The following is a 487,587-nucleotide window of genomic DNA, read 5'->3' as shown; positions in this document are numbered from 1 at the left end:
AATTTTTTGCCTGTTCGCATGTTATGGTGCGAACCGAACGGAGGGTGGGGTGTGTTTGGCTCATCCCTAATCAGCAGTATATGTCGGCATGAGAAAAGAACAAAAAAAGTGCAGAGCTTACTTACTAAATAATATCAAAATAATGGTGGAACCCTCTAATGTATAAAAATCTCAATAAACTTCAATATTACCACAATACCGGTCTCTGTGATATGTGACATCACATATAATACACATCCCACTGAAAATTAGACATAAAAATGACTGCAAACTTAGCAGGTATGGTGGAAAACCCCTTCTACAGATATTTGGCAGTGGACAGTGTCCTCACTTATCTACCACTCCCCCCACACTGTTCTCATTTAACCCCACCCTGTCCTCACCCCAGCCTTACCTAGCTCCCTAACTGCCCCCCAATTGCCCCTCTACCTACCCCTCCTAGTCAATGGGTATCAGTAATTTGAATCGACGAGAGGGTATCGGTTCTCGTATTCAGTTAAATAAATGGTATCAGTGCATCCCTAAACAGAGACTTCGGTTCTATCTGCTGACTAAATAAAGTACTGCATTATATTAAAAAGGAATTATCATCTTTCCTTCTAAAAAATCGTCTGCCCTTGTTATTTTAACTTTGGATAGTAAAACATTATTTTTTTCTGACAGTAAATACCTTATACAGCCCATTTCCTGTTTCTTGTCTGGAAAAAAACCCTAGGCTTTTGACATCATGCACAACTCTCTAACTGGGGAGAGTTTGCCAGGAATGGAGGGGTGTGAGTCAAAAGAGGGCCAATGAGAGCTGCAGAGCTGGAGGTGTGCCTCTGTGTAAATCCAGGAAGTGAACAGGCAGCAGCTTCAGCTGGCCACAATTAAAATGCTTGCAGCCAGACTCAGTGGAGAGAGATTTCTGCAGCATATTTGACAAATACAGACTCACAGTATATATAAAATATTATGCAAAGTGGTTGGAGGGAAGCTTCAGAATGGCAAAGATCTTTTTATTGCAAATTATGTGAGCAGACTGCAGTTCCTCTTTAAATTCTCTAAGCTGTGCCCAGGTAGGGTAAAGGATAAGTAATACTTTTTGTCTCCCTGCAGCTGATCCTTTACCCATTACCCCTCTCCTCCCCATTACTGATTTGCTATGCCTCTGGTTCTGCATTAATATATGTAATCTACAGTATATTGTCGTACATTGTGGTAAACATAACACATAGATGTGAATGGGCTCTAAAGGCTTTTAATGAGCAATCAGTAAGTCCACTTGATACGCGGATTTCGATACACCTCCTGTAGATATCTTATGACCTGATTGGCAGAAAGCCTTCACTGAACTGTTGTTCATTTCTCATCTATTCTCCTAGGTATACCTACATCATCGGGAGCAGATCCTGGGTTGAATGGTGGCCAAACCACAGGGAGTGTCAGGATGAGGAGTATGAGGAGCTCTGTAATGATTTGAGCATCCTTTCTGAAGACATAACCATGTTTGGCTGTGAAAACTGAAGGCTGCCTATATACTTCACTGATGAATACCAGCACAAGTCATACAATATATTTACCGTTTATTTTTCACATTTTGCAGTTTCACTTTTTCGACTTAAAAATAAAGGATATTTTAATGCGTTTAAAGGTCTCCACCAGTTTGGTTCTTTTGGTCCTGTAGTTGTGTGTGTCTGAAGGTGGGGGGATTATTTGAGTGGCATATTAGAATCTGGAGGAAGGCTGTTATCTGGGGGGGGGTCCCTTTGTTTTTAAAAGGGGCTTCCATATTCTGATAAGTGCCACTGCAGACCCCCACAACCGCTGTGCCAGGGTTGTGGGAAAGAGGCCTTTGTCCTCCCGTCAACATCAACAAGGGATAAGGTACTTTGACAGGGAATTTAAGAGCATGTGGGCTCATTTATTTTAAGGGGGGCATAAACATGCTTCCCCCTCTTTCCTGGCCGGTCAAGCTACATGCTTACATAATAATCTTGTAAAGATTTTGGAGGGGGGGGCAGGCATTTTTTGTGTGGGGTTCCTCCTTAAAGGCTAAGTTCAACTCTGTAACAGGTTATATGTTCCACCCCCATTTAGGGTGCAATATGTAACATATTCCAGATCCTGCCTCCTTTCCCTCTGATCCCCCCCTCCCTGTGATCTTCTCCCTGCTGTCACAAGTTACAAACAGCGTGGCCATTACAGTGTCATTCATTCAGTTTCCTGTGAATGCTTTCAAGTACTGTCAACAGGGCCAGTGTTTAACTATTTTGCTCCCTAGACAAGACTAACACCCCCTCCCGCCATGGTGAGGCGGGGGTGTCGTTAGTCTTGCCTATGGCCAGGATCAGAGAGAAGACTCACCAGACTCAGCAGCTACACTCAGGCCGCATACACACGGGCGGACTGTTCGCCCAACTTAGTCCACTGAACAGTGTTTCAGCGGACAGTCCGCTCGTGTGTGGGCTTCAGCGGACTGTTTCAGCGGACAGTTTGACGAACAAAGTCTTACGGAATTTCCGTAAGACAGTCCGTTCAAACTTGGTTTTGTCCGTCCAAACTTGGTTTCAGCGCACAGTCCGCTCGTGTGTAGGCAAGTTGGACGGACTAAGTATCGCGCATGCTCAGAAAGGGTTTACACGGCCGAAGGTTGCATTGCAGTGTATAGGACGTCGTTTTTCTAGTCCCGTCGTACGTGCTGTACACGTCATCACGCACGTTTTCAGCGGACTGTTCGTTCATTGTGTGTGGTCAAGTCCGTTCATGCTAATTTTGGACAGACTGTCTGTCGGATTGTTTGACGAACTAAGTTGGGCGAACAGTCCGCCCATGTGTACGCGGCCTTAGAGACACAGTTCCCATCACCTCCTCTGCCTCCTTAGCTGTGCCTGCCTCCTCTGCTGTGCCCTCCTCACAGGCTGAGCTGCTGCTGATCTCCTATGCAGTAACCGTGATGGATGTCCTCTATGGCTGCTGCTTTCTCTTGTGTTCCAGTGGCCAGGCTAATGGGGAAGTCAGCAGCCATGGCTGCTCCCCGTAGGCAGCAGTGCGCCAGAGGCGCCTGCCTAGTTCGCCTACTGGGAGCACCGGCCCTGACTGTCAGGCATTGCAGATGACAAAGTATGGAAAATCAACCAGCGCAAAAATAAAAACCTAATACAGCAGCTAAAATATCAAGTCCCAAAAAAAGTCAATATCAAGAAGCAGTACAGTGCAAACGGACAAAACATATTCCTAAAAATAAAAACAAAATAAAAATAAAAATTGAAAGGTAATGTATGAATCTAAAAATGGATATCAAACATAGAAGCAGTCCATGTGCTTCACAATAGAAATTATCTTTAGTTGATCATAGGAGACCCAGACAAGAATCCAGTAGCAATGGTCCAATATCAATCAAGCAAGGTGACTTGTGTGACAACCTCCACCACCAAGAGCAATGGTTGCTCACCTCAAGCGATGGACCCCTGAGTATATCAGTCAGGTCAAAACAGCGGTTCCCTTTAAGGGTATAAATCAGCAGAAACACACACTGGTATCTGATGGGGTGCTGGCAACTTGCTCATACCTGCTCAGCGAGGAGGACTACATAGGTCTTCCAACAAAATCCTTAAAGTGTGGATCTGAATTCTCACAGGAAGCAGGCGTATCTTCCCATGAGATATCTCATGGGAAGATATGAGGTGAGCAGCCATTACTCTTGGTGGTGGATGTTGCCACACAAGTCACCTTGCTTGATTGATATTGCATCATTGCCACTGCATTCTTGTCTGGGTCTCCTGTAATCAACTAAAGATAATAATTTCTATTGTGAAGAACATAGACTGCTTCTATGTTTGATATTCATCTTTAAATTTATACATTATTACCTTTCTCACATACTATGAGTATCGCCTCTGGTCTATATCATTATAATATCGTATAAAGTACCATCATCCAGAAATTGTAGTTTTAAAGGAAAAGGCTTAAATGGAAATACCGGGTAGTCGCTCACACCAACCCCATATGTAGTTCCATTCAGCCATATAATGAATTGGACTATACTGGTACTTGGTAATGGAAAAACACTAATGAAAAAAGGTATAAAACAAAACAGTAATCAAATATCACTTGAAGAAGTACAATAATATGCACATCACAGTTATTACCTTTCTATTTTTATTACTATACCCCTGAAGAAGAAACTTTAAAGCAGAACTCCTGGATTGGTAAAAAAATCCCACATTAGTACACCCCCAACACAAAACACTAAACAGTTATTACATTTGTGAAATTCCTTACCATTAAAGAGAAAAGTCGAATTGCATTTTCTGGAAGTCTGCTCTCTAATTCAAAAAATGCATCATGCATTCTGCCAAGGAGACAGTTATTACATCATATCCTCTCCTCTCCCTACACTGTAATCAAACTACATTTCCCATGAATCTTTGGGATTAGAGTGAATGTAGGAGGGTACATGAGGCCTGTACATGTAAATGAGAACAAGCCCACTTCAGCATAAATCACACCACCTCATTCTGCAGCCAGCCAGCCATACTACTCAGTAACACACAGCAGGATAGGTAGGTTACAACCTTATAAATGCAAAGCGTGTTTGTGCTCCTCCTCCAGCCACAACAGCAGATAAACATATTGCCCTTGCTTGATTTCATCATTACTGAACTGTAAACACATTCCATAATTCTATATTATACACACTGTACTCTGCTGTAATTCGGTATTAGAAATAATCCTCCTCATGCTGTAGCTTTGAGATCTTTCTAACAGCAATCAGTGCTTGTATGGTGTATATGAGCACATGCCTAGCTGCACCACAGAAAGAGAGTTGGGACATGCTGCTTTACATCAGCAGCAGGGATGAGCTTTATGTTCGAGTCAAACTCATGTTCGACTCGAATATTGGCTGTTCGCCAATACGCCAGCCGTGTGACGCTTTGATTCTTCTGATACTTCTTAAATAAGGGAGGATGGGGCCACCTGGTGACGTAAATGGGTGACCCCGCCCCCTGTGACAACACGGGGGAAGCCATACGGAAGTCACCGGGTGGCACCACCCTCCAGTATTTAAGACGTGTCAGAAAAATCGAAGCGTCACACGGCTGAAGACTCCCACAGAGGCGGATCGTGTGGACGGACCGGAGAAGAAGCCAGAGCAAGATGCGGGAGAAGAAGGGCGGAGAGAGAAAAAGAAGGAGAAGAAGAAGATGGAGGAACAAGAACAACACCGAAGGAAGACCAGAAGAAAGAAGATGAAAGAAGTAGAAATTAATAAAGGACTTGTCAAAAGCCATCTCTTGTGTTTTTTAACCTTTTTGTCACTTTTTTTTTGTGAAATGGTAGGAGTACATTTGTACCCCATTACCAATTCACACAGGGGAGATCCGGGGGTCTTGTTGGCTTTTTTTACCTTTATGTAATTTTGCTGTCAGACTGTTCTAAACACAGGAAACATGCGCCCCTTTACAGACATACTATAGACACCTCCCAGGTATGAAATTTAAAGGAATATTACACTTTTATTGTATCACTTTAAGCATTATTAAAATCACTGCTCCTGAAAAAACGTCAGTTTTTAAAACTTTTTTTGCATTGATACATGTCCCCTGGGGCAGGATCCAGGTCCCCAACACTTTTTATGACAATACCATGCATATAAGCCTTTAAAATTAGCACTTTTGATTATTCATGTTTGTATCCTGTAAACTTTAATGGTGTTTGCGGGTTCGAACAAATTTTTTGCCTGTTCGCATGTTATGGTGCGAACCGAACGGAGGGTGGGGTGTGTTTGGCTCATCCCTAATCAGCAGTATATGTCGGCATGAGAAAAGAACAAAAAAAGTGCAGAGCTTACTTACTAAATAATATCAAAATAATGGTGGAACCCTCTAATGTATAAAAATCTCAATAAACTTCAATATTACCACAATACCGGTCTCTGTGATATGTGACATCACATATAATACACATCCCACTGAAAATTAGACATAAAAATGACTGCAAACTTAGCAGGTATGGTGGAAAACCCCTTCTACAGATATTTGGCAGTGGACAGTGTCAGTAAATCAGTGCATGGTTTCCACTTGTTATCAGTGCAGCCTATCAGTGCCCATATATGTAGCCTCATCAATGCCCATCAGTGCAGTTTTTCAGTGCCCATAAGTGCATCATTAGTGCAGTTTATCAGTGCCCATCAGTGTGGTCTCACCTATGCCCATCAGTGTGGTCTCAGTTGTGCCCACCAGTGCGGTCTCATCAGTGTCCACCAGTACAACTTATCACCCATCAGTATGGTCTAATCTATGCCCACCAGTGTGGTCTCATTGTTGCCCAACAGTGCGGTCTCATTGTTGCCCATCTGTGTGGTCTCATCTATGCCCATCAATGCAGTCTCATCAGTAAGTGCCCATCAGTGTGGTCTCATCAGTGCCCACCAGTGCGGTCTCATCAGTGTCCACCAGTGCAGTCTCATCTGTGCCCATCAGTGCGGTCTCATCAGTGCCCACCAGTGCAGCTTATCAGTGCCCATTAGTGTGGCCTCAGTGCCCACCAGTGCAGCTTATCACTGCCCATCAGTGCGGTCTCATCTATGCCCATCAGTGCGGTTTTTATATATGCCCATTAGTGCGGTCCCATTAGTGCCCACCAGTGCAGCTTATTAGTGCCCACCAGTGCAACTTATCAGTGACCATCAGCGCTGCTTCAAATTGAATCAGTGTGACGTGTATTATAGGAGCCAGTCTAGGAGGAACCTTGTTACAGAGGCCACTGGAGGAAGAGGACCGAGGGAGGAGATGACGTGCACGCTGGGATATTCAAATCCAAGATCCAGACACTGATGAGGCTGCAATGCTGGGCACTGGTGAGGCTGCATTGATGGGCACTGATAAGGCTGCATTGATGAGCTTTGGTAAGGCTGCATTGATGGGCATTGGTCAGGCTGCATTGTTGCGCAAAAAGAAAGAAAATCTGTAAAATGTTTAATAATAACTAACTACTAATAACTAACTATTAAATTATAGGTATTGGAATTTCCTTTCAAATTTGGCTGTTTGTGAATGTAATGAATACAAATTTATCTGATGTTACGAATTATCCGAAATAATGAATGCCGCATGATCGCATCTAAACAAATGTAATGGAGCAAATTAATAATAAATAATAATAATAAAAAGGTTTTATTAAAATTATTGTTAGTTATTATTATTATTAGATCATTACGTTTCATTTGTTTCGTCAATGGCATTCCCTATCTCAGATCATTCGTAACTTTGGATAAATTTTTACTTGTTACATTCAATAACAGCCAAATTTGAAAGGAAAGTCCAATATCTATAATTTAATATTTATTATTAGTTAGATATTATTTCATATTTTCGGGTTTTTGAATTTTCATTCTTTTGAATCTTCAGATTTTAATTCTTATTTTCATATTTCGAATTTCGAATGTTTGAATTTCGGAATTTCGGTAATTTTGAATTTCTGAAATTTCTAATTTACGAATTTCAAATGTACGAAATTTCAAATGCACGAAATTTCAAATTTTTGAAAATTTGAAAATGTGAAATTTGAACATTTTGAAATGAGAAATTTCAGAAATTGAAAAATTCAGAAATTTGGAAATTCCAGAATTAAGGAATTTAAAAGGAGAAGCGTCTGTCAGCTAAAAATCGATAGAAAGGAGATCAGTGAACACAGGCTGTTCCCAGTTGCACCGATCATTCCCGGGAGATTGGGAGGCTCTTGCGCTTGTACAGAGTTGCACCCCCCGCGTCCCACCTCGCGGGAGACTTGAGAAGTTTGCCCAACACTTGCTGGTTGAAGAGTTAGGACAAAAGACTACCCCTTTACAGCTACTACACAAAGACCTTCACCTATTGCTTATGCTAAGAGGTACTTCTCAGGAGACATTGCGCCATATCCCAGCCATTCTCCTAGGTGCACTCTAAATTAGTTATAGTATTATTATTCATATTGTAGTTAATGCTTATACACAATGTTTATTGATAACTTTGCTGATTCATGAGTTAATCCCGGTTCAGTGGTACAGAACTCAATTCTAAATTACCTTGGCATAGTGATTATACTGTCTTGCAGATTATGTCAGAATCTACTATCTGTGTGTTCATGTATGCTCAAACCACCATTAATTCTAACCCGTACCAATACATTGAGTTAATTTACCACTAAATTGTGTAAACATGGGAGATGTTTTTTTCTTTCTTTCTTTATTTTTTTAATTGAGAACATTTTGATTCTTGGGTTTGTAGAGTTGGTTTAACAGTTGTTGGTGGGGAGCATGTCTCCGGTTAAAAACTGTAATAAGCTTCAGTTTTATTGGAACATTTGGTCATGGTAAAATTATATTTGAGACAAACAGCAGCTACAACTTTTTCTTCCATTATTTTTATTTATTATAATGATAGGTATTAAGGTACCTATGTGACATAATTGCATTTTATTTGAATGTACTGTAGTAGTTGAGCTAACACTAAACACCACGTTTATGGAAATTGTAGATCATTCAGAGCATACATCCCTTAAAGTCCAGATCTTCTTCCAGTTGCTGGGCTTTTTCACAGAGATACGAATATTTAGTATTCTGACAATCATTTGGGTTTGGGAACCATTCAAACCACGTGTCTTTGCCTATAACATAGGAATATCTGCAGGAAGAGAACAAGTACAAAAAGTGATGGAGGGTAAGAAACTGAACACACCAGAGGAATGGTTTGGGCCAGGACATATTGTGCATAATTTTATACAGGTTTTTTTTTTCAGAGAATAGCTGCAGGAACCCACCCTTCGCAGTAAACTCCCGCCCCCAATCTGGTCCCCAGTCCCATCATTCCTCAGTAAAGATAGCCATATAATGCATGTGGTTTAGGCCCTGATCTGCAGCTCATAGCCTCCCCCCACCCATCCAAAGCTCCCCCTCCATCTATAGCTCACCCTCTCCACTCTCATTAACAGTTCACCTCCCCTCCCATCCCCAGCTCACCCTTTCCCCCACCATTCACAGCTCACCCGCTCCCACACCATTCACAGCTCACCCTCTCCCCCACCATGCACAGCTCACCCTCTCCTCCACCATCCACAGCTCACCCTCTCCCCCACCATTCACAGCTCACCCTCTCCCCCACCATGCACAGCTCACCCTCTCCCCCACCATCCACAGCTCACCCTCTCCCCCACCATCCACAGCTCACACTCTCCCCCACCATCCACAGCTCACACTCTCCCCCACCATGCACAGCTCACCCTCTCCCCCACCATCCACAGCTTACCCTCTCCCCCACCATCAACAGCTCACCCTCTCCCCCACCATTCACAGCTCACCCTCTCCCCCCACCATCTACAGCTCACCTTGTCCCCCACCATCCAAGGCTCACCCTCTCCCCCACCATTCACAGCTCACCCTCTCCCCCACCATTCACAGCTCTCCCTCTCCCCCACCATTCACAGCTCACCCTCTCTCCTACCATCCACAGCTCATCCTGTCCCCTACTATCCACAGCTCACCCTCTCCCCCACCATTCCCAGCTCACCCTCTCCCCTACCATTCACAGCTCACCCTCTCCCCTACCATTCACAGCTCACCCTCTCCCCCACCATCCACAGCTTACCCTCTCCCCCACCATTCACAGCTCACCCTCTCCCCCACCATTCACAGCTCACCCTGTCCCCCACCATCCACAGCTTACCCTCTCCCCCACCATTCACAACTCACCCTCTCCCCCACCATGCACAGCTAAGCTGGAATAGTGAAAAAAAATGTATTGACTGAAAAATACAATAAGAAATGCAAAACATAAAGCCCAACATGACAATGCCCAACACCAAAAAATAAAAGTGCTTCTAGACAGATGTGTCTTAGTGCCTTATAGTGGCTTCACCACGGGTGTTCATAGAGTAGATGGCAATGCACCAAAGGTGTTTGACCCCTTTTTACAGAAGGTCAAATATGCACTTTCGGAAAACCAGATTGGTTCCTGAGCTTGCACCCTTCCACTCCACTGATCCCTCAGATTAAAGCTAGAATGTAGGAATATACTCCACCAGAGACTCAGAGAAGGAATTTATAGTGTAGTAAGTTTTATTTAATGTTTAAAAGCAAGTATATAAAAAAAGTTGCACTGACAAAATACAATATTTAACAGTTTGGATTTTTATTATAAATGAACGCGATGGTGAATATAGCTGGGTTTATCCATAAAGGGCAGATGGACAAGGGCCATAAAGGTAAGATAAAGGCACCTCTAAATGCAGTGGTTAAAAGATTTATTACAGGCACAATGGGATTAAAACACTTCAAGAGAGTAAGAGGTCATAGGCATATAATGATTAGTCCCCCTATGAATTGCTGTAATCCTCGTCTGTCTGGGGGAGAGAGAGAGTCGCCCTGTAGCTGTCAGAGTCCCTGGTGATGAGGATTAGTGAGGAGGTGAAGATGCAATGAGGCAGTCTGGGTTCTGGGACCAAGCTGGAATGCACACGGCCGGTGTAGCATCAGATAAAGGTGATGGGTGGTAACGCATTTCAGAGCATGCATGGCTCCTTATTCACACCTATGCCCATTCTTGCCCAGGGGGCTTATGAGAGGTAAGGGGAGGGTGGGGGAGAGAGGAGAAGGGTTGGTGTCTGCTGATATGCTGGGGAAAGATTTTAAACCTGTTGATTTCATAATAGGCCATAGTCATGTGACTGGACATGTGACAAAAATAAGCACATTCGATTTAGTGTGCATCTGGTCTTAATTGTCCCAGAAGGTGAGATACCCAGCCTCACCAAAGCACCCTCATTTCTCCCATGTTTTGGCTGAGGTAGATTTTCGGTCCAAATGTTGTCCCGTCCTCCATTTTAGAGGAGCCCAACCAATAGAATCTGTTTTTCCATTATAAATGCGGAAATGGCGGTTTGTCACTTCCTAAAGACGACAAGTATGGTGAAACGTACATCAGAGCGGGGATTCGTCACTTCCAGGTTCCTATGTGACTACCCACTAAGGCTCATCATTGAGAGCGAGGCGTAGATCGCATGTCAGTACCTGACTGACAGACCCCATCCGCACATGCTGTAGACACCTAGTGCCAGATTTAGGCATGGACACATGTGAGACCAACTTTTTTTATACACTTGCTTTTAATCACTTCAGCCATGGAAGGTTTCACCAGGCCATTTGTTGCGATATGGCATTCCCTCACCTTAACTAACAATTGAGTGGTCGTGCAATGCTGTACCCAAACAAAATGTATGTCCTTTTTCCCCACAAATAGAGCTTTCTTTTGGTGGTATTTGATCACCTCTGCAGTTTTTATTTTTTGCGCTATAAACAAAAAAAGGCCAACAATTTTGAAAAAAAAAACTATATTTTTTACTTAATATACTAAATATACCCCCCAAAAAAATGTAAAAAAAAAAAATGTCACCTCTGCACCCCCAGCTCCCCCAACAGCTCTTTTTAACTCTGTACAAACACCCAGCCCATCCCCCTTCACTTTAAACAATTTACCAACCCCCCAGCTCTGACGTGTATAGGACATCCACAGTTTTTCCACAGGTAGCTCACTGCACAACTGTCCTCTTTTTCCCTATGCGCTTCACATTTGCATTAGAGCGGTGCAGCCAGCTCCATTCTATTAGGTAGAACTGTTTTTTTTCCCCTTCAGCCTACTGCACTCTCATATCTGCAGCTTTGCCTGTTAGATCTCTGCACAGAGCCAAGGAGAACTTTAAGAGCACTTCACTCGGCTCTGTGCTACAGAGATCTGACAAGCAGCAGGCGGGGATAGGAGATGCCTTCAGAATCCCCCATGAATTTCCAAGTTGCTAGCAGTTGCAGCGTCTGGACCCGGGGGGGGGAGGGGGGGGAATCAGATGTTCAGCAGGTGCCTTGGGTGTTGGTGCTGGCACAGAGAAGCTGGTAGAGAAGAACTACAGAAAACATCCACTACAGGCTTGTGTGTTCCGCCACGTTCCAGCTGAAAAAAAAAAAGATCTGATTTTATACATGTGTAGCACGAACCCCCAAAGGAGCTGCTGGTTAGATTTGGGCTTACCGTTACCTTCTTCCCTCCACACTTCAGTTCTAGGGGTGCCTCATGGTAGATGGTACAGTAACTCGAGAGACTGACAACAGATCCACTTGAATGGATTTTATTTGCAAAACGTAGACAATGAAGGAAATTCAGGTACTCTTAATGTCAAAGTCTAATGTTGAAGAACTTGTTTACTTTGACTGCATCCAGAGAATAGCCATTCGCAACTGGATGTTCACTCAAGTTGGACAGTCCCTCTCTCACAAGGCCCAGCAGTCAACAAGGTGCTTACTCAGGAACAAGTCTTTGTCACAGATGTTGTTGTAGAACACGTAGGAAACTAAACTTGAAGAACACTAATAGGATACCTGGATCTTTCAGCCAGCTTGGCGATATCCATGAGACCGGATTCTATTGGGTACTTCAGCTCCTCCAGGCTCTTACTATGAACCAACCCATACGTGGCCTTCTTCTGAAGAGTCCTCCCCTGGATAGCGTGAAATCACTGGGTCTCTCCCAAACCAGAGACGGCACCCAACCAACTCAGAATCCTCCTTTAGTTTCCTTGCCTCGGGCTAGCCAGCCCTGAGACATGAAGATAGGGTGGATCCGCACCCCAGGCCATAGCCTTCCTGGGGGCTGGTCAGGAGGACCAGGACCATGAAGTCAGTACATCATTCTGGACTGGATCCCCGAATCACGTGATGTCCCAGAAGCACAGAAAGAGTGCTACTCCCACTGGGCGGACTCCGAGAGAGAGTAACTTAAGCACCCAACCAGTCCATAGTTCCATACCTGCCAGAAGAGGCAGTGCCTCCTGTGGTCAGGCTGAACATCTCATAGTCCAGTCAGACTGATGCTGAAGTCCAAATTTAGACAATTGTGCCTAAACCAAACTGCAGTTTAGGCATAACCTTAACTTTGAAAAACGCATAGCGCATGCTCTTCAGGAGCCGTTGCTACACATGTATTTGTATAGTTTTTCAATTATGTTTTCCCACAATTGTAAGCAAGCTTTGGAAAAAAGGTTAATGGACAAAAATTGCTACCTACCTCTGGTGGACAAGAAGTTGGAACAAAGGTGCTGTCCAATGCAACAGGCAGTACTTTGTTTCTATGGGGTTGATTTACTAAAGGCAATTAGTATGTGCACGTTGCAAAGCGCAGTTGCACTCTACCAGTGCAATTGCTCCAGAACTTAGTAAATTAGGTAAAATTTCACTTTGGAAAGAATACCCAATCACGTGCAAGGAAAACGCCCCCCCCCCCCAAAAAAAAAAAAAAAAAAACACACAGCATTTTTGCTTGCACATGATTTGATGATAGAAGTCAGCAGAGCTTCTGTTCATTTATTAAGCTCTGTGGCAACTTTACTTGCAGAGTACAACTGCACTTTGCAAAGTGCACAGTCTATTTGCCTTTAGTAAACCAACCCCTTACTGTATTTAGCTTAAAGCTAATAGTAGATTGAAAAACCTCACAATTGTTTGAGACTTACACAGATGGCAGACTCCAAAGATCCTCACTTTTGCCCCAGAGGAAGTAATCTCTGCCCTTCTCCAACTTCAGAAAATGTTGACAAGTTTTGTGAATCAGAAAATTACGCTTCCAACCTTGAGTTACTTCATCTGCACCTAGAAAGTAAAAAAATAAAACTTTTAGAAGTTGATTCAATAAAGGCAAATAAGATTGTACACTTTGCAAAGTGCAGTTGCTAAAGAGCTTAGTAAATGAGGTAAAGGTCCACTTTGAAAAAAAAGCGTACCCAATCATTGCAAGGAAATGAAAAAAAATAATATTTTTTTGCTTGCACATGATTGGATGATGGAAGTTCAATACAGCTTCCCCTCATTTACTAAGTTCTGGGGCAACTGCTAATGCAGAGTGCAATGCAATTTGCAAAGTGCACAGTCTATTTGCCTTTAGTAAATCAACCCCCTTAGTGTCTTGAATATTCTTGGTGCTCTTTTCATTAAACATGAAGCATTTTTGGAAATATTACTGTTGAACTTTTTTGTGGAGCCACCACTGTGGGAAAACAGCTGCAGGTGGTCATCTTTGAAGCATGGGTATAGTACTGATACAAGTGTATGTGCCATACATACAAGTGTATATAAAACCTAAAAATTGCAAAGACCTCCTAGGGTACCTCTGATTTTAAAGGGTCCTCCTAGCCCTGTTATTGATGATCTGGCCTACAGCTGCTCCAGAGTACTCAATGATACACCAGTAGCAACCAAATTACAAACATTCATGCTGTCAGTCTTTGCTTGTAGGTCTTATTGGCTCAATGCCCAGGGGACAGAGGGATAAGCCATACAGCAGCCTCTCTCAACCAGGGTTCCTCCAGAAGTTGTTAGGGGTTCCTTGAGAATTTTTTGACTCCCAGATAAGTAACCCCTGACAATGATCTTTTTAGCTATCTGTAAGAAGGCATTCTTCCCACTAAACTCCAATGTAATGAGTATTATTTCCACTGGCCTTCAATTTTAGGAACATTCCTCCCACTGACTACCATTGTAATTATTATTCTTTCCACTGACCAGTGTAATGGGTCTCTTCTTCTCACTGAATACCAATGAAAGGAACATCTTTGCACTCCCCCAATGTAGGGAGCATTTTTCCCTCTGGCCACCATTGTATAAGGGCCCTTCTTCCAATGATCACCAGTGTAAAGGGCTTCTTCTCCCGGTGACCCACAACATAATAGAACTTTTCCCCAATGGACACCAATGTAAGGGGGCACTTCACAGACCATCAGTTTAAGAGGGACCTTCTCCACTGACCACAAATGTGATATAACACAACATTTTTCATGATCTTTTCCAGCCATTACTATTATTCTTTCATTTTTATTACTGAAAAGTGTTGTATAGAACAGTCCATATCCAGGGGCTAGACTTTGAAGCTGATAATGTGTCCCCAAGCAACAGGCCTGAAAGTTAAAAAGCATTCCTCTCAGTGGACCTCCTTTCCAAGCAAAGTCTGGGAGGCAAAGGCTGGTTACCTGGATTCACATGTTCTCCGGGTAATGCCTGGAGGGAAAGACTTTTTTAAAAGGGTTCTCTGAATTATTATCTTCTTCCTTAGCTCACATCACAGGCAATAAACCTAATAGTGATTCGTCAAAGTGAAAGAAAATATTCATAACCTATACCTATAACATACGGGGAAGATACTGTTTGAATGAAAAGCAGCCAGAAAACTTAGTCAGGGACTCATCAACGCAGACAGCGTGATCGGGAGTAAATAAGGCTGCAAACTGCTAGTTGAAGTGGTTTACAAGGGGTCAAATTCGTATCAGGGTCACCCTGAGGACAAGAGAGTTCATTGTCATTGAAATGCATGAACTGCAAGATCTTCTCGTATCGTGTCCTGGAGGCAGAGAACAAGGGCATATGGTGAATTGGGCCAGTGGACCAATATGACCGCAACTCACTTTTTTTTAGTTATGCCCATGAGGAGGGATAGGCCCAGGAAGGTCTTACATTTGGAGACAGTAATTGGTCTCCAATCTCTGGCAAGGGTCAACTGGGGATTAGCGGTGATGAATTGACCAGCATACAAATTGCTTTGGTCCACAATAGATTTATAGAGATCTTCCGTGAAAAAAAGTAAATAAAAATCAAGTGATGCAAAATCAACTGTTTCCACCTGAATTCCAGGTTGGCCAGTAAATAGGGGAAGTACGGGTGCTGCAGAAGTGGTGGGCTCCCAATTTGGATTGGAAAATGAAGCAGGCAGGGCACTATGGGCTCGATGGGCTTGTCTTTGTCTTCTTGGTGGCTGTGGGACATTAGTTATGCTAGCCACCTCACCAGCTTGAACTGCACTTCTGGGACTCGCCACGTCACCAAGTGTTAAATCAGTTCTGGATGTATGACCAGGATGTACTAGGCTGCTGGTGCTTACCAGTTCACCAGAAGGATGAGCGGCACTAGTACTGGCTCTCTGCTCCATACGAGGGCCCTGCGGTTCTTGCACCTCAACAACAGCAGAAGAACGGGGTAGAGTACACCTGACCTTGGCCCGGGACCACTACTCCGTTGTCAGAGCTATCTGTCAGAGCCTGAATCTGACAGATGGGTGACTTCCTCTTCACTCTCATCTGTCATGCTCAGAAACGTGTAGGCCTCTTCACTAGTGTACCTTCAATTGGACATTTTGGCCTCTAAATTTACTGGTACAACTAGTGAGACTCACAGGAAAAAAGAGCACCTGACTGTCAGTGACTGCTTCAAACACTACTAAAAAAACTGCTAGCGTTTGCAGGGATCAGGCGTGACTCTGTGAATGCTGCAGTTATGAAAAAATTGATATAGTGTTTTTTCAAGAAACACATTTCCGTTCGGATACTATCCCAACATGTAAATATAAATATTATACTACTTGGTTTTATAGTAAAAATCCATATGCTAAATCCACAGGAGTATCAATTGCTATGCATATGCATAAGAATGTGACGTGTCAAGTTTTAGATTCTATATCTGACTCTTGAGGTAGATATTAATTTCTAAAAATTAAAAATTGAATAAAAGTATATACTATAGCTAATGTATATTTACCGAATACCTCTCAAGTCTCTGAGGGTCTTAAATACATACGTATTCTTGAGACTTTTGCAGAGGGTGATATTATTCTCTGGAGTGATTTTAATCTGTTTTTCGATCCCTGAATGGATTAATCTTCAAGAAAAACCCATATTTCATATTCGGCTCTACGTAAATTAAAGCAGAAATTATCTTCAATTAAATTATTTGATTTATGGCATATACTACAACTTTCTGAGAGGGACTATACTTTCTTTTCTTCAGTTAATAAAACTCATAGTAGGCTTGATTATATTTTTGTTTCACAATCTTTATTAGACGCTACATTGACAATTAGCATTAAACCTAAAATTTGGTCTCAGAGTCTCAGTCTTTTCCCCCAGGAAGCCTTGAAGGCTTATATTTCTGTTATTTTGAAATCAGGTAAAGATGAAACAAACCCAAACAGTTATCATCCTCTCTCATGGCTGAATCAAGATATAAAACTTTAGGCTAAACTTACTGCAAATAGGCTTCAACCAATATTGCCTCAAATAATTCATACAGAGATCAGACTGGTTTTGTGAGGTCTAGAGACCCGAGATAAGTCCAGTAAGACTCTCTCATTAATCTCTCTATCACAGAAACAACAGATCCTGGAGTGCCTGCTTTCAGTCGATGCTGAAAAGGCATTTGATTGCCTAAACTGGAGGTTCTTGCTCCAATGACTTTGTCAGATTAATCTGGGCAATAATTTGATTAATTAAATCATGTCCTTATATACAATTACAACTGCACAGGTTTGAATAAATGGTACTCTTTCCACTTTATTCAAGATTTATAACGGAACCCGTCAAGGTTGTCCATTATCTCCATTACTATATGTGATCACAATGAAGCACTTATCAATAGCTATACGTAATGACCCTTCTATACATGGGATCACTATTTATGAGCTAGACTATAAAACTTCACTTTATGCAGATGACGTCTTACTTTATATAACATCATCAAGGATTAGTATTCCATCTTAAAAGAATTAAATTCCTTTGGATACCTAAGCAACTTTAAGGTAAATCTAACTAAATCTGATTTTCTAAATTTTTCACTACCCAGAGACGAGGTTTCTTCGTTAGAAGAATTATTTCCTTTCCATTGGCAAGAAGTAGCAGTGGAATATTTACGGTAGGAGTGAAAATTCCAACAGACCTTACTCTCGTTTATGAGCTACATTTTCATCCACTTTTATTACAAACTCAGGCTGAGCTGTTATCATGGTCGAAGCTTTCTTTATCATGGTTTGGCCGTATTAATTCCATCAAGATGGTTATTCTTCCAAAATATCTATATTTAATATAGAGGGTTTTTGTGGAGATGTATTATTATGCAATTTAGTTGTTTTGTATAGTATTTCGAATTATAATGGAGATGATAATCTCTGTTATTGGTATGCATTCAGCAGGTATTTGTTTTTGTGTGTGTGTGTGTGTTTTTTTTTTTTTTTGTTATCTTGTGTTTTTCTTTTTTTCTGAAATCTGAATTCTGAAAAGCAATACAAATATACTGAGATATAAACAGTTGGATAACTATTTCTTTTGAGGCGACCACCTTGTAGATTTTTCTGTAGCTTCATTTTTAACTTACATTTTTTGTAATGTTTCTTTTTGTTGACATAGCAGGCGTCTATTTTATTTCACACAGTTGATCACTTACTTGCAGCATAGTAAGGAAGTTCTGTCTAATCATTATATATATGCGCGGTTATTGACTCTACAGGGAAGTTTTAGCATTTCTGTGTCATTTAAAAAGTATAGCACTACCATTAGCAGATGTGTCAATATATTTTCTTTCTACTTTATGTACCATTCATTTCTGTCAACCAATACATATAACTATTTTGTATGAATACATGTCTGGTGAATAAATCTCCTATTTTTAGTCTGTGTTCATATTGATTGATCCTGTATCTTACAAATAGTATCATGTCAAAAATGATTCATAATTATCGTGCAGGAAAAATTATTCTCGATGATAAAACTGAAAAAAAAAAATTGTTGAAATAAAAAAAAATGATAAAACTGGAAAAATTATTCTCAAAAGCACAACATGGCACAGAATTAGATATGCGGTCACCTAAACGGTGACCTCCATTTTTACAGTCTTTCCTCCACTTGACTACTACAGTAGTTTTGCACTGCAGAGTCTGCACGCTGTCCAGTGGTCAGTAATATAGCAGACCTGCCACGTCTCTTCCTCAGCAATACAAGTCTGTGTAATGCCACGTACAAACGACCGAATTTGTACACACGACCGAACCGCATTACGCCGGACAATTCGATCGTGTGTGGGCTCCAGCGGACTTTTTTCATCCTAAAGTCCGGCGGACTTAGAAAGTAGTTTTGCATCAAAATTTGTCAGTCGGACTTGGCTTTAAGCGGACAATACGTCCGTCAGTGTGCTAGTCCGGCGGACTAAGAATGACGCATGCTCAGAAGCAAGTATGAGAAGGAAGCTATTGGCTACTGGCTATTGAACTTCCTTTTTCTAGTCCCGTCGTACATGCTGTACGTCATCGCGTTAGAAATCGCCGGATTTTCGGAGGGTCCGTGTGTGGCCAAGTCCGTTCGTTAGAAAGTCCGGTGGATTGTTTGCCGGACTGTGTGCCGGACTAAGTCTGCAGGACAATTCGATCGTGTGTACGTGGCATAAGGTTGCCAATGATAGGGGGTGTGGCCATTAGTCACCTATGCCAGCACACAGCACAAAGCACTGGAGTGGAAGGACAGAAAGAACATTTCCACAAAGACAAAAAACATTTTAGGGTATATACAAGAGAAAACTGATTTAAAAAGATAAGGTACAGCAGTATTATACTAGTATGAAACTTCAATTGGGCTTAATTTTAATCACATGCATATAAAAGGCGTTACCTTCCTTAAAAACTCTTTGAATGGTCATCACATAAGTGGTATAGCTGTGACTGTCCTCTATGTCACTGAGTGTTGCCTTGTATGCTGTGGGAAAAAAAATATATATTTGTGCTTTAAAAGGAAATCAACTGAAATGTGTTGGAGAGCCATCTATAGATACCGAGCTGGAGACCTAAGCCACATCCCAAAATACAGAGAAAAAACAGAGGCGGTGCCCCTGGGATTTTATGGGCAAAGAATGAAGACCAGATAAAGGAGTAAAGAATGTATGTAAATACACAAAATTGAATGATTATAAAAGCAAGACGGATAGTCATAATAGTACAATACAGCTAGGTTCTGGAACACATGACTGATCTCATCGTGGGAGGCCCAACAAAGTGCATATGTACAGAAATCCCAACATGTTTCAGAATATATGCTGAAATGTTTAATTACTTCTTCAGGGACTGTTTTAAAGCAAGCTGTATTATCTGGTGACACAACAGCAAAAAAACAAGTCAGAAAAAATATGTGTATACAGAATTCAGTATATATATATAATTATACAAATATATGAACAAAAGCAGGAAACATCATGATATATAAAATATAAATAGAGGACATGGCTTGGCACGCAGCTTGGATGGCAGCAAACTAGAGGAGCTCCGGCGAACACACAGCCTTACAGCCTGATACTCAACCTCCAAGGCGCCAATGCTGTGTAAAAAGCTTTACAGCATCCCACACTTGGAAGACCGACAACAGAGGCAGGAGGAACAATTTTAGGGTGGGGGCATTCCAGAATCTGTTGAAAACTACCAAATTATCCCTGCTCTCCAAAGAGTATTCAACAGCCTGCTAGACAGAAAGGAAGATATAGAGATAGATTTTGTCCGGGCTCACAGGGCTCTCAGACCGAGGGGTATAATATGCTGTCTTCAGAGCTTTTGAATAAAAGAAAACATAATGCGAAAGGCCAGGAGAAATTACCAAGTCATTTTTAATGGAGAAACTATAATGCCTTGTACACGCGGTCGGACATTCCGACCACAAAATCCATCAGATTTTTTCCAACGAATTTTGGTCGAAACTTGTCTTGCATACACACTGTCGCAAAAAGTTGTCGGAAAATCTGATCGTTCAGAATGCAGTGACGTAAAAGACGTACGACGGGACTGCGAAGAGGCCAGTAGCCAATTGCTTGCGTCCCAAAATGTATTGTGAGCATGCGTGGCACTTTGTGCGTCGGAATTCTATACATACGATCGGATTTTGTTGTTGGAAAATTTTAGGTCCTGCTCTCAAACTTTTTCTGTTGGAAATTCCAATGGAAAAGTCCGCTAGAGCCCACACATGATCAGATTTTCCGACAACATAATACGATCTGACTTTTTCCGTCTGAATTTCCAACCGTGTGTAAGGGCATAATGCTGTTTCAGGACTTATCCCAAATCACCTTAAAAAAAAAAAATCACAGGGCCCTGCGTCTTCTGGATAAGCTGAAAGACAAGGACTTAAAATACACTTGGCATTTCCTTGTAGCGCTCATTGTGGTCACCAATGGCCATCAACATGTTCTACACACCCCGGTGGAGTTTACTGACTTTTGTGAGGGTCTAGGCCTGGACTCGAAAGAACTACCAGACTGATGCATTGATTTTGCAATACCACCTCCCGATAGAAGCCCAATCTGTTCACCATTCTCCTCACTTTGGAGGTTCCAAAGCTGGCCCTCCTAACTCAAGACCTATGGCTGAACGAGATCAAGAAGAGGGTTAATGGGCGTGTCAGACAAACAAGTTCACCCTTAATTCACGCTTTGTTTTCAAGTTGCAGATCTTTTCATTTTAATTTTTCCTGTATCTTCTCTCAGCCCCCAAAATGCAGCTTTGGCACATGGACTGAACCTCACATTTTCCCTGAAGGTTTGATAGTAAAAGGTACCAATGGGGCTCTTCAGGAAAAGTATCTGAGAGCATTTGCTATACTTTAAGATATATTTTTGCCATTCCAGGGACTACGGATGTTATCTCTGGTAGTAACATAATTGCTGACATAGTAAGGGTCAGTACCTTTTTACTGCAATTGTTATACTGCTGAGGAGTTCTAAACTGTTAGGCCTGAACCACCCATCTCTGCTGCAGCACAGATAGGTTGAGTACTGGTCCTGCCACCTACATGTGGCGGACAAATATGGGAACTGTAATGGTGCAAACAATTAGGTCACATTATACATTTCAGCAAGGGGTTGGTAGCGATGTGCTCTAATGTTTACATGGGAGCATATACCCACGATCATTTGGGTTTTAATAATCAGCCCTCTATATTGTTGGTCTTAAGGCTGTGTGTTCTGTGGAGGTGTGGTTTCACCTGTTAATACATATACTAACCTACATAGTACATTAGTAATATCTGTTCACTCACCGAGTAGCTGTCTCCCTCTCTCCCCCCAACAAAGTGACCTGGAACACACAAGCAGTGTCCAGGATACTCTAACATTAACCTTTACAGATAGTGTTCTATCTAAAGGTAGTTCTGTACTTCTCTAACTTTCTCACTCAGACTCACATCTTTTCTATCTCTAATGCTATTACCTTTTGTACAACCACCCCCTCCCTGTGTTGTGTTGTCCCCCCTATACATTGTAAAGCACTGCGTAAACTGTTGGCGCTATATAGATCGTGTATAATAATAATAATAATGCCGCGTACATGCGACCGGGCTTTCTGGCAGACTAGGTCTGACAGGATTAGTCCGGACAATCCGATCGTGTGTGGGCTGGTCCATTTGTTTTCGGGAAAAAGAGTCCGGCAGAACTAGAAATAGAACATGTTTCAAATCTATCCGACGGACTCGTGTCTGACGGACTTATATCGGGAAAACTGTTCGTCTGTGTGCTGGTCCGATGGACCAAATTTGACGCATTGGCAGCTATTAGCTACTGGCTATTGAACTTCCTTGTTTAGTCTTTAGTTTAGTTTACATCATCACGTTCAAAACTAACAGACTTTCAAACGGACTTAGTCCATTTGTGTGTGTGCGCGCAAGTCCGTTCGGTCCTAAAGTCCGTCGGACTTCTGCCAAAAGTCAGAAGACCATAGGACCTAGTCTGCCGGAAAGTGTGTATGCAGCATTAGTGTCTTAGATTGACCACTTTGCTTATACAACAGTGAAATAATACCCAGTATATACAAGTCTGTATTTCAGGTGTTCATCTCGATACACTTCCTCCTGAATCTTCATCATGGCATACTCCTCCTTAGGTCATGGCCCTATGGCGATCTCACATAACATGAGGGGGCTGAATATTCCCAAAAAGTTAAAAAAGGTAGGTCACATTTTGTGTTTTTACAAGAAACTAATTTTTAAAACCCACCACGTGCCAAAACTCACTACTTCAGTCTTCACTAGGGCATTTCATGCCACCAATAACCACACCAGATCCAAAGGGGTATTGATTCTAGTAAGTAAAGATGCCTCTTTTGAGTAGTGGAACAACTGACAGACCCTGATGGCAGATTCATATTTTTGAAAGGGACATATGGGGGCACACCCCTCACTTTAGCGAACGTGTACTTCCCCAACAAGGCATACCTTACATTTTGCAAGCATATTACAGCAGCTACAGGGTTTCATGTCAGGATGCCTAATATTTGGAGGTGATTTTAACATCCCATTGAACCCTCTGGCAGACACTTCCACCAGTAACACCAGCATTAAATACAAGGTTCTCAAGAAAATTAAATCCATCCTGCATTCTCTCCAGTTAATAGACTCATGGCACTTTCTCAATCCCGATGGACAAAACTTCTAAATCAACTTGATCCCACATGAGAAATAAGCCCACCTAGACTACCTTTTCATAGCACAAAAAGATCTCAGTTGTAACAGACACCAATAGCTTTGACACTTGATCTGATGAAGGCTCCTCCTAAACCTCAGACCTGGAGACTTAACTCCTCTTTAATTTCTGACCCCTCTCTTTTGACCAAACTCACAGTATCACTTAAGAACTTTTTTGAATGCAACAATACACAAGACGTAGACCCCCTGGTAATATGGGAAGCACACAAATGCACACTTAGTGGTGAACTGATAAGAATGGGTGCTCAGCGCAAAAGAGAGAGGGAGAAAGAAATCAAACTTCTCAACAAACGCATTCACAGATTGGAAACATTACATAAATAGTCACTATCAGTCCAATCTGCCAAAGAGCTGCTAGACACTAGGAAGACACTGAAGCAGAACCTAGACACTAGAACTAAACTCTTTCTGTTCTTTAGGAAGAAAATATATTATGAAACAGGCAACAAAACTGGCAAAGTGTTAGCGAGGGCCCTGAGGCCGCGTACACACGCGGGGACTGTTCGCTCAACTTTGTTCGTCAAACAGTTTCAGCGGACAGTCCGCTCAAAATTAGCATGGACGGACTTGGCCACACACGACGAACGAACAGTCCGCTGAAACTTGCGCGATGACGTGAACGGCACGTACGACGGGACGAAAAATACGACGTCCTATACACTGCAATACAACCTTCGGCGTGTAAATCCTTTCTGAGCATGCGCGGAACTTAGTTTGATGAACAAGCCTACACACGAGGGGACTGTCTGCTCAAACAAAGTTTCAGCGGACAGTTTTTCGGAAATTCCAAAAAACTTTGTTCAGCAGACTGTTCGCTGAAACTGTCCGCTGAAAGCCCACACACGAGCGGACTGTCCGCCGAAACACTGTTCAGCGGACAAAGTTGAGCGAACAGTCCCCGCGTGTGTACGCGGCCTGAGGGAACACACTGCTAGCAATACCATCATGGGCATTAAGCAAGCCAATAGCTCCTTAGATGTCACAATGGAGGCGATTGCACAACTTTTCCACACTTTTTACTCTAATACAATCTACCACAGCAACATAGACAACCAGGCATGGTCAGTTACAGGTCACAGATTATTTGGAACTATCTAGACAAAAGTGGCCTACCTGCCCTGGAGGATTTGGACTCTACCCTGTTAGAAAACCAGATAGAACCATCAGAAATAAAAAATGCCATTAAAGATTTGAAGTCCGGGCCCAGATGGTTTCACATCTATATATTACAAAACCTTCATAGACATCTTAACAAATCCATTGGCGGCTGCTTTGAACTCCATGTCTCAACCCAAAGAGGTAACTCCGGATCTGCTTTCAGCATTTATAACGGTCCTTCCAAAACCCGGTAAGGACCCCTCAGAGTGTGCAAGCTATCAACCTATATCTGTGCTAAATCTAGATGTAAAAATATTTGCAAAGATACTTGCCAACAGACCCCTGCTACAGAAGATTATTGGCCCTGAACAAGGCTTCATGCCGGGCAGAGAGGCTAAGGATAATGTGACTAAGTCCCTGTTTTTAATTAATTCGGCCAGAGCACAGGACATCAGGTTCCTTCTCCTATCCACCGATGCGGAGAAGGCCTTTAACCGCGTGGCTTGGGACTTCATGCTGGCCACCTGTAGACATGTGGGAATGGGTTCTCGGATGATGATGGCATGGATCTAAGCTCTTTGTCAAAAAACCAACAGCGAGATACAAAGTGTGGCATTTATTTTTAGAGAGGATCCTTATCTCTAATGGCACACAACAGGGCTGCCCATTGGCCTTATGTTAACTTAAAAAAGCAGAATTCTGTTACGAAAAACAGGTGGAGAATACACTCCAAAACCATTACCTGTCCCGAAGAATAGTAATAAATAGTGATGACAATATTGAGCCATTTATATGACCAATGATCACAAGTGATACAGACATATTAAATGCGGATAGGAATGGGTCAGAGGTAATGACAAATACTGAGACCTTACATAATGTAAAACTATGATGTGAACAATTCATTTTTAACCACTTCCTGCCCGACCTAAAGCAAAATGATGGCCAGCGGTGGCTTTCCCGTTCTGACTGAACATCATACTGTATGACGTCCTTCAGAACAAGTCACTTGTGCGTACCCCTGGGGGTGTGCAACGCGACGATGGGTGGTGGGGTGCGTTGCTTGAACACCAATCACATTAAAGAGCCTATGAAGTGCAGCCCCATCAGGGATGCCTACCAGTGCCCACCATTGATGCCAATCAGTGCCCATCAGTAATGTCAACCAGTGCCAATCAGTGGTGCCTGTCAGTGCCTCCTCATCAATGCCACCTATCAGTACCATTTATCATTGCCACCTATCAGAACTGCCCATCAGTGCAGCCTATCAGTGTCCTTCATTGCCGCTTATCAGTGCCCATAAAGGCTGCCATTAGTGCTGCATATCAATGCCACCTATCAGTGACTAACAGTGCTGCATATCGATGCCACCTATCAGTGCCCATCAGTGCCCATCGGTGCTGCATATCAGTGCCACCTATCAGTGCTGCCTATCAGTGCCCACCGGTGCTGCATATGAATGCCGCCTATCAGTGCCCATTAGTGCTGCATATTAGTGCCTCCTCATTAGTGCCCATCAGTGCTGCCTCATCAGTGAAGGTGAAAAATGACTTATCTGCAAAATTGTTCTGCAGAAACAAAGAAAAACTTTTTTTTTTCAAACATGTTGGTCTTTTTTTATTTATTTAGCAAAATTTTTTAAAGTGGTGATTAAATACCACCAAAAGAAAGCTGTATTGATGTGGTTAAACATATTTTATCATGATACCTAGATCAAATTCTAAAGATTTTGACATACCTATTTTGTAATCTGCTACATTAAAATCCTACCCGTTTTCACTGTTCTAACCTAAAATATTACTATATGGATGCGGTACTTTCAATGGACCATTATTTTTGCATGGTTCTGCATTCAGTCAGGCCAGATATTGTACTTCATTGGTCTGATTTTAGATTGTGACATGTTTGATCACCTTTAAGCAAAGAAATTTGAAAAACAAAGTAAAAAAGTAGCATTCATGCAATTGGTTTGTCACATGAATATCATTATCCAGTATCTCACCCACCATAGGCCACACTTTCTTCACATATCTTGTTGTACAGGAAGTTAGGATTGTTGTCATCTATTTGATGATCAACGTAACAGTTTCCTAAAAGAAAGTAATAGAATACAGTTTACTAAATGTGTATAAAACATCAAGAGTCACCTTTACAGCAACAATTGCTGGGTTCACCATCTTAGATTACAGTCTGTTTCTGCAGAGGTTACAGGACACTTGCCCCTTGACATGGGTTAAAGAGAGAACACCAGGTAGAGTAATTAATAAATACATCACCCAATAAGGCCCCATTCATGCTTGAAAATGGGACTGTCGATTACATGTGTTATGCCCCGTACACATGATCAGAAATTCCATCAGAAAAAACTTGGATGTTTTTTTCCGACAGAATCCTGCTCAAGCTTGGCTTGCATACACACGGTCACACAAAAGTTCTCTGAACTTTCAACCGCCAAGGACGAGTCGAGAAAATTAAGTTCAATGCTTCTGAGCATGCGTCGAATTGTATCCGAGCATGCTTTGGAATTTTGCGCTTCGGAATTTGTACAGACGATCGGAATTTCCGTTCGGATCTTTTTCCGACCGAAAAATAGAGAACCCGCTCTCAATATTTTGCTGGCGGGAAATTGGCCAGCAAAAGTCAGATGAAGCATACACACGGTCACATTTTCCGACCAAAAGCTCTCATCTGTCTTTTGCTGGCCGAATTTCCAATCGTGTGTACGGGACATAAGACTTAGCAGGGGTTCCCGGTGATTAGCTGAAAGAGGAAGGTCCAATGAAAGCAATAGGAGGCTGACAACTTCCGCAGATAATCAAGTATTCAGGGCTGAATCAGTTCAGGTAGATGCTGCTTGAGTGATTACATGTGAGCAGCTGCAATTAGCTGTGCTCCCATTGCTTTCAATCAGTGGCAGCTGCTCTAGTAGGGGAGCAGGGGCACCGCCCTCCTGTTCCATGCGCCTGGCCCCTAATCTACATGCAGGTTGCCGGACACATGGATTTCAATGTTTTTTTTATTTTTGAAGCACATGATTATAGCCTGAGGCTCTAATTGGCTTTAAAAAAGGGTGGGACACCCAGCTGTGTGACAATAGCGAATTAATATTCACTATTTTCCTCCTGATTCTCCTCCAGGCCAGTAAGCAAGTGGATCTTAAGACTTGATTGGCCGATAGGAGAAGCGACTGTATTGGCTGCCAAGGAGGAAGCCACCAAAGAGGAGGAGACGCAGGAGGAACCTGCCGAGGAGGAGGAGTTGCAGGGGAAGCCGTCGAAGCTGCTTGCGACCTAGATGGGGTAAGTGTGGGGCTGGTGGGTGGATGGCGAATGGAGTACCAGCCACCACTGCTTTCAATGGATCTTACGCTTGCAGCTTTTCGTTGGGAATCCCTGCTTGGTCTCCCGCATATAACTGCTGATAGCGCCATTACAATACTCAATTTCCATCTGAAAACTTCCCCCTGCAGTAATTGCATTCCACCACTAGATGTCCTTCATTGTTTGGGTTAAATGACAACCTGCATCATTCAACTCTCTTCCTCTGAGCCCAGGCAGTCATAGTAGAGCAGAGTTTGGCACACAGATATCAGTCTTGCAATGTGAATGTGTTCATTAGCTGATGAATTATGTGGACTGCACCCAAATGTGTATAAGTGTAAACCCAAATGTGTATAAGTGAAATATAATGATTTATTAAGGGAAGTGAAAAATATAAATACAACCACACAGTGCAATAAACCAACCAACAGACAGAGACCCACAAATAACAACAGACAGATATGTACAATGAATGGGAAATACCAGGATTATAAACAATAGCCAAGCAAGGGTCATGCACAGGGGATCAGTAGATAAACAAAGGGCAGTCCCAGAATCAGCAGATGGGGTAAGGAACACAGGACAGGGAGAGGATGGACGGATCAAACTGCAGGGCAGGGATGCAAGACAACAGGTGGGACAGGATAGGGATCAGGATAGGGATCAGGATAGGGATCAGACAGGATCAGGTACTCAGCTACCAGGTTTAAGGAACAGGTACAGAGCTTCTCAGGTTCAGGATCAGGGCACAAGGAAATATACTAAGGCAAGGCATAAGTGTGTCTGCCGGGTATTTATACAAATCTCAATCAGACTCAGGTGATGCCTGATTGCCAGAGAAGATGTTGGCCCCACACTGCCAGGAACCACCCGCTGGTGGCCAGTACTGGGGACCAAAGAGCACATAATACTACCAACAGGGGGAAAGATCCCCTGGCAGTTCCAGACTGCCAGGAGACACCTGCTGGTGGACCAAAGTACTGCACGCTAAATATCAGGCAGTGTCATCAGTGGATGGAACTTTCCCTGACAGCTGGTTTTTGCTAGGCAGCTCTGAGGTCTCTTTTTCCCTTACTGCACAGCTGGATCCTAATGCGCTTCTCACCTCCACATACCTATGCCTGATACAAGCTACTGAAAAGTGAGCAGCCTAGGACCAGAACAGGGTTCAACCACGGATCTACTTCTTTGAAGAAAAAATCACCAAAGACCAAAGATCAAAGACCAGAATATTACTACAATGAAAGGCACACACAGTACAGGAGGAAGCAGAGCACATTGTTACCACAAGAGAAGTGGAAAGACCCATGACATGACCACCAGACTGGTAGGAAGATCCTTGATTAAAAGATATGTTTGAGTATGTATAGTTATGAAACCAGCAGATGATTTGTTTTTCTCTATGCTAATATTGGTTTAGGATTCCAAGTAGGAAAAAAAATGGCAAACAGTTAAGACTTGCCTTCAGTACAGCGACAAATATCTCCTTTACAGACTGTTTGCAGAGCTTTGTTATCCTCCTTCATGTGATAGAACTTAGTGCATCTGTTGTCTACAAAGAGAAAATATCATCCTAAACACACAATTTACATAAAGGTCCTGGAACTGATTAGTATACTGAACTCCTAGCTGTAGGTTAAAGTACACAACTCTCTAGAGGAAAATTAGAAATATTAGAGATCCTGTTCCAATGAATATTATGTTCTCCTTTCCCCTACAAGATAAGCTCTCTTCCACCCTACATCTGACATGCTCAAGCCCACATTTTAGAAGGGATTAAAAGAAATAGATAAAGCTTGCCAACTTCCAGTGGTTCACACACAGTCTCTTACCCAATTTATGTTGCTCCCACAGACTCTTAAGCCCCATACACACTATCAGATTTTTTGCTGAGTTTTTCTTCAGATTTACCAAAAGTGCAAGGGCCTGCCTGATTGCATACACATTGATACTCCTAAGGTTTGACCTCATATTATATGGTTTTGGTAAATCTGAAGGAAAAACTCAGCAGGAAATAGTGTGTATGGGGCTTTAGTGGTGTATACCAAGTCACAAGTTTAGGGCAGCTAAATATAAGTGCCTGTTGAAGCCAAGAAAGATAAACGATTCTTACCTGGACTGTAATAGTCAAATATGGTGACAGATGCAGGCTGTAGGTGTTCGACCCAGAAGTACTGGTGAACATTAAACTGTAGGCATTGTTTCTCAGTCCAAGAGACCTGGCTCAAATAAGTAAAAAAAAAAAAAATAAGCAATGGTAGTAGATAAAGAAAGGGGCAGAACAATAAATATACAGGACTGACAACCATCAATCTAAATTGGACTATATAGCAACTTTCAGCATTTGACATCATTCTACAACTTACCTACCTTTAGCTATGTAAACTGAGGAACTAACAACTACAGTACATAGGCTTTCTGACAAGAACTATGGGATTAAAAAAATAAAAACAGGCAGTCGAAACCTTGGGACCCCCTCGTAGAAGATTGGAAAAACATTGCCTGGTCTGATGAGTCTCGATTTCAGCTGCGACATTCAGATGGTCGGGTCAGAATTTGGTGTGAACAACATGAAAGCATGGATCCATTCTGCCTTGTATCAATGGTTCAGGCTGGTGGTGGTGGTGTAATGGTGTGGAGGACATTTTCTTGGCATACTTTGGGCCCCTTGGTACCAACTGAGCATTGTTTAAACACCATGGCCTACCTGAATATTGTTGATGACCATGTCCATCCCTTTATGACTACAGTGTACCCATCTTCTGATGGCTCCTTCAGGATAATGCACCATGTCACAAAGCTCCAATCATCTCACCACTGGACAATGAGGTCACTGAACTCCAATGGTCTCCACGCACACCAGATCTCAATCCAATAGAACACCTTTGGGATGTGGTGGTGGATGTGGAGCACCCTTGTTAAATCAATGCCACAAAGAATTAAGGCAAAAGGGGGTCCAACCCGGTACTAGCAAGGTGTACCTAATAAAGTGGCCAATGTGTGTGTTCCTGTATTTATACCTATATCCCTTTGGGACACAGACATCAATGAAAACCTGAGAGGGGATGTAACTTTTACCATTTAACCATATGTTATGTATACAGATATGGATGCATTTCAATGTAAATCAGTGTTACAGAAGAATATTAAAAAAATGGAAATAAAAAAATAATAATAATATACATGCATATACACACAGACATATATATATATATATATATATATATATATATATATATATATATATATATATATATATATATATATATATATATATATATATATATATATATATATATACTGTTTATATATAGATAGTATCTCACAAAAGTGAGTAGACTCCTCACATTTTTGTAAATATTTTATTATATATTTTCATGTGACAACACTGAAGAGATTGCACTTTGCTACAATGTAAAGTAGTGTGTACAGCTTGTATAACAGTGTAAATTTGCTGTCCCCTCAAAATACCTCAACACACAGCCATTAATGTCTAAACCACTGGCAACAAAAGTGAGTACAGCCCTAAGTGAAACTGTCCAAATTGGGCCCAAAGTGTCAATATTTAATGTGGCCACCATTATGTTCCAGCTCTACCTTAACCCCCTTGGGCATGGAGTTCACCAGAGCTTCACAGGTTGCCACTGGAGTCCTCTTCCACTCCTCCATGATGACATCACGGAGCTGGTGGATGTTAGAGACCTTGCGCTCCTCCACCTTCAGTTTGAGGATGCCCCACAGATGCTCAATAGGGTTTAGGTCCAGAGACATGCTTGGCCAGTCCATCATCTTTACCCTCTGCTGTGTTTCTGGGGTTGTTATGTTGGAATGCTCTGCTGCGGCCCAGTCTCTGAAGGGAGGGGATCATGCTCTGTTGAATATCTCACAGTATATGTTGGCATTCATGGTTCCCTCAATGAACTGTATGTAGCTCCCCACCACCATGCTTCACTGTAGGTAAGACACAGTCTTTGTACTCCTCACCTGGTTGCCACCACACACACTTGACACCATCTGAACTAAATAAGTTTCTCTTGGTCTCATCAGACCACAGGACATGGTTCCAGTAATCCATGTCCTTAGTCTACTTGTCTTCAGCAAACTTTTTTTCAGATCCTCAGAGAGTTCTTTGCCATGTTAAACTTCCAGTGACCAGTATGAGAGATTGAGAGCGAAAACACTAAATTTAACACACCTGCTCCCCATTCACACCTAAGACCTTTTAACACTAACAAGTCACATGACACCAGGAAGGGAAAATGGCAAATTGGGCCCAATTTGGACATTTTCATTTAGGGGTGTACTCACTTTTGTTGCCAGTGGTTTACATGTCTGTGTCCCAAACGGATATAGGTATAAATACAGGAACACACACATTAGGTATTTTTTGCTAGTACCGGGTTGGACCCCCTTTTGCCTTAATTCTTCAAGGCATAGATTTAACAAGGGTGTTGGAAACATTCCTCAGAGATTTTGGTCCATATTGACATGCTAGAATAAAGCAGTTGCTGCAGATTTGCCGACTGCACATCCATGATGAGAATCTCCCATCCAACCACATCCCAAAGGTGCTCTATTGGATTGAGATATGGTGAGTGTGGAGACCATTGGAGTACAGTGATCTCATTGTCCAGTGGTGAGATGATTGGAGCTTTGTGACATGGTGAATTATCCAGCTGGAAGGAGACATCAGAAGATGGGGACACTGTTGTCATAAAGGGATGGTCATCAACAATACTCAGGTAGGCCGTGGTGTTTAAACGATGCTCAATTGGTACTAAGGGGTCCAAAGTGTGCCAAGAAAATATCCCCCCCCACACTATTACATCACCACCACCAGCCTGAACTATTGATACAAGGCATAATGGATCCATGCTTTCATGTTGTTTACAACAAATTCTGACCCGACTATCTGAATGTCACAGCTGAAATCGAGACTCATCAGACCAGGTAACGTTTTTTCAATCTTCTACTGTCCACTTTTTGAGTACACCGCTAAGTGAAAGTTTCCAAATTGGGCCCAATTCACCATTTTCCTTCCTCTGTGTCATGTGACTCGTTAGTGTTACAGGGTCTCAGGTGTGAATGGGGAGCAGGTGTGCTAAATTTGGTGTTATCGCTCTCACTCTCTCATACTGGTCACTGGAAGTTCAACATGACACCTCATGGCAAAGAACTGAGGATCTGAAAAAAAGTTTGCTGATGACAAGCAGACAAAGGACATGGATTACTGGAACCATGTCCTGTGGTCTGGTGAGACCAAGAAAAACGTATTGGGTTCAGATGGTGGCAAGCGTGCGTGGTGGCAACCAGGTGAGGAGTCCAAAGAAGTGTGTCTTGCCTACAGTCAGGCCGCGTACACACGGGCGGACTGTCCGCCCAACCTTGTCCGCTGAACAGTGTTTGGGCGGACAGTCCGCCCGTGTGTGGGCTTTCAGCGGACAGTTTCAGCGGACAGTTGGACGGACAAAGTCTTTCGGAAATTCCGAAAAACTGTCCGCTGAAACTGTGTTTGAGCGAACAGTCCGCCCGTGTGTAGGCTACTTTCGAAATGAGCAAACTGTTCCCGCTCGGAAAGTCCGCCCATTTCGAGCGCGTGTACAGGTAGGCGGGGCCCGCGAAGGAGACGTCGCGGGCTCCGCCGCCTGGAATGGGCTTAAAGGGGAACCCCAACGCCGAAAAAAATCGGCGTGGGGGTTCCCCCAAAGTCCACAACAGACCCTTGTCCGAGCACGCTACCCGGCCGGCCAGGAAAGGGGGGAGAGCGAGCGCGCCCCCCCTCCTGAGCCGTACCAGGCCGCGTGCCCTCAACATGGGGGGTGCCTTGGGGAAGGGGGGGCCGCGCGGCCCCCCCACCCCAAAGCACCTTGTCCCCATGTTGATGAGGACAAGGGCCTCTTCCCGACAACCCTGGCCGTTGGTTGTCGGGGTCTGCGGGCGGGGGGCTTATCGGAATCCGGGAGCCCCCTTTAAGATACCGGCCCCCCACCCTATGTGAATGAGTATGGGGTACAATGTACCCCTACCCATTCACCTGTGAAATAAAGTACAAAAAAAAACACAACACAGGGAAAAAATATTTTATTGCACAGCTCCGGGGGTCTTCCGTCTTCGGGGGTCTTCTCGCCGGACTCCTCCGCTATCTGTGTGTAGCTCTTTTGCTAGCGGAGGAGTCCGGCTTTCTTCCTCCCCGCCGCCGGCCTCTTCTCCCGACTTCGGGGGTCTTGTCCCCCTCTTCGGTTCTTCTGCCGGGCCACCGCGCCTTCTTGTAGCTCTTTTGCAGGCGGTGGCCCGGTCTTCTGTCGCCGCTGCCTTCCGTTCTTCTGTCGCCGCCTTCGGTTCTTCTGCCGGGCCACCGCGCCTTCTTGTAGCTCTTTTACAGGCGGTGGCCCGGTCTTCTGTCGCCGCTGTCGCTGTCGCCGCCTTCCGTTCTTGTTCTTCTTCTTGTTCTTCTTGTTCTTCTCCAGGAGATGTTGACACGTCGCTCTCTCCGGCCGGAATGCCAGAGCCGCGCTGTGCGGTCACTTATATAGTGACAATGGGGCGGGGTCACATGGTATATGTCACATGGGTTGGTCACATGGGTTGATGTCACATGGGGACTATGACATCGTAAGGGGGCGGGGTCACCATGTGACCAACCCATGTGACATATACCATGTGACACCGCCCCATTGTCACTATATAAGTGGCAGCGGAGCGTGTCCCTGGCATTCCGGCCGGAGAGCTCGTCGAGTCAACATCTCCAGGAGAAGAAGAAGAAGAACAAGAAGAAGAACAAGAACGGAAGGCGGCGGCGGCGGCGGCGACGACAGCGGCGACAGAAGACCGGGCCACCGCCTGCAAAAGAGCTACAAGAAGGCGCGGTGGCCCGGCAGAAGAACCGAAGAGGGGGACAAGACCCCCGAAGTCGGGAGAAGAGGCCGGCGGCGGGGAGGAAGAAAGCCGGACTCCTCCGCTAGCAAAAGAGCTACACACAGATAGCGGAGGAGTCCGGCGAGAAGACCCCCGAAGACGGAAGACCCCCGGAGCTGTGCAATAAAATATTTTTTCCCTGTGTTGTGTTTTTTTTTGTACTTTATTTCACAGGTGAATGGGTAGGGGTACATTGTACCCCATACTCATTCACATAGGGTGGGGGGCCGGTATCCGGGGGCCCCCTTCTTAAAGGGGGCTCCCGGATTCCGATAAGCCCCCCGCCCGCAGACCCCGACAACCAACGGCCAGGGTTGTCGGGAAGAGGCCCTTGTCCTCATCCACATGGGGACAAGGTGCTTTGGGGTGGGGGGGCCGCGCGGCCCCCCCTTCCCCAAGGCACCCCCCCATGTTGAGGGCACGCGGCCTGGTACGGCTCAGGAGGGGGGGCGCGCTCGCTCGCCCCCCTTTCCTGGCCGGCCGGGTAGCGTGCTCGGACAAGGGTCTGGTGTGGACTTTGGGGGAACCCCAACGCCGATTTTTTTCGGCGTTGGGGTTCCCCTTTAAGCCCATTCCAGGCGGCGGAGCCCGCAACGTCTCCTTCGCGGGCCCCGCCTACCTGTACACGCGCTCGAAATGGGCGGATTTGCCTCCGCCTTACGTGGGCGAGTCCGTTCATTTCAAAAGTTGAGCGAACTGTTTGGCAAACAGTTCGTTGAAACAGTCCGCTCGTGTGTGGGCAAGTCCGCTCATGCAAATTTTGAGCGGACTGTTTGCCGAAACTGTTTGCCGAACAAGGTTGGGCGAACAGTCCGCGCGTGTGTACGCGGCCTCAAGCATGGTGGTGGGGAGCTACATACAGTTCATTGAGGGAACCATGAATACAAACATGTACTGTGAGATTCTGAAGCAGAGTATGAACCCCTCCCTTTAGAGACTGGGCCCGCAGGGGAGTATTCTAACATGATAACAACCCCAGACACACCAAGACCACTCCAAGATGACCCCTGCCTTTCTAAAGAAGCAGAGGGTAAAGGTGATGAAATGGCCGAGCATGTCTCCCGACCTAAACCCTATTGAGCATCTGTGGGGCATCCTCAAACGGAAGGTGGAGGAGCGCAAGGTCTCTAACATCCACCAGCTCTGTGATGTCATCATGGAGGAGTGGAAGAGGACTCCAGTGGCAACCTGTGAAGCTCTGGTGAACTCCATGCCCAAGATGGTTAAGACAGTGCTGGAAAATAATGGGGGCCACACAAAATTTTGACATTTTGGGCCCAATTCGGACATTTTCACTTAGGGGTGTACTCACTTTTGTTGCCAGCGGTTTAGACATTAATGGCTGTGGGTTGAGGTATTTTGAGGGGACAGCAAATTTACAATGTTATACAAGCTGTACACTCACTACTTTACATTGTAGCAAAGTTTCTTCAGTGTTGTCACATGAAAATATAGAATAAAATATTTACAAAAATGTGAGGGGTGTACTCAATTTTGTGAGATACTGTGTATATCACAGTTGTTTATTATATCCTGGCAGAATTTATGATTCTTTATTCTTTACAGGAACTGGAGGCTTTTTGCCAAGAGGAATGGGCAGCTTTACCATCTGAGAAGATAAAGAGCCTCATCCACAAATACCACAAAAGACTTTAAGCTGTCATTGATGTTAAAGGGGGCAATGCAAGGTATTAAAAACTGGGGTATGTAAACTTTTGATCAGGGTCATTTGGGTTTCTGTTGCCATTATGATTTAAAAAGAGTAAACACAGTTGATTGATAATAAATGGCCTCAGTCAAACACTAACCATGAGTGAAAGAAAAGTTTTTGTGTTACCATTCAAATTCCCTGAAAAACGGCCAAGAACTCATAGTTACATTCTGCCAGGGTATGTAAACTTATGAGCACAACTCTCTCTCTCTCTCTCTATATATATATAAATAATTTACTTACATTTCTTTTACGCTTACCTTGCTTAGGTAGAAAATGAGAGGACCTTTAGAAAGGTTGAAGTCAATGCTCATGTCCTTTCTTTCCTTTAGCTGTCATTGATGGAAAAATATGGTATGAGTAATGTATATATAAAATTTTTAACCACCTCGCAGTTCACACTGCAGACTTGTGCTGAAAATAAAGACAATAACAAAGTACATGGATATAAAATATACTATACCTCCCTGATTAACAAACGAAAAAAAAAACACTATAACCCAAAAAAAAACAATATATATATTAGAAGTCTCCTAGATTCCTTCTGTTCTGCCCTCTGCACCGCCCACATTCCAACACTTAGACAGGAAATGGAAACCCTCTGCACACCGATGGCGTCACATAAGTTCCAGATTATTGTGGCCAACAATCACTATAACATCCCTTGCCCTTGGAACCTCCTGGATAAAGTGTTTTATGCAAAAAGACTTTGTGACTGAACCACTTGGCACCACGATTAGGTGCTTCCTTCCACCAAACAGTGCCTCTTGCCCTCCAAACTGTTCCGAGCAGACCGAGAGCTGATACCAGCCCTTTTTCCCCCAATCATTGAACACATATAAGATGTGAGGTAAACTCCAAAGGAATGACTGTTTATTGAAAACTCACACATAATGTTTATACCACACAATCAGGTGAAGCTGATCACATTATGGTATGCAAAGGAAACTGTATACAAGAATATAATTGACATAACTAAGAAACAGCCAACATAAACAGTATGCTACTACATCTCTAGTAACTAATAGCTGACAGTGATTTAATCAACCGCTTTCCGACTGCCTCACCGATATACGTTGGCAGAAGGGCACGTACAGGCAAAATCACGTTCATGTACATTGCCCTTTAAGAGAAGGTGTGGGCGCGCGCTCGCAGGCCCACGGAAAGCTCCGTGAGTCCGGTCAAGGTTCCCGTGGACTCAATTGCCGTGGGGATACCCGCGATCGCCTCACAGAGAGGAAGAACGGGGAGATGCTAATGTAAAAAAAGCATTTCCCCATTCTGTCTAGCAAGAGTGTCACTGATCTCTGCTCCCTGTGATTGGAGCAGAGATCAGTGATGTGTAAAACACAGCCACCCCCCCCACAGTTAGCAACACGCCCCTAGGACACACTTAACCCCTACACTGCCACCTAGTGGTTAACACCTTCACTACACAGGAATCAGTGCATTTGCATAGCACTGATTGCTGTATAAATGACAATGGTCCCGTAAATGTGTCAAAAATGTCCGATGTGTCCGCCATATTGTTGCAGTCATGATAAAACTCGCTGATCGCCGCCATTTAAAAAAAAAATATGAATAAAAATGCCATAAAACTATCCTCTATTTTGTAAATGCTATAACTTTTGCGCAAACCAATCAGTAATTTCTTATTGCGCTTTTTTTACCAAAAATATGTAGAAGAATGTGTATCAGCCTAAACCGAGGAAAAAAATGTTTTTTTAATATATTTTTGGGGGATATTTATTATAGCAAAAAGTAAAAAATAATGTGTTTTTTTCTAAATTGTCGCTCTTTTTTGTTTATAGCGCAAAAAATAAAAACCGCAGAGGTGATCAAATACCACCAAAAGAAATCCCTATTTGTGAGAAAAAAAGGACGTCAATTTTGTTTGGGTGCAATGTCGAATGACAGGGCAATTGTCAGTTAAAGCGACACAGTGCCGAATCGCAAAAAGTGCTCTGGTAAGGAAGGGGGTAAATTCTTCTAAGGGTGAAGTGGTTAACATGAACAAATTAACAAATACCCACTTAAACCAGCCTAGGTCACCAGACCGTTCAGCCCCTACGACCCTGAATACAAAGTATTGTACAATACACATTATTAAAAGTATAAACACATTGATGAGCAGAGAGACAGAAACAATAGGCATTAACAATGGGAGAAAGACACTTAGGAGGCACACTATGGGAGAGACCTACTTAAAATAAACACATTATAGCAGAAGGCCCCAGTGATTTGAGCTGATTACATTAACATCTGCAGTCATTGTTGGTTTGAGGCATAGAAGCCCCAAATATGGATCCCGTTCCTAGATTCCCAGTGTCTGTGTGTTTTGGGAAACAATCCCGAATCCAAAGCAAGACCACTCCAAGGGTCACCCAGGCACACACCTTCCAAAGAGTAATGTTCCCTTAAAAGCCAGGGCCCATAGTCAAATTTTTTGTCAGTGCATGTTTATTGCCTATAAACATGTGCACTGACAAAAAGTTTTATACCGTATGTTTTCATTTCATTATTTTTTCGCTTTTTTCGGAAATTCGAAAATTCTGAAATCCAAAAATTCGTATTTTCAGATTTCCAAATTTCGAATTTTCATATTTCCAAATTTTCAAATTTCCGAATTGCAAATTCCCGAAGTTCGGAATTTTCAAATTCCAAAAATTCGGAAATTCAAAAATGTGAAAGTCTGAACATTTGAAAATCAGAAAAAAAGAAAGTAAATCAGTAAAATTCAAAATAATAACTAAATAAAAACGAACTATTCAATTATAGGTATTGGAATTTCCTTTCCAATTTGGCTGTTTGTGAACGTAACAAATACAAATTTATCTGAATTATCCAAAATAGCGAATGCCGTTATTCTAATCTAAACAAATGGAACGAAACAAATTAATAATAAATAATAATAATAAAAACGTTTTATTATTGTTATTTATTATTATTAGATCAGTACGTTCCGTTCTTTTAGATACGGCATTCGTTATTTCAGATAATTCATAACTTTGGATAAATTCGTACTCCTTATGCTCACTAACAGCCAAATTTGAAATGACATTCCAATACCTATAATTTAATAGTTATTATTATTTAGTTATTTCAGATTTTTGAGTTTTCAAAATTTTCGGATTTTCATTTTTTTGAATTTTAAGATTTTCATTTTTATTTTCGGATTTTCAAATTTCTGAAATTTTGAATTTCTGAAATTTCTAAATTTCCAAACTTCAGAATTTCCGAACTTCAGAGTTTCCGAACTTCTGAATTTCGAATTTCCGAATTTGAATTTTCGAATTTCCGAATTCCGAATTTCTGAGATTTCAAAAAAATTTGGAAATTCGGAAATTCGGAAATTTCGTAATGAACTAATTTGTTAAAAAAATGTATTCGGAACTAAACGAATTGCACGTGTCTAGTAGGCAAGAGGCCACCATGCAGTCCCCTCCAAAAGCCCCTGTTCTTGTTGGGTCTGTCACAGGCTTACTCAAAAAGCTTAAACCTAATACCCTTTTTCATTAGATTTTTTTCCTACCAGAAACTGAAAAGAAGAAAGACATGAAATAAGATAAAATTCAATAACACAACTTCCCCCCCAAAAAAGGAAAAAAGAAAAGAAAAGGGGGGCAGCCAAAACAGCAACTAAAAAGCAACAGAGGATGTTGCTGACAAACACAAAAAGGTAGCCCTTAAAATGACTGTTGCATCTATTCATGGCTGTCCACAATAATAATTCCAGATTCTTGCACCTTACAGTATAAGAGACAGAAACTTGGAATTAATCTTGCCATTCACAAATAGAATTTTGTTTCAAATGTTTCATTTTAAGAGTGTTCAATTAAACAGAGGGTCAAACCGCCATTCGTTTCCAACCACAGTGATGAGAAAATTTGAAGGAGTTTAATGGAAAGTTTTTGTTGCACAAACAAATTTCAAAAAGTGAATGTGTTTTTTTTTGTGGAAGGTTCATTCATTTAATAACTGAATGTTAAAAATAATGCCGCGTACACACGGTTGGACTTTCCGGCAGAAAAGGTCCGATGGAATCATTCCATCGGATATTCCGATCGTGTGTGGGCTTCATCTGACTTTTTCTTTCGAAAACATAGAACATGTTTTAAATCTTTCCGATGGAAGATGGAATCAATTCCTATCGGGAAAACTGCTCATCTGTATGCTATTCCGATGGACCAAAAACGAAGCAAGGGCAGCTATTGGCTACTGGCTATGTCGTACGTGTTGTACGTCACCACGTTGTAAATGATCAGACTTTGGTGTGATCGCGTGTACGCAAGTCCGTTTCAGTGGAACACCATCAGAAAAATCGTCAGAGTTTATTCTGATGGAAAAACCGGTCGTGTGTACACGGCATAAGAGTTTTTTTATGTACTTTGAACAACATTCATGAAGTCATCGAATGTACTGATGAGACTTTTTGTACAAATATATACAACCATTAACAGCGGAAGAAGGAAGATGTCATATTTAGTAGTGTAGCACACCCCACATAGGAGCTGCAAAGTACAGGGATCCCCGACTCCCGCACAGCCAGGCACACCAAATCTTCACAGGCACTCAGAGTCATAAAACAGTCCGTAGCTTTGTTTTTTATTGAGGGGTTTAACAACTTGGATGGGGATAGGGAGTTTATGGGATACCCACTTGATTCTAACAAGAACTTCAGGGACAACTTTCTATATACAGACTCCTCTTCAGCTTTCCTCCTGCACACACTTCTGCTGATTCAGTCCTGATGGAACCAACAGTCTCCTTGTCAGTTCAGTAACAGCCCCAATAATGGGCAGGAGCTCACAGTCCCTTAAAACAGCACACGTGGATTGAAACAGAGTATAACCTTTCTTTCTGTTCCTCTGTCTCCACTGATCCAGCACCACTTCTTCAGGCAATGCTGAACCTGGCTGCAGCTGCCTCTTCCACTAGCCTTCCTGGCTGTCTCTCTAAACCAGTGGTGGCTGGTGCTCAAATTTTTTGGGGGGGGGGCGCAAACAAACTGAATTAAAAAAAAAAAAAACATCAAATGCTGCTACTGTGCCATTAAACACTGCCACTGTGCCCATCAAATACTGCCAGTGTGCCCATCTGCCCATCATATGCTGCCAGTGTGCCCAAATGCTGCCCGTATGCCCATTAAATGCTGCCAGCGTACCCCCTGCCGGGCCCGGCACTTACCCTGTGTCTCTGGCCAGGTCTCGGTCCCGGGGACTGGCCAGAGACCTCTAAATATGCTGAGCATCTCCTCCTAGCCTCCACCCAGCCAACACTTTGGAAACAGGGGGAGGCACCAGAGATCTGCTGAGATGAGTCATCCAGCCCTGAACTCCAATAGCCCTGACCCAATTATAGACTCATAGAATATGGTTTGCCTATTCTACTTCTAGCACATACTAGAGGGTGCTCCAGTAGCAGGAGATGTTTGGTTCCTGTTGAACAGGCTAAAAGTTTGACATTGGGGCAAAATTGAGTTTGAACTTCTGCTGGGAATGAACTGGAAGCTTATCTCTGCTCATACTGTAAGAGTTTTTAACCACCTCCCTCCTGGCCACTGTAAACGGCCAGGCAGATGCTTCCTTGTTCCAGGAGGATGTAGCGGTACATCCTCCTGTTCACTCACCTCGTTGGCACCCCAAGGGAAGCACAACAGTGCAATCTGTGACCGTTGTGTCCAACAGACACAGCAGATCACCGATCTGGTTACTGGGCCACTGTGATTAGCCTTGTGACCTGTGGCCAATCACAGCAATCACAAAAGTATACAATGGTATCATGAATGGATGCCAAACACAGTTAAAATGATTACTTATTGTATACGGTGATCATCACTGTAATAAGCAATCATAGTATAAAAAAATAAATAAATCCCAATCCTCCCCTAGAGCATTGGTGTCACTATGGTGACACTACACAGCTCCTGTGACAATATGTTAAAAAATGTTAAAAAAAGTTAAAAAAAATCGTAAAAAATATTGTAAAAAAATATATAACATTTATTTTTTTCTTTTACATACTGTCAACAGACAGTTTAAATAACCATCACACCAATTATAGTATCCCTGATCACTGCCACTCCAGATATAGTGTCCCTGATCACTACCACACTACTCCCAGTGTCCCTGATCATTACCACACTACTCCCAGTGTCCCTGATCCTTACCACACTACTCCCAGTGCCCCTGATCACTACCACACAGTCATATTGTCCTTAATTACAGCCACGCCAGTGTGGTTGTAAAGTCAGAAGGTTTTTTTTATCTTATGCATATGCATTAAGATAAAAAACCTTCTGTGTGCAGCAGCCCCCCTCAGCCCCCCAATACTTACCTGAGCCCACCTCGATCTAGTGATGTTGTAGGAGTGCCTTGGCTGCCCAGGACTCTCCCTCATCATTGGCTGAGACAGCAAGGGGTGCCATTGGCTCTCGCTACTGTCTATCAAAGTCAGTGAGCCAATGAGGAGAAATAGTGGGTGGGGCCCAGCCGCAGCTCCATGTCTGAATGGACACAGGGAGCTGTAGCTCAGCTCGGGTGCTCCCATAGCTAGCTGCTTGCTGCAGGGCACTAAGCAGGGGGAGTGGTTAGGAGGGCCAGTGAGGGACCAGAGAAGAGGAGGATCTGGGCTGCTCTGTGCAAATCCACTACATAGAACAGGTATAAGTATAACATGTTTGTTATGTTTAAAGAAAAACAACTGAGACTTTAGTATCATTTTAAACTTACCTTATTCAGGCTTGACTTATCTGGGCTGAAGCCAGACAACATAACTACTTCCACCACAGCTACTGATGCATAATGTTCTTTCAAGGACCTTGAAAATGTTAACAAATATTTCAGTAAATATAATTAACAATGATGCCAAAAAACAAAAATGCACCAAAATAGCTAAATAAAAGCGAGCTGAATGGATTGGAATACAAATCCTTTGGCAGGTCATAAGCTCCTATTTATGTAGTAGACATATGCAATTCATTTAGTTCCAAATTAGTTTAATGAATTGACAAATTTGTTAATTTCCAAATTGTTAAATTTTTAAATTTCCGAAATTCCGAATTTTCAATTTTTTCAATTTCCATAATTCCAAACTTCCGGATTTTGAAATTACAATTCAAAATTCAGAATTTCTGAATTTTGAATTCCTGAATTCTCTGAATTGTGGAATTTCGGAAATTGGAAAATTCTACATTTCAGAAATTTGAAAAAAGTTGGAAATTCAAAATTTTGGAAATTCAAAATTTTGGAAATTCAAAATTTCAGAAATTCAAAATTCGAAAATTCAGAAATTGTAAATTTTGGAAATTTGAAAATTCTGAAATTGGAAAATTCGGACGTTCAAAAATTTCGGAGATTCTTGAACCTTCTTGAGAGCAGGTTCTCCATTTTTCCGATGGAAAAAGTTCTGATTGAAAAATTGTAGCAATTCCGCAGTAGTTGCTATGTTTTTTTGTAGGTGGGTGGTTGGGGGGGGCGGCAAAAATGCAGATCTCCTGTATTTACTAGCCCTTTGCCACCAGTTTGAATTACAGTAAATCAAGGGGGAGAGGAGACCTCATCCTGCTTGCAGCAGATTGCCTTGTGCCTGACAGGAGCTCAAGGATGACTTTTTAATGGTAAAAGGTGAAGCTTTAAAAAAAAGAAAAGTAACTGTTGCTTTACAGTGTGAGATGTCAGAAATGTATTTATGCAAACTTTCAAAATTACTGAAAAAAATCCATCCCATAGATGGATCGAATCTTGGCTTTTTCCTGCTGAAGCGGCTAACATTCAATCCATCCATGGCTAAAGAGTGGACACCCAGTGGTGAAACACCTCCTGGGGAACTGACATTAACCGCTTCAGCCCTAAACGATTTTACCCCCTTCCTGACCAGAGCATTTTTTGTGATTCGGCCACTTTCACAGACAATTGAGCGGTCATGCGACATTGTACCCAAATAAAATCAACGTCCTTTTTTCCCCACAAATAGAGATTTCTTTTGGTTGTATTCGATCACCTCTGCGGTTTTTATTTTTCGGGCTATAAACAAAAAAAAGAGCGACAATTTTGAAAAAAAAAATATTTTTACTTTTTTCTATACTAAATATCCCCCAAAAACATATAAAAAAAACAATGTTTTTCTTCAGTTTAGGCCGATATGTATTCTTCTATATATTTTTTGGTAAAAAAATTGCAATAAGCATATATTGATTAGTTTGCGCAAAAGTTATGGCGTCTACAAAATAGGGGATAGATTTATAGCATTTTTATTATTATTTGTTTTTTTACTAGGAATGGTGGCGATCTGCATCGGACACTTTTGACACTATTTTGGGACCATTGTCATTTATACAGCGATCAGTGCTATAAAGATTGACCACTAGGGGGCAATCAAGGGGTTAAGTGTGTCATAGGGAGTGATTCTAACAGTGGGGGGATGGGCTTCCACTCACATGACAGGGATCACTGCTTCCGATGACAGGTGATCTCTGTCATGACATAAGGCAGAACGGGGAAATGATTTTTTACATAGGTACTTCCACGCTCTGTGGCTCTGTGACAAGATCGCCGGCAGACGGGCGGACAATGAGTCTGCCGGTTCCGCAGGCATGGTCACCCTGTATGCGGCAGGCATGCGCATGTGTCAGCCCCGCCACTTAAAGGGGATGTGCAGGTATGCCCATTTGCCCACCGCTGCCATTGTGCCGACGTATATTGGTGTGCGTCGGTCAGCAAGTGGTTAAAGAGGACCTTGTTGTAAAAACCCGGTCTGCTTAAAAGGGACATGAAAGAATCATGAAGGCTGCTACTTTGAAACTCTCCTTTAAGACTGCTTGTTCCATGGTGATACTTTGGCTTCAGTGCTAGCAGGGCAGCTGACCTGGAACAAGTATAAAAATGGGGTGGGGGATCTGACACTTTTTTTGACACAGCTTTTAAAAGAATTCATATTCTAGGTTTGTATTTCAAAAGTACTGAACCCGACACAGCCAAACAACTAGCTTTTAAAGAAGCAGACCAGCAAAAGTAATTTTATTATGTACTCACCGGCCACTTTATTAGGTTCACCTGTTCAATTGCTTGGTAATACAAATTGATAATCAGCCAATCACATGGCAGCAACTCAATGCATTTAGGCATCTAGACGTGGTGAAGACAAATTGCTAAAGTTCAAACCGAGCATCAGAATGGGTAAGAAAGGGGATTTAAGTGACTTTGAACGTGGCATGGTTGTTGGTGCCAGACGAGCTGGTCTGAGTATTTCAAAAACTGCTGATCTACTAGGATTTTCACACACAACCGTCTCTCGGGTTTACAAAGAATGGTCTAAAAAAATAGAAAATATCCAGTGAGTGGCAGTTGTGTGGACAAAAACGCCATGTTGATGTCAGAGGTCCGAGAAGAATGGGCAGACTGGTTTGAGATGATAGAAAAGCAAGAGTAACTCAAATAACCACTCGTTACAACTAAGGCATGCAGTATAGCACCTCTAAGTCCACAACAAATCAAACCTTGAAGCAGATGAGCTACAGCAGCAGGAGACTACACCAGGTGCCACTCCTGTCAGCGAAGAACAGGAAACTGAGGCTACAATTCACACAGGCTCACCAATCATTGGACAATAGGAGATTGGAAAACAATTGCCTGGTCTGATGAGTCTGGATTTCAGCTGCGACGTTCAGATGGTGGGGTCAGAATTTGGAGTAAACAACATGAAATCATGGATCCATCCTTCCTTGAATCAACATTTAAGGCTGGTGGTGGTGGTGTAATGGTGTGGGGAATATTTTCTTGGCACACTTTGGGCCCCTTGGTACCAATTGAGTATTGTTTAAATGCCACAGCCCACTTAAGTATTATTGCTGACCATGTCCATCCCTTTATGACTACATTTTACCCATCTTCTGATGGCTCCCTACAGCAGGATAACACACCATGTCACAAAGCTCAAATCATCTCACCACTGGTTTCTTGAACATGACAATGAGGTCACTGTACACCAATGGCCTCCACAGTCTCCAGGTCTCAATGCAATAGAGCACCTTTGGGATGTGGTGAAACAGGAGATTTGCATCATGGATTTGCAGCCGACAAATCTGCAGCAACTGCGTGATGCTATCATGTCACTATGGACCAAAATCTCTGAGGAATGTTTCCAACACCTTGTTGAATCTTTGCCACCAAGAATGAAGGCAGTTCTGAAGGCAAAAGGGGGTCCAAACCGGTACTAGCAAGGTGTACCTAATAAAGTGGGCAGTGAGTGTATGTGGGACCCATTCCATTAAAAAAGTGCAGCTTTTAAATAAAACAAAAACAAAAAAACTGTAGGGAAAAAAATATTAATTATAATTATATCACCTCCGGTTTACATCTTTGGCATCTAGGTGAGAGTGGCATTACAAACCTTCCAGAAGGATCCCAGAGTGTCTTCTCTTGAGATTTGGGATATGCAGTATTCCTTAGGATCTGTCAGGGCTGGACTCAGCCCTTCCTTCTCTGAGCTGGCTGCCTAGCTGTCGGTTAATTGCCAGCTCCTATCTCTCCACAGTTATCAGCTGTTGATGATATCCTGCTCGTCAGTCCTGCCTACATAAGTCGTCCAGTCCAGAGGATCTCTGGCTTCACCTTGGTCAACATCACAAAAACTTTTTCCTGTGTTCCTGTTTAAAACTTGCTTGGCTGACATTCCTTCTGGCTCCAGATCCCGCTTGCTGTTCCACTACATTGATCCCTGACTTCTGGCTTGGTTGTTACTGAACTTTGGCTATGTTTTGACTATGTTTGTTCTTTTTACTTTTATTGTTAAACAAGTGTGATTTAACTGTACTTTCTCCGTCTGATTTCATGGGTTCTGACATTATCTCATTGGAAGGGCCATGACCATTTTACAAGTATCTACTGACAAATTTGGTGACATTATAGGTCCTTCCTCTTTTTCCATAGTGGTGGTGGAAAGTCCTTACCCCTGCCCTGAATGGTGATCACACAAAATACTGTTCAGTGCGGTAGTACTATGAGCCCAAGCCAACATAACAGGGGATGCGTCAATGACAGCCTGGGCTCATAGGAAGTGGGTTAAATGGTACTGACCATCATTTACCTTCTGAGACTGGCGGTATCTAGTGGCAGAAAGGTATTACTGCAGACAGCTCTAGAAAGTCAACAACTACAGATACTGTAGCTGCTAATATTCAATAAAGGGAAGTTTACCTGTCCAGGGATCCAGAGCTGTGCTCACCTGGCTGGTGTCTTGGCCAGCCAGGTCTTCTGGTCCCCAGCGAACATCTTTAATATGGGATGTCCTCTGTGAGCCTTAGCAGCTTCAAAGTCGGCTTCCTACTGTGAGCTGCACTGCGCTTTGTGAATGGTCCCGCAGCTTTCTGGGACCTGTGACTAGTGATGGCCGAACGGTTCGCCCGGCGGTCGTTTCGCGGCGAATTTCCGACTTTCGCCGTCCGCGGGTTCGAACGCCTTTTTCCGTCGTTCGCCCCGGCGGACTTACGTGTTTAATGTATACAAGAACTTTAACCTTTCGTGACACGTTTATCATGTGTTACAGGACAACCAATTGAGACATGACAGCTCATGGACACTTGGACATTCCCCCTAACCTATAAATACACCCGATCCGGTGGCCATTTTACATTCTTTCTTCTGTCACTGTAGGGAAAGGATCCTGTGTGGAGTAGGGACAGAGAAAACGCTAGCTATTTGGTACACAAAAGTTCTTTTCAGGACTGGTATAGGTGTTAGGTCAGCAGCCTGAGTTTCTTTTGTCAGTTTAGATAAAGGGACAGAGCGCTGTATGCTGCTATTTTAGGGACAGCTCAGCCAGATTAGTCTTTCTTCATCATCATCATCATCATCATCATTAGCTGTTACTATCAGGTCCACAAAAGAGCTGTTCCAGCTAATCGTTCCAGCCTACTCTTTTTTGCCAATTTGTATAGGGACAGGCAGGAAGCAGTGTGTCAGGCAGTGAGGATAATTTTAAAGACTTGCTGTTACTATTAGTTCCACAAAGGTTCTTTTCAGGACTGGTATCAGTGGTACGGTAATAGGCTTGTACACGTATAATATTCTTTCTTCCAAATATAGAAAGAATATTATACTTGACTGCTGCCCTTCTGCTGCAGTCTGCTAATCATTCACAACTCACTTGTTCCACAAAGCTCTTTATCAGGACTGGTAACTTGGTCTGTCTAGGGTGCTACGGTACATAGGCTTGGGTGCGGTACAGTCTGCTGTTCTGTAAGGACCGCTATCGGTCCACAATACATAGGGTTGCCGTGCACTACTGCTGACCGCTGCCCTATACTGCAGCAGTCCTTCATTGGTATAGGGACTGACGTACAGTCTGCTAATCACTAACACACAACCTGCTTGGTCCACAAAAGTTCTTATAAGGACTGGTAACTTGGTATAGGGTGCTACGGTACATAGGCTTGAGTGCGGTACAGTCTGCTGTTCTGTAAGGACCGCTATCGGTCCACAATACATAGGGTTGCCGTGCACTACTGCTGACCGCTGCCCTATACTGCAGCAGTCCTTCATTGGTATAGGGACTGACGTACAGTCTGCTAATCACTAACACACAACCTGCTTGTTCCACAAAAGTTCTTATAAGGACTGGTAACTTGGTATAGGGTGCTACGGTACATAGGCTTGAGTGCGGTACAGTCTGCTGTTCTGTAAGGACCGCTATCGGTCCACAATAGATAGGGTTGACGTGCACCACTGCTGACCGCTGCCCTATACTGCAGCAGTCCTTCAGCGGTATAGGGACTGACGTACAGTCTGCTAAACACTAATACACAACCTGCTTGGTCCACAAAAGTTCTTATAAGGACTGGTAACTTGGTATAGGGTGCTACGGTACATAGGCTTGAGTGCGGTACAGTCTGCTGTTCTGTAAGGACCGCTATCGGTCCACAATAGATAGGGTTGACGTGCACCACTGCTGACCGCTGCCCTATACTGCAGCAGTCCTTCAGCGGTATAGGGACTGACGTACAGTCTGCTAAACACTAATACACAACCTGCTTGGTCCACAAAAGTTCTTATAAGGACTGGTAACTTGGTATAGGGTGCTACGGTACATAGGCTTGAGTGCGGTACAGTCTGCTGTTCTGTAAGGACCGCTATCGGTCCACAATAGATAGGGTTGACGTGCACCACTGCTGACCGCTGCCCTATACTGCAGCAGTCCTTCAGCGGTATAGGGACTGACGCACAGTCTGCTAAACACTAACACACAACCTGCTTGGTCCACAAAAGTTTTTATAAGGACTGGTAACTTGGTATAGGGTGCTACGGTACATAGGCCTGAGTGCGTTACAGTCTGCTGTTCTGTAAGGACCGCTATCGGTCCACAATACATAGGGTTGCCGTGCACTACTGCTGACCGCTGCCCTATACTGCAGCAGTCCTTCATTGGTATAGGGACTGACGTACAGTCTGCTAATCACTAACACACAACCTGCTTGGTCCACAAAAGTTCTTATAAGGACTGGTAACTTGGTATAGGGTGCTACGGTACATAGGCCTGAGTGCGTTACAGTCTGCTGTTCTGTAAGGACCGCTATCGGTCCACAATACATAGGGTTGACGTGCACCACTGCTGACCGCTGCCCTATACTGCAGCAGTCCTTCAGCGGTATAGGGACTGACGTACAGTCTGCTAAACACTAATACACAACCTGCTTGGTCCACAAAAGTTCTTATAAGGACTGGTAACTTGGTATAGGGTGCTACGGTACATAGGCTTGAGTGCGGTACAGTCTGCTGTTCTGTAAGGACCGCTATCGGTCCACAATACATAGGGTTGCCGTGCACTACTGCTGACCGCTGCCCTATACTGCAGCAGTCCTTCATTGGTATAGGGACTGACGTACAGTCTGCTAATCACTAACACACAACCTGCTTGTTCCACAAAAGTTCTTATAAGGACTGGTAACTTGGTATAGGGTGCTACGGTACATAGGCTTGAGTGCGGTACAGTCTGCTGTTCTGTAAGGACCGCTATCGGTCCACAATAGATAGGGTTGACGTGCACCACTGCTGACCGCTGCCCTATACTGCAGCAGTCCTTCAGCGGTATAGGGACTGACGTACAGTCTGCTAAACACTAATACACAACCTGCTTGGTCCACAAAAGTTCTTATAAGGACTGGTAACTTGGTATAGGGTGCTACGGTACATAGGCTTGAGTGCGGTACAGTCTGCTGTTCTGTAAGGACCGCTATCGGTCCACAATAGATAGGGTTGACGTGCACCACTGCTGACCGCTGCCCTATACTGCAGCAGTCCTTCAGCGGTATAGGGACTGACGTACAGTCTGCTAAACACTAATACACAACCTGCTTGGTCCACAAAAGTTCTTATAAGGACTGGTAACTTGGTATAGGGTGCTACGGTACATAGGCTTGAGTGCGGTACAGTCTGCTGTTCTGTAAGGACCGCTATAGGTCCACAATAGATAGGGTTGACGTGCACCACTGCTGACCGCTCACCTATACTGCAGCAGTCCTTCAGCGGTATAGGGACTAAGAGTTTTGTCACAGGGTCATTTAAAAAATGACATGCAGAGGAAGAGGCAGGCCCTTCCGCAGGGGTGGTAGGGGTAGGGCAGGAGCAACAGGCTTGAGCCAAAGTGGGAAGTTGCAGAAGGTGCGTTCAATTACTTTAAAGGATGCACCAGACTTGGTTGAGTGGCTCGCTCAGCCTTACTCTTCTGCACCCTCCTCATCCTCTCGATCTGCACCCTCTTCTTCACTCTCTGCTATGTGCACCCCCAAAGACACTACCACCAACAACACGACCACCACCACCACCACCACATACCTTCCGCTTGAGTCACTGGAATTATTTTCCGATCCATATCAAGAGGACATTTCTGATGCGCAGCCACTCTTGGTATTGGATCAGGAAGAGGAGGTAGCAACAAGCGCTACTCAGCAGTCTGACGCCAGTACCCAGATCAGCCCAAGGAGGAGGTTGGTCCCCGGTGTTGCTGCCTACTCTACTTATAGCGGTGGGGAAGGTGACGTTGATGATGACGTGTCTAGTGATGTCACGTGGGTGCCCACAAGAGAGGAAGAGGAGGGGAGTTCAGAGGGAGATATGGACCAGCAGATAGGGAGGAGAAGCAGCAATGACTTACATTGCACAGCAGGGACAAAGCAGACTGCAAATGTATCAGGAGCGAGTCATCGACCATGTACGGTCACATCTGGCGCTCCCAGGACACCGGCACATGGCTCCGCAGTGTGGGCTTTTTTTAACGTGTCCGCTGCTGACAATAGCGTTGCCATCTGCAATCTTTGCAGTCAACGCGTTAGTCGCGGTAAGCCCAATACTCACCTAGGGACGACCGCCTTAAGAAGGCACATGAGCAGCCATCACCGAGCCCAGTGGGAGCAACGGAACACACAAAGCCACACTGCAGGCTCTCACCGTCCAGCCTCGTCTTCTACTTCTCCTTCTCCTCTCTCCTCACAATTGTCCTCCACTCCACCTTCCATCACGCCAAGCTCACATTTTTCTGCAAAAAGGCAGGCTTCCGTGGGCCTAATGTTTGAGCGTAAAAAAATGATGACGCCGGATAACCCTCTTGCCCAACGGTTGGCGGCTGGCTTGTCAGAACTCATAGCCCGCCAACTACTGCCATATAAACTGGTGGACTCGGAGGCCTTTCGCAAATTTGTGGCCATTGGAACACCACAATGGAAGGTCCCAGGAAGGAAGTATTTCTCAGAGAAGGGCATCCCAGAGCTATATGGCCATGTTCAGCGGCAAGTGAATGTATCTCTGGCACACAGTGTCGGTGCCAAGATACATCTGACCACAGACACGTGGTCTAGCAAACACGGGCAGGGAAGGTATATCAGTTTTACTGCCCACTGGGTGAACCTTCTGACGGCCGTCAAGCATGTAACCCGTGGCACCCGTGTAGATTTGGTTTTACCGCCACGGATTGCATGCAGGCCTGACTCTTCTTCTCCTCCTCCTACTCCATCCTCCTCCCTCTCCTCCTCAGCTGCCTCCTCCTTTTCCGCTGCTAGCGTCTCTTCCACTGCACCGCCCAAGCTCCCCAGAACCTATTCCACATGCCAGGTGAGACGTTGCCATGCCGTGCTGCGTCTGTTGTGCCTGGAAGCAAAGAGCCACACTGGCCCGGCACTCCTTTCAGCTTTGCGTTCACAGGCAGATGAGTGGCTAACACCGCTCAATTTGACAGTTGGTAAAGTGGTGTGTGACAACGGTGCCAATCTGCTTAGCGCATTGAAACAGGGCAAAATCACGCACGTGCCGTGCATGGCACACGTCTTAAACTTGGTCGTGCAGCGATTCCTTGTCAAATACCCTGGGGTCCAGGACATCTTGCGGCAGGCAAGGAAAATCTCGGCCCATTTCAGAAGATCTTACACGGCCATGGCTCGCCTTGCTGACATTCAGCGGCGACACCATCTGCCGGTCAGACGTCTTATTTGCGATTGCCCGACGCGATGGAACTCAACCTTCTATATGCTTGATAGGCTGCTCCAGCAGAAACGTGCAGTTAACGTCTACCTGTATGAACTCTGCGAAAGAAACGGTTCTGGGGAGCTGGGTTTTTTTTCACCGCGCCAGTGGCTGCTCATGCGCGACACATGCAGACTTCTGCGGCCATTTGAGGAGATCACCAAACTGGTCAGTCGCAGCCATGGCGCCATCAGTGACATGGTACCTTATGCCTTCTTTCTGGAGCGTGCATTGCGTCGTGTCATTGATCAGGCTGTGGAGGAGCAGGAGCGGGAAGATGAGGAAGTCGCAATGCTGGATGAATTCCCAGGGGGGGCTACTCTATCTGAGACAAGTCAACAACAGGAGTCTGATGAGGAGTCAGAGGAGGATGGTGCCGGGGCGGATGAGCAGGAGCAAGAAGAGCATGCTTTAAACCTTTCTGGGATCCCTGTTGTGCGAGGATGGGGAGAGGAGAATGAAGAGGACGACATTATCCTGGATGATGAGCAGGAGCCAGGCCACCACACCGCTTCCACTTTAGTGCAAATGGGGGCCTTCATGCTCCAGTGTTTTAATAGGGACCCCCGTATAAAAAGCATGAGGGTCAAGGACCAGTACTGGGTGGCAACGTACTTAGACCCCCGGTACAAACACAAAATGGCGGAAATGTTACCGCCGTCGCAGAGGGCTGTCAGAATGCAGCACTTCCAGGCCTTGCTTCGAGAAATGCTGCATTCTGCTTTTGCGTGCGCTGGCAGAGGAGCAATTCCCACTCCCAGAGAAGGATTTGCGGGTACCAATCCAACAGCGCCTGCAAGAAGAGGCCGGTTTGAAGATGTGTTGGTGACTTCGGATATGAGGTCATTCTTTCAGCCGACCCATCGACAGGTGTCATCCGGATCCAGCATCAGGGAACGCCTAGACCGTCAGGTGTCCGACTACATTGGGTTAACGGCCGATGTGGACGCTCTGAGGAGTGATGAACCCCTAGACTACTGGGTGGGCAGGCTTGACCTCTGGCCAGAGCTTGCCCAATTTGCAATCGAACTGTTGGCTTGCCCCTCATCCAGTGTCCTGTCCGAAAGGACGTTCAGCGCAGCAGGGGGGATTGTGACCGATAAGCGTACTCGCCTAGCTCACCACAGTGTTAACTACCTCACATTTCTAAAAATGAATGAGGCATGGATCTCGGAGGAATTCAACACATGTGATCAGTAGACCATGTATATGTCTATAAACAATTTTTGGAATCAAGCACACAGACCTTCTTAATTCATTTGGCTCACTTCCCTGACCCAAAAAAGCACACCGTACTATATGCCCCTACCCTCCTCTTTGAAGAGGTTGAGCGGTGTCATATTTCTACTGGGGCTGCTTATTATGAGGGGTTCCCACCATCCCTGTGCTGTGCTGACTTCCTCCTGGGTGTTCTTATTATGAGGGGCTCCCACCATCCCTGTGCTGTGCTGACTTCCTCCTGGGGGTTCTTATTATGAGGGGATCACACCATCCCTGTGCTGTGCTGACTTCCTCCTGGGGCTGCTTACGGTGCTGCTGTCAGCGCTGTATGTCACGGAGCTGCTGTCAGCGCTGTATGTCACGGAGCTGCTGTCAGCGCTGTATGTCACGGAGCTGCTGTCAGCGCTGTATGTCACGGAGCTGCTGTCAGCGCTGTATGTCACGGAGCTGCTGTCAGCGCTGTATGTCACGGAGCTGCTGTCAGCGCTGTATGTCACGGAGCTGCTGTCAGCGCTGTATGTCACGGAGCTGCTGTCAGCGCTGTATGTCACGGAGCTGCTGTCAGCGCTGTATGTCACGGAGCTGCTGTCAGCGCTGTATGTCACGGAGCTGCTGTCAGCGCTGTATGTCACGGAGCTGCTGTCAGCGCTGTATGTCACGGAGCTGCTGTCAGCGCTGTATGTCACGGAGCTGCTGTCAGCGCTGTATGTCACGGTGCTGCTGTCAGCGCTGTATGTCACGGAGCTGCTGTCAGCGCTGTATGTCACGGAGCTGCTGTCAGCGCTGTATGTCACGGTGCTGCTGTCAGCGCTGTATGTCACGGAGCTGCTGTCAGCGCTGTATGTCACGGAGCTGCTGTCAGCGCTGTATGTCACGGAGCTGCTGTCAGCGCTGTATGTCACGGAGCTGCTGTCAGCGCTGTATGTCACGGAGCTGCTGTCAGCGCTGTATGTCACGGAGCTGCTGTCAGCGCTGTATGTCACGGAGCTGCTGTCAGCGCTGTATGTCACGGTGCTGCTGTCAGCGCTGTATGTCACGGAGCTGCTGTCAGCGCTGTATGTCACGGAGCTGCTGTCAGTGCTGTATGTCACGGAGCTGCTGTCAGCGCTGTATGTCACGGAGCTGCTGTCAGCGCTGTATGTCACGGTGCTGCTGTCAGCGCTGTATGTCACGGAGCTGCTGTCAGCGCTGTATGTCACGGAGCTGCTGTCAGTGCTGTATGTCACGGAGCTGCTGTCAGCGCTGTATGTCACGGAGCTGCTGTCAGCGCTGTATGTCACGGAGCTGCTGTCAGCGCTGTATGTCACGGTGCTGCTGTCAGCGCTGTATGTCACGGAGCTGCTGTCAGCGCTGTATGTCACGGAGCTGCTGTCAGCGCTGTATGTCACGGAGATGCTGTCAGCGCTGTATGTCACGGAGCTGCTGTCAGCGCTGTATGTCACGGAGCTGCTGTCAGCGCTGTATGTCACGGTGCTGATGTCAGTGCTCTGTATTACGGTGCTGCTGTCAGTGCTCTGTATCTCCTGCACCCTCTTGTTTGCCTACCCTGGTCCCTGACCTTCCCTCTCCTCCATTGCCTTCATTAGCTCCATAGTCCTGAATTGTCAGAACAATTTCCCAAATAAAAAAAAAATGCTTGTAGTTATCGATCCCAAATTCACCTCATACATGTATTATGCTATTGTCCAGGTGGTGGGACTACGTGCTACCCCCTAATAATTACCCCGTGGCCGCAAATTCGACCTAAAGGTTTGCGAAATTCGCCTCCCATTGAAGTCAATGGAGCCCGCGGCGAACGGTCGTTTTCGCGAACGTTTGTGTCCGTTCGCGTTTCGCGTTCGCGAAACGTCCCGTCGGAAGTTCGTCCATCACTACCTGTGACATGTTGCAGAAAACTCTGGGCGAAAGTGGGAGCGAGTACTTTCAAAATCAGTTAGTGGCTCCTCAAGAACAAAAATGTGTGTTCTAAGGTGTTGGGGAGTAGGAAAGCAGAACTCCTTCTGAGTGAAGCAGCAAATCTGATAATTTTATTTTCACTTTTACTGGTCTGTTTTTTTTTCCACTGGAATTGTGCTTTAAACATTTAATTGGAAAATAAAGCATTTATAAACATAATAAAAACATAGATATTAAACAATAGAATTGGCCCAAAACCCAGTGTATGTCTCTATATGAATAAGAACCCTTGTCGCTCTTCATTTCCCACAGATACAGCTAAAATGTTTTAATATTTTGGTTTATGCTTTACCTGACACAGATGGTAATGGCCACAGTAGACTTCACATCTTTGGGGTTCTCAACTGCTCGAGAGGGAACCAAGAAACTCATTAAAATAAAGCAACATAAATCATGTGTATATATATATATATATATATATATATTTATGGCTGGAGCCCTATGGCCGATACGTATCTGAACAAAACAAGCTTATCATGAGACACCTTTTATGAAATGGACCTGAAAGTGTGCCCTGGTCTAATGGACGGTATACCAAAATAAGGGGGCATACCCAGTAACCAGAATGAATATGATTGAAGAGAAATGTTTTTTGATAAATGCCCTAAAAAGGGGATGGGAGGGAGGGTATTGCGCACCGGAAACCGACAACCACCACAGGCGAACGGGCTGGTTAAATACCCCCCGGGCTCCTCCCATAAATTCAGGCCACCATACTGGCCTTCCTACTTATGGCTGGAGCCCTATGGCCGATACGTATCTGAACAAAACAAGCTTATCATGAGACACCTTTTATGAAATGGACCTGAAAGTGTGCCCTGGTCTAATGGACGGTATACCAAAATAAGGGGGCAAAACAGTCAGGTAGGGATAAGAGAGTTTTATTGTTTCCTGGTTAATTTTATTGAGCTAGTTGAGTGAATGCTCGAGACATCTCCACCTGTGGGTTAGGGATGTACCGAGTGAAGCAGGCCGACTTCCACCTGCCCAACCTTTTGATGACGTGGTCCGGGACCCCATGCCGGGATGCGGATGAAGCTGCTCCAATGCGAAAGGAGTGGCCGGAATACTCACTAGGATTGAGGAGCAGGTTGCGGAGGAGAATCCTGATATGTTTAATAAATTGTTGGTTAGTTAGTGGTTTCACCGGGAAGGGCAAAAGTGGGCTAGAGTCCGGGAGCTCGGGCAGCCGAGCGAGAAACTGTGTAAGCATCGTGACCGGGCACCAGGCATTGTTGGTTTTGTAGAGGTGGATGTCTACGCCGGTGCCTGTCTGCTGGGTCTTGGTTACCGGGAGGTGGAGGATGAAATGGTCCTGGTGACGGAGCAGATGACATCTGCGGAGGACTGGGCCGTGTAGGCCGTTGTGAGTGAACTCACCGGGCCGAAGGAAGCCATAGAAGGCTAGGTAAATGGCTGCCTGTATGACCAGACTGGGGAGAACACCAAAGGGGTAGCTGTTGAGTATGGTGGACATGTCCCTGAAGATGGCACTGGTGATGGGGAGCCGCTTGACTTTTACTGGCGGCTGTTGCTTTTGGATGCCGCGTAATATGGCTCGGACAGCGTGGGACGAGAAAACAGAGGGTTTGGTAGGATCCTGGATTGAAAGGAAGTGCTGAACACCAGCTAAGTATAAGCGAATGGTGTTAAAAGACAAGGCCAGTTGGTTGTGGCAGTACGAGATGAAGGCTAGAATGTGTCTAGTATCTGTGGGGGTGCCTACTGAGGAGGTGACCAGAAATGCGTTGAAGGTTCTCCAGGCTACCTGGTAGGCTTTGAGAGTATTGTCCGATAACGAACGGTTGATGAGCTGCGTGGCTCCTAGTAAATGCGGCTCTAGTCCAGGGTCAACTGCGACCAATGCGGGATAGGTGCTGATGCGGCATCTGCACTGGGAACCTGTAGAAAGAAGGACCGGAAATTAAAGCGGGAGAGGGCGTCAGCTGCCCGGTTATATTTCCCTGGGATAAACATGCAGATGACGTTAAATTGGTGCTGTAGTGACAGCTGCACCAGCCTGCGTAGGAAGGACATCACGGAGGGGGATTTAGACCTGCCTTTATTGACAATTTCGGCTGTGGCCTGATTGTCGGTGGTGAAGCCTACCGTTTGTCCGGACCAGGTAGGGCCCCAGAGCTGGGCGGCTGCAACCATGGGGTAGAGCTCGAAGAGTGAAGAGGATTGACTAAAGCCCGGGATGCTAAGTATCTGAGAAGGCCAGGGTCCGGCGAACCAATGGTGGCCAAAAATTGCAGCGAACCCTGTAGAGGCCGCGGCATCTGTGACTACCTGTGGTGAGAGAGGTGAAATGCACGGGATGAAAAGGGAGATGCCATTCCAGTTGGACAGGAACTCGTCCCACATTGCCAGGTCTGCTAAAGCTGCGGTGTCTAGGCAAAGGATATGATCCGGGTCTTGAGCCTGAGACAGGTAGACCAACAGTCGTGAGATAAAGGAACGGCCTTGTGGGATAATGCGCATGGCATAATTGAGCATGCCCAACAGTGACTGCAGCTGTCTCCTAGTACATCCCCTGGTCCGAGTGAACTCGTGAAGTGCCGTCCTGATGCGGGTTAGTTTGTCAAGGGGCAGGCTGGCTTTCATGGAGCCGGCGTCTAAAATAACACCCAGGAAGGTGATTGAATGTGCGGGTCCGTCCACCTTATGTTCAGCGATGGGAACATTGAGGTTCCCGAAAACGGTCCTTAACTTGTCAAGATCTCTGGGAGGTGCGCCTGGCCGTTCTATCAATAAAAAATCATCTAAGTAGTGGATAACTTGCTGACAGCCGACCTTGTGTAAGAGAATCCACTCGAGAGATTGGGCAAATATGTCGAACAGCCACGGACTGCTTTTGGAGCCGAACGTCAACTTCGTGGCGAAGTAGTATTGATCCTTCCACTTAATCCCGTGCCAGCACCAGAGGGACGGGTGGATAGGTAACAGTTTAAAGGCGTCGGATATGTCCGCTTTCGCCAGCCATGCGCCTGTGCCTACTTTAAGGATGGCCTGGATTGCCATGTCCACTGAGGAATATTTTAAGGAGAATTCTTCAGAAGGGATCAATGAGTTTAAGCTAGGGATGTGAGAAAAATGAGGCGCAGACAGGTCATACACTAAACGATTTTTATTGGAAAACTTGCCCTTGACAAGCCCAATAGGGCTAACTCTCCACATATTGAAGGGGGGCTGAGTGAAGGGGCCTATAACGAAGCCTCGATCCACCTCGTTCTGCAGCAGCAGGTCGATGGCCTGTTCGTCAGAGGCTGCTGAGCGGAGGTTTCTGCACTCGTGGGTTTGGTGAGGTAGGGAGATGAGGCCGGTGTGAAAACCTGCGGTGAAGCCGCCTATGAGGAAGGTGGTTAGTGAAGGAGTGGGGTGCGTGTTGAGGTAGAAGCCCAGGCAAAGTATGTCTATACGGCTCAGTCATGAACCTTTGTGCGCTTTGACCTCGCACAAATTCCTGGGGTGCGCCCTGTGGCATATAACGCAGATATGTAGTAGACGGCACTGGCTGTAATTACAAGAACCGTAGTTGAAGTTATTGCAGATGGCCGCGCCCCCAATGGTTTGGACCGTGCGTCCAAACTTGTCCACCTGGTTTTTTGGTGCCGAGCCTGATGGGCCTGGGGCTGCGGCAGAGGTGGAGGGAAATTCTACCGGGCGAGTAGCCGGTATGTTGGCGCACCAGGGAGCGGTATGGGTGGAGGACTGGCAGACGGCACACAGGGGTGAACGAAGGCCGGCAAAATGCCGGCAGAATAGTTCTGTGTCCATCAGGCTCCAGTCTGTGAGAGACTGGAACTGTGCCAGTTTGGCGGCTGCTTTCGCTGAGAAGGAACGATGGTAGTCGTAGAATGCAAAGCCACCATATTTGTACCCCAGGTCCACCACCGTGTGGAGATACAAATCTAATTCAACCCTCCTGGCAGGAGAGGCTGAGCAAACGACATCTCTGAGCATGCCGAAGGCTAGGGTAAACTCGGGGATGGATAGCTTCCGGTTTAGCCTGGGGTCCTTAGCTTTGAGAACTACGGATACATCCCCCCAGGTGTAAGCCTTGTTCTCTGCCAGGTCATGCACCGAAATGAGCAAGGAGGCAAGGTTAACATCCTTGCCGTCCAAGATGTCCTTCCTAATGCTGGCCGGCACAAGATGTGCTGGACAGACCACGGGACATGTGCCTTCGGTACCTGTTGGTAGAGGAGACGGGACTGCATCCGGAACAGTGGTGGCTGTAGCTGGAGGTGTTTCTAAGAGGGTCACCCTGGTTTGAACATCCGTGACCGAGCTAGCCAGAGACGACACCATGGTATGCAGTTGACCTATGGCCGAAGAGATGGACTGCAGCGTAGCCTGAGGCGGGGTACTAGGCCCGGCGGTAGCTGGGGGGGCAGAGAGGAGCCTGAACAGCTCTGCCTTCCTAGCTGTGGCTGGGAAGGGAATGCCCCTGCGTCTGAGCTCCGCTGACAGCCTAGGGATAGTCCAGCCCCTGAAAGACTGAATGCTGTCGCCCACTGAAGGCGGGCGAGGTGACAGGGGGGCAGTAAGGTCTTCACTGCTGGTCTAGGACATGGTTCCTGATGGATCGAGCCCCGGGAGTGATGTCCTATCTCTTTTGGGGAAGGTAGATGGACGACCGGAACCTATAGAGGATGACAAAGTCAAGACTGTTTCTCTATTTTCCAAGTGAGCCCACCTGTTGCTTGGGTACTAAGGCGGAAGCGAACGCGAATACACATATATACTGACGTTCCTTCGCCTACATACATATGTGTACCGGTCCGTCTTGCTGTCGCCTTTTCCACTCCTAGCCCTTCTTTTTTTTTTTTTTTTTTACCTGGGAGACGACGTCCAAGCTGGTGCAGGGTGGACCTACTAAGCTTTGACTGACCTGGAGAGAGAAACAACAGATGACATTTGTTTGAAGGAGCCTAACAAGGAAAACTGGCATGTGACGTAAGTAGTTGGCTAACACAACTGAAGTGCACCGGTGAGTAGATATTTCTGCGCCATGATTCCTAAACCATCACGCCGTTATTCCCTTATTGTTTCTGTTATCCTTTTGAGATTTCCGTGTGTTTTTTTTTTTTTTTTTTTTTTTTTTTTGGCCCAGCGCCAGACAACCTGTGGAAAAAATAAATGAAATGTGGCTGTTCCCTCTGGGGCACGCCGAACCGTATCGATGCATCATAGATGCTACTGGATTCGGATCGGAGCGCTATAAATGACCATGAAATGAAGCACGATTTGCCGTGACAGAGGCACAAACTGGTCGTGTCGTTAATACAACTGACAGCAGAACGGACTCTGGAGCACGTACTGAAATGAGGGCAACAACCTGGGGGGCGAACCGGAACGAATCGGTGCATCCGATCGTGCGACTGGATTCGAACCGGAGCGCGGAATGTGATAGTGAAATGAATGAAGGACTACTGTCATGACAGAGGCCTGGGATGGCCGGCCCCAAACTGAGGCTGGAACCAACCCGGATTTCTGGAGCATGCACTGAAATGAGGCCGAAAAAGCTATAAAATGTGGGACCGTCCGGGCGAATCGATGCAAACGAAATGCGACCGGATTCGACCCGGGCGAACTAGATGAGATGAAATGTTTTCCCATGGTAGAGCTGCGACTCGGAGAGGACGCGACTCGCAACCATCAACGAACGGGCTCTAGCACATGTACTGAAATGAGGCCAACGACAACTGGGACACGTCGACCAAACATGTGCGTTTTTTTTTTTTTTTTTTTTTTATTAAAAACGACTGGTATTGATTCGAACGTAGTGGTGACGTGAAATGAATCCCATGACAGGGCCCGGGTTGAAATGGTAACGCACGGGCTCTGGAGCATGTATCGAAATGAGGCCAAGCTATTTGGGACACGTTTAATCGAACCTGTGCGTTTTTTTTTTTTTGCAAACGACTGGTATCGATTCGAACGTAGTAGGTGACGTGAAATGAACCCATGACAGAGACCCGGACGGTTGGAACGAGCGGACTCTGGAGCATGTACCGAAATGAGGCCGAATACCTAGGGGCACCCCGGGACGAATCGGCGCATTTAGGTGATGCAACTGGATTCGAATCGGAGCGTAGTAAGTGACAGGTGAAATGAAGAAATGGCCTACGTGAGCCAGTTTGTGGCAGAGGCATGGGTCGTTGTGCCGCAAGACACGACTGACAACGATATGATTGCGGAACATGACGATCAAGATTATGCAACCGGTAGCTAACAAGGTATCACAGACAACCTACCGAACGACGCCCGTGAAATGAAGGGCGTGTGCGGGCAAGTGCGACATGAGTGATAACAACCCGGTATCATCCCGAACGATGTGACATTTTTAGGGTTACGACACTCAAATGAAAATAGAAATGAAAATAGAAATGAAGGTCAATCGAGACCCCTACCTGCGGCAGTCGAGCCGGCGAGATTTGTACAAAACCGGACGGAACACGAAAACTACGAGACTTCCAAGAAGGGAGACGTTTGTCTGAATGGTAATCAAATGGTGATCAACACGCGCTGTCGGCCTAGTGACGTGGTATTGCGCACCGGAAACCGACAACCACCACAGGCGAACGGGCTGGTTAAATACCCCCCGGGCTCCTCCCATAAATTCAGGCCACCATACTGGCCTTCCTACATATATATATATATATATATATATATATATATATATATATATATATATATATATAGTACTTTTAACTACGGCTTATATGCGTTTTTCTTGGTATCAGCTTCCTCGATTTAAGCAACTTCGGGGGCCTTCTTACGACTTCGGGGGTCTTCTTCCGCTATCTTCTGCTCTTTTGCTGCTCTTTTTCTAGCGGTGGCCCGGCTTTCTCCTTCGTCTTCGCCGTCTTCATCTTCTTCTTCCTTCTTCTGTTCTTCTGATGTTGACACAATGCTCTCTCTTACTGTAATGCAGTGGACATGGTGTGCAACGACTTCTATAGGCATAAGGGATGGGGTCACCGGGTGATGACCTTGCCCCTTATGATGTCACAGTCCCAGCATGCCCTGGGACTGTGACGTCATACGGGGTGGGGTCGACGGGTGACATCACCTTGTGGCCCCACCCCTTATGCCTATATATGTCGTCACGCACCGTGTCCATGGCATTACAGCGGGAGAGAGCATTGTGTCAGCATCGGAAAAACAGAAGAAGGAAAAAGAAGACAAAGATGATGGAGAAAGCTGGGCGACCGCTAGCAAAAGAGCAGCAAAAGAGCAGAAGATAGCGGAAGAAGACCCCTGAAGTCAGAATAAGACCCCCGGAGCTGCCTAATAAACTACTTTAAAAACCTGTGTAGTGTGTTTTTCTTATTGGCACTTTTCCCCCAGGTGAATGGGTAGGGGTATGATGTACCCCATATTTTTCTCACATAGGGTGGGGGGCCAGGATCTAGGGGCCCCCTTATTAAAGGGGGCTCCCGGATTCCCATAAGCCCCCCACCCACAGACCCCGACAACCAACGGCCAAGGTTGTCGAGAAGAGGCCCTTGTCCTTATCAACATGAGGACAAGGTGCTTTGGGGTGCGGCCTGGTACGGCTCAGGGGGGGAGGCACTTGCTCATCCCCACCCCTTTCCTGACTGGCCGGGCTGTGTGCTCAGATAAGGGTCCGGTATGGACTTTGGGGGGACCCCCACGCCACCTAAGGGCCTGGTATGCACCTGGAGGGGCGTTCCCCCTCGCGCTCGCTGTGATAGGAAAATGTGTTTTTCCTATTGCAGCAGGAGCAAGATGTACAGTACCCTGTCACCGAGAACCAGCGTGATAGGATCGCACTGGAAACATTCTCGCAGGCAGGTGCTGTAGCTGCCCTTGCATCATATTTGGTCCCACAGACCAGCATACAGATGAACGGGTTTCCCGCTAGGAACTGGGTCCAGCGAGTTCCAGCGGGCAAAATTTAAAACATGTTCTATTTATAAAGTCCGTTGGATTTTTGGCAAGCAAAGTTCCGATGGAGCCCACACACAATCGAATTGTCCGACGGATTCATTCTGTCAGACCTTTGCTGTCAAAAAGTCTGGTCGTGGTATTTATTTTTGCAATACACCATGGACCAAGTTCTCTTCATGCACTGCGACATCAGGAGTGTGGTTAGAGTCTGGAAAATATGCTGCTGGAGGTGTCTTAGCTCTAATGCCCTGTACACATGGTCAGACTTTCCGACGGAAAATGTGCTAATCTTGTTGTCAGAAAATCCGATTGTGTGTGGATTCCATCTGACTTTTTCAGTCGGAGTTTCCGATACACAAAGTTTGAGAGCAGGACTTAGAATTATCCTACAACAAAATCCGATTGTTTAAATTCCGATCGGGTGTAGACAATTCCGATGGACAAAGTGCCACACATGCGCAGAATAAATTACGAGACAAAAACTATTAGCTACTACCCTCTTTATAGTCCCGCCGTATAAGTTGTACATCACCACGTTCTGAACGATTGGATTTTCCAACAACTTTGTGCGACCGTGTGTATGCAAGACAAGTTTGGGCCAAAATCCGTTGGAAAAAATCAGACAGATTTTGTCATCGGAATGTCCGACCGTGTGTACGGGGCATAACTCTCTCTCCCTGTGGGCTTAAAGCAGATCTACATCTGGAAAAGACAAGTAATTACTGGTGCCCAACATTATATCAATCCTTGACTACATTAATGGATCCACCCTGGGGCAATGTCAGCCTGCTCCAGCACTAGGGGTTCTCTTTCCTGGAGTGGGGGGTCACAGCATAAAAATTTGAAACAAATTTGAATACAAACTATACTCAGTAAGCTGGCCCTACACACCTTAAATCCTCTAAATCACCTGAAATTGAAGACATGGGTGACCCTGCTGATACCATATAACTCAACTACTTTGGATTAAGAGATTGATGGAGCCGGGAGGGAAAAGGTTGGCGGAACAGTTTTTGGGTATTATGGCAGATGCAGGTGCTGTCAGAATACAATAGCTGGCAGTGGGAGATTCAGCTATCCATGCTGTTCAGCATATATGGGGGAAAATATGGATTTTTTTCACTCATATGGCCAACTGTACATTCACAAGAATGCACAAAACATACTTATGCCGCATACACACTGTTGGATTTTCCAATAGAAAATGTCCGATGGGAGCTTTTTGTTGAAATTCTGACCGTGTGTAGGCTCCATCGGACATTTTCCATCAGAATGTCCGACACAAAAAATTTGAGATTTAGATCTCAAATTTTCCGACAACAAAATCCATTGTTGGAAATTCCGATTGTGTGCACACAATTCCAAAGCACAAAGTTCTACACATGCTTGGAATCAAGCAGACGAGCCGCACTGGATATTAAACTTCAATTTTCTCGGCACGTCGTATGTCACCGCATTCTTGACGTTCGGAATTTCTGGCAACATTGTGTGAACGTGTGCAGGGCCGCTGATAGGCCAGTACAACTGACCCTGTTGTACCGGGCCCGACCAGCAGGGGGGCCCGGGCAACCTGAACAGAGAACTAATCAATGTAAAATAAAAAAATCCTCCAGCCACCATGACCAAACATCGTCCCCACCAACAACAAATCGCCCCCACCCCACCAAATTTTTTAATTTTTTTTATTGCAATAACGCAATGTGTATATGTAGGTGGTGGCAGGGGGAGGGACTATTTCTCCTATATCTGGTGCGGAAGAATGTCAGAATGTCTCTTCCGTGCCCGCGTCCTCTATAGTGCCTTCCCTGGCGCCACGGAGTGATTCCTCCCCCTCTGCTCTGTTCTGCACTTGGCCTAAGAAAAGAAGCAGTGAGGCGAGTGGCGGCGCCGGCGGGAGAAGAAAAAAAAAGGCACCTGACTGGAATAATTTTTTGGGCACTCGCACTTCAGTCCAGGCAGCAGCAGGATCAGGGAGGAAGTGACTCCTGGGGCTCGGCTAACATGGGTATGTGCTTGCTTGGGCGGGGAGGAGGATTCAAGATCCATTACTACTGTAGCAGCATCTATATATTATGGCATTGGCGGCATGGGTGGCACTGTCTGCAGGTAGTACATGCGTTATGGGCCATAAAGCATGTGCTGCTTGCAGACAGTGCCACCCATGCCGCCAATGCCATAATGTGCTGCAGACAGTGCCACCCTTGATGCTAATGCCATAACACATGTGCTGCCTGCAGAGACAGTGCCCCCCATGCCGCCAATAGCATTATTGGCAGCATGGGTGGCACTGTCTGCAGCACAATATGGCATTGGCGGCATGGGTGACACTTTTGTCAGGCAGCACATGTGTTATGGCATTATTGTCATGGGTGGCACTGTCTGCAGCACATTACAGCATGGGTGGCACTGTCTGCAGCACTATATGGCGTTGGCGGCATGGGTGCCGCTGTCTGCAGGTAGCACATGCGCATGTGCTGCCTGCAGAGACAGTGCCACCCATGCTGCCAATGACGTAATGTGCTGCAGTGACCGTTTCAAGGCGGGGTCTGGGGAGGGGCCAGGGGTTGGAGTCTGGGGTGGGGCTGAAGGAGGGACCAGGGGTGGAGCTGAAGGGGGCCCCATCAGGTAGGCTGTATGGGGCCCCATGATTTCTATCAGCGGCCCTGAACGTGTGTATGCAAGACAAGTTTGAGCCAACATCCGTTAGAAAATAATCCCATGGATTTTGTTGTCGGAATGTCTGATCGTGTGTACGCAGCATAAGACAACAGACAATGCAATGAAAATGTAAGTTAGCACTCACCCAAGTACTCTTCCCGTGCTGTCACAGAAAGATCATAATTGTCACAGTCCTTTTTAGAATTGGAATAATATGATTGTATTATCTAGAGAGAGAATTACAAAATGACTCATAATATCATGAAAAGATAAAAAGGTGTGAACTTTCCAGCTCAAACTGGAACAAAAAGTAGGAGCACCAACACTGACCAAACATTCATTTCTGAACCAAATCTAACAAAAACACAAAGTTTTCCATTCTTAAAGTTCATCTCTAGAGTAAAACTGGCAGTGCCCTCTCTACAAGCTGCCCATCTCTCTTGCCAATTCACAGTTTAACAACAAAGCCCCTTCCTAAAACCTTTTATCTCTTACCTGAACCTGTTGCAGCTCCTGAATTTCTTGTGCCTCCTAGTTGATCCAACGCTGCAGTCCAGGTCCGCCGCTAAGCAGTTTTGTAGTCACCACTCAACATGATGTCATCCTGTTGCTGCTAGAGACTTCAAGATCTTGTAAGCACCCTACCACTGGACCCAAAGGGAGAAGTCCACCCCCCTCCACCCCAGCAGATCCCCCCCAATCCAACTGACCCATATTTTTCCTACAAATTCACAATTTAATTATAAAAAGCCTTTCTAAACTTTGTTTCACTTACCTAATCTGCTGTGTCTCCTCAAGAAAGATGAAGATCTGCTGCTTCAGTTGGGGTCTAACTCTGATCAGTTGAAGCCATCACTCATTGTGATGTCACACCCCCACTGGACACTGCAAGATTTAGTAAGGAGCCCACTGATGGATCCAAAGAAATGTGTCTGCACCCCCTTCTCCTGGCAGCCTTCCTCATTTCCAATCCACTAATTTCTTTCCTACTAATTCACAATTTAAAAACCATTCTCATTACCTTTTTTCTTCTGAACCTGTTGGGGTTCCCGAATCCGACAGCCGAACGCCAATATACGTCCTTATTTTGAGGACAGATATCGTGGTTATAGCAGCGGCTAGCTGCCATAACCACGGTATCCTTGTGTTCAGTCTGCGGTCCCCTACAAGATAAAAGTGGTCTCTGCGGTGGACTCGCCGCAAGATCACTTTTATCGGTGGCGAGATAAAAGACCTCTACTTACCGGAGCTGTTGGCAGCGGCGGAGGCGATCTGGTACTCTCTGTGGCTGGGCATGGAGACGAGTGAAGGGAAGATGACCCCCACCCCTCTCCATGACATTGCAGAGCAGAAGCCAGGTCAAAACATCACTTCTGCCCATAGCTCTTAACCACTTACAGACCGGACCATTTTGCTGGTCAAAGACCAGACCACTTTTTGCGATTCGGCAATGCGTCGTTATAACTGACAATTGCGCAGTCGTGCAACATGGCTCCCAAACAAAATTGACGTCTTTTTTTTCCCCATAAATAGAGCTTTCTTTTGATGGTATTTGATCACCCCTGCGGTTTTTATTTTTTGCGCTATAAACAAAAATAGAGCGACAATTTTGAAAAAAACGCATTATTTTTAACTTTTTGTTATAATAAATATTCCCCAAAAATATATAAAAAAACATTTTTTTCCCTCAGTTTAGGCCGATACGTATTCTTCTACATATTTTTGGTAAAAAAAATTGCAATAAGCGATTATTGATTGGTTTGCACAAAAGTTATAGCGTTTACAAAATAGGGATAGTTTTATGGCATTTTTATTAATAATTTAAAAAAAAAAACATTTCTTACTAGTAATGGCGGCGATCAGCGATTTTTATTGTGACTGCGACATTATGGCGGACACATCGGACATTTTTGACACATTTTTGGGACTATTGTCAGTTATACAGCAATCACTGCTATATAAATGCAGTGATTCCTGTGTAAATGACACTGGCAGTGAAGGGGTTAACCAGTGGGTGGCAGTGTAGGGGTTAAGTGTTCCTAGGGGTGTGTTACTAACTGTGGGGGGTTGGGCTTTCATTTAGTGAATACTGCTCCAATCATCATGAGATCAAGCAGAGATCAGCATCACTAGTTGCTAAGCAGAATGGACAAATGCTGTTTACAACGGCATTTCTCCGTTCAGCCGTCCCGTGAGACGATTGCGGGTATGCCCACGGCGATAGAGTCCGCAGGACCCGTGACCGGACTCATGGGGTCCCGACTGGCACGCGAGCAGGGCGGCATTGAAGATTGGACGTACCTGTACGCCAATATGCCTGCCCGTGCCATTCTACCAACGTACATCGGCGTCCGCTGGTCGGGAATCGGTTAAAGGGCCCTTTTTTTTAAATCATTTTTAAATGACAAATTTTCTTTTTTTATTGCATTTTAGTGTAAATATGAGATCTGAGGTCTTGTTGACCCAAGATCTCATATTTAGAATTAGAATTAATTCCATTGGAAAGATTTAAAACATGTTCTATTTCTAGGTCCGTCAGACTTAAAAAGTCCTCTGAATCTCACACACGATCGGAATATCCGATGAAATGATTCCCGTCGGACCTTTTCTGCTGGAAAGTCTGGTCATGAGTAAAAGCATGAGATCCACTGCTGCAGACTGGTTCTAACACATATGAACACAAAAGGAGGTGTCAGCCTACTCCTTTCTTTCTGGCAGCCTTCTCTCCCTTTCAACTCACCCATCTCTTTCCTAAATATTTACAATTTAATAGCAAAAACCCTTTCTAGGTAATCACACAAAATCTGTTAATGCCAGAAAACTAAAGCAGGCCATACATGATCGAATTTCAAACATATTTTCTTTTCAAAATCAGAAAATTTGTTTTTTTTTGTGATCCGATGGTGCCACCATTGATTTTCGAAAATTTGGCAGACCAAGCCTTCAATTTCCCCTCATAATGCTACAGAAAGAATTTTCGTGGCTGGGAATCTTCTTTTCTCTCCGTAAATTTTCTTTTCTTATTAAATTTCTCGCACGATTCTCCCATCATTGATTAGAAAATTGTTAGTTTTTCAAAAAATTTCCAACATGTCCGATTCCTCAAATTTCATTTCCACACGAAAAACGACTGTTGCTGCAGCCCACTAATGGTGCGAAATTCATACGAAAATTCTTAGATACGATTTTCGAAAGAAAATTATTTCGAAATTCCAACCGCGTATGGCCGGCATAAGGCATAGCTCCGGGTTGAGGGTAAGTATTGTGGCCAGAGCTGCATTTATATAAAAAAATAAAAATACGTCAGAGTTGGGCTTTAATTCTCCTTATAAAATTAGCAGGTATTTTTTCTTATGGCTAACCAATAGGACAATGCTGACAGCATACCTATACATTCACACCTAGAATAATGGACAATAGATTTTTTTGAACTCACTGTTAAATTCACCAGTCCTTTCCCTTTTGCAGTTATGGTACAATCTTCTTTAACAGACATCTGGAAAGATATCTGTAAGGAAATCAATACAACTTTAAATTTAAATTATAACAAGAATTTTTTTTTTACAGTACTTATGTGATATAGTCTGCCAGGAGCATCAACGAGGTAATATTTGAGCTCAAACATAAATTGTATATGAAAACCATCATGTGGGGCCACACTTCACCTCCTTCATCGGGGCTTAATAGAAACAGGTTATATGGACTCAAATAATTTTTTTAGGGTAAAAATATTGGCACAGCATCAGTCAGCAGCTGGTTCATGCCACTGCAATTTTTTTATACTGTTGGGAATGGGGGAGAGGGGTGCATAAGGAAGTCTTATAGGTAAAATATATTGTACTTCTGCCGGGCCACCGTGCCTTCTTATAGCTCTTTTACAGGCGGTGGCCCGGTCTTCTGTCGCCGCCGCCGCCTTCCATTCTTCTTCTTCTTCTTCTTCTTCTCCAGGAGATGTTGACGATCTCTCCGGCCGCAATGCCAGGGACGCGCTGCGCTGCCACTTATATAAGGACAAGGGGCGGTGTCACATGGCTTTATGTCACATGGGTTGGTGTCACATGGTGACCCCGCCCCCTTACGATGTCACAGTCCCCATGTGACATCAACCCATGTGACCAACCCATGTGACATAAAGCCATGTGACACCGCCCCTTGTCCCTATATAAGTCGCCGCAGAGCACGTCCCTGGCATTGCGGCCAGAGAGATCGTCGAGTCAACATCTCCTGGAGAAGAAGAAGAAAAAGAAAAAGAAGAAGAACGGAAGGCGGCGGCGACAGAAGACCGGGCCAACGCCTGTAAAAGAGCTATAAGAAGGCGCGGTGGCCCGGCAGAAGAACCGAAGAGGGGGACAAGACCCCCAAAGTCGGAAGAAGAGGCCGGCGGCGAGGAAGAAAGCCGGACTCCTCCGCTAGCAAAAGAGCTACAAGAAGATAGCGGAGGAGTCCGGCGAGAAGACCCCCGAAGACGGAAGACCCCCGGAGCTGTGCAATAAAGTATTTTATCTCGTGTGTTGTGGTTTTTTTGTACTTTTATTTTACAGGTGAATGGGTAGGGGTACATTGTACCCCATACTCATTCCAATAGGGTGGGGGGCCGGTATCCGGGGGCTCCCTTATTAAAGGGGGCTCCCGGATTCCGATAAGCCCCCCGCCCGCAGACCCCGACAACCAACGGCCAGGGTTGTCGGGAAGAGGCCCTTGTCCTCATCAACATGGGGACAAGGTGCTTTGGGGTGGGGGAGCCGCGCGGCCCCCCTTCCCCAAGGCACCCCCCATGTTGAGGGCACACGGCCTGGTACGGCTCAGGAGGGGGGGCGCTCGCTCGCCCCCCCTTTCTTGGCCGGCCGGGTAGCGTGCTCGGACAAGGGTCTGTTGTGGACTTGGGGGGACCCCCACACCGATTTTTTTCGGCGTTGGGGTTCCCCTTTAAGTCCATACCAGGCGGCGGGGCCAGCGACGTCTCCTTGTCGCCTACTTTTCTCCGTGTGGGAAAAGTCCGCTCATTTCAAAAGTACGGCGGACTGGCATACACACGGCCGGATTGTCCGCCGAAATGCGAGTCTGGCGGGAAGATTGGAGTGCAACACGGCATTCTAAGTCCGCCGTACTTTCGGGTCAAAAAAGTATGCCGGAGGCTACACACGGGGGGATTGTTTGGCGGACTTGAGTTTGCCGGACTTTTCCACCGGATTGTTTCATCGTGGCATTACCTGACACAGGAGCCAGCAAAGTCACCGCTGTTCCCTGTAGTCCGGAGCGTCCATCTTCTCGGTGGGTCTCGCTGCTCCACCGCTGTCATTCAGCGAAGCTGCGATGACGTCACTCCCACGCTCCCGTCACTCAGTGCACCTGTGCGCTGCTGTCTACGCGCATGGTCCGTAAACAGCGATGCCTGTCTTTCGGCAAATATCTCCTAAACCTACACGGTTTAGGAGATATTTCTTGGACCTACAGGTAAGCCTTAATCTAGGCTTACCTGTAGGTCAAAGTTGGTTGTAAGGGTTTACAACCACTTTAAATGTGCACAAACAAAATGTTATATTGTACACAGCTTGATAATTTGATCAAGGCTTCTGTTAAATTCAGAGTGAATTTATTTTACATAGGTCTTGATAAAACCATTTTACAAATGTTGGCTTTTAGCTTTTTAAAGACAAATAAAACTGTGTATGTCTTTAAATATTTGGAATTAATTATTTCATGCTGCAGTTGAAAATAATACAACTCCAATTTTCTTTGTCATATATTTAAATGGTCTTAGTAATGTATATGTACAGACTTCCAGATCTGTGATCTGTAGCTACTTTTTATCTCACTCTAAACGTGGGTGTGTATTTCTCATTACTTTCAAATGATGTTGATGTTTATATGTTTCTATGGCAACCATTTTGAATAACTACTATTTTCCGCTCTAGAGGGCAGTATTGTATCAGAAATTATGTTAAATGTGATTGACATGACCTTCTGACCTTGGCTTAGCAAATCGCTGTTAATTGTGTAATGGTTGACAATCAAGTGTCACTATCCCCATCCATCCTGGCCCTTCTTAAAAATATATGACTTTGGAAAGTTACCCCACATCTAGTTAATGGTTTGTTACATTCCTAGAACCTGAAGTCACCAGAATATAACTCATAGCCCTAAAAGTTATTCATGAACAAATTATTCATAGGATCTCACACTCGCAACCTTATAATAATAGTATATATGTGGAAAGGTTTATAAATGAATAACTAATACATATATACTATAAACATATTATAAAAGAAAACATCATTTAAAATACAATACGATAGGAATTGTGAATAATCCCTCTGGTTTCTGTAGCTTATTCTGAAAATACTATTTAGGTTTGTGATCTGTGTAAGTCTGTACCAACTCCCCTTATTTCTAAGGGTCCGTTCACACAGGGGCAACTTGGGATCCGACTTCAAGTCGCCCCAAGTCGCCTCAGGTCGGACAACATTTAAAAACCAATGTAAGTGAATGAGAGCTGTCTTAATGCACACTACTGAAGTCGTTCCAACTTCAAAAGAAGTTCCTGTACTACTTGAATCCGACTTGTAGGCGACCGGTACCCATTGATTTCAATGGAGGTCGCCTCCAAGTCGGACTTCTGTCTATACGGAGGCGACTTTGACAGAATTATTAGCTCTGAAGGGGGAAGTCCGCGCCAAATTTCTGAAAAAAATTTGGCGTGGGTTCCCCCTCCGAGAGCATTCCAAGGGGAACCCCCTACGCCGAAAAAACGGCGTGGGGTTCCCCCCAGATCCACACCAGACCCTTATCCAAGCACGCTACCCGGCCGGCCAGGAAAGGGGGTGGGGACGAGCGGGCGCCCCCCCCCCTCCTGAGCCGTACCAGGCCGTGTGCCCTCAACATGGGGGGGTGACTTGGGGGAGGGGGGGCGTGCGGCCCCCCCACCCCAAAGCACCTTGTCCCCATGTCGATGAGGACAAGGGTCTCTTCCCGACAACCCTGGCCGTTGGTTGTCGGGGTCTGCGGGCGGGGGGCTTATCGGAATCCGGGAGCCCCCTTTAATAAGGGGGCCCCCGGATACCGGCCCCCCACCCTATGTGAATGAGTATGGGGTACTATGTACCCCTACCCATTCACCTGTGAAAAAAAGTACAAAAAAAACACAACACAGGGAAAAAATATTTTATTGCACAGCTCCGGGGGTCTTCCGTCTTCGGGGGTCTTCTCGCCGGACTCCTCCGCTATCTTCTTGTAGCACTTTTGCTAGCGGAGGAGTCCGGCTTTCTTCCTCCCTGCCGCCGGCCTCTTCTCCCGACTTCGGGGGTCTTGTCCCCCTCTTTCGGTTCTTCTGCCGGGCCACCGCGCCTTCTTATAGCTCTTTTACAGGCGGTGGCCCGGTCTTCTGTCGCCACCGTCACCGTCGCCGCCGCCTTCCGTTCTTCTCCTTCTTCTTCTCCTGGAGATGTTGACTCGGCGAGCTCTCCGGCCGCAATGCCAGGGACGCGCTGCGCTGCCACTTATATAGGGACAATGGGGCGGTGTCACATGGGTTGATGTCACATGGGTTGGTCACATGGGTTGATGTCCCATGGTAAGGGGGCGGGGTCACCAAGAGGCCCTTGTCCTCATCGACATGGGGACAAGGTGCCTTGGGGTGGGGGGGCGCACGCCCCCCCTCCCCCAAGGCACCCCCCCATGTTGAGGGCACGCGGCCTGGTACGGCTCAGGAGGGGGGGGGCGCCCGCTCGTCCCAACCCCCTTTCCTGGCCGGCCAGGTAGCGTGCTCGGATAAGGGTCTGGTGTGGATCTGGGGGAACCCCCACGCCGTTTTTTCGGTGAAGGGGGTTCCCCTTGGAATCCATACCAGACCTAAGGGCCTGGTATGCTCTCGGAGGGGGAACCCACGCCAAATTTTTTTCAGAAATTTGGCGTGGAGTTCCCCCTTGAGCTCATTCTCTGCTTGGCCACGGCAAAAGTCGCCTGGCCTGGGGCGACTTGTAAGTCGTCCCAAGTCAGGTTGAAGTCATCACAAGTCGTGTTGAAGTCGCCCCAAGTCGCGCTGTGATCTTAACTCAAGTCGTGTCCAAGTTGCCTCACTCAAGTCGCCTACAAGTCGTGTTGCCCCTGTGTGAACGGACCCTAAGTGTCAACGACAAGAGATATAACCTGAGAGAGGCCACAACTAGACTCCTAGTGAAGCAGATAAAACAATTCCTTGTGAGACAGAAAATAACTCTTGCATTGTCTATTCATAAGTTGTGAACTTAATTTCAACTCTAAAAAGAAACTCTATTCACAAGATGGCTTTGGTTCTGTTCAAAGAATCCATGAAAGATATACATGATAGAAAGGTAGAAAGGCCTATATATATATATATATATATATATATATATATATATATATATATATATATATATATCAATATAACTTCTTTTAACCCCAAATGATCTGACAAGACCGAAATAAATTTATATGGTTCAGATGGTGTCCAGCATGTGTGGCAGCAACCAGGTGAGGAGTACAAAGACAAGTGTGTCTTGCCTACATTCAAGCATGGTGGTGGGTGTGTCATGGTGTGGGGCTGCATGAGTGCTGCCGGCACTGGAGAGCTACAGTTCATTGAAGGAACCATGAATGCCAACATGTTCTGTGACATGCTAAAGCAGAGCATGATCCCCTCCCCACAGAGACTGGGCCGCAGGGCAGTATTCCAACATGATAATGATCCCACACAGTGGTGGACTGTCCCTTGCAATTCCCTTGCAGTCTGCTGAATCAGCAGAGACATGTGCCTGGCAGGAGAGGGGGGTGGGGGACTGCTGATCGGAGCAAATGCTTCTCCCATTCACCACTAAATCCCTCTCTCATCTGTCTGTCTATCCTATCTATCTATCTGTATATCTATCTATCTATCTATCTATCTATCTATCTATCTATCTATCTATCTATCTATCTATCTATCTATCTATCTATCTATCTATCTATCTATCTATCTATCTATCCTTTTCCCCCTCCCACCCATGTGTCTGTCTGTCTATCTATCTGTCTATTTATCTGTATGTATATATATATATATCTGTCTATCTCTCATTTGCCCCCTCCCACCCAATATCTATCTATCTATCTATCTATCTATCTATCTATCTATCTATCTATCTATCTATCTATCTATCTATCTATCTATCTATCTATCTATCTATCTATCTATCTGTGTGTCCATTTATCTGTCTGTGTGTCCATTTATCTGTCTGTTTATCTGTCTGTCTGTCTATTTATCTGTCTATCTATTTGCTCTATTGCCTGGCGAGTGATGGCAATGGAGCACCAGGCGCCATTAACCCCAAAGATGACATGACCTCCAAGATAACATCAACCAGTTCCGTGATGTCATCATGGAGGGGTGGAAGAGGACTTCAGTGGCAGCCTGTGAAGCTCTGGTGAACTCCATGCCCAAGAGGGTTAAGGCAGTGCTGGAAAATAATGGTGGCCACACAAAATATTCAAACATTTTGGGCCCAATTTTGACATTTTCACTTAGAGGTGTACTCACTTTTGTTGCCAGCGGTTTAGACATCAATGACTGTGTGTTGAGTTATTTTGAGGAGACAGCAAATTTACACTGTTATACAAGCTGTACACTCACTAGATTATATTGTAGCAAAGTGAAATGTATTCAGTGTTGTCGCACAAAAAGATATAATAAAATATTTACAAAAAATGTGAGGGGTGTACTCACTTTTGTGAGATACTGTGTGTTGCATTAGGAGTGACATGCTGAGCTTGTGCCCACTCCACCAGTCCTGCATACCTCATGCGTGCTTATTCCTCCCCATACGTTGTGACCATGCCACAGATCTTCATAATACAGCTTTGGATCCGGTTGCTATTGGATACTCCTCACTGGAGAGAGAGACAGATAATGACCCCTTCACTACCAGAGGACCTGTCACCTTACCAGGTACCACACCTTGGTTGCTTGGTGTCTTGAACTTGTGCTTGGTTTCTCTTAGCAACTATTCTCTTCTTCTTGCCTTGCAGAGTTACCCCTTTGTAGTGATGTTACTTCATACCCTGTAGTGCTTTACAAACCCTGGTTCTTTTGATACGCCAGAGCCAAAATGCACCCCTTTCAATTACTTCAGACCAGGCTCATAGCAGTTAACATAACTTTACCGATCAAACGTCTTTCCTCTAACATTAATTATAGTAGAGTAGTGGCCCATGCATACCTCATGAGGTGAGGGTCCATTGCGACATTTTCCATGGCTGGATGTCTTCCAAAAACACTGGTGTCTTTAGCAGCACCAACGATTCCACACACAGGTAATCCAGAATCCAGCATCCTAAGACTTCAGCGTTCCTCCTTTTATAGCATAAGGGGGCAGGCTAGGACCAAAAGCCCAGGAACTGAACTTGTAACTTTTAATCCTTTTCATCTGCCTGGGCCAGCCACTAACTCACTATAACTAAACACTTTCAACCTTCCTACAAGGAACTAACTTTGGAGGAGAAGGTTTGGCTCACAATCTGTGTTCCAGTTCATCCCAAAGAAGTTAAGTAGGGTTGAGGTCAGGCCCCTTGAGTTCCTCAACACAAAACTTATGAAATCATGTCATTATGGAGCTGGCGTGGCACCCAGGGGTCATGGTGGAACAGAAAACAGTCTTTACCATAAGCAACTGTTACCACAAGGTTGAAAACACTCAGTTGTCTAAAGTGTCTTTATAGAGAAATCTTTATCAGCCTTTTTGCCCCAGAGGATTCCTAAAATAATTTTCTCATCTTAAGGATGATCAGCTAAATTACTTAATCGGGGTCAGAGAGAAGAATGTACCCTTTACAGCAGTAGTCAGAATGCCAATCTTACAGACAGATAAAAGATTATTGGTGGTCATATTTCTGGCTCTGCCAAGTAACTGTGGACCCAGAATTATAAAGGCACCATCAAATGGGAGGTCAATCCGCCACATCTCAAGAAGCCCTTAGCACCTACAATGTAAGCATGTTATGTTAAGCATGTTAAGCATTCTGTCAACTGTTAATGAGTAATCTCACCACTCGACTGTGTGTCAAGGTGTTTCTGTTCAAGATGAACCTTTCAAAGGCCCTCTTAGGAAACTTCAATGATACTTCCATGTCCAATTGATAGATAGTTGGTGCAACTGTGTAATACCAAGCAAGGGCTTGGAACATCATAACAGTAGCCTAGAATATTGGAAAAAACTGTCAATACATATACAGTGGTGTGAAAAAGTGTTTGCCCCCTTCCTCATTTCCTGTTCCTTTGCATGTTTGTCACACTTAAGTGTTTCGGAACATCAAACCAATTTAAACAATAGTCAAGGACAACACAAGTAAACACAAAATGCAATTTGTAAATGAAGGTGTTTATTATTAAAGGTGAAAAAAAATCCAAACCATCATGGCCCTGTGTGAAAAAGTGATTGCCCCCCTTGTTAAAACATACTATAACTGTGGTTGTCCACACCTGAGTTCAATTTCTCTAGCCACACCCAGGCCTGATTATTGCCACACCTGTTCACAATCAAGGCATCACTTAAATAGGAGCTGCTTGACACAGTAAGGTCCACCAGAAGATCCTTAAAAGCTACACATCTTGCCGAGACCCAAAGAAATTCAGGAACAATTGAGAAAGAAAGTAATTGAGATCTATCAGTCTGGAAAGGGTTATAAAGCCATTTCCAAAGCTTTGGGAATCCAGCGAACCACAGTGAGAGCCATTATCCACAAATGGCGAAGACATGGAACAGTGGTGAACCTTCCCAGGAGTGGCCGGCCGCCCAAAATTACCCCAAGAGCGCAGCGACGACTCATCCAAGAGGTCACAAAAGACCCCACAACAACGTCCAAGGAACTGCAGGCCTCACTTGCCTCAGTTAAGGTCAGCGTTCATGCCTCCACCATCAGGAAAAGACTGGGCAAAAATGGCCTGCATGGCAGAGTTCCAAGGAGAAAACCACTGCTGAGCAAAAAGAACATCAAAGCTCGTCTCAATTTCTCCACAACACATCTTGATGATCCCCAAGACTTTTGGGACAACATTCTGTGGACCGATGAGACAAAAGTGGAACTCTTTGGAAGGTGTGTGTCCAAGTATATCTGGCATAGAAGGAACACTGCATTTCATAAAAAGAACATTATACCAACAGTAAAATATGGTGGTGGTAGTGTGATGGTCTGGGGCTGTTTTGCTGCTTCAGGACCTGGAAGACTTGCCGTGATAAAAGGAACTATGAATTCTGCTGTCTACCAAGAGATCCTGAAGGAGAATGTCCGACCATCTGTTCGTGTACTCAAGCTGAAACGAACTTGGGTTCTGCAGCAGGACAATGATCCTAAACACACCAGCAAGTCCACCACCGAATGGCTGAAGAAAAACAAAATGAAGACTTTGGAGTGGCCTAGCCAAAGTCCTGACCTGAATCCTATTGAGATGTTGTGGTATGACCTTAAAAAGGCCGTTCATGCTCGAAAACCCTCTAATGTAACTGAATTAGGACAATTCTGCAAAGATGAGTGGGCCAAAATTCCTCCAGGACGCTGTAAAAGCCTCATTGCACGTTATCGCAAACGCTTGGTTGCAGTTGTTGCTGCTAAGGGTGGCCCAACCAGTTATTAGGTTTAGGGGGCAATCACTTTTTCACACAGGGCCATGATGGTTTGGATTTTTTTTCACCTTTAATAATAAACACCTTCATTTACAAATTGCATTTTGTGTTTACTTGTGTTGTCCTTGACTATTGTTTAAATTGGTTTGATGTTCCGAAACACTTAAGTGTGACAAACATGCAAAGGAACAGGAAATGAGGAAGGGGGCAAACACTTTTTCACACCACTGTAGGTGTACAGACTCTTATATTATTGTATTGAATGAGGGGTGGGGGATGTTTACCTAAAGCAATTGTAAAGCTTTACATTTTCATTTTGTAAATGAAATCCTTGGTACCGCCTGTATACATACAATATATGTGATCTCACTGAATTGGGTCTTCTTCTGTGATGCTACATACATGCAAACCTTTGTGCTGGGAGCACAGCGCGCTCCCAGCACAGATACTGGGCTTATACTAACGATCGTGAACCAGGGCCCCCGATTCTGATTTTCACCTGATCCCTGTCTAGGGTGTGGTGATAGATTGCAAACTGAAGGTTCCTGTGAAGCTGACCGGTGGTCTCCGGGATAGCTCAGAGTGTCCAACGATAAAGAAAAGAGAGGGAGATGGGAGAATCCTTAAAGTTTAGTAGATACATTCAGAACAAAGGAAAAATGCTTCCACAATAAAATGACAAAATGTCTAAATAGATTTACAACTGTTGAGGCTGCAGTCACCCAGCAAGGGGGCACCATGTGGACTTTCTAGTGCTTGGAGGGGGGGGGGGGGGGACCTGTCTCCGTGCAGGGTCAGTGTGGATACTCTCTATGCCTTAGGCCTTCCTATCCTGGGTGCTCTGTGGGGTTCTCATGTGGGTGAACAAATTGGTAAGAAGAGTCAACGCACAAAAGACCCATCAGTAGTTTGATTGGCAGAGACGCCCGATGTGGTTATTCAAAGGACAGGCATGAGTCGTCTCTGATCAATCACTGTGCAGCTCAACCATGTGTTTTCTTTCTCCTGTGAATGGGGAGAAACATACATTTTATTGCTCTTATTGCAGGGGAGAAAGATGTAAACAATCAAAAGTGCATATAAAAAAGAAATAAATAAATAAAATTGAAGAAAAAAACTATTTCAAGGTTTGATCTAGGTCAATCTCATGGTAAGTTTTAGGGTCAAGGTAAAGGTCAAAGGAAAGTCAATGTCAGGGTCAAAGGTCAGGATCAGTATATTTTGATGTAGGATTTAAAAAAAAAACATTTTTAAAATATATATTGGCGTCAGTATGCTTTAGGTAGGATAAAAAAGCAAAATGCATACTATTGTTTTTGGGCCCTACTACAAGTACAAACAACAACAAACACTCATGTGTGGCATCGCTGCTATCATCAGGAAAATTGATTTTGAGTTGTTCTTTGGAGGTAAGTTATGATAATAGCAAGACATATACAGGTATAAATTAAAAACTCTATATATATTTTTTTTTTATTATTATTTTGGGCCAGTTTTCCTTTGATAATAATAATCAGGAGATATCGATTATCATTTTACCACCAAATGAAAACCCAAGTTTAATTCATTTGGATATGCTAAATAGTTGTGATCATATGTACAGTTTTATTAATACATGTAAAATTTGCAAAATTGTGTTCAGGCATTAAGATTTGTTTTATTTAAAATGACACCACGATTATGACTATGGCTCAAAACAAAGCCTGTGGCCAATTAGGGCTCAGGGGGTTTAGTACATGCCCCACACTATATAAGGCCACCTGCGCGGCGGCCTTGTGTAGTGTGTTGCGTCGCTAACAGAGAGAGAGAGAGAGAGATAGACGAAGAGACAGTGTCTGAATTTCCTTTTAAGCTATTGCAATTACAGTCGGTGTATTATGCCACCTGCACAGTGTACACCTAAAGTTACCCCAATTGCTGGTGTTCTGCTGATTCTATCTGCAGGCAGCTGTACCAATTACAGTCGGTGTACTGTGTCATCTGCACAGTTTGCACCTAAAGCTACCTCAATTGCTGGTGTTCTGCTGGTCCTATACCGCAGGCAGCTGTAGCAATCACAGTTGGTGTATTGTGCCACCTGCACAGTGTACGCCTAAAGCTACCCCAATTGCTGGTGTTTGGCTGATTCTATCTGCAGGCAGCTGTAGCAATTGCAGTCAGTGTACTGTGTCATCTGCACAGTTTTCACCTAAAGCTACCCCAATTGCTGGTGTTCTGCTGATCCTATACCGCAGGAAGGCAGCTGCAGCAATTACAGTTGGTGTATTCTGCCACCTGCACAGTGTACAGCTAAAGATACCCCAATTGCTGGTGTTCATCTGATCCTATACCACAGGCAGCTCCAGTAATTACAGTTGGTGTATTGGGTCATCTGCACAGTGTACGCCTAAAGCTACCCCAATTGCTGGTGTTCTCATAGTAATAAAATTGCAGGCAGGCAGTTGATTCTGCTAGCTGCAGTATAATCAGTATATACGTCCCAGTTTTGTGCAGCTACATCTCCCTGCAGGCCACAAGTATGTCTGGAAGGCCAACAGGGAGAGGCAGACAGTCACAAGCCAATAAAAGAGGGCAAGCCGGCTATGTGTCCAGAGGCAACAGTGCTGGTCGTGGATGCGGTGCATCCTCATCGGCACGTGGCCATGGGACACACTTGTCCTTATTTTCGGCAGCTGGACGCGTTGAGTCGCATCATGCTGAAGATTTGGTAGAGTGGATGACCAAGCCCTCCTCATCCTCCTCATCCTCTCTCACACAGGCTCAGGGTACTGGCAAAGAAGCTGCCAACACGGCCTCTTCCGTCGTCTCAATGACATCAGTAACTCCATCCCTAACCCCACCATGTCCTCCTCCTGAGGAGTCCCCCGAACTGTTTGAGCACAGTGTTGGGTACATACTGCAGGAGGATGCTCAGAGTTTTGAAGGCCCTGATGATGATGATACCCAGCTAGAGGAAGGCAGTAACGTTAGCCCAGAGAGAGGGGATGCCCAAGAAGGACAGCAATCTGGCAGTCATGTTCCACCAGCTGCAGCATACTGCCAGGTTTGCTCTAGTGATAAGGGGGGGGGGGGGGGTGATGAGGTCACTGACTCCATGTGGGTGCCTGATAGAAGAGAGGAGGAGTAGGAGGTGGAGGAGGAGGAGGCACATCTCCGACAAGGCAGGATGCCCTCCAGGGGCCAGCTTAAGGTTAGCACACTGACTGATTCACACCACAGAGCTCCGCCTGTGCAGGGTGCTGCCTCTGCGCGTTATTCTAAAAGGTCTTTGGTGGGTGCCTTTTTTGAGACAAGTGCATCAGATCGCACAGCTGCTATTTGCAACACATGTCTCAAGTGAATCTCACGTGGCCAAAACATCAGCCACTTGGGCACCACATGCTTGACCAGACATATGTTGACCTGCCATGCAGTTTGTTGGCAAGCATACCTAAAAGACCCACAGCAGAACAAAGAACAAAGCGGTCCTCTCCTTGCTCCTCATCAGCTGGGATCTCCAACCCCACTATACCTTCAGTCCTCTCTGAAACCTTCACTGAGAGGAATGAAGGTGTAGAATTAGGTGTGTCACAGCCAAGTATTGTACTTGCGGGACTCTGCTAGTGGTACACTGACGTCCGATTTTACCAGGTAAATTTCCCTGCCCTAGCTGCTGGACCATTGGAAAGACGGTCACTCCCAGCCATCCACATGCCCAGCAATTGAATGCTAGCTTGGCTAAATTGCTAGCACTTCAACTGCTGCCTTTTCAGTTGGTAGACTCGGCCCCCTTCCGTGAGTTTGTACAGTGTGCGGTTCCGGCTCTCTACTGGCATGTGGAAGGCAATGTCCATGCCTCGCTGGACCGGGCGGTCAGCAGTAAGGTGCATATTACTGCTGACTCATGGTACAGCAGGCATGGATAGTGATGTTACCTATCTTTCACGGCGCATTGGGTGACTCTTCTGGCAGCTGGGAAGGATGTAGGACAAGGTGCAGGAGGTTGTTCCGCCACTACGCCTCCAAAATGCTACTACTGGTGATTGTGACACACCCTTCTCCTCCACCCCCTCCTCTTCTTCTTCCTCCATGGCCTCTTCCTGTGCTTTGTCCTCGGAACCAGTGGTGCTCCGTAGTCATTCAAGGGGCTACGCAAGTATGCAGGCAAAAAGATGCCATGCGGTGCTTGCCCTTGGGCAGATATTCTGTCAGCTCTGCAGGGGCAGGCTGAGAGGCAGTTGACGCCATGCCATCTTAAGCCAGGAATGGTGGTTTGCGACAATGGCATCAACCTCCTCTTCGCCCTCCAACAGGGACAACTGTCCCATGTGCCCTGTGTGGCTCATGTCCTTAACTTGGTGGTGCAGCAGTTCTTGGGCAGGTACCCAGGCTTACAGGATGTCCTGAGGCAGGCCAGGAAAGTCTGTGTGCATTTCCGCCAGTCATATAGTGCCAGTGCTCAGATGGCTGACCTCCAAAAGGAATTGAACCTGCCCAAGAATTGCCTAATCTATGACATGCCCACCAGGTGGAACTCAAAGTTGGCTATGCTTCAGCATCTGCAAATGCAGCAAAGGGCCATCAATGAGTACCTGTGCGACTACGGCACCAGGACAGGGTCAGGGGAGCTCGTTTTTTTTCTCCACACCAGTGGGCCATGATCAGGGATGCATGCACTGTCCTGTCACCATTTGAGGAGGCTACGAGGATGGTGAGCAGTGACAGTGCATGCATCAGTGACACTGTACCTCTTGTCCACCTGTTGGAGCACACGCTGCGTGGAATAATGGACAGGGCACATGAGGCAGAACGGAGGTAGGAAGATATATATATATAATGTTTGGGGGTTCCAAGTAATTTTCTAGCAAAAAATATGGATTTTAACTTGTAAACACCAAATGCCAAAAATAGGCTTAGTCATAAAAGGGTTAAATTACTTTTTTTCTGTTAGAAATGTATTTTGTGCAAGGACTGTTTTCAACACAGGAAACATGTGCCACTTCACAGGCATACTATAGATACCCCCCAGGCACGATATTTAAAGGAATATTTCACTTTTTTTTCACTTTGAGCGTCATTAAAATCAGTGCTCTAGAAAAAAACTGACATTTTTAAAACTTTTTTTGCATTGATACATGTCCCCTGGGGCAGGAGCCAGGTCCTCAAACCCTTTTTAAGACAATAACATGCATATTAGCCTTTAAAATGAGCACTTTTGATTTCGAACTTTCGAGTCCCATAGACTTTAATGGGGTTCTAAAATTCATGCAAATTTTCGGTACGTTCGCAGGTTCTGTCGCGAACCGAACCGGTGGGGTTTTCCGCTTATCCCTAGTGCTGGAAGGCATCTGTATGATTTCTGCAAGGCCAACCATTCTTATGTCTACATGCAATTTTACATAGCAGCTTTGTGTTCATAACCGATAATCTTTTTTATATTGGCCAGCTGGGACTACTGGTCATAGAGAGTTTAAAGAGTTTGGGGCTCAGCTATAGTCTATGTGCAGTATAACCAGTCAAAGACATGGTCTCATACTCCGGAGAGCTGCCTAAAACATTCAATTAATGGCCCTTGAATTTGTTTTGGTTTTATTTCTTTTTTTGTTTCACTACGCATGCTTTCTAACACTGAGCAGAGGGCATGTGCTGTACAGATAACATAACTTTGTGGAAGCTTTCTTTGAAGTCATTGAATCAGCTAAAAGCACAACGAGAATCTAACTTGCAGAAACCAGAAGCATAAGTACTCAACACTGGAACACAGCTGCTACTTTTAGGGAGTAGCAGCTGTGATAAAGGGAGAATAACTCCATGAAATTGTTATATCCTACAGCTGCATTCTTTATGCTGTTCTTCTCTCCCCCCCTAATTTTCTTGGTGGTCCAGTACAGAGGTGAATAGAAATATACTCACTTGAGTGGTGTCTCCAGTGGTGCCTCCATAAAAATTTTGCTCTATAAGCCACTGAACAATGCGATCAATTGAATTCCATTGCTCCATTTTTATTAGTGTGAGAAGGGCATACGAAGTTGCCTCAATGGATACAAAGTGGGAGTTTGGGTCTTTCCAATAGTTACCTGTAACAAGTCACGAAAGAAAATAAAAACATAATGGTTGATGCAATATTGATCACTGCTCCTATTAAATATAGCAAGAATGTCAAGTGCACATGCTTTCGAAAAAGCCACGTACACACGATCGGATTTTCCGATGGGAAATGTGTGATGACAGGCTGTTGGTGAAAAATCCAACTGTTTGTATGCTCCATCAGACAATTTTTGTTGGATTTTCTGTGGACAAATGTTGGATGGCAGGTTTTAAAATTTTCCGCAGACAAATGTCTGTTGTCAGATTTTCTGATCGTGTGTACACAAGTCTGTCAGACAAAAGTCCAAAGTACAAGCAAAGTCCTTGCTCGAAAGCAAGGACGAGCCAGAAGCGGTCACTCTTGTAAACTAGCGTTCGTAATGGATAATTAACATTCGTGACATGGCAAATTATGAAATCTCCAAATGCAGCGCACAATTCTCTTATTCTTTAACCACTTTCAGACCGGACCATTTTGCTGGTAAATGACCAGAGGTCTTTTTACACTTTGGCACTGTGCTGCTTTAACTGGTAATTGCGCGGTCATGCAATGTTGTACCCAAACAAAATTTGCGTCCTTTTCTTCCCACAAATAGAGCTTTCTTTTGATGGTATTTGATTGCCTCTGCGATTTTTATTTTTTGCGATATAAACGTAAAAAGAGCGCAAATTTTGAAAAAAAATGATATTTTCTACTTTTTGTTATTAGAAAAATCCAATAAACTCAATTTTAGTCATACATTTAGGCCAAAATGTATTCAGCCACATGTCTTTGGTAAAAAAAAAGTCAATAATTGTATATTTATTGGTTTGCGCAAAAGTTGTCACATCTACAAACTAAGGTACGTTTTCTGGAATTTACACAGCTTTTAGTTTACGACTGCCTATCTCATTTCTTGAGGTGCTAAAATGGCAGGGCAGTACAAAACCCCCCCAAATGACCCCATTTTGGAAAGTAGACCCCCTAAGGAAATTGATAAGAGGCATGTTGAGCCCATTGAATATTTTATTTTTTTGCCTCAAGCGATTGAATAATGACAAAAAAATTTTTTTTTTTTTTTTTTTTTACACAAAGTTGTCACTAAATGATATATTGCTCACACATGCTATGGGCATATGTGAAATGACACCCCAAAATAAATTCTGCTGCTTCTCCTGAGTACGGGGATACCACATATGTGGGACTTTTTGGGAGCCTACCCGCGTACGGGGCCCCGAAAACCAAGCACCGCCTTCAGGCTTTCTAAGGGCGTAAATTTTTGAGTTCACTTCTCACTACCTATTACAGTTTTGAAGGCCATAAAATGCCAAGATGGCACAAAACCCCCACAAATGACCCCATTTTAGAAAGTAGACACCCCAAGCTATTTGCTGAGAGGCATGTTGAGTTCATGGAATATTTTATATTTTGCCACAAGTTGCGGGAAAATTACAAACTTTTTTTTTTTTTTTCACAAAGTTGTCACTAAATGATATATTGCTCATGCATGCCATGGGCATATGTGAAATGACACCCCAAAATAAATTCTGCTGCTTCTCCTGAGTACGGGGATACCACATATGTGGGACTTTTTGGGAGTCTAGCCGCGTACGGGGCCCCGAAAACCAAGCACCGCCTTCAGGCTTTCTAAGGGCGTAAATTTTTGAGTTCACTTCTCACTACCTATTACAGTTTTGAAGGCCATAAAATGCCAAGATGGCACAAAACCCCCACAAATTACCCCATTTTAGAAAGTAGACACCCCAAGCTATTTGCTGAGAGGCATGTTGAGTTCATGGAATATTTTATATTTTGCCACAAGTTGCGGGAAAATTACAAACTTTTTTTTTTTTTTTCACAAAGTTGTCACTAAATGATATAGTGCTCATGCATGCCATGGGCATATGTGAAATGACACCCCAAAATAAATTCTGCTGCTTCTCCTGAGTACGGGGATACCACATATGTGGGACTTTTTGGGAGCCTAGCCACGTACGGGGCCCCGAAATGCAAGCACCGCCTTCAGGCTTTCTAAGGGCGTTACAGTTTTGAAGGCCATAAAATGCCAAGATGGCACAAACCCCCCCCAAATGACCCCATTTTGGAAAGTAGACACCCCTAAATTTAGGGGTACACTAGTGAGACTAGGTAATAAATGGCGGGTGCCCTGAAACTATAAAAAAATAACTAACCAACCAGCGTCACCTGTAACAGTTATATGGTGATCACTGGTGAAAGGGTTAACTAGGGGGCAATCAGGGGGCTTTATGCGGTAGTATATGGGGGTCCCTGGCGCTATAAAAAGCTGCGGTGAACCTAAATACCTACCTGCCTTACTAGCGTCACCTGTGACACTAATACAGCGATCAGAAAAACGATCGCTTATTAGGCTGGGTTCACACTGGAGCGATGCGGGAACGCCACGAATGCGCGGCGGGTTCCCGCATCGCATGCCTCCCGGCGGCAGTTCACACTGCCCTATGCGAACTGCTGGGAGTGTCAGTGAAATGTTAATGACACCCCCAGATCAGTTCGCATATCGCAGTGCGATCTGCAAACTTGGATCGCATGGTGTGAACACCCATGCGATCCGATTCTGCTGCGGACCAAAAAAAGGGTCCCGTGCGAGTTTGCGGCGGGTGCGGCGGGAGCGACACGAATTCAGCCATACTATCTGTATAGCTGAACTCGAATCGCACAGAGATCGGATGTGATTTGCACTGCAGTGCGGTGCAAATCACATCCGCTCTCATAAACCGCTGCAATGTGAACCCAGCCTTAGTGACACTGGCGACGGGGGGTGATCACGGGGTTAAAACTTTATTGGGGGGGTTAGGGGGGTACCTTAGAACTAAAGGGGGCTAACCCTAACTGCCCTAACAGTTATTACAGTCACAAATGACACCCGCCGGGTGATCAGGGGGTTAAACCTTTATTAGGTAATAAATGGCGGGTGCCCTGAAACTATAAAAAAATAACTAACCAACCAGCGTCACCTGTAACAGTTATATGGTGATCACTGGTGAAAGGGTTAACTAGGGGGCAATCAGGGGGCTTTATGCGGTAGTATATGGGGGTCCCTGGCGCTATAAAAAGCTGCGGCGAACCTAAATACCTACCTGCCTAACTAGCGTCACCTGTGACACTAATACGGCGATCAGAAAAATGATCGCTTATTAGGCTGGGTTCACACTGGAGCGATGCGGGAACGCCACGAATGCGCGGCGGGTTCCCGCATCGCATGCCTCCCGGCGGCAGTTCACACTGCCCTATGCGAACTGCTGGGAGTGTCAGTGAAATGTTAATGACACCCCCAGATCAGTTCGCATATCGCAGTGCGATCTGCAAACTCGGATCGCATGGTGTGAACACCCATGCGATCCGATTCTGCTGCGGGCCAAAAAAAGGGTCCCGTGCGAATTTGCGGCGGGTGCGGCGAATGGCTGAACTCGAATCGCACAGAGATCGGATGTGATTTGCACTGCAGTGCGGTGCGAATCACATTCGTTCTCATAAACCGCTGCAATGTGAACCCAGCCTTAGTGACACTGGCGACGGGGGGTGATCACGGGGTTAAACCTTTATTGGGGGGGTTAGGGGGGTACATTAGAACTAAAGGGGGCTAACCTTAACTGCCCTAACAGTTATTACAGTCACAAATGACACCAATGCAAAAAAAAAAAAAAAAAAATGACATTGGTGTCACTGTGACTGGGGGGCAGGGGTAATTGGGGGGGTGATCGGGGGGGTGTGAGTGTGCCTGGAATGTTCTACTGTATGTGTAGAGTGTTGGTGCAACTCACCGATCCACTCTCCTCCGTGTCGGAACGAAAAATACCGACACGGAGGAGAGAATACATCACTTCCTCTCCTGTGTTTACATTACAGGAGAGGAAGTGATGTCACGGGGGATTTCTATTCGTCGGGAGCGATCGCGAGGGGGTGGCCATGAACGAATGGCCGTCCCCTCGTCCGGGATCGCTCCCGCACGAATACCGACCGCCGCAGGCACCGGGCGGGGGCCCGATCGGGCCCCCGACCCGCGGGAAGGCAGGGACGTACATGTACGCCCATATGCCTGCCCGTGCCATGCTGTCGACGTACATCGTCGTGCGGCGGTCGGGAAGTGGTTAATGGGATAATAATGAAGCTGCTTTGCTGGTGATACTGATGGAGTTATTGCAAACAAATTTTCAAAGGCTTTTTTTTCTAGTTATATCAAGAATAATATTATTATGATTTTTAAATTTTTTATTTGGGCAAGTTACCACGACACCATTATCCCATGTTGGTGTCCCTTGTTAATTTTACATTGTATTTTTTTAAATGTAACTGCCTACTCCATAACTGTCATTTGAAGAAAAACACAGAGCCAAGTATTATTCTCCACATTTTTTTTATTGTGCATTAAAAAAGAAAACAAATAAAATGAGACACGCTATCTGCCAATAGAACTTAACCAAAAAGTGCCTTCTATGCATCGAAAAATATAGAAAATATAACAAATCAAATCATTATTATTCAACCAAAAAATAAAATAAAAGCCTCATGCATATGTCCTGCTTCTTAATATAGGGGGTCAACAATCCCAAGAGTTGGTGAAAGCAGGGGTCCGCCATCCGGAGATAATTCCGAAAATCATCCGGATTATTCTTCTGGAGCTCCTGCAGCAAAGGCATATGACAACATTGGTCACAATTAATAAAGCAACCAATTTTTGGTCCTAGAACTCTTCCTCATCCTCCTGTTCCTGGAGTGGACTAGGTTCAAACCAATAACTCCAAGGCCAATAATAAACAACACGTTATCTCCTCCGATTCCGCAACATGTATGTCTGGTTGATGAACGGAATGAAACTTTCAAAAACGAACTGAAAAGCGCGTAACGAAAAGTGTGAAAAGAAAAGCGCAAAATGAAAAGCCCAAATCAACACTCACCAAATTTCTACTAACACGAAATTAGCAGAAGGCGCCCAAAGGGTGGCGCTAAAGAGCTGAAAAATCACGTAGTACGTCACTACGTTCGTGTTTGTTGGCAGTTTGTATGCAAGACAAAATCCAGGCACACGCCTTCAGACAAATCATGTGTACGAGGCTTAACACTGAATAGTAGGCATGTGCTGTACATAAATCATGTGTTTGTGGTAGCTGCCACAGAAGTGCTTGAATCAGTTTTTTTCGATTAGGTAAGCAGCAATGTTCAGAACGCAGCAAACTGTGATAACCAATAAGGGGTTAATTTTTCACTGAGTTGACTTTTGCAAAATGAACCATTATCAGCAGTTGTTTTACGACATCATGATTGTACTATTTCAATAATGAGCCTAAAATCAATGGAATCTGATAAAAAAAAAAAAAAAAAAATTACAATTACAGTATAATATAATGTTTTTTGCAAGTTGTATCAAAAAGCATAGGTAAAATGGAATTGAATTTAAAGCTGAACTGAAGATGGGGAAAAAAAATATAAAAATGATTGCTATTCTGCCTACTTTTATCTAACTTTTCTGTTTCATTAACTGCCTAAGGACCACCCCATAGCTGACATACTACTACAGGGAGTCCCCCCTGCCTATATATTTGGGATTCTGCACTTCCGCTGGGGAGGCACGCGTGCCTGCGGCAGCACGCTTCTGCTGTGATTCTTTACAGCAGAATCCAATCTGGGGGTGGCAGGCATTGGATGTCAGCTGGCACCCGCCGATCGTCAGGCAAAAACACAGAAAAGAGATCTGGGATGGATTTTTGGATTTGAATAAGATCCATCACTTCCCTGAGTAAAAGCAGCCTACATAGTAAAAGAAAAACACTGGCTAGGCCCACAGTTAACCCTTTGATCACCCTAAATGTTTAACCCCTTCCCAGCTAATGCCACTTGTACAGTGAAAGTGCATCTTTTTAGCATTGATCACTGTATTAGTGTCACTGGTTTCCACAAAGTGTCAAAAGTGTGTCTGACTGTACACCGCAATATCATAAGACAAAAAAAAAAGGAGTGGTATTATCCACAAAACGTGCGTCGGGCTATTAGGATGCATTCTTATGCCTATTGATAGGAATCAACTTAGACTCATTATCTACAACCAAATGATCATATGTTTTTTACTATTGTTTATATTGCATAGTGCCATTTATAGGACGTGTATACATATGAATCTGTAATAATTAATTTCACCAAATTAAATCCTTTGACAATTTTATATGCCGTCCCTTTGACATGGATATGTAATGAATTCATGAGGTCAATACCATGTATGCGTGTTTATACATATTAAACCTTTCCTACTATGTGCATTATTGTTATATATTGATCCATATGCCAACTAAATATACTTTCTAATTACCTCACCCCCACAAATCAATGGCCTCATTTAAAGTCCCACCTTCCTTTTTTTTTGTACCTGAGGCAGGGATGGAGGCACAGACCGTGTGCTTCATTTAAAGTCCCAAACCTCCCCCTATTATTCAATATCATAAGACACCGATCGCTGCCATTACTAAGAAATAAATAAATAAAAATTGCAGTATATACAGTATATCATAGTTTGTAGATGCTATAACTTTTGCGCAAACTAATCAATATAGGCTTATTGGGATTTATTTACCAAAAATATGTAGCAGAATATATATTGGCTTAAATTAATGAAACAAGGTGGGGCGTGGAGTATGGCCGCGTTGTAAGAGAGCTCCGTCCACCGCACAACTACCGGAGCTTACTACCGCATACCTGGGCGGCGATCCACAGCGATTTTTACCTCAACGAGGTCGGGCAGACGTGGGGAACATGTCCCGAAGAAAAGAGGCAAAACGGCTGAGCAGGGTGACGGATTTCTACCGCCATCCCTGCAACACACAGGCCCAAGATGGCGCTGGTAAGAGGAATGACAGGGAACGTGGCAGGCAGGATGATGAACATTCCCCTAGCACTTATCACACACATCCTCGGTCAGGATCTTCCCCAGGGGACAAGCTTATTTCCCCCCTAGCATCCTCCACGTCCAGCCCAGTGAAGGCAAAGCAACCACATATGCAGGGGAGAGAGGAGCAGGATCTCAGCAATGCTTCCCTAAATGATACCAGAGAGCTCCAGGACTCCATACTGGAATTCCCCACTAAAAACCAGCCGGTAATAGACACTACTTTAAAAGATATGCTGGTGTCTCTCTCCGCAGTACACTGCATGCTGACATACTGTCTCTTGCAAACAACTTTAAAGAAGAGGTTAAGGCGGTAGGAGACAGAGTCTCTCACATAGAGCATAAAATGAGTGAATTTGCCGGAACCATTAATGAGGTATTGATGCCCATAATGAGAGAGATGATGAGTTAACCTTAATGAAGGGAAAATTGGCCGACCTTGAAGATCGCTCAAGAAGAAATAATATAAAGATCCGTGGGATACTGGAATCGGTCAAACCACCAGATTTACAAGCTCACTTTCAAAAAATCCTGCAGAACGCCTTATCTGAAGCTTCTGTAAACAATCTTGCTATCGATCGGATCCATAGGCTTCCTAAGCTCAGACATATCCCAGACCACTTGCCAAGAGACACTGTTGTAAGAATTCACTTTTTTCAAACCAAAGAAAGATTCCTTCTACATGTGAGAAATCCTGAAAACTTGCCAGAGTCAGCACACGGCCTGTCTTTTTTCCCTGATTTATCTTCATTCACAATGCAAAGGAGACGGAGCATGGCAACTATCACGAAACCCTTGAGGAACCACCATATTCCTTACAAATGGGAATACCCGGCCAAGCTTCTGGTTTCCAAAGATGGGAAAACATTTGCAATCAAATCGGTGGAGGAAGGCATTCAACTCTTGCGCGATTGGCGAATCCTAGCAGGGGAAGAAGATGCACAGTCTTCGGAATCGTCTCCACGTCCAGGATCCCCCGCCTGGCCGAGGCCCATTTCAGAGTGACTGCCCAGGTACTCATTACATTACTTGAACATAGAGCTCCGGGACATGGTGGAAATTGTCCAGCTCTCTTTAAGCCCTCCATTATCTAAGGGTTCACTTCCCTACAGATTCTTTTGAATCGCCTGTTTTTACTTCTTTTTTCTTTTGCTTTTTGTTTGCACACTTTCAAGTGTACAGAGTGTTGGTCATTGTTACGTGGCGCCTCAGTAGTAGGCCTACGGACTACCAATATATTTACAAGCAGCACAACAATTGGAGACCAGACTAGCTTTTCAGTGATATACTTATTTTCCTGTTTTGTTTTTTTTGCTCCGTTTGAATTTTTCTGCTCATATCCACAGCAGTTTAGTGTGGACCAGTTCCTATAATCTCTGATATAACCCCGAACTACTGGGCAAAGCCCAACCTCGGTGCTCTGTACGATGGGTTTTAAAGTTACTTTATTTAATGTCAGAGGGCTGAACAGTCTGCATAAACGAGGACTACTTTGGAAGGAAGCGAAGAAATTGCAGAGTGATATTTTGTGTCTGCAGGAAAACGCATTTTCGTGATTCCAAACATCCACAACTGCAAAATAGCCACTTCCCTACAGTTTATTGTTAAAACGCACAGAAGAAACATAGAGTGGCTATCTTAATCAGAAAGTTGATCTCATTCAAATGTACTCATGTTGAAACTGACCAGTCAGGAAGATATATTATTGTGATAGAAGAAATCAATAACACAGTATACACTTTTGTAAATGTATATTTGCCTAATGCCAAGCAACTATCCTTTTTGCATAAGGTGTGGAAGAAGGTGAATGCAGTGCGCAAGGGGTATCTGATATTGTGCGGTGATTTTAACGCTATACCCAACCAATCTTTAGATGTATCTCTGAGTCCTTCTAGAGCCAGAGACAGGATTACCCTTGCGCGCTTCATGGCCTCTGAAAGCCTGTTCGATGTGTGGAGGTGTCAACATTCCACAGAACGCGATTATTCCTACTACTCTAGTGTCCACAAAACATACTCGAGAATCGATGTCTTTCTAACTGATAAATTCTTACTTCAAAAAGTCAGCCTGTCATCTATCCACAACATCACATGGTCGGACCATGCTCCGATATCCATTGTGGTGGAGGGGTGGCGCACAGAAACTAGGGCCAATAGATGGAAAAATTACACTTTTCTTTTTTCAAATCCGAAATGTAATAAGGAAATTGCAGCTGAACTGAAAAGCTTATTTGAAATCAATGCCCAGTCTGTGTCGGACCCCTTCATCCTCTGGAACTCTCACAAGGCTTTCATGAGGGAAATTCTCATAAAAATGAGTTGTACGGCCAGAAAACAGACCAATTTGAAGGTGCAAACCCTTATCTCCCAAATAGAGCATTTAGACTCCATGAATAAAAAAGCACCTGATCCCTCTACAAGTTCTAAACTAGACAACTTAAGACATGAGCTAAGATTATTACTGATTGCACAACAAGATCGGTCATTTAAAAAATGGAAAGCTTGATTTTACCAACAAGGCAACCGTGCAGGGAAACTTCTAGCTAGACAAATAAAAGAAAAATCAGTCCAACAGAAAATCCCCTTTATTTACCACCCAACTACTGGTTCTAAACTATCCAATCCAAAGGATATTGCCAATGCCTTCAGGGATTACTACAATGCCCTTTACAATTTAAAAGATGAACCGTCCATCCCACAACCATCCCCAGATATGATACGTGAGTTTCTAGAGAGAATATCACTCCCTAAAATTACTCAATTACAACTTGACACTCTAAATGACCCTATTTCTTTAAGCGAATTATCTAAAACAATATTGGCCATGCCGTTAAACAAATCACCTGGTCCTGACAGATTCTCGGCAGAATACTACCGGGCATTCTACCCAATTCTAGGCCGGCATCTTCTTAAAACCTTTGAGAAAGCCACAGCAGACTCCTCCTTCCCATCGGAAATGTTAACCGCCACAATTGTAACACTACCAAAACCTGGCAAGCCACCTGACAAACCACAGAATCTCTTTATTGAACGTAGACCTGAAGGTCTTTGCAAAAATTCTGGCTAATAGATTGTCAAGCATTCTGACTTCATTGATCAGAAATGGTCAGGTGGGCTTTATTCCGGGGCGTCAGGCGTCGGATGCAACCAGGAGGATCATAAATCTGATTCATGCGGCAGAGGCTTCTGGTGACCCTTCTCTGCTTCTAACATTAGATGCAGAGAAGGCTTTTGATAGGGTCCACTGGGGATACCTGGGTCAGGTGCTCGACAAATTTGGTATTCTAGGGACTATTAATTCAGCTATCTCAGCCTTATATTCTAACCCCTCGACCATGGTTTACACTGAAGGCATGTTCTCTGACTCCTTTCACATCACTAATGGCACACGTCAGGGGTGCCCGCTGTCACCCTTGATTTTTGCCCTTTTGATGGAACCTCTGTATGTCTGGTTGATGAACGGAATGAAACTTTCAAAAACATGTATGTCTGGTTGATGAACGGAATGAAACTTTCAAAAACGAACTGAAAAGCGCGTAACGAAAAGTGTGAAAAGAAAAGCGCAAAATGAAAAGCCCAAATCAACACTCACCAAATTTCTACTAACACGAAATTAGCAGAAGGCGCCCAAAGGGTGGCGCTAAAGAGCTGAAAAATCACGTAGTACGTCACTACGTTCGTGTTTGTTGGCAGTTTGTATGCAAGACAAAATCCAGGCACACGCCTTCAGACAAATCATGTGTACGAGGCTTAACACTGAATAGTAGGCATGTGCTGTACATAAATCATGTGTTTGTGGTAGCTGCCACAGAAGTGCTTGAATCAGTTTTTTTCGATTAGGTAAGCAGCAATGTTCAGAACGCAGCAAACTGTGATAACCAATAAGGGGTTAATTTTTCACTGAGTTGACTTTTGCAAAATGAACCATTATCAGCAGTTGTTTTACGACATCATGATTGTACTATTTCAATAATGAGCCTAAAATCAATGGAATCTGATAAAAAAAAAAAAAAAAAATTACAATTACAGTATAATATAATGTTTTTTGCAAGTTGTATCAAAAAGCATAGGTAAAATGGAATTGAATTTAAAGCTGAACTGAAGATGGGGAAAAAAAATATAAAAATGATTGCTATTCTGCCTACTTTTATCTAACTTTTCTGTTTCATTAACTGCCTAAGGACCACCCCATAGCTGACATACTACTACAGGGAGTCCCCCCTGCCTATATATTTGGGATTCTGCACTTCCACTGGGGAGGCACGCGTGCCTGCGGCAGCACGCTTCTGCTGTGATTCTTTACAGCAGAATCCAATCTGGGGGTGGCAGGCATTGGATGTCAGCTGGCACCCGCCGATCGTCAGGCAAAAACACAGAAAAGAGATCTGGGATGGATTTTTGGATTTGAATAAGATCCATCACTTCCCTGAGTAAAAGCAGCCTACATAGTAAAAGAAAAACACTGGCTAGGCCCACAGTTAACCCTTTGATCACCCTAAATGTTTAACCCCTTCCCAGCTAATGCCACTTGTACAGTGAAAGTGCATCTTTTTAGCATTGATCACTGTATTAGTGTCACTGGTTTCCACAAAGTGTCAAAAGTGTGTCTGACTGTACACCGCAATATCATAAGACAAAAAAAAAAGGAGTGGTATTATCCACAGAACGTGCGTCGGGCTATTAGGATGCATTCTTATGCCTATTGATAGGAATCAACTTAGACTCATTATCTACAACCAAATGATCATATGTTTTTTACTATTGTTTATATTGCATAGTGCCATTTATAGGACGTGTATACATATGAATCTGTAATAATTAATTTCACCAAATTAAATCCTTTGACAATTTTATATGCCGTCCCTTTGACATGGATATGTAATGAATTCATGAGGTCAATACCATGTATGCGTGTTTATACATATTAAACCTTTCCTACTATGTGCATTATTGTTATATATTGATCCATATGCCAACTAAATATACTTTCTAATTACCTCACCCCCACAAATCAATGGCCTCATTTAAAGTCCCACCTTCCTTTTTTTTTGTACCTGAGGCAGGGATGGAGGCACAGACCGTGTGCTTCATTTAAAGTCCCAAACCTCCCCCTATTATTCAATATCATAAGACACCGATCGCTGCCATTACTAAGAAATAAATAAATAAAAATTGCAGTATATACAGTATATCATAGTTTGTAGATGCTATAACTTTTGCGCAAACTAATCAATATAGGCTTATTGGGATTTATTTACCAAAAATATGTAGCAGAATATATATTGGCTTAAATTAATGAAACAAGGTGGGGCGTGGAGTATGGCCGCGTTGTAAGAGAGCTCCGTCCACCGCACAACTACCGGAGCTTACTACCGCATACCTGGGCGGCGATCCACAGCGATTTTTACCTCAACGAGGTCGGGCAGACGTGGGGAACATGTCCCGAAGAAAAGAGGCAAAACGGCTGAGCAGGGTGACGGATTTCTACCGCCATCCCTGCAACACACAGGCCCAAGATGGCGCTGGTAAGAGGAATGACAGGGAACGTGGCAGGCAGGATGATGAACATTCCCCTAGCACTTATCACACACATCCTCGGTCAGGATCTTCCCCAGGGGACAAGCTTATTTCCCCCCTAGCATCCTCCACGTCCAGCCCAGTGAAGGCAAAGCAACCACATATGCAGGGGAGAGAGGAGCAGGATCTCAGCAATGCTTCCCTAAATGATACCAGAGAGCTCCAGGACTCCATACTGGAATTCCCCACTAAAAACCAGCCGGTAATAGACACTACTTTAAAAGATATGCTGGTGTCTCTCTCCGCAGTACACTGCATGCTGACATACTGTCTCTTGCAAACAACTTTAAAGAAGAGGTTAAGGCGGTAGGAGACAGAGTCTCTCACATAGAGCATAAAATGAGTGAATTTGCCGGAACCATTAATGAGGTATTGATGCCCATAATGAGAGAGATGATGAGTTAACCTTAATGAAGGGAAAATTGGCCGACCTTGAAGATCGCTCAAGAAGAAATAATATAAAGATCCGTGGGATACCGGAATCGGTCAAACCACCAGATTTACAAGCTCACTTTCAAAAAATCCTGCAGAACGCCTTATCTGAAGCTTCTGTAAACAATCTTGCTATCGATCGGATCCATAGGCTTCCTAAGCTCAGACATATCCCAGACCACTTGCCAAGAGACACTATTGTAAGAATTCACTTTTTTCAAACCAAAGAAAGATTCCTTCTACATGTCAGAAATCCTGAAAACTTGCCAGAGTCAGCACACGGCCTGTCTTTTTTCCCTGATTTATCTTCATTCACAATGCAAAGGAGACGGAGCATGGCAACTATCACGAAACCCTTGAGGAACCACCATATTCCTTACAAATGGGAATACCCGGCCAAGCTTCTGGTTTCCAAAGATGGGAAAACATTTGCAATCAAATCGGTGGAGGAAGGCATTCAACTCTTGCGCGATTGGCGAATCCTAGCAGGGGAAGAAGATGCACAGTCTTCGGAATCGTCTCCACGTCCAGGATCCCCCGCCTGGCCGAGGCCCATTTCAGAGTGACTGCCCAGGTACTCATTACATTACTTGAACATAGAGCTCCGGGACATGGTGGAAATTGTCCAGCTCTCTTTAAGCCCTCCATTATCTAAGGGTTCACTTCCCTACAGATTCTTTTGAATCGCCTGTTTTTACTTCTTTTTTCTTTTGCTTTTTGTTTGCACACTTTCAAGTGTACAGAGTGTTGGTCATTGTTATGTGGCGCCTCAGTAGTAGGCCTACGGACTACCAATATATTTACAAGCAGCACAACAATTGGAGACCAGACTAGCTTTTCAGTGATATACTTATTTTCCTGTTTTGTTTTTTTTGCTCCGTTTGAATTTTTCTGCTCATATCCACAGCAGTTTAGTGTGGACCAGTTCCTATAATCTCTGATATAACCCCGAACTACTGGGCAAAGCCCAACCTCGGTGCTCTGTACGATGGGTTTTAAAGTTACTTTATTTAATGTCAGAGGGCTGAACAGTCTGCATAAACGAGGACTACTTTGGAAGGAAGCGAAGAAATTGCAGAGTGATATTTTGTGTCTGCAGGAAAACGCATTTTCGTGATTCCAAACATCCACAACTGCAAAATAGCCACTTCCCTACAGTTTATTGTTAAAACGCACAGAAGAAACATAGAGTGGCTATCTTAATCAGAAAGTTGATCTCATTCAAATGTACTCATGTTGAAACTGACCAGTCAGGAAGATATATTATTGTGATAGAAGAAATCAATAACACAGTATACACTTTTGTAAATGTATATTTGCCTAATGCCAAGCAACTATCCTTTTTGCATAAGGTGTGGAAGAAGGTGAATGCAGTGCGCAAGGGGTATCTGATATTGTGCGGTGATTTTAACGCTATACCCAACCAATCTTTAGATGTATCTCTGAGTCCTTCTAGAGCCAGAGACAGGATTACCCTTGCGCGCTTCATGGCCTCTGAAAGCCTGTTCGATGTGTGGAGGTGTCAACATTCCACAGAACGCGATTATTCCTACTACTCTAGTGTCCACAAAACATACTCGAGAATCGATGTCTTTCTAACTGATAAATTCTTACTTCAAAAAGTCAGCCTGTCATCTATCCACAACATCACATGGTCGGACCATGCTCCGATATCCATTGTGGTGGAGGGGTGGCGCACAGAAACTAGGGCCAATAGATGGAAAAATTACACTTTTCTTTTTTCAAATCCGAAATGTAATAAGGAAATTGCAGCTGAACTGAAAAGCTTATTTGAAATCAATGCCCAGTCTGTGTCGGACCCCTTCATCCTCTGGAACTCTCACAAGGCTTTCATGAGGGAAATTCTCATAAAAATGAGTTGTACGGCCAGAAAACAGACCAATTTGAAGGTGCAAACCCTTATCTCCCAAATAGAGCATTTAGACTCCATGAATAAAAAAGCACCTGATCCCTCTACAAGTTCTAAACTAGACAACTTAAGACATGAGCTAAGATTATTACTGATTGCACAACAAGATCGGTCATTTAAAAAATGGAAAGCTTGATTTTACCAACAAGGCAACCGTGCAGGGAAACTTCTAGCTAGACAAATAAAAGAAAAATCAGTCCAACAGAAAATCCCCTTTATTTACCACCCAACTACTGGTTCTAAACTATCCAATCCAAAGGATATTGCCAATGCCTTCAGGGATTACTACAATGCCCTTTACAATTTAAAAGATGAACCGTCCATCCCACAACCATCCCCAGATATGATACGTGAGTTTCTAGAGAGAATATCACTCCCTAAAATTACTCAATTACAACTTGACACTCTAAATGACCCTATTTCTTTAAGCGAATTATCTAAAACAATATTGGCCATGCCGTTAAACAAATCACCTGGTCCTGACAGATTCTCGGCAGAATACTACCGGGCATTCTACCCAATTCTAGGCCGGCATCTTCTTAAAACCTTTGAGAAAGCCACAGCGGACTCCTCCTTCCCATCGGAAATGTTAACCGCCACAATTGTAACACTACCAAAACCTGGCAAGCCACCTGACAAACCACAGAATCTCTTTATTGAACGTAGACCTGAAGGTCTTTGCAAAAATTCTGGCTAATAGATTGTCAAGCATTCTGACTTCATTGATCAGAAATGGTCAGGTGGGCTTTATTCCGGGGCGTCAGGCGTCGGATGCAACCAGGAGGATCATAAATCTGATTCATGCGGCAGAGGCTTCTGGTGACCCTTCTCTGCTTCTAACATTAGATGCAGAGAAGGCGTTTGATAGGGTCCACTGGGGATACCTGGGTCAGGTGCTCGACAAATTTGGTATTCTAGGGACTATTAATTCAGCTATCTCAGCCTTATATTCTAACCCCTCGACCATGGTTTACACTGAAGGCATGTTCTCTGACTCCTTTCACATCACTAATGGCACACGTCAGGGGTGCCCGCTGTCACCCTTGATTTTTGCCCTTTTGATGGAACCTATGGCAGAAACGATCCGCACTCATCCTCATATATTAGGCATCTCCACACCCAAACATACCCATTCTATCACACTATTTGCAGATTACGTAATCTTAACCCTAAAACACCCTTCCTCCTCTTTACAAGCAGCACACGATACCCTTGAAGAATTCAATAAGATATCATACTATAAGGTTAATCCTTCCAAATCTAATATATTAGCGATTAATGTTAAAGAAAAAACAAGATCGTTCTTAGCCTCACGATTCCCATATCCATGGACGGATAAACCCATCCAATACTTGGGTATATACCTATTGTCACCAAGCTCTAGTATTTTCAAAATCAACTTTTTGCCCCTTCTCTCCTCTATACAACAGAAACTTAATAGGCTAAAAAAGTTTTACTTGTCTTGGATGGGAAGCCTACAAAATGTTAATCCTTCCAAAGCTTTTATACCACTTCAGGGCCTTACCAATTGCTATCCCTATGTCATTCTTTAAATCGGCCCAAGCGCAGCTAAATAAATTTGTATGGGGAGATAAAGAGCCCAGATGCTCCCATTCCTATTTATTCATAAAGAAAGACATTGGCGATATGGGTCTGCCTATTCTAAAAGACTATTATATTTGCGAGCTTATTAGACCAAATGAAGTACTGGATATGTCCTCCAGTGGAGAAACAGTGGGCTTTGATTGAGGGTTCTTGGCTTCTGCCCGGCACGCCATATTCCACTCTATTAGCGTCTTCTTTTACCAATAAGACCTTCAAATCGGATTTCCCCATCGTACAACTCGTAGTGGATACATGGAGAAATTTTCTCAATAATGTAGTGCTATCTCACCCCTTATTGACATCTCTACTCCACTTATATCCATAGGTACTTATGTCGAGAATCTGGATTTGAGGGCTTGGGTAAAAAAAGGTATTGCATTGGTCTCAGATTTAATGGAGAATGACAGGCTTATTACATTTGAGTCATTGGCGTACAAATTCTGCATCACCAGGTCAGAGTATTTTACTTATCTAAGAATTGTATCATTTTTAACTCAACATCAGGGCACCTCCATATCAGTTCCTCACCAAGCATGGGCTTTCTGATCTGATGTATCTAAAGTTAAAGAGGAATCTCTTTATTTTTAAAATTTACTACAAAGCAAGAACCAATTTACAAAAACGTCCCCTTTTCATAGATGGGAGAACGAGCTTTCTGTGAAGTTCACGGACGATCAGTGGAGAAAGGTTATTAAAAGTAACGGCAGATACATCAGATCGATAACGCACTGGGAAGTCTCCCAAAAAATATTACTTAGGTGGTATTACACCCCTTTCATTACGGCAAAGTTTATACAGGGCAGTTCCAATAACTGCTGGAGAGGTTGCGGAAGAGTTGGCACTCTACTCCATATGCTTTGGGAATGCCCCCACCTCAGGAGTTTCTGGAGGGGGGTATTCTCCTTGATTTCTAAAGTTACTGGCATTCTTATGTCAGGTTACCCTGAACTGGCAATACTAAGTTTAGACATTGATCAATACCCGCCACCCCTCAGAATGATAGTTGTCCAGATACTGTCTACGGCTAGATTCTTGATAGCTAAGCAATGGAAAACCCCCTGTCCCCCCAATATGGGAGAATTAGTCAGAAGAGTAGATGAGACGTTTAATACGAGCAGATACTGGCTAGTATGGAAGGAAAATATTCAAATTTCTATGCACAATGGTCACCATGGACTGATATCAGGAAAATTGTTTGAATTGTACTATTCATCTGTTTTTTCCAGTTAAGGTGTGTTAATAACATCGTTATTTACCTGTTTCTTTATATAATTTAAAATTGCAAATATAAATATAAAAGGTGGGGCTTGATACCCCTCTGGTGTCTAGAGGGTTGCTTTGCATAATTCTACTGATTTGCTGTAGATTATAAGTCGATTCATGACTATCTGTGATTGCTTACCGATTGTCTGTTGTTTTTTTGTATCACTCAAGCCTTTCAGTAAAAAATATATAAAAAAAAAAAAAAAATTAATGAAACAATTAGATTTTTAAAATTTTTTTATTGGATGTGTTTTATAGCAGAAAATAAAAAATATATATTTTTTTCAAAATTGTAATTTTTTTTTTCTTTTCTTTATATCGCAAAAATCAACTACCACCAAAAGAAAGCTCTATTTGTAGGAAAATTATATTCATTTTTTTAGGTACAGCGTCGTGCGACTGTGCAATTGACAGTTAAAGTAACGCAGTGCTGTATCACAAAAAATGCCCTGGTCATGAAGGGGGGGGGGGAATCTTCCAGTGGTCAAGTGGCTAAACTGCATGAGGTTGTTATTATTCTGTAGTATGTTGTCAACTAGTGGCAGTTTTGGCCCATTACCATACCTCCCAACTTTTTGAGATGGGAATGAGGGACACCTATCAGCAAAAGTATGCAGGCATAGGACACATAGGACACGCATAGGACACACCCCTTGCCACGCCCCTTAAAGGAGAATTGTACAAAAAAACAAGATTTGTTAAACCCACATTTTTTTTTTTTTTTACCACTACTATTCCTTTATATTGGCTTTTGGAATTTACAAATGCAGCAATTTAGAAATCAGAATACACTTTTATAGATAAAAATAGGATTTTTGTACTCCTTGTAAAATCCCTTTCTCTGAAGTTCATTGATGGACACAGCTCCAGTAATCTTGACCGTAGGGTTATTACGCCACCTTCAGGAGAGGACTAGGCAGAACATGTGTACATGTGAAAAACAACAGTTGGAGCTGGCGTATATTACAAACCTGTCAGAATCCATGAAGGAGGCATGGATCTCGGCTCAGGATTCCCTGGACCGAGTGAGATCCTCCGCCGCGGAATGTAAAAGGTTCTTTACCAGGCACGCATTCTACGAGGAGGGGTAAAAAACGGGTAGGCTGCTCGCTAGGATAGCTAGGGCACAACAAGCCTCCCGACCGTTGGAGCTATATGCAACTCCCAGGGACGCTTGGTGAATGACCCTGAGCTTATCATAGAGGAACTGGCATCCTTCTATGTGACATGTACCAATCCTGTGACAATTATACTGACAGAGAACTCCAGGAATGTATGGAGGTTTTGGATCTCCCAGTGTTGACATGTGAGGAGCGGATGGAACTTGAGGCTCCTCTCACTTTGGAAGAGGTGGAGAGGGCCGCTGCTTCCTTCTCCACTTGCAAGGCCCCAGGGGATGATGGGATTCCTGTAGAAGTCTATACCCAATATGGGGAGATACTCCTACCCAAACTGTTAGAGGTTTTTAGCGCCTCCTTTGAGTCAGGGAAGCTACCAGACACTATGTCCAAAGCCAATATAGTGCTATTACTTAAGGCAGGCAAGGACCGTTGGACCCTAGCTCTTACAGGCCAATATTGCTGCTACAGAGCGATTTTAAAATACTGGCCAAGGTAATGGCTCTTAGAGTCAATACGATAATCAGGTACATTATTCATATGGATCAGGCAGGATTTATGTGACCCACATCAACTGCGACCAATCTTAGAAGGCTATACTTGAATATGCAGACCCCTTCCGATTCCTTTGGCCATAGAGCACTGTTGTCTCTTGACACCAATAAGGCATTCGACAGTGTGAGCTGGAGATATATATGGCCCATATTGGCCAAGTTTGGGTTTGGCCTATGGTTTATACGATGGGTGAAACTTCTGTATGACACTCCACAGGCTGCCATACGCTCATCGGACAGACTGTCGCGTGCCTTCGCACTGGGCAGGGGGATGAGGCAGGGAAGTCCCCTGTCCCCCTTGCTCTTTGCTCTGGCCATCGAGCCCCTTGCAGCTCAGGTGAGGAATTGCCCGCAGGTTCGAGGATTTAGGTACGGTGACCTACAGGAGAAGATCATGCTCTATGCCGATGACATGCTTCTCTTGCTGGAGGACACAGGCGGTTCACTGATGGGGGCGATGTCCCTGACATCGGTACGTCAGTACGTCAACAAGCAGTATAACATAAACCAATAGGAGGGGAGTGTGCTGTGTCCATCAATGAAATTCAGAGAAAAGGATTTTACAGTGAGTACAAAAATCCTATTTTCTCTTTCATTCATTGATGGACACAGCTCCAGTAATCTTGACCGTAGGGACATCCCCAAGCAGTGTCATAACGAGGGGTGGAAACAGCAACATAACTTCACCCACAACTATAGGTGCTCCCCAATGGGGGAGTCACCATCTGAATCAAGCGCAGTAGAACTTGCAGTCAGCCTATGCATCAAATTGCATTAAATTCAAAAGAGGTAACTTTCTCTTAACAGAAGAAAGAGAGTAAAATTGCAACATTACCAACCGCCTGCAAAACTTTGCGGCCAAAGCAGGCATCAGAAAATGCACTTACATCCACTTTGTAGAACTTTGTAAAGGTGTGAATGGACGACCAAGTAACGCCTTACACACCTGAGCTACTGACGCTTGATTTCGGAAGGCCCAAGAGGTCCCAATTGCCCTGGTGGAATGGGCCGTGACAGGAAAAGGTGGGCACCTGCCCCTTTAAGGCATAAGCCTGGACCATGATCAGTCTGATCCACTTGGAAATGGTGGACGACGAAACCGCCAATACTTTTTTCTGACCAGCTACCGAAACGAACAGAGAGTCTGACTTCTGGAAGGGAGCCGTGGCAGACAGATAAACCCTTAAAGCCCGGACCACATCCAGTGAATGGAGGGCCACCTCCTCAGGATGTGTCGGTTTAGGACACAGAGATGGTAACACAATGTCTTCATTGAGGTGAAAAGCCTTTGGTAGAAAAGAAGGTTGCGGAGGCAACACCACCTTATCCTTGTGGCTCACCAGATAGGGCGATTTGCAAAACAAGGCCGCCAGTCCCTAAACCCTCCTGGCCAATGTAATGGCCACTAGGAAGACCACTTTCTGAGAAAGAGTCAAGAAAGGAATTTCCCTGATGTTCTCAAACGGCGGTTTCTGAAGCTCTGATAGCACCAGGTTCAGATCCCACGGAGGCAAGGGTGGACGCACCAGAGGGACTAAATGGCGGACCCCTTGTATAAAGGTGCTCACCAGAGAGTGAGATGCCAGGGGTCATTGAAAAAAAATAGCCAAGGCTGATATCTGTCCTTTGATGGTGCTTAAAGCCAGTTTCTGGTCTACTCCTTGCTGTAGGAACAGCAGGATGCTGGAAACGGAATCGGTGCGCGGATCTCCTCACACATGGAGATATAAGCCTTCCACGTACGATGGTATATCTTCCGAGAAGAAGATTTTTGTGCCCTAAGCATAGTGGAAATTATTGAGTCCGACAGACCTTGGTTCCTTAGCGCCAGGCTTTCAACTGCCATGTCGTTAAAGCCAGTGACGGGAAAGCAGGATGGAGAATTGAACCCCTTGAGACAGAAGGTCTTCTCGCATCGGTAACCGCCAGGGAGCGTCCGCCACCAGGCGTACTAGGTCGGTGTACCAAGGAAGTCAAGGCCAGTCTGGGGCAATCAATATCACTGGGATCCCCTTGGCCTCCACTTTGAGGAGCAGACGTGGTAACAGTTTTAATGGAGGAAAGGCGTAAATCAGTTGGTATTGGTCCCATGGAGCCACCAGCGCGTCTGACGCATCCGCCCAAGGATCCCTTGTCCTGGATACGAACCTCCGCACCTTTCAATTGAGCTGAGAGGCCAGGAGATCTTCATTTGGTGTGCCCCACCGCAGGCACAGAAGCCAGAACACCTTCGGGTGCAACGACCACTCTCCTTGGTCCAGTATCTGGCGACTTATATAGTCCGCCTGCCAATTTTCTACTTCCGGAATGTATATGGCCGACAGGGCCGGTACATGCCGCTCTGCCCACCGAAGGATATGAGCTACCTCCTGTGCTGCAGCCGAGCTTTTTGTTCCTCCTTGGTGGTTGACATATGCCACCACCATGGCATTGTCTGACCGGATCCTGATCGAAAAGCCCTCTTAGTCTCATTGACCATGTGGAGAGGCATAGCATGATCGCTCAGAGCTCGAGCACATTGATCGACAACTTGGATTCCTCTCTCGACCAGAGGCGCTGGGTCTACTGTACCCCCAGTACTCCACCCCAGCCGGTCAGGCTGGCGTCCGTTGTGATCACTGTCCAATGCAGAGGTAGGAACGACTTCCTGGACCGAAGTGCCGAAGATCTCAGCCAACAGAGAAGGGAATCCTTGACTAACTGGCTCACTCGAATCTGTCGATCCAGGGATAATGGATATTTGTCCCATTTTGTCCATATCTCCTTCTGCAAGACTCTGGTGTGAAATTAGGCGTACGGTACCACCTCGAAGTAAGCCACCATGAGCCCCAGGGCTCGCATTCAGAAGTGCAGCGATGACCACTTGCAGGTCATCAACAGCTTCACCGTGGCTCTGAAAGTCTGCAGTTTGTCTGAAGGGAGAAAAACTCTTGCTTCCACTGAGTCTAGCAGTAAGCCTAGGTACTCCAGGCATTGAGTCAGCACAAGCACCAACTTTTTGAGGTTCAACACCCACCCAAATTCCTGCAGGGTTTGCATGGTGATTGCCACATCCTCCTTTAATTCTGAGGTGGAAACTGCTCTCAGGAGGAGATCGTCTAGGTAACCCACAATTGCGATCCCACGTTGTCACAACAATGCCAAAATTGGAGCCAATACCTTGGTAAAGACTCTGGGTGCTGAATTCAAGCCAAAGGGGAGAGCCACAAACTGGTAGTGGTCTTCCCCTGCTGCAAATCACAGAAACCTATGATGCCTGAGGCATATGGGTATGTGCAAGTACGCGTCCTGGATGTCCGAAGATGCCAGGGAGTCCCCCTGATGGAGTGCAGTGACTACAGAGCGAACTGATTCCATTCTGAACCTCTGTACATTCACAAAGCAATTGAGGGCTTTCAGGTCCAAGATTGGACGTACCCCTTCCTTTTTGGGGACTACAAACAGATTGGAGTAGAACCCCTGTAACCTTTCCATTTACGGAACAGGCACTATCACCCTGCAGTTTAACAGGTCCCTTACTGCCCTCAACAGGGCCTCCCGGCAAGCTGGGCTTAAGAGTATGCTGGAGGGGAAGAATCTGTTTGGTGGCAAAGAGAGGAACTCTATCTTGTAGCCCGATGCAATCAGTTCGCAGACCCATTGGTCGGGCAGCCGAGAGGCCCACCGGGCTGCAAACTCCTAAAGGCGACCCCCCACTCGAGTGACGGATGGGGGCAAACCTTCATGCGGAAGCACTTTTGCTCGCTGGCTTGTTAGGCTTGCGAGTCCAGGGCCGCATCTGTCCCTCGGTAGTCGCCCCGGCCGAACTGGGTGCATTTTGCTGAAATCCCGGGAGGACGAAAAAAGCCTCTTTTTAGTGGAAAATGGGGGCCCTTGCCAGCGGCGTGGCTCCTTACTCTTCCTGGACTGTGGGAGCAAGGTGCTCTTCCCACCTGTGACATTCTTAATAATGTCATCCAACGAGGCTCCAAATAGCCGCTCACCAAGGAAGGGTAGATCCGTCAAGGCTTTCTTAGATGCCTAGTCCACAGACCAGCATTTCAGCCAAATCAGGCACCGCAGCACCACTGCTGAAACTGACGCTCTGGAGAGCAAGGGAAGCGTATCCAGGGCTGTGTCACAGATGTACTTAAGGCCATGCACTAACAGTTCCATGAAGACAGGAGAGGCCTGCTGCTTCTCCAACTCACGGTGCAATAGTTTTGCCCACTCAGTAAGTGTCTGCGACACTAAAGCTGTGACCAGCACTGGTCGTATCACTGACCCCACTACCGTAAACAAGGAATGGGCCACTGCCTCCGCCTTCCTATTGGTAGAGTTTATAAATGCAGGAGTCCCCTCTACTGGGATCGTGGTTAATTTGTTTAACCTGGATACTGGGGGGTCCACGACTGGAGGACCCGACCATTTTTAACAAGGCTCTCCTCAAAGGGGTAATGCTTATCGTACTTATCGAACTTAACTTATCGAAATAAGTCAGATACGGAAACACCTTAGGTGTACAGGCTGGCTTATGGAACCCAAAAGGGACCGCTACTTCAGCAGAGGATCCTGCTGTATCCTGAATTTTCAGGTTATCACGCACAGCTCTGATAAGTGCTCCAACTAGCGCTTTGTCTTGCGTGGACTAGGATGGGGAATCATCCTCACTGTCCAATCAGTCCTAGTCAGCGTCCTCTGACACATCAGAGCAGGGGCTGCCAGTCACTGTGGGGCCCGAGTCAGAGCTCTCCCCGGAGGACGGGGGGTGGCAGGGGCCGTTTTTTACCACCTTTGCACCCGCACACCGCCTTCACCCTGGCAACGAATGTTTCAAGGATCACCGAGAGAGCGTTCAAAGGTACTGCATTGTTTGCAGGCGAGCTGGTTGCAATTGCAGGGAGTTCTGGGGAAGAAACACCAGTTTCTGAAGCCATGCTGACCCACCTTGTCTGCCACCCTTGAGGACATAGGACAGGTGCTCAATCCCACCCTCCTAGCTGCTGCAGACTGTGGGGTCCCCACCGCAGGACTCACCACCCCGACCGAGTGCTGCTACAGGTGCTGTTCTGAGGTACAGGGACCAGCGATGAAGAGAAAAAACACACTAAGTCTAAAACAAAATGGCCACTGAGCGCCCTGTATAGCAGACAATCATAATTAACTGTACACAGTGAATGAACAGAGATAATGGCGGCAGACAGCGCTATGGCGGCAGCACATACAGAGCCCACAGACACCAGCAGAGAGACCACAGACAACCCAGGGACACAGACAACCAGCGCAGCCCCCAATCCAGGATCAAAGTCCCCGGAGGACCCCTGGCTCAGGTACACATACCGCTCAGTAGCCCAAGTAATTCAGCAGTCTCCCACATGGGTCATGCAGCATCCCCCACAGGGGGGAGGAAAATAGGGACAGGGAGAGAAGATAGGGAGGAAAGGGACCCCCTAATCGACCTCCCAGGGAATGCCCAATGCTCAATCCTGCTGAGGCAGGAAAAGCTGTACTTACCACCCGGATGATCTGGGGTCATCCCATCACAGACCCACACCCGAGCAGTATGGGGTGACTTCTGGCCACGGCACACTGTGACAAAGACATCGGTAGTCTGGTCATACGTGTGCCCTGGAGCGTTGCACTCACCGGCCGCCCCTGGAGCCTGATGGGCATGTCGTGGCTGACCCAGCACATAGCTATGGTCTGCACACGCTCGATGGCCAGGCTGGGGAGACTACAAGAATCTATATTATCCAGCCTGTCACGTAGCCAGCTGTTTATAGCAGATCACAGGATCTTAAAATCTTGCGCAAAAGGCAAAATCCAGAAAAAAATCCCAGGACCAATGGTCCTGCAGGGAGCCTAGGTCCTTCTCCTTCACTAGGCAGAAAAAAACTGAGCTGCAGGAAGCAGGCTGAGGGGTTATTACCAGAGGGACCGCTCCCCTGGGAGGAACTGTAAAGTTATGTTGTTTTTCACATGTATACATGTTCTGCCTAGTCCTCTCCTGAAGGTGGCATAATCACCCTACGGTCAAGATTACTGGAGCTGTGTCCATCAATGAAGGAAAGAGAAAAGTGCATTTTATATACAACTATATAGATCAGGCCGAAATGAAGGACAAACGAGGAGGAATGAGGGACAGAAGGACATTGCTCCAAATCAGGGACAGTCCCTCCAAATCAGGGACAGTTGGGAGCTATGCCATTGCAGCCACTCTCCCCTCCTGTCTAGTGCTAGTATAGCTAGCTAGATTCTCCCCACTTCTTCCATGTTCCATCAGTTAGTGTTACTTATTCGCAAGGATGGGTGTTAGGAAAGTCACCGTCTTCTTATGTACACACGACCGGACTTTGACAGACTAGGTCTGACGGAACAAATCCACCGGACAATTCTATCATGTGTGGGCTTCATCTGACCTTCGCTGTCTAAAAATCAGATGGACTTTGGATTTAGAACATGTTTCAAATCTTTCAGACGGACTCGAATCTGGTCGAAAAATCCGTATGCTAGTCCGACGGACGAAAACTGACGCTATGGCAGCTTTGGCTACTGGCTATGAACTTCCTTATTCTAGTCCGGTCGTACATCATCACGTTTGAATCCATCCGGCTTTGGTGTGCTTTTGTGTGGCCAAGTCCGTTTGTTTGGAAAGTCTGTTGGAACTCCGCCCAAAGTGCATTGGGAAGACCGTCGGACCTAGTCCGTCGAAAAGTCTGGTAATGTTACATGTCAAAAAACTGTAAAAACCTCTTTACAGCAAACAGCTGAAGTAAAACGGTATTGGTTACCACTCCTGTGTCTTATTAAAGAATTAAGCTTCTTGTGGATGGGGGTCAAGTCAGCAAGAGACCATACTGACCAGTAGAGATGGCCTTGCGATTCGCCCGGCAGTCAGTTTGCAGCAGACTTTGCTCATTCGCGATTTGCCAAACCGGCGGACTGCTGGCGCTGTTCGCGGCAGGCATATTCGTTTACATTGTGAAGAACTTTGACCCATGACACATCCATCATGGGGTACAGGACAGCCAATTGAGACATTTCAGCACATTGACATACCCCCTACCTTTTAAATAGACCTGATCTGGCGGCCATTTTACATTCTGTCTTTGGTGAGTATAGGGAAAGGACGCTGTGTGGAGCAGGGACAGTCAGTCTGTAATCACTAGCTATTACAATTAGGTCCACAAAAGTTAAGGACTGGTATAGGTGTACAGTATATAGGGTTGTAATACATTTATAATATACTTTGTTTCAAATATAGAAAGCATATTATAGTGCAATGCAGTGCTGACCGATTCTGCAGTTTTCTTTTCTTAGTGTAGGAAGGGACAGTTTGGTGTTTGGAGCAGGGACAATCTGCAATTCACTAGCTACTAGCTAGCTACTATTAGGTCCACAAAGGTCCTTTTAAGGACTGGTATAGGTGTACTATTTGGTGTACATTATATAGGGGTGTAATACAGGAGCAACAGGCTTGAGCCAAAGTGGCAAATTGCAGAAGGTGCGTTCGATTACGTCAAAGGACGCACCAGACTTGGTTGAGTGGCTCACTCAGCCTTACTCTTCTGCACCCTCCTCATCCTCTCGATCTGCACCCTCTTTACTCTCTGCTGTGTGCACCCCCAAAGACACTACCACCAACACCATCACCACCATATACCTTCCTCTTAAGTCAAAGGAATTATTTTCCGATCCATCACAAGACATTGCCGATGCGCAGCCATTCTTGGCACTGGATTAGGAAGAGGAGGTAGCAACAACCGCCACTCAGAAGTCTGATGACAGTACCCAGATCAGCCCAAGGAGGTTGGTCCCCGGTGTTGCTGCCTTCTCAGAGATTTCTAATTAGAGCGGTGGGGAAGGTGATGTCGATGATGACTTGTCTAGTGATGTCACGTGTGTGCCCACAAGAGAGGAAGAGGAGGGGAGTTCAGAGAGAGCTATGGACCAGCAGATAGGAAGGAGAAGCAGGCGGAACTTATATTGCACAGGAGGGACGAACCAGACTGCTAATGTATCAGGAGCGAAGCATCAACCATGTACGGTCAAATCTGGCGCTCCCAGGAAGCCGGCACATGGCTCCGCAGTGTGGGGTTTTATTAACGTGTCCGCTGCTGACAATAGTTTTGCCATCTGCAGCCTTTGCAGTCAATGCATAAGTCACGGTAAGCCCAACACTCACCTAGGGACGACCGCCTTAAGAAGGCACATGAGCTGCCATCACCGAGCCCAGTGGGAGCAAAGGAACCCACAAAGCCACACTCCAGGCTCTCAACGTCCAGCCTCTTCTACTTCTCCTTCTCATTTCTCCTCAGAATTCTCCTCCACTCCCCCTTCCATCATGCCTTCCTCACGTTTTTCTGGAAAAGGGCAGGCTTCCGTGGGCCAAATGTTCGAGCGTAAAAAAGTGATGACGCCGGATAACCCTCTTGCCCAATGGTTGACCGCTGGCTTTTCAGAACTGTTAGCCCGCCAACTACTGCCATATAAACTGGTGGACTCGGAGGCCTTTCGAAAATTTGTGGCCATTGGAACACCACAATGGAAGGTCCCAGGAAGGAAGTATTTCTCAGAGAAGGGCATCCCAGAGCTATATGGCCATGTTCAGTGGCAAGTGAATGTATCTCTGGCACACAGTGTCGGTGCCAAGATACATCTGACCGCAGACACGTGGTCTAGCAAACATGGGCAGGGAAGGTATATAACTTTTACTGTCCACTGGGTGAACCTTCTGACGGCCGTCAAGCATGTAACCCGTGGCATCCGTGTAGATTTGGTTTTACCGCCACGGATTGCATGCAGGCCTGCCTCTTCTTCTCCTCCTCCTACTCCATCCTCCCTCTCCTCCTCGGCTGACTCCTCCTCCTCCTAGCGTCTCTTCCGCTTCGCCGCCCAAGTACTCCAGAACCTATTCGACATTCCAGGTGAGACGTTGCCATGGTGTGCTGCATCTGTTGTGCCTGGAAGCCAAGAGCCACACTGGCCCTGCACTCCTTTCAGCTTTGCGTTCAGAGGCAGATCAGTGGCTAACACCGCTCAATCTGACAGTTGGTAAAGTGGTGTGTGACAACGGTGCCAACCTGCTTCGCGCATTGAAACAGGGCAAAATTACACACATGCCATGCATGGCACACGTCTTAAACTTGGTCGTGCACCGATTCGTTGTCAAATACCCTGGGGTCCATGACATCTTGCGGCAGGCAAGGAAAATCTTGGCCCATTTCAGAAGATCTTACACGCCCATGGCTCGCCTTGCTGACATTCAGCGGTGACACAATCTGCTAGTCAGATTGCCCGACGCGATGGAACTCAACCTTCTATATGCTTGATAGGCTGCTCCAGCAGAAACGTGCAGTTAACGACTACCTGTACGAACTCTGAGGAAGAACAGGTTCTGGGAGCTTGGTTTTTTTTTCATCGCGCCAGTGGCTGCTCATGCGCGACGCATGCAGACTTCTGCGGCCATTTTTTTTATGCCACACCATTCCCGCAGCCATCACTTCTCAGGTTGGACTGAATTCCCATTTGCTGGATGCAGCAGCTTTAATCAACGTGTTATTGTCTACTAACACCAGGAAGGCGTATGCCTCGGCCTGGAATACTTTCCAGGTTTTTTCGGTCTCGATACCCGTCTTTCCATGGGTATGATGTTCGTTACCTGTTGGTGTTTGTGGCTTTCTGCCACTCCCAATTGAAGTTGTCACATGGCCCCATCAAGACTTATCTAGCGGGGGTTAAGCACCATCTGTCCCTGCAGGATCCAAATAGATCTTCCATCTTCTCTGCTCATGCTGTTAAGGCCATTCTAAGGGGCTTCCTGAGGAGTAGCCCCCCTTCTTCGGTCAGGAGATTACTGGCTGTCTTTTGGGAGGTTCCTCAGTTTGGTTCTTAAAGCTGCCATCTATTTGGCGTTTTTTGGGTTCCTTAGGCTGGGTGAGTTAACCCGTACCGGCCCGGGTTCACGAGTACTCACCGTAGGTCTTTTGGTTAGGCATCCAGACCATTACAGGTTGCATTTGACTGCGTGTAAGACTCAGCAGTTTGGGGCTGGTACGGATGTGAGGTATTTCAGAACCGGCAGTGCTTGGTGCCCTGTGACAGTCTTGGATCAACTCGGGGAGTTGGTTTCAGGCAAGCCGAGGGACAGCCCGTTGTTACCCTTCCCTCACGCTCCCCTCACTATGGCACAGTTCACTGGGCATTGCCGGATGTTATGGTCTAATCTGGGTTTGAACCCGGCAGATCTTTCAGGTCATTCATTCAGGATGGGGCAGCTTCGACAGCCTCTCGTCAGGGGATTCCTGCCCGATGTAATTAAGAAATTGGGGAGGTGGAACTCTGCATGTTTCGCCAGATACATCCCGGATCCGCATGTTGGGATGGCTCAGGCTTTCAGACATTTGACTGACTGATGTTATGTTACGGTTAATAAACTTGTTTGTTAAGCTACCCTTCTTTTTGCCCCCTTTAGGTATACTGACCATGGGACCTTTTGGCACACCCCAGGTCTTTTTCCATATGTTCTTTCATATCGTTCTCTCGTGATCTCTCGTTGAGACTCCTAGTACAAACACAAAATGGCAGAAATGTTACCACCATCACAGAGGGCTGTCAGAATGGAGCACTTCCAGGCCTTGCTTAGAGAAATGCTGCATTCTGCTTTTGCGTGCACTGGCAGAGGAATTCCCACTCCCAGAGAAAGAGTTGCGGGTACCAATCCAAGAAGAGGGTGGTTTGAAGATGTGTTGGTCACTTCTGATATGAGATCATTCTTTCAGCCGACCCATCGACAGCTGTCATCCGGATCCAGCATCAGGGATTGCCTAGATCAACAGATGTCCGACTACATCGGGTTAAAGGCCGATGTGGATGCTCTGAGAAGTGATGAACCCCTGGACTACTGGATGGGCAGGCTTGACCCCTGGCCAGAGCTTGCCCAATTTTCAATGGAACTGTTGGCTTGCCCCTCGTCCAGTGTCCTGTCCGAAAGGACGTTCAGCGCAGCAGGGGGATCATGATTGATAAGCGTACTCGCCTCGCTCACGACAGTGTTGACTACCTCACATTTATAAAAATGAATGAGGCATGGATCTCGGAGGAATTAAGCACATGTGACCAGTATATGCATAACTCTATAAACGATTTATATAATCTAGCACACAGACCTTTTTTCTACCTTTTGCTCACTTGTTCAAAAAAAGCACACCATACTATATGCCCCTACCCTCCTGTTTTAAGAGGTTGAGCGGTGTCATATTTTTGGGTCCCGCACCGGGTTGCTGGTATAAGTGCTGGTGTCAGTGCTCTCTATCACGGTGCTGGTGTGGTGTCAGTGCTCTCTATCTCAGTGCTGGTGTCAGTGCTCTCTATCATGGTTCTGGTGTCAGTGCTCTCTATCACGGTGCTGGTGTCAGTGCTCTCTATCTCGGTGCTGGTGTCAGTGCTCTCTATCACGGTGCTGGTGTCAGTGCTCTCTATCATGGTGCTGGTGTGGTGTCAGTGCTCTCTATCTCGGTGCTGGTGTCAATGCTCTCTATATCGGTGTTGGTGTCAGTGCTCTCTATCTCGGTGCTGGTGTCAGTGCTCTCTATCTCGGTGCTGGTGTCAGTGCTCTCTTTGGCAGTGCTGGTGTGGTGTCAGTGCTCACTATCTTGGTGCTGGTGTCAATGCTCTCTATCTCGGTGCTGGTGTCAGTGCTCTCTATCTCGGTGCTGGTGTCAGTGCTCAGTCTCTATGGCTGAAAATATGACCTGGAGGTTTTTAAGGTTCGCCTACCATTAAAGTGAATGGGGTCCGCTGCGAACCTTGCGGTTTGCGAACATTTGGGCACGTTCGCGGATCGCGTTCACGAAATGTCCCGTCGGAAGTTCGTCCATCACTACTTGTAACTACAACCCAAAACACATTCTGCTACTCCTCCTGAGTATGGTGATACCACATGTGTTCGTCCATCATTACTGACCAGACAGACAGGTTCTAAGGAGGCATTTCAATGGAAAAAGTGACATTTTAAACAGAACAATTGTAATATTGATGATTCAGAACACCTGGACTGTTAATGTTTCCAGTTACTTGTGGAATAGCAGAAGCACATACCTGTAGATGCAGCCATCAATGTGTTGGTGTCCTGAAGTCCTCCAGCTAAGGCAAGAGCATAGGATGTAATAGCAACAGAATATGGATTTTGCAGAGAGGGATAGGCTAGTCTCAGAAATGCCATAGACTTTTCAATTGAACCAAACTGGGGAAAGCAAGAATACAGACAGCATGAGAAACATTCAGATGCTTCATAGATAGGTCAGTTCATGTAATATTTTAAAGTGACAAAAATATGACATTTTCACCCAACCACCAATTTTTGAGCTAAAACCCCCCACATGTGCATATGTATTCACCCCCTTTGTTATGAAGCCCATGAAAAGCTCTGGTTCAACCAATTACCTTCAGAAGTCACATAAATAGTGAAATGATGTCCACCTGTGCGCAATCTAATGCCGCATTAGATTTGGGATGGGGGGCCCTGCGGCTTCCCCACCCCAAAGCACCTTGTCCCCATGTTGATGAGGACAAGGGCCTCTTCTCGACAACCCTGGCCGTTGGTTGTCGGGGTCTGCGGCCGGGGGGCTTATCGGAATCTGGGGGCCCCCTTATTAAAGGGGTGGGGTCACCGGGTGATGTCACATGCTGACCCTGACCTTTATGATGTCACATTCCCAGCATCCTCCGGGTGACCCCGCCCCTTGTCCCTATATAAGTTGCTGTACAATGTGTACCTGCCATTGCGGCCAGAGAGAGTGTCATGTCAACATCGCAAGGATGAAGAAGAGAAGAAAAGAAGAAGAGAAGAGAAGAAGGCGGCAGCGGCGGCAGCGGCGGCAGCGGCGCCAGTGACAGAAGACACGGCCAACGCTAGTAAAAGAGCTATAAGAATATAGCGAAGAATATAGCAGAGGCCCGGCAAGAAGAACCGAAGATCGGGATAAGACCCCCCGAAGTCTGAAGAAGACCCCCGAACGGTGGCGACAACGAAGAAGAAAGCCCCCCAAGACGGGAGAAGACCCCTGGAGCTGTCTAATAAATTATTTTAAAAACTTGTGTTGTATTTTTTTATTTACACTTTTTTCACCAGGTGAATGGATAGGGGTACATTGTACCCCATACTCATTCACATAGGGAGGGGGCGGAATCTGGGGGCCCCCTTATTAAAGGGGGCTCCCCCCCACCCGCAGACCCTGACAACCAATGGCTAGGGTTGTAGGGAAGAGGCCCTTGTCCTCATCAACATGGGGACAAGGTGCCTTGAGGTGGGGGGGTGCCCTTCCCCAAAGCACCCCCCATGTTGAGGGCACGCAGCCTGGTACGGCTCAAGAGGGGGGGGGGGGCGCTCGTTCGTCCCCACCCCCTTTCCTGACTGGCCCGGCTGCGTGCTCAGATAAGGGTCTGCTATGGACTTTGGGGGGACCCCCACGCCGTTATTTCAGTGTAGAGGTTTCCCTTTAAATCCATACCAGGCGATGGTGGCCAGCGAGGTGGAGGCGGCGTCATTCACTTCCTTCGCTAGTCCCATCTACCTGGAGCCACGTTCAAAATGAACTGACTTTCCTTCGTGTGTGGGCAAGTCTGTTCATTTCAAAAGTCTGGCAGACTAGCACACAGACGGGCAGATTGTCCAATTTTGGGTCAAAACTTCTTTCTAAGTCCGCTGGACTTTTGGGAACAAAAAGTCCGCCGGAGCCCACACACGGGCGGATTGTCCGGCGGACTCCGGATAGTCCGATCGTGTGTAAATATGTAATATAAATAATGTATTAATCGAACACAAAATTTTTAATCAATAACAGCCCTAGTGAATAGTTATGCACATTGACTTTTTATGTTATTTTGTCTTATTTGTTGCATCTGCAGTCTGCTCACATAATTTGTAATAAAAGACACCTTTGCCATTCTGAAGCTTCCCTCCAACCACTTTGTATATTATTTTATATATACTGTAATTACTTGCCAAATATGCTGCAGAAATCTCCCTCCACTGAGTCTGACTGCAACCATTTTAATTGTGGGCAGCTGAAGCTGCTGCCTGTTCACTACCTGGATTTACACAGACACACAGAGGCAGTTCTCATTGGCCCTCTAATGACATGACTCCCCCCCCCCCCTTCCTGGCAAACTCTCAATAGTTAAAAAAAAAGGAAATAAACTTTCATAAAAAAAAAGGATAAAAAAAACTCGGGCGAATCGTGAACAGCCGAAATTCGCCGCGAAACGACCGCCGGGCGAACTGTTCGGCCATCACTAATGACCAACAGTAAAGTGCTGAAACTATAACTTTGGCGTGGACACTCCTTTCTTGTGAATATAAAAGCTAACGGCCCGAGATGTTGTGGAAATACCTCTGCAAAGGAGACACAATATGGCAAAGGCTATAAACTACCTGCAGGTGGGGCCCTGTCCTATCCAAGAAGAAGCGGGGTGGGAGCTTGGAAATTTGGTGTTAACAGCCTGCCAATCACAGGCATCCTTACAGACATACATGCCAACACAAGAAACAATGGCATGCAGTGAGGAGAGCAGATACTTGACCCAACTGATGAGTAGAATACCTGCAATGGCTGGAGAGCAGTGAAGTGGTGACATTTCAAGACATGGGGCCCCGGAAAGATAATTATAGTGCCTATTCTTTTACATGATAAGGAAATACAAGAATATGAAGAGAGAGTTGTATGAGGTAAATGTGTGGTGAAAAGAAATCTTGTCTGGTCACCTACAGAAACATGATTATGACATATCTCCTGGCTTTCCAGAATGGCCACAAGAACAAAAGCTGTCAGTGTAGTCTCCAGTTCATTGCTAGTTCTTTTGTTTCCACCCTAGACAAAAGAGAAAATATAAGCATGACACACGGAAGCCAAAAATACATCAGTTCATCATATGTTAGAGTTCAAAACATCTTAGAAAATCAAGAAAATTTGTACATTTAATGATTTAACTTTTTCCTTACTCCTGCTGTCCCCTGAGAACTGTAGTAGAATCCTATGCTTAGTAAGTCAGTCAACAGTAAGGCCTCATGCACACGAGACGCAGATGAAACCTCTGTTAAAAAAAAGCTGAAACGCGCGTTTAGAAACGCGCGTTTTGCCGCGTTTGCATGCCGCGTTTAGACGCGTTTAGACGCGTTTAGACGCGTTTGCGTTTAAACGCGTTTATAAAGATAACATCATGTAGACCCTCCCCAAGCTCTCAAAGCATTTTTTTTAACTATTTCTGCTATTTTGATCAGAGTGAGCAGCAGCAGCATAGAGAGCAGTTGTACACTTGCATTTGCCGTGTCACTTGCCACGGCACCTGCCACAAGTTGTGGATTGTCCACTTGCCACGTCACTTGCCACAAGTTGGGGATTGTCCACTTGCCACATCACCTGCCACGTCACCTGCCACAAATTGTGGATTGTCCACTTGCCACGTCACTTGCCACATCACCTGCCACGTCACTTGCCACGAGATGTGGATTGTCCACTTTCCACGTCATCTGCCATGCCACCTGCCACAAGCTGTGGATTGTCCACTTGCCACGTCACCAGCCACATCACCTGCCACAAGTTGTGGATTGTCTACTTGCCGCGTCACTTGCCACATCACCTGCCACGTCACTTGCCACGTCACCTGCCACAAGTTGTGGATTGTTCACTTGCCACGTCACCTGCCATGTCACCTGCCACAAGTTGTGGATTGTCCACTTGCCACGTCACTTGCCACAAGCTGTGGATTGTCCACTTGCCACATCACTTGCCACGTCACCTGCCACGTCACTTGCCACGTCACCTGCCACAAGTTTTGGATTGTCCACTTGCCACGTCACTTGCCACGTCAGCTGCCACGTCACTTGCCACGAGATGTGGATTGTCCACTTTCCACGTCATCTGCCATGCCACCTGCCACAAGCTGTGGATTGTCCACTTGCCACGTCACCAGCCACATCACCTGCCACAAGTTGTGGATTGTCCACTTGCCATGTGACTTGCCACATCACCTGCCACGTCACTTGCCACATCACCTGCCACAAGTTGTGGATTGTCTACTTGCCGCGTCACTTGCCACTTCACCTGCCACGTCACTTGCCACGTCACCTGCCACAAGTTGTGGATTGTTCACTTGCCACGTCACCTGCCACGTCACCTGTCACAAGTTGTGGATTGTCCACTTGCCACGTCACTTGCCACAAGCTGTGGATTGTCCACTTGCCACATCACTTGCCACGTCACCTGCCACGTCACTTGCCACGTCACCTGCCACAAGTTTTGGATTGTCCACTTGCCACGTCAGCTGCCACGTCACTTGCCACATCACCTGCCACGTCACCTGCCACAAGTTGTGGATTGTCCACTTGCCACGTCACTTGCCACATCACCTGCCACGTCACTTGCCACGAGATGTGGATTGTCCACTTGCCATGTCACTTGCCACGTCACCTGCCATGTCACTTGCCACGTCAGCTGCCACGTCACTTGCCACAAGATGTGGATTGTCCACTTGTCACATCACCTGCCACATCACTTGCCACATCACCTGCCACAAGTTGTGGATTGTCCACTTGCCACATCACTTGCCACATCACCTGCCACGTCACTTGCCACAAGATGTGGATTGTCCACTTTCCACGTCACCTGCCATGCCATCTGCCACAAGTTGTGGATTGTCCACTTACCACGTCACCAGCCACATCACCTGCCACAAGTTGTGGATTGTCCACTTGCCACACCACTTTCCACGTCACCTGCCACGTCACCTGCCACAAGATGTGGATTGTCCACTTGCCACGTCACCAGCCACATCAACTGCCACAAGTTGTGGATTGTCCACTTGCCACGTCCCTTGCCACGTCCCCTGCCACGTCACCTGCCACAAGTGGATTGTCCACTTGCCACATCACTTGCCACATCACCTGCCACAAGTTGTGCATTGTCCACTTGCCACGTCACCTGACACAAGTTGTGGATTGTCCACTCGCCACGTCACTTGCCACATCCCCTGCCACAAGTGGATTGTCCACTTGCCACATCACTTGCCCCATCACCTGCCACAAGTTGTTGACTTTCCACTTGCCACGTCACCTGCCAAGTCACTTGCCGCGTCACCTGCCAGGTCACTTGCCACGTCACCTGCCACAAGTTGTCTATTGTCCACTTTCCACGTCACTTGCCACTTCACCTGCCACGTCACTTGCCACAAGTTGTGGATTGTCCACTTGCCACATCACTTGCCACCTGCCATGTCACTTGCCACAAGTTGTGGATTGTCCACTTGCCACGTCACTTGCCACAAGTTGTGGATTGTCCACTTGCAATTGCAATTGTTTAAAATATTTTTCTAATGGTTTTTCATCATTTGCAATCATTTTTGAGATTTTTAATGTAAAAAAAAAGGTCACCTTTAAAAACGCATATAAACGCAAACGCGGCTAAACGCGGTAGCGGCGTTTTGCCGCGTTTTACCGCGTTTTGCCGCGTTTTGCGTCTGAAACGCAGAAATTTTTGTTTCTGAACGCATTTTTTTGCTTCTGGAAAAACGAGATTAAACGCAACTGCATATAAACGGAAAAAAACGAGACTGTGTGCATGGACACATAGGATAACATTGAATGAGTTCAGGTGCAGTTGAAAAAACTGTCCAACTGCATCTGAACGCGCGTTTAACTGCGTCTCGTGTGCATGAGGCCTAAGTGGTTTCAAACATGCTTGAGGCAAACAGATCAAAAAACACGATGGACCACTTGGTCTTTTTTCTGCTGTCACTTTTGTATGTTTATATGTTTTTCTTTAACCACTTGCTTACTGGGCACTTAAACCCCCCTCAGTCCCAGACCAATTTTCAGCTTTCAGCGCTGATGCACTTTGAGTGACAATTACGCGGTCATACAACACTGTACCCAAATGAATTTTTTATCATTTTTTTCCCACAAATAGAGCTTTCTTTTGGTGGTATTTAGTTACAGCTCGGAGTTTTATTTTTTGCTAAACAAACAAAAAAAGATGCAAAAAAAAAAAAAAAAAAAATCATGTTTTAATAGTTTGTTATAAAATTTTGCAAACGGGTCATTTTTCTCCTTCATTGAAGTGCGCTGATTAGGCGGCACTGATAGGCTGCATTGGTGGGCACTGATGGGCTGCATTGGTGGGCACTGATGGGCTGCATTGGTGGGCACTGATAGGCTGCACTGGTGGGCACTGATAGGCATAGTTAAGGCGGCACTAATAGGCACAGATAAGGCGGCACCGATGGGCACAGATAAGGCGGCACTGATGGGCAAAGATGGGCACAGATAAGATGGCACGGATGGGTGGCACGGATAAGTGGCACGGATGGGTGGCACGGATGGGCACTGATAGGTACCACAGATAGATGGGACTGATGGGCACTGATAGGTGGCACTGATAGGTGGCTCTGATAGGTGGCACTGCTGGGCACTGATGGGCGGCACTGCTGGGCACTGATGGGCGGCACTGCTGGGCACTGATGGGCGGCACTGGGGTGCAGCACCTGAGGCAGATTTTGGGTGGCACTGTGGGTGGCACTGCTGGGTGGCACTGTGGGTGGCACTGTGGGCACTGCTGGGTGGCACTGTGGGCACTGCTGGGTGGCACTGTGGGCACTATGGGCACTGCTGGGTGGCACTGACAGGGGGGCACTTACTTTATTTCAGGATGGCACTGCGGGTGGCAGGTGGGCACTGGCAGGGGGCAGGTGTCCTTTTAAATTGCTGGCCGTGATCGGGACTGATGTCCCGAACACGGCCGCCGGCGATCGGCTTTTTTTTTTTCTCCTCGCGCTGTCAGCGCGAGGAGGAATACTAGCCGATTACCGGCTCCGTTTTATCACATGATCAGCTGTCATTGGCTGACAGCTGATCACGTGATAAGGGGTCGGGATCGACCCCTTACACGGATCGGTGATCAGGCGAGTCTCACGGACTCGCCGATCACAGAGCGCGCCGCGCGCGCCCCTCAGGGGGCGCGCAGGCCGCTCGTAACCGGGACTACGTCAATAGACGTAGTCCCGAAAATGTGGGTCCGCGCTATTGCCGTCATTTTGCAATAGCGCGGATCCCAAGTGGTTAAATGAACTTGATCGCAATGGGCTTGATTTACTAAAGACAAATAGACTGTCCCCTTGACAATGGAAGTTGCCCTTTGCAAGGCCATTATCTTCAGAGCTTGGTGAAAGAGGTGAAACTTTGATGACGCACATGATTCAATCACGTGCAAGCAAAAATTCACGTTTTTTTTTTTTTTTTGTAAATAGTTTTTATTAGAAGAATTTCACAGTATAATCAAGATACAAATCACATAGAGATCAGAAAATGATCACAAAATAATCACAAAATACTCACAAGATAGTCGCAAAGTAATCACAAAGTAATTTCAAAGTAATCACAGAGTAATTTCCACATCTCCCCAACTGTTATATCATATCAAAAAATCAAGAAATAAAGAAATAAGAGGAAGAGCCGGGAGCAGAGGGGGGACCTACGGCCCACGCCTAAGACCAAGCCCATGTAGTACATGTATCGCTGTTGTCAATTTGGCTATATGTCTTCATACAGATAAACATATATTCCCAGTCCTTCCTCCCAGCCTCCAGATCCCGCCCACCCACCACACCGAAAAAGGATCAGTGCGAAATGGGGGGGCAGGTAGGGGGACGACCGAGCCTCCCTCCGCCATATAATCACTCCAATATTCCAAATTAAAGTAGTGAGCAGGCAGGGGGGAGGACGGAGAATAATGGAGAGGTGGATGAGATATTGGGTGATCAAACTAAGAATTAAACTGAACATAACATGTGACAGAAAGAAAGGGAAAGAAAGAAACAAGGGAAAAGGAAAGAAAGAAAGAAACTGTCAGAAACTGGTCTGTCATATGCCCAAAGTTGAGAATTAGTAGGCACAAGAGTGGTCCCGTGTGGTCTCCGCATCCTAATAAGAGTAATTGGTCAACGGGTCATGGATTCACGTAACTGGTGTTTTCCTATGCGATGTGTCCCACATTTGCCAATTGTTATCAAACTTTAATTTTTTTCCAAGCCTGAGGGCTAGGGTTGATTCATACATGTAGTGTAGATTGGTAGTTGCCCATACCTCTGAGGCGTTGGGTGCTTGATTATTTTTCCAGTATCTAGCTATCAGTGTTCTGGCTACCAGAAGAATATGGGATACTACAACTCTGAAATTAGGTGGATATTTTCAATGCCAAGGTTGAGAATAGCCAAACCTGGTTCGGGGGCGGAAAGGAAACCGGTGAGGCTGGATATACCACAAAATATGGTGTTCCAGAAACTGGTAAGGTGCTTGCAGGACCAAAACATGTGGAGGAGGTTACCCACCTCCCCACAACTTCGCCAGCACAGGGGGGAGGAGTTAGCCAGGCCAAACTTCGAAATCCTATACGGTGTAAGATACCACCGCAAGGCTATTTTTTGGGCTATCTCCCAGTGCCCAACACATTTGGAGGCTGTGTAGTTCGCTCTAAACGCATGGCACCATTGTACCTCTGTGAAGGCCCTCCCCAAGTCCTCCTCCCAGCGCTGGTAGGGACGGGATTTAACAAAGGTAAGCTTATGTTGGAAGAAATTATAGAATAAAGATATTCCTTTGGGTAATGTAGGAGTGGCAGCATAGAAGTTCCAAAGAGAGTCTGCTAGTACTACATGAGTAGTCTTACTATCCTTCATTAAATGAGAAATTTGGCAATATTTGTAGGCATCAGAAGGTTTCAGATGGAAGCGCGATCATAGGGATTGGAATGGGATCAGTAGGGGTCCCTGAAAAAGATCCTGCAGCCTCCGTATCCCCTTCTCAGCCCATTCCTTTACCGTGAGATTAGGAATGATAAAATCTAGGGCTTGCAACGGGATAGGGAGGTCGGCTAATTTAATGTTCTGTGGGGTGGACTTAAGGAGTTCTCTCCAAGCTTGCAAAGAAGCTCGAAGAGTATCGGGAAGCCGACGCAGGGGCCACTGTTTAATGGAGTCTGTAAGAAGGAAGAGCCCTAGGTCCCGAGTAGGGCAGAGGGCTCTTTCAATACTGCACCACCTTGGCTCCTGGGTAGAGTTGAACCAGTGTTTCAATTGGACAAGCCTGGATGCCAGATAGTAATCTCTAAGATCCACCACACCCATACCTCCCGCCAGCCTGTGCTTTATCAGCAGCATCTTGGAGCATCTCGGTCTCCTGGAGCACCAAATGAATTTGTGCATTAGAGAATTAAGTCCGGAAAAATGTTTCCCGGAGGGAGGGACAGGCAGCGCTCTAAATATGTACAAAATTTGAGGGAGCATCAGCATCTTGAAGGATGCAAGGCGTCCTGACCATGAAAGCTCAGTTCTAGCTAGTCTGCTTGCCTCTTTGGATAGTTTATCGATAAGTGGAGGAAAGTTGGCATCCGCTAAATCCTGAGCTGACCTGGAAAGTTGAAGTCCTAGATAGGGGATAGTGGATTTGCTCCAAGTATATGGAAGCGTGGTCTTCAAATCAGTATAGAGGGATGGGTTAGTGCTTAGGTCTAGGATAATTGATTTTGAAAAATGTATCTTGTAGTAGGAGATCAAGCTAAACTCCTGAAGTACTTGGTGGGCCTGTGGTAAAGATGAGGGTGGGAGGGTTAGAAAAAGGATAATATCATCTGCAAATAAGTTAATTTTATGGGGGCCTTCTTGCATGGGAATGCCTGCAATCTGAGGGTGAGATCTAATTCTTTCAGCTAGTGGTTCAATCAAAAGATTAAAAATTGTAGGGGAGAGGGGGCACCCTTGCCTGGTACCATTCGATATAGGAAAAGGAGACAACAGCATATTAGAGGTGAAGACCCGTGCTGAAGGGGCGGAATAAAGAGCGAGAATAGCTGAGAGGATCGGCCCACCGAAGCCAAACTTCTGTAGGACCCGTTCCATGTAGCCCCAATGGATCCTGTCGAACGCCTTCTCCGCATCCAATGAGAGGAGCAGAGAAGGCGTCCGAGAGGTCCGTGCGTATTGGATAACACCAACAACCCTCCTGGTGGCGTCCGATGCCTGCCGACCCGGTGTGAAGCTCGTCTGATCCGGATGGATCAGCGAGGGGATGAGGGGAAGAAGTCTCTGGGCAAGAACTTCGGCATATATCTTAACGTCTGTATTTAGTAGGGATATTGGTCTAAAATTGGAAGGGGTAGTCGGGTCTTTACCTGGCTTGGGAATTGTGACCACATAAGCCCCAAGCATCTCAGGGGGGAAAGAGGCCGAGGCAAATGCCTCCGCATATACCCCCGAGAGCCTTGGGGCAAGTAGGTCAGAAAATGTGCGGTAGAAATCATTAGTTAGGCCATCCGGTCCTGGAGATTTACCCAGGGGGAGAGATTTAATGCATTTCCCTTTTTCTTCCGGCGAGATAGGCTGGTTAAGAAGTTCTAATTGATCTTTAGTAAGGGAGGGGAGATTAACACTAGCTAAAAAGGATTGTATGCTATCATCCGTAGGCTGAGGGGTGTCTGCATCTAATTTTAAGTTGTATAAGGAAGAATAATAGTCGGCAAAGGCATCCGCTATTTCCTGTGGGTTTAGTTTCTTATCTTTAGTCACGGGGTGGTAGATAAAAGGGATCTTGGTCTTGATCCTAGCTGCCCTCACTCTGTTGGCTAAATATTTGCCAGCACGATTGCTGGAGGAATAGTGTGACAGCTTGAGGAAATATACAAGTTTATCGTACTTAGCAAGCAATAAGCGTCGGAGGTCAACCAGGAGCTGAGTGAGCTTATGGGCCATGTTGGGATCCGGTTTAAGCTTATTAGAGGATTCTAAGGCCCGAATGTCCGCCAGGATCGAGTCCAATTGCTGATTCCTAATTCTCTTTTCTCTTGAACAAATTTGAAGCATGATACCCCTTATGAAGGCCTTATGGGCACACCAAAGTGTAGTAGGACTGCGTACTGAACGGGCATTGAACTGAAAGAATTCAGACAGGTGCCTGGAGATAGCAGCAACATGCGAGGAGTTCTGGAACAGCTGTGAATTTGCTCTCCAAACATAGGCCGAACGTGGAGCGTGCCCTTCCACCACTTCAATAGATACGGGTGCGTGGATGGTGGAGGAGGACACTGCCTGCAATACCAGCCTATCTACCAGAATCAAATCGATCCTGGAGTAGGTGTTGTGTCTAGCGGAGTGGAACGTATAGTCCTTCTTGCTCGCATGTTGGCATCTCCAGGCGTCATAGAGATCTTCAGCAGCTAAGAGGTGTTGGAGTCTCGGCAAGGGTCGGTTGGATCTGGATGTAGTATCCAGTGTGTAGTCGACCGTCATATTATAATCGCCACAGACAACCAACGACCCCCTGCGACACTGATTAATCTTGCGAAAAAGCCTATTCAGAAACCGTAACTGATGCACATTAGGAGCATAAAGATTCACAATAGTATATGCCTTATTGTTCAATTCAGCAAGCAGAATTAGATACCTCCCCTCAGGGTCCATCAGTACCTCAGATAAGGAAAAGGCCACTGTGTCTTTTATGGCAATAGCTACCCCCTCTTCTTTTCTGAGGCGGAGGCCTGAAAAATGTGAGGGAAGCTCTTATGCTGGAACCTAGGAGCAGCCGAATTTAAGAAGTGAGTCTCCTGAATACATAGCACATCCGCCCCTAGATTTAAGGCCTCCCTCCACACAGAATTCCGTTTGACCGGATGGTTTAGGCCGTGAACGTTAAAGGAGACAAAATTGAGCGACATTAGATATGGCAGTCAGATGCAGAACAGACAGGATGGGATTCCTATTAAGGTAAGTACCAGCATCACCTGAGGGTCTGAGTCCTCCGAGGTGCAGGAGAAGGAAAGACCAAAATGAAGTTGAGCAGTTCGGGCACAGACAAACCAGAACAGTGCTGTAACACAGCTATAGCAAAAACAAAAAAATCCAGAAACGAAAGTTCAAAACAGGAAATAATAAAAAAAATGACCTCCGAGGAGGTCTGAAGGCACTACGAATGCCCATTGATGTGGGGTGTATCAAGGGTGAGCACCGAAGTGCATCCAGCGACTAGGAACATCAGTCGGTAGGAGTGTAGCAGCAGTCCGCTTCAGGGAACTCTTTTTTTACTTTTCTTCTTTCTCCTCCGCTGCACTGTCTGCCAGTCCTCCTGGGCATCCAATTTTGTAGGTGGGGATGAAGCCAGATGTGTGGTATGTTCCTCGGGGAGAATATCTAAGATATGTAGCAGATCCAGCCCTTCTTGGAGGGTAGTAACCACAGAGGACTTACCCTCGTGGGTGATCAACAGTTTCAGGGGATATCCCCACCGATATGGGATTCCGTGGTTCCGAAGAGCTTTAGTGACAGGCAGGAGTGTTTTTTACGTCTCTGCATGGTGAATTGAGAGAGGTCTGTATACATCTGTATGTGAGAGAATCTGTCTGGAAGCTGGATCTCCCTCCGGAACGCTGACAGCAGTTGCTCTTTTACATGGAAGAAGTGAACCCGCATTAGAACATCCCGCGGGATGTTGTCCAGTAAGTGCGCAGGCTTAGGGAGACGATGAATGCGATCGATGATCAGTTCTTGATCAGATAAAGAGGGCAGCAGGGTTTTCATAAGGTCTTGGACATGTTGGGCAAGCTGGGTAGGTAAGACAGTCTCAGATATACCCCGCATTTTAACGTTGTTGCGTCTGGATCTGTCCTCCAGGTCCGCCATTTTGGACTTGAGCCACGCAATGTCCTCGGATTGATCATTATGAGTATCCACTAATGTATTGTGGGCTGCGGCAAAGTCACCCATTTTTTGTTCAACATGATCCACTCTCCCAGCAAGCTCACCCACTTCAGCTTTAAAGTTGCTGATACACTGCATAAAATCCGTGTGTAAAGAAGCACGCAGGGAGACAAGCATGTCCTTAAGGGTTGATTCAGAGACAGGCTGGTTAGTGGCAGGAAAAGCAGAAATGCACTCAGCGAGTTCCCTGGTGTCAGCAGAGGAGCTGTGTTCAGCACTAACCTGAAGAGCTGCATCCGATAGTCTCGGCCTAGACTTCACAGGACTGCTGCTCAGAGGCGTTGATGTCCCCGGCGACCTTCTCCCCTGACCGATGCTGGGTGCTGGGCTCCTGGTGGAGGCTGAAGAGGATCCAGGGGAGGAATGCAGGCCGCCGCCGGTGCCATCTTGGCTCGATTCGCGGGCCGCCGGCGGAAAGAAGTCCAGCTGTTTCTTAGGCTGTGTGGGTCCCTTCCGTTTCGGCGGCATCTCCGGAGGGTAGGGAGACTCACCTGAGTGATTATCCGTCGTTTTTGCCGGCTCAGGGGGCCTCTAAAGCGGAAGGATTCCCGTCGCTGGAGCGGAGCTCTCCTTCTATGCGGCCATCCACCAGCGCGCGGTAGCCACGCCCCCACGTTTTTTTTTTTTCATTGCATGTCATTGAGTATGCTTTGCAAAGACCTTTAGTAAATCAACCCAGTGAGTCGCTAAAATTGTATATTAGATCAAAATGACTTTGTTTGGTCTTCCTACTCTGCTCACTTTTGGATTTGAGCAAAGGATTTGGGTTCAGTTTTGTTTTCTGCTGGGTTTTCCCTTTTTTTGCATAGGCTTGCAATGTTCCTAGAAAATTGCTCCTAAGGACATTCTTTCTTGCCATCATAAAGTCAAATGATTTCATTTGAAAGCCCTTAAAATTTCATCCAGACCTGCTATTTCAATGGATGTATTGAACAGGTTGCAATATGTATGCGCTTTCCCAAACAAAAAAGAAATTCACAGTTATGCCCTGTACACACGATCGTACATTCCGACAACAAAATCCATGGATTTTTTACGACGGATGTTGGCTCAAACTTGTCTTGCATACACACGGTCACACAAATCTAGTCGGAAATTTCAAACGTCAAGAACGCGGTAATGTACAGCACGTACGACGAGCCGAGAAAAATGAAGTTCAATATGAAGTTCAATAGACAATCTTCTGCTTGATTCCGAGCATGCATGGAATTTTGTGCGTCAGAATTGTGTACACACAATTTTGTTGTCAGAAAATTTGAGATCCAGATCTCAAATTTTGTTTGTCGGAAATTCCAACAGAAAATGTCCGATGGAGCCTATACACGGTTGGAATTTCCGGCAACAAGCTCCCATCAAACAGAACATCTTGAGAGCTTGAGAAAGGAATACGGCTATTTCTTCCACCTATAGCCAACTATATCTGAAACGCGTTGCATGTGAATGACATCACGGCTGGGCGCCGCCCTGTGTTTTCTCCCCAAGCCTAGTTTTCAATCTGGATACATGGCTGTGTCTCTCTCCACACCATAGAGGCGGAACGAACGCTATGCGGCTCAGCCATCCGTACTGACGTCCTCCCTCCCCACACTGGAACCCCTATCTTTATCTGATGGACTCTTATCACTCCACCGACTGTGATAGGCATTTTAGCTGGGGACACTGAAGGAGACTGCACTGCGCTGTGCTCAGCCATTTCCACCCTTTCCTGCCTGGAATTGATGTAGTGCCAGCTATACAGGATCTGCTGTGACCTGCAGTCCCACACCATCTCCTCAGTTATGGACCTGAATGCAACTCCTCTTACTTTCATGTGAGTGCATATTGTTGTTTAAATAAATTGTTTTATGATACATACTCAGAGGCACCCTTTACCTTGTTTATATTCTAGCTTATTGGAACCCGTTTTTGGTTTTCTTGGTGGCTGCGCTGACTGACCGATTGACATATACATATACAAGTATTCATATGTGTACATATATACTGTACATCTTTCTATCCTTGCCCTTGGACTATTGGGTACTACGTTTTGAGGTATCTGCACATTGCGCCTTTTTACCTGTTCAATATATTCAAAGTCAGCAGCTACTATATTTGAATAAAGAGGAAAAAAGGTATTTGTAATGTTTTTCATATATATATATATATATATATATATATATATATATATATACAGTATCTCACGAAAGTGAGTACACCCCTCAGGCCGCGTACACACGGGCGGACTGTTCGCCCAACCTTGTCCGCTGAACAGTGTTTGGGCGGACAGTCCGCTCGTGTGTGGGCTTTCAGCGGACATTTTCAGCGGACAGTTTGACGGACAAAGTCTTTCGGAAATTCCGAAAAACTGTCCGCTGAAACTGTGTTTGAGCGAACAGTCCGCCCGTGTGTAGGCTACTTTCGAAATGAGCAAACTGTTCCCGCTCGGAGGAAAGTCTGCTCATTTCGAGCGCGTGTGAAGGTAGGCGGGGCCCGCGACGTCTCCGTCGCGGGCCCCGCCTACCTTCACACGCGCTCGAAATGAGCAGACTTTCCTCCGAGCGGGAACAGTTTGCTCATTTCGAAAGTAGCCTACACACGGGCGGACTGTTCGCTCCGCCGCCTGGAATGGGCTTAAAGGGGAACCCCAACGCCGAAAAAAATCGGCGTGGGGGTTCCCCCAAAGTCCACAACAGACCCTTGTCCGAGCACGCTACCCGGCCGGCCAGGAAAGGGGGGCGAGCGAGCGCGCCCCCCCTCCTGAGCCGTACCAGGCCGCGTGCCCTCAACATGGGGGGTGCCTTGGGGAAGGGGGGGCCGCGCGGCCCCCCCACCCCAAAGCACCTTGTCCCCATGTTGATGAGGACAAGGGCCTCTTCCCGACAACCCTGGCCGTTGGTTGTCGGGGTCTGCGGGCGGGGGGCTTATCGGAATCCGGGAGCCCCCTTTAAGAAGGGGGCCCCCGGATACCGGCCCCCACCCTATGTGAATGAGTATGGGGTACAATGTACCCCTACCCATTCACCTGTGAAATAAAGTACAAAAAAAAACACAACACAGGGAAAAAATATTTTATTGCACAGCTCCGGGGGTCTTCCGTCTTCGGGGGTCTTCTCGCCGGACTCCTCCGCTATCTTCGTGTAGCTCTTTTGCTAGCGGAGGAGTCCGGCTTTCTTCCTCCCCGCCGCCGGCCTCTTCTCCCGACTTCGGGGGTCTTGTCCCCCTCTTCGGTTCTTCTGCCGGGCCACCGCGCCTTCTTGTAGCTCTTTTGCAGGCGGTGGCCCGGTCTTCTGTCGCCGCTGCCTTCCGTTCTTCTGTCGCCGCCTTCGGTTCTTCTGCCAGGCCACCGCGCCTTCTTGTAGCTCTTTTACAGGCGGTGGCCCGGTCTTCTGTCGCTGACGCCGTCGCCGCCTTCCATTCTTCTTCTTCTTGTTCTTCTTCTTCTTCTCCAGGAGATGTTGACACGTCGCTCTCTCCGGCCGGAATGCCAGAGCCGCGCTGTGCGGTCACTTATATAGTGACAATGGGGCGGTGTCACATGGTATATGTCACATGGGTTGGTCACATGGTGACCCCGCCCCCTTACGATGTCATAGTCCCCATGTGACATCAACCCATGTGACCAACCCATGTGACATATACCATGTCGGGAAGAGGCCCTTGTCCTCATCAACATGGGGACAAGGTGCTTTGGGGTGGCACCCCCCCATGTTGAGGGCACGCGGCCTGGTACGGCTCAGGAGGGGGGCGTGCTCGCTCGCCCCCCTTTCCTGGCCGGCCGGGTAGCGTGCTCGGACAAGGGTCTGTTGTGGACTTTGGGGGGACCCCACGCCGATTTTTTTCGGCGTTGGGGTTCCCCTTTAAGTCCATTCCAGGCGGCGGAGCCCGCGACGTCTCCTTCGCGGGCCCCGCCTACCTGTACACGAAATGGGCGGATTTGCCTCCGCCTTACGTGGGCGAGTCCGTTCATTTCAAAAGTTGAGCGAACTGTTTGGCAAACAGTTCGCTGAAACAGTCCGCTCAAAAAGTGCCGTGTGTGGCCATGTCCGTCCATGCTAATTTTGAGCGGACTGTTTGCCGAAACTGTTTGACGAACAAAGTTGGGCGAACAGCCTCACATGTTTGTAAATATTTTATTATAACTTTTCATGTGACAATATTGAAGAAATGACACTTTGCTACAATGTAAAGTAGTGAGTGTACAGCTTGTATAACAGTGTAAATTTGCTGTCCCCTCAAAATAACTCAACACGCAGCCCTTATTTGTCTAAACCGCTGGCAACAAAAGTGAGTACACCCCTAAGTAAAAATGTCCAAATTGGGCCCAATTAGCCATTTTGCCTCCCGGTGTCATGTGACTTGTTAGTGTTACAAGGTCTCAGGTGTGAATGGGGAGTAATTTGGTGTTCTCACTCTCTCATACTGGTCACTGGATGTTCAACATGGCACCTCATGTCAAAGAACTCTCTAAAGATCTGAAAAAATAATTGTTGCTCTATATAAAGATGGCCTAGGCTATAAGAAGATTGCCAAGACCCTGAAACTGAGCTTCAGCATGGTGACCAAGATCATACAGCGGTTTAACAGGACAGGTTCCACTCAGAATAGGCCTTACCATGGTCAACCAAAGAAGTTGAGCGCACGTGCTCAGTGCCATATCCAGAGGTTGACTTTGGGAAATAGACATATGAGTGCTGCCAGTATTGCTGCAGAGGTTGAAGGGGTGAGGGGTCAGCCTGTTAGTGCTCAGACCATACGCCGCACACTGAATCAAATTGGTCTGCATGGCTGTTATCCCAGAAGGAAGCCTCTTCTAAAGATGATGCACAAGAAAGCTCGCAAACAGTTTGCTGAAGACAAGCAGACTAAGGACATGGATTACTGGAACCATGTCCTGTGGACCAAGATACACTTATTTGGTTAAGATGGTGTTAAGCATGTGTGGCGGCAACCAGGTAAGGAGTACAAAGACAAGTGTGTCTTGCCTACAGTCAAGCATGGTGGTGGGAGTGTCATGGTCTTGGGCTGCATGAGTGCTGCCGGCACTGGGGAGCTACAGTTCATTGAGGGAACCATGAATGCCAACATGTCCTGTGACATAATAAAGCAGAGCATGATCCCCTCCCTTCAGAGACTGGGCCGCAGGGCAGTATTCCAACAAGATAATGACCCCAAACACACCTCCAAGACAGCCACTGCCTTGCTAAAGAAGCTGAGGGTAAAGGTGATGGCCAAGCAGGTCTCCAGACCTAAACCCTATTGAACACCTGTGGGGCATCCACAAACGGGAGGTGGAGGACCGCAAGGTCTCTAAAATCCACCAGCTTTGTGATGTCATCATGGAGGAATGGAAGAGGACTCCAGTGGCAACCTGTGAAGCTCTGGTGAACTCCATGCCCAAGAGGGTTAAGGCAGTGCTGGAAAATAATGGTGGCCACACAAAATATTGACAATTTGGGACTAATTTGGACATTTTCACTTAGGTGTGTACTCACTTTTGTTGCCAGCGGTTTAGACATTATTGGCTGTGTGTTGAGTTATTTTGAGAGGACAGCAAATTTACACTGTTATACAAGCTGTACATTCATTATTTTACATTGTAGAAAAGTGTAATGTCTTCAGTGTTGTCACATGAAAAGATATAGTAAAATATTTACAAAAATGTGGGGGTGTACTCACTTTTGTGTGATACTGTATACCATATATATATATATATATATATATATATATATATATATATATATACACATATATACACACATAAATGTTTTGCCTTTCATTTCTATTTTAAACTGAAAGGGTGGTTCTACAAGGTGAGGGTTTACATACACTTTAAGGCTGGGTTCACACCACAGCGATGCGGGAACGCCGCGAAACCGCGGCGTTTTCCCGCATCGCATGACTCCCGCCGGCAGTTCACACTGCCCTATGCGAACGGCTGGGAGTGTCAATGAAATGTTAATGACACCCCCAGATCCGTCCGCATATCGCAGTGCGATCTGCAGACTCGCACAGGAATCGGATCGCATGGTGTGAACACCCATGCGATCCGATTCTGCTGCGGACCAAAAAAAGGGTCCCGTGCGAGTTTGCTGCGGGAGCGATGCGAATTCAGCCATACTATCAGTATGGCTGAACTCGCATCGCTGCGGAGATCGGATGTGATTTGCACTGCAGTGCGGTGCGAATCACATCCGGATCTCCCCCCGCAGCAGTGTGAACCCGGCCTTAATCTCATAAAAGCTTTAACATGTTAATACAACTCCCAAAAATGTTTTCAATATTTTTAAGCCTACAGCTTTCATTTAAATAATACCTGGCAATCCTGCTATGAAGGTAATTTTTCGTAACTTCCTGCTATAGGGTGACTACTGGCTTCAAATTGTGCTTCTACTTTGTCAGTTTTGTTAACCCCTGTTGGGAACTAGTATCAACCTTGTTGACATGCATTGTACAGGCATGGCCCACAATTGTCATTACCAGAGCAATGTGGTATGGTTGACACTGGGGCAAAGGTAGACAGGAAGTGCATGAAAGATGATGGAGATAAGTATCACAGAGAGCAACAAATGAGGAAAAACAAAGAGATACAGTATGTATAGTGACTATTCCGGAATTCCATCCTTCCTTTCATCCATCCGCCCATTATCCAGCCATCCTTCCATCCATTAATTCGCTCATTACCCACTGATCTTTCTATCCTTCCTTCCATCCATTGACCCCCCTATCTAATGATCTGTCCACCCATCCATTCATATCTCCGTCCATTAATCAATCCATCCATCTGTCTGTTCGTCCATCCATTCAATGTTCTATCCAATGTTACTCTATATGTCATGTTGAATGAGGTGATTTCAGTTCCTACCATCATTTCCTGATTGGAGACTGGAGTGGATTCTTGAAACAATCCATTAGGTTTCTGTCCATGTAGCAGCAGCCATTTAACAGAATTACAGGTTACATGTTTGTCAACTTCTACAAGGTTATAGGCCAATGAAAATATCTTGATAAAATAAGCAGTAAGCCTGTGAGAAATATGTAACAATCAGTTCTGATAACCAGAAAAGGTGTGAATAAGATGGATAAATAGATGATAAATGGAGAGATAGATAGATAGATAGATAGATAGATAGATAGATAGATAGATAGATAGATAGATAGATAGATAGATAGATAGATAGATATGTAGCACTGTCCTAGATACACGCTAAGTTAGGTAAATTTAGTAAATTTAGTTCTGGCTCACAGTAATTGGTGTAGATGTGTTCGATTGTTCTGGCTTGTTCTGTGTTTCAGTGGATGCAGGATTAACTGCTTCCCCCTAATTGCCCAAGAAGATAGAGAGCAGGGAGAGTCTAATCACCCGTGGAATATTTATGCAGCTCTGGCCAATACCTGGGAAAGGGTGCCCAGGTGGTGGCTGGGAGGGTATACAAATATTCTGAGACGGAAATCAGAGGGTGTCTTTTTTCCTGTCCTGTTTCCCATTTTCCAATTCTGCTGGAGGCTTACTTTACTGGGAGTTTGCTGAAGTTGACTAAGTGGGTGTCATCTGAGGATCTAGTCTGGTATCAGGGGGTGAAAGTGTCTTGAAGATATTGAAAGGAGGCAACCAATTATCCAAGGGCATTAGTGAGTACAGACTGGTGTGAGAGATCCTGAAGACTGTGTGCTGCTACCATCCCTCCTATGCTAGATATAGATGGGCCCCCCTGTTTGATTCACACCAGAACTACCGAAAAGGGAAAAAGTCTGGCCCAGTGCCACAAATTCTATTAAAATCTTTTGGATCGGAACATGAAAAAATCAAAGGTCCACATTTTGAAGGTTTATATGCAAGTCATTGGCTATAGAAAGGGTATGGGGACCCGGGTACTGCCCTAGGGGACATGTATCAATGCAAAAAGTTTTTAACGACTTATAGACCAGCCGCCGCAGTTGTACTGTGGCAGGTTGGCTCTCCTGGGTGAATCACCGCCATTGCACGTCGGCTGGTTTAAGACTAGGGGGCCACCCGCGATCGCTCCTTAGAGAGACAGAACGGGGATCTGTCAATGTAAAGAGACAGATCCCTGTTCTGTCAGGGGCTGATAGACAGGAAGAAAAAAAATGACATTTAAATTGACACGCTGTTGCAAGCCATTTCTGGCAATAAAAAAAATAATGAAAATAAAAAAAAACAGGCGTGGGGTCCGCCTACCAAGCCCTTCAAATCTGGTAAGGATTTTAATCGGAGCTCCACGCCAAAATATTTTTACAAAACGGCGTGGGGAAAGGGGGGTGACGAGCGAGCCTCCCCTCCTGAATCATACCAGACCACATGCCCTCAACATGGTGGTGGTTTTGGGGATCTATAGGCCTGCAGGTAGGGGGCTTATCAGAATCTGGAATGTTTGATCTGTAAAATCACAAAGGCCAGTGCCACCAGGTGACGTCACCAGGTGGTCCTGCCCCTTACCTATATAAGAACTGTCACCCAGCGGAGCAGGCATTCAGCGGTTAGCCTTCCTGATGCAGAGCATTTGGTTTTATTTTTGAGGTCCGGCGGTGCGGCGAGCATTGTGATTGATGATGGATCTACATCCGGGGACATTTCTTTTCTATATTAAATTTTATTCAATAAGGGAATTGTCAAAAATTGTGCTTTTTTTCTTATTGACACATTTTTGGTGAATGAGTATGGGGTACAGATTTCCAGATTCCAAAAAGCCTGCTGCCAACAAGGTGCTTTAGGGTGAGGGGTAGAGCCCCCCATCAGAAAGCATACCCCATGTTGAGGGCATTTGGCCTGGTATAGTTCAGGGGGGCACTCACTCGCCCTGACTTTTCTGGTCTGCCAGGTTGCATGCTTGGATAAGGGTCTGGTATGGGTCTTGGGGGGACCCAAAGGGCCTGGTATGGATGGATTTTTTTCACTTTTTTCTATTGCCGGAAATGTTTTTTTTTTATTCAGCTATCAGCGGGGAAGCCCATTTACAGCTGGTGATTCATCTGTTTTTAAGGACATGGAGGACAGTATCCTGGCCTCGCTCCTTAACAACCACCTATTCACTGTGCCCTGATTGGGCAAAGCTTTGCCCAATCAGGGCTTAGAATGCACTGTGCAGCACGCAATGCATTGTAGGGCGCTCGGTGGGTGAACATCCCGCTGAGCACCCCACAAATTTGGGTGTTCACCAAACGGGCAAACCGGTCATGTTCAGCCGAACTTTTACTTGGGGGGGAACCGTTCTCCCAGCACCAATGCTAGAGTCAGCATGTTTAAAGAGGACATTGTGTCTGGCGTCTTGAAGAGCTCAGCTCAATAATCTCCCCAGGTCCATCATTTACACGTGCAAGGACTTGGCATACAGTTCTAAAGGAGAAAGTTTAGTGTCCTTAAATTGCTACTAAAAGTTACCGGAGTGTCCTACAATTACCCACTACCTATCTGAGTTCAAGTTTTCATTAAAGCATCCAAAAAAGCATACCCATAGACTTATTAATGGGCCTGAAGTGTGATCAGAATTGTTTGGCTGGCTGAGGTCAATTATCAAAATAGATAGATAGATAGATAGATAGATAGATAGATAGATAGATAGATAGATAGATAGATAGATAGATAGATAGTCAATTATTAACCCAAGGCCTTACAGCCTGACATTTCTGCTTTGAAAGGCAGGGTCAGATTTATCTCACTGCAAATTCTGCTGCTAATGCCCTAACAAGACTAACAGCCTTGGTCATGGCCTACAGTATGTTGGCTATGCAAAAATCCAAACGTGCCAACAGGGAGAGAATACGAGTAAACAACTACCCATAAACCCATCCCTGAAAAGTCAGCCTAAACTACCATAAGAGTCCAGATTTTTGGAAATCCTGTTCCTGACTGGTTCTCACAGTTCTTTACTCACTGGTTCTTTACGTCACAAAATATAAGCATTAGCTTGGAGATACATTTACTTCTGTATGGTTGCATGGTGTGTTATGTTACCCAACACCTGGAATTTTTCCCCTTATATTTAATAGTAAGATTAGACTTAGCTTTAGCCAAAATCATGTAATTGATCGTCATGGGATTCTGGAGCAGCAGTTCCAAAAGGTCTTGATTTCAGAACTTCTGCCACCTTTAAAGTATTTAAGAAGTCAATGTGGAAAGGAAACTAGGGCAGAATTTTTTTTATTTCAAAGGAATAAAACACTTATCTTTTTTTTTTTTCATATTTTAACAAAGGAAACGCATCTTAAACAAGCTGACACCAGTTAGATGTCCCTTTTATTTTAACTGGTCAAAAAAAAAATTAGCAAAAAATTTAGTGTGCTAAAAGTTATAGGAATATTTTGCGGATTTAACATCCAAGGAAAATCAAACTTTTGGGTGATTTGTTTTAATAATCTTGGTGACTGTAACATAAATGATAATACAAACACCATGGTAATTTAGAAGGATATAGGTCAATAGGAATTGCTTCTGAAGTACAGTATGTGGTCATAACGCTCCTTGATTCTACCTATCCTCAAACTAATATAGATCATGGTGCGTTATCCCATGCTGTACTTATGAGAAAAAATACAATGTAAAAGTACCAACGTGCCTACACAATAATAGTTCAAGAGGTGAGTAAATAACATACCATATGCTTCCAGGAGAGGTAATCGTTTGTCCATAGGAGAAGTCTGATTTCTGGAATGTTAGCTGATTAGTTATACCTTTAAAGAGGAAAGCAAAACCCATATATTTTGGTACAGCGACATATGCAGTTTTCAGTTCATTAACAATCCATCACTACTCCTAAAGCAACCCTCACTGCTATAGGAATAGTGATGGATTGTGAAGCTGATGCATGGTAGCATATTAACACAATTCTAGGATCAGCCCATTTAAAAGAGCCATTTTAATTTTAAGCACTGTCAATTGAGTTGGGTCACCATCAGGTTGAAGTTATGACAGAATATAAGTACAGTACTATTCGAGGACACTAGTTTGCTTTTAATTTTATACTAAGATTCATTCAGCTCATACAGAAATTCAGAAACATTGCTTTTTTTTTTAATTCCATTTCACATCTTCAGACTATAGTCGTGGTCCTTAAGTCTCTTATTAACTTGAGCCATGTGGCTTACATATCCTCTAACCAAGGATACAGATCAGTTCTTTACATCTTCAGATTACAGTAATGCCACACCTTCAGTGATTTGTTTTGGACTTTGTGTTGGTTCATCTTATATATAATTTATTTCACATATATTTTTTTTTTTCCTTCCATTTAGTATGTTTGCAAGCACATTATTGATTTTACTTTTTTATACCATCAGTGTGAGTTTGTATATTTAGTTTATATATTTTTTTCAAGTTTATCTCTCTTGTTTTGAGTGCACTCAGCAGCGATGGATATTTGTAATTTTGTCACTAATAGAGTTAATAATGCGGATGAATTTTTTTCATTCCCCAATGTCAGCTCTGATCTTAGTCATGACTTCAAGGTTCTTAAAAATGCTTTAGAGAAGCAAATTAGGACCTGGTGGGATGTCTTTACCCTGACTCAATATGTCAAGGATGGCATCACCCCCAGAAGACTCAGATGGGACTTAGCTCCCAATGATGATATGATTGGAAAGGAATTGGAAGACGAATGGTTTTCTTTTTTCAATCTTGCTGAAAAGAAACTACTAGAACTGTTGATTTCACGTAAAGACAGGAAGTTAAAAAACCTAGAGGCCAATATTAATGCTGTTAAGGCCAAACTTATACCATTTGAAGAGTCAGCAGAATTTAAAGAAAAGATGAAAAATCTACAGGACTTTGTAGTTAAAGTTGACAAAGAAACCCAGAAGAAAAAGATTAAAAAATATGTTACAGACACTAATGACTATAAAGCTAATAAGGATTACAAAAGGCAGGAGGCCGATTTTACGGAAGAAGACACATCTTTGGCTTCAATGGTTGACATGGTTACTGTCCCTGTAACACCTTATACTCTTTACAATGGGCCAACTCAACAGGACCAACAGGGTATTATTGATACTAGACCCCTGGTTGATTATAATATGTATAGTGTACCCACATTTAACCGTTATGGTTCCCTACAACAGGAAAAGTATCATGTTTCTGATACTTATGACCAACAATATTATGGTGGCAATCGAGGTTGGAACAGTCCTAATTGGACTCCGCCTCAATCTAGAGGTGGTCCACCTCCTAGACCCCAAAGATGACACTGCAGTGCCAATCTTATGGGGGATTTTAAGAAACGGGGGTATGGTAGACCACCAGGCAGGGAGAGAGGATCCACACAGCCCATAGGGAGGGGGAGGGGCCAATATACCCAGGCGAATGGAGGAGGGGAGTGGAAACCTTGGTATCCAGTGGCACCCCCAGACCCCAAGGAGGGGAACCAAGTGTAAGACATGGAGAGGTTGTAGAGGAGGCAAAACCAAAAAGAAAGAGAAAGACCTAAGGCAGGGCATTTTTAATTTAAGTGGTGCCAATTTTACTTTGGATGAGTTGAAAGTTTTAGAGTTGGGTCTTAAATTTGCCTCTGATAAGGATCTTAACAAATTTGATATTTTTATTGATTTTCAGAAATTCATGAGGAAACTAAATATCAAGAAACATTTTAGTAAAGTTACACCACATATAGGAAAGGAAGCATCAGATTATAGCAACACAAATTTGAGGAATAACTCAGTTTTCAATCCCAGAAATCCCAATAGCCATTTTTTGGAGATATTTAAATCATTGGTACAACATGATTTAGAGGATTTATCTATTAAACCTGGTAGGCGAAAAACTGACATTGAAAGGGGTATTAAACTACTGGAGAAAAATAAACAGATTGTCATTAGGAGTGCAGATAAGGAATGGGGCCTTGTTATTCTCAACAAATCTGACTACCTAACAGAACTAGTTCATGATGCTGAGACTTATGACAAATTGGTAGACTTGTGCACAACGGAAAATTTCATTTGGTTTCGATTCGTTGTCATTCGTAAAATACATCATTTCGTTCTGTTATATTCGTTATGTTACATTAATACGTTTTCGGATAATTTGTTATTATTCGTAGAGTGTCTAATTCATTTGTTCGTATTCGTTGAAATTCGCTATTTATGTATGTATAGACATTCGTGATAATGATTCGTAGTTTGGAAAGTCGTTTGTTTATTGAATCTTTTAACACACACAATGACAACGTCTCTTCTCCTCATCTCAAATACAATACAACACCCTTCTAACTCAGTTCTCAGGAATGCACTTTGCCAGTAATCCATCCTCCGGCACAAAATTAATTAGCTGATTGGACTATAAGATTTACTTTGAGCTGACCTTTTGTTTCATTAGATCTTTAAAGAATTACCGAATCAAGTCGAATTTATTCGAATTCATTGGTTATATTTCTTTCGTATTCGTTGTTATTCGTTATTTTTTATTAAGATGCAAAATTCGGCCGAATTTCGATTCGTTATGAAACGAATTGCACAAGCCTACAAATTGGGGGCAACCCAAACAACAAGTTTAAAGCTAAGCTGAAACGTCTGGTTAAAAGTGCTCAGGATGAAGGTTTTGTTACCAAGAAGGAGGCCAGATATCTGGTGCCGGATGCTCCACAGGTACCAGTTATCTACCAATTACCTAAAAATCAATAAGAATCCTGTCAAATCACCAGGTAGACCCATTGTTAGTGGGGTAGACTCTTTGCCAGAGTTGTTAAATATCTGGATTTTTTTCTCCAGCCGCTGGCACAGAGTTGTCCAGCTTACCTTAAAGATAGTAGAAATCTTATGGAGCTATTACAGCATGTAGAGGTTGACGAGGGCCATCTTTTGGTCAGTATTGATGTTAATTCTTTGTATACCAATATTCAGCAAAAACATGCTATAAAAGCTGTGGTTTTGGCTCTGAACAAGACAAAAATGAAAAACAAACAAAAAGATTTTCTTGTCCATGTCCTCGATTTGGCCATGAGTCACAACTTTTTTTGGCATGATAAGCAGTTTTTCAGGCAAAAGAGGGGAGTGGCCATGGGGGCTAAGTATGCCCCGTCAGTGGCCAACCTCTTCATGAGTTATTGGGAAAAGGATGCCATCTTTAGCTGTAATATACCCTAGCTTAAGCGCTATAAGCGCTACATTGATGACATTATTGTCATTTGGGCCGGATCAAAAGAGTCATTTTCACAATTTTTGTCGAAAATTGGTGAGAACACATATGGAATATCCTTCTCAGCAGTCTCCGACTATCAGAGCATCAATTTTCTAGATCTAGTAGTTTTCAAAGATAACCATCAACTGTTCACAAAAACTTTTTTAAGGAGTTGGATAGAAATGGTTACATTTCTCTGGGGAGTTGCCATCATCCTCGATGGCTTAGTACTATCCCTAAGAGTCAATTCATAAGAGTTAGGCACAATTGTGCTAGAATTGAAGATTTTGACCTACAGGCTAAGGTTCTTTTTGATAGATTTGTCGAAAAGGGCTATACCCCACATGCATTGAATAAAACTTTATCAACAGTTAGAAGTTTGAACCAAGATTATCTTTTTAAAACAAAGGAGGTTAATAAGAGAGATTTTGGGATTGCTTTCATGACTGGTTATACCCGCCAACATAGACAAGTAGAACGTATCATTCGATAATATTGGCATCTCCTGCTCAAAGATAATGATTTATCTAAGATGCTACCTAGCAAACTCCAGTTTATTTATACCAAACCTCCTACCTTAAGGCTCAACCTGGCACATAATGTTGTGGACCCTCCAAAGAAGTTGTGTACTTTCTTGGATCAGGTTGGTTTCTTCAGCCGTGGGAGATGTGTCCTTTGTAGAACATCTAAACACAGGTTCAGGAAAACCACCAAATTCACAGCCCGTTCCATGGGGAGTCTTTTAAAAACAACAAATTCATCACGTGTGACACCACCCATGTCACCTACCTCCTGTCCTGTCTATGTGGGCTGCAATACGTGGGTAGGACCACTAGGGAACTGGGAGTGAGATTAAGAGAACATGTGAATAGGATTAGAAAGAGTTATAAGCACCATAGTTTGTCCAACCACTTTAGACTTTTCCATGGAAGGGACCCTAGTGGTCTCACCTTCTGTGGTATTGATAGAGTGGAGGGACATTGGAGAGGTGGTAATCTCAAGCGAGCCATCTCTCGTAATGAGACCCAGTGGATCCATCATCTCAAAACTATGAGCCCCTGGGGATGAACATCGAATTATATCTGAATTGTTTCCTGTCCAATTTTTTATATTTTAAATATTTTATAATATACATTATTTATATCGCTTTCATTGTATTTGTATTATTATTATTGCTTTTTTTTGTCCTCATATCTATTTTTATTTTCATTTATTTTTATTCTATTTTATTTTATTTTTTATGTATTTATTATTAGTTTCAATAGTAAACCGGAATTTACGTTCATGGTTTCCTTGGAAATTGTTTGATGTGATCAAAGCAGAAACATGGTGTTTTGTCTCTCCTATGGACATTTTTTAATCCTTAGGAGCGACATTTTTTATCCAACCAACAATATGGCCGTTGTGCTCATGTTGATTGGGTATATGGAGGGGCTTTTACTCCTCCGCCCTTTATTTAAGCTGGCTCAGCCTACCGGAAACTAGGTCCTTGATGATGCCCTGTGGGAGGGCGAAACGTTGATGCTGTTTCCGGGAATACTGACGTCAGTTCCGGTCGTTTGGAACGCACATTTGGAATACACGCTACTAACGATGGTTTCTTACGATCTGTTCCATGCTTAATGCTTGTTTAATCCCTTTGTTTTGTAAGTACCCATCCTTTGTTTAAATAAAACAATTTTTTGATGGTACTTCACTATAAGTTCCCCCTTTTTTACTTCTGGGTACGTGTCTATTTGGCTCAAACTCTTCATTGAGAAACCCTGGATCTGCTGACCTGGCTTTCCACACCATCCTAAAGACATCCATACCAAGCCTTAACTGAAAAGCTGGGGGTCAGGTGGATCTGGTGAGTGGGGACTCTTAAAGCGGGAGTCCGCCAGGAGTTCCGCCATTTTTTTTTTTAAAAGCCAGCAGCTACAAATACAGCAGCTTAAAATAAGGACACTTACCCGCCCAGCGCGCCCGCGATGTCGGCACCCGAAGCCGATCTCTCGATCATCTCTCGGGTGCTGCCGCCGCCATCTTGGGTATGGGAATCAGGAAGTGGAGCCTTTCAGCTTCATTTCCCGTATCCCTACTGCGCATGCGCGAGTCGCGCTGCGCAATAAGGATGGACCCGCTGCCTCTGGGATCTGTGTGTTTCCCAGCAGGCAGCGGGGGACTTTCGGAAAGGGGCGTAGATGTACGCCCCTTTCCGCAGAGAGCTATCCCGGAAGTGGGTGCAGATACCTGTACTGTACAGGTACCTGCACCCCCCTCCCCCTGAAAGGTGCCAATTGTGGTGCCGGAGGGGGGGGATTCCAATGAGCGGAAGGTCCACTTTAGGGTGGACCTCCGCTTTAAGGAGGTGTTGTGCACCTGAAGTTTCTATTCATTCACTTTTGATTGGAGCACCTTCAGTGATTTGTTTTGGACTTTGTGTTGGTTCATCTTATATATAATTTTTTTTCACATATATATTTTTTTACTTCCATTTAGTATGTTTGCGAGCGCTGTATTTATATGTCTTATGGTTTTCAAGTGATTAGCACTTTGTGTATAGCAGTTGCAATTGTTCTCACATTATTGATTTAACTTTTTTATACCATCAGCGTGAGTTTGTATATTTAGTTTATATTTATATTTTTCAAGTAATGCCGCTTATGTCTCTCCCTTACTTGCTTGCAGCCTCCAATAAGAGACCATACCCATTAACCCCCCTAGCGGTAATCCCGAGTCTGGCTCGGGATAGAAATATACTGATAGGAGCGGTAACCCTGAGCCAGACTCGGGATGGCTTCGCTCGATGCAGGGGAGGACACAGGGATCGTTACTCACCTTGTCCCCTGGATCCAGCGATGTCCGCCGCGCTGTGCGATCGAGCCGTCCTGCGCTCGATTCACAGTGCCAAATGCCGCTGAGCTCTGTTCCCTGTGACGTTATGGCGCACGGGAGCGGAGAACGGCGGCAAATTCAAAAAAGTTAAAACACACTAAACACACACAGCACTGTAATCTTACAGATTACAGTGCTGTATTAAAAAATACACACCCCCTTTGTCCCTAGTGGTTTGTGCAATGCCCTGCATGTACTTTTATATTATAAATACTGTTTTTTACTGCCTGGAATTTGGAGATTGTCCATAGCAACCAAAAAGTGTAAATTTTTCAGTATTTTAGGATTTTATTACATTATTGAATAAATGTTATTATTCTTTATTATATTATAAACTTTATCATACCCGGGATGTCTGCTAGACTCTGGTTTGAACAGATTTAAGAGCGTTATTCCTAAGAATTACAGGACTACAAAATAAAAGCCAGATTTCCATGCAAAATAATTGTACCACTTTCAGCACCTAATTCCAGACTGAATCATACCGCCAGGGAGGTTAAGATACTAAAAATCCATCAAAAAAGTGTAATTTTGGAATAATGTTCACAGCAGAAGGGCAGACCTTAGAACTCAAACACAGAACTCATTACCGGAGTCCTTAAGATTCCAGCAACTACAAAAACATAGATGCAAATTCTGAGTGAAGTGACTATTTACCTGAGGTTATGTAATGCTGTTCAGCAGTTTCTGTAGGCTCTTGGATTTTATGCTATTCAAAAATTTTTACATTGAAACATTTTATTTTGAAATTGGCACTCATGCAGAAAAGCATGGGTAAAGACCCACCTTCCACTAATTTTTTGTACCTTTGTATGGTTAATGTCAGGACCCAGATCTAAACCCAGGAGCTCTGTTGATCCCTTGGACAATCTTACTTGTTATCTTGTTTCTAGTGAACCTTGAACTCCTTGCTCCTACCATGAACTTCTTACTTAAACAATGCCTTTGCATTTCCTGTCTCTCTGATTACTGTGCTCTTATCCGGCCAGTATATGCTCCCTGCGCTCCTACTGCCATCCATATCGCCAGGAATATTTTACATTTTAATAGCAATTTTTAAGTTTAAAAGGAATGCATTAAAATTATCAATTTCTGACTGGCAATGCAGTTTGGCTAATTTTCAGCATAGCTCAGGCAGATTTCTGAATACCACAATAACCAAATGGTTATCATTATTTAAAAAGACACGGTCAACTTGCCCATGCAACGCACCCACCATCCGATACTCACCCACATTCCTTTACTACTTTACTACTAGCAGACCCTCTGTCCCTCCTTCCCTCCATTTGAACCTCATCCGCATGTTTATTGTGAACCTACTGCTGACCAGTAACATTTAAAGCCTGGTTAACTTAAGTGGTATAAGCCGATTTAAGGCCGCGTACACACGAGAGGATTGTCCGCCCAACTTAGTCCGCTGAACCGTGTTTCAGCGGACAATCCGCTTGTGTGTGGGCTTCAGCGGACTTTTTCAGCGGACTGTCTGACGAACAAAGTCTTACGGAATTTCTGTAATTTTGTCCGTCCAAACTTGGTTTCAGCGGACAGTCCGCTCGTGAGTAGGCAAGTATGGCGCATGCTCAGAAAGGATTTCGACGGCGAAGGTTGCATTGCAGTGTATTGGACGTCGAATTTCTAGTCCCGTCGTACATGCTGTACACGTCATCGCGCAAGTTTTCAGCGGACTGTTCGTTCATGTGTGTGGTCAAGTCCGTTCATTCAAAAGTTGGACGGACTGTCTGTCGGATTGTCTGCCGAACTTAGTTGGGCGGATAATCCGCCCGTGTGTACGCGGCCTTAGTCTACTGCTTCTGGTAAGCCTTCATTCAATTGGTGGCGGTTCTTCTCACAAGACTCTCTCTCTTTTAATTTTTTTTATTTTATTTCTATTTGATGTCATCTGTTCCATTGATGCGTCTGAGGTTTCAACATACTGACAACGTTTACTGATGCCAGGACTTTTTTCGATTCAATTTTCTTTTTTCCCTGTCACATAATATTTTTATTATTTTCATTTGCTGGACATTATTCACATGTTTGTACTTATTTTGCGGAGTATTGGTCACATTTAATACCACCACTTCCTAATTTGTTTATATAAGCAATGCATTTTTCTTTTTGGGTTTATTTTGCTGTTTGTCTTCGGCTGTGCTAGCTGCTTTATATACTTTATTTTATAACACAGCGCTGTATATTTTTTGATATTTTTATACTACTAGCAAGTGACCTGGTCCCTTGTGGCAATGCTTGTTTCTAGCAGCCAAGTCCATATATGCATAATACATATCTCAGATATACAGTAGCAGCCAGTTTACGCTACTAGTGATAGAGATGATCAAAGAGCCAGGCACATGATTGTGAACAAGGATGCCTTTGAAAAATGTAGAGATCCGGCCGCTACCCTAAAACGGTGATGGAATTTGGCTACTAGTGATAGGCTTTCTTTTTATTAATTTGGTTAATAAACTTTCAAAAACAAGTTTTCAAACAAAGAAAGTAAAGTTTTAAATGTCTGGTGGGAGGTTGGATTCTGTTCATTCAAGCATTATACTGTGCAAGTAATATAAAATGATAAACACTTCCATGGCACGAGTAGACCTTTAGGGTTTTCATAGGCCAAAGCCTGCTGTGGATGAATAGGTTTTAAATTCAGTGAATAGAGGAAAACCTATCTGTAGACAAAATGAAGGAACTATTCCAATATTTGGGTTCACACTACAACACCCAGACTCTCACCAGATAGTATATGCTGGATGGCTTCATTCCTGCGGTTCAATTGTAATTTGCCCCACTGGTGTGTAGTGTCCAAATAAAAAATTGCCATCACAGGGGCAGTCAGAGCCACGATGTTGCTTTCTCCATTTCCTTTCACCTCTTTGATCAGGTGATCCAAGTGGGCTCCATCTATACCTGTCTTCACCATGTCAATTAAGGGTTGAGCTGGATCATCAATAAAACATAAATACATGTAAAATACATATATACTGAATATACCACATACACACAATAATTTTAACATGTCTGACAATTTATGTTTTTTAGTATTTCACACAGCATATTATGAATGATTTAACATACTATCAGGGCTTGGCCTTCAAGTCTTCTCAATCTTGGGAATTCAAAGAGAAGCCGCTGCACGTGTTTCGTAAGCACACTTCATAATATTGTAAAGAGTATTTTAACTTGACTATAAAAGAGCAAATTGACAGGTTCTCTTGATATTCCCCCCCCCCCTTCCATTTCCCACAGATACTTACTTCCCCTATATTCCCTCAAATCTCTTTAAACTCTGCATATGCTTTGTCTCTTTCAGAGATAGAGCTCACACAAGGCTAATAACCTTCTTCCTACCCCCAAGTAACAGTGATCAGCCATGATGATTGGTCAATTAGTCCTGAGCACTGCATCTGAAAGGAAGAAGGTTACATGCTACCCCATACCTGGAAGTACAGGATATATCACAGTATGAGTGTGGACAAATGGAACATCTGGAGAGTGTAACAAAGGTAACGTCCAGAGGCAGACGTGCTGACATCATCAAGATACAGCGTAGGGGTGGGCTGACGATTGCATGCTGGCCGGCAATTTTTATGGTCTTTTTTACTGCTTTGTATGTAAGTGTAATTCTTTATTTGTATTAAACATTTGCTATATGGAATTATGCTATGGTGAGTCTTCTTTCCATTTCTCTGGGACCTTGAGTATTGCCTACTTGCTTCACCTGCTGAGGTTGATGGTCCCGGCCTGTCCTATTAATTAAGAGAACCAATGGTGACCATGGTTTGAGGAGGTGATGCGGAGGTTTATTATTGGCATGAAATGGCTTGCCTTTTGGTAAGCATATATTTAGTGTGGTGGCAGTCACGATCATTGGTGTTTTCTGTCTGCACGGAAGATTTATTTATTTAGTTATTTATCTATTTAACATTTATAATTATTTATTCATTTTTATGAATTTGTATTATATAATTATATATACATTTTTCACCGGACTATTTTCACTTCACTGGACTTCTTTCATCACTGGAATATTTTGTTATTTATTTATTTTTATTAATATTTGGTATCAATTTATACTTTGCCCATATAAATTATGTAATGTCTGATTAATTTTATTGAGGGTTTTGACACTATCATGGTAATTAATTATTTCTAGGTGTTTTACCCTATTGATACACATCACTCCATTTATGTGCAAAGCTTTTTCTTTTGTTTATTTATTGCTTACCTTGCATTATGAAAGTTGTGTAAGTGTTTGCTTTATGGTCAAAGTCATCCACGGAATCCAGTACTGTCATTTTTTCAACCTGTACACCATCTGTAGAAGAACTCCACAATTCAGTCTTACAAAACAAAATAGATATGTGTTGTGTCATCACAATGGAGCACATAATGCAATACCAAGCCAAAGTTGCATGCATGTTAATGATGCATTATCTTAGAATGTTCAAAATATCTTTACACCCAATATACCCTCACACGGCATGGACGGTAGTCATGGGTAAAATCATACAAAGAACTATCCAGAACTGACCCATATACTTTGGTTAATCAATACCTGGTCTCTGGGCTTCCAAGAGTTTCTTCCCAATTGACTTACTAGAGAAGTGACATTACAATTCCCAATCAAACTGTGTGTAAGAGTAGAGGTTATTGCTGAAGAAGTAGACAAAGGCATCAGGGGCTGTACAGTGCTCCCCTTATCTCCATGTGGCCAGTGGCCACACACTTCTCAGATGAAGAGAGAGTAACAAAGTCTACCAAATGTACTGGGAGTAGGGGAAAGATGTGTGATGAAGTCAGCATGGGCTCTATACAAGGCAAAGTAACATGTTGACTTGGATTCTGCCCTCTTCAGTTGCACAAACTTTCCTTTGCTGCCATGTAATTTAGCAACTGGAAAAAAAGAATAGCAACTCTGGATTGGCTTCAGCTCACACCAAATGTTGGTTATGTGATGAGGACTTTCCCCAGGCCCATGTGAAAACACAGGGTTAAGCATCAAGCATCAGCATTGTAAAATGGATTAATTCACAGGCTCCTCCATTCCATTGCATCCAATATCTTAACAATGTGATGAGGAAAGCAAGAGAAGGTGAGTATATACTGCTCAGGGGTGGGAATAAAGCAGACCTGTTGTATTGCCCATTGTGAGCAAAGCACAAGAATGGTTTAACGTCATGCTATTTTGGTTTTGGGTAGATACCAGTGGGTGAAGTTAATTTTTGGCTTTTTATTTATCCCATGAAGACTCTGATAAAAAGATTTTTTGTCAATGCCCCTCCCTTGCAGACTGCAGCAATAATGCCAAAATGAAATCAACGTTTTTTAAAGAGCTGTATTTAATATATGACATACAAACCTTTTCCTTTCACAGATGGCTCAAGTACAATTGATTGTGTAGTGTTCATCAAGTGTCCTTTTGGCTGAAATAAATAAAAGTAACTGTGAGAAGCAATTGTGGGAAGAGCCCTCCTAAAGTTGTGCAGTGATTTTCATTTTGCACCTGCTCCTGTTTGAGCGTCTGCCCTGAATGCTGCCAATCCATGTTTAAAGCTATTACAGAGCCTTCCTTCTTGGCAAAAAATCATTCCCATGTCTTCCCAAGTAGTACCATTTATCCTTTGGATCATTCAGCCAAGTGGGGACCCAGACTAATCTTCAAAGCTTTTCCACTACCTGACTCTGCTCCAAAGACCCTGCATCCAATTTCTGTTTCTGAGATATTGCACTTAAAACTGCTCTATATGTTCAGCTCTTTGAAGAGCTCCAGAAATCCTGCAACTCTAACCCAGAAGTCTTGTACCCTGCCCCAACTGTTCATGCACCTTGAATTTGCTCCAGAAGTCCAGTTATTCCAGAAGTCGTGCACCGTGTCTTTGTTTCAGTAGGTTTGCACACCCACTCTCCTCCAAAAACTTTCAAATTGCATTAGGAACCCTGGGTCAGGTAACCTGGAACCTGGAAATACCTAGGTGGGTGTCAACATACAAATCAGGACCTAGACCATACAATCTGCCTAATTGAGGAGTGTGGTTGTATGTTGTCAAGAGGCCCAGGCCTTCTAGTGACTTATGTTACCACACATGAAACCCAATTCCTCAAGTCAGTCAAGGCCAGGGTTGCCAACTGTCAGTAAATTTATGAACAGTTTGTAAAACTATAATTTTTGCATCTGTCCGTGAATGTCCGTTACGGACATGCAGTCTGCATGTCCGTAACAGACACCCATTGACAGATGCAAAAATTACGGATTTTACAAACTGTTTGTCAATTTACTGACAGTTGACAACCCTGGCCTTGACTGACTTGAGGAATTGGGTTTCAGTATTGAGTTGATTATGGGGCACAGTCTTCCAGCAACCCTTTGAGACTGGGTTCACACATATGGGATTTGGATGCGTATTACCGAGCATCAAATTTGCATGACAGGCAAGTGTGACTGACTTTCAATGGAGTCGCTTCAAATATGTCCGGGGCGGCCACGGTCCCTATTGAAAAAGGATCTGGTGTGTGTTTGGGTCTGGTTCAGGTGAGAATTCACGCAAAAATTCAGACCTGAATCGCACCTGAACCGATGAACAGAAGAAATGTCACCAGCACACAGAGGATGTCCAAAAGTTGGGTCCAAAGCTTTATTGAAGATCACATAGTTACAGCAGTGTAGCAACGTTTCAGATCCTCAAAGGACCCCTTCATCAGACATGTGATGATAAAGGGGTCCTTTGAGGCTTCGGAATGTTGCTACACTGCTGTAACTATGTGATCTTCAATAAAGTTTGGACCCATTTTTTGGAGATCCTCGGTGTGCTCGTGACATGACTTCAGTTTGACTTTTGACGGTTCCAGCCGTTGGTCTCTACAGCACCCATCTATTTACACAGCCACTGCTGCAGGAATATATGCATTTGGATTAAGTACACTTGAACCTGCGAACAGACACGCACCGGACCCCAGGCATGAACCCGCAGCTGCACATGTGTGAACCCGGCCTGAAGCACTCTGCACTGGTGGGGGGAAATCATGTGAAGAAGGACACTTTTTATGTAAAGAAGATGGAAAATGTGATGTGAAATACTCATAAGAATTCTCCCGTTGGATTACTTTAAGTGGCAGACTAGAACAAAGGGACAGTGAGGGATGTGTTAAAGCAATAAAAATGGCATGTTTCAGGCAGACAATTATTTTCAACATTTGGTTAAATAAAGACAATTGCAGTAGCTCTTTAACCTCACAAAAGATTAAACTCTTTACTGGTAGAAATAATGAGGCCCCATTCACACTTGGCCAAATCAAGTGGGGATCAGTGCAAAACACACAACTAGGGATGAGCCGGACACCCCCCGGTTCGGTTCGCACCAGAACTTTCGAACGGACCCCAAGTTCGTACGAACTTTAGAACCCCATTGAAGTCTATGGGACTCGAACGTTCGAAATTAAAAGTGCTAATTTTAATGGCTAATATGCAAGATACTGTCCTAAAAAGGGTTTGGGGACCTGGCTCCTGCCCCAGGGGACATGGGTCAATGCCTAAAATGCTTTTAAAAATGGCCGTTTTGGCGGGAGCACTGATTTTAATGACGATTAAAGTGAAAAAAAAGTGAAATATTCCTTTAAATATGGTGCCTGGGGGTGTCTGTAGTATGCCTGTGAAGTGCCACGTGTTTCCCGTGTTTAGAACAGTCCCTGAACAAAATGACATTAAACGGAAATAACACCATTTAAAACTGCTTGCGGTTTTAATGTTATATCTGGTTCCTGCAATATGGTTGAAAATCATTGAGAAAAATGGCATGGGTAGCCCTCCCTGCCCATTACCAGCCTATTTGGGTCTTGTACGCATATTAAGGGGAACCCAGTACCCATATTAAAAAAAGGAAATGCGTGTGGCCCCCAGGCCCTATATACTCAGAACAGCAGTATACAGGCGGTGCAAACAAGACAGGGACTGTGTAGGTTTGTTGTGTTAAGTTGAATCTGTTTGTAATTTTCAACTGGTACATTTTTAAAGTGTAGCTCCAGTCAAAAAAACAATTTTTAAGCTTTTTGGAAAACATAGGGAAGGGTTATCACCACTGTATAATTTGTTTTGTCATACATCTTTTTTCATCTCACTTGCTGTTGTCTCCTTCCGTTTGCAAGTAGGAGATGTTTGTAAGTTGGATGTTTGAAAGTAGGGGCCTGCCCTATATGCTCTGCAGAAATGGCGGAACAAGGTGTTGGTTTTGCCACAACATTGTAAGCCCTCAAAGTGACTCTTGGTGGGCGCTGGAGCGCCCTGCTGGGAACGATTATATCAAGAATTGTAATTACATGCCATTGTTGAACAGTGGTAGAAAAATTGACCTTTGGTGGTTGTGGTGCTGGTGCCACAACACTATAAGTCCTCACAGTTACTCTGGGTGGGCACAGGAATGGGCCCTCCTGTGAAATATTATATCAAGAATTGTAATTACATGTCCCTGTTAAACAGGGGCAGAAAAATTGGGCCTTAGGCACTGGTGCCACGACACTGCAACCTCTCCCATATACTCTTGTTTTATTGCAGGAATTAGCCCTGCTGTAAAGCATTGCATCAAAAATTGTAATTAAACGCCCCTGTTAAACAGGGGCAGAAAAATTGGGCCTTAGGCACTGGTGCTGGTGCCACCAAACTGCAACCTCTCCCATATACTCTAGTTTTTTTGCAGGAATTAGCCCTGCTGCAAAGCATTGCATCAAAAATTGTAATTAAACGCCACTGTTAAACAGGGGCAGAAAAATTGGGCTGATGGCATCACCCAGAGCCTGAAATATTCTTCCAACATATCAGCGGAGGAGGAAGAGGATAGACAATCAACATAACAGGACAGTCACTCAGCATCAGCATAGGCAGTCTTGAAGGGATGTGATATTTCAAAAAAAATTATTCGGTTACATCAGCTTCAGGTGCTTGGTAGCTGTGGGTGATCCAAGACTGATTCATCTTGATGAAGGTCAGTCGATCAACTGATTCGGTGGACAGGCGCACCCTGTGATTGGTAACAAAGCCACCAGCAGCACTGAAGGTGCGTTCCGAAAGAACGCTGGATGCAGGACAGGCCAGTAGCTCAATTGCATACTGTGCAAGCTCTGGCTATTGATCCATCCTCAAGACCCAGTAAGCCAGAGGATTTTTGGTGGGAAAGGTGTCCAAGTCTGACCTTGCCCCTAGGTATTTCTGCACCATGTAAATCAGACGCTGGCGATGGTTGCTGGAACCGATCATACCTTGGGGCTGCGGACTAAAAAATTGTCTGAAAGCATCAGTCAGACGGCCACCTTCTCCACCGCTCCTTCTGACCGATGCCTCAGCAACACGTTGTCCAGGACCAGGAGTTTGTAACCTCCCAGTCTCTGGGAACGTGTTGCACAGACCTTTCTGCAAGGCCTCCCGGAGATGTCTTATCCTCTGCTCCCTCTGCGATGGCAAGATAAGGTCGGCAACCTTACCCTTGTACCGTGGATCAAGGAGAGTGGCCAGCCAGTAATGATCCCTCTCCTTGATCCGAAGAATATGAGGATCCTTCCGCAGGCTTTGCAGGATCAGGGAGGCCATGCAGCGTAGGTTAGCTGAGGCATTCGGTCCGGAGTCCTCTGGGTCACTAAGGACAACATGATCCGCAGCTACCTCCTCCCAGCCACGTGCTGATGCTGATGCTGAGTGCCAGCCTCCACCTCCATGCTGACACAATCCTCCTCCTCCTCCTCCTCATCCTCTTCTTGTGTGATGGGTGGCACAGCAGGAACCCTGTCTGGATAAAGGGGGCCTTGAGAGGCAAGGAAGTCCTCCTCTTCCTGCCTCTGTTCTGCCTCAAGTGCCCTGTCCATTATTCCACGCAGCGTATGCTCCAAGAGGTGGACAAGAGGTACAGTGTCACTGATGCATGCACTGTCACTGCTCACCATCCTTGTGGCCTCCTCAAACGGTGACAGGACAGTGCATGCATCCCTGATCATGCCCCACTGGCGTGGTGAGAAAAAACCGAGCTCCCCTGACCCTGTCCTGGTGCTGTAGTCGCACAGGTACTCATTGATGGCCCTCTGCTGCGTGTGCAGCCGCTGCAGCATGGTTAACGTTGAGTTCCACCTGGTGGGCATGTCACATATAAGGCGGTTCTTGGGCAGGTTCAACTCCTTTTGGAGCTCAGCCAGCCGAGCACAGGCATTAAATGATCGGCGGAAATGCACACAGACTTTCCTGGCCTGCTTCAGGACATCCTGTAAGCCGGGGTACCTGCCCAAGAACCACTGCAATACCGGGTTAAGGACGTGAGCTGCACAGGGCACATGGGTCAGTTGTCCCTGTCGGAGGGCGGAGAGGAGGTTGGTGCCATTGTCGCAAACCACCATTCCTGGCTTAAGCTGGCGTGGCGTCAACCACCTCTCGGCCTGCCCCTGCAGAGCTGACAAAACATCCACCCCAGTGTGGCTCCTGTCCCCCAAACAAACCAGCGCAAGCACGGCATGGCATCGTTTTGCCTGCGTACTTGCGTAGCCCCTGGAACGCCTACGGAGCACCGCTGGTTCTGAGGACAGAGCACTGGAAGAGGACATGGAGGAAGAAGAAGAGGAGGGGGTGGAGGAGAGAGGTGTGTCACAACCAATAGTAGCATTTTGGAGGCGTGGTGGCGGAACAACCTCCAACACTACTGCACCTTGTCCTGCATCCTTCCCAGCTGCCAGAAGAGTGACCCAATGGGCCGTGAAAGACAGGTAACGTCCCTGTCCATGCCTGCTGGACCATGAGTCAGCGGTAACATGCACCTTACCGCCGACCGCCCTGTCCAGCGAGGCAAGGACATTGCCTTCCACATGCCGGTAGAGAGCCGGAATTGCCTTCCGTGAGAAAACGTGAGGGTATTGATGTGTCTCTCCTCTTCCAGCATGCGTCCCAAGCCTCGCTATCGTTTTGTGTGTCCCAGCAGCCTCTATGCATTTCGCAAGTAAAATTGCATTATCGGGAAGGATTGTATAGATGTAATGATATAGTAACACTAGTGTGCATGTATATGTATATAATTTTTTACAGTGATATATTTTTTACAGTGACATTTTTTACAGTGTTTGATGTTAAGTTTTATATAATAGAAGTATGAATGGGACCTGAATAAGAAATACAATTTAAATATTGATAGATTTTTTCACATCAGGGAGGAGCATGCATGCAAATACATTTAGCAATTTGTGGATGAATTTACAGAGCTTGAACTAAACACTAGCAAAAGGTAAAAGGCCCACAATAGTTTATAGTAACAAGCCATGATTTTTGATGATGAGCCTATTTATTTGAATATTAAGAATGATCATTCAAAAGAAGGATGTTATTTGTTAGCTATATGTTACGTGCGCTCAACCAGACTCTTCCACATTCTCTCCTACTTACCACCACCTTTATCTTTTTCTGGATACCATCTGAGACATACAGCCCAGCAGTTGCCCTTATTTCAACATTATGGCTACCGAAGGATGTTGGGACAAAGACAAATGGGAGTCTTACAGATGAGAAAGATTGAATTGTTACTTCTTGATTGTATGGCAGCTGCTTGTTAAAAGCACTGCACAATTCTGGACTGTGGACCCACTCCACATGGACCTGGTTAAAAAAAATAGCCAAATTATTAGAATTTTTAGCTTCATACTTTATGGTGTGCCAAAATCCTAATTATAGTAAATTACATTATGAAATGGAAGAAGAATCTATTGGCCAGGATTCATTTTTACTAGTTGCATACAGTTTTTGTAGGTTGCACAAGTGCTGAAGCTACTGTATAACCCTTAACTAAAACTACATACAGCAAACATCTTTTTGTGCCAAAATATTATCAAAATTAATCATTTTGTTTTTCCCCCGAGCCATGAGTTAACACAAAATCAAAGTACATCAATGTGACAGGTTGATAAATAAGTAGCCTGTGAAGCACATTTTTCAGAATGGCCATTTCTCACTGCAGTGATTATTAAAGCTTTTTCAAATTATCTTAAACTACATGCATAGTATATCTCGATTTACACCTTTGCCCAAGGTCATTTAATGAGTCATTTGATACAGCAGGCCTAATATTAAAACTCCTCTTATGCCGTGTACACACGATCGGACTATCTGGTGGACTTGGTCCTTCCCGACAACCCTGGCTGTTGGTTGTCGGGGTCTGCGGGCGGGGGGCTTATCAGAGTCTAGGAGTCCCCTTTAATAAGGGAGCCCCCAGATTCCGGCCTCCCACCCTATGTGAATGAGTATGGGGTACATGGTACACCTACCCATTCAGCCAGGCTCCTCCACTAGTAAAAGAGCTAGCAGAAGATAGCAGAGGAGTCCGGTGAGAAGACCCCGAAAACAGAAGAAGAGAAGACCCCTGGAGCTGTCTAATAAAGTATTTTAAAAACCTGTGTTATGTTTTTTTTATGTACACTTTTTGCCCAGATGTACCATTTACCCCATACTCATTCACATGGATTTGGGGGGGCGGAATCTGGGGGCCCCCTTATTAAAGGGGGCTCCCGGATTCTGATAAGCCCCCCGCCCACAGGCCCTGACAACCAACGGCCAGGGTTGTTGGGAAGAGGCCCTTGTCCTCAACAACATGGGGACAAGGTGCTTTGGGGTGGGGGGGCTGCAGGGCCCCCCTTCCCCAAAGCACCCCACCATGTTGAGGGCATACAGCCTGATACAGCTCAGGAGGGGGGGCATTCTCTCGTCCCCACCCCCTTTCCTGACCGGCTGGGCTGCGTGCTCAGATAAGGGTCTGATATGGACTTTGGGGGGACCTCCAAGCCGTTTTTTCTGCGACATTAACTTCCCTCACTAGTTCCGTCTACCTGGAGCCACGTTCAAAATGAACAGATTTTACCCCGTGTGTGGGCAAGTCCGTTCATTTCAAAAGTCCAGCGGACTCCCGCCATAGTCCGGCAGATTATCCGCCAGACCTAGTCCGCCGGAAAAGTCCGGTCGTGTGTGGGCAGGTCCGCTCATTCGAAAAGCCCGGCAGACCTCCGCTGCAAAGTCTGACGGGTCCACCGGATAGTCCAATCGTGTGTACGTGGCTATGGCCACATTGGGGTTGATTTACTAAGGCCAAATAGACTGTGAAATTTGCAAAGTGCAGTTGCACTCTGCAAGTGAAGTTGCTCCAGAGCTTAGGAAATGAGCAGAAGCTTCGCTGACTTCCATCATCCAATCATGTGCAAGCAAAAAGCTGTTTTCCTTGCACATGATTGGGTATCCTTCGCAAAGTGAAGCTTTACCTCATTTACTAAGCTTTGGAGCAACTGCTCTTGCAGAATGCAACAGCACTTTGAAAAGTGCACATTCTATTTGCCTTTAGCAAATCAACCCAATTGTATTTTGAAGATTGGCAACTGTGTAAAAATGGCAACACTTCAGTGAGAAACTCATATGGTTTACTTGCCTTAATTTGATGTTCATTATTATTAAAAATAATGGCATAGATTTCCACCTGTTCATTTAGCTCCACCGAGAATGGTAATTTTAGATCAATGAAAAAACTTTTCACAACTTTGAGTTCAAATGGTGGAGCCACACAGATACCTTCAGACGCAACGTTGAAGAACATAGAAATAGTTAAAAAAAAAAAAAAAAAACATAAATACTCTATAGAAAAGTTATAAATTGGTAAAAAATATCCTTCATAATGAAACACCACATCTGTCTCATAACACAGCCATCCTACATAACGAAACTCCCATCAACCTTCTATAGCACATGCATCCTACATTATCCCCATCCTAAATTACACATATCTGAAGATACCGAAGAAAGACCATCCCTATTCTAAACAACATTCATATTACATGAGGAAAGAACATCCATCCCTAAATTACTCCCATCTATCATGAGGAAATACCATCCCATCCTAAATCACATAGTTTCCTGATAAAAAGACCATACTTGTTCACACATCCTATATAAAGAAACACCATCCCCACCCTAAATTGCACACATTCTACATCAGGAAGCGCCATCTGTACCCTAAATTTCACATATACAACTTGGGAAAAATATATACCTGGCATATACTGTATAACATGCATCCTTCATGAAGTAACATCATCCTTCTCCTAAATTACACATATGGTACATAAGGAAACACCATCCACAGCAACCACCAACAGCATCCACATTAAAAATCAATTAAACCCTACAAGATTAAACCCCATCCTTGTCCTAAATATCACCCATCCTACATGAGGAACCATAATCCCTGTCTTAAATCACATCCATTCTACATGAGGAAACACCATCCCCATCCTAATTCACACCCATCCTACATGAGGAAACTCTCCATCTTTATCCTAAATCACACTTACAAATGGAAGCATGACCCACATTCTAAATCATACCAATGCTACATGAGGGAACCATCCCCCCACCCATCCTATATAACACCCATCCTACATGAGGAAACATCACCACCATCCTAAATTACATTCTGCACATCCTAAATAAAGGAAAAAAAAAAAAACATTCCTATCCGCAATCACACCCATCCTACATGAGAATATACCATCCCATCCTAAATAACACACATCCTGCAGGAAGAAACCCAATTCCATGTTAATTACCTTACATACTATATGAAGTATTTCCATCCCTGCCATAAATCACGCATTTCCTTCATGAGGAAATCCAATACATTGCCTATGTCACATACATCCTACATGAGGAAACACCATCCCCATCCTAAATTACAGATATTTTATATGAGGAAACACCATTCCAAATCATGAAACATTATAAATCACACCCATCTTACATGAGGAAACCCCATCCCTGTTCTGATTCACACCTATCCTATATGAGGAGACGCCATCCCATATCAGAAACATTCTATATTAGGAAACACCATCCTATACTAATTCATACCTGTTATACAGGAAGATACATCAACGCCATCTTAACTACATGCAGAAACATAGACCCCCACACTCATCTGTTATAACCACTACAATACAGGGCACTTTTGCCCCCTTCCTTCCCAGCCCAATTTTCAGCTTTCATCGCTCTAGCGCTTTCAGTGACAATTGCGCAGTCATGCTACGCTGTACCCAAATTAAATTTTTATCATTTTGTTCGCACAAATAGAGCTTTATTTTGGTGTTATTTATTCACGACTCCGTTTTTTATTTTTTGCAATATAAGCGCATAAAGCAGAAATTTGGAAAAAAAACAATATTTTCTTTTTTCTATTTTAAAAGAAATCCAATAAAATCTAATTTTGTCATAAATTTAAGCCAAAATGTATTCTGCTACATGTTTTTGGTAAAAAAAATTCCGTTAAGTGTATAATAATTGGTTTGTGTGATCACGGACATATGTACGCAAATGATCATGTACAGATGTGTGCAGATAATCATTGGGACATGTGATTTTAGTGGGACATATGTGGTGGACATGTTTTTATTATTAGGGACATGTGTTTTTATTATTTGGGGACATGTATGTTTTGGGGACATGTGTGTTTTGGGGACATGTGTGTTTTGGGGACATATGTTTGGACACTGTGTTTATACTGTGTGGTGTGTTGTGTGTTTACACTAGACTGATGATCAGTGAGTAAAAAACAGCTCATACTCACTGATCATCAGCCGGCTGCAGCGATCTGCTCTCCTCTCCTCCGCGATGACTTCTGTGTGAGGAGAGGAGGAGCCGATTGCCTAGCAACCGGCTGTTTGTTTACATCACATGACGGCCGTGATTGGATACGGCCGTCATGTGATCAGGAGGGCCAATCACAGAGCCCGCCTGCCGATCTAAAATGCGCTGTGTCCGGGTGACACGAGCACATCGGGATTGCGCCACTGCGTTCCTAAACGTCCTATCAGAAGTAGACGGCTCCCACCCGGCCGTATATGTGCATTGGCCGGGTGGGAAGTGGTTAAAGATCGTTCCCACATGCATAGCTACAGCCCAGCACTAGTACCCGTGTCTTATATCACAGGCATTTTATCAGGAAAACCTCATCCTCATCATAAATTGCACCCATCCTAGATGAGAGAACAGCATCCCATCCTAAATCACACCCATCCTACATGAGGGAATACATTTCCATCCTAAATCACACCTATCCTTCATGAGGGAACACCTTCCCATCCTAAATCAGACCCATACTACATGAGGGAACACCTTCCCATCCTAAATCACACCCATCCTACATGAGGCAACACATTCCCATCCTAAATCACACCCATCCTACATGAGGAAACACCATTCCCATCCTAAATCACACCTATCCTACATGAGGAAACACCATCCCATCCTAAATCACACCTATCCTTCATGAGGGAACACCTTGCCATTCTAAATCAGACCCATACTACATGAGGGAACACTTTACCATCCTAAATCACACCCATCCTACATGAGGGAACACCATCCCATCCTAAATCACACCTATCCTTCATGAAGGAACACCTTGCCATCCTAAATCAGACCCATACTACATGAGGGAACACTTTACCATCCTAAATCACACCCATCCTACATGAGGGAACACCATTCCATCCTAAATCAGACCCATACTACATGAGGGAACACCTTCCCATCCTAAATCAGACCCATACTACATGAGGGAACACTTTACCATCCTAAATCGCACCCATCCTACATGAGTACACCATCCCATCCTAAATCGCACCCATCCTACATGAGAGTACACCATCCCATCCTAAATCGCACCCATCCTACATGAGAGTACACCATCCCATCCTAAATCGCACCCATCCTACATGAGAGTACACCATCCCATCCTAAATCACACCCATCCTACATGAGGCAACACATTCCCATCTTAAATCACACCAGGGCCGTCTTTAATATTGACTGGACCCTGAGCAAACATTTTCTTGGGCCCCCTCCTCCATGCAATTTCGCACTATACATGCTTTGAGACCAACAATAAATAGCAGCTAGACTCAAAATCAGTTTACTGAATCAGATCAGGCAGCGATTGTGATTGGTTGCCAGAAGTTACAATGTATCATTACCGTTCACTGACTGGCTGGCATCATGGCTCACTGTTATTTTCTAGAGGTTACAGCACATGACTTCTGCTTGTTGATTGGTTGCTAGAGATTACTGTACATCAATAATGCTCACTGATTGAATGCTAGAGGTTACTGAACATGTAGACCACTCACTAATGGGTTTTTAGAGGTTACTGCACATTGATAATGCTCACTGATTGGTTGCAAGAGGTTAGTGCACAGCATTACTGCTCACTAATCGATTGCCAAAATTCAGGGTGCTATGGCACCATGTTATTTTGAAAAAGGGTTCCACCTCCAATTTGCTTACTTTTGCAGAACATGATGTTAGGCTTAATGACCACAGTTGTAGGCAGGACTTTTAAGCATGCTCCTTTACCTCCCCAGTGGGCTGCATTCAGCAGAAGTGATGGTGGATGTGACCTCAGGGGGACATGATATACATATGCATGCCGCTACTATTTAAATATCAATGTCGCGGTCCACAACTATTTACATATCAATGCAAGTTATTTACATGTAAACACAGGTGAGCCATCTGCACATGGTAATAGGGCAGCAGCAGCAGAAGTTTACACTGAGATATTGGGACACAGCACGGGACTAAAACTTCAAAGGATAAGGGAATTTAAACTGGGATTGTTGGCAAATATGAGGCAGCTGCTTTGGGCCCCTCTACAATGATGGGACCCAGGGCAGCTGCCCCTTTTGCCCTGCATTAAAAATAGTCCTGAATCACACCCATCCTACATGAGGGAACACCTTCCCATCCTAAATCACACCCATACTACATGATGGAACACCTTCCCATCTTAAATCACACTCATCCTACATGAGGAAACATTGTCTCATCATATAATACAACCATCTTACATGAGAGTACACCATTCCATCTTAAATCACACACATCTTACATGATGAAACACTAATCCCAACCTAAATCATGCACATCCTATGTGAAGAAACACCATCCCTATTCAAAATCATATAGATCCTATAGAAAGAAACACCAGGGTTGATTTACTAAAACTGGAGAGTGCAAATCTGGAGCAGCTCTATATAGAAACCAGCAAATCATCTTCCAGGTTTTATTAGTAAATCTTAAAGTGGTTGTAACACACTAACAAAAAAAAAACAAAAAAAAAACTGCAAGACAAAGGCATAGCATACTAGCTCATTATGAATTACTTACCTTAGATCGAAGCCCCCGCAGTGGTCCTCGTACACCGCTCCGGGGTTACTTCCGGGTATCGCGGTCTCCGGCACTGTGATTGGCCGGAGCCGCGATTACATCATTCCCGCGCATGCCGTTGTTTCAGTGCGCATGTGCCGATGGCTTTTTGCACATGCAGATACAGGGGATATCTCCTATACTGTGCAAGTTTAGGAGATATCTGGGGTAGCTACAGGTAAGCCTTATTATAGGCCTAACCTCTTTAATTGAACAAGCTGAAGTTAGAAGCTGATTGGCTGTCATGCACAGTTGCACCAGATTTTGCACTGTCCAGTTTTAGTAAACCAACCCCACCATCTCATTCTATATCACATCCATCCCACCTGAGGAAACACCATCTAATCCCAAACCACACATCTCTTACATGAGTTACCATTATCTTCATACTATGTCATTTGTATTCTTTCACACTTGAATGTTAAAAATCTCCAAAACACAGCTGGTATATATACCTTTGCCTTCAACAAAGCTTACAGCCACAACTTCCCATGTAGCAATGTTGTCCTTAAGAACCACATAGAGGGCTTTGGTGGAAACACTTCATGGAAAAGAAAACAGATATTTAAAACATTGTTTGCTTTAAAGATCCCTTTCATATACATGTGTACAATATATCCCATACTCAGGCCATAGGGTTGCTAGGATGCAATATGACAATTGTGCCTCAAACAAAAACTTTTGACACAGGCTGTTTTTCTCCCTGCTTCTCATTGGCGTAGGGTTCAGTAACAATCACATCCACACTTTCTGACTATAACATTTAATGAATTGCATGTATGAATCTCTGCATAGTAACCACACACTAGTAAAGTATTAAGACCCCTTTCACACTGAAGGCATTTTTCAGAGGTTTTAGCGCTAAAAAAGCACCTGAAAAGCATCTCACAAGCCTCCTCAGTGTGAAAGGCTGAGTGCTTTTACACTGGGGCCGTTCACTTGCAGGACAGAAAAAAAAATCCTGTAAGCAGCATCTTTGGGGCGCTGCCCCTCCATTAAAATCAATGCCGAATTGCCTGCAAAGCACTTCAGCAGCGGCGCTTTTAGGGTGCTTTTAACCCCTTGTTAAGCCCTTCTTTAGTGTTAAAAGTGCCCCGCTTCTGCCCGCATCGAGCTGGTAAAGCACTGCTAAAACTAGCGATCCTTTACCGATAACGATTGGGCGGTCTAAGCCCTTGTACACACGGTCGGACATTCCGACAACCAAATCCGTCAGATTTTGCCCGAATCTGTTGTATACACACAGTCGGACGAAGTTGTCGGAAAATCCGATCGTTCAGAACGTGATGACGTTATTTCGTTACGACGGGACTACGTTCAGACTAGTAGCCAATAGCTTTGATGTAGGAATTTGATCTGAGCATGCGTGGCACTTTGTCCGATCAGAATTCTCTACACATGATCGGAGTATGTCCGATCGGAGCATTTTGTCGAAAAATGTTACCAACAAGTTGGAAAACTTGGTCCGTCGGAGTATCCGACGGAAACAGTCCGATGGAGACCACACACAGTTGGAATATCCGACAAAACGGTCCGATCGGACACATTCCGTCGGAATCTCCGACCGTGTGTACAAGGGCTAAGTGTGAAAGTAGCCTAAGACGGAGTGCCTAAAAAATGAAAAGGGAGTTCAAATCGAAAAATCATAACATTGCAGAATTCTAAGTATAGATATTTTTAGATAATTACATTCGTCCAGCTTATGCATGTACCACACCTGGCCAATCACCTTGGAAGGTACAAATCACTGGAGTAGGCACTGCTTCTACAGTGTTCTCCACTTGCTTCTGGGTCCCGTGTTGAGTGGCTACTCTGCTGCATGTGAAAACCTACTATAAAGTGCAGTGCCAACAGCAACTATGCTACAATAACATAAATAAAGCAATCAATAATAATATTTTCTACATAAAAAATGTATATTGTGTAGTATACATAAATTATTATGTACTGTATATACCTGTACAAACTGCATTACAGGGGGACGCTTTCTACACACGGGTGTCATTCAGAGAATGCTTTGAAATTTCTCATTTAATGAGTTCTCTGATGGGATAAGGTGCAGATGTGGGAAAATGACATCACAATCTCAACCTCGTCCAATCAGAAAATGCTTTGCATACATTGAGAAAATGCCAAGCGTTCTCAAAATGGCACCCGTGCAAAACAAGCGACCTTCTGTCGCAGAGCAGACGGAACCCAGAAGCTAGTGGAGATCACATGAGTAGCGGTGTCTACTACAGTGATTTCCAGCTTCAAGGGAGGAGGTTTGACCACGTATAGTTTATTAGTGCAGCGCTATTAATCTATTGTGAAATATCCAGTGATATCAAATTATATTCAAATAAATAAATACTGTAAATCTATATAATAATGTGTTAAATTAAAGTTCATATGCTGAAACTTTTCTGCACTGAACTATTGTGACTTCTCAATTCATATATCATCCACCACTGTGTAAGTCGTGTCTTCAGCAGATTATGTGCACACCTTCACCAGCCGTTATACCTGCTCACCTCATACATGAGTCAGAAAGACTCAAAACAATTCCTTTCTTTCTTTCAGCTATGGTCTCATCTCTTCCACATCTGACCAGCTGCTCTGTATCCAATCAGTAGCCTCCCAGGAGGGGTCGCAAGAAAGATCTCTCATATATACAGTTGCAAAAAAAAGTATGTGAACCCTTTTGGAATGATATGGATTTCTGCACAAATTGGTCATAAAATGTGATCTGATACCCAGAAGGATCTCAACAGACCAAACTGGTTTCATACCCAAAAGAGAAGCTAAAGATAATTCCCTTTGAGCAATATCCCTAATCCAATATGTAGGGATCCACCCTACTCCTCTCCACCGATGCTGAAAAAGCGCTCGACAGGGTGGATTGGGACTATGTCAAACTGACCTTACGCCACTTTGGACTGGGTCCTAAAATGTATCATCCTATTTCCTGCCTTTATTCTAACCCTACTGCACAAATTTACATAAATGGTACACTAAGTGACTCATTTACAATACATTACGGTACCAGACAGGGATGCCCCTTATCCCCTCTCCTATTTTCCATTACTCTAGAACCCTTTCTGGACACAATTAGGCATAACGTTAATATACACGGCATCAAGGTAGGCAACAAAACCCACAAATATGCAGCGTATGCGGATGACATCCTATTTTTTATCCAGAGACCATGTATCTCATTACCTAACTTAATGTCAGCCTTCTCTACTTTCCAAATGTTCTCTAACTTTAAAATCAATCTTTCCAAGTCTGACATATTAAACATCAATCTCCCTAAGCCAGAGGTAGAATCATTGAAACCCCTTTTTCCCTTTAGATGGGTACAACAAAGTATGAAATATCTAGGTATATATCTTACCCCTAACACCCACTCCCTTTTCAAACATAAATATATCCCTTTATTGAATAGCATCAAAGAAGATTTAAGAAAATGGAACAGTCTTTCACATTCCTGGTTAGGCAAGGTCAATATTTTCAAAATGAACATATTACCCGTATTCTCTTCATTTTCCAAATTATTCCATTGGGTGTTCCTATAGGGTTCTTCACTCACCATCCTGCAAGCCATGATCTCTCGATTTATTTGGAAGAACAGCCACCCCAGAGTTTAAAGAGGTATTATTTCGCTCCAAGGACTTCGGGGGACTGGCCCTCCCAAACTTCAAAACATATTATCATGCTGTTATATTGTCTAGACTAGCTGAGTGGAAATATGCTGTTGACTCCAAATTATGGGTGAACCTAGAATACTCCTTAACCAGTTCCCGACCAGCGCACGCCGATGTACGTCGGCAGAATGGCACGGGCAGGCAAATAGGCGTACCTGTACGTCCCTTTAAATTTGACGCCCTGCCATCACGAGCGTACCGGCGGCGGCGCGCTCGTGTGCTGGTCGGGACCCCCGTGAGTCCGGTCGCGGGTCTCGCAAACTCTCGTCTCATGGGGCGGCTGAACGAGGAAATGTTGTTGTAAACATTTCCCCGTTCTGCCTAGCAACTAGTGACGCTGATCTCTGCTCCATGTGATTGGAGCAGAGATCAGTGTTCACTAAATTAAAGCCCAGCCCCCAACAGTTAGTAACACACCCCTAGGAAAACTTAACCCCTAAACTGCCACCCACTGGTTAACCCCTTCACTGTCAGTGTCATTTACACAGGAATCACTGCATTTATATAGCAGTGATTGCTGTATAAATGACAATGGTCCCAAAAATGTGTCAAAAATGTCCGATGTGTCCGCCATAATGTTGCAGTCACAATAAAAATCGCTGATCGCCGCCATTACTAGTAAAAAATTAATTGTTAATAAAAATGGCATAAAACTATCCCCTATTTTATAAACGCTATAACTTTTGCGCAAACCAATCAATAATAGCGCAAAAAATAAAAACCGCAAGGGTGATCAAATACCACCAAAAGAAAGCTCTATTTGTGGGAAAAAAAGGACATCAATTTTGTTTGGGAGCTACGTCGCATGACTGCGCAATTGTCAGTTAAAGCAAAGCAGTGCCGAATTGCAAAAAGCGCTCTGCTCTTTGGCCAGCCAAATCGTCTGGGGCTGAATTGGTTAAAGTGAAACAATAAAAATGAAATATTCCTTTAAATATCATGCTTGGGGGGTCTCCATAATATGCCTGTAAAGTAGCACATCTTTCCTGTGTTTAGATCAATGCCACAGCAAAATGACGTTTTTAAAGGAAAAAAAAGTAATTTAAAACTGTTTGCGGCTGTAAGGAATTGTCGGGTCTCTGCAATATAGATACAAATCATTGAAAAAAACGGCATGGGTTCCCCCCCAGTCCATTACCAGGCCCTTTGGGTCTGGTATTGATATTAAGGGGAACCCTGCGAGAGATTGATGTCAGTAGTTTATTTTTATTATTATTTTTATTATTTTTTACATCAAAAGCGTTTATTGAGAAAAGTAGAAAACAGTTACATGAGATACAACATCACAGCTGGAACCAGTGGTACATAGAAGCAATGAAGGGTTTAAAGAATTTTTACCACACAGTTGTACCTTTCCATTATGTAATACAATCTATACAATGCGGGGTATTAAATTAACTCGTGTTCTTGGTATACAAGAATAGTGATGGATGAACTTCCGACGGGACGTTTCGCGAACGCGGACCGCGAACGAGGCCGACCGTTCGCGAAACCGAGCGTTCGCGGCGGGCCCCATTGACTTTAATGGGAGGCGAACGTTTCAAACCTTTAGGTCGAATTTGCAGCCACAGGATAATTATTAGTTGGGCAAACATAGTCCCAACACATGGCCAATGACATAACACATGTATGAGGTGAATTTGGGATCGATAACTACAAGCATTCTTTTTTTATATGGGAAATTGTTCTGACAATTCAGGACTGTGGAGCGCATGAAGGCAATGGAGGAGACGGAAGGTCAGGGACCAGGGTAGGCAAAGAAGAGGGTGCAGGAGATGATCACCAGCAGCGTGACATACAGCAATGACACATGCACCGTGATAGAGGCATCTGACAACAGCACCGTGATAGAGGGCACTGACATCAGCAGCGTGACATAAAGCATTAACACCAGCACCGTGACATACAGCATTGACAGCAACACCGTGATAGAGAGCACTGACATCAGCAGCGTGACATAAATCACTCACATCAGCACCATGATATACAGCACTGACAGCAGCACCGTGATAGAGAGCACTGACATCAGAAGCGTGACATACAGCAATGACACCTGCACCGTGATAGAGTCACCTGACAACAGCACCGCGATAGAGGGCACTGACATCAGAAGCGTGACATAAAGCATTAACACCAGCACTGTGACATACAGCATTGACAGCAACACCGTGATAGAGAGCACTGACATCAGAAGCGTGACATACAGCACTGACATCAGCACCGTGATATACAGCACTGACAGCAGCACCGTGACAGAGAGCACTGACATCAGCAGCGTGACATTAAGCACTCACACCAGCACCGTGATATACAGCACTGACAGCAGCACCGTAAGCAGCCCCAGGAGGAAGTCAGCAAAGCACAGGGATGGTGTGATCCCCTCATAATAAGAACCCCCAGGAGTAAGTCAGCACAGCACAGGGATGGTGTGATCCCCTCATAATAAGAACCCCCAGGAGGAAGTCAGCACAGCACAGGGATGGTGTGATCCCCTCATAAGCAGCCCCAGTAGAAATATGACACCACTCAACCTCTTCAAAGAGGAGGGTAGGGGCATATAGTACGGTGTGCTTTTTTGGGACAAGGAAGTGAGCCAAATGAAGAAAGAAGGTCTGTGTGCTTGATTAAAAAAATTGTTTATAGACATATACATGGTCTACTGGTCACATGTGTTGAATTCCTCCGAGATCCATGCCTCATTCATTTTTATAAATGTGAGGTAGTTAACACTGTCGTGAGCTAGGCGAGTACGCTTATCGGTCACGATCCCCCCTGCTGCGCTGAACGTCCTTTCGGACAGGACACTGGATGAGGGGTAAGCCAACAGTTCGATTGCAAATTGGGCAAGCTCTGGCCAGAGGTCAAGCCTGCCCACCCAGTAGTCCAGGGGTTCATCACTCCTCAGAGCGTCCACATCGGCCGTTAACCCAATGTAGTCGGACACCTGACGGTCTAGGCGTTCCCTGATGCTGGATCCGGATGACACCTGTCGATGGGTCGGCTGAAAGAATGACCTCATATTCAAAGTCACCAACACATCTTCAAACCGGCCTCTTCTTGCAGGCGCTGTTGGATTGGTACCCGCAACTCCTTCTCTGGGAGTGGGAATTGCTCCTCTGCCAGCGCACGCAAAAGCAGAATGCAGCATTTCTCGAAGCAAGGCCTGGAAGTGCTGCATTCTGACAGCCCTCTGCGACGGCGGTAAGATTTCCGCCATTTTGTGTTTGTACCGGGGGTCTAAGTACGTTGCCACCCAGTACTGGTCCTTGACCCTTATGCTTTTTATACGGGGGTCCCTATTAAAACACTGGAACATGAAGGCCCCCATTTGCACTAAAGTGGAAGCGGTGTGGTGGCCTGGCTCCTGCTCATCATCCAGGATAATGTCGTCCTCTTCATTCTCCTCTCCCCATCCACGCACAACAGGGATCCCAGAAAGGTTTAAAGCACGCTCTTCTTGCTCCTCCTCATCCGCCCTGGCACCATCCTCCTCTGACTCCTCTTCAGACTCCTGTTGTTGACTTGTCTCAGATAGAGTAGCCCCCCCTGGGAATTCATCCAGCATTGCGACTTCCTCATCTTCTCGCTCCTGCTCCTCCACAGCCTGATCAACGACACGACGCAATGCACGCTCCATAAAGAAGGCATAAGGTACCATGTGGCGCCATGGCTGCGACTGACCAGTTTGGTGATCTCCTCAAATGGCCGCAGAAGTCTGCGTGCGTCGAGCATGAGCAGCCACTGGTGCGGTGAAAAAAACCCCAGCTCCCCAGAACCGTTTCTTTCGCAGAGTTCATACAGGTAGACGTTAACTGCACGTTTCTGCTGGAGCAGCCTATCAAGCATATAGAAGGTTGAGTTCCATCGCGTCGGGCAATCGCAAATAAGACGTCTGACCGGCAGATGGTGTCGCCGCTGAATGTCAGCAAGGCGAGCCATGGCCGTGTAAGATCTTCTGAAATGGGCCGAGATTTTCCTTGCCTGCCGCAAGATGTCCTGGACCCCAGGGTATTTGACAAGGAATCGCTGCACGACCAAGTTTAAGACGTGTGCCATGCATGGCACGTGCGTGATTTTGCCCTGTTTTAATGCGCTAAGCAGATTGGCACCGTTGTCACACACCACTTTACCAACTGTCAAATTGAGCGGTGTTAGCCACTGATCTGCCTGTGAACGCAAAGCTGAAAGGAGTGCCGGGCCAGTGTGGCTCTTGGCTTCCAGGCACAACAGACACAGCACGGCATGGCAACGTCTCACCTGGCATGTGGAATAGGTTCTGGGGAGCTTGGGCGGTGCAGCGGAAGAGACGCTAGCAGCAGAAAAGGAGGAGGCAGCTGAGGAGGAGAGGGAGGAGGATGGAGTAGGAGGAGGAGAAGAAGAGTCAGGTCTGCATGCAATCCGTGGCGGTAAAACCAAATCTACACGGGTGCCATGGGTTACATGCTTGACGGCCATCAGAAGGTTCACCCAGTGGGCAGTAAAAGTGATATACCTTCCCTGCCCGTGTTTGCTAGACCACGTGTCTGTGGTCAGATGTATCTTGGCACCGACACTGTGTGCCAGAGATACATTCACTTGCCGCTGAACATGGCCATATAGCTCTGGGATGCCCTTCTCTGAGAAATACTTCCTTCCTGGGACCTTCCATTGTGGTGTTCCAATGGCCACAAATTTGCGAAAGGCCTCTGAGTCCACCAGTTTATATGGCAGTAGTTGGGGGGCTATGAGTTCTGACAAGCCAGCCATCAACCGTTGGGCAAGAGGGTTATCCGGCGTCATCATTTTTTTACGCTCGAACATTAGGCCCACGGAAGCCTGCCTTTTTGCAGAAAAACGTGAGCTTGGCGTGATGCAAGGTGGAGTGGAGGACAATTGTTAGGAGAGAGGAGAAGTAGAAGACGAGGCTGGACGGTGAGAGCCTGCAGTGTGGCTTTGTGTGTTCCGTTGCTCCCACTCGGCTCGGTGATGGCTGCCCATGTGCCTTCTTAAGGCGGTCGTCCCTAGGTGAGTGTTGGGCTTACCGCGACTAATGCGTTGACTGCAAAGATTGCAGATGGCAACTCTATTGTCAGCAGCGGACACGTTAAAAAAAGCCCACACTGCGGAGCCATGTGCCGGTGTCCTAGGGGGCGCCAGTTGTGACCGTACATGGTCGATGACTCGCTCCTGATACATTTGCAGTCTGCTTTGTCCCTCCTGTGCAATGTAAGTTATTCCTGCTTCTCCTCCCTATCTGCTGGTCCATATCTCCCTCTGAACTCCCCTCCTCTTCCTCTCTTGTGGGCACCCACGTGACATCACTAGACACGTCATCATCAACGTCACCTTCCCCACCGCTATAAGTAGAGATCTCGGAGTAGGCAGCAACACCGGGGACCAACCTCCTCCTTGGGCTGATCTGGGTACTGTCATCAGACTGCTGAGTAGCGGTTGTTGCTACCTCCTCTTCCTGATCCAATACCAAGAGTGGCTGCGCATCAGAAATGTCCTCTTGATATGGATCGGAAAATAATTCCTGTGACTCAAGCGGAAGGTATGTGGTGGTGGTGGTGGTGGTGTTGTTGGTGGTAGTGTCTTTGGGGGTGCACATAGCAGAGAGTGAAGAAGAGGGTGCAGATCGAGACGATGAGGAGGGTGCAGAAGAGTAAGGCTGAGTGAGCCACTCAACCAAGTCTGATGCGTCCTTTAAAGTAATTGAACGCACCTTCTGCAACTTCCCACTTTGGCTCAAGGCTGGTGCTCCTGCCCTACCCCTACCACCCCTGCGGAAGGGCCTCCCTCTTCCTCTGCCTGTCATTTTTTAAATCACCCTGTGACAAAACTCTTAGTCCCTATACCGATGAAGGACTGCTGTAGTATAGGGCAGCGGTCAGCAGTGGTGCACCTCAACCCTATCTATTGTGGACCGATAGCGGTCCTTACAGAACAGCAGACTGTACCGCACTCAACCCTATGTACTGTAGCACCCTTCACCAAGTTACCAGTCCTTATAAGGACCTTTGTGGACCAAGTAGGTTGTGTGTGACTGATTAGCAGACTGTACGTCAGTCCCTATACTGCTGAAGGACTGCTGCAGTATAGGGCAGCGGTCAGCAGTGGTGCACCTCAACCCTATCTATTGTGGACCGATAGCGGTCCTTACAGAACAGCAGACTGTACCACACTCAACCCTATGTACTGTAGCACCCTTCACCAAGTTACCAGTCCTTATAAGGACCTTTGTGGACCAAGTAGGTTGTGTGTGACTGATTAGCAGACTGTACGTCAGTCCCTATACCGCTGAAGGACTGCTGCAGTATAGGGCAGCGGTCAGCAGTGGTGCACCTCAACCCTATCTATTGTGGACCGATAGCGGTCCTTACAGAACAGCAGACTGTACCGCACTCAACCCTATGTACTGTAGCACCCTACACAGACCAAGTTACCAGTCCTGATAAAGAGCTTTGTGGAACAAGTGAGTTGTGACTGATTAGCAGACTGCAGCAGATGGGCAGCAGTCAAGTATAATATTCTTTCTAAATTTGGAAGAAAGAATATTATACGTGTACAAGCCTATTACCGTACCACTGATACCAGTCCTAAAAAGAACCTTTGTGGAACTAATAGTAACAGCAACTCTTTAAACTGACCCTCACTGCCTAACACACTGCTTCCTTCCTTTCCCTATACAAACTGGCAAAACAGAGGAGACTGGAACAATTACTGGTTACTGGAATAGCTCTTTTGTGGACCTGATAGTAACAGCTAATGATGATGATGATGATGATGACTAATCTGGCTGTCCCTAAAATAGCAGCAGACACAGCGCTCTGTCCCTTTCTCTAAACTGACAAAAGACACTCAGGCTGCTGCAAGAATCAGTAGCACAGCAAACCTATATACACCTAACACCTATACCAGTCCTGAAAATAGCTTTTGTGTACCAAATAGCTAGCGTTTTATCTGTCCCTGCTCCAAACAGCAACCTTTCCCTATAGTGACAGAAGAAAGAATGTAAAATGGCTGCCGGATCGGGTGTATTTATAGGTTAGGGGGAATGTCCAAGTGTCCATGTGCTGTCATGTCTCAATTGGCTGTCCTGTACCCCATGATGGATGTGTCAGCATAGGTCAAAGTTCTTTTACACATTAAACACGTAAGTCCGCCGGGGCGAACGACGCCAATAGTCCGCGAAACGAGCGGACCGCGAACGACCGAAATTCGCCGCGAAACGACCGCCGGGTGAACCGTTCGGCCATCACTATACAAGAACAAATCTCCTGTACATGTGCATTCACAGGACTAAACAAAAACTTCCTAAACCCACTGAAGGGATACTGTTGCGCCCTCTTGGGTCCCATATCGCTAATTGTTTACCCTTCGTCTAGTTATAGAGCCATTTTATAATTTTTTTTATTATACTTTTCTAACAATTTTATTATTTTTTACAATTATGTTTTTTTTTTTTTGTTTTTTTTACAATAATTCATTTTTATTTATTTTGTTACCATTTATTAGGATCCCTATTGGATGGCTTTGGTGAAATATTAGGGGTCTAAACAGACCCCTGATGTCTCACTTTTGAGACAGAGAAAGGAACTGAGGACAGAGATTCCCCAATTCGTTTGTCTGCAGTCAAGCAGCAGGAGGAATCTGTGCAGCACAGCGTGAATAGGGTGTGCCCAGGCACACCTGGCACAGCCTTTGCACACGTCTAGGCTTCTAGCCTTCTTCTACTCTATCCAAAACTAAAAAAAAAAAAAAAAAAAGGGTAAATCTACAGTGCTATCACATATCATTCCATCACTTTAAGAATTTTATTTTATTATGTAAGAAACGGTAAAAAAAAAAAAATGGAGAATTATAGTTAAAATATTATATTGCTCACCCATTTCTGTCTGGTCTTACATTCATAGTCTCGGTTTTCCACCACATGGTCTCTGGAAAATCATATCTAATCAGGACTTCCTCTTTTGCATCCGTTTTATCCAGTCCATCTTCCATTATAAGGTAAGATAAATACAAATATATATTTTCCATTAGCTAAAGTGATATTAAACCCAATAGCAAACATTTGTTATATTTTAGCTACCAATTCTTAGATGTGACGGCTACATTCGTTTTCTTTGTCAGGCTTTCTTTCCCCTAGTTTCACCTGGTAATCTGGCCAATACATCTGTTGTTTTTCAAAAGAACAAGTTCTTCAGCAAATGTATCAGTTGCGAGGATGAGACAAACCATTTAACACTGGCAAGTGTGCTTACAATGATGATTATGTAAAACCTTTATCCCAAAAGGCAAACAAAATATTTGCTGCAACTGCTTATAAAGTTTTAGTTGGAGTTCAGTTTCAAATCATTAGCATATTTAAATCTGCTAGTACATCTAACACTCCCCTCCCCCCAAACTGCCAGTGTGGGCACTCCAATACTGACGGTGTGTTACCAGCCAGATCACCAGGTGAAAATAGATTTTAAAAAAAGAGCCCTTGCCAGCGCGGGGGTGTCGGCGGTAAAGCGCCGTTAGTTTTAGCAGGGTTTTACCATCTTTTTTTTAGCTTTTTGAGCACTAGTGGGTTAAAAGCGCCCACAAAGCGTCGCTGTTGATGCGCTTTGCAGACGCTTTGGCGGCGCTGCCCATTGATTTCAATGGGCAGGGGCGCTTTAGGAGCGGTGTATTTACTACTCCTAAAGCGCCTCAAAGAAGCTGCTTGCAGGACTTTGACGTCCTGCCAGCGCAGCGCCCAAGTATAAAAGCATTCTGGCTTTTTTCAGGCGCTTTACAGCCACTATTTTTAGCACTAAAGTGCCTGAAAAATGCTTCCAGTGTGAAAGGAGTCTAAAAAAGAAAATGAACGCAGCCACTACATCTAAGGATTGGTAAGCAGCAATATATGCCATTTTTTGTTTGGGTTTAATACTGGTTTAACCACTTAAGGACCGCCGTATTGCCATTGTACGTCATTACAATAGCACAGGCAGGCACAAGCACGTACATGTACGTGCCTGCCTTCCAGCGGGTGGGGGGTCCGATCGGACCCCCTCCCGCTGGATACGGCGGTCCGGTTCACTGCAGGAGCGATCCGTGATGAGGGGATGGCCGTTGGTTTCTCTCGAGCCATCCCCTCTCGATCGCTCCTGGCTCCTCGCTCCTGGCTAATGACAAGCTTCCTCCCACTGTGTATTGTATACACAGGAAGGAGGAAGTGATGTCATTCTCCTCGGGGCGGTATTTTGACCGGACTACGAGGAGAAGACAAAAAGTAAGTGTGCACCAAACACTACACTGACATGTAGGTACACACAGGCACACAAACCCCCCCCTGATCCCCCCCCCCCCCCAGTCACAGTGTCACTGATTGCATTGATCATTTATTTACTGATCACTGCATTCAGTGTCAGTTGTAAAAGTAAAAACTGTCAGGGCAGTTAGTGTTAGGTCCAGGGTAGCCCCCTATCACCCCCAATAAAGGTTTAACCCCCTGATTGCCCCTAGAGTTAACCCTTTCACCCCCTTTTGCCAGTGTCACTAAGCGATCATTTTTCTGATCGCTGCATTAGTGTCGCTAGTGTCGCTAAGTAGCTAGTTATTTTTTTAGGTTCACCGCCAGGTTTTTATAGTGCTAGGTACCCCGATATACTACCCAATAATGGTTTTAACCCCCTGATTGCCCCTGGTTAACCCTTTCACCAGCGATCACAGTATAAGTGTCACTGGTGACGCTGGTTAGCCAGTTAGTTATTTAGGTTCCCCATCAGGTTTTTATATAGCGCCAGGGACCCCCATATACTACCTAATAAATATTTGAACCCCCTGATTGCCCCTAGTTAACCCTTTCACCAGTGATCACCGTATAAGTGTTACGGGTGACTCTGGTTAGTTTGCTTTTTATAGCATCAGGGCACCCACCATTTATTACCCAAGAAAGGTTTAACCCCCTGATCACCCGGGGGGTGATATCAATTAGGTTTTAGGGTTAGGGTCAGGGTCGCCCCAGGCAGCGCTAGGTTAGTGCCAGTACCGCTAACACCCACACGCAAAGCATAAACCTCCCATAGTGGTATAGAATCTGAACAGATCAATATCTGATCTGATCAGATCTATACTAGCGTCCCCAGCAGTTTAGGGTTCCAAAAAAACGCATTGTTAGCGGGATCAGCCCAGATACCTGCTGGCACCTGCATTTTGCCCCTCCGCCCAGCCCACCCAAGTGCAGTATCGATTGATCACTGTCACTTACAAAACACTAAACATAAAACTGCAGCGATCGCAGAGTCAGGCCTGATCCCTGCGATCTCTAAGTTTTTTTTGGTAGCATTTTATATTTAAATCCGGAAGGCAGTGCTTGGGTTTTCGGGGTCCCGTACATGGCTAGGCTCCCAAAAAGTCCCCCATATGTGGTACCCCCGTACTCGGGAGAAGCAGCAGAATTTATTTTGGGGTGTAATTTGACTTATGCTCATAGCATGTGTGAGCAATATATCATTTAGTGACAACTTTGTGCAAAAAAAAAAAAAATTTTTTAATTCCTGCAACTTGTGGCAAAATATAAAATATTTCATGGACTCAACATGCCTTTCAGTAAATAGCTTGGGGTGTCTACTTTCCAAAATGGGGTCATTTGGGGGGGTTTTGTGCTATTTTGGCATTTTATGGCCTTCGAAACTGTGATAGGTAGTGAGGAGTGAAATCAAAAATTTGCACCCTTAGAAACCCTGAAGGCAGTGATTGGTTTTCGGGGTGCCGTATGCAGCTAGACTCCCAAAAAGTCCCACATATGTGGTATCCTCGTACTCAGGAGAAGCAGCAGAATATATTTTTGGGTGCAATTCCACATATAACTATGGCATGTGTGAGCAATATATCATTTAGTGACAACTTTTTGTAAACTTTTTTTTTTGTGTCATTATTCAATCACTTGGGACAAAAAAAATATATTCAATGGGCTCAACATACCTCTCCACAACTTCCTTGGGGTATCTTCTTTCCAAAATGGGATCATTTGGGGGGTTTTGTGTTATTTTGGCATTTTATGGCCTTTGAAACTGTGATAGGTAGTGAGGAGTGAAATCAAAAATTTGCACCCTTAGAAACCCTGAAGGCAGTGATTGGTTTCGGGGTGCCGTACACAGATAGACTCCCAAAAAGTCCCACATATGTGGTATCCTCGTACTCAGGAGAAGCAGCAGAATATATTTTGGGGTGCAATTCCACATATAACTATGGCATGTGTGAGCAATATATCATTTAGTGACAACTTTTTGTAAACTTTTTTTTTTTGTGTCATTATTCAATCACTTGGGACAAAAAAAAAAATATTCAATGGGCTCAACATGCCTCTCCACAACTTCCTTGGGGTGTCTTCTTTCCAAAATGGGGTCATTTGGGGGGGTTTTGTGTTATTTTGGCATTTTATGGCCTTCGAGGACACCCTGCCTTTGGCCAATCATGGCTCTCACAGCAGATCACGCTGTGATTGCCCAAAGCATGCAGGTCAGGTGCTTGATTTGGCCAATCAGCAGCCGTGAATGCACTGTGATCTCGCAGTGCATTGTGGGGTGCTCCGTGGCACTTGAATTAGCCACGAACACCCCATATGTTTGGTTCATTTGTGAACCAACGAACACCCGATATTCGTGTTTAACTTAGGCTTGATTCGAACTTCAGGACCATCCCTATTATTCAAGATTACAGTCCCTTGTATGCTTGTGTGGCTAAGATGCTTGTTTGCTTGAAGTAACCATGCACACAGTTCCAGTGCTTGTTCCTGGGAGAAGTGGAACTTGCTGGACAGTTGCTGACCATATTGTTGCAAATCACTGAGAAAATGCCTATTGGACTTTCAAGAACAATGGGATGTTTAGGTAGTTAGTAAGGAAGACTGTGCTGTGGCAAAAGGGCAAGTCTTTTACATCAAATCTAAATCTCATGGACTTAAATGTTACCTATGGACTGTTGTTTTGTTACTGACCACTAGTTCTAAGTTCTTGCTTTCAAATATTCTAGTGTAGGTTGCTAAGTGATATTTAATTTTTTTTAGATATATTAAAATGCTTCGGAAAAACGGTGGTCACTCTCACGGGAGTGGGACCCTGTTTCCATTTGTAAATATTTCCAGGAATGGTTATTTACTAGGATTGTGTACATATATTAGGATATATTGCTGTGTTTACTTTATGCCCTTTTTGTTTCTCTCGGTTATACAGAACTTCCACCAATGTATATAAGGTTTATTTTCACTAACATTGCTGGAATGGTAGACTATATTATAGAATACTGCTAGAATGTCATATTTTCCATGTTGCATAACCTAATGTCTTTCAGGTGTCCTGCACCCCTTGCTTCTTCCTCGGCTGAAGGGAGACACCGTGTACAGTGATGTTATTTTTAATTGCTTTATTGTGTAAATATTAGATGGTTAGGACTTAGGATCATTACTCATTGCATTATTTTCACGGCTATTGCGTGGTACGCCACACATAATTGTAAAAACAGTCTCATATTTGTTTGCTCTCATGTGAAGTATTACTTGTAATTGTACATCTGTTATGTTCACTCACATTTGTTACTAAATTTTCATCCTTCCCCTTATCCCTCCTTATCCACTTTTTGCCAGGACATCCACTCACGGGATTGAGAGTATAGGGTATGTTTTTTATTTTTTTTATTTTTTTTGCAAACTCTGAGACGTAGTTCTCTTGGCAGGGGGAGATTGTAGCACCCTGGTCCTAAACAGGGCTGCTAATAAATCTAGTTGTGCTAGGTGGTAACTAGCCTGGCTAATTGATAGTCTTTAATTCACTGATTTCTGTACTAAGTCTGGGTTTAATGTGTAGTCTCTCTCTCTCTCTTCTGTTAATAGGTGCCACTGTTGCCTTTGGCATTAGAATGATGGATTATAGTGAAATCAGGTGATGGGTAAATAAGTTGTCTCACCAATCATGCTGGGATAGGCTATTTATTCGGGAGGACTCAGGTGATCAGTGTTCTTCCCACCCGGGGCTGCAGCCCGGATGGATGTGTGTCAAACAGCTCCTGGCTGCTAGGCCTGAAGCCTGAGGCCAATCCAGGAGACCTACTGGCTGCTATTTCTACATGAGGCCTATCCAGTAATTCAGATTTTCACCAAGGATGAACAGCAAAGGTTAGGCCTTGGGGTGGAACTGCATGTGTTAGAGGCTCAGCCCTAGGGGAGCCTGATTGTTACGAGGGGTAAAGGAGAAGCAGTTGCCGGAGGGATGACCACCCCTGTTACCAGGGGCAAGTTTGAAAGGGATAAAGTTCTAAAGGCATACCAGAGCAGGCGCTTCACTAACCGGGGACGGTGAAGTAAGTGGAAAGCTTCAGTGGAGACTCATCCAGGAGTGAGTAAAGCTTGAAGATGAGTACAGCGATTAGCTGTTGGTGAAGCTGGAAGTATCCAGCAGGTAGCATGAGAGTCCAAAAAGTCTAGTGAGAGATGGATTGAGGATCTACAGGGGGATACTGAGGATCTACAGTGGGATACTGTGAGTTAATCTGGAAGCTCTACAGGGGGATACTGCTAAATAACCGAAACAGGAAGTGAGGGGAAATCTTACACCTGTTTTAATGACAAGAGAAGATTAGGACAGGAGGTAAGAAGTTCTCCCCATAGGGACAGCAAAAAGAAAAAAAAAGACAAGGGTTTTACATTTTCTCAGCACTACCCCTCCAAAAAAAGATTTGGCTTTAGAGATACTTTAACTTGGGTGTACTTATTTGTATGTGTGTGTAGGTTTTTGAGTATTTTTTTGGGCATTTTTGGGCATTAGACTACATGTTTTAGCTAGTCATCACAAACACATGGAAAAATGTCATCTTGGTAGGTACTTGACAATGTCCTCACTCTATATATGTCCTCACTTTATGTCTGTTAATGGCGTCACATCAGGCACAGTAAGAAAATGCATTTGTTCTTACCAACTATTGCACGACGAACTCGTCTTTCTGTTCCCTTGCACAAGTATTCTAAAGAAAGATAGAAAAATAAATGTTTATGGAGAGTTCCTAATAATTAAAAACACCAAACTGAGCTCAGAATGGTGGCAGGACCTCTGAGCTTGACTTACAGTATATGCCAGAGATCCTGCCACCATTCTGAGCTCAGTTTGGTGGCATACTATGTAAGTAAGTATGAGCCCAACACCCCACGGTTCGGTTCACACCAGAACCTGCGAACAGACCTAAACTTTATGTGAACTTTAGAACCCTATTAAAGTCTATGGGACGCGAACGTTCAAAATCAAAAGTGCTAATTTTAAAGGTTAATATGCAAGTTATTGTCCTAAAAAGTGTTTGGGGACCTGGGTCCTGCCCCAGGGGACATGGATCAATACAAAAAAAAGTTTTAAAACCTGCTGTTTTTTTGCGAGCAGTGATTTTAATAATGCTTAAAGTGAAACAATAAAAGTGTAATATTCCTTTAAATTTTGTGCCTGGGGGGTGTGTGTAGTATGACTGTAATGGGGCGCATGCTTCCCGTGCTTAGAACTGTCCCTGCACAAAGTATCATTTCTGAAGGAAAAAAAGTCATTTAAAAGCACTCACGGCTATAATGAATTGTCGGCTCGCCGTAATACAGATAACAGTCATTGAAAGTCATTGATAAAAATAAAAAAAGCGTGGGGTTCCCCTTAATATCCATACCAGACCTGAAGGGCCTGGTAATTGAATTTGGGGGAACCCCACGCTTTTTTTTCCGTCAAATGTAAAAAAAAATTATGTGGGGTTCCCCCCAAATATCCATATCAGACCCTTCAGGTCTGGTGTGGATTTTAAAGGGAACTCCACGCCAAATGAAAAAAAAATGGAGTGGAGTTCCCCCCATCGCTGGATCAGATCACCCATTGCTGGACCCTGGAGAGATGATCATCCATTGCTGGATAGCAAGAGTGGATTACCCCCGCTGGAATCTTTTTTTATTTTTTTTATTTTCCCAACGGTGTGTGTGTGTGTGTGTGTGTGTTTTAAAAAAAAAAAATTACACTTTCTTTGTGAAATGATAGGGGTACTTTTGTACCCCCTTATCATTTCAAACAGGGGGGGCAGGATCTGGGGGTCCCCTTGTTAAAGGGGCTTCCAGATGCTGATAAGCCCCCCATGAGGGGATGAGGCCCTTGTCCTCATCAACATGGGGACAAGGTGCTTTGGGGGGACCCAATGTTGAGGGCATGTGGCCTGATACGGTTCGGGGGGGCGCTCTCTCATCCCCCTCTCTTTTCCTGTGGCCTGCTAGGTTGTGTGCTCGGATAAAGGGTCTGGTATGGATTTTTTGGGGGGAACTCCATGGCATTTCTTTTAAATTTGGCGTGGAGTTCCCCTTAAAATCCATACCAGACCTGAAGGGTCTGGTATGGATATTTGGGGGGAACCCTAAGTCATTTAAAAAAAAAATTGACGCGGGGTTCCCCTTAATATCCATACCAGACCTGAAGGGCCTGGTAATTGAATTTGGGGGAACCCCACGCTTCTTTTTATCAATGACTTTCAATGACTGTTATCGGTATTACGGGGAGCCGACAATTCATTATAGCCACGAGTGCTTTTAAATGACTTTTTTTCCTGCAGAAATGACACTTTGTGCAGGGACAGTTATAAGCAGGGGAAACATGCGCCCCTTTACAGGCATACTATACACACCCCCCAGGTACGAAATTTAAAGGAATATTACACTTTTATTGTTTCACTTTAAGCATTATTAAAATCACTTCTCCCGAAAAAACTGACGTTTTTAAAAAAAAAATTTGCATTGATACATGTCCCCTGGGGCAGGACCCAGGTCCCCAAACACTTTTTATGACAATAACTTGCATATAAGCCTTTAAAATTTAGAGCACTTTAGATTTCTCCCATAGACTTGTACAGGGTGTTACGCGGCTTTTCGAATTTGCCGCGAACACACCAAATTGTTCGCTGTTCGGTGAACAGGCGAACAGGCAATGTTCGAGTTGAAATATGAATTTGACTCGAACTTGAAGCTCATCCCTATATGTAAGTTTATGTGCCTCATGTTTTCTTTTGCACTTCATATGGACTTCTTGTACCGTTGTAGAGTCCAAAACACAATTCCCCACTGTTTGTAGTTTGGTGGTGTTTTTAATAAGTTTTTTACATATTTTAATAAATACTACACTATGAGCATTTTTTTCTGGTGGTCCTTCTGTCTGGCTTGATGAAACTGAACAGTTTCCCTCATGATTTCACCTGTGGGGTTGGAAGAGCTACCATATCCATAGAATATCAAATGTATCTTCATAAGGAAGACCATTGAATACTGAATGTGCATTTGCTGTCCTATAACTTAGACAGCAACTGGTGCTGGTGAGTGTGCACTTTTTATATTTGGTGGGGCAACACACAGATGGGGAATCACTGAAATTGTGGAGTAATAACTGCTGGCATCTATCGTCTTAGGCCGCGTACACACGCGGGGACTGTTCGCTCAACTTTGTCCGTCAAACAGTTTCAGCGTACAGTCCGCTCAAAATTAGCATGGACGGACTTGCCCACACACGACGAACGAACAGTCCGCTGAAACCGTGCGCGATGACGTGAACGGCACGTACGACGGGACTAGAAAACGACGTCCTATACACTGCAATGCAAACTTCGGCGTGTAAATCCTTTCTGAGCATGCGCGGAACTTAGTTTGACGAACAAGCCTACACACGAGGGAACTGTTCGCTGAAACAAAGTTTCAGCGGACAGTTTTTCAGAATTTCCGAAAAACTTTGTTCAGCAGACTGTCCGCTGAAACTATCCGCTGAAAGCCCACACACGAGCGGACTGTCCGCCGAAACACTGTTCAGCGGACAAAGTTGAGCGAACAGTCCCCGCGTGTGTACGCGGCCTTAGGTTGTTGGGACAGAGGAATCTCAAGCCTTGTTGTAAAAATAGGCAACTACCTGAACCTAAATGGCCAGTGGAGTCCTAGCTTGTTATTACACGGTTGGCTTCTGGCATCTATTGGCTTAGGTTTCTGGGATGTGGGAGGCTCAAGCCTTGTTGTAAAAATAGGCAAATAAATAAAACAAAATGGCTACTTTTGCCTGGCATAAAAATGTTATTAGAAAATCACCTGATCTTTGCATAGTCTCCTTTCCAAAGTTTGACCGTAGAGCCAACCCGGCATCATAAAACACTTGTAAGCCATCAGCACCTGCCCCTGCGGTGCAGCCTGAATCTGACCACCCCACAATGTCCCAAACCTGAAAAAGAAGTAAAAGCAAAAAACGCACAGAAGCAACATAGTTGTTGTGTATTTATTGCTGTCCCTAATAAGGAAAGTTCTCTTTTCCTTCTCAGTGATCCCCTAGCAAGCAGATAAGTATAAATCCCTTAATGGACACACAAACAAGAATAAGCAAGCAGCAGGGGCTGTAATTCTTCACCACTCTTTCCAAAACCTAAGAAAACATTTTCCTTAGCGTCCCACCTAACATGAGAGTGCAAATATACGGTATGTGCTTATAAAAGAAATACTACGTCTGTAACAGGGGCTTAGTGGTTGGCTAGAATTGGCACCCAGAGCAGTCCTTACCCCTGCTCCTGCCCTGCTAGAATACTGCCCCTCCCGCTGAGGCCAAACCTTCTGCCATATTGTGCCCCAATCCATGCTGCGGCAGCACCTAAAAACCTAATATGGCTGCTTTTGACAAAATGGTTCTAGTTTTGGAAGTTCCCTGAAAGTTTGACATTTCAGCTTGTCAGAAGATAAAAGTAAGTTAGCTGTATACAGTAATTGTGAAACTTAATTTAGGAACTTATATGTGTAGATATAGACCTGACAAATGTCTTGGGTGACAGGAAACCGCCTGAGCTTTTTATAAACTCAGTAACGTATAATTTACCTAGCTACTACTACGTAAACAATTCTAAATATGTGTATCTCTGTATCTCTATGATTGGTTAAATGAACCAGGAGGTCTTCTCCTTAGTATGGAGGAAATATGTATTGTGATGCAACTGCTGGTATATAAGCTGAGTGCTCTAAAGAGAGGGCTCATTCTCTTGAACGTGAGTTCAGTGAGCCCTCGCTAGCGAATAAAATATTTATTTTCCTGAAATCTGTGTCTGGAGTCCATTAATGGTTTCCCAGAACTGGTTTCTGCAACAATGCTAGATGCCTTGGCATGATATTTCAGGCCATTCACCTATATATTCCAAGGAAGAAATATCCACACATATGAATAGATTCTCTGAAATGTACTAATGGAATGCAGAGATTGGCATAACAGTCGCATCACATTGACATACATATCCTACATGCCCCCACTTAAAGCTGAGCTTCAGGCATTAGGCTGACTGGGGAAGCTACCCTTCCCTGTTGCCACTTTCTGATCTGACCTGGTTTCCTCTCCTTAACTCAGCCATGGATTTGCCTAGCAATTTAATAACCCTGCCTAGCATCTGCTGACCTGGTGTCTACCCAGCCTGCCCTCTGACCTTTGCCTCTACCTGCCCACACATCCAGACTAAGCACTGTTCCATCCTCACCCTTTTTTCTCAAGACACCTTAAATTAAATAATAAAGATATTTTATATTTTTTGAAGATTCTGTACAAATAATTGTCTCTGTTTTCTTTAATCTTTCTTTTCTTTAATCTGTTATCTTTCAGGAAATACATTGGAAAGATCTATGTGTTTGAGTTCCCAGGGTATACACACCTACTGCAACCAGTACAATGGTGTCCCACTCTGCCTGCTGTTTGTTTATGTACTTTATTAGGAAGAATGATGTGACCTCACATCTTAAATGTATGCAGTGAGATGGCATAATCCCAAGGTGTGCAGGAATACTTCCCATCTCTGTGGTGGGATGGAATGCCCTCTATCTCCAAGGTGGAAAGAAATATTTCCCAAGGTAGGAGGAAACACCCACCAACTGAAAGATAGACAGGAACTCCTTGAAACTCCATAGTGGGTTAAGGCAACACCTAAATACGAGCTGGTTGGGAACACTTCACAAGTGGGAGAGACCTTCAAGATGGGTGGGAAGACCTCTCAACTCCAAGGTAGACAGGAAAACACTCAGAACTTTATATTAGAGAGAATATACTGTAAGAGCAGAGCAGGAATACCTTCTAACTTCAAAGTGGGCAGGAATACCTCCAAACATCAAGGAGGAATGGGACACCTCCTGCCTCAAAGGTGGCCAGGAATACCTCTTTGGTTCCAATGTAGGCATGAATAACTCCCAACTTCAAGGTAGGCAGGAACGCCTTCTAATTGCAAAGATGACAGGCATATCTTTCATCTCCAAGGTTGGCAGGATTACATTCAAACTCCAAGGTAAACAAGAACACTTTCCGACTCCAAGGTGGACAGAAACATTTTTCAAACTCCAAAGTGGGCAGCAAGGAAGGTAGAAGTAACACCAAATTCCAAGGTGGGCAGAAATAACTTCCAAGTGCAAGTATGGCAGGAATACCTTCCAACTGCAAGGTGGGTGGGAATACCTCCTAACTACAAGCCAGGTAGGAATACATACAACTCTGAGGTAGGCACGGATACGTGCCAACTCTAAGGCAGGCAGAAACATTTTCCAATTTCAAAGGTGGCTGGAATAACTCCCAACTATAAGGTGGGCAGAAATACTGCTAACTCCAAGGTTGACAGGGATACCTTCCAACTCCAAGGTGGATAGGAACACCTACCAGCTCCAAGGAGGCAAAAATGCATTTCATGGTGGGAAGGAGTAGATCCTGAAGCCACAGGTAGGGTTGCCACTTTTTCATCAAGCCAAACCCAAACACTTCAGCGGCACATGGTAATTTATTTTATTTTTTGCAGTATACCCTATGGGATTGTAAAAAACCTGGGATACCTTTTGAATAGTACTGCAGTGCATGTAGTTTCCTGTGACGAACAATGGGTGTGGCCAAATTGTGTTAATAATGGGAGAAGCTTAAGGGGCATAGTTAAATAAAACAAGCTCAGTCTGTCCCCCAGTTCAAACCCCCAAGGTCAGTCTGTATTTTAGTACATCCCCCCAGATCAGTCTGTACCCAGTATAATCTCCCTACATCAGTCTGTACCCCAGTTAAAATGCCCCCCCCCATTGTAATTAAAAGCACTAAAATCCAATGGGAGGGGAGAGGGGATAGGAGAACCGGTGCTGTGGGGCTGCCAGTGATGTATCCGGGTTTCAGGTGGACTGAAACCCGGACACAGAATTTAAAACCCAGACTGTCCAGGTGAATACCGGACAGGTGGCAACCCTAGCTACAGGATTCTATAACACATGTAATAAACCAATCTTTTATAAAATATTGTTTTTGAGTGGGCTGACAATTCAAATATACTCAGGTCTATTAGTCTTCTGAAATATTTTCATATTTATACAGATATGTGATTAAAAGTTCTTATACATGAAGCAGTTTATTTGGGCTTACTACCAGCCATGCTTGAGCCTAATTTTCTTAGCATGTTTTTCTGACTGCACTCCCAGTCAGCAGATAACTATCATTTTCTTAGCCATTGTTGCTTTCTCACCTTCTTTTGTGACATCCAAAACTTTGCATTCTGTTTATAGACAGACTTCTCCACAACAAGTAGGTTCACTAGAGCCTTGTAGTCAGCTGTTATTTTCACCCTTGACACAGCTCCAGGATTCAGTTCCTTACCTCTTCTTGTAGTATCCTCTGTGATCTCCAGCTGTAGTAGTAACAAATCAGAGGATGTTCAAATATTTACAGCCCTCCAAGACATCAACTTCAAACATCTAGACACATTTATGGGAAATGTCTTATTTTATAAAAGATAAAGTATATGTGTTTGCCTTTGAGTCAATTTTTTTTTTTTTTTTTTAAAGTGGTTGTAAGCCCATGGAAAAAAAACAAACAAAAAAAAACCCTGCAAGACAAAGGCACAATGCGCTAGTATGCATAGCATACTAGCGCATTATGAAATACTTACCTTAGATCGAAGCCCTGAAGCTGCGGCCAGTGACATGTCTCCCTGAGTTATTTCTGGGTATTTGTGGACACCGACGCTGTGATTGGCCAGAGCCGCGATGATGTCCCTCCCATGCATGCACACAGAAGCCACCGGTAATGGCACAGCAGCTGAAGAAATGGCACGAGCGATACGTTTCTTCGATGCACATGTTGATACAGTGAATATCTCCTGAACGGTGCAAGTTTAGGAGATATTCACAGTACCTACAGGTAAGCCTTATTATAGGCTTACCTGTAGGTAAAAGTGTTGTGTTAGCCCTTGTACACACGGTCGGAAATCCCGACAACCAAATCCATCGGATTTTGTCCGACGGATTTTGTCCGAAACTGTTGCATACACACGGTCGGACAAAGTTGTCAGAAAATCCGATCATTCAGAACGTGGTAACGTTATTTCATTACGACGGGACTACGTTCAGGCTAGTAGCCAATAGCTTTGGTCTAGGAATTTGATCTGAGCATGCATGGCACTTTGTCTAATCCGAATTCTCTACACATGATCGGACAAGGTCCGATCGGATCATGTTGTCGGAAAGTTTTATAACCAAGCTGGAAAACTTGGTCCGTCGGCTATTCCGACGGAAACAGTCCGATGGAGCCCACACACGGTTGAATTATCCGACAACACGGTCCGATCGGACATTTACCGTCAGAATGTCTGACCGTATGTACAAGGGCTAAGGGTTTACAACCTCTTTAAGACTATGGAGTCTTTATCAGTGTTTACACTCAAGATTCCTATAACTTTCACCAACGATTTTCCCATTTTTGTAATGAAACTGTATGGAGAAAATGGACAAATCTTGGGTGAAAGCTGTGTAAATCTTCCTCTATGGAGTTGATTTACTAAAACTATAGAGTGCAAAACCCGGTGCAGCTGTGCATGGTAGCCAGTCAGCTTCTAACTTCAGCTTGTTCAATTAAGCGTCAACAAAAAACTGATTGGTTTCTATGCAGAGCTACACCTAATTTTGGATTCTCCAGTTTTAGCAAACCGACCCTTTTGTTTAGTTTTTTTAACAGGATGTAAGGTAAAACTTGAAGATATGGGAAAATACACCTAAAGGTCCACTTGCTGGTTGAACATGAAAATACATGGCACATTTATAGTTCTTTATATCACAGACACCCTATATAAAAAGTACATTTCATTCATGCTCGCAACATGAGAATTTCCACCATGATATCCATAATTAGGGATCGGCCGAACACCCCCGGTTCAGTTTGCACCAGAATGTGCAAAAAGTTCTAGTGCACTTGCAAACCCTATTAAAGTCTATGGGACACGAACACGAAAAAATCAAAAGTGCTCATTCTAAAGGCTTATATGCAAGTTATTGCCATAAAAAGCGTATGGGGACCCGGGTGCCCTAGGAGATGTATAAATCCAAAAAAATGTTTTTAAAATGACCGGTTTTTCAGGAGCAGTGATTTTAATAATGCTTAAAGTGAAACAATATGTCACGGTACTACTTACAGGGAGCCCACAGGAGAGCAGGTGACACAGGATCCCCCAGGGCGTGGAGTCTAAGGGCCAGCTGGTATCCAGGCAGGGACCCCCTCACGAGGGTTTGGGCTTAGCTGCATGCTGACCCCAGGTCACGACCCCCGGGTTCACCCTGCTCGCTAGGGAAGTACCAGAATACACTGTTAGACAAGGATGGATGGATGGATGGATGAAGCAAAGGAGAACTGGATAGTGAGCCAAGGCCAGGATGGGCCGCAGACAATTTAATCAGAACAAGCAGGGTCGGTACACAAGAGATCAGTTCATGAGAGGTCAGGTAAAACAGATTACACAAAGGGAGCTCAGAAACAAATGTTGCTCAAGCAACCAGTAGCTGGTTTGAAAGGGATTTAAATAAAGAAGCACATGAGGGGCTGGACAGGAATTAGCTAGCAATTTCTGTCACTACAGTCTCTCCCTGCTCCACACAGCGTCCTGTCCCTACACTGACATAAGACAGAATGTAAAATGGCAACCAGATCAGGTCTATTTATAAGGTAGGGGGAATGTCCAATTGTCCATGTGCTGAAATGTCTCAATTGGCTGTCCTGTACCCCATGATGGATGTGTCATCATGAGTCAAAGTTCTTTCACACTGTAAACACATATGTCCGCCGGGCGAACAGCGGCAATAGTCCGCCAATCGGGCAAATCGCGAACACGCAAAATTTGCCGCAAAACCGACTGCCGGGCGAACAGTTCGGCCATCCCTACATGAGGCGCTAGACAGGAAGTAGCAGGAAGGAATCATATATTAGGCAAAAGGTGAGGAGCGGCGACACCCATAGTTGCAGAGAGCACAGAGCTGAACACCAGCTAGTGGAACAACAGGTGCCAGCCGACTTACAGCAGTAAAGGTAAGACACAGATCAGCTCCGCAGCTGATCTGTGACACAAAAAAAATGAAAGATTCCTTAAAATATTGTGCATGGGGGTCCCCTTAGTCTGCCTGTAAAGTGGCGCATCTGTGCGATGTGTAGAACAGTGCCACAGCAAAATAAAAGGAAAAAATGTAATTTAAACATGCTCATGACTCATGACTCATGACGGCTCCCGGCAATATAGATAAAAATCAAGGAAAAAAAACGGCGTGTGGTTCACTCCCCCCCCCAGTCCATACCAGACCCTGGTATGGATTTTAAGGGGAACTCCACGCCAAACACTGGAAAAAAATTGGCGTTGGGGGTCCCACCCAAAATCCATACCAGACACTTATCCGAGCAAGCAGCCTGGAGGTCAGGATGGGGGGGAAGGGAACAAGTGACCGCCCCCCCCGCTGAACTATACCAGACCACATGCCCATAACATTGTGGTCCCCCCAAAGCACCTTATCCCCATGTTGATGGGGACAAGAGCCTCTTCCCGACAACCCTGGCCATTGGTAGTCAGGGTCTGTGGCAAGGGGACCCCCAGATCCCACCCCCCATGTTAATGGGTATCTGGTACGTTGTGCTCCTACCTTCCTACCTATTCACTAAGAAAAGTGTCAAAAAGTAAAAACCACAATAGACAGTTTTTAACAATTCTTTTATCAAAAAAGAAAAAAAAAGTGTCCGCGATGTACATCCATAGTCGATCACACCGCCCTACGGACCCGAAAAAAAAATCTGCTTTCATGGTAGGCCTCCTGGTGACTGCTGTATTTTCCCTTAGACAACTTTTATATAAGCAGGAGCGGGGGCACTGGCTGACTTAACCGGGTAACCCCTCCCCGTCTGAGTCACATGAAGGGGGCGGGGTCACTCGGTTACATCACCGGGTGGCCCCGTCCTTGCTTATATAACAGCTGTCACAGCCAAGAGACAGCAGTCACCGGAAAGCCCTTTGACACTTTTTTGGTGAATGAGTAGGGGTACAATGTACCTGATACCCATTCACAAAATGAGGGGAGGGATCTGGGGGTCCCCTTGTTGCATCCAGATTCTGATAAGCCCCCCGCCCGCAGACCCTGACAATCAATGGCCAGGGTTGTCAGGAAGAGGCTCTTGTCCCCATCAAATCCCCATGTTGAGGGCAAGTGGACTGGTATAGTTCAGGGGGGGGAGGCACTCGCTCATCCCCCTCTTTCCTGGTATGGATTTTGGGGGGGGCAACGCCAATTTTTTTTTTTACATTTTGGAGTTCCCCTTAAAATCTATACCAGACCCAAAGAACATGGTATGGATTTTTGGGGTGAACCCATGCCATTTTTTTCTTAATTCTGTCAAAGGGTTCCCCTTAATCACTTCAATTCAGTGTACTATATACTCTGCACTGCACTAAATACCTTGCACTGTTTTATTTATACTACACTAACTGTAATATATACTCTGAACTGCATTATATACACTATACAGACTGCACTATATACTCTGAAATGCATTATATATACTACAGGGACTGCACTATATACTTTGAGCGGCAGTATACAGTGGCTTGAAAAAGTATTCATACCCCCTTTTCATTTTCCAAATTTTGTTATGTTACAACCAAAAACGTAATTGTATTTTACTGGGATTTTATGTGATAGACCATTTTTTACAAATAAACATGCAAAAAGTGTGGCGTGCATTTGTATTCAGCCCCCTTTACTCTGCTATCTCTAACTAAAATCTAACGGAACCAATTGCATTCAGAAGTCACTTAATTAGTAAATAGAGTCCACCTGTGTGTAATTTAATCTCAATATAAATATAGCTGTTCTGTAAAGCCCTCAGGTGTTTGTTAGAGAACCTTAGTTAACAAAAAGCATAATAAAGGCCAAGAAACACACCAGACAGGTCAGGGATATAGTTGTGGAGAAGTTTAAAGCAGGGTTAGGGTATAAAAAAATATCCCAAGCCTTGAACATCTCATGGAGCACTGTTCAATACATCATCTGAAATTGGAAAGAGTATGGCACAACTGCAAACCTACCAAGACATGGCCGTCCACCCAAACTGACAGGCCGGGCAAGGAGAGCATTAATTATAGATGTAGCCAATAGAACCATGGTAACTCTGGAGGAGCTGCAAAGATCCAAAGCTCAGGTGGAAGAATCTGTCCACAGAAAAACTATTAGTGGTGCACGCCACAAACCTGGCTTTTATGGATGAGTGGCAAGAGAAAAGCCATTGTAGAAAGAAAGGCATAAGAATTCCCTTTTGCAGTTTGCGAGAAGCCTTGTGAGGGACACAGCAAACATGTGGAAGAAGGTGCTCTGGTCAGATGAGACCAAAATTGAACTTTTTGGCCTAAAAGCAAAATGCTGTGTGTGGCGGAAAACTAACACTACACATCACCCTGAACACTGTGAAACATGATGGTGGCAGCATCATATTGTGGGGATGCTTTTCTTCAGCAGGGATAGGGAAGCTGGTCAGCGTTAATGAGAAGATGGATGGAGCCAATAAAGGGCAATCTTAGAAGAAAACCTGTTAGAGTCTGCAAAAGACTTGAGACTGGGGCGGGGGTTCAGCTTCCAGCAGGACAACAACCCTAAACATATAGCCAGAGCTACAATGGAATGGTTTAGATCAAAACATATTCATGTGTTAGAATGGCCCAGTCAATATGAAGACCTAAATCCAATTGAGAATCTGTGGCAAGACTTGAAAATTGCTGTTCACAGAATCTCTCTATCCAATCTGACAGAGCTTGAGCTATTTTGCAAAGTAGAATGGGCAAAAATGTCACTCTCTAGATGTGCAAAGCTGGTAGAGACATCCCCAAAAAGACTTGCAGCTGTAATTGCATAGAAAGGTGGTTCTACAAAGTATTGACTCCGGGGGGCTGAATACAAATGCACCCCACACTTTTCACATATTTATTTGTAAACATTTTTGAAAAACATTTATCATTTTCCTTCCACTTCTCAATTATGCGCCACTTTATCTTGTTCTATCACATAAAATCCCAATAAAATACATTTACGTGGATTGTTGGAGGGGGATTATGGTGTGGGATTGTTTTTCAGGGGTTGGGCTTGGTCCCTTAGTTCCAGTGAAGGGAGCTCTTAAAGAGGAAGTAAACCCTGATGAGTTTACTTCCTCTTTGATTCCCTGCAAAGGTAAAGCATAATGGACTACTATGCATGGCATAGTAGCCCATTATGTGTCACTTACCTGACACAGGAGCCAGCGAAGTCACCGCTGTCCCCTGTAGTTTCGAGCGTCCATCTTCTTGGTGGGTCTCCGTGGGTCTCGCTGCTCCGGCGCTGTGATTCGCCGGAGCAGCGATGACATCACTCCCCCGCATGCGCACAGGAGCCGACACTCGCGGCATATCGCCACAATCTGTGGCTTACCCAGTGCGCCTGCATGCGCTGTAGACAGCGGTGGCTGTCTTCAGCTAAATATATCTCCTAAACCGTATAGGTTTAGGAGATATTTCTTGGACCTACAGGTAAACCTTAATCTAGGCTTACCTGTAGGTCAAAGTGGTTTGTAAGGGTTTACAACCACTTTAAGGCATCAGCATACCAAGACATTTTGGACAATTTCATGCTCCCAACTTTGTGGGAACAGTTTGAGGATGGTGCCGTCCTGTTCCAACATGACTGTGCACCAGTGCACAAAGCATGGTCTATAAAGACATGGATGAGCGAGTTTGGGGTGGAGGAACTTGACTGGCCTGCACAGAGTCCTGACCTCAACCTGATAGAACACCTTTGGGGTGGATTAGAGCGGAGACTGCGAGCCAGGCCTTCTCATCCAACATCAGTGCCTGACCTCACAAATGTGCTTCTGGAAGAATGGTCAAACATTCCCATAGGCACACTCCTAAACCTTGTGGACAGCCTTCCCAGAAGAGTCAAAGCTGTTATAGCTGCAAAGGGTGGACCGACTGCCATTAAAGTTCATGTAAATGCAGGTGTCCCAATACTTTTGGTAATATGGTGTATATTGATATTTACTATTGATAGATAGATATATCTGCCATTCATCTTCATGTAAAGGAACATATAGACATAAGAGGAAAATATCATCTTTGCGAACCAACACTACAGGAAAAAATATATATTATTGAGGATGGACTGTTCACCATTCCTATCAAGTGTTTGGGTTGTCTACACATGGTATTAACATGCGCACTCATGGGATAGCTCATGTTTATGTTACTCAGGTTCTATGAATAATTGTACAGCAGTTGGATCTTCCATCCACTGCCTTATGGTTATAGTTCCTTTAGGCCCAGTTAGTACTTATGTTAATATATTCCTTTATCACAAATTCTAAATGTATTTGTCCCCCATCTTACCTTGCAGGAATCCTCTACATCTATCCAAATGGAGTCAGATACGATTTCGTTTTTTACTACATAGTAAGCCACAAAGCGAAAGGATGGAAGCATCTCCCATGTTATTGGCAGGACCAAAGTCACCAGGGTCTGATTTTTCTTCCTCTCCTGTCTGCCAACTTTAATTATTTGTCCTCTACTTAGAACCTGAGGAAAGCAAAGGTGAAGGATACAGAGTCAGGATGGAACCTATTAAATTTAGTATGTATCTACCACAGGATGGTCCTGGGGATACATTGCATAAAACACAGGATGGAACCTATGTTGTATATGTACGTATAGTAAAAAAAAGGTTTTGTCTATACATCCACTTTAATTTTGAAAAAAAGTCCAATGGTGGCTAAAAAAACTAAAATTTTAAGCTAAATAATAAAATGTTTTTGAGGACTAGGTTAAAAAAATATTGTTAAATTACTTTAAGCAAACATCAGCTTTTCTCAACCAGGGTTCCTCCAGAGGTTACTAGGAGGTTCCTTGAGCTGTGGTGGATAGACTTCTTGCACATTGGTGCCTTCAGAGTCCCAGGGCCAGTGTTTGCAGTCTCTAAAGCCGGCCATAGACAGAGCAAATTTCTTTTCTGCAACCACAGTGTTGACAGCGGAATCCCTCCCGTAGAGCCATTGTGTTCTCCCTTCGGTGGAAGTCATCCCCGCTGGGAGAACACTGTGATATTTGCAATAATCACATGTAAAATCCGTCAGGCTGGTTGTACCCAAGTTGATCGATCCATCAACTTGGGAACATTCAGCCTGCCCATACATGGTTTGAATGTTGGCCAGTTCCTGCTGAACCGTCCGAGATTCAAACTGCCTATGGCCAGCTTTAGAGTGGCATTCCTTCCATTGACCATCAACTTAAATTGGTAGTAAACTCTAGAGGACAAGTCAGTACAATTTCAGTCAGTATAATCTAACTTGTTTCTAATGCCCCGTACACACGATCAGACTATCTGGTGGACAATCCGCCCATGTGTGGGCTCCGGCTGACTTTTTTTCCCCAAAAGTCTGGCGGATTTAGAAAGAAGTTTTGACTCAAAATTGTCCGCCGGACTCGGCAGTCTGGCGGACGATCCGTCCGTCTGTGTGCTAGTCCGCGGACTTTTGAAATGAACGGACTTGCCCACACATGGAGAAAAGTCCGTTCATTTTGAACGTGGCTCCAGGTAGACAGGACTAGCGAAGGAAGTCAATGTCGCCGCCTCCATCTGCGAGATTGACACTTCGCTAGCCCCATCACCTGGTATGGACTTAAAGGGGAAGCCCTACGCTGAAAAAACGGCGTGGGGATCCCCCCAAAGTTCATATCAGACCCTTATCCGAGCACGCAGCCCGGCCGGTCAGGAAAGGGGGTGGGGACGAGCGAGCGCCCCCCCCCCCCCTCCTGAGCTGTACCAGGCCATGTGCCCTCACATGGGGGGGTATTTTGGGAAAAGGGGGGCCCTGCGGCCCCCCCACCCCAAAGCACCTTGTCCCCATGTTGATGAGGACAAGGGCCTCTTCCCAACAACCCTGGCCATTGGTTGCCGGGGTCTGCGGGCAGGGGACTTATCAGAATCCAGGAGCCCCCTTTAATAAGGGGGCCCCAGATACCGCCCCCATCCTATGTGAATGAGTATTGGGGTACCATGTACCTCTACCCATTCACCTGGTGAAAAAAGTGTAAATAAAAAACACAACACAAGTTTTTAAAATAATTTATTAGACAGCTCCGGTGGTCTTCCGTCTTGGGGGGGTCTTCTCGCTGGACTCCTCCGCTATCTTCTGCTAGCTCTTTTACTAGCGGAGAAGCCCGGCTTTCTTCTTCGTTGTCGCCGCCGTCCGGAGGTCTTCTTCTGACTTTGGGGTCTTGTCACGCTCTTCGGGGGTCTTGTCCTCCTCTTCGGTTCTTCTTGCCGGGCCTCCGCTATCTTCTTATAGCTCTTTAACTAGCTTTGGTCCGGTCTTCTGCCGCTGTCGCCTTCTTCTCTTCTCTTCTTCTCTTCTTCCTTGCGATGTTGATATGACGCTCTCTCTGGCCGCAATGGCCGTTGTGCGGTGACTTATATAGGGACAAGGGGCGGGGGTCACCAGGTGATGTCACAGTCCCAGCATCCTCCGGGAAAAGTCCAGTCGTGTGTGGGCAAGTCCGCTCGGAAAAGTTTGGCAGAACTCCGCTGCAAAGTCTGGCGGGTTGTCCGCCAGGCTAAGTCCACCGTACTAAGTCCGCCGGATAGTCCGATCATGTGTACCCGTTTAGGAGATATCACCGCTCCTTCTGTCCATTACGTCACTCGCGCATGCACAGTGTAAATCCTTTTAATGGCACGCTGATCAATGTAGATTAGTGTGCTGTGTTTACATTGTTGTATTTCTTTGTAGATTTTTATGTTGTTTTTACATTACGTTGGTATTAGATCAAATATGTGTAATGATTTTTGAGCAATATTAGAGAAAGTGGTGTAATATTTGCATGCTGGTAGTTTGATTTTCTGTTATTTTTTTTCAGTCGGTGTTATTAATTCTTTTTTGTTAATGACAATTTTATTGAAGATTACATACCGGAACAGGTAAGCAGAACAATACAGAGTCAGTAGCAGTTGGTTTGGTTACATTTGGCATAAAACAATTGCGGACGCAGCCGCTATCAAACAGTTGGTAACCTTACAAAAAAAAACTATGCGACTTATCGTGAAACATAACAAAGCAAAACACGATATAATAATAAAATATAACAAAGCAGGTTTCCTCGCCTCCCAGACACTAGGAGATAGCCTTCAGTGTTTCAGTTTTTGCTTTGGTTTAGGTAGTTGTGTCTGCAGGTCCATATGTCGTGGGGGTACACCTGGGGGATTAAAGACTAACGGATGTGAGAGTATCTCGGTGTAAGGAGATATCAGGATCGTATATATCCATGAGATAGGCGGGTATGTGTGTCTTATTATTTGTTGATAGAGGTCCAGAGAAAGCTAAGATTGTGTGTGAAGGAATTTCTCACAGTTGAGAAGTATGACCTTGTGAAAGAGGTCTGTTCTCATTTTCAAGAAGATCATATCTGTATAAGGCGTTTGTAGGAATCTGTGGTCTTGAAATGAATCCAACAAGCCCAAGTGGTCGTGAATTTCGTAGGGGTATCTTTTGCTTGGTGTATAAGGTCTTCCATTGTCATAATCGCGTCAATGAGATTAAACCAGTCTCGGATTAGTGGAGGGTCGGGTGAACGCCATTTGTGTGGGATGCATATTCTGGCAGCATTTGCCATATGCATGGCTAAAGACTTGAAGTAAGGGCGAGCGGGCTTGTCTGAGTGATGTAATAAAAATTGGGCTGGGGATTTATCCAAGGTGTTATTAATTCTATGTAGTATTTTAATAGGATGGTATGGTTGAGTACAGTATTAATTTATTTTTGTATAGTATTAATTGCTATTATTTGTGATTGTATTGTTGTGTTTTGTTATTGTGATTTTTTTGTTGTCTTGTTGAATGTAATTGTATTTTAGTAATTTCCCTGTGGGATTAATGAAATAATCTGAATCTAGTTTTGGTACAGCACATTAGTACACTACAGAGGTTTTCATGCTTTATTGCTTTTACTGCAAAGTGGCCTTTAAACACTTGCCGAATGTATATTTTACGTATATGGCATCAAGGCAGCTCTCCTGTGCAAAATTAGGGCCAAAAAAAATAAATTTTGACAACGTTTTCTGCATATCTGTACGTGTGAGATACACAATTTAGATACTGTTCTTCTATTCTGCTATTCAAAAAATAATAATTTAGGGCAAAAAAAAATGTTTTTTATTTCTAGTCTAAAAACACCCATTTAGGGCAAAAAAAAATATTTTGCAGTGTTTCCTGCATATCCGTATGTGTGAGGTACACACTTTAGATACTGTTGTTTTATTCTGCTATTCAAAAAATAATACTTTAGGGCAAAAAAAAAAAAATTGGTGCCTTTTCTGCATATGTGTACCTGTGAGATACACCCTTTAGATACTGTTGCTCTATTCTGGTATTCAAAAAGAAAAACATTTAGGGGAAAAATCTTTAATTGCAGTGTTTGCTGCATGTCTGTACATGTGAGATACACCCTTTAGATACTGTTGTTCTATTCTGCTATTCTGCTATTCAAAAAACACCCATTTAGGGCAAGATCCTAAATCTGAGAAATATGAGGAGAACTTCAAATAAGGGACGTGGCCGCAGTCGTGATGCTGCTGGTGGAGCTCCAGTTGCAGGGAGAGGACTTGGTCGATCTGTGCCAGCTACACGTACAAGTGAAACACCTTCCTCAGGTGCGAGTAGGCGACAGAGCCTGCAGTGGTATTTGGTCGGTGTGGCTCTACAAATATTTAGGCCAGGACAAGTACAGGCGATAGTAGATTGGGTTGCTGACAGTGCCTCCAATTCCTTCACATTGTCTCCCACCCAGTCTACTGCTGAAAGATCAGTGTCGGCACCTGCAGCCGATGTCCATCAGTCTTTCACCTCACCCCCTTGCAAATCAGCTAAGCAGTCTGAGCCCCAAATCATACAGCAGTCTCTTATGCTTTTTGATGACCCTGTTAGCATGGTTTCCCAGGGCCATCCACCTAGCCCTGCCCCAGAAGTGGAAGAGATTGAGTGCACCGATGCCCATCCATTTATGATTCAAGATGAGTACATGGGAGGACCATCACAGCACATCTCGGATGATGACGAAGGTTCCAACTGCTGCTGCTTTCACAATTGTGCAGATCGACAAGGAGGGCAGGGGTGAAGACTGGGTGGAAGATGATGTGGAGGACAATGAGGTCCTAGACCCAACATGGAATCAATGTCATGCAGGTGAACTGTGTAGTACGGAGGAAGAGGAGGTGGTCGGCGGTCGCACAGAGCCACCAGCACAGCAGAAGAGGGAGCAGGGTGCAAAAGCGGAGCGTCCGTCCCCTAGACAGTACGCCTGCTACTGACCAACACAGCAAGGAACCAAGCACACCAAAGTCAGGTCCAAGGAGTTCCCTAGCGTGGCAGTTCTTCAGACAATGTGGTGATGACAAGACACGAGTGGTTTGCACTATGTGCAATCAGAGCCTGAAGCAAGGCATAAACGTTCTCAACCTGAGCACAACCTGCATGACCAGGCATCTAAGTGCAAGGCACCAGCTGCATTGGAGTAGACCCCTCAATAACCAAGAAAGGTCTCTGGCTTCTCCTGCTTCATCTTCTGCTGCAGTCTCGGCCTCTTCATCCACCTCTGTAGCAGTGTTGGTCATCTTACTTTAAAAAAGTAATTAGTTAAGTTACAAATTACTTCTCCCAAAAACGAATTGCGTTAGTAACTCAATTACTACATTGGAAAAGTAATTGGTTACTCAGCAAAGTAACTTTGATTTTTTTAAAATATTCTATAATGCAATTACGTTCTATAACATCTTTAATATCAAAGATGTTTATATTAACTGAAGAATAAAACACTATATACAGTATTTTAGATCATTTGGAGTGGTACTTGAGGGGGTGGCAGCGGTGGTACTTGAGGGGGTGGCAGTGGTGGTGGTGTACTTGGGGGGTGGCAGCGGTGGCACTTGGGGGGGTGGCAGTGGTGGTGGTGTACTTGGGGGGGTGGCAGGCAGCGCGGTACTTGGGGGGGTGGCAGCAGTGGTGGTGCCATCCTCTCCCACCACCACCACCTCTGCCTCTTACTGATCCCATCCCCCGCCACCACTGATCTCATCCGTACCCTATCTCCCCCATCACTTCTGTTGTAGAAGTGATGGTGGGTGGGTAGGGATGGGATCAGTAAGAAGCAGAGGTGGTGGAGGACTTGGGATGGATCGATTGCACTGCAATTCGAATCATCAGTCACTTACTTAAATGCCTCCAGGGATGCCTTTCCTCATGGAGAGAGAGAGAGAGACCCTCCCCTTCACTCTATTGGTGTCAGCTGGTCAGCTGACTTCATTTTTCTGTGTCCGCCTCGCCTCCCTACATTCTCTCTGTCTGGATAGGAGGGGCAGGATGGGGCGGGATGGGGCAGTCCAGACAGTATCAGCCTCTTCTCAGCTCAGCGGGCGAAAGCCCCCCTCCCCGCGGCAAAACGAACGGCCAGGCAGCACGGCCACGGCGGGCCTCCTGGGTGGTAGATGTAATTTAAGTAATTCTGCCCAAGTAATGGGAACTGAGTTACCATGAGGGGAAGAGTAATCAGTTAGATTACTCGTTACCCTCTAAAGTAACTGTGTTACATAATTCCGTTTATTTTAAGTTAAGTTACTTACATCACTGCTCTGTAGTGACAGTGGCACCTGCCACCCCGCAAACAGAGGATCTGCCAGCAACACTACCACTTGGGTCACCAACCATGTCCACAATGTCCCATGGAAGCGTTCAGCTCTCTATTTCCCAAACACTGGAGCGGAAGAGGAAGTACCCCCCTAGCCACCCGCGATCCCTGGCCCTGAATGCCAGCATTTCAAAATTCCTCGCCTTTGAAATGCTGTCATTCCGTCTGGTGGAGACGCAGAGATTTAAAAGCCTGATGGCATTGGCTGTCCCACAGTATGTCATGCCCAGCTGCCACTACTTTTCCAGGCGAGCCATCCCTTCCCTGCACAACCAAGTGGGGACAAAATCAGGTGTGCACTGCGCAACGCCATCTGTGGCAAGGTCCTCCTATCTACGGATACGTGGACCAGTAAGCACGGTCAGGGACGTTATATCTCCCTAACAGCACACTGGGTAAATGCAGTGGCGGCTGGGCCTGAGGCGGATAGCAGTTTGGTGCATGTCCTTCCACCACCGAGGATTGCAGGGTGTTTCAGTTTGCCTCCTGTTGCTAAATCTTCCTACTCCGCTTCCTCATCCTCTACCGCCTCCTTATCCGGTCAGCGCAACACCTTCACCACCAAGTTCAGCACAGCCAGGGGTAAATGACAGCAGGCAGTTTTAAAACGTTCCTGTTTGGGGGAAAAACCCATCACCGTGTAGGAGTTGTGGAGGTACATGGAACAACAGACCGATGAGTGGTTGGTGGTAGTGAGCCTCAAGTCTGGCCTGGTGGTGTGCGATAATGGGTGAAATCTCGTAGCAGCTCTGGGCCTAGCCAGTTTGACGCACATCCCTTGCCTGGCACATGTGATGAATTTGGTTGTGCAAAGTTTCCTAAAAATAACACCGATATGCCAGAGCTGCTGCAGAAAGTGCGGGCCATCTTTTTTGCACTTTCGGCTTTCTCACCCTGCTGCTGCTCGCCTGTCAGCGCTGCAGTGTAACTTCGGCCTTCCCGCTCACCGCCTCATATGTGACGTGCCCACAAGGTGGAACTCCACCTTGCACATGCTGGCCAGACTGTGCGAGCAGCAGCAGGAGATAGTGGAGTTTCAGCTGCAGCACGCACGCGTGAGTCGCTCTGCGGAACAGCACCACTTCACCACCAATAACTGGGCCTCCATGCGAAACCTGTGTGCCTTGTTGTGCTGTTTCGAGTACTCCACCAACATGGCCAGTGCCAATGGCGCTGTTCTCATCGTTACTATCCCAGTTCTATGCCTCCTTGAAAAACGCTTTGAGCGATGATGTCTTCCATCATGATGGAAGAGGATGTGGCACAGAAGGAGGAGGAGGAAGAAGGAGGAAGAGGGGTCATTTCCAAGGCTTTCAGGGCAGTCATTCACAAGTGGCTCTGAGGGTGGGTTCCTGCACCAACAAACGCCAGGTACACAATTGTCCAGAAAGGGCACAGTTCTGGAGGTTGACGAGGTGGAGGATGAGGAGGAGGAGGAGGAACCATGTTCACAGCAGGGTGGCACCCAGACCAGCTCATGGCCATCACTGGTGCATGACTGGGGGGATACAGAGGACACCAACGATACACCTACCACAGAGGACAGCTTTTCATTGCCTCGGGGCAGCCTGGCACACATTAGTGATTACATGATGCAGTGTCTCCGCAACGACCGCTGAGTTTCCCACATTCTAACTGGTGCTGATTACTGGGTGGTGACCCTGCTGGATCTCGTACACAACGTACTGTCCTTAATTCCTTCACTGGAGCGTGATCATAAGATGCGCGAGTACAAGCGCACGCTGGTAGACGCGTTGCTGGTGGCATTCCCACCTGACAGCGGGGGCACAGTGGAAGCACAAGCTGAAAGGCAGAGGAGGAGGAAGAGGTCGCCAACGCAGCCGGGGAACCGCCAGCACCTCAGAAGGCAGGGTTAGCATTGCCGAAATATGGAAAAGCTTTGTCAGCACGCCACAACAACCAGCACCACCAGCTGATATGGAACGTCTTAGCAGGTGGCAACATTTCACCAACATGGTGGAGCAGTATGTTTGCCCCCTTCAACTTCTGGGTCTCCAAATTGGGCACATGGCCTGAGTTTGCCCTTTATGCCTTGGAGGTGCTGGCCAGCCCTGCAGCCAGTGTATTATCTGAACGTGTATTTAGCACGGCAGGGGGCATTATCACAGACAAGCGCAGCCGCCTGTCCAGAGCCAATGTGGACAAACTCACTCAGGCATGGATCCCACAGGACTTGTCCGTACCTTGGGCAGAATAGACATGTATAATGGCCTTACCCAGCCATTGTTGTATTTTTGATCTTTCTCACCCTTTTGGGGATGTACCCTAATTTAACCACTTCAATACTGGGCACTTAAACACATTCCTGCCCAGACCAATTTTGAGCTTTCAGTGCTGTAGCACTTTGAATGACAATTGCGCGGTCATGCTACACTGTACCCAAATGAAATTTTTATCATTTTTTTCCCACAAATAGAGCTTTCTTTTGGTGGTATTTGATCACCTCTACGGTTTTTATTTTTTGCGCTACAAATAAAAAAAAAACGAAAATTTTGAAAAAAAAAATGTTTTTTTTGTTTCAGTTTCAAACCTTTGTAAATAAGTAAGTTTTCTCCTTCACTGATGGGCACTGATGGGGCTACACTGATGGGCACTGATAAGGCGGCACTGATGGGCACCAATGATGTGGCACCAATGAAGTGGCACTGATGAGGTGGCATTGATGGACACTGATATGTGGCACTGATAGGCGGCACTGATAGGCGGCACTGATGGGCGACACGGATGGGCGACACGGATGGACACTGATAGGTGGCACAAATTGGCACTGATAGCTGGCACGGATTGGCATGGATGGGCGGCACAGATGGGCATGGATAGGCGGCACAGATGGGCACGGGTGGGCACTGATAGGCGGCATAGGTGGGCACTGATAGGCGCCACAGGTGGGCACTCATAGGCGGTGCAGGTGGGCACTCATAGGCGGCATTGGTGTTATACTGTACTAATGGATGCCAATCAGTGCCAAACAATAATGCATGCCAATCAGTGATGCCCATTATGGGCACTGATTGGCATCCATTATGGGCACTGATTGGCATCCATTGTGCTGACTGGCATCCCTGGTGGTCTAGGGAGGATTACCTTTTGCTGGGCATCCCTGGTGGTCTGGTGGCATCCCTGGTGGTCCAGTGTGGGCATCCTCGGGGGGGCTGTGGGCTGTGCTGATAATCGATCAGCACAGACCCCCCCTGTCAGAGCAACAGCCGATCAGCTCTATTCTACTCGCGTCTGACAGACGCGAGCGAGGAAAAGCCGATCACCGGCTCTTCCTATTTACACTGTGATCAGCCGTGATTGGACACGGCTGATCACGTAGTAAAGAGTCTCTGTCGGAGACTCTTTACCGAGATCGTAGTTGCCGGGTGTCAGACTGACACCCCGCAACAACGATCGCCGCGATGCGCGCCCCCGGGGGCGCGCAGCGGCTCATAATCCTGATCACGTCATATGACGTCTGATCAGGATTATGAAACCACTTTGCCACCGTCAATTGCCTATAGGGCGGGCGGCAAGTAGTTAAAAAAATAAATTAATTAAAAGCAAAAACCAGTGTTGGCTACCTTGTCCTCCTCCATCGCTGCTTCCACCTACACTGCCACATCCACCGCCACCTCAACCTCCTACACCATATGGACCTCATCCTCCTAGGTCATTATTATTTTTTATTTTTATGTATTTTATGTTATTTTAAGTTATTTCCCTATTCCCCTGCTCTTAACAACATTTTGCTGCCATTTGCAGCCCTCTAGCCCTTTCCATTACTTTTTTAGATCCATTTTAGTCCTCAAAAGTTCGGGTCCTCATTGAATTCAATGGGGTTCGGGTTCGGGGTTAAGTTCGGGTACCGAAATCGAGCGTTTTTGCAAAGTTCAGCCGAACCCGTCGAACCCGAACATCCAGGTGTGTGCTCAACTCTATTCATAATCACTCAGAGCTTCCTCCTACACCCCATGTGACCATGTCACATCACATGCAGTGTAAACCTGGCCATTACTGCAGTCTTATCAGCTGAAGCTGATAAGACTGACAAAGGCAAACATTAGACAAGAGGCACAAGTAAATACTATGAAATAAAACAAGTCAGCTATGAACAGGGAAGCAGGGTTGCCATAGAAACGTTGGATTGAGAAGGAGGCTTGGTTAACAGTACAGGAAGTGCTCAATGTAAGGACCGAAATACACTCCACTGTGGACTCAGAAAACAATACTTAAGGTGGGGCTGCCTAACCCCTGAAAACAATTTTTTTAAAGTTTGTTTAAACAGTAAGTAATATGCGATTTGGGCTGGATTACAGTGGCTATAGTTTGATAATTACTTATTATAATGGACTAAATGAAAAGAAGAATCAGAGTGGGAGAGTTTACTTCCTCTTTAAAAAACAAAGCAAAACACAGGCTACATTGGTTTTTGGGGCTTCTGAAGACCTCTAAAAAGCAACGGACTACATTTGCAAGTACCAGGGGGTGCATGCTATTCTTCAAGTGCCTGCTTGTAATAAACTTTTGTACAATGCGATCACAGTGGAATTGATAATTATTGTTACCAGGTAGGTGAAGTGGTTGATCTGACTCAGAATTGTTGGGTCGCTGTTCCGAATAATAAAGTTAATGAAGACATTCTTTCCAACTCTCAGCAGCTCCGTCCCTGTGACACTGAGGTGAAGGTAATTGCCAGAAACTGGTTTGTATGCTGTGGCTGTCATGCTGGCGGTGGCTTGATGTTCATTCTTGAATGTCGAAACATCTGTTTTAGCCTAAAAACCAACAGATGTTGCACAATGAAGTAACTGTCAGGGGAAGAGTGAATAGCAATTCTATAGAGTTTCACTAGAATGACAGCTCTAAGTCTGCCGGGGATGCTGTTATTACGCCAAAGATGGCGACGCCGACCAGCAGCTTTAGGGCTTTTGGATGTCTAAACAAGGGAGGATTTTACAGATGAATGACATGCAAAAAATGCATCAATAGTTTTTTGTTTAAATGATTGGTCTGGCGAAAGGGTCTCTTTAAAGTGTTACTAAACCCACAATATTAGAATCAGACTGTATATCAGACTGTATATGCAGTAAAGCATGCTTGTTAAACTCACTGTGGAACCTAAGGGATTAATCCTCTGCATTGTGTAAAAAGGCTGTTTGATCCTGTCTTCTCTGATCTTACCCTTCTTCTACTGTCCCCAATCCATCTCCTGATAGAACAGAGCCTTTGGGGTCACTCTGCACATGTTCAGTTTGGTGCGTATTGCTAACAATTTTTTTTTTTTTGTGGGAGGGTGCATGTGATCAGCACACGGCTAATCGGCAATGTCAAGATAGAGGGTCAGGGGTCATGCAGCCTCATGAAAATGCTTCCTACAAGCTTTAACCAGACACTGATAGAAGTCACAAGTCTGGTATATACTGCTGTTGAGAAAAGGTATTTAGCAGTTAATATTTACTAAAGTAATTGCATTTCCATGTTCTGTGTACTGTGGGAGACCAGATATAGTGAATGCAGGCACCTGGGTTTAGTAACACTTTAACTAAAGTAGACAATATGGACCACCTATTACCACTATTGACATGAGTAAGTAAAGATGATTATTTTTAATTTTTTTTTACTTACCATTATTTGCAAAGAGTTTATATTGGCTTCTGTATTCAGGGTCAGTTTGACAGTCCCTTCGTCTTGTGTTATTCCTCTTAATGGTCCAGGTTGGACCACCACAGGGACACCACGAGCTGGTGAGCCATCGGGGTTTGTGACTAGAACCTACAACAAAAAAGGAAGAATTATTCATTTTTAGTCCAATCTGACAGCATTAAATAAAGGCATAATGCTGCTGACCATTGACCAATTTAGTTCTGTAGGTATTTTTTCTTTATATAAAGAATAGGTTTAAAGTGTATCTAAAAAGGTCTTCCTTTTTTATTTTGTTTTTTATTTGCTGTCTGTCCCATTGGTTCCTTTAACCACCTCAATACAGTGCACTTACACCCCCTTCCTGACCAGACCAATTTTCAGCTTTCAGCGCTTTCACAGTTTGAATGACAATTACTCAGCCATGCAACACTGTACCCATATGAAACTTACATCCTTTTTTCCACACAAATAGAACTTTCTTTTAGTGGTATTTAATCAATAGTGGGTTTTTTATTTTTTGTGCTATAAATAAAAAAATACGTAAATTATGTGAAAAAATGCCCTTTTCTTTGTTTCTGTCATAAAACTTTGCTAATTAGTAATTTTTCTTCATACATTTTGGCCAAAATTTATACTGCTACATATCTTTGGTAAAAATAACCCAAATTAGTGTATATTATTTGGTCTTTGTGAAATTTATAGAGTCTACAAACTATGGTGCCAATCAAATACCCCCAAATGACCCCTTTTTAGAAAGTAGACATTCCAAGGTATTAAGTAAGTAGCATGAGGAGTTTTTTTAAGTTGTCATTTTTTCCCACAATTCTTTGCAATATGAAGTTTTTTTTTATTTTTTATTTTTTTTACAAAATTGTCATATTATCAGGTTATTTCTCAGACACAGCATATGCATACAACTAATTACACCCCAAAATACATTCTGCTACTCTTCCCGAGTATGGCGATACCATATGTGCAAGACTTTTACACAGCATGGCCACATACAGAGGACCAACATTGAAATAGCACCTTCAGGCGTTCTACGAGCAAAAATTACACATCTCATTTCACAGCCACCTATTACATTTTGAAGGCCCTAGAGTACCAGAACAATGGAATTGCCCACAAACTGACCCCATTTTGGAAAGCAAACACTCCAACATATAATCTATGAGGCATAATAAGTCTTTTGAATGGTTCATTTTTTTCCAGAAGTTTTTGGAAAATATGGGAAAAAATTAAAACGCATTTTTTTTTTACACAAAGTTGTCAATTTATAAGATATTTCTAACACATAGCATGTATATAGCAACAATTACACCCCAAAACACATTCTGCTACTCCTCCCGAGTATGGTGATACCACATATGTAGGACTTTTATACAACCTGTTCACAGAGGGAGGCCAAACATTGAAGTAGTACCTTCATGCGTTCTAGGAGCATAAATGACACATCTCATTTCATTCCTACCCATCACACTTTTGATGGTCCAGGAGCACCAGGACAGTGGAATTACCCACAAAATGACCCCATTTTGGAAATCAAACACCCCAACATATATTCTATGAGGCATGGGCTCCAAATAGGTACTCGGGTACTCTGATGGGCTGCAGATAGGTACTCGGGTACTCTGATGGGCTGAAGACAGGTACTTGAGTACTCTGATGGCCTGGTGACAGATACTCGGGTTCTCTGATGGCCTGGTGGCTGGTATTCGGGTACTCTGAAGGGCGGTAATAGGTACTCAGGTACTCATATGGACTGTGACAGGTACTCAGGTACTCGGGTACTCCGATGAACTGTGACAGGTACTCAGATACTCATATGGATTGTGACAGGTACTCAGGTACTCAGATGGACTGACAGGTACTCAGGTACTCAGATGAACTGTGACAGGTATTCAGATACTCATATGGACTTTGACAGGTACTCATATGGATTGTGACAGGTACTGAGGTACTCAGATGGACTTTCAGGTACTCAGCTACTCAGATGAACTGTGACAGGTATTCAGGTACTCAGATGGACTGTGACAGGTACTCGGGTACTCAGATGGGCTGTGATAGGTACTCGGGTACTCTGATGGGCTGTGACAGGTACTCGGGTACTCTGGTGGGCTGTGACAGGTACTCAGGTACTCTGATGGGCTGTGACAGGTATGTTACCGCAATCTCTTCCTCACACATGATCGGTGTGTGAGGAGGAGAACCCTTTAACATCTCGTTACCGAGGTTTGTTTACATTTAGTGATCAGCTGTGAAATGATCACAGCCGATCACGTGGATAAACAGCCAGCCAATGGCTGTTTACCAGCGTCGGTGACGAGAAGTGTTCCCAGGAACACGCCTCCACCGACGTGCATGTGCAGCGTGCTTGCTACCGTGCGCACGCGCCGTGCACAGTGGGGGTGTAACCATCTGTGATCGGCTGTGACTTCATCATGGCTGATCACGTGGTAAACAGCCATACCCAGTGGCTGTTCATCCCCCTCAGTGGCAAGCTGTGTCTCCGTGACACGCCACTACCGAAAGGACAGGGATGCGCGCACGATCGCATGTATTCCCTGCTTAAATGGACCATCATTTGACAGCCGGCGGTCGGCAAGCAGTTAAAGAAATATACAGCTGTGATGAGAGTGTAGAGGAGTGCATGATACAGTATATGGTGTTGCACTTAGATCATTTGTGGATGGAAAAAAATCATTTTTTTAAATTAATTAATATAGTTAAACAAATGAATATGTTTTACTTGGAGCTTTTTCTGTAATCAGCACAAAGTGATTTTTCCGTAATCAGCACGACTAGGTCTGGCCAATCCGCCAGACTTTTGGTGGAGGTCCATCGGACTTTCCAAACTAATGGACTAGCCCACACACGGACTAAAGTCCGTTCCTTTTGAACGTGGCTTCAGGTACTAGGACTAGCGAAGGAACTAGGTACTAGGACTAGAAACTAGGACTAGGACTAGCGAAGGAAGTCAATATCGGCGCTTCTTTCGGCAAGATTGACACCTCACGAGCCCTGTCACCTGGTATGGGATTTAAGGGTAACCCCTATGCCGAAAAACGGCGCGGGGGTCCCCTCAAAGTCCATACCAGACCCTTATCTGAGCATGCAGCCCGGCTGGTCAGGAAAGGGAGTGGGGATGAGCTAGCACCCCCCCAAACTGTACCAGGCCGCATGCCCTCAACATGGGGGGTGCTTTAGGGAAAAGGGCACCCTGAGGGCTCCCCACCCCAAAGCACCTTGTCCCCGTGTTGATGAGGACAAGGGTCTCTTCACGATAATCCTGGCTGTTGGTTGTTGGGGTCTGCGGGCGGGGGCTTTTCGGAATCCAGGAGCCCCCTTTAATAAAGGGTCCCCCAGATCCTGGCCCCCCACCCTATGCAATTGAGTATGGGGTACATCGTACCCCTACCCATTTATCTGGGGGAAAAGAGGCAATAAAACACTACACAGGTTTTTAAAGTAGTTAATTAAGCAGCGCCGGGGGTCTTCTTCTGACTTCTCCACGCTTTCCAGCTTCTTCTCCCGCTCTTCGGTTCTTCTGAGCATCCATCCCCCCATGTTGAGGACATACGGCCTGGTATGGCTAACTCGCCCCCACCCCCTTTCCTGACCGGCTGGGGCTACGTGCTCGGATAAGGGTCTGGTATGGACTTTGGGGGGAATTGAAGTGGCGACATTAACTTCCTTCGCTGGTCCTGTCGTACCTGTAGTCATGTTCAAAATGAATGGACTTTAGTCCGTGTGTGGGCTCGTCCGTTCATTTGGAAAGTCCGGCGGACTAGCACACAGACGAGCGGATTGTCCTCCGGAAAGCCGAGTCTGAGTCAAGTCTTCTTTCAACGTCCGTCTGACTTTTGGGAAGAAAAAGTCCGCCGGAGCCCACACACGTCTGGCGGTCCGCTGGATAGTCCGATCGTGTGTACGCGACAAAAGAGAAAGAACTTTGGAAAAACAAAGCAAAGAAATTCTAAATAAATGTGAGCCAATAATTGAGTCTGCACGTTTCTCATCAGAATCTCCTTTACATCAGGGTCCCCATCAACATTCTTCTTACATCAGCTTTCCCAGCATATTCCCCCCTTTAATTTGTGTCCGCACAGATTCTCTTCATACATCAGTGTCCTCATCAGATCTCCACTTACTTCAGTAGTGTCCCCCTCAGAGATTCCTTAACATCACTGCTTCCATCAGTGTCCCCTCCTACATCAGTGTCCTCATCAAAGTCACCCCTTAACTCAATAGTCTTCCTATCAGAGTTCTCTAACATCGGTGCCCCCATCAGTGTCCCCTCTTACATCAGTGTGCTCATCAGAGTCACCCCTTAACTCAGTAGTGTCCCTGTCAGTGTTCCTCTTACATCAGTGTTCCCACCAGAGTCTCATTACATTATTGTCCCTATTAGAGTCACCCCCTACATCAGTGTCCACATGAGATTCCCCCTTACTACTGTAATTCGACTTACACAGCATGGCTTTGGCTGTGTAGCAGCAGAGTGGTAGCTGGGGGGTGGAGCATGTCTGGAAAGAGGGCAAGCTAGGTCTAAATTACAGGTCTAGTACGTTATTGGTTGCTAGTACGTTGGCAGTCCTAACAACCAATGATACAGAGTAGTCAGGTGGGTGGTACCTGCGATGGAGGCTGCAGATGTGGGGGAGGGGGGCTTTAGAAGCAGACACCATCTTATATAAATGCTGTACACTGAGTCTGAGAATCATTGTGGACCTGATATTATCTCCTAGAAGGCCAGCTATTGTCTGCAGGCCATAGTTTGAAGACAGCTGACCTAGAGATTACTCACTCTTTTTTACTAGCTGTCCCTGTTGGAAGCTGACTAGCAATAGCAGTAAACATCATTTAGGTAATGGCTTTTGAAGCTGGCATCCTACTCCGAGTTGTGTGGAAACTGTGCCCTGCCAGTCAATAGATTCTATAGGACTACGGCATATAAGGTGTTAGTCAGAGAGCCAGGAAAATTATTTTCTTTTGTGGAGCCATCCAGAATCAGGATGTAATTAGGAACAATTCTACTTAGACTGGCGGACTGCCTGGCACCTCAAGATACATCTTCCTCCACTCTGGAACCAGGAACCAGGTATTGTAGCTGATATTTGCACCCAAGAACTAGACGACACTAGCTTAGGTGCAAACTGGAAATCTCTTTGTTGAAAATTCACACAGAATTTATACCACACAAAATCAGATAAAATTACAATTTAAAATTACAATCAGATAAAATTAAAATTACTTGATCACATTATCCTAAACAATGCAAACTTTAAACAGCAATATTATCATTACATCTAAGCCCTTGTACACATGGTCGGAGATTCCGACAACCAAATCCGTCCGATTTTGTCCGTTGGATTTTGTCCGACGGATCTTGTCCAAAACTGTTGCATACACGCGGTCGGACAAAGTTGTCGGAAAATCCGATCTTTCAGAACGTGATGACATAATTTCGTTACGATGGGACTACGTTCAGGCTAGTAGCCAATAGCTTTGATGTAGGAATTTGATCTGAGCATGCATGGCACTTTGTCCGATCGGAATAGTCTACACATGACCGGAGTATTTCCGTTCGGAGCAGTTTGTCGGAAAATATTTCCAGCAAGTTGGAAAATTTGGTCCGACGGACACAGTCCAATGCATACCACACACAGTCGGAATATCCGACAAAACGGTCCGATAGGACACATTCCGAAGGAATCTCTGATCGTGTGTACAAGGGCTAAGAGTACATCTAATGATCCACTAGAAGCTAACAGTGATCTAATCAAATAGCAATCCAGTCAACAGCTACCTAATTAATCAGTAAGTTAATTAACAGCTAGACCCCTAGATAAGCCTTGATTAGTCAGGGAGTGCCCACCCCAGACAATTTGGCACCAGTTCCCCAGAATTCAAGAAGACCAAGAGCTTTCAAAATCTCATTAACCAGCTTTCTTTTCACATCCAACTACTCACTGAGTTTCAAGCGAGCAAAGATCATCATGGCCTCCCTATCTGCCAAAATTCTGCAATAACATGTCATCTTGCATTATATATTAGGACATCTTCCTGAATGCTTGGAGCTCCCTCAAATGCCAAAGCTCAAAATCAGTAGGCAAGAGGCTACCCTGCAGTCTCCTCCAAAAGCCCCTGTTCCAGTTGGGTCTGTCACACATGGGCTACCCCTTAGTGGGGAGCATGAGGACTTCTTCTATGGGGGATAAGGCTGATTGCATTCTTCCTTTGCAGCAATGCATATTCCAGAACCCACTGCTAGAACGCAGGTCTCACTTCTCTCTATACCTCTCTTTATGTGTTATTGAAAACTAGTTAATGAGAAGACAAACAGCATTTAAAGCTTGCCTACACCAGTAGAAATTCATCTGAACATTCGTACAGAAATTCTGAAAAATAGTTCATTAGAGCTTTTGATCTTGACATCACCGAGTCAACAAATATTATTTGAAGCCCTTAAAATTTAGTCCAGACCTTCAATTTTAATGGAATCTCAGATGTATTTCTCTTGTGCCTAGAATAGGCACAGTACAATATGTATGATTTTTTACTAAATTAAAACCACAATCAGAACTTCGTCTGAGAAAAAATGTTCTTCCTGCTCCTTGAATTTTCTTAGACCCATCTAGCCACTTGAAATTCCAACAAATAGTTTGAAAATGAAAAATGTTGTATAGAATTCTTCTATTGTATGCCTAGCTTAGCATAAACTTTTAACCCTACTCTGATCTATCCTAAACAATTGAAAAAATATATATAATTCTGGTCCTTCTTGGGCAGCTGCTGAAAGTAGACTCCTATCGAGTAATATCTTCTTATAGAGAGATACATACCGTAAAGTCATGGGGCAGCCCAGGCTTGAAGTATGCAGGGGTTTTGGTGAAGATGATTTTATATAGCTTATTAACTATGGGAATATTTTCCAATTCTGCTTTTACTATACCAGATCCTAAGGTGAGAGACAACATGCAAGGAACAGAATAAAATATCAGCAAGTAGAAAGATTCTTATATACAGCATGTGTGCAACTTATTCTAAGCCTGAATTCTATAGGTTCTGTCTAATAAAACCTTATCTTCTCACTTTTCATATTAGAATATTAACCACTTCAGCCCCGGAAGATTTGGCTGCTGAATGACCATGCCATTTTTTGCGATTTGGCACTGCGGTGCTTTAACTGACAATTGAGCGGTCGAGCGGGACTGCACACAAACAAAAATTAACGTCCTTTTTTTCCTACAAATAGCTTTCTTTTGGTGGTATTTGATCATCTCTGCGGTTTTAATTTTTTGCGCTATAAACAAAAAAAGAGCGACAATTTTGAAAAAAAACACAATATTTTGTACTTTTTGCTATAAAAAATATCTCCTTTTTAAAAAAAAAAAAAGGCCAATTTTTTCTCAGTTTAGGCTGATATGTATTCTTCTACATATTTTTAGTAATAAATATTGCAATAAGTGTATATTGATTGGTTTGCGCAAATGTTATAGCGTCTACAAAATATGGGATAGATTTATAGCATTTTTATTCTTTTTTTATTTATTTTTACTAGTAATGGCTGAGATCTTTGATTTTTATCAGGACTGCAACATTATGGCAGACACTTTTGACACATTTTTGGCACCATTGGCATTTATACAGCGATCAGAGCTATAAAAATGCACTGATTACAGTAAAAATGTCACTGGCAGAGAAGGGGTTAACACTAGGGGGTGATCAAGAGGTTAATTGTGTTCCCTAGTGTGTGTTCTAACTGTGGGGGGAGGGGAGTGACCTAGAAGAGATGACAGATTGTGATTCCTAGCTTTTAGGAACTCATGATCTGTCTCTCTTCACAGAACAGAACAGGGATTTGTGTGTTTACAAGCGGTTAAAGTAGGTAATACTACTTAATCAGAAAGTATAGTTCATATAAAAAATTTTGAGCTATTATTGCAGTGGCTACCTTACCTTTAAACTAGAACTCAATTTTTGAAAGCTCAAGTGGTTGGGCATTATTTAAGCGGAGTTCCACCCAAAAGTGTAACATCTGCTTAATTGCTTCCTCCCCCCCTCCAGTGTCACATTTGCCATCTTTCAGGAGGGAGGGGGGAACAGGTACCTGTTTTTGACAGGTCCCCTTCCCCACCTCTGTTCTGCTCCCTCCTCCTTCCTCCACTGTTGGGCCAATCAGAAAGTTCAACGCTCTTCGTGCATGTGCAGTAGGGGGTTCCCTTACCTGGAATGGTGGCGGCTGCACCCGACAGTCGATCCAAAGTTCGGGTCAGGTGGGGTGCCGACATTGTGGGCTCCCTGGACAGGTAAGTAAATATAGTAAAAGTCAGCAGCTACAGTATTTGTAGCTGCTGACTTAAAAAAATTTTCCCCAAGGCAGAAATCTGCTTTTAAAATAGAAAAACAACTGCAATTTCTATTTCGATCCAGAGCCAGTGTTCTGAGTCAAATGACGGCAAGCATCATTCAACCCACTTGGAGCCCAAGCTGTTATGGGTCCACCACCTGAGGCTGTGCTGAAAAAGTCAACAGTCTCATAGTGTTCTTTTTCCAAATAGACATGTCCAGAATGGAAACATTTTTGTTTCAGATAGATTCGTTGTTACTAATTTTGCTTGGTTTATTAGTTTGGGAATTAATTTAATTTAGTTTAGTTTAATTTTCAAACTAATTCCAAATTTTGGAAAAAAAAATTAATTGGGTATGAGTAGAGAAATGATCGACCGATTCAAATTCTGTGTGAAGAATAGTTGGTTGTTAAGGAGTGGGGAGCATGAAGCCGGCTGCTGCGTCCTTAAAATGGTTGTAAACCTAGGGAAAAATAAAAAACCTGCAAGACAAAAGCATAATGTGCATACTAGCACATTATGAAATACTCAGCTTAGAACAAAGCACTCTCAGCGGCACCCAGTTACCACTGGGATGGCTAACATCTTCTCCCATCCTTTCTTCTGGGAAAGTGGCCTCTGTCGCTGCGAGTGGCCGGATGACATCACTCCCGTGCATGCACGCGGGAGCCCTCGGTTTCGGCAAGAACCTCGGAAGTTCCAGCACAGTAAGTCGGACCTTCACAGTGCATGTGCCACTGACATCAGCAGCTGCATGCAGGGTGAATATCTCCTAAACCATGCAAGTTTAGGAGATATTCAGTTTACCTACAGGTAAGCCTAAGGCCGCGTACACACGGGCGGATTGTCTGCCCAACTAAGTTCGTCAGACAATCCGACAGACAGTCCGTTCAAAATTTGAATGAACGGACTTGACCACACACGATGAGCAGACAGTCCGCTGAAAGCGTGCGTGATGACGTGTACAGCACGTACGATGGGACTAGAAAAACGACGTCCAATACACTGCAATGTAACCTTCGGCCGTGTAAATCCTTTCTGAGCATGCGCCATACTTAGTCTGTCCAACTTGCCTACACACGAGCGGACTGTCCGCTGAAACCAAGTTTGGACGGACAAAACCAAGTTTGAACGGACAAAATTACGGAAATTCCGTAAGACTTTGTTCGTCAGACAGTCCGCTGAAAAAGTCAGCTGAAGCCCACACACGAGCGGATTGTCCGCTGAAACACGGTTCAGCGGACTAAGTTGGACAGACAATCCGCCCGTGTGTACACGGCCTAAGCCTTATTATAGGCTTACCTGTAGGTAAAAATACCCCCCCCCCCCCCCCCCGTCCATCCAATTTATATTCAGACCAAAACGAATTGCACATGTCTGTTTCCAAAACATTTGTTGCACGAATGTCAGAAGAATTTGGTGCAAGCCGAACAAAATGTCTTGTATTTTTTCTAAGAGATTAATGCCTGTATCATCAGCATCATCTATGCTCCAAAATGCAGTATTGTTTTCTGAAATAGCACAATGAGAAAATTATACCACATTTTGGCCACTAGATGGACATGGCCATACAGGCATTAATCTATTAGAGAAAATATGGGACATTTCCCTCTATGTACTGATACGTCTCCCTCTATGTAATGATATAAATTTAAAGTATACATAGAAAGAAAATTTTTCCAATGTTACCTCACATTGATGTTAAACTGATCTCTTTGTAAGGTTATCTAAAAGGTTGAAAGATTTCTCTAGATAGATATGACATATTTATAGAACACATGTAACTTCAGAGAAAAGCCATCAGAGAAAAACCATCAGAGAATTTGTTTATCCCCAAATCAAATACCAGGTTCTCCTATAGCTGTCAAATCTCCAGTCTCACCCGAGTCAGTGATAACAGTGACAGTCACGTACAAGGTCCACTCCATCATTTCCTGTTCATTTCTCAACACTTTCTGCAGATCTTTTCTTTCCAAAATAGCTTTACCTTCACCATGATAGATCTGATGACCAAAAGTATGAAAGAAATTAAAGCTGAACTCCAGGCAAATATATAAAAAAGCACCAATGATATAGTTATTTATAATAAACATGAAATGCATTATTAAATGCCAAGTGTATCTGACCTGTTATAAGCCTCATGTAATCTTCACAAATAGAGTACAGAAGCATTTAGACTGGGAGAAGGAGGGAAAGCACTAGGAGCCAATCAAGTGCTTTTCAAAAAGTAGCAGGCAACCCATTTGTTCACCATGCTCAGATGCCAGCGAAGACCACTTTAACTTTTTTTTCCACAACTTGATCAGAGGCCATCCTTGAGGAGGCAGAGGTAGCTGGGTAGTGATCTGTAGCCAAGTGAAACCTAAAACTGTCAAAATTGGGTTTGGGCAGCTGGGCCAGTTCTCAAGTTTTGTTGGGGAGCCATACCCCAGTTGCTACCATTGTACCGCATTTCCAGTGGAGATGATTCCTCCAGCTGTTCACCTGTGTTACCAGAGCCACTCTTGACTTCAATGTGAGGGACATTGTCTCTGTAAGTGCTCTGCAATGTTTAACTGAAGTGGAGATTCTCAGTTTGACTCTGTTTTTATAGAGTATTTTATGGATTACACTATGCAGCCATGTGTTACTATAGAAAGGACAAGGGGGGCACTTTTTACATCAGGAGGAAAAGAGATTTAACCTTCATGTATGGGAAGGTTTACTTGACTGTGAAAATGTGGAACCGATTCCTCCAAGAATGAATTCTGTCCATCTTACTAGACGCATTCCTAAATGCACAAAATATAACTGGGTATTAATTTTTATAAGTAATAACACCAAATATTGTTGATTGAAGGAATATCGGATGACATTAAGGGGGATCAGGAAGAAATTTATTTTTCCCCTGCTGGAGCAAATTGGACCATGCTTTATACAGGGAAGGGGGGGGGGGGGGTGTAGGGAGGGAGGGGTTGCCTTCCTCTCGATCAGTGATTCTCAACCAGGGTCCCGTGGAACCCTAGGGTTCCTCAAGAGGTTGCTAGGGGTTCCTTCAGCATTGGGCCATTTCTGCCTCTTGGATAAGTTCCCACTGACACCATTGATCTTTTTTGCTATCTGTAAGGAGGTAATTCTTCCCAATGACCACAAGTGTAAGGACCATTCATCTCACTGACCATCACACTAATGTATCATGAGTTGTAGATATCTAATTTGTAGCAGGGGTTCCCCGAGCCTGGAGAACTATTTCAAGGGTTCCTCTGTGTTGAAAAGGTTGAGAAAAGCTGCTCTAGATTAACTGTGGGTATAGGGTCAAAGTAGGTATTATTTTTATTTGTTTTATTTATTTATTTTTCTATTGGCTGAACTAGATAGACTTATGTTTTTTTCAACCTTGGAAACAATGTAACTAAGTCAGAAGCAGTCACAGCACATTAGTGGCCAATATCGACAGGCTCTGACTCCCCAATGGCCTTCATAGGTGGGAAATTAACAGACCCACCTGCAACTGAACAGATGTTTCCATGGGAGGTGGCCATCAGGAAAGTGACAGAAAGGATAGACAGAGCTTTCTGCATTGAAGCACACAAAGAAATACTACTCTGAAGGGTGGTGAGTGGATGCCTGCTCACGGTAAAATCGACCGCTACCTCAAAGAGTACCAAAGTTACTATCTCCATGCTGGGGCTGTCTAGTTGGGCCATCACCAATGGGACTACCCCAACCATAAACAGTGTAAGATGATAAATTAGAATGCTCTACTAGGAGTCAAACAGTGGCAAAGAAAAGTGGAATGAAGAAGCTGAAGAAATAGAAATCCCTGACTTGATTGGAGGAAGGCCCAAGAGTTGGCCTCAAGTGAACCTCATCCATGTACTGGAAGAGTATAACTGGGCAGAAATACAGAGACAGGATTCAGCAGTTGGCCCCCCAAATAGAGGTGCTAAAGAGGGTCCAGCCCTAAAGAAAGATAGAAGCTAATACCAGAAACCAACAAAACTGCTGAATGAGCAGTCCCATCTCATTGGGTGGTGCAGAAGCAGGAGAGGCTCTCGCCTCAGCTGCTTGCCCCACAGCATGGCACCCAAGGGAGATGCCTCTTCTACCTCTGTGTCCAGCCTTTACTGCTGATGTCCCAGAGACATTAAATTAGCTGGATCCAGGAACTGTTACCTAACATCCAGGAGAACTACTACATTGATTTACCAGAAACTAAAAGTTAACACTCTCACCTTAGTTCTTCTCAATGAATCTGGCAAATGTTTCCTTTCATTGTCCCTCTTCACTCCAAATAATACAAATGCATCACCATTTACTTGAATGCCATGTGTATAACTAAGAAAACAGACAAAAACCTAATGTTCTACAGTTCGCAGTGTAAATGCTTTTTAGCAAAATTGATAGAAATGACAAAAATGTACTTACGTTGCTTTAATTTTGATAGTATAATCTTGATCCTGAATACAGTAAAATGGTTCATGTGGCTCAATACTGATGTCAACATCTGGCTGAACTATGTATAAATAGAAGAAGCACGCCATGTAAAGTATATACATAGTTAACATTACTGATCGTAAAATATCTACATAAAGAAACGCTATTTTATTTGACTAACAACTGCTCCAGACCTGCTCTCCTGCTGGAAGCACTTATTGTGATGGTCTAATTGAGCATTTGTCTAAAAAGTAAAACTTTACAAGTCACAAAAATATCGGGACAATGATTTCTGACCTCCTTCTGAAAATGCTAGTTGACTGGGTGTCACGTAGATTCTCTGCCTTCTGTATTTTTGGGTGCGGATCTGGAATTTTCATAAGGAGATTAATGATGCCAGCAGGCCATGTCATTCTATCATCATCTAGGAAAATTCCCTCCTGACAAATCATCAGTGTGAGCCTCTCAAAGTGGTGGCCAGCAGCAGGAGGAAGAATGGTCCCCTTACATTGATGATCAGTGGGAAAAACAATGCTCTCTTGCATGTTTATAATGGGAAGAATACCAATTACAATGGTGGTCAAAGGAAAGAAAAACTATCCTTTACACTGGAGTTAGTGGGAATAATTCCCCTTACGTTGAAGGTCAGTGGGAAGAAGAATAAGTTACTTTGGTGTTAGTGGAAAGAATACCCCTTACATTGATGGTCAGTGGGTTGAAGTCTGTGTTAAAGGCTGCCATTGGTGTAAGTGGGAAGTATAATGCTCCTATATTTTTGCTAGTGAGGGAATGAATGCTTGTTACATTTATGGCCAGCAAGAAGAATTAATATTTAATTGATGGCCATTGGAAAGAATAATGGCCCTTTAGGCTGGGTTCACACTAGTGGAAATTGGATGCGAGTTTCCCCACATCTAATTCACACAGCAGGAGATTTTGACCGGCTCTCTATGGAGCTGGTTCACATATTTTCACAGTGGCTTTGGTGTGATTTGCATAGAAGTCCTGTTTATCTTTTGGTCTGTTTCAGGTCTGAATTCAGCCAAAAATTTGGGCTGAAATTGGACCTGAAACGGTGAACGAGGATGCACCGGACTCAGGGCCATCTTTAAGGCAGGGCAAAAGGGGAAGCTGCCCTGGGCCCTGTCATTGTTGTGGGGCCCCAAGCAGCTGTCTCTTACTTGACAACTATCCCAGTTTAAATTCCCTCATCCCTTGAAGTTTTAATCCTGTGCTGTGTCCCGATATCTCAGTGTGAAGTGTTAGTACTAATGCTGCCCCGACTCTGCCCTTTTGTTATGTACAGATGACTCACCTTCAGACCCTGTAAATAACCGGCATTCATATGTAAATAGCGGCAGCGTTACTAAGTAAATAACAGGGGTCGGCAGTATTGATATGTAAATAAAGGTGGCATTCACAGTGATCAGTATTACTGTACAGTAATCTCTAGCAACCAATTAACAAGCAGAAATCATTTGCTGTAACCTCTAGCAACTAATCAGTGAGTCGCAATGTGTACTGTAACTTCTAGCAACCAGTCAGTAAGCAGTAATTATATGCTATAACCACTGGCAACCAATCGCAATTGCTGCCTGATCTGATACAGTAACTGATTTTAAGTCTAGCTGTTATTTATTGTATGTCTCAGAGCAGCTGGAGAGTGAAATTGAATGGAAGGGGCCCCAAGAATTTTTTTGCCCAGGGTTCAATTAATATTAAAGACGGCCCTGACCGGACTCCTGCTGTGAGTCACTGCATGCTTATATGTGAACCCAGCCTTACATTTGTGGTCAGTTAGAATGTTCCTATTATTGATGATAAGTAATAAGAAGACTGCCCCTTACATTGATGTCAGTGGGAATAACAATCTTCCTTAAATTAGTGTTAGTTGAGGGAAAGAAAGACCCTTACATTTGTGGTCAGGAGAAGGAAAATCTCCCATAACATTGGTAGCCAATAAAAGAAACAATTCCCTCTACACTTGGTGAAAAAAAGGAAGAATGGTCTTATATTGGCTCAGTGGGAAGCAGAATGCTCCTACATTGGAGGTCAGAGGGAATTAGAAGGCTCTTTACTTTGATGTCAATAGAAAGAATGTCCTAAATATTTGGTGGTCAGTGGGAAAATTAATGCACATTACATTAGTGTCAGTGTAAGAAGGAATGTCCCTTACATTTGTGGTCAGTTGAAAGAAGAATTATCTCTTACTTTAGTGTTAGTGGCAGAATACTCCTTACATTTGTGGCCAGTGAGAAGAAGAGCAAACCCTTATTATGGTTTTAGTGGAAAAAGTACGTTTACATCGGTGGTCAGTAGGTAAAAGACTACCCATCACATTGGCATTGGTTGAACGTAGAATGCCCTTATATTGGTGTAAGCTGGAGAAAAAAATTGCATCTCAAATTGGGGGTAAGCAGGAAGAAGAATCTCCCTTATATTGATGGTCAGTGAAAAGAAGAATGCACATTATATTGGTGTTACTGTGAAAAGGAATGTCCATTAAATTGGTAACCAGTGGGAAGAGGAATGTCCATTATATTGATGGTTGATGGGTACAATAATGGTTCCTTACTTTTGTGGTCAGTTAGAATAAGAATGCTCCTTACATTGATGGTCAGTAAGTAGAAAACTGACCCTTACATTGGTGTCAGTGGGCATAAGACTGCTCCTTCTATTGGTGTATATGGGAGAAAAAAGGTCCCTTACATTGATGGTCAGCAGAAGGAAGAATTCCTATACAACTGGTGATTAGGGGAGTAAGAATGCTCCCTTACACTGGTGGCCAGCATGAGGGAACAATGTCCCCCTTACACTGGTGGCACGCAAAAGGAACAATGCCCTCCACATTGATAATAGGTAAGAAGAAGAATGGTCCTCACACTAGTCAGAGGGAAGAATATTGCATTGTCCGTCAGTGGGAAGATAATTGACCCTTACATTGGTGGTCAGTAGTAAAAATATCTCCTTGCATTGGTTTTAGTAATTGTCTTATTGCGTAAACCGATTATGGTTTGACATATATATTGTGTGTTATCTATTTTTCTAAAAAAAATTCTTGCACCCAGTTATCAATGTCTCTCTCTACTTTTCACTTACCATAGTCCGTCACCTCAAAGTGCGCAGTATATTGTTGAACAGAATTCCCATAGGATGCTGAAATGGTCCAAACCCCAGAACTGCAAGGTAAAATGTACAATAGTTTCATGGTTGTGGCTGAATGCCCAAAAATATTGAAGGGAATTTTGCCAACTAGCTGTGTACACTTTTCAGGTCCACATCCCTGGTACATAGAATGAATAAAAATTTTGACGGGATTTTAACGGACCGGGAAACAGTGATGAAATATATAAAAATAACAAATTTTATTGATAAAACATACAGACAATATATATAAAAAGATTGATCACATATAACAAACACATGGTATGTATAACAGCGTCAAATCTTTGGAATAACCTATAAATCAACTGTCCAAAGTGGGACAGAGGAAATCCTTATGGATATTGAATGCCTCTTTTGTTATTGTGCACTAACTACATGCCAAGTTTAGCATTTCTATGTATATACCACTATTGAACTTGAAAATGTTGAATCTGAATGCTTGTAACTACTATTTTTCCCCAAAAATAAGACCTAGCATGATTGTCGGTGATGGCTGCAATATAAGCCCTAGTTAAAGTCCTTGTAGGTCTTATTTTCAGGGTAGGGATTATTTTTGGGGAAACAGGGTAGGGCTTATTAGGGGGGTAGGGCTTATATTGCAGCCATCACCGACAATCACACTAGGTCTTATTTTCGGGAAAACAGGGTACTATTTCATCTCTTGCTTTGAAAATGTTTCAATAAAAATATGGAAACAATAAAAAAGCGTCCCGACTGCAATAAAACACTGACTCCTGGCCATATGATAACTAAGAGATATGAGAACAACTTAGAAATAAAGCCCCTCCCCATCACCCAAAATACCATATTTAAATGTGATAGTGCCCCCAAACTCACTAAGAAAAGCAAAATACCCTACATATTGCACTCTAAAAAGGAGCTTTGTTGGGGGTGTATAACATAAAATAAGTGCTCAAAATGAAAAGTCAGATTTTTGGCATCCTCTGCAACAAAAATGCAATTTTTGGTGAGATACTCCCAATAGAAAAGTACATCTAAAGGGATGCAGATCCTGCAATTTTCCTCCATTAGAGCCCTGCTAGTGCAGCAGCTGGTTGATAATTATGAAACCATTCCCATTAGACTCACTCAGGCCAGGGGCACAGAGAAACACACAGGGATTTCTTCAGAATATCAAATGGTAGGAACCTGCAAAAAAGTTTGTTAAAATCCTTGCACTGTACATAGATCACCCAGAGGGGAACGTTTTTTTCTCAACAAAACTGGAGTTACTCTTTAAAATCTATCATAAACAAAAGACAAAATGTTAAAATAGAAAGAATAGAAAAACGTAGATTCCAGCAAATATTAGCGGAAGTCTACAAAATAGTTAAAATCTTCAAACATTTACAAGACTAGCAGTTCCCAAACTAAAGGTAGGTATTGGCCTTCCAGACATTGAAAAATATCAATGGATTGTCAGCTAGCAAGAATTATAGACTGGAACGTCCACTCCCAACTCAAAGCATGGGTACTAATCGAATATGCGTTCTCTACACTACCTCTACATCAACTTCCATGGATCTCTACATCCCACATACCACTAGAATGCAAACGACATCCGTTAATTGACAACATGCTACACATTTTCAAGATGGCTTGCCACAAACTGAACATATCTTCCTCTCTGGGGCCCACTAACCCCTATTTGCCACAACCCAGCATTATCCCCAGGCCTATCAGATGCCTTTCTATTGGACTTTGGTCCCCATCCCAACATCAGAGTTGAACATTTTTTCTCAAAGGCTGCATTCCTGACCTTATCCAGATTATCAGCACAGATGGCATTTCATTTCTTCCCCTTCACCAATTGGGACACTTTCTGGACAAACCCCTATTATGTCCTGAATATTACCACCTACTACTTCAACTTCTCCCCAGCCCAAATTCTCCTACATCATTCTTCTATTCCTCAAAAAGACTACAAACGTTCCCTTACCTTACGCTTAGTCAATACAGTCAAATTTACTATATCAGCTAAGTGAAAATCACCCAATCCGCCAACTATAGCGGATTGGTTCTGGCACATAAACAAAGTTGAGGAAATGGAAGCCCTGGTACATTAAGCCAACGAGACATCTTCCAAGTTTTGGAAAATATGGTTTGTTGGCAACACTTCAAAACAACGGACAAAAACTCCAAAATACTGACCCATTGAAGGTTGTTCACTGTTTTTATTCAGATCGGAGGAGGAGGAAGGACCCTCAACCATCCGTCACCTCTCTTCCACCTTGACTTTCCTCTATCTACCACTGTAGGACACCCTACATATCCTCTCTTCCCCAGAGAGCATTTACCTAACCATATACTACTCCACCTCCCCCCAATACCCACGGCCCTCCTTTATAACCCCCCTACCCCATATGAAATGCTTCCCACTACCCCCCATACCCTCCAAAGTATGTAGAAAATACTCCTCATTATCTTGCCCGAGCATCTTAAGCGTGAACTAGGCCTTCCAGATACACCTCCCTCTGTACTGGTTGCTAGAGGTCCAGTGACCGCATCCATGGATCATAGACAATTTTTGAGACTCCAGGCCGAGTGTCACTGTTACCACCACATGCTAGACAAACCACTCTGGAATATCCGCTTATAACACATCCATGTACAATAAACACATCCCCTATTGCGATTGCGTTTAGAACCAATCTCCTAGATGACACCGATTTACCAAACCAAACATTACAGTACGAATTCAAGTTAACTATGATGCTCTTTATTCTTCGGTACACTTCATTTTAAACAGGAGGGAAAGAGGCAGTATTAGCCCTTGTACACACGGTCGGAGAATCCGTCGGAATGTGTCCTATCGGACCGCGTTGTCGGATAATCCGACTGTGTGTGGTATGCATCGGACTGATTCCGTCGGAATATCCGTCGGACCCAATTTTTCAACTGGTTGGAAATATTTTCCGACCAACTGGTTCGATCGGACATACTCCGATCATGTGTAGAGAATTTTGATCGGACCAAGTGCCACGCATGCTCAGATCAAATTCCTACATCAAAGCTATTGGCTACTAGCCTGAACCTAGTCCCATCGTAATGAAATAACGTCATCACGTTCTGAATGATTGGATTTTTCGACAACTTAGTCCAACCGTGTGTATGCAACAGTTTCGGACAAAATCCATCGGATTTGGTTGTCGAAATCTCCGACTGTGTGTACAGGGGCTTAGACCTGCTTACTACTGTTGTAACGAGAGAACATCAAATTCTCAATGTAACTTTGATATGTAATCACCCAGTATGTTCAACTGTTCTTGACAATCCTTCTCAGAAGTATTTTTACATGGCTATATTACTGTTATTGTAACTGAACAGACCTTTGTATCACTTCATTTTCTCTAAATAAAGGTTGTTTAGAAAAAAATAAAAAGTTGAGAAAGATAGCAGTGAAGAAATTTAGATGGAGATATGTGAATATTTAAAGGGGAATGAATGACATGAAATAACTAATCTTCTGTTGAAGGAGAACTGCCATGCACGTCTCATGGTGGACTCTATCTGACCCTTACAATGTACATTCCATTTTAGAGCTCTGGCTTCCCACTCTCATTGAAACCCAATAAACATTTGTATTGTAATTGTATCTAAATCCAAGAATAAAAATGTAATGCACCAGAAAAAAAAATATTCAAACATATAAAAATATAGACTATTCATACCATAATAATCAAGCTGTATGAAATGGCTACAGTAAAGAAATGGTCAACTGCTGGCAAAAACATCAAAAAGGTATTCCAGAAAGAATCACTTTATAAATATCAGATTCATGCACATTAGATTGTCTGTTATGTATTCCAAATGCATGCATATGATGTTTGTAGCCTGAGATTTCTGGCTTTGTGTGGAAACGAGTTGAAAGCAAGAAATTGCAAATAGGTAAGCTTGAGATAAATGCCAATGCAGATTATTGACACTGTCCCACACCAACAACATGACTAAGGTAAAGTAGATGTCAACAATCTATAACTATTACCTGCTAAGTCATCCCAAACCAACCCTCCTAGTATATACACCGATAAATAGACCATGCCAAAATTTGCAGTCAAAATGGCCATTGAAGCGTTTTATTAGGATATAACAAGAATATCACAACATCACTTTAAAACAGCTAACTAACCACATCTCTAATATTGTATTTGTGGAACTACCTAATTATATTTAGCCCCCCAGCCACAAAACACTGGTTCAGTGACAATATCCCAAAAATCCGCAGAAACCTCCTTGTCCCAAATTCCTATTTAACTCACTGTTATCAGAATGTGACCTAGTATATCATACCACCGATGAGTCCCCAACCAGTAGACTAGCTTTGAGTTTTTACTGCCTCAAAAGACCACAACCATCAGCTGTTTTGGACAACCAACATTACAACTATTATAACAGGAAGGGTGGATGTGAAGGTTCTTCTCTGTTTCTTCGCAGCCTGACCGGCTGGGTAGGTATATACACCCTCATATCCTCATATGTAGACGATTCATATAGCTTTAGATGCATTGTTTCTCAGCTCTGAGGTGATCATACTAAATCACTGTTGACTATTATACTCTCAGTGACTTTGGTCGTCTGCCAGGCCACCATTAGGGTCATCTTGGGGGTGCTGCTCAGAGTGCCCTCTGTGAATTGACAGTTTTCCCTGAGCAGTCTGTCTTATCCATCTTGAATGTGTCCATCTCCTCCAAGCCCATTTGGTCATTTTAAAGTGGAAGTAAACCCTTCTATCGTTTTCAGTCAAGGAAGCTGCCATCTTGGCCTCTAATGATTCTTCAACTGCCATGATGCTGCACATGTGATCAGTTATGAAACCAGCCATTGGATGGTTTGTAAGTTTGGTTGAGAGCACAACCATGTGAAAGTTTGCATTTCCGGCATGCCGGGAATGTAAGTGTTTTTTTAAATTGGGTTTACTACCGCTTTAAGGCTGCAGCATTTCTCAAATGGTTTTTAAATTGGATGTAAAAAGTTTGGCAAATCGTCATGCAATGTGCAGGGTTAGTGTTTAATTGGTTTTTAATATAAACCAAGCAACTTATCAAGTATTTGTTGTTATTATTATAATGTCATGATTATGTATTTTTACATTCATGTTTTTTTCAATCGTAGATGTATTATCGTCTTGACGTAACCACCCAGCCCTGAAGAAGAGAACTATTACGATAGATTTGAAATGCGTTGGGTTATCTCTGTTGTCATAATTGTTTCAATAGAGCGTTGGTTATTGCACATTGTATCTCCATTATTGCATTCCGTATCTGCATCCTGTATTTTCATGCTTTTCATATTTGTAATATTTTTAAGTTTACTTCAATAAAAATAAATATATTTATAGTAACTACTGCCTGACTTTAGTAAAGCAGTGCCCCGTTTAAAGTCCCACTTAAAGGAAACAAACTTTTTAGTGATCTATTCTATAATTTAGGGATGTGGGTCAGCTGGCTTTATCTGCTAAACGGAAAACACCATCAACTATATCCAACATTACAACTATTATAACAGGAAGGGTGGATGTGAAGTTTCTTCTTTGTCCTTTGACCATCAACTGGATCTGCAGCTCTCCATCCTTTCCTGAAATTTTCAAAGTCCCTCCTGGACCATTATAGACGTCAATTAGGTAAGTGAATGCAACATTCAGGAAAAATATTAACCCCTAAAACTTCCCTATTCACATAGTTGCATAGATGACTATTCCCATAGTCATGTATGCCTTTAGCCTATTTTTTATATATGCTCCAGGCCTCCCTATCAAGTCATAGCTGCATATAATGCAATAGGACACAGCTACTCCCCAGCAAAAAATGGTCATCCAGGTAGGTAGGAGATGGAGAAAGGAAAGAAGGGAGCAATTCTTCCAATATCTGTGTGCTACATGTTACAACATAATTGTTCAAGCTGAGGAAGATTAAGATCTTCACTGGTATTCAACACTTTCAGGAGTACCAATCTTATGGTCTCCCACCTCATACTGTAGTCCCACCCACTGGCCCCTTCATCACTACGGCAGAAAGAATCACATCGTACAGCAGGGGATCAGGTATCCAGCACTAAACACTTTGTTTTTAGTAAGAGAATATAGTCACTGGGTTTCTGTCTGAAACCTACCTTGCAATATCATCCAGTCTAAAGGAATCGAAGCCTATTCTTGATGATGACGATGAGCCTTCACTTCTCTTCACAATTATGTTATCAGGATTCTGTAAAGAAAATAAGATCTGAATTAGGAAAGATTCATATGATTAATCTGTGCTTTGCCTTGCAGAGCAGAGTAACAGGTTCAGTTTAAAGCTTAATTTCAGGTTGCAACCCCCCATCCCCCACCCACACATGTTCCCTGCTCCCTTCTTCCACCTTGGAACACTCCCACCTCATTTATTTCTTAAAACGAAAAAAAAAAAAACTATCTGGCTGCATACCTGTTTTTCTACTTTAAGCCCCTGTACACACGGTCGGAGATTTCGACAACCAAATCCGTCGGATTTTGTCAGTCGGATCTTGTCCGAAACTGTTGCATACACACGGTCGGACTAAGTTGTCGAAAAATCCGATCATTCAGAACCATTCAGAATGTGATGACGTAATTTCGTTACGATGGGACTACGTTCAGGCTAGTAGCCAATAGCTTTGATGTAGGAATTTGATCTGAGCATGCGTGGCACTTGTTCCAATCAAAATTCTCTACACATGATCGGAGTATGTCCGATCGAACCAGTTGGTCGGAAAATATTTCCAACAAGTTGGAAAATTGGGTCTGACGGATATTCCGACGGAATCAGTCCGATGCATACCACAAACAGTCGGATTATCCGACAACACGGTCCGATAGGACACATTCCGACGGATTCTCCGACCGTGTGTACAAGGGCTAAGACTCTCTGAACACTTGCTGTACTGACATGCCTCTGTTCTTGGTAATAAGTCCACAAGTGACTTCATAATGTGCTCCTTTGTGAAGGACTGTGCAGAGGACTGTGCCACTATTGCAGCTAAAGTTGCTTGTTTTTTAAAAAAAAATATATACATATTTTTAGATTTTTTATTTCTAAAACTTGAGTTGTGGTTCAATGCCCAACTGTTTAAACTTATCTACCTTTCATTCCCTCAACTTTCCATTCATCTGGAGAACCTACATGCTGTACCTGGTACTTCTGGGTATGAGGAGCATGTGACTCACTTCTCTTTCGTCCCAGCTGCAGGTGCTTAGTAATTAGCTAATCAGGCACCAAGCTCTGTCACATGGATGAGCAAACAAGCACGACAAAACTCTGGATAGCCGCACACTGGAAAAAGACTTGAAATCCCATCTTTAATTGAAAAAACGTGGGTCAGATAAAAACAAAGTAAAAAAATCCACAGCAAAAGAATAACAGGGCACAGGAAAATACTGACGCGTTTTGCACCGTAATCAGTGCTTACTTATAGCTGAGTAAGCTATGAGTAAGCACTGATTACGGTGCGCAATGCATCAACATTTTCCTGTACCCTGTTATTCTTTTGCTGTGGATTTTTTGATACTGTTTTTATCTGACCCACGTTGTTTCAATTAAAGATGGGATTTCAAGTCTTTTTCCAGTGTGCGGCTATCCAGAGTTTTGTCCTGCTTGTTTGCTCATGGTGTGTGTAATGGTTAGCACCTGGGGCTCATCAATAGGAGCTTCAGTCCTCGAAGATTACTTTGGAGCGGTAGTTCATCCTTTCGTTCACACCTTTCTGTCACATGGATGTTAGAAGAGAGTATTTAGCTCTGTGTGAGTTACAAATCACTCGAGTTAAACTTTAATGATGTGCTGACAGTGAGGTTGTTCAGGGCAGTTTTTAAGGCAGGGCAAAAGGGGCAGCTGCCATGGGCCCTGTCGTTGTTGTGGGGCCCAAAGCAATTGTCTCATACTTGCCAACTATCCTGGTTTAAATTCCCTTGTCCCTTGAGGTTTAGTCCTCTGTTGTGTCCCGATATCTCAGTGTGAAGTGCTGCTACTAATGCTGCCCAGCTCTGCCCTATTGTGTACAGATGACTCACCTGCAGACCCTGTGTTTACATGTAAATAACCGGCATTCATGTGGAAATAGTGGCGGCATTCATATGTAAATATCAGTGGTTGGCGACATTGATGTGTATATTATGCCCCCCCTGAGGTCATATCCACAGTAATCTCTAGCAATCGATCAACAAGCAGAAATCATGTGCTGTAACCTCTAGCAAATAATTATTGAGCCACGCTGTAACCTCTAGCAACCAGTCAGTGATACATTAACCTCTGGCATCCAATCACAATAGCTGCCTGATCTGATTCAGTAAACTTATTTTGAGTCTAACCGCTAATTATTGTATGTCTCAGAGCAGGTGGAGAGCGAAACTGCATGGGGGGGCCCCCAAGAAAAGTTTTTCCCAGGGTCCAATCAATATTAAAGACGGCCCTGAGGTTGTTAATAACAAATAGAGTTATAAGTCTCACCTGGTAGTAGAAGATTATTGGTTTATGATGAGACTTCAGATTGTAATTCATAGCGTAAAACCGGACAAGAACTGGTAATGGAAAGCGTATAATGTAAAAAAAAGAAGAGTATGAATTAAATCAATCAAAATCCATCAAAAGAGCAACCTAACAGCCATTTTAGTCCACATTTTTAATAAACATAAATGCTTTATAGTTGTAGTTTAATGATTTTTTTTTTAATCAACACCAGTGATGCAAATCACAGCTGTGGGGGTATCTGGGGGGCAGAGGACTAAAGATTTCAGGCAACAGAGCAGCCACCAGCTCATGGGACACTTGTCATTCATGTAAGTACCATCCATTAATTAACAGAATTCAGAATACTTTATTGACCCCAAAAGGGAAATAAAAAAAATGAGAGAATTTGAAAACAAAAACCTTAAATAAAATTGCTAAACTCTAGCTTTAAATTACCCAAATGAGGCTTCATTCACACCATGGCGTTCCAAATCGTAGGCAGAATCGCAATGGAGCCTTAAAGGTTATTCTATTTTATTTTTTTACATTTTTTAAGTGTTCCATATTTTTGTCATTGTGCTAAATATTGAGATCTAGAGATTAGCCACTATAGGGAGCAAACACTATATTTGCCATCACTAAATCCCTTCCTAACAACGGTTAAAACTGAACGTCAGACATATAAAAGACACAAATGAATGCAGCCCTGTATTCATTAATTAACCAATCAATATTTCCCACACTCCTGAGCAAATGTAGGGGGAGATCCATCTCTTAGTCGCATATAAATCTATGGGGTTTCATTGCACATGAGCGTGTTGAAAAAGTCTGTGGGGGTATTTAAACATGGCAGAGGACATTGGTGGCAAGATTGAGGAAAGTATAAAGATTTGATCGGGAGTTGAGCTATATCTGCGTGGGTGGGGGCAAAAGAAAGAGTAAGGAAACTTTATTGGAAAGCCTTCTTACCCTTTTTAATTTATTTTTAATGTGTTTGTTGTAAAAAAAAAACAAAAAAAAAACTTTTCAAAATCCCTGTACAACAGAATTCAGCCTGGAAGAAGGCATGGGCAGCTAAACAGGTGGGCTGCATGAAATTACATTGACTATGAATAAGCTGATAAAGGGAGACATCACTGTTATCCTTAAGGCGGAGTTCGCACTGGTACGACAAACACTCTGACATTGGGATCTCATGTCGCATGACGTGTGAAAATCAATGTTTCCCTATGGGAGCCGTCTTAACTGGTCCGACACAAGTTTGTCCAACTTTGATCCTACTTCAGCCCAATGAATATCACTGAAGTAGGATCAAAGTTGGAACGCCGTCTTAACTGACCTGACTTTGACATGCAACTTGTGCTCTGAGGATCCTGAAGGGGAACACCACGCCAAATTAAAATAAAAAAGGCATGGATTCCCCCTCCAAGAGCATACCAGGCCCTTTGGTCTTGTCTGGTATGGATTTTAAGGGGAACCCCCACGCTGAAAAAAAATGCATTGGGGTCCCTCCAAAATCGATACCATACCCTTATCCGAGCACACAGCCCGGCAGGTCAGGAAAGAAGGTGGGGACGAGCGAGCCACCTCCTCCTGAACTATACCAGGATGCATGCCCTCAACAGGGGGGGTGGGTGCTTTGGGACAGGGGGGCCCTGCGCCCCCCGCCCCAAAGCACCTTGTCCCCATATTGATGAGGACAAGGGCCTCTTCCCGACAACCCTGGCCGTTGGTTGTCAAGGTCTGCAAACAGAGGGCTTATCAGAATCTGGAAGCCCCCTTTAACAAGGGGCCCCCAGATCCTTGCCCCCACCCTATGTGAATGAGTATGGGGTACATTGTACCCCTACCTATTCACCTAAAAAAAGTGTCAAAAAATAAAACGCAGTACACAAGTAATTTATTAAGGCAGCTCCATCTTCTCCGACTTCTTCTCCCCTCTCTGGCTCTTCTCCCTCTTCTGGTGATGTCTTCTGCCTCTGCCGATTCTTCTCCCCTCTCCGGGTCTTCTCTGCTCTCTCTCCAGTTCTTCTGCCTCTGTCTGCTCTCTTCTGCCTCTGGCGGGTCTTCTCCGCTATCTTCTCGCTCTTTTGCCAGGTCTTCTCCGATTACTTTTCCCTCTGGTCTTCTTCCGATGTTGACTCAACACTCTCTCCCACTCTAATGCAGAGTGCGCGGTGTGCCACTACTTATATTGGCATGGAGCGGAGTCACCGTTTGATGTCATCTGGGGTCCCCGCCCTTATGACGCCACTGTCGGGGCATGATGGGTGGTGACCCCGTCCCATGCCAATATAAGTAGTGGCACACCGCGCACTCTGCATAGACTGTGAGAGAGCATTGAGTCAACATCGGAAGAAGACCAGAGGGAAAAGAGCGAGAAGATAGCGTAAAAGACCCGGCAGAGGCAGAAGATAGCGGACAGAGGGAGAAGAACTGGAGGGAGAGAAAAGAAGACCCGGAGAGGGGAGAAGAACTGACAGAGGCAGAGGACATCAGCAGAGGAGGCAGAAGACGTCGTCAGAAGAGGGAGAAGTGCCAGAGATGGGAAAAGAAGACAGAAGAGACACCGTAGCTGTGCACTGCGTTTTATTTTTTTATACTTTTTTATAGGTGAATGGGTAGGGGAACAATGTACCCCATACTCATTCACATAGGGTGGGGGGGGGGCAGGATCTGGGGCCCCCTTGTTAAAGGGGGATTCCAGATTCCGATAAGCCCCCTGCCCACAGACCACTGACAACCAATGGCCAGGGTTGTCGGGAAGAGGCTTTTGTCCTCATTAACATGGGGACCGAAGTGCCTGGTATGCTCCTGGAGGGGGAACCCATGCAATTTTTTTTTTTTATTTGGCGTGGAGTTCCCCCTAAAGATTCATACCAGACACAGTGCCTGGTACTGTCGGGGATCAATGTTGGATCCCTGTTCATTGAAGTCGGAAGCATGTTGGACTTCAAGTCACAGGGCAAAGTTGGATCCAAAGTGGTACGACTTTTGTGTTTCGTACCACTGTGAACCCAGCCTAACTGTAAGTGATGTCATCCACTTAGGAGAGCTGCCTGATGTTCTGATTTATGGAACTCCAGGTAATAAAATAAAAAAAAAATAGCTAGTAAACTGCTAATAATAATAATAAGGAGATGATTGCAAGTCTACTCAGTTTACCTTTCTATTATATAAAATAATTAAATAAATAAATGATAAAAAATAAACGAAAAAACAGAATAGACCCTGGGAGCCCCTAATAATGGGCACAGTAGATGCACAGAGCTGGGAAATCAATTCAGAGGTCCAGAGATAGACGGAATTGTCAGGTGGATCCATTATTCTTATATTGCAAAAGTTCAAAAAGTTTTAATCACTTCAGCCCCGGTCCATTTGGCTGGCCAAAGACCAGAGCACTTTCTGCAATTCGGCACTGAAAATTGCGCGGTCGTACGACATGGCTCCCAAACAAAAAAGGTGCGACAATTTTTGAAAAAAAAACGCAATATTTTTTACTTTTTTGCTATAATAAATATCCCCCAAAAATATATAAAAAATAATCTTTTCCTCAGTTTAGGCCGATACGTATTCTTCTACATATTTTTGGTAAAAAAATCGCAATAAGCGTTTATTGATTGGTTTGCGCAAACGTTATAGTGTCTACACAATAGAGGATAGTTTTATAGCATTTTTATAATGTATTTTTTGTACTAGTAATGGCGGCGAGCAGCGATTTTTATTGTGAGTGCCACAGTATGGAGGACAGATCGGACACTTTTGGCGCTATTTTGGGACCATTCACATTTATACAGCAATCAGTGCGATTAAAAATGCATTGATTACTGTGTAAATGTGACTGGCAGTGAAGGGGTTAACCACTAGGTAGCGCTGCAGGGGTTAAGTGTGGTCTAACTGTGGGGGTAGGAGCTATGTGTGTCACAACACTGATCACAGTTCCCGATCACAGGGAGCGGTGATCAGTGTCCTGTCACTAGGAAGAAAGGGGAAATGCTTGTTTACGTCAGCATTTCCCTGTTCTTCCTCTCTGTGAGACGATTGCGGGCATCCCCGCGGACATTGAGTCCGCGGGACCCACGATCACACTCACGGAGATCACAGCACGCACGTGTCCACAATGCTGCATCTTAAAGGGCAATGTACATGTATGTTAATATGCCTGTTCGTGCCATTCTGCTGACGTATATCGGTGTGAGCCGGTTGGCAAGTGGTTACCTTTACCCATTACATGTCATTTAAAGAGAGAGGAAAGGACAAACAGTCCCCTTTTAGCCACGATATAGACTATATTGTCAAAAGTATTGGAATGCCTTTAAATGCCCATGAACTTTAATGGCATCCCAGTCTTACTCTGTAGGGTTCAATATTGAGTTGGCCCACCCTTTGCAGCTATAATAGCTTGAACACTTCTGGGAAGGCTTTCCACAAGATTTAGGAGTGTGTGTATGGGAATGTTTGATCATTCTTCCAGAAGCGCATTTGTAAGGTCAGGCACTGATGTGAATGAGAAGGCCTGACTTGCAGTCTCTGCTCTAATTCATCCCAAAGGTGTTCTATTGGGTTGAGGTCAGGACTCTGTGCAGGCCGGTCAAGTTCCTTCACTCCAAACTTGCTCATCCATGTCTTTATGGACCTTGCCTTGTGCACTGGTCCAAATCATTTGGTGGAGGAGGGATTATGGTGTGGGGTTGTTTTTCAGGGGCCTCTTGGCCTCTTAGTTCCATTAAAGGGAACTCATAAGGCATCAGCATACTAAGACATTTTGGACAATTTCATGTTCCCAACTTTGTGGGAACAATTTGAGGGTGGCCCCCTTTCTCGTTTCAACATGACTGCACACCAGTGCACAAAGCAAGGTCCATAAAGACATAGATGAGTGAGTTTGGGGTGGAGGAACTTGACTAGCCTGCACAGAGTCCTGACCTCCACTCGACAGAAAACCTTTGCAATGAATTCAAGCACAGACTGCAAGCCAGGCCTTCTAGTACAACATCAGTGCCTGACCTCACAAATGCGCTTCTGGAAGAATGTTCAAACATTCCCATAGACACACTTCTAAACCTTGTGGACAGCCTTCCCAAAAGAGTTGAAGCTGTTGTAGCTGCAAAGGGTGGGCAAACTCAATACTGAACTCTACGGACTGAGACTGGGATGCTATAGGGCCAGTTCACACCAGATGCAGTTTTGTGTACTTTTTTTCTGCACTAAAAATGAATGTACAGTGTTTTCCATCTATTCCAATTGGTTCTTGTTCACACAAAATGCAATATGACAACCTGGAGGCATTCAGTACACAGAATGTATACAGAAAGCCCCCAGAAACATAATTTACGGGTGGGTCAACTAAATATTGAACCCTATGGACTAAGAATGTGATGTCATTAAAGTTCATGTTCGTGTAAAGTTATTCACCCCAATACTTTTGGCCATATAGTGTATTTTGAAACCTCTGATGGCGCTGTCCAAACATGGGAAGAGCCATTCTTCTTGTGACTCATTGACTTGTCTGTGTAGCTTGGGCTTGAGCTATTGAGCTCTCTAAACAACAGTCTTTTAACAACAAGTGACTAAGCCCTCTGAGTACGGTTAAGCACATCACAGGGGCATGGCCTGGGAGGAGCTACGCTGAAGCCGTATCTCAGCTTTCCTTACCTGGGCTATTCTTTTGGTGTGTGGCGTTCCTTTGGTTGTTCCTGTGCATCTCCTCTGTAGCTGAAATTAGCCTTTTAGTTGCAAGCACCCGCCAGCTGTGGGACTCACGGAGGGATTTTATAGTGGCACTCTGAGCGGCATTCTAAGCATTACAGTACGGGTCCCAGGTGGCAAAGCAGCATATAAATAAATAAAAAAGCAAACAGCTCCACCTACTGGTAAGACTGCATAATAAAATATGCAACATTTTTTATATTGACCGGACTACAAAAAAGGAAACCAACTAAAGAAAAGTAATTTGCATATCCCTTTAGCATTTACAAATTGTGTGGATAAATCAAGAAGAATATTCAGTTTTACCTATAGACCCCTGAGTGTAAACAGTTTTGTCTGTCTGTATGAAGATGTATCCAGCTTCGGGTGATATTAAGACAGTTTTGCTCAGGGAACACCATGTGGACGCCACTTTCAAGGTGACAAAGTGCTTTTCTTGTAGAATGCTTGTGTAATATGCGAATGAACGTATCTACAATAAATACAAATGTATAAATCCATATGAGATATCTATATATATATTAAATCAGTTCACATTGATTGACCAAGTTTGCGGACACAAAATAATTGAATCTACTGGTCCACTAATTCTTAACTTGATTATACATATTACTGGGTTTCTACACTTGAACCACCATCATGAAAAATATTGTATTCTGGACAAAGTTTCCACCCGCGAAAAACTATGGAGACCATGGATAACCCATGAGGAGGAGGACCTCTTCCTCCTCCTTGGGACTTGCCTTCAGTTTTGAATATGTTGCTTAGTTGCTTAATATTGTATTCTGGACAAAATTTTCACCTGCGAAAAATTATGGAGACCCTGGATAACGGAGGAGGAGGAGGAAGAGGAGGACCTTCTCCTCCTCTTCGGGACTTGCCTTCGGTTTCGAATATGTTGCTTAGCACTACTTGTTTGATGCTAACCTCCTGTTTATTGACTTTGCCTAAAGTTATGCCATGACGACCTGATACTATGTTCTACGAATCTTATTGATTAGACATTTTTCCCCAGTGTTACATGTATTGATATACTAAATTAATTAAATTTACCCAATAAAATATTTGAACAAGAAAAAAAAAAATTATAAAATTGTAATCAGATACACTGTGGCCAAACATGTGTAGCCACCTGCCTATCACATCTATATAGGCTTGTTGGACATCCCATTCCTTACCCATGGAAATTACTATGTAGCAAAGCATTTTCATGAGCTGCACGGTGGTGACTTTTCTGCTATTCGTATAAAGGGAGTGGAGAGAGTAAAAGCTTGAGGTAGAGGAGGAGATGTTTTCTGTATTCTTTGCAAAAGAGAACTTTCCATCTGATAACTATGGTTATAAAAAGCTGATAATGTGGTCTGCAGGGCCATCTTAATAGCACTGGGGCCCCTACCAAGATGGCAACCTAAGCAGACCACGGCAAAAGATGTCTGTGTTATTGGGAGTGGGGTTAAAGGGGTTGTAAAGGTTTGTTTTTTATTTTCTAAATAGGTTCCTATAAGCTAGTGCATTGTTGGTTCACTTACCTTTTCCTTCGATTTCCCTTATAAATGTTTTTTTTTCTTTGTTTTCTTTGTCTGAATTTCTCACTTCCTGTTCCTCCTCAGTAAGCTGTTCAGTAAGCTGTTCTGGCTGACTAACCACCAGCTCGGATGATGGTGAGAAGTTTACTGAGGAGAAACAGGAAGTGAGATATTCAGACAAAGAATAAAAACATTTAGAAGGGAAATAGAAGGAATAGGTAAGTGAACCAACAATGCACTAGCTTAGAGGAACCTATGTAGAAAATAAAAAACGAACCTTTACAACCCCTTTAACTTTTACTGTCATGACCATAAATGCAGAAGGGGGGATGATGGGTTCAAATGTTACCACTAACTTTCACTGCCACTGACCACCAATGCAGGGGGGGGGGGGGGGGCAGTAGCAGTGAAAGTTATCCCACCATCCCCCATCTGCATTTGGGTTCATAGCAGTGAATGTTAAAGCAGACCATCAGTCATTTTTTCAACTTTCCATCTTTCCATTAAATCTTCTGCCCTTGTTGTTTTAACTTTGGATAGTAAAATTTTTTTTTTTTTCTGCCAGGAAATACTTTATACAGCCCACTTCCTGTTTCTTGTCTGGAAAAAAGTCTAGGCTTATGACATCATGCACAGCTCTCTCTCTTAGGCCTTGTACACACGCTTGGACTTTCCAACAACAAAACCATGATTTTGTCCAAAGGGAGTTGGCTCAAACTTATCTTGCATACACACGGTCACACAAATGTTGGTCAACAAACTCGAACGTAGTTACGTATTACACGTAAAACTTGTTTTTTCAGCTCTTTCGCACCACCCTTTGGGCTCCTTCTGCTAATTAAGTGTTAGTAGAAGTTTGGCGAGTCTTGATTCCTGCTTTTCTTATTACGTTTTTCATTTTGTGCTTTTCAGTTTGTTTCTAAATGGCCGTTCGTCAACAAGACATGTTGCGGAATCGGAGGAGATAACGTGTTATTTATTATTGGCCTTGGAGTTATTGCTTTGACATTATTTTTTTGGTTGAATAATGATTTGATTTGGTATATTTTCTATATTTTTGGATGCATAGAATGCACTTTTTGGTTAAGTTCTATTGGCAGATAGCATGTCTAATTTGATTTGTTTTCTTTTTTTAATGAACTAAAAAAAAAATGTGTAGAATAATACTTGGCTCTGTGTTTTCCTTCAAATGACAGTTTGGGAGTAGGCAGTTACATTTTAAAAAATATGTAAAATTGACAAGGGACACCAACATTGTTGTATCTTTAATCTTAAAAACTACGGGATAATGGTGTTGTGGTAACTTGCACAAATAAAAAAAAAAAAAAACATAATAATATTATTCTTGATATCACTTGAAAAAAAAGCCTTTGAAAATCAGTTTGCAATAACTCCATCAGTATCACCAGCAAAGCTTCTTCATTATTATCCCATTAAAGAAGAAGAGAATGTGTGCTGCATTTGGAGATTTCATAATTTACCGCGTCATGAATGTTAATTCTCCATTACAAACGCTAGTTTACAAGACCGACTGCTTCTGCTTTAGAGCATACGTGTTTGTACTTTGGAATTTTGTCCGACGGACTTGTATACACACGATCGGAAACTCTGACAACACACATTTGTTGACGTAAAATTTGAAAACATGCTAGCCAACATTTGTTGGCGGAAAGTCTGACAACAATTGTCGGACTTTTGGAGCATACAGCCTGACATCCAAAATTTCCCATCGGAAAGTCAGATTGTGTGTACGGGGCTTTATTCTTGCGAGAGTTTGCCAGGAAGGGAGGGGGAATGATCTTTAAGAGGGCCAATGAGAACTACAGGGCTGCAGACCTGGAGATGTGCCTCTGTGTGTCTGTTTAAATCAAGAAAGTGAACAAGCAGCAGCTTCAGCTGCCCACAGTTAAAATGGCTTCAGCCAGACTCAATGCAGGGAGATTTCTGCAGTATATTTGGCAAGTACAGAATCACAATATATATCAAATAATATGCAAAGTGGTTGGAGGGAAGCTTCAGAATGGCAATGATGTTTTTATTACATATTAGGTGAGTTAACCCCCCATCCCCCCACTCCCACATCAATGGTAATGGCAATTCCTTTTAACCCTTTCCTTAGTCAGATCCCTCTCCCCCATTGTCACCACTTACAGTATATGATCACAGGCTCCCACACCCCTCTCCTGGCCAGGACTTTGTACTCTGTCTAGGCACCCACAGTGCAGTCTTTCTTCCTATGCCCGGTGCTGGTACACAGACAGGGCTCCGGGGCTTGGCCCCCGCTGCTACTCTGCATGTTTTCGAATGGGTAGGAGCAACTGATTTGGGCCCCACAACAATGATTGGGCCTGGGGCAGCTGTCCCTTTTGCCCCACGTAAAGATAGCCCTGCTTGTATAAGACACATCTGTACTGGAAGGAAGAGTACGAAACCTGGATGGGACAGGCCATGGAAAGCCCTGGAAGAATTTTCTGAAGCCCAGAAGAAACAGTGAATCACAGAGCATTTAAGAGGAGGTACAGTAGAAGCTATCAGAATATTGAAATTCAGCCAGGAGATTTGCACAGCTCATGACTATCTTAGTATGTTACAAGATGAGCCTGAAAGAACAGAGAAAGCTTCTGATGTGATAATTCAAACATGTTAAGGTGAGTAACGATGTGAGTATATTAGGTGTTTGAACAAGATGCTGTATCAGACAATAATAAAGAAATGAATAGAACTTACAGTTGTAGATCAGGACAGAATGAAGAAGATATCTTATATAGATCTTTAGAATTGGGAGTCAGATACACTCCCCAGACTGATAATTTAGTACTGGATCAGCGCGACACCAATAAACCTCCTATTTCTATATTAAGTGTATATGGTTTGATCCATTTCCGGTGGATGCAGCAGTTCTCTTACTCTATCCATTGTTAATGGTAGCGTAGGAATAATCTTTCATCAACTGGATCTAACTGAAAACTTCAGAAAGAAGAGCATCTGTAGGGTATTCTGAAGTCATCAAGATAGTAAGGGAAGAAGAAGCCAAGACACAGAAATCACTTACCAACGCAGGGTCTAGACAGAGCCAGACCAGGCCACTTACCTTGATTTTCATTATTCCCAGGAACTGATTACTAGCATTTACTGAGACCCGGCCAACAACACGTCGATCCAGGCTTCGAGGAAAGTCTTCTACAGTCACATCAGCATCAAAGGCAGAGTTGAGGCCATCAATTACAATGGTTTCCTCAATGTCCATGTGAAGCACACTAGGTGTGATCAGGAGGCATCTGTCAATGCAAAGCACAGTCCTTTATATGTTTCTACAAGAGGTACAGGCCACCCAACAATCATACTTCTGTTAGGCGTTCCAGCTACACATCCCTACTTCTGCTGTTATAATGGGATCTTCCAACAGCTGGATTATATAGATTTTACTTTATAGAATGGAGCATAAGGACTGGAATTTTCTCTTTTGGTTTCAATTTGTTTGGAAATTATTATGTGTAGATATTTAACACTGGACTCCTCACGATAAATGGAAACCAGTTTGCTGGTAATCTCCATGCACAACTGAAATATGTAATTGGCAGACTTGCCCTTACAGCTGATACGAATACACCTTATATTTCATTTGTGTATTCCTTTAGAAATAAAAGGATTTTTACATATAACCAGAACTAATATTTTGGTTTGTCTTGACGTCAGCCTCCTGTCATCTGCTGCAAACCAGCACTAAGCCCTTGTACACACGGTCGGAGAATTCGTCAGAATGTGTCTTATCGGACCGTGTTGTCGGATAATCCGACTGTGTGAGGTATGCATCGGACTGATTCCGTCGGAATATCTGTCGGACCCAATTTTCCAACTTGTTGAAAATATTTTCTGACAAAATGCTCCGATCGGACATACTCTGATCATGTGTAGAGAATTCCGATCGGACAAAGTGCCACGCATGCTCAGATCAAATTCCTACACCAAAGCTATTGGCTACTAGCCTGAACGTAGTTCCGTCGTAACAAAATAACGTCATCACGTTCTGAATGATCGGATTTTCCGACAACTTGGTCCGACCGTGTGTATGCAACAGTTTTGGACACAATCAGTCGGACAAAATCCGTCAGACAAAATCCAATGTATTTGGTTGGCAGAATGTCCGACCGTGTGTACAAGGGCTTAGCCTGGGGGAAAGCAATTTTAGGTGCCCATGACACTTTGCTACCTTTAACCTCCCTGGCAGTATGATTCAGTCTGGTTTTAGGTGCTGAAAGCGGTACAATTATTTTGCATGGAAATTTGGCGTTTTATTTTGTAGTCCTGTAATTCTTAGGAATAACTCTCTTAAATCTGTTCAAACCAGAGTCTAGCAAACATCCCGGGTATGATAAAGTTTATAATATAATAAAGAATAATAAAAATTATTCAATAATGTAATCAAATCCTAAAACACTGAAAAAGGGACATGTTTTGGTTGCTATGGACAATCTCCAAATTCCAGGCAGAAAAAAACTGTATTTATAATATAAAAGTGCATGCAGGGCACTGCACAGACCACTAGGGACAAAGGGGGTGTGTCATTTTTTTATACAGTACTGTAATCTGTAAGATTACAGTACTGTGTGTGTTTTGTGTCTTTTTACTTTTTTGAATTTGCCGCCGTTCTCTGCTCCCGTGCCCTGCAACGTCGCAGGGAACGGAGCTCATCGGCATTCGGCACTGTGAATCGAGCGGAGGACAGCTCGATCACACAGCGAGGAGGACATCGCTGGATCCAGCAGACAAGGTAAGTAACTCTCCCTGTGTCCTCCCTGTATCCAGCGATGCGATCCCGAGTCTGGCTCGGGGTTACCGCTCCTGTCAGTAAAATCCCAACCCGAGCCAGACTCGGGATTACCGCTAGGGGGGTTAAATATGCTGATAGGAGGAGCATAATTGTGTAGCGCTACTCCCGTAGGAACCATAGAAATATTGCCCAGGTCTTCCCCGAATGTTTGCCCTGCGGCCAGGCACATAAGTTCAGTCACACATTTCTACAAGGACCAGTCTAAAGGGGTTATTTACGAAAGGCAAATCCACTTTGCACTGCAAGTGCATTTAGAAGTGCAGTCGCTCTAAATCTAAGGGGTAGATCTAAAATGAGTGGAAGCTCTGCTGATTTTATCATTCAATCATGTACAAGCTAAAAATGCTGTTTTTTTATTTTCCTTGCATGTTCCCCTCGGATCTACAGCGACTTTACTTCTAAGTACACTTGCAGTGCAAAGTGGATTTTCCTTTAGTAAATAACCCCTTAAGGGTGTTTTTTTATTTTTTGGGAGAACTTGCATAAGGTTGAATGGGATACTCCAAAAACAGAAATGATGTACCATTTGAGGAAGCTGTAGTAAAGTCTGTGCTTGCAACAAAAAGTGGACTAAGTTGAAAGTAGTAGTTTAACACAGTGGTCATCAACCCTGTCCTCGGGGCCCACTAACAGGCCAGGTTTTATGTATTACCTTGGGGAGATGCAGACTAGAATATTGCAAACACCGAGCAGCACCTGTGATATAGTTCAGTTATCTTGCAAACCTGGCCTGTTAGTGGGCCTTGAGGACATGGTTGATGACAACTGGTTTAACACACACTCCTTTCTAGAGCCACAAGAGCAGAGTACCTTTATTAGATTGTAAGCTCTAACGAGCAGGGCCCTCTGATTCCTCTTGTACCAAATTGTAATGTAAATGTAATGTCTGCCCTCATTTTGTAAAGCGCTGTTGGCGCTATATAAAACCTGTATAATAATAATAATAAAAATAATATAGATTGGGTGGACTAAGCTCTTCAGGACCATCTGTGCTCACACAAGGCCCAAGGACAGCTGGTTGTCCCCTTCCAACTTATAAGAGATGCATATCTCCAGTGATATCAGACCTTTAACTGACAGCCATAGGCGTCCGCAGCAGGGAGCAAGGGGGGTCAAGTGCCCCCCCCTTGGAATCCTCAAGGTGTTGCAGCCGCTGTCATGCTGCATTTTGGTTGGCACAGTGAGGCTGCATTTGGTGGGCACAGTGAGGCTGCATTTGATGGGCACTGGTGATTTTTCATTGAGCTCTTGCATCAAGTCTGCAGTCTCTGATCATCTCCTGTAGCATGTCTGCAGTCTCTCAGGGAGTCTGGAGAGGAGTCAAGAGTGGGAGCACCGCCAGGATGGGGGTCATGGGAGAAGTCAGACTTGTGTGGACTGTGGACAGGAGATTATAGGATAATAAAACCAGAGCCACCAAGCTGGAGCCGACTGACTGAGCCCTGCACAGTGCACCTGAGAGAAGGTCAGTAAAAGCACTGCCAGGCCAGTCGGGAGGGGGGGGGGGGGGGTGGTCACTGATGTAAGGGGGAGTGAATACGATAATGTAAGGGGCACTGATATAAAGGGTTTCCTCCTTATATTAGTAACCCACCCCCCTACCTTAGAGTATTCTTTCTGCAGAAGGTGCCCCCCCCCCAGTTCTGAATTTCTGGGGTCCCTCTTAATGATTGATCACTTACCATTATTAACTGGAATTTGAATATATATATATATATATATATATATATATATATATATATATGTGTATATATGTCCGCGCTGTGGGCATACCTGAGAGGGCAGAGGGAAAGAACCTGGTAGCATTTATAGAGAACTGGCTGCTTGATACTTTCGGTAAGGATGCCTTCTCTCCTGTTTACAGTGGAGAGGGCCCTAAGCCAGGGGAGCCTCCCCGGCCGTTTTTGTTTAAAATGATGAACTACAAAGATCGTGATGCTGCCCTGACCCAAGCCAGAACTAAAGGAGACCTTATGAAAATTGATAATGCACGCGTATCATTTTATTCGGATTTCTCCGCAGAATTGCAGCGCAAGTGAGCCAAGTTCACAGAAGTTAAAAAGCGACTCCGAAAATATGACGTCACCTATGCCATGTTGTACCCGGCCAAGCTCAGCGTTGCAGCGAATGGGGAAACGCAATTCTTTGACAACCCTGCTAATGCGTCTCACTGGCTGGATCGAGCAGAACACACCCTGTGACCTCCAGGGGTTGACTACACTCTACTTAATTTCCTTGTATTGATCTCTCCTGTGGCCCCTTCTTCCTATCCCTTCCTTTTTTTTGTGTGTGGGCTGTTCTGGCTGCTATGCACTTCCTGGTGGCAGGACAGAGGAAGTTTGATCACCTTTCCATTTTTTTCTTTTGTAAGGCAGAAAGTTATATAACATTTGTGCTTTTTCTACAATCCACAGATGATCTGGATCTGCGAGTCCCTTTGGATCACCTGAACTGAGACACTGGGGCCCCCCTATACCGGTCCAGTGTGGACAAACAGTTGAGAAATGTGCTCCTGCATTTTTGTCAGGATGCAGTCCCTTTTGTTTCCCCCCTCCCTTTTTTAGGTTTTTCAGTATTTTTCTTGTTTTTTGTTGTTATGCTGGAACCTGTCTTTCGGGTTAGTGAAGGATAGGGTTCCACTCTCTGGTCTACAACCTGCTGACAGCAGGCATAGTGTGATGTTTGCTCTCCTGCATGAAGCTGAACCCTATGTTGCTCTGTGGCCTATATGGCACTGCTCCAATATTCCCCAATCCATGGAATGGGTATACCTCTTTTGTGTTTGTAATGGCTGGGGGGAGGAGGCGATGCCTACGATATGTCTGTATTTACATTACCACCAGTCAGTTGCATATAAGTCTGACACCTCATGGCTACTGATACCACTCTAGTGTCGTGGAATGTGAAGGGGCTGGGGGATGGAGTGAAGAGAGTGGCTTTTTTTTCCACCATAAAAAGATATAAACCTTCAGTAGTGTGCTTGCAGGAAACCCACCTTCAGCCTTCTACTATCTCTGCACTTAGAAGCCGTGGATTCCCCATTCAGTTTCACTCCACCCACACAGCTTACTCTAGGTGGGTTAGCATACTTATCCTACGTCATGTGCCTATTCAGCTGCAACAATCCCTAATTGATGACCGGGGCAGATACATCTTTTTGCTTTGTAAACTGGCAGGTTTAAACTGTATCATTGCTAACATTTATGTCCCTCCACCCTTCTCGTTTGAAACCCTGACTTGCCTGGCAAGATTTCTAGCATTGCACCCTAAAGGCCCATCTGAGAGGACTGATCATTAGACAAATCACCCTCATTAAAACAAACACCAAAGAATTGGAGAACATAGTGATGCAGGAGGCTGCCAAGGCAGAGGAAACATATATTTCTGATCCCTGCCCTGCCTCAGAGCGTAAATGGCAGGAAGCAAAGGTACTCTATAGACAGGTCTCTGTATCAGCCACAGAGAATAAACATTTTTTTTCTCCAACAACAATATTTTAATGAAGGGGAGAATACTGGTCATTTGCTTGCAATGATTGCTAGAGCCCAACAGGACAGCACACACATTGAATGTATACGGAATACAGTAGGAGACGTAATTACAGATCAAAGTCACATTCCCAAGGTATTTTCTAAATTTTTCAGGGATTTATACGCCTCTAAGGTCCATCCCTCGAAGGAGGAACTGGACCAATTTTTGGACCAGTGCTCCCTTCCGTACTTGTCGCAACAGGTCCAGGCCGCACTTAACGTCCCAATAACTCTGGAGGAACTTTCCCTGGCTGTGGCTCAGCTGGCGAACAATAAGTCGCCGGGTGCGGATAGCTTACCCACTGAAATATATGGGAAATATGGAGATGTTCTTCTTCCCACTCTGTTGGCCACCCTGAATGATGCCCTCCATGGGGGCGGTTTACCCGCCTCCATGAAGGAGGCCATCATTGTGGTCATCCCTAAGCCTGATAAAAAACCTTCTACAGCCCGACTCATATCGACCCATATCACTTCTCAACACTGACGTGAAGATTTTGGCTAGGGTACTGGCTACTAGACTGTCAGGGGTGGTGGCAGACCTGGTGCATCCAGACCAATCCGGCTTTTTTCCAACTAGTTCCACATCACTGAACATCCGACGACTGTTTCTTAATACACAAATCCCAGTTGACAATCCCAACAATAGAGCTGTTTTCTCCCTTGATGCTGCCAAAGCCTTTGACAGCGTGGAATGGAAGTATTTGTGGGAGGTGCTGCGGCGATTTGGGCTTGGTGATACATTCATCTCTTGGGTGCAGCTGCTGTATAGGGCCCCTCCAGCCAGAGTGAGGATTAATGACACCCTATCTGAGGCATTTCCGCTGTTTAGGGGTACACGGCAGGGGTGCCCATTGTCACCCCTGCTGTTTGTCCTTGCCTTGGAACCTCTGGCAGCTAGAGTGAGGGAGTCACCTCCCATAGTCGGTTTGCGTTGCGGCTGTCAGGAAGAAAAGATTTCACTATACGCGGATGACACACTACTGTACTTAGGCGACACCGCGGGTTCCCTGAGAGCGGTCATGACGCTGATTGACCAATTTGGTCAGTTATCTGGCTTCACCATTAATTGGCACAAGTCCGCTCTATTGCCATTAGATAACCTACCAGGGCCATTGGCGGCAGATCTTTCACATATACCTGTAGTTACCACTTTCAAATATTTGGGCATAGTGGTGACGGGAAACCCGTGCGACTACATTGCGCTGAATCTTAAACCACTATTGCGCAAATTTCAATAAAAGCAAGCTCGCTGGTGCAGGCTGCCGCTCTCTGTGACCAGGCGCGTGAACCTCATTAAGATGATCTGGGCCCCACAGCTGCTGTATATCCTGCATAATGCCCCAGTGTGGATACCACAGTATTGGTTCAGACGCATTGAATCAAATTTTAGAGCATGGCTGTGCCGCACCCACAGCTGTATTACCTTGCTGCCCAATTGCAACACTTCATGGGTTGGGACTTAGAGACAAACAGGGACCCCTCAAAGAGACTATTACTGGATCAGACTGAAACCTACACAGCCCTGTCCCATATGGAAATGGCATTCCCTAATGTACCACCTGGCGCCCCTACTGCTCAACTACTGAGGAAAGGATGAAGAGAAGTCAGGAGTATACTGGGAGTGACTGGTTACATGAGCTATACCCCCATCTGGCGCAATAGACACTACCCAGCCTTGGCTAGGGTTCCCAAGAATCCGGTATGGAGGAGTAGTGATGGACGAACTTCCGACGGGACGTTTCGCGAACGCGAAACGCGAACGGACACAAACGTTCGCGAAAACGACCGTTCGCCGCGGGCTCCATTGACTTCAATGGGAGGCGAATTTCGCAAACCTTTAGGTCGAATTTGCGGCCACGGGGTAATTATTAGGGGGTAGCACGTAGTCCCACCACCTGGACAATAGCATAATACATGTATGAGGTGAATTTGGGATCGATAACTACAAGCATTTTTTTTTTATTTGGGAAATTGTTCTGACAATTCAGGACTATGGAGCTAATGAAGGCAATGGAGGAGAGGGAAGGTCAGGGACCAGGGTAGGCAAACAAGAGGGTGCAGGAGATACAGAGCACTGACAGCAGCACCGTAATACAGAGCACTGACATCAGCACCGTGACATACAGCGCTGACAGCAGCTCCGTGACATACAGCGCTGACAGCAGCTCCGTGACATACAGCGCTGACAGCAGCTCCGTGACATACAGCGCTGACAGCAGCTCCGTGACATACAGCGCTGACAGCAGCTCCGTGACATACAGCGCTGACAGCAGCACCGTGACATACAGCGCTGACAGCAGCTCCGTGACATACAGCGCTGACAGCAGCTCCGTGACATACAGCGCTGACAGCAGCTCCGTGACATACAGCACTGACAGCAGCTCCGTGACATACAGCGCTGACAGCAGCTCCGTGACATACAGCGCTGACAGCAGCACCGTGACATACAGCGCTGACAGCAGCTCCGTGACATACAGCGCTGACAGCAGCTCCGTGACATACAGCGCTGACAGCAGCTCCGTGACATACAGCGCTGACAGCAGCTCCGTGACATACAGCGCTGACAGCAGCTCCGTGACATACAGCGCTGACAGCAGCACCGTGACATACAGCGCTGACAGCAGCTCCGTGACATACAGCGCTGACAGCAGCTCCGTGACATACAGCGCTGACAGCAGCTCCGTGACATACAGCACTGACAGCAGCTCCGTGACATACAGCGCTGACAGCAGCTCCGTGACATACAGCGCTGACAGCAGCACCGTGACATACAGCGCTGACAGCAGCTCCGTGACATACAGCGCTGACAGCAGCTCCGTGACATACAGCGCTGACAGCAGCTCCGTGACATACAGCGCTGACAGCAGCTCCGTGACATACAGCGCTGACAGCAGCTCCGTGACATACAGCGCTGACAGCAGCTCCGTGACATACAGCGCTGACAGCAGCTCCGTGACATACAGCGCTGACAGCAGCTCCGTGACATACAGCGCTGACAGCAGCTCCGTGACATACAGCGCTGACAGCAGCTCCGTGACATACAGCGCTGACAGCAGCTCCGTGACATACAGCGCTGACAGCAGCTCCGTGACATACAGCGCTGACAGCAGCACCGTAAGCAGCCCCAGGAGGAAGTCAGCACAGCACAGGGATGGTGTGATCCCCTCATAATAAGAACCCCCAGGAGGAAGTCAGCACAGCACAGGGATGGTGGGAGCCCCTCATAATAAGAACACCCAGGAGGAAGTCAGCACAGCACAGGGATGGTGGGAACCCCTCATAATAAGCAGCCCCAGTAGAAATATGACACCGCTCAACCTCTTCAAAGAGGAGGGTAGGGGCATATAGTACGGTGTGCTTTTTTGGGTCAGGGAAGTGAGCCAAATGAATTAAGAAGGTCTGTGTGCTTGATTCCAAAAATTGTTTATAGACATATACATGGTCTACTGATCACATGTGTTGAATTCCTCCGAGATCCATGCCTCATTCATTTTTAGAAATGTGAGGTAGTTAACACTGTGGTGAGCTAGGCGAGTACGCTTATCGGTCACAATCCCCCCTGCTGCGCTGAACGTCCTTTCGGACAGGACACTGGATGAGGGGCAAGCCAACAGTTCGATTGCAAATTGGGCAAGCTCTGGCCAGAGGTCAAGCCTGCCCACCCAGTAGTCTAGGGGTTCATCACTCCTCAGAGCGTCCACATCGGCCGTTAACCCAATGTAGTCGGACACCTGACGGTCTAGGCGTTCCCTGATGCTGGATCCGGATGACACCTGTCGATGGGTCGGCTGAAAGAATGACCTCATATCCGAAGTCACCAACACATCTTCAAACCGGCCTCTTCTTGCAGGCGCTGTTGGATTGGTACCCGCAAATCCTTCTCTGGGAGTGGGAATTGCTCCTCTGCCAGCGCACGCAAAAGCAGAATGCAGCATTTCTCGAAGCAAGGCCTGGAAGTGCTGCATTCTGACAGCCCTCTGCGACGGCGGTAACATTTCCGCCATTTTGTGTTTGTACCGGGGGTCTAAGTACGTTGCCACCCAGTACTGGTCCTTGACCCTCATGCTTTTTATACGGGGGTCCCTATTAAAACACTGGAGCATGAAGGCCCCCATTTGCACTAAAGTGGAAGCGGTGTGGTGGCCTGGCTCCTGCTCATCATCCAGGATAATGTCGTCCTCTTCATTCTCCTCTCCCCATCCTCGCACAACAGGGATCCCAGAAAGGTTTAAAGCATGCTCTTCTTGCTCCTGCTCATCCGCCCCGGCACCATCCTCCTCTGACTCCTCATCAGACTCCTGTTGTTGACTTGTCTCAGATAGAGTAGCCCCCCCTGGGAATTCATCCAGCATTGCGACTTCCTCATCTTCCCGCTCCTGCTCCTCCACAGCCTGATCAATGACACGACGCAATGCACGCTCCAGAAAGAAGGCATAAGGTACCATGTCACTGATGGCGCCATGGCTGCGACTGACCAGTTTGGTGATCTCCTCAAATGGCCGCAGAAGTCTGCATGTGTCGCGCATGAGCAGCCACTGGCGCGGTGAAAAAAAACCCAGCTCCCCAGAACCGTTTCTTTCGCAGAGTTCATACAGGTAGACGTTAACTGCACGTTTCTGCTGGAGCAGCCTATCAAGCATATAGAAGGTTGAGTTCCATCGCGTCGGGCAATCGCAAATAAGACGTCTGACCGGCAGATGGTGTCGCCGCTGAATGTCAGCAAGGCGAGCCATGGCCGTGTAAGATCTTCTGAAATGGGCCGAGATTTTCCTTGCCTGCCGCAAGATGTCCTGGACCCCAGGGTATTTGACAAGGAATCGCTGCACGACCAAGTTTAAGACGTGTGCCATGCACGGCACGTGCGTGATTTTGCCCTGTTTCAATGCGCTAAGCAGATTGGCACCGTTGTCACACACCACTTTACCAACTGTCAAATTGAGCGGTGTTAGCCACTCATCTGCCTGTGAACGCAAAGCTGAAAGGAGTGCCGGGCCAGTGTGGCTCTTTGCTTCCAGGCACAACAGACGCAGCACGGCATGGCAACGTCTCACCTGGCATGTGGAATAGGTTCTGGGGAGCTTGGGCGGTGCAGTGGAAGAGACGCTAGCAGCGGAAAAGGAGGAGGCAGCTGAGGAGGAGAGGGAGGAGGATGGAGTAGGAGGAGGAGAAGAAGAGTCAGGCCTGCATGCAATCCGTGGCGGTAAAACCAAATCTACACGGGTGCCACGGGTTACATGCTTGACGGCCGTCAGAAGGTTCACCCAGTGGGCAGTAAAACTGATATACCTTCCCTGCCCGTGTTTGCTAGACCACGTGTCTGTGGTCAGATGTATCTTGGCACCGACACTGTGTGCCAGAGATACATTCACTTGCCGCTGAACATGGCCATATAGCTCTGGGATGCCCTTCTCTGAGAAATACTTCCTTCCTGGGACCTTCCATTGTGGTGTTCCAATGGCCACAAATTTGCGAAAGGCCTCCGAGTCCACCAGTTTATATGGCAGTAGTTGGCGGGCTATGAGTTCTGACAAGCCAGCCGCCAACCGTTGGGCAAGAGGGTTATCCGGCGTCATCATTTTTTTACGCTCAAACATTAGGCCCACGGAAGCCTGCCTTTTTGCAGAAAAATGTGAGCTTGGCGTGATGGAAGGTGGAGTGGAGGACAATTGTGAGGAGAGAGGAGAAGGAGAAGTAGAAGACGAGGCTGGACGGTGAGAGCCTGCAGTGTGGCTTTGTGTGTTCCGTTGCTCCCACTGGGCTCGGTGATGGCTGCTCATGTGCCTTCTTAAGGCGGTCGTCCCTAGGTGAGTATTGGGCTTACCGCGACTAACGCGTTGACTGCAAAGATTGCAGATGGCAACGCTATTGTCAGCAGCGGACACGTTAAAAAAAGCCCACACTGCGGAGCCATGTGCCGGTGTCCTGGGAGCGCCAGATGTGACCGTACATGGTCGATGACTCGCTCCTGATACATTTGCAGTCTGCTTTGTCCCTGCTGTGCAATGTAAGTCATTGCTGCTTCTCCTCCCTATCTGCTGGTCCATATCTCCCTCTGAACTCCCCTCCTCTTCCTCTCTTGTGGGCACCCACGTGACATCACTAGACACGTCATCATCAACGTCACCTTCCCCACCGCTATAAGTAGAGTAGGCAGCAACACCGGGGACCAACCTCCTCCTTGGGCTGATCTGGGTACTGGCGTCAGACTGCTGAGTAGCGCTTGTTGCTACCTCCTCTTCCTGATCCAATACCAAGAGTGGCTGCGCATCAGAAATGTCCTCTTGATATGGATCGGAAAATAATTCCAGTGACTCAAGCGGAAGGTATGTGGTGGTGGTGGTGGTGGTCGTGTTGTTGGTGGTAGTGTCTTTGGGGGTGCACATAGCAGAGAGTGAAGAAGAGGGTGCAGATCGAGAGGATGAGGAGGGTGCAGAAGAGTAAGGCTGAGCGAGCCACTCAACCAAGTCTGGTGCATCCTTTAAAGTAATTGAACGCACCTTCTGCAACTTCCCACTTTGGCTCAAGCCTGTTGCTCCTGCCCTACCCCTACCACCCCTGCGGAAGGGCCTGCCTCTTCCTCTGCATGTCATTTTTTAAATGACCCTGTGACAAAACTCTTAGTCCCTATACCGCTGAAGGACTGCTGCAGTATAGGTGAGCGGTCAGCAGTGGTGCACGTCAACCCTATCTATTGTGGACCTATAGCGGTCCTTACAGAACAGCAGACTGTACCGCACTCAAGCCTATGTACCGTAGCACCCTATACCAAGTTACCAGTCCTTATAAGAACTTTTGTGGACCAAGCAGGTTGTGTATTAGTGTTTAGCAGACTGTACGTCAGTCCCTATACCGCTGAAGGACTGCTGCAGTATAGGGCAGCGGTCAGCAGTGGTGCACGTCAACCCTATCTATTGTGGACCGATAGCGGTCCTTACAGAACAGCAGACTGTACCGCACTCAAGCCTATGTACCGTAGCACCCTATACCAAGTTACCAGTCCTTATAAGAACTTTTGTGGACCAAGCAGGTTGTGTATTAGTGTTTAGCAGACTGTACGTCAGTCCCTATACCGCTGAAGGACTGCTGCAGTATAGGGCAGCGGTCAGCAGTGGTGCACGTCAACCCTATCTATTGTGGACCGATAGCGGTCCTTACAGAACAGCAGACTGTACCGCACTCAAGCCTATGTACCGTAGCACCCTATACCAAGTTACCAGTCCTTATAAGAACTTTTGTGGAACAAGCAGGTTGTGTGTTAGTGATTAGCAGACTGTACGTCAGTCCCTATACCAATGAAGGACTGCTGCAGTATAGGGCAGCGGTCAGCAGTAGTGCACGGCAACCCTATGTATTGTGGACCGATAGCGGTCCTTACAGAACAGCAGACTGTACCGCACTCAAGCCTATGTACCGTAGCACCCTATACCAAGTTACCAGTCCTTATAAGAACTTTTGTGGACCAAGCAGGTTGTGTATTAGTGTTTAGCAGACTGTACGTCAGTCCCTATACCGCTGAAGGACTGCTGCAGTATAGGGCAGCGGTCAGCAGTGGTGCACGTCAACCCTATCTATTGTGGACCGATAGCGGTCCTTACAGAACAGCAGACTGTACCGCACTCAAGCCTATGTACCGTAGCACCCTATACCAAGTTACCAGTCCTTATAAGAACTTTTGTGGACCAAGCAGGTTGTGTATTAGTGTTTAGCAGACTGTACGTCAGTCCCTATACCGCTGAAGGACTGCTGCAGTATAGGGCAGCGGTCAGCAGTGGTGCACGTCAACCCTATCTATTGTGGACCGATAGCGGTCCTTACAGAACAGCAGACTGTACCGCACTCAAGCCTATGTACCGTAGCACCCTATACCAAGTTACCAGTCCTTATAAGAACTTTTGTGGAACAAGCAGGTTGTGTGTTAGTGATTAGCAGACTGTACGTCAGTCCCTATACCAATGAAGGACTGCTGCAGTATAGGGCAGCGGTCAGCAGTAGTGCACGGCAACCCTATGTATTGTGGACCGATAGCGGTCCTTACAGAACAGCAGACTGTACCGCACTCAAGCCTATGTACCGTAGCACCCTATACCAAGTTACCAGTCCTTATAAGAACTTTTGTGGACCAAGCAGGTTGTGTATTAGTGTTTAGCAGACTGTACGTCAGTCCCTATACCGCTGAAGGACTGCTGCAGTATAGGGCAGCGGTCAGCAGTGGTGCACGTCAACCCTATGTATTGTGGACCGATAGCGGTCCTTACAGAACAGCAGACTGTAACGCACTCAGGCCTATGTACCGTAGCACCCTATACCAAGTTACCAGTCCTTATAAGAACTTTTGTGGACCAAGCAGGTTGTGTGTTAGTGATTAGCAGACTGTACGTCAGTCCCTATACCAATGAAGGACTGCTGCAGTATAGGGCAGCGGTCAGCAGTAGTGCACGGCAACCCTATGTATTGTGGACCGATAGCGGTCCTTACAGAACAGCAGACTGTAACGCACTCAGGCCTATGTACCGTAGCACCCTATACCAAGTTACCAGTCCTTATAAAAACTTTTGTGGACCAAGCAGGTTGTGTGTTAGTGTTTAGCAGACTGTGCGTCAGTCCCTATACCGCTGAAGGACTGCTGCAGTATAGGGCAGCGGTCAGCAGTGGTGCACGTCAACCCTATCTATTGTGGACCGATAGCGGTCCTTACAGAACAGCAGACTGTACCGCACTCAAGCCTATGTACCGTAGCACCCTATACCAAGTTACCAGTCCTTATAAGAACTTTTGTGGACCAAGCAGGTTGTGTATTAGTGTTTAGCAGACTGTACGTCAGTCCCTATACCGCTGAAGGACTGCTGCAGTATAGGGCAGCGGTCAGCAGTGGTGCACGTCAACCCTATGTATTGTGGACCGATAGCGGTCCTTACAGAACAGCAGACTGTAACGCACTCAGGCCTATGTACCGTAGCACCCTATACCAAGTTACCAGTCCTTATAAGAACTTTTGTGGACCAAGCAGGTTGTGTGTTAGTGATTAGCAGACTGTACGTCAGTCCCTATACCAATGAAGGACTGCTGCAGTATAGGGCAGCGGTCAGCAGTAGTGCACGGCAACCCTATGTATTGTGGACCGATAGCGGTCCTTACAGAACAGCAGACTGTACTGCACTCAGGCCTATGTACCGTAGCACCCTATACCAAGTTACCAGTCCTTATAAAAACTTTTGTGGACCAAGCAGGTTGTGTGTTAGTGTTTAGCAGACTGTGCGTCAGTCCCTATACCGCTGAAGGACTGCTGCAGTATAGGGCAGCGGTCAGCAGTAGTGCACGGCAACCCTATGTATTGTGGACCGATAGCGGTCCTTACAGAACAGCAGACTGTAACGCACTCAGGCCTATGTACCGTAGCACCCTATACCAAGTTACCAGTCCTTATAAGAACTTTTGTGGACCAAGCAGGTTGTGTGTTAGTGATTAGCAGACTGTACGTCAGTCCCTATACCAATGAAGGACTGCTGCAGTATAGGGCAGCGGTCAGCAGTAGTGCACGGCAACCCTATGTATTGTGGACCGATAGCGGTCCTTACAGAACAGCAGACTGTACCGCACCCAAGCCTATGTACCGTAGCACCCTAGACAGACCAAGTTACCAGTCCTGATAAAGAGCTTTGTGGAACAAGTGAGTTGTGAATGATTAGCAGACTGCAGCAGAAGGGCAGCAGTCAAGTATAATATTCTTTCTATATTTGGAAGAAAGAATATTATACGTGTACAAGCCTATTACCGTACCACTGATACCAGTCCTGAAAAGAACCTTTGTGGAACTAATAGTAACAGCAAGTCTTTAAAATTATCCTCACTGCCTGACACACTGCTTCCTGCCTGTCCCTATACAAATTGGCAAAAAAGAGTAGGCTGGAACGATTAGCTGGAACAGCTCTTTTGTGGACCTGATAGTAACAGCTAATGATGATGATGATGATGATGATGAAGAAAGACTAATCTGGCTGAGCTGTCCCTAAAATAGCAGCATACAGCGCTCTGTCCCTTTATCTAAACTGACAAAAGAAACTCAGGCTGCTGACCTAACACCTATACCAGTCCTGAAAAGAACTTTTGTGTACCAAATAGCTAGCGTTTTCTCTGTCCCTACTCCACACAGGATCCTTTCCCTACAGTGACAGAAGAAAGAATGTAAAATGGCCACCGGATCGGGTGTATTTATAGGTTAGGGGGAATGTCCAAGTGTCCATGAGCTGTCATGTCTCAATTGGTTGTCCTGTAACACATGATAAACGTGTCACGAAAGGTTAAAGTTCTTGTATACATTAAACACGTAAGTCCGCCGGGGCGAACGACGGAAAAAGGCGTTCGAACCCGCGGACGGCGAAAGTCGGAAATTCGCCGCGAAACGACCGCCGGGCGAACCGTTCGGCCATCACTATGGAGGAGAGCAGGAATAAGGTTTCTGGGTCAGATCTTACAGGGACCTAGGCTAAAGCCATACCCTCTCCTGTCGGTGGAGTTTCCGCCCCTCGGGGGCCATTATTTCCAATATATTCAACTAAAGCATGCAGTAGAAGCACAGGGCAGGCAGTCTGACCTTCGCTTGGACAACTCTGTGTTTTTGAATTCTATATTTGTTGAATCCGAGAAAAAAGGGGCTATCTCCAGATTTTATACCCAGCTACTTTCGCTCATACAAGCTCCTGACCTTCTGCCATGTAGAGAAAAGTGGGAGAGAGATTTTGTCCCTATTGATGGCGAACAGTGGGAACAGATCATGGAGGTGGGACCGGTGGTGTCTGTATCTGCAGCTTAGAGGCTGTCTCATTTGTTTATATTACACCGTGTATACCGCACACCTGAGCAGCTACATAAGTGGGGAAGAAGAGACACTCCCATTTGCCCAAAATGTCAGGCCCACACGGGGGACCTAATCCACATGCTATGGAGATTCCCTAAATTAGTAAGGTACTGGAATGCTGTTGTGGCCAAAATTAATAATGTTTTCTGGGTGCAATTGGCAGTAGACCCATTGACATGCCTCTTGGGTAGTCTCGATGAGGGCCTGTATACCCCCCTGGTGTACATCGCGCTCACGAGGCTCCTTAATGTGGCTAGAAAATTGATTGGCCGTCTCTGGCTCTCGGCCAATGTACCTGGGGTTACACAATAGATCCAGCAGGTTAACAACACCCTTGTAAGAGAAAAAAATACTTATCAACACAGGAAATCGCCCAATATATTCTACGGTATATGGCAGTGTTGGTTGGGATCACCGGATGTGGCGCCCCCACAACTGGCACTGGATAGATTGCTAATGGAATGATTGGCTTTGAGCGTTGTGCAGTAGAAAGCTGATGGAGCACTGAGCGGGATGCACCTGATGGTACACACTATGATATAAGCACCTTTCTCAATGATGGGAGTGGCTATATAACTAGAGAGAGCTTTTTTTTTTGTATTAGTTTACTTTATGTTCTATGTTTGGGGTTTGTCTGCCCTTTCCACTCCATTTATGGTACCTTTTTCCTTTTTTTTTTACTCTCAATCTATTTTGTGGCAGGTTCGAATTTCCTTATGTACTGGATATGTGTATTGTCATGTTCGCTTTCCCCCTGGATAAGGGAACGGCGATGATGACGGGTCCCTTGCAGGGATTCACGATATATGGGGTGGAGGTCAATGGTCACACACTGTTAAAATCTCTGTAAACTACTAGAAATGTAACAAGTATTACTGGTCATTGACTGTTTATATCTGTAATTACTTTATGTGGTACCTAAAGTTAACATCAATAAAACTTTTGTTGATTAAAAAAAAAAGTCGCTGTAGATCTGAGGGGGACATGCAAGGAAAATAAAAATAAATTTTTTTTAGCTTGCACATGATTGGATGATAAAATCAGCAGAGCTTCCACTCATTTCAGATCTACCCCTTAGATTTAGAGCGACTGCACTTCCTTACAGTGCAAAGTGGATTTGTCTTTCATAAATAACCCCCACTGTGTATCTATGCTGAAAATCTACTATAACATACTAGCCACTAAAATTTAAATTGAATGCTATACTTACTGATTTTGGGCATAGGATCCAGCGAGCCAGCACAGCAGTGTAAGACAGAGAAGCTGATGGGCCATGATGCCATCAGAAATATGACTGGCCTCTTTCATGTAAAACTAAGTTCTGTTAGCTGAACTCCAGTCTCGGTCATCCTCTTAATCAGTAACAAAATAACAAATGGGGTTATCATTGCCAGGAAGTAAATATCGGACTTTACTGTATGTTGCAATAAGCCATTATTTGTCTTTGTCTATAACAAGGAAAACAGTGGCAAAAACACTACAACACCATATAAACATTTTATTTCAGATAATATCATAATATCATGGTGGGCGTAAATTTAAAGGGGTCTTGGGATGTTGGGACCCCATTGATGACCATTGCATTCACCTTTTCAATGGCTATGCTACCGTGGTGCCACATTTTGGCAGGTACGATATGGTTTATAAATATTACTGACCTGGTGTAAGTATTGGGAATATATACCGGAAGAGGTTTAGTCCCATAGAGTGCCAGACAGAAGAAGTCTCCTTTATACCGGAGAGTCCAGCGTCAGATTTCTGCATAGCAAACAGCATTACCATTGTCTAGGGAGACAAGGCTTTAAGGCCCTGTTGCCCAACCTGAAAGCTAGGGGCTGCATGCCCTTTGGCACTTTTTGTGCGGCCCTCAGGGCTACCGCAGACATCAACGTGTGTTACTATTGTCCTGTTATAGCTGTTATTTCTGGCAGTCTCATATGAAATGTATCCAGCCTATGACTGTCTCCTGAAACATGTCCCCAGTCTCCAACAACTCCTATAGCATGTTCACAGCCTCTGATTGTCTTCTGTATTAGGTCCACAAGTCTCTGACCATCTCTTATGTTATGTCCACAGTCTCTGACCATCTCTTCTATCATTTCCATAGACTCTGACCATCTCTTCTATAATTTCTGTAGACTCTGACCATCTCTTCTATAATTTCTGTAGACTCTGACCATCTCTTCTATCATTTCCGTAGACTGACCATCTCTTCTATCATTTCCGTAGACTCTAACCATCTCTTCTATCATATCCACAGTCTCTGGCCATCTTTTGTGATATGTCTACAGTCTCTGACCATTTCTTATATCATGTCCACAGTCTCTGGCTATCTCTTATGTTATGTCCACAGTCTCTGACCATTTCTTATATCATATCCATAGTCTCTCACCATCTCTTCTATCATTTCTGTAGACTTTGACCATCTCTTCTATAATTTCTGTAGACTCTGACCATCTCTTCTATAATTTCTGTAGACTCTGACCATCTCTTCTATCATTTCCATAGGCTCTAACCATCTCTTCTATCATATCCACAGTCTCTGACCATTTCTTCTATCATGTCCACAGTCTCTGGCTATCTCTTATGTTATGTCCATAGTCTCTGACCATCTCTTCTATAATTTCCATAGACTCTGACCATCTCTCCTATCATGTCCATAGTCTCTAGCCAACTTTCGTGATATGTTCACGGTCTCTGACCATCTCTTCTATCATGCCTATAGTCTTTGACTATATATTATTGCTTATGGCTGCTGTCTGGTTTTATGTGTGTCCATTTGTTGATGTTGGGGGCTGCAGATGAGGACCCCCATATCTAGAAGGCTGATCACAACTGCTTTAATGAAGAGAAGGAATCTGGACAGCCGCACTCCAATAAAAACGCCTTTATTGTGAAAAGTATCAAAAGTTCATGAAAACAGCAGAGTACGGGACAAGTTTTCATGAACTTTTGATAACTTTTCACAATAAAGGCATTTTTATTGGAGCGAGGCTGTCCACATTTCCACTCTTCATTATCATATGTTGAGCCCGCATCTGCTACTTCAACCTTGAGGAGGGTCAAGACACCCCCTGGAGCGGAAACTATCTTTTCTCACATCTGCTTTAAGGTGTGACACACAGCCACCCCAATACTGTTTCTGCTGGGTTACCCTGTTCTTTCAGTGCTAGATGTACTGACGTAGAGTGGGTGAACTGTCTCCTTTAGATTTTGACCCCATCCTAAGCATGCAGCAACACTACAGTTTCTTGAATAGCATATGTTAACCTAACCCCTTCCCGCCCAGCACTGGCATCCCTTTAACTGGACTATTACACTCAGGGGTGTTAAGGCCTGCCTGATCACATGACCACTCTTCTGATCATAATTGACCAAGCTGTCTTTGCTAGCTCAGCTACTGTGCTAGGAGCACAGAAACTTCTGCTGCCTGTGGATGCATATGTGGAGCATGTGGACGTTAAAGCACCACGGTTAAGCAGCCCATAGACAGAGCAAATTTCTTTCATGCAACCATGGGACTCCCTCCAGCCGAGTCATTGTATTCTCTCGGCAGGGAAGGGGGGAGCGGTCCCCACTGGGAGAAGACAGTGATTATTGCTAGGGGCTATATTAGTCACTAACGATAATCGCATGCAAAAATCAGGCAGGCTGGTAGTACCCAAGTTGATCGATCGAGTACATTCAGCCTGCCCATTCAGTGCCTTGAAAAAGTATTCATAAACCCTTGAAATTTTCCACATTTTGACATGTTACAACAAAAAAAAGTAAATGTTTATTGGGATTGTATGTGATAGATCAACACAAAATGGCGCACAATTGTGAAGTGGAAGGAAAATGATAAATGGTTTTCAGAATTTTTTACAAATAAATATGTGAAAAGTGTGGGGTACATTTGTATTCAGCCCCCCGGAGTCAATGCAGAACCTCCCTTTGCTGCAATTACAGCTGCAAGTCTTTTTGGGGATGTCTCTACCAGCTTTGTACATCTAGAGTGACATTTTTTTCCCATTTGTCTTTGCTAAATAGCTCAAGCTCTGTCAGATTGGATGGAGAGCGTCTTTGAACAGCAATTTTTAAGTCTTGCCAAAGATTTCCAATTGAATTTTGGTCTGGACTCTGACAGGGCCATTCTAACACATGAATATACTTTGATCTAAACCATTCCATTGTAGCTCTGGCTGTATGTTTAGGGTCATTGTCATTCTGGAAGGTGAACCTTTGCCTCAATCTCAAGTGCGTGGCCGGCAGGCGCGATCACCGCCGCCCACCTGTGATCACGGGTACGAGAGCCAGAACGAGGATTTGTGTGTGTAAACACACAAATCCCTGTTCTGACAAGGAGGAGAAACAGATTGTCTGTTCCTACTAAGTAGGCACAACGATCTGGCTCCTCCTCTAGTAAGTCCCATCCCCCCAAAGTTAGAAACACCTCCCAGGGAAACCCCTTGATCGCCCCCTAGTGTTAACCCCTTCCCTGCCAGTGACATTTATACAGTAATCAGTGGCTATTTTTAGCTATAATCGCTGTATAAATGTCAATGGTTCCTAAAAAGTGTCAAAAGTGTCCGATCTGTTCGCCGCAATGTCACAGTCCCGATAAAAATGACTGATCACTGCCATTACTAGTAAAAAAAAAATGATGCCATAAATCTATCCCCTATTTTGTAGTCGCTATAACTTTTGCGCAAACCAGTCAATATACGCATTTGTTTTACCAAAAATATGTTGTCCAACCTATGTTTTACCACACATAGGTTGGACTTGATGGACTTGTGTCTTTTTTCAACCTCACCTACTATGTAACTATATAGAATACAAATTGGCCTAAACTCATGAAGATTTATTTTATTTTTTTGGGGATATTTATTATAGCAAAAAGTAAAAAATATTGTGTTTTTTTTTAAATTGTCGCTCTTCTTTTGTTTATAGCGCAAAAAATAAAAACCACAGAGGTGATCAAATACCACCAAACAAAAGCTCTATTTGTGAGAAAAAAAGGACATACTTTTTTTTGGGCACACCGTCGCACCGGCGCAATTGTCAGTTAAATCAAGGCAGTGCCGTATTGCAAAAAATAGTCTGGTCAGGAAGAGGGTAAAAACGTCCAGGGCTGAAATGGTTAATGTTGCACTTATTGCAAAGTGTCACATGTAATACATATTGTAATTCTAAGTTTCTCTGATTGTATTGCAGTTTACAGAACTACCGATAGAAGTAAATTCAGTTTTGGAATGAAACACAACGCTACAGCACATGGACTCTATTTACTAATTAGGTGACTTCTGAAGGCAATTGGTTGCACTAGATTTTAGTTAGGGGTATCAGAGTAAAGGGGGCTGAATACAAATGCACCCCACACTTTTCACATATTTATTTGTGAAAAAAATCTGAAAACCATTTATCATTTTCATTTCACTTCACAATTATGTGCCACTTTGTGTTGGTCTTTCATAAAAAATCTCAATAAAATACATTTACTTTTTTAGTTGTAACGTGACAAAATTTGGAACATTTCAAGGGGTATGAACAGGGGCGGACTGACCCATCGGTGATTCGGTCGCCGCCTGAGAGCCCGGAGCCATTAGGGGCCCGTGCCCGGCCCAACGAGAGGCCCCTTAAAGCTGTAATAATACCGCTAACGGCGCTCGCTGCTCCCCGCCGGCCCCGTGCAGGCCTTGCGCTGTATCACCTAGGATTCTAGGCCGGCAAGAGGAGAGGAGGGGCCGGCGGGGAGCAACGTGCTTCACTCACCCGATGCCTGTAATAATACCGCTAACGCCTCGTTGCTCGGCGCCGGCCCCTCCTCTCCTCTCATCCGTCCTAGACTCTTAGATGATACAGTGCAAGGCTTGCACGGGGCCGGCGGAGAGCAGTGAGCGCCGTTAGCGGTATTATTACAGGCATTGGGTGAGTGAAATTCTTTTTTACTGGAAGGTCGCCATCGGAGGGAGGGGTAGTACAGATGAATGGGGCCCGGGCCACACTTCAGTGTGCTCTCCCCCCTCCCCACACTATCCCTCCTGTATACTCTCCCTCCCACACTGTCCCCCCCAAACTGTCCCCCCTGTATACACTCCCCCCACACCTTCCCCCCTGTATACTCTCCTCCCACACCGCCCCCTGTATACTTCCCCCCCACACCATCCCCCTGTATACTCTCCCCCCTGTATACTCTCCCCCCCACACCTTCCCCCCTGTATACTCTCCCCCCCACACCTTCCCCATTGTATACTCTCCCCCCACACTGTCCCCCTGTATATTCTCCCCCCACACTGTCCCCGCAGTATATTCCCCCCCCCCACACTGTTCCCCCCTGTATACTCTCCCCCCACACCTTCCCCCCTGTATACTCTCCCCCCACACCATCCCCCTGTATACTCTCCCCCCCACACCTTCCCCCCTGTATACTCTCCCCCACACCTTCCCCATTGTATACTCTCCCCCCACACTGTCCCCCTGTATATTCTCCCCCCCACACTGCCCCCCCTGTATATTCTCCCCCCACACTGTCCCCCCTGTATACTCTCCCCCCACACTGTCCCCCTGTATACTCTCCCCTTATACTGTCCCCCCCACACTGTCCCCCTGTATACTCTCCCCCCACACTGTCCCACCTGTATACTCTCCCCCCACACTGTCCCCCCGTATACTCTCCCCCACACTGTCCCCCCACACTGTCCCCCTGTATGCTCTCCCCCCACACTGTCCCCCTGTATACTCTCCTCCCTCACCGCCCCCCCTGTATACTCTCCCCCACACCTTCCCCCCTGTATACTCTGCCCCCACACCGCCCCCTGTACACTTTCCCCCCCACACCATCCCCCTGTATACTCTCCCCCCCACACCTTCCCCCCTGTATACTCTCCCCCCCACACCTTCCCCATTGTATACTCTCCCCCCCACACTGTCCCCCTGTATATTCTCCCCCCACACTGTCCCCGCTGTATATTCCCCCCCACACTGTCACCCCTGTATATTCTCTCCCCACACTGTCCCCCCTGTATACTCTCCCCCCACACTGGCCCCCCTGTATACTCTCCCCCCACGCCTTCCCCCTGTATACTCTCCCCCCACACCATCCCCCTGTATACTCTCCCCCCCACACCTTCCCCCCTGTAAACTCTCCCCCACACCTTCCCCATTGTATACTCTCCCCCCTACACTGTCCCCCTGTATATTCTCCCCCCCACACTGTCCCCCTGTATATTCTCCCCCCCACACTGTCCCCCCTGTATATTCTCCCCCCACACTGTCCCCCCTGTATACTCTCCCCCCACACTGTCCCCCCTGTATACTCTCCCCCCACACTGTCCCCCTGTATACTCTCCCCCCACACTGTCCCACCTGTATACTCTCCCCCCACACTGTCCCCCCGTATACTCTCCCCCACACTGTCCCCCCACACTGTCCCCCTGTATGCTCTCCCCCCACACTGTCCCCCCACACTGCCCCCCGTATTCTCTCCCCCACACTGTCCCACCTGTGTGCTCCCCTCCCCCCCCACAGTGTCCCCCTGTGTGCTCCCCCCACAGTGTCCCCCTGTGTGCTCCCCACCACAGTGTCCCCCTGTGAGCTCCCCCCCCCCACAGTGTCCCCCTGTGTGGTCCCCCCACAGTGTCCCCCTGTGTGCTCCCCACCACAGTGTCCCCCTGTGTGCTCCCCACCACAGTGTCCCCCTGTGTGCTCCGCTCCCCCCCCCCCCAGTGTCTCCCTGTGTGCTCCCCCCCATGTCCCCCTGTGCAGGTGTGGCTTGGGAAGCAGGGGGCCTCATGATCTTCTATTGCCCGGGGGCCCCATCAGTTGTCAGTCCGCCCCTGGGTATGAATACTTTTTCAAGGCACTGTATATGGTTCGAATCTCCTGCCGACATTTGAACCATCGATGGCTGTTCTCACAGCTCTCTGTACAATTCTTTTTCTACACTTTACACACATTAGGACATTGGATATTAGTATCTGTGTATTTGGAACAGGGAGGTTCGTTTTTTGGCATAGGGACAGGAAAGGTGAATAGGCAAACAAAGGGTAAAGTTTATAGAAGGGGGGCATCAGTGGTAGAGTTATAGGAAGGCCCCTTTAACGCTTTACACTGGCACAGAACAATTCAGAGAGGAAACAAGCGCTTCTTAAGAATTTCCTCAACAGAACCACTAACATAACACCATGTTTGGCAATCACCGAATTGCTGTATTGTGGTGTGGGAATTTTTTTGACAATACAAAACACACAAAGATTAGCTAATTAAATAAAACAAAACAGGGAACCTGGAATAAACCAGACATTTGTATTGGAGGATGACAGGTTCACTTAAAATAAAGACCAAAGTGACAGTTGATGATGATAGGTGATCACATGAACCATTGTGCAAGCTTCCTGCTTTTTGCTTACAGGCTCTTTATTTGACACAAAACAATAATCCATGGAAAAAGCTAATAACTATAATGTGCTCTTTAAATTTATAGTCACAGCATACACTTTCATTTTAGAACATCAGCATTGTAATACCAATACAGTGGAACCTCGGATTGCGAGTAATGCGGTTTACGAGCGTTTCGCAATACGAGCTATTTAAAAAAAAAAAATCCAGACTCTCTTTGCGAGTGTTGTCTCGCAAGACGAGCAGGATTCAAGCCACTGGTGTGTGCAGTACCGCATTTGGCCAGAGGTGCGGTGGCACCGGTGATGCTCGGAGACATTTGGAAACACTCGGAAACACTCCGTTCCTGAGCGTCTCTGAGTCTCTCTGAGAATATTGTAATGGAAATTTGTAGGTTCTGTATATGATTGTATTCTATTTTATATGTATTGCACAATGCCCTCACTGTGCACACGGCACTAATAATGTTTTCAGTACATGTTTTGCATTCTTTCGAGTCCTGATTAGAATTAGCCAGCCTATGTAACACCCCTTGTTACCATAAATGTACAAATGTAATATTAATGTGATACCTACGCAATCATGGGTATAAAAACCTTCAAATGCATCATAATAAAGGAGAACGGTTATTTGGAAAGATGCTGAGCGTATCTTTTGTGTTTGTTCCCTAATGCAGTAGGGAACAGACACAAAAGATAAGCTCAGCATCTTTCCAAATAACCGTTCTCCTTATTATTATTATTAACGATTTATATAGCGCCAACAGTTTACGCATCGCTTTACAATGTATAGGGGGGACAAGACAATTATAGTACAATAAAAAAGGTATAGGAGGGCCCTGCTCATAGAGCTTACATTCTAAAGGGAGGGGGTGGTGGTACAAAAGGTAATAGCTGCAGAGAATGATTTGATGGGGGTGGCTCGGGAAAGTTAGGTGGGTGTGGGATTGGCTTCCCTGAATAAATGAGTTTTCAGGGAACTCCTAAAGGTGGACAGGGTAGGGGCTGAGCAGACAGACTGGAGCAGGGAGTTCCAGAGGATGGGAGAGGCTCTGGAGAAGTCTTGAAGGCGAGCATGGGAGGAGGTAACAAGGGAGCTAGAAAGCAGGAGGTCCTGGGAGGAGCGGAGGGGACGATTTGGGCGATATCTGCAGATGAGGTTGGTGATGTAGATGGGGGCGATGTTGTGGATGGCTTTGTATGTTATGGTTAGCATTTTGAATTTTACACGGTGGGGTAGGGGAAGCCATAGAGAAGAATAGAAGAATAGAGAAAAAGGAGTTCCCCTTGGGGTTTGGACTTTAACAGCACTCAGATAAATGTAACAACTTAATGTAGTAGAAAAAGTATGCATACATTTTATTAGAAATACATAGTTAAAACATATATAATGGAGTATACATTACAGCCACTACTGGTGATACAATTGTTACAAATAGATGGTATGTAGAAATTATCCTTCACCCGACGAGTCTCTCTGAGCATCTCTGAATGGTCTCCGAACGTCTCCCAGTGTTTCCGAGTGTCTCCGGTGCCCCTGCACCTCTGGCCACATGTGGTACTGCATAGACAAGCAGTGGCTGTGAAACGGATTATCTGAGTTTCCATTATTTCCTGTGGGGAAACTCACATTGATATACAAGTGCTTTGGATTACAAGCATTTTTCTGGAACAAATTATGCTTGTAATCCAAGGTATTACTCTATAAACAATAGCATAGCTCCTAATTGTCCCTGATTTCAAGGGACTGTCAATGATTTGGAACAAAATCCCTCCGTCCCTCTTTCCTCCTCATTTGTCCCTCATTTTGGTCTGATCTATATACCGTATTTATTGGCATATACCACATGCAGGCGTATACCACGCACCTTCATTTTAGGAGGGAGGTTTCAAGAAAAAAACAACTTACATTTTAAATAAAGAGCTTTGAAGCTAAATAAGGGTCAGTGCCCATCAATGCAGCCTCACCATTGCCCATCTGCAGTCTCACTATTGCCCATCTGCAGCCAGATCTATGCTCATCTACTGCCTCACAATTGCCCATCATTGCAGCTTGATCAATGCCCATATGCAGCCTCACCATTGTCATGAATGCAGCCTGATCAGTGCCCATGTGCAGCCTCGCTTGAGATTACTGCTGCCTCGGAAGGGGACAGGGAGAGGGGAGGGACGAGTGCCGTCATATTACATACAGCAAGAATATCCTGTTTACTCGGCAGCCTCTTTAATACAAAGTTCTATGATAGACAGAACAGTGGTCCAATGCCAGCCCGGGAGACGGGACTTTCGGCGAGATTCTCGCTGTATATAATCTGAGGTCTCTCGTCCTGCCCCCCTCCCTGTTCCCTCCTAGGCAGCCCAAATTGAAGTATCGGTGTATAACATGCGCACAATATTTGCACTCGATTTTCAGGAGGAAAAAGTGTGTGTTATACTCCAATAAATATAGTAATTGTATATAAAATGCAATTTTTATCTTTCATAAAGTGTTTCCCAGTGTTAAACTTTTCATCCAATTTCCAAATTGCTGCATTTTTAAATTTAAAAAGCCAATATAAAGGAATAAAAGTGGTAAAAAAGCAGTTGTGAGTTTAAAGTGATTGTAAAGTCTTGTTTTTTTTTTTTTTCCTATAAAAATAATAAACATGTTATACTTACCGTATATACTCGAGTATAAGCCGAGATTTTCAGCCTCTTTTTTGAGGCTGAAAGTGCCCCCCTCGGCTTATACTCGAGTCATCGCTGTCTGCCTGCTCGATCAGCGTGTCGAGCAGACAGACAGCGGCCATTCTATAATTCAAAAGCCGCGCCTCCGGCTCCGCCTTCGCCTGTGATAGGCGGAACACTGAATTTCCCAGCAGCCTGTGTTCCGCCTATCACGGACATCGTCTCATCCTCGTACTACACGGACGAGGATGAGACGATGTCCGTGATAGGCGGAACACAGGCTGCTGGGAAATTCAGTGTTCCGCCTATCACAGGCGAAGGCGGAGGCGCGGCTTTTGAATTTTACAATGGCCGCCGAGGCGCCGACGAAGAGCGGCGATCCTGGCAAGGCACGGGACGGAGGCAAGGCACGGCACGGCACGGCACGGCACGGCACGGGACGGGACGGAGGCAAGGCACGACACGGGACGGAGGCAAGGCACGGCACGGGACGGAGGCAAGGAGGCAAGGCACGGGACGGAGGCTCGGGACAAAGGCTCGGGACACAGGTAGGCTGGACACACACACACACACACACACACACACACACACACACACATGGACACACACACACACAGGGATGGATGGATGGAGACACACACACACAGGGATGGATGGATGCACACACACACAGGGATGGATGGATGGATGGAGACACACACACACAGGGATGGATGGATGGAGACACACACACACAGGGATGGATGGATGGATGGAGACACACACACACAGGGATGGATGGATGGATGGACACACACACACACAGGGATGGATGGATGGATGGACACACACACACACAGGGATGGATGGATGGATGGACACACACACACACAGGGATGGATGGACGGACACACAGGGATGGACGGACACACAGGGATGGACGGACACACAGGGATGGACGGACACACACACAGGGATGGACAGGCATGTCTCACCCTCGGCTTATACACGAGTCAATAAGTTTGCCAGTTTTTTTGGGGGTAAATTGGGGGCCTCGGCTTATATTCGGGTCGGCCTATACTCGAGTATATACGGTACCTTAACATAAATCTCAAGTTTGGCACAAAAAAATAGAATAAAAAGTCCCAATACTAGAAAGATAAAGAGTCCACAAAGAGAAGTGCTGGGAGGGACCCATCACCAGAAGAGGAAATTCACACTGACTCTAATGCCCCGTAAACACGATCGGAAATTCGGCCAGCAAAAAAGCCAATGAGAGCTTTTGGTCAGAAAATGCGATTGTGGGTATGCTCCATGGGACTTTTGCTGGCCGAATTTTGGGCAGCAAAAGATTGAGAGCATGTTCTCTATTTTTCGGTCGGAAAAAGTTCCTATCCGAAAATGCGTTTGTGTGGATGCAATTCCGACACGCAAAAACTCACGCATGCTCAGATTCAACTATGAGACGGAAGCTATTGGCTATTGGCTATTGAACTTCCTTTTTCTAGTCCCTCCGTACGCGTTGTACGTCCCCGCGTCGGAATTTGGTGTGACCGTGTGTATGCAAGACAGCTTGAGCGAAATCCCGTTGGAATTCCGTCGGGAAAACCATCAGAGCTTTTTCCGACCAAAATTTCCGATCGTGTGTACGCGGCATAACCCCGACGAATGGACCACTGAGTCAAAAAGCAATCAACAACGCTTCTAAATGATCCACTTCGGTATCGCCATACACATGGAGTGATAAATTGTGACTTTATGTGAAGGGACTCTGCTCTTAGTGCTCTAAAGAAGTCTGCATTTAACTGATTCCGCTACATAGCCGAGTCCACAGTTTACCATAAGCAATGTATTTTACTTCAGCTTTACAGAAATTCCTCAATCTGTACATAGTTCTGTTTTTTCAGTATACAACTCCATTCCTTCAACCCTATCCTAGTTCTCCAAAAATAAAACAACAAAAAAAAAGAACACCCCTAGAGTGTGCCAGGCATGATGTTGGCTAATGGAGGTTTAAACAGTGACTGTAAGCTAGGTACTGAATATAGTTGCTATGTGATGGGGTAATCGCTTATCTTAAAAGACTGACCGAGTTACACACTCTTTCCTGCTGTTTTAATTTTTTTCGTGTACCAAATTACAAGCTCTCTTATTCCTCTTGCAAGTATTCTTTGGATTGGACTCTCCAATTGAGGGTTGTCTTAAAGCTCTGGTCTCCTGGTTGGTCTATGTTAAGGCCATACCAAAGGTATACATATATATCCATTAGTGTTTATATTGGTTGGTTGACTCTTACTGAGAGATATTTACTTATAGACTTATGGAAAGGAATCCAGTAATAAAAAGCCCCATGTGATTAATTTCCATCTTTTAGCCCTTTACCTGCTTTGATGGCCCCTCTTGCGGCTAACTGCATAACAGCTTCTCCTTTGGCCTATGGGAAGGGACACCTTTTCTCTTCCCTTAACCACTTGCCAATTCTGGTAAGATGCCCTTCAGATGTTATGTTTACATCACTCAATGTTGATCAATGTTGATCCTTGTTGATCTTGATATCTCTTAATGGCCAAATTCAGCTAATATTGTAAAATTACTGTACGAACACAGTTGTTGTTCTGTAGTATTACTTGGTAATTTGGATGTACAACTTCCACGTATACAGATACTCCTCGTTTAACGACTTACCTGTTTAACGACCACTTGGGCTTATGACCAGCTCTCCCCACCCTAACAACCCGCTATACATCATTGTATTGTACAGAACAGAATTTTCATTTGTGTTCTGTACTTATGCAAATGAAAACAATGTTTTGATCTGGAGTTTTGTGTTTAGACCCTTTTTTCACAATACAGTACAGTAGTTAAGAATGCTTAAAATATTGATTACTTGTGACTTTGCATTTAACGACCAATTTGTGGTCGTTAAGTGAGGAGAGCCTGTATATACTTATTTTGCATTCGATTTACCTGTTCAGGTGTGGTAGCACATATCCCTTGAGGAAGCCTATCAAACGGTGAAACATGTTGGGATTGCTACACCATGACAAGCAACTGTTATTTATTCACTATGTGGATATCAAACATGAATTATTTTTATGTTTTTCATATGTCTATATCTTTTTTTTCTTTATTTTTTAACATGAAATATATGAATAAATTGATTGAATTTTATGATATGACTATCGGCACCTAAACAAAAAACCCAGTTCATATATAGAGCATTTCAAGTATCCTGTTTTCATAACTTTGGGACTTTACGGTGCCTATGAGATTTCCTCTGACCAATTTATCTTGTTCAAGAAAAGAGGTAAATATTCTGCATGAGAAACACACACAACAAATGGCATGTACAGCAATAAAAAATATTGTCAGACCTTCAAATTCTTCTTCAACCTAACAATAGGCTCAATTTCCAAAGTTTTGATAAGAAAATAAGGCTCATTCTCTCATATTAGCTATGTGACTGTAATTTTCAAATCTTAAATCTGAGCCAGCCTTTCCTTCAGCCTTGCTCCATTGTACAGGCTCCTCTCCTGTACAGAAACTGCTTATTAACCACTTGCTTACTGGGCACTTAAATGCCCTTCCCACCCAAGCCAACTTTCAGCATTCAGCGCTACCACTCTTTGAATGACAATCTCGCGGTCATGCTACACTGTACCCATATGACATTTTTATCATTTTTTCCACACAAATAGAGCTTTCTTTTGGTGGTATTTAATCACTACTGTTTTTTTGCTAAACAAAAAAAAAAAAAAGGAAATCTTGAAAAAAATAACTGTTTTCATAGTTTGTTATAACATTTTGCAAACAGGTAATTTTTCTCCTTCACTGATAGGCACTGATAGGCTGCACTGATAGGCACTGTTAAGATAGCACTGATGGGCACTGGTGAGCACTGATCAGGAGGAATGAGGCTGCATTGATAGGTGGCAGTGATGGGCACTGATTGGCAGCACTGATAGGCACTGTTAGGTGGCACTAGTGGACATTGATAGGTGGCACTGGAGAGCACTGCTTAGCAGTACTGATATGCATTGGTAGGTGGCACTGGTGGGCACTGCTTAGCAGCAGTGGGTGTCCCTGTGCGGGACCGATGTCCCATTAACACAATCTAGTAATCTGTTGTTTTTTTTTGTCAGTGTGAGGGGAAAAAAAGCCGATTACCGTCTTCTGTTTACATCACGTGATCAGCTGTCATTGGCTTACAGATGATCACATGGTAAAGGGCTGGAATCGGCCCCTTATTCTGATTTGTGATCAGCCGAGTCTCATAGATTCATGGCAGCACATGCACGGGAGGATGTACATGGACACCCTCCTGGCAATTTAGGCCCACGCTGTAGCTGTCTTTCAGCTATAGCCTGGGCGGGAAGAGGTTAAGAAGGTGCAAAGTTAGCTGCAACAATTAAAAAACTGGTTCAAGATGGCAAAGAGCATGCATACACTGCAGAATAATGAAATCCGCACAAATTTGGACAATTTACCCTTAACTGGTACCAATGGTAGATGTGTAATCTTGCATAGTGCCATCCAGAATGCCCCTCTACAGCCTCTTCTTCCAAATTATTCCCATGCCTCTCTACTTCCTTCCCAGCCTCACTTCCCTTAGTCTGTCTTCCTGTCCATATATTCACTAAGCTCTTTCCTAGTTCTGTCTTTCGCTTCTCTGTGGTGTACATCCCTTTTGCCCAGATATAGGAAATAGGACTGCAGAGTGCCCCCCCCCCCCTCACTGTGGCTTAAATGTTTCTTCAAAGTCAGCTTGTAGGCAGGACCATCCATACCTGGGCAACAAGTTAACTTTCTGGGTATCGTTAACAGGTCTCATTGTCCTTTCTCATGTTAGTGTGTGTCCCGTTTTCCAAAGTGAGCCATAACCTTTACCAGCACATATACAGTTCCATGCCCTACACTCTTCCCCGCATGCTTTTCCGATCAACCGGTTAACTGTTCCTCAGATAGGACACAAGTAATAATGGAGGCGAGTCCAAAATGCTTCTAAAACATAGTTTTCTAACTTAAAGGTGGACAACCTCAGGGCATACAGTTATAGCACAACAATTGCAGGGCATCTAATTGCTATCTGTAAGGGATGCATTATGACCACCACTCTAAAGGTGGTATGCTTCCCATTGACCACCAATATACAGTAAGTGCCATTTTTCTTATTGACAGCGGTGAACTGGTTTTAGCAAGGTTCCCCTGAGACCTGAAAAATGATTTCAATGGTTCCTTTAGGCTTAAAAGTTTGAGAAAGGCTGCTGTAGTGAGTAAGGCAGAATGTGTAGCAAAACACATTTATTCATCAGTTTAGGCTGGTATATATTCTTCTACATATTTTTGGTAAAAAAATAAAAATAAAATCGCAATAGGTGTATATTGATTGGTTTGCTTAAAAGTTATAGCGTCTACAAACTATGGGATAGATTTAGGGATGTTTATGTATTTTTTATTGTTTTTACTAGTAATGGCGGTGATCTGTGATTTTTAGCGGGACTGCGACATTACGGTGGACAAATCTGACCCCAAATAACACTTTTTGGGGACCAGTGACATTATTACATTGATCAGTGCTATAAAAAATACACTGATCAAAATGACACTGGCAGGGAAGGGGGTTAACACTAGGAGGCGATCAAGGGGTTACGTGTGTTCCCTAGATGTGTTCTAACTGTAGGGGGGATGGGCTACCAGGGACATGACAGAGATCACTGTTCCCGATGACTGGGAACAGTATATCTCCATCATGTCCCCTGTCAGAATGAGGATCCACTTGTTTACATAGGCAGATCCCCGTTCTGCTTCTGCACTAGGCGATCGTGGGTTGCTGGTGGACATCGAGTCCGCCTGACCCACGGGCATGCTCCTGCAGCGGGAGCGAGCCGCCGTACAGCCACAGTGATTTGGCGGCTTGTCAGCAAGTGTTTAAAAAAATCCTGTAAAAAGCTGCAAAAAAAACTTTAAAAAACACCAGTAAATCGATACGCTCAGGTCTGAATGGATCCTTAAAGTTATTTTAAAAAAATGTAAAGGTACACTGTAAAAAAATTAAAAATAAAACAAATAATAAAATGCTAGACACAGGCCACAGTTCCGCATTGATATGTAAACAGCGATCACACCACACATGGGAGGTATAACCACCAATGTCAGATCAAATGCAAGAGCTTTAGACCTCCTGTGTAAATCCAGTGTGGTAACCTGGAAAGACTTTTAAAGTGTAGCCTATGGAAAATATAATGTACATAGTTTGTCGCCGTTCCATGGGCGTGTGCAATTTTAAACCGTGGCATGTTTGGCATTTATTTACTCGGCATAACATCATCTTTTATATTTTGCCACACAATTGGGTATTATATTGTGTTTTTATACATTAAAATTTAGTAAAGTGTATTTTTTTCCAATACATTTTGTTGCAAATACTGTGTGACCAAAAAAATTGCAACACCCACCGTTTTATTTTCTAGGGCCTCGGTTTTAAAAATATGTAATGTTTGGGGGTTTTAGGTAATTTAATAGCAAAAAAAAACAGATTTTTACATGTAAATAAAAAAGTATCAGAAAAAGATTTGTTTGGAACAAAAGAAAAGTGTCCAGAAAAAAGGCCTGGTCTTAAGACCCCTTTCACATTCCTTTTGGGGTAGTTTTCAGGCGCTTTAACACTGCAAATAGCCTCTGCTAAGTGCCTGAAAACTGCCTCCCATTCATTCAAGAGTGACTTTTCACACTGGGGCAGTTCCAAGAAGTCCTGCAAACAGCATCTTTGGGGCACCCTGCCCATTGGAATGAAGGGGCAGTGCTTCCGAAGTGCCTTAAAAGGGCTTTCAAAGCAACACAGGAGTTTTTAACCCTTTGCCCTTGTACACACGGTCGGAGAACCCGTCGGAATGTGTCCTATCGGACCGTGTTGTCGGATAATCTGACTGTGTGTGGTATGCATCGGACTGATTCTGTCCGAATATCTGCCGGACCCAATTTTCCAACATGTTGGAAATATTTTCCGACCAACTAGTTCAATCGGACATACTCCGATCATGTGTAGAGAATTTTGATCGGACCAAGTGCCACGCATGCTCAGATCAAATTCCTACATCAAAGCTATTGGCTACTAGTCCCATCGTAAAGAAATTACGTCATCATGTTCTGAATGATCGGATTTTTCGACAACTTAGTCCGACCGTGTGTATGCAACAGTTTCAGACAAGATCCGACGGACAGAATCCGATGGACAAAATCCGACGGATTTGGTTGGCAGAATGTCTGACCGTGTGTACAGGGGCTTTCTTTGGGGTGAAAAGCACCCACCGCCAGTGGCTGAAAAACACAGCTTAAAGAGGAAGTAAATCCTGATGAGTTTACTTCCTCTTTGATTCCCTGCAAAGGTAAAGCATAATGGACTACTATGCATCGCATAGTAGTCCATTATGTGTCACTTACCTGACACAGGAGCCAGTGAAGTCACCGCTGTCCCCTGTAGTCCGGAGCGTCCATCTTCTCGGTGGGTCTCGGTGGGTCTCGCTGCTCCGCCGCTATCATTCGACGAAGCCGCGATGACGTCACTCCCGTGCATGCACATGTGAGCCGTCACTCACGGCAGATCGCCGTTGACAGCCTGTGTTTTGGCAAATATCTCCTTAACCGTGTAGGTTTAGGAGATATTTCTTGAACCTACAGGAAAGCCTTAATCTAGGCTTACCTGTAGGTCAAAGTGGTTTGTAAGGGTTTAAAACCACTTTAAACAGCACTAAAGTGCTGCTAAAACAAGTGGCGCTTTAGCGCTGATGGGGCTGCAGCCCCAGTGTGAAAGGGGTCTTAAGTAGTTACCCTACCTGCATTTTTTAGGGCATGAAGGATGAACATGCAAAATCCATGCAGGTAGTTTCCTTGTTAGGATTTGAACTGAGATTCCCAGTGCTGCAAGGCAGGAGTACTAGTTATTAAGCCACTATACTGCACAAACATGAGATGGAATAAAATACAGTAGAGGTGCTGGACTTGAAGCTTGGCTATCTTGTAAGATTGGTAGTGGTTCTTCTCAAATGGATCTCAGCCACTTAGAGAACACAAAGATGTGGGATGTCTCAAAGGAATAAGACACATCCTGCTTGAGTTTTGCATGAACAGAAGGGACCAAACACCAAATGATATATTCAAAAGTCCATATATCCTTTAGTCTTGACAGTAAAGTCAAACTCAGCGGTAAGAAAGTATCCAACACATTTCGGAAGTCAAAAAAGCCTCCTTCATCAGGTCTTAGACTGGTTGTTATAGTTCCAATATGGACTGCAGTTTACCCTCCTGGACAGCTATCTCAAAAAGGAAAAATGAGCAGCTGTGTGGAATTCAATGACTATATGGTGGCATTGATGGTGTCCACTCCTAAATTGATCATTTGCCAATTGGTCCCTTCTGTTCACGCAGTTGGGTCACACAACGCAACATGTTCTTCTCAATGGGGGTTCTATAGTCTTTTACATACATTTTTGCTTATATCTGACCATATGACACCAAAAACTCTCCCAGACACAAACTGTGCAACAAAGAACTCGGTTTATTGTTGTGGTAAATCAGTGTATTTTTACAATCGATATAAAAGAACGTTGGTGAAATGTGGTTTAATTAGGACAGCCTTGCAATTGAAGCTCCTCCGAGAAGTTGGTAAGTTCTTCACACAGCTGTTCATGCTCGGGATCCTGACACTGCCTATCAGTTGGCCACATCTCCAGCCAAGTGTCCTTGGTCACCATGTAGGAGAACCTGAAGGGAGACAATTGAGGCTAAACTTAAAGTATAACTAAGAGCAAAAAAACGTTTTTTTTTTCAATTTTGGACAGAGTGGAGAGGGATAAGAACACCTGTCAGGTTTTTATGGCCGTCTTTGTCCATGTAGATTCACCCTCTCTATTTGTCCTGCTTACCATTATCATCAAAAGTAAAAGAAATTCCCAAACTTTGAGTCACCAGAACAGGAATAGAGTGAAAATCTTTCAATGGGACAATAGTTTCGTGACCCCAGTGACACCCAGGAATTTCCTCTCACTTTTTGTTTTGGCTATGTACAAGATGGGAAGAGAAATCTTCCTCAATGGTACACAGATGGCAAAAAACTGACAGGGATTATTACTATATCCATAACTATACCATAACTATACTATATCCTTTACGATATCCATAATGAAGATAACGTTTTCCCTTTAGTTCTAATATAACAAATACTTTTTTGGATACCCAAAAAGATAGATTTTTGTCTTTCAACAATCACTAATGAGAACCCATTTTCTAATTCATCGGTCTCCATTCTAGTGTCCCTTTGCTTTCCTTTATCTGGCCCTTGGGGCACTGTTCCTCCCACTGGTACAAGGTTGTACTGACACCAATGATGGGTCACTATTCATCCCAACAATACAAATGATGGGTCACTATTGCTCCAACTAATACCAGTGATAGCGGTACTATTCCTTCCACTAATACCAATGATGTGATGCTATTCCTTCCACTGGTACCAATGATGGGGCACTATTACTCCCACAAATGCGAAGAAGGAGGCACTATTCCTCCCACTGACATCAATGATGGGGCACTATTCCTCCCACAAATGCCAAGGATGGGGTACTATTGCTCCCACTGACACCAGTGATGGGGCACTATTCCTCCCAGTAATGCAAATGATGGGGCACTATTCCTCTCAGTAATACCAATGAAGGGTGTACTATTCCTCCAAATAATACCAATGATGGGGCACTGTTCCTCCAACTAATACCAATGATGGGGCACTGTTCCTCCAACTAATACCAATGATGGGACACTATTCCTCCAACTAATACCAATGATGGGGCACTATTGCTCCAACTAATACCAATGAAGGGTGTACTATTCCTGCAAATAATACCAATGATGGGGGACTGTTACTCCAACTAATACCAATGATGGGGCACTGTTCCTCCAATACAAATGATGGGGCACTATTCCTCTAACTAATAGCAATGATGGGGCACTATTCCTCCCACTAACACCAATGATGGGGCATTATTCCCCCCACTAATACCGATGATGGGACACTATTCCTACAACTAATACCAATGAAGGGTGTACTCCTCCAACTAATACCAATGATGGGCAAATACTCCTCCCACTAATACCAATGATTGGGCACTATTCTTCCCACTAATACCAACCATGGGGCACTATTCCTCCCACTAATTCCAATGGTGGGACACTATTCCTCCAGATAATACCAATGATGTAACAATCTTACTAGTCCACCACTCAACTCAAAACTCAAATTTTTAAATTATTCCACATCAATCAAGTCCAGCATTTGTTTCTCCTTCAACATTGACCAAGCTGTAATAAAGAGGGGCCCCCTAAACCCCCCAAAAAGGTTGATGTTTACTAATTACTATGATCATCCGCTCAAACTAGTGGCTGAAATGTTTTCTGACCCACTTTTATGTAATTTTTATGTTGCATTGAACTGCAGCAGGTGGTTATTATTCAGTGGTATGCTGACATCAGATGGAGGTTTTGGGCTCCTACAACTTGTTTACTAATCTTTTACAGAAAATATAAGGAACATTTGTCCAGTCTGCACAAATGTGTAAGACATTTGTTCAATTAATGTTTTTTATTTTTAAAAAAGGGCCCCATTGTGTCTTTTTCTTTCCTCGCAAAACATTTAAAAAAATTGGCAGGGGTTCTAGTCTTCTCTGGCACTGTTAAAATGCATTTTTTATTTTTATTAACATTTATTCCAAATCCATCCGATACTATAAAAATATGTTTTAGCTTGACATACACTTTAAATAAGATATATATGTGAAAATAATATATTAATTTGAAATCGAACACAATAGTTTAAAAAATCAATATAAGCAGCGCTTAAATAACACTTCTAAAGTGAATATCTGTTTTTCACAGACCTACAACATAAACATACTAATAATACATCACATAAATCACCCTGCGCCAGTAGTGAAAAATATAATCCGTATAATATAAAAGATAAAGTCCATGAATTTGATGCAAAATGATGGACTTTATCTTTTATATTATACAGATTATATTTTTCACTACTGGCGCAGGGTGATTTATGTGATGTATTATTAGTGTGTTTATGTTGTAGGTCTGTGAAAAACAGATATTCACTTTATCATTTTAGAAGTGTTATTTAAGCACAGCTTATATTGATTTTTTACACTATTGTATTAGAGTTCAAATTAATATATTATTTTTACATTTATGTATTTAAAGTTGCAGCTTCACTGAAATATTACTTTTATCTGTAAGCGCAGTGGTGGGAACTCAAGAGGGGCGGATTTTTGCTTGGTTACCATTGGTCTTTCAAGATATATATGTGATTTAATATAGCTTCTCTGTCACTTACCCAGAGCCCAGGTTCCATAGATCTTTGGCAACTCCCCACACCACATAATCTTGGCCCACCACCAGATTTAGAGCTTTACGGCACTTTGCATGGCTGATAAAATTGCGTTTATCATCTTTCTCAACCACATCGGTTCCTGGTGGTGATAGAAAAATACATACATATGAAAAGTAAAGTCCTAGGCCATGGATACAACCATAACTTTTTTAAAGTATAAGCAAACCTGACCGCTAAAAAAAAGTTTTACCATGTGAGTATCATTTTAAAAGTATTTTCTACATTTTTGAATCTGCAGTTTTCATTTAAATATTAACCTGCCATCCTGCCATGCTCAGGCACCTACTGATATCTCTCACTTGTGCTCCTGTGTTGTCAGTCACCCAGTCAAGTTGTTGCACAGGCATGATCTGTTGCTGTCACCATCAGGAAGTTCGCTCTGAGAATTGCCATGTAGCCATCGCTGGAGCGAGTGCATATGGACAGGAGAAGCTGCAAGACCAGCAACGCTGATATGCAGCAGTACCAAAACTACTGTAAAGGTTACTCAGTTAGGCCTCTTTCATATGGGTCTAACTGATTCATAATCCATGGTGGATCACGTTGTAAGGAGCCTCTGGCCCATGGTTGGCAGACGATTGGGAGGGGATATGCCGTACTCACATTCTTGTTTGAAGAGGGATTTCTCACAGAAATCCATATCTACCTGACTGAAACCACATCCACTAGACCTCACAGTATAAGGCACAGCCCCATTCACCTCCATAGGGGGTGGTGGCAGGCACTATCACCCGTTGACCGTGACACTCTCTATTTGCAGGGCCATCTTTAAGTCAGGGCAAAAGGGGCAGCTGCCCAGGGCCCTGTCATTGTTGTGGGGCCCAAAGCAGCTGCCTCATACTTGCCAACTATCCCAGTTTACATTCCCTTGTCCCTTGAAGTTTTAGACCTGTGCTGCTACTAATACTGCCCAGCACTGCCCTATTGTTGTGTACAGATGACTCACCTGCAGACCTGTGTTTACATGTAAATACTGGCATTCATATGTAAATAGCAATGACATGCATGTGTAAATAGCTGAGGCCAACTGCATTGATATGTAAATAGAGGCAGCATTCATAGGTATATCATGCCCCCCTGCAGTGAGGAGAAGATGTGCTGTAACCTATAGCAACCAGTGAGCAGTATTACTGTACAGAAATCTCTAGCAGCCAATCAACAAGCAGAAATGTGCTGTAACCTCTAGCAACTAATCAGTGAGCCGTAAGGAGTGCTGTAACCTCTAGCATCCAGTCAGTAAGCAGTAGTGATATGCTGTAACCTCTGGCAACCAATTGCTGCCTGATCTGATACAGTAAACTGATTTTAAGTCTAGCTGCTATTTATTGTATGTCTCAGACAAGGTGGAGAGTGAAATTGCATGGGGGGAGGGGGGCCCTAAGAAAATTTTTGCCCAGGGCCCAATCAATATTAAAAATGGCCCTGCCTATTTGCTTTGTTTCATTCCAATGACTGTGTGTATGGGGCTGTCCAATACTCATTGACAGGTAGTTGAGATTATTTAAAGCGTGCCTCAACCTCTTGCTTTGGCTGCCTGACAGTGCCCAAATGGAAGGGGCCTTACATTTTACATTTACTTAAATTTTTAAACCAGTCCTTGGGTCCATCATTGTGCATCAACTATGAGGGTATTATAGTCTGAGGCCTGAGGCTACAACTATTACTTTATGGATAGTGTATATACAGAAGTTCCTATTTTATTCATTACCTGGTTTTATGACAAGTGTAATGGTCATCACATAGGTAAAGTAGTTGTCTTCCTGCTTGATTTGGCTGAGTGTTGTCCTGTATACTGTTAACACACAAAAAGAAAAATAATGATTTAAAGTATCTTACACCACATTTTGATGCATTTGATATTTTACTGAAGTTATCCCTTGTATGTACCCTTTCATCCTACCGGTCATACTTGAATTATCATCTGTCCAGGATTCTGGTGTTGCATTTCCTATTGCTGTAGTTCAGCTCTTTTTACCAACCTATGGAATTCACCAGGCTCTGTTGGAAAATACCCAGCTACCACGTTTTTTTTTAGCACAGTCATCTCTCTAATGCAGGTGTGCCCAACCTTTTGAAGAGCGAGGGCCACTTAAGGGACTTGGTAACCGGTCGCGGGCCACAATGAGCGGAGCGCTGGATTGCATGTCCGCGTCCACTCTGCATTTGCAGAGCGGACACGGACGCAGCCCACGATACTTTTTAGCGGATGGTATTGGAGGTAAAATACATGTCGGTTTATGTCTGCCACTACTTAGAGGTGAATTGAGGGTCCAATTGGTTGGATTGTCGGACTGACCGTGTGAAAGGGGTCCAAGGCTGCTTTCACACTGATGTGCTGCGGTTTACCCCCACTATGTGTGCAATGCAGTGAACCTTTGGCTTTCCTGCAGTTTGCAATAGACTTCTATTATATTCTGCAAGTTTGGTGCACTTTCAGAAAGCTCGCCAAACTCACAAGTAATAATAGAAGTATGTGGCTCAGTGCAGGTAACCTGCAGGTAAACTTCTCTGCACCTGCAGATCAGTTTGAAAGCAGCCCAGTAACCACTGCAGAAAATATATGGCCATATATATACTGTGAGTTTAGTAATAAACTGACCTTTAATAACAGTATTCTTTCTATTCTATCCCAGAGCAGGAGGTCGTGGGCCACATCAGAGTGCTCCGCCACTGGGCCACTGGGCCACTGGTTGGGCACCCCTGCTCTAATGTAAGGCCATTTTTCCAACAGGTATTAATGTTCCTTGACTTGTATGTGCAGTTGAATCGAGTTATTGACCACTGACCAGTATCTGCTAAGTGGGCAGTTGATAACCCCTGTTGAACCTTGACAATTGGCCAGAAAGTGCACAATGGGTAGACCTTTCATTTTCACCCCATACTCCTCCTGGTCAAAATTTTCACACCCTACAACCAGATTAAACCACTGTTCCCTTACATATAGCTAATGACTCCAACTGATGGTTTTCATCTGATCATGTACAACTGAGCTTTGTGATCAGCACAAATATGGCCATTGGCATGTGATCAGGGCAATTCACCCACGCTGCTGTTTTGCGCACATTCTAAAATTGTATCATGCAGAGATTCCTCACAAGACATCTAGAACATCTAGGGACATTATTCTTTTAGTGAAAATTCTAATGTATAGATTTTTACTCTGACATACACTGGATCATTGGAAACCAAGTACTGTAGAGACTCAGGGTTTAGTGGCACACAAAGTCCAGTCTAAAGCCCCATACACACTATCAGTTTTTCTGCTGAGTTTTTCCTTCAGATTTACCAAAACCATATAATATGAGGTCAAACCTTAGGAGTTTCAATTTGTATGCAATCAGGCAGGCCCTTGCACTGCATAGTTTTGGTAAACCTGAAGGAAAAACTCAGCAGAAAAACTGATAGTGTGTATGGGGCTTAAGGGGTCTATTAAACAAAGTTTTTACAGAACTTTCACCAATTAGAAAATGATTAATTCAGAAAAACATTAAATGTCCAATGCTTGTCAATTCAGTGCAATATATGCCGCGTACACACCTAGCCGACTATCCGACGGACTTAGTCTGGCGGACTTCACGCCCGACTGTCCGTCGGACTTTCTGAACGAGCTACTTGCCCACACACAGCACTTTTTCAGCGGACTAATATGGCGTACTAAGTCAGCCGTACTATCCGCCCTACTTTTGAAATGAACGGACTCGCCCACACACGCGGAGGAAAGTTCGCTCATTTCGAGCACGTCTCCAGGTAGGCGGGGCCCGCGAAGGAGACGTCGCTGGCCCTGCCACCTGGTATGGACTTAAAGGGGAACCCCAACGCTGAAAAAAATTGGCGTGGGGGTCCCCCCAGGTCCACATCAGACCCTTGCCCGAGCACGCTACCCGGCCGGCCAGGAAAGGGGGGGATGAGTGAGCGCCCCCCCTCTGAGCCGTACCAGGCCGCGTGCCCTCAACATGGGGGGTGCCTTGGGGAAGGGGGGCCGCCCCCCACCCAAAAGCACCTTGTCCCCATGTTGATGAGGACAAGGGCCTCTTCCCGACAACCCTGGCCGTTGGTTGACGGGGTCTGCGGGCGGGGGCCTTATCGGAATCCGGGAGCCTCCTTTAATTAAGGGGGCCCCTGGATACCGGCCCCCCACCCTATGTTATTAAAGGGGGGCTCCCGGATTCCGATAAGCCCCTTGCCCGCAGACCCTGACAACCAACAGCCAGGGTTGTCGGGAAGAGGCCCTTGTCCTCATCACCTCGCGGCCCCCCCTTCCCCAAGGCACCCCCCATGTTGAGGGCACGCGACCTGGCACGCGGCCTGGCACGGCTCGGAGGGGGGGGGGCGCTCGCTCGTCCCCCCCTTTCCTGTTTGGACAAGGGTCTGATGTGGACCTGGGGGACCCCACGCCGATTTTTTCGGCATTGGGGTTCCCCTTTAAGCCCATACCAGGTGGCGAGGCCAGCAACGTCTCCTTCGCGGGCCCCGCCTACCTGGAGACCCACTCGAAATGAGCGGACTTTTCTCCTGGCGGGAAAAGTCCGTTCATTTCAAAAGTACAGTGGACTGGCATACACACGGCCGGATTGTCTGCCAAAATGCGAGTCCGGCGGGAAGATTGGAGTGCAAAACTACTTTCTAAGTCCGTCGTACTTTCGGGTCAAAAAAGTATGCCGGAGGCTACACACGGGGGGATTGTCCGGCGGACTTCAGTTTGCCGGACTTTTCCACCCGATTGTTTGATCATGTGTACGCGGCATAACACTGGCTACCATCAGCGAGGGCTTGGGAATCCAGGGAAAAGTATGGAGTTTGGTCTCTGGTGTTCAAGCAGACCTTCAGCCCTTGCCACTACTACTCTGATAACTTCTACAAAATGTGTAAGTAAATCATGGTCAACCAGGCACAACCACACTCGTCCATGATATGTAAAGTTATCATGTTCCTGAGACAAAATCACACAAACCAAACCAGCAGGTCTGTGAAGGTTCTTATTTATCCAGGTCATGGTATAGTTAGTCACAATCAGTTGGACTTGTTCTGTATTTGTTCAATATTAAAGAACAAGTCAAACTGAATGTGACCAACTAGTACTATGAGCAAAAATCAGCAGGCACCACCCTTTCCTCCTCTGAGGCCGCGTACACACGCGCGGACTGTTTGCCCAACCTTGTTCGTCAAACAGTTTCGGCAAACAGTCCGCTCAAAATTTGCATGAGCGGACTTGCCCACACACGAGCGGACTGTTTCAGCGAACTGTTTGCCAAACAGTTCGCTCAACTTTTGAAATGAACGGACTCGCCCACGTAAGGAGGAGGCAAATCCGCCCATTTCGAGCGCGTGTACAGGTAGGCGGGGCCCGCGAAGGAGACGTCGCGGGCTCCGCCGCCTGGAATGGGCTTAAAGGGGAACCCCAACGCTGAAAAAAATCGGCGTGGGGGTTCCCCCAAAGTCCACACCAGACCCTTGTCCGAGCACGCTACCCGGCCGGCCAGGAAAGGGGGGCGAGCGAGCGCGCCCCCCCTCCTGAGCCGTACCAGGCCGCGTGCCCTCAACATGGGGGGTGCCTTGGGGAAGGGGGGGCCGCGCGGCCCCCCCACCCCAAAGCACCTTGTCCCCATGTTGATGAGGACAAGGGCCTCTTCCCGACAACCCTGGCCGTTGGTTGTCGGGGTCTGCGGGCGGGGGGCTTATCGGAATCCGGGAGCCCCCTTTAAGAAGGGGGCCCCCGGATACCGGCCCCCCACCCTATGTGAATGAGTATGGGGTACAATGTACCCCTACCCATTCACCTGTGAAATAAAGTACAAAAAAAAACACAACACAGGGAAAAAATATTTTATTGCACAGCTCCGGGGGTCTTCCGTCTTCGGGGGTCTTCTCGCCGGACTCCTCCGCTATCTTCGTGTAGCACTTTTACTAGCGGAGGAGGCCGGCTTTCTTCCTCCCCGCCGCTGGCCTCTTCTCCCGACTTCGGGGGTCTTGTCCCCCTCTTCGGTTCTTCTGCCGGGCCACCGCGCCTTCTTGTAGCTCTTTTGCAGGCGGTGGCCCGGTCTTCTGTCGCCGCTGCCTTCCGTTCTTCTGTCGCCGCCTTCGGTTCTTCTGCCGGGCCACCGCGCCTTCTTGTAGCTCTTTTACAGGCGGTGGCCCGGTCTTCTGTCGCCGCTGTCGTCGCCGCCGCCGCCGCCTTCCGTTCTTGTTCTTCTTCTTGTTCTTGTTCTTCTTCTCCTGGAGATGTTGACTCGACGAGCTCTCCGGCCGGAATGCCAGGGACACGCTCCGCTGCCACTTATATAGTGACAATGGGGCGGTGTCACATGGTATATGTCACATGGGTTGGTCACATGGTGACCCCGCCCCCTTACGATGTCATAGTCCCCATGTGACATCAACCCATGTGACCAACCCATGTGACATATACCATGTGACACCGCCCCATTGTCACTATATAAGTGACCGCACAGCGCGGCTCTGGCATTCCGGCCGGAGAGCTCGTCGAGTCAACATCTCCAGGAGAAGAAGAAGAAGAACAAGAAGAAGAACAAGAACGGAAGGCGGCGGCGGCGGCGGCGGCGGCGGCGGCGGCGGCGACAGAAGACCGGGCCACCGCCTGTAAAAGAGCTACAAGAAGGCGCGGTGGCCCGGCAGAAGAACCGAAGGCGGCGACAGAAGAACGGAAGGCAGCGGCGACAGAAGACCGGGCCACCGCCTGCAAAAGAGCTACAAGAAGGCGTGGTGGCCCAGCAGAAGAACCGAAGAGGGGGACAAGACCCCCGAAGTCGGGAGAAGAGGCCGGCGGCGGGGAGGAAGAAAGCCGGACTCCTCCGCTAGTAAAAGAGCTACACACAGATAGCGGAGGAGTCCGGCGAGAAGACCCCCGAAGACGGAAGACCCCCGGAGCTGTGCAATAAAATATTTTTTCCCTGTGTTGTGTTTTTTTTTGTACTTTATTTCACAGGTGAATGGGTAGGGGTACATTGTACCCCATACTCATTCACATAGGGTGGGGGGCCGGTATCCGGGGGCCCCCTTCTTAAAGGGGGCTCCCGGATTCCGATAAGCCCCCCGCCCGCAGACCCCGACAACCAACGGCCAGGGTTGTCGGGAAGAGGCCCTTGTCCTCATCAACATGGGGACAAGGTGCTTTGGGGTGGGGGGGCCGCGCGGCCCCCCCTTCCCCAAGGCACCCCCCCATGTTGAGGGCACGCGGCCTGGTACGGCTCAGGAGGGGGGGCGCGCTCGCTCGCCTCCCTTTCCTGGCCGGCCGGGTAGCGTGCTCGGACAAGGGTCTGGTGTGGACTTTGGGGGAACCCCCACGCCGATTTTTTTCGGCGTTGGGGTTCCCCTTTAAGCCCATTCCAGGCGGCGGAGCCCGCGACGTCTCCTTCGCGGGCCCCGCCTACCTGTACACGCGCTCGAAATGGGCGGACTTTCCGAGCGGGAACAGTTTGCTCATTTCGAAAGTAGCCTACACACGGGCGGACTGTTCGCTCAAACACAGTTTCAGCGGACAGTTTTTCGGAATTTCCGAAAGACTTTGTCCGTCCAACTGTCCGCTGAAACTGTCCGCTGAAAGCCCACACACGGGCGGACTGTCCGCCCAAACACTGTTCAGCGGACAAGGTTGGGCGAACAGTCCGCCCGTGTGTACGCGGCCTAAAAGTCAGCTTCTGACTTGTCCAGAAAAACCCCCAGTGGTGATAAAGAGTGCACATTGAGAGACAGACCACCTTGGCTCTTCTCAACCTTTAAGCCCCTGTACACACGGTCGGAGATTTCGACAACCAAATCCGTCGGATTTTGTCTGTTGGATTTTGTCCGTCGGATCTTGTCCGAAACTGTTGCATACACACGGTCGGACTAAGTTGTCGAAAAATCCGATCATTCAGAACGTGATGACGTAATTTTGTTACGATGGGACTACGTTCAGGCAAGTAGCCAATAGCTTTGATGTAGGAATTTGATCTGAGCATGTGTGGCACTTGGTCCGATCAAAATTCTCTACACATGATCGGAGTATGTCCGATCGAACCAGTTGGTCGGAAAATATTTCCAACAAGTTGGAAAATTTGGTCCGACGGATATTCCGACAGAATCAGTCCGATGCATACCAAACACAGTCGGATTATCCGACAACACGGTCCGATAGGACACATTCCGACGGATTCTCGACCATGTGTACAAGGGCTTAGACTCAGCTACATTCACTGTTTGTACTCCTATTGGGGGGATTTCTTTTCATTTCCTGTTCTGGTGACTCCTGTGTAAACACCCCCAGGCATAGAGAAGTACTGTAATAGAATGACAGTAGCATTTTAGAATTGGTCCATAATGTTGAGCTGGCCATACACTAGTAGAATTTCATTTGAACTCTTTTGTGCCAGCAAAGTCAACTTATGCCCCGTACACACAAGCGCAAATTCCACCAGAAAAAGTCAGATGAGAGGTTTTGGTTCGAAAATGCGACCGTGTGTATTCTCCATCTGTCTTTTGCTGGCGGAATTCCAGCCAGCAAAAGATTGAGAGCAGGTTCTCAATTTTTCGGTCGGAAAATGTTTAGATCGGAAATTCTGATCGTCTGTACCAATTCCGATGCGCAAAATTCCTACGCATGCTCGGAAACAATTAGACGCATGCTCGGAAGCATTGAACTTAATTTTCTCGGCTCGTCATAGTGTTGTATGTCCCTGCATTCTTGACGGTCGAAAGTTCAGCGAACTTTTGTTTGACCATGTGTATGCAAGCCAAGCTTGAGTGGAATTCTGTCGGAAAAACCATCCAAAATTTTTCCGATGGAAATTCCGCTCGTGTGTACACGGCATAATTGTATTCAAAATCCCTGACAGGTTCTGCTGAGAGGGTTATACTCTCCTGTTAGCTCCCATGTCCTGTTCCATAGAACCATGGTTTCCATACATTTCACTAGGGATGAGCCGAACACCCCCCGGTTCGGTTCGCACCAGAACTTTCGAACGGACCCCACGTTCGTTACGAACGTTAGAACTCCATTGAAGTCTATGTGACTCGAACGTTCGAAATGGAAAGTGCTAATTTTAAAGGCTAATATGCAAGATATTGTCCTAAAAAGGGTTTGGGGACCTGACTCCTGCCTCAGGGGACATAGGTCAATGCAAAAAAAAGTTTTAAAAACAGCCGTTTTGGCGGGAGCACTGATTTTAATGACGATTAAAGTGAAAAAAAAAGTGAAATATTCCTTTAACCCCTTTCAGACCGGACCATTTTGCTGGTAAATGACCAGGGGTCTTTTTACACTTTGGCACTGCGCTGCTTTAACTGGTAATTGCGCGGTTATGCAATGTTTTACCCAAACAAAATTTGCGTCCTTTTCTTCCCACAAATAGAGATTTCTTTTGATGGTATTTGATTGCCTCTGCGATTTTTATTTTTTGCGATATAAACGTAAAAAGACCGCAAATTTTGAAAAAAAATGATATTTTCTACTTTTTGTTATTAGAAAAATCCAATAAACTCAATTTTAGTCATACATTTAGGCCAAAATGTATTCAGCCACATGTCTTTGGTAAAAAAAAAGTCAATAACTGTATATTTATTGGTTTGCGCAAAAGTTGTCACATCTACAAACTAAGGTACGTTTTCTGGAATTTACGCAGCTTTTAGTTTACGACTGCCTATCTCATTTCTTGAGGTGCTAAAATGACAGGGCAGTACAAAACCCCCCCAAATGACCCCATTTTGGAAAGTAGACCCCCTAAGGAAATTAATAAGTGGCATGTTGAGCCCATTGAATATTTTATTTTTTTGCCTCAAGCGATTGAATAATGACAAAAAAAAATTTTTTTTTTTTTTACACAAAGTTGTCACTAAATGATATATTGCTCACACATGCTATGGGCATATGTGAAATGACACCCCAAAATAAATTCTGCTGCTTCTCCTGAGTACGGGGATACCACATATGTGGGACTTTTTGGGAGCCTAGCCCCGAAAACCAAGCACCGCCTTCAGGCTTTCTAAGGGCGTTACAGTTTTGAAGGCCATAAAATGCCAAGATGGCACAAACCCCCCCCCCAAATGACCCCATTTTGGAAAGTAGACACCCCTTAAATTTAGGGGTACACTAGTGAGACTAGGTAATAAATGGCGGGTGCCCTGAAACTATAAAAAAATAACTAACCAACCAGCGTCACCTGTAACAGTTATATGGTGATCACTGGTGAAAGGGTTAACTAGGGGGCAATCAGGGGGCTTTATGCGGTAGTATATGGGGGTCCCTGGCGCTATAAAAAGCTGCGGCGAACCTAAATACCTACCTGCCTAACTAGCGTCACCTGTGACACTAATACAGCGATCAGAAAAACGATCGCTTATTAGGCTGGGTTCACACTGGAGCGATGCGGGAACGCCACAAATCCGCGGCGGGTTCCCGCATCGCATGCCTCCCGGCGGCAGTTCACACTGCCCTATGCGAACTGCTGGGAGTGTCAGTGAAATGTTAATGACACCCCCAGATCAGTTCGCATATCGCAGTGCGATCTGCAAACTCGGATCGCATGGTGTGAACACCCATGCGATCCGATTCTGCTGCGGACCAAAAAAAGGGTCCCGTGCGAGTTTGCGGCGGGTGCGACACGAATTCAGCCATACTATCTGTATGGCTGAACTCGAATCGCACAGAGATCGGATGTGATTTGCACTGCAGTGCGGTGCGAATCACATCCGTTCTCATAAACCGCTGCAATGTGAACCCAGCCTTAGTGACACTGGCGACGGGGGGTGATCACGGGGTTAAACCTTTATTGGGGGGGTTAGGGGGGTACCTTAGAACTAAAGGGGGCTAACCCTAACTGCCCTAACAGTTATTACAGTCACAAATGACACCCGCCGGGTGATCAGGGGGTTAAACCTTTATTAGGTAATAAATGGCGGGTGCCCTGAAACTATAAAAAAATAACTAACCAACCAGCGTCACCTGTAACAGTTATATGGTGATCACTGGTGAAAGGGTTAACTAGGGGGCAATCAGGGGTCTTTATGCGGTAGTATATGGGGGTCCCTGGCGCTATAAAAAGCTGCGGTGAACCTAAATACCTACCTGCCTAACTAGCGTCACCTGTGACACTAATACAGCGATCAGAAAAACGATCGCTTATTAGGCTGGGTTCACACTGGAGTGATGGGGGAACGCCACAAATCCGCGGCGGGTTCCCGCATCGCATGCCTCCCGGCGGCAGTTCACACTGCCCTATGCGAACTCCTGGGAGTGTCAGTGAAATGTTAATGACACCCCCAGATCAGTTCGCATATCGCAGTGCGATCTGCAAACTTGGATCGCATGGTGTGAACACCCATGCGATCCGATTCTGCTGCGGACCAAAAAAAGGGTCCCGTGCGAATTTGCGGCGGGTGCGGCGAATGGCTGAACTCGAATCGCAGAGATCGGATGTGATTTGCACTGCAGTGCGGTGCGAATCACATCCGTTCTCATAAACCGCTGCAATGTGAACCCAGCCTTAGTGACACTGGTGACGGGGGGTGATCACGGGGTTAAACCTTTATTGGGGGGGGTTAGAGGGGTACATTAGAACTAAAGGGGGCTAACCCTAACTGCCTTAACAGTTATTACAGTCACAAATGACACCAATGCAAAAAAAAAAAAATGCATTAGTGTCACTGTGACTGGGGGGGCAGGGGTTATTGGGGGGGTGATCGGGGGGTAAAGGGGGGGTGTGAGTGTGCCTGGCATGTTCTACTGTGAAGTGTCGTGTTGGTGCAACTCACCGATCCTCTCTCCTCGGTGCCGGAACGAAAAATACCGACACGGAGGAGAGATTACATCACTTCCTCTCCTGTGTTTACATTACAGGAGAGGAAGTGATGCAATGCTTCACTCCCATTCGTCAGGAGCGATCGCGAGGGGGTGGCCATGAATGAATGGCCGCCCCCTCATCCCGGATCGCTCCTGCACGGATACCGACCGCCGCTGGCACCGGGGGGGGGGGCCCGATCGGGCCCCCACCCGCGGGAAGGCAGGGACGTACAGGTACGCCCATATGCCTGCCCGTGCCATTCTGTCGACGTACATCGTCGTGCGGCAGTCGGGAAGTGGTTAAATATGGTGCCTAGGGGGTGTCTGTAGTATGCCTGTGAAGTGCCACGTGTTTCCCGTGTTTAGAACAGTCCCTGCACAAAATGACATTAAACGGAAATAACACCATTTAAAACTGCTTGCGGTTTTAATGTTATATCTGGTTCCTGCAATATGGTTGAAAATCATTGAGAAAAATGGCATGGGTAGCCCTCCCTGCCCATTATCAGCCTATTTGGGTCTTGTACGCATATTAAGGGGAACCCTGTACCCATATTAAAAAAAGGAAATGCGTGTGGCCCCCAGGCCCTATATACTCAGAACAGCAGTATACAGGCGGTGCAAACAAGACAGGGACTGTGTAGGTTTGTTGTGTTAAGTTGAATCTGTTTGTAATTTTCAACTGGTACATTTTTAAAGTGTAGCTCCAGTCAAAAAAACTATTTTTAAGCTTTTTGGAAAACATAGGGAAGGGTTATCACCCCTGTATAATTTGTTTTGTCGTCCATCTTTTTTCATCTCACTTGCTGCTGTCTCCTTGCGTTTGCAAGTAGGAGATGTTTGTAAGTTGGATGTTTGAAAGTAGGGGCCTGCCCTATATGCTCTGCAGAAATGACGGAACAAGGTGTTGGTTTTGCCACAACATTGTAAGCCCTGAAAGTGACTCTTGGTGGGCGCTGGAGCGCCCTGCTGTGAACGATTATATCAAGAATTGTAATTACATGCCATTGTTGAACAGTGGTAGAAAAATTGACCTTTGGTGGTTGTGGTGCAGGTGCCACAACACTATAAGTCCTCACCGTTACTCTGGGTGGGCACAGGAAGGGGCCCTACTGTGAAATATTATATCAAGAATTGTAATTACATGTCCCTGTTAAACAGGGGCAGAAAAATTGGGCCTTAGGCACTGGTGCTGGTGCCACCACACTGCAACCTCTGCCATATACTCTAGTTTTAATGCAGGAATTAGCCCTGCTGCAAAGCATTGCATCAAAAATTGTACTTAAACGCCCCTGTTAAACAGGGGCAGAAAAATTGGGCCTTAGGCACTGGTGCCACCACACTGCAACCTCTACCATATACTCTAGTTTTAATGCAGGAATTAGCCCTGCTGCAAAGCATTGCATCAAAAATTGTACTTAAACGCCCCTGTTAAACAGGGGCAGAAAAATTGGGCCTTAGGCACTGGTGCCACCACACTGCAACCTCTACCATATACTCTAGTTTTAATGCAGGAATTAGCCCTGCTGCAAAGCATTGCATCAAAAATTGTACTTAAACGCCCCTGTTAAACAGGGGCAGAAAAATTGGGCCTTAGGCACTGGTGCTGGTGCCACCACACTGCAACCTCTGCCATATAGCCCTGCTGCAAAGCATTGCATCAAAAATTGTAATTAAACGCCCCTGTTAAACAGGGGCAGAAAAATTGGGCTGCTGGCATCACCCAGAACCAAAAATGTTCTTCCAACATATCAGCGGAGGAGGAAGAGGATAGACAATCAACATAACAGGACAGTCACTCAGCATCAGCATAGGCAGTCTTGAAGGGATGTGGTATTTCAAAAAAAAAATATTCGGTTACATCAGCTTCAGGTGCTTGGTAGCTGTGGGTGATCCAAGACTGATTCATCTTGATGAAGGTCAGTCAATCAACTGATTCGGTGGACAGGCGCACCCTGTGATCAGTAACAAAGCCACCAGCAGCACTGAAGGTGCGTTCCGAAAGAACGCTGGATGCAGGACAGGCCAGTAGCTCAATTGCATACTGTACAAGCTCTGGCCAGTGATCCATCCTCAAGACCCAGTAAGCCAGAGGATTTTCGGTGGGAAAGGTGTCCAAGTCTGACCTTGCCCCTAGGTATTCCTGCACCATGTAAATTAGACGCTGGCGATGGGTGCTGGAACCAATCATACCTTGGGGCTGCGGACTAAAAAATTGTCTGAAAGCATCAGTCAGACGGCCACCTTCTCTACCGCTCCTTCTGACCGATGCCTCAGCAACACGTTGTCCAGGACTAGGAGTTTGTAACCTCCCAGTCTCTGGGAACGCGTTGCACAGAGCTTTCTGCAAGGCCTCCCGGAGATGTCTCATCCTCTGCTCCCTCTGCGATGGCAAGATAAAGTCGGCAACCTTACCCTTGTACCGTGGATCAAGGAGAGTGGCCAGCCAGTAATGGTCCCTCTCCTTGATCCGAAGAATACGAGGATCCTTCCGCAGGCTTTGCAGGATCAGGGAGGCCATGCAGCGTAGGTTAGCTGAGGCATTCGGTCCGGAGTCCTCTGGGTCACTAAGGACAACATGATCCGCAGCTACCTCCTCCCAGCCACGTACAAGTCCACGTGTTTCTTGGGACTGTAAATCATCCCTATAAGACTGCTGCTGCTGCTGCTGATGCTGATGCTGAGTGCCAGCCTCCACCTCCATGCTGACACAATCATCCTCCTCCTCCTCTTCCTCCTCCTCATCCTCTTCCTGTGTGATGGGTGGCACAGCAGGAACACTGTCTGGATAAAGGGGGCCTTGAGAGGCAAGGAAGTCCTCCTCTTCCTGCCTCTGTTCTGCCTCAAGTGCCCTGTCCATTATTCCACGCAGCGTATGCTCCAAGAGGTGGACAAGAGGTACAGTGTCACTGATGCATGCACTGTCACTGCTCACCATCCTTGTGGCCTCCTCAAACGGTGACAGGACAGTGCATGCATCCCTGATCATGCCCCACTGGCGTGGTGAGAAAAAACCAAGCTCCCCTGACCCTGTCCTGGTGCCGTAGTCGCACAGGTACTCATTGATGGCCCTCTGCTGCGTGTGCAGCCGCTGCAGCATGGCCAATGTTGAGTTCCATCTGGTGGGCATGTCACATATAAGGCGGTTCTTGGGCAGGTTCAACTCCTTTTGGAGCTCAGCCAGCCGAGCACAGGCATTAAATGATCGGCGGAAATGCACACAGACTTTCCTGGCCTGCTTCAGGACATCATGTAAGCCGGGGTACCTGCCCAAGAACCGCTGCACCACCAGGTTAAGGACGTGAGCTACACAGGGCACATGGGTCAGTTGTCCCTGTCGGAGGGCGGAGAGGAGGTTGGTGCCATTGTCGCAAACCACCATTCCTGGCTTAAGCTGGCATGGCGTCAACCACCTCTCGGCCTGCCCCTGCAGAGCTGACAAAACATCCGCCCCAGTGTGGCTCCTGTCCCCCAAACAAACCAGCGCAAGCGCGGCATGGCATCGTTTTGCCTGCATACTTGCGTAGCCCCTGGAACGCCTACGGAGCACCGCTGGTTCTGAGGACAGAGCACTGGAAGAGGCCATGGAGGAAGAAGAAGAGGAGGGGGTGGAGGAGAGAGGTGTGTCACAACCAATAGTAGCATTTTGGAGGCGTGGTGGCGGAACAACCTCCAACACTACTGCACCTTGTCCTGCATCCTTCCCAGCAGCCAGAAGAGTGACCCAATGGGCCGTGAAAGACAGGTAACGTCCCTGTCCATGCCTGCTGGACCATGAGTCAGCGGTAATATGCACCTTACCGCTGACCGCCCTGTCCAGCGAGGCAAGGACATTGCCTTCCACATGCCGGTAGAGAGACGGAATCGCCTTCCGTGAGAAAAAGTGGCGTTTGGGGACCTGCCACTGAGGAACCGCACATTGTACAAACTCACGGAAGGGGGCCGAGTCTACCAACTGAAAAGGCAGCAGTTGAAGTGCTAGCAATTTAGCCAAGCTAGCATTCAACCGCTGGGCATGTGGATGGCTGGGAGTAAACTTCTTCCGCCGGTCCAGCAGCTGGGGCAGGGACATTTGCCTGCTATAATCGGACGTGGGTGTACCACTAGCAGAGTTCCCGGAAGCACTTGGCTGTGACACACCTAATTCTACACCTTCATTCCTCTCAGAGCATGTTTCAGAGAGGACTGAAGGTCTAGTGGGGTTGGAGATGCCAGCTGATGAGGAGCAAGGAGAGGTCCGCTTTGTTCTTTGGTGTGGGTCTTTGAGGTACGCTTGCCAACGAGCTGCATGGCAGGTCAACATATGTCTGGTCAAGCATGTGGTGCCCAAGCGGCTGATGTTTTGGCCACGTGAGATACGCTTGAGACATATGTTGCAAATAGCAGCGGTGCGATCTGATGCACTCGTCTCAAAAAAGGCCCACACCAAAGAACTTTTAGAATAACGCGCAGAGGAAGCGCTCTGCGCAGGCGGAGCTCTGCGGTGTGATTCAGTCGGTGTGCTGCCCCTAAGCTGGCCCCCGGAGGGCATCCTGCCTCGTTGGACATGTGCCTCCTCCTCCTCCTCCTCATCCTCCTCCCTCCTTCCAGGCACCCACGTGGAGTCAGTGCCCTCATCATCCCCTCCCTCTTCATCGCTGTAGCAAACCTGGCAGTATGCTGCAGCTTGTGGAACATGACTGCCAGATTGCTGTCCTTCTTGAGCATCCCCTCTCTCTGCGCTCACGCTACTGCCTTCCTCTAGCTGAGTGTCATCATCAGAGCCCACCAAACACTGGGCATCCTCCTGGAGCATGTACCCAACACTGTGCTCAAAGAGTTCAGGAGACTCCTCAGGAGGACGTGGTGGGTCTAGGGAAGGAGTCACTGATGATGACATTGAGAGGAGGGAAGACGATGCGTTGGCAGCTGCTTTGCTACTACCCTGAGACTGGGTGAGAGAGGATGAGGAGGATGAAGAGGGCTTGGTCATCCACTCTACCAAGTAGTTGGGTTCAACATGTCCAGCTGCAGAAAAGAAGGACAAGCATGTCCCATGGCCACGTGCTGATGACAATGCACCGCGTCCACGACCAGCACTGTTGTCTCTAGACACAGAGCCTGCTTGCCCTCTTTTATCGGCTCGCGCCTGTCTGCCTCTCCTTGCTGGCCTTCCAGACATGGTAATGGCCTGAAGGGAGTTGGGTAAAACAGTAGTTGGGTAGTTTATTTTGTGCTGGAGGCACACAATACCCACTAACTCCTGCAGATGCCTTTTTTATAGAACAGCAGAGATAAAGGGGTATATACAGATGTATACTGTGCTGTGCTGGAGGCACACACAACTTCCAATAACTCCTGCAGATGGCAATTGGGCTCAAATAGAGAACAGCTATGTAGGTGGATTATAGCGGTATGTACTGGGTACAGAGCACGCAGACAGCACGCACTATCTCCTAACACTACTGACTGCAAGCTCTATTATTAAAGATGGACCACTAGCTATATAGGTGAGGTGAATATCACGGTGTATACTGCGGTCAGGGCACGCAGACAATAACCAGAAAACAGCAGAGATAAAGGGGTATATACAGATGTATACTGTGCTGTGCTGGAGGCACACACAACTTCCAATAACTCCTGCAGATGGCAATTGGGCTCAAATAGAGAACAGCTATGTAGGTGGATTATAGTGGTATGTACTGGGTACAGAGCACGCAGACAGCACGCACTATCTCCTAACACTACTGACTGCAAGCTCTATTATTAAAGATATATAAATATAGTGAAGTGAATAGTGAATATAGTGGTGTATACTGCGGTCAGGGCACAGACAATAACCACTACACAACAGCAAGATAGGAAATCAGCCAAAAACGATCGGTGTGTACTGTGTTGAAGGTACACAGAACACCCACTGCTTCAGACGCCAACACTACACGAGGCCGCCGCTATGGCGGCCTTATATAGTGTGGGGCGTGCACTACACAGCCTGAGCTATGATTGGCCACAGGCAGGATGCCTGTGGCCAATCATGGCTCTCCTCGCTGCTGGCGCTGGGATTGGCCAAGCATGCGGGGTCACAGTGCATGCTTGGCCAATCATGAGCCAGCATTGTGGGCCGTGCGCGCCACACGAATTTTGACGCGAACGGACCAAGAGTTCGGATTTCGCCGAACAGACGAACAGCCAATGTTCGAGTCGAACGTACGTTCGACTCGAACACGAAGCTCATCCCTACATTTCACTGTTGATGGCTATATAGCCTGAAACAGCTGCATGCCGTTTAGAATAAATGGCTCTGTAATAGGTTATATTTGCATTGTACTGTATACCAGCAGTTCTGGATGTGCATCTAAAGAAATTAATAATTGTAATGGTTCCATCCACTGTTCTGAAATGAGGAATTCTTCTCTCTTTTTTGGTATATGGAATGGAAGGAGACATGTGAAAATTTTCTGTTTTAAGAAGGCTTTGCTGTCCTATTCAAAAGCCCTTAAAATGTTATCCAGACCTGCTATTTTAAAGGAAACCCAAATTTATAGCAAAGATTTATTTTGTGCCTAAAACATACGCAATGCAGTATGTGTGATTTTTTTTTTTTTTCAATGAAAACCATATTCTCAGTTAGGATTTTGTTTGTTTAAGAACAATTTTCCATCCTGATCCTTTGAATTTGCTCATCACTACGGTCAATTTTACCCCACTAATCATTCGAAAATCCAACACCCATTATCAAAATATACATTTTTGGAGTTAAACTTTACTGGTGTGTGGCCACCTTTAGTGTTTGCATTCAGTTTTAAGTTACTAAATTAAATAATATAACAGTGAGTTACCATAGTCCACACCGACTTCACACGCCTTGCTAAATCGTACTTTTGCATCCACCTCCTCTAACTGTTGCTGTAGGAAGCAATTTTCTGCAAAATAAAAGTTACGTGATAATATAGTTTGTTAGTGTTTTTAAAGATACAGCATCTCACAAAAGTGAGTACACCCCTTACATTTTTGTAAATATTTTATTATACCTTTTCATGTGACAACACTTAATAAATTACACTTTGCTACAATGTAGAGTAGTGAGTGTACAACTTGTATAACAGTGTATATTTGCTGTGCCCACAAAATAGCTCAACCCACAGCCATTAATGCCTAAACCGCTGGCAACAAAAGTAAGTACACCCTTAAGTGAAAATGTCCAAATTGGGTCCAATTAGCCATTTTCCCTCTATGGTGCCATGTGACTCATTCGTGTCATAGATTATAGAGCAGCCTTTCTCAACCTTTTCAACACAGGGGAATCCTTGAAATAGTTCTCTGGTCTCGGGGGAACCCATGCTAAAAATTTGAAATCTACAACTCATGATACATTGCTGTGATGGTCAGTGGGTAGAATGGTCCTTATACTTGTGGTCATTGGGAAGAATTATCTCCTTACAGATCGCTTAAAAGATCACTGGTGTGAGTGGGAACATATCTGAGAGGCAGAAATTGTCCAATGTTGAAGGAACCCCTAGCAACCTCTGGAGGAACCCTGGTTGAGAATCACTGTTATAGAGTGCACCTGTCCACAGACTCTGTTGATAGGCTCACATTCATAAAAATGAATCAGTCTTGGATCAGCAGCTATCAAGTACCCAATGCTGATGTAACTGATTGAATGTTCTATGGATGTTGGATCCCTTGATGATTGCCTATTCTTACTATCCTATTCCTCCACAATCTTGATGATGCTATCTTCCAACAATATTTTTGGTTTAGGCCACCACCACCACCACCACCCAAGGCCCAATTTTCTGCCCCTGTTTAACAGGGGCATGTAATTACAATTCTTGATATAATATTTCATAGCAGGGCCTGTTCCTACACACAAGTGTAACTGTGAGGGCTTACAGTTTTGTGGCACCACCACCACCAAAGGCCAAATTTTCTGCCCCTGTTTAACAGGGGCATGTAATTCCAAATCTTGATATAATATTTCACAGCAGGGCCCATTCCTGCGCCCAATAAGATTATTTTTTTATCCAGAAAAAAACTTTATTCAGTAATGCGCACATACAGTCCAAATAATCACAATCAGTACACAACAATGCAGTATAATGCAAAGTAGTCCAAGGACATACAGTACATGGGAATATTCGAGTCCCCTTCACCCCTCCAATCTATTACCCAATAATGTAAATAATCTTTACATACACCAAAACCTTAATCCACAGCCATACAAATAGAAATATATTTATATTGCAGCGCTTAGCGCACCCCTGGTCCGAGCATTCGGTCCATGACCAAATCATCCGGGGCAAGACCCGGAGTATCCAGCCACGGCCCCCATAATTTTTCAAATTTATCAGGACAACCTCTATGCTGATATACAGTTTTTTCCATTCTCAGCGTATTACCGCCCAATAAGATTAACTGTGAGATGCCATGTACAAACGGCTGGACTTTTCGACAGCAAAGGTCCGACAGAACAAATCCATTGGACAATTGGATCTTGTGTGGGCTTCATCGGACCTTTGCTGTCGAAAAATCAGATGGACTTTAGATTTAAAACATGCTTCAAATCTTTCCGATGGACTCGAGTCCGGTGGAAAAATCCATTCGTCTGCATGCTAGTCCGACAGACGTAAACCAGCGCTAGGGCAGCTATTGGCTACTGGCTATGAACTTCCTTATTCTAGTCTGGTCCCATGTCATCACGGTCGAATCTGTCTGACTTTGGTGTGATTGTGTGTGGCCAAGTCCGTTCGCTCGGAAAGTCTTTCGAAAGTCCGCCGAAAGTCCGTCGGGAAGACCATCGGACCTAGTCTGCTGGAAAGTCCAGCTGTGTGTACATGGCATTACAGTGTTCTGATACCACCAACACCTAAGGCCCAATTTTCTGCAGAGTATATATGGCAGGCTCTATAGTATATATACTGCTGTTCTGACTATATAGTGCCTGGGGGCCCGGGGGCCTGGGGGACCCACATGTCATGGCTTTGATGTTTTTATGTTTAGTTTTATGGCATTTTTATTAATGTTTTTTTTTTTTTACTAGTAATGACGGCGATCAGCGATTTTTATCCTGACTGCGACATTATGGCTGACACATCGGACATTTTTTACACATTTTTGGGACCATTGTCATTTATACAGCAATCAGTGCTATACAAATGCACTGATTGCTGTGTAAATGACACTGGCAGCGAAGGGGTTAACCACTAGGTGGCAGTGTAGGGGTTAAGTGAGCCCTGGGGAGTGTTTCTAACTGTGGGGGGCGTGGCTGTGTATGACATGTCAGTGATCTCTGCTCCGATCACAAGGAGGAGAGATCAGTGACACTTTCACTAGGCAGAATGGGGAGATGCTTGTTTACATTAGCCTCTCCCCGTTCTTCCTCCCCATGAGACGCTCATGGGTATCCCCGCAGCGATCAAGTCCATGGGACCCGCGATCGGACTCATGGAGGTCCCGACTGGCGAACATGGAATCCATTGGCGTGCACGCAATGGCAAGGCATAACATTTAAAGGGACGTACCTGTACGCCCATTTGCCTGTTCGTGCCATTATGCCGACGTACATCAGTGTGCACCGGTTAGCAAGTGGTTAATTTCCATACCTGAAAATATGCATAAATGATGCAGTGGAGGGGAACCAGCCCATGATGTTTTTGCAAGAAAAGCAATGAGCATTTTTGAATAGCAAATTCATCATTTAATCGGTCTACAAAAGGTCTTCTCTTCAGCCTAACTGAATGATGAGCACAGGACTCGCTACCTCAACTAACGCCGGTACCCCCAAAATGCATGGCTGACTGGTAAACATTATCCTGCAATCTTTACCTTCAGCACAGCGGCACACCTCTCCTTGACAGATCCTGCCCAAAAGTTTGCTGTTCTCATCAACATGGTAGAATTTGGTACACCGATTTTCTGTTGGAAAATAAGAAAAAAAAAAGATTAGCAGAGTACTATACATTCAATGAGAAGACAGGCCGGTCTCATTAAGAATTATGGCAATTACCAAATAAAAGTCATTCACAACTCCACAAATGTCTATTTGTTCCACATTGGTGACCTCGAAGGTATTGTAATTTGAGAATCAAGAGGACAACCAATGGCATTTTTGTAAGGTTATTACCAATGGCAGTTTATGTATTTTTTTCAAAAGGTAGCACACACCTTTAGAGATCGCTAACCCTTTTGGTGCTCAGGGGTTAAACCAATTTTTTTCTCAATATCCTCAATCTGCACACATAAGTATAAAAAATCTCTTTAATTTAGAGCAGCTTGGAAGCTGATAGCCAAGATAAATAAGAGCTCCATCAATCCATGAGTGATGTTACAAACCACAACCAGGTCAAAGCTTGGAGCAGAAAATGTCACGCATAACATGCTATTTTGTACTTTTCTACTTACAAGAAACATAGAAGAGTAACCGCAGAAAAAAATCCACATGGTCCATTGAATCTTCCTTATTTTTTTAAATTAAAGTATAACTAAAGGCAGCACTTTTTTTTTAGTTGTAGACAGAGTGGAGTGGGATTCAAACGCCTATCAGGTTCTTATTGCAGCCTGTGCCCTTGTTGGGGAGATTACCCCTCTTTACCATTATCATTGAAAGTAAAAGTAAAATAAATCATAATTTGGGGTTGACCCCAGAACAATAATAGAGAAGAAAGTTTGCTCAATACTTTTTTGAAGCACCTTTGACACCAATTACCTCAAGTTTTTTTGAGTATGAGGCTACAAGCTTGACACACCTATTTTTGGGCAGTTTCTCTTATTCTTCTTTGCAGGACCTCTCAAGCTCCATCAGGTTGGATGGGGAGCGTCGGTGCATAGCAATTTTCAAATCTCACTAGTGATGTTCCATTGGGTTCAAGTCTGGGCTCTGGCTGGGCCACTCACAGAGTTATCCTATATCCACTTAATTTGTTATCTTGTCTGTGTACTTAGGGTCATTGTCCTGTTGGAAGATGGACCTTCACCCCAGTCTGAGGTCCAGAGCACTCTGCAGCAGATTTTCATCAAGGATATCTCTCCCTCAATCCTGACTAGTCTCCCAGTTCCAGCCACTGAAAAATATTCCCACAGCATGATGCTTCCACCACCATGCTTCATTGTAGGGATGGTATTGGCCAGGTGATGAGCGGCGTCTGGTTTCCTCCAGACATGACACTTGCCATTCAGACCAAAGAGTTCAATCTTTGTTACATCAGACCAGAGAATTTGGTTTCTCATGGTCTGAGGGTTCTTCAGGTGCTTTTTGGCAAACTCCAGGCAGGCTATCATTTGCCTTTCCCGAGGAGTGGCTTCTGAGTGCTGCAGAGATGGTTGTTCTTCTGCAAGGTTCTCTTCTCTCCACAGAGAAATGCTGGAGCTTTGTCAGAGTAACCATATGGTTCTTGGTCACCTCCCTGACTAAGGTCCTTCTCCCCCTATTGCTCAGTTTGGCCAGAAGACCCACTCTAGGAAGAGTCCTGGTGGTTCCAAACTTCTTCCATTTACAGGTGCTCATTTGGACCCTCAATGTTGCAGACATATTTCTGTACCCTTCCCCAGATCTGTGTCTCGATACAATCCTGTCTCGGAGGTCTTCAGACAATTCCTTGGACTTCATGGCTTGGAGTGTGCTCTGACATGCACTGTTAACTTTGGGACTTTATTTAGACAGGTGCGTGCTTTTCCAAATCATGTCCGATCAACTGAATTTACCACAGGTGGTCTCCAATCAAGTTGTAGAAACATCTCAAAGATAATCAGTGGAAACAGGATGTACCTGAGCTCAACTTTGAGTGTCCTGGCAAACGGCAGTGAATACTTACTGTATGTACATGTGATTTTTTTGTTTTTTATTTTTTATAAATTTGCAAAGTTTTCAAACTAACTTCTTTCACGTTGTCACTATGGGGTATTGTTTCTAGAATTTTTAGGAAAAGAATGAATTTTGGAAAAAGACTAACATAACAAAATGTGGAAAAAGTGAAGCGCTGTGAATACTTTCCGCATGCCCTGTATATATAAATATAGATATCTATATATATATATAGATATAAATCACTGTATATTTTTTTGTTTAGTTTTTTTTCCCTAAAAAAACAAAAGCAAAGTACAGTAATAACATTTGGTAATGCTCTTACCTGGTGAGTAATAGTCATACACAGTGACAGATGCAGGTTGGATAAGACCCACTTTGAAGTACTGGTGAAGATTAAACTTCAGACACTCGTCCTCAGTGTGAGATATCTAAGTGTAACAAAGAAAGAAAAAGCTCAACATTTTAGTGTATCTCCAACTAAAAAGTTTTTTTTTTTTTTTTGATAGAGCAGGGGCCTCTGTATTGTTTTTATCATTATCAATTAGAAAGATTTACCCTAACTTCCTGTCCTGCTTATATTTTACCAGGCAGAAAGTGGGGAGTAATAATAATAATATAGTTATAGAAGGCTAGAACCCCTGTGAGTTTGTATTTCTGAACAAGAAATACCAATAAGATCTAGGAGATGTGAGTGTGAAGCAAATAGACTGCGCATTTTGGAAGTGCAGTTGCACAAATTTTTCCCTGCACTTAATGCAATTAATGCATTGAGGTAAAGAAAATTTGTGTGCCTGTTAGAACTACTTTAGAATCACACTCATATGTAAAAATATAAAGCATATTTTTTGTATTTTATATTATATTTTAGCATTTTATTTCATATATATTCAGATAAAAAAATTACATATATAGATTAAAACTAGCTACAGCACATACAGAGAATCATGAAATACAAGCTTATGCATGTCCCTATATGGTGTCGGAAAAAGGCTTAGTCTTTAAGTGGCTAAACTGACCTCATTTACAGACCAACGTTCATCCCTTCGATCTAAAAGAACCAAATGATAAAATGTTTTTTTTTATCTCAGGGCTGAGCAATGTTGTGATAAACTTTGGCTGCTTTTTTTGACAGCTGTGAGCAGAGAAGTGCTCTGCACTTGTTACATGAATCGTGGAAATTCTGGATTAGGATCGTGAGGGAGGGTTGAATCGAGATTGCAATTTTTGTAATGATTAATTGTGCAGCTCTAAGTGCCAGGTATTCAAACTCTTTATTCTATCCATTAGCCATATTATCCGGTTCCCGACCAGCGCACGCCGATGTGCCGGCAGAATGGCACGGGCAGGCAAATGGGCGTACCTGTACGTCCCTTTAAATTTGCCACCCTGCCATCGCAAGCACGCTGCCGGCGGTGCGCTCGCATGCTGGTCGGGACCCCCGTGAGTCCGGTCGCGATCGTCTCACGGGGCGGCTGAATGAGGAAATGCCGTTGTAAGCAGCATCTCCCCGTTCTGCCTAGCAACTAGTGACGCTGATCTCTGCTCCATGTGATTGGAGCAGAGATCAGTGTTCACTAAATTAAAGCCCAGCCCCCAACAGTTAGTAACACACCCCTAGGAACACTTAACCCCTACACTGCCACCCACTAGTTAACCCCTTCACTGCCAGTGTCATTTACACAGGAATCACTGCATTTATATAGCAGTGACTGCTGTATAAATGACAATGGTCCCAAAAATGTGTCAAAAATGTCCGATGTGTCTGCCATATTGTTGCAGTAACAATAAAAATTGCTAATCGCCGCCATTACTAGTAAAAAAAAAATATTAATAAAAATGCCATAAAACTATCCCCTATTTTCTAAATGCTATAACTTTTGCGCAAACCAATCAATAATCGCTTATTGTAATTTTTTTACCAAAAATATGTAGAAGAATGTGTATCGGCCTAAACTGAGGGAAAAAATGTTTTTTTTTATATATTTTTGGGGGATATTTATTATAACAAAAAGTAAAAAATAATGCGTTTTTTTCAAAATTGTCGCTCTATTTTAGTTTATAGCGCAAAAAATAAAAACCGCAGGGGTGATCAAATACCACCAAAAGAACGCTCTGTTTGTGGGAAAAAAAGAACGTCAATTTTGTTTGGGAGCCACGTCGCACGACCGCGCAATTGTCAGTTAAAGCGACACAGTGCCGAATCGCAAAAAGTGGACTGGTCTTTGACCAGCAAAATGGTCCGGAGCTTAAATGGTTAAACTATGTGAAAAGGAAGCCCCTTCAACATATTTTGCACAGTTATGGAGTTTTTGGGATTCTCATGTCAAGGGAAAAATTGTGTTTTAAATGTCAGAGTAGGGATGAAGAAAAGCTACTCCCCAGAATTGCAATGATTACGGCACGCAAATGAAGTTTTAGAATCACCAACATTGCTAAATAGGTGCCAACCATAAGAATGAAATCTATAGTTGTTACAATGGTCTAGTTTAGTGTATGTTCTCATAAATAGACCCTTACCCTGTCAATGTAGAGGACAAGTGTGCTCTTGTCAAAGGCTCCCTTGTTGATCTCAAAGTTCGAGATGTATCTGTCCACTCCTTTTTTAAGCTGTGAGAAATTGGAAGCGTTAAAGTTGATAAATAATAATATTACTGTGACAGTCAATAGGAAGAAATATGCAAACTTAAAGGATAAGTTCACCTTTCAAAAAAAATTATAAATGCACATTTTTTTGCAGGTAAAAAAAAAATGTGCATTTTTTTTTTTAGGGATCCTGCAGAACATTGCACCTGCAACCAGCAGATCATGTGTGCAATGCCAGGCTCCAGAACACTCTCAGGATAGTTGTCTGCCCGTGCCTCATATGGGCACTTAGGATACTTACCATATCCTAAGACAATACAAGCAAGTGGATCCTGAGGAAGCAACTTGTATGCGAAATGTGTTGATCTTCAATGACTTATGGAATATGTATTATATAACTGACTTGATGATTCCTTAGGATATAGCCTTTTAATTGTCTTGTATTTTAATATACAAATAAAGTTGTATTCAAATATAATGAATATTTGTGGCACATGAAAAAAAATATCCATATTCCAGTCCTCCTAGGGATGGGGTGGAAGCTTTTTCTTATATAAATTGTTGTCAATTGGGGGATTGTGCCTTGTATTTGCCTACAGAGGTTTTCCACTTTCATATTTACAATACATAGGTATAAGACATCCCTTGGCATAGGATCAAGGGGTAAAGTATATGCTCCCCACCTCCCCACCGGCTTGATTAAATCATTGTTGGGACCACTGTCAGCCCTATTACTGCACCACTGGGTTGTAAAGATTGAGGGCACAAGGGTTCTCCTCTTGGATCTGCTCTACTCACTTCCTACTTATGGCATAGCAGTACACAACAGAAAGACCAAAAACCTTCAGAGTGGTACAGATATTTGTAAAATTGGCTTTTAGGTCTGAGAGCTTACCTTATTCAGGTCATTAGTATCTGCAGCAAAGCCAGTCATCATTGATATTTGCATAATGGACATGCCAGAGTCCTGGGACTTCAGGTATCTGCAAAGAAACAATGAGTTGAGTGTATGTACAGTATGTGCTTTTCTTACTGTCGACCTATAAATACAATTTAAATTTAAAATTTAATTTAAAAAATTACATATACAGTGCTTTAAAAAATATACATACCCCTTGAAATTTTCCACATTTTGTCATGTTACAGCCAAAAACGTAAATGTATGTTATTGGAATTGTATGTGATAGACCAACACAAAGTGGCACAAAAATTGTGAGGGGAAGGAAAATTATAAATGGTTTTCACCATTTTTTACAAATAAATATCTGAAAAGTGTGGCGTGCATTTGTATTCAGCCCCTTTTACTTTGATACCCCTTACTAAAATCGAGTGGAACCAATTGCCTTTAAAAATCACCTAATTAGTAAATAGAGTAGACCTGTGTGTAATTTTATCTCAGTATAAATACAGCTGTTCTGTGAAGCCCTCAGAGGTTTATTAGAGAACCTTAGTGAACAAAATGCATGTTGAAGGCCAAGGAACACACCAGACAGGTCAGGGATAAAGTTGTGAAGTTTAAAGCAGGATTAGGTTATAAAAAAATATCCCAAGATTTAAACATCTTAGCCCACGTACACACGGTCGGAGATTTTGGCAACCAAATCCGTCGGATTTTGCCCGTCGGATTTAGTCCGACGGATTGTGTCCGAAACTGTTGCATACACACGATCGGGCCAAGTTGGCGAAAAATCCGATCTTTCAGAACGTGATGACGTAATTTCGTTATGATGGGAATACATTCAGGCTAGTAGCCAATAGCTTTGATGTAGGAATTTGATCTGAGCATGCGTGGCACTTGGTCCAATGAAAATGCTCTACACATGATTGGATTAGGTCCATCCGGCCCAGTTGGTCGGGAAATATTTCCAACATGTTGGAAAATTGGGTCGGACAGAGATTCGGACGGAATCAGTCATAATGCATATCACACATAGTCGGATTATCTGAGGACACGGTCCGATAAGACTCATTCCGACAGATTCTCCGACCATGTGTACAAGGGCTTATGGAGCCCTGTTCAATCCATCATCTGAAAATGGAAAGAGTATGGCACAACTACAAACCTACCAAGACATGGCCATCCACCTAAATTGGCAGGCTGGGCAAGGACAGCATTAATCAGTTAAGCAGCCGAAAGGCCCATGGTAACTCTGGAGGAGCTGCAGAGATCCACAACTGGGAGAATCTGTCCACCGGACAACTAATAGTCATGCACACCACAAATCTGGCCTTTATGGAAGAATAGCAAGAAGAAAGCCATTGTTGAAAGAAAGCCATAAGTTCCATTTGCAGTTTGCAAGAAGCCGGGTGAGGGACACAGCAAATATGTGGAAGAAGATGCTCTGGTCAGATGTGACCAAAATTGAACTGTTTGACCTAAGAGCAAAATGCTATGTATGGTGGATAACAAACTGCACATCACCCTGAACACACCATCATTAGCAGGGACAGGAAAGCTGGTCAGAGTTCATGGGAAGATGAATGGAACCAAATACAGGGCAATCTTATGCCGCGTACACACGATCGGACTATCCAGCGGACTTGGTCCAGCAGACCAGAGTCCTCCGGACAATCCGCCCATGTGTGGGCTCTGGCAGACTTTCTGTTCCCAAAAGTCCAGTGGACTTAGAAAGAAGTCTTTACTCAAAATTCAACAATCCGTCGGACTATGGCGGGGGTCCGCTGGACTTTTGAAATTAACGGACATGCCCACACACGGAGTAAAGTGCGTTCATTTTGAACGTGGCTCCAGGTAGACGGAACTAGCGAAGGAAGTCAATGTCGCCACCTCCATTGGCGAGATTGACACCTCGCTAGCCCTGTCTCCTGGTATGGATTTAAAGGGGAACCCCTACGCCGAAAGAACGGTGTGGGGGTCCCCCCAAGGTCCATACCAGACCCTTATCCGAGCATGCAGCCCAGACAGTCAGGAAAGGGGGTGGGGACAAGCGAGCGCCCCCCTCCTGAGCCATACCAGGCCACATGCCCTAAACATGGGGGGGTGCCTTGGGGACGGGGGGCCTGCGGCCCCCTAACCCAACGCACCTTGTTCCCATGTTGGTGAGGACAAGGGCCTCTTCCCGACAACCCTGGCCGTTGGTTGTCAAGGTCTGCGGGCGGGGGGTTTATCAGAATATAGGAGCCCCCTTTAATAAGGGGGCCCCCAGATCCCGGCCCCCCACCCTATGTGAATGAATATGGGGTACGATGTACCTATGCCCATTCACCTGGGGGAAAAAGTGTTAATAAAAAAACACAACAAAGGTTTTTAAAATATTTTATTAGACCGCTCCGGGGATCTTTTTCCATCTTCGGGGGTCTTCTCGCTGGGCTCCTGCGCTATCTTTTGATCTTTTACCGCTAGCTCTTTTACTAGCGGAGGACCGGGCTTTCTCCTTCGTCGCCGCCTCCATCTGGGGCTCTTCTTCCAAATTTGGGGGTCTTCTTCCAACTTCGGGGGTCTTGTCCCGCTCTTCAATTCTTCTTGCCGGGCCTCCGCTATCTTCTTACAGCTCTTTTACTAGTGTTGGCCCGGTCTTGCTGCTGTCAACTTCTTCTTCTCTTCTTCTTATTCCTTCCGATGTTGACACCGCGCTCTCTCCGGCCGTAATGGCAGGGACGCGTTATCTGGCGACTTATATAGGGATACGGGGCGGGGTCACCGGGTGATGTCACATGGTGACCCCGTCCCTTATGATGTCACAGCCCCAGAACCTAGTCCGCCGGAAAAGTCTGGTTGTGTGTGTGTGTGTGCAAGTCCGCTCGTTCAGAAAGTCCGGAGGATCCTCCGCTGCAAAGTCCGATGGGTTGTCCACTGGACTAAGTCCACCGGATAGTCTGATCGTGTGTACGTGGCATTAGAAGAAAACCTGTTAGAGTCTGAGACTGGGGCAGAGTTTCACCTTCCAGTAGGACAACAATCCTAAACATACAGCCGGAGCTGCAATGGAATAGTTTAGATCAAAGCATATTCATGCGTTAGAATGGCCCAGTCAAAGTAAAGACCTAAATCCAATTGAGAAGCTGTGGCAAGAGAATTGCTGTTCAAAGACGCTCTCCATCCAATCTGACAGAGCTTGAGCTATTTTTCAAAGAAGAATGTACAAAAAATTCACTCTCTAGATGTGCAAAGCTGGTAGAGACATCCCCAAAAAGACTTGCAGCTATAATTGCAGTGAAAGGTGGTTCTACAAAGTATTGACTCGGGGGGCGGATTTGAAATGCACGCCACACTTTTCACATATTTATTTGTAAAAAAAAATGTAAAACCATTTATTATTTTCCTTCCACTGTCACAATTATGTTCCATTTTTTGTTTCCGTTTGCGGTATTCCCAGGTTGGTTCCCCCTATTGGCCTTCTACCACCAACAAATGTATTTCAGTGAGTATCTAGATCCTTCTGGGGGATCTATTTGCTCCTTTTGTACCCATTTTAATTATGCTGACTTATGATGATATTTTAATTTTAGAAATATGGCGTGTCTGCTCCTGATAAGTGGTCAAGAACCACGAAACGTGTCGAGCTGTCAGATACCCCCTATCCAATATTCTTGTATATGGAATATTTCTCATCACAGGAATTTTGAGGCCAGAGATCATGCAGGCATTACTGTACAATATGTGGTCATTTACCCAGTCATTGGTGGTCCCTTGGTTTTATCTAGCAATGCTGTTCATATTTAATGATACTATTTGTTATTACCTGTTTTACTTGTGTTGCCATATGACACTAGCAATCTGTATGTCTATCACTGTACCCAGTGCTAATACTTAGTCTAAGTGTCTTGTCAAGTGCTAATATGATTATTTTGGTTACCCTTGTTCATCATATGTGAACTATTAAACTATTTATAATCCACCCATTGTTGTGTTGCAAATCATGAGCTTCATGCAAAGTCCCAACCTCTCCTTTCATGCCCGCTAGCTTTTGCTGGCATGCTCATCTACAAGTCAATTGACAGGGATGGAAATACACGACCTTACCAGGCCGTATATTTCGCTCAAAGTCCCAAATTCCCTCCCCCCTCAATTCTTACATGTTCCATTTTGTGGTGTCCATCTCATAAAATCCCGATAAAATACATTTATGTTTTGGTTATAACATGGCAAAATGTGGAAAATTTCATAGGGTACGAATATTTTTTCAAGGCACTGTGTATGTATATTTTATATATATATATATATATATTTTTTTTATTATATCTTCTCATGTGACAACACTGAATAAATGACACTTTACTACAATGTAAAGTAGTGAGTGTACAGCTTGTATAACAGTGCCAATTTGTTGTCCCCTCAAAATAACTCAACACACAGCCATTAATGTCTAAACCGCTAGCAACAAAAGTGAGTACACCCCTAAGTGAAAATGTCCACATTGGGCCCAGAGTGTCAATATTTTGTGTCCCCATCATTATTTTCCAGCACTGCCTTAACCCTCTTGGGCATGGAGTTCACCAGAGCTTCACAGGTTGCCACTGAAGTCCTCTTCCACCTCTTCATCATGTTATCAAGGAGCTGGTGGATGTTAAAGACCTTGCGCTCCTCCACCTTGTGTTTGAGGATGCCCCACTGCTGCTCAAAAGGGTTTAGGTCTGGAGACATGCTTGGCTAGTCCAACGCCTTTACCGGCAGCTTCTTTAGCAAGGCAGTGGTCGTCTTGGAGCTGTGTTTGAGGTCGTTATCATGTTGGAATATTACCCTGTGGCCCAGTCTCGGAAGGGAGGGGATCATGCTCTGCTTTAGTATGTCACAGTTCATGTTGGCATTCATGGTTCCCTCAGTGAACTGTAGCTCCCCAGTACCGGCAGCACTCATGCAGACCATAACACTCCCACCACCATGCTTGACTGTAGGCTAGACACACTTGTCTTTGTACTCCAGTCCTCACTTGGTTGCTGCCACACACGCTTGACACCATCAGAACCAAATACGTTTATCTTGGTCTCATCAGACCACAGGACATGGTTACAGTAATCCATGTCCTTTGGTCTGCATGTCTTTAGCAAACTGTTTGCGGGCTTTCTTTAGAAGAGGCTTCCTTATAAGATGACAGCCATGCAGACCAATTTGATGCAGTGTGAGGCGTATGGTCTGAGCACTGACAGGCTGACCCCCCAACCCTTCAACCTCTGCAGTAATGCTGGCAGCACTCATAGATCTATTTCCCAAAGACAACATCTGGATATGATGCTGAGCACATGCACTCAACTTCTTTGACCGACCATGGCGAGGCCTGTTCTGAGTGGAACCTGTTCTGTTAAACCGCTGTATGGTCTTGGCCACTGTGCTGCAGCTCAGATTCAGTGTCATGTCAATCTTTTTATAGCCTAGACCATCTTTATGTGGAACAACAATTCTTTTTTTCAGCTCCTCAGAGAGTTCTTTACCATGAGGTGCCATGTTGAATTTCCAGTGACAAGTATGAGACAGTGAGAGTGATAACGCCAAATTTAACACCCCATTCACACCTGAGACCTTGTAACACTAATGAGTCACATGACGACGGCGAGGGAAAATGGCCAATTGGACCCAATTTGGACATTTTCACGTAGGGGTGTACTCATTTTTGTGAGATACTCTGTGTGTGTGTGTGTGTGTGTGTGTGTCCTGGTATTTGAGCGTGCCTACATAGTCCTGTGCCTAAAGGTTCATAGCTGTATATCTGCATTGTGATATCACCTAAGACTTGGTGATGTCTCTATTGTGGTGCTTGCTGTTTTTCTTGCTAGAGAGAAACCTGTACCTGCAGTGAAAGGATCTGCCTTTATGGCTATATGCTTCATACACCTCTCCTGCTGCTTCTTGAATATTCCCTCCACTATTAACCAGATTACTAGTCATCAGGGGGCAGCTTTGACAAAGGAAGCATAGGCCTGTGTCTGCCAGGCCTAAATTGAGCAATCAGAATAATATAATAGGGTTAATTTATATTTATCCTTGTTTATTTCTTTATTAGGTGACCTACCTGGTGCAAATGGTGAGTGAGACAGTAGAAAGAGTTCCCTCCGGTCCCTTGGCTGTACAGGAAATATAAAAATAACCCTTTTTAAAAAACAAAGGAACTGAGTTAAAGTAAACCTGACTTTTTTCTCTCAATGTTTCAGAAATGACAGATGCCAGAGGATCAGAATAACACCCGGGTAACTAGCATCCCACCAGTCCTTGGACTGCCAAGGGCAGCAGCCCCTCAGGCTTTGGAAACCCAGCTCTCCAGTGCTTTAGACTATTTATAACTTTCCAACCCCCCCCCCCGCCACTGGATACTCCTCTCCAGAGATTAGCATGATAAATACTCAGTCTAGCCATCTCCCTCCCTATGATCTGGAAGCTTCTACCAGGGGCAAGGGGAAGCAATCAAACTCCCAGCCTGTGAAACCCTGAACAGACCAGGGCAAATGGTCACTGCTCCATTGATTACAGAAGGTGCCAAAAACAAAATGTACCTAGCATCCTACACTAGGAGGGTGCTACATCCATACAAATGCTATTCTATGCAATGCCATATGGAATATACCATCATGTTATACATTTCTGTAAAGGACTGCAGACCACTAACAATAATAAAGCTGGCCATAGATGGATCAAATGTCAACCAGTTCAATAGGGACCAGTTGAGATTCAATCCATCTATGGGCAGGCTAATTGTCCTTTGATCGCCACACAAAAGGTGTCTCCCGATTTTGAACTTGTAGAGTGGAGAAAAGCTCAGAACCCATATTGGATTTCTATTTCTGTCTGTGTTCTTCTGGAAACTTTTCTTTAACTTCCTGTCTGTCAGCAGGACAGGAAGTGAGGGTAAATCTCTCTAACGTAGTCTCACATAGCAGTAGAAACCCAAACGAGTTTTATCAAAAGCTAGAAAAGTAACTTATTACTTCACATAAAGCTTAATATAATACAAAAAGCATCTAGAATGTGAGTTACAGCAACATATGCTACTAGGTAAATATTACAATCATAACTAGTAATTAAAAATATGTTTCATTGTTCCTTTAAGATAAATACATACCTAAAGGTTCGTCTTGGACCGTCAAAGACAGATCAAAATTCTTACATTGTTTCTCTTTCTCCGTCTCAATAGCATAATACACAGAAAATGCCTGTTCAGAAACGGGATATAAATAACAATTTTCTTATTGTACGCCATCTTATAATGGGATAACATATATGTTAGTTTTATTTAATATAGTTAATTATACTTAATTGAAGCAAAATATATATGCTATAAGACACAAGAGACCAGACTGGGCTCAAAAGGAACGTCAGGCTATTTTGTGCTTCACGATTGATTTCCTCCGGTGGCGCCCTCTCAAAGAAAGATCCTTAATACAGTTGCCCACACTATCCCACTCATTTGCTCTACAGGATCGATTGTGTTCTAGTTCTTTGTTGACCTCTACCTTTACCCCTCTAGCCCATATATTTCATAACCCTTATTTTCCTCCCAATATGAACATTAGGGCATTCAGCTGGTGGGCAGATAAGGACCTATATCACATCAGTCACTTTTTTACTCCCTGCAGCCCTTTCACTCTCTCCCATTGTTCCTCGGTCCTCCAACAGAACTGTTCAGTTTTTATCAAATAGCCCATTTTTTGCAGTCAATATGGCCCTCAGGGGATCCTCCTGCCCTAACAACATATGAGCAATGGTGCACTAAAGATCTGGGCTCTAGAGGGGGTATTTCTAGACATGTGCATAGCGAAAAAATAAATAAATTTCGATTTGTTAATCTAGTTATTTTAGTTTAGTTAAATTCGGTTGATTCGTTCAATTCGTTTTTCGGAATTCGTATTTGGAATTTTCCAATTTTCTTAGAGTTTACTGATTCTTTTCGATTCGAAACGATCAAATCAATAAATGTTCGAATCGGTTGAAGCAAAAATGTTATATTGTTTTCAATTCGAATGCACAAGTGAGCAAACAAAGGAAAAAATTGTGTAGAATAATACTTGGTTATGTGTTTTACTTCAAATGACGGTTTGGGAGTAGGCAGTTACATTTAAAAAAATACAATGTAAAATTGACAAGGGACACCAACATAGTTGTATATTTGATCTTAAAAACTACGGGATAATGGTGTTGTGGTAACTTGCCCAAATAAAAAAAAAAAGCACAATAATATTCTTGATATCACTAGAAAAATAAAGCCTTTGAAAATTTGTTTGCAATAACTCCATCAGTATCATCAGCAAAGCAGCTTTATTGTTATACCATTAAAGAAGAAGAGAATTGGAGACTTCATAATTTGCCAAGTCATGAATGTTAATTCTCCATTACAAAAGCTAGTCTACAAGATCGACCGCTTCTGGCTCATCCTTGCTTCCGAGCATGCGTGTTTGTACTTTGGACTTTTGTCCAGCGGAGTTGAGTACACATGATCCAAAAGTCTGACAACACACATTTTTTCCACGGAAAATGTTAAAACCTGTAATCTAACATTTGTCCATGGAAAACCCGACAACAATTGTCTGATGGAGCGTACAAATGGTCGCATTTTCTGGCAACAGCCTGTCATCACACATTTGCCACGGAAAATCAGATCGTGTGTACGCGGCTTTAGACTGACTTTACATAAGTGACTAACAAATTAAAAAACGGCTCCAGCTAACAATTTTAAACAGTAAAGGCCTCATACACATGATATGAAAATCGGATGGTAAAATTTATACAACGAGCTGTCTGACGATTTTGGGACCATTAGTACGGTGCTTTCGACAGCTGATTTAGCTTTTTTCGTCAGACAAAAGCTGGATGGGCAGATTAAAAAAAAAGACTACAAAATTTTTGTCAGATGTGAACTCAACGTCCGATTTTAATTTCATTAGTACGGTTTTCGTACGAAAAAAAAAATCTTAATAGCAAGACTATACATGCTCAGAAACAAACGTTTCTGAGGGTTGGGTTTTGTGGGTTGTCCCCAGAAAAGGAATAGACAGGAAATTGTCCAATTGGGACACTAGTTCTGGTGACCTGGGAGTCCCCAAGAGATTCCCTTCATTAGCAAGAATTTCTTCTCACTTCCTGTTTTGGCTATGGGACAGGAAGTGAAGATAAATCTCCTCAATGGGACAAAGATGGCAAAAATAAACCTTAAGGGGTTATAACCCTCCCTTACTCTATCCAAAATGGCTTTAATTCTATATTAAGGAATGGTAGGCTGTAATATATAAATTTTTTGTTTGCTTCGTTTTTACGACTTTAAGTTTTATCATTACATGGATTAACTGCATACAGGAAAATACAGTATGTTTTGTGATTATGGACCCATTGAATATGACTCAAGTTATTGACCACTTACCGACAATGACCCTTGCCCTTTTCCTGTTGCAGTGACCACAAAGTCTCCGCCCATCTGAGTCTGTAACAAGATACATTTCCGTCAATTAGAAGATTGCAGAGAAACATGTTTACAGAGTTTGTTACATTTAACCAAAACGTGTCATATTCATGCATCTACATTTCTGTATTGTGGTAGTATCTATCTATCTATCTACGGTGGGGGTATAATTATTGGAACCAATCCCCTGTATGGCTCTCCCTGCAGCAGCTGAAAGCTGGCTTCTTCTCCTCTTCCTCCAGTTGGCTCAGCAGCTGCAGAGAGAGCCATACAAAGGATAAATTCTAGTAATTGCTCCCCCCCTTTTTTTTTTTCAAGCTTTATTGGACCATTTTTTATGATACACTAAGTCACATATGAAAATCTAACATCACAAATTCCCATTTGGAGCCAGTTTGTCGTTCCATTTTAGTGCATAGACCTGTGCATCCCCATACTTTCAACCATTAGGCCTCGTACATATGGACGCTTTGAAAAACAAGCTGTAAAGCTAGTATAGACGCCAGGAAAAAAGCGGCATTAAAAGCGCAATTTTATCCACGTTTTGCATTGGCATCAATGTGCATTTAGCTTTCAGCTGCGTTTCTCTGCCTCTATTCAAAATCAATGGTTCCCAATGGGAGCCCATTGATTTGAATTGAAGTCAAGATAATACGACTTGTGGTGCGACTTGTGTGCTGAGAATCTTAAAGGGGAACCAATCAAAATGTAAAAAAAAAATTTTTCATGTGGTTCTGCCCAAGACCTATGGATCTTTTTTTTTTTTTTTATTTCTATGCCAACTCAGTAAAACCAGTGATAACCGAGTAACACCAGGTCCTCTCATCCGCTGATTGCTCAGATTACCTCTCATCGCTTTACATCATGGTGGCAGTTTTTTTTTTTTTTTTTATATATATATATAATATGCCATATCCAATCAGCTCTAATGGCTTAATATGTTCTCTCATTGATCTAATCTACGCCTCCCTAACCCGAAGATCCCCCCCACCTCCCGCCCACTATTACCCCACCACCTCCCCTTACCCTACCTAGTAGATCATTTTTTTAGCTTATCAGTTAATCGTGTCTATACCCGTTTAAACCTATGCCCTTAATCCTTCTGAGGTACTCCAACTCCTTTTAAATTCTTGCCAGCTTTTCCATTTCTCAAGAGTATGTTTGTTGCTCCTACCCGCCAGGCTGTCCTCTAGGCATTCCATCTTATATATCCCTTCTATGGCATCCACCCACTCCCATATCAGAGGCGCCTCGGACTCTTGCCATTTTTTTGGGATTTTTTTGGGATTCAAGGACCCCCTATACCATGAAACAGAACTACCCAGGGGTCTGCGATTACCACAGAACTGGTTATGGTTTAAATATGCAATAGGATCTGGTTCCAATAGATCTTGATCTTCGGGCACCCCCACCATATGTGAGCCATAGTACCTGTTCCCCACATCCACGTCAGCATTCCCCTGACGTGTCTGATTGAAATTTACTATTTCTATCTGGGGTGTAGTACCACCTCGACAAGCATTTGTAACTCATCTCTGCGGTTTTAGAGTCTATGGCTGAGCTATGGACCAATTTAAATATTTTACCTAACGTTACATTGTCCTTTTGTGAGCCTAGTTCCCTTTCCCATTTTTTAACGAATGGAGGTACTCCCAACTCTCCCGCCGACAGCAACAACTTATACCACCTAGAAACTATCCCCTTGGAGTTCTTTGTTATACATAATTGTTCCAATGGGGTCAATTCATCAGCCGCCCTAATCGGCTGCGGGAGTTTTTTTATAAAGCGGGAGAGCTGGCAGTATCTCCACTCGTCTATCACCATTATGTCTGTTTTTTGTTTTATTTCGTGAAAAGGTGCTATACCACCTTCCCTAATTACATCTTTAAGCTGTGCTTCCTCCTTTACCCAGTTGCCTCCTATCTCCTTGCAACCTGGCAAAAAATATTTATTATCCTTTAGTGCCATGAGAGGTGAATTATATTTTCCGTTAACATGCTTATATACCATATCCCATATTCGAAAAGTATTACGTGTTAAATTGTTTCCTATCCAGGGCTTCTGCCTCTTGTGTGGGGGATTCCATATTTGTTTACCTAATTGTGCTCCACCACTTTCGTGCTAGAATTTTACCCACTTTTTTTCTTTATTGTCTCTTTTGGTCCATTCGCTCACCCTAGACAGAACCACCGCTTTATAGTACATCTGAATGTCTGGAATCGCCAGCCCACCTCTATCTTTTGGTTGTCTCAAGCTAGCAAAGTCTATTCTGGATTTTTTGTGCTTCCATATGAATTTATTTAGTACTGATTTAAGTTTAGCGAAATATGCATTAGACAGCGCTATCGGTAGCATTTGAAATCGGTATAGGATTTTTGGAAATATTATCATCTTCACTATGTTTATTCACCCCAACCATGATACCGACCTTTTACTACATCTCTTAGGCCGCGTACACACGCGGGGACTGTTCGCTCAACTTTGTTCGTCAAACAGTTTCAGCGGACAGTCCGCTCAAAATTAGCATGGACGGACTTGCCCACACACGACGAACGAACAGTCCGCTGAAACCGTGCGCGATGACGTGAACGGCACGTACGACGGGACTAGAAAACGACGTCCTATACACTGCAATGCAACCTTCGGCGTGTAAATTCTTTCTGAGCATGCGCGAGACTTAGTTTGACGAACAAGCCTACACACGAGGGGACTGTCCGCTGAAACAAAGTTTCAGCGGACAGTTTTTCGGAAATTCCGAAAAACTTTGTTCAGCAGACTGTCCGCTGAAACTGTCCGCTGAAGCCCACACACGAGCGGACTGTCCGCCGAAACACTGTTCAGTGGACAAAGTTGAGCGAACAGTCCCCGCGTGTGTATGCGGCCTTACACTCCGCCTGAATTTCATTCAGTAGCGGTATGTAATTGATGCGGTAGAGTCTCTTCTCAGAATTAGCCAATTTTATGCCCAAGTATTTAAGCTCCTTTCGCCACGGGAAACTCCAATTCTGCTGAATTAGTTGCGCCTCAGCCTTATTGGTATTTATGTTTAATATTTCAGATTTTAATCGATTTATTTTAAAATTGGACAGTTCTCCGTATTTTTCTAGTATCCTTATTAAGTTTGGGACAGACCGTTTAGGATTGCATATATAAAATAGTATGTCGTCTGCGAAGGCAGATAGCTTTTGTTCCTCCTTCCCAATTTTTACCCCCATTATATCCGGGCTATCTCGGATTGATGCGAGGAGGGGTTCCATTGACATCACGAACAGAAGGGGCGACAGGGGACATCCCTGTCTTGTCCCCCGTTTCAGTTCGAATTTAGCAGACTCTTGTCCGTTGACTTTTACCCGCGCTGTGGGTTGGTTATATAGAACTCTCACCCTCTGTATTATTTTCGGGCCTATTCCCATCTCGGCCATTGTTTGGAACATAAACCCCCAGTCCACTCTGTCGAAGGCCTTCTGTGCGTCCGTAGACAGAAGCAGACTGGGGGTCTCCCTCCGTCGCATCTGTTGGAGCAGAAGAAGGGTTCTTAAACCATTATCTCTCCCTTCCCGTCCTGGTACGAACCCCACCTGGTCTGGGTGAACCAGGCTCTTCATCAAATCCCTTATCCGTTCTGCTAAGATCTTGGCATATAGTTTCGTGTCTGTGTTGAGTAACGAAATTGGCCTATAGCTAGTGCATTGTGTTGGATCTTTCCCATCTTTATAAATTTGTGTGATTGTGGCCAATAAGCCCTCACTACTCATACTATATTTCTCACCCAACCCGTTAAAGTAATGACATATTTTTGGTGTTAAGATTTCTCTATATGTTTTATAATAGAGTGTTGTGAAACCGTCCGGTCCAGGAGATTTTCCCGGAGCTGATTTTGTCAAAGCCTTATTAATTTCTTCGACCGAGATTGGCCGATCAAGAGTCTCTCTTTCCAGCGTACTGATTTTGGGTAATCTAATTTTTTTTAGGAAAGCCGCAATGTTCTTCTCGCGCGCCTCACCCTGTACTCTCTGTTCTCTGTCTGAGTAGGTCTCTTCAAAATATTTCCTAAAAGTTTCCGCGATTGCTTTCGTTGAAAATGCCATATTACCATTTTTGTTCATAATTTTACCAATAAAATTTTTTGTTTTTTCTTTTTGTACCATCTTAGCAAGATATTTACCCGTTTTATCCCCCCAAAGGTAACGTTCTCGGGCTCGACCATTAAAGACCCTCCTGGTTTCTTGTTCCAGCAGACCCCTTAATTCCTCTCGGGTATTAACTAATTTTTTGTATATTATGTCCTTTTGGGGCTGACTTTTTTTGTGCTCTTGTTCTAAGTTGTATATCTCCTCCATTAATCTTTTAGTTTTCATGGCTCTCATTTTTTTTTTGGACCCTACTGCAATCAGTATTCCTCTTATATAGGCTTTATGTGCCTCCCACACTATTTGACCTGCAGTTTCCGGAATATCATTCAATGCAAAATAATGTTCGATTTCTCTGCCAATCCTAACTCTGTCCTCTTCATCATATAGCAGATCTTCGTTGATCCGCCATGTCGAGGATCTTATCTCGTTGCTTGAATTATTTATTTTGATCTTAACGGGGGCGTGGTCTGAGAGGGTAGTTGCTTCTATGCTAGCTTCAATCATCTGATCTAGTAGCCCATGGTCTATAAAAATATAATCAATACGGGAGTATGTCGCATGTACCGGGGAGTAGAACGAGTAATCTCAGCTCTTTGGGTTCATGACTCGCCAGGCATCTACCAACTGGCTAATATATAATTTTTGCTGAATGTTTCTTAGCTGATCGTTTCTCATCCTCTGTGTCCCGTACGTGCTATCTAGTCCCGGATTGAGACAAAAATTAATATCTCCTAGCATTATCACATATCCCTTCTTGAACTTGGTTAACTTAGTTAGTATCGTCTTTAAAAACCCAATGGGATTGGCATTAGGGGCATAGATATTAACTATTGTGCAATCCATCTCATCTAGTGTACCCTTCAGGAACAAATACCTCCCTTCCACATCACTCATCCTATCCACTAATTGAAACTTCATTTTTTTTTAAAACCCTATCGCAACCCCTCTACTCCTTGTAGATATTGTGTCACTGTAGTACCAGATAGGGAAGTTCTTCAAGTATAATCTAATATTTGATGTCAGGGAGATATGTGTCTCCTGAAGTGCCACCACATCTGCCTCATATCGCTTTAGCTCTGCCAGGATCTTATGCCTCTTGGTCGGGGTATTCAATCCCTTTACATTATATGTTAGGAAGTTTATGCCACTCATTTAGCAATTGGCTACCTAATTCCCTGGCACCTCCCTTCTCTTACTCGGGTAATAATGTTATGATTTTTATATGATCTACTTTTCCTTCCTATCCCTCCCTCCTCCGCACCCGATCCCCTCCCTTTTGCCCTCCTACTCATCACTTCCCCCGCCTCCCCCCTTCCTCCCTCACCCCTTTCCCCTACCTCCCCCCTCCCTGCGGCCAAGCCTCGGCCCTTGTTTGGTGGATGATTGTATAAACCCATACCATCCTCCAAACGACTTATTCTGAGGGTCTGAGGCTCCTTGACCTGCGCCTCCTCCCTCCCTCCCCTATTTAGGAGGCATAAGAGGGTGCATTGCCTACATCCCCCATCTTCCTTCCGTCACCTCCATCAGCAACCCTCCTCCTCCTCTCCCCCCCTACTCCCCCCCGATCATGTTCTGGATCATGATTCCTCCAGATTGTAATAGACCCGTCGTCTCTCCTGCCCAACCTGGGAGTTCCGGCATGCTCAGATCTAGTCTATTACAAAAATCTGCCAGTTCTTCCGGATATCTCAGCTTCGCTGTTTGGCCGTTTTTGAAACCTATTAGACATGCTGGGAAGCCCCAACTGTATTTCACATTACGCGCGCCCATCTCTGCCAGCAGCGGCTTCAAGAGCCGTCTTCTCGCTAGGGTCGCGAATGATAGGTCTGAGAAGATTTGTATATCCCTTCCCTTATACTGCAGTGTCGTCTTCCCTCTGAGCTTTCTCCAGAGTGTTGCTTTTTCCTCAAAGTAAGTAAATCTTACGATAATGTCTCTGGGTCTCTCTGTGTCAGGTTGGCACATTTTGCCTATCCTGTGAATCCTATCAATTTTTGGGGGGCCTTCCCTCCCGTCTCCCCAACAGACGGAGAATATGCTTTCAAATACCCTCCTCAAATCTTCTCCTTTCTCCTCGAGGACAGATCGAATCCGTAAGTTTTTCCTTCTACTTTGGTTCTCCTGGTCTTCCAGTTTATACCAAATCTCCCTCTGCCCTCGTAGTACTATTTCTACTTGCTCCTTAATATTGCTTACTTCCTGGGATTGTTGCTCAATGCGATTCTCCGTGGCCTCTACTCTCTCTAGCAGACTACCAAGATCCTCTCGGAGCCCCCGGATATCCGCTTTAATTGCGTTTTCGAGTCTCAACAGTATCTCCTGCATTTCTCCTTTTGTAGGAGGAAGATCTATTACCCTTGACTCATCCGCTTTGCTGTTGTTCATATCACTATCTAGCACCATATCCTCTCTCAGATGCGGGGCAGTATCCTCTTTATGTTTTCCTAGTCCTTTCCTCTGTTCTTGGTCAAGCTGCTGTTTCTTGCCTGTTCCTATGTTTTTGGGGCTTCCTCCTTGCGTTAAATATTGTTGGATGGTAGTGTCTAAACTTTTCTCTTTAGAGGTCCGCGAAGTTCCGCTTTTAGCGGCTTTATTGGCCGCTTTACTCATGGTGTCTAATACGATCGTTTCCCTCTTTCTTATTCTTCCTCTATCTTCTTCTCCTTGCCCCGCCTTCTCCTCCCTTCTTCTCTTCTCTTCCCTGGCTCCCCTCTTTTAATCGAGCTTTATATGTCCACTTAATAATGTTCTGCCCGGGTTTTTGAAAATATGGTGTCCGATTTATAATTAGGTGAAGAATGTTTATAAATCTTAAAGTGATGCTGTAGCTAGTCCGGCAAAACTCTCTCCATTTACTTTTTCCTCAGTTAGAACCGGATTAACAAACACCCTGGGCTCCTGTATATTAAGGTACCTTACAGCCCCACACTCTCTACAGGTAACATTATAGAATAGGCTTATATAACCATAGACATCTTTGGTAAGGGGACACCATTTACCTTTGTGTGGAAGGTCTACTTAGCTAGCCCTTAATATATTACGATCGGTGTTACAATTGTCATGTTAAGGGTTGTAGTTAGCATGCATTTCAGACCCCACATAACATGCAGAACACCTAGGGGAAAAAGAGACACAGGAAAGAAGAGGGGTCCCAGTTCGTTTAGTTGAAGCAAGCCCGGATATATCCAATGTAACCTGTCGTTAATCCTGATTCCTATTCGCTGTGGAAAAAGACATATACTCATACATGTGGATTTCTGACAGCTGGCCCCAAATAGCTTTTCATGCTTTTCCTGTTTACACCGGGTTGGTACAGGCCTATTGCAGGATATATCACGTTTGGGTTAAATCATACTTTATAGGTGAGAGACATATCTATGAGTGGAAACCCTTAGCAGAGAGGAAAAATCACTGCCTCATACCACTGGAGCCTGAAAGTTTGTTCATATTACCTCACAGGCAGCATAAAACTGTTATAATGCTCATCTCGGAAGACAGTGATTTTTTCAACACCTTAGACTTACAGGGGCCGTCTTATCCCCATGCCCAGCTGAACAGTCGGCAGACAGATAAATTCTATAGCTCTAGCAAATACAATACCGTCCTTTACTGTCTTCTTGAGCACCCTGCTGCTCTCAGATCTCTTGGGCTCCTGTAGGCTCTCAGGGGTTTCATCCAGGGTCCCTGCTAATGCGGAGGGGAGGTGTAGGAGGGGGGCCGAGGGATCAACCGGCGGCACTTTGTTTCAACGATCCGTTTCCAATGGAGGAGGAGGAGCGAGTGATGCGGCATTAGTGGCGTGCTTTAGCGGGTGGGGGCTCGTGTTTGCTCCGACCGAAGCCGCCCGCTTCCCTTGGAGAGGACGCGGCGTCCATCCCCAACCCTCTGCACGTCTCTTGGCAGCGCAGGTCAGCCCCCCCCTCAGGCGCGCGCAGCGTCCTCACGTCCTGCGCCCGCCCATCGCTCGTGATGTTTGAGACCTATGGATCTTAAGGGGAACTACCAGACCCTTATCAAAACACGCAGCCCAGCAGGTCAGGAAAGGGGTGTCATGGTTATGCAATAGAGTTTGTCTGCTTACCTGTTTCCATGTGTTCATCTCTAGAGACCAGCCGACCCTCACCTGACTGCTTTTGTAATCCATCCTATGGCATGACTCCACCCTAGCTCCTATCAGAGAACTCTATATTAACCTGTGCACTGCAGGCCAACCCTGCTGATCAACCATTGTGTATTCCTTGGTGTGTTTAGCTTCCTGTTACCTGCCGTGTGCTCTTCTGTTGTTCAGTTACTGACTTTGGCGTGTCCTTGACTATCCCTTTTTGCCTGTGATCCTGACCTATTGGCGTGTCCCTGACTATTCCTGTCTGCTTGTGGCCCCCCGACCTTGGATTTATCCCTCACTATCCCTATCCTCCTGTTGCCTACTGTGGGTGCGAGCTGGGGGGCCCTGGGGGTCGCGACCTGGAGCCAGTTGCAGCCAAGTCCATCCTCACCACTAGAGGCTCTGGTGAACACCTGCTGGCTCTTAGACTCCGCGCCCCAGGGAATCTTATGCTCTAACCTCGGTGGGATCTGTCTCCGTCCGCAGCAGTCAGCCTTAGGGTCCACAACCTTGTGGTGCACTCCTGATCCCTACGGTGTGCATCTGTCAGCTCGCCTCAAGGTGACCTGACAAGGGGCAGACGAGCAAGAGCCCTTCCACCTCCTGGACCATATCAGGCCACATGCCCTCAACTTGGGGGAGTGGGTGCCCCACCCCAAAGCACCTTGTCCCCATGTTGATGAGGACAAGGGCCTTCCCGTTGGTTGTCGGGGTCTGCGGGCAGGGGTTATTTGGAATCTGGAAGCCCCCTTTAACAAGGGAGCCCCCAGATCCTAGCCCCCCCAGCCAAGGTGAATGAGTATAGGTGTAAAAAACGTCCGTGTGTATGAGGTTTTAAAATAAATAGCAAAGGAAGAAAGAAGTGGAAAAAAAGAGAAAAAAAGGAGAGAAAGCAAAAGCAAAAAAAAGAAGAAAGGTGGGGGGCCTTCCTTATGGGCTCCCTTTATGGTTCCCTATATCCATATTTGGTGTATAAGTATTGTATATATGTATATGTGGGTTGGGGCACCATTAAGAATGAAAGACATGGCACATCTGATACGTGTTAGTATGAATTTTAGTAACAGGTGTTGAAATCTTTGGTTAGACCCCAAATCTCTCCTTTGGCCTCCCATGCTTTTAATCAGACACATATCGGCCTGCTTTCCTGGCTGCTATTGGCCAGGTTAACAAAGAGAAGGAACCAGAAGTGGCCACATACTCGTTGCTTCCTGTTTCTGTGGTTACATAGAGAAAAAACAACGTTAGTTCCTTTCTCTCTGTTCTGTGCAGCCATCGTTGCTAGTTGCATCGCTCCCGGGCTCCGCGATCAGATGGTAGAGCCCAGGAGAGGCGGTGGTGGAACCTGAGGTGTTACCCCTTTCAGCCACCAGCAGAAGTGATCAAGTGGCTATTTAGCCACTTGAATATATCCTGCTTGCAAGGGAATCGTTGGCTTAAAATGTTTTTACATGGGACGATGCCTGTAGGTGCACGCATCATCCAGGTATAACCACTCCATGGACTACCATAGTTAATGGACTCTCATAAAGTGTTATCTTATATAACCTAGCAACATGGGAGCAAAGTTATCTTTCCTTCTCTACTTTGAGTACACTGTCAATGAAATTCCTATTACGTGTTTGGGCCAGCACTACCCAACATTCAGGCCTCACCTGATCTGAGCGGGCATTTAGAGCATTCTGGTTATTCAGACGAATTTTTGTGCCTGCTGATCTGCCAGGAAGTTTGAAGAAGACATCCATTTCCAGTTCTTTGCGTGTTGGAGCGTCCTGGTAGTATTTAGCGATGGACTCAAAAATCATGATTGTACTCTACAATGGAAACATAAAAATAAAGTCATTGTACAAACCAATTCATGGGTCAATGGGCTATTAGTATCAGTATATTGTGTTGACTAGGGATGAGCTTTGAGTTCGAGTCGAACTTATGTCCGATTCGAACATTGCCTGTTCGCCTGTTCAGCGAACAGTGAACAATTTGGGCTGTTCGCGGCAAATTCGAAAAGCCGAAACATCCTGTACAAGTCTATGGGAGAAATCTAAAGTCCTAATTTTAAAGGCTAATATGCAAGTTACTGTCCTAAAAAGTGTTTGGGGACCTGGGTCCTGCCCCAGGGGACATGGATCAATGCAAAAAAAAGTTTTAAAAACTGCAGTTTTTTCAGGAGCAGTGATTTTAATAATGATTAAAGTGAAACAATAACAGTGTAATATTCCTTTAAATTTTGTACCTGGGGGGTGTCTATAGTATGCCTGTGAAGGGGCGCATGTTTCCCGTGCTTAGAACTGTCCCTGCACAAAGTGTCATTTCTGCAGGAAAAAAAGTCTTTTAAAATCACTTTCAATTGTCGGCTCCCGTAATACAGAGAACACTCAATGAGTGTTCTCTGTATTATGGAGCACAATTCATTCATTGATAAAAAAAAAGCATGGGGGTTCCCCAAATTCAATTACCAGGCCCTTCAGGTCTGGTATGGATATTAAGGGGAACCCCGTGTCAAATTATAAAAAAAAATTGACGTGGGGTCCCCCTAAAAATCTATACCAGACCCTTTATCCGAGCACGCAACCTGGAAGGCTGCAGGAAAAGAGGGGGGGAACAGAGAGCACCCCCCCTCCTGAACCGTACCAGGCCACATGCCCTCAACATTGGGAGGATGCTTTGGGGGTCCGTGACCCCTCAAAGCACCATGTCCCCATATTGATGTGGAGAAGGGCCTCATCCCCACAACCCTAGCCGGTGGTTGTGGGGGTCTGCGGGTGGGAGGCTTATCAGAATCTGGAAGCCCCCTTTAACAAGGGGACCCCCAGATCCCCCCCTGTTTGAAATGTTAAGGGGGTACAAAAGTACTCCTACCATTTCACAAAGAAAGTGTAAAAATGGTTAAATAAGACAAACACACTTTTGAAAAATTCCTTTATTAAAAATAAAAAAAGATTCCAGCGGTGGCAATCCACTCTTGCTATCCAGCGATGGATGATCATCTCTCCGGGGTTCAGAGATGGCTGATCTGATCCAGCGACGGGTGGTTTTCAGTCCAGCTCTGTCCATACATGCATCCGTCTTCTGTCTCCACTGCGAGGATCCCAGCGCTGACGTTTCTTATATGAGGAGGGTGGGGCCACCCGTCACCTGACCCCCCCCTCTGACGCTGGTGAGGGAAGCCGTGGGGTTCCCCAGTAATGTATGGGTGACCCCGCCCCCTCTGATGTAACGCAGGTTGCAGTGTTGTGGCACCAGCAAGCAGTGCCTAAGGCCCAATTTTTCAGCCCCTGTTTAACAGGGGCATGTAATTACAATTCTTGATAATATTTAAAAGCAGGGTCCATTCCTGTGCCCACCAAGAGTAACTGTGAGGATTTATAGTGTTGTGGCACCAGCACCACCACCACAACCCCCAAAGGCCCAATTTTTCTACCACTGTTCAACAATGGCATGTAATTACAATTCTTGATATAATCGTTCACAGCAGGGCACTCCAGCGCCCACCAAGAGTCACTTTGAGGGCTTACAATGTTGTGGCAACACCAACACCTTGTTCCGCCATTTCTGCAGAGCATATAGGGCAGGCCCCTACTTTCAAACATCCACCTTACAAACGTCTCCTAAGGAGACAACAGGAAGTGAGATGAAAAAAGAAGGACGGCCAAAAAAATTATACAGGGGTGATAACCCTTCCAATGTTTTCCAAAAAGCTTAAAAATAGATTTTTTGACTGGAGCTACACTTTCAAAATGTACCAGTTCAATATTACAAACAGATTCTACTTAACACAACAAACCTACACAGTCCCTGTCTTGTTTGCACTGCCTGTATACTGCTGTTCTGAGTATATAGGGCCTGGGGGCCCCACGCCTTTCCTTTTTTTTACATTTGGGTACAGGGTTCCCCTTAATATCTGTACAAGACCCAAAGGGGCTGGTAATGGGCGGGGGCTACACATGCCATTTTTCTCAATGATTTTCATCCATATTGTAACCAGATATTACATTAAAACCGCAAGCAGTTTTAAATGACTTTTTTCTGTTAAATGTCATTTTGTGCAGGGACTGTTCTAAACACGGGAAACACGTGCCACTTCACAGGCATACTATAGACACCCCCCAGGCACGATATTTAAAGGAATATTTCACTTTATTTTGTTCACTTTAACCGTCATTAAAATCAGTGCTCCCGAAAAAACTGCCATTTTTAAAAACAATTTTGGCATTGACCCATATCCCCTGAGGCAGGAGCCAGCTCCCCAAACCCTTTTTAGGACAATATCTTGCATATTAGCCATTAAAATTAGCACTTTTTATTTCGAACGTTCGAGTCCCATAGACTTCAATGGGGTTCTAAAGTTTGCACAAATTTTCAGTCCGTTCGAAAGTTCTGGTGCGAACCGAACCGGGGGGTGTTCGGCTCATCCCTAGTGTTGAGTTATTTTGAGGAGACAGCAAATTTACACTGTTATACAAGCTGTAAACTCACTACTTTACATTGTAGCAAAGTGTAATTTCTTCAGTGTTGTCTCATGAATAGATATAATAAAATATTTACAAAAATGTGAGGGCGTGTATTCACTTTTATGAGATACTGTATATTCTTTTAATTTTTGCTTTACTGCCTATTGCTTACAACAATTCATGTACACTTGATTTAGTTGCTATGTTACTCTCTTTTTAGCTTCAACATTCAGAAATGAGGCCAACAAAAGCAACATTTTAGGAATGCATAGTTAAAATGTTAAGTTGGCCATATATGGTTCAAATCTCAGCCGATTCAGCAAGGACTGACTGAGGTTTGAACAATCTATGGGCATTCTATTGTACTCGAGTCTATATATTGGTCAACTTGGGTAAAACCAGCATGTCAGATTTCCAACATTCAATCATTGCCAGCGACTATAGCCACTAGCAATAATCATTGTGTTCTAGATGGGGTGGCTCCCCCACCAGGAGAACACAGTAGCTCAGCGGGAGGGATTCTGTGTCGATGGGGGAATTGAGCGATTTTCTTTCCTGCAAAGAAAGTTGCATCATCTATGGCTTGCCTTATGCTAGACAGGATTACCACCAGAAGAACATACCTGTGTTGATCCCCACACTTCCCCATGGAATCTCTGCTCTGTGAGCCATCGGACTACTGGTGCAGACTTGTCAAACTCTTCCATCCTGACAAGAGCGAGGAGTGCATAGGATGTAGCCTCCAGTGATAGTTGGTGGGAGCCAGGTTCCTCCCAGTGATTGTTATCTAGAAGAGAAGTTTTGTGGTAATTAAGCATGAACAAGAAAATGTTAAGGGGCATCTCCAGCAACAGGGGATTCCTCATACCGTGACCCCTGGGCTGTTTTTTGCTCATGGGCAACCCATTGCTTTATTGGAATCATACATAAGTGTTTGTGCTCATTGGCAACTTTGGTAAGATTCTTGGGAAACATTTCTACAGGATTTGGAGGCAGTGTTTGAACTATGAATTGGATCGTATGCACCTGCTTTAATCTCCGAGACACCCATGTGAATGTGTCCTTAGCCAGAGGAAATCGAAGCCTGCCATTGCTAACTATAATGAACAATGCAATAATAAAACTGCAATTGGAACAATTACTACCAGCTCACTGTCAAGGGTGGCCACTGCTACCAAATTTTCCTGGAAAAAAACCCCCCAAAGCAAACAAAGGTATAGACACCCAGGTCCACAGAAGAAATTGTTTAAAATGACTCACGTAGCTTTTTTTAACAAAAGTGTATGGCAGCCAGCATTTCTGGTGAGACGCCATTTCACAGGGGAGCAGTGGATGATTTTGGAGCACTGTACTGGATCACCTCTTCATTTTTAATGTCACCATCAAATTTTGTGCACATCTTTGCACCGAACTATTGCGTTTTCACAAGTTTATATTGCTGATCCTATCATGGGACTGTGCATCAAAATCTATATTTTTCACTACATTGGTTTTTTATTGTTGATTTCCATCCACAAGATTAGACATATATATATATATATATATATATATATATATATATATATATATATATATATATATATATATATATATATATATATATATATATATTTCACTTTAGCATTTATTCACTTTTAAAACTTTTCTGGACTTTATTTCAATGTGCTGTCCATTTATAACACAGTTATCTCATCTCATTGCTGCTCATTTACTTTTGACGCTACACGCTTTTTCTTAAGATTATTTATATGTTTGGTACAGTATATTACTTATCTGTGTCAGCTGCTGCCCCACCACAGCACAGAGAAACACATTTTTTTATTTAAAATATTAATAATAGTAATGATACCCTTCACCTTACCTATTAAAATAGACAGCATTGTCTACTAGTTCACATGGACTTTCACCGTGATGCCAGGACAAAAGTCCATGTGAACTAGACAACGCTGTCTATTTTAATTGTTGAGGTGATTGTTACTATTAATAATTAATTATACTGTTAAGCTTTGTTTAGATCTGCAGTTGGGGGGCGTGGCAAAAATGCATGGTTGAGCCGTATTTCTGTTGCCCACCAACTGCCCCTTCTTAAGCTGCAATATGCATGGCGGTGATGCTTCGCGACATGGCAAAGTTCACCCGACAGTTAGCGAGCAAGCGTGCTAAACACTACACAGTCTAGCAAAGGGGGTAGAGTATGTAGGTGGGGTGCAGCATGGTGCATCAGCAATAACACACAAAGTCCAAATGGGATGTAAAGAACTTGTATTGAAGTAATGCAAAGACAGTTCACAAAAAACCCGGTGGGAACACTCACGGGTCCCACAGCATGTAGAGAGCAGTTCCCAGCCAAACCGACAGCGCCAGTTAGGTGGGGCAGAATGCAGCATGAGAAGTTGCAAACCCTACACTTTCCCTACCGCTAGTTCTGTCCTCAATAGATTGGATACCTGTCCCTACTCTACCCACTTGCAGATGTGCGCAAACCTACGAGCCAGGGCCCTAAAAAGGCTCTGCCTGACCCAAGATGAGTTACATGAGGTGGCAGCGTCTGAACAGATAACTTCCCCAGTAACCCAATAAACCATAGAGGGGTCATGTTTCTCCTGACTCCCTCTCCAACTGCAGCGCCATTCTGGAAGAGCGTCACCTTCAGTGGAGAAAGTAAACTGTGCCTGCCTACACGCTGAAAATGCCCCGCAGTTACAGCACCATTGTCGGCAAAAATGGGTTTAAAATAGGCGGTGAGGAGGCGTCATATAGCTTCCTCGGCATCTGTCAGTAGCCTCTGGTGTGAGATCTGAACATGGAGTGGGGCATTAGAGGCAAGAGAGATTTAGATGCATGTCTAAATCTTGAGATTTCAAACACTTTGTGATACTTATATAAATAATTTGAATACTTTTTGTCAAAAAACCCACATGGGCCATTTTAAGTAACGTCTTGTGTGGACATGGGGGCTTATACCTTGCTCTGCTTTGGGTTTTTTCATGCCATTGCTGAACACCTTCTAAAAAAAATCTAAAAGACTTGAAAAACTAAAATTTACCTACTTTTAATTGAGTGGACGAGGGTTAAAACTCTATTTACGTTTTTTTACTACCTTTATGGCCCCATTTTCACTAGGACAGGAAGTGAGAGAAAAACTTCAATAGTGACACAGAGTAAAAAAAAAAAATACTCCTTTTTAGTAAAGTGTTATAGGTTTGTCACCCTTATTTCCCATCTTGGTGAAAACTTTGTCACCTGGACAAGTAATTAGGAGAAATCTAATCAATGAAGCCTCTGACAGCAATACAAAACTGGCATGAAGATACTGAGAAGTTTCCACCAGATCTTCATGAATATTGTACCACTCATCAATATAGAGGTTTACTACTGTATATAGCCCCTGATAGGAGTGCCTAGCCTAATATGTGATCTTGACTTGTAAGCATTGATACTTTACTTGTAGATGCAGACATGAGTTTATTGATGTTCACCAGCTTTCCAGCTCTGGCCAGGGCATAAGAAGTCATGGCGATGGAATATGGTTTTTTGATATTTGCATACTGTTGCAAGATGTAGTCTATAGCTTTGTCAATGCTGGGTCGTAGGTTCTGTGGAACAAAATAATAGATTGACATTAGGCTTATTTGCGAATGTTTTAGAAATTATCGCTGCAATGTTATTATTGTAAGATAGATAAAATAATGGGATATACAGTATATTTATTATTTTCTTTTTCACCTAAACTTCTTCAGGCCTGTCCATTCTGCTTTTCATCCTTCCTTTCAAGAGTTTTCTGGCTTATCTTATCCGTCTGTCTACTAATCCAACTTTCTATCTATTTTCTGCTATACATGTCCATGTATCAATCAATCCATCTATTCTACAGCCATCTGTCTCTATATTTCAATCTGCTCTTCTAGCAATCTGTTTGCCATTATAGCCATTCATCATTTTTTCATCCATTCTTATTTGTTTATCTGTCTATCAATCCATCCACAAATCAGTGCATAAATACACCCATTCATCCATCTTTTCTTCCAAGCAATCTGCAATTATCTATCAGTCCCACTTCCTGCATATCCATTTATTGGCCTGCCTATCTGCCAATCATTCCAGCTGTCTGAATAGCCATCTATTTGCCCATCCATCTGTCAACCAGTCCAACTACCTGTATATCTGTTCATTTGGCCATCCATCCACCAAACAGTCAAGCTGCCTGTACATCCATCCATATCTTCCCAACCCATAATTTCCAACTGCCCTTACAGTTTGTCTGAACCCAAAATTATGTTTTACATTGAGCAGAGAAGGAATAAAACCCCTGTTGGATTTTTATTTCTGTCTGTGTCCTCACTGTGGAGCAAACAGAAATAGGGTCTAAGGCCGCGTACACACGGGCGGACTGTTCGCCCAACTTTGTCCGCTGAACAGTGTTTGGGCGGATAATCCGCTCGTGTGTGGGCTTTCAGCGGACAGTTTCAGCGGACAGTTGGACGGACAAGGTTTTTCGGAATTTCCGAAAAACTGTCCGCTGAAACCTTGTTTCAGCGAACAGTCCGCCCGTGTGTAGGCTTGTTCGTCAAACAAAGTTGCGCGCATGCTCAGAAAGGATTTTCACGCCGAAAGCTATAATGCAGTGTATAGGACGTCGTATTTTTCGTCCCGTCGTACGTGCCGTTCACGTCATCGCGCACGGTTTCAGCAAACTGTTCGTCCGTCGTGTGTGGCCATGTCCGTCCATGCTAAGTTTGAGTGGACTGTTTGCCGAAACTGTTGGACGGACAAAGTTGGGCGAACAGTCCGCGCGTGTGTACGCGGCCTAAGAGGGGATGTCCTCTAACTCTAAAGGCAATTCTCTCCCAAGGGGACATAGGCACTAAAAAAAAATGCTGATGGTTTTTGATCATTCCCTACTCCATTCAAAACAAACACAAAAAAAGTTTAGATGTCCAGTTATAGAATATTATAGATATGAGGGATAAATATAGAATATTCATCCCTCAGTTCCCTGAGCAGCGTAATATAACATATACAGTATAAATAAATAAAACATAAATGGGGTAAGAAACAGGGCACTCAGGAGATTATTCAACTACTTACATTTACATGTCCAGTACAGGTTTCCTCACTGTCCAGCATAGCGATAAGGACAAATGCAGTGAGTGTAGAGTCTAGTTCAACAGCTCCTATTAGGATACCACCCTGTACAAAAAAAAACATACTTTATTATTAAAAGTAGAGGTTCCATGGCTATAATGCACTACTATCTGTACATAGTTACCAGTTTTAGGACAGTTTAGATACTTGCTTTGACATGTTCGGGCTTATTCGGTAGAACAGAGCCAAGTGTAATATTGGTGTAAGGTTGGTATAACTCACCATCAGAATTCAGATTGATGAAGTCAAATTAGTTGGAAGTACTTTCCACATTTTTATTATTAAGCAAGTCAGAAGGAACTAATATCGAATTGACGGGCAGAAAGGCCTAAACCAGCAGAATTCCCTGAAATCTTTCTTACTACACTAATGGGCCTCACTGATCTTCCACTGATATTGTGGTTGAAAGGGAGCACTACATTCCCCTTATTATCACCATCCCAGGAGGCCTTTTTTTATCTGGCTAGTCAACTACAGGAATTGAGATATGATTTTCACTGCTTGTACAGGCTTAACCTATGAAAATGCCAAAATCTCATTGCTTCCAGATTAATCTACAGAAATTCTACAAAGCAGGAGATGTTTCACAGAGGTCAGGAAACATCTCTGGAACAAAGGCATTAGGTATAATCTCATTTATCCTTTGTATCTTGAAAGGAGAAACAACCCAATTTTTTTTAAAACAATATGATAACCAGGGTGATTGGCGCTACCTACAAATAAAACTCCTTATATGTATGTATATCAATATATAATTCTGAATATATCATGTATTCATCTAGAAGAATATATATATAATAAAGGGAGGCATAACCCCAAAAAAACTACCAATCTGCAATTTGAAATTCGCAAACTACTCAGAATTCCCAAAAAGACAACAAAGTTCCTACTAAAGATAAGTTCCTGGGATTAACAAATAATTCCAATAAGCAACAGAAGAGGAAAAAACGAAAACCAGACAACAAACTAGAAACCAAAAAGAATTTTTTGTATCTGTATCGCTAAGAGACAGTATTCCCTAAAATCGCATAAATGCCAAAGTGTGGTTTGAGTAGGCAAATTCCCAGTAAGAGGCGTATGTAAATGTGCTAGTGAGCTTATAATCCCAAACATGCAAACTGTAAGTGTAAAACGCTAATATAAATACATATGCAAGAATTTTTTGCCTAAAGTCGCATTATCGCCAAGATGTGCAAAAAACCAAATAGAAGGTGTATATAAATGTGCTTAGTAAAATTAAAATTCCCAATACAAAATTCAGATTATACAACCTATGCATGCAATATGCTAGTATAAGCATATATATATGAAAAAACAAAAATATATTGATAGTATATAGAAATTAAATCAAAAATATATATCAAAAAAGTGCAACTGAAAAAACAAAGGACAAAAAAATATGTGTACAAAAAAGAGGAAAGAATATATATATAAAAAATATATATATATAAAAAAGCAAAAGGTCTCTTAAAAAACAATAAATAACAAAAAATACAAAAATAGTGTCCAAATTCCCAAAAAAATCTCTTCAACAGTGCAATTACAAAAAGTTCAAAAGATGTGACTAAAGTGCTCCTCGTGCAATCTCCAACGTGACTTCTGTGTTCCCCCACAAGGTCCCCCACTCACCAGAAGAATAAACCCCTGCAGGGGGTAATTCGCCTTGGAACCAAAGTCTACCGATAGTCAGCTCTTCATTCGCATCCAGAGAGAGTTTTTTCAGTTCCTGCTGATGTCCGGCTCCTCAATCGCAACCAAGGGGGAGATTTCCTCATAGGAAAAAAATTGTAGTCTCCATAGTGTGATTTGTATAAAAAATCAATTTATTGCCACAAAAATATAAACAAATAAAAACATAAAAAATGATAAAACGAAAAAGACAATTCTCATATGTTGAGACAAGATGTGGAACCACAGTCCATTAAAAAACCTTTCCAGCCTCCATATATGAATGATAACGTTCCAGGAAAAAAGGTAAAAAATCCTAGAACAGGGCTGAGAGAAAGGTAATAACCATACGCTAATGGTACTTTATCCCAGATAACACAAAGGACTAGATACCAAAAAAATATATATAATGGTAATGTCCCAGGCTATAACCTGTTGTCTAGAGTCACTCCAGTGTTTGTAAGTCCCCCAGGGATAGAGCCCTTCTAGCGCGAAAAAATACTCACGACGGAGTTACGCCTATTACGTCAGTTCCGTTCGTTGGAGCGCAGTTGGAGTGCAAGCCGTAGCTGCGTGTCCACCGGGCGGCTTCCACGTTCGGATTATTATTATTATTTTTTCGCGTTAGAAGGGCTCTATCCCTGGGGGACTTACAAACACTGGAGTGACTCTAGACAACAGGTTATAGCCTGGGACATTACCATTATATATATTTTTTTGGTGTCTAGTCCTTTGTGTTATCTGGGATAAAGTACCATTAGCGTATGGTTATTACCTTTCTCTCAGCCCTGTTCTAGGATTTTTTACCTTTTTTCCTGGAACGTTATCATTCATATATGGAGGCTGGAAAGGTTTTTTAATGGACTGTGGTTCCACATCTTGTCTCAACATATGAGAATTGTCTTTTTCGTTTTATCATTTTTTATGTTTTTATTTGTTTATATTTTTGTGGCAATAAATTGATTTTTTATACAAATCACACTATGGAGACTACAATTTTTTTCCTATGAGGAAATCTCCCCCTTGGTTGCGATTGAGGAGCCGGACATCAGCAGGAACTGAAAAAACTCTCTCTGGATGCGAATGAAGAGCTGACTATCGGTAGACTTTGATTCCAAGGCGAATTACCCCTGCAGGGGTTTATTCTTCTGGTGAGTGGGGGACCTTGTGGGGGAACACAGAAGTCACGTTGGAGATTGCACGAGGAGCACTTTAGTCACATCTTTTGAACTTTTTGTAATTGCACTGTTGAAGAGATTTTTTTTGGGAATTTGGACACTATTTTTGTATTTTTTGTTATTTATTGTTTTTTAAGAGACCTTTTGCTTTTTTATATATATATATTTTTTATATATATATTCTTTCCTCTTTTTTGTACACATATTTTTTTGTCCTTTGTTTTTTCAGTTGCACTTTTTTGATATATATTTTTGATTTAATTTCTATATACTATCAATATATTTTTGTTTTTTCATATATATATGCTTATACTAGCATATTGCATGCATAGGTTGTATAATCTGAATTTTGTATTGGGAATTTTAATTTTACTAAGCACATTTATATACACCTTCTATTTGGTTTTTTGCACATCTTGGCGATAATGCGACTTTAGGCAAAAAATTCTTGCATATGTATTTATATTAGCGTTTTACACTTACAGTTTGCATGTTTGGGATTATAAGCTCACTAGCACATTTACATACGCCTCTTACTGGGAATTTGCCTACTCAAACCACACTTTGGCATTTATGCGATTTTAGGGAATACTGTCTCTTAGCGATACAGATACAAAAAATTCTTTTTGGTTTCTAGTTTGTTGTCTGGTTTTCGTTTTTTCCTCTTCTGTTGCTTATTGGAATTATTTGTTAATCCCAGGAACTTATCTTTAGTAGGAACTTTGTTGTCTTTTTGGGAATTCTGAGTAGTTTGCGAATTTCAAATTGCAGATTGGTAGTTTTTTTGGGGTTATGCCTCCCTTTATTATATATATATTCTTCTAGATGAATACATGATATATTCAGAATTATATATTGATATACATACATATAAGGAGTTTTATTTGTAGGTAGCGCCAATCACCCTGGTTATCATATTGTTTTATTTTTTGGAGGAAACACCTTTTGGAGTTTCTTTCTTTTGTGGGTGGCAGCAACCTAATGATATAACTAGTATTTAGCCGTAGCTACTGTTATTACTATCCTCTCCTACTTCCCACTGTTGTCGAGCGCGGTTTTTTCCTTTATTTTTAACCCAATTTTTTTGTTTACAAATGTTTTTATTAGGGTATAACATAAAAGCAGGGTGTACAGGCACCGAGAGGACAATAAGTACATTCGGGAGATAGGATAAAACAGCTAACATGTACATCTCTCAAGTTGCCTATTAATAGAGTATTGAAATAAGTCATCCAAATAATTGGGGAGGAAAATAAACATAGAAAAAAAATACAAAGAAAACTAAAAACCGTGACATTGCCGCAATGCAAATGTAGGGGTTGCAATACCATGCAACCAGAATACAGATTACAGCAGCATAATGTGACCGTCAAGGTAAATATCATAAATGTCTACTGTAGAAGTTATTTCAAACAATCTTAATCCATCTGGGCATCAGAACCAGGGATCAAGGGATCTTCAAGTCCTGTGCTAGGTAGGTGGGCTGTCCACATGCCCCATTTGCGATCAAAGATGTGCATGGAGTCCAGGAGAGTATGGTGTATCCTTCCCATCAATCTATTGGACTCTATGCGAAGGAACACCTGCGACCATGACACTGAGGAGCGCCTCCAGTTCAGCACAACTTCCCATTATGCCGCGTACACACAATCAAATAATCCGGTGGAAAAGTCCGGCGGACTTGAGTCCCCCCGTGTGTAGGCTCCGACTGACTTTTTTTACCCAAAAGTCCGGCGGACTTAGAAAGTAGTTTTGCACTCCAATCTCTCCGTCGGACTCGCATTTCGGCGGACAATCCGGCCGTGTGTGTGCCAGTTCGCCGTACTTTTGAAATGAACAGACTTTTCCCGCCCGGAGAAAAGTCTGCTAATTTTGAGCGCGTCTCCAGGTAGCCGGGGCCAGTGAAGGAGGCGACACTGGCCCAGTCACCTGGTATGGACTTAAAGGGGAATCCCTACGCCGAAAAATCGGCGTGGGAGTCCCCCCCAGGTCCACATCAGACCCTTATCCGAGCACGCAGCCCGACCGGTCAGGAAAGGGGATGGGGACGAGCGACCCCCCCCCCCCGAGCCGTACCAGGCCACGTGCCCTCAACATGGGGGGTGCCTTGGGTAAAGGGGGGGCCACGCGGCCCCCCCACCCCAAAGCACCTTGTCCCCATGTTGATGAGGACAAGGGCCTCTTCCCGACAACCCTGGCCGTTGGTTGTCGGGGTCTGCGGGCGGGGGGGCTTTTTGGAATCCGGGAGCCGTCTTTAATAAGGGGACCCCCGGATACTGGCCCCCCACCCTATGTGAATGAGTAGGGGGTACAATGTACCCCTACCCATTCACCTGTGGAAAAAAGTAAAAATAAAACACAACACACAAGGGTTAAAATAGTTTATTGCACAGCTCCGGGGGTCTTCTGTCCATCTTCGGGGGTCTTCTCGCTGGACTCCTCCGCTATCTTCTGCTAGGTCTTTTACTAGTGGAGGAGCCCGGCTTTCTTCTTCGCCGCCACCCTCTTCTTCCGACTTCTGGGGTCGTGTCCCCCTCTTCGGGGGTCTTGTCCCCCTTTTCGGTCTTCTGTCGCCGCTGTCGCCGTCTTCTGTTCTTCTTTTCTTCTCTTCTTCTCTTCAGATGTTGCCTCGTCACTCTCTCCGCTCACAATGACGGGGACGCGGCGGGCGGGGACTTATATAGGGACATCGCCGGATGATGTCCCCACCCATTATGATGTCACAGTCCCAGCATCCTCCGAAGAGGGGGACAAGACCCCCGAAGTCGGAAGAAGAGGGCGGCGGCGAAGAAGAAAGCCGGGCTCCTCCGCTAGCAAAAGAGCTAGCAGAAGATATCGGAGGAGTCCGACGAGAAGACCCCCGAAGATGGACAGAAGACCCCCGGAGCTGTGCAATAAACAATTTTAAGCCTTTTGTGTTGTGTTTTTTTTTACTTTTTTCACAGGTGAATGGGTAGGGGTACATTGTACCCCATACTCATTCACATAGGGTGGGGGGCAGGTATCTGGGGGCCCCCTTATTAAAGGGGGCTCCCGGATTCCAATAAGCCCCCCGCCCACAGACCCCGACAACCAACGGCCAGGGTTGTCGGGAGGAGGCCCTTGTCCTCATCAACATGGGGACAAGGTGCTTTGGGGTGGGGATGCCGTGAACACGTCCGTCTAGTGACGAAACGCGTAGGAAGGTACGGCGTGTTTACGTCACCGCGTTTATGCAAAGACCCGGACGTGCGGGCGGCAGCCAAGAGCTGGTAGGCTCGGTATTGAAAAACTTTTTATTTTTCTTCATGCATGTGAGTGTATTGATTTAACTTCTATTATTTAAATAAATAAGGGTTTTTTTTACGCTATGGGAGCTCTTTCTGCTTTATTTATATGAATTGTGGCACTTTCGCTTCACCAACTGGTATCTGCATTGAGGATATTCCGCTGCGGTTCCTGTGATGGTTCAGCCAGATCTCTGATCTATGTGCTCTTTTGATCTCAGGTAACACTGAGATCTCAAGTTCCAGTAAGCGGTCCCCCCTTCTCTTCCTATCGGAGGAGGTGTTTCCTTTGGATTACTCTTTACACGAAAGGGATGTGGATGTCATTTTTTTAAAAAAAAATTAAATTAACTAATATCACTTGCTGATCAACCTTTGGGATTTCAATGGACTATTTTCTTCTTTTTATGTTTCACTTTATATTGTATTCACTTTCCATTTGAGTTTTTTGGAGACTACGAATTTAGAAGTGTGATTATATGAGGGCACATATATTAATTTTGGTGTCTTTCACTTTGCTGCATCTGCAGATTTTGGTTCAGTTTGACCACATGAGATCTTTACGTTATAGGTGATCATTCTTGTAAGATAATAATTTTTTTTATCATATGATTTATATGTTTAATTATATTATTTATCATTTTTTTCAAATTTTTCACTGTTCGCTGACTCGAACTCGAAGCTCATCCCTAGCTCCAACTTTGGACACTCTCCAAATGTATAGAATTAGGACTGCAGTGTACTAGGTGTTGTGGTGTGGCCTCTGCAACTTATGCATGTATTTGAAAATGTGTGCAAACTAAACTCCTTGTTGTTAGCGTGAACTCTTAGACAGGGTTAATTCAGTTTGTTGCAGACTGGCTAGCAGTGGTGGCTGGTGTTTTTTTTTTTTTTTTATGGGGGCTGCAAACAACCCCCCCAGGCCACTGGTGGAACGGCACTAGCACAACTGCCCCTACCTCTCCCCCCCATGGTGCGGAACTAACACCCCCAGCAAACCCCCCACCTGCTATCGGTCAGTCCTTACCCTGGATACGGGCTGTGAGAGCAGCGGTCGGGGCTTTATGGAGTGCAGAACTGATGCGGCCACCTTCCAACACGGTCGCCCCTGTCACTAAGCATGGCGGGTTTGGGGAAAGCTGCTCCGTGTCCTTTCCTGGAGCAGCTTTTGCAGTGCATCTCCTCTCTGCTCCTCCCAGCACTAGGCACCCTATAGAATCGCCTGACATTTTGGCCAATTGAGAAACGGGTTTCATACCTGCGGAGGATCAGTGTTTCAACAGCGAATGTTCATTTGCTGTTGCAACACACCTGGGTGGGATGGGAGCACATTTTCTGCGACCCGAGCGAACCCTATTTTAAAGCCTATTAGAACCTCTGGCACTAATCAGGTGCTTAAAAAAAAAAAAACGTGGATGCTGCAATTAATGCGCCCGGTGCCCTGAAAGGGGCCAGGCGCATAAATAGGGGGTAGCTGCGGCACCCTTGGATATAGGGGGTGGCGTGGAGAGAGGAGGCGGCATCCACTGCTGGCTAGTAAGTGAGCTTTCAATTTTTGTTTGTTGTTTTCTCCTGTATTGTGGTCTAAAGTCACCATCCCCTGTCTATCTACAAGGACCACAATTAGGGTCTGGAGGGTTGGACTCAATTGGGAATAACAAGCCTCTGGTACTCTTTCTCCATTTACTGCACTTTGGAATAACCCATCTTCACCAAACTTCTACACAATCCCGGATCCACATAGAAGGGAAAAATTAAAATTAAAACCATAGCAAATGTTGTAGAAGATCGCTTTAAACCATTGATGCCTAAGGTATGTTTAAGGTACAATCCCCCCCCCCGTATTATTGATTTAGATATGTACAGCCTTTGCAGGCGTGTAATAAGAGTTTTATGATGCCTCAGCTGGGAGGGTTATGCCACGTACACACGATCAAACTATCCGGCAGAAAAGTCCAGCGGACCAGAGTCTGCCGGACAATCCGCCCATGTGTGGGCTGTGGCGGACTTTTTTTTCCCAAAAAGTCCGGCAGACTTAGAAAGTAGTTTTGACTCAAAAACCGTCCGCTGGACTGCGAGTCCGGCAGACAATTCGCCCGTGAGTGTGTTAGTCCGCCATACTTTTGAAAAGAAGGGACTTTCCCCGCACACGGAGGAAAGTCTATTCATTTTGAACGCGGCTCCAGGTAACCGGGACTAGCGAAGGAAGACCAGCAGACCAGCAGACCTGCTATCTAGCAGAAGATAGCGGAGGAGTCCGGCGAGAAGACCCCCTTGTGTGTTGTGTTTTTTTTACATTTTTTTCACAGGTGAATGGATAGGGGTACATTGTACCCCATACTCATTCACATAGGGTGGGGGGGCTGGTATCTGGGGGCTGCCTTATTAAAGGGGCTCCCAGATTCCAATAAGCCCCCTGCCCACAGACCCTGACAACCAATGGCCAGGGTTGTCGGGAAGAGGCCCTTGTCCTCATCAACATGGGGACAAGGTGCTTTGGGGTGGGTTTCCCCAAAGCACCCCCCCCCCATGTTGAGGGAACGTGGCCTGGTATGGCTCAGGAGGGTGGTGCGCTCGCTCGTCCCCACCCCCTTTCCTGACCGGTCGGGCTGCATGCTCGGATAAGGGTCTGATATGGACTTTGGGGGGACCCCACGCTGTTTTTTAGGCATAGGGCTTCCCCTTTAAGTCCATACCAGGTGACGGGGTCAGTGACGTGTCAATCTCGCCACCGTAGGCGGCGACATTGACTTCCTTCGCTAGTCCCGGTTACCTGGAGCCGCGTTCAAAATGAACTGACTTTTTTCCGTGTGGGCGAGTCCGTTCATTTCAAAAGTACGGTGGACTCCCGCCATAGTCCAGTGGACCTAGTCCACTGGAAAAGTCCGGTCGTGTGTGGGCAGGTCCGCTTGTTCAGAAAGTCAGGCGGACTTTCCGGCGGTTTGTCCACCAGACTAAGTCTGCCGTATAGTTTTAGTGTGTTATTTGTGTTTTTTGGTTCTTTCTTGGCAGCTTTGTGACCCACTGGTTCTGTGTGTTTTAAAAGGGACAGGGGTTTAGCCCCAAGAGCAATCGCTGCTGTTAGCTGTTCATTGCTTTTGTTTGTGGTACCATTTCCAGAGTCCATCCTGCTAGCCTGCTGAATTATGCCAAGAGTGGAGTGCCTACCAGTGAACATCTGACTTCAGTAGCCTTCTACAGCATAGGGGGATTGCTGGGACCTGCAGTCTGCCCTGAAGATGCCAATCCTGGACACTACCACCATGGACTCAACCAGTTATGAACCATGGACTCAACCATTCAGGACTGTTATGCCGCATTATTTAAAGCGGAGCTCCACCCAAAAGAAGTTCCACTTTAGGGCCAACTCCCCTTTTCCCCAAATGGCACTTTTTTGGGGGGGGAGGGGGAGCGGTAACTGCTTTTGACAGGTACCTGCTTCAACTTCTGGTTGGATGGCATAAGCGATCTGGCCGGCAGTTCTCCTCTCCCCCTCCCTCCCCGCAGTCATCTTGGACACATCACAGGTCCCATAAGACTGCGAGACCATTCACAATGTGCAGTACAGCTCATGCAAGCCGTCACAGCCAGGTGTCCACAGTTAAGAGGCCAGCGCGGGCGAGAGAAGACGGTGGGAACAGACAGCTCGGGTGAGCACATCGCTGGATCCTGAGACAGGTGAGTGACTGTTTATTAAAAGTCAGCAGCTACAGTTTTTGTACCTGTTGACTTTTTATTAACACAAAAATGGCTGGAGCTCCTCTTTAAGTAATGCTTTTGAAACTTTGTCCTTGCCTGGTCTGAAGTTACCCAAGGGGTGTAATGCAAGTAAGCAGTACATAGCCTACATAGCCTTGGGTCAGTTAAGCACATTGGAGTGTGAAGACAGCTTTGTAATGTGAATACATAAGTGGTTACCAAGGATAACAAAGGTTTCTCTAGCATCCTGTTGTAAGTGTGTACATGTGACAGGTAAAGCCTCTTACTGGAGGAGTTGTTATCAGCACTCTCTCTGAGGTCCGTCTCCCATAGCAATAGGTGCAGATCAGCACCAAAGGGGTTCTGAGCACAAGTACAGAAGAGGGAGAGTTAAGTAAGTTCATGTATGGAATCCATGCTAAGTGCACGAGGGGACCCCATTCCGTTACCAGGAGTAAGGTAGCGGAGATACGGTGGACAGGTAGCGAGGACAAGCACTCTGAGTGTTCCTCCTAAATGCAACTGTGATCGTGGTGGTGTAAATTACAATTAAGAGAGTGTACTAGCGATCAGATATCTGTTCAAGTAATGTACTCCATATGTAAGGCAGTGACCCTATCCAGAGTCCCTAGCGTAGCCCAGAAGAACCCACCCCAGAGTAGTCTTATGTGACCCACGCTTGGTGCCCAAGGAGGAGGAGAACATGAAGGGAGTGTCACCTACCTATACCCTACCCTTACAGGCCATTAGCAGTCAATTTCTTTAACAACAGAAGAACTTTATCTGCTTTTCTCTGGAAACTCTGCTCAGGGCGGGCCTGCCTCATCTCTCTATCAATGTATTATCTGGACCATGATCTTGGATTTAAGCAACCTTAAACAAAAAATGGCATATCTACATATTGGACCTGGATGAGGAGGACCGGTCCGAGGTCTGGGATATGCCTTTCAAACAATAAGTGTCAGTCAGAGGTAAATTGGTACAACCTATAACCTATAACTGGCCTTAACAGCAAGGAGCACATGGAAGGGCGATGCATGTGAAACAAAAACAAAGAAAAATTCACAGCTCAACTTACCGAACTAGCCTGCAACAAACCGAATTGTCTTGTCTAACAGTGCATGTTAAAAATAGGGGTTACGTTGGTACACATTTGCAAATACATGCGTAGGCTGCAGAGGCTGTGACAAGGTACCCCAGTATTACCTGCAATCCTAATTCTATAAATGTTGAGAGTCTCCATAGTAGGAGAAAATATATATATATAGTAATGGATGGATTGAGGGCAGGAATGCCTGGAGGAAGTCTACTCCTCCTTAACCACTTTCAGACCGGACCATTTTGCTGGTAAATGACCAGAGGTCTTTTTACACTTTGGCACTGCGCTGCTTTAACTGGTAATTGCGCGGTCATGCAATGTTGTACCCAAACAAAATTTGCGTCCTTTTCTTCCCACAAATAGAGCTTTCTTTTGATGGTATTTGATTGCCTCTGCGATTTTTATTTTTTGCGATATAAACGTAAAAAGACCGCAAATTTTGAAAAAAAATGATATTTTCTACTTTTTGTTATTAGAAAAATCCAATAAACTCAATTTTAGTCATACATTTAGGCCAAAATGTATTCAGCCACATGTCTTTGGTAAAAAAAAAGTCAATAATTGTATATTTATTGGTTTGCGCAAAAGTTGTCACATCTACAAACTAAGGTACGTTTTCTGGAATTTACGCAGCTTTTAGTTTACGACTGCCTATCTCATTTCTTGAGGTGCTAAAATGACAGGGCAGTACAAAACCCCCCCAAATGACCCCATTTTGGAAAGTAGACCCCCTAAGGAAATTGATAAGAGGCATGTTGAGCCCATTGAATATTTTATTTTTTTGCCTCAAGCGATTGAATAATGACAAAAAAAAATTTTTTTTTTTTTTTTTACACAAAGTTGTCACTAAATGATATATTGCTCACACATGCTATGGGCGTATGTGAAATGACACCCCAAAATAAATTCTGCTGCTTCTCCTGAGTACGGGGATACCACATATGTGGGACTTTTTGGGAGCCTAGCCGCGTACAGGGCCCCGAAAACCAAGCACCGCCTTCAGGCTTTCTAAGGGCGTAAATTTTTGATTTCACGCCTCACTACCTATTACAGTTTTGAAGGCCATAAAATGCCAAGATGGCACAAAACCCCCACAAATGACCCCATTTTAGAAAGTAGACACCCCAAGCTATTTGCTGAGAGGCATGTTGAGTCCATGGAATATTTTATATTTTGCCACAAGTTGCGGGAAAATTACAAACTTTTTTTTTTTTTTTTTTTTTTTCACAAAGTTGTCACTAAATGATATATTGCTCATGCATGCCATGGGCATATGTGAAATGACACCCCAAAATAAATTCTGCTGCTTCTCCTGAGTACGGGGATACCACATATGTGGGACTTTTTGGGAGCCTAGCCGCGTACGGGGCCCCGAAAACCAAGCACCGCCTTCAGGCTTTCTAAGGGCGTAATTTTTTGAGTTCACTTCTCACTACCTATTACAGTTTTGAAGGCCATAAAATGCCAAGATGGCACAAAACCCCCACAAATGACCCCATTTTAGAAAGTAGACACCCCAAGCTATTTGCTGAGAGGCATGTTGAGTCCATGGAATATTTTATATTTTACCACAAGTTGCGGGAAAATTACAAACTTTTTTTTTTTTTCACAAAGTTGTCACTAAATGATATATTGCTCACACATGCCATGGGCATATGTGAAATGACACCCCAAAATAAATTCTGCTGCTTCTCCTGAGTACGGGGATACCACATATGTGGGACTTTTTGGGAGCCTAGCCGCGTACGGGGCCCCAAAAACCAAGCACCGCCTTCAGGCTTTCTAAGGGCGTTACAGTTTTGAAGGCCATAAAATGCCAAGATGGCACAAACCCCCCCCCCCCCAAATGACCCCATTTTAGAAAGTAGACACCCCTAAATTTAGGGGTACACTAGTGAGACTAGGTAATAAATGGCGGGTGCCCTGAAACTATAAAAAAATAACTAACCAACCAGCGTCACCTGTAACAGTTATATGGTGATCACTGGTGAAAGGGTTAACTAGGGGGCAATCAGGGGGCTTTATGCGGTAGTATATGGGGGTCCCTGGCGCTATAAAAAGCTGCGGCGAACCTAAATACCTACCTGCCTAACTAGCGTCACCTGTGACACTAATACAGCGATCAGAAAAACGATCGCTTATTAGGCTGGGTTCACACTGGAGCGATGCGGGAACGCCACGAATGCGCGGCGGGTTCCCGCATCGCATGCCTCCCGGCGGCAGTTCACACTGCCCTATGCGAACTGCTGGGAGTGTCAGTGAAATGTTAATGACACCCCCAGATCAGTTCGCATATCGCAGTGCGATCTGCAAACTTGGATCGCATGGTGTGAACACCCATGCGATCCGATTCTGCTGCGGACCAAAAAAAGGGTCCCGTGCGAGTTTGCGGCGGGTGCGGCGGGTGCGACACGAATTCAGCCATACTATCTGTATAGCTGAACTCGAATCGCACAGAGATCGGATGTGATTTGCACTGCAGTGCGGTGCGAATCACATCCGTTCTCATAAACCGCTGCAATGTGAACCCAGCCTTAGTGACACTGGCGACGGGGGGTGATCACGGGGTTAAACCTTTATTGGGGGGGTTAGGGGGGTACCTTAGAACTAAAGGGGGCTAACCCTAACTGCCCTAACAGTTATTAGTCACAAATGACACCTGCCGGGTGATCAGGGGGTTAAACCTTTATTAGGTAATAAATGGCGGGTGCCCTGAAACTATAAAAAAATAACTAACCAACCAGCGTCACCTGTAACAGTTATATGGTGATCACTGGTGAAAGGGTTAACTAGGGGGCAATCAGGGGGCTTTATGCGGTAGTATATGGGGGTCCCTAGCGCTATAAAAAGCTGCGGCGAACCTAAATACCTACCTGCCTAACTAGCGTCACCTGTGACACTAATACGGCGATCAGAAAAATGATCGCTTATTAGGCTGGGTTCACACTGGAGCGATGCGGAAACGCCGCGAATCCGCGGCGGGTTCCCGCATCGCATGCCTCCCGGCGGCAGTTCACACTGCCCTATGCGAACTGCTGGGAGTGTCAGTGAAATGTTACTGACACCCCCAGATCAGTTCGCATATCGCAGTGCGATCTGCAAACTCGGATCGCATGGTGTGAACACCCATGCGATCCGATTCTGCTGCGGGCCAAAAAAAGGGTCCCGTGCGAATTTGCGGCGGGTGCGGCGGGTGTGGCGGGTGCGGCGGGTGCGGCGAATGGCTGAACTCGAATCGCACAGAGATCGGATGTGATTTGCACTGCAGTGCGGTGCGAATCACATTCGTTCTCATAAACCGCTGCAATGTGAACCCAGCCTTAGTGACACTGGCGACGGGGGGTGATCACGGGGTTAAACCTTTATTGGGGGGGTTAGGGGGGTACATTAGAACTAAAGGGGGCTAACCCTAACTGCCCTAACAGTTATTACAGTCACAAATGACACCAATGCAAAAAAAAAAAAAAATAAAAAAAAAATGACATTGGTGTCACTGTGACTGGGGGGCAGGGGTAATTGGGGGGGTGATCGGGGGGTAAAGGGGGGGTGTGAGTGTGCCTGGCATGTTCTACTGTGTGTGGGATGTGTTGGTGCAACTCACTGATCCGCTCTCCTCCGTGTCGGAACGAAAAATACCGACACGGAGGAGAGAATACATCACTTCCTCTCCTGTGTTTACATTACAGGAGAGGAAGTGATGTCACCGGGGATTTCCATTCGTCGGGAGCGATCGCGAGGGGGTGGCCATGAATGAATGGCCGTCCCCTCGTCCGGGATCGCTCCCGAACGAAAACCGACCGCCGCAGGCACCGGGCGGGGGCCCGATCGGGCCCCCGACCCGCGGGAGGCAAATCACGTACATGTATGTGCTTATGCCTGCCCGTGCCATTCTGCCGACGTACATCGGCGTGCGGCGGTCGGCAAGTGGTTAAAGGCACAGGGGTGCACTGATCACCCAGTATATAGAACAATGGCAGCAAAGGTGTCCAGTGCAACCCCCTCACCAAATAACCAACAGTACAAACAAACGGCAACTGCCCCAACCTATGACTGGCCTTAACAACAAGGAGCACATGGAAGGGCGTCGCATGTCAAACAAAGAAGGTCAATTCAGTTTGTTGCAGGCAAGTTGGTAAGTTCAGCTGGGAAATTTTCTTTGTTTTTGTTAATTAAAAATTAAACTGAACATAATAATAATAATAAATTGATGAAAACATACTGTCAATTCAATATGATCAAGAGAAGCTGCCAGTACCTTATTCATTTGTGCAGACTAAATAGTTACTGTAGCACTTTGGTATAGAAAAGATTACTTTTTTATTTTTAAAAAGCCATATCAATATTACACATACCGACATCTCCTGATGGTATACTGGGGCATTTTCTTCAAACATGCCATCTGGTTTCTGCTTCTCCAATAAAAGCCATTTCACAGAGTTGCACAGTACATCTCTGTCAACGCTGATTAAGTCTTGAGATAGGGCAAACACTTTCACAACATAGGCAGTGAGCCTGCGGAAGACAAGTCATAACCAGACTAGTAAGCAAAAGAGTGCCAGAGGTGTCATATCATAAAGGATGGAGTCCCATAAAGTGGACAGAATAAGCACATGTAAAGTCACATTAAGCAGAGGAAAAGATGGAATAAGTACAAGTGGAGTCATATTAAGCAGGGGAGGAGATAAATAAGCCTAAGTGCAGTTATATTAAGCAGGAGGGGGAGATAAATAAGCCCAAGTGGATTCATTAAACAGGGGAGGAGATAAATAAGCATAAATGCATTTATATTAAGCACTTTGGGCTGAACGGTAAAGTGTAACGTGAATATATGTAACAACTGCTGAATGAAAATTGCTGTTAATTGCTACTTCCCTTAAAATGACTGTGTAGTCAGTACCAGGACAGGTGGGGCCTAGTGTAGTAAATTGGCCTCCAGCCATGAGGGGGCACTAACTCACACATGAGCAAATCGATCATTCCAACACTAAAATGATTGTAAAGCTTTTTTTTTTAAATAACAAACATGTCATACTTACCTCCACAACATCCAGGGTCCCCTGGCAGCACTGGTAGCTCCTCCCCACATCGTATAACCACCTAGGAGAAGCGCTCTCCCGGGGGGTTTCCTTGTGTCCATAGACGCAGAATGCTGGACTCGGCCCCATTCCTCCGGCGCCCGCGTCATTGGATTTGATTGACAGCAGTGGGAGCCAATGGCTGTGCTGCTATCAATCTATCCAATTAAGATCCGAGACAACGGACGGGGGGGGGGGGGAAGAGCACGTCTTCGGCATGGGAAATACGGAGCTCAGGTGAGTAAAACAGGGGAACTGGGGGGCTGGTCAGTGACAGAAGTTTTTTAATCCCTTTAACGTAAGTATTCAGTTAAGCAGACAGCATGCAGTTCCTCCATACTGCCAGCATGTGGACTCTTTTGCCTGATGTGAACGTTATATCGATACAAGGGTGGTCACTGTAAATTCATTTTCTGGAGAGGCCTGTGCATATTTTTATTTTTTCTTATATTTTATATTTATGGTAATTATGTGTTGGTGTTTCTTATGTGCACTTTAGGAAATTTTAATTGTATACATTTACAAAAGGTAGATCCTAACCATTTAAAAATAAACAAATATGCAGCACTCGATGGCACCAGTAGTAAAGAACTATTGCTGATGGTATAATCAATAAAGTTAATTTATTGGATTCATGCTGGGATTTAAAATTAAAAACAACTGTCAATGAAAAAATGAGCTGATAAAATTATTAAGCTTCATAAGCACAACTCATTATCATGGTTGAAGTTACATAGTTACATAGTAGGTGAAGTTGAAAAAAGACACAAGTCCGTCAAGTCCAACCTATGTGTGTGATTATATGTCAGTATTACATTGTATATCCCTGTATGCTGTGGTGGTTCAGGTGCTTATCTAATAGTTTCTTGAAACTATCGATGCTCCCCGCTGAGACCACTGCCTGTGGAAGGGAATTCCACATCCTTGCCGCTCTTACAGTAAAGAACCCTCTACGTAGTTTAAGGTTAAACCTCTTTTCTTCTTATTTTAATGAGTTGCCACAAGTCTTGTTAAACTCCCTTTTGCGAAAAAGTTTTATCCCTATTGTGGGGTCACCAGTATGGTATATGTATATTGAAAACATATCCACTCTCAAGCGTCTCTTCTCCAGAGAGAATAAGTTCAGTGCTTAAGTGATCCGAAAATTAGTATATACATACCACCCTGACTTCCAGATGACAAGGGGTTAATGTCAGCAAGTGTGCGCCAAGCTCCGATCCTGATTGGCATACCCAGTGGTTCAATGTGCAGGGAGAAAAATAGAGGTGGAGAGACACCGCTCTCTAAGGTGCACTTAGTGGCTGTATTCAGGATATCAGACTCGCTGTGATCCAGGATGTGTATTGTAGTTCGCGCCTCTAAATGGCATCGGTTAAACTGGCTGATCAGGCTGGCTGGAACCTAGCATGCTGGAGGGCACCCTAGATGGCGCGCACTGAACCCGGAAGCCGGAGGCAGGATCAGGGCTTGAAATGAGGAGTACCAGGAAGCTAGGCTGATCATAAGCTCAAGATAGCCGTGGTGACCGTAACTTACATATTTCACGCTCCTGCACTTTACTAAAGTCAAGGGAGCCAATGACAGCAGACAGAGAGCCCTTCAGCACGCCAGGTTCCAGCCAGCCTGATCAGCCAGCTTGACTGAGGCCGTTTAGAGGTGCGATCTACAATACAAAAGGCAGTACAGCGCAAACAAATAAAACAAGATTAAAATAATATCAGAATCAATAAATATGGCACAAAAACAGTCCTTAATCTTCGTCATAGAAGATAAGTTGATTAAGGAGAACACCAACGAATATCCAGTGCAATGAGTGATGAGCAAATCATATAAGGTGACTTTTGTGACAACCTCCACCATCAAGAGAAATGGCCGGCCACCTCATGCAGTGGACCCATGAGTAAATCAGTCAAAACAACTTCCCTTTAATGGTATTGAGTCAGCAAGCTCTCATAATAGTGTTGCAAACGATGCTGGTATTTATAACTGCACATGGAATCCCTCATCAACTCCAAACTCGGTACATGGAATAAAAGCAACAATATCTAGTGCTTTCTGAATAATCACAACGTATTTATTTAAAAAAACAGTAAATTGCACTTACAACACTTGCACTGTACCCCAGTGCTAAGGATGAATGGCATACAAATAGCGGTGTGTATCCACAAAGATCAGCGTGTAGGACGCAGGTGACGTCACGATCAGGGTTACGTGGTTTCCGTATGAGTTACGTCCCAAAGGGGTGGGGCTGATGAAATCCTGCCCCTTTGGGACGTCACGCGTATGGAAACCACGTGACCCTGATTGTCAAATTTTTTCATTGACAGTTGTTTTTAATTTTAAATCTCAGCATGCATCCAATAAATGAACTTTATTGATTATACCATCAGCAATAGTTTTTTACTACTGGTCCCTTTGAGTTCTGCATTTTTGTTTATTTTTGCTGTCTACTTTTCTTCCAGAAGTTTGCAGCTGCACTGGTGTCCAGCTATTCCTTGCATAATCGTTATGACATGACATACGTTTTCAATGACTGCCAGTTTTAGTGCTTTAGAACTCTTTTTGTTTTCTAGATCTTAACCATTCGCCTACGCTTTGAATGACAATTGCATGGTCATGTATCACCGTACTCAAGAGAAATATTTATCATTTTTTTCACACAAATAGAGCTTTCTTTTGGTGGTATTTAATCACCACTGGAGTTATTTTTATTTTTTATTTTGCTAAACAAATGAAAAGAGACCGAACATTTTGAAAAATAAATGTTTTTCTTGGTGTATATTATAACATTTTGCAAATAAGTAATCTTCTTCTTCCCTGATGTGCGCTGATGATGCTGCACTGATGAAGTGACACTGATGAAGTGACACTGATGGGCACTGATGAGGCTGTACTGATAGGTGCCACTGATGGGTCTTACTGATAGGCTGCGCTGATTGGCATTGATAAGCTGCACTGGTGGGGCTGCAATGATGATCAGTGCCCCGATTATCAGTGTGAACAATATTCTGACAGCCTTGCCGGTTAACGCCTCCCCTTTCCTTCTACAGACACAACGTGGGAGGAAATGAATGCCGACAACTGGCAAGTCTGTTTACATGTAATCAGCTGTGATTGGACACAGCTGATCACATGGTAAAGGACCCTTGTGATTGGCCCTTTGCCCTGATCAGTGATCACTGTGTCCGGTCGGCAAGTGGTTAAATATTTATGTGTGGTGGTGACTGTGTAAGGCTTTTGGGTATATTCTATTTTCAAGCAATAAATCTAACTCTTTCATGATTTATCAAAAAAAAATAAAGTAAATATGTGGACTTCAAACATAAAACAAATGTATATAATGCAGAAGTCTCCATTACCATGTGCTTGATGGTGTTTGAATCCAGGCACCATAGGAACCATCAGGTTTGCGGAATGCCAGCTGACCTGTATAACCTGTTTACCACAAAGAAACAAATGAATGAACATAATCCAATACCATCTCTAGGATAACTTACTGAATCATTAGACATAAAAACAAAAAAGATGGGGTCCGTGTTTCAAGAAATGGTAAATGGGAGGAGATCTCATGCCAGACCCTCAGCATAGTGGTGACATTAAAGTGTGTGTCTGGACCAATAATATGTTCATTACATCTCTGCAATACAGGCATATTTCCCCATGTTTAACCACTTGACCTACGGAAGGCATTACCCCCTTTATGACCAGGGCATTTTTTTTCTATTTAGGACTGTGCTGCTTTAACTGTCAATTGCACTGTCCTGCAACACTATACCTAAACTAAATTTATATAATTTTATATCACTACGTTTTTTTCACTTTACATCGTGTTGTATGCATTTACTCATACATATTGGAGTTTACTGATTTGTCATTGTTTTTAAATTACCCCTGATGACGTAATTTATGACAAAACGATCGTCAGGACAGATACGTACACACGCTACTGCGTCATTTCTGTCTGAATTTTAAAAGGAACCGCGATGAAGAGATGCTCTGGCTCAACATCTGTTTGTTATTAGTTGCAGGGACCTGTAGTTAGGAGTGCCTTATTTCATTCTGTACAGATGTAAAAACCCATCAGAAATGTATACAGCTATTTTTGTACATAATTTATTTGTCCAGTTCCCCATCCAGGTTGTTTCCTTTTCTGCCCTTCCAATTTTATTTATGAGATGCCCTTGCTCCTGGGCCCAGGAGCCATTTTTTAAAAATGTCTCAGCTGAGGGACCAGCTGATTTCTGGTGGGGGTAAGTGTAGCACCCTCTACTTCAGGTAGGTGCTAGAGTTAGATTTTTGCCCAGGTAAATTTGGGCAGGACTAGCTGAAATCTAGGCCTGTTTGTTTTGATCTGGGAGCTGGGGGGGGGGGGGGGGGGTTAGAGTAGGTTAGTGACTCACAGGCAGTGTTCCTTCTTGGTTACCTCCCTCTGGCTTTGAGAAGATTCTGGAAGCAGAGGAGGGGAAGAGAGGTGGAGCTGTCTGGTGTGTGTTAACCAGGGGGCAAACCTCCTTAAATACCTTGGGTCAGCCTGGCTAAGGAGGAGTTGTTTGGGTGGAATAACTGAGAGATGGAGTGTTAGGCTGTTGAGGCCTTGGAGGGAGCCCCCCTGTCTGGGGGGTGACCTTGGGCTTTTCCTCAAAGCTGAAAGGAAATGCCTCCATACACTCCAAATGAGGGGTGACCTGAACAGGAGCAGTAGAGGACAGCGGGGAACACTGCCAGGCAAATCTTCAGGAAGGATTCACCTGTTGTTTTGGTGAGTGACAGGCACAGTCGGGAGATCTAGGAGAGGCATGCCAGGAGTGGATGTAGAGCCAGAGGGAAAGACTGTGATGTTGCTGGCATTGGAGTGGGGCTACTGCAGCCAGGAGGGCAGGCAGAGTTCGCATAGGACTGGGACCAGTCTACCTAGATACAGCTAGAACAGAAGGATGTTTTCTGTTTGCTATTGGTTGCTACACCAAAGGGGCCTGCTGTCTTCTGCCAGAAAATGGCGTATCTATAAAATTAGGCCTAATTCAGAGTTGGGCCTAACCATGTGCTTGCTGTGATAGGAACTAAGTATTGCACAGTAGAGGAAGTAACAGTTCATCAAGAAGCATTGTGCTGGGGGAGTCTGGGGCTTTATAGACTGTGAATAGAGGTTCCAATCTACATTTTCATCAATTAAATACTATTGATCTGGGCATCCCATATTCCCTTGACCCCATCCAAGTTTAATCCCTCAATAAAGCAACAAAAAACAAAGCTGATGGACTGCTCATTGTCTGGAAAGTGACTGGAAGTGAATGCCGGGCTGAGCAGGGTGACAGGTGGAATTACTACACTCAGCGACCCCACGGCGGCACCTCTACAATTGTATACTTACGTTATGTTTTATTTTCAGATGGAATGTATTTTTTTGTACTAAGTCCTGAAGACGCGGTACGAAACCATGAAACCCAAAGGCAACAGAAGCTTTATGTCTAGAACATTATATGTGACACATGTGATGAAATATTTTTCTATTAAATTTTAATTACTTTGTATAATAAAAAGGATATTTTTATGTAATAGCATGTTATCAAGCTTTTTAAAACACCGGTAAGGCTTTTAGTACAATTACACACAATTATGGGGATGATACCTGCCAGTATTTGTGTGATTGATACAGTATTGAATTGAGCCTTCACTATTTAATACAAGGCTGCAAAATTAACACTTTTGGTCTGTCACTGTCTGTGGGGCAGCTATTTGCAACTTGAGTTTCTCCAGAAGTTGCTAGAGGTTCCTTTTATACAGCTCTGGCATTGCCCTTTTCCAACTTAGTTGGCTGTCGTGTCATCTTTGAGGCATGGCTGCTTGGTAATAGGGTGGCATAAGCTTATACTTCTCAGCAATCCAAGAGACACCATGGCAAAGGGCATTGCACCATAATTATAGATTTTAGAAGGGTCCAATGTAGACTGTGTCCACCATAGCCCATATAGAAAGAACAGAGTTTTATTTCTTACCATTATTGATGTGCTGGATGGCCTCTGTTCTGCGATTTATGCCTATGTTTTCCCACTGCCTGGTAGCATCCAGATAATGAGCAGCAATCACAGTGGGAGTCATACTCATCATGTTCTGTTCTCCACAACCCCCAGGTGGTCTGATCAAGTGATTCAGATTGGCTCCATCGATGGCTTTCTCCACCAGCTGGCTAATTGCTGTCCCTGAGAATTGCAAAGAGCTGAATTAAAGCTGATCTCCGTAAAAGTGCCCTTTACCACCCCTCAAACTGTGTTAAAAAAAAGCTACCCAGGGAAAGAAAGGGAAGAAAGAATTAGATGTATTACTTGTGCACTACTATCAGCGCTGAATTCGGATTGCAGCAAGTGCCAGAACTCCTGTGGGCCATGGGAGCACAGCAACCCTAGGACTTGCTGCCATCCTCATATAACCCTCTCTGTTCGTTGGGAGATATCTACCCCCAACCAGCTAATCAATCCCGTGGACAATAAATAAACGTAAACTGCTGCCTTCAAGCTGCATAATCAACATGTACCACAGCACGGGCTGTGCAAGTCTTCCATGAGCTAAAGAGCTGAGCTGTTTATGTACAAAAAGGGACCAATTTATAAAGGAGTGCGCTCTGTTATACTTTGCAGTATTACTCAACACTGCAGCCTGCATCGTCCTGCCCATTCATAAAATGCAGGCCCTGTTTTTAAGCCTGTGGTTCTTCATGAAGTTCTTAACACTGCAGAGAGAACTCTGTCATTGGAGGAGAGATGGTCATGCAACTTTGATGGGTCATGTGACAATGCTATCTCCTTGGCTTTTATTTTAACAAATTGCATTCATTTTTCACATGCTCCAACTCCTGAAGCTGGCAGCGCAGAATGTACATTTGTAAAGCTGGTGGAGCACAATACCTTAAATGGCCACATTGCACTTTTTCTGTTTGATCATTTGCATTTTTAAATAGCCCTACTAAGGGCATAAGGCCAAGTAACTACAGTTTAGGCAGTGTGTCCCCAGGCAGGACAAAGCGTAAAAGTGGAAGCACATTGACACAGGGCTACTGAACAACAAGGCAGTGGTGGCTGGACCAGTAGAGTATCCAAGAACCCTCCCGACCCCAATAGATGGCCACAGAACAGGCCATGTTCTGAGACCTGCTGAAGATGTCATGGAGCAGAGGGAACACTATTACATATCTTCTGGGAATGTCCAAAAATTTGAGAGTTTTGGGAGATGGTAGCTGATACTATTAAAACAATAACAGGAATTGCCATTGGAAACAGACCGGCAACCTTTCTGTTTCTGAATATCCCAATGGCAATAGAAAGATTCAAAAACTCTCTGCTGAGACATTTGTTGATAGCAGCAAGGGCATGTATTCCCGTTCTGTGGAAAAAAAGACAACCCTCCAACTAGAGCACAATGGCTTATGAGAATTGCAGAAATTCAACAAATGGAAAATTTGACAATGACAATGAAAGATCAAGATGAGAAATACCGTAAGATATGGGCTCCCTACTCAGCCTATAGGGAAAGTGTGATGTAGAATATTTGGAATCTGGAAAATGAGAGCTGGTGGATTACGGGGAGGGGGTGGGGGGGAGATGGGAGGGAGGGAAGGGGGTATTATAATTTAATTTTTTTTTTTTTTTTGGTAGATGATAATTAAGATAAGGGAGGGGGTAAGGGATGAATTAAACAGGAGAAGTCACATGGAATCAAGGTATAAACTGGAAATATTGTAAGATATAGCTGTTAAAGACAATGTAGGTGTGTGATGAATTGTAATGTGAAATTTATGGAAAAAAAAGGAAAAATAAAGAATTTCTAAAAAAAAGAACAGGCCATGTAATATAATCAATGGATGGCTACTAATGTATTCATCCTAAATAATTCAATATTATGAGGCTCAATTAGTCAAAAAAGTGGCATTTGTATTTGGTGGGTTATTAAGTTACAAAATCTAGTAATAACAGTGTAAGGAACGCAAACAGCTACCAAGTATAAACTATCACTTGTAAAGAGGAAAATAGTATTCCTTCGACAGTGTATTATATTTGGTGACTTTGACAAGATTCAAACTGTAATGGCTAGATGACTGGGTAAGAATAACTCCAAAACAACAGCTTCTGTGGGATGTTCCCAGTCTGCAGTGGCCAGGACCTATCAAAAGTGGTCCAAGGAAGAAAAATTGGCAAACTGGCAACATGGTCATGGACAGCCAAGGCTCATTGATGTATGTGGGGAGCGAAGGCAGGCCTGTGTAGTCTGATTCATTAGAAGAGCTACTATTGCTAAAAAAGTTAATGCTAGTTCTAATGCCGTGTACACAGGACCAGACTTTTCAACATCAAAAGTCTGACAGAACAATTCCGGCAGACCATTTGATCGTGTGTGGGCTGCAGCGGACTTTTGATTTGCAAAAGTCTGACAGACTTTAGAAATGGAACATGTTTCAAATTTTTCCGCCAGAACTCCGCCGGACCCAGTTCCTACCGAGAAATCCGCTCGTGTGTATGCTAGTCCGACGGACAAAAACCGATGCGAGGACAGCTATTGGCTACTGGCTATGAACTTCCTTATTCTAGTCCAGTTGTACATCATCACGTTCAAATCCGTCAGACTTTGGTGTGATTGTGTGTGGCCAAGTCCGTTCATTCGGAAAGTCCGTCAGAACTCTGTCAGAACTCCGTCAGAACTCCGTCAGAACTCCGTCGAAAGTCTGTCGGACCTTGTCCCTCGAAAAGTCCGGTCGTATGTACGTGGCATAATAGAAAGGTGTCAAAACACACAGTGCATTGGAATCTGCTGTGTGTAGGCTGTGCAGCCGCAGGCTGGTCAGGGTGCCACTACTGACCCGTGTCCACAGCCAAACGTGCATACAATGGGCTACAGTACGTTGAGTATCAGAACTGGACCACAGAGAGTAATGGAAGAAGGTGGCCGTGACTGATGAATTAAGTTTTCTTTTACATCGTGTGGATGGCCGGGTGCATGTGCAATGCTTACTTAGGGAAGAGATGGCACCAGGATGTAGTATGAGATGAATGTAAGGCAGCAGGGCTTAAAGGATCTACTACTGACAGCTTGTCTAATGGAGTCCATGCCTTGATAGGTCAAGGCTGTTTTGGTGTCACAAGGATGACCTACTCAATATTTGGTTGGGGGTCATATGATTATGACTGATCAGTGAATATAATTTCCCAGCCCGCACACCCTGGGAATGAGTAGTTTTGGGGGCATGTCTTAATCATTGACATACTTGCTAAGAGCAGTGGCCCGTAATTCCGCCCCCCCCCAATCCATGTGCCAGATGCATGAATTCCATTGGTTTTCATTTTGCGCACTCCCCCAAAATACAAAATATTGAGCACCAGCCGCCACTGCTTCCCAAAATATTTGTACCAGTCCATAGAACAGCCTACACATAAGACTACCACCTTCCAGATCCAGAACAGCCCACTAAGATCACATCCAATTTCTGGGGTGCCTTTTTAGGTGCCCTGCCCCTAATCTCAGGATAGTTAAACGTTTGCACTGTAATGTAATTTAATACCCTTCTGTGAGTTAATACACATGCTTAGTAACTCAAATAAAGGTGATGGTGTGATCTCAGGATGCAGCCCAGTGCACAGCATCATTTGGACAGAGAAATTAGGTGTCCCAGCAAATCTGGGACAGTTGGCATCTACTGTATGCAATAGGAAATGGACTGCTAGTAGCTACCTCTGTAAGATTTTAATATGTCTTCTTTATCACTTACCTTGGACAGTTACAATGGTCTCAATTTGTGTATTGGGAACAACATTTTTTGTTTCCACTGTTTTGACCAACTCCTCCTGTACTCCAGCTGCAGAATAAAATATTAACAGAACAACATTAACCAATTAATCCTTTCACTGACTGAGCTTCTTCTTTTTTTTTTTTGCACACATGTTAAAATGCACATTTTAGGTCTGACATTTGATTGGAGCCTGAGGCTCTAATTAGCTTCAAAAAGGGTGGGCAGAGCACTATGCCCAGAGCCCACTCGTTGTGTGACAATAGCGAAATAATATTCGCTAATGTCTTCCTGTTTCTCCCGATTGGCCAGGAGTCCTAAGTCCTGATTGAGACACGACTGCCAGGAACCGGAGGAGACGCGGGGGAGGGGAGCCACCGAAGCCATGATCTGGATGGGATAAGGGCTGTCAGGGACCTGGCAGGCAACTAACGAGTGAAGCGGCGGGGGGGAGTGGGGGTTATCGGCAATCGATCAATCAAGCGTCCGAGGGTGGGAGGTGGTTTACTGGCTAGGAGGGGGTAGCTCCTGGGTGGAGGCCATGGGCTCCAGAGCTTAATAAATGAAGTAGAGCTTCACTTTGCGAAGAATACCTGATAACGTGCGAGGAAAATTAAGAAAACTGCATTTTTGCTTGCACATGATTAGACCAGCGGCGGCCATAAGGGACACAGGGTCTCCACCCCCTAATCTGCATGGGCCTGCCCCTAATCTCCATGCAGGGGGCTGGACACATAGATTTCTCCATATTTTTTTTTTGAGGATCTAATTGGCTTCAAAAAGGTTGGGCTTGGGGTGCAAAGCACTGTGCCCTGAGCCCATCCACTGATATTAGCGAATCAACATTCACTATTGTCTTCCTACTTCTCCTCCTGGCTAGTGATGGCCAAACGGTTCGCCCGGCGGTCGTTTCGCGGCGAATTTCGGCTGTTCGCGATTTGCCCGATCGGCAGACTATTGCCGCCGTTCGCCCGGCGGACTTCGGTGTTTACTGTGTAAAAGAACTTTGACCTATGATGACACATCCATCATGGGGTACAGGACATGAGATCCGGCGGCCATTTTACATTCTTTCTTCTGTCACTATAGGGAGAGGTTGCTGTGTGGAGCAGGGAGAGATTGCAGTGACCCAAATCGCTAGCTATTTGGTACACAAAAATTCTTTTCAGGACTGGTATAGGTGTTAGGTGTATATAGGTTTGCTGTGCTATTGATTGTTGCAGCAGCCGGAGTGTCTTTTGTCAGTTTAGAGAAAGGGACAGGACGATGTGTCTGCTGTAGGGACAGTCAGTTTAGTCATTAGCTGTTACTATCAGGTCCACAAAAGTGCTATTCCAGTTATTGTTCCAGTAGCCTCTGTTTTGTCAGTTTATATAGGGACAGGCAGGAAGCAGTGTGTGAGGCAGTGAGGGTCAGTTTAATCAGTAGCTGTTACTATATTAGGTCCTCAAAGGTTCTTTTCAGGACTGGTATCAGTGGTATGGTAATAGGCTTGTACACGTAAAATATTCTTTCTTCCAAATATAGAAAGAATATTATACTTGACTGCTGCCCTTCTGCTGCAGTCTGCTAATCAATTACAACCTACTTGTTCCACAAAGGTCCTTTATAAGGACTGGTAATAAACTGGAGTAGGGTTCTATAGTACATAGGGTTGAGTGAGGTATAGTCTGCTATTCTATAAGGACTGGTATAGGTCCACAATACATAGGGTTGATGTGCACTACTGCTGACCGTTGCCCTATACTGCAGCAGTCCTTCATCGGTATAGGGACTGACGTACAGTCTGCTAATCATTTACAACCTACTTGTTAACTTGGTCTGTCTAGGGTTCTATACTGCAGCAGTCCTTCATCGGTATAGGGACTGACATACAGTCTGCTAATCAGTCACAACCTACTTGTTCCACAAAGGTCCTTATAAGGACTGGTAAGGTATAGGGTACTACAGTACATAGGGTTGAGTGAGGTACAGTCTGCCATTCTATAAGGACTGGTATAGGTCCACAATACATAGGGTTGAGGTGCACTACTGCTGACCGCTGCCCTATACTGCAGCAGTCCTTCATCAGTATAGGGACTGAGAGTTTTGTCACAGGGTCATTTAAAAAATGACAGGCAGAGGAAGAGGCAGGCCCTTCTGCAGGGGTGGTATACAGGGGTGGGTCATATTTCTACTGGGGCTGCTTATTATGAGAGGCTCCCACCATCCCTGTGCTGTGCTGACTTCCTCCTGGGCCTGCTTATTATGAGGGGCTCCCACCATCCCTGTGCTGTGCTGACTTTCTCCTGGGGCTGTACCTCTGCTGTGCATATTATGAGGGGCTCCCACCATCCCTGTGCTATGCTCATTATGAGGGGCTCCCACCATCCCTGTGCTGTGCTCATTATGAGGGGCTCCCACCATCCCTGTGCTGTGCTGACTTCCTCCTGGGGATACTTATTATGAGAGGCTCCCACCATCCCTGTGCTGTGCTGACTTACTCCTGGGGCTGTACCTCTGCTGTGCATATTATGAGGGGCTCCCACCATCCCTGTGCTATGCTCATTATGAGGGGCTCCCACCATCCCTGTGCTATGCTGACTTCCTCCTGGGGCTGCTTACGGTGCAGGTGTCAGTGATGTATATCACAGTGCTGATGTCAGTACTCTCTATCACGGTGCTGCTGTCAGTGCTGTATATCACGGTGCTGGTGTTAGTGCTTTATGTCACGCTGCTGATGTCAGTGCTCTCTATCATGGTGCTGTTGTCAGATCACTCTATCACGGTGCAGGTGTCATTGCTGTATGTGACGCTGCTGATGTCAGTGCTCTCTATCACGGTGCTGCTTTCAGTGCTGTATTTCACAGTGCTGGTGTTAGTGCTTTATGTCACGCTGCTGATGTCAGTGCTCTCTATCACGGTGCTGCTGTCAGTGCTGTATATCACGGTGCTGGTGTTAGTGCTTTATGTCACGCTGCTGATGTCAGTGCTCTCTATCACGGTGCTGCTGTCAGTGCTGTATATCACAGTGCTGGTGTTAGTGCTTTATGTCACGCTGCTGATGTCAGTGCTCTCTATCACGGTGCTGTTGTCAGATCACTTTATCACGGTGAAGGTGTCATTGCTGTATGTCACGCTGCTGATGTCAGTGCTCTCTATCACGGTGCTGGTGTCAGATGACTCTATCACGGTGCAGGTGTCATTGCTGTATGTCACGCTGTTGGTGATCATCTCCTGCACCCTCTTCTTTGCCTACCCTGGTCCCTGACCTTCCCTCTCCTCCATTGCCTTCATGCGCTCCACAGTCCTGAATTGTCACAACAATTTCCCATATAAAAAAAGAATGCTTGTAGTTGTCGATCCCAGATTCACCTCATACATGTGTTATGTCATTGGCCATGTGGTGGGACTAATGTTTGCACAGCTATTAATTATTTTGTGGCTGCAAATTTGACTTGTAGGTTTGCGAAGTTCGCCTCCCATTGAAGTCAATGGGGCCCGCCGTGAACGTTCCGGTTCGCGAACTATCGGCCGCATTCGCGAAACATCCCGTCGGAAGTTCGTCCATCACTACTCCTGGCCAACTAGGACAGGTAATTGATCTTAAGACCAGATTGGTCGGGAGGAGAAGCTGGGGAAGCCACCCTCGACCTGGATAGGGTAAGTGCAGACAAGGCGGGGGGGGGGAGTTTGTCTGCTGCCCCCCCAAAAAATGGAACACCAGCTGCTACTGGATTGGATGATGGAAGTCAGCAGAGCTTCTGCTCATTTACTAAGCTCTGGAGCAACTGCACTTTGCAAAGTGCACAGTGTATTTCCCTTTAGTAAAGCAACACCATTATCTCTCTTTAAAGTGCAAACATGACAAGACAATGGGCAATTTTATTCCAATGGTATCCAGTATTTGGTATAGGTCCTGTACAATAACTGCCAATTAAACACAGATGTAACATATATTATCCAAAGAATAAACATGTACAGACCTCTTCCTCTTCCCTCAGGATCTAAAACAACATTTGTTAAGGTCTGCACAACCCGTTTTCCTTCCGGCTGAAACAAAACACATTTATAAAGCATGAATCATTTTATTTCAAAAGTTAAAGTGTATGTAAACCCTAATAATGAACTTCTCTTATTTGCTCTTTTTGATACACTAAATACACCATTGAAAGTGTTTTGTTTTATCTGTTTTAAAAGTGTAAAAATACCCCTTGATTTTGCTAGAAATCTTGTGTGCTGATAACTTCTAGTGTTCTCTGACTGTGCACAAGGAGGGGTATGGAGATTGGGAGGGGTTATGAAGATGAAGAAGGGGGGTGAGATGAGGAGAGGTTACGGAGATAAGGGGTTATGGAGATGAGAAGAGGTTATGGAGATGAGAAGGGGTTACAGAGATGAGAAGGGGTTAAGGAGATGAGAAGGGGTTAAGGAGGTGAGAAAGGGTTATGAAGATGAGGAGGGGTTACGGAGGTGAGGTTATGGAGATGAAGGGGGGTTACGGAGATGAGGATGGGTTATGGAAGTGAGGAGGGGTTACAGATATGAGGATGGGTTATGGAGAGGAGAATAGATTGTGCAGATGGATATGGGGAGGAGGGAAGAGATGAGGAGGGGTTATGGAGATGAGGTGGGGATAAGGAATTATTAGGGAGATGAGGAGAAGAAAGTAGATTAGGAAAGGTTAAAGAGTTGAGGAAAGGGGCAATGATGAGGAGGAGATGAACAGGGGTTATGGAAATTAGGAGAGGGGAGGAGGTGAGGAGGGGTGGGGGAACGAGTAGGGTTATGAAGTTGAGGAGGGGGAAGGAGATGAAGAGGGTGGTGGAAAGTAGGTGAGTTATGGAGATGGGAAGGAATTATGGCAATGAGGAGAGAGCAGAGGAGGGAGATGAGTAGTGTGGCGTAGATAAGGAGGGGGTGGGGGAAGTTAAGGGGGGAGGAGATAAAGAGGGGCTATGGAGATGAGGAGGAGAAATAAGATGAGGAGGGATAGGGGAAAGATGAGGGGGTGATAGTGATGATTAGGGGGGAGGAGATAAGGAGAGGTCTGTGTTCTTTGTAATTTATCAGAAAATAAAATTGTTGGGACTTTATATGAGACAACGACTGCTACAGAGTTCGCATGTCTCCATCCCTGAATCATATGGAAAAAAGAGGGGAAGGGAGAATGGTGGGACTTTATATGAAGCAAAACACCATAATCAAATGAATCAGTTAGTAGATACTATTTAATGGTGCACATGGTTGCATGTGGACAGTAAATAACATGTAATAAATAACATAATAAATACATGTAAATGTATACACACAGACATAAGTGTTCCTTCATAGTAAATCATATATATTAAAATGTATTAAATGTAGCTCAAACTTGCATATAGACATGATTGATTGCACACATGATAATGTAAAGCAAATTCAAATTTCTTCAAGGTGGTCTCATAGTAGACGCACAGTAGCTGTGACAATACATTGATATATAGCTCTACACACTTTCCTGGATAACTTCCACTCATCAGGAGAAAATGTGTTATAGGTATGTCTGTAATAAAATATAAATACAATTAAAGGGAAAACACTGCGCTATAGTTTGTGAAAAAAAAATGGCCACAACAGCCACAACAGCAGCCAACACCAAAAACAAACAAAGTTCCACAGGTAAAATAGTAAAAACAGTGTAGCGCTTCAATAATAATAAATGTGATCAACATGAATTATAGAAATAATAATATGACAAAAATCGCATAAATATAAATGCCTAGAGATAAAAGTCCAACATTAGGTGCTCATTCCACTATGTAGCTGGCATAGGGGTGACCAAACCGTCACAGAGGAGGAAAATGGTGTACTAGGCGAATGTATTCATGTGGATCTGCTTGACTTTAAACATCAGAGAAAAGTAGATAAATACTTCTTACCGGAACAGTTGGACTCACACAGTCATATGACTGACATGCCCCTGTTGAAGACACATATGTCGAAACGCGTTGGGCGAGCTGTTGGCACCCCACATTGCTTTTAATTTCATTTTATTTTTTATGTGATCACCAAGTCATTAATTATCTTTTGACTTCAATAAACCAACATTTTTTACACCGTTTGACCCGCACCATGTGGAGCCTTTTTTTCTTTTTCTTTTTCTCCGTTCTTTTGGTTTAAAACTTCACAACATCCCCCTCCCCATTCGGGGGAGATTGGAGTATTGGCACAACGGGCTGCGTTTGAGCTTGATTACAAACAACCTTGACGTTCCATCTGAAAGGATCCATCATTGGGCCTACAACCGCCCGGAGCTCTTCCATCAGCTCAACAGACCTCCCTCCTTACACTCCTTGGTCCCAGATTGTGACCTCAAGCCTTCTAGATTCAACCGTCATATGACTGTGTGAGTCCAACTGTTCCGGTAAGAAGTATTTATCTACTTTTCTCTGATGTTTAAAGTCAAGCAGATCCACATGAATACATTCGCCTAGTACACCATTTTCCGCCTCTGTGACGGTTTGGTCACCCCTATGCCAGCTACATAGTGGAATGAGCACCTAATGTTGGACTTTTATCTCTAGGCATTTATATTTATGCGATTTTTGTCATATTATTATTTCTATAATTCATGTTGATCACATTTATTATTATTGAAGCGCTACACTGTTTTTACTATTTTACCAATAAAATATAAATACCAAATCATGTAGTAACTAAAATAACCAGAAGAGGGGGAACCACAACTTAATCCCAACACTCTTACCTAAAGTAAGCTACAGTATTCAACAACATGGGTATTATTAGTAGCTGGAGGTGCTATGGGAACATCATCCCCGGAAACTGAGGTGGCGATGACTGCGGCAGCACAACGGTGAACAGAAAACAAGACATACCTATCTACGAAATGTGCGTAGAGCTATATATCGATGTATTGACACAGCTATCATGCGTCTACTATGAGACTTCCTTGAAGACATTTTAATAAATTTTACATTATCATGCGTAGCACTGACCCCTGAAGGAGCGGCTGATTTTGTTGTGCTTACCGTTACCTTCTTGACCTTGTGTATGTCTAGGGGTTTCCCGAGGTAGATGGCCCAAAGAATTGTAGAAACTGACACTGGATCCGCTTTAAGGATTTTTATTTGCAAAAAAGCAACAGTAGACAAACAAAGTCTCTCAATGAGGGTTAGAGGGTTTAGGTAGAAAATTCAGGTACTCTTGGAATTATTCAAAATAGGAAATCTCTCACTATAGAAATCCAGAGAATAACCACTCACAACTGGATTCTCACAGCTACCAGATAGACCTCCTATCACTAGGCCTAGCAGCCGATAGAGTGTTCAGATAAAGCGAAGCCTCTGCCACAGACTTGCACATAGAACGTTTGAATAAAATCTCTGTCACAGACTTGTTGTAGAACACTTTTAGTAATTGAAGGATGTAGACAAATTTAGAGAGCACTCATACGGTACCAGTATCTTGCAGCCAGTCCGGCGATACCGTATGAGTATAGATTTGCTTGGTGTCTTTCAACTGAGCCTCCAGGCTCTTTCTGAGAAGCCAGCCTTCAGCGTGGCCTTCTCCTGAAGAGTCCTCCCCTGGTTGCTTCCTCAGTTGCTGGGCCTCTCCACAGATGAGATGGCACCGGACCACCACCGAATCCTCCCTCCAGTTACTTTGCCCCGGGCTAGCCTGCCCCGAGACTCGGAATTGGATAGATCCGCACCCCAGGCCATGAAAGCCATGGGGGCTGGTCAGGAGGACCAGGACCAAACAGACAGAAAAATCTTCTGGACCGGTAACACAAAGCACGTGATGTCAGTACCTTAAGTACCCTCTCCCAGAATGCACAGCAAGATGACACTCCCACTGGGCTGGCTCCGAGAAAAAGTGGCACTCAATGTGCCCAACTGAACTGCGTTCTCACACTTGCCATTGATGACAGCGCCACCTGTGGCCAAGCAGAACACAGTGCAATCCAGCTAGACTGGTACTGAAATCATAATTTGGTATAATTAAACCCAAAACCAAACTGCGGTTCTAGGAACTTTCAATAGAGAAAAACACATAGCGCGTGCTCTTCATGCGTGTGCGTCTACTATGAGACCACCTTGAAGAAATTTGAATTTGCTTTACATTATCATGCGTGCAATCAATCATGTCTATATGCAAGTTTGGGCTACATTCAATACATTTTAATATATATGATTTGCTACGTAGGAACACTTACCGTATTTATCAGCGTATAACACGCGCCAGCGTATAACATGCACCCCAAGTTTAGGAGGGAATTTAAAGGAAAAAAACTTTTAGGAGGGAAGTTTAAGGAAAAAAACTTACATTTAAATGCCCATCAATGCAGCCTTGTCAGTGTCATTTGCAGCCTTGCATTGCAGCCTTGTCAGTCATTTGCAGCCTCGTCAGTCGTATGCAACCTTGCATTTGCAGCCTTGTCAGTCATATGCAACCTTGCATTTGCAGCCTTGTCAGTCGTATGCAACCTTGCATTTGCAGCCTTGTCAGTCATATGCAACCTTGCATTTGCGGCCTTGTCAGTCATTTGCCATTTAAAAATGGCGTCAGTAGTTCTCGGACGTTCTCGGACGTTCTCGGCGGCTTTCGGCTATTTTCGGCCACACTCAGCTATATTTGGCCACACTCGGCCGTTCTCGGTGGCTTTCGGCTTTCCGAAAGCCGCCGAGAACAGCCGAGTGCGGCCGAAGATAGCCGAGAACGGCCGAAGATAGCCGAAAACGGCCGAGTGTGGCCGAAAATACACGGAAGCCACAGAGAGCGGCAGAAAGCGTAGCAACTGCGACGGATCGGCGTATAACACGCACCCTTGATTTCCCCCTGATTTTAGGGGGGAAAAGTGCGTGTTATACGCCGATAAATACGGTATGTGTGTGTGTATACATTTACATGTATTTATTACATGCTATTTACTGTCCCACATGGATCCATGTGCACCATTAAATAGTATCTACTAACTCATTTGTTTGGTTCTGGTTTTGTGCTTCATATAAAGTTCCACCATTCCCCCATTCCCCTCTTATTTCTATAATTTATCGTAGAAGTTAAGTAGGAATGGTTGACACCACATGATTTAGAAATCGGAGTAAGGGATGATCATACTATATTTCTGACAAATCAACACAAATTTTTCTGTACTGACTCGAGTTTTGAAAAAAGGAATATATGTAGCTATATGATATAGAAAAGGAATTATTGGATTTGCTAACTAAATAAAAGTTAGTAAATCCAATAAGATATAATTGAGGTGATAATGTAATACTGTATATGGAATACATTTTATATTCTAGTGTTATATGGGTTAGATAAAGAATAGTTAAGCTCATCACTTCCCCAAGAGTGACATCATTTTTGTTTACTTGCAGCATACGTAGGGACAATAATCAAGTATTGCAGAGATGTATGAAATATATCTGTGTCCCCATTGATTAAATGTTCCATCACTTAATGCCCCCCCTTCCCCGACCCCCCCAACAGAGACCCAGGGAGCAATAAAAACCTGTCGGAGGCTCTAACATAATCTGTTGTACTCACCACGACCTTCAGCTTCTTCTTCACACCATCTGAAACAGCCTGTCCGGCCGCCTTCACTTCAATGTCATGATAGCCCAAAGTCAGAGGAACAATGATATAGGGTATAGCCAGAGACGAGGCGGCCCTTACGGTCACAAATTGGCGATATTTACTCTTGGCAGTGGAGAGACTGCAGAATTCTTCATTGTAAGTCCACTCCACACGTACCTAAACCAGACAAAAAAATATATACATAAATACAAAAAGCATGTGTTAAAGCTGAAGTTTGATCTGCTTATATGATATGCCTTCTCAGCTGCTCCCACCCAACCCAACCCTAACTTCCCCCCAACCTTCGACATGAAAAAAAATGATATTTCCATTAAATACCTTATTGTACACATAATGATGTAATAACTGGGTATCTGTGCATCTCTATACAATACAGGCAGAACACGACTGGTAGGAGGAGCTGTACATAGTTTCCTGCAAACAGCAGACCACACTAGGCAATGCATACCTACCAACATTTCGAGATGGGAATGAGGGACACCTACTAGCAAGCATAGGTAGGTATAGGACATGCCCCCTACCACACCCCCTTAAAGGAGAATTAACCAAAAAAAAGGTTCATTAAACCCACAAGGGCTTTTTTTTACCAATACTTTTCCTTTACATTGGTTTTTAAAATTTACAGATGCAGCAATTTAGAATTTGGATGAAAGGTTTATTGCTGGAAAACACTTTTTTGATAGATAAAAAGTGCATTTTATATACAATTATAAAGATCAGACCAAAATGAGGAACGAATGAGGAGGAATGAGGGACAGAGGGACATTGCTCCAAATCAGGGACAGTCCCTCGCAATCAGGGACAGTTGGGAGCTATGGGTAATGCTCATATGTGATTCTGAGCATCCACAATTGGAAGAACTGAAATTTAATGAACGAAAGCAGGCCAGGGACAGTCAGGCTGGGGAGGAAAGAGCAAGATGAAGATAGATGTCATCCAGCCAGGAAATGAGGCGCGCTCTATCTGATTTGCTGCAGCTTCTAATGCACACTGTGAGAAGCTCACTGCGTGCAGTGAAATCATAGTGAGCAATTTTAGGACAGGAGAGGAAACTTTGCTACTGTGAAAGAAGAAAGGGAAGGCTGGCGTTCAGCTTTAACATGACCTCCAGGAACCCGTTTTGCACATGTTCTTGTTTGTATGTTTTTTTTTTTTAAGTATGAAGGTCTATTTATAAAGAAAGCATTGCTGTGCAAGTGTCTGAAGCACTCACACAGCCATCTCACGTAATCCCCATAATCTGCCTGATATGTGTATTTCCTATGATTGTCAGCTCCATCCAGTGACCATAATGTGGTATTTTCCTGAGGTTTTTCTGAAAAATACAGCTTTATAGCCACTAGATGGAGCTGCCGATCATAGGAAATAAATTCAGGTCACAGCTTTGGCTGGTTTCCCCCCTGCATCTCTTCCAGATTCCCGGCGGTTGCTTCTCTCCTTCAATCTGGTCTAAGGACCTGCTTCTTGATTGGCTGGGAGGAGAGCAGGAAGACATTAGCGAATATTAATTACGTAAATGTGTGACCCCGCCCCCTCTAAGAACACAGGGAAAGCCATAGGGAAGTCCCCGTGCGCCAGAAAAGGGCGGAGGCACCTCGTTATTTAAGAACTGTCAGAAGAAGTGGAGCGTCACATTGCTGAAGACTCCCACAGAGGTGGATCGTGCGGACGGCACGCAGAAGAAGACGGGGCAAGATGTGGGACGAGAAGAGCGGAGGAAAAAGAAGATGAAGAAGAAGATGAAGAAGGAAATGGAGAAGAAGAACAACACCGAAGGAAGACCAGAAGAAAGAAGATGACAGAAGAAGCGTAAAAGAGAATAATTTAATAAAGGACTTGTCAAAAACTGTCTTTAGTCTTTTTTTTTTACTTTGACCTGAAGGGTCTGGTATGGATTTTGAGAAGGACGCCCAGGCCATTTTTTTTTTTGCCACAGGGTTCCCCTTAATATCAATACCAGACTTGAAGGGCCTGGTATGGAATTTAGGGGGACCCCCACTCATTTTTTTAAAAACATTTTGGTTTGAGGTTCCCCTGTGGGGAAATCCCCATGCCGTTTTTATCAATGAACTTTTATGTGTATTTCGGACCGACAATACATTATAGCCGCGAGTAGTTTTAAATGACTTTTTTTCCTTTAGAAATGTAATTTTGCTGTCAGACTGTTCTAAACACGGGAAAGATGCGCCCCTTTACAGGCATACTATAGACACCCCCAGGTATGAAATTTAGAAGAATATTACACTTTTATTGTTTCACTTTAAGCAAGGCCCTTTTTAAAACTTTTTTTTGCATTGATACATGTCCCCTGGGGCAGGACCCAGGTTCCCAAACACTTTTTATGACAATACCATGCATATAAGTAAGGATGAGCCGAACACTCCCCAGTTCGGTTCGCACCAGAACCTGCAAACAGACCTAAACTTCGTGTGAACTTTAGAACCCTATTAAAGTCTATGCCCTTGTACACAAGGTCAGACATTCCGACAACAAAATCCATCGGATTTTGTCCGACGGATTTTGTCTGAAACTTGTGTTGCATATACACGGTCGGACAAAGTTGTTGGAAAATCCGATCGTACGTAACGTGACAACGTTATTTCGTTACGATGGGACTACATTCAGGCTAGTAGCCAATAGCTTTGGTCTAGGAATTCGATCTGAGCATGCATGGCACTTTGTGCGATCGGAATTCGCTACACACAATCGGACAAAGTCCGATCGGATCATGTTGTCGGAAAGTTTTATAGCCCAGCTCTAAAACTTTTTCCGTCGGAATGTCCGACCGTGTGTACAAGGGCTTAGGGACTCGAACGTTCAAAATCAGAAGTGCTAATTTTAAAGGCTAATATGCAAGTTATTGTCATAAAAAGTGTTTGGGGACCTGCCCCAGGGGACATGGATCAATGCAAAAAAAAGTTTTAAAAACCAAATCCAAAGACATGCAGGTAGGTTAATTGGCTTCTGCCCAAAATTGGCCCTAGTATATGAATGGGGACCTTGGATTGTGGCTCCTTGAGAATAGGGACCGATGTGGGTGTAGCAATGTACAGGGAGAGGGACCATTGTAGACACTCACTCAGGTTGAACTGGATGGACTAGTGTCTTTATTCAACCTAACTAACTATGAAACTATGAAAAACGCCCATTTTTTCAGGAGCAGTGATTTTAATAATGATTAAAGTGAAACAATAAAAGTGTAATAGTAGAGAGTGCGCATGCGCGGAGTCTCCAATATGGACGCTTGAGCCGGAGCTCCGCCGAACCCAGCGCCACCGACACTTACTGCGCACCGCAGACAGCGAGCCCGAGGAAGACAACGAGCGATCCGCCACCCCCTCACCCCGGGGAAGCTCTCCGCATGCCCAAAAAACAGGTCCGCAGAGACCTGGTACCGCAATTCAACGGATCTCCGCCGACTGGGTGTACCAAGATGGCCGCCGCGGCCCTGAAGCACGCTGCAGGGAGAGAAGCACTCCCAGAAGTAAGGCAAGTGATTGCTCCGGCCTCCCTCAATTATACCCCATCTCACCAAAGTGGAGCAATGCATCCACCCACCCCATCACCAGCCTCTACAGAATCACTGCTGGGCAGAAATTTTGGGGACTCACCGTATTCCCCAGCGGGCCCTATCCTCGATCCGCCCCCAGGGGGATCCTCTCCTTTCCCTCAGTCTGACTCCGGCTCACACACGGATGACCTTCTCCTTAAAATGTCAGCCCTTCTGGAAAGGGGCTTAGCATCCACAGCCGCGAAAATAACAGGAGACATTAAGGCCACGTACACACGGGCGGACTGTTCGCCCAACCCTGTCCGCTGAACAGTGTTTGGGCGGACAGTCCGCTCGTGTGTGGGCTTTCAGCGGACAGTTTCAGCGGACAGTTGGACGGACAAAGTCTTTCGGAAATTCCGAAAAACTGTCCGCTGAAACTGTGTTTGAGCGAACAGTCCGCCCGTGTGTGGGCCTGTCCGCTGTACTTTCGAAATGAGCGGACTGTTCCCGCTCGGAAAGTCCGCCCATTTCGAGCGCGTGTACAGGTAGGCGGGGCCCGCGAAGGAGACGTCGCGGGCTCCGCCGCCTGGAATGGGCTTAAAGGGGAACCCCAACGCCGAAAAAAATCGGCGTGGGGGTTCCCCCAAAGTCCACACCAGACCCTTGTCCGAGCACGCTACCCGGCCGGCCAGGAAAGGGGGGCGAGCGAGCGCGCCCCCCCTCCTGAGCCGTACCAGGCCGCGTGCCCTCAACATGGGGGGGTGCCTTGGGGAAGGGGGGGCCGCGCAGCCCCCCCACCCCAAAGCACCTTGTCCCCATGTTGATGAGGACAAGGGCCTCTTCCCGACAACCCTGGCCGTTGGTTGTCGGGGTCTGCGGGCGGGGGGCTTATCGGAATCCGGGAGCCCCCTTTAAGAAGGGGGCCCCCGGATACCGGCCCCCCACCCTATGTGAATGAGTATGGGGTACAATGTACCCCTACCCATTCACCTGTGAAATAAAGTACAAAAAAAAACACAACACAGGGGAAAAAATATTTTATTGCACAGCTCCGGGGGTCTTCCGTCTTCGGGGGTCTTCTCGCCGGACTCCTCCGCTATGTGTGTGTAGCTCTTTTACTAGCGGAGGAGTCCGGCTTTCTTCCTCCCCGCCGCCGGCCTCTTCTCCCGACTTCGGGGGTCTTGTCCCCCTCTTCGGTTCTTCTGCCGGGCCACCGCGCCTTCTTGTAGCTCTTTTGCAGGCGGTGGCCCGGTCTTCTGTCGCCGCTGCCTTCCGTTCTTCTGTCGCCGCCTTCGGTTCTTCTGCCGGGCCACCGCGCCTTCTTGTAGCTCTTTTACAGGCGGTGGCCCGGTCTTCTGTCGCCGCCGTCGCTGTCGCCGCCTTCCGTTCTTGTTCTTCTTCTTGTTCTTCTTCTTCTCCTGGAGATGTTGACACGTCGCTCCCTCCGGCCGGAATGCCAGGGACACGCTCCGCTGCCACTTATATAGTGACAATGGGGTGCTGTCACATGGTATATGTCACATGGGTTGGTCACATGGTGACCCCGCCCCCTTACGATGTCATAGTCCCCATGTGACATCAACCCATGTGACCAACCCATGTGACATATACCATGTGACCCCGCCCCATTGTCACTATATAAGTGACCGCACAGCGCGGCTCTGGCATTCCGGCCGGAGGGAGCGACGTGTCAACATCTCCTGGGGAAGAAGAAGAAGAACAAGAAGAAGAACAAGAACGGAAGGCGGCGACAGCGACGGCGGCGACAGAAGACCGGGCCACCGCCTGTAAAAGAGCTACAAGAAGGCGCGGTGGCCCGGCAGAAGAACCGAAGGCGGCGACAGAAGAACGGAAGGCAGCGGCGACAGAAGACCGGGCCACCGCCTGCAAAAGAGCTACAAGAAGGCGCGGTGGCCCGGCAGAAGAACCGAAGAGGGGGACAAGACCCCCGAAGTCGGGAGAAGAGGCCGGCGGCGGGGAGGAAGAAAGCCGGACTCCTCCGCTAGTAAAAGAGCTACACACACATAGCGGAGGAGTCCGGCGAGAAGACCCCCGAAGACGGAAGACCCCCGGAGCTGTGCAATAAAATATTTTTTCCCCTGTGTTGTGTTTTTTTTTGTACTTTATTTCACAGGTGAATGGGTAGGGGTACATTGTACCCCATACTCATTCACATAGGGTGGGGGGCCGGTATCCGGGGGCCCCCTTCTTAAAGGGGGCTCCCGGATTCCGATAAGCCCCCCGCCCGCAGACCCCGACAACCAACGGCCAGGGTTGTCGGGAAGAGGCCCTTGTCCTCATCAACATGGGGACAAGGTGCTTTGGGGTGGGGGGGCCGCGCGGCCCCCCCTTCCCCAAGGCACCCCCCCATGTTGAGGGCACGCGGCCTGGTACGGCTCAGGAGGGGGGGCGCGCTCGCTCGCCCCCCTTTCCTGGCCGGCCGGGTAGCGTGCTCGGACAAGGGTCTGGTGTGGACTTTGGGGGAACCCCCACGCCGATTTTTTTCGGCGTTGGGGTTCCCCTTTAAGCCCATTCCAGGCGGCGGAGCCCGCGACGTCTCCTTCGCGGGCTCCGCCTACCTGTACACGCGCTCGAAATGGGCGGATTTGCCTCCTCCTTACGTGGGCGAGTCCGTTCATTTCAAAAGTTGAGCGAACTGTTTGCCCAACCTTGTTCGTCAAACAGTCCGCTCGTGTGTGGGCAAGTCCGCTCATGCAAATTTTGAGCGGACTGTTTGCCGAAACTGTTTGACGAACAAGGTTGGGCAAACAGTCCGCGCGTGTGTACGCGGCCTAAGACAGACTTTCAAAACCTGGGAGCCAGGATGGAAGCGATAGAACAAAAACTGGACATGACAGTGTCAGCAACCAACCAGAACTCAGAACATATCCAGACTTTACAAGACAGACTGGACACCGCCATACTTAGAATCGACGAACTGGAAAACAGATCCAGAAGATACAACTTCCGAATCAGGGGAATACCAGAATCCATAACTGATGTGGCGCAAGCTACCCAGGAAGTCATCACATCCCTGATCCCGGACATACCGCAACACCGCCTGGAGCTGGATAGGGTCCACAGAACCCTCGGACCTCCACGTAAGGATGGGTCCCCCCGGGACATTATAGCCAAGCCACACTTTTACCAGGTGAAAGAAGAAATTATGAAACAGTCCAGAGCGGCTAAACATCTGTCCTATCACGGCCATTCAATCCAAATTTTCGCCGATCTGTCCCCCTCCACAATCCAGAGAAGAAGAGCCTTGAAACCTCTCCTATTGGTGCTCACCCAAAAGGAAATCAAATATTGGTGGACATTCCCCTTTGCTGTCAAATTCCAACATATGGGCAAGACCCATTTTTTCACCACTTTCCATGATGGTGAAAAGATTCTCCTATCCCTGAAGCTCATCTCAACGGAAGCAGACATGGACACCTCAAACCCGAACTACAATCCAGCTAAACGCCCGCCCCCTGCTAGCCCAATTACCCCCCTGTGGAATAAGCAGCAGTCAAAACGATCCAAGGAACATACTCAGACCTGAGGCCGGTCTTTTCCTAAGTTTTTCATTTTCCCTAACCCTATTCTCACTCCATGCCGGAGTGCCACGGGGAAACCTCCCCCCACCACTTGAGAGCTTCGGCTCTTTGAACTTCCTGTGGCTGATCTTCCACTTACTGCGGGCCCTTTTTGTTTTCCCATCTTTAACTAACTGGTTCTCATGATGGCCCTCTCATACTATTAACCAGAAAATACTGCTCGGTTTTCACTAAGCCTGCAATTCATACGGAGTTTTGTTCTCATCGGATGATACAGAACATTCCTACATGCTGGATCCTTCTCAAGAGAGACATTTGCACTTCCTTTTAGAACTGATGTTGGTTCTCTCTCATACCTTAAGCTCTCTGTACCCCCCTCCCTCCCTCTTCTCCTTCCCTCCAATACCCCTTTCCACTTTTCCCTTGCCTCCAATCCATTCCTTCCCCCCCTCACTTCTCCCCCCCTTCCCCCCCTTCTTTCTCTTCCTCATTTTTTCCCTAAAGCAGGAAATCTTCCTTAAACCTCGCCAGGTTGATATTGTTTTGATCCAGGTCCAATATTAGGGCCCGCAGCTGGGTATTACCCCGTTTACAGTTCTTCCTTTCATTCATGATTGTTAAAAGGTTTAATTTGATGTCTAAGATTCTGGTTAATATTCCTACATACAATGTTAGACTCTATGATACTAATCATCTAAGTATTTCATGCTATTGGTGCTTACTTTACAACTATTATTTTCTCTTCAAAGTGTTGGGCGCTGGATTCGATCTTTGTGCCCTCCCCTATCCCACAGACCCCCTATGATTTGTGGGCTAGGGTGCCTGCCCTTAGTTATGCAGGCGTTTTTGGTTGGGGTCTCCTCCGGGGGATGTTTGGGTCCCCAGGGGCTGACCTTGATTCACCAGAGGGGGTATCCTCTGGATTTTTCACCTTCTTCTGCCTTCTACCTTCTTCTTTCCTCCTACTCTGATTCTTCATCTCTGTTTTCTGCTCAACTTTCAATATTCTCAGTGGTCACTCGACTTTTACTCTCCCTACAGGCTCGCATAGTCGCCTCTCCTAGTGCTATGATCGCAATTTATGGTTTACAATTTGGGACGTACGATCTACGGGACCTTCCGCAGAATTGTGTAGATGGACTGGTAAGCATCCCTTCTCTTTGTTTTCATGGCTGACCACCTGGGCTCCAGACTCAGAATAGCCTCTCATAATGTTCAGGGATTAAACTCCCCTATCAAGAGGAAAAAGATATTTGACAGTTATAAATCCCTTAAATTGGACGTAGCCCTAATCCAAGAAACCCATTTTCCTGATCGGTACAGCCCTAATTTCTTACACCAACATTTTCCTCAATTCTTCCTAGCAAAATCGGTAAACAAAACAAAAGGAGTAGCAATACTATTTGCTAAATCTAGTAATTTTGTCTGGCAGATGGATCGCAAAGATCCAAACGGGAGATATATCCTCGTTAAAGGGACAATAGACGGTCAGCTCTATTCCTTCGTCTCTTATTATGCTCCTAACAAAGGTCAACATAAATTTTTCCAATCCATGATGGTCACTCTTGCCCCCCTAATGGAGGGCAAGGTGGTCATGGGAGGAGACTCCAATGTCGCTCTAGACCAAGGTTTGGACAAATCGAACCCATCTAAAAGTAGGCTCACTCGCCCCTCTAACAACAGTCTCAGATTCGCTAAATTAATCCATACCCACGGTTTGGTAGACGCATGGCGTGAAGCCAACCCGACAAATAGAGACTTTACCCACTTTTCCGTTCCGCACCAGTCCTATTCTAGGATAGACCATATTCTACTTCCTACAAGACTACTGCCCAATCTCATCAACTCCAAAATTATTGACACTGTTCTCTCAGACCATTCTATAGTCACTATCACTATACAGAAACCTTCCCATACGGCCAAGCTTTCTCACTGGAGACTCAATGAGTCAATATTAACAGAGCCCTCTAGGGTGGTCGACATTAATAAAGCGCTCCTGGACTATTTTGATCTCAACAAGACGGATGATATCTCAGCGGAAACCTTGTGGGCTGCCCACAAGGTCTCAGTTAGGGGGAGGATCATACAAATAGCTTCTCAGATCAAACGGGAAAGGGAAGCAGACATCCGCAGGCTCGAAACCACTTATGCTGACCTCAGGGCCAAACACAAAAGAGATCCCCACAGGTTCCCTACCTCTCTTCTAGACTCCACTAAGCTAGAACTAAATTTAGCATTAACGGCGAGGGCTGAGAAACAGTTGAGATGGTCAGGGGCCAAATTTTATTCTCACACAGACAAACTGGGGCGAATGCTAGCCAATAAACTCTCTCCAAAAATGAGATGCAGGACTATCCCCAAAATCAGGACTCATGACCACATAACCACTTCTGACCCCACAAAAATCATCTCGGCCTTTCGGGAATTTTATGCCAAATTGTATAAAGACGACTGTCAGGGACCCCCTAGTCTCTCCGCTAACTTTTTGGACTCTTTACCTATCCCATCCCTTTCAGATGAGCATAGAGCAATCATGGAGGAGAGGATTACCGTAGAAGAAACACTAGCGGTTATACGGAACTTAAAGACGGGCTCTGCCCCTGGCCCAGACGGTCTGTCGGTACCCTATTATAAGTCTTTTGCGGAGACACTGGCCCCATACTTGACAAATTTCTTTAATGAAAAAGTTTCTGGTTCTCCCTTACACCCGGACTTGAACTCTGCTTTCTTGACAGTGATCCCAAAACCAGACAAAAACCCAGAAGAAGTAAGTAATTACAGACCCATTTCATTGATCAATAACGATCTCAAAATCCTCACTAAAATACTCGCAAATAGATTAAACTCCTTTATCCGAACATATGTGCATAAAGATCAGGTTGGATTTATCCCAGGCAGACAAGGCCCAGACCAGACTAGACGAACCATAGACGTGATCTCCATTCTCCAATCAAATTGGCCTAGTGGCCCCAAACAACAGGGGATGATTCTTTCATTAGATATACAAAAGGCCTTCGACTCAGTGTCTTGGCAATACCTTTTTGGGCTCCTGGAGCGTTGGGGATTTGGAGATCGCTTTAGGGGATTGATAAAAGCACTTTATTCTACACCCTCAGCAATTATTAAATCGCAGGGATATTTATCCACCCCTTTTAAGATTGCTAGAGGCACTAGACAGGGGTGCCCTTTATCCCCACTACTCTTCGCAATTGCGATCGAGACTCTATCAATAGCGATCAGGGTGAACCCTGACATCAAAGGGGTTTTCTGTGGACAGCAGGAACACAAATGCGGACTGTTCGCTGACGACTTGATACTCTTCATCACCTCCCCCCTTATCTCCCTCCCAAATCTTTGCAATACTTTATCATCCTTCGCGAAAATTTCTGGATTGGAAGTAAATTTCTCTAAATCACAAGCCCTCAACGTCTCCCTCCCCCCACCTACGGTGGCTTCACTTAAATTGAATTTTCAGTTTGACTGGAATGACCAGACCATCAAATACCTCGGCATAAATCTTACTCCCAGGTTCGAAACTCTATATGAAAAGAACTATCCTCCCATGTTCCGCAAACTCGAACAAGACTTAAAGGTGTGGTCTTCACATCATATCTCCTGGATGGGTAGAATCAATGCCATTAAGATGACCCTAATGCCAAGACTTCTATATCTCTTTAGAGCCCTCCCGATCCCGATACGGTTGGATCATCTCCGTGCTTTCCAAAGCAAGGTTCTGAAATTTATCTGGGGTGGAGCAGGTTACAGATTGCCCCAACAAACACTTTACTTAACACGTAAAAAAGGGGGCTTAGGCCTCCCACACTTATATAAATACTATCAAGCAGCCAGACTTGCGCAAATCTCAGTTTTATATTTTAAGGGGGAGAAGCCTGACTGGCTACAAATAGAAAGTTTAGCAGCCCCACTCAATACTATAGACTTCCTACTTTGGTCCTCACCCAAATGCAGACCTCCAATCATGGCTCCCACTCTCTCCCACTCCTTAGCCTTATGGGACAAATTAAAGCGGAACCCTTATATCGTCTCCAACACAACCCCCCTGTCACACATTTTCCGGAATCCCAAATTCCCCCCCGGTTTAGAGATCCAAGCTTTCCAATGGTGGCTTGATAAAGGGCTGTACCGAATAGGTCACTTCTTTTCTAACATTGGACCAATTTCCCTTGCTCATTGCATTAGCAAACTGGACCTCCCGAGTTCGGAGAAGTTCAGATTCGGACAAATTAGCCATTTCCTACACAGCTTGTGGTTAGAAAAACCAAATCCCCCTTGTTTTTCAGAGTATGAGCGTTGGTGTGGTCAGGCGGTGGAACAAAGGGGGGGGGGATATCCATTATCTACACTTCACTGCTATTCCCTACGGGGAAGTCCTCTTATATGTCGTCCTGGGAGGAAGATCTTCAGTTCCACTGGAGCTTGGAAACCTGGCAATCAGCCTTCTCTATGGCCTTTAAAGGAATAATAAATACTTCCCTAATGGAAGCTAGCGTAAAAGTAATTTCCAGATGGTACCTCACTCCCGCGAGGCTGGCCAAGATGTTCCCTTCGGCTGACCCTTTGTGTTTCAGGGGCTGTCATCTGCAGGGCACATTATCTCATGTATGGTGGGAGTGTCCTAGAATTAGACACTTCTGGAAAAAGATATTCATTATTATCAAAAAAGTAACCGGTCACGAGTTATCCAGGCTACCCGAGACTGCTTTACTTAATGCACATCTCCCTCTCATCTCTAAATATAAGCGGAAGCTAATCCACTTTATTCTATTAGGGGCTAAAATGACCATAGCTAAATCATGGAAACAACCCGGGGTCTCCGTCAGACTCGCCATTAGAAAAATCTCCTGGATTATGTCCCAAGAAAAACTAGCTAGCTCTCTCTTGGATAGGAAGCAAAGTTTTGAATTGACCTGGGAGCCTTGGGCTCATTATGTGGGGATCTCTCTGATTCCTGGGATCCCCTCAGTACAAACACTAAGTTAGAGTGACCACTGAGAATGCTTTATCTCCTTCCTATTATCTCTACTTCTCTCTTTCATCTTTCCTTCTCTTTATCTATCCCTTCGGAGGGCTATCCTCCTCTTCCCTCAGGGATACTGATCAACCATAACAACAACCCCCTCTAGTTGGATGCAGTTATGACAAGGGGAGGGTTACCCAATTTCAGTTCTGATGGGAGGAACCTGGTTCTCGTGCAGCGTGATCCCAATTGGGGCGCGGGAACAAGGTTTCCTCAGTTATTCTTTCCAAGTTTAACTTTTCTGGGGCTCTTATATATCTCTTACCTCACTTTAAGAAGCCTTAACTGTTACTTCCGGTAGAACCCCTTTGAGGTCCCCTCCTCTAATAGGAGATACGGTAACCTATCTAGTTCAGATCTCCCCTCATTATTGTTTCGCTACCGAACCTCCTCAACAGGCTTCTAAGATTGACTTTACTGTTATATGATTTTTCGAATTATCTTTGTTGTTACTTGAGCTTGTTTAGCTCTTTTTGATGTTTCAGTATCTCTGTACTACTTCATTTCTGAACAAAATAAAATATTTTGCAAGAAAAGTGTAATAGTACCTGGGGGTGTCTATAGTATGCCTATAAAGGGGTGCATGTTTCCCGTGCTTAGAACTGTCCCTGCACAAAGTGTCATTTCTGCAGGAAAAAAAGTAATTTAAAGCTATAATGAATTGCTGGCTCCCCGTAATACAGAGAACAATCATTGAAAGTCATTGATAAAAAATAAAAAATAAAAATAAAAGCATGGGGTTCCCCCCAAATTCAATTACCAGGCCCTTTAGGTCTGGTATGGATATTAAGGGGAAACCCGCATCAAATTAAAAAAAAATATGACGTGGGGTTTCCCCTAAAAATTCATACCAGACCCTTTATCTGCGCATGCAACCTGGCAGGCCGCAGGAAAAGAGGGGGGGGGGCGAGAGAGCACCTCCCCCATCTGAATCGTACCAGGCCACATGCCCTCAACATTGGGAGGATGCTTTGGGGGTCTGTGACCCCTCAAAGCACCTTGTCCCCATGTTGATGAGAACAAGGGCCTCATTTTTTTTAAAACATTTTGGTTTGAGGTTCCCCTGTGGGGAAAAAAAGATTATTTTTAATAAGGACTTTTCCCAATGGTATCTGTGTCTTTTTTAACATTCTTTTTACACTTTCTTTGTATAATGGTAGGGGTACTTTTGTACCCCCTTACCATTTCAAACAGGGGGGCAGGATTTGGGGGTCCCCTTGTTAAAATCTGTTCTTCCAGATTCTGATAAGCCCCCTGCCCGCTGCCCGTTGTTCTCATCAACATGGGGACAAGGTGCTTTGAGGGGTCACAGACCCCCAAAGCATCCTCCCAATGTTGAGGGCATGTGGTCTGGTACGGTTCAGGAGGGGGGGCGCTCTCTCGTCCCCCCCTCTTTTCCTGCAGCCTGCCAGGTTGCATGCTTGGATAAAGGGTCTGGTATGGATTTTTAGGAGGAACTCCACGCCATTTAATTTTTTACATTTGGCATGGAGTTTCCCTTAAAATCCATACCAGACCTGAAGGGCCTGGTAATTGAATTTGGGGGAACCCCATGCTTTTTTTAATCAATGATTTTCAATGACTGTTCTCTGTATTACGGGGCACCGACAATTCATTGTAGCCGTGAGTGATTTTAAATGACTTTTTTTCCTGTAGAAATGACACTTTGTGCAGGGACAGTTTTAAGCATGGAAAACATGTGCCCCTTTACAGGCATACTATACACACCCCCCAGGTATGAAATGTAAAGGAATATTACACTTTTATTGTTTCACTTTAATCACTATTAAAATCACTGCTCCCAAAAAAACGGCCCTTTTTAAAACTTTTTTTGCATTGATCCATGTCACCTGGGGCAGGACCCGGGTCCCCAAACACTTTTTATGACAATAACTTGCATATTAGCCTTTAAAATTAGCACTTCTGATTTTGAACGTTCGAGTCCCTAAGCCCTTGTACACACGGTCGGACATTCCGACGGAAAAAGTTTTAGAGCTGGGCTATAAAACTTTCCGACAACATGATCCGATCGGACTTTGTCCGATTGTGTGTAGCGAATTCCAATCGGACAAAGTGCCATGCATGCTCAGATCAAATTCCTAGACCAAAGCTATTGGCTACTAGCACTAGCACTTTAGATTTCTCCCATAGACTTGTACAGGGTGTTCCGTGGCTTTTCGAATTTGCCGCGAACAAATTGTTCACTGTTCGCCGAATAGGTGAACAGGCAATGTTCGAATCGAACATGAGTTTAACTCGAACTCTAAGCTTATCCCTACATATAAGACTTTAAAATTAGCACTTTTGATTATTCATGTTCGTGTCCAATAGACTTTAACGGTGTTCGTGTGTTCGAACAAATTTTTTGCCTGTTCGCATGTTCTGGTGCGAACTGGATGGGGGGGTGTTCGGCTCATCCCTAGTCTGCTGTACATGATCTGATTGGACAATCTTCTTTAGAGTAATAAACGCTATAAAACAAACCTAACCAATTCAGTTAGCATCAAATCAGACAGACCCTTGCACTACATGGTTTATGGTGGATTTGATATGGCACAAAAAGATTGTACTGTATAGTGCATGGTCAGCCTATCTTTAAAATTGTAATAGTAAAATCATATACGTAAATAATAATATTATGTCTTACTATATAGTTTACTAGTTACCAATTCATTATTTCACGCTATCACTTGGGCTTAGCTTGCAAGAAATGTGTACTAGTAAACTGATTCACTTACTTTGAGATCACTGTTGCCATAGTTGTAGAGAATAGCTCTTATCTCAACTTGTTCATTCCTGATCACAGCATATGGAAGTCGGAGGTCAATGAAGAAGGACAGCTGGACCGTGATATCATGTGGCTTAGACACGCAGATTCCTGCCAATTAAAACACAGAAAAGTAAATTCAAAATCGCAAATTTCTCACACGAAAAAACAAAACAAAAAAAAAAACATCTCCATCCTCAATCACACCCATCCTACATGTAAAAACACCATCCCCATCCTAAATTATACCCATTCTACATAAGGAAACAATATCCAAATCACAGCTATTCCACATGAAAAAGCACCATCCATCTTAAATCACACCATCCTACATAAGGAAACCCCATCCCATCCCAAATCACACCTATTCTACATTAGTGGACACCATCCTATCATAAATCACATCCATACTACATGAGGAAACACCATCTCATTCTAAATGATACCCATCCTACATAAGAAAATACCATTCGATGAAGAAGCACAATCCCATCCTAAATCACACCCATCCTACATGAGGAAACACCAAATCCACCAAAAATCACACCCACCTTCCGTGAGAAAACACCATCCCATCCTAAATCACACCCATCCTAAAAAAGACAACACTGTCTGATCCTAAATCACAGCCATCCTACATGATGAAGCACAATCCATCCTAAATCACAGCCATCCTACATGATGAAGCACAATCCCATCCTAAATCACAGCCATCCTACATGGGGAAACAACATATCCACCCAAATCACACCTATTCTACATTAGTGGACACCATCCTATCATAAATCACATCCATACTACATGAGGAAACACCATCTCATTCTAAATGATACCCATCCTACATAAGAAAACACCATTCGATGAAGAAGCACAATCCCATCCTAAATCACACCCATCCTACATGAGGAAACACCAAAGCCACCAAAAATCACACCCACCTTCCGTGAGAAAACACCATCCCATCCTAAATCACACCCATCCTAAAAAAGACAACACTGTATGATCCTAAATCACAGCCATCCTACATGAAGAAGCACAATCCCATCCTAAATCACACCCATCCTACATTATTATTATTATGGTTTTATATAGCGCCAACAGTTTGTGCAGCGCTTTACAACATGAGGGCAGACATTACAGCTACATTACAATTTGGTACAGGAGGAATCAGAGGGCCACATGAGGAAAAACCATATCCACCCAAAATCACATTCATCCTTTACGAGGAAACACCATCCCACACTAAATCACACTGATCCTACATAAGGAAACACCATCCCCATCCTAAATCACACCCATCGTCCATGAGGAAACACCATCTCAAATGACACCCATTCCACATCAAAAAACAACATCCATCCTAAATCACACCATCCTACATAAAGAAAAAAACATCCCAATGGAAAATTACACCTATTCTACATAAGAAAATACCATCCACATCCTAAATTACACTCATCCTACATTAGTAGACACACACCATCCTATTCTAAATCACACCCATCAAACATGGTGAAACCCATCCTACATGATAAAACAGCATCTTATCTTAAATTACACCCATCCAGCATGAAGAAACTCCATACCAATTCTAAATCACACCCATCAAACGTGGTGAAACCCATCCTACATGATAAAACAACATCTTATCCTAAATTACACCCATCCAGCATGAAGAAACTCCATACCAATTCTAAATCACACCCATCCTTCATTAGCCCCTGTACACACGGTCGGAGAATCCGTCGGAATGTGTCCTATCGGACCGTGTTGTCGGATAATCCGACTGTGTGTGGTATGCATCGGACTGATTCCGTCGGAATGTCCGTTGGACCCAATTTTCCAACTTGTTGGAAATATTTTCCGACCAACTGGTTCAATCGGACATACTCTGATCATGTGTAGAGAATTTTGATCGGACCAAGTGCCACGCATGCTCACATCAAATTTCTACATCAAAGCTATTGGCTACTAGCCTGAACGTAGTCCCATCGTAACGAAATAACGTCATCACGTTCTGAATGATCGGATTTTTCGACAACTTAGGCCGCGTACACACGGGCGGACTGTTCGCCCAACTTTGTCCGCTGAACAGTGTTTCGGCGGACAGTCCGTTCGTGTGTGGGCTTCAGCGGACAGTTTCAGCGGACAGTCTGACGAACAAAGTTTTTCGGAATTCCCGTAAGACAGTCCGCTGAAACTTGGTTTGAGCGGACAGTCCGCTCGTGTGTAGGCTTGTTCGTCAAACTAAGTTCCGCGCATGCTCAGAAAGGATTTACACGGCGAAGGTTGCATTGCAGTGTATTGGACGTCGTATTTTTCGTCCCGTCGTACGTGCCGTTCACGTCATCGTGCACGCTTTGAGCGGACTGTTCGTTCATCGTGTGTGGTCAAGTCCGTTCATGCTAATTTTGAGCGGACTGTTTGTCGGATTGTTTGACGAACAAAGTTGGGGCGAACAGTCCGCCCGTGTGTACGCGGCCTTAGTCCGACCATGTGTATGCAACGGTTTCGGACAAGATCCGACAGGCAAATTCCGACGGACAAAATCTGACGGATTTGGTTGTCGAAATCTCCGACCGTGTGTACAGGGGCTAAGAAATCACTATATCATTCTAAATCACACCCATCCTTCATAAGAAATCACTATATCATTCTAAATCACACCCATCCTTCATAAGAAATCACTATATCATTCTAAATCACACCAATACTACATAAAGAGACGCCATTCCCATTCGATATCGCATGCATCCTTCATGAGGAAACATCATCCCCCATCCTAAATCACACACATCCTACACAAAGAAACACCATCTCCACAGATGGTGTGTTGATGCATGGGTTGTTTGTCACCTTACCCATTTATTCCTCCTCTTTCACCTAGCATTTTTTTATTTTCAGCATACTCAGTGAAAACTGCTGTTAGATGCCAAGAACAGAGCCAGGTGACAAGGATGATGTAACTTCTGTGCACATCGGCAGGAAATACATCGTCAGTGGCTACCCAATGGATGAATGGGACAATGGCAGACCCAGAAAAAGCAGAAGAAAAGATGGTGGCTGCCAGGGTCAGGCTTGGAGTAGGGCACACGTAAATGGGGAAATGTGCCATATTGTGCAAGTATCCTACATGGACTTGCACATTATGACAACACCCAGTACACTGGATTACTTTTTACAAAGAAATATGGTTGGGTCTTTTATCTTCTCCGTTCTTCTCTTTTGAGAATAATATCTATTTTGTGGCCAACATTTTTGCTATAAATTAATTATTTAGTCCACAAACTCATGTTGGAGCCAGAGTCAAGGGCTCTGCTGAAGGTCACAATTCAGTTCTATATTCTGAAAGATAAGGAGATGTACAGTACATAATCTTGAAGTGTGTCCTGCAAAGTTTACATTTTTGGATTTATTTTAAGTGTTTCCTAAATTATTATTATTATTTTTTTTTTTTAATTCAACATTTTCTTTAAAAAAATAAAAATGATTGTGCCCATCAGGGGTGAGGGTTTTTTGTTCATCCCAAAAATACTATCTGGTACTATGTAAACAATTTGTGATATCAGGGTGACAGTTTTTGAAGATGTAAACAATTTTTTGTTTTACATCTTCAATATTATTTTCAAAAAATGTGATAGCGCTAATACGTCTTCTATATGGTATATAAAGGCTTACCTTTGTTTTCAGACAAACTCACAGCCAGAACTTCCCATGTAGTGATTGAATCCTTTAAGAAGAGGCTGAGACTCTTGCTTGAAACCCTGTTTTAGAAGAAATATTTGTTTAGAACATTTTTTTTTCTCCCCTTACAAAGGGGAAATATAACATATAAATAAAAAGTGAAGAAACCCAACAATAACATCAATACATTTTTCGTAGTGGTAATGTTATCATCTTTGTGAACTAGAGAACACTCATCCCATCAGGTTATAGAGATGAGCTGTTTTTTAGCCATAACACAATTTCCTGATAGGATAAAACCATAGAAGAAGCCTAATCAGGGCCGTCATTAATATTGATTGGACCCTGGGCAAAAATGTTCTTGGGTTCTCTTCATTATATCAAGTGGGGGGTGGTTTTGTAGTCCACTGAGAGAATTGTGGTTATGGTCTATGATTAGAAGTGTATATGTTTGGGGAATTGAGGTATAGGAAGAGGATTGGGAACTTGTGGGATATGTTGTAATTTTATTACAGTATTGGCGGTTACTTTAATTTTCACATGTATGTAGCACCCTCTACCTTAGGTAGGTAGGTGCTAGAGTAGTGGGTTTGTTTTTGTACTGTCAGTGTCGGTAAATTTAGGCAGGCCTATGCTAAGGTGACCAGATTTTTAAAATCAAATCAGGGAACATTTTTTATTTTTTTTATTGATAAATTGGAAACTATTTTATAGCATATTTTCCTCAAATGATATATGCAGTGTATGTGGTATGTGTTTATGGAATGATTGTGCGTTATTTCTCACATTTCGTCAATGAGATAAAAAAAGAAAAGAAAAATACTTCTTACACCGTGTGCACGCGGTCGGACTTTCCGATTGTGTGTGGGCTTCATCTGACTTTTTTTTTTTTAATTCTGACGGACATGTTTTAAATCTTTCCGACTGAATCAATTCCTATCGGGAAAACTGTTTGTCTGTATGCAATTCTGACGGACAAAAAACGTTGCAAGGGCAGATATTAGTGCCTACTGGCTATTGAATTTCCTTTTTTTAGTCCCGTCGTACGTCATCGCGTTCTAAACAAACGGACTTTGGTGTGATCGTGTGTAGGTAAGTCAGTTTCAGCGGAACTCCATTAGAACTCCGTCGGAAAGACCATCAGAGCTTATTCTGGCAGAAAAACTGATCGTGTGTCCACGGCATTAGAATTTTTTTTTTTTGGGGATATGACTACCAAATGTTATGAAGATGAGATAGAGAAAAAACTTGGAGGGAGGGATGGGGTGCGCTACCTGTGCCTGCGGCCAAAAAGTGGAAGTGACCAGCAGGTGGGCATGGTCAGCAAGTGGAGGTTTCTTCATGGCATACAATGGTGTTCAGTATGCCCTGGCCTCTGTATAACAATGAAAAAGACAACAAATGCAGCACGACCTATACAATTCTACAAATGAACATATAAGTGCAATGGTAAAACCTATGAAATAATATCCAGTGCAAAACAACCAATGTATTGCAATATAGTAGTGATGGTGCCACCCCCTGTGCAAACATATTTGAGAAATTGAAGAGCTTCAATGTGCAAATAATGGTGAAACTCCCTATATATGATCATAATAAAATGTACAATTGATGTACATATTTTACATTTTATTATGATCATATATAGGGAGTTTCACCACTATTTGCACATTGCAGCTATGCAATATTTCTTACCTTTTGCAGAGAGGGTGGCACCATCCCTACTATGTTCTAATACACTGGTTGATTTGCATCTCTGTTATTATTATTGTACGTAGGGGGTTTCACCATTGTTTGCACATTGAAGCTCTGAAATTTCTCAAATATTTTTGCAGAGGGGGTGACACCATCACTACTATATTGCAATACATTAGTTGATTTGCACTGGATATTCATTTATATGTTTTATCTTTGCACTTATAAGACCATTTGTAGAATTTTATAGATGACGTGTAGGGAAGCGCTGCATTTTATTGATTTGCGTTAGAAGAGGAAACAAGCTAATAGTCTCTTATTGCTTTTGAGATTTTTTTTAGTTGCATGGTAGCTGTTTTACTTGAATTGCTATGTCCTCTCTAAACTATTAACCACTAGCTCTGCATATTGGTGATCAGTGTGCCCCCTGTATTCTGGTGCTACGTGCAGGGAGCAGTAGGATGCTACGTGCAGGGAGCAGTAGGATGCTACGTGCAGGGAGCAGTAGGATGCTACGTGCAGGGTGCAGGAGAATGCTACGTGCAGGGTGCAGGAGAATGCTACGTGCAGAGTGCAGGAGAATGCTACGTGCAGGATGCAGGAGGATGCTATGAGCAGGGTACAGGAGGATGCTACGTGCAGGGTGAAGGAGGATGTTATGTGCAGGGTGCAGGAGAATGCTACATGCAGGGTGCAGGAGAATGCTACATGCAGGGAGCAGGAGGATGCTACATGCAGGAAGCAGGAGGATGCTACATGCAGGAAGCAGGAGAATGCTAAGTGCAGGAGAATGCTACATGCAGGAAAATGCTGCGTGCAGGAGAATGCTACGTGCAGGGAACAGGAGGATGCTACGTGCAGGGTGTAGGAGAATTCTACGTGCAGGGAGCAGGAGGATGCTACATGCAGGGAGAAGGAGGATGCTACATGCAGGAAGAGTGGTGGGTTGGTAGCCTATACAGGGAGAGTGTGAAGAGTCTGGGGAGCAGTAGTACCACGGTCCCCAGGCCAGGAAATGTGCCGTCAGCTCAGGAGATCGGATGAGAACAGAGGCTACTCACTGCTGCTTGCAGAGAACACACTGCTGAGACAGGGAGAGAATTGCCAGACAGAACAGCAACAACTAGCCGATAAGGAGACACCGCTACATATATGTACTGTATGATTATGTTATGTTCATGAAGGAAGCAATTACTGAGGTTTATTCCAGGTGAACAACAATGGTGTAAAAAGACTGGTGTGTACCTATCGGGCTGGTTGTGAATGGCTGGTGGCCAGTACAGGTTTAAACAGAGCATATTGTATATACGGTATACCCACTGTAACCTCGAGGAAACTGAGACCATCAGCCAAACATGTTGGTAAAAGCAAAAAGCAGTCCTTTTTATTTTCAAAACCAGGTGAACAGAAAAAATTGTTTATCTTCAGCAAACAAAATAGTCCATCCTTTGGCAGGGCCCCCATCAAGAGGTACAGCCGGTGTTCTGCCTAATAGAGTCCGCCTATCAAATGCTGTCCGCTCCGTACTGCGCATGCGCAGTACGGAGCAGACGAAGCTTCGGAAAAACTCCGAAGCTGAACGGCGCCTGCGCCGTGAGTGGAGGAGGTAGCCCCACTATGCAAGCGGACATAGGGTTAAGAATTTTAGAGGGCCCCTCGCGGGCGAGCTTCGCTCGCCACGCTTCGGGCTCGGCCTCGTTCCGCTCGGCTCTTTTTTATTCTAACTCTATGTCCACTTGGATAGTAGGGATAGAACCTGGACTCACGGCGCAGGCGCCGTTCATCCTCGGCAATTTTCGGAATCTGTGTACCTGTGTACTGCGCATGCGCAGTACGCAGGGGACACCATCTGATGGAGGACACTATTTTACAAGACACCGGTACACAAGTAAAGGGCTCAGGCATCAGAGGGGCCCAGACCATGGGTCACATAATGTGAGGACTGGTGATTCCCAAGGTATGTGTGGCACTCCCTCTCACCTGTCCCGCTGCCCCGCACCTGTGACACTGCATCCCACCTGTCCCGCTGCCCCCACCTGCGACAGTGCCTCCCACCTATCCCACTGACCCCGACCTGTGACACTGCCTCCTACCCGTCCCGCTGACCCCCCACCTGGAACACTGCCTCTTACCTGTCTCACTGCCCCCCACCTGTCCAGCTGCCTCCCACCTGTGACACTGTCTCTCACTTGTCCAGCTGCCCCTCACCCGAGACACTGCCTCTAACCTGTGATACTGCCCCTTCACCTTTCCCACTGCCCCCACCTGTCCCACTGTTCTCATTCCATGACACTTCCCCCTCCTGTCCTGCTGCCCCACCCTTGTCCCGCTGACCTCCTCCCATGACACTTTCCCCTCCAGTTTCCGCTGCCCCCGCTTTTCCCAATGCCCCCATTTCATCCAGCTGCCGCCTCCTATCACAATGCCCCCCTGCTGTCTCACTGCTCTTCTCCTGTGACACTCCCCACTCCTGTCCCACTTCCCTCTCCTAACACCCTGCCCCCATCTGTTCCACTACACCCTTCCTGTCCCACTTCCCCCCTCCTGTGGTAGGAGATGGGACTGAAGGAGGAGGAGGAAATGGGATGGAGGAGATGGGACTGGAGGAGGACCAGAACATGAGACAAGGGATATTTGACTGGAGTAAGAGTACATGGGATGGAGTAGATGGGACTGCTGGAGGAGGATGTGGGAGGGAGGAGATGGGACTTGAGTAGGAGTATATGGGATGGAGGAGATGGGACTGCAGGAGGAGGAGGACATGGGAGGGAAGAGATGGGACTGGAGGAGTACATGGTATGTAGGCGATGGGACTGCATGAGGAGGAGGATGTGGGATCGAGAAGATAGGCCTGGAAGAGGAGGATGTGGGATGAAGGAGATGGGACTGAAGTAGGAGTACACGGGATGGAGGAAATGGGACTGGAGGAAGAATGGTATGGAGGAGATGGGACTGGAGGAGTAATGGCATGGAGGAGATGGGACTGGAGGAGGAGGAGGATGTGGGATGGAGATGATGGGACTGAAGTAGGAGTACATGGGATGGAGGAGATGGGACTGGAGGAGGAGGCCATGGAAAGAGGAGATGGGAATGGGGGAGGATGTGGGATGGAGATGATGGGACTGAAGTAGGAGTACATTGGATGGAGGAGGAGGACATGGAATGAGGAGATGGGAATGGGGGAGGATGTTGGATGGAGAAAATGGGACTGGAGAAGGAGTACATGGGAGGGAGGAGATGGGACTGCAGGAGGAGGAGGGTGTGGGATGGAAGAGATGGGACTGGAGAAGGAAGAGGATGTAGGGTGGAGGAGATAGGACTGGAGTAGAAGTACATGGGATGGAGGAGATAGGATTGCAGGAGGACAAAGAGGACATGGGATGGAGAAGGAGGAAGACGTGGGATGGCAAGTCGGTGGATTCAGTGGGACAGCCAGTGGGCGGGCCCTGGGGAATGTTGGCGGTCAGGCTCGGGGAGGTCCAGATCTAAAGCTGTGTAAGGGGCCCCACATTTTCTGATGGCTGCCCTGTGTGTTGGTACTACAAAATAAAGATATGGTTCACCGCCACATAAACCTTGTCACATGCAGAGTTAAAGTCCTCGACTGCTCCAGGGCTTCCAAAGGCCAAGTCACCAGCAACTTAGCCATCTCAGTTACAAGCAGTCCACCACTCTTGCTCCTTCACAGTCCCTTACAGACAAGTAATGGCTGTTTCCTGTTCCTTTTCTTGACTCATATGCAGATGGGTTAACCCCTTCAGGACCAAAGTCCCTGTAATCAGGGTTTGGAGCTTCTTTTCTACCTCAAATGTCTCTCCGAACTTCCGAATTCTGGGTTTTCTAATAAGGACTTACCAATCCAGAGACTACTAAAAATAAATCTTCTCCAACCAGACTATTCCAGAAACCCTCATTTGCATGGGTTAGAACCCCTGCGTTAGGACCTAGATCACCTGCTGGTGGCATTGTGGTTCTCTGGGCAGAGGGTTGTGATTCTAGTGTCCATCAGTGGGTGGCTCCCAGAAGCCAGCAGACCCCAGTAACCAGTAGATATGTGCATTCGTTTTCGTCCGAATGCATTTTCGTCCGAATTTCAGTTATTTTCATTTTCGTTTTGACAAACGATAACAAAAGCACAGAATCCGAAAAACGAAAGATCCGACATAAATAAATGCTTTATTTTCGTTTTCATTGTTACAACAGTTCGAAATAGAATAGGAGATTCGACGTGACTCTGACAATAACAAGCTGTCTATAGAACCTGTGGTCGAATGTGCCTAACCTTACCTCTATTAGTCCAAGATTATATAGAGAAAATATTCGACAGAGAAAAAAGATTTGACAGAGAGAAAAGATTCTGCAAGTTACTGTCCTAAAAAGTGTTTGGGGACCTGGGTCCTGCCCCAGGGGACATGTATCAATGCAAAAAAAAGTTTTAAAAACGGCCGTTTTTTCGGGAGCAGTGACTTAACTTGCAAATTAATCTTTACAAGGACAGTAACTTGCAAATTAGTCTTTACAATTAGCACTTTAGATTTTGAACGTTGGAGTCCCATAGACTTTAATAGGGTTCTAAAGTATGCTGTATACTAGCTCCATCGAATCTTCTTTATACATTCGACAGACACCATAAGCCTTCAAAGACAGATTCGATCGTAATTCATGTGGATTTTCGGACGAATGCAATTTTTGAACGAAAAACAAAATAAATAAAAACGGATTTCGGGAGTAACTAAATAAATTAAGTTTTCGGACAAAAACGAAATTACGAAACAAAATATTTTACTCTGCACATGTCTAGTAACCAGTTTCCACCTGATGCTGGTTGCTGGGAAGGTATTTAGATCCACCCCTTTTAGTGCCTTTTTGTTCCAATGTTTTGCTTTGCTTGCTGCCAGATGCAGTTTGCCTTAGATCCTGCTCTTGCTCCTGTCCTATACTCTGTATCCTGCTGCCTTGTACCTGCTTTTCCTTGTTCCTGATGTTAGTTTTAGTTCCCTCTTCTCATCTACGTCCTCCATCTCCAATTTTCTTTGCTTTTATGTGTTCCTTATTTTGTATATATTGTATATAGGTAGTTGTTAGTTATGCTTTTTGTTTGTTAGTTATTAGTCAGGTATTCTGTCATTGGGTTTTTAGTTCATCTTATTTTTTTTTTTTAAACTGACACTTTATTGAAATTTCAAGTGAAACAAAGAAATCAAGGAAGGAATAATAAGGCACAAGCAATAAAAGTAAGCGGTCACAGACCACAGTAAGCAAAGGCAAAGAATACAACATTGCATCAACTCATGCATTTCAGTACAATGACACTCAGTTACCGGGAGAGTCAGATTCCAGCAGCCTGCCACCGGTCAAGTAAACAAACCTGTCTGTGACCAAAAAAAAGAAAAAGGAAGGGAGCTCAAAGAGAGAGAAGGAAAATAGGAAAAGCGAACAAGAACACGGAGAATCGTGCGAACAGCCCAAGAATGGGAGAGAAAAGATGTAGAGTAGATAAAGAAGAAGAAAGAAATGAAAAGGGAAGTAAAAGAAAGAAAAGTAAAGCAAAGGACGCCTCTACGACCCACCGCCCCCACGCCCCCTCCCCCTCCACCCTCAGATGGCGGAAGCCTCCATCTTATCCCAAAGATCCCAAACCTTGTTATGTTTGTCAAGCGTGTTATTTAGGGAAGCTGTAAGATATTCCATACGCCTGACGTCTCTAATTCTAGTGTGTAACTCAACTAGTGAAGGGATCTCCTGTTTCTTCCATTTAAGGGCAATTAGGCAACGCCCAGCCGTCAGCACATGGGCTAACAGGAGTTGGGAGGATCGGGAGAACGTAGCAGGAGGGAGGCCCAGGAGGAACAGCTTGGGGTCTAACGGTATTTGTGCTTCAAAAATGGTATATAATAAGGCCCTAACCATTTCCCAATAGGGGACAACTCGAGGACAAGTCCAGTAAATATGGAACAGCGTCCCGACTGCACTATGGCAGCGCCAACCGCGGGAGTCCGCGGTGGGGTAAATAGAATGGAGCAGGCATCTTATTTTTTATGTTTGCTGTGTGTTGGTTTTTTGATAGTTTCGTTTTCACTGTGAATAAATTGCATTTACAGTCTGAGTGTAACCATGCAGATCTGGCCCTCTCTGTTGCTGATTCCTGACATAACACTGGAGCAAAAAGACACAAGAGGGAAGGACCTAAGTAGCCTCCCAGCCCAGACACATGCTGGTGGACACTGGAATGACAACCTCACGCTCAGAAAACCACAGTGCCACCAGTAGGTGATCCAAGTCCTGACCCCTTGAGTGCTCAACAAGGTCTTCACACCACTCCCCTTAAAGGGACCACAAAAGCATCCTGTACACCACATTGGGTGGTGCTTTCAAGGACCTGTTCTCAAAAAGATACTGTATAACAAAAGGCTTTTAAGGAAATAAGAAAAGTTAATTGTTAGGATTTCCGTTAAACTTTTACTTGCTAAGATATTAAATGCAAATAAAAAGCCAATGCTTTACTAAGTACATACAATCATTTGATATAACAGCCTTATGAATATATCCCAAGAACCTTCACTCACCCATTAGCATCTGGTGCTTCATTCATTGTCTCTATCTTCCAGAAAAAGCTTTCTACGAATTCCGACCTGGAGATTATGTCAGAATCATCAATGTAATCAAGGTCTGCATCACCTGAAAAAAAAAAAAAAAACAACAGATTTTACAACTATTATTATTAGTTATTTATTATAGAAATGATTGACCCTACTGTCTGGTGCAAGTTCTAGAAATAGCTAAGGTGAGTCTACTAGAACCAGCATCACCAACATACTGGTGTCACTATCCTTTGCACAAATCAAAGCATCACAACCGCAGCATACAAGCACCTCCATCCACTGCCTATTGCAGCATAAGGGGGCAGTTGGGGCGTGTGTCACTGCCTCCCCAACCACATGTCTAAATGAGGTCATACTCATCTAAGAGGCAGCTATTACTCATTGCTCAAGGAACCCCTAGTAACCCCTGAAGGAACCCTAGTTGACAAAGGCTCACATATTGTATATCAGCTGAGCTGATTTTATTTTCACTGATCATAGCAGTGCTGATATTATTTGTACCCAAAGATGGACAAAAAGTGGATAAGACTAATTGGATGGGAAAATTTGAGGTTCAGGTCCACATCCCTTGTACAACATGTAAAAGAAAAGTTTCCTCAAAAAGCAGGACTTTAAAGGACCATGAACACTCAAAGTCATGTTTAGTCAGAAGTATAAATTTTATTGGTTAACATCATATCAAAGAAAAAAGCTAAAACACATGATGACACTGAAGTATACATGAAATTGAAAAATAAAAAGTGGAAGAGGCCCAAACCAACTTCCAGACAGACAAGTAAATCCAACATGTTTCGACTTATCAAGTAAGGGTCTTCTTCGGGGAAAAAAGGGGAAAGGGTTAAAAGACTTCCGTATACATACAAACAATCTCATGTGGCAATGTGACACCTATATTTATTATATATAGAAGTGAAGGGGCAAAGAACCCCATGAGAACAGCGCTGTCTTAGCCCTTATACACATGGTCGGACATTCCGACAACAAAATCCGTTGGATTTTGTCTGACAGATTTTGTCCGAAACTTTTGTTGCATACACATGGTAGGACAAAGTTGTTGAAAATCCGATCGTACGTAACGTAATGACGTTATTTCATTACGACGGGACTACATTCAGGCTAGTAGCCAATAGCTTTGGTCTAGGAATTTGATCTGAGCATGCATGGCACTTTGTCCAATCGGAATTCTCTACACACAATCGGACAAAGTCCGATCGGATCATGTTGTCGGAAAGTTTTATAGCCCAGCTCTAAAACTTTGTCCTTCGGATATTCTGACGGAAACAGTCAGATGGAGCCCACACACAGTCGGATTATCCGACAACACGGTCCGATCGGACATTTTCCGTCGGAATGTCCGACCGTGTGTACAAGGACTTAGACCTATGCGAACATGCTCTGGAAGCAACATGTTCACATGGGTCTAAGACAGTTCTAAGACATGTTCTTGTAGGATTCTTTGCCCCATCACTTCTATATATACTAAATATAGGTGTAACATAGCCTTTTGTGTTGCCATTTGTGGCTTATGGCCTTTTTCTATCTATGAGACTCCTTTGGGAAAAAAAAACCTTCCTTTGGTGTCAGATTGTACCACAACATTGTAGCTCTTTTGATCAGAAGCGATCTTTAATTGATAGGTCTATACCATGGTTAAAGATGATACTCTAGCCATTAAGGAGTGTCTTTTGGTTATCCTTCCTACCTTTGAGCCAGTGAATTCCACCTTGTTCCTTTTATCTTCCTGTTTACTTCCCCCAATAAAATGTATACTTCTTACTAAACATTACTTTTTCAGTGTTCATGGTCCTTTAAAATCACGCTTTTTTAGGAAACTTTCCTTTTACATGTGTACTCAGAGATGCCACCTCTCCCCCTCTATTGCCTATATGCACAGGCCTATAGTTCCTGATGGATAAATCCAGCCTTCAATGAAGAAAAGCCAGGAAGTCCAGTTCAGGCCTTGGCTATTACAAAAAGGACCAGAGATATCTGCTTGTTGAGGCCACAGACAGGGATACATACCTAGTGAAGGATTAAATACTGCCTCACTTAATCCAGAGTAGAGAAAAAAAAATATATACAGTATATTGAGGTTAATAACATAATTTCATAGTATATTTCCTACATTTTAAAACTTTTATATACATTTTCCACTATAATTAGAGCCCAATTGAAACCACAAAAATAGTCCAGTAGACAGCAGAAAGTGAACACGCTATCCAGTGCACTTTACCTGACTAGGCCACCCACGCCCTCTCAAGCAAGCTTGTTATAAGGTCTGTGGCCATTACTCATCTATGCCAGCAGAGAGCAACAGAGAAAGAGGGCAGAAATTTCATTTATACCAGCCATTCCCAACCAGTGTTCTATGGAACCCTAAGATTCCTCCAGAGGTTACTAGGGTTTTTTTTGAGCTGTTGCTGGTTTACCTCCCATCTGATGATGTCTGCATAGTTCTATAGCCAACACTACTTGGCAAAACCAACAGCATGACCCAATTATCTTTTTAGCTGTCTGTAAGGGTGGCATTTTGACCACCACTGTAAGGATTTAATTCTTCCTACTGACCCCCCAAAGTAAGGGGCATTTTCCCCATTGACTCCCAATGAATTGGTTTTAGTGGGGAATCACTAAGACCTCAAAATTATTTCAAGGGTTCTTCTTGGTTGGGAAGGTTGAGAAAGGCTGATTTATAGTAAGAAAAAAAAAGGCATAATCGATTAAAAATAATACCAGCGATACAGCACTACAGGCTACAGCACTAGCCTACAGGCTGGATAAATTTTCCATTAATGTTTGTAATAGATTAATTCCTATGTTTGTTAGCTCCATCTAGTGGCCAAAGTGTGATACACTTTTCTGAAATATTTCAATGAGAAATGTTACCGTATTTTGGCATCTAGATGGAACTAATGATCATAGGACCTAATCTATTACAGAAAATATGGGGAAATTTGGTCCAGCCTGCCCGAATATCTGTGATATTCGTCCAACAAATGGTTAATAAATTGCTCTCATGGTGATAAAAGGACGTTCTTATTTTGCTGTATAGGGTCACCTTACTTCTTTCAAGTGTGTTTTTTACGTTCTCAGATTCTCTTATCTTCTCAATGTGTCTGCAGCAGTCCAGGAAGGCGGCAATACACTTTTCTCCATCTGCAATGTTTCTAGAACGCCGCTCGCAGCTGATCTTCATTGGTAAAGTTCTCATGCCATCTTCACAGCACGTCTTCTCAAGACCTTCGTAGGCCGATGCTGCAAAAATAGACAAGGAAAAGATGTTACAGTAAACGTTTTAATGTCAAGATCTCCTGTGTTACTTGACCCATGCTCTGTTCATGGTGTTAACAATCTGGAAGAACATATCCCAAGAGCCCAACTTTGAACTTTCGCCTCCGTTCCTCAACCAACCCCCCTTGTATGTCCCTGAAGTACCTCCAAGCAGCATGTGTTGCTTTTTTTTTATACTTACACTTTTCTTTTACTTCTTTGCCTTTTGTCTGGGTGGTCCTCTGATGATGCAGAGAGTAATACTGTCATAATGACGTGCAGCTCTCTGCATCAATACATCGTAAATGAAGGAAACCTTAGGAAACAGTCCCATGTCTTCTGGGTTTAATGACACCGAATATCATTTAACATAGATAATTGAGATAACCTTGTGGCGAGAAAGTGGTACTATGGAGGACAGCTCCAAATTGAAGGTGAGTATTGCATTTTTTAATTTATTTAATATTTGGGGAAAGGAGAAAAATATTGCTGGACCTGTAGGGTTATCACTGGTATTGCTATCTTAAAGTATTGATGTTGATGTAAACTATCTGGTTGCTGGGCAGGCAGATTCCATACACCAGAGGATCCCAACAGTCTCGTTGGCTTGGAGTGTAATGTAATAAAGTTTAAATCGAAGCTCCTCACCACTACTAAGAGGTTCAGATACAACTTTATTCCGATAAAAGTCAGGGCTGCAATCCAAAATGTAACCCTGGTTGGGGGTCCAAGAGCGCCCCATTCATCAGGGCTTGATTGACAACAAGCAAGCTGCTGAAAAACATATGCTTATAATTCACACTGGAAAAGAATACCATTGCAGGTTCAGTTTACTTTTGGTTGGTTTGAACTGTTGTCAAACAAGCCCTGATGAAGGTGTGCTCTTCAACTCCCAAAATGCATTAACAATCTTTTTTGGATTGTACCCTTTACTTTTATCAGAATAAAGTTCTATCTGGACTTCTTAGTAGTGATTTGGTGCTTCAATTTAAATGTTTGCTTTTATTTTATATAACAGCTAAGGAAACATTTTATTATAAAAATACTGCCCCAAATTTGGGTTTAAATTTTCCTAAAATTTTATGTCAATTTGTATTTAATTTCTAGGAAAAAAAAGCTTCATGCACCCATCAAATACATATACTGTATATACATGTAAGACATATACAGTATATACACCTATGCATATATACTGTACATATACTGTAAAAACTTTGACCTGCAAACATTTTTATAACTCCAGGTACCCCTGCGAGAAACAGTAGCAAGGTCTCTGACCTCCAGGAGTAAAGTCAAGGACCAGCCCCCGGCCTGTTGATTTTGCAATAAAGAAACAGAAAAACACTAATAAGATTGTTAATGTGATTTTCTGTTCTGTGAACATGTTCACCCTTAGACTGTACGCGTACATTTACAAAAAAAAAAAAATAGTGCCTGGGGTGCTCCAGGGTTGACCATCTCGATCCTGTGCAAACAGGCTTTTAGAACTGCTTTTCCTGCCATGCAAGTCAGTAGGAATGCAAAACTAGCTAAGTAGCTTGATGCCTGGAAGGAAGTAACTGAAAGGGCACCTGCCAATGACCTGTAGAGGAGCTCAGATTTGAAGTCAAACTGACCTCAAATGGGAGCTGAAAGCACCTGAAAGCAACCTGTGTTTCCCTGTCAGCACATGTCCTAAGACAGAACTAAAAAGGGTCATCACTACAGCCCCACATCCCTTATTGGAGGACCCTGTCTGAAGTTTCAATCAGACAAAGGTAGCTGCAAAGCACAGAGCCTCGGCTGTGCCATTTAGCTAACTCATAGTGCTTTAGTAGTCCTTTGTAATGTTTTGAATGTATTTGTAAAACAAACATTTTATACATAGAGCAACAGAAAAAAATATATAGAACATCAGTTTAAAAATACATAAACCTTCGAAAAACAATTAGAAAAACCTAACCAAAAAAACAAGTTTTACCTTTAGAGTTCTTTGTTTGAATTAATAATGCTGTGTCACGTCGTCTGCGCTTTAATCTTCCTTGGCACAAAGGTTCTGGAGGAAAAGAAAATTAGGTAAAAAGGTTAAAAGTATACTCCAAAAAAATATAGAAGGACACAGGTGCCTCGTCCTAAGCCCTTGTACACACAGTTGGACTTTCCGATGGAAAATGTCCGATCGGACCGTGTTGTCGGATAATCCGACTGTGTGTGGGCTCCATCGGACTGTTTCCGTCGGAATATCCGACCGACAAAGTTTTAGAGCTGGGCTATAAAACGTTCCGAAAACATGATCCGATCGGACTTTGTCCAATTGTGTGTAGAGAATTCCGATCGGACAAAGTGCCACGCATGCTCAGATCAAATTCCTAGACCAAAGCTATTGGATACTAGCCTGAACGTAGTCCCGTTGTAACTAAATAACGGCATCATGTTACGTACGATCGGATTTTCCGACAACTTTGTCCGACCGTGTATATGCAACACCAGTTTCAGACAAAATCCGTCGGACAAAGGCTTAGACTGATTCTTTCATTTTAATTTAGGAAAATTGTATTCTAAACAGGCACAATCCTGGTCATATACAGTAGAAGTCATAAAATTACTCACACCATGTTTTATTTAGGTGGCACTGTGTAGAAAATTTCAGAATGCTCCACATAGTTCTGAGCTGTATTGGTACTAAAGTAATACTAGTTTCTGGAAAGTTTTATAAATAATTACCCAAAATGTGTACTTACTGAAAACAAATAGCAGAAGAGAGAATGGATTTTTAAGTTGCTTTGGAGCCTTAAAGAAGAACTTAAAGCGGAGTTCCAGGATTTTTATGTTTATTAAAAGTCAGCAGCTACAAAAAGTGTAGTTGCTGACTTTTAATAAACAGACACTTACCTGTTCCACGGTCCAGCGTTGCGGCCGAACAGGGTGTGGCTCCTCTCCCCCTCCTCTCGGCCGTCGCCGTGACAGCTTCCGGCTTCATGGCCGGGCATGCACGGCATATGCGTGAGTCGCGCTGCGCTCCCGGAGTGGACAGCCGATCTCCTGGGACCTGTCACGTGTCCCAGGAAATCGCCTAGAGGGAGGGGCCACCTAATGCAAAAGGAGGAGTTGCCTAGGGTGGAAGGAGGAAGTGGGACAGGAAATCCCCCTCCTAATGAAGCCCCCACTCCCCCCCAAAAAAATTACATGCAAAATGTGGTATGTAAGGGGCGAGGAGTGCTTAAAGCGGAAGTTCCATTTTGGGTGGAACTCCGCTTTAAAGAAAATATCCAGGTGTGGCATTTTTTACATTAGTCCAGCTTGGACCAATGTAACTTAGCATATACCATACCCGTGGGATCCCTCTAGAATCTGGAAACCACTGTAGTCGACAACACTATTCTAGTGACTCAGTTTTTGGGTCCTATGCCAAGCGGCTACCCTGCTGCATTGTGATGTCACTGCCCCGTCTATCCAAAGCATTTTCTGAATAGTATAGTAGATATAATGTATATACTACCAAAAGTATTGGGTTGCCTGCCTTTACATGCATATGAACTTTAATGACATCCTAGTCTTAGTTCGTAGGGTTCAATATTGAGTTAACCCACACTTTGCAAATATAACAGCTTCAACTCTTCTGGGAAGGCTGTCCAAAAGGTTTAGGAGTATGTCTATGGGAATGTTTGACCATTCTTCCAGAAGCACATTTGTGAGGTCAGGCACTAATGTGGATGAGAAGGCCTGGCTTGCAGTCTCTGCTCAGATCAGGATTCAGGCCAGTCAAGTTCTTTCACCCCAAACTCGCTCATCCATGTCTTTACGGACCTTGCTTTGTGCACTGGTGCGCAGTCACTCTGGAACAGGAAGGGGCCAGCCCCAAACTGTTCCCACAAAGTTGGGAGCATGAAATTGTCCAAAATGTCTTGGTATGCTGATGCCTTAAGCGTTCCCTTCACTGGAGCTAAGGGGCCAAGCCCAAGCCCCTGAAAAATAACCTCACACCATAATCCCCCCTCCATCAAATGATTTGGACTAGTGCACAAAGCAAGGTCCATAAAGACATGAATAAGCAAGTTTGGATTTGAGGAACTTGACTGGTCTTCATAGAGTCCTGACCTCAACCCGAGAAACACCTTTGGGATGAGCCAGGCCTTATCCAATATCAGTGCCCGATCTCACAAATTCCTTATGAAAGAATGGTCAAACATTCTCATATACACACTCCTAAACTTTGTGGATGGTCTTCCCAGAAGAGTTGAAGCTGTTATAGCTGCAAAGGGTGGGCCAACTCAATATTGAACCCTACGGAGTAAGACTGGGATGCCATTAAAGTTCATGTAAAGCCTGACGTCCCAATACTTTATGACATACGAGTAAAGATCAGCTTCAGCCTACATGTCTCCACCAACTAATTACTCCCCCCTGCCACATTTCATCCCACACCCTTAGTCATTGGAGGTCTGAATGGTGCCATCCCCAGCAGCTGACTTCTTGTGTTCACAATGCAGCAGAGCAGTTACTCAGCAAGAAACCCAGCTCCCATTGGAGATCACTGGAGTAGCAGTGTTTACTATAGTGATTTCCAGCTTCTAGAGGGATCCTACAGGTATGGTATACACATAGTTACATTGGTCCAAGCTGGACCAATATACAATAACTATTTAATCTTCCTATCCTATACAGCTGAGGATGGTGCCATCTTAGCCTCCATTTCTGCAGTTGACATGATGCTGTAAATGTGATCAGCTATGACACCAGACACTTGAGGGCTTGAAAGTTTGGCTGGAAGCTGAAATAGTAACATTGGCAGTTCTAACAGTTTTTACCGGTGTATGCATTTAATGTAGCTGTTTTGGTAAACAGCTAAATCGGTGGGTTTCGTTGCACTTTAAAGCATAACTGAACTTTACACATACAGTGTATTGCATTCACAAATTTAACAATTTACTGTGTACTCCAAAGAACCATGGGGAAAGTACATTTGCAGCACAATGGCTTGGGTGTGTTTTCATCCATCATTAGCACCACTAGAGGGAGCTATTTGCAGACCAGGGACCTCTATATTGAGCTAAACAAGGAGAATATACTGAGGCCGCGTACACACGGGCGGACTGTTCGCCCAACCTTGTCCGCTGAACAGTGTTTGGGCGGACAGTCCGCTCGTGTGTGGGCTTTCAGCGGACAGTTTCAGCGGACAGTTGGACGGACAAAGTCTTTCGGAAATTCCGAAAAACTGTCCGCTGAAACTGTGTTTGAGCGAACAGTCCGCCCGTGTGTGGGCCTGTCCGCTGTACTTTCGAAATGAGCGGACTGTTCCCGCTCGGAAAGTCCGCCCATTTCGAGCGCGTGTACAGGTAGGCGGGGCCCGCGAAGGAGACGTCGCGGGCTCCGCCGCCTGGAATGGGCTTAAAGGGGAACCCCAACGCCGAAAAAAATCGGCGTGGGGGTTCCCCCAAAGTCCACACCAGACCCTTGTCCGAGCACGCTACCCGGCCGGCCAGGAAAGGGGGGCGAGCGAGCGCGCCCCCCCCTCCTGAGCCGTACCAGGCCGCGTGCCCTCAACATGGGGGGTGCCTTGGGGAAGGGGGGGCCGCGCGGCCCCCCCACCCCAAAGCACCTTGTCCCCATGTTGATGAGGACAAGGGCCTCTTCCCGACAACCCTGGCCGTTGGTTGTCGGGGTCTGCGGGCGGGGGGCTTATCGGAATCCGGGAGCCCCCTTTAAGAAGGGGGCCCCCGGATACCGGCCCCCCACCCTATGTGAATGAGTATGGGGTACAATGTACCCCTACCCATTCACCTGTGAAATAAAGTACAAAAAAAAACACAACACAGGGAAAAAATATTTTATTGCACAGCTCCGGGGGTCTTCCGTCTTCGGGGGTCTTCTCGCCGGACTCCTCCGCTATCTGTGTGTAGCTCTTTTACTAGCGGAGGAGTCCGGCTTTCTTCCTCCCCGCCGCCGGCCTCTTCCCCCGACTACAGGGGTCTTGTCCCCCTCTTCGGTTCTTCTGCCGGGCCACCGCGCCTTCTTGTAGCTCTTTTGCAGGCGGTGGCCCGGTCTTCTGTCGCCGCCTTCGGTTCTTCTGCCGGGCCACCGCGCCTTCTTGTAGCTCTTTTACAGGCGGTGGCCCGGTCTTCTGTCGCCGCTGTCGTCGCCGCCGCCGCCGCCGCCGCCGCCTTCCGTTCTTGTTCTTCTTCTTGTTGTTCTTCTTCTTCTCCTGGAGATGTTGACTCGACGAGCTCTCCGGCCGGAATGCCAGGGACACGCTCCGCTGCCACTTATATAGTGACAATGGGGCGGTGTCACATGGTATATGTCACATGGGTTGGTCACATGGTGACCCCGCCCCCTTACGATGTCATAGTCCCCATGTGACATCAACCCATGTGACCAACCCATGTGACATATACCATGTGACACCGCCCCATTGTCACTATATAAGTGACCGCACAGCGCGGCTCTGGCATTCCGGCCGGAGAGCTCGTCGAGTCAACATCTCCAGGAGAAGAAGAAGAAGAAGAAGAACAAGAAGAAGAACAAGAATGGAAGGCGGCGGCGGCGGCGACGACAGCGGCGACAGAAGACCTGGCCACCGCCTGTAAAAGAGCTACAAGAAGGCGCGGTGGCCCGGCAGAAGAACCGAAGGCGGCGACAGAAGACCGGGCCACCGCCTGCAAAAGAGCTACAAGAAGGCGCGGTGGCCCGGCAGAAGAACCGAAGAGGGGGACAAGACCCCCGAAGTCGGGAGAAGAGGCCGGCGGCGGGGAGGAAGAAAGCCGGACTCCTCCGCTAGTAAAAGAGCTACACACAGATAGCGGAGGAGTCCGGCGAGAAGACCCCCGAAGACGGAAGACCCCCGGAGCTGTGCAATAAAATATTTTTTCCCTGTGTTGTGTTTTTTTTTGTACTTTATTTCACAGGTGAATGGGTAGGGGTACATTGTACCCCATACTCATTCACATAGGGTGGGGGGCAGGTATCCGGGGGCCCCCTTCTTAAAGGGGGCTCCCGGATTCCGATAAGCCCCCCGCCCGCAGACCCCGACAACCAACGGCCAGGGTTGTCGGGAAGAGGCCCTTGTCCTCATCAACATGGGGACAAGGTGCTTTGGGGTGGGGGGGCCGCGCGGCCCCCCCTTCCCCAAGGCACCCCCCCATGTTGAGGGCACGCGGCCTGGTACGGCTCAGGAGGGGGGGGGCGCGCTCGCTCGCCCCCCTTTCCTGGCCGGCCGGGTAGCGTGCTCGGACAAGGGTCTGGTGTGGACTTTGGGGGAACCCCCACGCCGATTTTTTTCGGCGTTGGGGTTCCCCTTTAAGCCCATTCCAGGCGGCGGAGCCCGCGACGTCTCCTTCGCGGGCCCCACCTACCTGTACACGCGCTCGAAATGGGCGGATTTGCCTCCTCCTTACGTGGGCGAGTCCGTTCATTTCAAAAGTTGAGCGAACTGTTTGGCAAACAGTTTGCTGAAACAGTCCGCTCGTGTGTGGGCAAGTCCGCTCATGCAAATTTTATGCGGACTGTTTGCCGAAACTGTTTGACGAACAAGGTTGGGCAAACAGTCCGCGCGTGTGTACGCGGCCTTAGAGTCAGATGGCTTCAGACAGTGTTACTGTGTCAAGTATTTCTCCTTAGTTTAGGTAACCTATAATATTGATACTTTGCTCAGAGGTGGCTGAGGCTAGCATAAACTTTAAAGTGAAACTTCACTCTCTCAATCAACACTGAATATTTGCAATCCTTATGTTGCTAGCATTAATAAATAGATAGGAAGGTATACTATATTTTACTTGTTTTAAATGTTTTTTGTTAACATTTCTTCCTTCCTGGTTTTCATACATAGGAAAATTATGTCATTCATCATAAGGAGTCTTCAGGCGAGGAGGAGGGGCTTACCCAGCTAAGCACACCCACCTACCTGCATGCCTGAGCTAAGGACAGATAGAGTCTAGGAAGTAAATGGTACATGATGGATGGGGGAGTTTGCTTTGAATATTAAAAATGAATTAAAAAGTATTTTTGGTTTAGTGCTCAGATGTAGTGATGTTCAACTTTAAGTTAGCTACTAGCTTGTTTCAGAGCAAGGGTATGTTGCAGTTTGAAAATAATCAAATGATGCATTATATTCACCTGATCTCTGAGGGGTGGAACCATGGAAATTGTTGCCTAATGCCAATCCGGCATCGTAAAACACTCTTGCAGCATCAGCACCACCTCCCGCAGTGCAGCCAGTATCATATTTCTCCACTGAATCCCATATCTAATACAGAAGAGCAAAAATTATTTTTTATCAACATTAGAATGTGCATTATCAAAATCATCATCAACAAGTCTGTCACTATTGCTCCAATCATTTCATCATCAGTATGGTTTCCATCATCATCATTATCATCAATAGTTTTCTCATTGACATCGTTTTTACCATCATTATCATTACAAAGTTTTTCATCAACATTGACATACTCTTTATCGCCATCATCAATACCATTAACATCCGCATTCTCGTCATCATACTCCCCTAACCACCCTTGGTATGCACAATCCTTTTGTAACTTTTTATAAGGATCCTATTGCATGGTGAACTTTGCTTGCCATCATCATCATTACCTTCATTGTCTTCATATCATTACACCCACCTTTATCTAATCCTCCATCATCACTTTCATCATCACCACCACCATTACACTATCATCTAGCTCCAACCATTATGGTCATACTCTTCCTCATCACCAGCATCACCATCATTTGTCTCTCCATCATCAACGTCATCACAAACCTCTTCCCTATCACTACCACCATTATCAACAAACATTCATCATCCTCATCACCTTCATAATCACTTTATATTTATTACTACCTCTGCCACCATTACACTTACATTACATTTTTTCAGGGATATCAACACCATCACCTTCATCATCGTCTTCATCATTACTATTGCTTCCCACCAACCTAGGGCAGCACAGTGGTGCAGTGGTTAGCACTCTCACCTAGTAGTAAATGGGCTTGCTGGTTCAAATCCCAACCACAACACTACCTGCATGGAATTTGCATGTTCTCCCTGTGCCTGCATGGGTTTACTCCAGTTTCCTTCCACACTCCAATGCCATGCAGGTAGGTTAATTGGCTTCTGTCCAAAATTGGCCCTGGTATATGAATGGGCTCATTGAGGGCAGGGACTAATGTGAGTGTGCAATGTACAGGGATAGGGACAATTGTAGACACTCACTCAGGATGGACTGGTGTCTTTATTCAACCTTATGTAAAACCTTTTTATCATCAGCACCCTCATCCTCATCACTGCCCCATCAAACCCTTCATCAGAACCATCAGTCAGTAAGCCATGTGTTTTGGCTGCCTTTCCCTAGAAAATACACTAGCCCAAAAGTCTTTATCATCATCATTACCCCTATCAACAGAAACCATAATCATAACCATAATCATGTCTTCAACAAGTTTCTCTTTTCTGTATCATCATCATCATCCCAAATATCATCCCCTTCTTTTTCCTTCTCTTCTGCATTAGGCTAGGTTCACACTATAGCGATGCGGGAACGCCACAAATCCGCGGCGTTTTCCCGCATCGCATGACTCCCGCCGGCAGTTCACACTGCCCTATGCGAACTGCTGGGAGTGTCAATGAAATCATAATGACACCCCCAGATCCGTCCGCATATCGCAGTGCGATCTGCACACTCGCACAGGAATCGGATCGCATGGTGTGAACACCCATGCGATCCGATTCTGCTGCGGACCAAAAAAAGGGTCCCGTGCGAGTTTGCTGCAGGAGCGATGCAAATTCAGCCATACTATCTGTATGGCTGAACTTGCATCGCTACAGAGATCCGATGTGATTTGCACTGCAGTGCGGTGCGAATCACATCCGGATCTCCCCCCGCAGCAGTGTGAACCCAGCCTTACTCCTAATAATTGTTCTCAGCATCATTATATCTATCACCAGCCTGCTCATCACTGATAAATCTCCTTCATAATCAATATCGTCTACTCAGTCACCACAACCATCATTGTCAACCATTATCTTCATTCTTATTGTCAACTCTTTATTTTTCTGCTTTACTTCATCAAAAATCATCTTACCCCCTTATCCTTTCTCTTCTATTCTTTCTTCTCACCACTCATTTCAGTATGACTGTTATTACCTTCTTTAACACCATTACCATCATCCCAATTATAGGCACTTTAATGTATTATCACTATTCTAACCACCATTATAGTTGTATAAATATCTCAATTATAATATTTAAAAAATCTCTAATTTACATTTTGATTATCATAACAAATGCATTTGCCTACTAACATTAATCAGCTTACCTTGGTCTGGGATATCTTATATTTGCTATTTAACACAAAAACACCTTTATCCACGGCCACCAATCCCACACTGGCCTTGTGGTCAGCTTTCAGTCTAAGTTTCATAGAAGCTCCAGGATGTTGAATTGCATTGTCCCGATCCCTTTCGCCTGAAATCGTCAGCTGTGAGGCAGACCAAAGTTTTATTTGTATTGAAATAGGTTTAACAAAAGCACCCTGTTTTCACACAATCCATAATATGGTAAAGTAGATATAAACCCTAATTATATGACTTTTAGTTTGCTAAAGCACTGTGTATCATTAGGAAATGTAATGTTTTCTTAAATTAAAATATTATTTGCATTTTTTTTTATGTGGTTATTTGCTTCTCAGTGTTGCTGATCTCCACCAGCCTCCTTCAGCCACTTTTTGTCTACATGCCTTTGCTCTGAACCAGCTTCCCGATAGTGGCAAAGGTGGACCAATTGTATAATGTGTGATAGCATGGCTGTCTATAGTCTCCACAGGTGATGCATATATGACGTTGGAGTGTAACAAAGTGAAATTGCATATATGAATATTCAACAAAGCTTTACGGACTGCAAAAAGATAAGCTGAGAGAAATATTGGGACCTTCAGTGCTAGGTTTTTCATTAATATCATCGTAGGGTGATGATCACTTTTGGTTTATATCTATGGTACACAGCCTCATCGTGATACCGCACGCTCTGTCTGCCTCAGCTCCCGTATCGGTTGACACTCCCGGCTACCTCCATTGTCCGTGGCTGCGCCTCTTGCCATTCCATGACCCGTGAGTATGGGTACTCGTTTTGGATACATTGTTTTTGTTTCCTCCATTTTTTTCTCATTTATTATACAAACCTGACTAACTGTCGGCACACCATTTCTTGTCCCACAGATATTCATCATATTATCAGCTCCTGATGAGTGGCAATGTAGCCACGAAATGCGTAGAGCTTCAAATACTACAAATTACATTTAAACATGCAGTTTTACTAGACTCTGGAATGTTTTTACTTAATTCTATTGATTTTTACTGTGTGCAATATGCCTATATACAAGGTCAATGCTTTTGATGTATGAACTGTGGGATTGATGTTTTTGATGTGCAATACTTCAATATATTTACTATTTATGATGGATCATGGATTATACAATGTGTATCTTTGTGCCCTATGCTATACATTTAATCTATAGTTAATAAATTTATACTATTGATTTTTGTTGCTCTTCTGTTTTTTGCTTCCAAAATCGCATGCTTTGTCAAAGTCCCAACCTTTTATTTTTACCGTGCCAATAGGGATGGAGGCTTTTCGGCCTCATTTAAAGTCCCAACATTTTTCTTGCAGCTTAATGAACTACTAGAGTACTCAACAGTGCCCTGGTAGTTCATTGAGAACTACAAGCCGCCAGCCACAAAGGCTGTCGATATCTGTAGTTTTGACATTCACAGAACACTGGGAATGGATTACATGGCTGGGTGGACGGAGCCCCGCACTGCCACCACCATGATAGAGCTGCCTTTGTGCATAGAAAGCACTTCCTCTAAACTGTTCCCACAAGCTCATAATTGTCTAACCTTTTATGCTATAGAATTAACACTGGAAACACCTGAACCTGAAAATTGTATTAGGTGTCTTCATACAATTGGCCATATAGAACATGATTAGGAGTTGGGTTGACATTGGAAGTTGGGGTTAGGATTGGGCTAAGAGTTAAACTTGGGTTTAGACATATATTGGCAACAACATGTACATATTTGTGCATTTTGGATTTCTGGTGAAAAGCAACACTTTCAAAGCAGAAGAATAATTTTATATTGATTTCCAAGTTGCTAGAATTATTTGATGATCTGCTGATATCACAGATGGCAGTGCCCAACCAATATGATCTCTAATTGCTTCCTAGGACATTCTTACCGTTCCCATGCAGGTATCTTCTACATCTACCCAGACAGAGTCAGCCACGACTTCACGTTCTGCTCCATTTGTGACCAAATAATAGGCCAATATGCGGAAAGATGGGATGAACTCTGATGTCATTGGCAGCAGCAAAGTCACAAGGGATTGGCCTTGGGACCTATCTTGTTTTCCAGTTCTCATTATTCTACCTTTGCTTAGTATCTGTAGGTTGAAAACAAAATACATAAGTCTCTTTTTATTCAAATTTAAAATCATAAACTGGAAACCAAGTCCCAATTCACAAATTAGTATGCCTAGAATCAATATTTGTAAAGTCTAGCAACACATAACATGAAGTAAAAGAGCTTTTTGTAAGAATTCCAGCTTGGACAGCCCTTGGAATATCGGGCCTAAAGATATGCCACCACTGGCCCTCTAACAATTAATCCATAAGTTGAAGAAAATTTTCTTTAAGGAGAGGCAGCAACCTTGTCACTATCTAGTTTGCCTTTCAGCAAATTCATGCCACTTTAGCCAAAGACAAGCCGGCCAAAAGAGCTGGCGAGAGGCAGAGAGGTTAACGAATGGTATTAATGAAATATATCTAATTGTGTGTTGGATTTGTGAACACAAAAAATTACATTCAGTTTCGGACGTTGGTAGACTAGATCATCCAGTGAAATGTCAGATGTACAATGTCACCTCCAAAGTTTTGACATCTATCCCTCTCCACCTTCATTAAAGGCGTCTTAGCCCTGGTTCACAGCAGTGTGATTTGTCATGCGATTTGACAGTTCAAGAGCATATGACAACTCGGCAAAGGAACTATTGTAATCATTGCAACTCAAGTTGCAGCGACTTTAAAAAAAGTACCTGCAGTACTTTTTTGAGATTTCATTATGACTTGCATTGACTTCTGTCAAATGAGGTCGCAATCCGCAATTAAATGGCACTGATCAGGCGGCTTTAAAATTGCACTGAAGTAGCGAGATTTTAAAGCCACACTGGTGTGAACCAGGGCTTATGCACACACACACGTGACTTTCACTCCACTTATTACTTTCTGTGCAATATAAAAATTTATGTTAAAATGAAAGAAGCAACAAGAGGGTGGACTTGGGGACACATCCACCCATAACTTGGTGACAACCTCCAAAAACAGAACTATTCATTATAGATTGACCAACGATCTAACCCTCTTGTTGAGCAACATCAATGCAGCAACATGTAATTCTTTTTTGGTTAATCCATACAGGAATTTAAGTCCCCTTTCACACTGAGGCGGTGCGGGCGACGGCGGTAAAGCGCCGCTATTTTTATATGCGGCCGCTAGTGGGGTGGTTTTAACCACTGCTAGCGGTATAGCCGTGCTGCCCCATTGATTTCAATGGGTAGGAGCGGTTTAGGAGCGGTAAATACACCGCTCCTTCATCGCTCCAAAGATGCGGCTAGCAGGACTTTTTTCACCATCTTGCCAGAGCACCGCTCCAGTGTGAAAGCCCTCCGACTTTCACACTGGAGTGAAAGGGGCCGGTTTTTTCAGGTGCTACACAGGCACTATTTTTAGTGCTGTAGCGCCTGAAAACCGCCCCAGTGTGAAAGGGGCCTTAAAGAAGAACCTTGTGCAGAAGAGCAACTGGTGAGGTAGAAAAGCTGTCACCTAAAGGTGTCTGTACATACAGTAAACTTGTAGAGCACCTTAGGATCCCTGAAACCCAGGGTACCCTTTATTCCAATAGCGAATTCTACTACTAAAGTCACCCATGGGCTCTCTCCTGTACCAGTTGGACTTCCCTGTTGGTCCTGACACTTAACATTTTAGATTTTGAGGTGAAGGCTGTAGGTGCCTAATCTTTACCCACTCTACTAAACTTTTTTTTTTGTCACATTCTGTTTTTCAATTGGTGAGATTTCCCCTTACTTTCTGTTCTGACACCCATCAAATACACAGAAAGTGAAGGAGTGAAGCCAGCAACTAAAACTTGACTGAGGTCTACCGCTGTCACAATGAACAGCAAAGGTATAACTTTACAAAGAGATCCACCCTTTATCATTAAAAGTCAGTCCTTAAGGCCCAGCCCATTGACTTTGCCCTGGCTGAGATGATGTCATTATTCTGCTGCAGGGGGAGGAAGCATTTCCTCAGGTCTCCCTCAGAGATAAGATTGTATTTTGTAACAAATTGTAAGGTGGGAGACTACAGCAGGGGCTGATGTGTGATCTCTGAGTGTCAGGGTTGGCTTAGCCCTTCCTCCTCTGGGCTGGCCACTCAGCTGTCGGCTAATTGCCAGCTCTCTTCTCTTTCCCCAGTTACCAGCTGTTCCCGATGATGCTCGTCTGAACTGCCTATTTAAAGCCTTCCTGCTCACTTTTTAATTTGTCTTTGCGTTGGTCTCATCACAGGGAACCATCTCCTGCTGTTTGTTTCAAGACTGGCTTGCTGACATCCCACCTGGCTTCTTATCGTGCTTGCGGTTGCTCTCCTTGGATCCCTGACTTCCGGCCTGGCTGATTACCCGATCTGGTTAATGAACTTTGGACTGACTAACCGAACTGGCTATAGGACTCTGGCTATGCTTGAATATGCTTTTTTCTATTTACCTTTTTATTTTTATTAATAAACAAGTGTGATTTGATTGTACTTCTGTCTCAGTCTGTTTCATGGTTTCTGACACTGAGCTGGTGTCTCAGTCCAGAAAGTAGATGGTGACCCTCATACCTAGTTTATACTTGCACTGAAAAAGAATGGTTGAGGAGCATTTTCAAAGTTCTCTTACCACCCACTGCTGCAACTGTCACATGGTTGGCTGACAGCCCTATAAAAAAACAAATGTGTAATTTTGTGTAACATGGTGACTCATTCAAGGAAATAACAAAAAACAAGAAAAATAGCCCTGGGACTTTAAATGAGGTGAGAGAGGTTTAGCCAATGTCCACAACAAACACTGAGACAAAATCAATTTATTTGTTTCAAAATGTTATGCAACAGAGCGGCAACAACATTGATTGTGAGTTACCCGGCATAATAGCCAATGTGCACAACATAAGTGAAAGTACATAAATATACAAAGATTTATTACAAATGTTATACATCCGTGAGCAGCAATAAAACGTGAAAGTTGCTGGGTCAGTAAATACACATACACAATAAAAAATGTACATACATGTGGACAGAAACATAATGCAGACATCAATAATACCCAGCATGTACTGGCATAAAACAAGCATCAATAAAGCCCTATGCATTTCGCGAGACCCTGCTCACTTTTTCAGGGGCGGATGCATGAATGTTGTATCTGCAATGTAAATAATATCAGTAAATGTATGTTGTTGATAAATGGAGGCAGGCGGAATAATTGGCAAGAGAGGTCAAAAACAGACCTCATACTTACTGAAGGTCTGAGATAAATCGGCAAATGCTGGATATCAAAATGGCAGCCGTGTAGTGCATCCAGCTCGGGAGCTGAGGGGGCGGAACAAACAAAAGCCACAACAGGGGAACATCCGGAGGATCAGCACGGTCTGGATAGGAGTATTTCTCACTGCAGTCTCCACTTAGCACCTTAACTCGTGTCTTGAAAATGTCTGCAAGGATGCCCATATATCAGAGGGCATCATAATTGCAAAATGGGCTTAATGTATAAGGTTCTAAAATTAAATTTATATATACATAAAGATGTAAATAAAGTAATTAACCTTATTAGAGTATGTTGGTATGAAAGACTATCTAAAATATGAAATATGGTAAATACGGGTTACCCCACCCGGGTTTAATCAAAGAAGGGAGATTAAGGTCTGGTGTGACCCCTCTGACACCTCCATCCCTAATAATGCACAAAAAACAAGAAATATAGCCCTGGGACTTTAAATGAGGTGAGAGAGGTTTAGCCAATGTCCACAACAAACACATTTTGAAACAAATAAATTGATTTTGTCTCAGTGGTGGACATTGGCTAAACCTCTCTCACCTCATTTAAAGTCCCAGGGCTATTTTTCTTGTTTTTTTGTGCATTATTAGGGATGGAAGTGTCAGAGGGGTCACTCCAGACCTTAATCTCCCTTCTTTGATTAAACCCGGGTGGAAGACATCCATTCAGCCCACACACTGGTCTGTTGTTACCATTAGCCTTTGTCCACATTACATCTATTCGATTATCTACCTTTGGCCAGTTTTATTTGCATACTACTCCCAGGGGGCCTTGCTGGTGCTGAGCTGTTCCCCTTTCGGTGTTTGTCCTTTATGGTGGTGGTTTTCATCCAGCTCGGGGGCTGTGATGTGCATAGGTCAGTTCTGTTCCTGATCTCTTGCTGTCCTCCCCTGCCTTTTGACGGGGGTGGCCACCTGCACAGCGGCGCCATGTTTTCCACGCCCATACACTGACGTCTCCCTGACGTAATTGAGGTGTGGGCTGTGTGGGTCATCCTGGACGGTTGGGTGGTTGTTGTATCTGTGCACCCCCTTTGATGGTGGACGGTTTATGTGCTTCCATGCGTCACCACCCGTACATGATGTTGGGGGAGTAACCTTCAAGCCGTGTGGATATAGCTAGATGTTCAGCACGGCTGGGATTCTGATTCACAACTTTTTTGGATAGAGCAGTCACATCTCTAAGAACAAATTGACAACCATTGGATTTTTTACTCCGTTGAGGTACTACTTTCTTACTTTCTTGACACCTGTTGGGTTTGTTACATTGTTCTTATACACATGTAATACTTACCGTATATACTCGAGTATAAGCCGAGATTTTCAGCCTCTTTTTTGAGGCTGAAAGTGCCCCCTCGGCTTATACTCGAGTCACCGCTGTCTGACTGCTCGATCAGCGTATCGAGCAGACAGACGGCGGACATTAAAATTTAAAAGCCGCGCCTCCTTCTCCGCCTCCGCCTGTGATAGGCGGAACACTGAATTTCCCAGCAGTCAGTGTTCCACCTATCACGGACATCTGCTCATTCTCATACTACGGACGAGTATGAGAGGATGTCCGTGATAGGCGGAACACAGGCTGCTGGGAAATTGAGTGTTCCGCCTATCACAGGCGGAGGCGGAATTTTGAATTGTAGAATGGCCGCCGAGAAGAGCGGCGATCCATCGGCACGGCACGGGACGGAGGAGGCACGGGACGGAGGAGGCACGGCACGGGACGGAGGAGGCACGGGAAGGAGGAGGCACGGCACGGGACGGAGGAGGCACGGGACGGAGGAGGCACGGCACGGGTCGGAGGAGGCTCGGGACGACGGCGGCTCGGGACGGAGGCTTGGGACACAGGTAGGCTGGACACACACACAAGGCTGCACGGACACACACACACACACACACACACACACACACACACACACACACAAGGCTGCACGGACACACACACACACACACACACACACACACACACACACACACACACACAGGGATGGATGGATGGATGGATACACACACACACACACAGGGATGGATGGATGGATGAATACACACACACACACACACACACACAGGGATGGATGGATGGATGGATGGATGGATGGATACACACACAGGGATGGATGGACGGACACACACACAGGGATGGATGGACACACAGGGATGGACGGACACACACACAGGGATGGACAGCCATGTCTCACCCTCGGCTTATACACGAGTCAATAAGTTTTCCAGTTTTTTGGGGGTAAATTGGGGGCCTCGGCTTATATTCGGGTCGGCCTATACTCGAGTATATACGGTATATCATTTCTATATTGCTCCGTAGTCTCTCTGCCCATGCCAGCTTTACAATTATGTTGGTCTGCATTCATGCATTTACCATATTTCATATTTTAGATAGTCTTTCATACCAACATACTCTAATAAGGTTAATTACTTTATTTACATCTTTATGTATACATAAATTAAATTTTAGAACCTTATACATTAAGCCCATTTTGCAATTATGATGCCCTCTGATATATGTGCATTCTTGCAGACGTTTTCAAGACACGAGTTAAGGGGCTAAGTGGAGACCGCAGTGAGAAATACCCCTATCCAGACCGTACTGATCCTCCGGATGTTCCCCTGTTGTGGCTTTTGTTTGTTCCGCCCCCTCAGCTCCCGAGCTGGATGCACTACACGGCTGCCATTTTGATATCCAGCGTTTGCCGATTTATCTCAGACCTTCAGTAAGTATGAGGTCTGTTTTTGACCTCTCTTGCCAATTATTCCGCCTGCCCCCATTTATCAACAACATACATTTACTGATATTGTTTACATTGCAGATACAACATTCATGCATCCGCCCCTGAAGAAGCGAGCAGGGTCTCGCGAAATGCATAGGGCTCTATTGATGCTTGTTTTATGCCAGTACATGCTGGGTATTATTGATGTCTGCATTATGTTTACATATTTTCTGTCCACATGTATGTACATTTTTATATTGTGTATGCGTATTTACTGACCCAGCAACGTTTAAGTTTTATTGTTGCTCATGGATGTATAACATTTGTAATAAATCTTTGTATATTTACTTTCACTTGTGTTGTGCACATTGGCTATTATGATGGGTAACTCACAATCATTGTTGTTGCCGCTCTGTTGCATAACATTTTGAAACAAATAAATTGAATTTTGTCTCAGTGTTTGTTGTGGACATTGGCTAAACCTCTCTCACCTCATTTAAAGTCCCAGGGCTATTTTTCTTGTTTTTTGTGCATTATTAGGGATGGAGGTGTCAAAGGGGTCACACCAGACCTTAATCTCCCTTCTTTCATTCAAGGAAATATAGCCGTGCTGCAACTGTAAACTAAACACTAGGCTTATGGTTGAGGCCCGCTATTCCCATTCAAAAACTAAGTTTAGCTGTCAAAAAAACACAGGCATTACAAAGACAGAGGCATAATGCCTGAGCTAAGATGTCTCTGTCCTTTTGTAGAAGATTAGAATAAGACATTTTCTTTGAGACGTACCAACTACTTGGAAGTATAATGCCCCGTACACACAATCGGACTTTCCAACAACAATACTGTGGATTTTTGTTCGAAGGTTGTTGGCTCCAACTTGTCTTGCATAGACACGGTCACACAAATGTTGGCCGACAATTACGAACGTGGGAACAGGGTGACATACAAGGCGTACAACGAGCTGATAAAAAGTAAGTTCAATAGCCACCCTTTGGGCCCCTTCTGCTTGATTCCGAGCATGCGTGAACTTTTGTGTGCGACGAACTTGTGTACACATGATCGGAAAGTCAGACAACAAAATTTGTTGGTGGAAAATTTGAGAACCTGCTAACCAACATTTTTTGGTGGAAAGTCCGACAACAAATGTTCAATGGAGCATACACGCGATCGGACTTTCCGCCAACAAGCTCACATCCAACATTTGTTGTCGGAAAATGTTAGTTACACATAATTAGCACGTATATGTCCATCATTTGAAACATTCTGACTCTTTGGGTTTGTCTACATTAAGAAAGAAATTTGAGCCTATCATAGTAATTTAAAAATGAAACATGACACGGATGGTATTTACAGATTCCTTACTATGTAATTGAAATGGGTGATCTGGTTCTGAACTGCTGGGTTGTTGTTCCGGATAATGAAGTTGATAGCAGCATTTTCACCAATGTTCAGTTCTCCACCAGCAATGCTGAGATGCAGATAATTACCACCACGTGGTTGGTATGCAGTGGCTGTCATGGAAGAACTTGCTTGTAGGGTAGGCTGTAATCTTGGATCATCTGTTCTTGCCTTATAATAGAAAAAACAATCAAGACAAAACTATTAAAAAGAACAAACAAAGATTTCAAGTAAAATAAAAAGCTACAGATCAAAGGCAAAAACTACTATGGCCAAAACTTTTTTTTTAGTTTGTGTCTAATTGGAAATATTTTTCCTCACCTTCTATTCCAAAGACACAACAGGAAATAAGAAGAAATCTCCAAAGACGGAAATATCTTAGACAATTTTCATTAGAACAGGTGTCCCTATTGAAAGATTTCCCTTCACCTACTTTTCCAGTGACAAAATGTTGGATATTCCATGTGTCCTGATTCTGTCCTAGAGATTCTCCCTAACAGCAATAAACTTCTGAAAGAGATTCTAACCCTTCTCCACTCTATCCAAGACTGAAACATGTTTTGGCTAGGGATACACTTTTAAATATTGCCTAGAGATTATTTGTTTCAAGTAATGATAGAAAATATTATATTTCTTTTATTATTATATAATTGGTTCTGTATAAAATATTTCCAAAAATCGTGTAGCTTTTCCATCAACACGTAACACGCCCAAGAATAATGGCTCATCCTATTACGGTTGCCGAACCCCCAGGCTTGCTATATGGCTATCACTTTAGATGTCTGGCTACCCTAGAATGGCCATGGTCACCTCTAGGCTGAGTTGTTAGGTAAGATCTTTTGCACAGTGATGTCTACATTCCAAGCTAGTGCTCAATCATACAAGGTTTCTTGATCTGCTAGTACATGAAAGACATACTCTTAAACCCAACTGAAAACAAATAAAACTGTGTTGGACTGGGGTCTTAGCATACTCCAATTAGCCCAACCTCAAAGTGTGTGTATTTTTTAGTATACGGTCAACACTTTCGCATCTATCAAGAGTTAGTAGTCCCAGAAAACTGGCTTGGCAGTGACAATATGATTTAAGAAGTAGGATGGTCATGAGCTGTATGAATAAGGCTGCAAAATTTCTGGGTAGGTGGTTTGGGTCTACTGTGTACCATCTGAAGCTTAATCAACATTAATTCCTATTGTATAAAAACTCCATTAGTCAACTTAATAGTTTTGCTAAAGGATGGTAATTGCAAAACAGATCCCCAATGATTGTTAATAGTGGTGCACTGAAATGAAAATTCCGGTGCTGAAACCAAAAATTCAGGATGCACTTGCCCGAAAACCAAAACCGAAATGGACAGTTTTAATTTTTTTTTTTTTCTTTACATTTAATTAATGTGGCTGGCTTTTTTGCTTTGAAGTCAATGGAACACAATTTTACATTGTAGTCAATAGGGGGCGTTTTTGCATTAAAGTCAGTGGAATGTGATTTTCCATTGAAATCATTGGGATACGATTTTGCATTGCAATCAATAGGGGGCGTTTTTTGCATTGAAGTCAATGGGACGCGATTTTGTATTGAAGTCAGTGGGAATGCGTTTTTAATTTGCAGTCAATAGGGGGCGTTTTGGCATTGAAGTCAATGTTACATAATTTTGCATTGAAGTCGATGAGATGCGATTTTGCAGGATACCATTATCGGCACCTTTTTTTTCTATCAGCAAAATGCAAATAACCCTATTTTCGGATGATAATTTTTGGCAGCTGATATATCGGTGCATCCCTAGTTGCTAATCTAAGTACTTTTCTTTTTGTTTTTTGTCTTTTTATTTAATTTACACCATACATGTCTACATTATTGTGTTATGAAACTACTAAACAAGATCCAAACTATTGTATAAAACATTTAAATTGTTACCGTTATTTCAAGTGAGCTTATATCTGCACGGGTATTGATGGTCAGCCGGACAGTTCCATCTTTCAGTGTAACCCCTCTCACTGACCCTGGTTCCGCCACCACAGGGACACGGTGTGCTGGAGTCCCATCTGGGTTGGTGACAAACACCTAGGATAGATAAATAGATGACAGGTATGCTGAAACACAACAGTTTTATCACAGATCTTTCTACATAAAAAATCTCTAATATTTACCCAGCCATCAACAATTATACCTTGCCATCACCAGCAAAAAATTGCTACTTCCATTTAAAATATTACAAAATATTCCAAAATAAGACCAATAGTAATCGGGACATCATGAAAGGGTCACTATAATAATGGTTTGGGGTCAATTTATTTTGAGTTTTTTTTTTTTTTTTAAGGTTTATAAGTTTGTAAACTGTTGGTTTCTGGTTTTTGTAGCTATAAATATGTTTTAGTTCACAAAAAAACTGTAATACATGACTAAGCCTTGCCAGAAGGTTTAGCGAAAAAGACAGTACAGCAGATTAGCTTGCTTTGCTATAATGATCTGGGGTCAATTTAGTATTCGGTTTTTTTTTTTTTTAAAGTTTATACCTTTGTAAACTGTTGGTTTCTATTTTTTGGTAGCTGTATACAACCTTTAATTAACAAATAAACTGACAAATACATGCCAAAGGCTTGCCAGAGCACTAGGATTTAGCTAATGAGACAGTACAGCAGGGTAGCTTGCTTTTCAGATCCCCTTATCTGATTTAAACTTACATTCAATTTAAATATACAATAAACTCCCAATATATTGTCTTACCATTAGATCCATAGGCATTCCAGGCTTGAAAAATTTGGAGGTTTTGGTATAGAGAACTTTGTACGGGGAGTTCACCATGTAGATGTCACTAAGCTCAGTTTCTACCATATCACTGCCTGCAATTAAAAACACAAAATTGATGCCAAAATACATTAGCTATATAGGAAATTAAGCTAAAATTATTACAGTGGGACAAAAATGTATTTAGTCCACCACCAATTGTGCAAGTTCTCCCACTTAAAAAAAGTTGAGAGGCCTGTAATTGTCATCATAGGTATACCTCAACTATGAGAGACAAAATGTGGAAAAAAATCCAGACAATCACATTGTCTGATTTTTGAAAGAATTTATTTGCAAATTACGGTGGAAAATAAGTATTTTGTCAATATCAAAAGTCCATCTTGATATTATGTTATATATCCTTTGTTGGCAATGACAGAGGTCAAACTTTTTCTGTAAGTCTTCACAAGGTTGTCACACACTGTTGCTGGTATGTTGGCCCATTCCTCCATGCAGATCTCCACTAGAGCAGTGATGTTTTGGGGCTGTCGCTGGGCAACACTGACTTTCAACTCCCTCCAAAGGTTTACTATGGGGTTGAGATCTGGAGACTGTGTAGGCCACTCCAGGACCTTGAAATGCTTCTTATGAAGCCACTCCTTTGTTGCCTGGGCGGTGTGTTTGGGATCATTGTCATGCTGAAAGACCCAGCCACGTTTCATTTTCAATGCCCTTGCTGATGGGAGGAGGTTTTCACTCAAAATCTCAGGATACATGGCCCCATTCATTATTTCATGTACATGGATCAGTCGTCCTGTTCCCTTTGCAGAGAAACAGCCCCAAAGCATGATATTGCCACCCCCATGCTTCACAGTAGGTATGGTGTTCTTTGGTTGCAACTCAGCATTTTCTCTCCTCCAAACAAGACGGGTTGTGTTTCTACCAAACAATTCTACTTTGGTTTCATCTGACCATATGACATTCTCTCAATCCTCTTCTGGATCATCCGAATGCTCTCTATCAAACCTCAGATGGGCCCGGACATGTACTGGCTTAAGCGGGGAGACACGTCTGGCACTGCAGGATCTGGTGGTGTAGTGTGTTACTGATGGTAGCCTTTGTTACGTTGGTCCCAGCTCTCTGCAGGTCATTCACTAGGTCCCCCCGTGTGGTTCTGGGATTTTTTCTCACCGTTCTTGTGATCATTGCAGCCCCAGATCTTGCGTGCAGCCCCAGATCGATGCAGATTATCAGTGGTCTTGTATGTCTTCCATTTTCTAATTATTGCTTCCACAGTTGATTTCTTCACACCAAGCTGCTTGCCTATTGCAGATTCAGTCTTCCCAGCCTGGTGCAGGTCTACAATTCTGTTTCTGGTGTCCTTCAACAGCTCTTTGGTCTTCACCATAGTGGAGTTTGGAGTGTAACTGTTTGAGGTTGTGGACAGTTTTTTTTTTTTTTTTTTAATAAAAAGCCAGTGGCGTGCAAAACACACCCAAAAACTTCCACCCGGTGCCAAAAAAAGTGCACACACATAAAGAGTGAAACACAAAAACGTGCAATGGGTGTACCACTGTCCTCCACGAGGAAGCACCTTAGCCTGATCCCCTGGGGTCTTAGGCTCCAGATGGGGACTGAGGTACTATACTTGGTCCATCTGGCCGAGACCAGATGACCCCTTTCTCTGGAAGGTCTTTTGAAACAGACCCACCCAAGTACTCGGTTGAGGCTCCTCCGAAGGGAGACCCCCCTGAGAGAGAGAGGTCGAACCCAGCCAAAAGGCCTATGTCCACCCCCTCCCAAGACTTTCAGGGTTGGCCCGAGGACCGACACCCTACTCATCACACTGTGACAAACTGTGACAACACCAAACATAAAAATACAAAAAAGTGACAAACACGGGGTTAAATAAAAAGAAAGTGGGGGGAAAGAAGTGGGAGAGTGAGTGAAAAGTGATCATTGTGCAATACAATGGCCGGCCCTCCGGCCAGGAATAAAAATTTCCCCTGGTCCTAGCCAAAAGGCCCAGGCCAAGAGGCAAGTGTGAAAAACGTGTGTTGTGGGGAAGTGACCATGGTGCCACAAATCAAAGTGATTTCTCACAGTGAGGTTGTGGACAGGTGTCTTTTATACTGATAACAAGTTCAAACAGGTGCCATTAATACAGGTAATGAGTGGAGGACAGAGGGGCCTCTTAACCACTTAAGGACCGCCTCATGCCGATGTATGTCGGCAGAATGGCATGGCTGGGCACAAGCACATACCTGTACGTTGCTCTTTAAGTGCCCAGCCATGGGTCGGGAGAGTGCCGCCGGCAGCGCGCTCCCAACCCGGTCCTGAGCTCCGTGACTTTGGCCGCGGGACCAGCAGACCCGATCGCCGCTTGTGTCCCGCCATCAGATCACAGAGCTGAAGAATGAGGAGGGGTCTGTGTAAACAAACCTCTCCCCGTGCTTCCTACTGTGGCTGTCACCGATCGTCTGTTCCCTTTTATAGGGAAAGACGATCAGTGACATCACATGACAAGCCACGCCCCCCTACAATTAAAAAAAACACATAACATCATACATAACACCTACACTGCCCCCTAGTCATTACACAGGAATCAGTGCATTTAAATAGCACTGATTGCTGTATAAATGACAATGGTCCCAAAAATGTGTCAAACATGTCCGATGTGTCTGCCATAATGCCGCAGTCATAATAAAAACCGCTGACCGCCGCCATTACTAGGAAAAAAAAAATATTAATAAAAATGCTATAAAACTATGCCCTATTTTGTAAACGCTATAACTTTTGCGCAAACCAATCAATAATCCCTGATTGCAATTTTTTTTACCAAAAATATGTAGAAGAATACGAATTGGCCTAAACTGAGGAAAACAATATGTTTTTTATATATTTTTGGGGAATATTTATTATAGCACAAAGTACAAAATATTGCATTTTTTTCAAAATTGTCGCTCTATTTTTGTTTATAGCGCAAAAAATAAAAAACACAGAGTTGATCAAATACCACCAAAAGAAAGCTCTATTTGTGGGGAAAAAGGATGCTAATTTTGTTTGGAAGCCACGTCGCACGACCGGGCAATTGTCAGTTAAAGCAAAACAGTGCCGAATCGCAAAAAGGGGCTTGGTCCTTTGGCTGCAAATTGGTCTGGGGCTTAAGTGGTTAAAGAAGAAGATACAGGTCTGTGAGAGACAGAAATCTTGCTTGTTTGTAGGTGACCAAATACTTATTTTCCATCATAATTTGCAAATAAATTCTTTCAAAAATCAGACAATGTGATTGTCTGGATTTGCTTCCACATTTTGTCTCTCATAGTTGAGGTATACCTATGATGACAATTACAGGCCTCTCTTATCTTTTTAAGTGGGAGAACTTGCACAATTGGTGGTGGACTAAATACTTTTTTGCCCCACTGTATATGCAAATAGCTTATTCAAAAGTAAAAAGGGGACTTCTGGGTACATTACAGACCTTGAAGTAAATGCCTAACCTACCCGCTTTATAATAGATCACATGGCCTTTAACAAACCAGAATACCTATCAATGAACAGTAATGTTTTGGTATTTTCCCAGAAAGCCTTCGTTTTTTTAGATGTTTATATGCATACCCCAGGAGGAATTGCCTAAAGTCTCTTTTTATATGTCAGTGATGTTACTTTACTTGCCAACTACAGTATATCTGGCCGTTTTACTAATGAGATTCAGTGAGCTTAAACAGTACTGTTCATGGGTTTGCATGCTGCTCTTAAAAAAAACCTTGTCACCAACATAAAAATAAATTGCAGGTAAAATCACCAAAAAAAATCAAATGTTTTAAATTCTTCTGCAATCTGCAGCATTTTTTTATCTTTCCAGATTTTTTGTTAATTTGGAAGGTATATTTTTCGACCACTCCAGACAAGAGTCAGTTCTATAATAAAGCCACAGTTATTTCTCTGCCACATTATTGCCCTCTTCTCTTCTGGGAATGCCTACTGTATGTGCTGGCCCAACTCCTTTACCCCTCTCCTCACCTCCCTACATAACCTTTTATGCAGTTGCTGGTAAGTGAATAGGAATACTGTAGTGTGTACCTTGAGTAACAGTTTTGAGTTTGCTGGGGTTGCTGACATCACATCCAAGATACCAGCACGCAACAGCAGTCCAAGACCTTTTGGGTGTTTACCATGTATAAAATATTTCCACAAATTGTGTAGCTTTTACATCAACTTTTACAGGTAAATAAAATGCATTAAATATGTTAAATTCACATATGAGAAGACTGTTGCTGAAATGAATGGTCTGGCAACTAGACATGTGCATTCGTTTTCGTCCGTTTTTGACAAACGATAACGAAAGCACAGAGTCCGAAAAACAAAAGATCCGACATAAATAAATGTTTTATTTTCGTGTTCGTTTTGACACAGTTCGATACAGATAGGAGATTCAACGTGACTCTAACAATAACAATCTGTGTCTATGGAACTTGTATCATAACAGTCCATTCATTCACACAGAGGCAACACGACTTCCAGCATGACTTTGGGAGGCAACTTGGACACGACTTGAGTGTGAATCACAGCGCGACTTACAACACGACTTTAATGTTAAAAAAAAAAAAAACGGCATACCGGGCCCTTCAGGTCTGGCGTGGATTTTAAGGGGAAACCCGTGCCAAAAAAAAAAAAAAAAATGGTGTGGGTCCCCCCCTCAAAATCCATACCAGGCCCTTCAGGTCTGGCATGGATTTTAAGGGGAACCCCACGCCAAAAAAAATGGTGTGGGGTCCCCTTCCAAATCCATACCAGACCCTTATCCGAGCACGCAACCTGGCAGGCCGCCGGAAAAGAGGGGGGGCCGAGAGAGCGTCCCCCCCTCCTGAACCGTACCAGGCCACATGCCCTCAACATTGGGAGGGTGCTTTGAGGTAGCCCCTCAAAGCACCTTGAACCCATGTTGATGAGGACAAGGGCCTCATCCCCACAACCCTGGCCGGTGGTTGTGGGGGTCTGCGGGCGGGGGGCTTATCAGAATCTGGAAGCCCCCTTTATTATTATTATTATTCACGATTTATATAGCGCCAACAGTTTACGCAGCACTTTACAATGGATAGGCGGGACAACACAATTACAGTACAATACAAAAGGTATAGGAGGGCCCTGCTCATAAAGCTTACATTCTAAAGGGAGGGGGTGGTGGTACAAGGTAATAGCTGCAGAGAATGATTTGATTTTAACAAGGGGACCCCCAGATCCTGGCCTCCCCCCCTGTGTGAAATGGTAAGGGGGTACAAAGTACCCCTACCATTTCACCAAAAAAGTGACAAAGTGTTAAAAATGACAGGAGACGGTCTTTGACAATTCCTTTATTAAAATATTCTTTCTTCCTTCTTCTTTTCTTCATCCTTCGGTTTTTTCCTCCATCTTCTTCTTCCTCTGATCCTCTTCTTCCTCCGATCCGCTTCTTCTTGGTCTGGTGTTCTCGTCCGGCACCTTCCTCCACGGCGTCTCATCTTGGTTCACGGGCCGCTCCGCGCAATGGGAGGCTCCCGCTGTGTGACGCTTCTCTTCTTCTGACAATTCTTTTATAACGGAGGGCGGGGCCACCCGGTGACTCCGCCCCCTCTGACGCATGGCACGGGGTTCCCCTTAAAATCCATGCCAGACCTGAAGAGCCTGGTATGGATTTTAAAGGGGACCCCCACGCCATTTTTTTTGGCACGGGGTTCCCCTTAATATCCATACCAGAGCCGAAGGGCCTGGTATGGAATTTCGGGGGACCCCCACGCATTTTTTTTTTCTTAATTTTTTTTTTCTTAATGCTAATGCTAACATGACCTGTGTGCAATGCAAATAGCCTTAAAAAAAAAAAAACCCCATAGAAGATGTACAACATTAGAATCCAACTATAGCTTGTAGTCAAAATATTCGACCGGAATGTATGATTACAGCATCATAAGTGAGCTTCACTGCTACGTCGAATCTTCTTTAAACATTTCGACAGACGCCATAAGCCTTCAATGACAGATTCGGCCGTAATTAATTCGGATTTTCAGAGGAATGCAATTTTTTAACGAAAAACAAAATAAATAAAAATGAATTTCGGGAGTAACTAAATAAATGTATTTTTCGGATGAAAACTACAGTGCCTTGCGAAAGTATTCAGCCCCCTTGAACTTTTCAACCTTTTGCCACATTTCAGGCTTCAAACATAAAGATATAAAATTTTAATTTTTTGTGAAGAATCACCAACAAGTGGGACACAATTGTGAAGTGGAACGAAATCTATTGGATATTTTAAACTTTTTTAGCAAATGAAAAACTGAAAAGTGGTGCGTGCAAAATTATTCGGCCCCTTTACTTTCAGTGCAGCAAACTCACTCCAGAAGTTCAGCGAGGATCTCTGAATGATCCAATGTTGTCCTAAATGACTGATGGTGATAAATAGAATCCACCTGTGTGTATTCAAGTCTCTGTATAAATGCACCTGCTCTGTGATAGTCTCAGGGTTCTGTTGAAAGCGCAGAGAGCATCATGAAGACCAAGGAACACACCAGGCAGGTCCGTAATACTGTTGTGGAGAAGTTTAAAGCCGGATTTGGATACAAAAAGATTTCCCAAGCTTTAAACATCCCAAGGAGCACTGTGCAATAGACATGTGCAGAATAAAATATTTCATTTCGGAATTTCGTTTTCGTCCGAAAAATGTATTTATTTTGTTACGGTACTCCCGAAATTCGTTTTTATTTATTTCGTTTTTCGTTCAAAAATTGCATTCGTCCAAAAATCCACATGAATTCGGGTCGAATCTGTCTTTGAAGGCTTATGGTGTCTGTCGAATGTATAAAGAAGATTCGACGGAGCTAGTATATAGCATACTTCGTGTGAACTTTAGAACCCTATTAAAGTCTATGGGACTCCAACGTTCAAAATCTAAAGTGCTAATTTTAAAGACTAATTTGCAAGTTACTGTCCTAAAAAGTGTTTGGGGACCCGGGTCCTGCCCCAGGGGACATGTATCAATGCAAAAAAAAGTTTTAAAAACGGCCGTTTTTTCGGGAGCAGTGATTTTAATAATGATTAAAGTGAAACAATAAAAGTGTAATATTCCTTTAAATTTCAAACGGTGGGGGGGGGGGGGGGGTGTCTATAGTATGCCTGTGAAGGGGCACATGTTTCTGGTGCTTAGAACTGTCCCTGCACAAAGTGTCATTTATGCAGGAAAAAAAGTCCTTTAAAATCACTCGCAGCTATTATGAATTGTCGGCTCCGTAATACAGAGAACACTCATTGAAAGTCATTGATCAAAAAAAAAAAAAAGCGTGGGGGCCCCCCAAATTCAATTACCAGACCCTTCAGGTCTGGTATGAATATTAAGGGGAACCCCGCCTCAAATTTAAGAAAAAAATTGACGTGGGGGTCCCCCTAAAAATCCATACCAGACCCTTTATCCGAGCACTCAACCTGGAAAAGAGGGGGGACGAGAGAGCGCCCCCCCCTCCCTCCTGAACCGTACCAGGCCACATGCCCTCAACATTGGGAGGATGCTTTGGGGGGTCTGTGACCCCTCAAAGAACCTTGTCCCCATGTTGATGAGGACAAGGGCCTCATCCCCACAACCCTGGCTGGTGGTTGTGGGGGTCTGCAGGTGGGGGGCTTATCAGAATCTGGAAGCCCCCTTTAACAAGGGGACCCCAGATCCCACCCCCCCTGTTTGAAATGGTAAGGGGGTACAAAAGTACCCCTACCATTTCACAAAGAAAGTGTAAAAATAGTTAAATAAGACAAACACACTTTTGAAAAATTCCTTTATTAAAAAAAAAAAAAAAAAAAAAAAGATTCCAGCGGTGGTAATCCACTCTTGCTATCCAGTGACGGACGATCATCTCTCCGGGGTCCAGCGATGGCTGATCTGAATCAGCGCAGCGAATCCATCCATCTTCTGTCTCCACGGAGGAGACACTGCAGGCCTGACGTTTCTTATATACGGAGGGCGGGGCCACCCGTCACCTGACCCCGCCCCCCTCTGACGCAAGGGGAAACCCGAGGTTCCCCGTGACGTATGGGTGACCCCGGCCCCCTCTGATGTAACGGAAACCTGCCTGTGTTACATCAGAGGGGTGCGGGTCACCCATACGTCACGGGGAACCCCGGGTTTCCCCTTGCGCCAGAGGGGGGCGGGGTCAGGTGACGGGTGGCCCTGCCCTCCGCATATAACAAACGTCAGGCCACCGGAATCCCCGCAGTCTCCTCCGTGGAGACAGAAGATGGATGGATTTGCTGCGCTGATTCAGATCAGCCATCGCTGGACCCCGGAGAGATGATCGTCTGTCGCTGGATAGCAAGAGTGGATTACCACCGCTGGAGTCTTTTTTTTTTTTTTTAATAAAGGAATTTTTCAAAAGTGTGTTTGTCTTATTTAACAATTTTTTACACTTTCTTTGTGAAATGGTAGGGATACTTTTGTACCCCCTTACCATTTCAAACAAGGGGGGCCGGGATCTGGGGGTCCCCTTGTTAAAGGGGGCTTCCAGATTCTGATAAGCCCCCCGCCCGCAGACCCCCACAACCACCGGCCCTTGTCCTCATCAACATGGGGACAAGGTGCTTTGAGGGGTCACAGACCCCCAAAGCATCCTCCCAATGTTGAGGGCATGTGGCCTGGTACGGTTCAGGAGGGAGGGGGGGCCGCTCTCTCGTCCCCCCCTCTTTTCCTGCGGCCTGCGAGGTTGCGTGCTCGGATAAAGGGTCTGGTATGGATTTTTAGGCGGACCCCCGCGTCAATTTTTTTTTTAATTTGATGCGGGCTTCCCCTTAATATCCATACCAGACCTGAAGGGTCTGGTATGGCTATTAAGGGGGAACCCCACGTCAAATTTTTAAAAAAATTTGACGCAGGGTTCCCCTTAATATCCATACCAGACCTGAAGGGCCTGGTAATTGAATTTGAGGGACCCCCACGCTTTTTTTTTATTTATTTTTTTATCAATGACTTTCAATGAGTGTTCTCTGTATTACGGAGCCGACAATTCATAATAGCTGCGAGTGATTTTAAAGGACTTTTTTTCCTGCATAAATGACACTTTGTGCAGGGACAGTTCTAAGCACCAGAAACATACGCCCCTTCACAGGCATACTATAGACACCCCCCCCCCCCCCCCCATACGAAATTTAAAGGAATATTACACTTTTATTGTTTCACTTTAATCATTATTAAAATCACTGCTCCTGAAAAAACTGCAGTTTTTAAAACTTTTTTTGCATTGATACATGTCCCCTGGGGCAGGACCCGGGTCCCCAAACACTTTTTAGGACAGTAACTTGCAGAATCTTTTCTCTCTGTCAAATCTTTTTTCTCTGTCGAATATTTTCTCTATATAATCTTGGACTAATAGTGGTAAGGTTAGGCACATTCAACCACAGGTTCTATAGACACAGATTGTAATTGTCAGAGTCACGTCGAATCTCCTATTCTATATCGAACTGTTGTAACAATGAAAAGGAAAATAAAGCATTTATTTATGTCGGATCTTTCTTTTTTCGGATTCTGTGCTTTTGTTATCGTTTGTCAAAACGAAAACGAAAATAGCAGAAATTCGAACGAAAATGTATTCGGACGAAAACGAATGCACATGTCTACTGTGCAAGCGATCATTTTGAAATGGAAGGAGTATCAGACCACTGCAAATCTACCAAAACCTGGCCGTCCCTCTAAACTTTCAGCTCAGACAAGGAGAAGACTGATCAGAGATGCAGCCAAGAGGCCCATGATCACTCTGGATGAACTGCAGAGAACTACGGCTGAGGTGGGAGAGTCTGTCCATAGAACAACAATCAGTCTTACACTGCACAAATCTGGCCTTTATGGAAGAGTGGCAAGAAGAAAGCCATTTCTCAAAGATATCCATAAAAAGTCTCGTCTAAAGTTTGCCACAAGCCACCTGGGAGACACACCAAACATGTGGAAGAAGGTGCTCTGGTCAGATGAAACCAAAATCAAACTTTTTGCCCACAATGCAAAACGATATGTTTGGCGTAAAAGCAACACAGCTCATCACCCTCAACACACCATCCCCACTGTCAAACATGGTGGTGGCAGCATCATGGTTTGGGCCTGCTTTTCTTCAGCAGGGACAGGGAAGATGGTTAAAATTGAGGGGAAGATGGATGCAGCCAAATACAGGACCATTCTGGATGAAAACCTGTTGGAGTCTGCAAAAGACCTGAAACTGGGACGGAGATTTATCTTCCAACAAGACAATGATCCCAAACATACAGCAAAATCTACAAAGGAATGGTTCACAAATAAACATATCCAGGTGTTAGAATGGCCAAGTCAAAGTCCAGACCTGAATCCAATCGAGAATCTGTGGAAAGAGCTGAAAACTGCTGTTCACAAACGCTCTCCATTCAACCTCACTGAGCTCGAGCTGTTTTGCAAGGAAGAATGGGCAAGAATTTTAGTCTCTCGATGTGCAAAACTGATAGAGACATACCCCAAGCGACTTGCAGCTGTAATCGCAGCAAAAGGGGGCTCTACAAAGTATTAAAGCAAGGGGGCTGAATAATTTTGCACGCTCCACTTTTCATTTTTTATTAGTTAAAAAAGTTTCAAAAATCCAATAGATTTCGTTCCACTTCACACTTGTGTCCCACTTGTTGGTGATTCTTCACAAAAAATAAAAATGTTATATCTTTATGTTTGAAGCCTGAAATGTGGCAAAAGGTTGAAAAGTTCAAAGGGGCCGAATACTTTCGCAAGGCACTGTAAATTCCAAAACGAAATATTTCAGTTTGCACATGTCTACTGGGAACAGGGTCCCTTTAAAAATAAATTACTTTAAATGCTTAGTAGATGGGGCAATTAACCTACAGCCCACCATGTAAAAATGACAAATCCCCATTTTGTTTATGCATTCAATGTTTCCATAGCGATAAAACGTTATACGGGTTGGATTGCTGGCCCAGCATCCAACCTTCCACATTTCTCAGCATGGGCTTGGGATCCGCCATTGCAGAGCTATTATTATACCCACTGCCCTATATGCCAGTAAAATTGCTCAAAAACTGAATTAATTTTACCAGAGATGTAAATGATGACATCACAGAGACTGAATCCCAAAGTCGTCAATCAGTCACCAATCAGGTAACTACAGCTGGACGAACATATTCTGCACCTACCCAACCACCACATACCCAAAATCATAATGTGTTGGAAGCCACCACCTAGAATAAAGAAGCAACAAGGAAGACAGTCTACAAGCTGGCGGTCCACTTTTAAAACAGACCTGAAAGCCATCAAGGTCCCATGAGACAAGGCTGAATCGGCTTCAGATGACAGAATCAATGAAAAACACTCACCACCCAATGTGCCAAATTGCATAAAAGAAAGTACGTCTATGTTGGCCTCTTTATTCTAGAAAGCAATTACAGGCATTCTAAACTCCAAAACGGATATTTCAGATTTGAGTAGACACCAGCGCGTTGAAGCTCCCACCTGAGTCAGTGATGACTGTAGCGGATACACTTAGTCTCCATTGAAGCATGTCCTTCTCCTCCTGGAAGTACGTCACTAGGTCCTCTCGCTTCAGAACAGCAGAGCCTTCACCATCTTGTATCTAGAATTAGACCAGCCAAAGTAAAGTTTTATTCAGGCAATTGTAATAAATACAATTTAACAATTTATCTGAAAACAAGCAATTCATGAACAAGATAAGGCACACTTGAGATCTGAAAAGGATTTCTACTGTCTGAAGGCTATTGTTACTCTACCAATTCAAGACAAACTGACAGGGTCTTTGTAAAGATACTCACCTTGCCAGTCCCCCCCCCTCCCCCACCATTCCTGCTTCTATCAGATAGGCACTAAAATCAGCAGTAGTGTTATCTGGTATTGAAAGTGCCCAGAGATTGGCTTCTAGACACGAGCACTATCACATTGGAGGAGATAAATGCTCCCCCATACCTGGGATCACCGACACTGGGTATTATCACCAGCTGCACAGGAGTGGCAAAGGGAGCTCTGGCAAAGCGAGTATCAAGGATTTAAGTCTCTACAAAACACAGCAGAGATTATTACTGGAGGGTTTTGTTGGGGAAGAGGCGATTTTTGCTAAAGGAGGGAAATTTTTGCTAGTGGCCAAAATAGAGACAGGTATTTTTTCCTGGGGGGGGGGGGGGGTATCCAGTATATTGTCACAATTGCCTGTTTGTCGTCTGCATATTGTATTGCATTTATTGCCTGCCTATTGCCACAATTGTTCGTATATTGTCAAAATTGCCAGCTTGTTGCCCCATATAGTAGTTGTGATTGCCTGTTTGTTTCCTCATATAGTCACGGTTGCCAATTTGTTGCCCACATATTGTCTTGCTTGGGCATTTTTTGCATATATGATTGCAATTGACCATTTTATGCCTGAGTATTGTACTGATTGCCTATTTTCTGCTTGAATAATATAACAGTTGATCAATCTTTGCCTGTGTGTTTCATACATTTGCCCATTTGGGCAGTGTTGTCTTTAACACAGGGCAAAAGGGGCAGCTGCCCTGGGCCCGGTCATTGTTGTTGGGCCCAAAGCAGCTGCCCCTTTGAGCCCAAACTGCCTGCAAATAGTTGATAAGTGGATTTGAGAGAGCCCAAGAAAATATTTGCCCAGGGTCCAATCAATATTGGATGGCCCTGCATTTGGGGACCATATATTGCCAAAATTGCAATTTCTGGCCTAAGTATTGTGAAGACACTGCTGTTTAGAGGGTCATATTACTATAATTTAGTCCCCTATAAGCTTGTCATGATTGAAGCATGCCACTATTATACATATTTTTAGGGATGGACTTTCAGTTCAGTCTCAACACAGGCTCAGGATTAACTTTGCTTGTTCAGGCTTTCGTCTAAACATTTTGCTCATTTGGCGGGAGCCGAATATTATATATAATATCTCCTTTTCTTTTTCTACTATATATATGACAGTTTCTTGTCAATGGTTATTAAGAGAGCAGTGGGTGCTGGCACCTACCATATCCTTATCACTGGTTATGTCATTTGCTGGCTGTAAATCCTTTCTAACACAGCCTGAGTAGAAAAGCCTGTCCCCTGCCAGCAGCTGCAGAGTGAGACTTGCTCTCTGTAGAGAAGCTGTGATCTTTAGCAGAGGTCCTACATGTCCCCTGCTGAGACTGAGCGAGAGCTCTAATTTCAGCAGGGAGCATGACTTTTGATGATTGCAGAGCTATGGACCTAACTCAGTAAGGGGTATTTTGGATCTCTGCAACAGGACCACTGCTTCTCACAAAGAGAAAGAGTCCCACTCTGCAGTTGCAGGTGGGAAACAGGCTTTTCTGCGTAGGCTGTGGCTGCTTTAAAAGGATTAATATCATCCATGTGAATGAAATCGAAGACTTTGCACATTTTTTATTTTGGGGAACATGAAATATATTTTGCTGATTTAAACTGAAGGTTCACTAGGGCTTTAACATAATAAGAATCAATACCTCAATCCTTCTTAGGGTATTTGGTAGACTTTTCTTCTCACCATCTCTCGACACCGAGAACAGCACATAGGCCATACCATCCAAAGGTTTCCCATAGAGATAACTAATAAGAGAAAGAAAAATAATTATATTTGAGAATAGACAGTTACTGTGAGTGTTGGAGGAACAGTTCGGTCCGAGCATGAGTTCGGGCCGAACATTGGCTGTTTTCCCCATTCGCGGAACACCCGAATTTGCAGGGTGCTCAGCGGATGTTCACCCCATCAAATGCCCTGCAATGCAGTGAGCACTGCACAGTGCATTCTGCACCCTGATTGGACAAATCAAGGTGTAGTAAAAGCTGGTTGTTGGGGAGCGGACTGAAAAGGTACCCACCATGCCCTTAACAACCGATGAGTTATCAGCTGTCAATGGGCTTCCCCGCTGACAGCTGAATAAAAAATTAAAAACAGTTGCCTATAAAAAAATATTAAAAAAATTTAATAAAATGGTGTGGGGTCTCCCCAAACTCTTTACCAAACCCTTATCCGAACACACAGGCTGTCAGGTCGGTAAAGGGGGGCAGCGAGTGAGCCCCCCCCCACTGAACCATACCAGGCCACACAACCTTAACATGGGGGGGAGTTTGGGGGTTAGGGGCTCTGTTGATGGGGACAATGGTCTCTTTACTGTGGTTGTGGGAGTCTGCAGGCATGGGGCTTATCAGAATCTGAAAGCCCACTTTAACAAGGGCCCCAGATCCTTGCCTCCTCCCATGTGAATGAGTATGGGGTACTTAGTATCCCTACCCATTCACCAAAAAGTGTAAAAAGGTAATAAAAACACAAACCTGTAAAAAAAAAAAAAAAAAAAAAAAAAAAAAGTAAATCCATCATCAATCACACCACACCCCAAAAAAACAAAAAAAAAATCCTACACTCATTGAAAGGCGACTGCGAATGTCTCCTCCACCATTTGACAGTTCTTATATAGGTAAGGGTGGAACCACCTGGCGATGTCACCTGGTGGCACCGCTCCCTGTGAAGTCACCGACCCAGCATGCACCGCTCCGTGACATCACAAGGGGGTGGTGCAGCTTCATTATGATTGGCAATGGATTTACATTGGGGGACACTCTTTTTTTTTATTTTTTAATAAAGGAATTGTCAAAAACTGTCTGTATTTTTATTATTTTTTGACACTTTTTCAGTGAATGGGTAGGGCATGTGACCTGGTATGATTCATACCAGGCTGTGTGCTTGGATAAGGGTCTGGTATGGATTTTTTTTTGGGGGGGGGGGACCTCACGCTGTTTTCTCTTTCTTTTTTTTTCAATAAGCGGAAGTCGGCAGTTGCAACCGCGAGTAAATTTTAATGGGATTTGACTCTATATATCCTACAGATGTGCCACTTTACAGGCACTCTAAGGGGACCCTCCTGGCACTATATTTAAAGGATTTTTTAATTTTATTGTTGCACTTTAGGCATCATTAAAATCACTGAAAATTTTTTTTGCATTGATACATCTCCCTCAGGGCAGTATGCAGACCCCCATACCCCTTTTATGGCCAATTACTTGCATATAAGCCTCCAAAATGGGCACTTTTGATTTCTCATGTTCGGCTCCCATAGACTTTAATGGAGTTCACTGTTTGGTGCAGGACTTTTCCCCTGTTCGGGAGTTCTGCTGTGAACTGAACAGGGGTTGTTCAGCCCATCTCTAGTTACTGTATAGATATCACTGATCACTAGAATATACAAATATAACACATAGTCTGCATTGATACTTACTTTGCACGGATTTCTACTCTGAATTCTGGATCTTTGATGTAGTAAAATTTTTCCTCTGAGATTATTTTCACCTCAAAACTGGGTAGAACTGTAATAACAAATAAAGTATATCTCATATTGGCCCTCTGCGCATTCATTCCATTTATAGAAAATGGCCCAAGAAGGTAAGTGAGGGTCAACCTTCGCAACAGGGGTCCTATGCAACAGTATAACTAGACACACTTTATAATTTTCTCCAACTCCATTACTCCATTAATGATGAAAAAAAAGGATCATCTGAACCTAAACCTAGGGTAGCTTCACATTGCCCTGCTGCTCTTTGGCGGCATCACAGGTGCAGCACTATGTACCCATGCTTTTGGTGCAGGTTAGCTGCACTTTTCTATAGACTTCTATTATGTCCTGCAGTTTTAGTGCACTTTCTGAAAGTGTACCAAAAGTGCAAGGCACAGCAAGGCCACCTTTATTAACATAACCAAATAAAGTTTTTATTTTATTTATTTTTTTATTGCCACCATTATAGAAAGACATACTTTACATCGTATACTGTAGGTGTATATATTATATATTTTCATATTCTGAATGATGTTTTTCCTGAAAGTTATTTTAAAATTTTTACATTCTTGCTGGGAAATATAATTTATGATCAGAACGAAAACCATTGAAAATAATCTAAAGGATAACTTTTAGAATATATTATATATACAGTATCACACAAAAGTATGTACACCCCTCACATTTTTGTAAATGCTTTATTATATCTTTTCATGTGACCACACTGAAGAGATTATACTTTGCTACAATGTAAAGTAGTGAGTGTACAGCTTGTATAACAGTGTAAATTTGATATCCCCTCAAAATAACTCAACACACAGACAAAGTGAGTACACCCCTAAGCGAAAATGTCCAAATTAGGCCCAAAGTGTCAATATTTTGTGTGGCCACCACTATTTTCCAGCGCTGTCTTAACCCTCTTGGGCATGGAGTTCACCAGAGCTTCACAGGTTGCCACTGGATTCCTCTTCCACTACTCATTGACAACATCACTGAGCTGGTGGATGTTGGAGACCACAAGCTCCTCCACCTTCCATTTGAGGATGCCCCACAAATGCTTAATAGGGTTTAGGACTGGAGACAAACTTACCCAGTCCATCACCTTTACCCTCAGCTTCTTTAGCAAGGCAGTGGTCATCTTGGAGGTGTATTTGGGGTCATTATGTTGGAATACTGCCCTGCAGCCCAGTCTCTGAAGGGAGGGGATCATGCTCTGCTTCAGTATGTCACAGTACATGTTGGAATTCATGGTTCCCTCAATGAATTGTAGCTCCCCAGTCCGGGCAGCACTCATGCAGCCCCAGACCATGACACTCCCACCACCATACCTGACTGTAGGCAAGACACACTTGTCTTTGTACTCCTCACCTGGTTGCCGCCACACACACTTGACACCATCTGAACCAAATAAGTTTATCTTGGTCTCATCAGACCACCTGACATGGTTCCAGTAATCCATGTCCTTAGTTTGCTTGTCTTCAGCAAACTGTTTGTGGGCTTTCTTGTGCATCATCTTTAGAAGAGGCTTCCTTCTGGGACGATAGCCATGCAGACCAATTTCATGCAGTGTGTGGCGTATGTTGTGAGCACTGAGAGGCTGACCTCCCCACCCCTTCAACCTCTGCAGCAATGCTGGCAGCACTCATACATCTATTTCCCAAAGACAACCTCTGGATATGACACTGAGCATGTGCACTCAACTTCTTTGGTCCACAATGGTGAGGCCTGTTCTGAGTGGAACCTGTCCTGTTAAACCGCTGTATGGTCTTGGCCATCATGGTGCAGCTCATTTTCAGTGTCTTGGCAATCTTCTTATAGCCTAGGCCATCTTTATGAGAGCAACAATTCTTTTTTTTGAGATCCTCAGAGAGTTCTTTGCCAATAGCCACCATGTTGAACTTCCAGTGACCAGTATGTGAGATTGAGAGTGATAACACCAGATTTAACACACCTGCTCCCCATTCACACCTGAGACCTTGTAACACTAGCTAGTCACATGACACCAGGGATGGAAAATGGCTAATTGAGCCGAAATTGGACATTTTCACTTAGAGGTGTACTTGCTTTTTTTTCCCCAGTGGTTTAGACATTAATGGCTGTGTGTTGAGTTATTTTGAGGGAACATCACATTTACACTGTTATACAGGCTGTACAGTCACTAATTTACATTGTAACGAAGTGTCATTTCTTCAGAGTTGTCACATGAAAAGATATAATAAAATATTTACAAAAATGTGTGGGGTGTACTCACTTTTGTGAGATACTGTATATATATTAGGGCCCTTCCCACTGATCCCGGGGTTCTTTTCTCACATCGTGGGGCTCTTTATTATGGTCCTGCAGTGGGAACCCTTCCTGCCATCTTGGGTAGGGTTGCTTTTCTTTGAGACCAAGTAGAAAAAATAGCTGCACATCAACATCTGTCCAACAGGTTTATTGAAAGACCAAGGGGTGATGACGTTTCACACATATGTTGTGCTTCTTTAAATCTCTGGAGCTAGCACCCATCCCTTCCTTTCTGGTAGATTATCATACTCACCTGGAACAGCGATCCGTTTCATTGTTCCCGTTTGCTTTTCTTTAAGCCAAACCCGAACACTTTAGCGGCAGCAACTGTTTTTGTTGTAGTATACACTATACATATATTTTGTGATTAAATAACAATTCTAAGTGTACAAATTTAACAACAAGTGCCCCCCCCCCCTTACATCAGAGTCCACAGAGTTCCCTCTTTACATCTGAATCCACAGAGTTCTGCTTTATATCTGAATACACAGTTTCCCATTTACATCTGAATCCACAGAGTTCCCCTTTAAATCTGAACTTGCAGAGTTCCACTTTACATCTGAATCCACAGAGTCCCCCTTTACATATGAATCCACTGAGTCCTCTCTTTACATCTGAATCCACAGAGTTTCCCTACACTGTAAGCGGGGACCCTGCAGACTCTGATATAAGGGACAACTCCAGGGACTTTGATTTAAGGAAGAACAGTAAGAACTCTGATGTAATGGAGAACACTGCAGACTCTAATGTAAAGGGTAACTATGATATAAGGGGGTCTCTAGTAACCAGGGCCTCCAGTTACATTGGACCAATTGGACCACCCATTGTTCTCTATAGGGAGGCAGATGTAAACAGACGTGTCCGTTTACACATGCCTGCATCCATTCACCATTCATCTGGTGGATCGGGTGACAGTCAGATGTAAACGGACAGGTAGTCTGTTTACATCTGACCGGCCCATAGAAAACAGTGGGCTGTATCTGTGTCCACTCTGCTTGGTGGGGATTAGTGCACAGAACTCCTACTGAGCAGGTGGATGTACTTGGTGGAGTCCGCCCATGTGAAAGGGCCATAAGGGGGAGCTCTGTTTACTGTCATGTAAAGGGGAACTCTGATGTAAGGGATGCTCTGAGAATCCTGCTGTAAGGGGGTCTCTGCTCACCAAAGCCCCCACTTACATCAGAGTCCTCCTTTACATTACAGTCCACAGAGCTCTCCCTTACACTAGTGTGCTCAGAGTTTGGCAAGAGAAGGGAGGGAGGGGGACACTTCACTCACCATGGATGGAGGCTTGGGCAGGCTGCGCATTTCCTGAACTATCTAGTTGCCAGAAGTTGGAGTCTCCCACCTAGGGGACACACAGGGGGAGAGGGGTGGGGGGGGAAGAGGAGCAGATCCTGCTCTCTCTCTCCTCTCCCATCTGTGCAAGAAAGTGGGAGGGGAGGAGTTGTCAGTGCTGGGTCTGGACAGTGTGAGAGAGCGTGTAATAGACATTTTCTACTCATAACTGCAGCCAGCAACGCTGGAGCTACATTCCTACAGTGACGGAACTCCAGGGTCCGGTCATAAGTGAGACCCTTGTGACCCTGGTAAGCGCTGTTTGCTACTCTGACTGACAAGCTACACACTGACCTCTAAAAAAAGTTTTTTTTATCCCGATCAATAAAAATTAAGATAATTCATAAAACATATAAAAGGATATGACCTTACCATATTCTTTAACTTCAAAATTTGTACTGAAGTTCTGTATAAGGGTGTCTTCAAACTTTGCAGCCACAGTCCAAACTCCGAAACTGAAAAGCATAAGGGAGAAGACTGTATGTCAGTTCTCGGAAACGTATACATTACTACCTGATTGCCTTTTCCAGGAAGACAGAGTATGAGGGGCATTGGTATATAAATGTTTACAATGTTTAGGATTCCATATATTTAGATTTATATTACTTATTGATACTAAGGAACTATGACAACTCAAGCCAAACCGTGCAATTTTTCGCATGTACATGAAACACACAAAAAACGCTTGCCATACTTATGATGCCATTTGTTGTTAAAGGAAGTGTGATCTTGTGCATGCATGCAGTGCTTACCCCCAGAGGGGCCACTGGAAATAACTCAGGTCTTCCTTGCCTTTTCAAAAGCAGCCAGCCCAGGTACCAACTCCAGAACACACAACAAAACTCAGGCTCTGTCTATGGCTGTCTTTTTGAAGATTGATTGTAGTACGTGAACACAGGCATGTAGAGGGATGAGGGTGCAAGATACTCTAAAGCACAAGCAGACATTAGAGGACAGATTCTCAAGCAAAATTCTTCAGTAGGGGCCTTAAGTAATGCTGGAGGTAGAGGGGACAGCCACCTCTGGCGTTTAACCCTCAAAGCACAGGCTCACCTAAAGCTCTAGCCAAAAGGTCCTACTCACAATGTCCAGTCACAGCTCTCCAACCAGATTCTGTACAACACTCTTAAGTGAAATAGGTCCTTCTGCAGCCCATCTTCCTAAGGTAGTGTCCTCCAGCAAGTTTCTTTCAGTCCAGGTTCCTCAAGATCCTCAGCCAAGCAATAGCTGGGGCCTGATAACAACAGCCCTTAAATACCTTAGGCTGCCTCCCATGGGCAGAAGCCCCAGGCAGTGCTGGGACAAGGTCATCCAGCGCCCAGAGCAAAGATACCAAACTGCACCCCCCTTTCCCTTAGGGTTAGGGTCAGGGTGCCCCCTACCTCTGCAATAAACCATTGCGCCAGGGGCAGCCACCCCTCCTGCCCACCCCTTGTCCCGGCCCTGGTCCCAGGAGAAAGAGGCAGGTCTGAGCAGACCCTCCAAAACATTTATTTTCTTGCCAGCCTTTCAGGAATTGACTGAAGTCAGATACATATTCATTACCCAGTGGATGACTCTCTTACTTTATTTCTAGAAACTTCTTCCAGAGGCAGGCAGGAGCAATCAACCACCAGGCTTAGGGAGACCTGACCAGATCTAGAAACTAAATTGCTGTTCAGCTGGGTATAAAATAGACAAAATGTATCCAGTCTATGGCAGGGAGCTACATTCAAAAATGTACAAGAGCGTGTGGTACTAAAAGCATGAAAGGTAATCTCAAAAAGGTACATGAGCTCATCCAAAGCTTTACTTACTGTGGAAGATCTACAGGTAGGATCAGCCCTTAAAACCTTTAGATCCTTTCAAATAAAATATGATGTCCCAACCATTGATCACTACAAATGTATACAAATTTCTATTTTTTTATGCAGTAACCCAAACACTACACTATCATTACCTTGGTTTATAGCTCAAAGTTTGGTAAAATGTAATTATTTTGTCTGTGAATGCTCACATTTATCCAGGTCACACTAGTCACATTCAATTTGACTTATTCTGTTATGCTGAAGATGTTTCACAGTTTATCCAAATAGTGGGGGGTACCTGATCCCTTTTGATGAAAGTTTTAATTAGATTTTTTGATAATACAAATTTTGCTACATTATGGTGATATATGAGAATATGGAAGAATATTCAGACATATCAGAACTTTAAAGGTGCCAAACATAAGAATGAATATATGAAGGATAACTGTGTCAACCCTAAACCTATACCTTGTGTCTAAACAATTCTATCATACAATTCATGTGCATATACAAAATTGAGTGAATACATAAAAAATATATAATAAAATATATAAAGAATAAAAAAAATATATATATATTGTAAAAAATACTTGTGAAAAATTATCAGTGAAAACAATATATCAAAGTCTCAGTGCTGCTCCTTTAAGTACGGTATATACGATATCCCTTGTGCTCAAAAACGTCATGCTTTTATGCAATTCGGGATTCACCCCCACCTTCCAAAGTTTGCACTAACTAGAAAGCAATAATAAAACCACCTCAATATTATGCCAGGATTTGTTTTCCTTCAATAGAGTATTAGCCCTTGTACACACGGTCGGACATTTCGACAACCAAATCCGTCGGATTTTGTCCGTCGGATCTTGTCCGAAACTGTTGCATACACACGGCCGGACAAAATTGTCGAAAAATCCGATCTTTCAGAACGTGATGACGTAATTTTGTTACGATGGGACTACGTTCAGGCTAGTAGCCAATAGCTTTGATGTAGGAATTTGATCTGAGCATGCGTGGCACTTTGTCCGATCGAAATTCTCTACACATGATCGGAGTATGTCCTATCGGACCAGTTTGTCGGAAAATATTTCCAGCAAGTTTGAAAATTTGGTCCGACGGATATTCCGATGGAAACAGTCCGATGCATACCACACACAGTCGGATTATCCGACAACATGGTCCGATAGGACACATTCCGATGGATTCTCCGACCGTGTGTACAAGGGCTAACACAGGTTTGCCAGCAATTATCACAGTGTTCCATCCATGCTTCAGCAATCTTAAAAACTCATGGAAAACAAATAGCCATCATTGCACAACAATCTAAGCTTATAATTCTATCTTAAAAAATTGATAGACGAATGCACTCACATGTTATTGTGCCTATAAGACAGGCACCAGTCTATGCAGCGATCTGAGTAAAGCCTTTTGCTCGCCGTCCCATCTCTTGGAACTGGCGTGCAGTGCAAGCCTCGGATTGGTGCGCGTCAGTGGCAGGGAGTGACGTTGATGCTATTCACTGGCCTCTGCACGTTATGCCGAGCAAAAGGCTTTACTCGGATCACTGGATAGATTTGTGCCTGTCTCATAGGCACAATAACATGTGAGTGCATTCGTATATCAATTTTTTAAGCTAGAAAATAAAGCTTAGAATGTTGCGCAATGATGACTATTTTTTTTTTATGAGATTTTGAGATTGTTGAAGCATAGATGGAACACTGTGATAATTGCTGGCAAACCTGTGTTATACTCGATGGAAGAAAAACAAATCCTGGCATAATATTGAGGCGGTTTTATTATTGCTTTCTGGTGAGTGCAAACTTTGGAAGGTGGTGGTGAATCACAAATTGGTGGTGCATAAAAGCATGAGGTTTTTGAGCACAAGGGATATCATATATACTAAAGTATATAATAAAGGAGCAGCACTGGGACTTTGATATATTGTTTTCACTGATATTTTTTCATAAGTATTTTTTACTATATATATATATATATATATATATATATATATATATATATATGTATATATTATTTTTTATATATTTTATAATATATTTTGTATATATTCACCCAATTTTGTATATTCACATGAATTCTATGATAGAATTGTTTAGACACAAGGTATAGGTTTAGGGTTGGCGCAGTTATCTTTCATACTTACACTCTTTACTATCCCACCCTATATAGTGGGGAATCTATAACTGCAGCAGATCCCATATTTACACATTTATATTCTTGGTTGGCGCCGGTGACACCACTCACATGTCAAACATAAGAATGCCTAATGCAGAGTAAAAAGAAACAGAAACCACTCACTAGATAGAGGCCTCAAGATTTTCACACAGGTAAATCCATCCGATGTACAGGCAATCAGTCAATGAGTTTCACTCAATCAAGAGCATAATCATGGGGCCAATACATTGAGGGATTGCTTGAAAATATGGAAGAATATTCAAAGACCTATGCAGACTTTTAAGGTGCCACATATAAGGCTAAAAAGAAAAATATTCCACTACAGGCACTGGAATCTCCAGGTGATCACTGGCACTGGGAGCTGGTTCCAATAGTCATCAGCTGCTATCACAGTCTAAGGCCGCGTACACACGGGCGGACTGTCTGCCCAACTTAGTCCGCCGAAACACATTTGAGCGGACAGTCCGCTCGTGTGTGGGCTTCAGCGGACTTTTTCAGCGGACTGTCTGACGAACAAAGTCTTACGGAATTTCCGTAAAACTGTCCGTCCAAACTTGGTTTGAGCGGACAGTCCGCCCGTGTGTGTGCCAGTCCGCTGTACTTTCGAAATGAGCGGACTTTTCCCTCATTTCATTTCGAGCGCGTCTCCAGGTAGGCGGGGCCCGCGACGGAGACGTCGCGGGCCCCGCCGCCTGGTATGGACTTAAAGGGGAACCCCAACGGTGAAAAAAATCGGCGTGGGGTCCCCCCAAGTCCACAACAGACCCTTGTCCAAGCACGCTACCCGGCCGGCTAGGAAAGGGGGGCGAGCGAGCGCCCCCCCTCCTGAGCCGTACCAGGCTGCGTGCCCTCAACATGGGGGGGTGCTTTGGGGAAGGGGGGCCGCGCGGCCCCCCCACCCCAACTTATATAGTGACAATGGGGCGGTGTCACATGGTATATGTCACATGGGTTGGTCACATGGGTTGATGTCACATGGGGACTATGACATCGTAAGGGGGTGGGGTCACCATGTGACCAACCCATGTGACATATACCATGTGACACTGCCTCATTGTCACTATATAAGTGGCCGCGCAGCGCGGCTCTGGCATTCCGGCCAGGGAGATCGTCGAGGCAACATCTCCTGGAGAAGAAGAAGAAGAACGGAAGGCGGCGACAGCGGCGACAGAAGACCGGGCCACCGCCTGTAAAAGAGCTAGAAGAAGGTGCGGTGGCCCGGCAGAAGAACCGAAGAGGGGGACAAGACCCCCGAAGTCGGGAGAAGAGGCCGGCGGCGGGGAGGAAGAAAGCCGGACTCCTCTACTAGCAAAAGAGCTACAAGAAGATAGCGGAGGAGTCCGGCGAGAAGACCCCCGAAGACGGAAGACCCCCGGAGCTGTGCAATAAAATATTTTAACCCTGTGTTGTGTTTTTTTTTTTACTTTTTTTCACAGGTGAATGGGTAGGGGTACATTGTACCCCATACTCATTCACATAGGGTGGGGGGCCGGTATCCGGGGCCCCCTTATTAAAGGGGGCTCCCGGATTCTGATAAGCCCCCCGCCCACAGACCCCGACAACCAACGGCCAGGGTTGTCGGGAAGAGGCCCTTGTCCTCATCAACATGGGGACAAGGTGCTTTGGGGTGGGGGGGCCGCGCGGCCCCCCCTTCCCCAAAGCACCCCCCATGTTGAGGGCACGCGGCCTGGTACGGCTCAGGAGGGGGGGCGCTCGCTCGCCCCCCTTTCCTGGCCGGCCGGGTAGCGTGCTCGGACAAGGGTCTGTTGTGGACTTGGGGGGGACCCCCACGCCGATTTTTTTCGGCGTTGGGGTTCCCCTTTAAGTCCATACCAGGCGGCGGGGCCAGCGACGTCTCCCTCGCGGGCCCCGCCTACCTGGAGACGCGCTCGAAATGAGCGGACTTTCCTCCGCGTGTGTGGGCGAGTCCGTTCATTTCAAAAGTTGAGCGGATTGTTTGGCGGACTTAGTCCGCTGTAATTAGTCCGCTCAAAAAGTGCCGTGTGTGGGCAAGTCCGTTCATTCAAAAGTTTGGACGGACTGTCTGTCGGATTGTCTGACGAACTTAGTTGGGCAGACAGTCCGCCCGTGTGTACGCGGCCTAAGCAAACTCCACATAGAGAAACCTAAACCTCTCACCACATAGAAGCCTCAAGATAGTGTATTAAGTAATTTGGCACACAAGTGAATCTATTCCCTATACAGGTAATCCCTCAATGCATTTCACACAATCAACAGCTTAAAGATGGAGTCCTGATTAAGCTCTTGATTGAGTGAAATTAGTTGAGGGATTGCTTGTATAGTGGATGGATATGTTTTTGTGCCGTTTCTCTATAGGGAGTTTTTGTTTTTACTGCGATACAGTAGTTACCTAATGGGGAGGAAATGGAGAGGGAGCTACTGTGAACAAGCGAGGGGATAGTTCTAAGTGGAATGGGAGGCTTAGATCCATCTCTGTTTGGACTGCAGATTAGCCCTTCTAGATAGCTGTGTATATCTCAGGACTGGATGAACAGAAATACACGTCCTTTGGCAGGTAAAAGAGCTTCCTTTATATCTGTATTTATCTGTTCGCAAAGAGTTCAGCTTTAACTTCACACACTTAAGGTGGCCCATTCAATTGAAAATGTAGTTGCCCATGTGTAATATTAAACTGTTTATTTTATTCTCCATTGCCTTCAGGAGACAAAGTTCTCACCTTGCAAGTTCAGTTAGTCTGTAACTGGAGGAAATTATTCCTTTTGTGGTAGTTTGCCGGATGGTATCTCTCTTTACAATCACATTATCTGGAGTCTGAGAAGGGAGAAGAAAATCAATATTATACAGAGAAATCCAAAAAGACTGTATGAATATATTTGGTTCTCATCATCAAACATGTCAGAAGGATGAGCTGTAGAAACCAATAGGGAGAATGTCTAAATTATTCATTGGATTCGAGAGCATTAAAATCTAGTTATTGGTTTACACATGACTTTTTTAATATATGTGCAGCAGTAGTAAAGAGGGTGAGCTTTAATGCCCACACGTCACACATACTGTATGTGTCAATGGGTGGCAGCGCTTTCTGTACTGAGAACACACTCACTGCATGCTTCCAGCACAGAGACAATTGTCAAAGACAGCTCCCATTGTGTACTAATGATTGGCAGCTGGCAGGACTGGCTCCCAATCATGTGACCACGTTGACATTAAATACCAATAGACTTGTGATTGGGCGATCCTTTCTGCCTCCCGGTTGTACTGACCCCATTAAATGGATAAGGGAGAGAAAAGACGTGATCCCTGGTGCTGTACATCCATATTGTCCTATGGTAGTAATCAGAGTGGCAACCTCAGCCTGGACTCCAACCAGGCCACGCCTCCAACACGTTTCACCCCATCCCCCAGAGCTTAGTCATGGGGATTGAAGGGACACCAGGGCTGAGTGGAAAGCGGTTATACGGGCCCATTATAACTGTCTGTGAACAAATCTTCCTTTTGGTCTTCCTCTTTTATTATTACATTTTTTTTTTTTTTTTATAATTTTTTAAAATGTATTTATTTTAAGAAAAAAAAAAGAGTTGAAAATCCCACATACATTACACATTACATGGCTGCAATCCAATACAGGACTTTACACAGCACAACACAGTATCCTGACAGGAGGATAGCAGGGTCAACCAAGGATCGACTTGGGCATGTACCCACTAACCACAAGCTGTAGCATCGTAATCAGCCAGTTTGCAGGTGATGACGACCCAAACACTAATTATTAATAAACGACAAGATGTATATACTTTATGGTGCTGAGAGCGCTGCGACATGGAAAGAAATACTATTAGAATAAAGGAGAATCTGCCTATAGAAATATACCATCCATCATGTGACACGTCACCCATCCAGTCGTTTCTCTCTATATAGACCACCACAGTATACAGACCAGTTTTTGTTCTCCAAGGCTCTGATGAAGAGGAAACCCCCTCGAAAAGCGTTAGCCATTCATACAGTTTTACCCTTGTATGGGCATACATTTTTACAATTTTATCAAATGAGAATATTGTAATATATTTATTCATGAACATGTAGTATTTTTCTTTGTATATACCAATTTGTTTAGAATAAACTTTTTTTATTTTGATTCATGCGTTAGCCTTTTTTCTTCTTTCATACACAGCCTTTTGGACTTCCCCCTAGTCAGTTTAGTCAGTGGGGCACTAGCACAGGAGAATATCTTTTCTGTTCAGACCTACACATTACATAGTTGGTAACGCTGAATAAACCCATAGGTCCATCCAGCTCAATCTATATTTGCATGTGTGTGTGTGTGCACACATGTCACTATGGATTCACACATTACCCTGTCCGCCTTTAGGCGATCCCTGAAAATTCACTTATTCAGGGAAGCCTATCCCACACCCACCTAAGAATTGTACCAGAGTCACCGCCATCAGATCATACCCACAGCTATAAGCCTTTCTACCACCTCCCCCTCCCTTTAGATTGTAAGCTCTATGAGCACCTATTCCTACTATTTAGAACGGTATTGTGATTGTATTGTCCCCCTCTTTACATTGTAAAGCGCTGCACAAGATGTTGGCGCTATATATTTTATTATTTTATTTATTTATTTCAGGTACTTATATAGCGCTGTCAATTTACACAGCGCTTTACATATACATTGCACATTCACATCAGTCCCTACCCCCAAGGAGCTTACAAACTAAGGTATATATAATCCTCTATAATAATATAATAATAATAACTCTCATATCCCTGTATATTTTGGTCACAGAAAAACTCATGCAAGGTCTCAGGCAAAATAGACCCCAGATTTCTCCACAAAGAGATGCTTGTTATGCTTATTTCTAGCACAAGGGAAGTTGTTCAATAAAGCAGATATAAAAAAAAATATACAGTGTAAAAAAAAAAAAAAAAAGATTAAAAATGAACGCATACAACGGTCCCGCACAAATATGTAAACAGCGATCTGTGATGCACATGTGAGGAGCAATAATTGTAGCAACAGACCCCCATTGTAACTCTAAACTCGTAACCTACAAAGGCTTTTAAAGCATCACCTATGTAGATTTTTAAGTATCGTAGTTTGTCGCCATTCAACGGACCCGTGCAAATTTTAAAGCGTAACATGTTAGGTATTTATTTACTCAGCATAACATCATCTTTTATATCTTAATATATGTGAAATAAAAAATTGCAACAACCAACATTTTCTTCCCCCGTGCAATGGCATATTTCCATCCTCAACCACTTTGTAAGGTGTATTTCACCTTATGTTTAAGTGGCTGCCCAGCTTTAGGCACTTTGTACAAAGTAAAAGAATAATAAAATAAAATTTAAAAAAATGTATATATTAAACAATGATTACAAGCTAGGGAATACATTTTTAATAATATAATATGATAAATACAGGCTTGAATATGGACAAAGAGAAAGGGACCTACCAGGACTTCTATGACTATCGGCGTGTTTAGAGGCTTCAGGTCTGGGGTCATGCTGTAGATTCGGTAGAGTACTAAATACAAAGAGAAAAGTACATGTTATGGGTACCACATTTGAATACTATATGATGTCATTTAGAGAATAATAGTCATATTAATAATAACAGTTATACCTAAGTAGCTTAAAGTGTATTTAAAGAACAACAATTTAATTTATTACAACTCACTCAGTTTTTTTTTTTTCTTTTAATGTGGTGATCTTGACAGTGACATATTTCATATTTTAGTGCAATATTGTCAACCCAGTACAGGAAGTTAAGAGGTCGCTCGATTTCTGGCAAAATCAACTGATATTTTTTTTGCAGTTGTCAAATAGATACACTGTAACAAAGGTACTTTCAATGGTATATTTAGGAGACCAAAAAGGAATAATTATAACCAGTTAACAACAGTTTGTTGTTAGGGTTTACATAGACTTTAAGTAGGGTGGTGCAATTCCATGTAACACACAAATGAACAGGAGGCCACCTGTGTGCCAGTCTCTCCTTACTTGTCCTAATGTGGGAATTGCATTATGCTACTTAACGTTAACAGCTATGATTGTGTGATTAAAGAATATCATGGAGGTTGATTTACTAAAGGCAATCAGGCTGTTTACTTTGCAAGGTAAGTTGCACTTTTCAAGATAATTTGCTCCAGAGCTTAGTAAACAAGGTGAAGCTTCACTTTGTCGACAATACCCAATCACATGCAAGAAAGATGAAAAAAAATGAATTTTTGCTTGCACATGATTGAATGAAGGAAGTCAGCAGAGCTACCCCTCATTTGCTATTGTCTATTTGCCTTTAGTAAATCAACTCCATTGCATTTAGTAGCAGATTTTTTTTTTAACTTAAATGAGCAAACTAGCATAGATAATGGGTTCAGATTGCATCAGAGTTACTTGGTGTTGTTCTGTAACTTAAATTTCCACAGAAATACTAGACTTTAGACACTTGCCTAATAATGTGATATTTGCAAAAGTTATCTATGAGGACAATAAATAAGTTTGTGAAAACATGGAGTTTTTAAAAACCTCAGGCAAATAATTATTAAAAGGCCAGGGCTGCTCTTTGCACTGCAATTAGATGTGCCAAGAGCTACCATGGTCCTCAGAGCAAATGGTCTTTCCAGATCCCTATAGCCCCTCTGCATTCTTTTAGCACGGAAGTTGGAAATCAAGCCAGTGCCTATAAGGTTTGTAAAGAGTAAGAAAGAACTATATTGCCGTCTATGTTCCCGTTGGGATTATCTTTCCCTTACTTTCTGTGTGGTGGCCAGGACAGTGACTGCGAACCAAGATATGTGTGTAAGCCACTCAGGCTGTATGGGAATGAAGTCCTGTGCCCATCATTGGGAGTGCTGGCCAGGAAGGGAGCTAGTCTATGCTCCAGACAATGGTAGTCAAGGCTGAGGCTGCCATTCACTTTCATACAGCAGGTTTTGACTTGCTGTGTGGCTCCCGGGACTAGTGATGGACGAACGTTTCGCCCGGCGGTCGTTTCGCGGCGAATTTCCGACATTCGCGGTCCGCACGTTCGAACGCCTTTTTCCGTCGTTCGCCGCGGCGGACTTACGTGTTTAATGTATACAAGAACTTTAACCTTTGGTGACACGTTTATCATGTGATACAGGACAGCCAATTGAGACATGACAGCACATGGACACTTGGACATTCCCCCTAACCTATAAATACACCCGATCCGGTGGCCATTTTACATTCTTTCTTCTGTTACGATAGGGACAGGTTCCTGTGTGGAGTAGGGAGAGATAAACCACTAGCTATTTGGTACACAAAAGTTCTTTTCAGGACTGGTATAGGTGTTGATAGGTTTGCTGTGCTGCTGATTCTTGCAGCAGCCTGAGTGTCTTTTGTTAGTTTAGAGAAAGGGAAAGGACGGTGTATGCTACAGGGACAGCCAGATTAGTCTTTCATCATCATCATCATCATCATTAGCTGTTACTATCAAGGTCCACAAAAGAGCTGTTCCAGTAACCACTAATCGTTCTCTTTTTTTGCCAATTTGTATAGGGACAGGAAGGAAGCAGTGTTGTCAGGCAGTGAGGGTAATTTTAAAGACTTGCTGTTATTATTAGTTCCACAAAGGTTCTTTTCAGGACTGGTATCAGTGGTACAGTAATAGGCTTGTACATGTATAATATTCTTTCTTCCAAATATAGAAAGGATATTATACTTGACTGCTGCCCTTCTGCTGCAGTCTGCTAAACATTCACAACTCACTTGTTCCACAAAAGTTCTTATAAGGACTGGTAACTTGGTATAGGGTGCTACGGTACATAGGCTTGAGTGCGGTACAGTCTGCTGTTCTGTAAGGACCGCTATCGGTCCACAATAGATAGGGTTGACGTGCACCACTGCTGACCGCTGCCCTATACTGCAGCAGTCCTTCAGCGGTATAGGGACTGACGTACAGTCTGCTAATCACTAACACACAACCTGCTTGTTCCACAAAAGTTCTTATAAGGACTGGTAACTTGGTATAGGGTGCTACGGTACATAGGCTTGAGTGCGGTACAGTCTGCTGTTCTGTAAGGACCGCTATCGGTCCACAATAGATAGGGTTGACGTGCACCACTGCTGACCGCTGCCCTATACTGCAGCAGTCCTTCAGCGGTATAGGGACTGACGTACAGTCTGCTAAACACTAATACACAACCTGCTTGGTCCACAAAAGTTCTTATAAGGACTGGTAACTTGGTATAGGGTGCTACGGTACATAGGCTTGAGTGCGGTACAGTCTGCTGTTCTGTAAGGACCGCTATCGGTCCACAATAGATAGGGTTGACGTGCACCACTGCTGACTGCTGCCCTATACTGCAGCAGTCCTTCATCGGTATAGGGACTAAGAGTTTTGTCACAGGGTCATTTAAAAAATGACAGGCAGAGGAAGAGGCAGGCCCTTCCGCAGGGGTGGTAGGGGTAGGGCAGGAGCAACAGGCTTGAGCCAAAGTGGGAAGTTGCAGAAGGTGCGTTCAATTACTTTAAAGGATGCACCAGACTTGGTTGAGTGGCTCGCTCAGCCTTACTCTTCTGCACCCTCCTCATCCTCTCGATCTGCACCCTCTTCTTCACTCTCTGCTATGTGCACCCCCAAAGACACTACCACCAACAACACGACCACCACCACCACCACCACATACCTTCCGCTTGAGTCACTGGAATTATTTTCCGATCCATATCAAGAGGACATTTCTGATGCGCAGCCACTCTTGGTATTGGATCAGGAAGAGGAGGTAGCAACAAGCGCTACTCAGCAGTCTGACGACAGTACCCAGATCAGCCCAAGGAGGAGGTTGGTCCCCGGTGTTGCTGCCTACTCCGAGATCTCTACTTATAGCGGTGGGGAAGGTGACGTTGATGATGACGTGTCTAGTGATGTCACGTGGGTGCCCACAAGAGAGGAAGAGGAGGGGAGTTCAGAGGGAGATATGGACCAGCAGATAGGGAGGAGAAGCAGGAATAACTTACATTGCACAGGAGGGACAAAGCAGACTGCAAATGTATCAGGAGCGAGTCATCGACCATGTACGGTCACATCTGGCGCTCCCAGGACACCGGCACATGGCTCCGCAGTGTGGGCTTTTTTTAACGTGTCCGCTGCTGACAATAGCGTTGCCATCTGCAATCTTTGCAGTCAACGCGTTAGTCGCGGTAAGCCCAATACTCACCTAGGGACGACCGCCTTAAGAAGGCACATGAGCAGCCATCACCGAGCCCAGTGGGAGCAACGGAACACACAAAGCCACACTGCAGGCTCTCACCGTCCAGCCTCGTCTTCTACTTCTCCTTCTCCTCTCTCCTCACAATTGTCCTCCACTCCACCTTCCATCACGCCAAGCTCACATTTTTCTGCAAAAAGGCAGGCTTCCGTGGGCCTAATGTTTGAGCGTAAAAAAATGATGACGCCGGATAACCCTCTTGCCCAACGGTTGGCGGCTGGCTTGTCAGAACTCATAGCCCGCCAACTACTGCCATATAAACTGGTGGACTCGGAGGCCTTTCGCAAATTTGTGGCCATTGGAACACCACAATGGAAGGTCCCAGGAAGGAAGTATTTCTCAGAGAAGGGCATCCCAGAGCTATATGGCCATGTTCAGCGGCAAGTGAATGTATCTCTGGCACACAGTGTCGGTGCCAAGATACATCTGACCACAGACACGTGGTCTAGCAAACACGGGCAGGGAAGGTATATCACTTTTACTGCCCACTGGGTGAACCTTCTGACGGCCGTCAAGCATGTAACCCGTGGCACCCGTGTAGATTTGGTTTTACCGCCACGGATTGCATGCAGGCCTGACTCTTCTTCTCCTCCTCCTACTCCATCCTCCTCCCTCTCCTCCTCAGCTGCCTCCTCCTTTTCCGCTGCTAGCGTCTCTTCCGCTGCACCGCCCAAGCTCCCCAGAACCTATTCCACATGCCAGGTGAGACGTTGCCATGCCGTGCTGCGTCTGTTGTGCCTGGAAGCAAAGAGCCACACTGGCCCGGCACTCCTTTCAGCTTTGCGTTCACAGGCAGATGAGTGGCTAACACCGCTCAATTTGACAGTTGGTAAAGTGGTGTGTGACAACGGTGCCAATCTGCTTAGCGCATTGAAACAGGGCAAAATCACGCACGTGCCGTGCATGGCACACGTCTTAAACTTGGTCGTGCAGCGATTCCTTGTCAAATACCCTGGGGTCCAGGACATCTTGCGGCAGGCAAGGAAAATCTCGGCCCATTTCAGAAGATCTTACACGGCCATGGCTCGCCTTGCTGACATTCAGCGGCGACACCATCTGCCGGTCAGACGTCTTATTTGCGATTGCCCGACGCGATGGAACTCAACCTTCTATATGCTTGATAGGCTGCTCCAGCAGAAACGTGCAGTTAACGTCTACCTGTATGAACTCTGCGAAAGAAACGGTTCTGGGGAGCTGGGTTTTTTTTCACCGCGCCAGTGGCTGCTCATGCGCGACACATGCAGACTTCTGCGGCCATTTGAGGAGATCACCAAACTGGTCAGTCGCAGCCATGGCGCCATCAGTGACATGGTACCTTATGCCTTCTTTCTGGAGCGTGCATTGCGTCGTGTCATTGATCAGGCTGTGGAGGAGCAGGAGCGGGAAGATGAGGAAGTCGCAATGCTGGATGAATTCCCAGGGGGGGCTACTCTATCTGAGACAAGTCAACAACAGGAGTCTGATGAGGAGTTAGAGGAGGATGGTGCCGGGGCGGATGAGCAGGAGCAAGAAGAGCATGCTTTAAACCTTTCTGGGATCCCTGTTGTGCGAGGATGGGGAGAGGAGAATGAAGAGGACGACATTATCCTGGATGATGAGCAGGAGCCAGGCCACCACACCGCTTCCACTTTAGTGCAAATGGGGGCCTTCATGCTCCAGTGTTTTAATAGGGACCCCCGTATAAAAAGCATGAGGGTCAAGGACCAGTACTGGGTGGCAACGTACTTAGACCCCCGGTACAAACACAAAATGGCGGAAATGTTACCGCCGTCGCAGAGGGCTGTCAGAATGCAGCACTTCCAGGCCTTGCTTCGAGAAATGCTGCATTCTGCTTTTGCGTGCGCTGGCAGAGGAGCAATTCCCACTCCCAGAGAAGGATTTGCGGGTACCAATCCAACAGCGCCTGCAAGAAGAGGCCGGTTTGAAGATGTGTTGGTGACTTCGGATATGAGGTCATTCTTTCAGCCGACCCATCGACAGGTGTCATCCGGATCCAGCATCAGGGAACGCCTAGACCGTCAGGTGTCCGACTACATTGGGTTAACGGCCGATGTGGACGCTCTGAGGAGTGATGAACCCCTAGACTACTGGGTGGGCAGGCTTGACCTCTGGCCAGAGCTTGCCCAATTTGCAATCGAACTGTTGGCTTGCCCCTCATCCAGTGTCCTGTCCGAAAGGACGTTCAGCGCAGCAGGGGGGATTGTGACCGATAAGCGTACTCGCCTAGCTCACGACAGTGTTAACTACCTCACATTTCTAAAAATGAATGAGGCATGGATCTCGGAGGAATTCAACACATGTGACCAGTAGACCATGTATATGTCTATAAACTATTTTTTTAATCAAGCACACAGACCTTCATAATTCATTTGGCTCACTTCCTTGACCCAAAAAAGCACACCGTACTATATGCCCCTACCCTCCTCTTTGAAGAGGTTGAGCGGTGTCATATTTCTACTGGGGCTGCTTATGATATCCCTGTGCTGTGCTGACTTCCTCCTGGGGGTTCTTATTATGAAGGGATCACACTATCCCTGTGCTGTGCTGACTTCCTCCTGGGGGTTCTTATTATGAGGGGATCACACCATCCCTGTGCTGTGCTGACTTCCTCCTGGGGCTGCTTACGGTGCTGCTGTCAGTGCTGTATGTCACGGTGCTGCTGTCAGCGCTGTATGTCACGGTGCTGCTGTCAGCGCTGTATGTCACGGTGCTGCTGTCAGCGCTGTATGTCACGGTGCTGCTGTCAGCGCTGTATGTCACGGTGCTGCTGTCAGCGCTGTATGTCACGGTGCTGCTGTCAGCGCTGTATGTCACGGTGCTGCTGTCAGCGCTGTATGTCACGGTGCTGCTGTCAGCGCTGTATGTCACGGTGCTGCTGTCAGCGCTGTATGTCACGGTGCTGCTGTCAGTGCTCTGTATTACGGTGCTGCTGTCAGATGCCTCTATCACGGTGCATGTGTCATTCCGGTATGTCACGCTGCTGGTGATCATCTCCTGCACCCTCTTCTTTGCCTACCCTGGTCCCTGACCTTCCCTCTCCTCCATTGCCTTCATTAGCTCCATAGTCCTGAATTGTTAGAACAATTTCCCAAATAAAATAAAAATGCTTGTAGTTATCGATCCCAAATTCACCTCATACATGTATTATGTCATTGTCCAGATGGTGGGACTACGTTTTACCCCCTAATAATTACCACGTGGCCGCAAATTCGACATGAAGGTTTGCAAAGTTCGCCTCCCATTGAAGTCAATGGGGCCCGCGGCGAACGTTCGGTTTCGCGAACGTTTGGGTCCGTTCGCATTTCGCTTTCGCGAAACGTCCCGTCGGAAGTTCGTCCATCACTACCCGGGACACCTAAATACTCTCAACCAAGAAAATAAGTCCCAAACAATTTCACCATTGGGAACACAGACAGCAGTAGGATTTTGACTCTGTAAAGAAAGAAAAAAATTATCTTTAATCCTTACACTAACCCTCCCCATAACACTAAACCTCACTGTAATCCCAACTTTCACACTACCTTTCCCTGTAATCACAGCCCTAGCCCTTTCTATAACCCTCACACTAATCCTCTCTATAACTAGGCCCTTTTCAACCTTTTTAACATGGAGGAACCCCTGAAATAACTTTCTGTTCTCCGGGAACCCCTGTTAATGATTATCAACAACTCATGGCACAATAGTGCAAAGGTCACGAAAAGGATGCTTCTTACCATCATTTTTGGTCGTTGGGAAGAACCCTACAGATAGCTAAAAAAAAAAAAAAATCAATGATATCAGTGGTTACTTATCTAGGAGGCAGAAGAATGCCTAAGGATCCCCTAGCAACCTCTGGAGGAACCCTGGTTGAGAAAGTATGCAATAACCCCAATAATAACCTTCCCTGTAACCCTAAAACCTCTGTATGATTTTTTCCTGCTACCATTGGGCATCCCCTTTAGGAATACCGCTAGCATTCCTTTCTCTTGCTGTTGTCATATTTACTTTGTGATCCCGGGGTGTAGATAGGTTTGTCGGTCTGTACGAAGATATAACCACTTTGATAGGACACCAGAACAACTTTTTCCAAGTTGCAGGGGCCGGAACGCACAATGACATAGACAAACTGCTTCTTTTCTGGGTCTTTATCCAGGTTAGTTGATGGAACCTAGGGGGAATTTAAACACAGCTACATGAGGTCAAGAAATAGGACAATCAAACTCAATAACACAGATAAGTCTTTGCAAAGGCCCATGAGAAGCTTTCCTTCACAGACCAATAAAAGATATTTCATCACTCATATTGTTATAGCTACAAAACAAACTATCATGCTTGCATACAATCTCTGTCCCCCAGAACAAGGCCAGTCTTACCTAGTTACTGGTCAAGACGTACATAACTGGGCAGGCCAGAACCCGAATGTTCCGAACTCTAGATGCGAGGGCATATGAATCCTTGCTAGCTACTTTGAACTCTGTTGCCTCTTCTAGATGGTCTTAGAACTTTCCCTTAGTCATATAGTCCACTAGCCATGCTCCATGGTTTCACTTCCCCATGTTTTGAACCTGGCTAGTGTGTATACTCAGGTGTGTGCAGCTTTCGGTTACCCTCAACTCAGGGGTGGTGAAGGTTGGGGCTTCAGCCACAGCAAGATCCCTTCTGGGGTGGTGGAGTCCCCTTCCTTTATCGCCCACTCAGCCTGGGTTTCGAATCGTTGCACATGGAGACTTTTTCGGACATTCTGAGATTATATAGGTTATATAGATTATATAGGTTTTTCAGTTTACATTTCCCTTAGCAAAATCTGTATAATGCTTGTACGACTCTGTTGCATTGCTCTGTTAGCTCTACGGCCTGGTTGGTCGATTGAGGACTGATAATGCTCGTCATACCTTGTTTTATCCTGATGTACTACTGTTTTCTGTTGTTATGAAAATAAAATATATTGAAACGAGAATCTCTGTCCCTTAACTTTGTGGAAGTGAAATTAATACTTCAGAGCATATTTATAAATGAAAAATTGGCCACGATCCTAGAAGACAGACATGATTCATTTCTCTTAATATAGCAGCTCTAGCTGAAATACCTACCCCCCTTGTGGTACATCTCGTTCTTGGTTCAACTTTGAAGCTCAGGGGAGCCCTCCACCTTGCTACTCCTTCTTCTGACTTCTATTACCACCTAGCTGCCACCTCTCCTATCCAATAATCTTCAAGCCAGTGGCTTTAGGTACAGGAAGTCCTATATGTTATATATGAGGACATTACAGGATGACATCATGTGATTACCTCCTTTTTGTAATATTTTGTTCCTTCGCATGTATGTTTCTATAATGGGTCTTTTCCATGACATTTATTCATTCCGTGTATGTATTCATTTTGCTATACCTTGATGTATGCCGTAATGCCCAGCCTGAACTTGTTACTTTTTGCTTTTTTGCACAGTTACTTTGTCACAATTTTTTTGCACTTGTTATGTAAATTATTTTCTGTGACAGTAAAGCTTCTCTGGTACCAGAAATAGGACAATGATGAGATCACACACTCCATACTTTGGCTTACAGTATAACAGTATAACTCTGGTCAACTGCATCAAATTAATTCCTTATCTGCCCATCACTAAAGTAAACCTGTACTGTTGTGCAATGTGCACATGCAGGGAAAAGCAACAAGTTCCTTTTATTGGTGGTCTCACTAGCTGCTTATTCTCAACTTTCCTTCACTCCCTGGAAGCTCCATTCAGTCACCAGTAGCAAAGTATACAATTCTACCCTGTTTCCCCGAAAAGAAGACCTAGCGCGATTGTCGGTGATGACTGCAATATAAGCCCTACCCCCCAAATAAGCCCTAATTAAAGTCCTTGTAGGTCTTATTTTCAGGGAAACAGAGCTTATTTGGGGGGTAGGGCTTATATTGTAGCCATCACTGACAATCACACTAGGTCTTATTTTTGGGGAAACAGGGTAGGTATGGGAGAGCATGTGACTTACATAGTTACATAGTTAGTCAGGTTGAAAAAAGACACAAGTCCATCCAGTCCAATATAGGCAAGAAGTTATTGAACGGCAGGAAGAATCAATGAACTAAAAGAGCGCTCACCAGCATCCTCACAGTTCAGAGAACTACAAGCTGTCAGCACTGCCAGATTTATAAGGGAACAAAAGGGGCAATTGCCCTGGGCCCCCCTGCCCCCCTATATTTTGATAAAGTGCAGGGAGAAAGACTTTTTGTAAATACAATAGTGTGGTGCATAACTGTAATGTATGACTCGCCAGTTCCAATTATCTGTGTAATATGTATTCTTAAGCCTCGTACACACAATTCGATTGTTGGCCAACAAAACCGTGGACTTTTGTCTGAAGGGCATTGGCCCAAACTTGTCTTGCATACAAACGGCAAGAAATTGTTGGTCAAAAAATATGAAAGTAGTGGCGTACCAAGTTGTTTTTCAGCTCTTTAGCACCACCCTTTGGGCTCCTTCTGCTAATTTCGTGTTAGTAGAAGTTTGGTGAGTGTTGATTTGCGCTTTTCATTTCGCACTTTTCAGTTTGTGCTTTTCAGTTAGTTTCTGAATGGCCGTTCGTCAACCGGACATGTTGCGCAATCGGAGGAGATAACATGTTATTTATTATTGGCCTTGGAGTTATTGCTTTGACATTATTTTCTTGGTTGAATAATGATTTGATTTGGTAGATTTTCTATATTTTTGGATGCATGGAATGCACTTTTTGGTTAAGTTCTATTGGTAGATAGCATACCTAATTTTATTTGTTTTCTTTTTTTAATGCACAATAAAAAAAAGATGTAGAGTAATACTTGGCTGTGTGTTTTACTTCAAATGACAGTTTGGGAGTAGGCAGTTACATTTAAAAAAATACAATGTAAAATTGACAAGGGACACCAACATAGTTGTATCTTTGATCTTAAAAACTACGGGATAATGGTGTTAAGGTAACTTGCCCAAATAATAAAAATTAAAAAAAACATAATAATATTATTCTTGATATCACAAGAAAAAAAAGCCTTTGAAATAATTTGAATAATAATTTGCAATAACTCAATCAGTATCACCAGTAAAGCAGCTTCATTATTATCCCATTAAAGAAGAATTTCATCGAGATTTCATAATTTGCCACGTCACAAATGTTAATTCTCCATACCGACCGCTTCTGGCTCGTCCTTGCTTCCGAGCATGCGTGTTTGTAATTTGGACTTTTGTCCGATGGACTTGTGTGCACACGCTCAGAAAATCCGACAACAGACATTTGTCTGCTGAAAATTTTAAAACCTTGCCATCCAACATTTGTCCACGGAAAATCTGACAACAAATGTCCGATGGAGCATACAAACGATCAGATTTTCCGCAAACAGCCTGTCATCACTTTTCCCGTCGGAAAATCCAATCGTGTGTATGAGGCTTTAGTTCAACTTTTGTTAAAAAAATAAATAAAAAAATAATAATTATTATTAATTTGCAGGTAATTTTTTTTTTTTTTTTTACATTGCATGCTGTACAGCATTGCATTCACGATCAACTAATCGTGGATGCAATGCTAAAATCCTGCAGACTCTCAGTACACTGTCTGCCTATACCTCCAATATAGGCAAGACGTTACTGAATGGCAGGAAGAATCAATGAACTAAAAGAGCGCTCACCAGCGTTCTCACAGTTCATTGAGATCTACAAGCTGCCAGTACTGTTGGATTTATAAGGGAACAAAAGGGGTAATTGCCCTAGGCCCCCCTACATTTTTTATAATAAAAATATAATAATTATAAAACTAGATTTACTATTAAAAAATAAAATCCAGTGACATGGAAGTGGGGGACGGGGAATGAGTCCTGCTGTCCGTGTCAATGCATGCAGCAGCAGGACTCAGGAGCATACCTGTACGGGTGCACCTATGGAAAGTGGTTTTCTGTGGAGGCTGATGAAGGGGAGGAGCCGAGAGCGCTGGCGGGGCATCCCAGAAGAGAAGGATCGGGGGCTGCTCTGTGCAAAACACTTGTAAAGAGCAGGTAAGTATGACGTTTATTATTTTAATTCAAAAATCCAAACCTTTACAACCCCTTTATTATGGAGTTGGTGCCCTTTCGTGGATGTAACTGCCTTCACACTTCTGAGAATGCGAGTTTAGAAATGGCCATGTGAAAATTTGTGCCCATTTAGCTAAAATAAATAAATAAAACATTTGTGAGGTCAGGTACTGATGTTGGACAAGAAGACTTGGTTTTTAATTGGCATCTCAATTTATTCCTACAGATGTTCAGTAGGGTTGAGATAAGGACCACCCAAGTTCCTCCACACCAATCTGGTTTTTAAGGAGCTGGCTTTGTACACATGGGTACAGTAATACTGGAACAATCAAAGGCCTTCACCCAACTGTTTCCACAAAGCTGGAAGTATACAACTGTGTCTAAAATGTAGTATGAACAGTACCCATAACTGGAAAGTTTGGAAACACCTGAAGTCAGTAATTTGAAGGGGTGTCCGCTTAGTATAGTTTTATACATATCATATAACTAAGAAAGCACTCACCAAGAATTTGGATGTTCCCAGAAAGCCATTGCCACTATTGACAGAAATCCTGCCCTGACTGATAATGAATTTCTTCTTGGGAAAATCCTGGACTAGAATATCGCCATCCAATGCAGTGCCATGTCCATCTACTAAGAACGTCTCCTCGCTGTCCGCCCGCAACACATTGGAGGTGATCAGGGAACACCTGGTGGAGTAAAAAAAAAAAATGCATGATGTATATCAGCCAATACTTAAAGGTCATGTAAAGTGGTAGTACTACCTACCAAAACAACTTATGAAAATAATGTTATCTTTGTGTGTTTTGTGCCAGCACCATTTTTTCAATTTCCAGGTGCATAAACAGAATGTACAAAAATGCACTTAAATCTCTGATGCATGATGTTTTCTAAAAGAAGCAATACTGTGGAATAAAATGGGGGTAGTTTACACTTTTTAAGCCATGGGTTATTTGTCAAGTCAAGTCAAACTATATTGTCATTCTACTACACGTAAGAACATACAGTAGAACGAAATGTCAGATCTCACAGGACCACGGTGCTACATACAAATTAAACATAATTATAAATAAATATACAGAAAAATAAAAAAACATCAATAAAAAAAAAACCTATACACATCTGGGAACTACATAACTGTACATATACTATATGTTTCCAAAAGTCTTTGTAGCAGCAAGTGTTTATAAAAGTGTCTAGTGCATATTCAAGATTAAAAAAAGGGGGGGGGGGGGGCGTGAGACGTTCCTGGTCACAATTTATAGGTTGTAGAAGAGGTTTCAAAGAGGATTGTAGTTGAAGGCTCTCACAGCCTGGGGGGAAAAAACTGTTGAGCAGTCTCACAGTCCTGGTTTTGATACTCCGGTGCCTTCTACCTGATGGCAAGAGCTGAAAGAGACTGTAGGAGGGATGGGTAGGATCCCTCACAATACTGACAGCTTTGCTGGAGCATCGTGTATGGAAAATGCCCAGGATGGAGGAGAGACACCAATAATCTTTTCTGCTGTCTTCACTAGTCGCTGCAGGGTTTTACGGTCAGCAGAACTGCAGTTCCCATACCAGACGATGATGCAGCTGGTCAGCACACTTTCAATGGTTCCCCTATAGAATGTAGTAAGCATGGGTGGAGGGAGACTGGCTTTTTTAAGGCGGCGGAGAAAATATAGGGCGCTTTTGTGCCTTCTTAGTTAGTGACGTGATGTTAGTCCAGGTAGGATCCTCTGATGTGTGCACTCCCAGGAATTTAATACTGCTTACTCTCTCCACAGTCAAGTTGTCGATGGTCAGTGGGGAGTGATCAACAGAATTTCTCCTGAAATCCATCACAATCTCCTTTGTTTTGTTTAAATTTTGGAACAGGTTGTTTGTACTACACCATTTAACCAGTTGTTCCACTTCCTCTCTGTAGAGCTTTTCATTAGACTTGTGCACTTGTATGGAAAATTTTGTTTCATTTCGGTTCATTGTCATTCGTAAAATACATCATTTCGTTCTGTTATATTCGTTATGTTACGTTAATACGTTTTCGGATAATTCGTTATTATTCGTAGAGTGTCGAATTCATTTGTTCGTATTTGTTGAAATTCGCTATTTATGTATGTATAGACATTCGTGATAATGATTCGTAGTTTGGAAAGTCACTTGTTTATTAAAACTTTTAACACACACAATGACAACGTCTCTTCTCCTCGGCTCAAATACAATATGACACCCTTCTAACTCAGTTCTCAGGAATGCACTTTGCCAGTAATCCAACCTCCGGCACAAAATTAATTAGCTGATTGGACTATAAGATTTACTTTGAGCTGACCTTTTGTTTCATTAGCTCTTTAACCACTTGCTTACTGGGCACTTAAACCCCCCTCAGTCCCAGACCAATTTTCAGCTTTCAGCGCTGATGCACTTTGAATGACAATTGCGCGGGCATACAACACTGTACCCAAATGAAATTTTTATCATTTTTTTCCCACAAATAGAGCTTTCTTTTGGTGGTATTTAGTTACAGCTCGGAGTTTTATTTTTTGCTAAACAAACAAAAAAAGATGCAAAAAAATAAAAAAAATAAATCATGTTTTAATAGTTTGTTCTAAAATTTTGCAAACGAGTCATTTTTCTCCTTCATTGAAGTGCGCTGATTAGGCGGCACTGATAGGCTGCATTGGTGGGCACTGATAGGCTGCATTGGTGGGCACTGATAGGCTGCACTGGTGGGCACTGATAGGCTGCACTGATAGGCATAGTTAAGGCGGCACTAATAGGCACAGATAAGGCGGCACCGATGGGCACAGATAAGGCGGCACAGATAAGATGGGCACAGATAAGATGGCACGGATGGGTACCACTGATAGATGGGACTGATGGGCACTGATAGGTGGCACTGATAGGTGGCACTGCTGGGCACTGATTGGCGGCACTGCTGGGCACTGATGGGCGGCACTGCTGGGCACTGATGGGCGGCACTGGGGTGCAGCACCTTTGAGGCAGATTGTGGGCACTGTGGGTGGCACTGTGGGTGGCACTGCTGGGTGGCACTGTGGGCACTGCTGGGTGGCACTGTGGGCACTGCTGGGTGGCACTGACGGGGGGCACTAACTTTTATTAAATTGGCACTGCAGGGGGCAGGTGGGCACTGGCAGGGGGCAGGTGAGCGCTTACATTACTGGCCGTGATCGGGACTGATGTCCCGATCACGGCCGCCGGTGATCGGCTTTTTTTTTTCTCCTCGCGCTGTCAGCGCGAGGAGGAATAATAGCCGATTACCGGCTCCGTTCTATCACATGATCAGCTGTCATTGGCTGACAGCTGATCACGTGATAAGGGGTCGGGATCGACCCCTTGCACGGATCGGTGATCAGGCGAGTCTCATGGACTCGCCGATCACAGAGCGCGCAGGCCGCTCGTACACGGGACGACGTCAATAGACGTCGTCCCGGAAATGTAGGTCCGCGCTAATGCCGTCATTTGGCAATAGCACGGTATCGAAGTGGTTAAAGAATTACCGAATCATGTCGAATTCATTCGAATTCATTTGTTATATTTCTTTCGTATTCGTTGTTATTCGTTACTTTTTTATTCGGACATTCGGATGCATCCAAATGTCGGAAAGATGCAAAATTCGTCCGAATTTCGATTAGTTACGAAACAAATTGCACAAGCCTACTTTTCATCATTGTTGCTGATGAGACCTACCACAGTTGTGTCATCCGCAAACTTGATGATATGGTTGGAGCTGAACTTGGCAGTACAGTCGTGGGTCAGCAGCATGAAGAGCAGTGGACTGAGAACACATCTCTGTGTGACACTCGTGCTCAGTGTGGTAGTGCTCGACACGCTACAGCCAACACGAACTGACTGAGGTCTTCCAGTTAAAAAGTCCAGGATCCAATTAGGCCGCGTACACACGGGCGGACTGTTCGCTCAACTTTGTCCGCTGAACAGTGTTTCAGCGGACAGTCCGCCCGTGTGTGGGCTTTCAGCGGACAGTTTCAGCGGACAGTTTGACGGACAAAGTCTTTCGGAAATTCCGAAAAACTGTCCGCTGAAACTTTGTTTGAGCGAACAGTCCGCCCGTGTGTAGGCTACTTTCGAAATGAGCAAACTGTTCCCGCTCGGAGGGAAGTCTGCTCATTTCGAGCGCGTGTCAAGGTAGGCGGGGCCCGCGACGGAGACGTCGCGGGCTCCGCCGCCTGGAATGGACTTAAAGGGGAACCCCAACGCCGAAAAAAATCGGCGTGGGGGTCCCCCCAAAGTCCACAACAGACCCTTGTCCGAGCACGCTACCCGGCCGGCCAGGAAAGGGGGGCGAGCGAGCGCGCCCCCTCCTCCTGAGCCGTACCAGGCCGCATGCCCTCAACATGGGGTGTGCCTTGGGGAAGGGGGGGCCGCGCGGCCCCCCCACCCCAAAGCACCTTGTCCCCATGTTGATGAGGACAAGGGCCTCTTCCCGACAACCCTGGCCGTTGGTTGTCGGGGTCTGCGGGCGGGGGGCTTATCGGAATCCGGGAGCCCCCTTTAATAAGGGGGCCCCCGGATACCGGCCCCCCACCCTATGTGAATGAGTATGGGGTACAATGTACCCCTACCCATTCACCTGTAAAATAAAAGTACCCCAAAAAAAAACACAACACACGAGAAAAAATATTTTATTGCACAGCTCCGGGGGTCTTCCATCTTCGGGGGTCTTCTCGCCGGACTCCTCCGCTATCTTCGTGTAGCTCTTTTGCTAGCGGAGGAGCCCGGCTTTCTTCCTCCCCGCCGCCGGCCTCTTCTCCCGACTTCGGGGGTCTTGTCCCCCTCTTCGGTTCTTCTGCCGGGCCACCGCGCCTTCTTGTAGCTCTTTTGCAGGCGGTGGCCCGGTCTTCTGTCGCCGCTGTCGCCGTCGCCGCCTTCCGTTCTTCTTCTTCTTGTTCTTCTTCTTCTTCTCCAGGAGATGTTGACACGACGCTCTCTCCGGCCGGAATGCCAGAGCCGCCCTGCGCTGCCACTTATATAGTGACAATGGGGCGGTGTCACATGGTATATGTCACATGGGTTGGTCACATGGGTTGATGTCACATGGTGACCCCGCCCCCTTACGATGTCATAGTCCCCATGTGACATCAACCCATGTGACCAACCCATGTGACATATACCATGTGACACCGCCCCATTGTCACTATATAAGTGGCAGCGCAGGGCGGCTCTGGCATTCCGGCCGGAGAGAGCGTCGTGTCAACATCTCCTGGAGAAGAAGAAGAAGAACAAGAAGAAGAAGAAGAACGGAAGGCGGCGACGGCGACAGCGGCGACAGAAGACCGGGCCACCGCCTGCAAAAGAGCTACAAGAAGGCGCGGTGGCCCGGCAGAAGAACCGAAGAGGGGGACAAGACCCCCGAAGTCGGGAGAAGAGGCCGGCGGTGGGAGGAAGAAAGCCGGACTCCTCCGCTAGCAAAAGAGCTACAAGAAGATAGCGGAGGAGTCCGGCGAGAAGACCCCCGAAGACGGAAGACCCCCGGAGCTGTGCAATAAAATATTTTTTCTCGTGTGTTGTGTTTTTTTTTTGGGTACTTTTAATTTACAGGTGAATGGGTAGGGGTACATTGTACCCCATACTCATTCACATAGGGTGGGGGGCCGGTATCCGGGGGCCCCCTTATTAAAGGGGGCTCCCGGATTCCGATAAGCCCCCCCGCCCGCAGACCCCGACAACCAACGGCCAGGGTTGTCGGGAAGAGGCCCTTGTCCTCATCAACATGGGGACAAGGTGCTTTGAGGTGGGGGGGCCGCACGGCCCCCCCTTCCCCAAGGCACCCCCCATGTTGAGGGCACGCGGCCTGGTACGGCTCAGGGGGGGGGCGTGCTCGCTCGCCCTCCTTTCCTGGCCGGCCGGGTAGCGTGCTCGGACAAGGGTCTGTTGTGGACTTTGGGGGAACCCCCACGCCGATTTTTTTCGGCGTTGGGTGTCCCTTTAAGTCCATTCCAGGCGGCGGTGCCCGCGACGTCTCCTTCGCGGGCCCCGCCTACCTGTACACGTGTTCGAAATGGGCGGACTTGCCTCCACCTTACGTGGGCGAGTCCGTTCATTTCAAAAGTTGAGCGAACTGTTTGGCAAACAGTTCGCTGAAACAGTCCGCTCGTGTGTGGGCAAGTCCGCTCATGCAAATTTTGAGCGGACTGTTGCGGCAACTGTTTGACGAACAAAGTTTCAGCGAACAGTCCCCGCGTGTGTACGCGGCCTTACAGAGGGACAGGTTGAGCCCCAGCGAGTTCAATTTAGTGATACGTTTCTGAGGAATTATTGTATTAAATGCTGACCTAAAGTCAATGAACAGCATTCTAACATAAGAGTCTTTCTGTTCTAAGTGGGTAAGGGCCAAGTGAAGAGTAGAGGATACTGCATCGTTTGTGGAATGGTTTGAATGGTATGCAAACTGATATGGGTCCAGCATGTTTGAAAGACTGGACTTAATGTGATGCATGACTAGCCTCTCAAAGCACTTCATCATTATTGGAGTTAGTGCTATGGGACGATAGTCATTCAAACAGGACACAGGTGTCTTCTTTGGTACTGGAATTATGATGGTGGATTTAAGACACGTAGGGACAACCGCCTGGTTCAGTGAAATGTTAAAGATATCTGTAAGGACATCTGTCAGCTGTACTGCACAGTCTCTCAGCACACATCCAAGTATAACATCAGGGCCAGTAGCCTTCTGTTGGTTGATCCTGAACAGTGTCTTCCTTACATATGCTGGAGAAAAGCAGAGCGCCCGGTCATTTCAGGATATGAGTAGTTTTTGTGAAGGTGTTTGGTTCTGCATCTCAAACCGTGCATAAAAATGGTTGAGTGCATCCGGGAGAGAAGTATCATTATCATTGGCCTGTGGCAGGGGCTTGTAGTTAGTGATGGTCTAAATGGCTTGCCACAGGGCCCGTGTGTCTTTGCTGTCGCTAAAGTGTTTATTAATTTTTTTTGCATATTGTTGCTTTGCCTTCTTCATGCCATGAGACAGATTGGCTCTTGCTGTTTTGAGAACTGTTTTATCTCCTGATCTGAATACCTCATCTCTGGTCTTTAGCAGCCCACGAATCTCTGCTGTCATCCATGGCTTCTGGTTGGCACGTGTGGTAATAATCTTGGTGACTGTCACATCATCTATGCACTTTTTGATGTAAGCAGTCACTGTTTCAGTGTACTCTTGTAAGTCTGTATGATTGTTGTAAGTGGCTGCCTCTTTAAACATGTTCCAATCTGTGTGCTGAAAGCAGCCATGCAGTACTGGGTAGCATTGTCAGGCCATACTGTGATTTCTTTTTGAACCGGTTTTGCAAGTTTAAGCAACGGTTTATATACTGGAATTAGCATAACAGAGATGTGATCTGAACACCCAAGGTGGGGGCGGGGTTCAGCCTTGTATGCATTTTCTCTGTTGTATAAACAAAGTCCAGTATGTTGTTTCCTCTTGTTGCAAAATTCACATGTTGGTAGAACTTCGGCAAAACTGTCTTTAAGTTTGCATGGTTGAAGTCTCCAACAATAATGAAAAAGCCATCAGGGGTGTTTGTTTGATGTTCGCTGATAGAGCTGTAAAGTTCACGAAGTGCGTCCTTAGCGTTTACACATGGGGGAATGTAAACCGTGACAATAACAATGGCTGTGAACTCCCTCGGCAGATAGAATGGTAGACACTTCACAAACATAAACTCTACCAGCGATGAGCAGTGTATTGTTACCACCACAGCATTGTTACACCATTCTTTGTTGATATACACACACAGACCACCTCCTCGAGTCTTACCGGACAGTGATGAATCTCTATCAGCTCAGTAGCAGGTTAGCCCGTGTAGCTGAATGGCAGAATCAGGGATGTTGTTATTTAACCATGTTTCAGTGAAGATAAACGCACAACAATCTCTTGTCAGGTTTCAGTAAACAGTGGTCTTGTAGCTTCTTGATACCCACTGGTTAAAGTTGATGTTTGTGTATACGGCCGATATCCAAAAAACTTTGGCAATCGTAGTTTTGTTTTAAAGTAGTTTTCAGTTGACTTTGTGATAAGGTAGGACTATTTGAAGACAAAGAGACATTAAAAGACATAAAAGCTCCATCTTTTGGACCTGGAGTAGCCGCTGCGTCTAAACGTGCTGCCATTTGTAGCTGGAGGTGACACACTGCAGAGACTCAGACTGAACCATGAGGCCTGTAGCTGGAGATGATACACACTGCAGAGACTCAGACTCAGATTTGTATTAGCCCTTGTACACACGGTCGGACATTCTGATGGAAAATGTCAGATCGGACTGTGTTGTCTGATAATCCGACCGTGTGTGGGCTCCATCGGACTGTTTCCGTCGGAATATCCAACCGACAAAGTTTTAGAGCTGGGCTATAAAATTTTCCGACAACATGATCCGATCGAAGTTTGTAGAGAATTCCGATCGGACAAAGTTCTACGCATGCTCAGATCAAATTCATAGACCAAAGCTATTGGCTACTAGCCTGAGCGTAGTCCCATCGTAACGAAATAACGTTCGGATTTTCCAACAAATTTGTCCGACCGTGTGTATGCAACGCCAGTTTCGGACAAAATCCGACGGATTTTGTTGTTGGAATGTCCGACCGTGTGTACAAGGGCTAAAGCCCTGTACACACTATCAGATTGTCTGCTGAGTTTTTCCTTCAGATTTACCAAAACCATGTAGTAGAAGGGCCTGCCTGATTGCATACACATTGAAACTCCTAAGGTTTGACCTCATATTATATGGTTTTGGTAAATCTGAAGGAAAAACTCAGCAGACAATCTGATAGTGTGTACTGGGCTTTACAGTTTATCATATATATATATATATATATATATATATATATATATATATATATTTTTTTTTTTTTAAACACATGCAAACTAATTTTAAATGAAATTAATTGCAATGTCTTTCCCATTTTTTCGGTAAAATACAAAAAAATTAGGTAATGTCAAGTAAATCAATAGCATTAATTTGAAGTCTCAAATATGCATTCACCAGTGAAATTGAGAAAACCACGATACCCAAAATTGTCCAATTTTCTATTAGTGACACTTTAAAAGCTTTTACAGGCTATCAATTTAAAGCTAACCATGAATGATGGCCCTACAATTACTGCTTTCACTCCAGCATGCATTGGAATGCCTAATATGTGTTGTAATCATCATTTTAGTTGTGTGTGCACCAGGCACTTGCATTAGTATTTACATACAGTATTCGCAAGTCAGTGAATTTTTTTTACATTTTTAGATGTTTTTTCTTTAACCTTTTTATCTTTTAAGCTTTTAAGTAAGGTTGGCCATACAATTTTTCTTGTACAATCTTCCTTTACATTCACCAAAACCATATAATATGAGGTCAAACCTAAACACTTCAACTTGTATGCAATCAGGCAGGCCCTTGCACTACCTAGTTGAAGGTAAATCTAAAGGAAATTGAATAAGATAATTGTATACCGTATGGCCAACTTAACTTTACTTCTTTCACAAAATGGTGGATTATTAACATAAAGAGGCAGACAAGCCCCTAATGGATAGCATAGTGCAAGTGGCGGGTCCTCTTCAGGGGTCTATTATCACAAAAAATTCCTCAAGGAAAGTCCAAAGCCTTATTCTCGTGGTCACGTGGTACACATAATGGCGTGTACGCATGATGAGACTATCTGGCGGATGCTGGGACTGTGACATCATAAGGAGCGTTGTCACCATGTGACATCACCCGGTGACCCCGCCCCTTATACCTATATAAGTCGCTGCACAACGAGTCCCTGCCATTGCGGCCGGAGAGAGCCATCGGAAGGAAGAAGAAGAAGAGAAGAAGGAGAAGAAGGAGGAGATGGTGACAGCAACAAGACCGGGCCAATGCTAGTAAAAGAGTGTAAGAAGATAGCGGAGGCCCGGCAAGAAGAAGCGAAAAACGGGACAAGACCCCGAAGTCGGAAGAAGACCCCCGAAGTCGGAAGAAGACCCCCGGACGGCGGCGATGACAAAGAAGAAAGCCGGGCTCCTCCGCTAGTAAAAGAGCTAGCAAAAGAACAGAAGATAGCGGAGGAGCCTGGCAAGAAGACCCCCGAAGACGGAAGAAGACCGCCAGAGCTGTCTAATAAAGTATTGTCTAATAAAGTACTTTAAAAACCTGTGTTGTGTTTTTTTTATGTACACTTTTTTTCCCCAGGTGAATGGGTAAGGGTACATCGTACCCCATACTCATTCACATAGGGTGGGGGGCCAGAATCTGGGGGCACCCTTATTAAAGGGGGCTCCCTATTTCGATAAGCCCCCCGCCCGCAGACCCCGACAACCAACGGCCAGGGTTGTCGGGAAGAGGCCCTTGTCCTCATCAACATGGGGACAAGGTGCTTTGGGGTGGGGGGGCCGCAGCAAAGAACCCCCCCACATTGAGGGCACATGGCCTGGTACGGATCAGGAGGGGGGGTCGCTCGCTCGATCCCACCCCCTTTCCTGACCGGCCGGGCTGTGTGCTCGGATAAGGGTCTGCTACGGACTTTGGGGGGACCCCATGCAATTTTTTTGGCTTGGGGTTCCCCTTTAAATCCATACCAGGTGACGGGGCTCGCGAGGTGTCAATCTCACCGATGGAGGCGGCGACATTCACTTGCTTCGCTTGTCCCATCTACCTGGAGCCACATTCAAAATAAACAGACTTTTCTCTGTGTGTGGGCAAGTCCGTTCATTTCAAAAGTTCGGCAGACTAGCACACAGACGGACAGATTGTCCACCGGACTGCCGAGTCCGGTGGACAATTTTGAGTCAAGGCTTCTTTCAAAGTCCGCCGGACTTTTGGGAAGAAAAAGTCAGCCGGAGCCCACAGACGGGCGGATCGTCCATCGGACTCTGGTCCGCCAGACCAAGTCCACCATATAGTCTGATCGTGTGTACGCGGCCTAAGGCATTGTTTCGGAGTCACACAGGGACTCTTCGTCATGCAACATTGCCTTATGCGTACCATGTGACCATTAGAATAAAGCTTTGGAACCTTCTTGAGGAATCCTTGGTGTGCTGGTGACATCTTTTCACCTTGATCGTCTACGATTCCCAGCATGTGGTCATTGCAGCACCCATTATTACAAAATAGCCATTTTCAGGAATGTGTGCATGGGGAATATTGCATTTGTATTATCACAAAGAGGCCAACAGCCAATTAGATGATAGCATAGTGCAGGCAACAAGTCCTCTTAAGGGAAACATCAGAGGTCTGTTATCACAAACTGGCTGACAACCCCTAGGTGATAGCATAGTACAGGCAACAGCTCCTCTTCAAAGAGACATCAGGGGTCTATTAATACAAAGAAGCTAACAAGCCCCCTTGTTGATAGCATAGTACAAGCAACGGCTCCTCTCCAAGGAGACATCAGAGGTCTATTATCACAAAGATGTGACAGCCCCCTAGGTGATAGCATAGTGCAAGTGACAGGTCCTCTTCAAGGAGAACTCAGGGGTCTATTACCACAAAGAGGCTGACAACCCCCTATGTGATAGCATAGTACAGGCATTAGGTCCTCTTCAAGGCGGCATCAGGGGTTTATTAATATAAAGATGCTAATAAGCCCCCTAGGTGATAGCATAGTGCTGATTACACTTCCCGTCAAGGAGACTATTAGACCCCTAATGTCACCTCTGCACCCTGCGATTGGATTTATTGAGTGATTGGGTGGCATTACAGATAGCAGGAAGCTTAGTATAAAAATGCAAACAAACTCTCGGCTGCCATTGTTCCATTTGTGAATGAGCAGGAAACCTCAGAGTGATTCCTATTCAGTCAACTGTGCAGCTGAAGCTGCATAGAAAGGGACTGATAAATCTATGTCCTCAGTCAGTTTCAGTTGTGGGGGGACCTGTCAGGTAGACTGTATGTGATTTCCAACAGCAGCCCTGATGCTGCAGTTTAATAGTTACAATGGCAGCAGAGAATGGGGTTAAAAAAATAGCTTATATGATATCTGCATGGAGTTTGTATAGTCATTTTTTGGCATGTAATACGTCTCCTATATATTTTCTTCATCTCCCTATTTAGCTGTTTGGACTTAAAGAGGAGATCCAGCCCCCCCCCCCCCTCCCCCAATAAAAAAATAAAAATCAGCAGCTAAAAATACTGTAGCTGCTGACTTTTAATATTAGGACAATTATCTGTCCAGGAATCCAGCGATGTCGGCTCCCCAGCCTAAGTTTCCATTGGCTCTCGGGTGTTGCTGCCACCATTGCCTGTAAGGGAAACAGGCAGTGATGCCCTGTGGCTTTACTACTGCACATGCGCAAATGAGGCTTTGTCTTTAATCCTTACAAATGCTGAGGTTGATGATGATGAAAAAAAAATTAAAAACGAACACATAATCCTGGCAAAATGTCCCAATTATTTCGCAAAATTTCCCTATTCCTGTTACATAACTCCTATGTAGAAATTTATGCCAAGCGACCTTGCACAGGGACTATCGATCGCTTTCCACAGAAACCGGTTTATTTGTACATGGGTGAGAGTACTGTCCATGTCTAGGTCAAATGCCAGCTCTACGCAATATCTTTCAACATGACTGGCATACGCCCAGAAAGATTTACAGTGTATGTACATGTCAGAAAGTAAGATCTGAGAAAATTGGGAATAAATTAAATATAATATATAGCACTACCCCCGTAGGAGTCGCTAGTGTCCCCGGTCCCCACTGCTTCACAGTCAGTTACATGGCATTTCCTTCACATACTCCAACACAGAAAACAGTCCTTTCTTGTTTTTGATGTTTTATTAAGGGTTGATAACTTGGGTAGGGTAGGGAATTTTGGGATGCCCAACTTGAAAAACATCCAAAAAGACTATGAACAAAAAGGGGCACTTCCTCCCTATTTACAAAAGTCCACTTTTCCTTCTTCTTGCACAAACTTGGATTCCAGTACAACTCCTGCTGCTCACGCTTGGGGAACTAACAGAGCTTTTGTGTCAGTTCAGCAAAGGCCCCTTACAGGCAGGAGCTCTCAGTCTCTTGACAAAAAGTGCTGTGAGCAAACAGTAGAACATTCCTCCTTCTACTTCCCTGCGGCCACTGATCCCAGCTCCACTTGCGTGCAAAAAAATACCAGCCCATCTGGCTGCCATCAGCCATGTTTGGCTGCTTTTTCTCCCAGGCCTCCTGACTGACTTCCAGGCCCAGTCCTGCCCAACTGGCACAAACTCATGGAAACCTCCCAGGGCAAGGTTAGATGAAGACTTGGCATTATGTGTTCAAGAGAGGCCTGTTGCGGATGGCAGCGGCTCCCCTTGTCTGTCTCTGCACTTGTGCTGATCTACTCAATGTCTCTCCTTGCTCCTTCCAGCTGCCTCCTTCAGAATGAATCCTTTAACCACCTCCTGTGTCAGGATCCTTCCAGGCCAGCCTTCCTGAGCACCCGACCCAAGGTACCACCCATTCTCAGCAGGGGTTTCCTCAAAGGCCACTGACAGCCTCTCCTCAGCATTCAATCTCCATCTTCCACCTGACTCTCCTGTTGGCATGGCCCATGTCTATTTATTGGGTTGCCTCAACTGGGATGCCCCAACCAGCCCACTGCTGGTGGTTGACCGAGGCTCCATAAATATTCATGGCAGCTCCTCCTAACCCCCACACTCTAATTCTAGAAGGTTCTCCAACCTTCCAGACACCAGATGGAGGCACCAGAGAGTTGCCAGGAGGAGTCATCCAGCCCTGTCCTCTAATAACCCTGACCCAATTTAGACTTACAAGTTTACAGCATGAGTTACATTTCCCTACACTACACTTCTAGTAGCATACATTAGATTAGATTGCATTGATACATGTCTCATGAGGCAGGACCCAGGTTCCCAAACACTTTTTATGAAAATAACTTGCATATTAACCCTTAAAATTAGCACTTTTGATTTTCCACGTTCGTGTTCCATACACTTTAACGGTGTTTGCGCGTTCAAACTATTTTTTTGACTGTTCGCATGTTCTGCTGAAAACCGAATTGGGGGATGTTCGGCTCATCCCTATTACCACCCTACACTGATGTCTCGACAAGCGACAGGGTGGGCTAAGGGATCTTGGATCATGCTGGTACCGGACAAGGGAAGTTTATACAGCGGACATACTCCTCCTAAACTGGGGATCCACATAAACTTTAATGGCATCCCAGTCTTAGTCTATAGGGTTCAATATTTAGTTGGCTCACCCTTTGCAGCTATAACAGCTTCTTCTCTTCTGGGAAGACTTTCCAGAAGCACATTTGTGAGGTTGGGCACTGGTGTTAGACGAGAAGGCCTGGCTTGCAGTCTCTCCTTTAATTCATTTCAAAGGTGCGCAATCATGTTGGAACAGGAAGAAGCCATCCCCAAACTGTTCCCACAAAGCTGGGAGCATGAAATTGTCCAAAATGCCTTAGTATGCTGACGCCTTAAGAGTTCCCTTCACTGGGACTAAGGGACCAAGCCCAACCCCTGAAAAACAACCCCACACCATAATCTCACACCACCACCAGATGATCTGGACCAGCGCACAAAGAAAGGTCCATAAAGACATGGACGAGCCAGTTTGGGTGGGGGAACTTGACTGGCCGAACAGAACACCTTTGGGATGAATTAGAGCAAAGACTGCAAGCCAGGCCTTCTCGTCCAACATGAGTACCTGACCTCACAAATGTCCTTCTGGAAGAATGGTCAAACAATCCCATAGACACACTCCTAAACCTTGTGGACAACCTACCCAGAAGAGCTGAAGCTGTTATAGGGAAGGAGGAGGTGGCTGACACAGTAATCTTAGTATTTGAAGTAGATTTGCTGATAGAACCCAAGGGGTGGGCCAAATCAATTTTGAACCCTGCGGACTAAGACTGGGATGCCATTAAAGTTCATGTGCATGTAAAGATGGGTGTCCCAAAACTGTTGACAATATAGTGTATGTCTACGGCCGTCAGGAAGAGGTTAACAACTGACTTAAACGAACATGCAATGTGCCCAAAATGCTCATTAATGCTATAGGTGCATTAATGTGCATTAAAGGCTGCTTTAAAATGCAATGCCGGTGTAAGCCCCCCTTTTACACTGGTGCGATTTGTCGTGCAATTTGGAACTTTCAAAGTCGCATCCCATTGTTAGCAATGCAACCGTTTAAATAGTTGCTACTCATGTCAGCAACTTTGAAAAGGGTTCCTGCACTACTTATTGCCCATTTCATTGCGACTTAAGTAACCAAATATACTGCACTGCCTAGACACTAGCAGCCAGCACAGAAGTGTATGGATAAACAGAAATAGATATAGAGAATGTGCAGTGCTAACAAAATATTCAATAGCAAAAAAAAAATTGACATGAGAAAAATGAATAACCAATATAAAAATACATATTGACATATATTCCGTGAAAAAAATAGTGTCCAAAATGTAAATATAGAGGACCGCAAGCAGGTCCTAGTGTATTCCAAGGTTTATAATCCAAAAATGAGTGAATAACAGCCACAGAAATCTTGAGTATACATCCAAACGTGATAAAAGTGACATAGAGGTTCCACCACCAGAAGCACCATTCGCTTACCGGAAAGATTGGACTCATGCAGGTATACACCCGATAAGTCAAACAAGCTTTAAAAGATGACCAGAAAGTTCAGGCTCAGGCATGTACTAGCCATCGGGCCTACAGGGAGTTTCCCGGTGGGCCGGTGGCTCAGTGGGACGATTTCAGTGACAAAGTAATGGCTGGGCGGCTTGCTCTCAACTTCACTCAGTGATGTGAGAAAGATGAGAAAAATACAGAGGAGAATAAGTGAAATAATAAAAGAGGTTACTGAGGACTCCTTATGTTATGCTACTTATGTTTTTTTGCACAATTGCATATAGTTTTATATACTGTTTTTGTGCCTGTTTGCAAAATTAAAGTGGGCTGGTTTGGATGAAGTCCAGGGCCAAATTTTTGTTCCAGTCCAGCCCTATTCAGGTTCACTTATGCCGCGTACACACGTAGCGGACTATCCGACGGACTTAGTCTGGCGGACTTCCCGCCAGACTGTCCGTCGGTCTTTCTGAACGGGCTACTTGCCCACACACGGCACTTTTTCAGAGGAATAATACAGCGTACTAAGTCCGCCGTACTATCCGCCCTACTTTTGAAATGAATGGACTCGGCCACACACGCGGAGGAAAGTCCGCTCATTTCGAACGCGTCTCCAGGTAGGCAGGGCCCGCGAGGTATACGTCGCTGGCCCCGCCACCTGGTATGGACTTAAAGGGGAACCCCAACGCCGAAAAAAATCGGCGTGGGGTACCCCCAGGGTCCACATCAGACCCTTGTCCGAGCACGCTACCCGGCCGGCCAGGAAGGCCCCCGGATACCGCCCCCCCCCACCCTATGTGAATGAGTATGGGGTACAATGTACCCCTACCCATTCAACTGTAAAATAAAGTACAAAAAAAACACAACACACAAGATAAAATAGTTTATTGCACAGCTCCGGGGGTCTTCCGTCTTCGGGGGTCTTCTCGCCGGACTCCTCTGCTATCTTCTTGTAGCTCTTTTACTAGCGGAGGAGCCCGGAATTCTTCTTCGTCGCCGCGGCCTCTTCTTCCGACTTTGGGGGTCTTGTCCCCCTCTTCGGTTCTTCTGCCTGGCCACCGCGCCTTCTTATAGCTCTTTTACAGGCGGTGGCCCGGTCTTCTGTCGTCGTCGCCGCCGCCGCCGCTTCCATTCTTCTTCTTTTTCTCCTTCTTCTCCTGGAGATGTTGACTCAATGTTCTCTCCGGCCGCAATGCCAGGGACGTGCTGCGTGGTGACTTATATAGGGACAAGGGGCAGGGTCATCGGTTGATGACACATGGGTTGATGTCACATGGGTTGATGTCACATGGGTTGATGTCACATGGCGACAGTCCCAGCATCCTCCAGGACTGTGACATCGTAAGGGGGTGGGGTCACCCCATGTGACATCAACCGATGACCCTGCCCCTTGTCCCTATATAGGTCGCCGCGCAGCGCGTCCCTGGCATTGCGGCCAGAGAGAACGTTGAGTCAACATCTCCAGGAGAAGAAGGAGAAGAAGAAGAAGCGGAAGGCGGCGGCGGTGGCGGCGACGGCGACGACAGAAGACCGGGCCACCGCCTGTAAAAGAGCTATAAGAAGGCGCGGTGGCCCGGCAGAAGAACCGAAGAGGGGGACAAGACCCCAGAAGTCGGAAGAAGAGGCAGCGGCGACGAAGAAGAATGCCGGAGCTACAAAGAGCTACAAGAAGATAGCGGAGGAGTCCAGCGAGAAGACCCCCGAAGACGGAAGACCCCCGGAGCTGTGCAATAAACTATTTTATCTTGTGTGTTGTGTTTTTTTTGTACTTTATTTTACAGGTGAATGGGTAGGGGTACATTGTACCCCAATACTCATTCACATAGGGTGAGGGACTGGTATCTGGGGGCCCCCTTATTAAAGGCGGCTCCCGGATTCCGATAAGCCCCCCGCTCTTGTCCTCATCACACGGCCCCCCCTTCCCCAAGGCACCCCCCATGTTGAGGGCACGCGGCCTGGTGCGGCTAGGAGGGGGGGGCGCTCGCTCGTCACCCCCTTTCCTGGCCGGCCGGGTAGCGTGCTCGGACAAGGGTCTGATGTGGACCTGTGGGGACTGCCACGCCGATTTTTTTCGGCGTTGGGGTTCCCCTTTAAGTCCACACCAGGCGGAGGGGCCAGCGACGTATCCTTCGAGGGCCCGCCTACCTAAAGACCCGCTCGAAATGAGCGGATTTTTCTCCGGGCGGGAAAAGTCTGTTCATTTCAAAAGTACGGCGGACTGGCACACACACGGCCGGATTGTCCACCGAAATGCGAGAGAAGATTGGAGTGCTAAACTACTTTCTAAGTCCGCCGTACTTTCGGGTCAAAAAAGTACGCCGGAGGCTACACACGGGGGGATTGTCCGGCGGACTTCAGTTTGCCGGACTTTTCCACCCGATTGTTTGATCGTGTGTATGCGGCATAAATGGACATGACCTCCAAGCAAACGTTCCAAATTGATGGATGCAGCAGGTTAATAGTACACGGGCAAATTGCCCCAACCAGGAGGATAAAAAAGAGGGTGAACAAGACAAATAGCGGTAATTCCGTAAGGAATATTTATTATGTAAACATAAGAATTGCACTTACATTTCCAGAGTTAAAAACAAGCGCTTCAAATCGGACAGTAACAATGTGATCAGCGTAGCAACCCAGAAAACAAACATACCTGTACATTTTGTATTGAACTGCACAGTAATTGTATTGTTCCCCCCCCCCATACATCTATACATTGTAAAGCGCTGCGTAAACTGTTGGTGCTATATAAATCGTGTATAATATTAATTTAAAAAAAGTCCCTAAATCTATCCCATAGTTTGTAGACGCGATAACTTTTCCAATCAATATACGCCTATTGGGATTTTTTTTAACCAAAAATATGTAGAATATATATTGGCCTAAATTGATGAATACATTTTTTTTTTTTTATATTTTATTTTGGATATGTATTATAGCAAAAAGTAAAAAAAAATTTTTTTTCTTTGTTTGTTTATAGCGCAAAAAATAAAAACCACAGAGGTGAGTAAATACCACCAAAAGAAAGCTCTATTTGTGGGAAAAAAAGGACGTTAATTTTGTTTGGGTGCCACGTCGCATGACCGCGCAGTTAAAGCAACATAGTGCCGTATCACAAAAAATGGCCTGGTCATTAAGGGGAGCAAATCCTTCTGGGGCTGAAGTGGTTAAAGAACACAACATGCAGGTATACGGGAAATAATTATAGACACTGACACACTTACACCTACACAGGTTGAGCTGGATGGACTATTGTCTTTATTCAACCTTACCTACTATCTAACTATGTACATTGGCGGCCAGTGGCAAGAATGCGCCTTACATTGGCGATCAGTGCAAAAAATGTCCTTATATTGGTGATCAGTGGGAAGAATTTTGCTTACATTGGTGGTCAGTGCAAAAAAATGTCCTTACATTGGTGAAGAGTGGGAAGAATGTCCCTTACATTGCCGGTCAGTGGGAAGAATGTCCCTTACATTGGCAGTCAGTGGGAAGAATGTCCCTTACATTGGCGGTCAGTGGGAAGAATGTTCTTTACATTGGTGATCAGTGGAAATAATGCCCCTTACATTGGTGGCCAATGGGAAGAATGTCCCTTACATTGGTGGTCAGTGAAAAAAAATTCATTACATTAGTGATAAGTGGGAAGAATGTCCCTTACATTGGTGGTCAGTGTGAAGAATGCCCCTTACATTGGTGACCACTGGGAGGAATGTCCCTTACCTTGGTGGTCAGTGGAAAGAATGCCCTTACATTGGTAAGGAGGATAGCACTCCCCCGTTTTCAGTTCGGGTATTCAAACAGGTTGGAATATCTCCCTATGCAAAAACGATCCCAATCAACCACCGAAGAGCTGGTGATTGCCCTCTAGCATCAGAAGTGTCCCAATAACCACAAGATATTCCCAAAATCAAATCAATCCTTCAAAGGGCGGTCTACAGATTAAGCAATTATCTGTCGAAAATGTAGGTATGGGATCAGTACTTAAACAGGCTTTACTACTAAGGCTAAGACTATCCACAACTTTCATCCACTATTCAGGAGGTCATACTCACGATTGTGCATAGGTGGACCCGGCCAGGAGACCCAGCAGTAGGAAACACAAAGTTCTGAACCCCATGATGCCACCACGGGTATGAGAAGCCTCTGTAAGGAGTTTTTTTTTTAAAGGGACACTAAAGGAGGGCTGGAGCCCTGTTTAAATAATTTCCTTTAATCAGTAACTGGAGAGACATTGTGAGATTAGGTAACAAAATAAGCAAACAAGCGCCTGATTGACAAATAAAAGAATGTCCATCACATTGCTGGGAAATTACACTAAGCCAATACACACAAAAGAGAATTGCACAATAGAACAGCAGGGGCCCTGAACCAAAAGCCTGGAGCACAGTGATGGTATGCAGGAAAAGTATTCTCCACTCTGTATTGAGGGCTCATTCACATTATGAACGTTATTTATTAAGCAGTGAAACTGACATTCACCAAACATTCACCGCAACTAATCTTCCTGTTGCATGTATTTTTAATAACAATGACTGCTTCACCACCAGTAAATGTTTGGTGAAAGTCACATTCACTGCTTTATAAACCCCTATGAGTCATTTAAAATAAAATGTATTCTAGGTATTCAAATAGCACCCCCAATTTTTGTAGCACTTTGCATACATTACATTCACATCATTCCCTGCCCTTAACCACTTGCTGCCCAGGCCAATTCTGACATTTGTCATACATGTTAAAATCAGCATGTTTTTGCTAGAAAATTACTTAGAACCCCCAAACAGTATATATTTACTGAAAGCAGAGGCCCTGGAAGAAAATGGTGATTGAGCAGCCATTTATCAAATGCATATGAATTTTTTATTTTCTATTAAATCACTTTTAAATTACATTGTTATCAATGCATACAAAGTTATTACATGAATACAATACTACAATGATTTATACCAATACTTCCTTCACCCCCCCCAAAAAAAAGTCCAACACAGACATCACCACCTGAATATATTTTCAAGTACCATAACCAATAATCTGCAGACCCATTGTCAATCTAGTCACTTCCTTCCATGGTTTCCATATCTTTTCAAATTAACCCACACATCCCCTCCTGATTTCCCTTATCATGTTATTAATCCCTCTTAACCACTCTGCGTGAGTGGGAGGCAAAGGAGACAGCCATTTCTCGGCAATTCATTTTCTGGCTTGGTAGAAACATCTCAATATTGATTTTTTTTTTTTCGAAGAAGGGGCTACTAGTACTTGGTATTCCATACAACCCAGTACACATAACTTGGGTTCTATCAGCAAATCTACTTCAAATACTAAGATTACTGTGTCAGCCACCTCCTCCTTCCCTATAACAGCTTCAGCTCTTCTGGGTAGGTTGTCCACAAGGTTTAGGAGTGTGTCTATGGGAATGTTTGACCATTCTTCCAGAAGCACATTTGTGAGGTCAGGCACTGATGTTGGAGAGAAGGCCTTGCTCGCTGTCTGCACTCTAATTCATCCCAAAGGTGTTTTAATGAGTTGAGGTCAGGACTCGCTCATCCATGTCTTTATGGACCTTGCTTTGTTGCGCTGGTCCTTATTATTTAGTGGAGGGGGGATTATGGTGTGGGGTTGTTTTCCAGGGGTTGGACTTGGCCCCATTGAAGGGAACTCTTAAAGCGAAGTTCCATCTAAAAGTGGAAAATTTGCTTTAAGCACTCCTCACCCCCTTACATGCCACATTTGGCATGTAATTTTTTTTGGGGGGGTACCTAGTTTTGACAGGTACCCACCTCCCACTTCCGTTCAGCTGCCTAGGCGACTTGAGCAGAAGTCCTCCTCTCCCCCTCCCTCCCTGCAATCTTTTGGGATGTTACAGGTCCCAGAAGATTGCATGTCCACTGAGGAGGTGCAACATGACTCACGCATGCGCAGTACCCACCTGGCTGTTAATCTGCAAGCTGTCACAGCCAGGTGCCGACACTTGTGATGTCGGTGCCAGGGAGAGGCGAGAGAGAGGAACGAGGCTTCGTGCAGCCGCATCGCTGAATCGTGGGACAGGTGAGTGCGTGTTTATTAAAAGTCAGCAGATACTCTTTTTGTAACTGCTGACTTTTAATAAACTTAAAAACTAGTGGAACACCGCTTTAAGGCATCAGCATACCAAGACATTTTGGACAATTCCATGTTCCCAACTTTGTGGGAGCAGTTTGGGGATGGTTCCTTCCTGTTCTAACATGACTGCGCACCTCTGAACAAACAAGGTCCATAAAGACAAGGATGAGCAAGTTTGGGTGGAGGAAATAGACTGGCCTGCACTGAGTCCTGACCTCAACCCGATAGAACACCTGTGGGATGAATTAGAGCAGAGACTGCGAGCTAGATCTTCTCGTCCGCATCAGTGCCTAACCTCACAAATGTGCTTCTGGAGGAATGGTCGGACATTCCAATAGACACACTCCTAAACCTTGTGGACAGCCTTCCTCGAAGAGTCAAAGCTGTTATAGCTGCAAAGGGTGGGCCAACTCAATATTGAATCCTACAAAGACTGAGATGCCATTAAAGTTCATGTGCAAGTAAAGGCAAGCATCCCAATACTTTTGGTAATATAGTGTAGTTTGGGACACCTCCAGAACATGAAAAAGACTCCCAAAAATAGGAAAAAATAGGAAAAATAGTTTCCTTGGTGTGTAATATGTCCTATGTATTATACAAATCAGCGTCAGTTTTGTGCTTGGGTTAAAGATGTGAGCTCTACTGATTTTAAGACAAAATCCCACTGATCATCCATTAACCTTCTTCACATTTTACGTCTTCTTCCCATTTTACCCTACATGGAAGGTCCAGTTCTTTTTCTAATGCAGCTAAATGTATGTTGGTGTACAATTTTGATATTAACTCTTAGGGCCGGTTCACACAGCGAGGCGCGGCGAGGCGTCTCCGACTTGCCTCGCCGCGACCTGCGGGGAGCTCAGCGGCGACTTGCAGAGGACTTCTGTATAGAAGTCAATGCAAGTCGTCCCCGAAGTCGCCCCGAAGTAGTACAGGAACCTTTTTTCTGAGTCGGAGCGACTCGAGTCGCTCCTCTCAGAACGGTTCCATTGTACAGAACGGGGGCGACTTGCGGGAGCGAGGCGAGGCGAGCCATGTCGCCTCGCCTCGCCTCGCCTCGCTGTGTGAACCGGCCCTTAGGCTTCATGCACACTGGACGTTTTTACAGCAACTGTTTTTGGCTTCAGACTTTTTTTCTACAGTCAATAAACTCTCCAGAATGTTATCCTATGTGTCCAGGCTGTTATCAACTGTTTTTAGCTTGTAAAAACAAAACAAAGGTAGTGGGTTCTGAGAGGTTCAGCTGTAAAAACGCTCTAACGTCAAAAAATGCTGATTAACACACATAAACGCTCAAAAACATTTAACGTTTTTGATCCTGTTGAATAAAAGAAAAGAAAAAAACTATTAAAAATGCTAAAGTGAAAACTGATAATAATGAAACAAATGAAAAAAATTATTATCAGTTTTCACTTTAGTTTCATTACTAGCTCCTCTTATTTCACCACACATATATAAATAAATATATATACATGTCCATACATATATCTTGCACTACTCTTTCTCCCATTTACTCCTCTTCTTCCTGTTTCCATTGTATTTAGTTCTGTGTCCTCACATTATTATGGTCCCCCTGCATTGGTCCGTGCCTTATTAGTTCCTATGCCTGTATATTGGTTCCGGCATCCCCGCCCCCTTCCCCTCCCCTGTGTGCTATTTATACCCCTACCCTGATTCCAAGAGCCCAGCTTGATAAAGGAGCGCAGCCGTCCTGTCATACACGGTCTTGCCAGCTCAGGAAACGCGTTGCATCCCCTGTGACATCATCTCCCGTCGCCCGGAGTTCCTCGTGCGTCCCACGCCTCGGACTAACGCTCACTGCTCTACATCGGCTGGCTCTGCATATCTCACACAGCCACCAGGAGCAGACACATGCCGACAGGACTCCCCCAGCGCAAGGGATACAGATGACACATCGAGGGTCTCCCTCCGGTTTGGAATCTTTACATTGCCTGTTAATGTAATACTTAATGTGAGTGTTTTTAACCACCTGTGCATTAAATAAGAATTTTACAGTCTACACTCAGAGGCGCCTCTCTCTCTTATCTTTACAGTACTAATTGGGAACCTGTTTCAGTTTCCACTGGATGGCTGCCGTGTTTGGACCGTACTTTTACCCCCCTGAGAGTGATTAACCCCTTCCCTGTTGGATTTTAGACCTAGTTAAGGAAGGGGTCCTCTCCTTACTTCCGCCCCTTTCACTCCCATTACCCCCGTCCCTTTCCATTCCCCTTTTGT

The 487,587-nt window shown here is 44.6% G+C and overlaps 2 protein-coding genes across 3 annotated transcripts; both read right to left on the bottom strand.

Annotated features, from left to right (window-relative positions):
- Positions 1–8,369: 8,369 nt before the first annotated feature.
- On the bottom strand, positions 8,370–260,226 carry LOC143961249 (A.superbus venom factor 1-like). 2 transcript variants are annotated; one of them, XM_077470484.1, is made up of 40 exons: positions 260,092–260,226; positions 242,754–242,940; positions 238,443–238,608; positions 232,428–232,498; positions 230,080–230,171; positions 223,906–223,985; positions 220,798–220,885; positions 220,605–220,707; positions 218,273–218,393; positions 214,882–214,997; positions 208,019–208,165; positions 206,959–207,168; positions 196,050–196,235; positions 188,862–189,023; positions 185,446–185,575; positions 182,289–182,336; positions 176,236–176,344; positions 165,138–165,223; positions 159,857–159,996; positions 157,834–158,043; positions 151,792–151,855; positions 150,658–150,747; positions 149,166–149,369; positions 140,044–140,119; positions 136,296–136,455; positions 119,428–119,529; positions 116,759–116,903; positions 85,133–85,296; positions 77,667–77,816; positions 70,069–70,140; positions 66,778–66,859; positions 56,344–56,395; positions 43,098–43,185; positions 36,627–36,698; positions 29,854–29,959; positions 29,203–29,292; positions 26,427–26,510; positions 19,477–19,560; positions 13,516–13,651; positions 8,370–8,645 (listed from the first exon to the last, which is right to left on the bottom strand). In XM_077470484.1, the coding sequence occupies exons 1-40, from the start codon at positions 260,187–260,189 to the stop codon at positions 8,504–8,506; spliced, it is 4,713 nt and encodes a 1,570-aa protein (XP_077326610.1). In that variant the 5' UTR covers positions 260,190–260,226; the 3' UTR covers positions 8,370–8,503. The 2 variants fall into 2 exon arrangements, with proteins under 2 accessions (XP_077326610.1, XP_077326611.1); XM_077470485.1 differs by lacking the exon at positions 13,516–13,651.
- An 18,213-nt stretch (positions 260,227–278,439) lies between these two features.
- LOC143961248 (venom factor-like) lies at positions 278,440–483,464 on the bottom strand. Its single transcript, XM_077470483.1, has 41 exons — positions 483,306–483,464; positions 464,205–464,391; positions 459,672–459,834; positions 451,911–451,981; positions 449,168–449,262; positions 442,865–442,947; positions 438,815–438,902; positions 437,045–437,147; positions 435,051–435,171; positions 423,566–423,681; positions 422,756–422,902; positions 420,806–421,012; positions 413,315–413,518; positions 411,396–411,557; positions 409,194–409,323; positions 403,063–403,137; positions 400,896–401,087; positions 397,797–397,908; positions 389,530–389,615; positions 385,823–385,962; positions 370,961–371,167; positions 365,392–365,458; positions 361,409–361,495; positions 357,651–357,854; positions 355,014–355,089; positions 350,932–351,091; positions 335,613–335,714; positions 333,970–334,120; positions 331,148–331,311; positions 327,729–327,887; positions 317,794–317,853; positions 315,502–315,592; positions 314,458–314,509; positions 308,385–308,472; positions 307,424–307,513; positions 305,229–305,334; positions 302,929–303,018; positions 299,940–300,023; positions 283,057–283,140; positions 281,292–281,427; positions 278,440–278,665 (listed from the first exon to the last, which is right to left on the bottom strand). The coding sequence occupies exons 1-41, from the start codon at positions 483,368–483,370 to the stop codon at positions 278,524–278,526; spliced, it is 4,947 nt and encodes a 1,648-aa protein (XP_077326609.1). The 5' UTR covers positions 483,371–483,464; the 3' UTR covers positions 278,440–278,523.
- Between the last annotated feature and the right edge of the window lie 4,123 nt (positions 483,465–487,587).

Source organism: Lithobates pipiens, unplaced genomic scaffold (genome assembly GCF_037356315.1).
Source record: "Lithobates pipiens isolate NorthernLeopardFrog02 unplaced genomic scaffold, aLitPip1_a1.2 Scaffold_8, whole genome shotgun sequence".
Classification (NCBI taxonomy): domain Eukaryota; kingdom Metazoa; phylum Chordata; class Amphibia; order Anura; family Ranidae; genus Lithobates; species Lithobates pipiens.
Note: the sequence above shows the minus strand (reverse complement) of the source record. Positions and strands in the feature narration are given on the sequence as shown.

What these genes read in the sequence shown, in the direction of transcription:
- LOC143961249 (XM_077470484.1), bottom strand. Translation starts at nt 260,189, where the DNA reads ATGAAAGAGGCCAGTCATATTTCTGATGGCATCATGGCCCATCAGCTT. An exon ending in TGGGAATAATGAAAATCAAG is followed by an intron (nt 238,609 to 242,753) that starts GTAAGTGGCCTG and finishes TATTTATTGTAG; the next exon opens with ATACGTTCATTCGCATATTA. An exon ending in CCTTGACACACAGTCGAGTG is followed by an intron (nt 70,141 to 77,666) that starts GTGAGATTACTC and finishes ATTTCCTTACAG; the next exon opens with ATATCTTTCCAGATGTCTGT.
- LOC143961248 (XM_077470483.1), bottom strand. Translation starts at nt 483,370, where the DNA reads ATGGGGTTCAGAACTTTGTGTTTCCTACTGCTGGGTCTCCTGGCCGGG. An exon ending in TATACCATCAGGAGATGTCG is followed by an intron (nt 335,715 to 350,931) that starts GTATGTGTAATA and finishes TTTTTTGTACAG; the next exon opens with GGTGGTATCCTAATAGGAGC. An exon ending in TGAAGTCGGTGTGGACTATG is followed by an intron (nt 283,141 to 299,939) that starts GTAACTCACTGT and finishes GTGTGTTAACAG; the next exon opens with TATACAGGACAACACTCAGC.